Here is a 496,243-nt window from a genome sequence, read left to right on the forward strand (position 1 = left end):
GCCGGGCTCAAATCCCCACTCACCACCTAACCCACCTCACAGGGTTGTTGTGGGGATGAAGCGAAGAGGTGCACAACCACGTTCTCCACCTTTTGGAGAAAAAGGTGAGATATAGATGCAGCCAGTCAATCAACCAACCCAGCAGCATCCTCTAAGAGAGAGCAGACCAGCTGAGCTATGTTCTGACTCTGCAGCCAGAGGCAGCTGTGATGGCCTGGGACTCGGGCTCAGACTCGGAACCAGAGGAGACTCAGTCTGCACCGGATCCTTTGCCTCAGGCATCACCTGAACCAAATCTGGGGCCTGATTCTGAAGAGTCCCAGTCTGCACAGGTTCCCCAGCTGGACTGAGTCCGGGGCCTGAGCCTGCCCTGGCTCCAAATGCGGGGATGACCTTGTTGCCTTCAGCTGGGCCATCACTTACAGCTGCTCCACTACCAGTTGGGTCAGGGGAGGCTGAGGTGGCCCCAGGGTCTAGTGACCCACCAACATCTCCAGAGCTGCAGAGACTCAGGTCTGAGAGATGGAGAGACCTGAGTACTCGCAGGAGGAGTGCTCGCCTTCAGGCGAAACAGGGAGGTGAGTCGCCGGGGGATCAGCACCGGCCGCTACCCCGGCAAAGATAAAAGGCTGTCGGACCCCGCCCCAGGTTGCGGGAGCAACATTGCTGTATGCCAGAACCTGCCTGAGATCCTGTACCTGTCCTTGCCTGGTTTCCTGCCTTGTGTCCCACCTTGGCCCTGTTGGACTGACTCCTAGCGGAACTTTTGGATACTGGACTGGTCTTGGACCGTGTTTCACGGGTTACCCTCGGGCCCAGCACAGCAGCAGTGCTTCTGAATGCCAATTGCCGGAATTCGCAGGAGGTGAGGCTGATTTTTTTGCTCAGCCTAAAGGCTTCCCACAGGCATCTCCCACCACAAAGACACAATGCCTGTCAAGATGGGCCAGCAGGCCTCTTATGTTTTTATGTTCTCATGGTCTCCTTCCGTCAACCAACCAGCCTTAAGCACATGCCTGAGGCCATTGGTTTTTCTGGGTACCCATCCCAGATCCATCTGAGTAGATAAGAAGGGATGCATGCAGGCCATGGAGGAGCCAAAACAAATGCCCGCACTCTTTCGTCATCTCCAATTACCCTGTGGCTGCTGGGAATTCCCTGCAACAATCCATTTCACAAAAGGCAGAGAGGCAAGCAAGTTGCCCAAAACCAGGTCAGAGCACTGGTCCACCTGACTCGGAAATGTTGCATACCCTTCAACATTTCTCCGATGAAAATAGGGATGTCCTATTCCATAATAACAATAACAATAACAATAACAATATCCCACCCATCTGACTGGGTTGCCCTAGCCACTCTGGGAGGCTTCCAACGTATATAAAAACATAATAAACATTAAAAAACCTCCCCATACAGGGCTGCCTTCAGATGTCTTCTAAAGGTTGCATAGTTATTTATCTCCTTGGCTCAGTGGGGTCCCATAACTCCATACCCTCCAACATTTCTCAAATGAAATCAGGGACGTCCTAAGGAAAAGTGGGACATTCCAGGATCAAATCAGAAACTGGGATGGCTTCTGTAAATCCGGGACTGTCTCTGGGAAATAGGGACATTTGGACGGTCTGTTGTTGCTCGCCACCCCTACTACTCACATGCTGTAGCCAAAAAAGTTGTGGCCTAATTTTGCCCATTAACCTAAAATAATGTGCCTTTGGGTCTTATTATATGGGACACGGGTGGCACTGTGGGTTAAACCACAGAGCCCAGGGCTTGCTGATCAGAAGGTCGGTGGTTTGAATCCCCGTGACGGGGTGAGCTCCCGTTGCTTGGTTCCTGCTCCTGCCAACCGAGCAGTTCGAAAGCACGTCAAAGTGCAAGTAGATAAATAGGTACCACTCTGGCGGGAAGGTAAACGGCGTTTCCGTGCGCCGCTCTGGTTTGCCAGAAGCGGCTTAGTCATGCTGGCCACACGACCCGGAAGCTGTACGCCGGCTCCCTCTGCCAATAAAGCGAAATGAGCGCGCAACCCCAGAGTCGGTCACGACTGGACCTAATGGTCAGGGGTCCCTTTACCTTTACTGTGTCTTATTATAATCCTATGCGGGTGGCAGGTCCTCGACTCACAAGGTGCAGGAGCCGAGACAGAAAGAGATTTATGAGCTCTGGGTGCAGCTACTGTGAGAGAATTTCTCTCCAGATCAGTGAGGCTCCTCGGAGCTTCAGACATGGCTGGGAAGCAGGGCTGCCGGGCTTCCCATCCTTCGAGGGGACATCCTCTCTCAGGAGCCTGGGCCTCGGACGTGCCGTGTGCCACTGACCGCCCTTTTTGCAGCCAGACAGCACAACAATGGGAGGGAGAAGAATGGTTGTGCTTTTCTGAGAAAGCTACCGCATGAACTAATACTGATAAGTAGGGGTGGCGGTTCTCGCCTCCCGGAAAGTACGCAGTGTGGCCTGGGGGTCACCCCTCGTAGCTGTGAGTCAGAAGCAACGGTGGTGTGTCTCACGTAGGAGAGAACCCACCAAGCATTAAAAAGAAGAAGAAGAAGAAGAAGAAGAAGAAGGAGGAGGAGGAGGAGGAGGAGTTTGGATTTGATATCCCGCCTTTCACTCCCTTTAAGGAGTCTCAAAGCGGCTAACAATCTCCTTTCCCTTCCTCCCCCACAACAAACACTCTGTGAGGTGCGTGGGGGTGAGAGACTTCAGAGAAGTGTGACTGGCCCAAGGTCACCCAGCAGCTGCATGTGGAGGAGCGGAGACGCGAACCCGGTTCCCCAGATTACGAGACTACCGCTCTTAACCACTACACCACACTGGCTCTCCCGCCGCCACCAGCACTTCTGCGCAGAGGGCAGGTCACCGGCTGGGTGAACCTGTGGTTCACTAGCTGGTACAGTGGTACCTCGGGTTACAGACGCTTCAGGTTACAGAAGCTTCAGGTTACAGACTCCGCTAACCCAGAAATAATACCTCAGGTTAAGAACTTTGCTTCAGGATGAGAACAGAAATCGCACGGCGGCAGCAGGAGGCCCCGTTAGCTAAAGTGGTACCTCAGGTTAAGAACAGTTTCAGGTTAAGAATGGACCTCCAGAACGAATTAAGTTCTTAACCCGAGGTACCACTGTACTGGGTTCCAGCTCCTGGCACCCCTGACCAGTGACCATGCTGGCTGCTGGGAGTTGGAGTCTGTCAACATGAAATAATAGAATTGTAGAGTTCGGAGGGACCACGAAGTCATCTAGTCCAACCCCTTGCAATCCAGGAATCTTTTGCCCAGTGTGGGACTCGAACCCACAACCCTGAGATTAAGAGTCTCATGCTCTACCGATGGAGATATCCCATTACCAGTCTTGGGGTGTGGGGGTCAGCCGGTAAAGTATGATTAAGAACCAAAATGGTTGAGGGGAATGGGGGGTGATTCCCCTATGAGAAAAGCTGAGTAACTGGTGACATGAGAAGCTTATAAATTTGTGCTAGCCATGGAGGAAGCAGGCAACGTTTTTCTTCTTCTCTTATAATGCCCAAAGTGGTGGACATCCAAATGAAGCTGACCATTGGAAGGCTCAGGACAGATAAAAGAATGTCCTTCTTCACGCAGCACATGGGTGAACTATGGAACTCATTGCCACAGGGGGCAGTAATGGCCACCACCCTAGAGGGCTTCAAAAGAGGACTGGACAAATTCAAAAAGAGCGATACTATCAGTGGATAATGGCTTTATTCTGCCTCCACAGTTGGAGGAAAGCAGTTGGAGGAAACCACAGGAGGGAAGAGAGTGGTCTTGTGTTCAAATCTCGCTTGCTGGCTTCCCACAGGCAGTGCCTTTTTTCTTTAAAAATGTTTAGGGCTACAGTCATACCTCGGGTTACAGACGCTTCAGGTTGCGTTTTTTCAGGTTACGGACCGCCAAAACCTGGAAATACTGGAACGACATACTTCTGGGTTTCGGGGGTCGTGCATGTGCAGAAGCGCTAAATTGCACTTTGCGCATGCGCAGAAGCACTGAATCACAACCCGTGCGTGCGCAAATGCGGGTTGCGAACATGCATCCCACACGGATCACGTTCACGATGCGAACTTCCACTGTACTCTCATTTTGACTCAAGAAAACCACCATTTTGTAGTTCAAATCAGGGGAAATAAATACAGTTAATGGACAAAAGTACAAAGATGTTTAGGGGTATGCGTCCCCCTGCGTACCCCCAGAAAAAAGCACTGCCCACAGGCATCTGGTTGGCCACTGTGAGAACAGGATGCTGGACTAGGTCGGCCACTGGCCTGATCCAGGAGGCTCTAAAAGCTAGGATAGCTCAATCGGCAGGGCGTGAGACTTTTATTGTCAGGATCGTGGGTTTGAGCCCTATGTTGGGCAAACAATTCCCGCATTGCTGAAGGTTGGACTAGACGACCCTCGTTGTTCTTTCCAACTCTACGGTTCTCTGATTCCTATGTAGTCCACACCCGTGTGCTACGGAGCTGGCTTGCAGAGCTCAGCCTGTTGCAGGAGAGTCGGCAGAGTGGCCAAGTGTGTGCTTCCCCCACAATGCCCTCTAAAGCAGCCTTCCCAAACCTGGTGCACTTCAAATGCTTTGGACTACAGTATATGCCTAATTGACCCCAGCCATCCTAGCACCCTCCCTACAGACACTGATGAGGAGCTGCGGTTCTTCTAGTTAGCCAGAATGAGCATGGACAGGGCAATATTGAATAACTGTTCCTTTAAGAACTTGTCCTTGAGCTTGCTTTTTTCCTCTACCCTCCCCATTCTCTTTTATTTGTGTGTCGTGGCAGGGATCTTCTTTGTCCTGATTTTTGTAAGTTGCTCTGAGAACATTCTTCTGCTATAATGCCATATATATATATATATATATATATATATATGTATAAATGCCTTATATATATATAAAAAAACCACAATGTATTTTTTTAATAATATTTTTATTAAGATTTTCACATAAAAGAAAGAAAAAAGAAAAATACAAAAATAAAAACAAATGAGAACAATTCAATTTCCATAGTATTTCTTGCATTTGCTTGTTTCCCGGACTTCCCCACACCTCCCCTCTCTGTATTCCAGTTCAGTTATCTAGTCAGCAAATCCCTTCCCTCTACCTTATCCTTATCTTTATCTTATTATATTATACCTTTAGTTTTTCATCTTTTAACCTTCCATTTTTCCATATTCCTTCACCACATTATTACTAATAACCCTTTAATTTCAGTCCAACATCATTCTAACATTCATTAATTTTATAATATTTCTGTAAATAGTCTTTAAATTTCTTCCAATCTTCCTCCACCAACTCTTCTCCCTGGTCTCGGATTCTGCCGGTCATTTCCGCCAATTCCATGTAGTCCATCACCTTCATCTGCCATTCTTCCCGGGTGGGTAGATCTTGAGTCTTCCAATACTTCGCGATAAGTATTCTTGCTGCTGTTGTAGCATACATAAAGAAAGTTCTATCCTTCTTTGGCACCAATTGGCCGACCATGCCAAACCACAAAAAAACCACAATGTAAAGGCCCTGTTCATTTAAAGGAAATAGTTTGGGTGGGGCGGCAGAGCAACATGAATACAAGCTACAATCAATGTTCTAATGGTTACTTACATAGCAGTTGTACTTAACTGGCTGGTTTGACAGTAGCTCAAAAACAAAAACACAATACAAAACAACATTTCAATCCAAATGGTTTCCTTTTTTTACTTAAAAAGTGATAGAAATATACCGTATTGCATCGCACACTAAAATGACACGATTTGTAGTTTCCTTGAAAATGTTTCCAAGAACAGCTGCTTTGCAGAGTGCAATTGATCCCACAGATACTCAGATGAGGAGGTTTCATTGTTTTGCACTAGTGACCACCTTTATGCCATTGCATTTACGAAGAACACATGGAAGGGAGAATCACCATGGTGGATATCCTTCAGCCACAGATGATTAAGACCCAGGTGGCACCACTTGCACATTACTTAACTTTGCCTGGAAATAAATAATAATAATAATAATAATAATAATAATAATAATAATAATAATTTATTTTATTTTATTTTATTTTATTTATATCCCGCCCTCCCCAGCCAAAGCCGGGCTGAACGGCTAACATCAAATGTATAATACATTAACATAAAATCAGTCAATCAATTAAAATACATCCTCAAATCAGATCAGGATCAGAATAAAATCCAATCGGATGGCAACTCGCAGATTAGGGTTGGGGACCTTAAATGCTCACCAGGCCCAACTGTTTGTGCTGAACTTATATGGGTCTGTGAGAAAAATTGGGAGGCCACTTTCATGCAAGTTCTTATGAAAGGGGAGAGGGACTCAGGCTGTGCCCTGACCAAAGGCCTGGTGGAACAGCTCTGTCTTGCAGGCCCTGCGGAAAGATGTCAAGTCCCGCAGGGCCCTAGTCTCTTGGGACAGAGCGTTCCACCAGATTGGAGCCGCAGCCGAAAAAGCCCTGGCTATAGTTGAGGCCAGCCTAACCTCTCTGTGGCCTGGGACCTTCAAGATGTTTTTATCTGAAGACCATAAGTTCCTCTGTGGGACATACCAGGAGAGGTGGTCCCGTAGGTACGAGGTCCCTAAGCTTCTCATATGCGATACTCCCTGGCCAGAGGCAGGTGTCCTAATCTGAGTTGTTGGCAGCTTGTTTGTTTTACTGTATGGAAGCCAGCTAGCCATCCAAGTGGCTTTCCAGGTGTGTGGGAAGGAGCCTGTGGCCAGCTAGGGACTAGGACCTTGACCTCCTTTCAGGATTTCAGGGCACGGAGCCATCATATTGAGGATGAAGCTGACTGAAGCCACAAAACATCTTTCTTCACGCAACTGAGCACTTTGCGGAACGGGAGGCAGAGTCTGGCTTTTCCAAAGACTGTGGCCACATCTGTACCATATGTTTAAAGCACGACAATGTCACTGTAGGAGATGGCAGTCAAACATAGCTATGCATGGCTGCCAGTTAGCACATGAAGAGGATAAAGACCAGAGAGTTGTATCAAAGGCTACCTTTGAACTAATCCAGAATGTGGCAGCTAGACTGGTGATTGGGAGTGGCTGCCGAGACTACATAACACTGGTCTTGAAAGACCTACGCTGGTTCCCAGTACGTTTCCAAGCACAATTCAAAGTGTTGCTGTTGACCTTTCAAGCCCTAAACGGCCTCAGCCCAGTATACCTGAAGGAGCGTCTCCACCCCCATCATTCTGTCCAGACACTGAGATCCAGCTCCAAGGGCCTTCTGGCGGTCCCCTCATTGTGAGAAGTGAGGTTACAGGGAACTAGGTAGAGGGCCTGTTCGGTGGTGGCACCCGCCCTGTGGAACACCCTGCCACCAGTTGTCAAAGAGAAAAACAACTACCAGACTTTTAGAAGACATCTGAAGGCAGCTCTGTTTAGGGAAACCTTTAATGTTTAATAGATTGTTGTATTTTAATATTCTGTTGAAAGCCGCCCAGAGTGGCTGGGGTATAAATAATAAATATTATTATTATTATTATTATTATTATTGCTAGATGGACTCAGCTGGATGGTCCATCTAGGGGTGGACCTAGAGGGTGATGCTTGGGAAATGCTCTTCAGCTCCATGGAGCCTTCAGTGTGGGGTTCCTCATGTTCGTTTTTATCCCCTAGGCTGCTTAAAATATACATGAAACCGTTGAGTGTGGTTATCTAGCGTTCTGGAGTACATTGTCAGGATTTGCTGATGACACACAGCTCTACCTCTCCTTTACATCGGCAGTGGAAGTGCTGGACTGCCTCACTAATGGACTGAATGAGAGCTAACAAACTGAAGTTCAATCCAGATTAGCCGGGGCACTGTTAGTAGCCAGTTCCCTAGACTGGATGTCGGGGAGGTTTCCTGCTCTTGATGGGGTTACTCTCCCTCTGAAGGATCGGGTACATAGCTTGGGGGTCCTCCTGGATCATTTGCTGTCGCTCAAGGCTCAGGTGGCCTCAGTGGCCTGGAGTGCCTTCCATCAGCTTCAGCTGGTGACCCAGCTATGCCCCTATCTGGACAGGGATAGCCTAACTACTGTCTAGTAACCTCTAGGTTAGATTACCACAATGTTTTCTATGTAGGGCTGCCTCTGAAGACGGTTCAGGAACTTCAGCTGGTACAGAATTCAATGGCCAGGTTGCTCAGCGAGACAAGACGGTTTGAGCATATTATGCTGATCCTGGTCCGACTGCCAATACCTCAAGGTCTGTCTCTCCCCTTAGGAACTGACCCAGAACCTGTGATCGTCATCAGAGGCCCTTCTTCATGTGCCTCCTCCACAAGAGGTCCAGAGGGTGGCAACCCGAGAACAGGGCCTTTTCTGCAGTGGCTCCGTGTTTGTGGAATGTTCTCCCCAGGGATGCTCAACTGATGCCTTCATCACACACCTTTAGGTGCCAGGCAAAAATGTTCCTCTTTAACCAGGCTTTTGGTTGATTGTCATTCAATGCCCCTTTAAATGTGTTGTGGAAGTGGAAATGATTGGGCCTGCCTTTGATTTCATTTTTATTATGTATTTTGTGATTTTTATATCGTGATTTTATGTTGCGAACTGCCCTGAAGGGCAGTATACAGATTTAATAAATAATAATGATAATAATTTGTCAAAATGCGATCAGAGCCGCACAACATTCAACATGTTTTTCTTCACTTAACTGTTATGTCATGTACTTTGCTCATGTGCTTTACACCCTAAAAAAGAATTTGTCAAGGTGCTACATTCATAGATCTTCAGTCATCAGTTGTAGTAACAAATATTCTGCTCCACTTCTGGATATTCCCTGTTTTCTTTCACACGCACACTCACCGGATTCCATTGATTCAACACTCCCACATGTTCTTTCTTATCCTTCAACATTGTTAGTTTAACCACATTCAGCTACTCCCACGTTTTCCTAGTGGTGTCTAATTTATTTTTGTTTCAGGACATTCTTCCATGCTGTAGCAAACACACACCTTGCAGTTCATCAAGCCACACAGAACTTGTATTCCATAAACAATAAACAAGGATCCTCAGCAAACATATTGGGGAATCTAAAGGGATTTATTCCTGGAAAATATATCTGGCTATCTCTGTTATTTAGGCCCTCCATAACTTATTTTTGCAAACTGCTTGAGCGCTTTTTCTTTAAAAATAAAATAAAAACAAATATTAAGCAATTCAAAAATGCATTTAATTTAAACAAACAAACGTTTGCTGTTTCAACGATGGTTTTTCCTTTGTTTTTAGCGGTTCTTCGTTGTAATCTGTAAACGACCTCGAGTCCCTGTCAGGGGGGGAAAAAAGGCTGTAAATATATAACCAACAAACCAATAACCAACCTAAGCTAACTATATATATATTAATAGAAACACAGACACCCGAACACGTATAGACAATCAATAAATAATAAACATATACAAGTGGAAGCTAACGAATTAAACGTAAACGCACAAATAAACCGACAGAAGCTAAGTAAATAAATACAACAACGCACGTGCAAACGAAGCGAGCTGGGCAGCCCCTGCTTTCGAGGGAATACGGTAATGTCCGCTTGCAAGGGGCGCCCGGCCGCCCGAGGCCACCCCAGGCCAGCGGGGCTTCGCGCCTGCGCGCTCTCCTCGAACCTTCGCGCGGCGAGGTGCGGCTTCGCGCCCCGCGGGCTTTTGGGCCCTGCCGCTGCCCGTAGAGCCACGCCTGACCCGGAAGTAGAGGGAAGGCAGGAAGTGGGGGAACCTTTGAAGGCTCCTCAGTGATGCGAGTGGGGAGTTTGGGGCAGGTGAGTGAGGGGCAGGGGGTGTGTGGGGCTCATTGCCCGTTTGCGGGTGGGGAGCGCCGCCGCTTGTGGCCATGGGGCTGGGCCTTTCCCCTCGTTGCCTTCCCCGACTGGCTCCAGGGCTGGGTCGCGGGTGTGTGTGGGGGGGGGAGGACCCCGGTGGGCTTCGACCCCCCAGCCCCAGTTGCCCCCGGGAAGCTGCCTCACACCGAGCCAGGCCGCCGTCCCATCTAGCGTAGCGTTGCCTGCACGGGCTGGCAGCAGCTCTCCGGGGTCTCCCCCTCAGCCCTCCCTGGAGATGCCACGTGGGGTTGGGCCTGGGGTGCGCTAACCATTAGGCTACTGCTCTTATGTCTTGTTCTGAGTCAGGCCACAGGCTCACTCGTCCCAGTATTGCCTGCACGGACTGGCAGCGGCACTCCAGGTATCAGGCGGGGGCCTGTGTCTGTCTCTCCTGGCACTACCTGGGGGTGCTGAGCAGGGGGTGAACTTAGGCGGTTCTCAACCTGTGGGTCCCCAGATGTTGTTGGACTACAACTCCCATCATCCCTGAGCTCTGGCCTTGCTAGCTAGGGGTGATGGGTGTTGTAGTTCAACAACAACTGGGGACCCACAGGTTGAGAAAGGCTGAAGGGCCTTCTGCATGCAAGGCAGGTGCTTTGCCTACTGAGCTATGCGCTTCCCCAGGGCCTTCCGTAGCTACCGAATCAATTGCCCCTCCACCTTTTTTCTTTTTCTTTCTATTTTAAAAAGGGATTTGCATATTCTTATCCTGCCACTCTTCAGTGTGGTGTATTGCCTTATGCGTGCATGATGTCTGTCTTGCCTACCTGTTTGCCCCTGTTCACACCAGAGTGTGTTTTTCTTTGTCTTTGCCTGTTTGTCCTGTGTGCCTGGAATGGTTTGCAACATCGGCAGTGAAATGCAAAAACGTCAAACATAAAACATGGAACAAATGTTAAAGGTGGTGTTAATACAACTCAGAAGAGAGAAAAACACTATGACCAGAGTGGAATTGTGGGGATGGAGGAGGGGTCCCTGGAACAGCTCTGTTTTCTGGACCTCAAGCTCAGTCCCTAATTTTCCTTTGGTGATTTTTTTAAAAAAGTGTAATTAATGTGTTCACACATGCGGTTGAGCACACCAAACCCCTTCCTACCCCTCTCCTTCTGAAACTGTTCTGCCTAAATAGCAGTGTGCCTGAATGTCTTTGAGCTACAAGTACAGCTAGGCATACAAATAATAACTACTGTAAAATTGAAATACTATCTATATAAATAAAAGGAAGATATTGGTGTCAGTTCCAGGGCATGTGCCCACCTCTAAAGAAGGCTGTGCAGGACAAGCTGCTGCTGAGTAAATAAATATAGCAGGCAAATATGAGTCTTGTGCAATATGTGATGGAGGAGCCTGTGTGAGGAGAGAGAACGCAAAGATTAATTATTATTATTTAAATTTCTATACCACCCTTTGCCCAAAGATCACAGGGCCGTTTACAATATAGAGACACAAAATGCATTCCATAATAACAAACAAAAACAATACCCCCACAGTTTAAAGGCCATATATTGTTTAATTAGCCAAAGGCCTGAGATAATAGGAATGTTTTTGCCTGGTGCCTAAAGGTGTATAATGAAGACACCAGGGAGAGCATTCCTCAAACGGGAGCTACCACAAAAGAGGCCTGTTCTCATGTTGTTGCTCTTTGGACCTCTCACAGAGGAGGCACATGAAGAAAGGCCTCAGATGATGGGTCCGGTTGGTTCATATGAGGAGAGGTAGTCCTTGACTTACTGCAGTCCTGAGCCATTTAAGGCTTATAGGACAAAACCAGCACTTTGAATCGGGCCCGAAAACGCATTGGCAGCCAGTGCAGTCGGACCAGGATTGGTTTAATATGCTCAAACCGTCTTGTCCCGGTGAGCAATCTGGCTGTCAAATTCTTCACCAGCAGTAATTTCCGAACCATCTTCAGAGGCAGCCCCACGTATAATATGTTGCTGTAAGCTAACCTAGTGGTTACCAGAGCATAGAGGACAGAAGTTAGGCTATCCCTGTCCAGATAAGGGAACAGCTGGGCCATCAGCCAAGTCAATGGAAGGCACTCCAGGCCACTGAGGCCACCTGAGCCTCAAGCGACAGCAGTGGATGCAGAAGTACTTCCAAACTGCCTACGTGCTCCTTCAGAGGGAGAGTAACCCCCTCAGGAGCAGGCAGCCTCCCAGGCATCCGGTATAGGGTGAGTGACAACAACTTTCTCCTAATCGGGGCAGCCTGTGTGCCCTTGTGCTGCTTGGGATATCCCCAAAGAACTGAAAATGTAGATCAGGCCAAAGCCCATTTCCTAGTATTTCAGGATCTGGTATTCCGAGGTATACTGTATATAGACGTTCCATTTGTGGGATTCAAAAAAACTCACTGAGTTTGAAACAACAAAAAAGGAGCTATCTTCCAGTGTCTAGTCATTGATAATGGCTTGCTGTGTTAGGAAGAACTTTGATCTCCTTTGCACCACAAGTGAGGGTGTTCACTCCACCCATTTTTTGGGTCATCCTGGACTGCCACAACATAAAAGCATGAAGTTGGGTGGGGCAACACTACATCCTCTGTATAATTTTGTTTTGGGTATACTTATATTAAGTATCTGGGTGTGATTAAAGCACTGGCCATACTTAATAACCTTTTCTATTTTTACTCTGAGCCTCCTTGAGGACGATATTAAAGGTTTGAAGGAATCCCTCCCCTTGCCCCCACCCACACCCCCAGTCAAATGAGATAGAGACTCTGGGTGTGTGTGTGTGTTTGTGTGGGAGCTTGATGGCTTGTATGCAATTGGATACTCCTTTGTGAGACACGCAGAACCGTTTCCTCTGCAAGGTGCGGCCTTTTCCTTTGTACTTTCACTCTGCTTGTGAAACTCTCTGGTCTGCATGTGCTGGTGAGCCAATGGACCTGTGTTTGGTTGGTGGGGGCAGGTGTGTTGGGCTGTGTGGCTGTGGACCCCTATTGCTTTTTCCTGGGAATTGTAAATAACTACCCGCATGCAGCTGTGTGTGCAAGTAAAAGAGTGGTTGCTGGTTGAGCTCAGAGGTGTAGGTCACTGGGAAAAACCTGCTGATGTGATAAGCTTTCCTTCTGAACGTCACACATCTCTGAAATATGTTGACACCATGAAGTCCCAGATGGGGATGAGTGGGTCTGACCCTGGCACCACAAGGGGTGCCTGAAGGAGAAAGGAGTGTTCAGGTGAGAGATTGCTGGGAATGAGGGGGAGGGTTCAGCTCTTTTCTCTCAGGTGCCCCCCAATTTATGTGTGATTGGAGCAGACACGTGTCAGGGCTGGGTGATACCTGCTTTTCAGCATCATGATATATCATCCGCTGAACATTGCGGTATGCTGATATATCACGACGTCTGAAATAAGGATGTGAAACTTACATAGACTTAAGGTCTAAAGCGGACACATTTTTACTTGCCCTTAACCTGTTGTTACAGCCATTTTTAATAAAAATAATACAGAACAACAGGGGCAGCAGGAATCACCAGAGAAGTGGTGACTAGCTTCACGGTTTTTCCCATATCACGATTTTTACATAGCACAGGCACACATCGTGACCTGTGATTTATCGCCATGTAAAATATTATGAAACTGTTATCACGATGTGGACTTCAACCGATTTTGGACTGTGTATTGATACATCGCCCAGCCCTGGTGTTTTGTGTGCAGTTTGATCCTCACTTTGTAGCTCATTCCATTTCCGTTTAGTTTTACTTCATATCATAGAATCATAGAATCATAGAGTTGGAAGAGACCACAAGGGCCATCGAGTCCAACCCCCTGCCAACCCAGGGAAGGGGGGGAATCTGTGGCTTTCCAGATGTTGTCCCCCCTGCCCCAGCTAGCAGGCCCACAGTCAGAGATGATGGCATCTTTGGTCCAAGAATATATAAAGTGGCACAGATTGCTCATTCCTGACAGAGGGAAGGAAGATAGCTAGCTGGTGTGACTCTGTTGCAAAGATCTGGAGCCTCCTCCTCCTGTACTGTGTGTGTATTGGTTTTAACTGCTGATGAATAATTACATTTTTAGTGCTTTTGTGCTGAGCTCCCTTGAGGATTTCTACTGTTTTAAGGTTATAATAACTTGGCCGAACCCTCTTGCCTGTCAGTCCAGCCTCCACCCCTGAATCAAAAGTTGGCTGGAAGTTCCTTGGGACAGAGAACTATCTTCTGCTTGTCTTCTCTGCCCTGTGTCCTGTTCACTGGTCGACACTGCTGTGCGATTAAATGATCAGGGTGGTCCTTCATATGGGACTGAGGAACGGTGCTCTCCTCAGTTGCTGGAGTTTACCGCATGAGGTTTGTATTGATGTAAACCTCCAGAGCTTATTTTGTATAGCTAACTATTTAGCTCCATCCCCAGTATATTTTATCTTATTGCTATGGCTAGCGGCTAATGCAAATAAAGTTTCTATCTATCTCCACCACTTACGAGGGAATCTCCACCCTTCCTGTTGAAACCGTCGTAAGAGTTTCAGAAAGAGAGAGAGAGTGAGAAAAAAGAAACACGGTTATTTTTGGAGAGGCTGAGAATGGACATGATCGGGTTTTTGTTTTTGTATGATGGCTGCTCCTTTAGCTTGGCCACATTTTCTTCTTAGGAGCAGAGTGGGTTGAAATGATTTGTGCACGGCTAGGATGAAAATATTTGGCTCAGATGCCTCTCTCTGTCTCTCCCTCTCTGGAATACCGCCATATGCACTGCTCGGGTCATAAACTGGTCACTCCTACCCCAGTTAAATATTGTGAGTCTTCTGATGTAATAAAACTACAGAACTTATTGAAGTGCTGCTACCACGTTCTACCTCTCTCTCTCTCTCCCCACTCCCCTCACAAATGAAAAAGAGAGAAAGACTAAAGGGAAGGTTTGTAGCTCTGTAGTGGAAAACATGTTTGGCAGTGGAGAATCCCAAGCCCAGCGTTCCAGATAGGGACCTCCACTTACATTCTCTTTAAGCATCTCTTTAAATGGGCTTTCACCAGTACGCAAGCCATTCTTCCAAGTCTTGAGCTAAACTGTTTTGCAAATATTCCTATCCCCAAGAAGAAGGCACTTATAACAATTATTGGAGCTTTAATTATTTATTTTTAGAACCATAGAAAGTTGCTAGGGACCTCAAGGGTCATCCAGTCCAACCCCCTGCTTTGCAGGAGTCTCAGCTGAATCATCCATGACAGATGGCCACCCAAACTCTACTTAAAAACCTCCAAGGGGGGAGATGTCCTGTCAGAATCTCCTTTCTTATAACTTCAATCCATTGGTTCAGGTCTTACCCTCCGGAGCAGCAGAAAACAAGCTTGCTCCATCTTCCATGTGACAGCCCTTCAGATATTTATTGCATTTCCTCTCAGTCTCCTCTTTTCTAGGCTAAACATACCTAACTCCCTCAAGCCTTTTTCAACAGGCTTAGATTCCAGACTGTTGATCATCTTTGTCATGAATTTATTTATTGCATTTATATCCTGCCTTTTTGTCCAGGGAGCTCAGGGTGGCATACGTGGTTCTCCCTGTCCTCATTTAATCCCCACAACAACCCTGTGAGGTAGGTTAGGCTGCGAGACAGGCGGTTTGGGGGAACTGAGAGCCAAGGAACCAAGGGAAGGGTGGGATGAGGGCTTCATACAGGACCTGGGGCAACCTTTCCCCAACTTGGTGCCTTCCAGGAGCTTTGGACTACAACTCCCATCAACCCTAGCTAGCACAGCTGATGGAAGTTGTAGTACAAGTGATCTACGGGGGCACCAGGCTGACCCGGAGACAGGAGCAGCTGTGCGGCCTTGGTGGGAAAGAACCATTTAAAATAACGAAGTCAAATCTCTGTCCTCGTGGCGTTCACATCTTCCTTCTTGCCTCTGTCTTCTTTGTTTCTGATTTGCTCCTGCCGTCCTGTCGCGTAGTTGTTCTGACGCTAGTAAGTAAAACTGCTCCTCTGCTCAACGCCCACCTCATGTTTGCGCTCCTTTGATGGCAGGTGACACTCCCGGGATATGGAACCACAAGGATGTGCACGAGGCGCTCCCGCCCACGCTGCGAGGGATGGACCCAGCAAGCCCGCCATCCCTCAGAAGAACGCGTACGCCAGGCTGGTGCAAAAGCACCACAGCGGGAGGTTCCGCTCCTACCTGAACCACATCGCTCAGAAGCTGCAGCTGGAAGAGGGGACCCTCAACGACTCGGGTTCGGACGCAGAGCCGTCCTTGAAGAGAGGCCTGGTGAGGGAGGCCCTGTCGAAAAACGGGGTGAAAGCGCCCGGGACTTTGCTGGCCAGAGCCCTGCATCCAGGCCAGCCGGAAAAGTCTGAACGCCTGAACGAGGAAGGTTTAATCAAGAGGCAGAGCCATCCAAGCGAAGCTGGCAAAGGTGACTACGAGGAGGACGTCGCGGAGGAAGAGGAGGATGACGTCTCTCCTAACCGCCACGGTGATGCAGCTGCCTCTGCAAGGGGAGGGAAGGCGTTGGGGGGCCACAGGACGTTGTCCAAAACGGCCTCTTTTCTGCCGAAAACCCCCAGCTCTGGAGAGAGGGGCAGAGAGGAGTTTTGGAGGAGCAAGTGCAGCGGCAGTGACGGTCCTGCCGCCTTGGAGAGAGCAGACAGATCCGTATCTGCTGGACAGTTCGGCGTGGATTTGCCCGCAGTGAGTTCCAGGAAGGCCAGTCCCTTCTCCAGCCAAATGCATGGTGAGCTACCGAGTGTCTTAAATGGTTGCAGTTGTTGATGCGAGTAGCAGCGTGTGGCTTATCTGTGTAGCCTGATCTTGCTACAGCTTGAGTGCCGTGTTAATCGCTGGTGTTACCCGGGCTTGCATGAGGATGATGGTGGTAATAGCAGCTGAAGGCTTGCAGCTGGTTTAACCTGCTGGCACCCCCAGCCAGTAACAAATAGGTTATATATAGATTTCGGTTGCTTAGAAGCCACCTCTAACCGAATTGTTAGGCGTTGGCCTCAGATGTTTGGGTGTCTGGAATATTTTTCAGCCCTCTTTCTCTCTGTCACCATTCATCCATATGCCATGTGGTCTGTATTGCTAGCTTTACCTATCCGCAAGATCCCAGATAGCTCCAGTGATTCCTTGCTTGGGCTTGCCATCAAAGCAGCGAGCTTGTTTGTGCCTGCTTGTTATTACAGGGTGCGCAGAGCACCTCTTTGTAAACAGGGGCACACCCTGGTCTCATCAGGCCTACATGCATGTCCCAGCACTTGCCAGCTTTGTAGGGGATGCTGGGCCTCTGTATATAGGGGGTCCTGTCACTGCTGCCTCACCCCAATATGATACCCTGCTGCTGTCAAGTTTGAGGCCAATCCAGGAGCTCATTTCTGGGCGTAGGGTATGTTGCGGCGCAGCATAGTAGCCTAGAGACTGAGCTAAACTGGGAAGCTCAGGTCTTGCTTCTACTATGAAGACATTAGAAGCCCTCAGACCTTTCACACACTCTCTCAGCACCCGCAGATCTGCAATATTGGGATAATATTGGCCTACCTCCCAGGATTGTTGTAAGGGTCATAACAAAATATTGTGTGTTACTCCCTTGGAGCATTCTGAAGTGCTACACAGATGCCAATAATTATTCATAGCATCTGTTACGTGCTTTCTTTTCCCTTCCCCTCAATGACTGGGGTGGGCAGGGGTGATGGGAGGGTCTCCCTCCCTCTCCTTCCCGGCCCTTCCTCTTCTTTTAAGCATTGTCCAAGCCCAATGAGCTAATTCCAGCCCTGGTTGCAAGGGGTGGGTGGGTGTCTGCCTGCACACCATGGAAGGAATTCAGAGTAGTGCTAAGTAGATCATGCCACCAGCGCAAACATTTTCACTTTCCTGATGGAACAATCTCCCCTGTCATCCCAATGTGTGTTGTTCTGGTAGTTCTCTGACCCCTCTCCCAAGCCAATTTGGGGGGAGGCACAGGGGGAGGGGAGGTGGGAAAGCTCCTTTGAGCTGGTGAAAACCTTTTTGTTGGCAGGATCAGTTAGCTGAAACCCCCCCCCAATACATTTAAAGCACATTCCCTCCCTGCCTCCCCCCAAGAATCTTGGGAATTGCAGTTTACCACATACAGAACTACAGTTCCCAGCACCCTTAACAAACTACAGTGCCCAGGATTCATGGGGTGGAGGAAGAATGTGCTTTAAATGTATATGTGTACACAGCTTAATTCTGCTTAGGAGTTTGGGCCTTTTGTGTTTGAGAAGGAAGCATTCCAGCTATTTTACGTGCAAAATCGGGGCACACATCTGTTCTTGTTTCTAGCCACTAAGCCTCATTGCCTCTCCTGCTTAAGGGTTTTTACTTTTCTGTAAGTTCCTCTGCCTGCTGTATCTATTTGTTGTGTGACCGCCTGTTCTACATTGGCAGATTTCTGATGTAGGCAAGTTTGTAAACTGACCGCAACACTTCTCTTTCCTCATCTATATTTATTAATTTTTATTTGTCAAATACATGCCAAGCTTTTTAGCCTTCAAGGGGTTTTACATTTTTAAAGACACTTGGAAGCGTTTAATTGCCCTTCCGGTCAAGGTGTGATTGCCCTTATAAGAGAATAAGAACTAGGTTTCATTCAGCAGCGGGTTAAACTAAGTGGATGAACACAGAGTGTGTGAGGATAAAAGAGAAGCTTGGGCCAGCCACATTATTTTTTTAAAAAATGCATCAGCCCAAAATAGTGGCAAAATTGGGAGAGCTACTTACCAGGAACAAGAGCTGTAGAAAGCTCTAGGACCAGTGACTGTTGATGTTTTGTAGAACCCTCCCTTAGCAACAGCTCAGATTGGCTAGCAATGATTCCGGCGCACCAGTTGTGCTTGGTGGCGACTTCTGCCTTCCATTGCAGCAGGTGGCCAGTCAGGTCAAGCTTGCTTAAGCCGCATGGAGTTTCTGTTCTACAGGCGCACCTTGGCGTAGGTGGGGCACTTGTTTGCTCCTGCTTTCCGCACAAGACACATCGAGGTGTGGATTGTACAGGTTGAGCTGGCTGTGGGATGGACAGGGAGATGAGATGCTGAGAGACTGTTTCAAACTATTGGCTATTTTGTGGTATGAAATGAGCTTCCTGGCAGGTACAGTGCCATGGGAGAGTCCTCAGTTGTTCTACCCAGGGAGATGAAAAGATGTGAATGGCAGAAGGATGGTGATAGGTGGAAATTCTCATGACGCCAGGGAAGGGTTGAGTAATTGAGTGCCTTGAAATCTTGTGTAATATATTTGATTCCAGCCCATTGCAATAGTAATACTGCCACCTTTTGATCTGTGGATCCACAAGGCAGCTTACAGCGTATTTGAAATCCTTACGAAAAACAAAATAAAGACTGAACGGCACAGCAACAAAAACTAATAGATGGAAGTAAGGAAGTGGCAGAAAAGGGCAACCAAAACAATGAAGGTGCTGGGCGCTGGAAGCTTCAGGCCAAACAGAGCATACCGTATTTTTCGCTCTATAAGACGCACCAGACCACAAGACGCACCTAGTTTTTGGAGGAAGAAAACAAGAAAAAAAATATTCTGAATCTCAGAAGCCAGAACAGCAAGAGGGATCGCTACGCAGTGAAAGCAGCAATCCCTCTTGCTGTTCTGGCTTCTGGGATAGCTGCGCAGCTTGCATTCGCTCCATAAGACGCACACACATTTCCCCTTACTTTTTAGGAGGGAAAAAGTGAGTCTTATAGAGCAAAAAATACAGTAGTTAAAACTTTGCTGCTACGAGGTGGAGTAATGGCCGGCAACCTGAATGGCTTAAAAACGAGTTTAAACAAATTTAAAGAGGGTAAAGCTGCCAATTGCTACTAGCCCAGATGGCGATGTTCTGTTAGACATGGCCTCTGAATCCATTTGCTGAGAATCACAAATTGGGAGAGCGCAGTTGCACACGAAGCCTTCTTGCTGGTTTCCCTTGGCGATCAGGTTGGCTGCTGTGAGAACAGATTGTCGGACTAGGTGGTTCTTTGGTCTGAACCAGCAGGACTTTTGTGACATTCCCATGCTCAATAAATCATGGCAATATTTTAGCCTGGAGTTTCCCAAATTTGGGTCTCCAGCTTTTTTTGGACTACAGCTCCCATCATCCCTAGCTGGCAGGACCAGTGTTCAGGGATGATGGGAACTGTAGTCCAAAAACAGCCAGAGACCCAAATTCGGGAAACCCTGTTTTAGTCTATCAAAAATCTAATCTTTGAGTCTGGTTCATTGGCGAAGCTCATCTCATGTTCTTAGCAAAGCAGTAGTGATAGTTAAAGATGGTAGTCTTTAAGGTGCCATAGGACTTGGTTGTGTTTTCTGCAACTGATTAACTTGACTGCTGCTCTGGTAGTAAAAGTGCAGTAGCACACAATCTCATTGAAGCCCCAAAGATTCATCTTTACTTGCAGTTTCAAAGGCCAGAAAGATGGAGTGAGACACATCTACTTACGAAGGGAGTTCTACAGTTTTGGCACCACTATTGAAAGGACTTTTGCTCTCATGGCCACCGCTGTAAGGTGATGGAGGGGAATGGATCGGGTCCTCCAGTGAGCATCTTGATATATGAGGAGGTTCACTTCCATGTTCAATATTTAGCTTCTGTGTCTTGGAAAAACCCTGTTAACCAACAGTCTTTGTTCTGGACACTTGGTCTTCAAGTGATCTTGCTTAAATAGAGAACCAAACAGAAATCTGTCTCCTCACTTTGGATATCCTTTTGCAGTGCACAGTTGCATTGGCTAGGCCAGGTAGAAGTTGAAGTCCAAAATATCTGGACATCCCCTGGTTGAGGAAGGCTTGTGCAGTGCAGTAGGTCTGTGGACTGTATGACCAGAAGTTTAGGGTTACGCTTCTGGGCTGAATGAAGACTGTATTTAATAGCAAACATACATGCATATATTCGTATAGCAACCTATTGGTACACACAGTACCCAATAAAGAATACAAATTAGAAAGCTGGTTTAAACCAGTGATTAAACTTGACCCCTTTTAAATCAAGCTATAGCTTGTTCACATGGGAAGATGAGATCTTGGCATCTGTGAGCAGACACTTTGAACACCACTAATGCTTGGGGTTTGTTTCCTGTAGATGGCTTATACACTGCTATATATTAACATGCTGTGATTTCTGACTCAGCCTCTCCCCCAGTGCCTTCCAGATATTTGGAGCTAGGACTGGTCTCGAGGGTAGTAGGTTGGAGAAGGCTGCTCTGGGTATTCAGGGTTACTTTGATTCTGGCAGGGTGATGGAGCTCCCTGTTAACAGTTTGCAAGACAGAAATCTAATAATCCCTGGACACAATTTCATATTGCAAAATTGCACCCCTCTGGTCCATTTAGGGTGAGTCATATGCCATATTACGTGGAGCCCTCTTTGCTGTGGAAACTGGGCCAGGGGACCTTATGTCCTCGGGTACTAAATGTGAGTTTTTCTGAAGTGTTGACTCAGGGGTTGCGCAAAATGTGCTCAACAGACCCAGCTTTATCGAACCCATGCAGGTGCCAGGAGTCGTAATTTATAGAGCAATGTTTTGGCGCAAGGGACCAAAATCCGTTCTGTGTTTGTTTAGATTTATCATAATCCTGGTTCCGGATCGAATGGAAGTGCTTAGGAAAGGGAGCTGATTTAATTCAGTTCCATTGCTGGTGGGTGGGCATGAAACTGATCTCTGCTGAGATCTGTGGGGTCTTATGCTGACTCTGCTGAGGGCACTGAGCCTGACATCATCTCTAGGTCTGGGGTGGCCCAGGAGTTTGAGACTCTGGGCCTTTTTAACTGGGACTACAACCATCTATCTAGCCAAGACCTGTGAGGTTCCAATTTATTGAAAGGCCAGAGTACCAGTTGGTGTGGAAACCTTCAAGCCCCAAACAATTCCCCCCTTAAATCCAGTTTACTATCTGTAAATGACGTTAATCAGAGTAATAGGATACAGAAAAGAAGGGAGTCTGGATTTATAGCATGGCACTGACTCTCCAATTGTTTCAAAATGTCTTTGCAAATTTCTCTCCTGATTTCTTGGTAGGGAAGGGATGCATGCATTCCTAAACTTTGTGCAGTTGTGATGAGATGTTTTTTGGCTTGCACCAAGAACAGTGTTAGTACAACAGTGGATAGATCTTCTCTTGGGAGCTTATATCATGCTCTTGTGCAGGGCTACCGTTCTTAAAACCACATATTCAAAACACAGTGTCAGCAATTGGAGCCCTGTGAAAGTCTCAAACAAGGGGAGGAACTTGTGCCAGTGTTCCGAAAGATGCATTATCATATGCCCTCCATATCTTTGTGACTACAGCTTCCATCAGCCCTAGCCAGCAAGGCCTTGTTTGCTGGGGTTGTCATGAAGTATGCCAAACACCTGATAGTTCTTGTTTATCCTCTCTGCTCTTCCTCCTCCTCCTCCTCTGTCTCTACCATCATCCCCAACTGTTGGTTACTTGTTGTTGTTGTTTAGTCGTTTAGTCGTGTCCGACTCTTCGTGTCCCCATGGACCAGAGCACGCCAGGCACTCCTGTCTTCCACTGCCTCCCGCGGTTTGGTCAAACTCATGCTGGTAGCTTCAAGAACACTGTCCAACCATCTCGTCCTCTGTCGTCTCCTTCTCCTTGGGCCCTCCATCTTTCCCAGCATCAGGGTCTTTTCCAGGGAGTCTTCTCTTCTCATGAGGTGGCCAAAGTATTGGAGCCTCAGCTTCACGATCTGTCCTTCCTAACAGTGTTCAAATTTATATCTGTTATATTTTATCTGCACAATTGGAACGAATTTCAGGAATCAAAATGCTTTTTCTGTGCAGCCTGAGCAGAAGCAGTCACTATTAAGAACAAGAGGTAGGAAAATAAGCCTTTAGTCTTGCCCCAAAATGGCAACTAGACATTCCATTTTGGGGACTGCAACCTAGGTTTAAGGAGCCATTTGGCTCCTAGCTTCATATATCTTTTGAGTTTCTAACACTGGCTTCTTGGACTTTGGCGTCGTCTGTCTTTCAGCTAGCTTTGCCCCTTCATACCTCCTTTCTATGGCCATCTCCTTTGCGGGCTTCTGGGTGAATCTAAGTGCTCTTGGCACACATTGTCTCCTCTCCCAGCAGATGGGACCTTCAACTAGCCTTCCTGGTCCCTCTGTCATCTCCGCTGAATGCTGCTGACAGTTTTCCATAAAAATAAAAGGAAACCTCCTTGAGTATAGAAAGCTATTTGGGAGAAAGGATCTTGGCTGTCCCTGTCCTGCTAAGTTTCTGCATGCAAAGAGAGGCTTGTTTGTTTTAAACATTGGACCATTCCACCAAAATTTAACTTATTTTGATTTTTATTCTGCCTTTCTGCACTTCAGGCAGCAAACTTGGGTTTCCCACGCTGTCTCTTAGTGACCAGATCCAGGCCTGCTTGGTTTTCAGCAAGACAGCTGCTTCTTCATGTGTCTTCAGAGCATGATATTTTAGTGTGTCTCCCCTGCCACTTGCCCCTGTTACACGGCACAATTGCACATTTCACTGTGCTCTGGAATATCTAAACTCCCCTTTGCCTTCTTTCTCTGCCTTCTTTTAAGAGCTTCCTGTAGGCTTTTTATTTCTTTCTTTCTCGGTCCAAAGAAAGCAGAGAAGTATCCTTGGCCATGTTTTCCTTTGCTTGCATTCTGAACCATCTCCGAGGCTTTTTATAGTGCAGCGGGCCTGCCCTTGGCCAAAGAGAAAAAGGGGGAATTTCAGCTGGTGTCTCAGGGCAGGTGGGTGGGTGGTGGGGGTGGAGCCTGTGCAGCAGCTGGAAGGAGAGACCCACGGCCGGCCGACGGAGAGCAGCTAGCAGGCAGAGGAGGTGGCCAGGGGGTCACGAGCAGGGTGGAGCAGGTTCACGGAGAGTCCTGAAAAACCATTGGCGTGCCGCAGCCCCTCCCTGACAAAGCAGATGTTGCCTTGCGCTCAGCTGGAGCGCGGGAACTGTTTTGATAAACTTTCGGCCCCCTGCTACTAAATGGCTCTGGGGCCAAGCCTCAGCCGAGCACGCCAGGATGGTGTATCTGTGGGCCTTGCATAATTCCTTGCTCTCTACAATATTCTGTTCTGTATTTGCTCAGGTTGCCCGTGTCCTCCTGAAGCACAGGGGCTACTAGCCATACACTTCTGCATGGCTATGGAGGACAATTTTCTCTCTCTCTCTCATTAATGGTTAATGGCACATGATTCTATTCTCCTTGCCTTATACAATGATAATAATAATAATAATAATATTTATATGCTGCCCATCTGACTGGTTGCCCCTGCCACTCTGGGTGGCTCCCAACAAAATATTTAAAACCCAGTAGAACACCAACCATTAAAAACTTCCCTGAACAGGGCTGCCTTCAGAGATCTTCTAAAAATCAAATAGTTGTTTAGAAGAGAAGAAGAAGAAGAGTTTGGATTTGATATCCCGCTTTAGCACTACCCGAAGGAGTCTCACAGCAGCGAACATTCTCCTTTCCCTTCCTCCCCCACAACAAACACTCTGTGAGGTGAGTGGGGCTGAGAGACTTCAAAGAAGTGTGACTGGCCCAAGGTCACCCAGCAGCTGCAGGTGGAGGAGCGGAGACACGAACCCAGTTCCCTAGATTACGAGTCTATCGCTCTAAACCACTACACCACACTGGCTCTCTGTTTATCTGTTTGACATCTGATGGGAGGGTGTTCCATAGGGCAGGCACCACTACAGAGAAGGCCCTCTGCCTGGTTCCCTGTAACCTCACTTCTCGCAGTGAAGGAACCGCCAGAAGGCCCTCAGAGGTGGACCTCAGTGTCCTGGCAGAACGATGGGGGTTGAGGCTGAGGCTGAGGCTGTTTAGGGCTTTGAAGGTCAGCACCAACACTTGTGCTCCGAATTGTGCTCCGAAACGTACTGGGAGCCAATGTAGATCCTTTAAGACCGATTGTAAATGGTCCTGGTGGCCTCTCCCAGTCACTAGTCTGGCAGCCGCATTCTTCCTCTTTAAGTTCTCAAAAGTTCTTAACATAGATCAAGGTTGTCATCTGAACTAGCCAGATGTTTAACTGATAATCAATCACAGTTAGTCCATCATTTGAAAAATAAGACTTTAGAGCTGTCTTGCTCAAAAATGGCAACTAGACATTCTGTTCTGGTGATTGTAATCTTGGTTTAAGGAGCCACTTGATGCCCAGCTTACATATCTGAGTTTCTAACACTGATAGGGATGCAAATCTGAACCAGACTACAATGCAACTGTGAAAGCAGCTTAAGCATATACAAGCTATGCTGGATCAGATCAATAGTCTGTCCAGTCCAGAACCCTGTTTCCACCAGTGACTACTGGAACGCCCCTCCCCTCGCTGTTTATCCCCACACCAAGTATTCAGAGATATACTGCCTCTGAACATGGGTGCTCCACACTGCCATCTTTACTAATAGCCATTGGGACACATTCTGCTCCTCTATTAACTTGTCTAATCTCCTTTTAAAGCCACTTGAGCCAGAGGCCATCACCACATGAGCTGGAGGGGAGGTGGAATTTGTCAAGAACGCTGCATCTGTGTGTGTGAGTTTGGTTTGGTTAAGCCTGCCTCCGTGACTGCTTCCCATCAAAACAGCACAACCAACAGCTGCCTCTGTTTTCTTACAAAAAAACTGTGTTTGACGGGGGTTTTCAGGCAGGACATTTGATCTCTCGAGTTATTTTGATAAAACAAGAGGGTCACTTTTGATCTGTCAAACAGAATCTGTGTGTGCCGCTGCGATCCACATTCAAGACCATGGCACCCGTGTTTGCTGTTCTGCCTGGTTTGTGCAGCTTGACGTCGCCGGCTTCCTTCATACCAGGCGCACGAGTAATTGTGGGAACTCATTGGGGGATTTTGATTTGGCAACCTTTTCTCCCTAGGTAATGCTGCACACGGCTGGAGCAGCAGTGAGCCGGGTGGAAGGTTCGGAAATGCAACACCCCAGACCTGTTCCTTCTTCTTTGCAGAGTATTTAATTTCATGTTGGAAGCTGCCTTTTGTCCATTAATCCCAGTATAAACTACTTAGAGTGGCCCTCCAAGCAGTGTTAGAAACTCAGATACAGTATATAAGCTGGCGTCAAATGGCTCCTTAAACCAAGGTTGCTTAAACACAATGTTTAGTTGCCATTTTGGGGCAAGACCGCTCTAAAGTCTTATTTTTCAATGATGGACTGACTGTGATTGATTACACTGGGCAACAATTTTTTACTTTTTGAATGTTGTCTAGATTTCTACAACTGATTTAGGGTATTTTTGCACTGCTGAATCAGGAAATGGCATCCGTTTCTCTCCATCAGGTCAGGTTTACTGTAAACTGAATGGTGGGCATTGATAAAGGTAAGTACAGGTAAATTGCATGTTGCTTCACCATTTTTCAAACTTCAGGGCCTGAACTTCCATTTCTTGGAACTCCTGGAATGCTCAGTGGCAGGGAGGTCTCTCTTCAGAGTCCAACAGTAGTCAGCCATCATGACTACGTCCCAGCGACCCTGATACCTGGTCTCCATCTCTTTCATGTCCTGATGGAATCTCTCCCCCTGCTCATCACTCATTGAACCCAGGTTCTCAGGAAACCGGTCCATATGTGAAAATAGGTAGTGCATCTTGACGCTCATGTTGCAGCCCAGGTTTCTGAAAGCAGTCAGCATGTTGTTGACAAGTTCTGCGTAGTTTCTGGCCTTATTGTTGCCAAGAAAGTTCTTCACTACCAGAACAAATGCCTTCCAAGTTTCCAGTTCCACTTCGTTCATTGTGTTTCTGAACTCTGGATCTCTGATGAGCTGACGGATCTGAGGACCATCAAAGATACCAGCTTTCAACTTCTCCATGGTCAATCCTGGAAAAGCCTGGCACAAGTAAGTGAAGCAGTCACCATCCTTGTCCAGAGCCTTGGTGAACTGCTTGATTAAGCCAAGCTTGATGTGCAGCGGTGGGAAAAGTATTCTGTCTCTGTCCACCAGAGGGTCGTTGATGACGTTCCTTTTTTTGCAAGGCACCAATTCCTCCCGCACAGGCCAGTCCTTCTTCGTGTAATGCTGAGCACGGTCCCTACTATCCCACATGCACAGAAAACATGGGTACTTGGTGAAGCCAGACTGTTGTCCCAACAAAAAGTTCACCATCTTCAGGTCGACACAAATAAACCACTTATGCTGATCATAACCAATTTTGTCCAGCACATACTTCACCGCTTCATAGTTCTCCTTCAGTGTAGTCGAGTGAGCCAGGGGTATAGAGGCAAACTGGTTGCCGTTGTGTAGCAGAACACATTTCAGTGATTGCTTCCTGCTGTCAATGAACAGTCTCCAATCTTTGGGTTCGTACTGTGGCACTCCAAGATTGAGCAGAAGCTGTGCAATATCTGCACAGTACACCAAGTCCTTCTCTTCCGAGAAAAAACGGAGGTACTCTTGATGCCTGTTGCGGAAGAAGCTGATGTGAGCGCTGTCAGAGAGGAGGTTTTTTTCCTTCAATCTGGATGCCAACAGTTCGGCAGAGTCCTTTGACAAGCTGAGGTCGCAAACTAGATCATTCAACTCCTTTTGGGAAAATGGATGTGGAGCATCATCTTCAAGAACCACTTCTTCTTCATGTCCTTCAACACTGGAGTCATCTTCGTCACTAATGTCAGGAAGTTCTCCGGAGATAGGCACTGGAATTTCATCACAATGAGCTACAAGACGACGTGCTGATTGAAGATCAGGATACTTGAGGCTGCTCCGGTTCTTTCTGTTGATCCCACCAATTTATGGAGCCGCACCAATTTATGGAAGATTTCAAGGTTTTATGACTTCAAACTGATCCCTTTTCGACATAATCACCCAGAACTATCGGACCTGAATACTTCTTGTCATTAAAATAATCATTTCCAATCAAAACAATTATTCGACATGGCATTTTACCCCCACCAACTTCTTCTAAAATGCTCCACACAAGCGTACATGTGAACAAAAACGTAAAAAAACGACTTGTGGCCATAGCTCAAAACTTGACCTGATTGAGCAAAACCAATGTGATTTTTGGATTCAGTGCATCAGATTCATCCTAAATCAACGCAGACAACAAATTTGTTGTTGACCAGTGTTATCAGTTAAACATTTGACTAATTCAGATGACAACCTTGAGCTCGGTTAAGAACTTTGAGAACTTAAAGAAGAAAAGTGATCCAGGGACAATCCACATATCTATTGGCCTATTCCTACCTCTTTCTTAAGGGTGACATGGACTATTCATTGTTGTTGTTTAGTCGTCTTAGTCGAGTTCGACTCTCCGTGACCCCATGAACCAGAGCATGCCTTGGAAACTCTCACTTTCTTCTCAAAGCTTCTCCTTTTTTATGTCCATGGAGTTTTCTTGGCAAAATACTGGAGTGGTTTGCCAGTTCCTTCGCCAGGACCATTCATAATCTAAGAATACTCTTCACAATAACGTTGTTCACTGCTCCTGCTGAAGTTGCACAGAAAAAGCATTCCTGAAATTCGTTCCGATTGTGCAGGTAAAATATAACTGATAGAATTCTACAGGATGTGATATTAGTGTGGGAAAACAATTCAGATCCAAGGATCCCCAGGCATGCACCTCAAGATGGTGGAGATTTCAGACGCCATCTTGGTGCCCAGGCACCTTCACTTGGTTGCAAGTGGCCAATAGCAAGGTTCAAAATGCACCTGGCTAATTTCGAGGACTGCCTCTAAGGTCTCTGGCAGAGGTCTTGCTATGTAGGATGGTGGTGGGGGCTCTAGAACCCAGCAGCCCCTACAAGTAAAGTGTCATTCTTACCTCTGAGTTGTTGGATTTTTCAAAGTATTTTGGAGCTGTGTGCTTACACGCATATTTGCCACACCAACAAGAAGGCGTTCTTGAAGTGCAGTGGATGCTCCACCCAGGAATTGCTCTAAGAACTGAGGACCAGGCTACATGTTGCATTGCCCATGCCCTGTTTGCATCCTCATGACATCTCCCTTTTTGGATAGTTTATTATCCCGCCCCCCTACATTGCTTGGGCCTTTTTCTTCTTTCCTTCCAGTATCCTCAAACAAATCTCCACAAATCTGCTCCTCGCCCCAATTGTCTGGTGCAAGCTTGTCTTCAGCACAGAATGGGAAGCCCCTTCTCTGCAGAAGAGAGGACGGGTCTTGCGTGTTGCTCTGGGCTTTGCAGCAGAGAGATTCTTGCTCTGCTTTTGCCACCTCCCACGTTCATCATGATGTGAAGGCAAGCCCCAGCACCATTATCACACCCTGCAGTTCCCTGGCATGTGCAGAGGGCTTGTGGCAGCCACAAATTATGTCTGGCTAGTAACCGAGCCAACATTTCTGGACTCTGAAATTTATAAAGTTCTAAATGGCTTAGGACTGTGGCACCTAAAGACCTAAACTTCATGCATATGGATTTGCCCAGTTTTTAAGCCACAAAGCTCCCGTCCTGTATCTCTGCTCCTCCACCAACTACAGTAAGGCCCATGGAGACTGGCCACAGGGCCTTTACAGTTGTAGCACCCCATTTATGGAGCCTCCTTCCCTGAGACACTCTCCTGGTGCCGTCTCTGTTTTTATGCTCAGCACCAGTTGAATAGTTGATTAGCCCAGGCCTTCTAATGCTGGGTTTTGAAATCCGTTTAGCGATCTCGGCTGTATAAGTGCTGCTTTTTTCGTTGGAGGCATTTCCTTGCGTTTACGGCTTTGTTTGTTTATCTGCTTCATGTATGCCGCTCTGTGAGCCTTGCTGGCCGAGTGGCAGATTTCTATCTAAGCTTAAATAAGTAAATTTCCACGTGGTAAGGTTAAGAGCAACGGCAGAAGTAAGTCATGACAAGGGGTTTGGCTGCGGCATAGTTGCTGCAACAGAAGGGTGCAGCACCTTTGCTGTGGGGCAGACTTACAAGGGGTACACGTTGGGGGGGGGGAGTGGGAGAAGCAACCGGTGCAACTCTTGCCTTTATGTGTGCTAGGTGCACCCACACCCCAGCCACCCAAAAGCCGGTGGCCTCTATGCGCTCACAGTCCACGAACCCTCACCCCTCCCTCCCTCATCCCAGCATGCATCATGGTTCAAGAGTGCACTGGTGTGGCCTTGTGAGAGGGCATGGCTTGGCAGAGCCAGGCGGGCAGCATTTGAGGGCTGCCATTCACTTCTGGGCCTCAGGGCAAGGCTCTTAAGGAGCCGTGGGAGGGCTAGGGCACCCCTCATCCTACCCCTTTGTTGCAAAAACAAAGGGACCCCACTCCCCAGTTCCTACATATTCTTGGACAGCTGTGAGTTAAAGCCAAAGGGATTGGCTAGGCTGCTTTGAACTCCCCATACCTGCAGGAAATACCGTATTTTTCGCTCTATAAGACGCACAATACCACAAGGCGCACCTAATTTTTGGAGAAGGAAAACAAGAAAAAAAATATTCTGAATCTCAGAAGCCAGAACAGCAAGAGGGATCGCTGCGCAGTGAAAGTAGCAGTCCCTCTTGCTGTTCTGGCTTCTGGGATAGCTGCGCAACCTGCATTCACTCCATAAGATGCACACACATTTCCCCCTTACTTTTTAGGAGGGAAAAGGTGAGTCTTATAGAGCAAAAAATACGGTACTTGGAAACAGTGCAGGAGCCTTCCTATCTAGGGAGCGATGTGTCGAAACCATCTTGTTACCTGAAAGCAAATTCTTCTAATTTGTTTTATCAGTTCTTTGGCTTTGCTCCTGTTTCCTCCCAGGTTGCTGCTAGCAAAAGGGGAAGTTTTTCTTTTTTCTTTTTCCTTTTTTAAAAAACCATATAAAAATCCTATCTCTCTCTCTCTCTCTGTGTGTGTGTGCATATACTAGGCTCACTTTGCCTATAATTAGATTATGATCTAACACTGAGAACAATGAGACGCTACTTGAAGGCAAGTGGAAGAAACTGAAAGGGTCTGACACCTAGTTATGGACTAGCCTCAGAAGGTTGCAGATGGAAGCGTTTTAGTGGGGAAAGTTACTGAACAATGGGAGACTTTGTCCATTCTCTCCCCCCACCCCCCACCCCCCATTTCAAACACTTCTACGTCAGATTGTGTTTAAAAATCAAAAGGAACAATTTAGTGCTGTGAGCCGACGGTCGGAATCCATTGCTCTGCTTGGTAGGGAGTCACCTGGGAACCGTACAAGCCTTTAACGATGCTCTCGCCTGGTTCCTCTCGCCCTGGGAGATCTGGGTTAAAGACATAAATAACTGCAATTTAAACAAAGCTGAGAGTTCATCTGCAGGCGAAAACGCCCAGCCCTTGAGTTGCAAGATTGTATATGGGCAGAGAACCTCTCTCTCCTCCCCTCTTTTCTCTGACTGCAGTTGGCTTGCTGTCTCTCGCGACTGTGTGCCGGGTGAAAGGTTTTCTAGGAACCTGTGACTGGCCTTCTGTCCTTTGGGTTGCCTTCCTTTCTCAAGGTGCAGTGCAGTAGAGGAGCTGTCGCTGTGGGGCAGAGCGTGTGCCTTGCATGCCAAACACCCCAGGCTGAACCCGTGGCATCCCTGCTTAAACAGGACTGGCACAGCAGGGCCAGGGCAAAGAGGTTCAGCCACCCCTCGCATGCACACAGACAGGAGACACTCAGACACACAGATTCCGCATGTGTGCTCCTTTCCTCCTTTCCAAGAGAGATTCCCCCCATCATTTTTTACACACATGGAAGTGGGTGAGTGGGTGGGTTGGCACTGCTGTGCTGCAGGTAGAAGTTTTATCTGCTTAAGGTGGCACTGTTGGTGGGGGATGTATGAAGACAGGAATCGACATCTCAATAGTGCAGCAATGTGTTAAAGTGCTGACTGGTGGTGGTGGTGGTTGGTGTGTGACATCTGTGCAAAATAAATGAATAGTAAAGGAGCCAGGTTTTGCTGTGAAATTTGATGATTGGGCCCCCAACAAGTGCAAAGGAATGCCCTGTCCCATGAGACTAGGGCCCTTCAGGATTTAACCTACTTCTGTCTGTACTGTAAGACAGAGCTATTCCGCCTGGCCTTTAATTTGAATTCAGCCTGATCTTTTATTTCCCTTCTCTTCTCTTCTCTTCCCTCCCCTTCCACTTTTATGAAGATCACCCACTCTGAGACCCCACAGCTAATTCTCCCCCAGCCTCCTCGCTGACCCAAGTAGGACCAATTCAGCGAGCTAGCCCTGGGGATTATCTAATTGATTTTTGATTTTTATTGTTATTCATGTTTTTATACTGTATTTTATGCCGCTTTTATAATTGAGTGTTTTAAAGTGTTTTAGATTTGTTGTTAGCCACCCTGAGCCCGGTTTTTGAACCAGGAAGGGCGGGGTATAAATAAAATATTGTTGTTGTTGTTGTTATTATTATTATTATTAAAGGTGCAAAACGCAGCTTAAGTTCATAGATTGTAGAGTTGGAAGGCACCCTGAGGGTCTTCCAGTCCAACCGCTTGCAATGCAGGAATATGCAGCTGTCCCATACGGGGACCGAACCTGCAACCTTGGCATTATCGGCATCACACTCTAACTGACTGAGCAATCCGCTTGGATAATCAGGCCAAAGATCCATTTAGCCCAGCATCCTGTTCTCGCAGTGGACAAACAGAGGCCTCAAGGGAAATCCAAGCACAAGAGCCCTTTCCCACTGGCAATTCCCAGGAACTAGTATTTGGGGTCATATTTCTTCCAAAAGGGCAGGGACAACACGGCCATTGTGGTTAGTCGCCATTGATAGCCTTATCCTCCATAAAATTGTCTCATCCTTTTTCAAAGCCGTTTCAAGTTGGTGGCCATCATTAGTTTTTGTAGGAGCATTGTAAAACCAATACAGTGAGAGGCTCTAATGAGGAGGGGCAGGATTAGAGCCAGCGAGAGGCCTTGCTCTGAGACTCTTTTGCCCATATACCACCCTTGTGCTTTGATTCTTCTAGGTGCACACAAGCAAGGCTCGGCGAGGACCAGAAATCACTCTGAATCGGCCAGAGCCCCCCCAAATGTGGAGAGGAGGCGGCAGCTCTCTGAATCACATACAGACACCATGAGCAACTCTGACTGCAGAATGGGCCAGCGGCAGCTGGGGACCCCCAGAGGTATGAATGGGGAGGTTCCGCATTTGAAAAGTGAAGCTTGCTTTCTGCATGCATGCTCTCGATGCCCATAAAAGATGAGCTGCATGGAAGTCTGCTCAGAAATGGGAATCGCCTTGGATGATCGGCTGCCTGCTCTTTCAAACTCTGATGTTGTGATTCTGAATTCTCATCCCGGTGTCTCAGATCAGCTTTGCAAGTCACTGTGCATCTGCAGGAATCCAGAATCAGACCTCATGAAAACCTTGGGTCCTTCCTTCTCTTCAGGCAGCCAACCAATTTTTGGCGCTCATGGTTGTAGAGGAAGCAGAACACCTGTCCTGCAGATCCCCATTTTCTCCTCCTCTTCCCTTCAGATTTCCATGTCTCCCCGTACTTCCTTTCCCTCTTGCTAAAATGTCCAGGTTACCGACTATTGCAAAGTACGGTAAACTTGCAGTTTGGTTTTTTTAATCATTTGGCGCAATTATGGAATAGAGATAAACAGCAAGGAGTAAATATCAAGGAGTTACAATCGTTCAAAGACGGCCATTATATCTCAGCTTAATCAGCCAAGATATGAACAAACTCCTTTCTGTGCCCTCCGCCCTGCTGCTCAAAGGCCCATCAAGTCCAGCACCCTCTTTCCTAGAGTAGCTTTGGAAGTTCTGTCCTCAGAGCATGCTGCCTTTGATTTTGGAGTAAACATATTGTTGTCATGACCAGCAGCCATTGATAACCTTGATCCTCCATGAAGTTGTTTGATCTCTTCAGAAAACCACCTAAGGTTTTCCTTAGTTTTAACCGGTGCTTTCCCCCCCCCCCCTAAAAAAATGTTTAGGGGTACTCTCATTTTGACTCAAGAAAACCACCATTTCATAGTTCAGATCGGGAAAAATAAATATAGTAAATGGACAAAAGTACAAAGAACGTAAATTGCCTCATATTACACAGCTGACAGCTCACAGTAACTTCCGCATTGACATGAGGTTGTGCGCACTAACATCTTCCCTCCGACTTTCAACTTCTACTTCACACATTAAAAGCTCGCTTCCATCTGAGACTCAGGAAACACCGTGACAGGAAATGGGGCCGCCATCAGGGGTAGCAACGGAACTGACGATCCTCTGTGCTAGAGAACAAATGAATTTTTAATTTTTTTTTAGTTTCTTCTCCAATTAGATTCACAAAATGTTTAGGGGTCTGTGTCCCCCCAGAAAAAAAGCACTGGTTTTAACTATGCCTTAAATGTGGAGAAGTTGTCCCATTTGTCTGTCCCTGACCTTCTGCCATTCAGTTTTACTAGATGACCCCGGATTCTGATATCACAAAAGAGGAAGAATAACTTTTTTCTGGTCAGTTTCTCCGCAGCATCAATAACTTTCTCTCATGCTCCCACTCACTCATTACCCTCCCGCCAAATGCCACCACCTTATAAGGGAGATGCTTCAACCACTTGGTCATTTTGGTTGGCCTTTTTGAATCTTCCCCAGCTCTACGATGTCCCTTTTTGAATCAAGGCAACCCAAACTGGACACAGGGCGGAAGCACTCTAGGTTCTTAAAAGAGCATTTACGATACTGGCCGTTTTATTTTCAACCCCTTTCCTGATGATCTCGAGCGTGGAATTTAGCTTCTTCACAATAGCTGTGCACCAGGCCGGCATCCTCTCTGAGCTATCCATGACAACCCCGAGATCCACCCTTTGGGTGAACTAGGGAACTAGCCAGGATGCCTTGTGCTGACAGCCATTTCCTGTTTTCTTTGAACAGGTAAACTGTTAATTGAACAGGTAAACTGTTAATTGAAGGCTTCCCGGTTTTTTGGTGGCTGGTTCAAAGGGTGGGTGGCAAGTGTGAAGAAAGGGCTCCCTTAAATGATCATTCTGGGTTGCTGGAAAATTAAGCTTCCTTAGCCATGGTTTTTGCATGTCTGAACTGAGCCACTGGTCTCTGTAAAAACAAACAGCTTTGTTATATATGGTGAGGCAGTGATTCTACCTTTTTTTTTTCTTCCAGGCGGTCCCTACACCACCTGCTTGGCCCCTGGCGACAGAAAGAACCGGAGCAAGCCAACTCGGGGGAGGAAGAAAGTATTTGAAGCCTACATGTCAAGGGAGGATGTCTCAGCAGGACTGAAAAGGAAAACGCTTATCCAGGTACTTTGAACTTGGAATGGCTGCAAAAGCAGCAAGCTTTCGTTGCTGTGGATTTGCATTTTGGGATGTGACGATGGAGGCAGTCCTTCTGTATTCCCGCCCCCCCCCTCAGTGCTGGTTTACCTGTGTACCTCTCAGGTAGGACTGCAGGCATCAGTGGGCTGAACTGGTAGATGGGCATGTTAATCAGCAGAACAGATTGGAGAGTAGCTTTTCGGTATTTAAAACTATTTCAGGCAGAAGAGGGGAAACCTTTTCCTTCTCTTCCTCCCTGCCTCTTCCCTGAGGACAGGGAACAAATGGTTTTATAGTGTAGGAAGGTGGGATGCTCTTGTCTAACCTTGAACCTAAACCTAAACCTCCCAAGTTAGTGGGCTTCAAACGTTAGCCCCCCCCCCCCCACTTTCCCAGACTCCACATTACTTCTTAAGCCATTTTGAAGGCTAGGAACCAGTTCTGTGTGCTCCCCTTTCTTCTGTCTAAATAGGAAGCCGGGTATGAAAGATGAGAGGCAGAGATGGGGTTAATGGGAGCAGAAGTGGTGGTGAATTCATGCAGGGTTGATATTGCTGGTGGAATAAATTAGCCTTCCAGCTCCTCTAAGTTCACAGTTCCTGGTCTAGCTAGTAAGAGCAGATCAGCAGCAGAATACAGAGCTATTGAGGAGGCTTGGGATCTCCTTGCTCTGAGATTTTCCCAAAGAGGCATCTGTCAGAGGATGTTTGAGGCGTAGATTATCCACTCTCAGGGGGTTGGCTTAAATGACCTAGTGGATCCTGTCCAGCTCTGTGGTCATGGTCATGGTTTTTGAAGGAGAAAGTCAGAATATTGTGACTGAGGCCCTACAGTCTTGAGAGTACTGACACCCTCTGGCAGGTGTGGAGGTAACCTGTTCTGAAGAGTCAAAAGAACATTAGTTCAGTTCATATTCCCCCTCTTGAATGCCTGCCTCTTCCTGCACAATTGGGGGAGGAAAACCCAAAAATCTCCGCCGATAAATATAGCAGCTATTGTTTGTGAGTGATTGCAAAGTAATGTGGGTTAAGGATGACATCATGAGATTCTGCAGCCAGAGCCTCGGCCCCTGACACACATGTGAGAACAGTTGTTCTTTGCAGATGGGGAGAGCGGCTGGTTCCAGATATGATATCACAGCGTGAAATGCACAACGTTGTAAATAGGATTTTCATAGGCACAGATAATAAGGCCCATCTGCTTTCGAGGAGGAACGTGGGGAGTTCCTTCCTTTTTCCAGAAGAAAAGCACCGGAGGAAAAAGTGAGGTGCATTTGCGTGCGTTGCGAGGCTGACTGTCTTTGCTTTGGGGTGGGGCGGAGTATACAAGCCCTTTCTATTTTGGTTTGTTGACATTTGGGTGGTGACACACGTGGTGGGCCATGTTAGGTATGCGCCTGCCACGTATGCAATGCCTGCTATTGCTGCGCAGATGGGCTGCAGTCATACGGCTGCAGTGGCATAGCTTGGGTTGCCAGTGCCCGGGGCTACACGGAGGGGGTGGGAGGGAAACGGGACAGAGTACGCATGTGCATTCAACTGCCTAATGGCGTCCGCGTCACCCAGGAGTTCTCAGCCATAGAGAAAATAAAATAAGAGTTGCTCCATTGTCTGGAGAGGTTGCTTCCTGGTTCACAAGGCGAAGCCGCTTGCAACTGAGCCCAGTGATGGAAGCAAGTAGCTGTATTGAAGCAGCACCAATAATTGAAATTTTGTGCCCCTAACAATTTTGCACCTGAGGCAACTGGCCTGGTGGCCCCCCTATGACTCCACTGTATGGCAGTCTTGGAATTGTTGGCCTTTGGTGATGGGGGTTTACACAAGGTATGCTCCCTGCAAGCTTCTTACATATCAAGAACTAGAATTGAATGGTGGGTTGAAAGAAGAGTTCCTTTCAAATGTTCTCTCACTGTCCAAGGCTGCTGGTTATCTCTGGTGGGTAGTTCGCTCGGAACCTCTCTTGCACCAGCCTCTGCCAGATCTGGTTCCTGCTCAGTTAAAGTGGAGGAAGGCAAAGGGGGCCTGTAGCCAGCAAGAACAGGCCTCTGAGCAGCCTGATTCAGAAGTGCCTGGGAGTTACACGTAATCTCTCCTGGCCTGTTGGTGTCAGGAGGCTTCCTTGGTTGAGAACGTAAGCAGAGCCATCTTGGGTCAGGCCCATCGTCCAGCATGCTGTTCTCAGCTTGGTCAACAAGGTGCTTCAGGGAAGCCTGCAAGCAGGACCCGAGAGCAACAAAAACTCTCCCCATTTGTGACCCCCACCTCCTGGTATTCAGAGGGCATTCTGGTGGGGTGGCCACAGGCTGGCTGCTCACCTTACATTACCCCCTTGGGGCAGGGGCTCAAGTCCATTCATTGGAATGAAACAGAATGGCACATATGCATTCTTATGCTACTGCTGCTAGTTCCAGCAGGAATTTCCAACGCTTTGTGCTCTTAGCATTAAAATCACTTTCTCTCTGTGTGTTTGTGCATGCTTACTGTTGCAGCACAGTTCCTTGCATACATGACTCAAAGCTCCCGCTCTGTTTTCCACATGTGAGCGAAGAACGTTAAATGTCCAAAAGGGTCTAGTGCCAGGCTACAGCGCAATATCTTTGTTCCTCAAATGGTTTGGAATGTGCCTGCTAAGTGACTTTTAGCCGTGCAAAACAAAGCATCTTTTCTATAGAAGTATAGTCTGGAGGATGAGTAATGTGTCCTTTTTCAAGTGGTGGGTCCCTTGTGTGAATGAAAAAAATCTCAGAACTGGCTGCTCCCCCCCCCCCCATAAATCAGCATATTTTTCGTGTATGGTCACCCACATTCCAAGTCCTACCAAAATGCCACCCTCCCCCGACCCATTACAGTGAATTTATATGGGGGAATAAAACGTTTTTGTTCCATGATTGTTATCAATCGCAAATGGAATAATTATGAAAACGTCCACTTTAAAGCCTACTTAAATGCCTCTGATTAAAGTTTGGCTCCATTTTCAAATGCTGGCACGAATGCTTTATGTAAACTTAGATGCAGTTTTTAACTGAAGGCACTTGCTATGTTTTCCAGAATGCTTTATGAGTTTACATCTAAAAAGTACCCATAATAAAATAGGGTTCCTCAAGTAATGCAATGAGTATGATCGAATCCAAGGAAGATGAGAGATTAGGTGCTAGTCTGCTAATGTTAGCACAAGGATTTCTGGTTGTTCAGTGGGACTCCCCCTGACATCCGCCCCATACCCTCCCCAGGTTTTCTCCAGAGGGTTGGGATTCCACTCATTTTATTTCACTATTGATTCATATAACTCGAAATGCTCGCTTCACTTTCAACTCCTTGATTTCAGCTTGAATGCAAGAAAAGTCCTATAGTTTTGCAGATATAGTGGTACCTCGGGTTACATACGCTTTAGGTTACAGACTCCGCTAACCCAGAAATAGTGCTTCAGGTTAAGAACTTTGCTTCAGGATAAGAACAGAAATTGTGCTCCAGCGGCGCGGCAGCAGCAGGAGGCCCCATTAGCTAAAGTGGTGCTTCAGGTTAAGAACAGTTTCAGGTTAAGTACGGACCTCCAGAACGAATTAAGTACTTAACCTGAGGTACCACTGTACATACCAAATAGTTTTGTAGTTTAGTGGATACATACCAATCTAAGATGCTTGCAGTAGCTACCACCTCTGGACAAGAAAGATGGGCATTTACTTATTAAAATAAAAGCATTTGAATGCTGAGACAAAATCCTTACTCAGCCATAAAGATCCTGGATAGTTCAGTTTAAATCATAGAATCATAGAATTAGAAGGGTCTAATCCAATCTCCCTGCAATGTGGGAATCTAAAGCTAAAGCAACCATGACAGATGGCCATCCTACCTCTACTTAGAAACCTCCAAGGAAGGAGAGTCCATAACTTCCTGAGGGAGACAGTTCCACTCTCAAGCAGCTCTTGCTGTCAGATAGTTTTTTTTGTATGTTTAGTCGGAATCTCCTTCCTTGTAACTGGAAGCCATTGGTTCTAGTTCTATCCTCTGGAGCAGGAGAAACCAGCTTGTTTCCTGGTTGTTAGAGCATGGTGCTGATCACAGCGGGGTTGCAGGTTTGATTCCCCGTATTGGACAGCTGCATATTTCTGCACCGCAGGGGATCGGACTAGGTCAGGCCCCCCCAAACCCAGCCCTCCAGCTGTTTTGGGACTACAACTCCCATCATCCCTAGCTAACAGGACCAGTGGTCAGGGACGATGGGAATTGTAGTCCCAAAACAACTGGAGGGCTGAATTTGGGGATGCTTGGACTAGATGATCCTCAGGGTCCTTTTCGAGTCTGTGATTCTATGATCTATGATTCTGTGATCAGTGGGGAGGCTGAAGCGGGTGCGGGGAGGCTTCCAGGTGCTGGACTACAACTCTGTCCATTCAGCCATCATGGACAGTGGTCAGGAATGATGGGAGTTGTAGTCCATAACATCTGGACATAAGAAATGCCCTCCCGGGTCAGGCCAATGGCCCATCTAGTCCAGCATGCTGCTTCCACAGTGGCCGACTAGATGCCCCAGTGGGAAACTGGCAAGGAGGATTCAAGCTCAAGAGCTGTCTCCCCTGCATTTTCCAGCAACTGGTGTTTTGAAACGTCCTGCAGATTGGTGAAGGCAGGTTTAGGGCACCGTTCCCTCAGCAAGAACCAAGACACAGCCCCATGCCTCTCTGAAGTCTAGTTTCGAGGTTGCTTGATTCATGACGGACATGAAAAAGGCACATTCAGTGTTGGCCGTTATTAGAAAAAATGATTCATACAAGCCAGGAGGTTGCTAATGCTCATGACAGCTGGGTATTTTATGTACCTGCTTCTGGCTGTGGATTGTACTTGTTTAAAAAGATTGATGCCCTGCCTCTTGATCTCCATGGCAGCTCACAAAAACAATACAGCTCAGTAATCCCTGTTCCGCTGGCTGGTGCCCTTCCTTTGCTTCTGCAGCCTCAGGACGGTTGGCGGTCGATGCCGGGCGCATTCTGGCAGAGGAGCAAGATCTCTGCTGCCCCTCCTCTGGCTAATGGCTGAGGTTGCGGCATTCTTTCTGGGAGGAGGAGGGTGCAGATTCCCGTGGCCCTTGGTCCTCTAGATTGGGGGTGGGGAGCTAGATCTGGCCACCTGCTGCAGGCCAAGTTTGATAGGTGGCCCATCCCTGCGCCCCCCAGTTTGGAATCAAGCCATTACATATAGGCATGGCTTGGCTGACACAGCCTTGCAGACCAAATGGAGATGCCTGGTGAGCCTAATTAGGCCTGCAGGTCAGAGTTGCGCAGCACTCGTGTAGCTGGGGCGAGAGGTCAGAACATCCTTTTCCTTACTTCAAGCTCTGAACCTTGGACAGAAATGCCCCTCCTGTGGCCAGGTTTGGCCCTCGCTTCAGGCCACCGTGAAAGATGGATGGTTGGTGGCATGGCCCAGTCCTTTGACTTTCTGGGGAGCAAGCGATTCACATTTTGGGCAGGGGCAAAACAGGAAAAGGTGACCTCACCTGGCTTCCAGTGAAGCCAGTGAAGCCACTTGAGGGCTGCTGGTGCTGCCAGGAGCAAGTCTCCATCTCTGCTGGAAGAGCTGGACTTATACCCAGCTCCACTGAAACCATGCTGTTTGCATTCTTTGCTGCCGGAATGTCAAGACCCTGCATGGGGCACCTCTGACCTGCAGGTTGAATCCAGCCACCCATGCCCCTGTAACTGCCCTTGGGGTGTTCCCTATTCCATGTCCCTCTTCCCAGGCCGGGACACTTCCAGGACCTCCACTGTGGCCTCCCCAAATCCTTCCCTCCCGAGCTACAACATGTCCTTGAACTCTGATGGTGCCTTTTGCTTGTCTGGCTGGAGGATAGATAGGAGTGGCTCCATTGAAACACCTGCCTTTTTTTCATGGCTGGAATTCCCTTGCCCATCACCTTTCCCCACTCCTTGCCGGTGTTATTTCTGATGAAAGCCCTTGTTGCTGACATCAGTGTGATTATTGTTCAGTCTTTTTCCAGGACTATAACATGGAAGGGAGGGTTAAGTTGGCATCATCACAATAAGCAAAAAGCAGCAAATTGGCTCTGGTAGTCTTATTGGTATTGCATTAAAACAGGGGTCAGCAACCTAAGCGGCCTGCGGAAGTTGTTTGACTGGCCCACAAACCTGAACCGAGTTGCCTGCTCGCGTGCTGTGCTAAACTGGCACAATGCGGCGCGGGGACTCGCTTCCATGGTGCTGGAAATCATGTCTGCGCATGCGCAGATGCCAGAAATCACAGGCACACACGGCGCTATCCGGCCCACGGAGGGATCTCCGCAGCAATGATCCGGCCCAGGCAAGATGAACCTTGCTGACCTCTGCATTAAAACAACTCATTTCTCGCCTGATCTAATTTCTGTTCTTTTGTCTTTTTTTTTTTTAAAGGGACCCCTGAGAATAAACCCCAAGAAATACCACGAGGCTTTCATTCCATCTCCAGTAAGTAATGTGTAACACAGTAATCAGAGAATGTGCAGAAGGTGAACGGCTGGAGCACCAAGGAATTAAGTCCCAAGACGTGCACAGAGCATGCCAAACCTTTGGGTGCAGTCCATGAAGCATTGCTGCTACCCTGCCTCTGATCTAGGCAAACCTCGCTGAAACGGACGCCAGTATAGCAGGAGGGGAGATGGGTGTCCGGGTACACAACGATCCGAACTTTTAGTGCTAGAGGTGATGTTCGTTCTGAGCTTGGCGAAGCCAGCTGAGCCCAGGTTGGAGACCACCGGCTAGCTCTAAACCCAAGGGTTTATGATTACGCTTACAGATGGCTTACAGATTTTCCCCTGACTTTAAGTTAAGCTCCCCCAAACAAATGTGCTTCTCTGCTGCTGGTTTGCAGCATGAGCTAATTTGCGAACTTGATATCAAAGTAATGTGCATGCTGCATTTTAACGTTCTTGCGTCTGAATGCCAAACCACGTGCGGTTTGTGAAACCTCCTTCAATCATGGACTGTGCATGCCTCCACTTTCTTCTTTTTCTTTTTTTGTGGGGCCATTGGTTAAGAGAAATTAGGGACGCCGGGGTTTCGGCTATATGGTGCCTTGTGAATGCAGGGGGTGCGCACGTTGTTACACTAGTAGGAGAAGAAGAAGAAGAGTTTGGATTTGATATCCCGCCTTTCACTCCCTTTTTAAGGAGTCTCAAAGCGGCTAACATTCTCCTTTCCCTTCCTCCCCCGCAAGAAACACTCTGTGAGGTGAGTGGGGCTGAGAGACTTCAGAGAAGTGTGACTGGCCCAAGGTCACCCAGCAGCTGCAGGTGGAGGAGCGGGGAAGCGAACCCGGTTCACCAGATTACGAGACTACCGCTCTTAACCACTACAACATACTGGCCAAGGAGCCAACTTATTCATCCAGTGAAGCTGAATGTTGAGAATTCAGGACACATAAAAGGAAGCACTTCTTTACGTAGTGCGTAACTAATCTATGGAACTCACTGCCACAGGAGGCAGTGAGGGCCACCGAGTTGGATGGCTTTAAAAGAGGATTAGACAGATTCGTGGAGGAGGAGAGGGCTATCAATGGAGTTGAGAGATGACCTAACCTGGGGAGAAAACAGTAAAGACCTGATGAAGAGAGCACAGCAGAGGTTATATTTTCTGAGAATCCTCCAGAAAAATAATCTCTCAAAGGACCCGTTGATGGCATTTTACCATTGTAATGTCGAGAGTGTATTAACTTATGGGCTTTGTGTGTGGTTTGGGAGCTGCGCTGTCCAGGGTTGTAAAGACTGCGGAGAGAATAATTGGGTGCACTCTTCCCACCTTGGATCAAATCTATGCTTCCAGGTGCCATAAGAAAGCTGCAGAGATAGTGCAGGATAGTGCGCACCCCGGAAACGATCTCTTTAAGCTTCTGCCTTCTGGAAAAAGGTACGGGGTTATAAAGACTACGACTAGCTGCCTGAGAAACAGTTTTTATCCAAATGCGATTTTGGTTTTAAACGCAGTGTAAGGTAGTCTCTTTGTGAGTATATTGTATTTAATTATGGAGTATCAGAGTTTTTAGGGGGCTAACCAGGCTGGGATAGCTGAGATAGCAGGCTTGCTGGTTTTTGAATGTCTGATGTAGATTTTTTCAATTTCGTTGTTCTGTATGGGACAATGACAATAAAGATTATCGAATCATCGTATCGTTTCATACTAGCCAGGATGGCTTTGCTCTGCCTCTATAATCAGAGTCAGCAATGCCTCTGAACAGCAGTTTCTGGAAACCCCAGGCGGGAGAGACTGCTGTCCTGTTGGAATCCTTCTTGCTGGTTTGCCATAGGCATCTAGTTGGCCTCTGTGAGAACAGGATACTGGATTGGATCGGCCATTGGCTTCATCCAGCAGGCTCTTCTTATGTTCGTATAAGATTGCTTTTGTTTTCTTTCTTTCTTTATTAATTTTGTATTACCACTCACCCCTTCGCCCGCAGTTCACAGCATAAAAATACAAGATAAAAACACAAAATACGCAATAAAAATAGGAACAGAAACCAAACAATAACCCCCGTTCCCCCCTCCCACAAACCTTGGGCTGCTTTGTTTGCTTATAATCCTGTCCTTTCTCAAAGGACTTCAGTGTGGTGTACATCTTTTAGGCCGGCCGACAACAGTCCTGCAAAGTAGGTTTGTCTGAGAGATGGCAACTGTCCTGAGGTTTACGGCAAGCTTTATAGCAGAGTGGGTCTTTGTACCTGAGGGGGGATAGCTTAGTCGGTAGAACAAGAGACTCTTAATTTTCAGGGTTGCGGGTTCAAGCCCCACATTGGATGTAAAGATTCCTGTTTTTCTTGGGGTTGGGCTCTTGTGGTCCCTTCTAGCTCTATGAAGTCCTGCATTCTAACCTCTCTTTTTAAAAAAAAAATATATAATTTTTTATTAGTTTTTTTAACATATCATTTTCAACAGTAATTAAACATACTTATTCAAATTTTTGACTTCCATCAATCCTGTCTGAAAATTTTCCAATCTAATCTCTCAGTATGCATTTCTTATCTTCCCTGTTACATTTCAAACTCTTAACCAGTATTTCTATCTTTTTCTAGTTTGTAACACTTCGTATATTCCTCCTTGCAAAACTTCTTGTGGTCCTACTAGCGTAATTTGTTGATTACAGTTGCTCTTCAAATAATTCATATACTTCTTCCAATCTTCTGTAAATCTCTGGTCCCGCAGGTTTCGAATCCTTCCTGTCATTTTGTCCAATTCTGCATAGTCCATTAATTTCGTCTGCCATTCTTCTTTCGTCGGAATTTCTTCTTGTTTCCATTTCTGGGCTAACAATACTCTTGCCGCAGTTGTTGCATATAAAAACAATTTAACATCTTGCCTATTAATGTCCTGACCTATAATACCAAGTAAAAATGCTTCTGGTTTTTTAAAAAATCTATATTTCAACATCTTTTTCATCTCATTATATATCATTTCCCAGAAGTTCTTTACTTTTTTACATTCCCACCACATATGATAAAATGTTCCTTCTTTTTCTTTACATTTCCAACATTTATTATTTGTCTTATACATTTTAGCTAATTTCACTGGTGTAATGTACCATCTGTACATCATTTTCATCATATTCTCTTTCAAAGTGTTACAGGCTGTAAATTTTATCCTTTCATTCCACAACCTTTCCCATTCTTCAAGCTATATATTATATCCAAAGTCTTTTGCCCAATGTATCATTACCGATTTCACTTCCTCATCTTTCAAGTGCCATTCCAACAGTATTTTATACATTTTGGACGTTGTTTTACATTCATTGTGTAATATTTCAATTGTAACCTCTCAGCCCTATTGCTAGAAGTCGTTCATGAGAGGTTGTAAGGCATCTACTTCAGGATAGTGTCAGCCCACGACTGGGATGATGCAGGGATCGAATGATTAGTTAATGTTAAGCCTGCCCAGCTCTAGATGGGCGCAACAAGGTTTGCCTCGTGGAGGGACAACATGAGCACCCGTAAGTCGTCGCGTGTGAGCTGGGTAACCCATGCAGGTGCTCAGTTTGGCAGAGGCCCACATTTTACGGTTCTTCCCCCTTTAATAATGTGTGTGGAAGAGGGCAGCTGAGTGGGTTCTTCTTCTTAGCGCTAGTTCACATATTCCTTGTCACTTGCCCAGGGATGCATGAACTAGGCGGTAGACGTATCACATTTACTGATGTGCCATTGAATCTAATGCACACCTCTGTTTTCAGAACCTTGAAACAAAACAAAAAAAAGTCATTGCTGGCAAATGTAAACGTGCCATCAAATCTAATGCACACCTAATGCACACATGTTTTTTCAACATAATTTGGCAAAAAATTGGCATTAGTAAATCCGGTATATTGAAATGCATGCTGTTTTGAATATGCAGTTATGCTGGTACATAAAAGGCACCTATTTGCATTTTGAGGGGACTGTATATTCATTATTCAAACAGACAAAACAGCCTTGTAGATAATTGCTGTTGCTCATTAGCTGTGATAGTTTTAAGAGCTTATTTTTCCAGTTTTACACAGCACAGGTGCATGGATATGTGCAGAGGCCTTGCGATCCTCTGCTTTGCTTTTTACCACAGGGTGGGCAGCGTCCCAGTGCTTGCAGGTGTTTCCAAGGGGTCACAGACTGGGTCAGCTGGCATCTCCAGAAAAGCCAGCCGTTCTCCTTAAGACCCAGTCCTATGCTCATTTATAATTTTTAGTCATCAACAGGATGGTAGGCAAATGTTAAAGTGGCGCCAGGATAAAACGAGGTCTGCAAAGAATGAAATAATGTTTTTCAAAACTGAAATTTAATTGACGCTGACATAAAACCCCACACATACACTAGGTAGAACAGAAGCATTGCCACCCGACCCCCCACCCACCATTCCCCGCTCCACCTCTTCCCCCCTTTTCTTCCTAATGTAACACTAACGTCTCACAGCAAATGAAACTAATCTGTATAAAGCGCAGCTTGAATAAAAGAGACATTGCACATACTTTTCGTAAACTAACAAATCTTTAATAAAAATATATTAAAAACAAAACTGAAATTTGAGTTTCCTTGAAGCAGCTCCCGCTGTGTTTCGGTGCGCTTAGGATTGTAGCCTTAGGCTTTGCTGAGGAGGAATCCATTCCCGAAATCCCATGCACTCTTGGGGGCGTATGGGGACCGTGTGATTTAACCCCTTAGGCCCCGTTCTTTTGTGCAAACAACCTGTTTATGATAAACGACAGAACGAAGAGAGAGACCTTTCTAGTCTCCCTGGCTGGGATGGCCTGTCTGGCAATGCAGCTGGCAGATGGCAAACTCACTTTTTATGTCTTCCCTTACTGACAAAGAGCTAAATGATGGGTTGTGTTTTTTTTTTTAAAGAAACCGCCATCCGTCACCTCCTGGCATGGCTAACTTTGCCGGGGGGGGGGGGGGGTTGCTGCAGCGCGCGGGTGATGACTGAAATAAGAGGGCCCTTCTCCCGAATGATGATGTAAAGCATTTTTTAAGGACGTGGTGGGATTACTTGGGGAGTTGAGGTGAGAGGGGGGTGGGGAAGAGAAAATCTGGACTCGTCAGAGGAACAGCTTCCAGGCGGAATTACGCTAGTCCAAGAAGCTTTGCAATTTTTCTGCATCTTGTCATGGGAGGCAGCCTTTGCACAGCTGTTGAGCTGCTGCTACGGAGGGTTGCTTGTGGAATCGCCTCCGTTTCACATCAGGGCAGCGGCCTTCTGCCTCTTCAGCGAAGAATCACAGCCTTGGAGCCACGTGGAAAGGTGGGCCTTCCCAGGCACTAATTTACTCCTTTGTAATATATGCACAGTTCTTGCAGGTGTGGTGGTGGTGCAAGAGCTCTTCCCCCGGCACACTTGCTGCAAAGGAGACAACCTTTCCCCCAGCGATATCTTGATGAGAAAAGGCACAGCTCATCTTTCTTTTCCTTTTCCTTTTTTTTTTTAGGTGATCCTGTATTTTAGTCTGACAGCCAGCACAGTAACCCATAAGAGAGATCCCTACCCCTAAGTTAGCCTTGCAAATTGCCCTATAACTCTGCTTATGTCTTCTCTCATATATATATATATAGAGAGAGAGAGAGAGAAACAAATTCAAAATAATAAAGAGAAAAAACTTTTACCATATCCATATATGAGATTCTCTGAATCTCGCGACTTCCCCCTGTCCCCTGCCTGGGTCCTTAAAATAATTTTTCTAAAACTACATATCATCACGTTCTCCACAGTTTTCATCTCTCTGAATTATCTATATTTTTCGTTTCTTTACAAGTCTTTACAATTTTTCGTTTCTTTACAAGTCCAGCTATCGTTTTTATTTGTTTACAATGGTCTCCTAAGTAAATTCTAAATTTTCCCCATTCTTTTTTAAAAGTCATTATCTCTTGATTTCTGAGTCCCCCAGTTAGTTTTGCCATTTCTGCATAATCCAGCAGTTTGGCTTGCCATTCTTCCTTGGTCGGAACTGTTGGTTCTTTCCATCTTTGGGCTAGTAGCATCCTTGCAGCTGTTGTCGCATACATAGGCAGTCTTTTCTGGTCTTTGGGGATATCAGAGCCTGTAATTCCTAATAGAAATGTTTCTGGTTTTTAAACAAATGTTATTTAAACATTTTTTTCAATTCATTGTATATCAGTTCTCAAAAGGACTTTGTTATCTTGCATGACAACTACATATGATAAAAGGTACCCTCCTTTTCTTTATACTTCCAGCAAATATTGGAACTTGTTCTATACATTTTGAATAACTTTGTTGTTGTTGTTTAGTCATGTCTGACTCTTCGTGACCCCATGGACCAGAGCACGCCAGGCACTCCTGTCTTCTACTGCCTCCCGCAGTTTGGTCAGACTCATGCTGGTAGCTTTGAGAACACTGTCCCACCATCTCGTCCTCTGTCGTCCCCTTCTCCTTGTGCCCTCCATCTTTCCCAACATCAGGGTCTTTTCCAGGGAGTCTTCTCTTCTCATGAGGTGGCCAAAGTACTGGAGCCTCAGCTTCAGGATCTGTCCTTCCAGTGAGCACTCAGGGCTGATTTCCTTCAGAATGGATGTGTTTGATCTTCTTGCAGTCCATGGGACTCTCAAGAGTCTCCTCCAGCACCATAATTCAAAAGCATCAATTCTTCGGCGATCAGCCTTCTTGATGGTCAGATACCACCGGTACATCATTTTCATATAATTTTCTTTCAGTGTACAACATGCTGTGAATTTCAAATCTGTTCTCCATAGCCTCTCCCCACACTCCATCTTCCCCCACCCCACAGTGGGGGGGACCTGCCACCCTGGGAGGTGGCATCCCACTCTTGCATTCCTGAGAGCCACATCTACCCTCTCAGCTTCTTCAGGTCAACCACCTTGGCCTCAAGGAGATGAAGCTGTTCTCTGAGGGCCAGGAGCTCATTGCACCAAGCAAACACCCACAACTTGTACCCAGCAGGCAGATTGTCAGACATGTGACGTTCTGTACCTTAAGCTGTTAGCTTTCTACCTGCATGTCTTCTGCTGCTGTCCATTGACTTGCTCCTTACCTTGATGCCTTGCCACTCTTCACATGCTGGTGTCTTTTTCACAGTGCAATTTCTTTCCTTTTTCTAAATCAAGCCCCCAAGTCTACGTGGCTTGAACCAATTTTAAGGAAAGAGGATTTTTATTGCCAGCAAGGGAAAGTGGTGCTTCTGTTGGCTGGCAGCAATAATTAGCAGATAATTAAGGCAGCAGCCGAGCTTGCTTTAGGAAAATAAGAGACTCCATACTGCTAGCATCTAATAGTGCTTTGCTCATGGATAAACTCCTGTTTTTGGTCATTTGAGTGGTGGCATCTTACTGTGGTTCAAAAGACTGATGGAATTGCTTCTCATTTCAGAATCCGGAAGGCTTCTGAGTGCCATTATTTCAATCTTCTTGCTTTTATTGTTGTGGGAAATCAGTAACTTGTGTACCGCTCTTCTCCATATGTGGATTGCCACCACTCTCACTCTTTAAATCCCTCAAAAACCCACCTCTTTGTTGAAACCTTTGGTGTAACTTTTCAGGCCTCGTTCTCCTCCCTGGGGTCTGCCTGCCTTCCATGCTGCTTCTGCCCACCCATCAGACAGACGGAGGGGCTGTGGTGGGCTGGAGAGCCTCATGCTACTCTCAGGGGACACGCATGCAGAGGGGTGTTGTCCAGGGGTGGCCCTTTGGACCAGAGCCTTGAGTCTTTTGGATTGGGCTCTGCATCTCTTGCCCCTCCCTCCTTTGAAAAGCCATTAAAACAAAGCAAAACACAGAGCTTTCCTTTCAGGGTGGCTGGGTGGATAGTGCAGGCTGTTGAGACCACAGCCTTCTGCCTTCTTAATTTCCCCAGAGGCACATTTGTGTCCTTGTGTATCTGTGCCTCATGCCTTTAACTTCCTTAGCAATGCCCCTGCATGTAAAAGCCATCCGATGTCAGGCCATTGCGGCTCCAGACTTTCACTACTAGGGTGAGGAGACGGTGAACGTGCAATTCCGGTAGGGCAGGGAGATGAACCGAAAAGAATGCTGAGGGGAGAGAGGGGGGCGGCTGAGGAATTACGATGCACTTCCCAGCCCATGGCAGCAGTGAAGGTGCTTGGAGGGCAGGCAATTTGCAATTGGCTGTGGATTATCTAAGAGTTTTGGAACTGTGGGCTTATACTAAGTCAGATCGGTGAGAGCTTCACTTGTGAATCAGGCCAATGAATCCCATTGTTTCTCAAAGGCTTCATTATGCGCATCAGGATAAAAAGCGAGAACCAACTTGATTAAAGCATCCTTGTAAATATCCCCCCCCCCCCCCCCGAGAGTATCCAAATCACTACATGCTCTCCTGGAAACAGATGGAAGCTTTCTTTGGTTCTGAGTGGTTTAATGTGTTGTCACCCACTCCCGACATTGCACACTGAAATGTGCAGAACTCTGTGAAGCGGAAGCAATTTCAGACAGGGATCCAGATGTGCTAATGTGCTGGATTCCCCCTCCCCCCCAAAAAAACCAAGTAAGAATTAAACTTCTTGGCCTGGGTCACAGTGCTGGGTGTTTCACTGGGGAGAGTCTACATGGAGCAAAACTGCTTTTGATCCTGTGGTGATGATGATGATGATGATGATGATAATATAAAATACCCCGCCCATCTGGCTCTTCAGCATGCAACTTTTAGAGTCAACTGTCCTAATGCAGGTGTCGATTCTTCTTCCAGGTGCATGTGACAGGCAGCCTTGTGATGTGCTAGGAAAACATTTATGAGCCATATGGCACATAGAAATGATGGGGGTCCTTGCGCAAAGTGCATTGAGGTAACTGGTGGTCTCATTCTGCCCCATAGAGGCTTACTACCTAGCCCCCAGCGCAGATCCGTATACCAAAGATCTCCTTCCTTTATCATTGATGTGTCATTGTAGCTGGTGATGCTTTGGTAGGTCGTACTCTAAAGTTTGTGTTACTCTGACAAGTGCCATATATTGACTTCTCCTTTACAGGTGTGATTCTGAAATTGCTCCCATGCTTTTGAAATTGCTCCCAACACCTCGCTTTCTTTGCCTCCTCAAATGACTGCTGCAGTTTAGGCTTGGTTCTCTTATGTCCCCACCCCACTTTTGGTATGGCTGAAATGGAGATTTAACAGAGGCGACGGCTGCTGAAAAGATCCCCCGTGGCTCTGTGAAATGAATGAGGACAGGTTCCAATGCTTCTCTGGCTTGGCAGAAGACATTTTCACCAGCACATCTCATTTCCAGCTTCTTATCCATCGACTGTGCCTTCATCCCCTCGGTGGGATTGGTCCAGCACAGCTTTTGCTCGGGATCCAATTTCTCTCTGCGATGGTCGCCCTTCTCCCTGAGCGCTGTGCTATCTTGTCCATTTCACACCACTTGCCGGATTTCATGCCTGGGAGCGGCCTGGAATTCCTGGCAGCGGAGGACTCCCTCTGGCTTCACCACGAGGCAGCCCCATGAGGCTGCATGGCACGGCACTTCCGTTCCAGAACCGTGAAGCCGAGAAGCCTGCTCTCCTGGGCTGTTTTGGTGAATACGCTTCTGCTTGGGAAGGGCTTGGGGCCAGGGGAGAAGGGGGCCAGACCTATGGGGTCACTAGGTACATTGACTGCAGCAGCTCTTCAGGGTCTCAGGCGGGGGGGACAGTTTTGAGCCCTACCTGGAGCTACCATTGGAGATCGAAGCTGGTCCTTCTGCAAGCAAAAGCAGATGTTTCATCACTGAACTATGGAGCCTCTCCAAGGGGAGTCAACAAGGGGTTATTGTTTTTATTTTGATGAGGCATTTTTTTTTTGTTTTTATATTGTGATTTTATCCTGTCAGCCACCCTGAGACCTGCAGTATAGGGCAGTATACAAAATAATTACAATTATAATATCCTGCTGGGCACAAATGATGGAGGTCTTCATGGATGATGGGGATTTATAGTTCTGCAACATCTGGAGTGCCACAGACCCCCCACCTCTGCTTTAGCTGTCCAGTGTGAAAAGGAAGTTCTTCTGAGACACGGTTGAGGCAAAAAGGAGGGCCTTACCTGTGTCTGTGCAAACAGTAGCCAGTAGAAGCACACTTTACAATGTGAATACAGTGGTGCCTTGCAAGACGAAAAGAATCCGTTCCGCGAGTCTCTTCGTCTAGCGGTTTTTTCGTCTTGCGAAGCAACCCCATTAGCGGATTAGCGGATTAGCGCTATTAGCGGTTTAACAGCTATTAGCAGCTATTAAAGTCTTAAGGGATTAGCGGATTAGCTGCTAAAAGGCTATTTGCAGCTTAAGGTAAAGGTAAAGGTACCCCTGCCCGTACGGGCCAGTCTTGACAGACTCTAGGGTTGTGCACCCATCTCACTCAAAAAGCCGGGGGCCAGCGCTATCCGCAGACACTTCCGGGTCACGTGGCCAGCGTGATATCGCTGCTCTGGCGAGCCAGAGCCGCACACGGAAACACTGTTTACCTTCCCGCTAGTAAGCGGTCCCTATTTATCTACTTGCACCCGGGAGTGCTTTCGAACTGCTAGGTTGGCAGGCGCTGGGACCGAGCGACGGGAGCGCACCCTGCCGCGGGGATTCGAACCGCCGACCTTTCAATCAGCAAGCCCTAGGCACTGAGGCTTTTACCCACAGCACCACCTGCGTCTTAGAAAAAGGGGGTAGGGAGCGAAAAACAATTGCAGGAACTCGCAAGACATTTTCGTCTTGCGAAGCAAGCCCATAGCAAATTCGTTTTGCGAAGCACCTCCAAAACGGAAAACCCTTTCGTCTAGCGGGTTTTCCGTCTTGCGAGGCATTCGTCTTGCGGGGCACCACTGTATGTGGTTGCTTCCTCTCTAGTCGCAGACCATGTACTACCTTCAAAAATCCTTGCGTGTCCTTGCAGATCAAAGGGCAGTTTTCTTGTTTTGGGGTTTTGGCTCCTGTATGTACCCCAAGGGAACCTTTAAGAGGCAGTGGAGACTGACTATCCCTGACTTCCCCTCTTCTCAGGTGCAGGCTCTGAGAAGACTCTCATGGCTTCCCTTGGTTTGTTGTCCTCGAGGTGTGATGCATTCTGAAACCAGCTTGTAGCTTTCCCAAACCCTCTTCCTCTATGTAAGAGCCGTTTCTTTCCTTGCCTCTTCTAGGACAGCACCCGAGATATCTTCATTGATGGCGTCGTTGCTCGGAACAGAGCTCTGAACGGTGACATCGTGGTGGTGACTCTTCTTCCGAAAGATCAGTGGAAGGTCAGTGCTCAACCTTACCAGTTAAATTTATTTGGAAAGAAGACTCTGACCCTTTCTCCCAGAGTCCACAGCAATTGTGAATGGGGCTGTTTTTCAAATTCATATGCCTGTTCAGCCAACTATCACCTTCTCAATGTTTTCCTTGTGGTGATGGTTGCCCTAACCTCCTTGTCATTTTTCTTTTCCGTGTACCTTTGCTTTTTATGCAGCTTCATGTGGGTCCCTCCACATGTTCAAAAAACTGGAACTTCTTGTTCTGATAATGCTTTCTATTTTCCTATTTATTTTTTGCTTCAGAATATAACAATGCTTTTTTTTTTTAAGGGCAGAGGACTGTGGTTTGTGTCCATTCTGTGGTCTTATCCTACTACACGGGCCCTTGAATGCTTGGTTTTGCTTTTCTTACTGTGGTGCATTTAAACCGCCTTAACCTTATTTTTTTGACTCTGCGCTGGATAGGAGTTCTTGGCCATTGAACAGGCATAAAGATTACCTTGAGAGAAGCCTGGCTTGTCCGCTCGCTCGCCCTTGCCGTCTTGTCTCCCAGACCATAATTGCTTAGAGACTCTTGTTTGGGTGCCTGTGTGTGCTTTGCACATTAAATATCTCAATCTCACCCTGAGGTTAGCAACCAAACATTAGGTAATTTGTAAATCCGAGGGGGAAATGGGATTCGTTTCCCTAAGCAGTCCCATGTGTTGAGGTGTTAATTCCACCCTGAGAGAGTGCGGGACAAGCCTGCGGCAATGGGTTTGCCCAGACAGAGTTGAATATTATTAGGATTGAGTTAATTTGAGTTAAAGGTCTTCCTATTTTGAAGGACGAAGGGAAGTGCAGATGGGTGTAACTGATCTGAAAACAAGGGGCAAGCCAACACAATACTTAATCTTCTGTTATGGTTTGTTCATCCACTCCTCCACCCCCCCCCCTTTGCTTGTAGGAATGATGTCTCGAGTACAACAGATTGTTTGCTTCCTTTAACATCCAGCTCTTCGTGAAACGATTGATTTAAGTCCTTCCCTTCCAAGCCTTTTTCTAAACATGGCCACATTACGCTAGATTATGGTTAATCCAATCTCTTATATAACTGCTATCCTTCTGTGCCTATCTGCATCTCTGGTTCTCATGGAACTAATTTTTCTTAGAATTGTTTTTCTTCTACCAGCATGGACTCATTTGCAATGTAATTGAATTGTATGGGTGTCTTGGAATCCACGCTTTGGAAAAGTCCGCTTACCTGTTGCTCCCAATCGAATGTTCCACATTAAAAATTCGCCCCTATTGTATTTGCAGTGTTCCTTTGTTCTCGGATCCTTTTGGATCTGCCAAAGAAGAATTGTTTGAGAAGCTAACTATTCTGATGATAAAATGGCTAAAGGAAGAGAATCACGGAACAATAGTTTAATGGGAAGCATATAATCCACGTAATTCCTTTCCCAAAACAGACTGCCTGCTCTAGCAGTGTTTAGCTAATCCTCAACAGCATGAACCTCGTGTGTCCAAGAGACCCTCCTCCAAATGTTTTACCACTATGTCCAACATCATTTAGATGTTGATGTGTGTCTTGTTCATGTTGTGCTGAAATAGCATACGAACACAAGAGGAGCCATGCTGGATCAGGCCCAAGGCCCGCCTAGTTCAGCATCAGTGCTTTCTCAACTTGTGATTCCCAGCAACTGGTTTCCAGAGGAACCTGTCTCTGACAGAGGAGGCAGAACACAGCCAACTTGGCTAGGAGCCATTGACAGCTCCATTCTTTGTGTTTTAGTTCAGTCCTCTTTCAGAGCCACCCAAATTAGTGGCCACCATCACTACCATCCCGTGCAGGGGCAAATTCCATAGTTTTAACTACCGTATTTTTCGCTCTATAAGACGCACCAGACCATAAGACGCACCTAGTTTTTGGAGGAGGAAAACAAGGGGAAAAAATATTCTGAATCCCAGAAGCCAGAACAGCAAGAGAGAACACTGCGCAGCGATCTCTCACGCTGTTCTGGCTTCTGGGATAGCCGTGCAAAGCCTCTTCAGGGCAGCTGCGCAGCCTGCATTTGCTCCATAACATGCACACACATTTCCCCTTACTTTTTAGGAGGGAAAAAGTGTGTCTTATAGAGAAAAATACGGTATTCTTACTGTGAAGTAGCATTTTTCTTTTGCCTGTCCTGACTCTTCCAACATTCAGCTTCCTTGGATGTCTGTGAGTTCTAGTCTTTTGAGAAAGAGGGGAAGAAAAGCTTCTTTTTATTTGGTTTGTACCCTGCAATGCACAAATTCATAACCATCATAACCATCTATCATGCCACCTCCTTCTTGCCTTTTCTCTAAAAAGTCTGCATCCTTTCCTCACAGGGCACTCATTCCACCCTCATGATAATTTTGGTTACTCTTTCTTGAACCTTTTCCAGTTATAGAACTGTTATCCTTTTTTTGAGGCGAGGTGACCAGGCTTGTAGACTGCAGCTTCCAAATGTATTCCAAATGCAGCTGCGTTGTAGTTTTGTAGAACAGCATTATGAAATTGGCAGTTTTATTTTCATTTACTTTCCTAATGGTTCCTAGAATGCCATTCTGCATGCACACGGAAGCTCATACCAATAACAAACTTAGTTGCTCTCTAAGGTGCTACTGGAAGGAATTTTTTATTTTATTTTATTCTCATTTTTGTAACTGCTGCACCCTGTACTTACAGAGATTCACGCAGAGATGGGTTGCTGAGAGTTGCTTCCCATCTCTGGAACTCTCTTCCACTTGAGAGTGCTCAAAATCTGTGCCTTAGCATATTCTGAAGGAGATCAAAAACTTCCTAGTTTGGACAGTCTTTCGCTTATAGGTTTTCATTTATGGGTAGATCTTATTTATCCAAGCAAAATGAGAGATTTATTTAAGTTGCTCTTTTGGCGTTTCATTGGCTTATAAGTTTCCTTGAAATGCAATAACTCCATTGCACACTGAGATATCTGAAGATTTAGCATACAAGCTCAAGGCACAGTTCTGTGCTTCAAGTTCAAATAGCAGCTTAAGCGTCATGCTTTTTTTTTTTCCAGGATGAGAGGAAAATGTAAAGTAAACCAAAACAAAATATACATGTTGAAGATTGAGATATTTGCAATACATTTGCATGTTCAGAAAACAAGTCTCCGTTTCATGTTGAAAACTCTGCTCCGCTAGTTTTCAAGAAAGCCAGGAACTGTTTAAATTAAAAGGCAATGTAGCAATGTCCTCTTCAGCATTAAAAGATGAAGAAGAAGAAGAAGAGAAGAGTTTGGATTTGATATCCCGCCTTTCACTCCCTTTAAGGAGTCTCAAAGCGGCTAACATTCTCCTTTCCCTTCCTCCCCCACAACAAACACTCTGTGAGGTGAGTGGGGCTGAGAGACTTCAGAGAAGTGTGACTGGCCCAAGGTCAACCAGCAGCTGCATGTGGAGGAGCGGAGACGCGAACCTGGTTCCCCAGATTACGAGGCTACCGCTCTTAACCACTACACCACACTGGCTCTCAATTGTCAGATAACAACATTTGCTTTGATTTCTACTAAAAATGTTGTTGTTTTTTTTTGGGGGGGACCATGATTGGAAGGAGTCCCTCCAGTGCTCTGCATCATTGTGTAAATGTTGAAGGTTCCACTTTGTCCTGTGGGGAAGGAGCATGGGGAGTGCTTCTGATGAGCAGCAGCGCAGGGCTTTGCAAGAGAAGAATTTGGATAGAACAAGTCTTTATTAAGTCAGTTTGCATCATGTCCTTCCCCCGGATCTTTATCAAAACTTGCAACTTGCTAAATGTGAGCTGAATAATTTAGTTTCAGCTCAGGTCGAATTTGCATTGATATGTTTGTGCCAGAAGTATCGGGAAAGCTGAGAGACGTTGGGTGAGATTTTGGCTTCCCATTTAGAAGAACAATAAAACTCAGAATTATGATTTAGGGTGTATGCAATAATGTGCACTCAACGCCAAAGGATATAAATTTAGATTTCAAAAGTACTACTCCATAGGAAGGATATTGAGACTATGGAATGTGAAATGTCAGTCCTTCCACAGTTAGATTTGCGGCAAAGGGAATTTCTTTCAGAGTCTTTGCAGAGGGATGAAATCAAGAATTCCATTAATAGTATGAAGGCTAGGAAAGTTCTGGGGCCATATGGTTTTTCTATAGGATGGTAGGAGGTATATTCAGTTTTTTAAGTTGCTGTTTGTTTTGCCTTTATATAAAGGCTCTTGATCAAGGTACCCTTCTCTCGTTAATGTGCGATACTCGTATCTGTATTATTCCCAAGCCTGGTAAAGGACTTTGCTAGTTGTGCAGATATTATCAGCAATACTTGCTAGCAGACTTTGGGCTGTGGTAGCAACTTTAATACACACAGGTTAATTAGGTGAGCTTTATTTGTCAAAGGTAGAGAGCAGATACTGTAAGGTTGGTAGCAGATTTTGTTGCTTCATATGGTAATATAACTGATGTGACTGCTATTCTTTTTCTTGATGCTGAAAAAGATTTCAACAAAATATATTGGCAGTGTATTTCTGTTAATTGGGTGGGTGGGGGAGCTGGGGTTCTTCAGGATTTTATGAATTGGATTAGACTCTCATACCTGTCTCCTCAGTCACAGGTGAGAACACACTGAATTCTTTCAAGCGTGTTTGGTTTAGAGAGAGATACAAGGCAAAACTATTCTCTTTCTCCTTCGATATTTGATTTATATTTGAAGGTGGTGGCATATGCAGTTAGGCAGACTAGAGGTTTGTGGTTTTGTGCATGAATAAATGGGATTTAAAATAGCTGTGTATGCAGATGATTTATTATTATTATTATTTATTAGTAGGCCTGAATCATCCACATCTGAGCTAACAGAATTTATTAATTATTTTGAGGCAATTTCTTGCTATACAGTTAATTGGTTAAAATCGAAATTAAGTTACCCAGTTTATGCACTAATTGGCAATTTTGTTGGTGCCTGGAGGCATGTTTTGGATCGTAGACATATTTCTCAAATTATTAAATTGAATTTAAGTAGAGTCATAGAATAGAATATTGTAGAGCTGGAAGTAGATGACAGAAATAACTCATGATTTAGAAAGATGGTCATTACTTAGAATTCGGGATAAAGTTAATACACTCAAGATTAATATTTTGCCACAGATCATTTATTTCCTTTGGAAATAGAGAGGCAGTCCTTTTCGTGGCTGATAGTTAGATTTAGACATTAGATCGGATCAGATGGCAATTCTTTTGTCATTTCCAATATTCCCGTTTAGATACCCCTGACCTGCTTGTGTTGAATGGCAATTTTCTCAGCTATAGCACCTTTGGGTGCCTCTTTATGGACTGCCAGTTCCTACATTGTTTGATGAAAAAGTCACATCTCTGCAGAGAGCTAAACCCCTGATAGTTACCAGATTAGGAATGAGTTTTGCGCTGACTCTGTGAACAGGCTAACATGCTTTGGTCTGCCTTGGTAGGGCTTCCCACCCCCAGTTTTATTTTGCAGCTCTTCCTACTTCCACGGGCTGTTAAAAGTCCTAAGCATTGCCTTGGAATCTCTAACTGTAGTAGGATTTCTGACAATACAATATCCTTCTCTTCATACAATATCCTGAGAAACAGCGTCCAGCACTCTTAAAATCGAGATCCAAGATCCGTGAGCACCAGTAAAAGCATTGAGAGGTGAATTCTGACTCCTTCCTGGTTCCAGCAAATTCTGCTTGATCTTAGCGGCTTTTGCTTCATTCAGCTTCTGCCTAGGCTTCCAGACCTTTTCGTTCCAAACTGCTTTCATATGGTGTTTATGCTGGGATTTTATTGAATACACACACACACACAAAGAGAGAGAGTCTGTTTAGCTGATACTGTTCTATTTGCTGCTGCTACAGTTCTTTTTATTTATTTGACGAATGTATTAATTGCTTCATATATATTTTTTAAAAATGGAAGAGATATGATGAAAGATTTTACAGAACGACCACATGCAAAATGATGCTAAGAAGATGCAAACAACCAACACCACCACAATGTAAAAAGGTGTTCTGTTGTTGGCATAAAATTGCCAGCAGACATAAAGACATTATGTCGTTGCAGTTTTATGGCCTGTTGCTTGAAGGGTTCTAATTTTGTGTGCCGCCTTGGGAGTGGTTGCCTTGAGAGGCGGCCTAAAACAACGGAAAAGAAGTAAATAAATGAATAAGATGATGAATCTGGCTGGCACTGGCATGGAGACTACTTGTTTGGAAGTTCTGGTAGGCTGAATGGTGAAGGAACACAGGCTTACATCAAGTCATGCCCCTGGTCAAGTCATGCCCTTGGTGCCTTTTCAGCAGGTCTAGGCAATGGCACAGAGGAACCAAGTGGACCTTTTGTCAGGAGTTCAGCCTACACTCGAGTAGGACCCTGGCAGAGACACATGCTTGACTGGCATGTTCTCCTCTTCCTGGTCTTTAGTTCGGGAGCTTCAAAAGCTTTCTTCAGCCCGAACATCACAGCGACCGATGCCAACGGACACTGGCACATTTAGGGATCCGCAGAATCTTTGCAGCTTGCATAACAGACCTCAGCAACTCAGCATTTTGGCTAATCTACTTTATCTACATATAAACACACACGGAGCACTGCAACATGGCTCCCTCTCTCTCTAGCATCAGACAGCAAAGAGAAAAAGAACAAAGGACAACAGTCCCACTCCATGGAACGCAGTAACACAAACATCCTGTCTCCGTCACTTCCCACTCTGTGGAGTCAAAACATACACCATCATGTGAAAGACAACCCCATGACTGCAGTCAGGGAGCAGGAATTCTAACACCTTTCCCCACTCCCTGTTTGTGGAGTTCCTCCTGCTAAAGATATTCTCTTTATCCCTCTTCCTGCAAATCTTTCTCACCCCTTGGATTGTGAAGACTGGGGGCTGCTATCTGGAATCTGGAGGCCTGTTGTGATCTGCTGGTTGAGAATGCAGTGCTCTTTGCTTTGCAGCTGGTTGCCGTTGAAGACTTCTCCTGGAGTCCTTTTGGAAAGGCCTGTGCGGATGTAGACGGTGACTTCCAAGCACCAGTTGTCAGCCCAGCTGACCTCTCTCGCTGCTCCTGGCCTGCGATTCCTTTTGAAGGTGCAGCAGAAGTCAAGTCTTTTCCCAGGGCAAAGGGTGTAGTCCTTCCAAGTGAACACTCTCACTTCCTTTCCGTCCTTTTATTAGCTGGGAAGTGGGCTGGGTCGCCATCTGCATTGGAGGTTAATGGGAGGGGATGCCCCATAGCGTGGAGGTTAACAGATAACCTGGAGGTTTACAGAAAGATACGGAATATGCAGAAATGGTGAAACTTACCAGAATAAGAAATCAAGATAACAAACTTTAAAAAAGAATGGAAATGGCATATCCGAATTAACTTAATTTGCTCATTTATTCACCTTATTTAAATATATACTTTTATGAAGCTGCAGGTTATTACAATAATCCTGCCAATGTTCTTATCTGTAAATATACAATAAACCATTTCCATTCTTTTATTTAAAAAAATTGTTATCTTGATTTCTTATCCTTCCGGTAAGTTTCGCCATTCTGCATATTCCGTAAGTTTTGCATCCATTCTACCTTTGCTGGGACTTCTGCTTCTTTGCATTTTGAGGTGAGTAAAATTCCTGCCACTATATGAATAATGCATATATGAATATATATATATTCATATATGAATAAGTTCATATATAAATTCATATATGAATATATGAATAAGTTCATATATGAATAAGCATATATGAATAAGTTTCTATACATTTTAGGTAGTTCTGTCCCTATAATTCCGAAAAGAAAAGCTTCTGGTTTTTATTTTTACAAAGGTTATTTTAAACATCCTTTTCATTTCCTTATATATCATTTCCCTAGGAAATGTATCCCACTTTTTTGCCTTGGGAAATTACAATAATTGAACTGGGATATGGTGAGTCGTGATGGCTGCATTTGTTGGAGAAGAAGAGATTTGCTGGAAAAAGAAAACATCCACTTACAGTGATATTGAATGGAACTCTTTATCTCTTTCTCTAAGGAGACTTTTCCTTCTCTTGTAGACACTGAGGGATGATGACTGAAAAGGGGCCCACCAGCGATTGCTAGCTGGACAAGCCCATCTTTTGGCCACGGGTTGCTTATCAGGTCGTTTCAGACCGGCCTTCCCCAATCAGGTGCCCTCCAGATGTTTGGGATGACAGCTCTCATCAGCCTCAGCCTTCAGCTGTGCTGGCTGGGGCTGTTGCGAATCGTAATCCAAAACATCTGGCCATCACCTGGTAGCAGAGGCCTCTTTTTAGAAGATCTGGTTGCCCTTTGTTCTCACCTACTGGAGAGAGATAGGGAGCATCTGCTGGTCTTAAGCTTCCATTGGCGCCACGAAAATGCAGTGGTGCAAATTTGCCCCTCGCTCGGCTTATGAATATGCCCTGTCTTTTTGCGCCATCCCCAGTCAAAACAGCACTTCTGCCGGGAGCTGCCACGCTAGCAGCCGGGCTTCCCAAACAGCACAGAAGCAGATGGTCGACCTCTGAGCTGTTCAAAGATTTTGTAATGCCCAGATGTGTGTGTGTGGGGGGGGGGGTTTGGAAAGCAAAGCTGTAGCTAGTTTCTGAGGTCATCCCTTCCCATGGGTTGCATCCCATCAGTTCTTGAGATATGGCAGAGGTCCAGCCTAGGTGTGGCTTCAACTGTAACTTAAATAAAGGAAAGGCAGGGAGAGCGGAAGTGGCCTTGTCAGGGCTGGGTCATGCTTTTCTTTACAGTAATTTCCTCTGAGCTTTTTGGGGCTTGGGCAAACACTGCTTTCAAAATTCATTTCTCATTTCTTATTGTTTCCTCCTTATCTCTGAAGTGGCCTTGATTGGCCAACTGCAAGCCTTTCAGTTGAACCACTTAATCTTGGAGTCAGCTTTAGCATCTGGCTGAACTGGCGCTTCCCACAGCTATCAGTGTGGAGAGCCTAATGGACTATGGGCGTGCGCAGGTAGAAGATCCTGAGACGCTCTGTACCATAAACTAACTTTCTTTCTTTTTTTCTTTCTTTCTTCCCCGTTTTTCAATTTCTAAGGCCCAGTAAGAATTTCTGAAGACCTTAAATGCCCTGGCCAAGCTCTGTCAGCTACAAATCCTTTTTAAAACTTAATTGTTTCATTTGCAATTTTAGCTAAACTTAAAAATGGAAGACAATAATTAAAAGAAAAAGTAGTGTATAATTAATAACCAAAAACCATTTCACAATCTGAATGCAATAACCATCAGTACATGCAGCTTAGATTAAACGTTATAAGTTAATATGAGCTCTCCAAATGTCCAGGTAGGTATTCGTGCAAAATTGACGTCTATATGAAATATGTTCAAATGTAGTCAGGGGAGTGACCTTTGCAGTGAACGGTGGGTATGAATCATACCAGGGTTGAAGTATAAGTCATTTAGCAACCACAAGGATCTGCAAAGTCCATTTTTGTTGTCCTGCTGTTCATCCCCATACTGCAGGAATATACAGTCATGGGAAAAAGAAAGTGCACCCTCTTTGAATTCTGTAATTTTACATCTCAGGACATAATAACAACCATGTTTCTTAGCAGGTCTTAAAATTAGGTAAATACAACCTCAGATGAACAACAGCATATGAAATATTACACTGTGTCATGATTTATTTTACAAAAATAAAGCCAAATTGGAGAAGCCACGTGTGCGATTATCCAGGCTGGGTAAATATGTACATCGCCCATCTTGCTCCAAAGCTAGATGACAAAGCCATGATGCTTCCTCACTGAGCAACCTTAGTCAAATGACAGAGACTCTTGGTAGCTTAAATCAGGACTGATGGTATAGTTTTATTGTTAATGTCGGCTGACATTATTGTTAGTGCCAGTTTCTCATTATGCAAAATGGATGCGAGTGTGGCTAGTTAGGCCAAAGTGACCCTAGAAAGATCCCAGATCCCGGGAGAGACCCAAAGTGTTGAACTGGGAGTGCTGAATAATAGGAAGCCAGTGGCTGGTAGTGGAAATAGCAGGATGTTAGATGCAGGACATTGGACAGCGCCCATGGAGGACAGACGTTGCTCTGAGGACTGCTTGGCTGATGAGACTTGGCTCTTAAATAGCAGAGGGTGATTGACGCCTATGCCTCTCCGCCCCCCCCTCCAGCTATGAACTGGAAGGTTCTTAAAGGGAACAGAGTCTTCACTTGAGAGTTCAGGTCCCTCTGAATGCAAATCGCCTTCTGTTGTTGTTGGTATGTGTATGTCTTACGGGGAGTGGGGAGCTTTTGGTGGCTGGTGATCTGATGAGGGAGCTGGAGCAGCCTCTCTGCCGGTTGAACCCAGAAGCACATTTCAGCATTGCAGAATTGAGGACTGTTTGAGGCAGGGGCTCGCCGCCTCAAGGCCACCGAGATATTTGGGACATTGGACGACTGGGTTGCTGCAGATATAAGAAGAGAAGGCATGCGGTTTAGGTCCCACCACTGCCGTAGTTTCATTTGGCAGCCCTGCCAAGTTGCTGTTATTCAGCCTCAGTTTTCCCCATCTGTAAAATGGCAATGACATCTCATGGTGGGGGTGTGAGGACAAGTTAAAACAAAGGCCGAATATTTGCTTTGCGTTTCTTGCAGTTAATTTATCTGGACATCTTTTTGAAGGGCATGGAGTAGACAAACAAACCTTTGCTTAAACTATCACCATCATCTTTTTATTTGTGTGACGCCTTTTCATAGGTAAAGCCATGCCCACAATGGCTTGCAAGATGAAAATATTTGCATTATTGCAAACATAATCAAAGTAGTAATAAACAATAAAACACATCAAGAAATAAACGACCAAGGTGAACAATTCTCACATAATTCATAATGAGATATAAAAACAAAGATTCAAAATCTAATTATATTGTGTTGGGCATTTGTTCCATCTAACCTAGTACTGTCTTCTTTGACTGGCAGTGACCCTCCAGGCTCTTTTTCTTAAGTGCTGCCACCTGAAATTGAATCCGGGGTCTTCAGCCTGCGAGGCGCATGCTTTTCCAGTGAGTTGTGGGTCCTCCGGAGTTGATTCTTCCTCTTCCCTCCCTGTGGTGGGAAGTCCTTTCCCAAGGGAACACATTTCCACACCCCACACCCCCGGCCTCCACTTTTGTCTTTTGGAATGCTCTCTTTGGCTGCCTGCTAAAATAAGCAGATGTACGCGCGATGGCAGCAGGGGGTGATGCAATGGTTTCTTTTCTCTGCGATGCCGGGAACCAAGTGCTGTGACTTGCATTGCGTCACTTGCAATTGAAACGCTTTCCAGGTAAGCAAACAGCCGCCGGCAGTTGCTGAAGTGGTTTCCTTGTGAATTCTTCCAGCCTGGCTTCTTCGACCTGTCAACGGTGGCAGGGCATAGTAAGAAAAGACCTGCCGGATTGGACCAAGGATGTGTCTCCTCCAGTGCGCGGTCTCCCTCCACGTGCTTCCGGAAAGCCGGAAGCAGCACGAGAAGTCAACTTGGCCCTCTCCTGCCCAGCAACGGGGACTCAGAGGCGTCACGGATTGACGTGTAACCTCCATGAAATACCTTTTTGGGGATTTGTTCCATGGTGTAATCTCACGAGTCACATCACGCTAGCATGAGAGAACCCAGGAGCAGGGCCAAGGAGTGCCATGTGGGCATTAACTGGCGCGACCTGGGTGGCTATAGCAGCGTTTTTGGCAGATGTGGCACAATGGTGGAGCACAAAGCAATTAATTCTCTATTCACGGGGCTTGGCATCAGCATCAAACCAGGTTGGGCAGCTTCCCAGGGACCCTGGTGAGCTGAAGGACGTATTGAGGTGAACACAGGGCTCCGTAGGATCTTCACCCTCTTCTGCACTCCTGACATGTGGGAGAGGGGATTGGCAGAATGGATGCAGGATTGTGTGGGTCCTGTGCCCATGCTGTTTTGGGGTGTGCGTGTGTAGAAGAGGGGGAGGAAGTTCTCGTGCCCTTTAGGCCCCAGAATCTTGGAGCCTTCCCCAGGCTTGGAGAGGGCAGAATGAAAACACAATCTGCTGTTTAGAATTATACAGATGGAAGGGACAGTGAGGGTCATCTAGTCCAAACCCTTTCAATGCAGGAATCTTTTGGTCAACGTGGGGCTCAAACCCTCGACCCTGAGATTAGGAGTCTCATGCTCTAACGACTGAGCCCTTGAAAAATCAGGCTTTGGTGTTCAGTTGGTCAGTTAGATTAGAAGAAGAAGAAGAGTTTGGATTTGATATCTCGCCTTTCACTCCCCTTCAGGAGTCTCAAAGTGGATAACATTCTCCTTTCCCTTCCTCCCCCACAACAAACACTCTGTGAGGTGAGTGGGGCTGAGAGACTTCAGAGAAGTGTGACTGGCCCAAGGTCACCCAGCAGCTGCATGTGGAGGAGCGGAGACGCGAACCCGGTTCCCCAGATTACGAGACTACCGCTCTTAACCACTACACCACACTGGCTCTCTTATTATTAGTCATAATAATAATTTTAAACAATAATTTTGTTATTTATACCCCTCCTATCGGGATGGGTTCCCCCAACCATTCCTTTTTAATGGATCAGTCAGTTATCATTTTTTTTTTTTTTTAAATGTAATTTTATTTTATATATCAGTAGTTAAACAACAGAACAAGTCCTGGAGTGATTCTCTCTCCCTCTCTCTCCCCCCCACCCCAACCCCAGTGGTACGATCAGAACTTGTAGGGCTCTGCATTAACAATTTTTTAAATGGTGCTGTATTTATTTGAACTTGAGAAAGCATAAATCACATCAGAAAAGAGCACACACAGTCTTCCCACTTTTATATATATATAAAAATGTGCTTATGAGCTATGGACAAAAATATGCTGGTTGGATAACTGAAGGATAGCCTACTGAGATGTGAGGATACTTATTTGAAGGCATATCCAGATGTCTCCAAATAGCAAATGTTTCTGTTGCTGCTGGAATGGTGCTTGTCTGGACCAAAGGGTACCCAGAGGCGAAAGCTGGGTTTGGAGGGTTGGGTGGCTTGTGGGTGCAGTTGAGCTGTTGGATTGCCAGCTGGCCACATAAGAAGAAGAAGAAGTTATGTGCACATTCTCCAGTAGTGGAGGAGCTGATTGCACACCTTGGGAATTGTGTCCTTATAGGTGGGGAAGGCAGGAGTGAGTGGGCAGGTAATAGGTGATGTCACAGGCACCTGTGTAACTGGTAGCCATGGTATACGTGCATCCCAAATAGGCTTCCCTGCTCAGGAGACGTGGAAGGAAGGGTGTTTTCCGCCAGCAATTCAAATTGGCATTTTGAGAGCCAGGAAACGGTGACTTTCCCCACACTGGGTGCTCGTAGGTAGGAGAATGTGGTCTGGCTCTCATCTAGTCATCTGGGCCACAATTCCAGTGCAGGACACGCCCTGAGTCTTGCTGGGGTCACTGAGGACTTCTCTGTATCTGCTACCTGAGAGACCTCCCTTAATGTTAAGATTGTAAGAAAGGCCTGGTAGAGCATTCAGACATCCATCATAGCCCAACGTCCTCTTCTCACAGCGGCGAACCAGGAGGAGCTGAATGCGACAGCGCTCACCCCAGCTGCTATTCAGAGGCGTATTGCCTCTGGCAGTGGAGATAGAAAGCAATCATCAGGGCTAGAAGCTGTTGGTGCCCTGATCTTCCATCAATTTGTCTTAATATTCTGTAAGAAACTTTGTGGGTGCTTTTTCAGAATGGCTGATAAATAACTGGAGGTGCCTAGGGTTGTATTTGAGGGTCTCATGCATGGATTCCCTGATTCTATGCTAGCCCTGCTACACTTTTCTGGAGTTCCCAATCCAGCTTGCAAGCAAGAAAGGGGCTGAGCATTTTCAAGAACTCTTGGGGCATTTTGCTGTTGAACAAACGCCAGATATTATTAGATGACAGTTGAGAGTGTGAAGGTGAGCACACGATTTCTCGCGGCCAGCACATTCCTGCTTTTCCTCCGGAGAGGATTTAAAGGTAATTCCGCTTCTGTTGTGAAATATTGTACATGCATACTTGCATAAACATTATGGTTATAGCCGAGGTTAGTCAGCCTTTCCGTGCTACAATCTTCTGAGAAAATGGAGTATAACTACTGTAAAAGTTGTTCTGGGCAGAAAGTTGGCACCCGCGACCAGCCTTGGGAGCCAGCTCTTTTTATGGGCAGAACTTGATAAATGTGTTTGAGTGGTTTCTGAGTTAAAATAAACCCAGCATGTGGAGTAGCTTCAAGCGCTCATCAGATATTCTTAGAAATGGCACCCTTTGAATCTCGTTGCGTTTTACTGGGTGGAAATTGTGCTGATCCATAAGAGAGTGGAGCACACTGGAACAGGAGGGAGCTGCGTAGAAGCCAAAAGTTACCAAACCAGCTTCTTCTCCCATGTCCCTGCAGAGTGTAAATCTGTTTGCTTTCAATGGCACAGAGAGAAAAAGAGAGAGAGAGAGAGAGAGATGCTAATTAGGAAGTCCCTCATTTGACTATTGCAGCTACCACAAACTCACAGGCTGACTTGGGGTGGGGTAGGGCACCCTCAGCGTTAGACCCAAATTTGCAGTATGGAGATGATAATACTGGCCTACTTTGTTCCTTATTCTATTTATAACCTGCTGTTCTTCCAAACGTTGCTGAGGGCAGCAAACACAACAATGATAAAGGATTAAAAACAAGCAAACACCCAACATTCAGAAAGCTTAGGGGTTTGGGGAACTGTATCTTTCTGCTGTCAGATGCCTGGGTAAACTGGAATGATTTTAAATGAGGGTGACAGGCACGTTTCACCAGGGAGGGCATTCCACACACAGGGAGCTGCCACTGAAAGGGCCCTGGCATGGGTAGGTGCCAGGCAGGCAGCCCCCAACGGCAGCACCACCAAAAGGGCCTCACCTGCCAATCGTAGGGGCTGTGATGGTTGATGTTTGGGAAGGCACTCTTTCAGGTGCTTGGGCCCCAAGTCATTGAAAACTTTATATGCTAGTACTGGGAGCTTAACGGGAGGTCACCGGAGCAAGGTTCCTGCATTGCAGGGGTTTGGATTGGATGATCCTCATGGTCCCTTCCAACTCTACATTTCTATGATTCGATTATTTTAAGGGCAACTGAGGGCAGGCTATCCTGGCCCCGGAGCAGCCGTAGCTGGCGAACCAGCCTAAGCTTGGGCATAAGCACTTCCAGCCACACTGAAGCTACTGGAGACTGCATTGAGAAACTGGAACCCAGACTGCCCTGTTCCTTCAGGGGGAGTGCAGCCCCTCCCAGAACAGGACTTAGAATCATAGAATCATAGAATCATAGAGTTGGGAGAGACCACAAGGGCCATCGAGTCCAACCCCCTGCCAAGCAGGAAACACCATCAGAGCACTCCTGACATATGGTTGCCAAGCCTCTGCTTAAAGACCTCCAAAGAAGGAGACTCCACCACACTCCTTGGCAGCAAATTCCACTGTCGAACAGCTCTTACTGTCAGGAAGTTCTTCCTAATGTTTAGGTGGAATCTTCTTTCTTGTAGTTTGGATCCATTGCTCCGTGTCCGCTTCTCTGGAGCAGCAGAAAACAACCTTTCTCCCTCCTCTATGTGACATCCTTTTATATATTTGAACATGGCTATCATATCACCCCTTAACCTCCTCTTCTCCAGGCTAAACATGCCCAGCTCCCTTAGCCGTTCCTCATAAGGCATCGTTTCCAGGCCTTTGACCATTTTGGTTGCTCTCCTCTGGACTTGATTCCCAGGAACCACCAACCCACAGCACTTCCACTTTATCAGAATCCAGCCTTATCCATACGAGATTTAGGGGACTGTTGTAAAAGTTCCAAGAAGATAATGCATGTGCTAACTCTCTGAAGGGCTGTATAAATGCTGAAATGGGAAGGAGGAGGATTATGGGTAGCATCTTGGCCTCTTCCATGCTTTTCCATGTGGAGATCAGCCTCTTTGTTGGAGGTGGTGGGGCAGCTATAATAGTGCCTGGTATATATTTTCATCAACTGACTGATCAGACATCTGCTGGGAAAAATCCTAGTTGCCTAGAGGCCCAAGAATTGGATGCTGGCACGTATAAGAATTGGGAATCCCCCATGTGCAGCTCTGCCAGATGGTGGTTGTTGGCATCCGTCCGTCTCGAGAGACAGTGGAGTGCGCATCCAGGGGTGAAGTCAAACCGCTGCGTTAGCAGCACTGAAGCATCCTCCCCGGCGCTCAAGCTGGGCTGCCCAGTCTGGAGGTCCTGGGCTCTCCAGGAGACAAGACCCCCCTCTTGGCCTCACTGATGGGGTCCAAAGGAAAGCTGGAGTTGCTGGAAGGAGGTGTACAAGGTGCCATGCAACTTTCTTAGGGGCTCCACTCTGGATTTGTGTAGGGTTTTCAGTCGTCCCTCAGTAATGGGGTGGACAATATCCTGTGGGCAATGTCATGGGGTGACCGCCATTGCCAAGCAGCTTGAACATGCATACCAAATGTTTGTGACTCCATAAAGGGGCAGCTGTGTTCTTGGTTCTGCAGCTGACAAAGCGTCACTCTGAAATTGTATCATGCTCATATAATGATGATCGCACGCAGTTGCCCTCAAATCCTCCTAAAGCGGTGCTGTTCCTTGAGCTGTCAGTCCTCTAGATGGGGGGCTCCAGCTCCCATCAGCCCCTCCCAGCATGGCCAATGGCCAGCGGTGATGGGCATTGTAGTTCAACAGCCCTCAGGCTCCCCAGTACTTCTTTAGCTTATACTGGTGCATTTTTGTTTTGGTGTATCCATAAACAAAAACCTTTTCTTTGGTTTAAGCTTCGGCTTCACACCTCAGTTCTCCAGCTTTCTTTCTTCCCCCACAGGTGTTATTTGTTCTATTTCCTTTTCATTTATTAAGGTGCTTCCTTTGAAACATCACAGTGCATTTTAACAATTAAAAACAACAATTAAAACACTTGCATGTAGTTAAAATAATAATCAGTGGCATACTTAAACCATTTCTGATCCGATAAAGATATGATAAAGGCTTGCTGGAAAATGAAGGTTTTCAACAGGTACCAAAAAGATGATAGAGGCAGCACCTGTCATATGGTTCGGGAAGGAGTTTCAGATATTCAAAATAAGGTAGCATGGAGCTATAGAGCAGTCAAAGTCTATAGTTGAGAGCAAAACAAAACCCCAAAACAGCACGTTTCTCAGCTTTGTAATTCTGATTTTTTTCCCTAATTTTTTTCTCCCAATGTGTCCCTTTTCCCTTTAGGTTTTTCAGCCTAATTTTTTTTATAGTTTTCTTATGATATATTTTTAAAATTTGTGCTTCTCTGGTTTGCTAGCCCTTCCGCCGTCTTTAACGTATGTCGTGCTCTTCCCCGATCCACGTCCCTCCAGCCACACACTCTGGCACAGATGTGTTATTCATTGCCGAGCATGATTGTCTGTGTGCAAGAGAGCATGTGAGCCTTTCCTTATTTGCAATCCAGGTGTGCGGCTGTTTGTTGTAGCAGCGTAATGGGAAGTGGAGGGCCGGCTGTGGCTCTTCTCACCCTGTGGTAGCACAGGTGCCCTTTTCTGATAGGGCAGCGGAAGCGAAAACAAAGCCAGCTGCTCCCGTCACTGATAACCTTTTGCTCACTGCCAGGCGTTCAATTGTTCCCCTGCCACCTTGTGTCGGCCACCGGATGTGTGCCTTGGGTGTGGGAGCCACCTCAATTTGTTTTGGATCAGGTGGGCTGAAAGAGCTTCTTCAACCATCTGTGAAATAAAAACCGGGGATTCATTTCGGTAAGAGGCAATTAAAGGAATGGCATGCGGTTTATTAGGAACACTACATTTGCGAGGCCTCTCCTCCAACCCAGGGGTGGTATGGAAGGGGTGGGTGTGTTGCTCAAGGGAGAACGAGCTCGTATTCAAAGCCTCTGGTGACTCCTGCTGAATCAGCAGTCCGTGCTTTTAATGTCAGTTCCGATTGCTGGCTTTGATTGGATTCTCAATGCAGATTTGCACCGAGTGAGAAGGTACTGCTGACTAGTGCCAAATGAAAGAGAGTGAGAAGGTTTTTGCTGCACCATAGCGGCTAGCTCCCTAGATGTTTGTTGGGACTGTCTTACAAACCTGCCGAGATGCTGTATCCTGGCGCTCAGGTCCTTGGTTCATCTTCCCCAGTACTGTCTACAGCTCAATCAATGGTCCTCCAAGGCCATGCGTGAGGGCGATTTCATGTATTTATAATCTTTCCTTTCTTCCGCATTGGGATTCAAGGCGGCTTGCAACATTTAAAACAGCCCTCTTCTCTGGAATGGGTAGGCAGAGACATTCTGCCTCCTGCAGTAGAGATAGAATGCAGTCATGGAAATCCATGAATTTACCTAACCCTCTTTTAAAACCACCCAAGTTGGTGGCCACCAATCCATCTGGTGGGAGGTGAGCTTGTGATCCAGTAATGCACCTCAATCTTTTCCACATGTATTACTGCCAAGCCAGTCTCCCCCATCCTATACTGTCCTTAGGGAATTTCAGTATTGCTGCAGGGGAAAGGGGAGAGCTTCTGCGTTGCATACAGAAGGTTCAGGTTGGGCTAGGGAGACTCCTGCCTGGAGAGCAACTGCCCATCACTGTAGTGTGGAGAATCCCAAGCAATACCACGGTATAAGGCAGCTTCCTAGATTTTCCTCGGCGGCTATAAGGGCTTGAAATCTACGATACTTAGAATTATGTACAGGTACTGCACCCCACAATAAAAGATACCATTGCTGGAAATTATCCTAAGTGCTTGGCCACCCAGGTTCTGATTATTCCAGCGCTGGTACCTTGGAATTTAAATCGATTTCCTCATTCCTCCTGCCCAGAAGGCCGACTCTGCCGTTAGGCAAAGTGAGACATCTGCTTCGGGCGGCTGGTACAGGTGGGTGGGGAATGAAGGCAGGGCACTGGGGGGTTGAGCTGTGTGTGTCATGTGGCCTCTGTGCAGCTTGCTGTCTTCAGCTGCAGTGGAAGGTGCCAACCCATCACCATTGTGTTTGGGGCAAGATTCAGCTGCCACTCTGGTCAGCTTCTGTACGTGAAATGGGAGGGGTTTGTGAGCCATCTTGTCGTTTGCCTCAGGTAACTAAATGTCTTGGGCTGCCTGTGACCTGTATCCTATGGATTAGAGCAGTTTTTCTAGCCATAAGTGTTTCAAAAGCTGTGTCCTACCAGTTTCTCAGACCTTTCTTTGGAATCTTTTTAGAACGCCACTAAGAGGGTCCGTACCCTTCAGGATTTCCCATTGCTGCAAACCTCCTCACGGCTGAGAAATATAATTCTCAGCATTTCCAGAGCAAATCATATGATCTGAGAAAGCCCAGTGTTTGAGCCATTGATTCTTCCTCTGCTGTGGGCATACAATAGACAATGGGATCCTGGAAGGCTGGTTGGATCACGGAGCCCTGTCGAGGTGACAGGTGTTGTTTGGTAACCGAATGATTCTTTTCTAACCTGGAATCCATCTGTAAATATTAAGAGTAGCTGTGGAGCTCCTGGGGGCAAGTTATGAAATAAAATTGACGGGGTAATTATAGAGTACTCCGTTAATCATTTATGCAACTCAATAAGCAATGTAAACAACTGGGGCAGATACGCTGTTCTGTATGCTGTCACCCCACCTTCTCCTCCGGAAGGTCTTTTGCAATGAAATAATTAGAGAAACGGTCTTATAGCCCTTTTGCTTTACTCAGCCTGAGTCTTGAGAAGTCCGCATTATCCACATGTATCCTGAGCTTTAAGTTCCATAAGCTTTTCTGCTTGAACCTGCCTTGTCACATTGTTTTTGGGTTGCAAGGCTCCCATGTGGGACTCCCAGTTCTTTTAGACGAGGGAGGCAACTCTCTTGCAATAATGAATGGGTCTTAAGTGTGCATAGCTCAGCGCCCCGTCACTGTTTCCATTATAAACTGCTGTGTTTTTTTTAAGGGGGATTTATAAGTCCTCTGTAAAAATTTGTTCTTGGATGAAATGGTATATACAAAAGGTCCATTTGAATCAGGCGTGATTTAAAAAAAAAATCAAATCAAATTTGAGAGCGCAGTTCTGGACTGCGTGCCTAACGGAGCTTGGGTTTGTGGCAGGCTAGAACTCGGTTGCGAAGCCTTGAGCTGCAGGGTTTTCTAGCCCCAGAGCCTCGTTTGGTGGGTTCTCGACTAAGGAAGAAGCCTTCTCGTGAATCTGGGCCTCTGGGATATCCAAGCTATGCTGGTGTCGCTGAGAATCCTCTGCTTGAAGGCCCTGATCCAGTGTCACAAAATCAATTCATGTGTTCACTTCCCTTGGCCAGCTGTATTAGCAAAGTCAAGATATTGCTGGGATGTTAATGCTGCTTTGAATGTGCGGTAGGAAGCTCATTGGAGATCTTCATTTAAGCCTCCTGGTTTTGCTCACTGCCTTGGATTGCAAAAGCAAGGAGGATACCAAAAGCGTGGCAAGGCAGAATGGCTGGCTGTGTTTGGCTTGGTGGGCTGCAAGTTACACTGGCCTAGTTCAGAGGATAGCTCTCATGCACAATCCCCCCTATATGTGCTGCTTGATGTTGAGGGAGGATAGGGGACGGTCCTGGCAGAGGGCAGCTAAACCAGCACCATCTCCTGTGGGTAACTGAGAAGAAGCAGTGTGGAGAGGGAATATTGGTGCCTTCATTCTCAATGGGTGAAACTCATGGCATCTTCTGGAATTGATAACTGGGAAGTAAGAGAACCCAGGGACGCGGGTGGTGCTGTGGGTTAAACCACAGAGTCTAGGGCTTGCCAATCAGAAGGTCGGCGGTTCAAATCCCTGTGACGGAGTGAGCTCCTGTTGCTCAGTGCCTGCTCCTGCCAACCTAGCAGTTCAAAAGCACAAAGTGCAAGTAGATAAATAGGTACCACTCTGGCAGGAAGGTAAACAGCGTTTCCGTGTGCTGCTCTGGTTCGCCAGAAGTGGCTTAGTCATGCTGGCCACATGACCCAGAAGCTGTACGCCGGCTCCCTCAGCCAATAAAGCGAGATGAGCACGGCAACCCCAGAGTCGGCCACAACTGGACCTAATGGTGAGGGGTCCCTTTGCCTTTAAGAGAACCCAAACGTACTTGTACACCCAGTGCCTCTTAGCCTCCTTGCCAGAGGACATTGCGATGGATAAATTTACATAAATACATGAATTTAAAAGATACCATGGATGTGCATGGTCATCTGTATGTTGTCATAAAGAAAATAAAACTTAAGAAGTCCAATGCATGGTATCTCAAAGTCTGTTCAAAGAAAGCCAAATACATACATGCAAGGACATGTGTTTGAGTGTGCTCACAGGTCTGCATATGCACATTTTGCAAGCATATTTTATTCTGCTGCTTCTGGTTATGAGAACACACGTCAGTCTTGCCATTCCAGCTTCAGGGCCACTTTCCCTCTGAGGACCAGATGCTTGGGGCAGATGCTTTGGGAAGTTGGCTGCCTTTTCTTCTTCCCTTCCGGTGGCCAGTGTGGAGATGCTCACTAGGTGGGTGTTTGGTCTAATTCTGCCGGGCTTTTCTTATCCCAAGATGGTTTCAGTTACCCAGGAGCTTCTGATTTTCTTGGTGGCACTTGGCTGGCTTTCCATAATGAGAATACTGAGCTGTATAGACAATTATCTAGGCCTTTTTTTCATGAGACTCGAATGCCTGTGGCCTTTCTTTTGAGGGCGCTGATATGAGGCAGGCTCTGCTCCTGGGCTGTGTTTCCCCCGCTGGTTGGCTACTGAAGTGGAATGAGAAGTGTGTTTTCTTTTGAGTTAAACAAATTTGGATGGTGACATCAAGAAGTGGAACCCAGAAGGCCTGGTGGGGTAAGCTGATGCTCTTCCTAAGAAGCCCCGCTTTGAAGTCTGGTGGGGCCACACCTTGCTTGCTAAATACAGGTGACGTCCTTTTCCAGGTAACTTACTCTTCACTCATTACAAGTGGTCACGAAGTGACGTGTGTGCCGACTCAGAAGCGTGGGAGGAACTTGCTGCTTCTGGATAAAGAATTGGGCAAACATTTCGGTCTGTTGATGGAGTCGCAGAGTGTCCTGCTTTCATTTCCTGAGAAGTTTCAGGCACAAGCTCAAAACACTGACCCATGTCAGTGCCGGTGGAGGGGTCTTTCAATGCATTCCCCCCCTTTCTTTCTCCAAAGATCTTTAACATATATACATAATAACCAAAATTCCCAATGATTCCTTCACATAAAATATAATATCTAAATTACAACAGCTGCATAATTATACACTTAATTATAAAAACCACCACCCACCCTCTACTCCTCTCCACAGCAATTCAACTTCTTTATATTTCTTTCTACCTTTCCCCCCTTGCATTCTATAATAAATTATTTTTGTTAAATTCTGATTTTTCCTTCTTTATTGGTTTTGTTAGCATCCCCCCCCCCTTTAATGCACGTGCAAAAGATTTTTGCTTCAGTGGGGGGAAAAGCCAAGGGTCTTAGTACAGGGCTGGGGACTGCTTTTTCTCCCTTGTCAAAGCCTGCCTACCCTCAAGTGATGTACTGGGGAAATAAGAACATAGAAAGAGCCTGCTGGATCCGGCCAATGGCCCTTCTAGTCCCGCATCCTGTTCTCACAGTGGCCAGCCAGGTGTCTCTGGAAAACCTGCCAGCAGGATCCGAGTGCAAGAGAAACTCCCCCCCTCCTGCGATTTCGAGCAACTGGTATTCAGAAGTATTGCTGCTGCCTCTGACTGCATCCTGCTGGTGGATGTGGCTGAAGTCAGTAGGGGGGGGGCTTGTTTGTTTGTGGCATCTTTTTACCCCAAAAGGGTTCTCTATGGAAAACCCCATCATCAAGACGATCCCTGCCCTCAGGCTCACCATCTAAACAAGACAATGACACACAAATTAAAAGGGATGGGAAGGAGGAGGGGGAAAGCCAGTTTAAGCACAAATTCTTCAAGCTACATTTCTTATATAACCCAAGTATGTATTTCAGCTTTTATTTATTTATTAATTTTATTTCATAAAAAATTATGCGACGCGTGATCGCAATAAATAAATAAATAAATAAATAAAGTACCCCAGCAACCTCAAAGCGGTTTACAAAAAGGATAGAACGATGAAATTATCACTAAGAAAAAAATAAGACGGCAATCATTTAAGGCTTTCGAAAGGCTAAAATAACGATAGACTAGAAACACATTAAAATTTGCACCCACCCACTGCCTATATGTGTGAGTAAAGGTAAAGGTAAAGGTACCCCTGCCCATACAGGCCAGTCTTGACAGACTCTAGGGTTGTGCGCTCATCTCACTCTAGAGGCCGGGAGCCAGCGCTGTCCGCAGACACTTCCGGGTCACGTGGCCAGTGTGACATCGCTGCTCTGACGAGCCAGAGCCGCACACGGAAACGCCGTTTACCTTCCCGCTAGTAAGCGGTCCCTATTTATCTACTTGCACCCGGGGGTGCTTTCGAATGCTAGGTTGGCAGGTGAGTAGGCTTGTCTAAACAAAAAATGTTTCCAGCAGGCGAAGGAAAGTGTACAGCAAAGGCGCTCTCAATAGGCGAGGAGTTCCGAAGTGTCGGTGCTGCCACACTAAAGGACCAAGTTCTTACAAATGAGGAGCAGGTATTCTGTGGCATGTGTAACAGTGCCAATTCCAGAAGGTTCTGGCTGCCTAGAAGAGCCTCCAGCTCTTTGCATGTGTCAGTGGCTATTGTGGCTGCCTTGGCCCCTTGAGAAAGAGCAGTTTCTTTTGGAAACATCCCCCGCCCCCGATAGGATGGGGAGCAGAGATGACCACAATGCCCAGGCCAGGCAAGACAGGGCAGCTGCTGCCACCCAGATCTCCCTGCCTCCCTCTTCTTCTGCATCCAGAACTGACTGTGCTGGTCCTGTGGGTTATCCAAGAGGCGAGGTCCAAGTCCTGTCCGTGGTCAAGGTGCAACAGGAGGCAGTCGGTAGTAGCTGAAGCTGGGTGCAGGGCAGGGAGTCGGGGGAAGTCAGGAACAGGCATGCAAGCAGGGAGCCAGGGCAGGTCAGGAGCTCAGGCAGGTAAGCAGCAGGACCGGGTTCAGGCAGGAACTAGCAACCAACAATGTTGCTCCCGCAACCTGGGGCTGGGGCTGGCTGGCTTTTATCTGCCCCGAGGCATAGGGCAGCCCCGATCCTCTAGTGACTCGCCTCTCCTGGCCTGGAGGCGAGCACTCCTCCTGCGGGAACTTAGTTCCCTCCGCCTCTCTGCCCTGAGCCTCTGCAGCTCAGGAGAGGCTGGAGGGTTACTGGACCCAGAGGCAGCCTCAGCTTCCTCTAACGGGGCTGAGAGTGGAGCACCTGCAGGCAATGGGTCCTCTATCACCTCAGGAGCCAGAGCAGACTCAGCTGATGCCTGCACCTGAGGATCCAGCACAGGTGAGGACCCTTCAGGCTCAGGCCCCAGCCCCGGCTCAGCTGGTTCTGGAGGCGGGGAATCCTGTGCAGGCTGGGATCCCTCAGGTTCAGCATCCGAGTCCGAATCCCAGGCCATCACACTGACTGAATGGAGAAGGATCCCTTGGCAGAAGACTTCCCCTCCCTCCCCAGCTCCTCCTCTCCCCATTGCTCCTTTGGGTTTGGCCCCATATCTTTTTTTTTTTTTTTTTTTTAAATATTTATTAGAAGTTTATAGTTACAGAAAAAGAAGGAAAAAAGAAGCAATAAAAAAACAATTTAACAAGCAATACATCAAAAATAAAAGAAAAACAAAAAACACAATACATCAAAACAGCAAGAAAAACAAAAACATTTAAAAACACATCCAATACCTCCATATCTCCACTTTTCATTCACTTGTTTCATCGACCTCCTCACACCTCCCTTTTTTGTATTCTAGTTTAGTTAGCTATTTCAGCAAATCCTTTCCATCTTTCTCCATTTTTTGTTCTATAATTTATCTTAACACAATCTAACTTTAAAGTTTCCACTTTAACCCATTAACAATCAGTTTTTGCTTAATTCTTTATAACATTTCTGCTAAAACCATATAACTTCATTCCAGCATTCTTCTAACATTCATTAATTTTGCAGTGTTTCTGTAAACGTACTTTGAATTTTTTCCAATCTTCTTCCATCGACTCTTCTCCCTGGTCTCGGATTCTGCCAGTCATTTCCACCAATTCCATGTAGTCCATCAACTTCATCTGCCATTCTTCCCGGGTGGGTAGATCTTGTGTCTTCCAATGTTTTGCGATAAGTATGCTTGCTGCTGTTGTGGCATACATAAAAAAAAATCTGTCCTTTGACACCAATTGGCCGACCATGCCCAGGAGAAAGGCCTCTGGTTTCTTCAAGAAGGTATATTTAAATACCTTTTTCATTTCATTATAAATCATCTCCCAGAAGTTTGGCCCCATATCTGACCTCTTCCTCACACCTCCAGACTTCCACCGCCTGCATGAAATTGTGCCAAGAGGGGCAGGTCACCCATCCATCCCTGCTCTAGTCCATAAGGACAAAAGCCCTGTGCGGGCAGCAGCCCAGTTAGTCTGGGCATTCTGTTGGTTGCCATGGGCAGGCAAGTTCCTCCAGAAGCCTTTGAAGCAAGGCATTCCTGCATTGCGGGGGGTTGGGCTAGATGATCCTCAGGGTCCCTTCCAACTCTACAGTTCTCTGAATCTATGAACCTGATTCCTAGGCCACCCACGGTTGCTTCTCCCAAGTTCCCAGTGGGAAGAATGATCATTGCCTTTCTAGACCAGAATGCAGAATCCAGGCATTTTTTCCCTGTGCTTTTCAATCCCTTTTCAAATTCTGGTTTCCAATTGGTAAGGACATCCTGCACCTAAAAGCATTTCTGGTCCTTGCCCAACTTTCTTTTCCTTTGTGGAGGGAGACTCTGCACGATCCCTGAGCAGCTTCTTCCATTGCAGAAGTGCTCTTAAATTTCTTTACCCTCTGCTGTTTTAATACTCTTCGTTTGGATCCCTGCGATGCTTCTTGCCTTATCCATGGTTCCGAGGCTGCTTTCTTTGAGAAACCTTTAAAATAACCCAGCGGTCACTAACGAGAGCACTCCTTCAGTCTTGGCTAAGCAAAGTCCAGGTCTGCTTTGTCTTCTGCGGCCTTATCGTCCTCCTATTCCTCTGCATCTTTCCAGCCTACCCTCCTTTAACTCTGGTACCCAGCTCAGTGCTGCTGGCCTTTCTCCATAGGCCTGCTAATTGCGACCAGCAGCGGCTGATGAACCTCTGAAGTTGCATTTAGATAGACTTGCTGGTCCAGCTGGTCCAGGGCTCCCCTGTCTGGCTTGCTGTGGCTGCCCAAGGTCTCCAGCAGAGGCCCTCTCTCCATCCTTTTCCTTGAGTTCCTTGGGAAGGAAGCTGCCAGGGTTGGAACTTGATTTTCTGCATGCGGAGCATGACCTCTACCACTCCAGTTACAGAACACCGCCTGGGGTGCTGGAAACGGGGCTTTGGCCATTAAGAACCGTGGTGATTCATGTGGTCCACCTACAGCCTTAAATCAATTTAACAACCTTCCTCGCTTCCCAGGGAACACTGGGAATTGCAGGACTGTTTGTGGGGGAGGGCTAGGTATCTCTAACAGACTTCTCTGCGCCCTGTCAAGCTACTGGAAGCAAGGATGGCCACCAACCTAGATAGATGGCTTTAAAAGACGATTAGACAAATTCGTGGACGAGAAGACTATCATTGGCTACTAGTCAAGATGGCTGTGGTCTGCCTCTACAGTTGGAGGCAGCAATGATTCTGAGTACCGGCTGCTGGAAGCCACAGGAAGGGAGAGGGCTCTTGTGCTTGGATCCTGGCCACTGTGAGGATGCTGGACTACATAGGCCATTGGCCTGATCCAGCACAGATCTTATTATGCTCTTACAGATCCCTGAAATCTTTGGGTGTGGGAAGAGCTGTGCTAGTCAAACTGTCATAAAACCACTATATGTTTAAAGTGAAGTTTAGCTTGTGCCTTAAATCATTCATGGAAGTGCTATGCTAATCTCTCCCCACTTCTCCAACCTGTACTCATGCTTGATTCTTCTTCCCAGCCTGCAGCGCTTCAGTAAGCCCCTCTTACATAATGCCCTGTCTGCTATCTGCCCACTTCATTCTTCTTTTGAAACTCATGGAAGCTTCAGCGGGAAACGGCCTGTCCTCCCTGACATCTGGGAGAGCTTGCAAAATATTTAGCTTGCACCGTTTGATGCTACTGTTGTTTGTCTTGGTGCATTTTTCACATAAATTGCTAATTTCAACCAGCAGTTGTCAATAAACTAAACAGCGACCTCCGCGTCTTGCAGGGGCAGAGGCTATAAATATCGCCAGCCTGCAGCTGTAAAAACCAAAATGGGCTCTGGAGTTGTGTGGCGGTCCCTGCAAGTACAAAAGAGCATGGAGTTCCTAGAAAGCAGGAATGTCCCTGACCTCAGAAACAATGCAGCCAGAGGAATTGCATCAGGCTGGACTGAGCAAACGGGACACTTCTTCCTGCCATCTCTCTTAGCAGCAGGAAAGCACCTTTGAAGGCAATTCACCTTGTTGTTCTGCTTCAGTTGCCCATCCTCACTGGCCTTTCCTGCCATGCAAACATTCTGATCTGTATGTTTTCAAGTCTGCAACTGTTTTTTGGCATCTGCATAAGGCAGAACTTGGGAGCTGGAGTCCAGGATGCTGAGAACAGACGGACCCAGATTTCAGTGTGCGATGCAGTGTTTCGCCCTTAAGTTGTTGCTTCATTTGTGGGGAAACCACTGGATTCCATCCGGAACGGAAACCCACTGTTCTGACACTGGTCACAATTGTGATCTCTCTCTCCCCCAAACGTATGGGCTAATATGGAAGTCATGGTGGTTAATGGAACTTGGTTGGACAGGAGTCACCTGGACCAACTAACTAATTGCATTGTTGTCAAGGGACACGATTCCCTCCCTCTATTGCACCACTTCTGGGTCTGTTTGAAAAGTTTCACGTTGTTTATTTTGAGTTCCCGGTGTGCCACGAAAATGCAAGAGCGCCCATGTTGCAAGCACCAGCAGGAACTCGCCAATTTTGTCAATGTTTCTTTTCCTAATGGCTCCTTGACTTCTGTGTGCTCTCCCACCATGGCGTGTGTCCCTCCAGATTTTAGAACTTGACTCTTGTGATATGCAGCCCTGATTTATTATTATTTTTTAATCCCTTCTGCCACAAGCACACACACCCATCACAACAATGTGCATTTTTTCAGATTAAAATAACCATGCAGCCTAGCTGTTGACTGGGTGCATTTCATAGAGCGGAAGGAGCTTGGGGAATTCATGCTACGGTTCAGCTTGGTCTGTCTGTCTGTCTCTCCCCCCCCCAATCTTCTGCTACAAGCATATCTTGGGTGGCAAGTAGCAATTGGGGAAATTTCCCACTGATGCTTGCACACTTTTTTGGAGGAGCTTCCAAATATGTCAGATTTCAATTATGCCCTCCCCTCCCCTTCTCTTCTCACTCTCTCTTTCTCTTTTTCATTAATCACAGCAGCCTTCTTGTTGGCAGCCAGTGGCGCGAGTTAACTGTGGAAATTTCTATTGCTTTCCTTGGCCACAGCCTGCTTCCTGAGCAGTGCATGCTTTGTCCCAGGTGTGCCATTCTGGCCTTTGAAAGTGTGTCAAGGCATGTGCAGCGGTGGGGACCCCCGGGAACCGGCACTTAAAGCCCCATCAAAAGCCCAAGTGCCGACACAGCAGCAAAGCATGGACAAGTGCTTTGATCCTGAGCTCGGAGGTGCGCTTCTGTGCACTCATGCACAGAAGCAGCTGACATTTGCCAAGTGGTGGCTTGTCATGGGGACATCTGAACTGCCCTGCCACACCCCAGTGGGAGTCTTGCCACACTTTTAAAGGGCTGCCACATGAAAGGTGGAACAAGCCTGTTTTCTGCTTGCTCTGGAAGGTAGGACCCAAACCGATAAATTCAAATTATAAGAAAGGAGATTCCGACTAAACTTTAGGAAGAACATTCTGCTGGTAAGAGCTGTTTGAGAGTGTGAGGTAGTGGATTCTCCTTCTTTGGAGGTTTTTAAGCATAGGTTCGATGGCCGCCTGTCATGGATTCTCTAGCTGAGATTCCTGCATTGCAGGAGGCTGGGGGTTAGATGACCCCTGCATGTTTCTTCCAATTCTACAGTTCTATGATTCTAAGTTGTAAAGGTTGCAGAATTCAGGGGTGTTCCCCCTGGCTACAGAATTTGGAATGCCAAGGTACACAAGTTTTTGAATTGTTAGCACTGAGAACCCCTGCCCACCCTGTGCCAGGATCAATTGATACAACTATCTGCGTTTCCGGGGGTCCATGGGGTACCTGGGCTCTGCAAGGAGAGCTACAGATGCTGCCCAGCACAGACCTGGTGGAGGACTTGCTTATATGCTGCCTCTCTGCCCAAGGAGCCCAAAGACTTACAATGCAGGGACATGGTCAGCAATCAAGCAACAAAGCTCAGTTAAATCAAAAATCTATGCAGTTCTGTTCTCGAGCAGAAATCCAGAGTCGTCTTAAGATTCTTTTCGGTACTTTTCAGGGCAACACAGACAGACAGCTTACCAAGTGGCTCCATGTGCCCTGTGGTAAGCTGCCCCGTTGTAAATCTTGCTCACGTCCGCTGTGTTTGTGTGGGCAGCGGGCAAACATGTGTGCTGCCTTTTGTGATAGTTTCAACTCCAAAGAGCAGCATAGCAATTCTGAACACATCTCTTCATTGTGTGCTTTTAGCCCTTAGGAGGCAGGTTTATGCCAACATTTTGGAGAGGTACCCCGCCATTAGGCCCAGTTAGCATTGTCAGTTTATTTCCCCCTTCCGGGCATGTGCTGGTGCAGGCATGCTCCTTTTATAAGTGTTAAATAAGTCTCCAGCAAATATCTTTGGGAATGGGTGGGGGTGGGGTGGGGGTGAATGTCTTTTCCTAAATAAACACGCTTGTAAAACGCACAGGAATATGTAACGCTCAGAGTTTATGTAAGCGCATCTCATGGTTTTGCTCAGCATTTTATAAGGATTGGTGAAGATGGCAGTGTAAGGGTTTAGTCAATTGAGTGGTCCAGAGCATAATATTAAGAAGGAAGACCACCCCCACCCCCCGCCCAAGATAAGCTTCCTTGGAAAGCATGTTACACAGAACACAGAAAACCCCCCTGCTTTTCATGGACACCAACAGACCCAGCAGTACCCTGAATGGGATGTCTGAACAGGACTTGATTAGATTTGGGTACTGGTGTGCCAATCAGGTGTCTTGGTCAACCTGATGGATGACCTCCTATTGAGAACGGGACAACCTTGCTCCTCCTCCTTGATCTCTCTGTGGCTTTTGATACTATGGACCCATGGTCTCCTCCTAGTAAGGCTCTGTGGGATTGGAATTGGGGCACTCTGTTACAGTGGTCCTACTGAGTCCAGAGAGCGTGATTGGGAGAGTGCTGTTTGGCACCCTGGCAGTTATGCTATGGCAGGAACGTAAATGGCATTTCTGTGCGCTCTGGCTTCTGTCAGGGTGTTCCGTTGCTCCAGAAGCGGTTTAGTCATGCTGGCCACATGACCCAGAAAGCTGTCTGCGGACAAATGCCAGCTCCCCCGGCCTGAAGCGAGATGAGTGCTCGCCTTTGACTGGACTTAACTGTCCAGGGTACTTTACTTTTTACCTTTTTACCTATCTCAAGAGACAATGGAGGCGGTGAAGTCAAACTGTTGCTTTAGCAGCACCAAAGTGGCCTCCCTGGGGTGTAAGCCTGGGCAATGTGTCTGGAGGTCCTGGGCTGCCCAGACAACAAGAGCTCTTGGCCTCACTGATGTGGTCCAAAGGAAAGCAGAGCAATATGTTAGGCACTAGTCTGGCTTCAGGAGTCTCCGGAAGGAGGCACACGAAGCACCGTCCATCCGTCTTAGGGACTCCACTCTGGATTTGTGTAGGGTTGACCCCTGAGCCTTTTTTCTCCTAAAGAGATCCCATAAGACAGCAGAGGTTTAGGATCAGAGTTTTCCTTCTCCTAGATGGGCTCCGTTCCCAAGTGGAGGAGCCCCATATGCCACCCACTTTACTCAATACCACGTGCAGAAATTGCCTTCTTGACTGCTGGACCCACTCTTGGTCTCTTAGTCTCATCCACTCAATCCTCCAGAGCCTGTCATTGCATGCAGGAGGCATTCCTAACTCACCAAGCGTTTGTGAGCCATCGGCCACCCTCACCTGGTTTAGCCAGACAAAGCCGTTCCTGGGATGTGGCCGTTGTCACGTGCTGAGAGCTTCTAAGAGTCACAGGTGAGAGCTGAGTGCAGGGTAGGGACCAAAGGTGGACAAACTCCCCCGGAAGGAGCACAATGTGTCCTCCACCAGAGGTACTAGCCCTCCCCTAACACCCCATATGCTCCACCAGGCTCTTAAGGGCTTGCCTTTCTTCACCCGCTGTCCCCCACCCCTGCAAAATCAGGTGCGTGCTGTCAGACCCGAAGGTCTGAAGACAGATAACTGGGACGACAGGTAGTTGGCTGGCAAGTGGGGTCCACCCTGATGCTGGTGTTGTTGTTGTTGTTTAGTCGTTCAGTCGTGTCCGACTCTTCGTGACCCCATGGACCAGAGCACGCCAGGCACTTCTGTCTTCCACTGCCACCCGCAGTTTGGTCAGATTCATGTTTGTAGCTTCGAGAACACTGTCTAACCATCTCATCCTCTGTCGTCCCCTTCTCCTTGTGCCCTCCATCTTTCCCAACATCAGGGTCTTTTCCAGTGAGTCTTCTCTTCTCATGAGGTGGCCAAAGTATTGGAGCCTCAGCTTCAGGATCTGTCCTTCCAGTGAGCACTCAGGGCTGATTTCCTTAAGAATGGATGCGTTTGATCTTCTTGCAGTCCATGGGACTCTCAAGAGTCTCCTCCAGCACCATAATTCAAAAGCGTCAATTCTTCGGCGATCAGCCTTCTTTATGGTCCAGCTCTCACTTCCATACATCACTACTGGGAAAACCATAGCTTTTACTATACGGACCTCTGTTGGCAAGGTGATGTCTCTATCTGATGCTGGTAGCTTCCTTTTACTCACAAGATACATTGCTTAGACAGGAGGATCTGAGGAGAAACTGGTGGAACCCTCTCCTGCTACCTGTCATTTGCTGAGCTAGTAGCTGTGCCTTCTCGCCATTGACAGTAGCGATCCTGCACTGTAGCAAAAATGAAGTTCTCAGCACCCGCTTCTGGCAGTGCAGACTTGGGAACCTGGGTTTGGCTGCCAGATTTCTCCCCCCCCCCCATTGCCTGCCTTAACGGCCCCCCCCCCATACAAATGCCTATAGCATTTGTACTGTTCTGCCCATCCTCTCTGGCAGTACAGGGACCGGGGACAGGTGGTTTTCCCTTTACTGGAAGCAGCCCCTCTCTATTTAGCCAGGTGGGAACAAACAAGAGCCGGTGTCCTTTCCTTTCGGCAAAGCTGCGGTCCTTCCTTCCAAGATGCTAATCTTTAAACTTGCTTGGCTTGAGCTCGCAGGCACACAAGCTCTGGCCTTCCTCTCCCGGCCAGGCCCTGCTGCGCTCTCCCCACTCAGTGGGCATTTGGGACGTGTGTCCAACTCGGTGGGGGAGGACGAGATGGCAAAACCTCATGGGTTGATGGATGCAGGTGCTCGGCAGGAATGGTGTGTTGTGTTTTTTTGTGGTGTGTTGTGGTGGCAACGCTGCGATTACTGCTGAGGCAGCAGTTTTCTCCAAAGCATCCGGTGTCCCCTCCCCCCCCCAAAAAAGCCTTGTGGTCAAGTTGGCTTGCTGGATCCAGTGTCTCTTCCCCTCTGAAGTCCAGCTCTTCTGGTTTTTGTGTTAGCTTTATTAACACGCTGGCCTGCTGCAGGGGTGTATATGAGGCGTTTGGATCCAGACGGGAGCTAAAGATTTTTATTTTTGTTTTTTGGGCAGGAATTAAAATGCCTTTTTTGGGATTGTTCTCTGCAGCAGTGGGCAATGTTGGTGGAGGTTTTTGAATTTCCTGCCTTTAGAGAGCCATTTCCAGAGCAGCATAGTAACCTTCGAAGAGCCCTGCGGCTGGATCAGGCCAAAGTTTCAGCATGGCACAGCATCCTGCTCCCACAGTGGCCAGACTGATGCCTACAGGCAGCCCACAAGAAGCATCCAACAGCACTCTCCCAACTGGTGATAGTCAGAGGCACCCTGCGTCCGACAGTGGAGATTGCCTCCAAACCATAGTTTGCAGTGGGGCAGGTCTGCAAACAATGGTTTAGAGGGAATTCTAGTTAGCAGTAACCATAGCATGTCTGATTGGGAGGGAACATCAGAATACGATTGGAACAATCGAGGGAAGGGTGGAGGGCATCTGAACATAAGAGGGCAAGAGACCTGAGGACGGAGTTTGCAGCTCATTTCCAGTTCCTAAGCTAGTATGTCCTCACATTGAGTCCTCCATATGTTTAGGCTACAACTCCTATCAGCCCCAGCCAACATGGATGATGTTTAGGGAAGATCATAGAATCATAGAATCATAGAGTTGGAAGAGACCACAAGGGCCATCGAGTCCAACCCCCTGCCAAGCAGGAAACACCATCAGAGCCCTCCTGACATATGGTTGTCAAGCCTCTGCTTAAAGACCTCCAAAGAAGGAGACTCCACCACACTCCTTGGCAGCAAATTCCACTGTCAAACAGCTCTTACTGTCAGGAAGTTCTTCCTAATGTTTAGGTGGAATCTTCTTTCTTGTAGTTTGGATCCATTGCTCCGTGTCCGCTTCTCTGGAGCAGCAGAAAACAACCTTTCTCCCTCCTCTATGTGACATCCTTTTATATATTTGAACATGGCTATCATATCACCCCTTAACCTCCTCTTCTCCAGGCTAAACATGCCCAGCTCCCTTAGCCGTTCCTCATAAGGCATCGTTTCCAGGCCTTTGACCATTTTGGTTGCCCTCCTCTGGACACGTTCCAGTTTGTCAGTGTCCTTCTTGAACTGTGGTGCCCAGAACTGGACACAGTACTCCAGGTGAGGTCTGACCAGAGCAGAATACAGTGGCACTATTACTTCCCTTGATCTAGATGCTATACTCCTATTGATGCAGCCCAGAAGATGTTGTTGCTAGTCCAGAAAAATCTAGATTGCATTAGGTTAGAGCAGGCTGCTCCGAACCATGGCTTTTGAGGATGGGTTTTGTAACCAGTGAACTGAGCCACTTGTTTTTCTTTGCACTGGGAGTATGTCAGTTGCAATTTGGAAGCCTCCAGCTTCCTGGTGACATTAAAAGTGCCCCCCCCCCCATTTCCAGTTTTAAGATTTAGGGACTACAAGTTAACTGTTTGGAGCTGTCCTGGAAAAGTCATGTTCTCCCCAAAGCAGAGGTGAGACTGGATTCCTTCAGCTTCTTAACCGTGCCTGAATAAACTCAATAGCAAAGCTTTGTTCTTGGCCTAAAACGAATTCCTTCTCAAGAAGAAAGGAGTGCTCTTGGAGCACAATTCGGAGAGAGAATCCCCTGTGTGGTTTGGGTCTTCTCTTGCTCCTGCAGGGAGGCTTCTTCCTGCTCTCCTTTCATGCCGTTAATTATGGCTGTGAGCTGCTGGCTCTCTGCTCCAGGCCTTCTTTTCAGAGGCTTGCAGTCTGCTCACAATGTTCCCCCTGAGCTGGAAACTTGGGAGGAGGGCAGAACTTGTTAAAACTGGAAGGAGGCACATTTGGCCCCAGTACCTCAAGCAGCAATGTTCCATATGCTCAGGGTCCAGACTGTTCTCCGGACAGTGGCCTGGTGGCCATCTAAGGAAATATATTTTGCTGGTCAACCTGATCCTCTAAGAGGTAGCCAGACTTTGATAATAAAGTCCATCTCATCTAAGAGTTAGGACCTCACAGCTATGGAACCCATGTGTGCAGGTGACAGGAGGCTTATCAGTTGGGGCTGAGGAGTGAACGTTCTGCTCCAAATCTCCTCTTCTGTCAAGAAACGGATTGGCAGTGGCTCCTTGGGCTTCCTGGGAAGCACACTGAGATAGCAGCACAATAAAATTTGCCCGTGACGCATCTGGTGTCTTCTTCTCCAAGTAGCTGTCAACCCATCGGGACGTCACATACGATGCCCGGAAAAAGATGTGACATTCAAGGCTGATGGTCCTCTGTGCATAGCTGTCAACTTACAGATTTGAAAATAAGGGACCAGCAGTCTCGAAAATAAGGGATCAGCAGCCAAAATAAGGGGTTTTCCAAGCACAGGTATGTTCAGCTTCTGAGCCAAAGGCAGAAAGCCCAGCCAGCAGTCAAACGAAGCCTCAAGCGGTGGTTCCCACAGCACAGCAACCCGGCAAAGGGGATGCAGCAAGGGAAACCACCGTCACCTCTCCACTGGGAAGCGCTGAGCAAAGGCGAGTCCCCAGGCAACGCGGCCGATTTGATCAGCACAAGGCATGCAAGCTCCACCCCCCAGTCATTCTTAGACTCCTTATTGGGTGAGCAACGCAGCCAAGCAACCCAGTTGTAGTCTCCCTCCTCCTCGGCGGCAGGGAGGGAGGGAGAGGAGCTGCTTCCTTTGAAACCCGGAAAATTTAAGGGACATCATCAATAAGGGACAGCAGTGGGACACGGCACTAGGATAAGGGACTTTCCCGCCAAATAAGGGACGCTTGACAGCTATGCCTCTGTGCCTTTCATGCCCCCTTAGGAGCAACTTCACATGCCTTGTGAGCGAAACTGGGGGCCAAAATCCAAAATGTACCTGTTGGCCGTGGGAATTTAGGAATTCTGGCAAGCCCCCCCAAGCCAATTATCTCAAGATCTCTCGCAGCAGAGCAAGCTGTTCTTGCATGCTGTTTATTTTATCAGCACCTTCCTGTTCTTCCTTCTCCAGGCAGCTTACGTCCCGTTCCCGATGCAGATCTCCTGCCCAGGCTGCTTGTAGGAGGGGAGCCACTTAGGTTCAGTAGCAGAGCCATGCCACAGACCTTAAAGAGCATTCCCTGGGCTGTAAAACTGCTCTCCGCCCTCACCCTACTTTTGGGTTAAGTTCCAGGTTTCCTGATTAAATCCACTGGGCTGTTAACGAAACCTGCCTCCTCCTTGAGTGCACTTTGAGGGGCTGCAGTGAGGCACAGAAACTAGGTCAGGCAAGTGTCCGCTAAAGGGCCAGAGCCCGCAACTGGGAAGAGGATGAGCAACAACCGCAGCTGACGGATGGCTCACTCAGGGGCTGTTTTCTTGCTGAGCACTTCCAGCCGTCCGCTGGAAAGCTGCTAACTTCAGAGCAAGTGCAAAATTGCTTTATAGAAAACGATTGACGCAGGCAGAGCCTAATAATGGGCAGGGGCTGCGCGCTCGCTCTTGACGGCGTCTGCGGAGTTAGGGCTGCAAATTGCCTGAGCTAGCAGCCCGAAATGGTATCTCCTTAATAATTATAGTTGCCTTGGGTTTTATTGCTGCATGTACGAGCTGCAGTAATAGAAACATGAAGTGTAATTAAATTTGGGTTTCATAAATGCGTGACATCCCTGGAGGCATCGTATTTATAACAACCGGAATCTGCAATGCTGTTCCAGTGAAATTCTGCTAATTGCTGCAGAGTCTACCACCTGTGAGCAGAAGGACAGCTCCTGTAGGGCTGGCTTTGGCACCGAGCTGTTCCTGCTTCTCACCTTTGCCGCTTTGATTCACCAGCTCCCTAAAATCCCGAATTTGGCAGAGGAATTGGGGAAAGGCTGTTCGAGGCTCGCCTGCTCAGCTTTGGAACTTGTCCGGATGAGCTTGATTTGGCGCTACGGACCTGTGATGGTCCAAGACTAAATTTGCTCCCCCCCCAATGCTTCTGAATATGTTACATCACAGCAATTTTCTTTCTTTAAAGGTCAGGAGTGTATTATCCTCTGCTAAAGCAGCAGAATAGAATAGAGCCAAAAAGGAAGGAAGAAAGGAAGGCAATCCATTTTCCGTGGCACAGAAAGCTAAATTCTGCTACTGGTATATTTCGTGAAGATTGACATCAACTGTACCTTTTACTTTTTGTAACTTATTCTGGTTTTGTTCAACCTGGGGGTTGGCAGGAACATCCCCTGCTGCGTAGATGCTGGAAATCCTGCTTACTGATTCCTCTGGCCTGTGAGATCTTACTAGGCATTGTTTGCAAACGTTTAAGTTCAGGGATAGAACCATGCATTTCTTTTTTTTTAAAAAAAGTCAAATTCTTGGATTGCTGAATTATTCTCTAAATCCCCATGTTCAGTTCTTGAGCTGAGCGCTTACACAATCTTGGAGGACCAACAACTCTGTCAATCGTCACTTTGCTGAAAGGCTTTTTTTGCCTTCCTTTTTAATGGCTGCAGGAGAACACTTACATTTTTGTGGTACAAATTAAGTTAAATTTTGTACCTTTTTTTTTTTTAAACAAAAGGTACCAGCGTGGGCAGACCATAGTTTTTCAATGCCATTGATTCCACAGCTACTCATCATGACTCTTGTGCAGTCCCTTTGCATTAGGTACCAATTTCCATGTTAGTCCAGAGGTTGGCATGGGAGGGAGAGATGACAATTTTCACCCTTTTGATGACTCCCTGGCCCCTGCCTTGATTTTCACCTGGCCCCTTCCAGCAGTTTTAGAAGCCCCTCTTGATTTTGCGTTTATCGTCTTTGGCCCAGCCCATTTGCATTTATGAGAACTGCACTTGATGATGGAATACTGAATTTCTAATGGAACGTGGTCAAAGCTTGCTTTTGGCCAGGGGGGTGGGAATCTTTTCCAGCTCAAGGGCCTCATTCCTTTCTGAGCAACCTCCCGGGGGGGGGGGGGGGAGCATGGCAGAGTCTCCTGGAGGGGAGTGTAATGAGAACGGTTCTTTTCAAACCACATACACATATTTCTGGTCGGTGCAATTGCCATTCGTGAAGGAGAAAGCAATAGTAGAACTCTACTACTCTTGTTGTCTTTGTCCATGGAGTTTTCTTGGCAGGGATACTGGAGTGGCTTGCCGGTTCCTGCTCCAGGTGGATCACGTTTGGTCAAAACTCTCCACTATGACCTGTTCATCTTGGGTGGGCCTGCACGGCATAGCTCATAGCTTCTCTGAGTTATTCAAGCCCCTTCGCCACGGCAAGGCAGAGACAGCATTTTAAAAAGCAGAGACATCACCTTGCCAACAAAGGTCCGTATAGTTAAAGCTATGGTTTTCCCAGTAGTGATGTATGGAAGTGAGAGCTGGACCATGAAGAAGGCTGATCGCCGAAGAATTGATGCTTTTGATTTATGGTGCTGGAGGAGACTCTTGAGAGTCCCATGGACTGCAAGAAGATCAAACGCATCCATTCTTAAGGAAATCAGCCCTGAGTGCTCACTGGAAGGACAGATTGTGAAGCTGAGATTCCAATACAATACAACAGAGGACAAGATGGTTAGATAGTGTTCTCAAAGCTACAAACATGAGTCTGACCAAACTGCGGGTGGCAGTGGAAGACAGGAGTGCCTGGCATGCTCTGGTCCATGGGGTCACGAAGAGTCGGACACGACTGAACGACTAAACAACAACAACAACTAATACTCTTGAGTGTTGTGTGGTTTGGTGGAAAAGATCTATTTGGTCAACATTTTTAATGGCCTGCAATAAATTGTTTGGTGTTGGTCTATCTAGGAGCATGAACTGTACTTCCCCCACAGGGTGTATTTATCAGACAATAAATCACGCTAAGCAGTGGCTCCAGAGAAAGGTTGCACCTGGATTCCCAAAAACTCTCACCTCTTCATGAGCATCACTTCAACAACTCAGCTCTTCAGGCAACATAACCTGTTGGTTACCTTTCCTTCCAGAGAGCTTTGCCTTGTGCCTGAGCGCTACAGAGATGGCCAGCTGCAGTGAGTGAGGGGCGATGCGTAATGTTGCACCGGGGAGCTTTGTGTTTCCTTGCCCCAAGGACCGGTGAGAAGGACGGGGGAGCCCAGGTGCCGAGGAAAACAGGATGCTAGACTGGAGGGCTCCCTCCTGAGATCCAGCAAGGCTGTTCTTATGTTCCTTGAGTGTTCTCTTTCTTTATTTTAGGAAGTACCTTCCAACTATTTGTTAAAGGTGCTTTGTTCGCAAGGTGTGCTCTGCCCCTTTCACAGTTACCATATTTTTTGCTCTATAAGACTCACTTTTTCCCTCCTAAAAAGTAAGGGGAAATGTGTGTGCATCTTATGGAGTGAATGCAGGCTGCGCAGCTATCCCAGAAGCCAGAACAGCAAGGGGGATTGCTGCTTTCACTGCGCAGTGATCCCTCTTGCTGTTCTGGCTTCTGAGATTCAGAATATTTTTTTTCTTGTTCTCCTCCTCCAAAAACTAGGTGCGTCTTGTGGTCTGGTGCGTCTTATAGAGCGAAAAATATGGTACTTAGTGTTCTTCCTTTTTTCCTTATCCCATTTCCTTCCTCCCCCCCCCCCCTTTTGTATCTGATGTTTTCAGGTTCTTAACCTTTTGGCAGGACTTAGTACGCTTTTAAGAGGGTGCATGTGTCTGCCTACCTATCAATCTTTAAAAATCTGATACCCACTCATCAGAGGCAGATGCAACCCCGTTCCTTGTTTGCAGGCTTGCTTTTAAAAATATTTTATTTTAAGGATTTTTTTTGCTTACATTTTTACATTCATATCAATTCAACAAAACATTTATCTTTTGGGGGTTCTCAGCCCCCAGACTTCTCCCCACCCTCCTCCCCGGTTTCCCATTGTTACCTATCTTTTCTGTATCTTTATATCTTTATCAAATTTATTTCATCTCCCTTGTTTCAAAATTTACTCTATTATATCACTGGTGCTATTCTAAAGCTACTAATGTTTTTAAGTGTTTACAGTGCTCCTTCAGGTATTCTACAAAGCTAGTCCATTCTTTTTAAAAATCTTTTATCTTTTTGGTGTCTGAACTTCCCTGTCATTTTCGCCTTTTTGGCATAGTCCATCAATTTCGCTATCCATGTTTGCAGGCTTGCTTATCTCAAGATGCTCAGCCGGGTGAGCTGAGAAGCACTCACCATTTTCCTGTTGGGCTCCTCACTCTAAACTCACAGCAGACTCTCTGTCCATCAGGATGCATCAATAGCCCTGTAGCTGATAATCATAGAATCATAGAGTTGGAAGAGACCACAAGGGCCATCGAGTCCAACCCCCTGCCAAGCAGGAAACACCACCAGAGCACTCCTGACATATGGTTGTCAAGCCTCTGCTTAAAGACCTCCAAAGAAGGAGACTCCACCACACTCCTTGGCAGCAAATTCCACTGTCAAACAGCTCTTACTGTCAGGAAGTTCTTCCTAATGTTTAGGTGGAATCTTCTTTCTTGTAGTTTGGATCCATTGCTCCGTGTCCGCTTCTCTGGAGCAGCAGAAAGCAACCTTTCTCCCTCCTCTATGTGACATCCTTTTATATATTTGAACATGGCTATCATATCACCCCTTAACCTCCTCTTCTCCAGGCTAAACATGCCCAGCTCCCTTAGCCGTTCCTCATAAGGCATCGTTTCCAGGCCTTTGACCATTTTGGTTGCCCTCCTCTATAGGGGATTCGAACTATAGGGGATTCAAATAGTTCCCCATGAAAACTGTTCTGCGCTGGTCACATCACATCTGGAGTTGTAGGTGCCTCATTTTATGATTGAAATTGGTCTTGTTTGCACGTAACACTAAACTGTGGTTTGTTTAACAAACGCAAAGTGACATGAGTTGTCCTGCGGACAATCATACAAATAATGACAGCTGTCCAGTGAAACAGAATGGTTGCAGATTCAGGACAGATAAAAGGAAGTGCTTCATGTAATATATAGTTAAACAATTTCAGGGAGGATAAGGTGATCAATGGTTACTAGTCATGATGACTCTCTACCACCGGCATGTTGGAGGCAGCAGTTGCTGAACGTGAGCGAGAGAGTTCTGTTGCCTTCATGCCCAGCTCCTGCGCTTCTTAAAGACATCTGGTTAGCTACTGTAGGAAATGGGGTGCTAGACTAGATGGGCCTTGGATTTGACCCAGACGGAGTCTTTTTCACAATTACCCCAAACCCCTGACAATGTTCTGCGCTCTGCAACCTCTGAAAGTAGTTATCCCACCACTGAATCCTAGGAGCGCTGCCTGTTCCATCACCCGGTAAAAGGCGATATTGCTGCAATTATTTCTCAGAGAATAGATTAAAAACCTCTTACTCTTTCTTTGGCTCCATAGTGTTGTTAGGAAAATTTCCTGCTTTTGGTGGCAGCTTGTGGCTTCGGCTCGCTGGGTCATGTTGCCGCCTTGAGCGCTCTCGACCACTCTCCCCCCCCCCCGCCTTTTGGCAGTACTTTTCGAGGGGGGAGTGACGGGAGATTGGCGCTTCTGCTGGACCTCTCGACGTCCCACAGACCCTCGTGGGACTTTCGGTGTGTGTGTGTGTGTGTGTGTGTGTGCCTAGCCCAGGCACTCTCCCCTCTTAACCCTGCACCCTTGGTCCGATCGCGACAATTTAACATTGTGATTTTAAAAGACAGCTTTAAGACTGTTTCAGTCACCGTTCTAAAAGAGTTATGCCATTGGAGGGTTTTTCACTCCCCTGCTCGCAGTTCCCAGTTTTTTTTCCCTTTCAGACCTTTTGTGTTGTGAAGAAGGAATGGTGGGGAAATGCCCCTCCCCCCCCAAACTCTGCATAATAATTTGGCACCAAGGTGTGTTGGGACACTTGGTGTGTTCCTTTCTTGTGTGCTAGTATTGCTTTCTGGGTGAAGCTGACCTGGAAGAGTTGCCATCCAGGCCGGTCCCATCCTGCTGCTGCTCCTCACTGGCAGTCACCCCTCCCATGACAATGTGAAAGGGCTCTGGGATGAAGGATTTGGAGTGGCGGGGAGACCTAGCAGGGTCGGGAGCGGTGTACGGCTGCCCCTCAGCCATGCTGGACCATGCAGTTCAGAACGCAACTTTTCCGTCATCTCATTTTTATTCAGTTTTTTCATACATATTTACAATTATACCGATTTCTCATTAACATATTTACAATTTATGTGGACTTCCCTCAACTTTCCTGCCAATCGTCCGTAATAAAACTTTTTCCACACATTTCTCACATTTCGTATCACCATTTTTCCTTTTCCCTTTTTTTCCTTTCCTTTTAAACTAAACAGGTAAATAAATAAATATCTATCTTACCATATTTATTTACATCTTTGCAATATTCCTTATCTTCCTCACAAAACTTCTTTAAAACCCACTAGCGTTGTTCGCTCATCACATACATCTTCCAAATACCCCGAAAATTTTTCCCAGTCCTCATTAAATTTATGAGCTCGTTGGTATCTAATTTTCCCAGTTAATTTATCCAGTTCTGCGTAATCTGTTAACTTCATTCTCCACTCTTCCACAGTCGGCAGTTCTTCCTGTTTCCATTTCTGGGCCATCAGTACTCTCGCTGCTGTTATAGCATACTGGAAAAGTTTACAGTCCTTTTTATTAATATCGTTCCTCATTATTCCTAAAAGGAAGGTTTCTGGTCTTTTTACAAAGCTATATTTTAACATCTTTTTTAATTCGTTATATATACTCTCCCAGAACCCTTTCACTCTTTTGCACTCCCACCACATATGTATAAAAGTTCCTATTTTCTCTTTACATTTCCAACACTTGTTGTTAATTTTAAACATCTTTGCTAATTTAGCTGGTGTAATATACCATCTGTATACCATTTTCATCGTGTTTTCCTTTAATGTGGTGCATGCTGTAAACTTCAAGTTGTTATTCCATATTTTCACCCACTCTTCCCAGTATATGTTGTAACCAAAATCCTTGGCCCAGTGGATCATCACCGACTTGACTTCCTCATCCATCGTATGCCATTCTAGTAACATTCTGTACATTTTGGAAATTATTTTACTATCACTGTTTACTATTTCCGTTTGAAATCTTGACTCTTTTCCTTTATAACCCTTTTCTTTCAAATCTTTTTTAAACATATCATTTATCTGATAATAGTTAAACCAATCAAACACATACTCTTTTACTTGTTCGTATGGCCTCAATCTCCATTTTTCTCCATCTTTAATCACTAGATCTCCATAGGTAATCCAACTTCCTCTCATATTAATTTTTTTAACACACATAACCTCTAATGGAGACAACCAGTGTGGAATCCCTGATTCCAATATATTTTTATATCTTTCCCAAACTTCTTTTAACGATTTCCGAAAGATGTGGTCTTCAAAAGTTTTGTGGCCCTTTTTCTTCTCCCTCCACAAATAAGCATGCCACCCAAATCTGTTATCGAATCCCTCTAAATCTAACAATTTTGTGTTCTTTAATTTTATCCAGTCTCTTATCCAGCAAAGGCACGAAGCCTCATAGTATAATTTCAGATCTGGCAGGGCAAAGCCCCCTCTTTCTTTTGCGTCTGTTAATAATTTGTATTTAATTCTTGGTTTTTTGCCCTGCCAGATGTATCTCGAAATCCCTCTTTGCCACTCTTTAAATATCCCCGTCCCTTTAAGTACTGGAATCATCTGAAATAAAAATAACATCTTTGGGAGTACACACATCTTAATCATTGAAATCCTACCCCAAAAGGACAATTTTAATCTTCCCCACACCTCTAGATCTTTCTTAATTCCATTCCACACAGGTAAGTAATTATTCTGATACAAATCAATATTTTTTGGAGTCAGCCATATTCCCAAATATTTTACCTTTTTCACCACTTCAATACAAGTTTGTTGTTGTAACTCTTTTACCAGTGTTTGATCCATATTTTTTACTATGATCTTGGTTTTTTTCTTGTTTAATATAAAACCAGCTACTTTTCCAAATTGCTCAATCTCCTCTAACACTTCTGTTATACTTTCCATCGGGTCTTCCATCATTATCACCAGATCGTCGGCAAAAGCTTTCACTTTATATTTATTTTGACCCACCGACACCCCTTTTATCCTTTCATTTCCCCTAATTGATTTTAGAAAGATCTCCAAAACCAGTATGAATAACAGAGGCGAGAGTGGACATCCCTGCCTTGTACCTTTCGATATTTCTACCTCTTCTGTGATTACGTTATTAACTATCAATTTTGCTCTCTGTTCCGTATAGATTGCTTTTATTCCATTGAAGAAGCCCTTCCCTACCTCCATATATTCTAAGTTTTTTAACATAAAGTCCCATGAGACATTATCGAACGCCTTTTCAGCGTCCACAAACATCAACGCTGCCTGCTTCTCATTCCTGGCTGTCAGATATTCCAAAATATTAACGATGTTCCGAACGTTATCCCTCATCTGCCTGCCTGGGAGGAAGCCCGCTTGGTCTTCATGAATAGTTTCTTGTAAAACTTTTTTTAGCCTTTTCGCCAATAATCCTGTAAAAATTTTGTAGTCCGTATTTAACAAAGAGATTGGTCTATAGTTTTTGACTTGTGTTGGATCTGCATCTTGCTTTGGGATAAAGGTTATAAAGGCTTCTTTCCATGTCTCAGGTATTTCCCTTTCTTTCAGAATGTTATTCATTACTTCCTTCAATGGTGCTGTCAAAATCTGTCTCATCTCTTTGTAATAGCTAGCTGTAAATCCATCTGGACCTGGAGATTTCCCTTTTTTCAACTCGTTTATGATCTCTCTTATCTCTTCGTTGTCTATTGGGGTGTTCAGCTTGTCTTTCTTATCTATCGGGATCTTTTGCACCTCTTTTTCTTTTAAATATCTCTCTATTTTCCTCATATTGTTTTTTTCCTTGTTTTTATACAATTGTCTATAAAAATCCAAAAATCCTTTTCTAATTTCTTTTGGGTTGGTTATATCTTCTCCCTCTACTGTAATTTTATTTATTGTATTTTGTTCTTTTCTTTTCTTAATTTGCCAAGCAAGCCATTTCCCAGATTTGTTAGCAAATTCAAAGTTTTTCTGTCTTAGCCTTTTAATGTTCCACTCCACTTCTCTGTTAATTATCATAGCAAATTGTGTTTGCAACACCTTAATATTTTGTCTAATTTTTGAATTATTTGGTTTTTTAATTAGTTTTTGTTCATTATCCATTATTTGTTTGAGAATCTCTTTCTTTTCTTTCTCTCTGTTTTTCTTTTTAATTGAGTTCCGTTGTATGAAGAACCCTCTCATCACTGCCTTACTTGCGTCCCAAACTATACTCATCTTCGTACCTTTATTACAATTATCCTCGAAATATTCTATCAGTTTCTTTTGTGCGTCTTGTAAAATTTTTTGGTCCTCTAAGAGGTAATCATTCATTCTCCACCTAAAAGTTCTTTCTTCTAAACCTTTTATCTCCAATTTAATTGGGCTGTGGTCTGAAATTACTTTTGGTTGGATTTCAATTTGTGAAATTCTTGGGGTTAATTCATTAGAGATCCAGATTTGATCTATTCTGGACATTGACTGGTTTGGCTCTGAGTAGAACGTAAACTGTTTCTCAAGTGGATGTCTCAGTCTCCAGATATCAATCAAATTACAATTTTTTGACATTTCAAAAAAAGTTTTGGGTAGTTTACCTTCTTTCGACTCTTTCTCTCTTAGTCTGTCCATTTCTGTTGAGACTACCCCATTCATATCTCCCATCACGATTATTTTTTGGTCCATATACTCAAATAATTTCTCTTCCAACTTTTTATAAAAATCAGTTTTATTTCCATTGGGTGCATAGATCCCGACTATTAACAATTTTTCACCTTGCCAAGTAATCTGTACAGCAATAATTCTACCTTCTTCATCCTTGAAAATTTGCTGAGCTTCTATTTTATTTTTGATATACAGAACTACTCCTCTTTTCTTTTCTTTATCAGATGAAATAAATTCGTTCCCAAGTCTTTTGTTGATCAGAATTTTCCTGTGTCTTCTTGCTACGTGTGTCTCTTGTAAGCAGATAATATCCAAATTTTTCTTTTTTAAATATTGTTCCACCTTATTCCTTTTATTTTTTTCGTTCATCCCATTAATGTTCCAATTCCATATTTTTAATGCCATTCTGTTCTTTGTTATAAATAAAATAAGGGTTGTTATAAATTACTTTTTATAATGTGTTTGCTTCTTCTTCTACTTCTTCTTCCTCTTCGCCTTCCTCTTCTTCCTCCTCTTCTTCGTCCGTCCTTTCCCCTTTCTTCTCCTTTTCGTCCGTCCTTTCCCCTTTCTTCTCCTTTACATCTGAGTCCCATCCTCCGGTGGCTCCTATTCCTCCTGGTATACCTTTATCTTTGTCGTCCTCTTCTTCTGTTATCAATTCCTTATACTTTCTCTGGAACTTACCTATCTCTTCTGGCCTGGTCAGCCTATGCCTCTTGCTTTTATAAACAAAGGAAATCCCTTCCGGATATTCCCATTTAAATTCAATATTGTTCTTCTTAAGAATTTGCACCATTGGTTTATATGGATATCTTCGTTTCAACAATCTAATTGGGATATCTTTAAAGATGATTATATAGCTGCCATCTATATATAATCTTTTTTCTCTATTTCTCTGGAGGATCAAGTTTCTCATCTCTCTGTCCTTAAATGTTATGAGGCAATCTCCTGGGGCTTTCTTTGATTTAGTTGTTCTCACTCTCATCCTAAATGCATTTTGAACTGTATTTTCCATTTCTTCCAATTGTATTTCCAACCATTGGGCTAGCTCTAATATTAATTTTTGTTTGATATCCTCTCCCTGAGTCTCTGGTACGGCCCTCAGCCTTAAATTCACTTCACGCTGTCGTAATTCATTCATAGAAATCGCATCCCACATCTCTTCCTGCATTTTGTTTGTTTCTGAAAGCCCCACCTTGATCTTTTCATCTTCCTTTTTCAGTTCCTTCATTTCCATTCTTGTCTTCTTCATTCCTTCCTCCAACACATGTGTTCTCTTGGATACCTCTTTAATTTGCCCTTTCAGTTCATTGACCGTCTCATCTATTTTCCTATCCAGTTTTCCAATCTTTGTATCTACTTGTTCTAATTTTGATTCTAAATTTTTTTCACTTTGCCTAATATCTGCAAACATTTTTAATATTTCTGCTTTGAAATCTGATTCTTGTTTCGACCCCTTTCTCTCAGCTGGGGTCCCCCCATTGCCTCCTTTCTTTTGTTGATGAGACATTGTCTCCAATTATATTATTACTTCTTTATTTTTAACAGTCACTTCAAAAAAATCCCAAACCAAATTAATTCAGTCTTACTAACCAGGCACAGTCCCAATATAAAGGTAATTCAAACTTCCTTATTTTACACCTTTACCAATAGTTTCCTCTTTTTTAGCTTTTAACTTTGAAAGGCCTCTGTCCCAAAAATTATAATTTTTTAGAGCCTTCCGGACCGATTGGACTCTCTCAACTCCGGTTACCTCCCCCAAGTTCCAGTTGCACTCCCCAAGAGAAAAAAGAGAAATAGTAAAAAAAAAAAAAAAAAAAAAGAGTAATACAAAAAGGGATACAAAAAAAAAGGGATACAAAAAAAAAAAAATGCAAAAGAAAAAAGTTAAACTTCCCTCTGGTTTGATTTTATCTTCTTGCCACCAATTAGGCTAAATCCTCATATATATACAAATAAAAGTTGGTAAGAATGAAAAAGTATCCAGTAACTTCCACAGAGAAAAAGACCAAAAAAACAAAAAACAAAAAAAAAAACAAAAAAAAAGAGCAAAAAGTTAATCCACTGTTGGCAAAAATTGAGAGACGGCCCCCTCCTAAGTCAAAAATCACATATGCGGAAAGGGAAAAAGAAAGGATGGGGGATATCGTTGGAAAACACGAATACAGTAACCAAAGAAGGAGGAGTAAAAAGGGAATAAATAAAAAAAAAGAAAATTTTAGCAGATTGTATTTCCCTTCTTGTCCACCTGGTGTCTATAATAAAGTGAGTCCCAACTGTTAAATTCCTCAGTTTTCCAGTCCAAAATGATCAAAAATAATCATATCCAGTCAGTGAAAAAGTTTTCTTTTTTTTTTTTTTTTTTTAGTCACAGGGAAGGTAGTCAAAAGTAGTCAAAACAAAGTTTTCAAGTTTCAAGTTAGTTAATCTTCTTCCCCCTCCTTGTACTCCAGCATAGAGAAGAGAAAAGCGACCAAAATGGAGTCGGAAGCTTCACTTCCGTTGCGCAGGACTTTCTTTAAAAAAGAAAAAGATGTCTGAAAAGGGACACTGGTATATTTTCACTCCTCTCTTTTTATCCACCGTTTCCTCTCCCGTTACAAAAAGGACTTAAAGTAGCCAATTATTAGTCCTTTTGCCCTCCTTTCCAACTTTCTCCCTCTTTACGTTACTTTGTATCTTCTTAAAGTTACTTCAAAAGTTGGGAGGAAGGAGAGACTTCAGCCGCTAGCGACGCTCACTCATTAGCCAGCTTTGCTTATACAGCTGCGTCTTAGCCGATTTCAGTTGACAGCTGAGCTCTTTTAATCTCTCTTTAGTCTCCGAATCCTTCCTTACTGCCAGTCCACTTTTTTATAAGCTCTTAAGGTTCGGATTTCTTTTTTTAGAGAATCCAGCGCTCTCCCTGCAAGCTCGGGGCTTCGTTTTCCGGAGATAGTTATGGCTTCCCTCCGCCCGCGCTTCCCCCCGCTGTGCTCTTCGCTCCCTTACGGGAGTTACCTGACGGCCGGGAGGTCCGCGCAGAACGCAACTTTTCTCCCTCTTTACTTTTCTTGGAAGAGTTGCCATCCAGGCCGGTCCCATCCTGCTGCTGCTCCTCACTGGCAGTCACCCCTCCCATGACAATGTGAAAGGGCTCTGGGATGAAGGATTTGGAGTGGCGGGGAGACCTAGCAGGGTCGGGAGCGGTGTACGGCTGCCCCTCAGCCATGCTGGACCATGCAGTTCAGAACGCAACTTTTCTCCCTCTTTACTCTCCAGGTAATCAAGCCGGACGGTTGTGACAATGAAACAACAGAAACAGCTCAAGGATCAGATCAGAGTTCGCCGGGCGCTTGTGTGCTTCGTGATCCAGGAAAAGGCGATGTTAACAGTCCGGACGTTGTTATAGAGGCTCAGTTTGATGACGAAGATGTTGAGGGCAAGCAAGATGGCTCAAGGGAGACCAAGGATCAGAAGCAGCTGTCCCTGGGGGCTGGAGAAAATGGTGAGTTGGGGTCCAGCCGCAAATGGTAGGGCCAGCTGTTTTCCCCTGCCTTTTCCACTTCCGTTTCCTTTAAAAGCAACTCAGGAGCTTAAATTGCTTTAGTTCTGTTGTGCAGCTGTAATGGTTCTAGGGGTTGCTCGTGCGTAAGCTTGTCCCAACGTCTGGCTGGGTTGCCTGAGTGAATCTTTCCTGTCCGGGCAGCCACTTGCCCGTGACCGTCTCAATCACTGGCAGAATCCGTCAGTGGGCGTTTCTTAAACTTCTTCCAGCAAAGAAGTCTTCACCTACTCTCTCTGCACGAAAGCCTTCTGCGCAAGGAGGGCGTGGGCAGCGGAGGACCCCTTCTCTCCCCGCTGGTCCCCGGCAAGGAGTCATGGGATCGCCTCGTCGATTCCCCCATCTCCCCCCCTTCGCCACTGGAGCTACGCTGATTCTCTCCCCCAGAAGATGGGCTGCCCCTCCCACTCCCGGGATGCTCTCTGGGATCCCTTCGGAGCTTGCTCTCTCCCGCAGACACTGATGGCAGTTCCCTGACAGCAGCCTATAACTTTTTTTTTTTTTTGCTGGGGGGTGGGGAGGGACAGGTGTCTATAGACATACCTGAAAACAAAACCACAAATACATAAAAATATAAAGAGAGCAATGTTGGGTGGACTTGAAGGGCTGCTGGGCCTGGGCCATTTGTATTGTGTCTGAAAGGCAGTGGGGAGCCACTGAATGCATTTTTGCAATGGGGAGCCTGAAAGAGTCATTGGTGTGGCAGGAGTGATTCTATGGGGCCCAGAATAGACTCACCTGCAGCCTGACATTTACTCATGTAAGCATATGCTTGCAATGCTGTTTAAGCAAATATTGGCGCTTGCCACGCAATATACCAGTCTGTGGAAAGTAACCCACAACTGCATATCAAAAGGACCCCAATTTTTGGCGCTGACTTCATTGGGATCCCTTTGATTCCCTTGTTGCTGTTGTCTTTATTCACTGCAGACACACCAATAGGATGCATTTATATAAAAGTTACTGCATGTAGTAGCACCCTTGTGGTTTGTGACATCAAATGGTCACGTGGAAAGATTAAACAGGGCAGGCTGCAAGAGCTTTGAAAAGACACGCCATGGAACGCATCAGAGACGTCTGTGTTTGCAGATCTGGTGGGACATTCTGCAGAGCTTCAGCACCCGAAGTTTGACCTGGCCATTGAAGGGGCATGTGAGCCGGATGCCAAGTCATTGATAAAGGAGGGAGCTGCATCAGATCTTTGCCCTACACAATTTAACTCCAAAAGGTTTCAGTGAGGAAATGGATTTTCTCTCTCTTCTCGGAATATCCGCATGCCTGTTTCCCTCTCTTTCATTGTCACTGTTTTCCTGCTACTTTTCGAGTCTTCCACTCCGTTACCTATTTATTCTGGCTTTCTGCCAGTAAGGGTCAAAAGCCCTCCCTTGATTCCATTGTACACATTAAAAGTTCTCCATTCCAGAGTTCCTTTCCATTGATATCACTGGACTATTATAGGCAGTTGGTTCCAGTTGATATAAAAGGTTTCCTTTTGGATGCCTCTTGCAGCATGAGTCTCTGGCGTCCTTTCCTTTTGAGAATTGCAACTAGACATTTTTATTTAATTTTCTTATGTGTGTATGCAACTATTTCGGCCTCTGTATATATTTTGAAGACTTGAGCCTTACTAATCAGGCTTTGAGCGATTTGAGCCTTACTAATCAGGCTTTTGGGGTAGTTTTCAATTTCTACAGGTTGTTTTAAATTTGTTGCTTTGTTTTTGTTACGCAGGTTTTCTCAATACATCTGTTTATACATTTTAAATTAAATGTTTGCAGTATTTTTTTTATTTTGCAGAATGTAGCCAAATAACTTAAGGTTGGCATTAATTGGGTGTGGGAGTATTGCAATGTATTTACATTTAGTACCTATTACCTCATTTCCTATTTGTCTATATTATTAGTGTCCCCCCCCCCCCAAAAAAAATTCCACCCTCCCCTCAAAGGCCCTGCATTGTCCCTGGAGTAATTCTCAGTCCTAGCACTTGGAATTTTTTTGCCTGCCAGTGAATTCTATCTCTGCTTTTGTGGTTGGTTTTGCTTAGAGGTGGTACTGAAACAGTCTTCAAGGGCAGCTCCTTGTAGAGCTGGTAATAAGCCGCAGGCCGCAGGGTTGTGATGAAGTCTGAATGAAAAAGCTCAGCAGCATGAGAGGTTCCCCAGCTACCGTATTTTTCGCTCTATAAGACGCACCAGACCACAAGACGCACCTAGTTTTTGGAGGAGGAAAACAAGAGAAAGAATATCCTGAATCTCAGAAGCCAGAACAGCAAGAGGGATCACTGCGCAGTGAAAGCAGCAATCCCTCTTGCTGTTCTGGCTTCTGGGATAGCTGCGCAGCCTGCATTCGCTCCATAAGACGCACACACATTTCCCCTTACTTTTTAGGAGGGAAAAAGTGAGTCTTATAGAGCAAAAAATACGGTAATTTATGAGCAGTATCCAGAGGGTGGCAGGCAGGCTTCCTTGCACTTTTTCACTCGCTGTCCTTCCTCCCAGGCCCTTTAGTCCTGCAATAGCCTTGGAGTTCCTTTCTTGTGCTGTTGTGCCTTCTCCTTCCATTTGGCACAGTATTTAACAAAGCATTTTCTGTGAAAAAATAAGATGCTCACCATTTCTGTTGATGCCAGGTATCTGTTGGTGGTTTATTTCACAAAATGCTGCTTGCCGGGAGACAAGGTTCATCCTCCCTAGGCTTGATTCTACATCTGGGGGGTGGGAATCGAGTATCTTGGCCGTGTTTTAAAAAGAAATCCCCTCCGCTCTGTGCAGCCCTGAAACATAAGCAAATTGCTCCGAGGGTATCCTTGGAAGCTTCCCAGGCATGACTGATGCTGCTTGGGTAGCCGAACTTTGATGCAGATGTGCTTGCCACTTGCGATTGTGATGTTGGTAGGAGAAGATACTGCAGTTGTGTGGGTTCCTCTTGCATGCAGATGGTTCAGTGAGCCTCAAATTTTCAATCTGCCCAAGCTCAGGGGAGGCCTGGAAAACGCTGCGTTCAGGGTTGTATTACGCAGCAAGCCTAGCTGGGCTCAGATGCAGCCAAAACTTCATGCGAGCTTCCCTGATTTTGAAGCCATTCTTAGCAACGCACCCAGGAGGTGTTATTGTGTAGCCAGGAGTGACTGTTTTGGTTGTGAAGTGCTCTCTGGCCTTTCTAGCTAAAGCAGCCTTCACATGGAAGGGACTGGGAATGAGGGGAGTCTTTAAAACCCCCACCCAACTTACACACAGAGGCAGATGGGAGGAAAACAGGACTCTTTGCTGTACATACCTTTTGTAGTGAGGCTGGTCCTAGCACCTTGTCCCAGCCCTGAGATGCACACATTTGTCTTTTTTTTTAATAATATTTTTTATTAGAGTTTTCATATTTAAGAAAGAACAAACAAAAATACAAAAATACAAAAATACAAAAAAACACAGAAAAAAACAAATAAAAACAATTCCATTTTCATCATATTCCTTGCATTTACTTATTTCCCAGACTTCCCCACACCTCCCCTCACTGTATTCCATGTCAAATATTTAATCAGCAAATCCCTTCCCTCTATCTTGACCTAATCTTTATGTTAATATCTTAATGTATCCTAATCTTTTCTTAATATCTTAATATATTAAACCTTTTAATTTTACCCTTTTTAACCTTCGAATTTTCCATACTCCTTCACCACTTTGTTGCTAATAACCTTTTAACCTCAATCCGATGTCCTTCTAACATTCATTAATCTTACAATATTTCTGTAAATAGTCTTTAAATTTCTTCCAAAGATGCACACGTTTGTCAGATCCTCCAGCCTGCCTGGCGTTTATCCACATTGTTTGCGTTTTCATTCAGTGCTCCCAGTTGTGTGAACTCTCTTAGCTAAACAGGCAAAGCAAATACGGGAACTAGGAAACAGGAGCTGTGGTAGTAAGATGGGATTTCCAAAGAAAGTGTTGGAAGAAAACATCATCCGGGAAGTTGCGTTGGGTGGGGTTTTTTTTTTGAGAAACTTTCCTGAACACTTTGGGAATGTATAGACTGCCCTGGCTGGTGTTCCCTTTCTTCTACCCCCCCCCCCCATACACATGGCAGGTAGGCGGCATTCTACACTGCCTGATCGGGCGATTTCAGGCAAGATGAGCTAAACCTTTAATTGAGAAACATTTCCAGGTAAGAGGATGCTGTGGTTAAACACGTTGGTCTGGCACTTCCTGGTTCCTGGGAAAGGGGATATTCCATGTTTTGCTCACCAGGTTTGCTTCTAGCCTCCTGGCCCTGTCATTACATAGCTGGAAATTCCAATCTCGCCATGGGATCTATAAGACATGGAATTGTCAGGAATCTGAACCTCTTAAGGAGAAGCTTTGGAGTCTGAGCTTGGTCTTAAAAACAGGATGAGGTTGTGTATACGACCAAGAATTAGGCTTCATTGGCTAGCTTGGATGTTGCAGTTCGGGAATTTGGTGCAAAGATATCTCATGTCTGGCTAACAGCAGCATATCGCAAGTAGAAGTTCACAAATTTCTTGGAAGGCATGGTCTCTCACAGGGAATGCCCATTTGCATCCAGCAACTGGGAATATAATGTTTCGGCCCTGCCTGGTGCAGTGCTGCCATACAGGACCTGCAGGGATTGGTTAAAAGGTAAAGGTACCCCTGCCCGTACAGGCCAGTCTTGACAGACTCTAGGGTTGTGCGCCCATCTCACTCAAAGAGGCTAAGGGCCAGCGCTGTCCGAAGACACTTCCGGGTCACGTGGCCAGCGTGACATCGCTGCTCTGGCGAGCCAGAGCCGCACACGGAAACGGCGTTTACCTTCCCGCTAGTAAGCGGTCCCTATTTATCTACTTGCACCCGGGAGTGCTTTCGAACTGCTAGGTTGGCAGACGCTGGGACCGAACGGCGGGAGCGCACCCCGCCGCGGGGATTCGAACCGCCAACCTTTCGATCGGCAAGCCCTAGGCACTGAGGCTTTAACCCACAGTGCCACCCGCGTCCCCACTGCACTGTATGGTGCAGTGCTGCCATACAGGACCTGCAGGGATTGGTTACTTGATATTTAATTCATATTCTGTCCTTCATCTGTAGATCTCAGGGCAGTTCACAACAAAAAATACAGGAAAAAAACACAAAATACACAATAAGAACAAGAACAACAGACACCCCCTCAGCACATTTAAAAGTCTATAGAATGTCAGATCAGCCAAAGGCCTGGTTAAAGAGGGATGTTTTCACCTGGTGCCTAAAGGTGTTTAATGAAGATGCCAGAAGAACCTCCTTGGGGAGAGCATTTCACAAATGGGGAGCCACTGCAGAAAAGGCCCATTCTCATGTTGCCACTCTCTGGGCCTCTCGTGGAGGAGGCAAACCAAGAAGGGATCTGCCTTCTAGACCGTGCATGGGAATCTCAGGCCATACAACATACAGACTTACCTGTGTTGAGGGAGAGGCTGTGGCCGAGTGGCAGAGCATCTGCTCTGCATGCAGAAGGGCCCAGGATCAGTCCTGGGCATCTTGAAGGTGAGGCTGTGAGAGTCGCCTCCCGAAACCTGGAAAGCCACTGCCAGTCATAGTACAGGGTTAAGAACATAATTCGTCCCGGAGGTCTGTTCTTAACCTGAAGCACCACTTTAGCTAATGGGGCCTCCTGCTGCCGCTGCGCCGCTGCTGCACGATTTCCGTTCTCATCCTGAATCAAAGTTCTTAATCCGAGGTAATATTTCTGGGTTAGGGGAGTCTGTAGCCTGAAGCGTATGTAACCTGAAGCGTATGTAACTCGAGGTACCACTGTACTGGGCTAAGTGGGGGCCAATGGCCTGACTTTGTGTAAGGCATCTTCCAATTTACCCAAATTTAAATAAGCATTGAGGGTTCCGTGTGGAGCTAACTAGTGCCTTCTCTTATCCCATGTTGACCTCTGTATGCAATTTCTTATCTGTGCTGTTTGCAGTTTCTTCTTCTTGGATGAAACGCTTTGTCTTTGCCTTTTCCCTGCCCACCATGAACACTGGGAGAATTCATGCTCTGCCCCCCACCCCCCCCGGAAATAAGGAAAAATGGTTCAGCAAGGAATGCTGAAGCCTGTCGTTCTCTCTTAGTGCTATTTAATTTACCTTTATCTCAAAGTATGGGAAGCGGGTGGTGCTGTGGTCTAAACCACAGAGCCTAGGACTTGCCGATCAGAAGGTCAGCGGTTCGAATCCCCACAATGGGGTGAGCTCCCGTTGCTCGGTCCCTGCTCCTGCCAACCTAGCAGTTCAAAAGCACGTCAAAGTGCAAGTAGATAAATAGATACCACTCTGGCGGGAAGGTAAATGGCGTTTCCATGTGCTGCTCTGGTTCGCCAGAAGCGGCTTAGTCCTGCTGGCCACATGACCCGGAAGCTGTACGCCGGCTTCCTTGGCCAATAAAGCGAGGTAAGCGCCGCAACCCCAGAGTCGTCCACGACTGGACCTAATGGTCAGGGGTCCCTTTACCTATCTCAAAGTATCTCAAGGTGTCTCAACCATGAGAGTCACAAGGGTCAAATGGAGGTGCTGTGTGTGTGTGTGTGTGTGTGTGTGCGCGTGTGTGTGTGCATCTCAGTTGGCCCATGGGTGTGAGGTCCCCCACCTCTGATGTAGCTGTTCATGAGTCCTTTAAAGCCCCAGGTGTGTGGATGCTGCAGGTGGAGGAAGAAAGGACAGGGATGCTAAGTCTTTCCTGAGCTACCCTTTCCTTTTACCTGATGTTAGTGCGCCTGGGGTAGCACCAAGCACACACCTGCTCCTTACTTCTTGCTCACATGGGCAACAAAACTCAGGAGCATTAACTGCATCAGGTACTGCATTTTTTTTAAAAAAAGCAGCTTGGATTTTGGGCAAACACAATAATTACTCTTGCCAGAATTTTATAACTGGGATAGTGAGCATCTCCTCACTGCTTTCCTTTCCATCCAGTCTGGAGGATGCATTTTCTCACTGTTTGCTGGATATTTCTTTCTTTCTTTCTTTTTTGAAAAAGTCAGAAAACACAATATATTTTCATTTGGAAGTGGGAATTGCTAACATTAATTGTGCTCCTCTTGGAGAGAGTCGCAAATTTCCACAGCAGCAAGCCTGGAAAAAATAACTTTGGATCTGTCATGGTTAATAAGTGTTTTAATCTGACGGCTTTAAGGGCTCGTTTTGGCCACTTCAGCTGTCCTGGTTAATCTAATTTGTGCAAGAGACTTTCAAGAAAAGGTTTAAATATGTACATATATGAATATAGCCTCTCTCCGTCTTGGACCAGGAGGAGGGGCTGGTGGCTCAAGCGCAGTTTACCAGGCCTCTGAAAAGCTGCCGTCTCGGAGGGGTGCTAACGCTGCAATTCTAATTTGCTGGTAATAACAGAACTAATTGGAGAGGTTTCTTGCCATTAGTGCCTAATTTTCTTTTCAGCAAAGCTATAACAATTTTCGGTTTTGTCAGGTAATCACCCAAAAGGAAAACAAGGGGATTAAGGCACCGTTTTTCCCTGGGCTGGAGCTCCTGGCGGGTGTTTTCACTGTAAGATAAGCTTAGCAAGCCCTGCCCAAGCTAACATAGTAAATCTCCCACTGCAAACACAGCGCTGCCCAGGGTGGAAATATTGAATGGTCACCGGATAACCACGACAGCAAAGGTTCGGCATAGTTTATTTCTGGTTTGGCAAATGGCAGCCGCCTCCTTTTCTCTGCCCCTCCCCACCTTATCCCCACACTTTTACCTCCCTGTTCAGCTGTCTGGGATTTCTCCCAGTTTCCTTGATTCTTCCTTTGCTCGCCCGCATCTTCGCTGCTCCAGACTCGTCTGCACAGCAGTTCTCGTTGGGCGTGTGCCCACGTGACTCCCTGCCACTGGAGGCCAATAGAAGTCGTGGGCTGCCGGTGCCGTTGTTTAGGTTACTCTGCCACTGCTTGATTGTGGCCACTCATTGACTGCTGGAGCAATGGGTGCAAGCGTTGGCCCGTTGTTCATATTTCTTTTTCTTCTTCTTCTTTTTTTATAATAATATTTATTGCTTTTTGAACAATTTAAACACTACAAAACAAAACAAAAACAAAAAAGAACAATACAATACAAAGACACTACATAACACTAACACATTAAACTAACAAAACCAAACAAAAACAATTTAAAACACTCAATTTCAATATCTTATCTTTCATTCACTTATTTCACCGACCTCCTCACACCTCCCTTTTTGTATTCCAATTCTGTCAAATGTTTCAGCAATTCCTTTCCATCTTTCTCTGTTTTCTATCCTGTAATTATCTTAACACATTCTAACCTTATTTTACCTTTAAAATTCTATTAATCTATTTATACTTAAATCCTTATAACATTTCTACTAAAGCCATATAACTTCATTCCAACAATCTTTTAACATTCATTAATTTTGCAGTATTTCTGTAAATAATCTTTAAACTTTTTCCAGTCTTCTTCCACCCACTCTTCTCCCTGGTCTCGGATTCTGCCAGTCATTTCCGCCAGTTCCATGTAGTCCATCAACTTCATCTGCCATTCTTCCCGGGTGGGTAGATCTTGTGTCTTCCAATACTTCGCGATACTTATCACGTTGGCCCGTTGTTCATAAGCAGCGTGGGCATGCAAGGTTGGCGAGGGAGCAGCGCTCTTCCTAGAATGGTCCTGGAAGCACCCAGTTAAATGCCCGGTCATGATTGCTGCTTCCTTAATGTCCCACATCTCTTTGCTGTGGTGCACGTTTCAGTGATGAACGGAAGGGCAAGGGATTTGAAATAGAAAGAAGCAAAGCAAAATGAAACACAAGGCATGATTAGTTTTGTGCAGCCTACTGCTACAAGATGCAGGGACGGCCACCAGATTTAGATGGCTTTTCAAGGACATTAGATAAACCCAAGGAAGAGGAAGAGGCTGTGTTGGACATGCCCCCAGCACCAGTTTCTACGGTGCCAAGTTCCTCCTGCACAGCCGTAGGCTGTCTGGGTCGGATTCAGCTAACCTGCTCCACTTGCATAAGCTAGTGCAAGGATTCCTGCTACTGTAAGGATGCTTTCGCCCCTCTCTCTGCATGCCCCCTGCCCCCCCCAAAAAAATCTGCTCTGGGGAACAGGGGAACCCCCCAGAACATCATGCAGGGAGAGCAGAGGAGATGATTGATCCATTGGGCAGGCAGGAGTCCTTTTGCAGATGGAATGGTCTCCTTGTGCTATATTTTGCCAATGAAAATTTCTCCAATGAAAATAGAGCCATCCTAAATAATCACAATCACAGTCATTTTATTATTTATACCCCACAGATCTGATTGTGTTGCCCCAGCCACTCTGGGCAGCTTCAAACATATATAAAAACCTAACAAAACATAAACATTTAAAAACCTCCCTAAACAGGACTGCCTTCAGATGGCACCTCAAGGTTGTATAGTTGCTCATCTCCTTGGCTTGGGGGCTGCATAACTCCATACCTTCCAACATTTCTCTGATGAAAATAGGGACGTCCTAAGGAAAAGCAGGACATTGCAGGATAAAATCAGAAACTGGGACTGCTTCCGTAAATCCAGGAATATCCCTGGAAAAGAGGGACACTCGGAAGTTCTTCAGCAGTGGGAAATGGGTGAGGAAGAGGAGGGGCACCACAGCAGCAGTATTCATTTTCAACAGTGGCAGCTTGAGTTTGGGGCATTCCTCTGGTTCTTCTCGCACACCCATGTGGAGCAGAGAACAATTAAGATTGCGGGTGGGAAATTAAGGTAAGTGGACTGGGAAGATGAATTGGAAGAGCACAAGCGCGCCACCTGTGTTATGTCACCTGTCCTGTCACCTGGCAGCTGCAATTCCACCTGGCAGCCTCAGTGGGAGAGATGGGAAGCAGGGCTTGCTCCATAGGCTCCTCCTGCCCCCGAGCTGTTTCTGTGCTGACTGGTCATTACGAGAACGAAAGTTTATATTTATTTATTTAATTTACATGCCACTTTAAACTTCCAAGGATCTCACGGTGGTGTACCTGGTTCTCCTCCTCCCCATTTCACCCTCACAACAACCCTGTGAGGAAGGTTCGACCACGAGATGGGGACTGGCCCAAGGTCACCCAGGGAGCTGCTGAGTAGCTGAGCGGGGATTCGAACTTACTCTCCCAGGTCCTACTCCAAAACTCTATAGCCATTGTACCACACTGGATCTAAGAATTGGTGCCTGAGCTTGGTTTTTTCCTCTTCCCTCCCTGTCCCTCACTTTTTGCATGTTGTGGCTTTTTTAAAAAGAAAATGAAAAAGACTACAGGGCCTGCCTTGTTTTAATTCCTTGTTCTGTAAGCCACTCTGGGAGCCTTTTGGGCTTAACGTTCATAAAAAATTAATGGATAACCGTTGCCTCTCGGTTTACGTCTTGCTGGCATCCCCTCTCAGCCCTCCCTCCCTTAGAGCAGGGTGGTGAACCTGCCGCTCTCTAGAAATTGTTTAACTCTGACCATCCCATTGGGCATGCTGGCTGCTGGGGCTGCTGGGAGCTGGAGCCTAGTGGCATGTGGAGGGCCACACGTCCCCAACCCAGCCCTGGGCGACTGATGCAGGGCCTTTCATAAGCTTTATGAAATAACTACGGCTGGCCCTTCGCCGAAGACTATCTCCTTGCAAGGTGCGGTTTTGAATTCTAGGCTAAATGTGCATTTTATAACCTTTCATAACATTCTTTAAAGGAAATTAAATATTTTAATGAACGCGATCACTTAAAGGGGACTATTTATGTAATGCGAAAAGTTAAAGTGACCCCAACGCAAGAAATGCCAGGAAACTCTAACGCTTTTTATTTGCATTTAATAAATAGAGCGTGTTTTCCACCATTTTGTTTATTATGGCTGGTATAGATGTACTTGTAAATTTTGGGGTTTATTTTTATTTTAGCAGATGTGCACAATGGAAGTTGACCATATATCTGTTTCCCATTGCAGCCTGGAGGGATATTGCAATGCCGCTATTTGTTCCAAGGCAATTTTGACGTGCCCTTTCCTCTTCCTTTGGCTTCTTTCAGTCCGGGCCGGCGCTCCAAGCTGCCCCTCGGGACTGCCAAGCAGGGACATTAAAAGGCTCGAAGGAAGGGAAGGAAGCAATTGTAACGTGCGCTTTTATGTGTGTGTTCCGTAGGGAGGGACCTGGAGACCTGCGGCCCCCGCCATGCGAGACAGGAAGACTCTTCCAAGCCGAACGATCCGGACCAGTTCCTGCAGAAGACTGCCAAGGTAGCATCCCGTTGGAACTGACCTCAGTGTGCTGTCCGGAGGGTTTGTTTCCATTCCCCTGAAAGCAAGGGGAACGGCCACAGCGGCAGAGGGTCCCAGCTCCCACCCAGGTCCCAGGCATCTCTAGGCAGAGCTAGGGGAGAACCCCGCACCCTGAAATCATGGAGAGCTGCTGGCGGTCAGTGTAGTCAAGATTCAGCCAAATGGACGTGTAATGGTTCTAGGGGTTGCTCGTGCGTAAGTCGCCTTTACTCCTGGCTAGGATGCATGGTTGAACCCTTTCTGTCAGGACAGCCTCAAGATCCGTGGCTGCCTCAGTCGCTGGTAGAATCCGTCAGTGGGCGTTTCTTAAACCGCTTCCAACATAGAAGCTGTTTGACGCCCAGTCTCCTCCCCCGTTGCCTGCGCGAAAGTTTCCTGTGCAAGGTGGGTGTGGGCAATGGAGCGCTCATACCCTCTCCGCTGGTCTCCTGCGAAGAGTCCTGGAGCCACCTCTCCGATTCCTCCATCTCCTCCCCTTTCCCACTGGTGTTACGCTGATTGCCTTCCCCAGCGGATGGGCTATCCCTCCTTCTACTAGGACCCTCTCCACCATCGTCCGGGAGCCTCCTCTCCGCCTCCGGCTCCGATGGCAGTTCCCTGACAGGACGCCTTGACCTGGCTTGGTATAATGTCACTTCCTGCATTCCAGCTCCTTGGGTTATATGACTCTCATCCAAGCCTTTTGCTTCTTCCAATCACCCACTCACTGGCTGTTTGTGAGATGCTCAGCATTGGGTGCCACAAATGCTCAGGGCGACATGTTGAAGCAGGGTCATGTTAAGAAATCCCCACTCAGCCATGAAGCGCTCCCTGGGTTCATTTGGGCCGGTCTCTCTCTCTCAGCCTTACTTACCACACCATTCTTGTTGAGGTCATCAGACAGGGCTGTCCCGTGGGGATCTTTGCACTCATCCTAGAGCTCCTTGCAGGAAAAGCAGGATGCCGGTGCAATAAATAAAATCCTATTTCAGTTCAAAGGACATCTGATATTGGGGGGACCTGATTTGTTTGGGTCATGTGAACAAACTGGCAACCAGCACTGCTATTTTAAACCGGGTTATGCGAGTCCTAAACGTAACCTGGCTGCTACATTCTGGATCAGCTGAAGCTCCCAAGTTGTCTTTAAGGGCAGCCTATGCAAAGCACGGGACGCAGGTGGCGCTGTGGGTAAAAGCCTCAGCGCCTAGGGCTTGCCGATCGAAAGGTCGGCGGTTCGAACCCCCGCGGCGGGGTGCGCTCCCATCGTTCGGTCCCAGCGCCTGCCAACCTAGCAGTTCGAAAGCACTCCCGGGTGCAATTAGATAAATAGGGACCGCTTACTAGCGGGAAGGTAAACGGCGTTTCCGTGTGCGGCTCTGGCTCACCAGAACAGCGATGTCACGCTGGCCACATGACCCGGAAGTGTCTTCGGACAGCGCTGGCCCCCGGCCTCTTTGAGTGAGATGGGCGCACAACCCTACAGTCTGTCAAGACTGGCCCGTACGGGCAGGGGCACCTTTACTTTACCTATGCAAAGCACATTGTAGTAGTCCAGTCTGGAGGTTATCAGAGCATGGAGTGCCATGGCCAAGTCAAGGGGCTGTAGCTGCCAAACCAGCTGTGGATGGAAATAGGCACTCCTAACCTCTGATGTCACCACCTGTGCCTCCCACAAGAGCATTGGATCCTGGAGTTCCCCCAGAGATTTGGAGCTGCTCCTTCCAGGCGAGTGCAATATCCAGTCCAGAACAGGCTGCCTCCCCTCCTTGTTCTTATGTGGCCGTGGCTGCCCTGTGGGCACAAGACTGGCCAGCTGCTTCTCACCTTTGGGGAGTGTTCTTTAAAAAGAGGAGTAGTCATGGCCCACGTGAAAGCATTTCGGCATGGCGTGGGTTTGTTCTGGGCTTGGCTCCTTTGCTCTGTTGTTTGGAATTAAATGCATCCCTTTCCTGCGCTCCCGTGGGCAACTCCCTGTGGCTCCTGCAGGTGGTCTACATCTTGGAGAAAAAGCATTCCAGGGCAGCCACCGGCTTCATCCGCCTCCTGACCGACCGCAACAGCGAGCTCTTCAAGAAGTGCGCCATGTTCTCGCCCGTGGACCACAGGGTGCCTCGTGCCTACGTGGCCTTGGCTGACTGCCCGCCGGACTTCATCACCAGGCCTGAGGACTATTCCAACACGCTGTTCATCTGCCGTATTGTGGACTGGAGGGAAGACAGCAACTTTGCCCTCGGGTATGTGTGCACATAGGTATTTATTTATGTATTCACAGGTTTCATAAGCAGTCAAAAGAATAAAATCAAAGCACAAGAGGGTACAGACCTCAGTATGCTAAAAGCTATAAAGCCTTAGGGAACCTGGTCCCAGGTTATTCAGGGCTGAGGGTCAAATCATGAACTGCACTGGCAAAATAGTGGCAAGCAGCACAGCTCCCTTAGCAGGAGCCTAGCATGGCGCTGATGGGACAGCCCAGTTAGCAATCTTGGTGCCGCATTCGGCACTGGCTGCATCTTCTGGACCAAGCCAAGTGAAGCTGCACATGGAGCACATTGTACTCAACCAGCATGTGGCTGCTGGCTGAAAGACATCTTTTTAATGATGTTTCATTATGTTTTTATATTCTGTTGGGAGCCACCCAGAGTGGCTGGGGCAAACTAGTCAGATGGGTTGCATATAAATAATAAATTCTTCTTCTTCTTCTTCTTCTTCTTCTTCTTCTTTTTCTTCTTCTTCTTCTTCATGCCACCTCCTCGCTTAAGATGATGATGATGATAAATTTATACCCCACCCATCTGGCCGGGTTTCCCCAGCCACTCTGGGCAGCTCCCAATAGAATATTATTATTATTAATAATCACAAAAGCAATAAAAGATCAAATATTAAAAACCTCCGTATACCGGGCTGCCTTCAGATGTCTTCTAAAGGTTGTATAGTTGCTTATCTCATTGACATCTGATGGGAGGGTGTTCCACAGGGAGGGTGCCACTACTGAGAAGGCCCTCTGCCTAGTGGTGACCCAATGGTCTCACTGTTTGCAGCTTGCCAGGGTTTCAGGCAAAGGACTGCCCCACCTGGAAGACGTTGGTCTCGAGCGGTGTGAACCTTCTCTGCCTGCCCTGCCGCTTACCCTAAGAAATGTGAGAAAGGGAATGGGGTTTCCTTTGAGGTTGTGCCCTCGGCGGAATCCCCCTTGGAAGTGGATCCTAATCAGGGGCGAGTGAAACCTGGACTGTGTCCTGGTGGTGTGCTTTTAGGGGAGGGGGTTCACTTCCGCAACTCTTGGGTGCCACCTGGTGGTCAATCGATAGGTCCTTCCTCTTGGAAGGTGGCTGCTTTGACAGGTGAACAGAGGAGGGTCTTGTTGTTTTTTGGAGTTTGCTTTACGTGGGGAAAGTAGCAGCAGAGGAAAGATAATGGGTTGTGTGTGTGTGTAGCTGAAGGTGTGGCTCTGTGGAAGAATCCCATCATATCCCCCTACAGGTCTTAGGGTGGTACCTGCACTGCCCTTGGCTGGCTCATAGCTTCACCTGAAAGGGAGCAACTGCAGGAGGCAGATAAGAGGCAGGTGTGCAGGTGGTTCAGGTTTAAGCATTTTGCATCTCTGGAGGGGTCAGGATTTAGAGATAACGCTTGGGACACTTGGCCGGAATACGCCAAGGTTTGCTGGGTGCAAGTGTCCGAAGATCTGGAGGCCTCACTGAGTCTCTTAGCGCTGATCTTACTATCATTTCCTGACCTCTGTTGCCTCTTTGATTTTTGAGAGCAAGGGCATACTTGGCAAACCAGTCAGAGCTGAGCGACCAAGCTGCATTGGCTCCCACCACCCACCAAACTTTGCTCTTCAAGAGTGGGCAAGCCCCTGAGATTGATAGAGCTTGGGTCAGTTTGAGCTGAGAAAGAGCTGATGCGAAAGCTTTCCAGTTTCGATTTTGCAATACCAAATTCAGTGGCGTAGGCATTTTTCCTGAAAATGTAAAAAATGCAGCCACTTAGATATTACGAAGATTTATTGTTCTCTTAAAAAAAAATCTTGCCTGGTGCCATTGTTTCCTTTGTTGTCTGCATTTTGGCAACATTTCTCCCTCTTTCCTGAATTACTTACCTGGGTGATGCAATGAGGTCACCTTGCTAATTACCTAGTTGGCTATGGCTACAAAATGAGGTCACAATGAGTGCAGTTGGGCAGTGAGGGTAAGTGAAGGGCATTATAAAAGTGAGTATTCAAATATTTTTGCACCCAAAGAGGAGGTGCTTTTTGGCATTACTGGAAACACTTGTGAAAAACTGGGAGTAGCTCCTAGCTGTTTGACGTTATTGAGCTGAGATCTGCCGGTTAATACGAATACATCTGCACAACATTACCATTGTCTGCTTTTCCAGCCGCCTAAGATAGCCTCTTGCTGTTCTCTGTAGCAAGACGTTAGTGTTGTCTGGGGATCTGCAGAAGGGTATTAAGGAAGTTCCCTGGGGATGCCCAGATTGGCATCACAAATAGGAAACGAACAAGAACTGTGAACAGTTCATTCCCCCCCCCCCCATTTTTCACACACCATTTGTGATGGTGCAAATACGTCTGGCCCTCATTACCAATAGTTCTGCTGAGTCTCTAACACTTGCTGTTGCTGGTTGCAAAAAGTATTGGTGTTGGGACTTTGCTTCCTATCTCTTGCCCTTTCCTGCCCCAAAGTGCTTGCATTTGAGTATGCGTAACCGTGGAGGGGCTTGGATGTGTCAAGGAATAAGGCACATGTCTCACCTAGGTGTAGAAAAAGCTTTCTTTCCAGTACAGGGTAGATGGCTTGCCTGCCTCTAACAATTCAACTTTGCGCAGAACAGCTCTGCTTGACTCCTCAGTCTGGGGAACGTCCCTGTTTCCTGTAACTTGCTACTTTGCCATTTGTCTCGGAGATTTCCCCAACAAACTTAATGATAGAATAATTTTCTTTTTCAAATGACTCATCCTTGTTGCCTGGCCAGACTGCTCTACGCATCCCATTTTCACCAAGAACCAGTCATGTCTGCCTCTTAGCTCTGTCTGAAGCATGTCTGCACAACGTATGGTCCTGTCCCGTGGGGAAGATCCCATTGTTTGTGGCCCTTTCTCGCTGGATGTAAAAAGCACCTGCAGCCATATGCTGGGCAAATTAATCCTGAATTCATCCAAGAATAGGTCTTTGAACCTTACTGCTAATCTCCCTTCCCCTTCTTTAAGTCTGAACCGGTGTGTTTTAAGCCAGGGGAAGCCAAATGGAGATCTGTAAGAGCAGGAGGGTGACTCTACCCTGGTCTCTCCCTGAGCTGGAGAGAACCACTTTGTTGGCCGTGGGCACCAAGATACCGTATTGGCCCCAATATAAGCCGCACCCGAATATAAGCCGCACCTTTAAAATTCGAGAGGAAAGAAGAAGAAGAAAAGACAATACCTGAATATAAGTCGCTCCCTTAAAATTCTGCAGGCACTCACACCCGTTCCATTTTACTGCATATCTGTTTCAGCAGTGGTATCGTAAAGGCCAGTTTTTGTAAGGTCGTGAAATTAAGATGCACTTTAACTTTTCACCGTCGGAATTTGGGGAAAAGTGAGGCTTATATTCAGGCCACTTTTGTAACTAATCCTTGCGTGTATGTGGCAATCCCTAAGGAAGAACTTCTCCCTTCCTTCAAATCTTTTGCCGTAGGGTAAAGATTTCTAATCTTTCTTTCTAATACAATGCCCAGAAAGTGTTTCAGAGTTTGCAATTACAGTGGTGCCTCGCAAGACGAAATTAATTCGTTCCGCGAGTCTCTTCGTCTAGCGGTTTTTTCATCTTGCGAAGCAACCCTGTTAGCAGCTTAGCGGATTAGCGCTATTAGCGGTTTAGCGGCTATTAAAGGCTTAGCGGCTTAGCGGATTAGCTGCTAAAAGGCTATTAGCGGTTTAGCGGCTTAGAAAAAGGGGGTGGGGAGCGGAAAAAAAATCTCAAGACTCTCAAGACATTTTCGTCATGCGAAGCAAGCCCATAGGGAAATTCGTCCTGCGAAGCGCATCGAAAAATGGAAAACCCTTTCGTCTAGCGGGTTTTCCATCTTGCGAGGCATTTGCCTTGCTGGGCACCACTGTAGTTTACAAGCTAGCAGGCAGTCGTGTGATCAAGCAGTAGCCAGGGTGATTTCTCCCCCTCCAGCTGAGCGAAGAATTTGAGCCTGGGTCTTTAGTGTTCAGACCTGACTTTCTTGTCTACTGTGTGGGGCCTCCCATCCTAAGTGTAGAATATAGGCAGGTTGGTTTCTGCTGCTTTGCAAGGTTTCATGCATATTGCAATCCAGCAAAAAGTGTGCCCCAGCCTTCCCCCATTTTGGTGCCTTCCAGATGTTTTTGAATAGAACTCCCATCACCCTTCGCCTGTGTGGCCAGTGGGCCTTCTCAGTAGTGGCGCGCGCCCTGTGGAATGCCCTCCCACCAGATGTCAAAGAGAAAAACAACTACATCTGAAGGCAGCCCTGTTTAGGGAAGCTTTTAATGTTTAATAGGTTATTGTATTTTAATATTCTGTTGGAAGCCGCCCAGAGTAGCTGGGAAAACCCTGCCAGATGGGTGGGGTATAAATAATAAATTATTATTATTATATTGTCTGGACAGCATCAGGATGGAGCAGGCTGCTGTATCCTCTTAGCCGTTTCCCTCTCTCCTCTAGCTCACTAGAGAACACCCCCCCCCACCTCACCTGCATGCTCCATTGGGGGTTGTTAAAGTATCCTGTAACCTGCTCAAAATAATTATGCCCTTCTTCTTCGACTTCTGTGTCTCCTTTCCATAGGCAGTTGGCTCAAAGTCTTGGGCAGGCTGGTGAAATTGAGCCGGAAACGGAAGGCATCCTCACGGAATACGGCGTAGATTTTTCGGACTTCCAGCCAGATGTCCTGCAGTGCCTCCCCCAGAGCCTCCCCTGGGTTATCCCACCAGAAGAATTTGCCAAGAGGAGAGATTTAAGGTAAAAATCTCAGCTGTTTTCTTCCAGGCCTCTTGTCCGCTTACAGGTTGCCTTGGGATGGGGCTGTAGTCGGTCTGGGATTCTTTCACAGGGAAAATAGGCCAAGTTGTCTCAAGTTTCGGTTGGATGCAGACAGCTACTGTGTTTGGGAAGGTTTGCCTTTAAAGGACTTGTGAGGACAGGAGGGCATATTCGAACGAAAGGCTCAAACTGGAGAACTTTGGCGCCTTTACTTATTTATTTTTGTTCCCTTATTACAGCTTTTGGCATTGTGGGGTGCAAAATGTACAGACAGTACCTTTAATTTCTTTTTCTTTTTCATGGATCTAATTGGGACTGCGACAGTAGCAGGTTTCTCAGTAGCGTGGATCCCTCTTGCTGGGCACATTTTGATAATAAAACTGTCAACTTTTGTAGAACACGTTTTATGGGTCGTGTCTGTTGACCAGCGTATGGAAAGCAGGAAACGTGGTGAGGATTGTTGGAAATCTTCAGGCCTGCCTGTGGGCTTTGGTGGCTCATGCACTCTTTGCAACGAAAGCGCTGAGAGCAGCTTTTGCTCCCTCCCTTTTCATAAGCTGCGTAGCTCATCAAAGGCCCATCTCTTGAGTCTACAGATCTTGGCTCTGATTGCCAGCCAGCCTCTAAACAGATTACATAAAACAACTTAAAATATTCATTTAAAAAAGTCAGCCGAAAGAAAACTTAAAAAACAAGTTGACACGAAATGTTAACAAAAGAAAATTAAAATCAGTATTTTTAAAACAATTGCACGCAATAAAACTATAAGTGATTGTAACATGCAGCTTTTGACATGTCTGGGTAGCTTTGTTGAAGTGGAGGTTTTTAGCAGATGCCAAAAACAATACAGCAGAGAGTTCCAGAGAGTAATGAATCGGCAGCAAGTGCAGATCTCTGAGCAGAGTATAACATGCTGGCAAGGTCTCACTCCTGTCAGCAATCACGCTGCAGTTATCTGCACCAACTGCGGTATTCCACTTCCTCAAATTCTGCGGCACGCAGAAAGCATCTGGGGTCGAGGGCTCTCCTTCCAGAGCTAGAGGCAGCAGTGCATCTGAATACCTCTTGCTGGAAACTGCAAGAAGGGGAGAGTGCTCTTGTGCTTGAGCTCTTGCACGCCTTCTTCTCCAAACCACAGCGTGAGTTTTTGGGGCTGGGGAGCGACTGGGCACCCGTTTTCCTAGAGCGCCAGGAACAGTGGCTTTGACAAGCTGGCAAATGGGTGTCTGGCCCATCTGCTAGACTGATCAGGGCAGCAGACACCTTTGAAGCATTGGGGGAGGCCTCTGCTGGTGATGTTCCTTCAGTGCTCTTGTCCAGGAACGCCTCCAAACCACACTGCTTGGAGTGTCAGTGCTGCTTGCCGTACGCCCCTGTCCCTTAAGCCTCCTGCTTCAGCACTGGCAGAGCCTCAGAACCTGCCAGTGCCCACGGGAGCTCAGGCCTAATTCTCACCGTGGCGAGAGCCTTATCTCTGGACTGTTTCGCTTCACATTACAGGCGGGGACTTGTATCGTTGGATCCTCTTTCGTTCAACAAAGCAGGACCCCTTCCTGCATATAGAAAACCAGCATGTCAAGGAGATGAACAGGATTTGAAAAGGATTAAAACTCTTCTCCCTTGCAGGCATAGGCATCTGGTTGGCCGCTGTGAGAACAGGATGCTTGACTAGATCAGCCGCTGGCCTCTAGATCCAGCTGCAGGACACTTACGTTCTTACACTAATCTAATATGTACAGGGATTTTGTGTATGCACACACAGCAGAAACTCCCCCCTGCAGTCTGTAGTGGTATAGCCCAAGACCTTTCTACCCTCAGGGCGGAAGAGCCCATTGCTGCTGCAGGCAGTGTGTTCCAGGTTGCCAAGTTTCCAGGAGACACAGCCCCTGCTCTCTACGTAAGCCACTCTGTACTACAGACTTCCTTAAAATGCCTTTCCCACCTCCACCTTCTCTTGAGAAAATCCCCAGGGAGGAAGGCAGCTTGTTCCTTTGCTTGCCTGTAGAAGTTCTACTTAAACCACTGAGCTCCTGCCAACCTAGAAGTTTGAAAGCACACCAGTGCAAGTAGATAAATAGGTACCACTGCAGCGGGAAGATAAACTGCATTTCCTTGTGCTCTGGTTTCTGTCATGGTGTTCTGTTGCGCCAGAAGCGGCTTAGTCTTGCTGGCCACACAACCTGGAAAAGCTGTCTGTGGACGAAGGTCAGCTCCCTCGGCCTGAAAGCGAGATGAGCGCCACAACTCCATAGTTGCCTTTGACTGAACCTAACCATCCAGGGGTCCTTTACCTTTTACCTTTACCTGCAATGGGAGTCCATCCATTCTTGCCCTGTCCTCTCTGAGAACAGTGAAAAATAAAATCGCTGCATTTCTCACGTCTGATACGTCTTCATTTAAGGAAGCTGGGGACACAGTTTCATTTATTTTTTGCTCATCTGGCTGGATTGATTAGAGCCAATGTTTCACAGCCGAACAAAGCAAGCAAAGGCGAAGGTGGAAACGGCGATGTGTTCTTTTGGAATTCCAAACGCCATTGAGAATGCTGAAGGGACAGAGCGGCCAAAGTTGCAGGGTCCAAGGCCTCTTCCTCCTCTCCACCTCCTTCTGTCTTTTTCCTTGCCTCCCTCCCCCCCTTGCCAGTTTTTATGGCACAGAGTGCAGGAGAAAAGCAAGGGGTGTGTGTCAAAGGAAACGTTGGAGCGCAACTTTCCACCCAGGGCGCAGGGGCAACGCTGGGGGAGGAAATGTTAAGTGAACCTAAGAAACCCCAGAGCTGCTTCTGCGGCTTCTTCCAAGTGTTTTTAATTTCATTCATATCTTTTTGTTTCTCTTGCTGCTAAACTGGGGCAAGCAACCTAGCCAGGAAAGTCCTCCCAGAGTGGGAAAAGAAAGAAAACCCCAAATCCTGGAGAGAGAGAGAGAGAGAGACAGAAGGGTCATTCTGGGCTGAGCCGCACTGCCTTTTCCATGTCTCCTGTTGTTCGGATGACTGCGGGAAAAGCCTCACGTCACTTTTCCTGAAAAGGGCAAATCCCTTGCTCGAAAGGAGATGGCGTACATGGTCTAACAAGGGAGAGTTTGTGGGGATCGTTCTTCACTCCTCGCCTTCGGTTGCGAGCGAGACCTGTGACCTCCTCTGGACCGTTGCAAATGTGAAACTTGGCACCAAAATGTGCTGGCTCTCAATTTTCCAGTTGCTCTCTCTCTCTCTCTCTCTCTCTCCCTCTTTCTCTTTATTCTTCACTCTCTCCCTCTTTTTTCCACCGAGTGTCATCCTGCCAACCAGTGATTTTATTATTATAAACAGGATGTTGTATTCACTTTTAAGAAGGAATATGAAACCGGAGGTAGAATTACACACTGCACTTTCTCAGCTGCCAAAATAGAAAACAATGAACTAAAAATACCTAGTGCAGTTAAAAGGGTGTTGCGGCAAGGAAATCGGACGGATCCGTGAGGTGGGTTGCCGTCCGAAATGGGGAGTTTGTTCTAAGCCGCCCTGAAACCCTGTCTCAGACGTTGGGGGTGCCAGGCTTTGAACACAACAGACAAGCAAACAAGCATTGTCGCCTGAGAGACCTGAGCCCAGAAGAGGAGCTCTGTTCAAACCGGCAGTAGTTAATGAGCCTGCTGCATCCCTGTAGGCGGAGTTAATGAAACGTTGCTTTCATGGATGGGAATCTCCAAGGAGGACCCCCTGTGGTTCTGGGGGTCCCCCCCACCCACATTTGAGAGAAGTTTACAGGCAGAGGATTCTTGACTGAGTTAGTTTGCTGGTTACTTAGGAGCATGAGCTGTGAGACAGGTGAGGTCTGGCCCATGGTCACAAATATATATGAGCTGGCCTAATGCACTACTCTTTTTTCCCGAGCTTTAACCTCCTTAGCTGCAGCATGTGAATAAGGCTGGCCAACATTGCAGGGTCGTTGTCAGGGTTATAGAGGCAGGGTCCATTAAGTGAACAGGTTTTGGTTTTTTTAAAGAGGCATTGATAGGAAGGGGAAGAATCCAAGCTGCATGCAAGCAGGCAGAGACTATCCCCGAGTGCACCCTGTTTCTGCTCCTCCCTCTTCAGTACCCCTCTGGTCCTGGGAGACAGTGGGCAGGAGGAGACAGTGAACCACCCTGAGATATTTTGATGAAGGGTAGTAAATCAATCAATCAACCAACCAACCAACCAACCAGTCAGTCAGTCAGTCAGTCAATCAAATAAATAAATGGTTTGGGAGCCCTTGACTCCCCACCAGCCTGACCAGCCTCTCCCTTCTTCTGCACTTGTTCTTCACTCTTCAATCCTGCAGCTTCTCCTGCCTCTGCCTCTCGTCTTCCGGCTGATACAGGTTCCTCTGTATCCACTGACCCCTTCTCTCTCTCTCTTTTTTTATAATATTTTATTAGGATTTTCACAAAATAGGACAAACAAAAAAAGAAAAAACAATACCAGATAAAATACAAAAGAAAAGATAACAACAGTTAAAAAACAATTTCATCTTTCAAAACATACCTTGCATTAGCTTATTTCTTGGACTTCCCCACACCTCCCCCCTTTGTATTCCTGTTCGATTGTTTATTCAGCAAATCCTTTCCCTCTTTACCTTTATCTTAATTTTTGTCATAATATTCCGGCCTTACCTTTCCCTCTGTATAACATTCCAATTTTTCCCTAATATTTCAACCCTTATTGCTATAAACCCCTTAATTTCAATCCAACATCATTCCATCATTCATTAATTTTACATTGTTTCTGTAAATAATATTTAAATTTCTTCCAATCTTCTTCCACCATCTCTTCTCCCTGGTCTCGGATTCTGCCGGTCATTTCCGATAATTCCATATATTCCAGAGTGGGTAGTTCTTGTGTCTTCCAAAACTTTGCAATGAGTATTCTTGCTGCTGTTGTTGCATACATAAAAAAAGTTCTGTCTTTCTTTAACACCAATTGGCCACCATGCCCAGGAGAAAGGTCTCTGGTTTCTTCTGGAAAGTATATTTAAATACCTTTTTCATTTCATTATAGATCATCTCCCAGAAAGCCTTAATCCTTGGGCACGTCCACCAAAGGTGAAAAAATGTGCCTTCAGTTTCTTTACATTTCCAACATTTATTATTGGGCAAATGATAGATTTTTGCTAGCGTGACTGGTGTCATGTACCACCTGTATATCATTTTCATAATATTCTCTCTTAACCACTGACCCCTTCTCCCAAGTCAGTCTCCAACCCTGCTTTTCCCGCTGCCCCACTCATCAGTTTCCACCCACCACTCCCCAGTGTCCTGACGTGGATCAAAGTGATCCGCTTGAAATCTTCGTGGGTCCAGAGATATGGCACCAGGTGATTCTGGATGTTACTTAAAATGGCAAGCAGGATCTTCCGAGGGGACTAAAGATTTCCTTGGCGTCAGTCAGGCAAGCGTGCCAAAGCATTCCTTGCCTGGCTTTTGTTCTGTCCTAGGCACGGAGGTGCTGTTCTTAGCTCTGTTTCTAGCTGGAAACTCCAGGCAACGGGGAAGTCCCTGCATTTTAGCACTGCCCGCCCGTTGGGATTAGCAACGCTAGTATTCAGAGGCTTGTCGGCTGACAAAACGAGAGGTGGAGGGGACAGATTTGGCTCGGGGAGCTGGACGGGAAAGAGCATGGCTTCCGGGGACAGAGGGTTCCCCTCAGCAGGTGGAAGGCGCAGATCTGATAAAATAGCTCAGTGCCTGGAAACTGTTCACGCCACAAGCTGGTGATAACTCTAGGAACAGCAAAACCTGTGCTCCTGGAACAGGATGTGTAGAAATGTGCAGGGAACTGATAAGTTGTGGGGACGACGACTGGTGGTGTGGAGGTTGCTAAGCCTGGCTGCCGTCTGTCAGAACCAACGGAGGTGCACCAAACCACAAATTAATGGGTCTCATTCAAGTCAAGTAGTTTATCGCTGCTGCTGCTGCTATTATATTTATTACCTGCCCTTCACCATTTAAGGTCCCAGGGTGGGTAAGGTAAGGTAAAGGTACCCCTGCCCGTACGGGCCAGTCGTGTCCGACTCTAGGGTTGTGCGCCCATCTCACTTAAGAGGCCGAGGGCCAGCGCTGTCTGAAGACACTTCCGGGTCACGTGGCCAGCGTGACAAGCTGCATCTGGCGAGCCAGCACCAGCGCAGCACACGGAAATGCCGTTTACCTTCCCGCTAGTAAGCGGTCCCTATTTATCTACTTGCACCCAGGGGTGCTTTCGAACTGCTAGGTTGGCAGGCGCTGGGACCGAACAGCGGGAGCTCATCCCGCCGTGGGGATTCGAACCGCCGACCATACGATCAGCAAGTCCTAGGCGCTGAGGTTTTACCCAGGGTGGGTAACAGCATCAAAACAGCATTAAAAGCCATTTTAAACTGGATGTGATGGTAGAAACAGTGGGATATAAGTTGCTTCATAGGCATGGGAAGGGGGCTAAAGAATAGTAAAACTGTCGAGTTGGAAGGGACCCTGAGGATGATCTGGTCCAACCCTCTGCAGTTCAGGAATATGCAGCTGTCCCATAGGGGGACTGAACCTGCAACCTTGGTGTTATCAGCACCGCGCTCTAAGCAACTGAGCTATTCAGGCCTTACGCTTCATGTTAGCAATTTACATGTATCCCCATGTATATAATTTGCTGGTGTGTCTAGCTCTCCCTGAGATGGTTGACCCGGGTTGGGGTGGTGCCAGTTCAGATGACAGGCAAAGGAATCGCAAGATGGAATTGAATGTCAGCCGGCCGGAATAAAACCCTCCGTGTGGAAAACCAGCTTGTTGGGAGCCAGACATAGAACCCTTCTCCCTGATGTGCTCGTGTTCTGTTTAAGGGGATATTGTTTTCTATGGAGGAGCATTCTGTCGCCTGATGGAAGCTATGAAAGGAAAGAAGGCTTCTTTGAGGAAAGAAGGCTTGCCCAAATGAGAAGAACAGAACGGAGCACAAACTCTGGCAAAACCAATGGAATGGCAACTGGGAAAGCGAGAGGCAGAAGAGAGTTGGCGTAAATGGCCGGCTCTCGCAGTGGAGAGAAAAGTATTCTCCCAAGAATCTGCACTTGGGAGTTAACTTATTCATAAATGATGTGGCGTTAGGGCTGAGCAGTGGAGTTAACAAGTCTGAGGATGACACCAAATGGTCTCAGTGGCCTGTCCTTCCGTGATATCAATAGATTAATTCTATCTAATCTAGGAGACTTCAATTGTGGGTTTTAACAAGCCACTCTTCTCCCTATCTCCTGCAGTTGATGACAGCTTCTCGATAACTTGGGACCAAGCCTGAGCAGGTCTTAACTTCTGAGTTGTAATGCAAAATGGCAGCCCTGAAGCCCTGTCTCACCAGCTTCTCAGCCTAGACAAGGCGGAAGACTTTCAGATGCACAAAACCATCTGACAGAAAGCCTGTCTCAGCCCAGCAGGATTAGATGAGGCGGTGTCTCCTGATTAAAAGTTGTTTGGCATGATGATGCAAGTGGGTTTCCTGTGTAGGAGTGAGAGTGGGAGCATAACTGGATCACAGGAGCCCAGAAATCTCATTATCTCAGCAAAAATAGCAGGGCCAGATTCCTTTATTACGTCAAGGTGGACATTTGAGGAGTATTGATGGTGCTGGAACTTTGCTTCTTGAAGCTTTCCTGGTCTCTCCCCTATCCTCTTTGCCTCTGTAAGAAAATTTAGCTGTAGACTAGTGCTGGTGGCTTGCAGCTCATGGAGCAGACTGGTGCTTTGATGGTGTGCCAGTTCCAACCCACAGAAATCTAGCAGGAGGACATATTATGTTTCCCCGGGTTGCAATAGCTAGATTATTATGGATGTGTGTACCTTGCAGTCACAAACAGGTTTAGCTTTCACTCTAACCAGAATGATTTGTTGTATAGCTATGCTTTCTGTTACGTTTTTTTGGCAGAATAGGAGTCCTGGTGTCTGTAAAAAATGATAGATGGGGTTAGCATAGCCAGATCTTTTCTTTTTTAAAGAACAACAGTGCAATTCAGCAGCAAAAAAAAGCTAATTCTATTCTAGGCTGCATCAACAGAAGTATAGTGTCCAGATCAAGAGAAGTAATAGTACCACTCTATTCTGCCTTGGTCAGACCACACCTAGAGTACTGTGTCCAATTATGGGCACCACAGTTTAAGAAGGATGTTGACAAGCTGGAAGGTGTGCAGAGGATGGTCAAGGGTCTGGAAACCAAGCCTTATGAGGAACAGTTGAAGGAGCTGGGTATATTTAGCTTGGGAAAGAGGAGATTGAGAGGAGATATGATCAGATATCTCAGGGGCTGTCATGTGGAAGAGGAACAAGCTTGTTTTCTCTAGCTCCAGGAGAAGAAGAAGAAGAAGAAGAAGAAGAAGAAGAAGAAGAAGAGGAGTTTGGATTTGATATCCCGCCTTTCACTCCCCTTCAGGAGTCTCAAAGCCTTCTAACATTCTCCTTTCCCTTCCTCCCCCACAACAAACACTCTGTGAGGTGAGTGGGGCTGAGAGAAGTGTGACTGGCCCAAGGTCACCCAGCAGCTGCATGTGGAGGAGCGGAGACGCAAACCCGGTTACCCAGATTACGTGACTACTGCTCTTAACCATTACACCACACTGGCTCTCGGAGGGAGGATCTGAACCAGTGGCTTCAAGTTACAAGAAAGGAGATTCCGACTAAACGTCAGGAAGAACTTTCTGACAGTGAGTGCTGTTCGACAGTGGAACACTCTCCCACGAGAGGTGGTGGACTCTCCTTCCTTGGAGGTTTTTAAGCAGAGCTTGGATGGCCATCTGTCATGGATGGCTTAGATGACGCGTGGGGGACCCTTCTGACTCTACAATTCTACGATTGTATGTCTAACTTACCCAATGATTGGGGACGGGTGTTTGCTGTGACGAGATTGGGGTGTATTCCTGCTGTTGCTATAAAATACTGTTTCATGCATAAAACATGCTTGAAGCAAGGAGGGACGCCTATTCCCGAGTGAAAAGGGTTGTTTTCCAGGCCTGAGATGCATCGTTCCAAGAAGGAGCTCATCAAGGTCCTAGAAACAATGATTGAGACTTTCAAGGATCTAAAAATACCCCACCCACCCAGTTTTGAAATGCCAGCCCTCTTGAGTCGAGAGAGCAAGTGCGCAGAAGTCTGGGTGCTGGGCTGAATACCTCGCAGGTCAGCGTTCCCTTGTGTCTGCTCACAATGGGAAGAGGAATGAGACCAGCTTCAAGATGCAGTTGTCTAGACATGCAGTCACCTTCTACAGTTAAATGTCATGGCGGTGCCTTGTTAAAGTTTAAATGAGACCCACAAAATCCAAACTGTAGTAAACAAAAGGCCATAGCTGAGCTCTCACCTCTCATGGATGACGGTGGTTGTTGAAGTGTGTTTATATCTTACATTTTGTCTTTGTGAAATGAGTTGACTGGCTGAAGGGAGGCCTCTGGTTCAGCGTGCCTGCATGGCCTCCATTCTGTACTAGGAGATCAGAATGGGAGCTAGCTTGCATGTTCAGGATGCAGTTCTGCATTTCAAGTTGAAATACTGCTTTGGGCCTTGCATGGTCATTTCCAAAGGAGCAGGGGTTGAATTGAGTGTGTCACTGAGCCTATACTATTGTTTGCCTGATTAAATATATCTTTCTTTCTTTTTTTAAAATCATTTTTATTAAGTTTTACACTAAGAACAACACACAAACACAAAACAGCAGAAAACACAAACAAGAAAAACAAAAACAAAAACAATTTTTATCCTCATTATATTCTTGGCATTAACTTATTTCATCGACCTCCCCAGACCTTCCTTCCCTGTATTCCCAATCTTATATTCTATCAGCAAATTCCTTCCCTCTGTCTTAATTTAATTTTATCATGATTTTACTATCTCAATATAACTTACTCTTCTTATATCTTAAAATATTAAGTCTTTTAATTTTTAAACTTTTTACTAATAACCTTTTACATTCAATCTGATGTCATACTAGCATTCATTAATCTTATAATATTTCTGTAAATAATCTTTAAACTTCCTCCAATCTTCTTCCACCGTCTCTTCTCCCTGGTCTCTGATTCTGCTGGTCATTTCAGCCAGTTCCATATAGTCCATTACTTTCATCTGCCATTCTTCCAGAGTGGGTAGCTCTTGTGTCTTCCAATACTGTGCGATGAGTATTCTTGCTGCAGTTGTGGCATACATAAAAAAGGTCCTATCCTTCTTTTGCACCTGTTGGCCGACCATGCCCAGGAGAAAGGCCTCTGGTTTCTTCGGGAAGGTGTATTTAAACACTTTTTTCAGTTCATTATAGATCATCTCCCAGAGATTAAATATATCTTTCTAACTTGCAAGGAAGAGCCTCTGTTTGTGCGTTTTGGAGTGGAAGCCAGGACACCAATGTGCTGCTTTTCCGTATGTAGGCATTTTGTGTGTATGTGTTTGGAGAGGAGTATTCAACTATGTGAGCTATCAGCTGCTGCCTGAAATGACTTAGCAGTCTGGCCGTTTGACCACTTTTGTTTCTGCTGTAAGCCGCTTTGGCTTCTGTCTGAATAAATATTTTGCAATAAGCAACAAGCCTCAGGGAGAACAAGACCGTGGGACATCATCTGCTCATTGCAATCAGTCACCAGAGGCACAGACAGAAGTTTTAGCTCCCACCCACCCACCAGTTATTACAGCCTAAATAAGTTGCATTAATTAGGCGTGAGCTTGGGGTTTTTAGTTTTTCTTTAAGCCACCCTATAAGGCTTCAGGATGGGGTAGGCTACAATTGCGAACAAGCCCATGAAGGTTGCATCCAGGGATGCTTTAAATAAGCTGCCGTAAACTCAGCCCTGCAAGTCCGTCAGCAGATCTGTTGCACGCTGCCTCTCCCTTCTTGCACAGGAGGAAAAGGGGGCCTGATATGTTTTGGGCGTTCAGTGGTCCGGAGCTGGGATTCCATACCGCACTCCCTGCAGGCATGGACTCTCGTGAACCGGGGCCCCATTGTTGACCTCGCTAATAGATTTAATTGGCCGAGCGTCTCAAAGCGGAGCGCCTGCTTGTTGTTACATTTCCCTCGATGTGCTTTGAGAGTTCTGGCACCGGCGTATTTATGTTCCGTTCATTTCCAACGCAGGCCCTTTGCCGCTGCCAGCCTATTAATTTCTAAACTGCCTGCAGCTACAGATCGCGATGGGTGGCAGGGCTTTGCGGTTGCAGCACCAAACAGCTGGACTAAGCGACCTGTTCCATTGAAACAAAACCCATGCGGCCTCTGGTTTCTCGAGGAGCCCTTAATCCTTTCTCTTAAGACCTGTCAGCACAAGAGAGCAGTTGTTTTAAGCTCCCTGCTGCCTACCGCTGCACGTCATCTGCCCGGCCGAGCTCAAAGTATCTGAGGGCTGGCGTCCGGGGTCACAGTCGTAGCGCCCTGGGCTCTAACTTGGCCTGATAAGGGCACGTGGGACCCCTTGCATGAGTGGGGCGTTCCCTCTCTGTTCAGACGTGATTCTGCCGAAGACTGTAAATCGAGACGTTATGTAAGCAGTGTATCTTGGAATGCGGTTGCTTTTTTGAAATTCCATTCATTAATGGGTTTTTAATTGAAGGAATATGTATCTGTGGAAGCAGGTTATAGCTGCAGTCGGTTTGTCACCGGATACCGGGTCTTTGAGCACATGAAAGAGGAATTCTCTCACTAGCTCTAAAGCTGCATAACCTAAAGCCCGAGGCACCTTATGCAAATCTAACAACAACAATACCATGTGAAGGGCACACAGGAAGGAATAAAAATTCGGAAAAGTTCCCCACCTGCCATTCATATGAAATACATAAATAAATGTGTGTGTTGTGGGTACGGTAGAATTTATACACTGCTTTTGACAGGCGAGCGCTGTTGCCCCAACCTGCAGACAGAGGGATTGAGGAGGGACTTGGTTCATGGGATGCCATTTTATTATGCATGCTTCTTCTATGCTATGATAATTTTTATACAGTGGAACCTTGGTTCTCGAACGCCTTGGTACTCAAACATTTCGGCTCCCGAATGCTGAAGAAAGTGTTCCAGTTTCCAAACGTTTTTTGGAAGCCGAACGTCCGATGTGGCTGTCAGCCATTGTTTCCGGGGTGCCTGCGCCAATTGGAAGCCGTGCCTTGGTTTTCGAACATTTCGGAAGTCAAACGGACTTCCGGATTATGTTCGAGAATCAAGGTACCACTGTAATGTCTTCTTGGTTTTAAAGTGTTGATTTCATAGATGCTTTCTTATAAATATTTTATATTAATTTAGGTAAACCACTCAGTGATCTTTTTATTGTTATTAAGTGGTCTGCAGGTCATAGAACTGTAGAGTTGGAAGGCGCCCTTGCATTTCAGGAATCATTTGCCCAACGTGGGGCTAGAACCGATGACCCTGAGATTAAGAGTCTCATGCTCCACCTACTCAGCTTTCCCAGCTACTCCTATTTATCGTCATGGATGCTTTAGTTGAGGTTCCTACATTGCCGGGGGTTGGACGAGACAGCCCTCGGGGTCCCCCCGCTCACTCTACGATTCTACGATTCCAAATAAATAGCAGAGGAGGCAAGATTTGAACTGGGAGTTTCCTGGCTCACAGCTCAGCCCTGGTGATATACTATCCCTCAATTTGGAGACATGTGATCTGAACAAAGAACAAGAACCTAATAATTTCCCTGCTGGACCAGACCAAAAGTCCACCTACTATAACATCCATGCCCCTTTCAGAAGCCGGTTTTCAAATAGATGAACTTGCTGCCCCTGGTACTGAGTTTTCTTTGTTTCCCTTGATAGGCAAGAATGCATCTTCACCATTGACCCGTCAACCGCCAGGGACCTTGATGACGCTTTGTCTTGCAAGCCGCTTCCAGATGGTAAGATGCGTTTCCTATGTCGCTTTAGTGTCTGTGCGCATGGATGTCCGTTTATAGCCGCTGCTGTGTGTCTTCAAACATGTAGCTCATCAGGGGCGTTAAGAATTTGAACAGGGCTCTACGTGGATGAACGTTAATCGTGTTCACACCCCAGCAGCCCTGCATAATTAATAATAATAATAATTATTATTATTATTATTATTATTATTATTATTATTATTATTATTTATACCCCGCCCATCTGGCTGGGTTTCCCCAGCCACTCTAGGCGGCTTCCAACAGAACACTAAAATACAATAACCTAATAAACATTAAAAGCTTCCCTAAACAGGGCTGCCTTCAGATGTCTTCTAAAACTTTGTGAGAGCCATTAGTGGTCAGAGTGGACAGTCCAAGGTTAGCTTGACTATTGAGCTGATTCATTATTAGGAAGCCTCAAGTGTACAGGCAACTCTCAATTTACGTGGGGGTTACACTCCAAGTCTGTTTACATGAAATTGTGTATATTTGAAACACCATTGGAAAAGCCTGGAAACACCCTCTGGCAACCCTAGAAAAAAACAGCAGCAGTTGTTGTTGTTTAGTTGTTTAGTCGTGTCCGACTCTTCATGACCCCCTGGGGCCCTCCTGCCTTCCACTGCCTCCCGCAGTTGGGTCAAACTCATGCTGGTAGCTTCGAGAACACTGTTCCACCATCTCGTCCTCTGTCGTCCCCTTCTCCTTGTGCCCTCCATCTTTCCCAGCATCAGGGTCTTTTCCAGGGAGTCTTCTCTTCTCATGAGGTGGCCAAAGTATTGGAGCCTCAGCTCCAGGATCTGTCCTTCCAGTGGGCACTCAGGGCTGATTTCCTTCAGAATGGAGAGGTTGGATCTTCTTGCTGTCCATGGGGCTCTCAAGAGTCTCCTCCAGCACCATAATTCAGAAGCATCAATTATGGTGCTGGAGGAGACTACCAGATGCCAAACCCCACCACAATCGCTCAAATTCCAACTTGCCACAGCCCTCAATGGTCAGTGCAATTGCTCCTGGGATTTCCCTTGCAAAGGCTTGTGGGATTGCTAGGTGTTGTTTCTGTGCCTGTTTGCCCTTTCTGGGCTCTCTTTAGGGCTGTTTTTGCCATTTTTACAGTCACTTCCAGGTTTGAAGTGATGCGTGCATGTGCGGTTGTACGTCAACTGGATGCACGTCCGTTAGGAGTTGCCTGTATATCATAGAATCATAGAGTTGGAAGAGACCACAAGGGCCATCGAGTTCAACCCCCTGCCAAGCAGGAAACACCATCAGAGCACTCCTGACATATGGTTGTCAAGCCTCTGCTGAAAGACCTCCAAAGAAGGGGACTCCACCACACTCCTTGGCAGCAAATTCCACTGTCGAACAGCTCTTACTGTCAGGAAGTTCTTCCTAATGTTTAGGTGGAATCGTCTTTCTTGTAGTTTGGATCCATTGCTCCGTGTCCGCTTCTCTGGAGCAGCAGAAAACAACCTTCCTCCCTCCTCTATGTGACATCCTTTTATATATTTGAACATGGCTATCGTATCCCCCCTTAACCTCCTCTTCTCCAGGCTAAACATGCCCAGCTCCCTTAGCCGTTCCTCATAAGGCATCGTTTCCAGGCCTTTGACCATTTTGGTTGCCCTCCTCTGGACACGTTCCAGTTTGTCAGTGTCTCATTGCCTCCCATCTCCTCTTTGTTCAGTATGTGCTTTGTATGCAAAAGGTTCCCTGATGCAATTTCTGGCGTCCCTAAGGAGGACGGGGAAAGACTCCTGCCAGAAAGCCTGGGTCCGGCTGCCACTCTGTGTTCCCCAACCCGTTGCCCTCCAGATGTTTCGGTCCACAGCCCCAACCAGCAACTTTGTGATGGGAGTTGTAGCCCAAAACATCTGGAGCGGGCATTGGGTTGGGGAAGGCTGCTATAGACAGTGAAATGCCAGGCAGACCAGTGATCTGACGTGGTGTGAGGTTACCTGCCTGTGAACTGGAGCTTGATTTCAAGTAGGTGCTGCTGGAATGGCAGGGAAGCAGCTGGAAAAGCTCTCTCCTTCTTTTCCACTTGGGCTGAGTCACTTTCCAGTGATGGGAACTTCTTGAAATGAGGTAAGCAGTGACTGTGTTGTTAATAAACTAAAATGGGAAGCCGTCATGTTTGCCTCGCCGCCTCTGCATTGTTACAAAGCATTAATGAAGGTTGCTGGCCTTTTATTTTAGTAAATAAAACCTGTGGCTGCAGAGGCAGATGGAACGAAGCCTTTCTGTGTCCGGGAGATGGAAGAGATGAGGCAGTGGGGTCTCCTAGATGCTCAGCTCCATTGTGCATTTGTAAGAATTCAGACGCTTAGAAAGTTGAGGCAGTTTTAATCTGTTTTAGTATTTTATTTATAAATTTATTTATTTGGTTTTTCAAATTAAAGTTCTACAATCGCACATCCAACATACATCATAAAAGCAAGATTGCAAAGAATTTCCTGAAATTCCCTTCTCCTCTTTGTGGGTCCTATTCTTAGTCCTTTCCTCCTGCATGTTTTATCATAATCCAAATCTTTTACATTTCCATTATATCCAAACTCACCATTAAACTACAAGTGCTATTCCAATCCTACTAATGATTTTAACTGTTTACAATGATTTTTAAAATAAATTATAAATTTCCCCCCATTCCTTATTAACCTTTCCATGTTTTAAAGTAGGGTTGTGAATTTTTCTTGATTTTACTGCTTTATGTTTTGTAAACCGCTTTAAGGGTTGTTGTTGTTGTTTTACAATCAAGCAGTGTACAAATTTAAATAAATAAATCAAGCAAGCAAGGCAAGGTGTTCCCACTGCTAACCTGCTCTGAAATTGTTCTGAGCTTTAACATGCCAATGGCAAACTCGGCTGGTAGCATTGCAGCAGCTGGCGCAGCCCTTTTGGCAAAAGGGCCGGATAACAGGATGCAGCCGTGATGGGGGTGGAATTGAATATGGAGGGGAGAGAAACCCACAGAGGTACCGCAAGTGACGTCTGAATTCCTGGGATGGTTGATTCAGTGCTGCAAGATGGCCAGGGCAGTGGCAGCTTCCTTGGCCTGCGTCTTGTCGTTAGAAAATGAGTGCTGGCAGTACATTACGGAGATTGGAAACAGGTCTCTGCATCTGCGTAGTTAGGAATTGGTCTTGAATGACAGCTCGCCACATGCCCTCTCCCGAATAATGCTTGCTGCATTGTGTAGCTCCTACTGGTGAATATTTCTGTGATGTTTAATTTAAAAGGCTGCTTGCCCACATATTTCTGCATGTTGCACCCAGCTTGCCAAAGTGATCAGGTTGTATCTGAGCAAAATCTCAGGCTGCGAGCTTAATTCAATTGAGGGAGACAGGTCCTCATGCTGTTGCTGGACAGTCATTCATTCATTTGGAGGAATGTCTTGGGAGGCTGCCGTGAAAGGCCAATTCACCATTTAGCCCTGGAATGGTGTTGGTTCTGGTTACCAGTGTTAATACTGGGTTTCACTTTCCATCCTTGAAACCTGGAAAAGCTGGGACTGGAATCTGTGACAACTTAGATCAGAGGTTTTCAACCTTTTTGAGAGTCCACAGCTCCCTTGACCAACTACCTTCTTTCGGCGGCACCCCTGTGGGGCTCAGGAGCCCAGTTAGGTCCCCCCCTTGCCTCCAGAGCTGGCAGCCCCTCACCCTCTTTTGAACACCTTCCCTTGTGGAGTGTTCCCTCAGCCTCCTCTCTTTGAGAATCCTCTGGGTAGGCACTGCTGCCACCCCTGGTCTCTGAACTCCCTGCTCCCCCGCTGCCCCAAGCAGAGGTGTACTGATGCTGAAACAGTGTGCTTATTTCTTATTTCTTTTCTCCTTTTTAAAGGTATTTTTTATTAGGGGTTTCAACATAACAATTTATCAAAAATACATCATCCACATTTCCCCCCATTCCCCCCCCTAAAAAAGAAAAAACCCACCCTCCCACCCCTCCCTGAGACTTCCCTCAGGTCCTCTCTCTGGTTTCTCCGCACATGTTATTCTCTTCATGTTATAAAAATGTAAAGATCCTCAATTTGTCTATCTGTATGTTACCAATAAAGAATCTGTGAGTGTTTATTCAAAACCTGCCAAGGAGTCCAGTTGATTTTGTTGTTTCTTTAAATACCGTATTTTTCACTCTATAAGACGCATCAGACCACAAGACTGATAGTTTTTGGAGGAGGAAAACAAGAAAAAAAATATTCTGAATCTCAGAAGCCAGAACAGCAAGAGGGATTGTTTCACAGTGAAAGCAGCAATCCCTCTTGTTTTTCTGGCTTCTGGGATAGCTGCGCAGCCTCCATTCGCTCCATAAGACGCACACACATTTCCCCTTACTTTTTAGAAGGGAAAAAGTGAGTCTTATAGAGCAAAAAATACGGTACTTCGTAAAAGGCTCCTGTTCTTCTTTAAAGTTCCAGTTATCCTTGTCACGTAGTTTATGTGTCAGTTTTGCCAGTTCCACATAGTCCATCAATTTCTCTTGCCACAGTTCTTTAGTCAGGATTTCCTCATTCTTCCATCCTTGTGCTATTAAGACTCTCGTCGCCATTGTTGCATACATGAAAATGTTTTTTAGTTTCCTTGGCAGGTCTTTTCCTACAATCCTGAACAAGAAAGCTTCGGGCTTTTTTTCAAATGTTAATTGGAACATTTTCTTAAGCTCATTGTATATCTTTCCCCCAAATTAACAGTGTGCTTATTTCTTGAGTAAAGATTTTGGGTTTCCTCGAGCCATAAGTCTGAATATGGTGTCTGAGGGTGAGAGCCAGGACACAGTCGCTTTACCCCTGGACCAGAGGCGCTAATGTGTCTTCTCCTCCAGAGACTGCGAAACCAAATCAGAGCAAAAGTTTCCAGGGAGGTTCTCAGAGTTTCAAGGAGACCTTCTTGTCCTCCTCTTTTACTGAAATATTATTTGAGCTAAGAACTCGTTTCACATCTGGCGCCCTGCATCCTGGAACATCTCCAGAGGCCAAAGACCAAGCAACATGCACGACCTTAGCAGTGTTCAATGGAGACACGTCAAAGAGGACTTGCACCCTCCCGACCCCAGGGCTTTCCTTCCAGGAACAGGATTAACTTCCTCTACACCCAGAAGGATTCCAATTTGCGAAGGCTGTTGGGTGCCACTTCCCATCTCTGTAAATCCAATGAGTATTAATTTCCTGGTAGAATTAGCCCTCTTGAATGGAGCATGGAATAGTCATAAAAACAGCTTGAGGTGTGATTTGCCAGAAATTGTCCTTTCTCTCTTCATCTCTTTGGCTGAGAGCCTTGATGTTGAGTGGGGGCTTCTAGCATCAGCCAAATTCAAAATGTTCTCCCCTTGTCAGAGCTGTCATATTCTCTCTCTCTCTCTCTCTCTCTCTCTCTCTCTCTCTCTATCTCTCTCTCACACACACACAGAAATCTGATCTTAACAGAAGCACTCTTGCCTCTTGGATATGGCTTTCTTAGCTGCTTGTCTTCTTTCTGCGAGGTTTTTTATTTTGAACTTCGCAGCCTTGTGTTGGGAAAGAGGCCTGAGGAGAGGCTGAGGGCAAGGCTGAATGAGGCAGTTTAATAGTTTAGGGCAGGAACAGAACAGGAGTTTCAGGTGAGAGAGCTCTGGGTTGAAGTGGGATAGGTGCAGGTGGGAGACAAGTGAAACAAGCATCCTGTGGTCCACGGAGGGAACGTGGATTAGTCTCTAAAGGAAGCTTGGCGGAATGAGCAGTGCTGCACAGATGGCCTCAGGCAACGTCCTGCGTTCTCATGCGCAGCCCAGAATGGCCCAGTTGCCAGAAAAATCTCAAAATTGGGGTATTTGTGTTTTCCCCTCCCTCAAAATCAGGGACCCAAAGCGTACCACAAAATGGTTAAGATAGTTCCAAGCCACCCAGAACATTTAAATTTAGAGCGCATACATTTCAAGGATGCTCTGATTGCTGGAAAAATGTGAAAAAGAGGGAGTTTTTACACAGAATAGTCAAAACTCGGGATATACCTCCCCCAAGTCAGTTTGAACATGGTGTGGGGCATGGGAGGTGTCGGACTTGGTAGCAGCCAAGTATGTGCTGAGCATCTGCTCCTTCTTAGGGAAAGGGAGCAGGATTGTTTTGCCCTAGAGGGGCTCATGGTCTGAGTGATTTCTCTTTGGATACAGGGGCTATCTCAGAAAGGAGAGGCTAGTTAGTGCCAATGTGGGAGAGTGAAGTTGCTGCTTACATTTTCATTCATGGCAACCTGGAAGCATCGCTGGGCATTTCTGAAGCAGCCCATGTCCTGAGCGCCGCAACTTCATAAGCCTGTGACATCTTTTACAGAGCAGCGATCTGGCTAAAGCATCCTGCAGCCTGGCTAATGCCAGCATCCGGATGTTCAGCACCCATCCTTAGAACAAGTCTGTGCACCTCACTTCTGTGCTCACAGCAGGGTACCTCATATCCTGTGTGTTCCTCAGCCATATGCTCTACCTATGTCCACTTGGCACCCATGCTTTTGAGCTGGCTGGAGCATGTGGAAATCACTCTCTGCAGAGGCTTGAAAGGCCAGGCCTGTCCCACATCTAAATTATTTGTCAGGCTTAAGGTGCTGGCGAATAGAGCCGGAGCAACCATACACCTCTTGTTTTGCAATGTGAAGTGTATGTCTTAATGCTGCTTCATAATGGGATTTAGGAGTCTGGATGCATGATTTATTAGCTGCTGCAGACAAAACACGCACGTAACCCTATCAGGCTTTTAATTTTGTAATGCACGGCGTTGGGGCTTCCTCCCCCCCCCCCCAGTACAACTCCCACTTCAGAGGCTTCCAGTGCCTCATGGAAAACTTTGAAAATGCGTATTTCGAAGGCACGGTCCTCAGCTCCACTTTCATTTCTGCTATTTGGTGACTTTCCATTTGGTGTGCTGCTGATCATCAGCTGGGCTGTGCAGCGCTGCGCGGACAAGGAGGAAGCCTTTGCACTCACACACAGTGTGTATGGCTGATCCCAGCCCTACTGCATCTCTCGCCCCCCCCCCCCCCGATCTAGTTCCACATACCTCTCAAAGATCCACTCTGGGGATCAGGGGACAGTCAGAAGCCATGTTGACCCTGGGTCGTCATTCAGTGTCTGTGTGCGCGTGCGTGTGCAGAAAAATTGGTGACACGCCTGTGTGTGAGCATGCAAAAGTGATTCCTAAGAGGCCCATTTTTTGTGTTAATCCAGGCCGAAGTGGGAGGAGATGGGGTATTTCAGATTGCATCCTCTTTTGCACTCTGCTTTTTGAGGCGGAGTTGTGCAGATGCTTGCACATACTAGTGTGCAAACTTCTAAATAAATAGAAAAATTGACACTGCTTCACAGCAAAACTCCAGAGCGACTTACCCACGTATACCTCTGTTAGTTATGAACATTATTTATCTGCCCTTCATCAAAAGAACAGAAGAAGCTAACCTGCTATAAGGCTGTTTGCCCACCCAGGTACAAATTGTCAGATTTGACGGGGAATCACTCAGAGAAAGGTGTTTCCTGGTATCTGCAAACTGAGATCTGTTACTGAGAAGCTTCATTGTATGTGTGGTTAGGCTTGGGAATTCTGTGGCCACCTCCATGTGCTTTCAGTGGACTGCTTGAGGGGGGGGGTGTACTGGAGCAAGGAGATGGAGCTCCTGGAGCCTCCTCTGAACATGTTTTCCTAGTGAGCCCTCCTTGGGTGAAAAAAGAGACCTCCATTTTCCCATCCATTTAGAGCAAGGCCGGCCCAACCATTGGGTAGAGAGCTGTCTCGGGCATTAGATTCAGGGGCGCTGGAGGATAGAGCTCTGTGGTCCTCAGGTGTGCTGGATGGAGGATGCTATTCCACCCCCGGTGTGGAAGTGAGATTCAGCTGCGCCTCCGATCCGTTTCTGCATGCGAAATGGAGAAGGTGCCATTTGGTCTTCCGCACCAAGCAAAATATATTGGAACCTGTCCTTGAGATGATATGAGGAAGTGTGTTTTTGATGGTCAGGTTGGTGGGAAGCCCTGGGGAGACTGACCTTTTCTAAACACCCCCCCCCCATTCTTTGTTTTGGAGGCTCACCCCGGGAGATTATGAAACTCTGAGAAAATTGGGTTCTCTTTGGGTGTTTTGTTCTCGCTGTGTTTTTCTCCAGTGTTTCATGTCAAAAGGAGTGATGGGCGGGGGAAGTTGGTAACTGTTGAGTTCAGTTGGGGGGAGAAACACTGAGTGGATGGAATGGGCTTGCCTTCTTCCATGTCCCTTGGCTGAATCTGCCTTCTATGACATTCAGTTTTACCGTGGTCTGGTAAACAAAGCCGCCAATTCACGTTCCGCTCCTTGGCACTTCGCGAAAACCAGAATGCCCCCAGGCCAGGCAAGGAAGGTTTATGTAAGCCAAATAAAGCCCTGAACAATGAATTGGCATGGTTTTTGGCCTGAAGAGGGACCGGGCTGCCGGCCTTCAAAACGCCAGCTGATTTCAGGGGCCCATGGTCTCCTACTGGCAAACTCTGGGTACCTCGGTGAATGCCTTCAGCAGCTATAGAAGTGATAAATAAACATAGCTAGCTTTGAGGATGAATTGGCCCCAACTCCATATGAGAAAAGTTGAGGTGTGCTTGAATGCTTTCAGGAGAATTCTTGCTTTACCGTTGAGCGACAGCCATTCCTTGTCAACAGAGATTAAAGTTAGCCTTGGAAAACCAAGTCTCTGTCTTGATGGCATCCCTGTTTCATGCCTTGTAGCATGGCTCAGATCTTGAAATAGGGCTTAAAATAGGGTTAGATTATCTTACGTACTCCGTAGTGGTGATAAGTCTTTCAAGCTGCTTTCAGAGCACTGCATCTCATAGACCTGCTGGATGTACAGTCATACCTCGGGTTGAATGTGCTCCACGTTGAACGCTTTCAGGTTGCGCAACCCAGAAGAAACGGAGCGCATTACTTCTGGGTTTCGCTGCTCGCGCATGCGCAGACGCTCAAAAGGACATCACGCACATGCGTGGAAGCAGCAAAACGCGATCCGCACACGTGTAGACGCGCCGTTGCATCTTACGTTCCATTCAGGATGTGAATGGGGCTCCAGAACGGATCCTGTTTGCATCCCGAGGTACCACTGTAATACCTCCCAGCGCCAGGATCTGTTCTCACAGAACTGGCTAATTTTCTCTTTCCTTGTTTTAATCTGGATGTTGAAAAAGTTGCTTAGGAAAGTGAATGTGAACTTGCCACCAGGGTATCTCTCCTGCTCTTCCTGCTCCTGCTGTTCACACAAACTTAAACTCCAGTTTCCCCATTCCAGAGTGAACACTTGATTCAAATTGCTGCGTTGGCAGCTTTTACTGAGTACTTGCAGACCCTTCCTCCCTCTCTTTCTTCATCCTGTTTTATTATTATTATTTCTTTGGTAATAAAGGAAAATTGAGTTCTCTGGGCTGTTTTTGTTCGGGGAGGTGAGGTCATCAGTGGAGAAGTTGAAATCCCAGCTTGCTTTAAACTCTTCTCATAGGTGTGTTGTATAAATCATTCCTCCTTCAGTTGCCACATAGGGTTGGGGTTACGCACAGCATCCTGGAATGGGTTCAAACCCATTAGATTCTTTTTTCAGATCTCAACAAGCCCTTTGTATAACCATGTGTAACATGGGAAGAAACTGTTCCAATGGATGGGTGCCATTTTTAACTTCAATCACTGCGAGTTTACATATGACATCGGAGTTGATTAGGGCTAAGCCAAAACTGCTTACTGTTTGGGGGGCGTGTTTTTGGCAGTGTTGAGGGAACATTGAAACATTTTCAGCAGTGACTGTGAAGATGTTTGGCCTATTCTTTCCATTGCCTCCTTTTGCTGTCTCTCAGCAGTTTGTTTTCCCTTAAGGATGCCACCTTGTTCATTCTGTGGTCTTTGATTGGTTGAGATTGTTGTTGTTTAGTCGCCATGGACCAGAGCACGCCAGGCCCACCTGTCTTCCACTGCCTCCCGCAGTTTGGTCAAACTGGTAGCTTTGAGAACACTGTCCCACCATCTCGTCCTCTGTCGCCCCCTTCTCCTTGTGCCCTCCATCTTTCCCAACATCAGGGTCTTTTCCAGGGAGTCTTCTCTTCTCATGAGGTGGCCAAAGTATTGGAGCCTCAGCTTCAGGATCTGTTCTTCCAGTGAGCACTCAGGGCTGATTTCCTTCAGAATGGAGAGGTTTGATCTTCTTGCAGTCCATGGGACTCTCAAGAGTCTCCTCCAGCACCATAATTCAAAAGTTGAATTATGGTTGAGATTACCCATGTGAATAATCCAGGAGGCATTGCTCTTGCTCTCAGCTGATTTTTCTTCTGTGATGTCATCGTGTGACCAAATTTGGTGAATTTAGAAGAATCATAATGGCATTCCATTCGTTATGTGATTCATGATTGGTTGGGCTTTGGGGCTAATCAGGCAAATGAGATGGCATGTTTATTTGTATCATTTATTATTCCCATGATCCTCGATTATAAAACCCCGTAAAAAGATGATTTAAAAATTAGGCAAATGATAAAAGTAGTAACTATGTGCTGAAGTGGGAGCTGATAGAGGGATTGGAATCAGATATGGTATTCTCAAGAGGTTTGTGGTATTTTATAAGGAGTTTGGCTCAGGTTTTAATTCACTGAGATAGTTGGGTCAGATTTACTGTATTGATGCGATTGATTGTTCAGCCCGGACACTGAGATCCAGCACCAAGGGCTTTCTGGCAGTTCCCGCACTTCAGGAAGTGAAACTACAGGGAACCAGGCAGAGGGCCTTCTTGGTAGTGGCGCCCTCCATGTGGAACGCCCTCCCATCAGATGTTAAGGACATGAGTAATTATATAACATTTAGAAAACATTTGAAGGCAGCTCTGTATAGGGAAGTTTTTAAGATTTAATGTTTTAGTATGTGTTTCTGTATGCTGGAAGCTGCCCAGAGTGGCTGGAGCAACCCAGTCAAATGGGCTGGGTACAACTGCTGCTGCTGCTACTACTACTACTGCTACTACTAATAATAATGGAATGTGGTGCAAACATAGACACTTAGGAAGCCTGCCTTATATTGAGTCAGACCACTGGCCCGTCTCGATCAGTATTATCTATAGCAGAGCTTTCCAAACTTTTCATATGAATGACACACTTTTTATCCAGTTTTAATTCGGTTTTAGGGACGCGGGTGGCGCTGTGGGTTAAAGCCTCAGCACCTAGGGCTTGCCGATCAAGAGGTCGGCGGTTCGAATCCCCGTGGCGGGGTGCGCTCCCGTTGTTCAGTCCCAGCGCCTGCCAACCTAGCAGTTCGAAAGCACTCCCGGGTGCAAGTAGATAAATAGGGACTGCTTACTAGCGGGAAGGTAAACGGCGTTTCCGTGTGCGGCTCTGGCTCGCCAGAGCAGCGATGTCACGCTGGCCACATGACCCGGAAGTGTCTTCGGACAGCGCTGGCCCCCGGCCTCTTTGAGTGAGATGGGCGCACAACCCTAGAGTCTGTCAAGACTGGCCCGTGTGGGCAGGGGTACCTTTACCTTTAATTCGGTTTTACTAGCAAACTGGAGGTATAACTAACCCCTTTCCAGCCCCGAGAGGAGCATGGGAAGTGTTCACACCAACGTGTTGCGGCACACAGTTTGGAAGGTTCTGGTCTACAGTGGTCAGAAGTAGTTCTGTAGGATTTCAGGCAGAAGTCTCTCCCAACCCTACCTGGAGAGTTCTGGGGATTGCAGCTGGGACCCTCTTAATGCAAGGCAGATGATCTGCCACTTTGAGGTCAAGTGTGAAGGGTGGGGTGGGAATCAGGAGGCGTTAGGCTGCCCCCTCGCTTTAAGAACCTGGGATGGGAACCCCAAGCGCGAAACGAACTCTTGCTCAGTGTTGTTTTCCTTGGCGGCTTCCCCGTTGTGTTATCACACGTAACGGGATCCCTCTCGGTTTGTCAACATTCGGTTTGGGGCAGAGAGTTCACATCTGCAAGAGCCTGGATATCGGATTAGGCTGCGATTAACGCCATGATGTAATGACGCCCTCCTTTTCCTTCCACCAATATTTGTCCTGTAGGGTCGGTATATTAGAATATAGACTTCAAAAGGGGTGTCTTTTCCCCTCGCCTCCTGCAACTGTTTGGCTCCCGTCGCTTGCAATATTCTCGCTGTTGGTCTAAGGCTTACCATCTAAGTAGTTTTAGGCTTGACCCGCCAGCCTCCCGGTGGAAGAGCTTTCAGAGCCTGTGATAACACTGGGAGGAGGCCGTTTCTGAAGAGTTGTGGTATGCATCCCTTGCCGTGGGATGGGGGTTCCTTCTTTCCCCTTGCACATTTTTAATTATTCTCTCAGCAGGCCATTCTAATGAGGATGAGGGTGGGTTTTTTTGTTCTTCTCAGCGCTGATTGCTTGGGAAGGAACTGGGGAAGGAGGAGAGTTAGAGAGCTGCAGGAAGACAGGGACCTCCAGTCCTTGCGACGCTCTCATTGCAGCAAGATCTCCCGGGAACAGTTGCTGTACCCACTAGGCCTGGCCTCCCGAGCTGTTTGTTTCTCTGAATAAAGGGTTATATTTTTTTTTAAAATAATATTTTATTTTCCACATTCAATAAACAAACAAAAAACAAATCAACAAACACATCAAAAAGAAAATAGCGAAAGAAAAACAATACATACATTGTACAAAGACAAAAAGAAAAATGAAAAAGGTAAGAATAAAAGAATTAAAAACAAATATTGTGTCATTGTATTCTTCAGCATTAACTTAAGTCTGCGACTTCCCCATGCCTTCCCACTCTGTATTCTAGGTCTTATATTCTGGTAGTAAACTCTTTCCCTCTGGCGTATCTTTGGTTCAGATTAATGTTATTGTCTTATTTATCCTTACATTTCCCTATGTCTTACTAAATATACTTTCTTTAACATTGTCATTTTTATAATAACATTCTTTTACATTCAATCTGATAACCTCAAACGTTCGTAATTTTATCTCTGAATAAAGGGTTAATTTCACTGACACCGTGTGAGTTATTGCTGACCTGGCTTCCGCCCCTGTTGAGTTTCCTAAGGATAAGGTGGTGCTAAGGTCAGCTCTTTTGGTCTTCCCTTAGGAAGATTCCTTGTTGCTCTGGCCTTCAAGGTTAGTTTGTGCTGCTTTTCGCTAGAATCTGGAACACAGGTTCCAATCAGACACTTATTTAAGAGGGCACTAAAATTCTACCTGGCCAGGACTCGGACCCTGAGACAAACAGAAATGTGCTTGGCAACCCCAAAGATAATTAGATGGAAGAATGTTTTTAACAATAACTGCTTTTAAACTTTTTTTTAAAGAAATTGCAATTGTTTTCAGATTGTTTTAGAATGTTTTTGCTTTTATTTTTTAATTGTGTATCTGTCTAGATCTGGTTTAAGGATAAAGAACACAACAGAGGTCTTGGAGATGCCCATCAACAGGCAGTGTTTCTCAAATTTGGGTCGCCATCGGTTTTTGGACTACAACTCCCATCATCCATAGCTAGCAGGACCCATGGTCAGGGAAGATGGGAGTTGCAGTCCAAAAACAGCTGGGTGTCAAATTTGAAAAACACTGAACCTGGACAGCAGACAGAGCAGGTACACAAGCCACCTGCTCACAGGTTTTTACCCAAAATATCATTCCGCTTTTCCCCCTTGTGCACCCCCTAAATCTGCTCTGGGTCTCCCCTGACCCTGCATAGTAGATTTGGGGATGATTTTGGGGGGGGGGGGGAAGGTGTGAAAATCTTACAGCAACACTAGTCCCTGCGCCAGGTAAAAAATATAACGCAATAACACCCAGAGACTGTAGCATAAAGGTTGCATAGCTTTTGTGAATCTTTCTTGCATACAAAGTTTGTATGATATAAAAATGAAAGCCTACCATCCAAAGGTAAAGTTTCAAAATATAAAAAAGAGGTAGCTGTGTTACTGCTTTAAAAAGAAAACTTGCTTCAATGAGCAAAATAAAATATAACTGAGGTCTTATGAAGGGGGATGGAAATTGGCTGCCAATCCATGTACCACCTACAGATGTGAATCTCAGAAATGGCCATTAGACTTGAGTGGAACAATTACTTATGAGTAGAGCTACTATTTTAAAAAGAAATCATTTATTAAACGGTCGTAGAAATACACTTAAATCCATTTTGTCATTTAAACCACCAGAGGACCTGGAATTAACTTGTGTATCCAAAATACTTCTCATTGGGAAAGTAGCAAGTCCAAAGATAATCTTTTTTATGGACTGGGATGAATTCTTTCTAGAGCAAAAGATAATAATAACCAGAAGTCCTGTGATGACATTCCAGAAAATGCATGGTTAATGGGGTTTCTAGTATGAATTTTGGGCTTGTGTTCAGTTAACTTCAGCTTAAGAGGTCTAATGATCTGACCAACATATAATTTTGAACATGGTCACATAATACAACATGAATTGCAATTAGAAAAAGCTTTCAAAACATTTTTTTTTATATGAACAAGATAAAAACTGTTTCGTTTCCAGACTTTGTGGACATCGTGTACAGTGACCACACTTAACCGTGACTGATTTGATCATTTCCAAGAGATTTCATGTGCATAATGTCTGAACTGGCTGATTTATCTGCCAAACTGATAGTTCTGCAGGATCCCACAAAAGGAACTCCTTTGGCACCCTAGCAAACCTTGAGCAATATGCCAGTATTTCTATACAATATGTTTGATATTATGGGCTACATGGTTGAAGTCCAAGGACCAAAATAACCCTCTTCTTTTAGTGTTGGATTGAGTGATCGTGTGCTGACCCTATCTGCTCTTAACCTGGACTCTAAAACCATCTGTTTTGGGAAACTCCTGCTGTGTAAAGTGTGAGAAAATTGATCGGCGTGAGATTTCTAAACTTGATCAAATGTGAAGTCTTTTGTTAAATGTGAGAAGTGTCCATACAGTCAATTATTCTTAAGAAGCCTGATGTAAATAATGAACTTCTGTCTGTGGGTTTAGTATCCCTTGCCACACAAAGGATGTTGTTGTGGCAGCAACACATCCGAAAACAAAATAGTTATTTGGTCCACTTGGCGAGTGAATTGGACGTTATCATTAACGGAATTTATCTAACCAAAAAACTCACCAGCCTCAGATAACTTGGAGAATAAAATGAAAATATCGTCTATGTGGCATTAATAATAATAATAATAATAATAATAATAATAATAATAATAATAATATTAATATACCCCGCCCATCTGGCTGGGTTTCCCCAGCCACTCTGTGTGGCTTCCAATCCATAACATCTGATATGTTTCTTAGGGGGACTATGCACAGAGTTTAAAATACTACCATTCTCAAGCTCAGCCATTTACAGATTGGAAATACTTGGCACTACCAAACTAGCCATAGCGACCCCTTTTATTTGAAAAGAAAACTGAGTTCTTTTCAGTTAAATAGTTCTTTTCTAAAGTAATGTCCATCAAATCCAGTTGTTTTTTTCAAGAGTAGATTCATCAGCTGAGGAACAAAAAATCAAAATGTATTCAATTATGGACCTTGTCTAGGGTATGGAAGTATATATGGCATCCAATGTAGTAAAATGTTCATGATTATCAGTACTTAATCCCTCTACCTGTTGGATGAAATATGAGGTATCTCTGATATATGAGGGCAGTTGCATAATTGTCCTTGTTTTGTGGGATCCCTGTGAGTTTTGTTTGTAGCTTCTCTGGAAAGGTAGGGCATCTGGCCACCTTGCCTCCTGGAAGTCGGAAGTAGGCTCCACCTCCAGACCGGGGCATGAGAATTTGCAGTAAGAAAATCCTTCTCTTCTGGCGAGAGCCAGTGTGGTGTAGTGGTTAAGAGCGGTAGTCTTGTAATCTGGGGAACTGGCTTCGCGTCTCCGCTCCTCCACATGCAGCTGCTGGGTGACCTTGGGCCAGTCACACTTCGCTGAAGTCTCTCAGCCCCACTCACCTCACAGAGTGTTTGTTGTGGGGGAGGAAGGGAAAGGAGAATGTTAGCCGCTTTGAGACTCCTTAAAGGGAGTGAAAGGCGGGATATCAAATCCAAACTCCTCCTCTTCTTCTTCTTCTCCTCCTTCTTCTTCTTCTTCTGGCAACTTGGCTGAAAGAAAGTCCACTTTGCTCCCCTCAGTCCCTCCTCCAAGTTGGCTGGTAACCCTAATTAGGGTCAATTCTATTCCTTCCTCTACCTGCTTGTTGTTGTTTAGTCATTTAGTCGTGTCTGCCTCTTCGTGACCCCCTGGACCAGAGCACACCAGGCACTCCTGTCTTCCACAGCCTCCCGCAGTTTGGTCAAACTCATGCTGGTAGCTTCGAGAACACTGTCCCACCATCTCGTCGTCTGTTGTCCCCTTCTCTTTGTGCCCTCCATCTTTCCCAACATCAGGGTCTTTTCCAGGGAGTCTTCTTTTCTCATGAGGTCCCTTCATGGATCACTGCCTTGTCGTGGCGAAGGGGCTTGAATAACTCAGAGAAGCTATGAGCTATGCCGTGCAGGGCCACCCAAGATGGACAGGTCATAGTAGAGAGTTTTGACCAAACGTGATCCACCTGGAGCAGGAACTGGCAAGCCACTCCAGTATCCCTTCCAAGAAAACTCCATGGACAATGACAACAGGCATATTGTTACCGGAAAAATCCGAGGGCTCCCTTGGACAAAAAGTAAAGACACCAACCAGAGTAAATTGGAGCAAATCAGCAGCCTGTAGGCTTGGCCTTTATTGAACTGTTGCAACAGGGTATTCCCCTCACTTGCAGGAGAAAGGAAAGACACAGAAAATGGTGTGCAAGACCTTATAAAAACTTTTGAAATTCCCAACCTCTAGGTCAAACCCACCCCCAGAAACATCATGCATACATTACAGAAAGGAGGGGTTGAGGGAGGAGTTGTGGTGGTAACCTGAGTGTCCTGTTACCTGGCTGGTTCCCTTCTACCCCTCCCCATGAGTCATTTTCTGAAGACAAAAGGTAGTCGCAGTTTCCTGCCCCCTGAGGGAAGATCTGATCATTGTCCTTTGTTCCAATCTGTGCTGAATCCACTCCCATATGCAAGTTCTTTGTGATCTTGATTGTCTTCTGTCTGGGATCATCAGGGTTGGCATAGCAACTGGGCAGGGCTCCTGTGGATGTGCTGGTATGGTGAAGGGATTATGGCGCCCTGTATCAAACCTTCCCCATTTTGTAGCCTTTCCTTCACGGAGTAAAATAAAAGTGGAACAGTGCAAATCCGATGTATGGTTGATTTTCTATGAATTTATAACAGAAGTGTAGCGTATGTAGTGTGTGAGTGTGAGTGTGTGTGAAGTTTGTACAAACTGAATGATGGGGGGGGGGGGTTCCTGCTACAGTTATAAAAGTTGTGACGCTGGAAGATGAGCCCCTCTACCTGCTCCTCCAGTGCAAATGTAACAGGAGTCTTAGAGTTCATGTCTGGAATGAACCACTGACATCCAGTCAATTCAGGGAGATGCACTTGCCCCTGGAAGAGGTCATGTAGTGAATGTCCAGTGCCTGAGCTTTGTACCATAGAAGATCTGGTTCTCCTGCATTTTGAAGAATCTCACAGCTGCAGAATATAATTACCGTGCATTTGTTTTATTTTCTGTTGCTTCCTTTTCTCACCTTTCACCTTCCCTCTGCCGTTTCAGGTAACTTCGAAGTGGGCGTCCACATTGCAGATGTGAGCTACTTTGTGAAGGAGGACACGGCCCTGGATGAAATCGCGAGCAAGAGAGCAACGAGTGTTTACCTCGTGCAGAAGGTGAGATTTGCATCAGTGCCCCAGAGCGAAACACAGGCAGATAACGTTCTTCTGGATGCTGCCCACAAGTCCAAACACATCATGGTTTTCTGCCAAGAAACTGGGCGGAAATGAGACATTTCCTGTGCTTTATTATCGTCCTTATAAGAAAGCTGGCAGGGGGCACGGCTACTGCTCCCAAATGGGAAATTCCATGCAACTGTCATGGTTAATAGCTATTGACAGGTTTGTATCCTCCAGGCTCTTTATTTATACGTGTTATTTAGCAGTTGCTTTTCAGAGGCCAGCCTTCCACAAGGTGGTGTCCAGTGAGAAATAAAAGCAACAGAATGTGCAGGCGGACTAGGAAACATTAACCGGATGCTGCAATGGGAGCTGAATTCGCTCAGCTGGGCCTGCTTAAGGCAATAGCAGCAAGTTCGGTTTTTAAGACCTTCTGGAATGCCAAGCCAGGCGTTAACTGCATGGTACCCATGCAACTGGGACCCCAGACACAGATCTTAGATTACAGGCAGGTTATACGAGTACCAGTGGTCCTTTAGGTAACTCAGTCCCAAACCCTTTATGGCCTGAGTGGTTACTACCAGTGGTTACTACTACCACTTTAAACTGGGCCCAGAACACACTGGTAGCCGATGCAATGGGTGCAGAAATGATAGTGAAGTCCATAGGTTAATCATGTTCATTGTGTAAAGTAGTCTTCGTCTTTCAGGTGCCCATGTTGCTGCAATGCAACACTGTGACGCTTCTGAATAGGCATGTTTTGCTAATTAGTGATTTATTCCTTTATTCTTAGTATTAATTGCAGAGCTGCTGTATTTGACTCTTTATAGAATCACATAAAACCTGCCTGGAGCTTATAGCTTGCATTCAGACTAGGGAGAGACAAAGGAGGAGGCACAATAAAATGGAATATTTCAGCTTAGAACTCTATTAGCTGCTTGTGTGCTGCTGATTATTGATCATGGAAGTTATTGATCATGGTTCTTTGTTACGGAAAGGGCACCCAAGCCGAGTGCTTATCCCAAGAGGCAGAAGCTGAAAATAGGAAATTATTCAGTAGGCAATATGTTTTTTTAAAATGGAGAAATGTGTATTTCTCTGTGCAAATCTTCTTTGTTCTGAGCGCTTAAATGTCAGTATGGTGGAAATACCATGGGAAAGCAGCCCTGGAGAAAATCAGGCTTGACGTGGGTAGTGTTGCAGCTCCAGTTGAACATTGTGGTGGGGGAACCTTGCAAGGAAATCAAATAGATCTGCATAACTAATTCACTTGAACTTGCCTGTCTGGGAGAGAAGGAGTAGTTGTGCAAAAGGCTAATGGTTTGTTTTGAGAAAGTGCAAGGCTTAGTGATGAGTGTATCAGGTTCTACAAAGCAGGCAAACCTAAACAGTTTTCTCCCTTCTGGCACGTCCCTGTGTGTTGTTTTAGGTGTGAAGTAGTTTGAGTGGGGAAGGTCAGCCATAAATCCCTACAATATTTTACTGGTCCTCTTTTATAATGGAGATCAAAGATCGGAACTGGAAGCCAGTCTTCATGTCGAGTCCAAGGGCCTCAAGACGTTCACTTCTGACACCAGCAGGTTGTCGGGGTGTTGATATTTTGATAGCTTCAAGCAGAATAACAAAAGAGGTGATCGAAGTTTGAATTCATGGAAGTGTTGATACAGAAAGTAAGAGGGAAAGAAAGGAAACTCTTGAGCAGAAACTCTTGGCTCATAAACAAATTGCCTGTTTCCTTTGAGTGTCTTTCAGTGCATGAGGCCACCCCATGATTAAGTCTCTGAGTCCCCTCCCTAAACCACGGGCTCAGAGCCATGGAAGCCATCAGGCTGCAAGCATGGCTCCACCTGATTCAAAGGCCACTGGTGGAGGGCCTGTTCTGGGAAGCCTGAAGGAGCCCTCAAACTGAGTGGGTGTGGGCAGGCAGCCAGGTTGAGCGGTGGGAACAAGATTGTCAGTGGGACTTGGTGGAAGCGCTCCATTTTACTTTCCATGAAAAGGGGTTTTGTCCTTTGGCCGTGCTTGATCTACTCCAGGCTTCCCCGCTGGGGATGGACCTTCCCTGGCTGGCCTGCGTTTGAACTTGGTGGCCCCCAAACCCTCCTGGAGCTCGATTACAACGCACACCGTGAGCCCTCCTATCCCAGGACCAGCCCAGAGTCTGGAAGCATAACAGCTCAAGGCAAAATCAGGAGAGAGGGAGGTTTGGGGAAACTGGAGGTCAAGGCTGGTATGGTGCAGTTGGTGGGTTTGGGCAGAGGGGGGTGGAGTTCAGACACCCGCTCATCTCGCTCAGTCCAAACCTGGGTGGGCCTGTATCTTGGTGTAGCCTACCCCATGAGTATCCTGTTCTCATGGGGCTTGCAGAGGAGATGATAACAGTTGCCAGATCCTCTTCCAGTAAGGTCAGGGCAAGTCCAGGCAAGGCAAGGCAGATCAGGACCCTGGGCAGCTCCCAATGGATTCTTCTGGCTGAGCTATGAAAGGTGGTGACTTAGCAAAGGACCAGAGTCACCTGAAAACTGGCAGGGCTCTGAACGCTGGGAGAACTGTCTGCAGTCCTTAAAGAGCCCTGAGCTTATTCTGCCATTGCTGCATAGTTGCAGAGCCCTCTTTTGTTTGGCTTTTTGGGAATCTCAGAAATGCCACCACCCCATGTCTTCTGCTCCCGATCTGCTTCCTGCCCCGTCAGAAGGGCAAAGATATGACTTAACTGGGTTGATCCATTGTACAGTTCAAAAGCCATATTGTCCTCTTTGTGCACTGATGTCGTCTGCAAACTTTCTTCCTACTCCCTCATCCACCCATCCCGTTCCAGGCATGGGAGGAAGGAGGGACAGCCTTCTCTGCGGCAGAACTCCACCTTTAGAGTTGTCTCCCCATGAAGGCTTCCCTGATGCCTACCTTGTTTTATTTTGGGGGACAAGCAAACACCTTTCTATTCTGCCCTTTAAAATATTTCATTGTTTAAATACTACTAGAATTCACTTTTTTGTTATTGTTTTGTGATGCTGCATTTTTAAAATTATTGTTGCTGTTATTATTAAAAACCACCCAGGAAATTTTGTGGCTGATGGTGTGCTGTAGAAATTATTTCAAGAAACAAATCTATATCTATATCTATATAAAATTGTATATAAACTGTTACACTTTTTATTTGTTTTTAATTATATTATATTGCTGGGACCTTACGGTGAAGGATGGGTAAGAAACCTTATAAAATAAACAAGGAAAAACATTACTTTGCTGGGTGGATCTGGTAGGAAGCAAGCTTCTTGTAATGTAAATCTAAAAATGCAACACCAGTGATAGGAACGACAACTGTGGGTGTGCTCTCTTTCAGTTTACACAAATTGTTGTCAGATTGCTGCCTCTGTGTGCAGCCTGGCCTATACAGGTTGTGTTCTTACCTTAAGGAGAGGCTAGGATGTTCAGTGGCACACTGCAGGTGGCCAAATAACTTCATTTATTTGCGTTTTTAACAATATGCCCTGCCCTTCTTCAGTTTCAGCCACAGCTTCCAGGTTTACAATTTGTAGCCCAAACATGCAAAGAGGGAACTTGCAAAATAATAGTTGAAACAGCGGGACAACCTAACATTATCTCAGCAGCATTTAATGGATCTAAGCAGAGAGATTTAAAAGCCTTGGCGAAAGAGCCGTTCAGAAAGACCTTGCTTTCAGCATCAGGCAAGCCTGTGGGAGAGTTCTCCCCAAATGGGCGCTGCCACCACGAATGGTGCCCTCTCCCCAGTCTCCACCTACCTCACCTCTGAAGGTAGACGAACGGAGGAATATTGGGCCATACTAAGCCAGACCATTGGTCCATCTAATTTGGTAGTGTCTACATGGGTGGTGCTGTGGGTTAAACCACAGAGCCTAGGGCTTTCCAATCAGAAGGTCGGTGGTTCGAATCTCCGTGACGGGGTGAGCTCCCGTTGCTCGGTCCCTGATCCTGCCAACCTAGCAGTTCGAAAGCATGTCAGCGTGCAAGTAGATAAATAGGTACCACTCCGGCGAGAAGGTAAATGGGCGTTTCCGTACGCTGCTCTGGTTCGCCAGAAGCGGCTTAGTCATGCTGGCCAAGCACCCTTGGCCAATAAAGCGAGATGAGCGCCGCAACCCCAGAGTCGGTCACGACTGGACCTAATAGTCAGGGGTCCCTTTACCTTTACCTTACTCTGCCCTTCAGGCTAGGGTTTCCTAGCCTGACCTGGAGATGCTCAGGATTAAACCTGAGGCCTTCTGCATCCAAAACAGAAGTTCTACCACGCAGCTCTGGCCCTTATCAGGGGCACTTTAGATAAGTGATCAGTAGCCAAATGTCCCACCTTGGCAGCAGAGGTTTCCCTCCTCTGCTCTTCTTTTTACCAGTCAAGAGTCTTAGTAGGTGCCTCCTGGTCACGAAGAGTCGCTCTCCAGCTGCATCCTTGGCTCCAGCTGGGCTTTTTGCTAATCTCTTTCTGCTTGCTCCCTGTTGTTATCTGAGATTGCAATACCTTGCAGCTAGCGCTCCCATCTTTGATTGGCGGTGGGCTTTTCTGACAATCCTTGAAGGGTTCTGCCCCTTCTCAAGCGGATAACCTCCCATTAAGCAGGCCGAGGCATGGCCGGCCTCACGTAGGACATCTGTGAGTTATGGGCCGGCTCCTATTGTCAACGTGCTCCCTTGCCGTTGGAATAACACAGCTGGCGGCCTTTTGTGTCTAGAGGAACAGCTTATCGTACCCTGTTGCCCTCCTGACCTTCCAGTTCAGCCTGCCCTGCTGATTCATATGGAAAAGCGATTTCTTTCCCGGCTGGCTGGAGACTCAACAGCCAGGCCTGCTATCCCAAACTCTGCCAGGCAATTAGAGTGGATTTATGAGCAGGGATTGGGTGCCAAGCCACAAACGTGATTAAATATTTTAAGAGCTTTCCCGTGAAGGCTTGGCATGTAGATAGAAAATGTTTGCATTGTGAAACTTACACAGGGTCCTGGGATTTTTTCATCCTCCACCCCACTTTTTTTGGCGGGACTGGGTTTTTTTCTTTTTTTCTTTTGTAACCTGCATGCTTACTTCATTTAGCAATAGTGGTGACGTTATCGGCAGGTTTTTGCATCACTTGGTGTAAATGCAGCCATTGACCCAGAATGGTATGGGGAGCCCTGCTGACAGGAAATGCAGCTGTTGCCCGTTCTTACCCAGAGAACCCCTAACTGGAGAAAAATATCACACCAGAAATAGTTTAAACGCTAACGATGTAATATCAACACTACAGAAAGGCAACTGTAGAAAAAACGCTGAGAACAATGGCCTTGTTCATGTGGTACCTGAAACCAAACCTTAGGTACAGCTTGAGCTTAGCAAGGGGGGAGCTTAGCCACAAGTCCTAGCTCAGAGACCATGCTAAGCCAAGGCAGCACAAAGGACTGGGGGGTGGGGCAAATTGGCTGTAGGCTCTTCTCATTTGTGTGGTCTCCCAAAGCCAATGTTTGGCTTAGTGTGTTGCGTGAAGCAGCTCAATGTTGTCACCCAGAAGGCTGATAGAGGAGGTGTGCGTTCCATCTTTCCCGAAAAGCCATCAAAGAACCGTATCTTTCCTCCCCTTTGGAGGAAGGAGATTCCACATGAGAGTAGGATGTTATTGGAAAAGCCCAATTCTTGGCTGCCACTGCGCAAATTTGCCACACAGATGGCGCAGACAGTAAGAAAAATAAAATCGGTGTACATAGCATGGCAAAGTAGTAGAAGCACAATATTATTGCTCATGGGTGGAATCCAACGTAGCACTAAGGCAATTGTTCCATCGGCGCAAGGGCTTTATTTGCTTGTGCAACCAAGCATTCTGCTCCTCTCCTAACTCTGCCCTTGGGGCTTCTTCCAACCCTCTGGAGCAGTTGGGGGTGGTGAAGAGAGGGAGGAAAGTCTCTTTGCACAAGCAGAAATCTTTGCACCGGTGTCAGTGGAAAACTGAAATACTGCTTTCAGGGAAACTGAATTCATTTTCACATACAGTACTTTTGTTTCCTAGGTGATCCCCATGCTGCCCAAACTCCTCTGTGAGCAGCTGTGCAGTCTCAATCCTATGACAGACAGACTCACCTTCTCCGTCATATGGAAGCTAACTCCTCAAGGCAAGGTAAGCCCCAGCAGCTTTGCAGGACTAGGTATATATCATTCAGCATTGCCCCTTGGATTGTCCCATTGATTGAGCAGATAAGCTCAAAAAACACAACATCAAGTGTGCAGGTATGAGTTGGCAGCGCTGACATCACAGGGGGGAGACTTGAATCGGAGGCTTCCTGCTAGTTAGGAAGCACAAGAGCTGTCGTGTGCAAATTGGTCCAGATAGGTTCATTTCTGGGTGGAACATAAAACTTAAGAATTTCCACGTTGGGTCGGTTGAAAAGTCCACCTTGTCAAGCACCTTGATTGGTTTAATCAGCTGTCTCCAAGAAGCCCAGAAACTCACACAGCACACCTGCAAATGGTGTTCAAAGATACATTGCAGGGTTCAAAGACACGTCTAGGCCTTAGGGCTGCATTCTTCTCTATGCAATCTTCCAGGGGCCTCCTGCCCAGCGGTGGGCAGGGCCAAAGTCAAAAGTCAGTGTTCAAGGACACATTTAAGCCAGGAAAAAACACTTGGGGTGCACCGTAGGGTAGAAAGGCCTGGAGTTATTTCCCACATTGCCTCTGAATGCGGAGACTTTATTCAGCCACCCTGGTTAATAGCTATAGACTGATCTCTTTCCTCCATGAATTAATGTTGTTCTCCACCCCTTCATACCACAACTGTTGCCTGCATCTCCGTTGCTTCCAATCCCTGTGATTTCCACAAACCACCCCCATCTCAATGTTCTTTGAACCACAGCTCCCATCAGCCCCAAACTGAACAGCCAAAGGGTTGCTCTACATCCCAACCAGTTCACCTGGCCTGAATTCAGATCTCTGCAGCTTTCGCGTTGGGCTGGAAGCCGCTTTCATTCTCCCTCCTCCTTTTTAAATTTATTTCATCTTGCCCAGAGGCTGTGCTCCGGTTGCCCTTGGCTCTGGAGAGCTGCACTTGACGGGAAATCTCTGCCTGTGCCCATGCCCAGGCAGTAACACCTTTGAGGCAGATTTGCCTGGATTTAAGGAATTAGCTCATGTACAGATCGGCAATGTTAATGCTTCCAATGGCTCTGAGATGTCTTGCATTGAGCTGTAACGGCGCGGGTCGAGATTAATGAGGACCTTGGCTTAATGCAGCTGTTCCTGACAGCCAGGGATTAAGAAGGGTGAGGAGAAGATGGAGGGAAGGGCTTAAGAGCCGTTTAATGTGCCGCGCTAAGAGGGCACATGCCTCTCTTCATGGAGAGTTCATATGGTTGCAGGCAATTAGGGCTTGTCTCCAGCAACACAATTCTTCATTTTTCCTCCGCAGCAGCTTGCAGGAGGGGGCCTGGGAAGAAAAGCGCCTTGCCGTGCTATGCAGAGCAAAAGATAGGAACTGTGTTCCTCATTAGCTAGCTAATTATTTGTCTCCCACTGGCTTGGCTGCTTCTTCTTTCTCCTGCTGATGGCCTAACGTTTAGGGGGACAGCAGAAAATTTCCACTAGAGTGTGAGCTGCTTTTTGCCTCTCTTTCCCCCCTGCCTGCCCACTTTTCCCTTCACTTCCTTAGTATCTCATCCTCTGTGCTTATTAGTTATTGGTGGGAGGGACCTTTAGCCTGTTCCTTTTGGAATGTATACAAGACCTCATGGTCTCAGGTCCAGAGGCTAAGAAAGCTTCTGCCTGAAAACACGAGAAGACACTGCTAGTATTGAGAACAATGGACCATGGGGTGTCATCCTTACAACCTTAGTAAAGTTCCAGGCACTTTATTTGGACAATGTGGATTTTTCGGTCATGTGAAACGCACTGACTCTCATATGGCCATGTCTATAAGGCAAGGTAAGAACCACACCCTTCAAATTTTTCTAGACGTGTTCCTGCAATGAATTTTCCTGGAGTGTCTCTTGAGGTCCTAACCAACTCATTTTTCCTCGTTCACCATCTTGTCATTGCAGATTCTTGACGAGTGGTTTGGGCGGACTGTGATCTGCTCCTGCGCAAAGCTCAGCTATGACCATGCCCAGAGCATGATTGAGAACCCCGAGAAGGCGTTTGCGGCAGAGGAAATCCCCGCTATCTCTCCCCGGCATTTGGTAGATGAAGTTCGCCAGGCAGTCCTCAACCTCCACCAGATTGCCAAGCAGCTGCGTGAGCAGCGGTTCCTGGACGGAGCTCTTCGCTTAGACCAGGTCAGTCCCGTCCCTGCTTTATTGCGAGGATGATTAAGCAATAGCAAGCTCCCGCAAACGGGATTAACAACAGAATCTGCAGGAAGGCCCTCGGAAGGCAGGCGTGTCTGAGCAAATACTACCAGTGCTGAATGCGCCAAGTGCGGTGCCCTCCGTAAATGGTTGAATTCCAGCTCCCATCAGCCTCAGCGAGCACGGCCACTGGCCAGGGATGATGGGAGGTAGCCTAACAGCGTTGGGGTGGAGCCACATCGGTCTAGGTAACCCTTAAGACAAGCCACATTCAGCCTTTCTCAATTTGTGGTAAGGATGCTGACCTACCTTATGGAGGTTGTGGTCAGGATTAGCACCTGATAAGGCATCTTGAAGCACTTTGAGCGCTGTCTAAAGCGTTGTATAAATGCTGGCTATCATTGCTAAGTGTGTGAAGGTTATCTCTCATGTTGAGAGGACCGCATCTTTCCATATGAACCTTGCCGGACCCTGAGATCACCTTCTTGAGGCCCTCCTTCATGTGCCTCCTCCCCCAGAGGTCCGGAGGGTGGCAACATGAGAATGGATGGCGCTGCCTTCTCTGCAGTGGCTCCCCGTCTGTGGAATGCTCTCCCCAGGAAAATCCGCCTGGCACCTTCATTATACACATTTAGGCGCCAGGCAAAAACATTCCTCTTGGTCAGCTCCCAGCAGGCCTTTGGTTGACTGGATTGACATCCTATACGCTTTTAAAATCTGGCTCTTTTGGGGGGGATGTTACCGGGTTATCGTTTTTATGTGATTTTATTGTGAACTGCCCTGAGACCTCCGGTTATAGGGCAGTATATAAATTCATTTAGTAATAATGATAGTAGTGACAATAATTGAAGAAGACCATTTAGGCGAGTGACTAGCACGGGGAGAAATTCCCATTGGTGTGCTGCATAGACCTGCTGCCTGCTTATCGGAACTGATGACGGGGGCACCATGGACACATTGTTTGCAATCTAGGCTGCCCGGTGCCATGGGCAGAGAGGAGATGCCCGTCTAAGAGGTGGCACAAGCAAATTACCTGAGTAGCACTCTGCAAAACCTTTTGCTGCTGTCTTAACCATGTCAAACTTGCAGCTCATCCTGTGGCTTAAGATACCTGCATCGCCCCTTCGCTTTTCTGATAAGGGCAGTGGTTTCATAATTTTCCAGATAAGCAGGGGCAGTGGTGCACTGGGATCTTGGATGGCAGGAAACCTCTCATTGTCCACGAGGCCAGCGCATCTCCTGGGTATTTATTTAGTTAATAGCATTTCTAATAAGCCATTAGAAAACGAGCTTGCAAAGGGAGGAACGGGGTGGGCGAGACTAAAGGTCAGACCATACAGAAGATATCCAGGTCCTGTTGCTAGGGCAGGAAGGCAGGGTTTGAATGTTTCAGTTGCAGGTGACACTCACAGATCTGGCTAGTGGCGCTGCCTGCAATGTCAGAGGCCAGTCTTGGTGCACGAGTGGCGTGGGAAGCCTGCCCTTCCCCACACCGTGGAACACATAAAGACGCGAGAGACAAGGCGGTACTCTGGATGCATGTGGGGAGACGGCTTCCCTGTGTCCCCCCCCCCCTTTATGGTTTCTCTTCCCAGTGCTGTTGCCTCTGCTGTGGCTGAGTCTCTGGGCTTTTCATTGTTTCCCATTAGCTATGGCACTGAAGCGTCTGAAAGGCGCTTGCAGCCGACCTGTCCACACAAGATTGATTTAACGGAGAAGCCTTTTTTTGCTGCTGGGAGCTGACCAAGTTCCTACTCCGGGGAGCAAAGAGCACCTGCTGGGAGGAGAAAGAGTGATGGCCCAAGAGCCATGCCCAAGAGTTCTCAGAAGTGCTGGGTTCCCCTTGGAGACCAAACAGGGCCGTCCTGCAGCTCAGCTGCACTGCTCTTGAACTGCACAGGGATTTGGAAAGGTTTTTTTCCAGGCTTCCCCTTGGCTCTTGCCTGCCTCTCTTGCCTATGAACTTCCCAGAGGCACCTGCACCATCCTGGGAAACAGAACCAAGGGACTAGAGGGAGGCCTTGTCGTCTGATCCAGCTGCCCAGATCTCCCGGTGATCCTTCCCGCCCCGTTGCCAAACGTTTGAGCATGATCAAAAAGTGCACGAGCGCTCTGAGATTATGGGATGCCCTGTCCTCTCGAGCTCGGCTTTTTAACATTTGCAGCAGCAGCAGCTGAGTGAAGCCGCCCGCCGGCCTCCGGGCACTGGGAAGCCAGCGGAGCATTTCTAAATGAGTCGCGGCGGAAAGATGAGTGGGAAATGGGGCTGTGCAGTAATTTCATTAAAATGAGGAGGCAAAGTGGTGTTTGCTCTACAGGCAATCTGGCCTCCTGCTCCTCTTAGTGATTTCCAACACTGGAACTGCATTCGTTTGAAGGGTGGCCTAGTTTTCTGGTGTGTGAAAGGAAAGGGGGAGGGGGGTCTTCAAGGAAGCAATATTCCCCCTACCCATTCAGTTGCCTTTGCCTTCTCTTTAAAATGCAAATAGTGGTCATTATATGCATGTATGGGTGTGTTTTCTGAAAGGATAGCCTGTGCTGTCCCAGTGGAGCCGTACATTTCAAAAAGCAAATATGGAAATATTGGTTTAAAATGCTATGAAAATCCAGTTTAACCAGCTGAAAACATATCTGATGTGAAAACTTGCAGCTCTGTCCACCGGCTCATTCCTGCCTCCCAGCTCACCTGTGAAGGTGACTCACACCTGGCTGAGCCGCCAGATTTTTGTGCTCTGGCTGCAGCAGGTCCTCAGGGCCGTTCCAAGACCCCTAACTAGGATCCTTCCGGCTAGAGATGCCGGTTTGGGTGGGTGGAATGCGCAGTGTCATGTTTTAAAAGAAGAGGTGGCGAATAAAACATGGCATTTCCAGCCTTTGAAGATGCTTCAGGTGGAAGTTGGAGACCATTCCATTTCCAGCTCTTGCCAGCAAGTTTATTCATAAGCCCATTCCGTCCCACTTCCTCATCAATGTGCAGTTTTTCTTAAAGAAACAAACTGTACAAGAAGAATGCATATCTATATTTTTCTCAGTGTGAGCATTTCTAAAACATCTCTCTCCACACCGCCCCCCCCTTAAAGTGGCATTTAAAAGGGGTGGGGAGTTGGTACATTTTTCTCCAGCTCAGAATTGTGCTGCAAAGTTTGGAGACGTGTGGGTTGCGGAAGATAACGCTGCGTTCTGATCCGCACAGCAGTCAGATTCCTTCAGCACCCGTAGCTAAAAGGCCTTGGTTTTCAGGTAGAAGTGGCTCCCCTCCTAATATGCTTGTGGCACATGTGTGGAGAGGCGAATGGCAAGGTGAGGTATGAGTTCCTTTCCAGGGAAGAAATCTGATGAAACTCGCACCCTCCAGAAGGTGTCCGAAAGCCTCCCATCCTTTTGGTTTCCCGTGGATCTGGGCCGGGCCTCGAGGAGGCTCTTGTGATTTTCTTCCAAGTATTAATTCCAGCCGCCGATGTGGCCGGTGTTTTCTTTTCTGTCACCCTGAGTCACTGCGTGTCGAGTGATGTGAGCAGAGGCCGACTTAAGTGGCAACGTGACGCCCGGGTGTCAAAAGTCTGCATTGTTTCACCTGCCAGCAAATGTCTGGGTGAAAGTTCATAGAGTTGCAAGGAGACGTGTGGCCTGGAGAGAAGGAGGCGAGGGTTTAAGAAACCTTTCTTCCTGCACGCCCAGAAATGCCGACGCTTGGCTCTCAGTCTCCGTTATCACCTCAGTGACAACGGTGAAGTCTGCACGGCGCTTTAAGAGAATGAAAAAGCAAGAGAACCCTGTTCTAAGGGGCTTCCAGTTTATAGCTGACCCTGAAGAAAGGACAGAAATGTGCAGGAGACGATGGGAATGGAAAAAAATGAGCAAAACAAAGTTTATATGTCTTGGGACATAAGGAAGGGATGTGGGTTCAGCCTTGACCATCTCTTTGGGCTTGAACCAATAATAATAATAATAATAATAATAATAATAATAATAATAATAATAATATATTATTTATACCCCTCCCATCTGGTTGGGTTTCCCCAGCCATTCTGGGCGGCTTCCAACAAAACACTAAAATACAACAACCTATTAAACATTAAAAGCTTCCCTAAACAGGGCTGTCTTCAGATGTCTTCTAAAAGTTTGGTAGTTATTTTTCTCTTTGACATCTGATGGGAGGGAGTTCCACAGGGTGGGCGCCACCACTGAGAAGGCCCTCTGCCTGGTTCCCTGTAACTTGGCTTCTCGCAGCGAGGGAACCACTAGAAGGCCCTCGAAGCTGGACCTCAGTGATGGGCTGAACGATGGAGGTGGAGACGCTCCTTCAGGTATACTGGACCGAGGCCGTTTAAGGCTTTAAAGGTCAGCACCAACACTTGGAATTGTGCTCGGAAACATACTGGGAGCCAGTGTAGGTCTTTCAAGAACCAATAAATCTCCATCTGCCTTACCTCAACCTATCTGTAAAATTTATGGCATCTGAACTGGCCCTCCAAGTTATTTGAGTCTGTCACCGCAGTCCTTCCCTGTAGCATGAACAGAAGTCGGGCTTAATTCTACCAAATTGCTTTGGACTGCACCTTCTTACTTGTTCCGGGTCATCACAAACAGGCGATAAACCCTGTTTGTGGATTTCGCCACACTAGGCGGCAAGTGGGGCAGGGATGCTTTATCTGCATTAAACAATAAATATGCATCCCTGCACACAGAAAACCAGCTTGCCAGGGGAAGGGTTGTGGCCTCACCTCCCTGTCTTGCTGGCTTTCTGAATAAAGCGACTCATTTTACCTGGAGGGGGCGACGGTGGTGGAGGCGCCTCACCTGCATTCCAAAGCAGACCAAGCAGCAAAGAATGTGCTGTTCCTGGAAATGGGCCTTCATCTTTATTTAGCCTTTGCGAGGCAAACTAGGGCAAAGTTTCAGTCCACCTCTGGTCCACCTGCTGAACAACTCCGTGTGCCACCTTCAGCCTCAACATCGTGTGTTTTAAATTATCACCAGTGAAGATTGCTTAATTGGTCATTGCCCCGAGTAATGTGGGGCTTGAGTCACGGAGCAAAAGTGCATCTCCACCAAAGAGGGAGAGATCTTGGGGCGTGAGGCGCCCCCTAGTGACTGCCTGGTGGCACTGCTGCTTTGCTCTCCCGTTGAGCCAGAGATTGTTCCCCTTCCCCTCTGTTGTGTGAGCAGCACACACTGCCTTGCGAAAGGGGCACATGTTGGCAGCTATGCGCAGGAGCCTTTCTCAAAGGCTGTGGCTTTGCTCCGAGGCATGCTTTCAGAGGAAGAAGGCGTTCCTTTTTGAGCAAAAGCCCATTTCACTTCCACAGCTTCAGGCACCGCATTGCTGCGTGTCGTTTACATCTTTGGCATCTTTGCTTCAGTGGCTGTTTTGGATTTTGTTATGGGGGCTTGGCTTTGATGTTCCTTTTGTGGCTTCCTTCATATCAGTTAGTTCAATTGTGATAGCATTATTGGTTTCGTGTCGTGGATTGTAAGCCGCGTTGAGTATCTTTGCAAATTAAGCAGGCTATATATCTACTTCAGTGGGATGCGGGTGGCGCTGTGGGTTAAACCACAGAGCCTAGGACTTGCCAATCAGAAGGCCGGCGGTTCAAATCCCCGTGATGGGGTGAGCTGTCGTTGCTCGGTCCCTGCTCCTGCCCGCCTAGCAGTTTGAAAGCACATCAAGGTGGAAGTAGATAAATAGGTACCGCTCTGGTGGGAAGGTAAACGGCGTTTCCGTGCGCTGCTCTGGTTCTCCAGAAGCGGCTTAGTCATGCTGGCCACATGACCCGGAAACTGTACACCGGCTCCCTCGGCCAATAAAGCGAGATGAGCGCTGCAACCCCAGAGTCGGCCACGACTGGACCTAATGGTCAGGGGTCCCTTTGCTTCAATATTTTAGCATATCAGGAATTTACAACAGAATGTGATTTACAGGCAGCCCTGTTCAACCAAGACGTTTACAAAAACTTTACCTTTATATCTACTTCAACAACAACAACACAAGTATTATTATTAATTAGGCTTCTCTGCTCACACCACAATTCACTAAAACAGGGTTTCCCAAACCAGTCTCCTGTATAACAAGGAAGGAGACTGCAGAAACCACTGAAGGCACAGGTGGATAATCCTCACCCTTTTGGCTTGTCTGCTAGAAGGCTCCGTAACTCAGTGACAGAGCACCTGCCTTGCTTGCAGATGGTCCCGGGTTCAATCGCTGGCATGTCCAGATGGAGCTGGAGGGGAGCCCCCACTTGAACTCCTGGAGAGGTGCTGCCCGTCAGTGTCAGAGGACCGGGGGCTTGACTCCTGCATAGAGCAGCTTCCTGTGTACCTAAAGACCAGCAGGTGCATCTCAGGAGGAAGGAATTTGGCATTACGGTAAGGCGATCTTTCGGCTTGCGAGACGGAAAAATCCCACCTCTTCTGCCCCTGCAGGCTGTTCTGTGGGTTCTTCTGACTCCCTCCCCAGAGCACGTTTCAGGGGGCACAGCAGGGAGAAGGAATAATAATAATAATAATAATAATAATAATAATAATAATTTATTATTCATACCCTTCCCATCTGGTTGGGTCTCCCCAGCCACCCTGGGCAGCTTCCAACAAAGTATTAAAATACAGTGGTCTATTAAACATTAAAAGCTTCCCTAAACAGGGCTGTCTTCAGATGTCTTCTAAAAGTCTGGTAGTTGTTCTTATCTCTGACATCTGGTGGGAGGGCGTTCCACAGGGCGGGCGCCACCACCGAGAAGGCCCTCTGCCTGGTTCCCTGTAACTTGGCTTCTCGCAGTGAGGGAATCTCCAGAAGGCTCTTGGCACTGGACCTCAGTGTCTGGGCAGAACAATGGGGGTGGAGACGCTCCTTCAGGTATACTGGACCAAGGCCGTTTAGGGCTTTAAAGGTCAGCACCAACACTTTGAATTGTGCTCAAAAACGTACTGGGAGCCAATGTAGATCTTTCAAGACCAGTGTTATGTGGTTTCGGTGGCTGCTCCCAGTCACCAGTCTAGCTGCCGCATTCTGGATTAGTTGTAGTTTCCAGGTGACCTTCAAAGGTAGCCCCACAAAGGAAAGCTGTGTTGCATGAGGGGAAGACCCTGTGCAGGGTGTTTGCTGCTGGCGCTTATTAGTTGAATCCCGTCCAGATATATAGCTATAGATAGCTAATATTGATAGCTGCTGAGATCACTGATAAACTTTTGAAAGAATGAAATCTAACTTGGACCCTTTTATGGTTTCTGCTACTGAAGCTCCAGGTTTGTGCTTCTCCACCGGGTCTACAATAATGTGCAAGAAGTGTGGTCCTCCTGGGCTCTCTTACACAAACACAATCACTCACACAATCTTCCACACCAACAGGCCTTGTGTCATCCCCCTTCCCTTCTCCCACCAGCTGCGTTCAGTGGCTGAATGTGTTAAACTGTGTTAGGTCTCAGATGCACAGCTGCAGCGGTGCCACTCTGCCCTGGCCCTCACCCTTTGCCAGGCCAACCAGCAAGCGGATGACGGGTGCATTGAAAACACACCTCGGCACTTCAAGCCAAAAAGAAAACGTTTGGTGGGTTCAGTGTTGCTGTAATAGCTGAGCGTTCCTGTCCTGTAGCGCCCGCTTTGTGTGCCTCTCTGTTGCTTCATTCAGCATAGCGAGGGCACGCCTGCCCTGCCTGCCCCCTGGTGCGGATGGCCAGTCCCTCGCCCTCATCTCCCTTCTCCTTGCTGGTCCGCTCCAGATGCAGCAGCCTCTCAGGTCCAGCACCTGGCAGTGGAGAGAATCTCTGGGCTCTCCTCCTCTTGTGTCTCCTTCCATGTGCCCACAGCCTTTCCCACTGCAAAGGAGCGAAATGGCCGCTTTAAGACTTTAGAGGGCTCTGTGTCAGTGATGGATGGAGAGGCAGCTTTCTGTGGTTTCAAAGGCACAAAGCCTCTGATGCGGAATGGAATTGAAAAGTCAACTTGGAGCTGGGGGTGGGGTGGGGGGTGAAGGAGGATTCATGGTGTGCCCGGGCTGTCAAATCGGGGCACCCTGGGGAACTACCCCTGCTGGTGCTACGGAAAGGCGGGAAGAATTCCACGGGGCTCACTGAATGCCCACTTTTTTCTTCAGACCTCCCCCTCCCTTGCTTTTTTTGTTCTGTTTGTCAGTGGCCTTGGGCACATCACTTAATGGAGGATTTGCGGTCTGCCAGCAGCTCAAAGGGGCCCCCCTCCCTCGAACAATGGAGGTTTCAAACACGTTGGAAGTTTCGTCAGTCTCCTCTCCCAGCACGCATAGCTAATCTTGTTAGAGGTGACCTCCGGGGCTGGGACTTGCATTGTTGCCGCAGTTTTTGTCCGGTGCTTGAGTGACGATCCACATTGGGGCGCAGTCATGCATCCCCTAATTTAATCACCCACTTTGGTCCTCTGTTCCTCTCCCAGAGGGCCCTGAGTCCTCGGGGGAAACCGATTCCGGCTATTTTGAGAAAAGCAGAGGGAAGGGTTTGCAGGAGCTGCTGTTGCTGCTGCTTTGGCGATCCCTCGTAGCCGAGTAAGGTTGTCTTCCATGAACACGGTCTTAAAACAGTGAGTCCATAAGTGACTGCGGAGGCCAATTCTGGATACACACGTCCTTCCACAGTGGGGACATTGGTTTCCAGGAGGGAGTTGATCCTGGTGAGCGTTTGCCAAGCGTGCCTTCCTCTTAGCACGTTTCTCCCTTTTGTCCTGAGTTCGAGCTTCTTCAAAGCCCATGACACCTTCGGTAAAGGCTGTTCTCCCATTGGAGCGCTCACAGGAGCAATAGGGGCTAATTAATGGAAGGCGTTTTCCCCCCCTGCCGCTAATGCTGAATTATCCTGCTTTTCCTCCTCGCCCTGTGAATTTCTCCTTGAATGCTTTTCCAGGGCAAGAGCCGGGATTGGGGTTGAAGACTTAAAAGAAAACACCACGGATGGAAAATTTGCTGCGAGAGCCGTTCATCTCCTCCTTAAAAAAAAAAAATTAGAATAGAATAAAATAAACTTTTTGGATAAATAATTCGTTTTGAGAGCTCGAGTGTCCATTAAATGTGGTATTAGTTTCTGCTCCTTAAAACCTACTTCTGAAAAGGAACGTGGCCAAATTGCAGGCTGACTTTACCCTACCAAGTTCCCCAGATGTGTGAAACCAGCCAGCAGAAAGGCGTGGGATGCTTGGGAATAGAGCGAGTGCAGGGCTGAGCTCCTTCAAAGAACCATCTCTCCCTCCCTGCTGCCACCACAGCGAGGAGTATTTTTAGAGTTCACCCAGGGAAGCATCTCCCTGTCTTAACACCTGACCCAGCTTCTAGGCTTGTCTTTGCCTTCTTCTGCTCCATAACAGGGTTTGGGGTCCCTGTTTACCATTTGAACCTCATGCATGCTTAGCGTGCTTTGCTGCCTTTGCACTGTTGGTTCTCACAACGACCCTGAGAGGTGGGCCACCAACATTCCCGGTTCACAGGTAGGATTGCCGAGGCAAGAGATGTAGCGAGTTGCCTTGGCACTGTCCAGTGGTGCTCTGCAGGGATTGCTTGAAGCAGCCATGTTTGGGGAGCCCCAGCGGAGCTCCAGGGAAGAGAGTCCCCCTAGATTTCTGTGCAGTGCCTCTGGGTTCTTCCCTCGTGAGCCTCTCTGATGATGCAAAGCAGGCATGGCAGCCGGAGAGAAGCTTTGGCTGGAGTTTGAACCCAGGGCTCTGTCAGCCTGATGGGCAAGCTGCTGCCCTGCGCTGGATCGCCTAATAAATATCCTCTCCTCTGGCTGAGGCTTGGCGCGCGGCGGCCAGTTTTCCATCTGAACTTTCCCACCACTCTCCTTTGTTGTGGTCAAGATTGAGTAGGTGGAAGGAAGAGTGACGTCAAAGTTCCTAGATTTGCAAGTGGCTCTAAAAGCACCGTTTATATTGGAGGCATGCGCGTATATCTATATATATGGAAAAGAAAATGTTTGGCAAAAAAATTGCGATCCTGCCTGTGAACCATGACCACAGCCGCTGAACGGGGGGGCGGGAGGGGGGGACCATGTTGAATCTCCAGCGAAGCAGCACATTCAAAAAGAGAAGGTTTATAAATGGGGCTCTTTGTGCTCTGAGCTTAAGCAAGTTTTGAAAATCAGCTGCAGGGGAACCCAAATTCCATCCGATGAAAAGCTGAATTTGGGGGACCCAAATTGATTATGCAAATGAATGGCATTTAAATCCGCTCTCAAGCCCAGCGCAGAGCAAGACAAAGAGAGACCGAAGCCTTCAAGTTTCCTACAACTTTCATCATCCCACCCCCACTATTTTAAGTTTGGTTTCACAGCCATAGGGACTAGAACCTCTCCTTTAAAAAAAATTATTGAGGTAGAAGTGTTGAATTTTATACTCTGTATCGGATTATGAGCTTTGGTGGTGTTGCTCACAGAACCCCAGGGCTCACACACAGCCCTGTGTTTTGGTGTCTGTCCAATGTGTGGCACCTGTATGTTTCCCCATCACACTTCCCTTTTTCAAAAGGATGGGTTTTGCCCCCCCCCGGGGGGGAGGGCTGCAACTCAGCCACCTTCTCGCTTTCCATTCATGCGGGGAAAAATGCTGTGCTGTGTCCACTCTGGCGTGCCTTTAGGAAAGACATGCTTCTATTTCTGTCAAGTGCAGAAGGTTGCCCTGGGCGCAGAGCCAAGGTTACTGTGACAAAACCCTTTCTCTTAGGGGAAAGTTCGTATGTTCTTTACTGAAGGCAGGCACAGCCGAGTGAAAAGCAGGCTAAGGGCCAGAATGTTTTTAACTTAAACCTTTCGCTGGTCAGCGGATCATCATCCAGATAAGATCATCATCCAGATAAGGGTGGCTGAAGCTGCTGCACAGCAGAACGGTTTACTTGCTCTGGCTAGAAGCAGCTCTTGCAGTCTTGAGCGAAAAGAAGCTGCCCTGCTCAAGATCTTTTTGTGCCTAGAGATGCTAGGGACAGTCGGAAGCTGCCGCCTACCAGATCGGGCCTAGCTCAGCGTCTATAATTTGTTGTTGTTGTTGTTTAGTCCTTTAGTCGTGTCCGACTCTTCGTGACCCCATGGACCAGAGCACGCCAGGCACTCCTGTCTTCCACTGCCTCCCGCAGTTTGGTCAAACTCATGCTGGTAGCTTCAAGAACACTGTCCAGTCATCTCGTCCTCTGTCGTCCCCTTCTCCTTGTGCCCTCCATCTTTCCCAACATCAGGGTCTTTTCCAGGGAGTCTTCTCTTCTCATGAGGTGGCCAAAGTCTTGGAGCCTCAGCTTCAGGATCTGTCCTTCCCGTGAGCACTCAGGGCTGATTTCCTTCAGAATGGAGAGGTTGGATCTTCTTGCAGTCCATGGGACTCTCCAGAGTCTCAAGAGTCTCCTCCAGTAGCAGCGTCTGTAATAAATAATAATAATAATAATAATAATAATAATAATAATAATAATACCTTTTATTTATACTCTGCCCTCCCCGGCCAGAGCCGGGCTCAGGGCTGCTAACACCAGTAAAATTACAGTAAAAACATAATAGGGGGGGGGGGAAACCAATTTAAAATACAGGTTAAAATGCAATTTAAAATGCAGCCTCATTTTAAAAGTACATGCTTCTAGTGAATGGACCCAGGAACTTCTGCATGCCGAGCGCATGCTCTGCCCCTGAGCTGTGGCCCCTGCCCCCAGGAGCATGGCAAGCTTCTTTCGCTGCCCATTCTGCCTGGAAGTGGCTCTCCAGAGTCCTGGCAAGGGCCCTTAGGGTGCCCCCCATGTGCATGGAGCTTTGCAAAAGATAAGCCACACCCCCTTTCTCAAAACCTGCTGCAGGAGCTAGCGAGATCTGTAGTACCTTAAAATCAGAACACATTCTTCCAAAATGCATAACAATCTTCAGCCCGTGGCAGCCTGGCTAATCCCTTTTTCCTCCACCCGTTGCCTCTTCTGACTCCGCTGTTGAGATACAGGCTACATGGCAGGTATTTCTCTTGCAAAGGCAGTTCATCTTTGGCCCTGCAGATGTTGCTGGACAAGGTAAATACTTCTCACAACACATCACACCTTTTAATGGCCCTGTTGAATTCTCAGTCAGGGCAGCGATAAGATTTCTCCCACCACCTCAATGAAGAAGAAGAAGAAGAAGAAGAAGAGTTTGGATTTGATATCCCGCCTTTCACTCTCTTTAAGGAGTCTCAAAGCGGCTAACATTCTCCTTTCCCTTCCTCCCCCACAACAAACACTCTGTGAGGTGAGTGAGGCTGAGAGACTTCAGAGAAGTGTGACTGGCCCAAGGTCACCCAGCAGCTGCAGGTGGAGGAGCGGAGACGCAAACCCAGTTCCCCAGATTACGAGACTACTGCTCTTAACCACTACACCACACTGGCTCTCAATGCTTACTTGTAGGTGAAATGAGGACCCCAACCCAGGTCTGTTGCACAGGACCACAAAACTAGGAGGTTGGGATAAGATGAGAGGAAGGATGCACCCTGTTTTAGGGCCTGATCTTCATCATGTGACACCAGACAACTTTGGGGTAAGAACACATGGGGACCGAGCCTCGGTTTGTTAGGAGGCATTCAACCTGTTCACCAGGAGTGGGCTAGGAATTTCTTCCATGCAGCCAGACAGAGACGATGCAAATTGGAAGAACGTCAGACTTCCTTTTGTTTCTGACAGTGTGCTGAAGGTTACAGGAGAGCGTTTAAAAATGGAGACCTAGAAACTTATGTTTGACTAACTTTAACCACCGTTGGTTATGTTCCTGCCAAGCCAAGCTGCCCCCTATGCCACCTCTGGCATTTTTCTGCTCATGTGGTGCTGAAGGCGTTTGCCACCCTCAAGAAATCCCAACTAGTCTTCTTGGCAGCTCTTATTCAGGGGCCTATGACATCTTAATTTATCAGCGAGCCTCTTTGGGTAGGTGAGCCTCTGTTGTTCTCAGCCTTCCCAATCCCCCTCATTCCCACCGAATCCGCCCCCCGGCCCCCCGGCATGAAGAACGGCCCTTTTGTGCCCAGTGCCAATGAGCTGGAAAGGGCGATTTGTCAGGCACGGAGACTGCTGCGCCGCAGCGCTCTCCTCCGAAGAATGCGTCCGGGTGATGGATGAGCTCCGTGTCTCTCTACCCTGCCGCAAGTTGAACCTGGTGGCAAGTTGACGGAACAAAATGACGGCAGGCATATATCCCAGAAACGGCTTGCCGTGACGGGATCCAGCAGGGCCTCACCTCGTTGTCCTTTCTGCGGGATGCTCCCGCGGTCCCTAAGCGCGGAAGCAGCAGTGAACTTTGCCTTTGTGAGCAGAGGGGCCTCCTCGGAGGCTTTTGTCAGAGCTCACTTGGACCTGGAGCCCCACAAATACAGGGTGGGGTGTTGGGCAGCTGGACCAATTTCTGTCACTCATTATGGTCTGCAGCCTGCAAGTTTAGCATCGCAACATTTAGAAATTTCCTCCTTCTGAGTCAGACCTCACAAGCCCCGGCATGTCTACTCTCCATGGCAGACACCCCCCCCCCCAAATATTTAATTTGAATTTTATATTTATTTTTGGTTTGGAGAATAACTGGATGGTGTGAGCCTCCCCTGCCCTATGGTGTGGCTTACATTGCTCCGTGAGAAAACTGGTCTAGCTTTCCAGGGTGGCAGGGATTCAAATGCCCAGCTCGCCACAGGGCCTCCTCCCAAGGCCGCTCCCGATGCAAAATCTGCCTGGATGTCCCATGTGACGAATCCCAGTGGCGCGACATCAAGTTGCGGCTGGTCGACCTGCGCCAGATGAGGCTGAGGCCTCGGAACAAACTGGAGAATCCAGCTTGTGGGTGTATTGGGCTTTGGTACACAAATAGCCGGGTTTGAATAAAATTGCAGGTTTGCACCTGTGCAGAGATGTGTGGACTCTGTAGCGGCTGCACCTTGGGCAGTCTTAATTAGGGTCAGGGGAGGTCAGGGGAGCTCGGCTGCTTCGATTTCCACTTGCTGCCTTGCAGGGGAGTGCGAATTGGCTCCGCGTCTAATGAGCCAGCATGCTGGCTGTGCAAAGGGCCCACTGGGGGAAGGGCGACTTAATAAAGCCTTTGCTCTTTCACAGGCTGTTAATTTTACTTCTCGGATTTTCTTCGGGTCCAGCAACTGTCTGCAAATAAAGCCAGTCTCTCTGTGGTGTTTGCTTCGTTTTGCAAAGGTCAGGTCTGCCGTCCATTCTCCAAAATGTCCAGAAGCGTTGAGGGCAACCTGCGGCTCACTCCAGGAGTCCTCCTTGTGAAAACCGTTTCATTAGCATCTCTGCCACACCTCATCAGGCTAGATCAGAATAGCTCCCTCTGCACGCAAGGCAGACTGCCAAGAGGTTATCCAGCCCTAAAGAGCTTCTTCTCTAAGAGCCGTTAGTCTCCCTGGAGGCCATGAGTGTTTGGTGGGGGACAGGACTCCTATAATTGAATGGGGGGGGGGGGAGAAAGATTCCCACTCACACAAGACCAATGTGTCCGGGAGAAGATAAATGAGGAACGTGCTCCTTGACATACCAGTTTTCTGTGTGCAGGAAAGGCTTTTGTTTGAAGTAGGCTTATTTGAGAATTTCACTTGGTTTGCACTAGTAAGCAAAGTTGTCCACTCCAGTGTTTGCTTCCCAGACTAATGTGCAGATTGCGAGGCGCTTATCCTTCCGATTGTGCTCTGAATTTTGTGTTTCCGTTCTCGGCTATAAAAGATGCTGCAAAAATGTGTTTGGGGTGGGGGAATGTGTGCAATTTAAAATGTGCGTTTTCATGTCTCTTTTGCTAAGTTCAGAAAGCATGACCAAATGGGCTGGTAATTGAACACATGCAAAATGGGCACATCATAGAATTATGGAGTTGGAAGGGACCATGAGGGTCGTCTAGTCCAACCCCCTGCCGTGCAAGAATCTTTTTGCCCAACGTGGGGCTCGAACCCACAACCCTGAGATTAAGAGTTCACACTCTTATCAACTGAGCTATCTTGCTGGCAATGTGTGCCACCCTTAGTTTGACAGAGCATTCGTTTGCCAATGTGAATCCTGATCTGTAGGGAACCCTTGGCGAGCACTTGGCCAAGGTGGTAGGATTCTGGGCTGCTTCACTGCAGACAGCGCAGAGGGTGCTCTCACACACCCTTCTATGAAAAACCTCCCTGCATTTAATAGACTAGTGGATGAGGGAAAGGGCTATGCTCTATCTTCAACCCTGATATGCTAGATTAAAGGTAAAGGGACCCCTGACCGTTAGGTCCAGTCGCGGACGACTCTGGGGTTGCGGTGCTCATCTCGCTTTACTGGCTGAGGGAGCCGGCGTACAGCTTCCGGGTCATGTGGCCAGCATGACTAAGCCGCTTCTGGTGAACCAGAGCAGCGCACGGAATCACCACTTACCATCCCCCCAGAGCGGTACCTATTTATCTACTTGTACTTTGACGTGCTTTCGAACTGCTAGGTTGGCAGGAGCAGGGACTGAGCAATGGGAACTCACCCTGTCGCGGGGATTTGAACCACCGACCTTCTGATTGGCAAGCCCTAGGCTCTGTGGTTTAACCCACAGCACGACCCGGTTTTTATTTAAATGTGGCAAAGCATTCAAAAACATGGCATGTTTGCGTGCGCGCAAACACACATGCTACTCTTCCTCCTCTTCTGGGAAGGGCCACAGCTCACTGGTGGAGTTTGCATGCAGGAAATCTCAGGTTCGATCCCCAGGATCTCCAAGTAAGGTAGGAAAAGACCCCCTGCCTGAGCTCCTGGAGAACCACCATCAGCCGCAGTCAACAATATTGAGTTCAGTGGAACAGTAGAAGGCAGCTTCCTCCATGCCGACAATTGACCAGCCCAGCGCTGCTCTCAGGGACTGGCGGAGAATCATACTTGGGTTGGAGAAAGACTTTTTGCTTAGATTGAATGGGCCTGAGAATCTGGGCGCGCTCTCTCTCTCTCTCCTGCACACACCCGCATTTCCCCCCTTCCTGACACTCTTGTCCCTGTCTGGCTTGGCTCAATTGCTCGAGTCATCTGTTTGAGGAACCTGTGTCCCTCGAGGATTCCATCTCCCAGCAGCCAGCATGACCCAGGATGATGGGAAATGTAGTCCCACGACATCCGCATAGCGGCATGGTCCCCAGACCCTGGCTGTAGGAACAGGGGATGGTTCATTCTCTCCTTAGACCAGCCATGGTTTGGATGGCTACCTCCTCACCCCTTTCCCTTTCAAACCCATTCCAGCCGTTTGGGGGGGAGCAGCTCTAAGTAAGCCCCAATGTGTGTTTATTAGTGAGTTTCTTGTTCAGAAACTCCACCGTCCTTTAACAAAATCTGTGCAGAGCTGTATTGAATTCCATTCTTCCTCCTCCTCCTCCTCCTCTTCTTCTTCTTCTTCTTCTTCAGTGTAGTAGCCAAATGAGTTTTTCCCTGCCTCAAATGAACTGGCCTTAGATAACACAAGACTTGACCCACTATTCCGAAACCCTTTCTTGGATTTCCAGCAAACAATCCCTCCCAGCCCCTCCTGGGCTCCCCACGTTTTTTCCAGGTCACCCTGTGCAGCCCCCTGCTGGACACGGGGCCAAACTGCAAGCTCTTCCAACTGGCTTTTGGATTAGCTCTGTGCCAAAGGAAGAATTTGTCGCCTTTCCCTTTGTGGTTTTCCTCCTCTCTCTTTCTCTCTCCCTCCCCAATGTGCTTGGAGGGCCGCAGGGCAGAAACTTTCAGAGAAAGAGGCTCGTGGGAAGTCCGGCCGCTGGGGGAAGAATCCTGTACCCGCGAGGAGGCGCAGAGCTGCTTCTTGCAGGGCCATGGATGTGTGTGGGTGGTGGACTTGGAGTGTGTTCGAAGGTGGTGGGGGAGGGAGCTGTCATGACCCACGCCATTTCGGGAGAACCGCAAACACTTTATAGCAACAAAGGAGTGGAAAAAGCCAGTGCTTTTTCTGCAAGGCATGTGACTCTGTCTTCCCTGAGGTTTGGAGCCCTGCTCTATGTTCCAGGCCTCAGCGGTTGAGTGTCAGCCTTGGTGAGGTTGGTCTCTCCCCTTAGCCTTTCATGGGGTTGCTGCCGCGGCTGAGAACATCACCTAAATGTGGTTGTGTGTGTGTTGTTTTTTTAAAAAAAATCTTTCTCTTTCCCCCCACCTCCCTCCTTCCTTCCTTCCTTTCTTTCGTTCTCCTCCTTTCTGCAGCTGAAACTCTCGTTTACTTTGGACAAGGAGAGCGGGATGCCACAAGGATGTTACATCTATCAGTACCGGGACAGCAACAAGTAAGGCCTGCAAAAACCCTACACAACTAGTGTGTGTAAGTGTGTCGGAGGAACAGGAGCGCAAAGCAGATGCCTGACCCCTTCTCGCTGGCACTGGGGAATCAGAACTGCTTGGGCACGTAAGGGGCACAGGGGATTTTTGGACTGCCTTCTGCTTCTTTGCTTCCCACCCTTCCTCTTGGAAACTCAGGGTGGCAGTTTAGCCTTTCAGCAACAGCCTTGTAAGGTAGACTAGGGCAATGACTGTTTGCCTCCCCACGAGCCACGTAGTTAAACGTGGATTGGAACCTCGGAACGACTGCATTTGCAGCCCAGCCCAGGCGTGTCCTCCGAGGCAAACAAATGTGGCACCCCTACCGGGGGTTCGGCAAACTATTGGTGGGTTGGGATCTAAGATAGGTGGGCAAAGCAGCACTCCCACCATAGAAATATCTGTTTTGTTTTGTTTAAATGGATCCCCAATTGCACGCTTGGGTGAAAGATGAATCCCAGGTCTGAACACATTGAAGACTACCGCAGCCAGCTGGGGGTTGTCACTTTGCTTGCAGGTAGGCTGCAGTAGTTGCAGCATTAGCTGCTCTTGAAAGACAAAATTCTGGTGGGTGGCGAATTTGGGAGTTGAGGGGTGGAAGCTTGCAGGCGAGGGGGCAGAGGAGAGTTATAGATTGGCACTGCCAACCCAGCCCAGATACAGGAGCACAGTGGGATATACAGGCAGAGGAAACATTCTGCTCATTCAGGGTTCACAGCTATTGCCTGTGTTTGCAAACATTCTGCCACCCAGGCCAGGCCAGGATAGGGTGGGAAACGTCAGTCCCAGGCCCTGAGCGTGGCCCTCCCTGCCTCTCTGTCTGGCCCTCAGGACTCTCGACTTGCCACGCCCTTCTCTGGCCCTGCCCTTCTCTAGAGACATTGCGTGACTGTCGTGTGACCTTGAAACTCTTGAATGCATGGATGCAGGATGAAGTATGGTCTCTGCCCACTTTCGATGCACCCTCCACAAGGGAATGTGCTCAACACCCAACACAACCGTCTGTGTCACAAGCACAAAGCAAGAACTGGGAATGCGCAGCGCATCACTGAAAAGAGTGAGCCGGTTTAGCCATAGGCAACAGGTGAAGTAACACTGTGTGTTATAAGGAGAAGGAATTTGGCATCTAGAAAACATTTTCCCCTTGTACGTCTGCTCCCCACTAGACATGCACAGAAAGTACTTTTTCATACAGTGCAGGAAAGAAACATACTCTTCCTCCCTCCCTGTTTGTTTGGGGGTTTTTCAGCTGCAAGGAAGTTGGAGCAACCACTTCTGCTTTTGAATTAGCCTAATTCCTCATTGCATCTGAAGTCAGGGAACTGTGGTTTGTTTTAACTTTGGTTAGGATCAACCATGGCTTTTGATCTGGGCTTGTTCACTTGCTAAAGTTTAATTAAGCTACAGTTCCTGAATTTAGGCATGATGAGGAACCGTGGCTTGTTTGAAAGCAGGTGAATTTCCTCCACGTGGCTGTGAAAGAGAAGGGGAGTGGGGAGCTTGCAGTCCCAAGCTTGTGCATTCACAAAGCAGGGTCATTCACAGAGCAAGAAGTTCAGGTTTCACATTAGCACCTGAGCCTCTTAACATCCCTGGCATCTCCAGGCAGGGTGGGGAGAAATTCCCTGTCTGGAAGCCTGGAGAACGTGTACCAGTCAGCATAGCTGACCTGTCGGACTCAGTGTAAGGCAGCTTTCTATGTTCCTAACCTGGCTTAGCTCTACCAAATCAGTGGGTCTGGAAAGCACTTTAGCCAGATGACACCCCCAGATGCTTTGAGCTTCATCTTCTAAACAGACCGGCTTTCAGTGCAACTTCCTTACTTGTTCAACTTACATACTCACAAAACTTGGGTATTTTTCTGACAATATTTTTGCCATTGAAAATCTGTTCTTTTCCCCCACCCTCCCGAAATACGCTGGAGTCCATTGATGGAAAACTTCAACCACTGCGGCCTTTTGGCATTCCTATCAAATTGGTTAATTGCAGCTTATTGTAATCTACAGTCTCAACATGGATTTCTAAAGTGGCTTAAAGCAAGTCTGTTCCAAATTACGCAGCTTGTGCATGCCACGCCAAGCGCAGCAGTTGTCGCCTGTAACGGAAACTGAGCAAGCAGCAATTAATTGAACTTTTAATGAAATGCATTCATCACTGTTTGGGCCACTGTGGGTGCATTGCTGTGCAACGTGAAAACACAACACCCACCAGAATTGAACTCTGTGTGTAATGTCCAGGTTTTTGTGCTCATAGTGCATATATGTACACACCTGTATTCCTGTAGTTTATTCAGGAATTGTGCATGTCTGTAGGAGGACCCATTTCAAATGCATTCTCCAGTGTGGATGGCTTTAGGTGGCCTCTTATCTCTCAGCCCTGGCCTGTACATTGCCTTGATATGCTTGTGTTGAAGGTGATTGATTGATTGATTGATTGATTAACTTGTAATATTGCCACCACGTATCAGTAGGATGGAAGGGACGCGGGTGGCGCTGTGAGTTAAACCGCAGAGCCAAGAACTTGCCGATCAGAAGTTCGGCGGTTCGAATCCCTGCGACGGGGTGAGCTCCCGTTGCTCGGTCCCTGCTCCTGCCAATCTAGCAGTTCAAAAGCACGTCAAAGTGCAAGTATATAAATAGATACCACTCCGGCGGGAAGGTAAACGGCATTTCCGTGCGCTGCTCTGGTTCGCCAGAAGCGGCTTAGTCATGCTGGCCACATGAAAGGGAAGCTGTACGCCGGCTCCCTCGGCCAGTAAAGCGAGATGAGCGCCGCAACCCCAGAGTCAGCCACGACTGGACCTAATGGTCAGGGGTCCCTTTACCTTTACCTATTAGTAGGATGGCTTTTTTATTATTATTGTTTTTTTAATCATGTTGCTGTTAGTTCTGCTGACTGCTCAGGTCAAAGATGCCCTGGCAACTGGGAGGACATATTGCCATAGGATTCTGCCGCCTCTTATTCAGACGGACGTTTCCATAGATGCAGCACCTCTTCTCTTGCACCCACTCAGATTCCACCCCACGCTCCACCAAATTAGCCGTTGAATCAGGCTTAGGCTGTGTTCACACTCCCACTTGCTGTGCACTTACTGCATTTCCAGTGTTCGGTTTTTAGTCTGTGCTCACATGAGGTGCGAACGCATTAGCATTTCTCTAAAGCTCGCTGTCTTGTGTTTCTTCCCCTCCTGGGGATTGTTTCCTTGAGCCCTGATCAGGGCCTGCAGCTCAGTTAACTCTGCCTGCTTCTGTTGTCGGTTTACTGGGGATTGATTGCTCAGATGAATTCATTTCCAACAGCAGTTGCCTGTTATTAAATCAAGTTCTGTCAGTAATTCATGGCACCGGATTAATTCCTTTTGGTGATTTACTACCTGACACCATTTGAGTGGGGGGGCTCCTGTCCATTTGAGTCCCCCAGCTGCTCAGCTTGCCTTTGAGTCTCATCTTCTGTAATGTTTGCTGAGATTGATTGACTTAAGCTAAATTACCTGCTTTTTGAGACATAAAGATTACCTTAATCCTGCTTCATTTGTGTCTTAGATCCTGGGATGTTTTTTTCAGTAGCTCTTGCCTTTTGACTTCTGCAACAGAGCCTCCTGCTAACCCCTGGTTGCCCCATTTGAAACCACAGCCTCAATTGACCTCAACCCCTGTGAGCATGCATGGGGTAAAGATACCCCCAAAGATACCCCCACACTGTCAATGACCCTTGGTGTGAATACAAACCAAAACCAATCGGACACTAAGGAAGCTGTGCTGATGTGAACAGCTTGGCGGGGAAGCCCTGTGAAACATACCAGAGGGTAATAATAATAATAATATTTTTTTATTTATATCCCGCCCTCCCCAGCTGAAGCCGGGCTCAGAGTGGCTAACAACAACACAGCAGTTTAAAATCAATTCATTTTAAAATCAATTCAAAATCAAATTAATGGCAACCACTGGGCTGGAGTTCTGTGAGGATTGCCAAAGGAGGGGTTCAGACTGTGCCTTGGCCAATGGCCTGGTGGAACAGCTCTGTCTTGCAGGCCCTGCAGCAAGATGTCAAGTCTGGTAGCACAGGATGCTGGACTGAATGGGCCATTGGCCTGATCCAGCCAGCTCCACTTATGGGCTGTAGGCTGTGAGCTCAACACCGGCATAAAAGGCAGCAGGACTGCATTTCGAAACACATTTGCATGTCATTGCACACATGAGTAGAGCTAGATACTTTTCCAAGTTGTGCACCGTCCGTGCTCACCGGTGGTCAGAGAGAGGGCACGGATGGCTTCCCATGGACCACATTTTCCATCAAAGCTGGTTTGGGGTGAAATGCGTGGGTGGGGGTGGGGGGAACTCTGCAGCTTTCTTGAGAAACTATGGGTTGGACGTGGGTGGTGACTAACGTTGTGTGTAGATGGCTTCACAAAGCAGAGTTGGGGGAGTTCTGAGCATGTGTGTGTGTGTACACAGCCACAATCTCTTTAGGGATGGCTGCTTCCCACTCTTTATGGTTGCAGAAGACTTTACTGGACCAAATTTGTGCTTTGAACACCTGCGTTCTGCCTTGGAAGCAACGGAAGACAGGTCCCCTATGCTCATTTCAAAGATTTTGACTCGGTAAACTTCAGACTTGCTTCAGACTCGGGATCCAGCAGATTTGGGGTTGGGAAGGCATTTTCCCGTAAGGCTGTGTGTTTTCTCCCCCCCCCCCCCTTCTCCTGTAGAACGTGGCTTGGCTCTGTCGCTCGAGTCGTCCGGAGCTACTTGCCCTTTGCTTTGGCTCCTTGTGAGCCAGCCTTGATTTTGCAGGTTAAGGGTGTCAGAGTTAAAGTGAGGAGGATCCTGTCTTGGGGTCAGGGCATGGCCCCTTGGGCTCCCTTCCCAGCCTCCAACTCAGTGGTCTTCTTTCAAACAGGGGGGCTTCTTGGCCAGATTGCCGGCTGAGTTCTAAGTAGGTCTGGCTCTGAGTTTTACGGTGGTGCTGCTGGCAATGCATTTTGTGGTCTTTCCCATATTCATGGCAAGTGATGTTTGTACTGAATCCACTAGAAATCCAGTGGGCCAGCCATAGCAAGGAGACTGCAACGCCCATGGTGGCCTTTTTGGAGGAGGTTGGCATGATCACTGCTCTGACAGCGAACTTGGGTCAAATGCGGTCTCTAGCCCTCAGTTCCCCACCTGTAACTTTGTTGGCTTAAAGAATGGGATTCAAATACTACAAATGTAAACCTGTTTCATTTCCTGGGCTCTTCCCCCTCCCCTAAGCACCTTGGGAATTGTAGTTTTTGGAGACTAGTGGTGATTCCTTGCGAGAGAACACAAACCTCTGTCCACTGCCAGGGTCCCTTGCCCTGGGGCTCATGGACCGATCTGAAACTTGGCTTCTGTTTGTGCTGTGGACATCATCTTAAGGCTGCAAAGGAGATGTTTAAAATACAGGTGGTGAGGCCACCTGCAGGGACAGAGCCACAGTCAGGTGGTAAACCTGAACCAAGCCTCCATCCCTTCCACGACGGGAATTTACTTCTGAGTCAAAATGCCCAGGCCCATTGAGGGACATGCTGCAACTTTCTGAGGATTGGTTTGAGAGGGGGAGAGTTTTGGGATGGGAGAGAAGCTGGAAAACATCTCAGGGTGGGGGGCATTTGTCATGGGATTGAGGTGGGAAGGAATAGCAGTCGCTTTTTGGGGAGCACACCTGCCCCTGCCACCATCACGCAATGCAAGCGGCAGTGGCAAAGGAAGACAAAACGAGGAGAGTGATTTCAAACACATTTCGAGCTGCAAATCCCCATCCAATACAGGCCAAAAGCTCAGGGGGCAAAGAAATCTCAACTCGGCTTTAGAGTCAATCACCCACTCCCTCCCCCCAAAAGCCCTGGCTTTCACAGCAAGATACTGATGCAGAGGACACCAACATCTCAGGCAGGAGGTTTGGCTTGGAGCTTCTCCTTGAAAGCTGGTTTTCTATGTGCAGGGAATTGTTTTAGTACAGGCACGCACACCTGGCCGGTGGGATGGTCCAGAAATGGGTTTCCCACTTCACTGAGCCCCCTGCTTGAGATGTGGCCCTAAGATTCGCTGCAGTTTCCTGGGCTGCTCCATAGATCCAGCCTGAGTTAGTGACTGGGTGCTGTGGTGGCTGGTGCCCACTGGAGCAGCCAGGGCAGAAGGTGGGGAGCCCAATCAGCGGGCGGAGACACAGCCAACTCTCTGCTGAGTTTCAACACGGGCAATGCTGAGACTAAGGAGGAGGAGGAAGATGCCACAGGCAGTGCCACCCACTGGACAGGTGGGCAGCTGAGGACCGGCTGGGAGCAGACTGAGGTTCATGAGACAGCACCGCATCTGTCCGAATGGACAGCTTCCATTGGCTGGTGGAGTGCCTGAGCTGCGTGATAATTGTCACTGAGCATCTTCTGGGGCAGTTCAGCTGCATGTCTCCAGTTCTCCCCAATTCTGTGCTGCTCTGGCCCCTGACCAAAGCAGGGCGCACATTCTTCCCTTCTGCCCCTGTTGTGAACTTAGATATTGCGTAGGTGTTGGGCACCAACAGGCCAGGCTTATGCTGTGCTTTTGCACATACGCACAAACACACACTGCGGACCAGGAGAGGAAAGGCATTTGAAAGGTTGACATTTCTGATGAGTATCAGCCCCAGGATGTTTGGAAAGAGAAGTGTCTCATTAACAACAGCCCAGCAGACATTGGCATCTTGCTAATTAAGTTCCTTGAAGACAAAGCCAGGCCTGTTCCTTGAAGCTCTGGCTGAGAGGTGAATGAGGCTCCCTGAAGACATAAACGCAGGCAACATCCAGGAAAAATTGCAGCTGCCATCACAGGGAAGATGCTGGGCGTTAAAAGGATTAGAGAGAGAAAGAGAGGGAGGGGGAGGTTTTCTGGCTGCCTGCAACAAATCTGTGCCTGTTCTGAGCTTCTGGAGGGGGTCAACCCAGCAACCTGACCTGGTAGGAGGTCAGGAAGAGTTGGAGCACCGCAACTCTCCTTAGTTTGTGCTGCCTCTGCCCTGCCCTCCTCACCAGTAACAGAGCTACCATATGTATATTTCTAAATAAGTAAAAACCAGCCTGTTTTCAGCTCTGAAACTGAGGGCAGTGTTTTTAACGCCTTCCCAGCAGATCTTTCTGGTGGGCTTGTGTTTAAGATGTGGGAATGGGCCGCAGTATCGAAGCGAAAGTCACTTCCCTAAGAGCAGAGATGGTGAACCTGGTGTGACCCATCCAGGTATTGCTGGACTCCAGCTCCCATCAGCCCCAGCCAGCATGGCCAAGGGTCAGGAATGATGGGAGTTGTAGTCCAGCAACACCTGGAAGCCTACAGGGTTCCCAGGTCTGTTATGTGGGAACCTGCCTTGGGACGCAAGATTGGAGCAGATGGCACAGTGTACCGGGGACCTGTTTGTGATTCTGCAGAGAAAACACAGCACACCGTTTCTCTAGCTTCCTTCCGAAGCCACGAGAACTAGAAATTCACTCTTTAAAACTGGTAGTGAAAGAAGGTTTCCAACTGGCCTCTGGATTTGCCAACGGGCACACGGGAACTTGGTTTGGGCAGTCCTGTACAGGTCCCCTTCTAGGAATACTTTGGCTGTTCTTACAGGCTTCCATAGGCGTCTGGTTGGTCACTGTGAGCTGGTGGCCTGATCCGGTATGCCAGGCTCCTGTGATGTTCTTATGACCTGACTCGGCTCTTCGTCATCGGTCCCAGAGGCGTCCCCACATGCTCTGCACCGCTCCAAATGAGCTGGCAGCCCCCTCTGCAGAACGGCCCGCTTCACCTTTCAGACAATGGGGAAGCCTCCCCTGAGAGCCAGCTGGGAGCCAACAAACCACAGGCTCCTTTTGGCTCTTCCCTCCCCCCCCCCCGACTGTAAAGGAACAACTTAGACTTTGACATAACACACACCTCTGGACCGTGGCCCTTTTTTGCGGAGAGAACAAGGGGCTTTGTTGCTGAGATGACTGATGAACTCCACTCAGCCATCCCTTTGCGCCAGGATTGCCTGGGGGCACCAGAAGCCCAACTCCGGAGAGAAAGAAAGCTTTGGGCTCTCTGCTTCTTGCAGCTCCTCTCTTTAGATCTAGCTCCGTCAGTGTTCTGGCAACTCCCTCACCTGTTAGTTGTGTTTATTACAAAAAAATACTGGTGTTTGTTTTCCTCCTGCCTCCCCTCCAACAGCCCAGATGGTTCCTCGCCTGCTCAGATGCACCAGTTAATCATCTTGGGTGGCAGGCGGGGAAGAAAGAGGAAGAGAGCAGACATCAATAACCTAGGGAATGTTGCAAACAGGTGAGGGAGCTGCCAAAACACGGACGGAACTCAATCCAAGACCTCTAAAGGCTGAGAAGAAAGCTGGCCTTTTCTCAACTCTCCTCTTTTGCAAGGGCTGTAGCTGGCCATAGAGTGTCTGCCTTACAAGCAGGAGGTCCCAGGTTTGATTCCCAGTGGCATCTCCAGGTAACGTTGGGCGAGACACCTGCCTGGCATCCTGGAGAGCCTCAGCCAGTCAGTGCAGGCAATAGTGAACAAGATGGACCAATGGCTTGGCTGTGTATAAGGCAGCCTCCCATGTACTTTGTTCCTGTGTAAGTCTGTACGCATTGGGTGCCCGTCCCATTCTGCCACCTGAGGCGAAATGGGAATTGCCACCTTCTGGCCATGCCGATGGCGTGCCACTTCCGGCACTTCTCCAGGTGTTGCCCATCAGCTGTCACCTTCTCACCAAGCTGCTTGGCAATAGTCTTGTAGCCCAGTCCAGCCTTGTGCAGGTCTATCTTGTCCCTGACATCCTTGGACAGCTGATGGTCTTTGGTCTTGGTCATGGTGGCTACTTTGGAATCTGCTGGATTGATTGCTTCTGTTGATAGGTATCTTTTGTACAGGTACAAGCTGGGATTACAGGTAAGACCTCTTCCTTACAGCACATACTTGTAATCTCAGCTCGTTACATACAGTGAAGATACCAGGTAGCCTGACATTTGGCTGGTTGATAGGGCATCAAATACTTATTTCACTCACTATAATGCACATCAATCTCTGACTTTTGTCTTCTGGGTTTCTGGGGGGTTTTCCTGTTGTTATTCTGTCTCTCACAGCTACAATAAACCTACCATTAAAATTATGGACTGGTCATTTCTTCGTTAGAGGGCAAAGGGGCAAATTTAGCAGGGGATCAAATACTCCCCCCCCCCCACTGTAAGGCAGCGTCCCATGTTCTTTGTTGCTGTGTAAGTCTGTATGACAAAGGTCCGTATCGTTAAAGCCATGGTTTTCCCAGTAGTGATGTATGGAAGTGAGAGTTGGACCATAAAGAAGGCGGATCGCCAAAGAATTGATGCTTTTGAATTATGGTGCTGGAGGAGACTCTTGAGAGTCCCATGGACTGCAAGAAGACCAAACTTATCCATTCTTAAGGAAATCAGCCCTGAGTGCTCACTGGAAGGACAGATCCTGAAGCTGAGGCTCCAAGACTTTGGCCACCTCATGAGAAGAGAAGACTCACTGGAAAAGACCCTGATGTTGGGAAAGATGGAGGGCACAAGGAGAAGGGGACGACAGAGGACGAGATGGTTGGACAGTGTTCTTGAAGCTACCAGCATGAGTTTGACCAAACTGAGGGAGGCAGTGGAAGACAGGAGTGCCTGGCGTGCTCTGGTCCAGGAGGTCACAAAGAGGCGGACACGACTAAACGACTAAACAACAACAAAGTATGTATGCATTGGGTGCTGACGGGCGGCCCATCCCATTCTGCCACCTGAGGTGAAGTGGGAATTGCCGCCTTCTGGCCATGCCAACGGTGCGCCACTTCCGGAACTTCTCCAAGCGTTGCTGATCAGCTTCTGCCTTGGGGCAGGGGGAGCCAAGTGGCAACTGGCACGGAGGAGTGCCCCCCGACGATGGCCAAACCCAGCCACAGTAGGCAAAAAAGAGGGAGAGTGTTGTTTGGTGGGGGTCATCTGGAGACCCCGGTGGGGTAGAGTTGAGAAGAAGATCTTTAATGAAAACAATTGGAGCATGAGCAGGCCCAATCACGGGTGGAAAAGGAGAGCCCCTCATCTGGTTGGTTGCAACAATTGGAATTTATGGTGATCTTTACAACTGTCTTAAGTGTGAAGTCCTGCCCACCTAGCAGTTTGAAAGCACAAAGTGCAAGTAGATAAATAGATAGCCCTCCGGCGGGAAGGTAAACGGCATTTCCGTGCACTGCTCTGGTTCGCCAGAAGCGGCTTAGTCATGCTGGCCACATGACCCAGAAGCTATTCGCCAGCTCCCTCGGCCAGTAAAGTGAGATGAGCGCCGCAACCCCAGAGTCAGCCATGACTGGACCTAATGGTCAGGGGTCCCTTTACCTTTTAAGTGGTATTTGTGTCTGTTTGTTCCTTTATCAGGTGTTGAGGTTGTGCAGTACCAGGTTTGTTATGATGCTGCTGTGAGTGGAAGGGGTTATGTACCTTCCAGGGTGAGATCCTGCTCTGCTATGGTCTGGGCCCCTTTCAGATGAGAGATGGATAAGGCGCATTAGACGCTCCAGTTTATGAGTCCATTACTCCTTTGGATATTAGGAGTGGTATCTTATTTATGTCTGCTTGGGTTGTAATATTGTTGAGTGTGAGTGGTTTATGTATGAGTATTTGATAGATGTAATGTTTGAAGTAGTGAACATTTATATCAAATGGATGTGAGTGAGATTGAATGAATTGGGTGTATGTATGCTGCGTTGTTTGAAATTTTATATTACCGGTATGTGAATCATTCGATGCTGTTTTATTGTACTTATTGTGTATATAAGCCACCTCAAGCGGTCTATAAATGGGAATAATAAATACATATATAATACAGGAGAGGTGAGCTTGGGGTGGGGGCAGGGAAGCCTGGAAGGTGAGCAAACTAGCAGGTTCCCAGGAGTCTGTAGCTTGTCCATTCACTCAAGAAACGGAGTTGCTGAGATCGAGGAGGCTTGCCAGAGTCAGCAAGAGCTGCAATGGGAGGGTCAGTGGCCCTCCCAGGAAAAGCCAGGGGTTTCCCAGCGGCTTAAGGACTGACTCTGTTGGTCCCTATAGACTGAGAATGGAGAACCTTTGGCCATCCTGAGATGGTTGGGCTACAGGTTCCATCACCCTTGGCCATGGGCCACCATGTTGATTGGGACTGATGGAAGCCACAAGCTAGCAACAGCGAGAGGGACCCAGCCCTACCTTTCAGGACCAGGTAAGACGCCACTGAGCCTTTGTGCCACCTGATGAGCTGCAGTGCCTTTTTTAGTGGTTGCACCCAAAAGCAGTGATGGTGCACTGAGTAACTCCTGGCTGCCACAATCCCTGGTTCAAGGCCACACAACTTCAGGGCCTTCTGAGATGTCTTCCTGTTACACACAGGCAGAACAGGGACCTGGCCAGAGATGCAATGTGGGTGAGGCTTCCCTGTCCCCAGTTTGCTGTTGTGGGCAGGCTGCTGCTGTGCCCGCCCCCCTCTCTCTGTGTGTATGTAGGCCTCATTATAGCAGCACCAGGGGAGAGGCTGCAAATGGGGCACGGCAGCATCGCCATTGTTGCAGATCTTGGTTTAATAGCCGGGCTCGGCTGTGCCATGCAAATGCCGCTGCTGAGGGACCGGCCCCACATTTCACAAAGATTAGCTGCTAAATTGGCCAGCGAGGAAACATTTAATAACGGCAGATCGTAATTACTCATCTCCCGCTCCCGCCGCTCGCTGGGAGGAGGAGCAGCTTCGCAGGCAACCGAAGGGGGGCCTCGTGCTGCAGAAGGGGGTCAAGGAAGTGGCACGCTGAGAGCCACACGCTGCGGCCTGTATTCATTAGGCATCTGGCATCTGGGTGTGCAGCGAGCAAAGTGGGTTTAGCATTATGATGGAGTGTCGTTTTGAAAATGTGCTCTAGAGGAACAGCAGGCTCAGCCGTTGCAGGTTGCGGCTTTGTCTGTGCCTGCGTTTCCGGCACGTGCTGGGTTTTGCGAGTTGCAAGACGCTTCTGGCCCTGTTTCCTCCAGTCTTCTCTGAACTCTGATGCTCCAGGCCCAGGTTTGTGCTTTGATGAATCATAGAATTGTAGCATTGGAAGGGACCCAGTGAGTCATCTAGTCCAACCGCCTGCAATGCAGGAATCTCAACTAGATTGGACATGGCAGGTGGCCCTCCAACCTCCGTTCAAAAACCTCCAGTGAAGGAGAGTCCACCACCTTCCAATGGAGCCTGTTCCAGATTCGATCAGCTCTTGCCATCAGAAACCTCTTCCTAATGTTTGGGTCCAACCCCCTGGGACTCCCCTTGTTTGAATCCATTGTTCCGGGTCCTACCCTCTGGAGCAGCAGAAAACAAGTTTGCTCCACCTTCCATGTGACAGCCGTTCAGGTATTTGAAGATAGCTATCATATCTCCTCTCAGTCTCCTCTTATCCAGGCTAAAGATACCCAACTCTCTCAACACAACTCCCTCCTTCTCTTAAGGCTTGGTTTCCAGGCCACTAATGATGCCCAGAACTTTTAACTGTACAGCCTTGTCAGAGATTTAGATATCCATTATTAGGATTGGTGTTTCTGATGGAGTATAAATGAATACCTTGAACTTCCAGCTTGGATTAGAGGACTTTACCCTTGATGTAATCACACTGAGGCTTTTGAGTCTGGAAAATAAAAAAGCCGAACTTATTACAGGCAATACACGATAGATTGGGAAGATGCTAATTCTAGGTAGCTAAGGTGGATGTGCAAACAGCCATGCTTGCTCTTTGACTTTTTTAAAAATTATTTTTATTCAATTTCCAATACAAAATTTAAACATACATTTTCAGTATTGTCACAGATACATAATTTTGACTTCCTTCAGCTCATCCGCGAATCTTCCGTTTTCTAATCTTCTATCCGCAATTCTAAATTTAACATTTGCCTTTTATTTTAAATAAACCTATTCCTTTATTCCCTTTTTTTACAGTGTTTCTAATATTATTTCTTCACAAAGCTTCCTGTAAACCCACAAACGTTATTTGAGTATCACATATGCTTTTCATATAGTCCACAAATTTACTCCAGTCCTTGGTAAACTTGTGATCTCGTCGGTTTCGGACCCTTCCTGTTAATTTATCTAATTCTGCGTAGTCCATTAATTTCATTCTCCATTCCTCTATCGATGGTAATTCTTCCTGCTTCCATTTTTGGGCCAGTAGTATTCTTGCTGCTGTTACTGCATATAAAAATAATTTATGGTCCTTTCTATTTATTTCATTTCCAACCATTCCTAACAAAAAAGCTTCTGGTTTTTTAACAAATGTATATTTTTTTAATTCATTATATGTCAGTTCCCAGAAGACTCTCACCTTTTTACACTCCCACCACATATGATAAAATGTTCCCTCTTTTTCTTTACATTTCCAACACTTATTACATACTTTATACATTTTTGCTAATTTTACTGGAGTGATATACCATCTATAGACCATCTTCATCATATTTTCTTTTAATGCAGTACAGGCTGTGAATTTTATCCTTTCGTTCCACAATTTAATCCACTCATCTAGTTGTATATTATACCCAAAATCTCTGGCCCAGTGGATCATAACCGGCTTGCTCTTTGACTTTTGCAGGAGAGGCACAGAGGAAATACGTCTGCAAGGTGGAGCAAAGAAGGAGGGGAAAGTAGAAAGCGAGGTCAAGGGTGTCAGTCTAGCATTTGAGAAAAGGTCCACACGGGTTAGGTGAGAGAAAGTCTAGGAAGTGTGGAGGTTCCTCCCTTTCTCCTTTCTCTCCATGCAAACCCTCCAGCCTTCACTGCAACCTGAGTTTCATGTCAGCACTTCCAGCCGTTCCCTTAGTGCTTGAATTTTGTGCTTTGTGGGAGGTGTTGCTTCTGTTGCTTTCAATTACCAGAAAGCTCATAATTCTACAGCCCCTGTGAATTTTGCTAATTGAGTAGACCTGGATTGCTTTGCTCATCCCCTCCAGTTCAAGCTTTACTGTTGGTTTGGGGCAGGGGGGCTTATGTTCCCCTCAAAGATTGCCAGAGTCCTCAGAGGCAGGTGGGGCGGGATATCAAACCTAGAGAAAGCCTCTGCCTCATCGGAACACAGCAAAGTCATTTTTCTTAGGAATAATTCCAGCATGTTTCCAAAGCACTAAGTCTGAGTGATGCAATGAGACAACAGGTATATTTGGAATGCTAGCTATACGGCTTTTTATCTTAGAAAAAAAAAGAGATATTTGGGACAGAGATGATTAGAGAGTGGAGCCTAGAATATAGCATTTGCGGATAGGGAAGTCAGCTTAGGGGTTAAAGGTACAGGGGTAGTCTGGGAATCCGGAGGTCCCTAACTATGTGTCTTAACCCCATGCAAACCCCTCTTCTGCAAGATGAGTTGCTTCATCTTGTTGGGAGCAAATTCTATCGTTTAGTATGTGCTGGATGAAGAAGTACTTTCTTTCATCTGTCCTTTCATCTGCCCTGATTCCTAAATCTTCCAGTCTGGACCCAGGCTCTAGAATTTGTGAGTGATAGAGAAAAACCTCTGTCTATCCCACATCTCTGTCATGCCCTGCCCCACCCCCATTTATAAGCTAAAAAGCCCAAAGCCTTGGTCATTTTGAGTACCATTTTCTGAACTTTTTTACTGCACTACAATATTTTTTTTAAAAAAATATTAAATAAAATAAAGTGAAAAAAATAAAAAAGGAACCAAAAAGTGCATAAAAATACTATAGATAGATAGATAGATAGATAGATAGAGTGTATATATGTATATATGTGTGTGTGTGTGTATAAGAGAGTGGTGAGCACAATGGTGCCTGGTATTCCAAGTGCAGCCACACAATAGATTTGTATATTGGCAGTTCTGTTTTTGATCCCTTTCCCCAGTGACCCCCAACATGGAAACATCATGCAGCCTGAAGCAAAAGAGCCTGCAAGAGACAGGACAGGCCACCCCATTACCTGAGGATTCAAAGTATTGGAAGCTGGTGATTAAACGCTGGTGGGACCATCTGCTCTCTAAGAAAATGAGAGGCACCCTCTTGGGTCAGATTAAGGTCTAATGTCTTGTTTCCAGGCTGACGCTTCCAGGAAGCCCACTAGCGAGGCGTGGAGACAGTAGATCTTCACTGTTGTTTGGCCCCCAGGACTTGAATTCAGGGGTACAGTGGCCCCAGATTTCACATGCACACTGATGGGATCAGAGTTGGCAGTGACTGACCACCAGGGAGCTGCCTTTGGGTTTGCGATGGGCACCTTGGTTAAAATACTGAGCCAGTATAGGCAAAAGACAGGCTCCCAACCGGCCTGATGAGAGAAGCATCCTTCTGTGGAGCCCTGGTGCCCCACACTGATAGCATCTGACCCACTGACCTTAGTGGAACCAGCCTTGGGTAGCGGCTCCCCCCACCTTCTGCCCCACGTTGCAGACGTTGGAAGAGAAGCAGCCAAACCAAAGAGACTCAAAGCCTTCCAAGCGCCGAGTGTCAAGTTTTGACTGTGAAAAGGCAAGATCAGCAAAACTGATTGTGCTGGGCGGTTATTAAATTTTTACTGCAAAGGCCGACACTTTGCGCTGCTTCAGATGAGGGGAGCTGCCGTTTTTCTTAATCAGGCCAAGGCCAGGAGCGTTCCCTGGAAGCTGCACCTCGCTCTGTAGAGGCTACAGCAGCCCAGGCCCAGCCCTGAGGTTCCGGGAACAAATTGGAGAGCAGGGCTTGGATGGCAGCGCCTTGTTTTAGACAGTGCAAGCGAGCCCTGCTGCTCTGGCATGAACCGGCTGAGCAGTGATGAGCCTGTCTGCTTTTAATCCCAAGCAAATCTCTCTCAGCAAGCTGAGTTGCACCCAGACTTCCGGGGATCGTTGCAATCTATTCATTGCCTTACACCAAGGGTCTCGAGGTGACTTACGTTAGGCAATGTAAACAGTGGTTTTCCCAATGACACACCCTTTCCCCTGCTTCATACAAGGGCAAGGAAACTTTTGTCCCATTTGAGGGGAGGTGAATGGCTGCCATTTGGAAAACTTGGGGCTACAAAGGGGGGATTTCTATTTTCCTTAGAAGATATTTCAAATTATCCTGGTAGCCCTGGAATTCTGCGGCTGACAGCTGCTTGCACAGCCTGTTGGGTTCAGATAGCCTTGTGTTTTGGCCCCGGAAAAAGATAATGGTTAAACTTCAGATTCTTGTGCAGCTAAGTGCCACCCTCACCTTACTGTGTGGTCTGCAAAATCATGGCATGTAGACATCCCTAGTCAGGTACATAAGCTGAGTTGTTCAGCCCTAGAGCTGTTGTTGAGATACAAAAATGCAATCTTCTTAAGATTTCACTTATCTTACAAGCCTTCTATGAAATCTCTAAGTTCAACTGCAGTATTGCTTCTTTGCTGATTTGACGCTGTGTGTGTCGAGTTAGGAAGAGATTTCTGATTGATTGCACGTTCAACAAACAAATCATATTGGCAGCCGCTCAGCTTGCCTTAAGGGGAGGACTTGAATCCTTGAAGAAGAAGGGGAGGCTCCTTCTTCAGCCTTTACTCAAAAGGTTGGCCGGGCTGAGCATGCATCGTCTTGGCATCTTTGGACCTGATGAAAGCTTGGCCTCTTTTCTGCGTGCCCCGTAAAGTCGAGTTTGTCCAGAAATCCTGCGCAGTCACTGTACAAATAAACCAACTCCACTTCCACCCCCTTCACCCTCGCCAAATGGCCCTCCTCCTCTCTTAACCCCTTCTTGCCTCCTGTGATCTCCCCCGCCCACCCCCACCCCCAATTAGGTGATTTTACATTCTTGCTATTCTAGATGTTGGACTTCAGGATTCCTTCATTTATTTCCATTTATGAGTCACTTCCCATAAAATATATCTAAGTGATTTCACAATAAAAACATCAGCAATTCAAAATCAACCTTTTTTCATTGCTCCCTCCCAGAATCAGCAAACCAAGAGCCAGGGGAACTGCATGCTACTTGTTTGCCTAACCAGCCTGCTCACGCTGCCCCCTTCAGGCTCCAGTTGACAACTGCAGTCTGAAGCATGCAAAACACTGCGGCCTCGGAATGCAACCCAGAGGAAGTTTTGAACATAAGGAGGGGTGATACAGACAGGAAGGCCTGTAGCTCAGCGGAAAAACTCATGGTTTTCATGGGAAAGGTCGGACTGAGAAACCTGGTTTCAAGGTTGGATTGAGAAACCTGGAGCTCTGGAGAGGTGCTGGTGGTCAGGGTAGACAATATTGAGCTAGATGGAGCAAAGGTTTGGCATGGTGGAAGGCAGAAGGAGAAGAGAAGATCAGATTGTAAACACACAACAGTGTCCAGGGGCCTTTTCAAATAGGAGTGTGGGAATGGGCTCTAATCTGTTGGATTTCCCCCAGCACCCTGCTCCCTCCTCAATTTTTTTCTGCAAAAAAAATGAGAGGCACAAATACAAGATGGGTGACACCTGGCTTGAGAGCAGTACATGTGGAAAGGATCTAGGAGTCTTGGTTGACCACAAACTTGACATGAGCCAACAGTGTGACGCGGCAGCTAAAAAAGCCAATGCAATTCTGGGCTGCATCAATAGGAGTATAGCATCTAGATCAAGGGAAGTAATAGTGCCACTGTATTCTGCTCTGGTCAGACCTCACCTGGAGTACTGTGTCCAGTTCTGGGCACCACAGTTCAAGAAGGACACTGACAAACTGGAACGTGTCCAGAGGAGGGCAACCAAAATGGTCAAAGGCCTGGTAACGATGCCTTATGAGGAACGGCTAAGGGAGCTGGGCATGTTTAGCCTGGAGAAGAGGAGGTTAAGGGGGGATATGATAGCCATGTTCCAATATATAAAAGGATGTCACCTAGAGGAGGGAGAAAGGTTGTTTTCTGCTGCTCCAGAGAAGCGGACACGGAGCAATGGATCCAAACTACAAGAAAGAAGATTCCACCTAAACATTAGGAAGAACTTCCTGACAGTAAGAGCTGTTTGACAGTGGAATTTGCTGCCAAGGAGTGTGGTGGAGTCTCCTTCTTTGGAGGTCTTTAAGCAGAGGCTTGACAACCATATGTCAGGAGTGCTCTGGTGGTGTTTCCTGCTTGGCAGGGGGTTGGACTCGATGGCCCTTGTGGTCTAGTCCAACTCTATGATTCTATTCTATTCTAAGGTTGTGAAAAACCCAGGACAGATTTAGGGGGCGCATGGGAGGGAAGAGTTCCATCGCTTGGAGAGCACCCAACAGGTGGAATTTGCAGGGAAGCAGATTTCACCTAAATGTTAGGAGCCACTCGCTAGCAGAGGAATACGCTCCCTCGGCAGGTGATGGCTGCTCTTGTGAGGCTGCGAGGCCACCTGTCACGGGTGCTGCTGATTCAACCTGCATTGCAGATCCTGTGCTCGATGAGCTCCCAAGATCACTCCCAACTTTGATTCCTCCTCAAAGATACGGAAGGAAAAGCCTGTCTATTGTCCGCCAGTGATGTTCCACCAACACTCCCCGCACGTCCCCCAGGATGCCTGGTTCCAGCACCTTGTATGCCTAAGGCTGTTTCGGACCCTTTCGTTTCCTGCCATCCATCAGTGTCCAACATATCTCGCCTCTACCATTCAGGCACAAGCTCAGTTTCAGTGGCCCATCTGCAGTCTGGTTACGGTCCTGTCCTCCCATGCAAAGGGGTTGCAGAGCTGACTGGAATAACCTGAACGCTCACAAGGTGCTCTATAATGCTAGGAAGTCCCTCTCCACCTGCATTTGCCCTTCGTCGACCTACCCAACCCATATTTTAAATGATTTTTTCTTAGATCACACGGCACCATTGCACTCCTTCACCATCCTCGGTAAATCTGCTGCCTTGTACCAGAAAAGCTTCCCCTCCCCTATCAAAAGGACGTGAGCTTGAAACATGAAGCAGCTGGTTTTTGCGGGGTTGTAAAAAGTGCGCTCTGAACATCTTTGGAAAGGGGAAATGTATCAAGCGAGCCTGGGTCCCAGGGTGCTTCGGCACAAATCATCCACGTGCCCCATTTCCTCAGCAGCGAAATGAGAATTCGGCACAGCCACTATATGCACAATATCCTATGGCAGCCGCTGAAGCTTGTGACTAGAGGGGCTGCCATGCTGGGGTGGGGGCCGCATGCACAGTGACGCTCCTGGCTCTTTTGGGAGGGCCTGGGAGATGTGGCGATGGTGGCCCAGCAAGCATGGGGTCTGTGGTGCGCGTGTGCAATCGCCCCTACCCCTCGCTCTGGTTTTTGTGCAAAGCTTTCACACACTCACACTCACACCGCAGGTTCTGTTGGCAGGTTGCGCTCGAGATTTGGTACCGTCCCCTTCGCCGCTTGTTCACAGTTTTGGAGCGGCTTTGCCCGCTGGCTAAGCAAGGACTTCTCGGAGCCAGGTTTTCGACATGCAAGAGTTGACTGCAAGATGCAAAACAGTTTCTCTTGCTGAAGTTGGCTGGGCCTTGCTAGTGCAGACACAGTGTGTACACAGCTCGCTTCCAGCGCCTCCCCTGCCTCCTGCCTGCCCATTTTGAACCAGCTGTTTTGCGTGTCTTTCTCTCCGAGGGCACGGAGGGCACTAATCCGTATCAGATTAGAGCCTAATCCCGAGCTTGTGTTCTCAAAGGGAACACCGTTTCAAGCTGATCTTTTTCGTCTTCTTCTTCTGCATGACCCTCGTTTTGTGCCTCTGTCAACAGTCCCTTCCCCCTGACAATCCCTTTTAATCTTTTGGGATCACAGCACAGCTTTCCAGAGAGCCATTTTGCATCTCAAGCAAACCTCGGCTTAGTAGCTGCTCTCTATCTTTTGGGAATCGGCTCCAGCCGTCTCCCGAGGGCCATGGCATTTCAGCAGAGAGGTTCTAAATGGGGCTGGGGATGAGATGATATTCCAGCCATGGGCCCTAATGGATTCTCTGTTTGCATTTGCTGGGTGTTGTGTTGATATTAATGTGCTGCCTGCATTGCTGATAACATTATCTGCTCAGTGTTGCCCTGACGAAGCCCATGCGTATGGGAGAAGAGGCTGGGTGGAAAAAGAGGGGCCAGAGACAATTGTACAGAGGGAAACAAATGGCTCAAGCAACAACTTGTCACATGAAAACAGCTGCAGTGCCAAAGGTTGTGAGAGAAAGCCCAGGCTATTTTTTACACCTGCTCCTTTAATGTACATTTGGGCCCTTTCCACACTTACTTTAGCCCTGCTTGTTCCAGGCACAGGTCCGCTCTTAGAAGCTCTCTAACCGAGTGGTGGGTTTCCTTGTGCCCGAGCTTCCCCTGCAAAAACTCACTCTTCAGCACTCAGTCAGCAAATGTTAATTCGAGTTTTCAGCGGATTGCTGTTTGCTCCAAGGAAGCTTTAAAGAGTGAGTTTTTGTGGAGAAAGCTCTGGTGCAAAATAAAGGAGCTCCTAAGGCCCATTTCCCCCCATCTCCTGGTGTCTGGCTATTTATTTACATTTATATACCGCTGTATCGTAAAAAAATATATCACATCTGCTTGCAACCATATGGAAACATAAAATTTGCAGCCCCTGGTGGAATTCTAATACCTGCAGATAGCAAACGTGATGGTGAGAGGTTGTCTATGGCACCGTCTCTGCATTGCTTCTCCTTTCCCTGGATTTAGATGTTTTTGATAGACTCAGCACCAGTTTTGCCAGCCAGCCAGCCATGCTGTCTGTCCCTCCGGTGCCTGAAATTCCCTCTGTGCCTGAATTGCTGGGAGAGGGAAATCCTTGTGTGCTTTTTGCCTCCAAATTCAGCAAGTAGGGATTGAGGCAGGGAGACAAGAACAGAGCCTGGAGCAGGGGAAGAGGGGAACGGGCTGCAGAAGAGAAGAGAGAAAAGGGGATCTGAAGGGGAGCGCAGTAGGGATGATGGTTGCAGGAGAAGAGTATGCCTGTTTGGGGCCACAGAGAGGGAAGGCTAACCGATGAAGATGCAGAGAGACCTGCGAGTAGGAAAGGAGGAAAGCAGGCAGCTGAAAGAGGGGTGTTCAGAGAGAAGAGAAGGTGCAGGAAGATGTTAAAAGAGGCTGGGCAAAGGCTCTGTTGAAATTGTAATGAGGATGCTTGCCCACAGCTCATGCAGCAGTCAGGTTGATTGAAATGTAGAAGTGGCTCTCGAGAAGGTGTCTCCCTTCCTCACGGGTGCCTTTGACCCCATATGCATTTAAGGAAGTGTGCCTTAATGGAGCTACTATCATAAAGATCAAATGGCATTGTTAACCTTCCTATTCTGTGCTTTCGCCTAATGGGTCTCAGCGCTTCGCTGGGCTGTGCACTGCAGCCTGCCAGCAGCCTTCGCTCTCCATATTTTGCCTCTTCTTCTCCACCACCACCTGCTGAGTGTTATGGGTTGTATTTGGCTAATGCATCCCGTCAGTGCAAGGATGTCAGTTTGCAACAGGACTGCCCTTGCACCTTGTGCCATCCCCAAATCTGCTCTAGAGGGTCCCAAGAACCACTAAAACAAGTGGGGAGGAGGACATTCCATTGCGTAAGCAGACCAAATGTTCCCATAGCGCTACACTGGATACGGCTCCAAGTCCCTTGCGTTAACTCTCCTGTGGCTATTGAACTTCAGAGGAGAATTTGCACTCAGTTGCTGGCAACTGGGCAGGCAGGAATCCTCTTCTGATCTTTAACCCCTCCAACCACAGGCCTGTGGTGCCTTTTGTACCTAGTGCTCTTGTGACCCTTCCTGATCCCTTCACTGTTCCAGGAAAGAGCTGTGGCTCCTTTTGTGGATATGGGGCAGCACAGTGCTATTCAGGCAGTTTTATTCCAGCTGCACGGTCTGCGAATTTGCTGAAAGGAGCACAGAGAAAAGAAACCAGATGCCTTCATCTGCCCCAGCTGCAACAAAATATGTCTCTCCTGTATCGGCCTCTACAGCCACAGCAGGCGCTGCAACCTTCCAACAGCTTGCCTTCACCCCCCAAAGGCACACTCCCAAGACAGACGGTTGCCAACCAACCTACACAAAACCCTTATCGCAACCTGGGTGCCGCATACCCCAGAGGGCGCCTCTCTCTGACACTGCCCTGCCGCCCCAGCTCTGATCAAACATGGTTCGGAGCTCCAAGTCTGCCCAAGGGAGCCGCTACCAGTCAATGTAGAGCAGCATTCCCCAACCTTGTGCCCCCCAGAGGCAGTTGTGCTCGAACTCCCACCAGCCTCAACCAGCATGGTCGATGGTCGGGGCGGTGGTAGCTGGAGTCCGAGAAGAGCCCCCGGTTGACTAAGCATCCCTGAGCTAGATTGGCTCAGGGTATAAGGTAGCTTCCTATGAGGATCTGTGATTCCACCCTCCTTATGGCCCTTCTCTGGTTGACACAGGAGAGGTTGTAAAAAATGCCCCTTCCATCTGGTCTTTTAAAAACAGAAGCAAACGGGGACTATTTTTCTGGTTTTGCAAGCCGTACCGTTTTGTCCTCTGCTTTTTTCTTCGTTGGATGGCCCTTTGGGCACTAGAAAGGCGCTGGCTAATAAAGGATTTGAATAATTCATCGTAGTACGCTGGTTGGGTTTGCGTTCCTGTGGCAACAGAAGGAGGCAGGGAGATTCTTGTGCCTCATTCCTGCACTGAGGGGCCGAGTTGGACCCTCTGCGTAAAAAGTGTGCCATGTCAGCAGAAACAGAGGCTGTTCTCCTCTGAGTAACCCTTGTGTGCTCTGTGCCATTTTGAGGGTAACGAGCGGCGAACATTTTGGCCCAGACAGGCTATTTAGCTGTCTAGGATAAGGTCTGTGGTGCTCCCAGTGACACCCACTGGGTTTCGCATAGCCCTGTCTAGATTTTTCTGCATCCGCCTTCGCTTTCTTCCCGGATTGGGGGGAACAGCTCTGTCACCCGAGTCTTGCTTGCTCTAAGCATCCTTTCCTGGGGGTTCCTTAGCAAGGGAAACCATCAGCGCTCATCCCAAAATGCCTTCCTCATCAAGCTCTGGCGGCGAACGGCTCGAGGTGAGAGCTAAGGGAGCACTCTTGGGAAAATTGCTCTCTTCCCGTCCTCCATTCTCCAGCTCCACTATGTTCATCCCTGGCAGCGCAAAGAGGCAAATGGCTTTTCGGCAGCAGGGCTGGACCAGCCAGGCATGGACCATGCGGTAGCAGCGTTTTAATGGAAAGCTGCTGGCAACGCAGCAAAGCCGGGTGTGATTTTGTTTTTCAAAAGCCAGATTGTTGTAAAGAGCCAAAGAGACAAGCAGCCTCTTTGCTAAGCAAATCCTGACACTCCTCCCCCATTCCGGGTCTGCCCATAACCGCCCTGAGACCTGCAGGTTTAGAGCGGTATACAAATTTCCATCATCATCATCTTCCCAGATCTGACAGCGAGAGGCATCCTGTGCCTGCAGCAAGGCTTTGTTCCTACTCCACTTTTCTTTATCAATAATTAAAAGCGGCTTACAAAAATACTAAAGCTAAATATTGCTTATTAAATTTGCATACCTGTAGATCTCGGGGCGCTTCACAACATCAAATTACAATATATAAAAAACACAAAATACATTATAAAAAGGAACAAAGACAACCCAATAACCCCCCCCCCAACACATTCGGAAGGGCGTCAGATGTCCCTCAGCCAAAGGCCTGATTAAAGAGGAACGTTTTTGCCTGGCGCCTAAAGGTGTATAATGAAGGCTGCTGCCTGGTTCCAGGGAACCGTCCACTAACATTGCTTCCGTCTTATCTGGATTGAGCTTCAGTTTGTTGGCTCTCATCTAGTCCATTACTGAGGCAAGACAATGGTATAGCACTTCCATTGCCTCACCTGCGGACCTGAGTGTCGTTGCCAACTTGCTGACACCACACTCCAAAAACTCTGGATGACCCCACTCAGCAGTTTCATGTAGATGTTAAATAGCATCGGGCAGTGGTTGTCAACCAGTGTGCCGTGGCACCCTGGGGTGCCTTGAAGGATGGTCAGGGGTGCCGTGGCCAGCACTAGCCTCTGTCCCTCTTTCGTTCCCTCTCTCCTCTGATGTCCTTCAGAATGTAAGATAAGAAATATATCTATTTGCACTTTTTTATTTAATAACCAAGTTTTGTATACTTTGCATACACACACACACATATGCCACTTACGTAAAATAGTATTAAATGTTTATTTTAAAAAATAGCGCTAAAAACAGATTTTTTAAATAACATTAGACTTAAGAAACTTATCAAAATATGGATAAAATCAAACAGTTTTAAAAACAAATACACGTAATAAAATTACATGGCTGGGTAGGCTTAGCCTAAACAAAAAAGGTTTATAGCAGGCGTCAGAAGCAGAGCAGCGAAGGTTCAGCTTGCCTCATCTTAATGGGCAGGAACATCCAGAGCACGCTGAAAGATTGATTCCTTGAGAGTGCGGAATGAACATTATGTGGCACTGGCATAGGAGTGTGTAATGTTCTGACTGAGCCCCTGCGCTCCATATTTGTGGAAAGCGCTCCCTGCCGCATGGCCGTGGCTTTATTAAGGGGCTTGACCTCCCCCAAGGGGGTCGCTTTGTATGGCCAAGCGCACTTTCTGGCTACTGAGCCACTGCCTGGAGCATAGAGCGCCTTCCAAGAGTACAGAATTTGGCCGTCTCTGTGCCTGAGCGTGTCTGGGCAAAGTTACTTGGGGGATGCTGGCTCTGGGAGCAAATCTTGGGCAAGTGCCACCCAAAGCACTCTTTAGCCCTCCTTCCTCCGTGGTAGAAAAGGAGAAATGTATTTCCTTCCACTCTGGCGCATGCCCGCCGATGAAGTCATTTCCTCGTGTTAATCACTGAGCATGCTCAGCCTGGGGACGCGGCCATTCTTCCGGATTAATTAATTAATCCCCATTTTTGTGAATGTGGAAAACAACTGGGAACGAAGACCGCTGCTGCCCTGTTTATTTTATTTATTTGAAACTCCGTGCTCCCGCCCACCAGAGCTCCGAGCGGCCTCTAAGGCCATGGAGCAGCCCCCCGAACCAAGGAAAATACAATCCTACGTCAACCAGCTGAAAAGCCAGAAATAACCTGTAAAATGTCAAACTGTCTTCACTGGGGGACACCACATTGCGAGAGTCTCCTGGACGCCTTTGGGGGTGGGGAGCGCCGCTCTCTCTGTCCCCTTGTGGCCAAACTGAGCACCTGTTTGATGTGCACCTCTGGGCAGCTGCGATGGAAACTTTGCCTGGATGCCCCGAAGGGCAAAAGTTCAGGTCTCACCACTTTGTGGGATCTGCCACAGAGCCGGGAGCCAAGGCTGGCTCAGTCGCACCGGAGGAAACCTGAGCAATGGCCTGGGAGTGCGCCTCTCACATGGGATTCATTCAGCGCGATTTCAAAGAGTCCTAGTCTCTCTGTCTCTGTCTCTGGGATTCTTTTGGGGTTTGGTTTTGTTTTCTTGCTTCCCTGTGCCATGAAATATTTTTCTTCTCACTTCGGCCTGCCAGCCGTCCTCCGGCCAAGCTCGGCTGTGTTCAGGAAAAGAAAAGAAAGAAAGAAACCCTCTTGCCTTTGGAGCGGACGGCAGGCAGGCAGGAGTGCTCCGGCCCTCTGCTCCTGTTAACAGCTGAGCCAGGATCCGGCTCAGCCTCCCCTCGCTGCCAGCCGGGCTCTAGCTCCAGCTTTGCCTTATGATCCATTTCTTTTTCCGAACCGCAAAGCAGCATTTCCTGACTTAATCTCTCTCTCTGCTGCTAAGGGAGTTGCAAAATTCCCAGCGCCCCGCCGTGTGCCTCAAACGTTCCTGCTTATCAGGGCTGCTTCTGGAGCCCCCTGTCCTTCCTTGGGAACCCCGGGCGGCTAGAAACCAGCGTCTTATTTCTCTGTATTTCCAGATCTGTAGAACTCTGCATGCCCAGTAGAAGCTTTCCTCTAGATTCTGACAGTTGCATGTTCTTCCTGGCCTCCCTGAAATGCAACTCTTTACTTAAGAGTTAAGTATAGCACACTTAAGCCGCTGTGGCAGAGCGGTTAGAGTGTCGGACTGGGACCTGGGAGATCAGGGTTTGAATCCCCACTTGGCCATGAGTCTCGCTGGGTGACCCTGGGGGCCGGTCACTGCCTCTCAGCCTAGCCTACCTCACAGGGTTGCTGTGAGGAAGTAAATGACGGGGGTGGGCGAACCACGGATGCTACCGTGAGCTCCTTGGGGGAAAAGGTAGCATATTGTTTAGTCGTGTCCAACTCTTCATGACCCCCTGGACCAGGGCACGCCAGGCACTCCTGTCTTCCACTGCCTGCCGCAGTTTGGTCAAACTCATGCTGGCAGCTTCGAGAACACTGTCCAACCATCTCGTCCTCTGCCGTCCCCTTCTCCTTGTGCCCTCCATCTTTCCCAACATCAGGGTCTTTTCCAGGGAGTCTTCTCTTCTCAGGAGGTGGCCAAAGTCTTGGAGCCTCAGCTTCAGGATCTGTCCTTCCAGTGAGCCCTCAGGGCTGATTTCCTTCAGAATGGAGAGGTTTGATCTTCTTGCAGTCCATGGGACTCTCAAGAGTCTCCTCCAGCACCATAATTCAAAAGCATCAATTCTTCGGCGATCAGCCTTCTTTAAGGTGGCATATTAATGCAATGGTAAATATAAATAAATAAACTCCCCCTCCCAACCAGTGTAGTGGTACATTCTCCCTCTCCACTTGCCCCCGTATTAAGTCTCTTGCATTTGAAGGACTGTGCCACTGTGAGCTCCTCGTGGGTAGGAATCAGCCTGCCCGATGCACGCCTTGATTGTCTAGTACAGGGGTCTGCAACCTTTAAGAGAAAAAGAGCCACTTGGACCCATTTCCGAAGGGAAAAAAACTGGGAGCCGCAAAACTCGTCATTATAAAAATAACTTTTTTGTCACTTTTTAAAATTATTTCTTTGTTTGAACCCTCAGAATTACTCCTCCTCATAGAAATAAACGTTAAATTAACAAGTTACCTTTTTTTGTGTGTGTGTTCTTTACTCCCCTTCAAAACAGTGACCAGCGTACATGCCCTTTACAATGTAGCGGGCGGGCGGGAAGGTGACGGCGGGACGGTGCATGACTAACGCACGCACCGCCCCCATGTGACATCACAGCCAGTACAGCGCCCGCCACAGTGGGGTGTCGGGGCGCACAATGCGCCTCCTCCCCTCGCTAGTATCCGCCCCGGAGCTGCGGCAAAGGTGTAAAAGAGCCACATGCGGCTCCGGAGCCGCGGGTTGCAGACCCCTGGTCTAGTAGGAAGACTCCAGGCCCAGCGATATGGCCACTTTCTTCCCAATCGGCATAGTTGTGTTCATATCCTGACACACTTCTGCACCAAAGGGATTGTTGGGGAGGTGGTCTGGCAGACACAAATCCCTCATAAGAACAGGAGGATAACCAGAGACCAGGCCAGAGCAGGAAAGGTTTGCTGGATCTGTCCTGCTTGGTGTTGTTTCTAGGGTGCAGGGTTCAGCCCCGGGGTCACCTTGGGAAGACGTATCTCAGCCTCACCCCTCTTTTCTTCCTTGAACCCTGTTCACCTCTGGCCCCTGGAAGGGGAAGGAAGAACTAGAGGACTCCACAGCGGCTCAAGAACTGCGCTTGGGTCAAGGACTGCTGCTGCGTTCGGCTCTCTCAGCTCCCCTAGGGACAAGCTGCTGCCATTCTGACCTCAGATTTTTCATCTATGAAATAGAGACGACGGTGACCTCAAATAGGGATGAACAGATCAGCTTAAGTCTGCCTCGTCTTGTTTCCACTCACGCTCAGTCACAGATCCGATCCATTTTCTGCGGGCTTTGTGAAAGAATGCGTGAAAAGGCTCACGTTCAAATTGTGCACTTTTTCGTACACACACTCCCCCCCCCCCAATACATATGTTTCCATGCGCATCCCTGTCAAACGAGCATTCTGTATAAATGTAAAATTATGGATTACTTTGCACACTTTTTGCGCACCCAGTGGTGTAGCGTGGGGGGTGCAGGGGGGGCCGGCCGCAACATCTGGGGGTTAGGGTTAGGGGGCGCAAATCCACGGGTTAGGGGGCGCAAATCCACGGGTTAGGGGGTGCAAATTACTTGCCTTGCCCCGGGTGCTGACAACCCACGCTACGCCACTGTGCGCACCCAAACTGCACTGCAAACTCTGGGAATGTCTGTGATGGGATCAGGGCAGGGAGCAACTTTGGGGCCCACCGGTTGGGTCAGAGCAAGCATAATCCTCCTCCATCCCTAACTTCAATTCAATTGACTGTGAAGTACCTTGAAAAGGATAAACTAGGCTAGGGTGGGAAAGGGGGGTAGCAGGAGGGGGGGGGCTGGGCCAGGAGTGCCATAAATGGGGGAGGGGGGTCCTTTGACCATTGCATTTCTGCCTGCCATTCTCTCATAAACCACACATGGGCATTTGGCAAAAGGAATCACTGGGCAGTGCTAGGTTTTGGTGGGTGTTAAATGTTACACTCATGCATTTTGGCTGCCACAGTCCTGTGGACATTTGGTCACTCCAGGTGCAATTGGGAACCTGGTGTGTGAACTGTGTAATTAATTAATTGTTATTAGCATTGCAGGGGGAGGGGGACAGACCGCTAACTTTATCCCTCAGACTATAGCTTGACTGCGTCCTTTCCCTGCTGTGACTGGGCGAGCGCAGCATTGAATGTGGACAGGATTTTGCAGAGAAGCGTCAAACCACAAGGACAGGTCCCTGCCCCAAGGAGCTTGCAGGCACTCTTTGTGTGCTTCTCTCCTGTGCCGCAGGTGGAAGTCTGAGCAGGTTCTCCTGCCTGGTTTTGATGTCTTGTTCTTTCCTTCTCACTCCGCGGAAGAGGGGCTGCTCAGATTCCGCTGGGCATTTTCTTGCGCCCATAAAGGAAGCAACACTGCCACCTGCCGAGGATTTGCTTGCATAGGCAAAATAATTCCGCACCACATCACTGGCAATGTTGATGTTGCTCTGGGAAAAAAGCCCCAGTAAATGAACAGGTTATAAGAGGTGGGGGTGGAGGGGGGTAGATTTAGGGTGCTGCCAGGACGGCAAGAGTGGTGACGGATCCAACTCCTCAAGCCAAAGCCCATCTCCCAACGTGGAGGCAGCCCGCGGGCCTCCTCTTGCTAGCTGTCGCAAAAAGCATTTCTGTTTTGAGATAAATAATAATAATTTATTATTTATACCCCACCCATCAAGCGCCTTTGACTGTGACATTTCAAGGGAGATAGAGAAGCAAAGTCCGGGCTTCCCATTCAGGGCCGAGATCGCTCTGGAGAAGAAGCTGTTCTTAAGACGGCTCGTTCTTGTCTTCATCGTCCTGTATCTCCGTCCCGACGGCAAGAGCTCGAAGAGACAGTGACCAGGATGCGATGGGTCTTTTACTATGTCCAGTGCCTTCCTATGGCACCTTGTGGCATAAATCTGCTCTAAGGTGGAGAGTGGGCAGCCAACAATGCTCTCTGCTGCCTTAACAACCCTGCACAACCCCATCCTGTCCTGGGTAGTACAGCTTCCATACCACACACATAAGCCATAAGTGAGCACGCTCTCAATGGCACAGTGATAGAAGGCAAGCAGCAGTTTCTGCGGAAGATGGTTTTTCCTTAGTATTCTCAAAAAGTACAGTCTCTGCTGCGCCTTCTTCACAAGCCCCCTTGTGTTGACACTCCAGGACAGATCCTCTTGTAATTCAATGCCCAAAAATCTGAACGTTGTTACCCTCTCCACACAGACCCCATCAATCAAAAGTGGCTGGACGTTGCTCTTCTGTCTCCTGAAGTCCACCACAAGTTCCTTTGTCTTCCTTGTATTTATGAGCAAGTTGTTAGCTCTGCACCACTCTGTCAGCCGCTCCACCTCATCTCTATAATCCATTTCACCCTCCCTTTCAGAGATGAGCCCAATCACGGTTGTGTCATCTGCAAATTTGACAACCCTATTACTAGGGTGAGCAGCGACACAATCGTACATGTAGAGAATATAAAGGAGCGGACTGAGTACGCATCCCTGTGGTGTTCCTGTGTTAGTCTTAAGCATATTAGAGGTATAAGGGCCCAGCCGAACCCTCTGGGGGCGGTCTGAATCATAGAAGTGTAGAGGTGGAGGAGACCCTGGGGGTCGTCTAGCCCAACCCCTGCAATGCAGGAATCTCAACTAAAGCATCGCTGACAGACAGCCATCCAGCATCTTTGGCAATTCTCAAATTATTCTCAAGATATGCTTTTTTGGTCCTCTTTAGCGCTGCCTGCTCCTCCTAATACAGTGGTTCTCCGTCTGTCCGTCCCCCCAGGCCACACTTTCAGAATAAAAATTTGCTCATGACACACCTTTTTTTTTTTTATTGATACGAAATACATTGGCAAACAAAAAGCAGCAACTCCCAGCCGTGCTTGATTTATAACATAGGAAAAGGGACCCTTGACCGTTAGGTCCAGTCGTGACCGACTCTGGGGTTGCGGCGCTCATCTTTCTTTATTGGCCAAGGGAGCCGGCGTACAGCTTCCGGGTCATGTGGCCAGCATGACTAAGCCACTTCTGGCGAACCAGAGCAGCACACGGAAACGCCGTTTACCTTCCCTCCAGAGTGGTACCTATTTATCTACTTGCACTTTGATGTGCTTTCGAACTGCTGGGTTGGCAGGAGCAGGGACCGAGCAATGGGAGCTCACCCCGTCGCAGGGATTTGTACTGCCGACCTTCCAATCGGCAAGCCCTAGGCTCTGTGGTTTAACCCAAAACCACTAAAAATAAAGATTATTTCTATTTTTTTAAAATAATATTTTATTTTCCACATTCAGTAAACAAACAAAAAAACAAATCGACAAACACATCAAAAAGAAAATAGCAAAAGAAAAACAATACATACATTGTACAAAGACAAAAAGAAAAATGAAAAAGGTAAAAATAAAAGAATTAAAAACAAATATTGTGTCATTGTATTCTTCAGCATTAACTTAAGTCTGCGACTTCCCCATGCCTTCCCACTCTGTATTCTAGGTCTTATATTCTGGTAGTAAACTCTTTCCCTCTGGCGTATCTTTGGTTCAGATTAATGTTATTGTCTTATTTATCCTTACGTTTCCCTATGTCTTCCTAAATATACTTTCTTTAACATTGTCATTTTTATAATAACATTCTTTTACATTCAATCTGATAACCTCAAACGTTCGTAATTTTATAATGCTTCTGTAGATAGTCTTTAAATTTCCTCCAGTCATCCTTCACCATCTCTTCTCCCTGGTCTCTGATTCTGCCAGTCATTTCTGCAAGTTCCATATAGTCAATGAGCTTCATTTGCCATTCTTCCAGCGTGGGTAGATCTTGCGTCTTCCAGTATTGCGCGATGAGTATTCTTGCTGCTGTTGTAGCATACAAAAAATAAAGATTATTTCTGTACTATGCTGTGCTGTGCTTTACTACAGTGAAATGCCTACCTGTTTCTTTGATTGCCCTTGAATCTTCCTGCCACCCTCTCCTGCCACCCTCGCTCTCCCTTTGAGATCCACTGTCCTTCCTCCACTCCAGGCTGGTAGAAGAGTTTATGCTGCTGGCAAACATGGCCGTTGCCCACCAGATGCACCGCTCCTTCCCGTCGAAGGCCTTGCTGCGCCGTCATCCTCCGCCCCAGAGCAAGATGCTCAAAGACCTCATGGATTTTTGCAGCCAGATGGGCCTGGAGATAGACTGCAGCTCTGCCAAGGCCTTGCATGTGAGTTTGTGCGTGGGACATGCTGAGAGCCAGGGCCTCCTGCAGGCTCGGGGTGTGTGTGTGTAAAATGTGGCTGCCTCTCCCTAACTTGACAACTTTTTTATTTTTTAAAAAATCGATTGTTTTATTGTGTATTTTAATCATGGATGCCTATATTTTAATGTGTGCACGGTTGGTTTTCGTGCTTGCAAACTACATTTGGCCCGAAGTGCTACATCAATTAATAATAATAGTAATAATGACTCTTGTAAGGGTTTTTTCAGTGGCTAATAATCTCCCTGTGCCGTGCTGCTTTCTAGAATGTCCTGGCACTTGGAGAAATGGCTGCCGGCAGCACGTTTTGCAAGAGAGGCGAGAGCAAGCGCTGCCTATTATTATACTCGCAACGATGATCGCTGTGCAATTAATATTACTATTATTAATGCCCAAAGTGGCGGGGAGGAGATTCCCATTAAGAGTCCAATAATAGGCTGCCTTTTGAGTTCATAATAGAGGCCAGGCTTGAGGGAGGGACTCCCTTGAACCCGGGCTCATTCTCTTAGACCAGCCTTCCCCAACCGGATGCCCTCCAGATGTTGCGCTGCTCTCCAGCAGTCGGAATCGCCAAGGTTCAGGAAGGATGGGTGAAGTCGGGCAACTTCTGGAGGGCCTGTGGTCATCTGCCCCCAGGCTTAGACATTGTGCTACATCAGCTGTCTGAGACCTTTTCCTTTTCTCTTCTCACCAGGAAAGCCTGAACAAAACCTTTGGAGTGGACAAATATGCTGAGGCCAGAAAGGAGGTGTTGACCAATATGTTCTCACGCCCCATGCAAGTAAGTGGGAGCCCTGCAGTCACTGCCACCTATGCAGTGGCGTAGCATGGGTTGTCAGCACCCGGGGCAAGGCAAGTAATTTGCGCCCCCTAACCCGTGGATTTGCGCCCCCTAACCCTAACCCCCAGATGTTGCGCCCGGTGTGGCCGGCCCCCCCTGCACCCCCACGCTACGCCACTGCACCTACGTCCGTGTCACAGAGCAAAAGTAAATCTCGCACAGTTCAGAGTTGGAGTTAACTCCTTTTTTATAGCAGAAATCATCATCATCATCATCATCTATTATTATTTATACCCTGCCCATCTGGCTAGGTTTCCCCAGCCACTCTGGGCGGCTTCCAACAGGATATTAAAATACAATAATCTATTAAACATTAAAAGCTTCCCTAAACAGGGCTGCCTTCAGATGTCTTCTAAAAGTCTGGTAGTTGTTGTTCTCTTTGACATCTGGTGGGTGGGCGTTCCACAGGGCGGGTGCAACTACCGAGAAGGCCCTCTGCCTGGTTCCCTGTAACTTGGCTTCTCGCAATGAGGGAACCGCCGGAAGGCCCTCAGAGCTGGACCTCAGTGTCTGGGCTGAAAGATGGGGGTGGAGATGCTCCTTCAGGTATACTGGGCTAAGGCCGTTTAGGGCTTGAAAGGTCAGCACCAACACTTTGAATTGTGCTCTTAAACTTACTGGGAGCCAGTGTAGATCTTTCAAGACTGGTGTTATGTGGTCTCGGTGGCCGCCCTCAGTCACCAGTCTAGCTGCCGCATTCTGGATTAGTTGTAGTTTCCAGGTCACCTTCAAAGGTAGCCCCACATAGGAAAGCTATGTTACACGAGGGGAAGACCCTGTGCAGGGTGTCTGCTGCTGGCGCTCATTAGTTGAATCCCGTCCAGATATATAGCTATAGATATCAATATTGATAGCTGCTGAGATCACTGATAAACTTTTGAAAGAATGAAATCTAACTTGGACCCTTTTATGGTTTCTGCTACTGAAGCTCCAGGTTTGTTCTTCTTCACTGGGTCTACAATAATGTGCAAGAAGTGTGGTCCTCCTGGGCTCTCTTACACAAACACATTCACACACACAATCTTCCACACCAAGGCCTTGTGTCATCCCCCTTCCCTTCTCCCACCAGCTGCGTTCAGTGGCTGAATGGGTTAAACTGTGCTAGGCCTCCCAGTCACCAGTCTAGCTGCTGCACAGATTTGGCTGAGTGTCGGGCCTGTGAGCCCAGCAGCTCATCCCTGGTGGGTTTTGCTCCATGAAATCAGTTGCCTCGCAGCCCCTTCAGCTTCCGGTGCCTCCTCTTCCCAGTCTTCTCCCTCTCCCTTCTGCCTCCCCAGTTTCTTTAGACAGTGCCTGATCGTGTGTGGATTCATTTTTCAACAACCCATGAAAGCGCGCACCTCTATAAGTTTGTTAATCTCTTAAATTCCCACAATAATCTGGGTGGAGACTAAATGGGCTGTTTTTCTACTGATTAGCTTACGGAACTCACTGCCACAAGGAGTGGCGGCAGCCACAGCCTAGGAAGCTGCCTTACACTGAGATAGACAATTGGTCGATCTAGCTCAGCATTGCCAGCACTGACCGGCAGCAGCTCACTGGGGTCTCAGTCAAGGACACCTTCCTTGTGGGTGCCAGTCTCCCCTCCAATGGAGGTGGGTGTGGGGTAGGGGGGAAAACAACATGGGGACTCTGCCCAGCATGAGAAACTCAGGAACCGAAGCAGAAATGGGGTCAGTCTAGATCCCGGCTCCTGGTGTGTGGCTGTGCCCCACTTCCTCATGGGAATATCAGCCTTTGGAAACTGCTCCCTCCTGTCCAAGCCTGGCAGGGGTTTTGCCGTGTTTATCCAAAGCCCCAGAGCAAAGCAGCCTGACCTCCTGCGGTTTAGGCAGCTGAGATTGCGCCTTTCCACAGAGGAAGGCGGTCTGTGCAGAGTGGGCCTTGATTTATGACGGGGCTGATCTTTAGATCGAAAGCCGTCGGGAGGGGGAAGCGCACCGTGCCAAGTCCTTCCCTCGGTCTCCGTGAGTGATTGCATCGGGAGATGAAGGATGACTCCCGTTGCGGACGGCGAGAGAGGCAGGTGTGCGCCTGTGCGCCTGTGGCTGCGCGGGAACCCTGCCGACGGGAAGCTGTGCTCCGCAAACGAGGTCGAGGGGACCTTGGACCGCTCCGAGGTGGATTTGGGGTGCCGGAAAAGGCCGATCCCCTGGCTCCCACTCCCTCGCTCCGAGGCCCGTGGCAGCCCCAGCGGAAATCCTTCCGTGACGCGCAAGCCCATCTGTTCAACCGTTTGCCTGGTCCTCCTGCCCCATCCATCACCTGGGCTTGCCCTGCCCCTTCACAGGCCCAGCCGTCCCTCCTGCTTTGCTTTTTTCCAGCCTCCTTTGCCTCGGACAAATCTGGCTGCAAAAGGAGGTCACGCTCCTGAGTTTGGCAACGCGAGAGATGAAGCAGAGCCTGCCTAAAACTCTGGAGAAAGGCGACCCATTTTGACGTTCTGTCTCCTTCATCCTAATAATACTTGCTGCTGATGCTGCATTTATTTATTTTTTTCATTTATATGTTAGCCCTGTCACTCAAACAGCTCTTCCGTCAGGTAGATCACTCTTGCATTATTACTCTCCACTCCCCGAACCCCTTTCAGAAGGAGGGGTGAAAAGAACAGGGGTTTCTTTTCTCAGCCACCCCTTCTGTAATTTATGGAGGCAGAGCTAAGAACACAAGAATAACCCCACAGGCCAATGACCCATTTGGTCCAGCTTCCTGTTCTCACAGTGGCTACCCAGAACATCAAATCACATAGTTGGAAGAGACTCGAAGGGTCCTCTAAACCAACCCCCTGCAATGCAGAAATCTCTGCTGAATTATCGGTGGCAGATGGCCACCCAACCTCTGCTTAAAAACCTCCAAGGAAGGAGAGTCCACAACTTCCTGAGGGAGGGAGACTGTTTCTGTAAGTAACTCAGAAGCAGGATCCGAGCCCAAGAGCCCCCTCCCCTCCTGTGCCTCCCAACTGTGGCAGCAGAGCAGAGCCATTGTAGCTGGTGCCCCTCAAGAGTCTCCTGCTCCACGAATCTGTCTAGCCCTCTTTTTAAAGTCATCTAGGTTGGTGGTGAGCATTGCCTCTTGTGGCAGCGAGTTCCGCAGTTTCATGATGTGTTTTGTGAAGAAGTACCGTGGTACGTCAGGGCGCTGTGGGTTAAACCACAGAGCCTAGGACTTGCTGATCAGAAGGTTGGCAGTTCAAATCCCCATGACGGGGTGAGCTCCTGTTGCTCGGTCCCTGCTCCTGCCAACCTAGCAGTTTGAAAGCATGTCAAAGTGCAATTAGATAACTAGGTACCGCTCCTGCGGGAAGGTAAACGGCATTTCCGTGCGCTGCTCTGGTTCACCAGAAGCGGCTTAGTCATTCTGGCCACATGACCCAGAAGCTGTACGCCGGCTCCCTCGGCCAATAAAGCGAGATGAGCGCCTCAACCCCAGAGTCGGCCACGACTGGACCTAATGGTCAGGGGTCCCTTTACCTTTAAGTTGGTGGTGATCGTTGCCTCTTGTGGCAGTGAGTTCTGCAGTTTCACGATGTGCTTTGTGAAGAATTACCCTGGTACCTCAGGTTACAAACACTTCAGGTTACAAACTCCGCTAAGCTGGAAGTTGCGAACTTTGCCCCAGGATGAGAACGGAAATTGCGCAGCGGCAGCGGGAGGCCCCATTAGCGAAAGCATGCCTCAGGTTAAGAACGGTTTTGGGTTAAGAACGGACCTCTGGAACGAATTAAGTTCGTAACCCGAGGTACCACCGTATTCTCTTTTGTCTCTCCTGAATCTTCCAGCGTTCATGAAGCAGAGCAGAGCCATCACGGCTAGCAGCCATTAACAGCCTTATGATCCTACCTGGGCCCACCTTGCAGGAGGGTTGTAAGGAAGACAAAGCTGATGAAGAAGTGAGCCCCCAGCTCAGCCTCTCAGCCAGAGGAGGTTGCACTCAGTTAACGTCTCCACTGCTAATCCCACGGATGAGAACCCAACGTGCAGCTTCCTTTTCCCCTTCCCTTTTCTAACCATGAGTGCAGCAATGGCAGCTAGCAAGTGCTGAACAATATCCAGCCGCCTCCTTGCCTTGAGCGTCCGTTCTCCAAAGGCAGGCATGTCGAGAAAGGAAGAGGCGGTAGCTGTTCTGCTTCATTAAATGCTTGATGGGCAGCTGTCAATCAGTTGTCAGCACGGCAAGACAGCGGAGGAGGAAAAGCTGTCAGAAAAGAGATGGGTGTTCAAGCCCTTTTCTGGTGGGGCAGAGGGGGGTGGGGTGAATCCTGTTCCAGGCACTAATCCAGCCTTCTCCAATGTGGCGCTGTCCAATGATTTTGGACCACAGCTCCCATCAACCCCAGCCAATGAAATCACTGGAGAGCACCAGGTTGGGAAAGGGCTGCAATAATCTATTGGGTGTCACAGACTGGTTGGTCACAGAGAAATGGTGGGGGGGGCAACTCCCTGGGTGCCCGAGCACCCACAAAATTCCCCATGAAGGGACCGGGCACCCACAAATTGCAGTGCCAGGGCCATGCATGCTGCATGGCACCCACGGTCACAGGGCCAAGCTGGCACTCCTGGTAAGAGGCACCAGGTGGGGAACCCCCAAGTGAAGAAGGCTCAGAGTCCCGGGAGTGGTGGTGGGATGACAGTGGCAAAGAGAAGTCCAGACTCGGAAGGAGAAACTGAAGCAGGCAAGGGGAACGGGTGACGCCAAGAGGCAGAGATGAGTCCAGCTGGAGAAGAGTCTTGGGTGTCTCCCCCTCCTGCTGCAACAAGCTCTCCTCCCCACTGGCCTCCCAGAACCAGAAGAGGCATGAAAAGGGCAGGGCAGAGGCAGGCTTCGTGCGGGCGCAGTCTCCAGTTGCTTGGAAAAAAGCCCTAGAGGTGAGGGCTGTGGCGAGGCGACTTTTTCAGTCTCGGCAACTTGATCGATGGGGATGTATTGCTGTCCTCATTAGGCTTGACACCCAGCCAAGTCTGCGGAGATTGTGCTTTTGCTAATAAAGAGTTAACTCCAACTTTGAACGGTGTGATTTACTGCCGGCTCGCTCCTTGACATTAGGAATGGAGACATTTCCATCACCACGTGTGGATCACAAAGCTCTGCCGTAGGGAGCCACTTGTGTGACCGTGCCCCCTCTTTGGGCCTTGTTCTACCTCCCCCCCGCCCCTTGCAAGAGCTCTGACCAGCCTCCTTTCTCTCCTTGCAGATGGCTGTGTATTTCTGTGCCGGGACCCTGGAGGACGAGACCCTCTTCCGCCACTACGCCCTCAACGTCCCCCTCTACACCCACTTCACGTCGCCCATCCGCCGCTACCCGGACATCATGGTGCACCGACTGCTCTCTGCTTCCCTGGGTGGGTTTCCCTGGGGAGATGCCCCTAGTTCCCCCTCCCTGGGAGAAGGGAGAGGGGCTGGGCGACTGCATGACCCGCCCTGCTGGGTCACACCAACGAGGGTGACATCCTGCCCAGGGTGGTGCTACTTATTGCATCTTAGGGTTGCTCTTGTAGAACTCAGCCAGGAAAATTATTTGGGGGCTGCTTGTGGGATCAGCATGCTGGACTAAATGGGTCTTTGGCCTGATCCTGCAGGGCTCTGCTTATGTTCTTACGGGGAGGTGTCTGGCAGAAATCGCAAGCCCTTGTGTTAACGGAAAAGCAAGTTGGGATTGAAGCCGCAGGCCCCCACCTCCTGGTTTGGCCGCAGATGCAGCCCAGTCCCTGCAGCCCCCCAGGGGGTGAGCTGGCTGCTGCTCCCTCTGCCTCTTCTGACGACCCGCCACCCCCTTTTCCAGGCGATGGCCCTGCCCCAAGGATGGAGGAGGCCGATATCCAGAAGCAGGCTGAGCACTGCAACGACAGGAAAATGGCTTCCAAGCGGGTGCAGGAGCTCAGCGCCGATCTCTTCTTTGCCGTCTTTGTCAAGGTGAGGCAGGGCAGCCCTTGGGGGTGTGGCGGGGGCTTCCCTATAGGCTTCTCCCTCCCGTTTTCCTTGGGTCTTTTGCACAGCCCGTCTCTGTTGTGGCTGGGCAATATCCCAGGGTCCGCTGGGAAGGAGGCTCTTGTGTCCGCTCTGCTTAGCCCACCCTCCCTGTCTCCCCTCCCAGGAGTGCGGCCCCCTGGAGTCGGAGGCCATGGTGATGGGCGTCCTCAATGAAGCCTTCGACGTCCTGGTTCTGAGGTTTGGCGTCCAGAAGCGGATCTACTGTAACGTAAGTGTCCCTCTCCCAGCCGCGCAGGCGCCCATGAATCCAATCATGACATTGGCTTGACTCGGTATAGATTTTTGATTTAACTCTGCTGTGCTGCCTGATTGCTTATCATCTCCCTGCGTCGTACATCTTTGGGCTCCTTGGGCACAGAGGCAGCTAATAAGCAAATCCCCCGCCAGGCCTGTGCCGGCAGCATCTGCAGCTCCTTGCAGGCCCCAGGTACCCCTTTGATCCCTGGAGAACGCAGTCAGGTGGCGCATTAATTTTATGTAGTAATAATGATAATAATAGTACAGTGGCTGCTCGGGTTGCGAACGTGATCCGTGTGGGATGCATGCTCGCAACCCAGGTCTGCGTACGCGCAGTGCAATTTAGTGCTTCTACGCGTGTGCGACTGCCGAAACCCAGAAGTAACCCGTTCCGGTACTTCCGGGTTTCGGCGGTCTGCAACCCGAAAAAACGCAACCTGAAGTGACTGTAACCCGAGGTATGACTGTAATAATAAAATAAAATAACATAAGAAGTTATTTGAGTAAGTATCATTTCCCACATAAAGGTTGAAGAATTCAGGATGTTCCCCCACCCCCAGCTACAGAATTTGGAACGCCAAGGAACATAATTGTTTTTGAATTGTTAGCACTAAGAACCACCCCCCCTCCCCATTTTGATGCCATCTTTGCTAGTAGCTTCTTCCAAGGGCCTTGTGCAAGAGATGTTCCTGTCAGATGGTGTCCCATAGCCTTAAGGGGGGGGGGGGTGAAGCTCACTTGTCATGTTACAGTTACTATGGACAATATGGATATACAATAGAGATTATGAAATAATACGCAGTAGAAAATGTTGGCAATAGGACCTGTGGAGGGGATGGGGGGGGGAAGTCTCGAGATTTAGAGAAATCTCTTTATATGGATATATATTTGGTATTGTTTAAAATAATAATAATAATAATAATAATAATAATAATAATAATAATAATAATAATTTATTTATGCATCAAACATTAAAAGCTTCCCTAAACAGGGCTGCCTTCAGATGTCTTCTAAAAGTCTGGTAGTTGTTATTCTCTTTGACATCTGGTGGGAGGGCGTTCCACAGGGTGGGTGCCACCACCGAGAAGGCCCTCTGCCTGGTTCCCTGTAACTTGGCTTCTCGCAGCGAGGGAACCACCAGAAGGCCCTCGGTGCTGGACCTCAGTGTCCAGGTAGAACGATGGGTTCTTTGTAAAATCAAATAAAAATGATTTCAAAAAAGAAAAAAGAGTAGGGGCCCCTTTAACTGCTTCTGCAGTCCGTCTTGCCCCATCGTGGTTCAAGGGCTGCGCTTTTCTCCCCTTGGCTCTCTTTGAGGCCTGTTTCCTCAGTCTCCACTCCTCCATCTGTGAAATGGGAGTGAGGCAGGGCTGGTGTATAAGACACACTTGGGAGAGAGGCATGCCTCTTAGTCGAACACGGCCAGGGCTAGGTTGCCATTCCTAGCAAGCGCTGGGTCTGGGGGGTTTTGGGGGGGACCCTGGAGCTCTCCAGTTCTTGGAGACGCAGCAACCGTCTTCTCCAGGCAGCTTCCCGTCCCCGTCCCCTGTAAGTCCTCTTTGCCGCCATCCCGGCTCGTTTGCCTTCCCTAATTGCTCTTTGGGGGGCTCTTGTGCCTTGGCGTTCGGCGATAATGAACCGTCCTCAGCGCAGCTGCCTCAAGGGGGTGCCTCCGACTCCTCCGCCCGCCATCTGCCCCTCCATCAGGCCCTTCCAGGGGGGGTCGTTATCCCTTCGCAGCAGCCATAAAACCGAGGAGAGGCGGTGTGCCGAGGGCTTTTGCCTCTTCAAACGAGGGAACGGGGAGACCTTGGTTTTAATTTCAGCTTCGGAAACGGGAGCTCAGGGGCACCGGGCACTCGGTCCGCTGTTCCCTGGCACTTGAGAGAGGTAGAAGCTTCTGCCAGCTACAAGGTTATGTGACATGGGGGGGCCCTGAGAGGGGGGCTCCTGGGGTTTGTGGGTTTCCTGTGCTTTGCACAGAGAGCTCTCTGGACTTAGAGAAAAGATTTATTTATTTTTTAATTGCAAATGGAATCTGTACGCACACAGGCAGACTCTCTTGTCTCATAAGCTGTCGCTTACCTTGGGGACAGCCTATATGATCAATGCAGACTTTCAGTCATCCCCTTTTAATTACATTTTAAGCAAGGGGCACCCGCAGCAAATTGTTGCATAACACCGGTCCTGAGAGATCTGCATTGGCTCCCAGTACGTTTCCGAGCACAATTCAAAACATTGGTGCTGACCTTGAAAGCCCTAAACGGCCTTGGCCCAGTATACCTGAAGGAGCGTCTCCACCCCCATCATTCAGCCTGGACACTGAGATCCAGCGCCGAGGGCTTTCTGGCAGTTCCCTCGCTGCGAGAAGCCAAATTACAGGGAATCAGGCAGAGGGCCTTCTCGGTGGTGGTGCCTGCCCTGTGGAACGCCCTCCCATCAGGTGTCAAGTAAATAAGCAGCTATCTTATTTTTAAAAGACATCTGACGGCAGCCCTGTTTAGGGAAGTTTTTAATGTCTGACACTGTATTGTTTTTAATATTCGGTTGGAAGCCGCCCAGAGTGTCTGGGGAAACCCAGCCAGGTGGGTGGGGTATAAATTATGATTATGATTATTGCAGTGCAAAAAGGCTCCCCTTCAGTGTCCCAGTCAGTCAACCATTCCCTATTCCTGGATACTCCATTACATTTCCTCCGTTTTGTTCGGTTTTCTGGGCTTTTGTGGGGGGGGGCAGTTTCCGCCAACTATCAGTCAGTGTTTTGTGGCCACTGAGCCCACTCAGTCCTCATTGGGCTATTTTGAGGCGTGTGCCCCCCCCCACAGTTTTCCAGCTTGCTGACACCTTCCTTTCCTGTGTGGGTGTTGCACTTTTGGCAACATCAGCATCAGCAGCCATGCCTGAACATCAGAAATGGAGTGAATGGGGGGGGGGTAATCCCTTGAATCCCGGGGTAAATTACTCCTGGCTCCAATCCCTTTGAAACCAGCAGCCAGCCTTTCTCTGGTTGTTCTGCACGTATGCTGAGCTATGGCAGGAGCTGTCTCACAGAACCAGGGTGGTTGGCGGTGGGTGAAATCAGGAAAACGCTTGAGGAAGATACACCTGGCCCAGGGATGTGCATAGCCCAGCCTTCACCATTCACGTGCCTTCCAAAAGAATAGGACCACAAGTCCCATCATGCAACAGCCAGAACACCCACTTTAAATAATAATAATAAATAATTTTATTTATACCCCGCCCTCCCCAGCCAAGACCGGGCTCAGGGCAGCTAACACCAGGTATAAAAACAATTGATTAAAATACAACTTAAAAACAAGAATAAAATACAACATTAAAATGCAGCCTCATTTCAGTAGAAACTCAAATCAAAAAATTTTTGCGGATGAAAACGTCAAATCTTCCCTAAAGCCAACTATCCAGAGTGGTCCTACGTGGGCCAGAAAAAAGCCAGGGAAGTCCCCAAATAGAAGTTCCATAACAGAAGAAGAAAGGGAAAAGAAAAGAGGGGGAGGGGATCAAGTTGATTCCAAGCCAAAAGCCAGGTGGAACAACTCTGTCTTACAGGCCCTGTGGAAAGAAATCAGATCCTGCAGGGCCCTGGTCTCTTGAGACAGAGCGTTCCACCAGGCTGGGGCCAGTGTTGAAAAGGCCCTGACTCTGGTTGAGGCTAATCTAACTTCCTTAGGGCCCAGGACCTCGAGGGTGTTGCTGTTTATGGACCTTAAGGTCTTCCGCGAGGCATACCGGGAGAGGCAGTCCGGTAGGTACAAGGGTCCTAGGCTGGCATGTTTTGATGGTTGCCCTGTTTGTGTGTTTCCTGCCCTTGGGGAGGAAGGACAGGATAGAAATCTAATAAACGTGAATAACGTAAACACAGTAAATGGCCGTCATAACAGTGGCTGCACCAGCACCCAATGCCACGCACCGTTCTGCCTGTTTCCGTAAGAGCACCTGCCCTCTTCTTTCCTCTTGCAGGCCCTGCCGCTGGTGGGCTTCCAGTTCCAGAAGCTGGGCAAGAAGCCACAGCTGACTCTGATGTGGGAGCCAGAGAGCTTGGAGCAGGATGCTGTGCAACAGGTAAAGCCCCCTGCCCGCCTCAGTCCTTCCCTTCCCCAGGAGTGTGGGGCATGGCTGTGGGTGAACGCAGGAAGTTGCCTCGTGCCTTTCCTATTACTGCCTTCCTGATCCTTTTAACCAGGGGTGCCCTCAGGGCATTGAACCAGAGGCCTTCTACATGCAAAGCAGGTGTCCTCCCACTGCCCTTGCAGCCCCTCCTCCTGCCTCTCTCGCTTGCTTGCACCCTCACGCACTCTCTCTGTTGTCCGTTAGGGTGCAGCTGAGCTTGCACAGAAGAGGGCTCTTGCATGAGTTAAGGCAAACGGACTTGGCGGCCTCCAGGTTCCCAGACTATCCCTGCACTTTAACCTCTTGAGCTGACCTCTTCGGTGTTTAGACTGGTGCTTCTTTGCACAAAATTGGAAGAGCCCAAATATCCCAACGATCAGAGATTGGCAAGCAAAATTATATGAGTATGTTGAGTCAGCAAAAATGACACAAAAAATTAGAAACCAAAAAAATACAAAGTTTGTTAATGATTGGAAAAAATTTATGGTATACATTGAAGGTAACTACAGAGACTTAAAAACCATAGCAGGTTTGATATAACTCCTACGACGCGCAAACCAGTAACAAGTAATAGCTGCAGAAAAGAAAGAACTTTTTATTAAGAAAACCGAAAACGGGAGGGTAGGAGGTCAAGGGAGGTGTAGGGAAAAGGTTTAAATATTTAAAAATATAATGCTTTAAGGAAAAGGACAAAAATGGTAATGAATGTCATTCCTGCGTTATGTACGGATATTGTTTATTAATCTGCTGATTAGTTTTGCTTTTTCTTTTTGATCTTTTTCTTTTTTTTTCTTTCTTAAGAGAAACTCAATAAAAAGAATTTTTTTTTAAAAAAAATAGACTGGTGCTTCTCAGGTTGCCTCGTGCTTACAGCTTCTTCTTCCTTCTTCTCTCTCCATCCTAAAGATCAGAGGTCAGGCTTCAGCTATCCTCTGAGAGAGCAAGTAGCCGGTGTGGCTGCCTTGTTCTGCTACAGACGGCTTAGACCAGGTAGAACTAGGAACTTTTCTGTCCAGGTACAGTCAAACCTTGGTTCCCAGACACCTCCGTTTTGGAATGTTTCGGCTCCCAAACACCAAAAACCTGGAAAAGTTCCGGTTTACGAACATTTTTCAGAAGCCTAACTTCCAACGCGGCTTTCACTTGAGTGCTGGAAGCTCCTCCAGCCAATCGGAAGCCACACCTCGGTTGTCAAACATTTCAGAAGCCAGACAGGCTTCCGGGATGAATTACATTCAACAACCAAGGTTTGACTGTACAGGGGTGCCTCGGGTTACATACGCTTCAGGTTACATACGCTTCAGGTTACAGACTCCGCTAACCCAGAAATAGTGCTTCAGGTTAAGAACTTTGCTTCCGGATGAGAACAGAAATCGGGCTCGGCGGCACGCCAGCAGCAGGAGGCCCCATTAGCTAAAGTGGTGCTCAGGTTAAGAACAGTTTCAGGTTAAGTATGGACCTCCGGAACGAATTAAGTACTTAACCCGAGGTACCGCTGTATGTCTTTCCTATAATAACATGCTTCACTTTTATTCTCTTACCTACAAGCTCTCTCTCTCTCTCTCTCTGTGTGTGTGTGTGATTGCAAGTCTGCTGTCTAACCAAGATTCACTATCTTAATGATACTAAAAAGGTTTCAGTGGGTAATTGGAACCAAGTACGCCAATACTGTCCCTTCCATTCAAGCCCATCCACATTACCTCCCAGCCTGCCAATTTGTGGGGTGCCCCCTTTGCTCCTCTGGCATTATGGACTGAACAGGTAAGGGCTGTAGTAGCCCATCTGCTTTACCTGCAGACGGTACCTGGTTCAATCCCTGGCGGCATCTCAGGTAGGCCTGGGAGAAGACTCCTCTCTGAAACCTGTGGAGCTGCTGCCAGTCAGTGTAGACAGCACTGAGCCAGATGGACCAATGGTCCAGCTTTGCAGAAGGCAGCTTTCTGTGATCAGGGCTGTTTATGTTGCAAACCGCCCTGTGATCTTCAGAGAGAGGACAGTGTGTAAATTAATTAATAAAAATGATGGAATTTAGGCTCATTCGCATCACTTGTATTGTCTGACTTCTTTGCAATGCCTTCCTGGTTAAGCCCTCTTCCAAAAACTTAATTGACACGCTGTTTGCTCCTTCCCCTTCCAGGCTGTTGCTCTTGTTGTTCTTGTCTCACCTCTCCTCCTGGGGAGGCCACGATCCACACCCTTCCCACAATGCTGTCCTAGCATGCATCCTGCTCTGCCCCCAGTTCCCGCGGCAGTGCTCAGATCCAAGAACCCTTGCATGCCACCCCCTGCTCCTAAAACAGATTTCCTGCGACATAATGTCAGATGCTTTAATAGAAACTCTCTCGATCTCTCTCCCTCTCTCTTGTGCGTGTCCCTCGCATCCATTAAATCAGTAACTCAGCCGCAGGGAGGCATTTGTTGGGTTTGATTAAGCTCTGCTCTGGTGCCAAGCGCAAGTTGGCAGCCCTCCTTGCAGCGCCCTGGCTAATTGTTTTGCAGTCCTTGGCAAGGGGCCCCTGGTCCTGCCACCTGGCTGGGAACGAGGGACGCTGGGCGCAAGGGAAAGGTGGCTACTAATGCACAAGCAGAGAGCTCCCTAATCCTTCTGAGGAGATGCTTCTGCAAAGTAAGGCAGAACCAAAGGGTGGAGCAAGAGGACTGTCTCTTGCCGGAAGAGAAAATTCCTGGGACCTTCAGCTCACATGCTGCCTGTGGCCCACAGCTGCATTTCACGCGGCCCCCAGTGTCATCAGCTCCAGAGAAAGGAAGACCCTGCCCCCCCCCCGAGAACTTCTGCATGCACTGAGCTGTGGTCCTTCCCTGAAGAATCCATAGGGCCATACGAAGCTGCCTTATACATACTGACGGAGTTATAACCCTGCGCCCCTCATTGACCTTTGCCATCCACACAAAGCTAAATGGGGCTTAGCACTTTGGCACCGGCCTTTTTGCACGTTCCTGCCTGGGTAGTGCTTGTCAGGTATTCTAAGATAGACTGGCTCTGTGTAGAGAGGTTCTGTTTAGTTACCAAATACCTTCAGATCAGGGACACGGGTGGCGCTGTGGGTTAAACCACAGAGCCTAGGACTTGCTGATCAGAAGGTCGGTAATTCGAATCCCCGCGACGGGGTGAGCTCCTGTTGCTCGGTCCCTGCTCCTGCCAACCTAGCAGTTCCAAAGCACGTCAGAGTGCAAGTAGATAAATAGGTACCGCTCCGGCGGGAAGGTAAACGGCGTTTCCATGCACTGCTCTGGTTCGCCAGAAGCGGCTTAGTCATGCTGGCCACATGACCTGGAAGCTGTACACCGGCTCTCTCGGCCAATAAAGCGAGATGAGCACCGCAACCCCAGACTCTGCCACGACTGGACCCTTTACCTTTACCTTTTACCTTCAGATCACCTTCTGTGAACTTCCTGCTTTCCTAGACCAGAAGGGGTGGCTTTCAGGGACATCTCAGCCTTTTCGAATCTATCACTTGCCAGCCAGCTAACCTGCTGCCCTTCTTCTTCCTTGTCACTCAAGGTCATTACTGTTTTCACCTTGGTGGAGGTCGTCCTGAGGTCCGACAACGTCCCCTTGAAGTACAGTGCGGTGCTGAAGAGGCCTGGCGGCGAGGAGTGACCGGCTCCCACGTCCGGAGATGGATTGTGCCCAGCTGACACTGCCAAAGCAACATCCCAAAGGGCCTCATCCTACAGTGACTCTCTCTCCTGGGGAAAGTTGGGCTGTGGGCCTCTCCTTATCAATTTTTGCGAACGGGTTTTGTTTTATGTCTGGATTTTAACTCAGGCCAGCAGCAGCGGGGACGGCAGCCCTCCAGGCATCTCCAGCTGCTGCAGGGACCTGAATCCTCCTTGGCTCCTGGCTTTTTAGACCCTCCTTTTCTTAAACAAGCCCCTTGCAAAGGACACAGAGGAGCTGAGAGCAGCCCGTGATGGGATTCCTGTGCCTTAAGGCATTCCTTGCTTCTGTGTTTGTGGCTGTGGCCATGCAGGCATAATAAAAAAAAACACCTTGGCCAACAACACCCGTGTGTGTGTGTGTGTGTGTGTGTGTGCGTGTATGTTTGTGCAGGTTTCCGTCGTCCTGATTTCCTTGGCATTTTCTCATTTGACATTTCAACACGAGAGGAAGTTCCGAAATGGTTGTGAAGCAACAACGGTGCTGTTATCTTCCTCTTTCAATTCCACACACTCATCTCCATCCTCTGCAAAAACAGCACCGTCGCCTGGGAGAGAAACGACGGGGACAAACAATAAATCTGGTTGTGTGTGTTTTAGCCAGCTGAATCAGGGCTGGTGAGTGTGGAAGGGGGACTAAAAGAAGACTGGGAATTTTGGAAGAGGGCGGGAGCTCTCCCTACCACCACTGCCGCCCAGAGAAGAAAACCTGCTAGCAGGTGGGGAAATCAGCAAATGGAGAAAACAAGTTCTTACATTTGGATGAAAGTAGAACTCATTGTCCCCAAAGTAGTAGAAAAGATTCAGAAATTTGGGGAAGTGGCAGGATTTAAATTAAATAGGAATAAAACCCAACTATTAGTCAAAAACTTGAAGGAAGAAGAAAAAAAGGATTTAGAGCAAAATATTGAGATAGGTAAAGGTACCCCTGCCCATACGGGTCAGTCTTGACAGACTCTAGGGTTGTGCGCTCATCTCACTTAAGAGGCCGGGGGCCAGCGCTGTCCGGAGACACTTCTGGGTCACGTGGCTAGTGTGACGAAGCTGCTCCGGCGAACTGGCACCAGAGCAGCACACGGAAACGCCGTTTACCTTCCCACTATAAAGCGGTACCTATTTATCTACTTGCACTTAAGGGTGCTTTCGAACTGCTAGGTTGGCAGGCGCTGGGACCGAATGACGGGAGCTCACCCAGTAGTGGGGATTCGAACCGTCAACCATATTATAGAAGTCCATAAAAAGGTCGAGTATTTAGGGATATGGCTAACATCAAGAAATCTCTTTTGGGGGAGTGGGGAGGGAACAATGGGGGGGATGAGGATGATGTATTTTTGATAAATTGTTATTTTGAAACTCCTAATTATTTTTTTTTAAAAAAAGAAAGTAGAACACATTGTAAGAGGAGAACCTTCTGGGATCACAAACCCATAGAACTGCAGACCTGGAAGGGACCACGAGGGTCATCTAGTCCAGCCCCTGCAATGCAGGAATCGTTTTGCCCTACGTGGAGCTCGAACCCATGACCCCGAGAAGAAGCTAAATGCCAATGGGATTGGGGGGGGGGGCGTGCAGTCAGCCAAGGGGCCACCATCACTGAATGCATTAAAAAAAAAGCAGCGAAAACTGTTTGCAGTCGGAGGCAAGCGAAAACCACACCAATTTTGTGTGAGAGGAAAGGCGGGGGTGTAGTTCTTACTCCAAGGAATGTGCTTCATGCTTGCTGCAGAGATAAGGGTATAATCAGGACACACTTCCCCACCTCAAATATCCTGAAAATATTGCAACATTTTTCTTACCCTTGGTTAAACTCATTTATTTTATCTGTATTAATTATGTCATCTGTATTTTGATCCTTCTGGGCATAGCCTGACTGGGACAGGTCACAGCTAGGGCTGGGTGACACCTGGTTTTCAACAGTGTGATATATCACCAGCTAAACATTGTGGTATACCGATATCACCATGGCTGAAATAAGGATGGAGCTGGGGTGTGTGTCTGTGTGAAACTGCAGAGAAGCAGAATTTAGCTCCCTGTGCGTCAGCTGAGTTAAATCCTGCTTTGTGCAGGGTCTGGGGATGCCCAGTGCAAGCTGGATTGGACTCCCTGTGCAATAGCTGGTGCTCAGTCCTCCTTCTACAGTCACGTCTCCACTTGCCAGGAGAAGCATTATGGTTTCAAAACCAAGCCAGTTTGCCCCCTTCTCAATTCCCCCTCCCTCCGTTTTAGTGGCGTAACATTCAGCCAAATGAAGAGTTCTGCTGGACTCAAAAGCTCGCTCCCTATTTTGTAACGTTCTCCTGGTTGCCCATAATAATGGGACTTCAGAGCTTTTCGGGGGTGAAAGCGGCAGTTCAACCCTCCACCTTGCATGCTGATGCCGTCTTCCCCTTCCCCTGCTTAGCTCCTCTCTAAGAAAAACTTAATTCAGCCAGAAAATAGCACCCCAGGAGATGACGACGTTGTTCCTGTTATGAAATAAGTGGTGCAGCTCCAGCCATACCCCTGGCACTCAACCCAACGCACCTGGGAATATTGCTCCTTTAATTCTCCTCTGTCCTCTCTCCATAAGGCGCCCTGAGACAGCTCCCTGTCAGGCCTCATTAGTAGCATTGCAGGATTTACAGACTGTGAGTCTCCCTGCTTCCTAGCTGACACAAATAAATATGCAGCCTAGAGACCGTTTGTTTTTATTGACATCCCGTCTTGTTCGCAGCTGGCACTGCCCGGGCGCAGACTTGCTTTGCTTAAACAAGAGGGCTGCAGGAGGTGCGTTCGGACCACACCCTGCACCGAGGAGGCCATTGTTTGCAATAGCAGAAAGATTGAAATAAGGTGCCATCAAATTTCTGCAGGAACTTGCCACAACGACCTTCTCTGGGGAGCTGCCATTGCTTCTTGCTTCCTTCCTCAAAGTACAACCCAAGGAAAGTCCCATTCAGATAATTGTGAGCCTGCCGGTTCGGGCCAAGAGCCCATCTAGTCCAGCATCCTGTTCTCACAGTGGCCAAGCAGATGTCTGCGAGAAACCAGGGAGCAGAACATGAGCACAGGAGTTCTCTCTCCCCTCCGGCGGTTCGGAAAGGAAATAACATCCCAACAAAAAGGGAATGGTTAAGTAAACTATGTGAGTATCTGGAGTCAGCAAAATTGACAGATGTGTTGTTGTTGTTGTTTAGTCGTTCAGTCGTGTCCGACTCTTCGTGACCCCCTGGACCAGAGCACGCCAGGCACTTCTGTCTTCCACTGCCACCCGCAGTTTGGTCAGATTCATGTTTGTAGCTTCGAGAACACTGTCCCACCATCTCGTCCTCTGTCGCCCCCTTCTCCTTGTGCCCTCCATCTTTCCCAACATCAGGGTCTTTTCCAGTGAGTCTTCTCTTCTCATGAGGTGGCCAAAGTATTGGAGCCTCAGCTTCACAATCTGTCCTTCCAGTGAGCACTCAGGGCTGATTTCCTTAAGAATGGAGAGGTTTGATCTTCTTGCAGTCCATGGGACTCTCAAGAGTCTCCTCCAGCACCATAATTCAAAAGCATCAATTCTTCGGCGATCAGCCTTCTTGATGGTCCAGCTCTCACTTCCATACATCACTACTGGGAAAACCATAGCTTTTACTATGGTTTTTTGACAGATGTAATAAGGCTTAAATCTAAAATTATGGTACAGAAACAATGGGAATGCTTAAATGAATATTTACACAAACGGATCAAACACGAAAATTTGGTTGTGCTTAGACTAACCTTGTGAAGAATATAGAGAATACAAAGATTAGTCGGACTATGAAAGAATTTAAGGAAAGGAAGTGACTGAAGAACAGATGTAAAAGTGAATTAGATAACCAAGAGACGTGTGCTAAATGCAGTGGCACTCTTTTATAATATTTTAACTAGGGTTTATATATCGTAATGTTTGAAGTGCGAATTTGGAATAATTGATTATGAAAAGTATTTTTCTTCTTCATTATTTTTCTTGTTTCTTTCTTTTATCTTTTGTCTTTCTTCTTTTCTAGTCTGCATTCTGGAAAATAGTGTAGATGAATGTTTTAATGTATGGTTATGTATTGTTTTCATTTTTTGTAACATTTAATAAAATTTAATAAAAAAAATAAAAAAGAGAATTTGCCTCATCCTCTCTTAAAGCCAGCGCAACACGGCTTCCTGTGGCGGTGAGTTCCACAGTTTAACTATGCACCATGTGAACTACAGCTCCCATCAACCCAAGCCAATTGTCAGGGATGGGAGTTGTAGTCCAAAACAACTGCCGGGCACCACATTGGCTGCCTTTGGTGTGATGCATCTTACAGCCCCTTTAACCCCCTCAACTGTTCTTGGTTTCCAGACCTCCCCCAAACTGGCCGCCTCCAGATGTTTTGGACTACAATTCCCATCGGTCCCAGCTGGAACGGCTGATGGGAGTTGTAGTCCATTACATCTGGATGGGAGGCCAGCACGTAGGTTGAGGTGGTAGAGGAGGCTTTGCTCTACATTTCTGTTAGACTAAATCTGCCAAACCAGTGCCCCCCAAGTGTCAGCCTCTCAAGCCCTGGACTAGCTACTTTCCAAGGCAGCTGCTCTCCCCCACCAGCTGCTGTCAACTACAACTCCCATGAGCATAGCTCTGCTAGATGGTGCTGGTGGGAATCGTAGTCTGAAGCATCTGGCAGGCACCAGCTGGGGGGCGGCTGATGCACTCTGGCAGGCAGAGGCCCCCCAGGGTCCCAGCCTCTTTCCTGCCCCTCAGGAGATACCAGGAATCGGACCCTGGGCATGCCAGGCGTGTGCATTTCACCAAGCTACATTCCGCCCTGTACTTTGGACTTGTTTGGATTCACCTTGACTTGTAAACTCCAATGTATTTGTATGTGTTTTTCAAGTTCCATTGTTTGACATGCTCAGACACCCTTTTGCATTGCCCTTCTGGTTTTAAACGAGTAAATGCAACATTGGGCAGGAAGGGAACGTGCATCCTGGGCAATTTCCAGTCGTCAGCAGCCCAGACCAGACCAGATCTGCCCAGTTCTATGGAAGGAAGCAGGAGTCGGTTTTTCCATGCGTGTTGACTTCCCAAAGTGTCCTTGCCACTCAGTTCAGCGGAAGCAGCTAAGGAGGCAGGCATGAGCTTTGCGGTGACCTCTGGGGCAGCCTTTGTGTCCTAGAGGACCCTAACCGCCTGTCTCTCCACTGGCTGGGCCCACAGGAGGAAGACTCCCTATCTCTTTGCAGAAACCTGCAAGCGGCTGTGTGGTCTCCTCAACAGGGCCGTAGCCTTTGATTTCCTTCCGGAGCTGGTGTTCAGAAGAGGTGTCCGGGAGGAGCCTTGGAGCCTACAGATAGGCTGGCCGATTCAGCAGAAAAATGCTCTCCCCACCGCAGACTTGAAAGGCTGTGATGAAACTGTGTTGTGGGCAGTTACCGGTACTTCTCTCGGGACAGGGGATGGGACGTCATCATCATTTCCTTTCCCACCCCTCCCAGCCTTTTGGCCCCGTGCCCCCCTGGGTCCAAAGGTGAGAGGAGGAGCATAAAAACCCCAGAGCCTCAGAAGCTGCGGTCTTTCATCAGGGACTCTTTCCATCCTTGGCTTGGCTGCAGGATGAAGCCCCCGGCTGCCCTGAGGATCCAGGCTCTCTTTTGCTTCTGTGCCTGCCTCTCCGCGGCATCCTTAGGTGAGAAGCAAAGCTATCTGTTGTTGTTTCACAGCTTGGGAGAAGGTCTTCTGGACCCAAATCGACCACCAGCCCAAGTTTCTGGAAAAGAGTGTTGTTGTTTTTTGAGAGAGAGAGAATATAGGAAGCTGCCTTATACAATTTCAGACCTGTAGGTCCTTCTAGATCAGTGTTGTCGGCACTGACTGGCAGCAGCTTGCCAGGATTTCAGCCAGGGAGTCTTTTCTGACCCTAACTGGAGAAGCCAGGGATTGAACCGGAGACCTTCTACATGCAAGGCAGACACTCTGCCACTGTGTTACGGCCCTCCTCTGCTTCACTTGGAGATAAACTTCATCTAAATCAGTGGGTGCTTGATCTGACGAGAGCAGAGAGTCTTCTGTAAACATTCAAAGCCCAACCAAGGCTGTTCTGTAATAAAAGGATTCAAGATGGCTTTGTTTTCTGCACAGCGGTGATGCTCTGGCTGGGACAGAGGGGAGTGTGCCATGTTCTGGGGTGCTGCATGCCTGCTTTTAGGGATCCCAACTTCTAACTCCCTTAGCAAAGGAACCAGCTTCTGCTTTCAACCCCAGCCCAAGAATATTACCCCTCTGGGCTTGTGCAGAGTGTTTCCCCGGGAACTGAATTCTCTTTAAAAAATAAAGCAAGCTTAAGGGGTCCTAGCTGGTTTTATACATTTTGTCCTGTTGCATTTGAATGTCTGAGGACTTGATGTTGTTTTTAATAGTGCTTATTATTGCTTTGCCGTTTGTATGCTTGGAGGGATTTGGGTCCTGCTCCCCATGCAGCTGTTAGGGCAGCTCAGCCACTGCAAGAGCAGGATACCTTATGGGATGGGCCTTTGGCCTGATCCAGCTGCAAGGCCATCTAGCATTCTTAAGGAAAGGTAGGGATGTTGCTTACGAGAAGAACAGGTCCAAATTCAGCGGTACGACTTGATCAACACAGTTTCTTGGTTTGCAGAAAGTCCGTGTCCCACTTTGCTCTGTTGCCAGCCTTTGCTAAGCAGGGAGGGTGAGGGCAGGCAAGTATTTTGAGCATTCTTCAAAACAGAGGAAAGTTGTGTTAGTCCAAATCATAAAGCAAGAATGTTAAACCCAGCCCATATAATAATAATCATCATAAAATGGGCTGAGATCAGCAGGTGAACTCACAAGGTTCTCCCTACTCTGGGTTTTACTTGTGCAGAATTTGTGCTGTTTCTTTCTCAGAGAAGTTGCACAGAGCGTGTCCTGGAAACAAATTGCCCACTTCCTTCCAGTTGGTATCTTATGGTCCGGTCTGGTCTTGCTTAAAGAGGATGTTGGGCAAGATTTGCAAGGCATTGCTGCTGCAGCTGAGAGCAGAGGCTACCGTTGTCACTTTCCCTGCACCTCCACTGAGATGGTTCCTGTGTTATCTTCTGCAAATATCCACAAGAGGGTTGTGGAACAAACTGGGCCAAACGAGACTGTGCAGGAAATCAGTCAGCTGCTTCCAACACAATGCAAAGTTGCAAAGAACAGCTGACCCTCAAGAAAGGAAGTGTGTGGTGAGGGAACCAGCAGTCTGAGAGGACAACCCTGGTTGAGCCTCCTGCGCTTTGACCGAGGCTCAGTTTGGGGGAAGCAAAATGTCATGGATGTGCGATGAGTGGATTCCTTATGTCCTTATGCATGCTGATCTGCTTCAGGTTCTGGGGACGTTGGCACAAACAAGGCTGGCCCAAAGTTGGTAGGTGGGAGGTCAGAGGCAAAGAACTGGAGTTTAGGGGGCACCTGGCTGCATAAAAAAGGGATTGGGGGCAAGCAGAGCTTCCCTTGCTTATTCATGCTCCACCATTTGTTGTCGTTTAGTGGTGTCCGACTCTTTGTGACCCCCTGGACCAGAGCACGCCAGGCACTCCTGTCTTCCACTGCCTCCCGCAGTTTGATCAAACTCATGCTGGTAGCTTCCAGAACACTGTCCAACCATCTCGTCCTCTGTCGTCCCCTTCTCCTTGCCCCCTCCATCTTTCCCAACATCAGGGTCTTTTCCAGGGAGTCTTCTCTTCTCAGGAGGTGGCCAAAGTCTTGGAGTCTCAGCTTCAGGATCTGTCCTTCCAGTGAGCACTCAGGGCTGATTTCCTTCAGAATGGAGAGGTTTGATCTTCTTGCAGTCCGTGGGACTCTCAAGAGTCTCCTCCAGCACCATAGTTTGGCTGAGTGTTCCATGCCAGCTGCACCAGGAAGGTAGGCAGAGTAGCAGGACTTCCTGAGGGATCATAGTGTGGGATCTGAAGTCTGGGATGTGTGTGTGTGTGTGTGTGTGTAGGAAAAGAAAGGGAAAGAATATGATTCTCGCTCCCTGCCCCCAAACTTTCTTTATGGATGATGAAGTTTTAATAACTGTCGTTTTAATTATTGGGTATTCAACATGGTTTTATTGCATTTTAGGCTGCTATCTGTCCTTCGGTGAGGGAGAATGGGACAGAAATTGTCATTAAAAATAAATAAGTTATGCCCACACTCCCCTCCCCTGGATGAATGAGTCTCTGCATATCAGGCACTTTTTATAAACAACAAATGAGGATGCTCTGCCTAGTTGATTCCTTTGCCTATCGCACAGCTCTCCTAAGCGAAGAGGCTCAGTCAGTTACAAGGCGAACCCCTGATCAATGGGTGATTAATGAGCATGCAAGGGTTGTGAATGGGCAGGGTCTGTTTTGCTAGGAACCAGGCGGTTGATGCCTGTGACCTTTGCTCCTTGTGAGGTCAGGTCCCAACTGGATCTGTTGATCCCATGCAGCCTTGCTGATAAGAATTCCCTGGGACGGGCAATTCACAAGCCCCCTGCCTCCAAACACAGGAAGCAAAGGCTGATGGGGCAATTTTAGAATCTCATTTCCTAAGGCTTCACAAGAACATCAGGTCACAAAGATGGTGGTAGCCTTCCTTCCTTCTGAGTTCCTGGCATCTGGTGGTAGACTGCCAACATCTGTGGAAACTCGCTATCATACTCTAGCCACCGCTAGCTCACCGCTGTCCCAGTTAGTGGCTGCCAAGACTGAGTGAGGAATGTCAATTGGGGTGCTCTGGTCTTTGACGAGGCCATTTCCTTTGGGGAAATTGCCTCAGGGGGCTTATCACTTCCTTGGCAAATGAGCTGCTCCTTCCCAAATGTATACACACCTCCGAGCTTCAAAGGGGGGAGAGCAGCAGCAGACTTTTGCAATCTTTTGTAATGCGACGCCCAGGGAGAGGCCAAAATTTGGTGCCCTCAAAGGAATCTTCTCAATTATGGATCTTCTCAGTTTTGTGCCTCCTGGGCTTCGCACCCTGGTGGTGGCATTGCCCTCGCCACCCTAAACCCGGTGCTGGGGGAGAGGCATATCCTTGGTGCCAAGGTGCCAAGGAGATAAGGGAGGGTTGAGTTGAAGTGTGGGATTTGGGAAGCAAAAACATGTGGGCAGGAGCTGGAGAGGAATAGAGATAGATTTCTGAAAGAGTCTTCCCTAACAACCCTTGTGCTACTTCAAGTCCACTTGACTGGTTCCCTGCTCCACTTTCAGCTTCAAAATTTCTTAAGAAATAATCATAATCATAATTTATTTAGACCCCACCCATCTGGCTGAGTTTCCCCAGCCACTCTGGGCGGCTCCCAATCAAGTGTTAAGAACAATACAGCATCAAACATTAAAAACTTCCCTGAACAGGGCTGCCTTCAGGTGTCTTTTAAAGATGAGATAGCTGCTTATTTCCTTCACATCTGGTGGGAAGGCATTCCACAGGGCGGGTGCCACTACCGAGAAGGCCCTCTGTCTGGTTCCCTGTAACCTCGCTTCTCGCAATGAGGGAACTGCCAGAAGGCCCTCGGAGCCGGACCTCAGTGTCCAGGCTGAATGATGGGGGTGGAGACGCTCCTTCAGATTCCACAGTTGAATGCCTTAGGCCAGGCCTGAGGAGCCTGTGCCCAGATGTGAGGGGATCTAACTCAGCCAGAATGGCCAATGGCCAGGGGTGGTGGCAGCTGGAGGCCAAGAATATCTGGAGAGCCACAACGTGCTTCACCCCTGTGTTAGGCAGAAGCTCAGTTTTCACTCAGACCAGCCAATCCAAAACACGAAGGCATACAGAGCAGTAACCTTCTCCTCCCCTGGTTCTTCTAGAAGAGGAAAAGGACCCAGAATATTGGAACATGAAAGCCAAGCAGACCCTGGAATCCGCACTCAAGCTGACACCCATGAACCACCGAGCAAAGAACGTCATTCTCTTCCTAGGAGACGGTGAGTTTGCACATGGGTGTACAAGCCTGCGCACCCAGAGTGGGTCTGGGGGCAGATATATAGGCGCACACAACGATGGGGCATGGGTGGGTCTCCAAATCTGTGAAGCGAAAGCTAGTACAGTTAGAGTTAGGGACTACGACCCAGGACACCAGGGTTCCAATCCCAGCTCAGCCATGAAGCTCCTTGAGTGATCTTTGCCGAATCACTGCCTCTCCCCTGAGCCTACCTCACAAGGCTGCTGTGAGATAAAAGGGGGAGAAGAGTGAATGCCACACTGAGCTCCTCAGAGGTGGGAGAGAAATGTAATAATAAGGCCAAATGCAAACATTTGAATTTTGGATCTTTTCCCAGTCCATATCTACACATTGCCACCAGAACCAGCCAGGCTAATTTGGGTAGCAGCAGACCACTCTAACCATCCTCACCCAATTAAAGCAGACCTAACTAGGAAACGGGCACATCCTTTTTTTGTCCATCCCAGGCCAGTCCCACTGCCATCTCTGGGACTTGCTTTTGAATAGACCTACCCAGGATTGCTCTGCAAATCCCACCCACACATTCCTTTCTTTAAAACAAAATTTAAAAATTCCTTCCAGTAGCACCTTAGAGACCAACTAAGTTTGTTATTGGTAGGAGCTTTCGTGTGCATGCACACTTCTTCAGATACACTTCAAAGTGTTGGTGCTGACCTTTAAAGCCCTCAACGGCCTCGGTCCAGTATACCTGAAGGAGCGTCTCCACCTCCATCATTCTGCCCAGACACTGAGGTCTAGCGCCGAGGGCCTTCTGGCGGTTACCTCCCTGCAAGAAGTGAGGTTACAGGAAACCAGGCAGAGGGCCTTCTCGGTGGTGGCACCCGCCCTGTGGAACGCCCTCCCACCAGATATCAAAGAGAAAAATAACTACCAAACTTTTAGAAGACATCTGAAGGCAGCCCTGTTTAGGGAAGCTTTTAATGTTTAATAGGTTATTGTATTTTAGTGTTTTGTTGGAAGCCATTCAGAGTGGCTGGGGAAACCCAGCCAGATGGGCGGGGTATAAATATATTATTATTATTATTACTATTATTATTATTATTATTATTATTATTATTATTATTATTATTATTACACTTCTTCAGATACACATATTCTTCAGGTATGAGCTTTCGTGTGCATGCACAGTTCTGTGTATCTGAAGAAGTGTGCATGCACACGAAAGCTCATACCAGTAACAAACTTAGTTGGTCTCTCAGGTGCTACTGGAAGGAATTTATTTTATTTTGTTTCAACTATGGCAGACCAACACAGCTACCTACCTGTAACTCTTCCTTTCTTTGATCGCAAGGTTATGGCCCTTTCGTTGTGTAGAAGCAGGCATTTCAAAAGGTGCAACTTTGCGGGACAAGTTACGACAGCTGCTAAAAAATTCCCCCTTTCACACAACTGTTAAGTTTGCAGGAGCCACATTTTAGTTTGCATCTGCTGACCAGAAACCCTCCAACATTTCTCTGATGAAAATAGCGATGTCGTATTCCATTAATAATAATTTTACTATTTATACCCCGTCCATCTGACTGGGTTGCTCCAGCCACTCTGGGCAACTTCCAACATATATAAAAACATAACAGAACATTAAACATTAAAAAAACAAAAAACCCTTCCCTAAGCAGGACTGCCTTCAGATGGTTTGGGGGTCAAATATCCTCCAATATTTCTCCGATGACAATAGGGAAAAGCGGGACGCTCTAGGATCAAATCAGAAACCAGGACAGCTTCTGTAAATCTGGGACTGTCCCTGGAAAATAGGGACACTTGGAGGGTCTGCTGCCACCCCAATCTCTCTCTCTCTCTCTCTCTCTCTCTCACACACACACACACACACAAAATTCTACTGTATATTCTTCAAAGTTTGCTGTGCACCTGGACACTTCTTTAGCTGTTGTAACCAAACTATGTGCAATGCTCCCTGAGTTCAAGGAGCAAGTTTCCATCTCTGTTTGGACACAGTTGGACCCCGATTTGAGTCAAAAAGGCACACCGAACCTTTTGCTCAGCATTTGCCTTTGCATGCAGAAGATGCCCAGGTGGCATCTCCAGGTGGAGTTCGGAGAGACTCCCTGCCCGAAATCTTGGAGAGCTGCTGCCAGCCAGTGCAGACAACACTGAGCTAGATGGAGCAAAGGTCTGACTTGGTATAAGCAGCCTCTTGTGTCCCTGTGATTCAAGACCCTGGCCCAGTGCTTGAGTTCCAAAGGGAGCGTTTCCCGGCCTCTGCTCCCTCTGGCTCAGCACCGCCAGCGAAGGTCCACCTGGCAGGGGTCCAGCGCTCTCTTCCTCCTCTCTAAGGTGAGGCCCAGCCTCCCTCCTGCTGCTCTCCAGCTCCCCTTCGTGAAGCTGATTTACACCCTTTGGCCGCTGCCTCTGGCGCCGTCAGAGAGCCGTCTCCGCATAACTCAACCCAGAGTTTGCGCAAAGTGGATTTTGGCAGGCGGAGGAGCAGCCGCAGACCTTGCCAAGACCCACTCATCATCAACCCTCGCAGGTGGGAGGCTCTTTGGGTCACTGCAGGCCATTGACTGCCAGGTCGTTCCGCCCTCTGGCAGCTTATCTTAGATGGCAGGATGGGGGAGACTCCTGGATCGGAGGAGGGAAGCGAGGAGAGCCAAGCGCTGCGGAGACCCAAAGCTCCCAGTGGCCCAAGCGCTTCCGTGCAGAAGCAAAAGGCTGTACAGAGGGCACTGTTTCCTGCACATTTCTTGTAGGGAAGCATATTACCTCCAACTTCTTCCGCATGCCTCCAGGTTATCTGAGGCCATCACAGGAGAATCCCAAAGGCTGGCCCCTCCAGAACCTCTTTTCCAGGGACAGTCCTGGATTTACAGAAGCCCTCCTGGTTTCTCTTTTGATCCCGGAATGTCCCGCTTTCCCTTAGGACGTCCCTTTTCTTATCGGAGTTATGCAACCCCTGAGCCAAGAAGATAAGTAACTATGCAACCTTTAGAAGACGTATGAAGGCAGCCCTGTTTGGGGGGCTTTTTAATGTGTAATGTTTTATAAGGTTTTTATATATGTTAGAAGTCGCCCAAAGTGGCTGGGGCAACACAGTCAGATGGGGGGGGGGCATAAATATTATTATTATTATTATTATTATTATTATTATTATTATTATTCAGGACATCCCTATTTTCATCAGAGAGATGTTGAAGGGTATTCCCCTCTACCCACGTGGGGGCTGGTGGGTGGAGAATGAGACATTTATTGAGCTGTTTAAAAAAGTAAAAAAATAAAGTACAGATTTCAGTGTCCAGCGGTTTGACAAAACACTCAGCGACAAAAAGACACGTAGTGAATTTTCTTCAATTAAATGCACCAGTCATTTGTGCTGGAAAACCACAAAAGTGGAATCCACGGCCCTATAAATTGCACAGGCATATTATAGAGCTGTTTCCTTGTCTTAGCTCCACGTACAGTAGAAATTAATCCCCGCTGTAAGGAAAAGGTAGCTAAGCAGCAGTGTTATCAGAAGAGCAAAAGTAATATCACAGACACAGGCTTTGAGGAGGAGGAGCGAGGCCCTAGAGTCATCTGTCAGTGTCAGCAAATTCCTTCACACGTCTTGCCAGACATCTTGACTCTTACGACATCCTTGCAGCCAGGAGTCTCTTCACACTTACGTTTACTGCCCTGTGATCAATCTTTCAATTTATATACATCTATAGGTTTATATGTCACAGCTGCTGATGTGACCCTTAGTATTTCACAAAGTGCTTCAAGGATTTCACATGTAGTCTTGTAACCCTTAACACCAACCCTGTAACGTGGGCCAGGATTATCCCATTGACCCCCACATTTCTGCAATTGAGGGTGTCTTGCCTAAAGTCACCTAGCGGGTTCATAGCACAGGTGAGATCTGGGAAAGGAAACTGCTGATCCTTAGCTCAGCCTCTTAGTGGCGATGCTTTTATTTAAAAAGAAATAAGAAACAGAGTCTGGCTCTCAATCCATTTACCCTTGCATTTAACACAGTGCCTGGTTCTGCTAAAACCAATTCATTTTTATGCTTGGCACTCACTGCTACAAACCACATCAAAGTCACAAAAATCATAGAACTGTAGAGTTGGAAGGGACCCTGAGGGTCATCTAGTCCAACCCCCCTGCAATGCAGAAATCTCAGCTAAAGCATCCCTGACAGATGGCCATCCAACCTCTGCTTAAAAACCTCTAAGGGAATCCACCACCTTCCGAAGGAGATAGTAAATAATGGACCAGCTAAACAAGACCATGATCTTGCTTCATGCAATAGTGTTTATTTATACCATCAGGGCTGCAAGCTTTGATTAGTAGATTAATCAACTTAAGTTGCAGTTGATTAACTGGCGGAGGCTAGTGTCATTAAGGAGGGTGAAAGTTAATGATGTGCTTCTTTCTCTTCAGAGTTATTTAACACTTGCATGTGCTTCTGTATCAGGAGGAAATATGAAATATGTCCCTTTCTTTCCAGCAAGGACAAAGGCCACATTTGCTCCATACATTTAAAGCACCGTAGTACCATTTTTGCGCCCTTAGCAAACCTTAGCTCCCAGGATCCTCTGGGAGAAACCACGACTGCTTAAACGGGTACCAAAATAGTAGGAAGTAGGCCCTGTGGAAGAATGTGCCTCCTGTTGATCTCTCCAAAGGCAGGCGCTGAACCTGCTCCACCCGTTTGTTTAGCCCCTTGACAACTCTTCTAATGTCCCTCCTTCTGCCCTTTCAGGCATGGGGGTGCCCACCATCACAGCCGCCCGAATCTACAAGGGCCAGCTGGCAGGAGGCTCCGGGGAAGAGAGCGTGCTGGCGATGGAGAGATTCCCCTACGTCGCCTTGTCCAAGGTGGGATCCTGTGCCAAGGAAGAGAGTGCCGCTGCACGCTGCTGTGTTCACCCTCAGCCAGTTCAGGGATAGGCCGTTCCCTAGGAGGGCCCAGTCTGCCTATTTTCCAAGGCCTCCCTCCCATCAAGCCTTTACCTGGGATTTTCTCCCAGGTAAGTGTGCCCAGGAATTGCAGCCTTAGCTCAAAGAATAATAGGGCTGATGCGTTGGAAGGGGCCCCATGTGCCATCTAGTCCAGCCCTCTGCAATGCAGGAATGACAGCTAAAGCATCCCTGACAGATGGCCTCCCCACCTCTGCTTAAGAACCTCCAAAGAAGGAGAGTCCACCTCCTTCCAAGGTCACACCTGGAGTGTGGCCACACCCTGACCACACCTGCAGTCCTGTGCCCAGTTCTGGGCTCCACAATTTAAAGAGGATGTTGACAAGCTGGAAGGTGTGCAGAGGAGGGTGACCAAGATGGTCAGGAAACCAAGCCTGATGAGGAACGGTTGAAGCAGCTGGGTATGTTTAGCCTGGAAAAGAGCAGACTGGGAGGAGATATGATAGTCATCTTCAAATATCTAAAGAGCTGTCACATGAAAGAGGGAAGGAGTTTGTTTTCTCCTGCTCCAAAGGGTAGGACTCGAATCCATGGCTTCATGTTATAAGAGAGGAGATTCCGCCTAAACATCAGGAAGAACATTCTGACAGTAATAGCTGTTCAACATTGGAAGAGACTCCCACAAGAGCTGGTGGGTTTTCCTCCCATGACATTTTTAAAACAGAGGTTGGATGGCTACCTGTCATGTCCAATCAGGTTGAGATTCCTGCATTGCAGGGGGTGGGACTAGATGACCCTCGAGGTCCCTTCCAACTCTATGATTCTATGATCCAATGAACAGTCATGGAGCATCCTGGGAATTGTAGTTTGTTAAGGGTGCTGGCCTAATTGAGCTGCCATTCCCAGCATCCTTAACAAAGAAATATCCTTCTGGACAGCTGCTAAACATCCCTTTCCTGTAACATTTCTCAGGATGAACTCCTGGCCCCTTGCTACACGGCCGCCTGCCAGTCTTCTGCCAGGCCTCCCTGAATCGCAGCATCTCTCCATTTCTATCTGCAGACGTACAATGTGGACCGGCAGGTGCCTGACAGCGCTGGAACCGCCACTGCCTACCTGTGCGGGGTGAAGGCCAATGCCAAAACCCTGGGCCTGAGCGCTCGTGCCACCTTGGGCCAATGCAACACCACCTTTGGCAACGAAGTCCACTCTGTGCTGCATCGGGCAACATTGTCAGGTAGGAGCTGAGGGAAAGAGGGAGACATTGTGGGTCGGATGGGGGGCATTGACAAAGATCACCCTTCCTCCAGGACTGGAAGCTCCTTCTCCATGTAGCAGTAGTTATTATTATTATTATTATTATTATTATTATTATTATTATTCCCTGCCCATCTGGGGTAAAATAAAAGCCACTCTGGGTGGCTCCCAACAGAATATTCAAAACACCATAAAACATGGGGGAGAGAAATTTGATTTGATTTCCCAAATACAGGAACCGAAAAGCAACTGCCTGCTAAAACCTGCATTTCTCTGAATTTTGCAATGTAGCTCTTCACGCACAAAAGCGTGTATATTATTGGAAAGCAGGCCTAAACTCCTCCCCGCTGGAGTGCTGGTCCAACCCGCTGCTTATTTATTATCCCGTTTCCATGCCTTTCCCAATGACCCTCCTATGAAGGAGACAGGTGACAAGAGTCTCTTTTAAAGGCATGTTGGGTCACACGGCAGGACTACTCCCTGCCGCTTTAAACCCCTCAAAGGTTATCTCTCCTCGGTGTCTGACTGTCAGGAGTGTGTGCAGGAGCCAGGCCCTGTGACCAGTAGGACTTTGCAGGACTGGGGCCTTCCTAAGTTTGTTCTGGAGAGGCAAGGCACGGCCGCACAGGTGAGGCTGATTGGTAACTCACAGCACCTGGTGGCAAGAGCCAGGAAGGGATATAAGGTCAGCATTTCCCTTCGGCTCTTTGTCACAGCAACACGTTTCCTGCCTTGCTGCGTTTGGCTCCTTGACCCCTTGCTTCCTGACCCTCGGCTTCTTGACTCCCGGCTCTCTGACCCTCAGACTCTTGGCTTCCTGATTCCTGGACTCCCATTCCTGCTCCCACCCCACCATCTTGCCCTGGTCCTGACTGTTACGATATAGAAACAATGCTGCTGGGAGCTGCTTGCTTGAAAACATCGCATGATGTTGGAACTGTCCGTGGGAAACAGAGGGCACCAGAATTAGCTCAGAGTGTAATATGAGCTGTACAGGAAGTGTTTGCTCTCTCGACTGCTGGAGTTTGAACAGAGCAGTCATGTTTTTTGTAACGCTGCAAAGACAGAAATAAAGGCATGTAAATACGTTTCTGTCTATCTCTTTCCCCTGCCAGGGGGGCAGGAAAGAGGGGAGGCGTTCTTCTCACGCTGAGAAGGATCGCCTATCGCGACCTCTGCCTGGATCTTGCCGGGAAAGCAGACAGGGAGGTCAACAGGAGACCAAGCTGGGTGTGTTGCCAGTTTCTCCTGATAAAAGGCTTGATTTCAAACACTGATGTCCCCAGCCGGGCCTTCGATCGCCCGTGAACCGGACCGTGACATTGACCCAGTGCATACTGGCATGCCAATGGATACATTGCTCTTTCCAAAATGGCAGTTTAGAAGTGTAAAATTGTAGAGTTGGAAGGGGCCCGTAGAGTCATCTAGTCCAACCCCCTGCAATGCAGGAATCTCAGCTACGGCATCCATGACAGATGGCCATCTGACCTCTGCTGATCAACCTCCAAGGAGGGAGACGGCTCTGCTGTTGAGGTGGGGTGAAGCAACTGCCTCAGGCGGCCAAAGCACAACAGACGGCGCCCCAACCGGCAGCAGTGGGAATGGTGGGGAGGGTGGAGGGGGAGCCCCATTCCTATCCCCCTCTTTCCAAGCCTGCCTCTCACATGCCCTCTCCTCCTCACAGGGAAGTCTGTGGGGATCGTGACCACCACCCGTGTGCAGCATGCCTCTCCGGCTGCCGCCTATGCCCACTCGGCCAGCCGCGAGTGGTACGGTGACGTCAACATGTCGAAGGAGGCCGCCAGCCAAGGCTGCAAGGACATCGCCTACCAGCTGGTGCACAACACAGACATCAACGTGAGTGGCTGCACAAGGCAGGGCGGGGAGACCCATTCAGGGGCCTGTGCCGGAGGAATAATAGAATTGTAGAGCTGGAAGGGACCCTAAGGGTTCATGTCATAATAATAATAATAATAATAATAATAATAATAATAATAATAATGAAATATACAGTGGTGCCCCACAAGACGATTGCCTCGCAAGACGGAAAACCCGCTAGACGAAAGGGTTTTCCGTTTTTCAATGCGCTTCGCAGGACAAATTTCTCTATGGGCTTGCTTCGCAAGACGAAAATGTCTTGCAATTCTTGCGATTTTTTTTCGCTCCCCACCCCCTTTTTCTGAGGCACTAAACTGCTAATAGCCTTTTAGCAGCTAATCCGCTAATCCCTTAAGCCTTTAATAGCCACTAATAGCCGCTAAACCGCTAATAGCGCTAATCCGCTAATCAGCTAATAGGGTTGCTTTGCAAGACGAAAAAACCGCTAGACGAAGAGACTCGCAGAATGGATTCTTTTCGTCTTGCGAGGCACCACTGTACTTGGAGTCGAGAGTGGATTTCATGCTCTTTATTCAGCTCATAGTGGTGAGGAGGAATGGAAGTTCCCCCAGAATGTCTGCTTTATATACATTATTTACACAATGGGCCCCACGTGATTGGCTAATTCCGGGATTCTCCTGTAGGCCAATCAGGTTGTGGATTCACTTCCACCAGGAGCTGGATTGGGTGGCTCCTGTGGACCAATCACACTGCTGCATTCTGAATCCTATTGTTCTGGGACCTATCAGACTGCTGCATTTTGGATCCTATTCAACCCAGTCACTCTGGGCGGCTTCCAACAAAGATTTAAAATACATCAAAATGTCACACATTAAAAACATCCCTGAACAGGGCTGCCTTCTAAATATCAGGTAGTTGTTTATCTCTTTGACATCTGATGGGAGGGCGTTCCACAGGGCGGGCGCCACTACCGAGAAGGCCCTTCTCCAACCCCCTGCAATGCGGGATGAAAATTCTGAAGAAAAATAACTCTGTGACTATGAAATGCAGTAGAGGTATGAGATGGTCAGAACCCTCCAAACTTGAAGCATGGGAAATCCCGTTAAAAATTTTATAATTTCGCAGATTATTTGGATTATTTGATATGTATAATTTGGAATATTTAATGTGATTTGATTGGATTGTTAGAATGGAAAATTTAATAAAAATGAATTTTAAAAAAAGAAAAAGAAAAATAGCTCTGGCGAGGTGGCGATGCTCTCTGAACAGTGACGGTGCCTTATTCACGTTGGCAGGTGATTCTCGGAGGAGGGCGGAAATTCATGATGCCTAGGAACATGAGTGACCCAGAGCATCCGAAACAGAATGGGACCAGGAAGGATGGCCTGAACCTCATTGAAATGTGGTTGAGCAACAGAATGGTAATGGGAATTGGGAAAGGGCTGGGAGTCCAGCGGGATGGAGTGGGGGGCAGGGGGCAGGGGGAGGGGAGAAAACCCTGGTTGTGGCTTAGAGAAAACATTCACTCCTCCTCTCCTCAAACTCTTTCCATTTCAAGCCTGTAACCAAGAACTACTGCCTGCTTTCTTCTTCCTCCCTCCCAATCTCGTTTTCCTTTTGTGCTGTTCCTTTTAGATTTTAAGCCTGAAGGCAGAATCTGTCTTATTACTGATCTTTGTAAGCCACTCTGGGAGCCTTTGTTGGGCTGAAGAATAGGGCAAACATGCTTTAAATGGTAATCATAACAATGGAAATATATCCACTTATTGTACCTGTTTAATGCAGCCTCTCCCGCCCTCTAGATGTTCTGGACTGCAGCTCATATCAGTGGGAGTTGTAGTTCAAGACATTAAGAAGTGCAGGAAGGCTGGTGTAATGAATATGCTGTTGATTCCTGGCGTTTACGAACCCCATATTTGTTTCTAGGGAGCTCAGTATGTCTGGAATAAAACAGGCCTGGCCTCCGTCAATGAAAACACTACCAACTATCTTATGGGTAAGAATATTATGGGGGTTTCCTGTTTCTCTCCTACTGGTCAGAGGAAGGGGGCAAACTTTTCCTGATTCCTGACACCCTGCAAGGGAATGTGAACTGTGCAAGACAGATTGTGTTTGGACACAGATAAACAGCAGACAAGATGAGCCACTAAGGCGGAATCTAGACACATATAAAAAAAACGCTGCGAAAATGCTTTTTTAAAAAAACGTTTTGAAAAATATATTGAAGTCGCCATTAGCTCACCATTGCCATCTAGTGTCACATTTGTGTAATGCACATGAAACGCACTTAAAACATTATATTTGCAACTGCATAAAAAAGGTAAAGGTACCCCTGCCCGTACGGGCCAGTCTTGACAGACTCTAGGGTTGTGCGCCCATCTCACTCAAAGAGGCCGAGGGCCAGCGCTGTCCGGAGACACTTCCGGGTCACGTGGCCAGCGTGACATCGCTGCTCTGGCGAGCCAGAGCCGCACACGGAAACGCCGTTTACCTTCCCGCTAGTAAGCGGTCCCTATTTATCTACTTGCACCCGGGAGTGCTTTCGAACTGCTAGGTTGGCAGGCGCTGGGACCGAACAACGGGAGCGCACCCCGCCGCGGGGATTCGAACCGCCGACCTTTTGATCGGCAAGCCCTAGGCGCTGAGGCTTTTACCCACAGCACCACCCACGTCCCTTGCAACTGCATAGCTGAGTCCTAATTGAGTGTACTCTGCCTTTATTCAGCATTTTGTGCCCCCTTGCCCCTTAGGAACATTACTTTTCAAATGTTTTTAATATTTGATGTTTCATTATGTTTTTATATGTGCTGGAAGCCTCCCAGAGTGGCTGGGGAATCCCAGCCAGATGGGCAGGGTGTACAGTCGTACCTTGTTTTGCGACCGGGATCCGTTCCGGAGCCCCGGCCACTAGCAGAAATGGATGCAGGGCAAAGTGCCGAGTCTGCGCAAGCGCGCAAAGTGGTTTGTGCTTCTGCGCATGCTCAAAGCGTGATTTAGCGCTTCTGCGCATGCGTGAGCGGCAAACCCGGAAGTAACCCGTTCCGGTACTTCCGGGTTTGCTGTGGACGTTTGCCAGAATGGACGCTAGACGAGGCGGACATTCGCGGAGGTATTACTGTAAATGATAATAATATTATTATCATTATTATTACTTTAGGGTTTCACACCCCCAAAATTATTTGTAAGAAAGAAAAGGTGAGTCATAGGAGAAATGATAGATAAAACTTTGCATGGTATGAAGAAAGTGGGGGGAGAGCTTTTCTCCCTTTCCCATAATATGGGGACTCTTGGACAATGAAGCTGAATGTTGGAATTATGATTATGATTATGATTATTATTATTATTATTATTTATTATATAACAAAACATTAAACATTAAAAACTTCCCTATACAGGGCTGCCTTCTGTATAGTTCTTTATCTCCTTAACATCTGATAGGAGAGCATTCTACAGGGCGGGCACCACCACCGAGAAGGCCTGGTTCCATGTAACTTCACCTCTTGCAGCGAGTGAATCGCCAGAAGGCCCTCGGAGCTGGACCTCAGTCCACAACCCATAGGGCTTGTCCACACTCCCACTTGCCCTGTGCTGAGAAAGCAGAGGTCCAAGCAATACAGTGTTTCCCCTGGCCGTTTTCCTCTGGAAATCTTTAGCACTAAATCAAAACAAACACCAATCAGGAGAAAACCCAATTGGCATTTGCTACGATTCAGTGGTAAACAGCAGATTTCCCCAGGGGGTGGGGAGTGGTGGGACACGCTGAATCTTGATTGAGCCCATTGAACTATGGAACTCCCTGCCACAAGATGCGGTGATGGCCGCTAACTCAGATGGTTTCAAAAGCGAATTAGTCAGATTCATGCAGGGTAAGGCTATCAATGGCTATGAGCCACAAGGGAAATGTCCAAGCCCACTGCTGGAGGCAGAATTTGCCTCAATGTCAGGAGCTGGGAATCGCAAGGGTGGACAGAACTGCTATTTGTGCTCAGGCTTCCCAAAGGTGTCCTTTCATTAATTTCCCACTCAATCAACATTAAACTGAAATTTCCTCGAGGCAGGGAATCATCTCTCTCTCTCTCTCTGCACTTGTTACTCTGCCTAATAAATTTCTCTCTGCAGCCGCCATCCCCATTAACGCCCACTCTCAAAAAAAAATTGCAGAGCAATTTTTCCAACCTAATTCATGGGCAGTAGTAGCCAGGGGTGAGGAGAAGCCATGGACCATATCAAAGGGTCTGCCCCATCCCTAATGTAAAATAATATCAATAGTAATAATAATAATAATAGTAATAGTAGTAATAATAATAATTTGCATTTATTTTAAATTTATTAAATTTGCATACTGCTCTCCATCTGAAAGTCCCAGGGTGAAGGAGCCCAGGAAAGGAGTGCCACGACTGTGGGTGCCCAGGGCTGTGGGTGCCCAGGGCTGTGGGTGCCATGCAGAGTGCATGGCCCCAAAATTTGTGGGTCCTCGGCCCTTTCATGGGGAATTTTGTGGGTGCTCAGGCAATCAGGGCCCCAGGGAGTTGGCACCTATGGCCCAGGGTGACAAATGCACCATATATATATATATATATATATATATATATATATATACTTAAAACGGTGAGCAACAATCACCTTCTCACAGCCCATGTTTGAAGGGTTTCCAGGAACATTGTCTTCCTCCCATCAAAATGCCTGGGTAAACAGGAATGTTTTCAGATTCCTCCCAGAAGTTGATCATGAGAGGGACAGATGCTCTTCACCCAGAGAAGGAATTGCTCAAACGGGGAGCCACCACCGAAAAGGCCCCGCAGGGATCAAATGCCAACTGGGCCCACGCCCCAATCTGAAACGTAATCTTCCCTCGTCTCTGTCAGGCTCGTCTCTGTCAGGCTCCTGCCACTCACTTTCTTTGATCCAATCCGCTAGGTCTCTTTGAGCCGCACGACATGGCGTATGAGCTGGATCGCGACAACAACACGGACCCCTCCATTGTGGAGATGACGGAGAAGGCCATACGGATCCTGCGCAGGAACCCCAACGGCTTCTTCCTCTTTGTGGAAGATGAGTATCCTCGTTCTCCGCTTCTCCCATCTTGAAAGGGGCAGCAGAGAACCCCGGGGATGATATGGCGACCACTGTGCTCTGGGAGGGAACCAGCTCCCGTCTGAACCGAGGAGGGACTGGCAGGCCTCGTGTTGGCTAGGGCAGCGAACCTGCGCCACTCTGGGTTGCAGCTTGAGGCTGACGTGACTGGGTGGTCCTCCAAACAATCAAAATGGTTTCCTCCACCTAGAAAATGAGCACTTCAAGCAGGTTATGCTGGAGACAGGAGTTGCCAATCTGTGGGCACTTTTTTCAAATTTTGGGCAGGCAGTCACAAAATGGCTGCCATGGAGGGCCTGTGGCATAGTATAAAGTAGCAGCTGTGAGGATGGGCAGAACACAAGATGGCCGCCATACAGAGCATGTGGTAGAACACAAGATGGCCGCCATACACAGCAGGTGGCATAGCACAAGATGGCCACCATACAGAGCAGGTGGCATAGCACAAGATGGCTACCATACAGAGCAGGTGGCATAGAACAAGATGGCCGCCATACAGAGCAGGTGACATAGCGCAAGATGGCTGCCATACAGAACAGAACATGTGGCAGAACACAAAACTAGAGAGATAACCAGCCTGACCACCTTATGCTTACTATGGGATGTCAGATATTTCCTGCTGGTCCTGACATATAGAGTTCACACCCTGCTGCTTCTGCTGCCTAATAGCAACAGGGAACATTGTTTGGTACCAGGAAAAATATACCACACCGTTCTCATTCCACTTCGTAGGTTACCTGCACATTTTACCTCATAACTTTCTTTCTGGGAGGGCTAGAGACTCACTTTTTAAAAATGAACGCTCAGAAACCAGGTCACCTGCTCTGGGTGGGGCAGCACTGGAAGCCTTGACGGGTGCCAGGGTGCCCATGAGCGCTGGCTTGGCGACACCTGGGCTAGAACCTTTCTCCCTGACACCCTACTTTTCATGTTTGGGGGGAATGTTCGGTCATGAGTTTGAAACAGTGTGGTTGGTGTCTCTTGCGGGGAGGAAAAGGTCTTGATATGTTGCCCTTTTCTCCTTTACGAGGCAGGATTGACCACGGGCATCACAAGGGCAGAGCCAAGCTGGCCCTGAGCGAGACTGTGATGATGGACCGGGCCGTGGAGAGAGCCGTGGAGCTGACCGACGCCTCAGAGACTCTCATGGTGGTCACAGCTGACCACTCGCACGTCTTCACCTTAGGCGGCAACACACCCCGGGGCAACAGCATCTTTGGTGAGAATAAGTTTCTAGGCCCTTTGAAGAGCGAGATTTTGCTCCCTATCCCAGAGGCATGGGGCAATGCAGAGAAGCTTTCCCACCTCTTCTGGAATTCTTAGTCTCAAAATACTCTGAGCCACCAGGCTGAGAAGTCATAGAATTCAACGGATTGAGGTTGAATCCTGACAAGACAGAAGTACTGTTCTTGGGGAACAGGGGGTGGGCTGGTGTGTGATCCTGAATGGGGTAACTGTGCCCCTGAAGGACCAGGTCCGCAGCCTGGGAGTCATTTTGGACTCATAACTCTCCATGGAGGTGCAGGTCAATTCTGTGTCTAGGGCAGCTGTTTATCAGCTCCATCTGGTACGCAGGATGAGACCCTCCCTGCCCGCAGACTGTCTGGCCAGAGTGGTGCATGCTCTGGTTATCTCCCGCTTGGGCTACTGCAGTGTGCTCTATATGGGGCTACCTTTGAAGGTGACTTGGAAACTGCAATTAATCCAGAATGCGGTAGCTAGACTGGTGACGGAGGGTGGCTGCCGAGACCATATAACACCGGTCTGGAAAGATCTTCATTGGCTCCCAGTACATTTCTGAGCACAATTCAAAGTGTTGGTGCTGAGCTTTAAAGCCCTTAACGGCCCCGGTCCTGTATACCTGAAGGAGCATCTCCACCCACATTGTTCTGCCTGGACACTGAGGTCCAGCTCTGAGGACCTTCTGGCTGTTCCCTCACTGCGAGAAGTGAGGTTACAGGGAACCAGGCAAAGGGCCTTCTCGATAGTGGCACCCGCCCTGTGGAACGCCCTCTTAGCAGATGTCAAGGCAATAAACAACTATTTTACTTTTAAAAGACAACTGAAGGTGGCCCTGTTTAGGGAAGTTTTTAATGTTTGATGTTTTATTGTGTTTTTAATATTCGGTTGGAAGCCGCGCAGAGTGGCTCGGGAAGCCTAGCCAGATGGGCGGGGTATAAATAATAAATTATTATTAATTATTATAGAATCGTAGAACTGTAGAGTTGGAAGGTACCCCAGGGTCATTTAGTCCAACCCCCTGCAATGCAAGAATTCTTGTGGGTGCGAACCGCACTAGGAATCACATCGCTTCTGAGAAACAGAACTGCCCTTTTTAAAACTTGAAAGCAAATTTCTAGCCCATATGGTTTCCCAGGAGGGGGAAAAAATCCCAGAAGGGCCCAGTTTCTGTTAAACCTTTTCAGCTAATGAGTGTAAGGGATTGAATTTTAGCAGACAGATAAGAACGTAAGGAAGGAGGCGAAAGGCCCCTCTAGCACAATTCCCAGGGTAGTTTGAGAATCATAGAATCATAGATGTGTAGGGACCCCCAGCGGTCATCTAGTCCAACCCCCTGCAATGCAGGAATTTCAACTAAAGTTTCCATGACAGATGGCCATCCAACCTCCGAGGAAGGAGAGTCCACCACCTCCCATGGCAGTCTGTTCCAAAGTTAAATGGCTTTTAGCGTTAAAAAATTCTTCCTGGTGTTTAATCAGAATCTCCCTTCCCTAGAGCAGTTCCCTCTTCACAGGGAACTTGGGGGATTGTAGCTCTATGAGGGGAAGTAGGGGTATCCTAACAACTCTTAGCACTCTTAATGAACTACAGGTCCCAGAATTCCATGGGGGAAGCCACCATGGCTGTTTAATGCGGTTTGAATCCTCACAACGGGGTGAGCTCCCGTTGCTCGGTCCCTGCTCCTGCCAACCTAGCAGTTCGAAAGCACGTCAAAGTGCAAGTAGATAAATAGGTACCGCTCCGACGGGAAGGTAAATGACATTTCCATGCACTGCTCTGGTTCACAACACCAGAGTCATCCGCAACTGGACCTAATGGTCAGGGATCCCTTTACCTTTTCCTCAGATCTGGAAGCCTCTCCTTCTGAGGAAGGAGAGTTGACTAAGATTAGCTAAACCAGGATATTTGCATTTAAATCAGGTGCCCTCCAGGTCTTTTGGATTACAACTCCCATTAACCCAGCATCATACAGCTGTTGGTAATTGTAGTTCAAAACATCTGGAGGGCACCTGGTTTGGGGTGGGGGCTGAAATAAATGCACATTTATTTATCCGGCCAGCCTGAGACCCTCCTTCCATTGATTCCACTCTGCTGTAAGTGTGTCTGACTCTGGTCAGGTCAGAGCCAGCACTGAGCATCATCTGTTTCTCCACAGGCCTGGCACCCAAGCAAGCGAAAGACAAGCGGGCATTCACCAGTATCCTCTATGGGAACGGACCTGGGTACAAGCTCAGGAATGGCAGCCGCCCAGATGTCAGCTCCGATGCTATCGGTATGCAGAGCTTTTGGATGAGGAGCTCAGCAGAACCACCTCCGCTTATGGACTGGGGGGCTGCAAAAAGGGGGGGGGCCTGGGAATGGGGGTGCTGATGAAAGCAAGGGTGTTCAAGGCGGGTGTGCAAGGATAGGAAGGGCGGTAGTGTCATAGCAGGGCAGAAGCTGAAAAAGGTTCCTAGAAGGTAAGACGTGTGGGATGGGGAAGATGCAACTGGTTAATATGGGGGTGGTCTGTGTGCGAGGGGAGATGCGACGAAGGAGGGGGGAGAAGAGAAAACAAGTGCAGAATGGGAGAAGCTGGGACTCCTTCTTGACTGGGAAGACAAGAAAAGGGTATGGTAGCAAGCTGAAAATGCAGGTGAAAGCAGATTCCGCCCACCAGTATATACAGAGAAAACACAGATCCCACTGCTGACACCAGTGTTACAGAGGTTGCACGCCACCCCCAATCTCTGCTGAGCAGTGCACAAGATTCCAGGGGATTCCAGGTGTCTACCCGTGGTCGTGTTTCCATTGGGAATTCAGGCACGTCGGAGACTGTAGTGTTTTAAGATATATGGTTTATTTCACACCTATATACACCTAGAAGGGGTGTGGAACATTATACCACAAGAGTGTTTCTCAATGCCCCTCTCATAGCTTCAGCAAGCTTGGGTCCAAAGCAGCAGTCAGTCATGGCTCCCGGTCTCTCGGTGCAGCCTCTTCCACCCATGAAGTTCTGCTCACGTCCTTTTTTTGTTCCCAGAAACTCCTTTAGATTTCATAAAGGACACATTTTCCTGTGACAGAACCGGGGGGGAAGGACACTTCGTTATGCCTCAGTACCTGGCTCGCCGTTGTTCCTTAATGGCTCTGCACTTAGCTAGCCCGGTCAGGCTGGTTTGCAGAAGCTAGTCCAGGGTATCCCAAACTTGGGTCTCCAGTTGTTTTTGGACTACAACTCCCATCATCCCTAGCTAGCAGGACCACTGTTATATCAGCATTTGCCAGCACCATTTCTTGCATTGGCTGAGTGTGGATTCAAACATGGTTCATTCTATCGTACCTTCCCTCACATCCTGGGCCTGGGAACCCTTCCCTCTGAGGACTGACCCACAGCCTGAGTTTCTGCAAGCAACCATCCCTGCCCCATGGTGCTTTGCCCAGTCGCAGATTGTTCTCCTAGTTCCTTTGTCGTAGAGCAGCCATTAATGCTTACTGTTTTGAATTCCATTTGTGTTGTTATTTTCCTTAGTCATGCAAGGAGTGCTTTTTATAGGGTAGGGGGCACTGGAGATGAGCTTATGTGACCCAGGGGCTGGTGGCCTACAGAAATTTGGGAGCCACTACAGTGGCATAGCATGGGGGTGCTGGAGGGCCATTGCCCCATGTGCATTTTCCAAGGGGGTGCAACCAGGCGCCCCCACTATAGCTCCCTCATCGAGGGAAGCTGCAGCCGGGCTGGCCTTCGAGACTGGGGCATGGGCACGTCAGGTGCTCAGATGAATGAGCTCCATCAGCCCTGACCCCGTGAGGTGTTGCGGCCAAGGGGGCTTGTTTGGTGCATGGGGGTACTGCGGTGGGCTCCTTCACCCTCCATGCCCCACTCCCGATAAGCCCCATCTCAGTGCCCCCTGGGTGGCATGGGCTCACGCAGTGCCACCGAGCCACTGTCCAAAAGTCTAGACTGACCTCCTGCCTCTCGCCCATCCAGAGGACAAGGACTACCGGCAGCAGGCAGCTGTGCCTCTGGAAATCGAGACCCACGGCGGAGAGGACGTGGCCATCATGGCACAGGGACCCATGGCCCATCTCTTCCATGGCATCCAGGAGCAGAACTACATCGCCCATGTCCTGGCCTATGCAGGCTGCATCAAGCCATATGACAGCCACCCCGAGTGCCCTGAGCAGGTCCGGACTGAAGGTTTTGGATCACCTGGCCTGGGTGTCTCACATCGCCCCTCCTCGCTACCCCTCCTTGCACTCTGGGCGTGCCTTTTCTTGCTGATGATGTGACACTGAAAGGCACACACACAAACACACACACTACTGGAAAGCTCGTCTTCAAAAGACCTCTCTGGGCATCACCTGGGAGGTTGCTAGTGTCCCTGGACATTCCCAAAGGAACTTCAGTCTTGTTCATTCATTTGCTTGGCTTCATTGCATACAACTGTATATTAATGGATGGTGATGCTCTCCTTAGCCTCAGCTTTCAAAGAATAAAGCGTGATGTTGTTTTCTTTATTTCCTGTATTATTATTATTATTATTATTATTATTATTATTATTATTATTACCTTTATTGTACAACCTTTCCTTGTACAACCTGTGTACAAGGAAAATAACCGAGCCTCCCTCTCCCCCACACAAACACTCAATCTCATTGCACTCTGTGTGCTTGTCGCACAACACACCAACCCTGAAAGTCAGTTGCACTATATTATTTTCCGTCCAGCAGCCTAACAGCCCACGGACAGAAACTGTTTTTTAACCTGTTGGTATTTCTATATCTCCTGCCCGAGGGTAGAATATTAAAGGTTGTATAAGGTTGCAAGCTTTCACTTCCTGCAGTTCAGAGCTAAGGTGATGGAGCAGATGGAGCAAAGCCACAGCCTGAGACATTGGGCGGGGTGCCAGAGGTCAGAGTTTACTTATCAGTAAAGATGATAGATTCAGTTTGCATTTCAAGGAGAACTCACCAAATTTGCACTTTCCAAAGAATACATTAGGTGGAGTGCACCTTGCTTTGAAATTTGCCCTCCTCCAAGGGGGCAATGCAGTTCCATATTTGAGTGATGGGTACAAGAATGCATAGGATGTTTAGCACAAAGTGTGCATACAAATGCATATATCAGTGAAGACAACAAACAGAAGCCCTTTATATCTGGGGAAATGGTTTTGCAAAAATGTACAATTCGGGGAGATTTGTTCTAAAGTGCTGGTGAATTTTTGAGGCCTATTTTAAAAAAAAACACCTGAAGGGAAGTTAGGATTGGAAAGAGAAACGGACAGATTCACACATCCCTCCAAAAGGACCGGTCCTTTTGCTGGGCATAGCAAGGGTGTCCATGGGTCCTCCTTCGGCCAGAGGACAGTCCTCTGTTGGAAGACATCCTCTACTGGAGTGGGGCGCAACAGCCCTCTCTGTCCGATGAAATCCCTAATGGAGAATGAATCACGAGCGACAGTGGGTCTTTCTTTTGGGAAAACAGGTTGCAAACAAACTTTATTATAATAGAGGTAAACAAGGAGTTTTGGTTCTACTTCCACAGAAATGTAACAAACTGAGGTTATTCACAGCGCAGTCCTGTTGTTTTTTATTAAAACGTATACTGCCTCAAGTTATAGGCTGCATGCTGTTCAGGCTTAAGGTCAATTTCTTGTACACATTTTCCATAGATCAGACTTCTCCACACACACTTCAGGAACGTAGGATTTTAACTGGACTGTTTCCTTACAGACTCCCCAAATCCTCCTTGGCCTCGGAATCACTGAAGTGTAGGTGGGTCCCCACAAGGCAACAGCAAGAACGTTTATTGAACTACATAACTGGGAAACAGGGGCAAAGCAACTGCTTATATACATTCCTGGAAGCCTGGGCCACTCCCACTCCCAACATGATTGGCTGTCTAAACTTTCGAGCTGCGAATCATGACTCCGAGTTCAAGGGCCAATGGCAGAGGCCCAAATTCTCAAATGTTCTGTGATTGGACATCATTTATCGAATCAGAACACAGGCGCTCAGAATCCTTAGACCAGACTCAAGCTCAGACAAACACTGACCACTGAATACATAACAATCCCTACTGCCCTTTCCTGTCAGAGTACAGTGGTACCTCTGGTTGTGAACGGGATCCATTCCGGAGACCCGTTTGCAACCTGAAAAGAACGTAACATGTGTCTGCATTTGTGTGGGTTGCAATTTGCTGCTTCTGCGCATGCGTGTGACGTCATTTTGCGTGTCTGCGCATGCACAAGCGGCGAAACCCGGAAGTAACCTGTTCCGTTACTTCTGGATCGCCGCGGGACGCAACCTGAAGCAAACGTAACATGAGGTATGACTGTATTCCCTCTGAGGATCCTTTTTCCTGTGAACACCGTGTGGGACTGTGTCTTGACTATTTTTTAAAGGCGTTCTGCAATTCAGAACCTGAGAGCATATACTCTCGGTTCTCCTCAGCTCTACCACCTGTCAGAACGAACTCTCCTGACAGAAATCCCCGTCACAGACCCCTTGAATCGCTCTCATACAGTCTCTCACTCCCCTTGTTATGTACTGAGTTGAATAGGATCCAAAATGCAGCAGTCTGATTGGTCCTAGAACAATAGGATTCAGAATGCAGCAGTCTGATTGGTCCTAGAACAATAGGATTCAGAATGCAGCAGTCTGATTGGTCCACAGGAGCCACCCAATCCAGCTCCAGGTGGAAGTGAATCCGCAACCTGATTGGCCTACAGGAGAATCCCAGAATTAGCCAATGACGTGGGGCCCATTGTGTAAATAATGTATATAAAGCAGCCATTCTGGGGGAACTTCCATTCCTCCTCACCACTATGAGCTGAATGAAGAGCATGAAATCCACTCTCGACCCCTCCAACTGCCTCCCTTGGAATCAGGAGCTCTTGCTAGTTAACTGTTTGCTGGCGGGGGGAACACACTCGGTGACTCAACCTGCTCAGTAAACAAACTTTTCTGTTGGGGGCGTCAAAGTCAATTTCAAAGATTAAAGAACCTTAAGAAGGGAAGGGGGGGGGGAGGGAGAGGCTTGAAATGGCTGGCCCACCATTACTGTCAAGACAAGATGGGGGAGAATCTTAAAAGTTTGGAAGGAGGAAAGACAAGTTACCTTGGCTAATAGGAGCAGTTCAAGATATTAAAGGTAAAGGTAAAGGGACCCCTGACCATTAGGTCCAGTCTGGGGTTGCGGCGCTCATGTCGCTTTATTGGCCGAGGGAGCCGGCGTACAGCTTCCGGGTCATGTGGCCAGCATGACTAAGCCGCTTCTGGCGAACCAGAGCAGCGCACGGAAACGCCGTTTACCTTCCCACCGGAGCGGTACCTATTTATCTACTTGCACTTTGACGTGCTTTCGAACTGCTAGGTTCAAGATATTAGGAGCATCTATAACAGAAGGCGCGGGTGGCGCTGTGGGCTAAAGCCTCAGCGCCTAGGGCTTGCCGATCGAAAGGTCGGTGGTTCGAATCCCCGCGGCGGGGTGCGCTCCCGTCGTTCGGTCCCAGCGCCTGCCAACCTAGCAGTTCGAAAGCACTCTCGGGTGCAAGTAGATAAATAGGGACCGCTTACTAGCGGGAAGGTAAACGGCGTTTCCGTGTGCGGCTCTGGCTCGCCAGAGCAGCTTCGTCACGCTGGCCACGTGACCCGGAAGTGTCTTTGGACAGCGCTGGCCCCCGGCCTCTTTGAGTGAGATGGGTGCACAACCCTAGAGTCTGTCAAGACTGGCCCGTACGGGCAGGGGTACCTTTACCTTTACCTTATAACAGAAGGCACAGGAAAGAACCAGCCTGGGTGAAAGCAGGAAAGTTTAGGCAGAGCCCAAAAAGAGTGAGAACAAGACAATGAAAAGAAACAATGGAAGAGGAGAAACCGTTGGGGCCAGAGAGAAAGCACTCTTAAAAAGTGAGGACTGGAGACTTGAAACCGGTGTGGAGGTTGAACCTCTGCCATAAGCCTTGGAACTGGCTTGATGACAGCACCATTGCACATTTCCTGTTGCCAGCAGCAGTTGTGAAACTCCCCAGGGTGGGGTCCGGTGAAGGGAGGAATCTGGGTGCCACTAATGATGGTTTGCAGCTGTCCAAGTGTCCAAAGGTCTGTCTGGGTTTGGTCTTATAAGTCACAGAGCTTCCTGAAATCTCGCCCTGAAACAGCTCCGCTCCATTTGCAGCAATGTGGCTCTCCGGACTGGCTCTCTGCCTGGGGCTGGCATTCACCGGTGCCATCATCCCAGGTAATGTGGCAGGGTTGTGAGGCTTGCGTCTGCCCATCATCCACTCTACTGGGTTGGTACCAGAGCTTAAGGAGATGGACATGACCAGGGTGCTGAAAGATTAGGGTGTTCAGGGTCTCCTGGGGTGTCCTCAGAATGGGCAGGTTGGATGTATCAAGAGAGATCTCCACCTGGGATTTGTGAGGAAAGTTGCCCGACTTGAATTATTGCCTGGTGTGTACTGCGAAGTTCAGGGGCGCTAAGCGACTTTGGAGTGGGTCTCTTTTGTTGCAGCTCCCACCTGCTATGAAAACCCCTGGAACATGACTCAAAGTCATTGAAATACATCAGGGTGGATTCTCCATCCTTGGAGGTTTTTAAGCAGAGGTTGGATGGCCATCTCTCACGGATGCTTTAGCTATGATTCCTGCATCGCAGGGGGTTGAACACTGAGGTCCAGCTCCGAGGGGCTAGTGGCAGTTCCCTCCCTGCAAGAAGTGAGGTTACAGGGAACCAGGCAGAGGGCCTTCTCGGTGGTGGCGCCCGCCCTGTGGAACGCCCTCCCATCAGATGTCAAGGAAATAAACAACTATCTGAATTTTAGAAGAAATCTGAAGGCAGTCCTGTTTAGGGAAGTTTTTAATGTTTGATGTTTTATTGTGTTTTTAAAATTCTGTTGGGAGCTACCTAGAGTAGCTGGGGAAACCCCGCCAGATGGATGGGGTTGTAGTAGTAGTAGTAGTAATAATAATAATAATAATAATAATAATAATAATAATCAGTTATTATTATTAGATGACCCTCTGGGTCCCAAGTCTACAATCCTGATTCAATGCACTTATGTGATCACTGTATACAGATCAGCATATTTCACCCCTTCCGATAGAACATAAAGGGTTCTCCATTCTGTTTTCTTATTAAAGTGTTCTTCCATCAGTTCCCTTCCCCAATCAGTATGTGCAATGTGGAACTGTCTTTCATGTCGTTTATCTGGTCATTCATTAATAGTAGTGATACACTTGGCTTCTCTCCAATACATTGCATATCAAGTTCCACTAGTCAAGGGTTTACAGATAAATAATTTCTTTATAAGATACTGGGGTATTCTGCTGAATGTCTGTCAAAAAGAGGATGGGCTCTAAAATTGAAGCAACAAGGTGTTTATCTATTGTAACTTGCATTTTCAACTTCAAACCAATATGTCTGTGTTACTGAGCACATCTATGGGAGCATAGGGGAAAAACATATTTTAGTTTAAACATTTCCATACTGCCCTCCAGTTGAGAAAGTCTCAGGGCAGTGTGCCAAAATGATAATAATAGTGAAGATATTAACACTGCAAAATAAAACTGCGGAAGTACCTATTAAAATTGGGGGAGGGGACATGCTTGAACTAATGGTTCTGACTCAGAACAAGGCAACTTCCTATGTGTAAAAATACGTCTCTCTAATTACTACGCACAGCTAAATCAGCTTATGTTTCTACCTTTCTGTCTAAGAGTTCTTACTTTGGAATTATGCTCCCAGCCACAGAAATAACTGAGACAATTGCACATTCCTTCCTTGCTTTCTCCTGCCTCCCATCCCCTCAGGTGTTTTGGATTTTGAATTGTAAGCTCCTTGGGGCAGGGGCCTCTTGTACTCTGCACCTTGTAAGTGTCATGTGCACTGATTTCACTGGATAAGTGATAAAGAAAGCCAATTAAATTTCACTCTCTATAATCATCCTAAAATAGACACTTGTTTTGGCTGCCAGGAAAAACATATGGAGTGTAATAAAATTTATCAAGGTTCAATCGTGATTGCCTGGATGAATCGGTCCAAAGTCTACGGTCCCATTTGGAGCAGGTGTTTGAAGTTGAAATAAGCAAGTTCTATACCTGGAGCAAGTTCTCCGTTCACTGTGTTTGTTTTTAGTATTTGGTTGAAAGAAAAATGTAGGTATGGTAAAATAAAAAGGAGAATTCCCTGGTTGCCTAGAACAAGGCTTGGGGCAAGTACCCTTTGGTGAGAGAGCCCCAGTAGAAATTTAAAATCACAAAACAGGCAGCAAAGTAAAACGTGGAAATATAGGCTGCTCGACCTTTAAAATATCCCCTTCTAAAGTTGCTTCCAAAGTTCCTCTTCCCTTAGCATAGAAAGAGACCACACATTTGGTAAGTTAAAAATGGTTTACTTACAAACTCTTCAAAGGTCAGATTCATGTGCTTTTCCATACAGCAGCAAGAAAAGGCAGGCAGTATAGCTTTGGTTCCAAAATGGTAAATGTTTCTCAATTATTTGTACAGAAACACAAAGATGGCTTGCTGAAGCCACACAGTCGAAGCTTGGAGCATCCAGCTTAGACCTCTTTACTGGTAGGGTTTGTATGGTGGAAGAGTAGGAAGTGGGAGAACAGAGTTTGGTAAACCAAGGTGAGGGGAAGCGATCAAGCTAAGACTGGCAGGACAGCTTACTTTATGGTCTTAACCCCTTCATGCAATAATGAGACTTGAGCATGTTGGTTATATGAGGCTGATTTATCCCACACACTGTTCATCCCTGGTTCTCCAGGCCTCAGCACTCCTCATTTTCTGGGGATTTGATATGCAATCTCTCCCTCACCAGTTATTTGCAGGTTGCATTTGCTTACTAAGATTGCTTCCAGGCTGCCGGTATTTTGCAGGAGGAATACGAGCACATACTAGACATTAAGGTCTGTGCAGTTAAAGTGGCTCTGCTTTCCTAGGGCAACAAATCCACTTTTTAAACAACAACAAACTTTGTGCAGTTTGGAAACCGACAAGCAAGCAGGTATGCTGAAAAGTGTGTGGTCAACAAACGTTGATCCAGTTCTGGGCACCACAGTTTAAGAATGATATTGACAATCTGGAATGTGTGCAGAGGAGAGCAACCAAGATGATCAGGGATCTGGAAATCAAGCCATATGAGGAGCAGTTGAGGGAACTGGGTATGTTTTGTCTGGATATGAGGAGTCTGAGAGGAGATATGATAGCCATCTTCAAATATCTAAAGGGCTGTCACATGGAAGATGGAGCAAGCTTGTTTCTGCGGCTCCAGAGGATAGGACCCCACCAATGGATTTAAATTGCAAAGAGGAGATTTCGACTAAACATCAGGAAGAACTTTCTGACAGTAAGAGCTGCTTGACAGTGGAACAGACCCCCCTTGGAAGGTGGTGGACTCTCCTTTGGAGATTTTAAGTAGATGTTGGATGACCATCTTTTGTGGTGATCTAGCTGAGATTACTGCATTGCAGGGGGTTGGACTAGATGACCCTCAGGAATCCCCTCCAATTCTATGATTCTATACTTCTATGAATGGGAAGGTGTATATCCTCCCTGCAGACAGATCAATACTAACCAATCTATCCTTCATGTAGGCTTTGTGGAAGCAGATCAGGATGAAGTTCAATAAACCAGTCATCTGGAGGAGCCATAAGAAAGGTTTGCACTGCCTGTTTGCCAACCCTAATTCCTGGTTGTTGTTTTCTGTTCCTCAAGCTCAAGAGGAGAAGCCCTCCTTCTGGAACCAGCAGGCTCTCAAGGCCATTGAGCAAGCCCTGAGCCTCCGTCCCCGGCACTACAAAGCTAAGAACCTCATCCTGTTCCTGGGAGATGGTAAGTGGGCGAAACGCTTGGGTTGCGCTCCCCTGTCTGTGTAACATGAGCGAGAATAAATTCTTCTCTCTGTGCATGCAGAACTAAGCGCACAAAGAACAATGTCAGCCCCAGTGTACAACCAAGTCAGCACCCCCAAGACGAGGCTTCCCCAACCTGATGCTTTGCTGATGTTGTTGGGCTCCAAAATGCCTGGAGGGCATCAGGTTGGGAACAGTGGTGTAGCATGGGTTGCCAGATCCCGGGGCAACACAGAAGGAGGGAAACAGACAGAGTACGCTTCCGCATTCAACTGCCTAATGCAGTGATTGTCAAACTTGGCCCTCCAGCTGTTTTGGGACTACATTTCCCATCATCCCTGACCACTGGTCCTGTTAGCTAGGGATGATGGGAAATGTAGTCCCAAAACAGCTGGAGGGCCAAGTTTGGCTATCACTGGCCTAATGGCTTCTGTGTCACCCAGGAGATCATAGCCACAGAGATAAGAAAAGAAAAATCATTCCGTTGTCTGGAGAGGTTACTTCCTGGTTCTAGGAGAAGCTGTTTTCAACGGAGCCCAGTGACAGAAACACACAGCTGTTTTGAGACAGCACCATGTGTTGGGATTTTGCGCCCCTAACAATTTTGTGCCCAGGGCAACTGCCCCGTGGCCTCCCCCCACATGTTACGCCACTGGTTGGGAAGGCTGCATAGTCAAACAAGCTCCTTTCCCGGAGCCTTGCATTTCCAAGAACCAGCCCCAAGGATGCAGAAGCTTGCTTTCCTCTCCAGGTTGTGTTTGATGCTGATAAACCGATTTGGACAGGAGTCCTGTATCAAGGGAAACGCTATCGGTGCATTAATGGCTCTCATTAACTGGCATTAAATGTTCAGAAGGTGTGTGCCATAATGATTTGCTGGTCATGCTGTCAATAGTCTTCTTTGGACTCTTGACGTGCACAATTCAGGGAAACTCTGGTTCCAAAGTCAGGAAGGAAACAATTCCGGAGGCTGCGAAGATTATGGGAACTGATGGTTATGCAAATTAAGTGAGATAAATTAATAACGTAAGAAGATCAGGCCAAAGTCCCACCTATTTCAACAATCATTTCTCACAGTGGCCAACCTATGGCAAGCAGGCCATGAGTGCAATGTCAATGTGTCACTCTTTTTTTATAATAATATTTTTTATTAATTTTCAAGTACAATCCAATAATAGCCTCATTATAACAATACCAAAGTATAATACAATTACTAATACCAATCATTCAAATACCGAATTATATAATTTAGCTGCCGCCACCCCCACCCCGCATGCTAGAATCGATAGTTTGATTATTTTCTTTATTTCTGCATTCCAAAATCTTATTAATTTCAATTTCATATCGGTCAAAGTAATAATCTCTTATAGAACAACTGCAATATTAATATCTTCTATTCGTACTGACACATTAAGTGATTTATAGAACTACCAGTGAGGCACTCTAACTATAAGCTTGTTCTTCCTGTGTGTGGCAATTATTCTGTCCGTGGTGTTTCTTCCTGTCCTTGTAAAATGTTATGTCTATCTTTTCCTGTTTGTTGCTGTTATCTGTCATGCCTTGGGCGGAGCTGATATCCCATTATCGCCTCAGAAATTTCTCCGTTGCTCTGTCCCGTGCTTTGTTGTTTTGCAACTTTAACAACAGCTGCAAAAAATCACTCTGTCCCAATAAATAGCCTGTCACTCATGTTCCCCAGCTTTGTTTCCCGTGAATTTGCTAAGGAGAGCCTGCAGGCCAAAGTCCCATCTAGTACAGTATCTTGTTCTCACTATGGTCAGCCACGCACTCCAATGGGGAGCCTGCAGCAGTGGCGTAGCGTGGGTTGTCAGCACCCGGGGCAAGGCAAGTAATTTGCCCCCCCCCCTGCTGCACTGTCCCTCCCCCAGATAGTCCCTCGCTCTCTCTCCGCACCGCACCGCACGCCTGGCACCCTCCCCTCCACAGTGGGCGGCGACCCGGCGGCTCGGATCGGATTCGCACAGCCAGCACTGCAGTGAGAGAGAGTGAGTGAGCCAGGTAGGGGCAGAGAGCTGCAAGTGCGAGCGAGCGCCCCCCCCCCCAGATGTTGTGCCCAGTGCGGCCGCCCCCCCTGCACCCCCCACGCTACGCCACTGGCCTGCAGTCAGAACCTGAGTGCAACCTCTTTGCCTCTGGTCAAAAACTGGGGTGCAAGCAGTGGTGGACCTACATTTAGGGCCTCCTAAACTGTCACAGGGGCCCCTTCACAGCCAGCAATGAGCTCTGGCTAACCTCTGTCATCTTCTTCAATTGGTTTGTTCCATGACAGATCTCCACAAATTTTCCACGAGTTTGCGTTTTGGGGATCCACCTGAGGGCTTGAGTGGACTCCTCGTTATTCCTCTTTGTTACGACCTCTGTTTAAAAGGGGAGGGATGCATCAGCTGCAGTGGAACAACCAACTTAAATGCAACACTCCACCTTTACAACAGCTGTGCTTCTGACTCTCAAACCTTGGGATTGTTGAAATATATACCAAAAAAAAAATTAATCAATTTGAGTCATGCAACTCAAATTGGGGACTCAGCTATGTAAAAAAACAAAAACAAAAAAACCCCAGCATTTTGAATGTGTTATAAATATGAAACAGCAGGTGGCAATGAAGAGCACAAAAAAAAAAAAATTCTTTGTGATTTTCCATAGTGGTTTTTTCCTTTTGTTATAACGGTTTAATTTCTGGCATATTTATAGCATTTTATTCCTGTGTATAGATCCACCCTGGGTCTACTAAACCCCACTTTTTAAAGCAATGTAGACTAAAGCCGTTTCTGGGGGCCTCTGGGATTGGGGGCCTTGGGGTATACGCTTCGTTAGTTTCATAGATGATCCAAAACACCAATCCTTCTTTCAAACCATCTTTCCTTCTGCTGCCTTAAACTGGGTTATTTTTTGTTTTGGTGAAGTCAGGGAGTGTGAAATACCCTATTTTTCACTCCATAAGACGCACCTGACCGTAAGACACACCTAGTTTTTAGAGGAGGAAAACAAGAAAAAAATAAATATTCTGAACAAAACAGTGGATGTATGATTTTTGTGGTTCATGCTGTGGCCACACACATGTGATCTGATGGTGAATTTGGGTGACCCAATGCAAAAATCCTGAGGATCCATGTGGATCTGTGCTTTGTAACCACGTTTTTGCGCCATTGTGGCCCCAGGAAACAGTGGGTGCGTGATTTTTTGGGTGCAGGCTGTAGCCATGGACATGCTATGTGATCTGATGGTGAATTTGGGGTGACCCAATGTAAAAATCCTGAGGATCCATGGGCCTCCCCCCTCCCAGGCAGCCTCCTCTAGGTCCCTTATCCCTCTTCCGATCCCACCAATCAGCTGTTTCCTTTCAACACTCCCTTCCCTCTTGTTTGCCTTAGTGTCAGTTTTTTGCTCCTCCTTTTCTTCTAATTTCTCTCCTTATTGCTTTAGTCTTCCTGCTTCCCTCCTTTGCAAGTTTGCTGTCTTTACCTCCCCCCGCCCAGGCAGCCTCCTTTATCTCTAGCATCCCTTATCTCTCTCCCCAATTCATGCTTTTCGCCCCTGGGCAATTTGGCTCCAGGGACCACGCATTCTCTCCATAAGACACACAGACATTTCCCCATACTTCTTAGGAAGAAAAAAGTGTGTCTTATGGAGCGAAAAATACAGTAGACGTCGTTTCTCTGGGAGGAAACTGCTCTGGGAACACTGTGGCTTGAAAGGCATAAGAGGTGTTTGTGTCAGGATCCTGTGGGTTGCAAACCTTCTCACTCTGTCTCCCTGTCAGGCATGGGCCTCCCCACCATCACCGCCACCCGCATCCTGAAGGGAGAGATGATGAACCAGCTGAGCCCCCAGATGCCTCTGGCGATGGACGCCTTCCCTTACGTGGCTCTTTCCAAGGTGCCTTTCATCTGCTCTTGTCCCTGCGGTTCCAGGGGCGGGGGGGGGAATGGCTTTCCAGGAATCGTGCCTTCCTTTCCGCTGAGAAGGTTCTTTTTCTCTACTTGAGGCCAATCAGGCAGTAATTCAGCAGGTGAAGCCTGTACTGACTGCACTTCTTTGGGCGAGGCTCGTAGCTCAAGCTCACACCTTGCATGCATGCAACTGCCAAGTGCAGTCTTAACATAGCTGTCAACTTACAGATTTGAAAATAAGGGACCAGCAGCCTTGAAAATAAGGGAACAGGAGCCAAAATAAGGGATTTTCCCAGCACAGGTATGTTCAACTTCTGAGCCAAAGGCAGAAAGCCCAGCCAGCAGTCAAACAAAGCCTCAAGCGGTTGTTCCCACAGCACAGCAACCCGGCAAAGGGGATGCAGTAAGGAAAACCACCGTCACCTCTCCGCTGGGAAGCGCTGAGCAAAGGCGAGTCCCCAGGCAACGCAGCCGATTTGATCGGCACAAGGCATGCAAGCTCCACCCCCAGTCGTTCTTAGACTCCTAATTGGGTGAGCAACGCAGCCAAGCAACACAGTTGGAGCCTCCCTCCTCCCTGGCCGGCAGGGAGGGAGGGAGAGGAGCTGCTTGCTTTGAAACCCGGGAAATTTAAGGGACATCATCAATAAGGGACAGCAGCGGGACACGGCGCTGGGATAAGGGACTTTCCCGCCAAATAAGGGACGGTTGACAGCTATGAGCCTTAAGCAAGTTGGTTTGGGGAGCATTGCTGGAAGAGGCGGCAGAGAGCCAGTAAAGGGCCTGTGGCAGCTATATCACATTTTCCCATTCATTGGGCATGGAAAAACGTTACATGATTGAATTTTCACCTGCTGTCAAGTGTTGTCTGCAATGACTGGTAACCTCTCTCCAGGGGTTGAGAGAGGGGTTCTTTACTGGAGATGCTGAGGATGGAAGCTGGGACCTTCCTCCTCCTGCAAAGCAGATTCTCTGTCACTGAGCTACAGCCTTAGTCAAGGTGTGGTTGAGGAACCACAGAGAACCCACCATCAATGCAGGTTTGGCAAGTGTGGGAGACATTTCCCTTGGGTGTTCAAGTGCGGAGACTCACATCCAATTCCTAATTAGATTGTATTCAGTAATGCATTACCAGACAGAGTCCTAAGAGTCTGCCAGAGCTTACCAGTGCACACCCACTATACAGTGGTACCTCGGGTTAAGTACTTAATTCGTTCCGGAGGTCCATTCTTAACCTGAAACTGTTCTTAACCTGAAGCACCACTTTAGCTAATGGGGCCTCCTGCTGCTGCTGATGCGCTGCCAGAGCATGATTTCTGTTCTTATCCTGAAGCAAAGTTCTTAACCTGAAGCAGTATTTCTGGGTTAGCGGAGTCTGTAACCTGAAGCGTATGTAACCTGAAGCATATGTAACCCGAGGTACCACTGGTAGTGGAAAATAATGTCACCTTGGCTGTCTCATCCTCTTCCAACCACCTTACGGACACCCCATCACCCCACAATTTCTCATCCTGCCACAGTCCTTGGAAAAACTTACTCAATCCACTTTTTCAAACTCTACATGCAAAGTCCTCTATGCACCTTATCTCAGTTGTTTTTCACTTTGATGGTCAGCTGTTAGCTTCCAGCCATGTGGTTTTGCCATGTTCTTGCGTACGTGACACTGTTTTCACTGACAGAAATGTTGCAATAAATTTTCTCACGTCCTGTTCACGGGCTGCGGGAAACGGCTGCCTATTGTTCCCTTACCCCAACAGTAGGGCCGGCCTCCCAACAGCTCAGTGGAGGGTGTGAGAGGGTAGCCTTTAAGCTTCTCCTTTGGTTTTGGCAGACGTACAACGTGGACCGGCAAGTGCCCGACAGTGCTGGCACCGCCACCGCCTACCTCTGTGGGGTGAAGGGCAACTACAAAACTATTGGGCTGAACGCCGCTGCCCGGGTTAGCCAGTGTAACACAACAGCTGGCAACGAAGTCGTGTCTGTGATGCAGAGAGCCCGTGCAGCTGGTAAGATGGAGGGCACAGATGGAGAAACATAGTCTCATTCGCACGAGGGGTGGGATTTAAAGCACTTTTATTTCCTCACAAATAACTCTGGGAACTGTAGTTACTAGTGGGCGCTGGGAGTAAACTACAGTTCCCAGGATTCTTTGGGGGAAGCCATGTGCCTTCAATGTATGTTGTGTCCAACACCCGGCCTGCTAGGTCTTCTTGATGCTTTAAGAGAAATGTTTTGAGTCAGGATAAGGCCCCTGGGTCAGAGCCCTCTTGGGTCTGGAGGTGGAGCAGAGCAGTTTGTGGCAGATCTATTTGCCCAAGACGTAGAGCTAAAAAGAACATCAGAGGAAGTGGGGTTCAGGGGTTGATGGAATCAATTTGCCAGCCCATGGTGGTTGGCAACCATTTTTGTAGCCATCTGGGTGGTTTGTCTGACGAAAGCTCTCCGATACTTGTAAGGAGTCACAACACCTCCAGGCCACCAGGGGGCAGCACCCCAACACTTGGTTACAGAAATGTTTTTTTGTGTGTGCCCCCCCCCCAACTTAAGGTAAAGGGTAAAGGGACCCCTGACCATTAGGTCCAGTTGTGACCAACTCTGGGGTTGCTTTGTTGTCCAAGGGAGCCGGCGTACAGCTTCCGAGTCATGTGGCCAGCATGACTAAGCTGCTTCTGGCGAACCAGAGCAGCGCACGGAAACGCCGTTTACCTTCCAGCCAGAGTGGTACCTATTTATCTACTTGCACTTTGATGTGTTTTCAAACTGCTAGGTTGGCAGGAGCAGGGACCGAGCAACGGGAGCTCACCCTGTTGCGCGGATTCGAACCACCGACCTTCTGATCGGCAAGCCCTAGGCTCTGTGATTTAACCCACAGCGCCACCCGCGTCCCTCCCCCCCCAACTTAGTTACGTCTTATTGGGCTCAGGGTTTGCCCTCACACTTGCAAACCCTTAATCCCAGAGATGTAGATGGTAAGCATGGTCCTTTCATACTTAGGGGAGGCACTCAGTACATGCCCAGAAGCATTGTCTTCTCCTTCCTCCAAGTTTCTTATCAGAGATGAAACCCCAGTTCAATCTCTTGCCTGGCCCAGACAGTCCCTCTTGCAGACAATCTCTCTCTCTCTCTGTGCCCAATTTCAGGAAAGTCTGTGGGGATTGTGACCACCACGCGAGTCCAGCATGCATCGCCCTCCGGGAATTATGCCCACGTGGTGAACCGGAACTGGTACTCGGATGCCGACATGCCCGCCTCAGCAATTTCAGAAGGCTGCAAGGACATCGCTCAGCAGCTTGTTAAAAACGTCAACCTGACGGTGGGTTGTGGAGACGGGCAGCAAACCTCCACCTTTCTGGGCTTGCAATCCACTCCTGCCCTCTCTGTTCTGTTATCCTGCTTAGGGTAAGCTGTGGGGCAGCTTTTGCCAACCTGGTGTCCTCTCCCCACTTGCGACTCCCTGCAGCTGTAACACTGCATTCTTCCTTCCTGCCTGGGCGTCTCCCTCTTCTCATCACGCTTCCAAGCTGACCACACATTCTGAACTTACATTTTGTACTTTTGTAACTTAGATAGTGCGGGACGCGGGTGGCACTGTGGGTAAAAGCCTCAGCGCCTAGGGCTTGCTGATTGAAAGGTCGGCGGTTCGAATCCCCGCGGCAGGGTGCGCTCCCGTTGCTCGGTCCCAGCGCCTGCCAACCTAGCAGTTCGAAAGCACCCCCGGGGGCAAGTAGATAAATAGGGACCGCTTACTAGTGGGAAGGTAAACGGCGTTCCGTGTGCGGCTCTGGCTCGCCAGAGCAGCTTCGTCACGCTGGCCACGTGACCCGGAAGTGTCTCCAGACAGCGCTGGCCCCCGGCTTCTTGAGTGAGATGGGCGCACAACCCTAGAGTCTGTCAAGACTGGCCTGTACGGGCAGGGGTACCTTTACCTTTTTAACTTAGATAGTAGTTATAAACCTGCCCCTCCAATTTTCTGCCATAACTGCTGCTTCAAGGCTTAGATTATGTAAGTAAATACTACTTTTACTTCTTCACAAAGCAATGCTGTTTTAAAGGGGAGACACCAGGGAAACCCACCCTTTCTTAAAAAAGCATCCTGGATTTTTGCTTCCAGAAGGTTAAATCAACCTTGTTTTAGCTTCCATGTTTAAGCTGCAAAACATGGTATTCTGTTGATCTCACCTACTCGAGCAAGGAAGGATAATAACTATATCATATATCCTCTCCAAGTGCCTGTGTAAATCCATTCCTGCAGCGCACCTCTTGAGGTGTCCTTGCCCTGGGTCCCTTCAGACCAGGGAAATCTCGTGCCAAGATGGCTCCCCCTGAGTGCTTGCTTTCGCTTGTGTGCACATTCACACAACCCTTCGTACGGTGTGTGACTTTCTTGACAGGTGATCCTGGGCGGCGGTCGGAAGTACATGACTCCAGCGGGCACTCAGGACCCCGAGTACAGCACCAACTCCAGCAAGGGCATTCGCCTGGATGGCAAGAACCTCATCACAGAGTGGCTTAACTCCTCGCCGGTAAGTTTATCGCACCAAAATGCTTTTGCTTTCAGAATTGTGGACTTGACACGAGGATGGTGTAATAAACAGAAATCTGCCCTTATTCCCTTATGGGGGACACAAGAGCCCTTATAGAGTCCTTCGTAGGTTCTCCATCAGTTGGAGAAAAGAACAGAGGCCAACCAGAGAATATTGAGAAGCAAAGCAGCTCGTAAGCCTGATCTTTATTGATCTGTTGCAACAGGGTGCTCCCCTCACACGCAGGAAAGGAGGAGGACCTCGAACAAAGGTGTGCCCGCTCTTATATAGACATTTTAAATTGCCTGCCTTGGAGTCCAAGACCACCCCCAGAAACATCATACCTACATCACAGAAGGGGTGTAGCTCAAGACCACCCCCCAGACACATCATACCTACATCACAGAAAGGGCGGTCTACAGCAGAAATCTGAGTGCGTTGTTTACCTCCTGTCATTGTTTATCTCCTGTCTGGCGGGTTACCTGTTAATGTTTACCCTCGGGAGCCTGGCCAGTCCTTTGTAGTGACAAATACCCAGTCCTGAGCCAGGACACAGGCTCACCCCATTCATACACAGATATACCCTCAAGACAGGTTTTGTGAAGGAAAAGACAATGGGGAGGCTTTTCCATTTTCCTTTGACCTTGCAGAGAAAACATTTGGTCAGATTGGGAGCCAAAATGGCTCCAGGACTGCCCTCCTGCGCCGCTTCAGACATGTGGTTCACATATTTATGTACATGTTCGCTTGGTACATTTATGAACATTTATTATATATATAAGACCTTAATTTATTTATTTCAATGGGAAGCAGGTGTGTACGTGTTGTGCAACATCATTTGCAATGTACTTTGGCTGGGCACACATTGTACACCTCTGGAGCACGTTCCCCCTCGCAAAGATTTTCGGGCACCATAGCGTTACAATTCTCAGCAGCCCTTATGAAACTGCAGCTCATGCAATTCTTTGAAGGGTAAAATGTCTCTGATGTTTTAGCTGAGATTCCTACATTGCAGGGGGCGGGACTAGATGACCCTCAAGGTCCCTTCCAACTATGATTCTATGAGATAAGAGGTCAATGCTGGTTGTGTCCAAAGGGGGTTTTGTTATTTAGTCTGTGGGTCTCATTGGGCCACACAGCCAGCCATCAGGGGAGGGACTGCAGCTCAGAAGAAGATTTGTGCTCATGCTTAAATTCAAAAGATGCCGCGTTCAAATCTTGGCACCTCCAGTTAAGAGGAGCACATGACAGAGAGCTCTTTCTGCTTCAGCGTTTGGAGAGCGGCTGCCAGTCACGTGGGGAGAATTTCCTTTTGTGGGTTCAAGTATGGAAGCTCACACCCAATTCCCAACTAGTCAGACTTTATTCAGCAATGCATTTCTGGGCGGAGTTCTAACATTCTGCGAGAGCTTGGAATGCTCTCTGTGGAGGAAAAATATCTGTGTAGGAAAGAGCCAGTGTGGTGTAGTGGTTAAGAGCGGTAGTCTCGTAATCTGGGGAACCGGGTTCGCTTCCCCGCTCCTCCACATGCAGCTGTTGGGTGACCTTGGGCCAGTCACACTTCTCTGAAGTCTCTCAGCCCCACTCACCTCACAGAGTGTTTGTTGTGGGGGAGGAAGGGAAAGGAGAATGTGAGCCGCTTTGAGACTCCTTCGGGTAGTGATAAAGCGGGATATCAAATCCAAATATGCAATCTTTGCTATTTCATTCTCTCCCCATCCACCTTCTGCCACCCCGTCATCCCACAATCTCTTATCCAACCACAATCCTTGGAAACACTTACTCAGCTCAATCTTTTTTTACTGTATGCGCAGAGCTCTCCTTGTGCCATATCTGGAGTTGTTTTTCACTTCAACAGCCAGCCGTTAGGGAACTCCAAAAGTGGCTCTTTCCAGTCTTCTGGTCAGGTCATGTTTCTGCATACGTGATGCTGGCCTCACTAATAATGGGTTTAACAAAAATCCCACCTCACAGAGGGGACAGTATTGGAGTAGACAGGCAAATATTCTCCAAAAGGAAAAACATTTTAATCTGTGATGGATATGGCAAGCTACGTTGGGCCTGAGAGGCGTGGAAAATATCCCCTCAATTCTTTGTGTTTCTTCCTAGGGCACCAAGTATGTCTGGAACCGAACACAGCTGCTGAGTGCTGCAGACGACCCAGCTGTGAGCCGCCTCATGGGTAACGGGTTCAAATCCCCATTTGCCTCCCAGTTTCTTCATCCATGGTGTCTTAGGCAGCTTTCAGCTTTAAAGCACATTATTTCCCTCAAAGGGTTATGGGCAATGTAGTTCACCCCTCGCAGAGTGACAATTCCCAGCAACCCTTAACAAACTACAGTGCCCAGAATTCTTTGAGAAAAAGAATATGCTTTGAATGTGCTTCAGAAGCACACACAGCCTTATTCAGCCCTGTCTTGAAATGCATATCACTCACCACTCTTCCCTGTTGCAGCGATTAGAAGCATTTTTCTCAGAATGCATTTAAGACCGGTTTATACGCAGAGGAGAATCAAGCAGAAATCCTGAACCCAACCGCTTTGGGCTGCAGATTTCCCTGTGTCTCTCTTCATGTGTGAATGTTTCCTCATGTGGGGAGTGAGGGAAGCCCCACGACATGTGTGAAATTCCAGGAGTGAGGGTTTTGTGGCACAGCCTTCAGACCAGCACCTCTCTCCTCTCACCAGTCCCACTGCACCCAAAATGGTGCCTTCTAGGAAAAGCTGTAACCCTGGGGTGGGAAGCCATTTTCAGCCCCAGAGACAAGCTGCTGGGTCCTGTCAATCACCTGACAGCACAACAACTTCAGAGCTCCTGAGGGCTCCTTTGCAGCCATCTCTTTACCTGCCCCACACCTGGCTTCACATATGATGCCCAGATGGATATGGCTTGGAGAAAACAGCCTCACAGGTCAAAACAGGACCCTGGATAGTTCTTATTTAAGCCAAGAGGCCGGAGGTTGCCCACCTCTGCTGTAGCACTTGGTTCTGCCAGATTGTGTGAACTGTGGCTTGGAGAGGGCTAGGAACTCATTCTTTCTTCTGACAAATCCTCTGTCTTGGGCTGGTTGGATGCAGAGGAATAGTGGGAGAAACCAGCTAGGGAATCCCCAGGGGAAGAAGACTCAGAACCCGGGGAGTGGTGGTGGGATGAGAATGAGTGGACAGACGGAGAAGAGGGAGAGGACTGGGAAGAGGAGGTGTCGGAAGCTGAAGAGGTAACAGGGCTCAGTGAGCTGGGAGAGTCTGTGGCAGAGAGAAGTCTAGAATCAGAGGCAGAGGCTGAAGCAGGAGAGGCCAAGAGGCGGAGATGAGTCAGGCTGCTAAAGGGTCCCAGGTGTCTCCTACTTGTCCTGTGACAAGCTCTCCTCTTGCCTGGTCTCTCAGAACTAGGAGCATAGCTGTCAACTGTCCCTTATTTGGTGGGAAAGTCCCTTATCCCAGCGCTGTGATATAGCTGCCACAGGCCCTTTACTGGCTCTCTGCCGCCTCTTCCAGCAATGCTCCCCAAACCAACTTGCTTAAGACTCATAGCTGTCAACCGTCCCTTATTTGTTGGGAAAGTCCCTTATCCCAGCGCCGTGTCCCGCTGCTGTCCCTTACTGATGATGTCCCTTAAATTTCCCGGGTTTCAAAGGAAGCAGCTCCTCTCCCTCCCTCCCTGCCAGCCAGGGAGGCTCCAGCTGTGTTGCTTGGCTGTGTTGCTCACCCAATAAGGAGTCTAAGAACGACTGGGGGGGTGGAGCTTGCATGCCTTGTGCCGATCAAATCGGCCTCGTTGCCTGGGGACTCGGCTTTGCTCAGCGCTTCCCAGCGGAGATGTGACGGTGGTTTCCCTTGCTGCATCCCCTTTGCTGGGTTGCTGCGCTGTGGGAACCACTGCTTGAGGCTTCGTTTGGCTGCTGGCTGGGCTTCCTGCCTTTGGCTTGGAGGGGCTCAGAAGTTGAACATACCTGTGCTGGGAAAACCCCTTATTTTGGCTGCTGGTCCCTTATTTTCGAGGCTGCTGTTCCCTTATTTTCAAATCTGTAAGTTGACAGCTATGACTAGGAGAGGCATGAAAAGGGCAGAGGAGAAAATAACGTCACACAGGTGACGTCTCAGATTGCTTAGGGAAAACCCTGGAGAGGGCTTAGACAACGGTAGGAAGGCAGGAGCCTTCAGTCTCGGCAACTGCTTCAGACCCACGGGGATGAGCTGCTGTGCTCATTAGGCCTGACACTCAGCCAAGTCTGCAGAGATCATGTTATTGCTAATAAAGACATAACTCCAGCTTTGAATGGTGTGATATACTGCCAGCTGACTCCTGGACATCCTCTCACCCGACACGCCTCAAAGCAGTCCTTTCTCCCATGATGCACTTAGAACAGGCTGTTGTTCTCTCTGTTATCCCCAGGCCTCTTTGAACCCGGCGACATGAAATACGAGCTGGTCCGCAACAATCAGACCGACCCATCTCTGGCGGAGATGACTGAGGTGGCCTTAAAGATCCTCAGCCGCAACCCCAAGGGATTCTACCTCTTTGTTGAAGATAAGTTGGGGCATCTTCTGGGCTGCGTTGACCAGGGTTTGGGTGGAAGGCAGAGTGGGATCTTGTTGTTAAAAATTTGCAAACAGCCCAATGAAAGGGGGATCCATTAACTGGGATGGTTGCAGGTGATCTCTCTCCTTCTAAGTTGCCCTTTTCTCCGCACGAGGCAAGATTGACCTGGGACACCACAACGGCATTGCCAAGCAGGCTCTCACTGAGGCAGTGGAGTTCGACAAAGCTGTCCAGCGGGCAGGGGAGCTCACGCAAGAAGCCGACACCTTGACTGTGGTGACAGCTGACCATTCCCACGTCTTTGGCTTTGGTGGCTACACGCTGAGAGGCTCCTCCATCTTCGGTATGGGGCTGGCGAGGAACCCGTCGGTTCTGGTTCTGGTGGGCTCAGCTGGAAGTGTGTGTGGGGGGGGAAGGGCTGTAGATCAGGGTTAGAGCACCTGCCTTGAATGTAGAAGGTCCTGTGGGGAAGCCCATTCTGAAGCCCTGGAGGAAGCCCATTCTGAAGCCCTGGAGAGCCGCTGCCTGCCAGTGCAGACAGTGCAGGGCTATATGGACCATTGGCCTGACTTAGGATTGTAGAATTGGAAGGGACCCTGAGAGTCATCTAGTCCAGCCCTCTGCAATGGGGATATCTTAGCTAAAGCATCCACAACAGATGATCATCTAAGCTCTGCTTTAAAACCTCAAAGGAAACAGAGCCCACAACCTCCCAAGGGAGTCTGTTCCACTCTTGGTCCACTCCTCATGTCAGAAAGTTCTTCCTGATGTTTAGTCGGAATCTCCTTTCTTGTAACTTGAAGGCCCTTGGTTCAAGTCCTACCCTCCAGAGCAGGAGAAAACAAGCTTGTTCCCTCTTCCATGTGACAGCCCTTGAGATATTTGAAGATGGCTCTCAGATCTCCTCTCAGCCTTCTCTTTTCCAGGCTAAACATAAGGCAGCTGTCTATTTTCCAAAGGTCTTCAGAACTGTGCTCCAAACCACAGCTGCTGGAAGAATATGGTGGTAACAATGCAGTGAGGATGCACAGCCTCTTGGGCTGCGTCCAGAAAGGGCCATGGCTTAGAGAGCAAAGCCTGTGTTTCGCCTGCCAAAGGTCCCAGGTTCAATACCTGGCATCCCCAGTTAGGAAAAAAAAAAAAGATGTTTTCTAGTAGAGTTGAGAAATACTTCTGCTGTAGATCTTGGAGAGCCTCTGCTGCTCAGAGTATTGAACTAGATGAACTAACAGGCTGAGTGGCCCTCCAGGGATAAAAGCATAGAATCATCAAGTTGGAAGGGACCCCTGAGGGTCATCTAGCCCAACCCGTGCAATGCAGGAATCTTTGCTAAAGCATCCATGACAGACGGCCACCCAACCTCTGCTTTAAAACCTCCAGGGAAGGAGAGTCCACAAGCTCTGGCCCTCGTCACCACCCTCTCCTTGCATCATGCCTTTCAGTGGCTTTGCTTCACACCATGGGTGTTTTTGCCTGACTGGGATGTGCCCTTGAACTTAGACCATGCCTCTTGCTTGTCTGGATGGGGGTTAGGGAGGGGTGTGTGCGAGTGTGTGTAGAAAGCAGCCTCCCACACAAAGGCAGAATGGGCATGCCCTGCTCCGCCCACTTTTGCCCTTGGCCCCGCCCCCACTGGAATTCGGCCCTTGGGAGCTTGCCCAGAAAGGAAACTGGCCCTTGGCTTGGAAAGAAGATTCCTCACTGTCCACTACTCTCCCTCCACAGGCTTGGCCCCTGCATTAGCAGCAGACATGAAGGCGTACACATCCATCGTGTATGGGAACGGGCCGGGCTACCAGATCACCAGCCAGGGCCGCCCCAATTTGACCGAAGAAGAGAGCGGTAAGAGGGAATGCTGAATTGGTGAGGCCTGGGGAGGGGGAGGCTGGACAGGGTGTGTGGTCAACATTCAAGGCTAGTTTGACTCTATGGCAGGGATTCCAAGGCCACAGCAGACGTCACCCAAGGGTGTTAATTGATACGGCGGTAGTTGTGGTGTTTAACCCTCCCTATGCCATTTTCCGGGATGTGGGTGGCGCTGTGGGTTAAACCACAGAGCCTAGGACTTGCCGATCAGAAGGTCGGCGGTTCGAATCCCTGCAACGGAGTGAGCTCCCGTTGCTCGGTCCCTGCTCCTGCCAACCTAGCAGTTCGAAAGGACGTCAAAGTGCAAGTAGATAAATAGGTACCGCTCCGGTGGGAAGGTAAACGGCGTTTCCGTGCGCTACTCTGGTTCACCAGAAATGGCTTAGTCCTGCTGGCCACATGACCTGGAAGCTGTACCCGGGCTCCCTCGGCCAATAAAGCAAGATGAGCGCTGCAACCTCAGAGTCGGCCACAACTGGACCCAATGGTCAGGGGTCCCTTTACCTTTACCTTTATGCCATTTTCCAGATCTGAAGTTCAAACGCCTCCACCCACTTATTGTTGCACCAATCCACATTAAACGCTTAACCCTCCACTCCATACTTGCTTTAAAGTAATACCCACACATCCCCCAAAACTAAGGGAGATCCTGTTACTGATCTTCCACATTATGTGTGGCCTGGACCCTAAACCTGTCCAGTGTCCTTCGCAGTCGTAGGCAGTAATGCTTCTGAAAACCAGTTGCTGGAAACCACAGGTTTCCACCAGGCATCTGGTTGGCCTCTGTGAAGGGCCCTTGGCCTGATCCAGCACCCTCTTCTTATGTTCTTCCATTCCTCTCCGTAGAGCGTGACGACTACCACCAGCAAGCTGCGGTGCCCCTTGACTCGGAAACCCATGGGGGCGAGGACGTGGCCATCTTGGCAAAGGGCCCCATGGCTCACCTATTCCATGGGGTGCAGGAGCAGACATTTGTTGCCCATGTCATGGCATACGCTGCTGGCATAGAACCATACCAGGGGAATGGCTTGGACTTTGACTCTGCCAGCTTGACAAAACCCACCTTGGTGACTCTTCTCTTGGCCTCCTTGCTCCTTTGGGCCTGTTGATCCTCCCCTGGACATCAACTCGGGGATACATCTCTCTCCTCTTTCTCTCCTCTGGACAGCGCTTCCAACTCTGATGCCACATAGAATGCACCCTCAAGAGCTTTGCTTCTTAAGCTAAACAAGTGTTCTCCATCCTGCTGAAGGCTGAATCAATGAATGTCTTCCATCTTGTTCCACCAAAAGTGGGGCTGGCAGTTCCAGTCATGGTGTGAACATGCAGGAGCACATGCAGGAAACATGAATTCCACTTCGGACACCAGTGTTGCACACTACCCCCCAATCTCTGAGCAGTGTGAGATTCCAGTGATTCCAGGTGCTTAGGAGATGGAATGAGGAACAGTGGAGATTGTGGTGCCTCAAAAGAGGGTGACATGCTCAACTTCAGACCTGAGAGCTGCTCTCCTACCTAGACCTGAATGGTGGGTGGTAGTGCACCAAAAGCATGCTGCCATGAATGCCACAGGGAGACCATGCCCAGCTTCTAGAATGCCAAGCAATGCTCAAACCCTGCAGTGCCCAAATCCTCCGTTTCTCGTAATCATTGTTACTAGCATTGATAGGTAGAGGCTGGAGGAGAGAGAGAGAGAGTGTGTGTGTGTGTGTGTGTTGTGCAGTATGAAAGGAGAGGTTCCTTGGGCAGCTGACAGGCTCCTTCCCATCAGCTGATTCTTCACTCCATGCCAGTCATCATGGAGATGTGACGTGATGCTTCCTAACCCAACCATCACACTTCCACCTGGATTTGCCATGTCTGACTGGGAATGGTCTCTTAAATAACCACCTGTGCTCCAGATCAGGACTGCAAGGGAGCTGCCAGGGACCATAATGAGGAGGGCTGCACTGAGGAAAATGGTGGGAGCTACCCTCTTGGTGTGGTGTAGTGGTTAAGAGTGGTGGACTCGTAATCTGGTGAACTGGGTTCGATTCCCCGCTCCTCCACATGCAGCTGCTGGGTGACCTTGGGCTAGTCACACTTCGCTGAAGTCTCTCAGCCCCACTCACCTCACAGAGTGTTTGTTGTGGGGGAGGAAGGGAAAGGAGATTGTGAGATGCTTTGAGACTCCTTCAGGTAGTGATAAAGTGGGATATCAAATCCAAACTCTACTTCTTCTTCTTCTCTCCCCTTGATCCTGAATCTTCCCAGGAGCAGGAGGACAGTATAGATTTGGAACAGTGGTTTGCAGAGGGGCTTAGTTCAGAAGGCAGAAGCTGGGAAATACTGGATGGGGAACAGCTAGCAGAAGAAACACTAGAAGAGAGGGAGTCAACAGATTCACGGTCTCTGGATAGTATCCACCCCCTTCCCCCAAAGTCCTGGAGAGCTCAGAAAGTGTCAGAACAGAAAACACAGAGGCTCCAAGCTCAGATTACAAGATGTAGAAGTGATGTAGATTAATAGGGACGGATCAGGGAGTGAACTTAATTGGGAGCACCACCATTCTAGTCAGATGCTTTTTTTTGTCCCTTGCTGTGTTTATTAAAGAAACTAACTGGTAAGAACTCTCTTTTGTTTGATCTGCTCATTTATGGCCACGGGGGGAGGAAGCGGATTCCCTGAAGCCTGACAGGAGCACAGAGATCGGCTGTTTTGGTTTCTGATTGGCTGCGCCTCCATCTTGGAATTCTTCCTCCCAGAGAATCTGAGCCCAAGCATCTTCTGGAAGTGACATAAGTGATAAGGCTCTCCGTGGCCACTAACCTCAATGGCTGTGTTCTGTCTCCACTGTTGGAGGGAGCAATTTTTTGCATACAAGTTGCTGGAAACTAGAGGAGGGGAGAGTGCTATTGGGCTGATCCTGTGTACAGACCTGATCCTGTGTGCTCTTCTGATGTTCCTAAGCAAGACATTTTAATTCAATTCTGCTAATTCATTAAATTAAATTAAAGGATGAGGTAGCATAGATAGCAGGTTGGTGTCTCCTCCAAGCCCTTGGGAAAGGGATGGTTGCAAGAAGCCCAATGAATAAATCACATCCCTTTGCCCATGCAGACAAAACAGCTCTGGCCTTTTAATTCGACATGATCAGCAGCAGAAAAATACAGCGCAACATTTTCTGTACAAAGAGCCACTTAGCCCTACAGCCCAGACAGCGCCACCTGCTGGCTAGGAGTGTGTGTGGAGGGTTTGGGAGGTTGGGGCGGGGCGGCGGGGGGCGGTTGGCCACACAGCTGACCATGCCAGCCTGCCTCCAGACTCTCACTATTTTGCAGACAGGAGTCGATCGCATATCGGCAAATTCAGGTTGCATTTGGGCTGGCCTCCTTCCGCAATGAATCTGTCCCCATCCAAAAAAATATTTGACCTTTTTTTGCAGCAAGGGGAAATGTGCTGGAAAGTATGGGATAGCAATCGCTTGACGCGATCCTGTATAACCTCCCCGCAAACAGATCAAAATAAAGGCTCGACGGAACGGGGGTGCCGTATAACCTCCCTGCAATTTTTGTGTAGGCAGATCAGGATGAGTGCTTGCCTAGAAAAGACCCTGGTTCTCCCCCCTCCCCAAATGTCTACCATACATGCCCTGCATTCCCTGGTGTGCTTTTGCTCAGGGGAGAAGGGGGCAGGTGGCGCATGGCATGCCAGGGTGGGCAGCCTGGGGCATGTGGGTGTCCCTGAGCCACAGCTGCCCCTTGCCAGGCCTCTGCCCATTTTAGAGAAGGCCCTGATCAATATTTCCAGCACCCAAGGAGAGTCTGGGAATGAGATGGGCTTGAGAGGAGATCTGGAGCTTTGAGGGGAAATTAGGAGGCGCCTTGGTTTGGCCCCGTCCGCCATCTTGTTTTGTTTTGTTTTGCCAGATCTGGTTGGAGAAACAGGCCTCATGTTTGCCACCTCCATCTGGCTCGGCCTGACCCAGCTGTATTGTCCTCTCTTGGGCGGCCTTGCCTGAGTTTGGCAGTTCCTCTCCCAACAAGCAGCAACACAGGTGCGCACAGAGGTCTGTGTGAGGTCTTGGGGAGAAGAGAGCCCAATTTCTGCAGGGGTCGGTCCATCCCCACCTCCCAAAATAATGGCCCTGGTCTGTCGGTGTGCATGTTGGTCCCTGAGAATGGGGCCAGCTCGGAGCAACAGGGTGTGTTTGTGGTTGTGTGTGTGTTTTCCCCTCATTTTTCTCTGTCCAGCCGGTGGGCAACGAGGTTTAGAGTGGTGGCGACTGAGCCCAGCGAGCATTTCGGCAAACGCCAGGGGTGGGTTGGAGCGGGCGGCTCTTTCACCAGACGGAGCATTTGTGAGCTGGGTTCATGGGCGAGTTCTTGGGGCAGTGGAAGACCCGGCCGAACTCCTCGAACTGCGAGACGCTGCCCAGGACCCTACAGGGGAGAGGGAAAGAAGAGAGGAATAACGCAACGGCAGCCACGAAAGCCTGAGGAGGATTGTTGTATCAAACGAGAAGCGTGGGACTGCACCTAAGATGCCTCTCCTGCTTTGCAACCCTTGATTCCTCACGTGGAGGCTGGCTACAGGGGCTTGGTAGAAAGAGGGAAGCACTTTTCACATGCTCAGATTCACTCTTTGCTCCTTCTTCTCAAGATCTGGTGGTGCACCCTGACCGCTGGGAGGAAACTGCTTCAGATTTAATCCCCTGGCAGCTCCAAAGAATTAGAATAATAGAATCATAGAAGATTTGGAAGGGACCCAAAGGGCCATCTAATCCATCCTATCTAATCTAAATTTATCATTACCGTATTTTTCGCTCTATAAGACGTACCAGACCACAAGACGCACCTAATTTTTGGAGGAGGAGAACAAGAAAAAAAATATTCTGAATCTCAGAAGCCAGAACAGCAAGAGGGATCGCTGTGCAGTGAAAGCCGCAATCACTCTTGCTGTTCTGGCTTCTGGGATAGCTGCGCAGCCTGCATTCGCACCATAAGACGCACACACATTTCCCTTTACTTTTTAGGAGGGGAAAAGTGAGTCTTATAGAGCAAAAAACATGGTAATTTAATTCCATTTATTCCCCAGCTTCCATCTGACTCAGGTATGAAATCTCTCATAGGCTTTCACCCCTCTCTCTGTGTGTCATTCCCCAAAGCAGTGCATCTCTCAAATCAGAATCCAAAACACGCCCATTTCCCTGGCTGAAGCTGCTGACCTGAAGGTTTCTCCTGCCTCCTTCAACATGCAAACACACCATGTCCCAAATTCGGATACTGGCCTGCCTGTTCTTAGAGCAGGCATCCCCAAACTTGGCCCCTCAGCTGTTTGAGAGCCAGTGTGATGTAGTGGTTAAGAGCGGTAGACTTGTAATCTGGGGAACTGGGTTCGCTTCCCCGCTCCTCCACATGCAGCTGCTGGGTGACCTTGGGCTAGTCACACTTCTCTGAAGTCTCTCAGCCCCACTTACCTCACAGAGTGTTTGTTGTGGGGGAGGAAGGGAAAGGAGAATGTTAGCCGCTTTGAGACTCCTTCGGGTAGTGATAAAGCGGGATATCAAATCCAAACTCTTCTTCTTCTTTTGGGACTACAACTCCCATCATCCCTAGCTAACAGGACCAGTGGTCAGGGATGATGGGAATTGTAGTCCCAAAACAGCTGGAGGGCCGAGTTTGGGGATTCCTGTCTTAGAGGAAAGGCCTGGGAAGGCTGGTCTACTAGGGATGCCCCTAGCCTGGCAGGGGAAATTTGCTGAGCTGTCAAGCAAGGAAACCACATAGGGTGACCGTCAACCATGGGTTGGCAAGCAAGACTCTCAGAACATGAGAATGCCCATGTTTTATTTATTTTGTATCAACAATCTGTGCTCTACTTAATCTCAGCAATGTACAAGAGCCATAATACAGTAGGAATAAAAATGAGTCAAAACTATAAATTTAGAACTCAGTTTTTAAAAAGCCTGCTGGAGATGGAAAGAAGAAAAAGTCCCTAGCAGAGAAGAATGGCAGATCAAGTTGATGGGCTATGCTGAAATAGCAAAAATGACCAGAAGACTCAGAAATCAAGAAGACCAGAATTTTAATACGGAATGGGGAAAATTTAAAATCTATCTTAAAAACCATTGTAAGCAGCTAAAATTGTTAGTGGGATTGGAATAACACCTGTAGTTTAATGGTGAATTTTGGACATAATGGAGATGCAAAAGATCTGGATTATAGAAGATGCAGGAGGGAAGGACTAACAATAGGACCCACAGAAGAGGGAAGCCCAGGAGATTCTGTGGAATCTTGTTTCTATATTGTAAGTTGTTATGTTATTGTAAAATTTTCATTTGAAAAACCCAAATAAATAGATTTATTTTTTAAAAAGCCTGCTGGAATGAAATGAAAGTCTTTAGGAAGCGCCGGACGTTCAACAGAGAGGGGATCTGCCCGATCTCAACAAGAAGGGAGTTTCACAAAATTGGGCCCACAATACGAAACACAGAACTCCTGGTAGATATGACCCATTCATCCAAGCAGGGATTCCTGCAAAAACATCAGAGGTCGAGCAGGAATATAAGGGATGGGATGGTCCCTGGGGTATTCTGGACCCAAGCTGTCAAGGACCTTGTAAATTACCGTAATGCAAGCACCTTGAACCCGGTGCCATAGCTTATGGGCAGCCAGTGCAAGCCAAACCCAAACAGCATCCCTTCTCCTTCCTGTCCCCTCCTCTTGTACACAAACACGCATACGCACACGAACCAAGGTACCTGTAGTGTTCAGGGGCGTGTTTGTCGGTCAGCACCTGCAGGTAGATGGATTGCGAGCGCCGTTTGATGCACCAGTTCTGCAGGGAGAAGAAGCGAGAAGTGGGGGTGTTATGTACTGAGTTGAATAGGATCCAGAATGCAGCAGTCTGATTGGTCCTAGAACAATAGGATTCAGAATGCAGCAGTCTGATTGGTCCTAGAACAATAGGACCCAGAATGCAGCAGTCTGATTGGTCCTAGAACAATAGGACCCAGAATGCAGCAGTCTGATTGGTCCTAGAACAATAGGACCCAGAATGCAGCAGTCTGATTGGTCCTAGAACAATAGGACCCAGAATGCAGCAGTCTGATTGGTCCGCAGGAGCCACCCAATCCAACTCCGGGTGGAAGTGAATCTGCAACCTGATTGGCCTACAGGAGAATCCCAGAATTAGCCAATCATGTGGGGCCAATTGTGTAAATAATGTATATAAAGCAGACATTTCGGGGGAACTTCCATTCCTCACTACTCTGAGCTGAATAAAGAGCATGAAATCCATTCCGAGTATATTTCAGGGAGGCTGGATCTGTCAGAGATTGGGGAGGGAAGGTCTGGCCTGTGGCTCCAAGGTGAGGCTGCCTGGGCGGGCCCAGGGCTCTCGAGTTCTTAGCCAGTGTCTCTTTGCCTTAGAGACCAGGCAGCCTGCTCCAGGCCTCCACCAGAGACGCCTTTGTGTGGCACAATGGTGGTAGCAGCGGAGGTCTCTGGCCAACCTTAGGAAAGGCCAGGTGCGCATGAATTCCGCCCCCCTTTGCTATCGAAATGATTTATTTTGTTATTCATTTGTTAAAAATTGCATTTGCTTTTGATCCCTCTTCCCTTCCTCTCTTCCTTCTTAGCTTTTTGCTACGGTCTGTGGCAATAGCTGAATTAGATGGCAGCCATTTCACGTTGCCAGAATGCCCTCAAGCTAAAGGTCATTAAAACTTACACACACACACACACACACACACACACACACACACCACTCCCATTTCAATTTCCAGAGGCTGAAAACTAGAACAGTAAAACTAAACTGCCTTTAAGCTCTTTGCAAAAGTGCTCTTTGATGCAGCCTTCTCTCCTTTAAACACCACACCTGTCAAATTTGGCTCACAAGATTGATCCTGATAAGGATCTGGGCCACCCCTCCTGTAAGCTCCTAAGTATAACCTTTCCTTCACCAGCCTGGATCTCTGCAGATGGCTTGGACTCCTGGCAGGAGCTGATGGGAGTTGTAGTCCAGAACATCTGCTTGGGAGCCAGGATGCTGAAGGGCACATTAGTGAGAATGCTTTGGAGACGCCTCAGTCTGATGAGACAGGGCAGCAACGTTTCCTCAAGCCTTTGGGGTCTGATCCAGGAACCCCAAGGAATCATTCCCCGGGCACGCAGACCTTACCTGGGCAAAAGCGATGAAGAAAAGTTGTTCGTGGGTGTATTTGAGAGGGTGGAGAGGGTTCTCGGGACCGTTTTCCCGCACCCACTTCTGATAGGCCTGCAAGAGAAAGTCTTACTCAGCAAAATGAGGTGGCCACTCCCCAACCCTCGCAGGACCCCCCCCAAAGGTGAAATTGCTAAAGGTATCCAAAGGGCAGAGCTTTTGAATCCTGGTCCCCCCCCCCCCCGTGTTTTTAGGTGTTCTTATTTGTTGTCTGTAAGACGCCTTGAGTCCCTGACAGGGAAAAAAGCAGGGTTTAAAAATCTTAACAATTGTGTTTCTTATACAAATATTGAGGAACACGGTCCCTCAGTGCCATCTGTATCCACAAACGTCTGGCTCTTTTAAGACTCTTTGCTGTTATTTCTCATCCATTAACGATTGCCATAATGGTTGAGAGTGAAATTCCATTTAATAATTATGTGCCAAAGTTTTGAGAGTTAATTTTATTGCATACTTTAACATTCTAATGGATGACTGAGTATTCCTTCATTAGGTATAAGTTGTTTTGTTTTAAAGTCATTTTTTTTACTATGGGTTATTTGTTTAGGATTGCTAGAAGATGTGTGATCTCTGTGTGCATTCTGCAGTTTCTTCAGCAATGCAGAAAGGCGGGATGCAAATCAAAAGTGAAATGAAACTGCGGTGGGGTGGAGTGCTGTGCACAGACCGCTCTCCCATGAAATCTTCTAATCCTCTTTTAAAGCCCTCAAATTTGTGGCCATCACAGCCTACTGTGGCAGGAAGTTCCACAGTTAACTAGGCACTGTGTGAAAAGCACTCTTGCACAGGTCTGTCAGCCAAATTGAGCTTGGGCAGATGTCAGGCAGACATCCCATTGGGTGGACTTTGCACACGTGACTGGGAACTCCTCTTCCCTGGGGGGGGGGACTTACATAGTAGGCGAGCTTAAGTCCCCCCATATCAGCAATGTTCTCCCCAAGGGTATGCTTCCCGTTCACCTGTAAGGGAGACAGACAGACAGACAGACAGACAGACAGCAGAGTTAGGATTGGAGATGCTTCCTTTCCACCATCCCACAAAACCCCAGTATTGAGAACAGAGGCTCTCAATTTTTTTTATCTGAGCCGCACCAATTTTTTATCGATAAGGAAAACACAGGGAAACAAAAAGAATCAAATCCTAGCAGTGCTTAATTGATAGCACAGAACGCAACTGCTTTATAATAGGATCATGAGACGTCCAGAAAGTATAAAACAATGCAGCAACATAAGAACACAAACTATTCCCAAAATATAATTACAAATCTTACATATGCACCTGAAGTATGTATATGAACTCAATGGGAGGCGTGAGCTTGTCTTTGCTGGGTAATCTTGTTTATGTCCGGTCTAATTTGAGACAAACAAACTCTCATCACATCAACACAAAGAAACCTTTCTCTTGGGGGGCCGCTAGGGGCGCATTGGAAGATGGCCAACAATACCATCTCTCCGGCTCACACGAGGAAATTAAGAGGCTGATATGGGAGTATGCAGCCTCCTTTGTTACCCCAGGGAATGGGGAAACACTGCCTTTGCCTGCGGTGCCAATAAATCACCCCCGAGTTCGAAAGATGCAGGGGGTGAGGGCACTAGGCGCACAGCGCTTGTGTGGGTTTTCGGCTCTCCCGGACGCTGTCTCCGATAGCGTGCCTGGTTGCAGCAGCTCAAAATAAACAATTAGAGAGCAGCAAATGCACATGTTTTGAGTGAAGAATGGGAGTTGAGACTGCTATGTGAAGTGACCTCTGTGAAGTCGAGCGACGGGCTGGATTCAACAGGAAAATATATCAAGAAGAAGACACACCAAAGGGTCGGTATGTCGGGATGGAATGAGAGGGGGGGGGACTTTTCTTTATTTATCTTATGTGAGATAATACAATACCCCCCCCCCCCCAAGAAGAATCGTTGCAACTACTGATTATAAGCGGGATTATTAAGAACTGTGTGGAAATGAATTACTAATCAAAGACATGGTTTGTGGAATATCTGGAAAGGAATGAAAGGCCTTTGGAATGACGCAGTTATAAAAAGAGACTTGCTAGGAAGCAGGCCTTGTCGTAGGATTTACAATCGAGGGGGAGGAGACCATGGCTTTGTTATCATATTGGACTGTGAGTTTGACCTGGCAGAACCCCTTAAGAAGATCGAGGAAAGAGTGACAGGCCTGTGAGGATTAATGGGCAGACTTTAAGAATGTTTTGTACGGAAGTGTTGAAATGGCGCCTGTCTGTTTGAATATGGCTCTTGGAGGAATGGAAAATCCACACAGGACTATAACAATGTTTGTTTTTAACCCTCTTGTGGAGACTATCAGAGGTCACAAAGAAAGGAATATATGATAACAACAAGAAGATGAGGAAAACAATAAAAAGAAGATTGGACAGAACTGTGAATACTATTTGGACAGAACTGTGAATATTAAAGCAGTAGCAAGAGAGATGTTTGGATCCCTTTCTGAGCTGGAAGCATGGGTACCCCCAACAAAAATTTAAAAATTTGGCTCTGTAATTTGGAATTAATGTGATTTGATTGGTTTGTTAATAAAAATTATATTAAAAAAAAGAAACCTTTCTCTTTCCTGGTCTTTCTTATTTGTCAGAGTTGAAAATCTCTGTTTCTTTGCCCTTGAATCTCCTCGCCACTCTTGTCAACCTCTCCTGCCTCACCCTTTGAAAACGCCTCGCCCAACCCCTGTGCCTCCCTCCTTACACTTCACCCAACACTATGTGTTCATATGAAGGCTTGAGTGCCCCTGTGCAGGGCTTCCTGTGAGGTAGGCCAGACTGAGAGGTTGTGACGGGCCCAAGGTCACCCAGTTTAGCTCCATGGCTGAGTGGGGATTTGAACTCAGGTCTCCCAGGTTCTAGTCTGATATGGTAATCATTACTGGATCTCCAGTGGACTCCAGGCTTTTGACTCTCCCCAGAGGAAATGCTTGGTTACAGCAATCAGCTGTAATAAATTTGTTCATAGAATTCTCCTCTGCATTTTCATTATTTTAATTTCTTGCCTGCACCTTGGGGTGGGTTACGACAATTTAAAACACGGCATTAAGAACAAATCAAGAACGCCCTGTTAGAAGTACAATTTTTAAGTGGGTCCCATCAAATATTTTCTAGTTATGTGAACACATGCCCAATATTTGTTGTTCATTTTCAGAATATTTGATATCCACCTACTGATAACATTATTTGATAGCCATGCTGTGATAGTATTGAATATCGAACTGGATTTGAGTGATGATGCACAACGCCATTCAGAATTTTGACAGCTTCTGGAGTGGGGGGGGTGTTTCAGATTTGATGCCTGCCTTAAATAACAAGCCGATATTTGGATATTGTGGGGAAATGTCACAGTCAAAGGGCAAATGCAGATGCGAGGTCCCAAAATTTCATCTTTTAAAAACATGGACAGTGGAGCTGAAAATTTGGGCATTTCCCACATATTTGCAAACACTGGCTTCGGGTTCTACGGCAGACTCTTTGCAAAGGAGCTCTCCCCCTTTGCATGGCACACGCCGGCTCACCCTCTGGTTGTAGACCGTGAAGTTGTCATACAGGTTGACGATGCACTCTGCCTTTTTAAGAAACTTGCTGTAGGATGCGTCGGTCCACCAGTGCATCAGGTTGCCATGGCGATCGTATTGGCCTCCTGCAAAGCGGGACAGATAAGGGTCAGTCACAAGGGTGACCTCAGAGATTTTGCTGCTATAGGGGAGAGAGGCTGCACTTCTATTGCGGTTTGACTGCAGGAGTGTTCACATGTTATAAGCACTCCTGCGGGTTATCCACACACAACGTTCAATGAGTGTATGCTTTGTGTGCCTGCGCACACGAGAGCCAAGCTGCGTGCATCCGCAAAGTGTTCATTCTTTCAAAGAAAACCCTTGCACGTGTGTAGAGAGAGCTTGTACCTGGGTTCAGTGTAACGTGAGAACAAGCATCAAGAACGCTCAAGTGTTTATGGAAATAATTCATTGATCGGCCGGGTGTTTGCCAAGGGAGGGGGAGCTAAGATAAGGCTTAGAACAGACCTAGCCATGGGACATAAACATATTTTTCAATATTAAGAATATAAGATGTCGTTGGGTCCAGGGGTCCATGATGGATGTATTCAAACTTAAGTTGAAAAAATGAGGAGGCAAGGATCAACAGCTAGTTCATACAGGGCTCATATTTATGAGTGAGGGAAAGGGTTTTGTGTTTTGGGGGTGCATGGCTGTTCTGTGCCCCATTGTGCAGATGAAAGAATGAAAATGGATGGCCTCTGGTAAACATTTGCAGTCTCTGTGGGAGCAGCTGCAAGGCCTCCCTTCAAACCAGGCCAGGACCGGCCCTACTATGAGGCAGAGTGAAGCAACCGCCTCAGGTGGCCGATTATTGGGGGTGGGGGGCAGGCAGCATTGGCGAGGTGTTTCAAGGACAAACCTGTGGGTTTCCCACCATGATCCTTCTAAGCCAGGGTTTCCGAAACTTGGGTCTCCAGCTGTTTATAGACTACAACTCCCATCATCCCTAGCTAGCAGGACTAGTGGCCAGGGATGATGGGAGTTGTAGTTGTAGACCTAAGTTTGGAAAACCCTGTTCTAAGCTAACCTGCTTCCCTCAGGTGTGAGAGGATGGTGCCGACCCACCATTTATTAAAAATCATTTATGAAACCATTTAATGCTTTAAAAAATCTCTAGGAGGCCCATCAGCAATACTGAAGTAATATTAAGCCGCCCGTCTGCTTGGCTTCCATAAAGTGAATTGAATTGGAAGCTGAACGTTTCTGCCTCAAGCAGCAAAATGTATCAGGCTGGCCTGGTTATTAGGTTTTGGGAAGGTTTGGGGAGATGATTATCAGGCCCCGAAATAGGTTTGGGGAAGGGAGGGGGGAGGGGGAGCTCACCCCAGTCATCGTAGCCATGTGTCAGCTCATGTCCAATAATCGTTCCGATCCCGCCGTAATTCAGGGACCTGCAGGTGGGAGATAAAGCGTTGGGGGCTTTGGGGTGGCAGTGAAACAGGGGGTTGGAGGGTTGGGGAACAGGTGAGAGCCCAGATTCCGCCAACAGATGGAGAATTTTAGGCTGGAAATCCGCGAAGGGATAAAGGAGCATGATCCAGATCAGCACTGATAATAATAATAATAATAATAATAATAATAATAATAATAATAATAAATAATAATCTATACCCCGCCCTTCTGGCTGAGTTTCCCCAGTCACTCTGGGCGGCTCCCAATCGAGTGTTAAAAACAATACAGCATTCAATATTAAAAACTTCCCTAAACAGGACTGCCTTCAGATGTCTTTTAAAGAAAAGATAGCTGCTTATTTCCTTCACGTCTGAAGGGAGGGTGTTTCACAGGGTGGGCGCCACCACCAAGAAGGCCCTCTGTCTGATTCCCTGTAAGCTCACTTCTCGCAATGAGGGAACCACCAGAAGGCCCTCGGTGCTGGACCTCAGTGTCCGGGCAGAACGATGGGGGTACTTTCTCTTCAGAACAAACGTGGCCACTTTCCAGCACATTTTTCGAAGAGCACATTTTTACAGTTCATTCACCCTCCCAGAAATGTGTGGTGAAATAAGCAGAGCCCCAGCGTTCCTATGAAGGAAGGGATTCCTTTCAAGGGGCGGGTCATCATCCCCACAAAACTTGGCCTAAGAGAACAGAAGGGTTGGGCTGAAACCCACCAGCCCACAATTTTTCAGCCATGGGCCGCCTAGACGTTGTGGGACTACAAGTCCCATCATCCCTGACCACTGCCTAAGCTGGCAGGGGGTGATGGGAGTTGTAGTCCAACGGAATCTAGAGACACAAGGTTGAAGAGCGCTGCTCTAGCCTGAATCGCCACCAGCAGAACCACACACAAAGCGCCCATTTCCCTCCCAGAAGCGCATGGTGCGCTCCCAGTGTGTGAAAAAAGCACTTACTGTGGAAACTCTGGGTCATACAGCGTGGGTTGAAGAATTCCAGCTGGGAACACTGTGGAGAAATGAGACAAAGATGGTAAAGGAACAGAAATTCTCGGCAAATATGGAGCCCTCGTGAAGCTTCCCTGCAGAACGGCAGACGGCATAATGTTAAATCTTGCGAGGGAAAAAGCTCTGCGTTGGTGGTGATTGCATAGGTCATGTAGGTATGGAGCGGCCTTGCCAAATAAAGGTAGGATTCCTAACCCCAGTGGAGAGCAAGATTTGTTGGCTGCTATGCTGAGATTTTGAGATTCAGTCTATAGCAGTCTAACTATGGAGCCTGCTTGCGTGGCAATTCAGGGGAACGGTGCTTCTCAGTGCATAGCAGGGCCATGGCAATGCAAATTCCTGACTCTCGCGCCTGCAACGGGTGAAGGAAGGAGGGGGGATGAACGCCACTGTGCGACTTCCCTTTCCCATGAGCTATCCAGTCCCACGAGAGATCCAGAAATGCAAATGTGTCCATACCCATTTGGTTCTTGTTGGGAAGGTAGTAAGCGTTCAGGGCCTGGGGAGGCAGCAGCCACCTGCAACGAGAAAACACACCTTGATCAAGAGAGGTCTATTTGCAGCACAAGGTGAGGCCTGCTTGACCCAATAACTGTTAGATGCAGAAGACAACATCTGTCCGCACAGGAATGAGATGGGGTCTCTTATGTCCTCCAGAAGGCAAAGAACACACTGAATTTCTTTTCTATTACTACAGGTGAGTCAAGAAAAGTATCAGTGCTGGTGCTGCTATGGGACGGGAGACTTGCCAGCCTCCAGATATTATTGGACTCCAATTCCCATCAGTCCCCACCAGCATGACCAGTGCTTGGGAATGGTGGGGGTTGTAACCCAACAACAGGTTTCCCAACCCTGTGCTAAGGGAGCAGGAAGCATGTGCTCCAAGGGTTCCTGTAGCAGCTGTCTGAAACAGCTACAGGAATTCGGAGGCTTCTGCCCACATGGAAATTCATGAACCAGTCCTCACAAAATCACTTCCTTCGTTCTCAGAGCAGTGTTTCCCAAACATGGGTCTCCAGCTGTTTTGGACTACAACTCCCATCATCCCTGACCACTGGTCCTGCTTGCAAGGGATGGTGGGAGTTGTAGTCCAAAAACAGCTGGAGACCCAAGTTTGGGAAACCCTGTTCTCAGAGCAACCAGGTCCGAGCCATCAATCTTGGGTGAACTCAACACCTGCTTGTGTGTTGCATGAAGAACACTGGCTGGTTCAAACATGCTTTTCTGTAGCGGGTTTGTTTCAAAGGAGGCAACATCCCTGCGCTGTTGCTGCCAGCCACTAGAGGTTGCTCAAGCCTGGGGAAATGAACAGACAAAGAAAGGGAAGGCTGAGGAACTAGGTGGGGGGAGACTGGGGTGTGTGTGACTCCCAGGCTGTCCCTGTTTCCAAGAGGGATTCCATCACCTACCAGGAAATTCCGATTGCACAATTGAGATGGATCTGACACTCCTGTGCAGCAGACACACTTCAAAAAAGAAAGAAAAGCCAGAAAGACAGAGATAGGGAAATGCACAGAAAGTGTGGGTTGATGCTTGATGCAACAGTGTCTGACCTCCCCACAAGCAATCAGTAGCTCAATCAGTAACAAATGTCTAACCTCCCTACAATCAGGACCAATGCTGGAAGTACCACCAAATTCAGACCTCCAAAGTAGCTTTCATGAGAATTTAGGTGCAATATTTCTAGGCTTTCCCTGCTTGGGATAACTCAGGGTGCAGGCTCTCCACAATTTGGCCTGAGCTTCCTGTCAAAAGGAGGGATACCTACGCCGACTTGTCCACTTCCTGCCGGATCTTCTTTACTGACAGCTTAATGCTGAATTTGATGCTGTTGAGGATGTTCTTAAAGTAGGTTTTCTCGTGGACCTCGAACTGTGGAAGGAGACAAGTGAAATTAGGCTCAAGGAATAGGGAAGGGTTGTAGCTCAGCAATACATGCCAAAAGGTCCCAGGTTCAAGACCCCTGTTGCAAACCCCAAAGAGAAGCAAGCTGCTCGTGTAGGCAGGACTGAGGGCACAAAAGGTGCATAAAATGTGCATATGCTCACCTCCATGCACACATGAGTTTAGGACTAATTATTACGATTTAAATAGAAATACACCTCGCCATAGCAGGAAAGGTTGTAACCAGGTGAGCTGTATTCACCTGCAAAGGGCTCGTCCACACTTGACCCATGCCTAGAAAGTATGATTCCAAGAGGTTTTCCGTTTGTCTCATGTTTTCTAGGCATGGGTCCGAGAGGTTTTGCCACTTCCCCCTGGAAAGGCTGCTCTTTAGTGCTAAATCACAACAAATGGCAATCCTCAAAAAGAAAAAAAACTGCCGTTCATTCCAATTCAGCTTGCATTAATGTGGAATTTGTGGCAATGTTTCAAAGTTATTCACAGCTTTGCTTTTGGGAACGTAAAAGCAGCAACAATCTGATTGTAGGATATGGCTTCACAAGCTATAACAATTATACTAAAAGCAATGATTCTTCAACATCAACTTCGTTGGACTGGTCATGTTGTGTGGATGCCTGATTATAGTCTTCCAAAGCAACTACTCTATTCTGAACTTAAAAATGGAAAGCATAGTGCTGGTGGTCAACAAAAGAGGTTTAAAGACTGTCTCAAGGCAAATCTTTAAAAATGTAGTATAAACACCAACAATAAACACCAAACACTTGCATGCAAGCACTCCCATTGGAGAATAGCCTTTACCAAAGGTGTCATGGGCTTTGAAGACACTCGAACTCAGGACACAAGGGAGAAATGTCCTAAGAGGAAGGCACGCTTGGCAAACCCTCACCGGGATCAGCTCCTGCCCAGAAACCTATGTCCCCACTGTGGAAGGACGTGGGGATCCAGAATTGGCCTCCACAGTCACTTACAGACTTATTATTAAAACCGTGTTTATGGAAGACAATCTTACTTGGCTACGAGAGAACGCCAAAGAAGAAGACTAAAAGCATAAAGGTTAAGCAGTGTTAGGTGCACCAAACGATGAATGTTTCTAACTGTTTTACTCACGATAAATTTTGGCAAGTATCAGAGGAATGGCTGAGCTTGCATTTTGCCAGTGAGTTGGCCAGTGCAGGTTTAGATGGTTGTCAGACATACAATAAAGATATTATTATTTTGATGAAGCAAACTTCATATTACCCTTAGCTCAACTGTTCACTAATCTTGGCAGCTGATCCATTGACAGTTTGCCACAAGCTGCTTGTACAGGGAGTTGTTTTTAGTGACTATTACACCTTGCATCGCAAATGACCTGTAACAGTCACTGAAAACAACATGTGGAACTGTTACGAGATCTGTCATGAGCTGCCAGAGAGAGGTTCCCGAGGGTTAAAATGCAAGACTCAAGCCTTCCTGTGTCTGTCAACGCAGCAGCCAGCCAGCGTTATAATATGCCAGCAAAACAAAAAAACCAAAAAACCGTAAGAGGCATTTATGTATAGGTTGGGGGGGTTGCCCCTCCAGCAGATATCATGCACATGCAGCCCACTACCAAAATCAGCACAATCACTTTTGGGACTTTTGTAATTTGTCCCCACAAAACACTTCATCTCAGTTTCTTCCTGTCTATTCAAACGGGCTTTGCTGCATGATACCAAATGTAAGAATTCACTGATAAATGTATCTATGTACTGGCTCACAGGGAAAACTTCAGAAATTCATATAGACATGTGAGCTCAGCTACTCAGCAGCCCCTCTGCCTGAGTGATAATCCCTGGCATCCTCATACCTTAGTGCCAGAGAGGTAGCCATTCCAGAAATAACAAACCCAGATGAAGACAAAAGGGTGTGATTAACTTGGCTGGGAAACAGGGAAGTGTAAATATCTCGTTACACTTGATGGGTATTTGGTGGAGGGCAAGAAGAACCATGGGGCAGGGTCCAGGATGCTCAGATTACTGCCACCAGACCTCCCCTTTCATGATGTAACCATGATGTATTAGTGATGTAGTTTGGGGGGGGGGTGTAACATGGGGATTAGCAGCTAATAAAAGTTTGGGGGCTCTTTTGTTTGGGGCTTCCATCTTGTTCCACCTGGTGGTAGGTGGCAGTCCTGTCGCGACAGTCTTCAATAAAGACCAAGCCTACTGGCTGCTGTTTTGCTCCGGTATTCCTGGCTGGTGTCCTTGTTTTTTGTCCAAGGGAGCCTCAGATTTCTCCATTAACAAAGTCCTTGGGGTTAGCAGCAGCTGCCACCCCTGATCTCTGAGTTGCTCCCCCCCCCCAAAGAGAAGTGCCTCCTCACACTGCCCCACAGGGGCCTGGGAAGCATCCTCTGGCCAGCGCCAGAGGCACCATTCACCTGGGGAGCTTGTAGCCAGGGATGCTGAAACGAACAGCTGTGCAAGCCTTTGGGAGGCAAAGACACAAGAGGAGGGAGGGAAGGAAAGAGGGACATAGGCCAGTGTTGCCAACGGCACCCCTGACCATCGGCACATTGGTTGAAAACCACTGAATTAAGGAATAAAAATAACATTTACTTTGGGTTTACTTATAAACTTGCAATCCATTGGCATAGGTTTTGTGACCCACTTGTGTTTTATAGGACTGTTTCCTGTAAAATAGGATACACAACCACATTGCCTAGGCCAGGTGAGCTAAGGTTGCAGCACAGCGTAGGGCGGCTCCCTGTATTTCTGTTTTTATTTGTTGCATGCTGCCCTTCAGTTTATAATTACAAAGGTGGCTTCATATGATGAGAACAACAAATCCATTACAAAACACAATAAAAAAACCATTAGAAAAATGCAATTGGGGGGGGAAAAAACCCCCAGTAATCAACAAAACAGCAGGATAAAATAGAAGCCGCTTCTTAAAACTCCTCTGATGTTAAAAGCCTAGGAAAATCAAAAAGGTCTTTGCCTAGTGCTGAAAACACATCAATGTAAGTGTTCGGTGATCTCCCTTGGGAAAAGAATTCCATAAACAGGAAGGCTCTGTCCTCACTTACCACCGGCCGTTATTTAAACACAGGTGATTAATCAACTGAAAACTCTTTAGTTGATTAATTGGTTGGGCTGCCACTCTCCCACCCCACCCCAGGAAGCGTGGGCACGGGGCTCCTGGCATGCTTGCCTCGTATTCCTTGTCAATCGCTTCTGGGTTGAGCAGGAAGTCTGGGTAGCCGATCATCACCATCATGTGCTGCAACTGCAAGAGAAGCTGGACTCAGATACCTGAGAGGCAAGACAGCTTGAGTGGCCTGCACAAGACAATCCTCAAGAACCCGTGAGCCGGATCAGGAATGCTGTGGATCCCACTGTTACCTAAAAGCCAGTTCCCCAATGCAATTGCACCTTCAAAACGCAGATCAGAGCTTAAAGTGAGGTCCCTAGCAATTCCACCTCTCTTTCACCCTGGCAGTGGAGGACAATAGCCCAGACCTACTATTGGTTTAGGGACGCGGGTGGCGCTGTGGGTTAAAACACAGAGCCTAGGACTTGCCGATCAGAAGGTCGGCGGTTCGAATCCCCGCGATGGGGTGAGCTCCCGTTGCTTGGTCCCTGCTGCTGCCAACCTAGCAGTTCGAAAGCACGTCAAAGTGCAAGTAGATAAATAGGTACCACTTCGGCGGGAAGGTAAATGGTGTTTCCGTGCACTGCTCTGGTTCACCAGAAGCAGCTTAGTCATGCTGGCCTCATGACCCGGAAGCTGTACGCCGGCTCCCTTGCCAATAAAGTGAGATGAGCGCCGCAACCCCAGAGTTGGCCACGACTGGACCTAACGGTCAGGGGTCCCTTTACCTTTGCTATTGGTTTAGTGGTTAAGACTGGTGGACTAGGACCTGGGAGACCAGAATTCAAATCTCCACTCAGCCATGAAGCTCGCTGGATGACCTTGACCCTCTGAACCATTCCTCATCAGGCTTGGTTTCCAGACCCTTGACCATCTTGGTTGCCCTCCTCTGCACACCTTCCAGCTTGTCAACCTCCTTCTTAAACTGTGGTGCCCAGAACTGGACACAATATTCAAGCTGTGGTCTGATCAAGGCAGAATAGAGCAGTACTATGACTTTCCTTGACCTGGACAATAGACTTCTGTTGATGCAGCCTAGAACAGCATTCGCTTTTTTCACTGTTGCATCGCACTGTGGACTCCTGCTAAGCCTGTGGTCCACCAAGGCCCCTCGATCCTTTTCACATGTACTGCTAGCGAGCCAGGTGTCCCCCATCTTATATTTGTGCACCTGGTTCTTCCCTTCCAACTGTACAATTCTATGATTCTAACCCAACCCACCTCACAGGGCTGTTGTGGGGAAGACCATGTATGCTCCTTGGAGAAAATGGTGGGATATAAATGCAATGAATAAATAAAAATAAGAGGGTCCATAGGAGGTCTGTAGCTAAATGGAAGAGCACCTGCTTTGCATGCAAAAGGTTTCAGGTTCAATCCTCACCATCTCCAGATATGGGTGGGAGAGGAACTCTGCCTGAAGACCTGGAGAGCCACTGCCAGCCAGTGTAGACAGCATGAAGCTAGATAGACAGACCCATGGGTGGGGCTCAGTAAAAGGCAGCTCACCATGACAAACGCATCCCCACAGCCATAGCCAGGTTGCTCGAAGGACCACCTTGTCTCTTACACACCGGCCAGATCACTGTGATCATCTGGAGAAGCCTTCCTGTGATGGCCTGGGACTTGGGCTCGGACTCGGAACCAGAGGAGTCTCAGTCTGCACCAGATCCTTTGCCTCAGGCATCACCTGAACCAAGTCTGGGGCCTGATTCTGAAGAGTCCCAGTCTGCACAGGTGCCCCTGCAGCAAACACCGAGTCCGGCGCCTGAACCTGCACTGGCTCCAGATGCGGGGATGACCTCGTTGCCTTCAGCTAGGCCATCACTTACAGCTGCTCCACTACCGGTTTGGTCAGGGGAGGCTGAGGTGGCCCCTGGGTCTAGTCACCCACTGACGTCTCCTGAGCTGCAGAGACTAAGGTCTGAGAGATGGAGAGACCTGAGTACTCGCAGGAGGAGTGCTCGCCTTTGGGCGAAACAGGGAGGTGAGTCACTGGGGGATCAGGACCGGCCGCTACCCCGACAAAGATAAAAGGCTGTCGGACCCCGCCCCAGGTTGCGGGAGCAACATTGCTGTTTGCTAGTACCTGCCTGAGATCCTGTACCTGTCCTTGCCTGGTTTCCTGCCTTGACCCTGTTGGACTGACTCCTAGAAGAACCCTTGGATTTGGGACCGGACCTGGACAGCGTTTCTCACGTCACCCCCGGGGCCAGCACACTGACTGTCCAATGTCACATCATCTTCATTTCGTTTCTAGGCACACCAAGGCCGCTTGGTGTGCAGCAGCACCACCAGTAATTTGGAGCACATTCCCAATGAGATCAAACAGGCACCTCCCATGTTGATATTCCGTCAACAGCCATGAAAATGTTTTCGTTCCACCAAGCGTTTTTAGGGAATTAATTTGAATCAGCGTCAGTTATTTGTTCTCCTTTGGTGATTTTATACTTGTATGCCCTTCTGATTATTCTATAGTACACTGCCATGATAATTTTTTTTTAATGAGCTGGAACTGGCAGTTCATAAATATTCTTAGAAATCAAAATGGATGGATGGAGAGATAGATGGATAAATAGTGCCTTCCTTTTGTGCCTCCTGGGTTGTGAGTGCAAAAGGTTTCTCAAAGTCATAGAATCCTAGAATTGCAGAATTCGAAGGGGTCTCCAAGGGTCATCTATCCCAACCCCTCTGCAATGCAGGAATCTCAGCTAAAGCACCCATGACAGATGGCAATCCAACCTCTGCTTAAAAACCTCCAAGGAAGGAGAGTCCACCACCTTTTGAGGGAGACCGTTCCACTGTCAAACAACTCTTACCATCAGAAAGTTATTCCTGGTGTTTAGTCGGAATCTCCTGTATTGTCACGAATCCATTAGTTCAAGTCCTACTCTCCAGAGTAGAGGAAAACAAACTCGCTCCCTCTTCCATGAGACAGTCCTTGAGATATTTGAAGATGGCTCTCATATCTCCTCTCAGTCTCCTCTTTTCCACGCTAAACATACCCAGTTCCTTCAACCGCTCCTCATCAGGCTTAGTTTCTGGACCCTTTATCATCTCACAAAGGAGCTGATATGCCTAGCCCAGGCATAGGCAAACTCCGGCCCTCCAGATGTTTGGGACTACAATTCCCATCATCCCTAGCTAACAAGACCAGTGGTCAGGAACAATGGGAATTGTAGTCCCAAACATCTGGAGGGCCGGAGTTTGCCTATGCCTGGGCCTAGCCCTTTCTTGACCTCTAGGGCACAATGCTCAGGGTGTGGCTTCTGGGTCTGGGTAGATTCTTCTTCGGTCACTCCCCACACAGCCCTGCCCCTCGCCGGCTGCCTACCTTGGCTCTAGCCGCCCGCCGTGTCTCCTCATCCATCCAGTCCAATTCTTCCAGTCGACGGTCCAGGATGTGTTTGATGTCTTCCACTAGCTGCTGCACCTGCTCAAAGGAAGTTGCCCAAGGTGGCATGAGTGAACACGGAAGACACACGCCGTTCTCCAAGCAATTCAGGGCAAAGAGATGTGGGGAAGACCCGGCAACCCAAGGCTAGCCCAAGATATTTTGCTGGGACGTCAAAGCACAGCACAGGGGTTGCAATGAGCCCCACACAGTGCTTCAAAACCCCTGAGACGTCTGCTTTCTTCCCCACTGATGGGCAGTAAAGGCCAACAAAATCTGCTTTCTTTCTGCCAATGAACATTTACGAGAAAGGCAATAAAAAACAACAACAGATCAGTAACTACAGACCAATCAGTTTAATAGATAGCATTGTGTCTGAAGTGTATGCTAAGTTCCTTCTTTATCGATCAGAGGCTTAGGCCAAGGCAAACAATGTTTTTTCCAGAAGAACAAGCAGGGCTTTGATCATGGCCTTTATTGACTTGAAAGCTGCCTTTGATTCTGCCGGCAAAGATGGATGGTAGGCCATGTTGTCAAGTTCCAATTTAGATCTCGAATGCTTACATCTCGTCGGAGCTCTTTATACTATTACTGATGTCAAAGTTAGCACAGCATGCCCTCCAACATTCCTCCAATGAAAATAGATACATCCTATTCTATAATTATAATAATAATAATGATAATGATAATAATAATAATAGCAGCAACTTATTGTACTTATACCCTGCCCATTTGATTGGGTTGTCCCAGCCAATTGAGGCAGCTTCCAGCACATAAAAAAACACTAACCATTTTAAAACTTCTCCTTGACATCTTATGGGAGGGCGTTCCAAAGGGCGGGTGCCACCACCGAGAAGGCCCTCTGCCTGGTTCCCTGCAACCTCACTTCTTGCAGTGAGGGAACCGCCAGAAGGCCCTCGGAGGTGGACCTCAGTGAATGAGGGGGGTGGAGACGCTCCTTCAGGTATACTGGGCTGAGGCCATTTAGGGCTTTCAAGGTCAGCACCAACACTTTGGATTGTGCTAGGAAATGTACTGGGAGCCAATGAAGTTCCTTTAGGACTGGTGTTAAATGGTCCAGGTGGCTGATCCCAGTCGCCAGTCTAGCTGCCGCATTCTGGATTAATTGCAGTTTCCAAGTCACCTTCAAAGGTAGCCCCACGTAGAGCGCATTGTAGGAGTCCAAGCGGGACATAACCAGAGCATGCACCACTCTGGTGAGACAGTCCGCGGGCAGGTCATTGCTACGCCCGCTTTGGGCCCCAGCCCCACCCCCCACTGGAAAGTGGCCCTCAGAAGCTAAATACGGCCTTCAGGCTGGAAAAGGTTTCCCACCTCTGGAAACTCCCAGAATGCATTTTCCCCTACCCAATCAGAACCCTGCCTGCCCACTGTCCGCCATCTTGCGCTGGCTCCTACCTTGGCCTTGCTGGCAGAAGAGAAGTATTCTTCCACAAAGAGAGCGCCCAAAGCCATCCCGAAGTGTTTGTTAGCTTGGCTCAAGCACACTTTCCCCAGCTCCATCTGCTTCTCGGCTCCCTCCATCTCCTTGGCGAGCTCGTGGATGGCGTCTCGGAAGGGCGTCGAGAGATGCTCGCTCAGCACCACCGCAATGCGCCACAGCATGTAGTTGTGGAGGATCCTGCAGCAGAAGGAGGGCAAACCGGTTTAGGAGGGGGCTCGGACGCAGCATATCCTGGTCCGGTGGGGTGAGGGGAAATAAGGAACCCATATATGCCTCATTTCCCTCTTTTCCTCAGAGGCCCACATTTTCATATGCAGCAAAATCATTTTTCCGGCTGCAACACCTTAGTCGTCCACCAGCAGGACCACCTTGCATGTAGAAAGCTAGCGTATCAGGGAAATGGGTTCACATCATTTGGAGAACGGTGGGGAGCATTCAGACATGGAAAGCCACACCCTGGCAGTCTGAAGTGGCAGTGTGGAAAAAAAGGACTAATTGTTTTGTTTTGCTAAATGTATAATCTGGGCTTAGGAAAGCACAGCAAATTGTGGAAGAAAGGTTGATGCTAAAGGGATCAGGACAGCACAGTAACAGCCACCGTAATGAGGCTAAAGGTCCAATTAAAACCAGCAAAAGGAGTGGCCAGCAAGAACCACCACCAAACATCTTTTGCAAGCTGGTGCGCTGTGGCACATGGCATCCTGTATGCACGAGATCTTCTGCGCATAGCCTGAGGCAACTATTGTCTTTCTGGGACTCCAGAGATCCAGGGTGGAGGGAGAACTGGATCCATGCAGTTTTCTGTGGGCATTGAATTGCAGCAAGGAGACTTCCCAACCAGTTAGTTTCACTCCCGTAGGTCAGCCTTGCGAGCAACAGCCCTATGAGGTAGGCCAGGCAGAGAGATAGCAAGCCGGCTTCCTCTCGGCCACATCCTTACCTGATAGGTGTGGTGTGGATAAGCTCAGACACCCTCTGCATGTAGTCTGTGGCCAGCAGAACCACCTCCTCGTCCTCGGAAAAATTGTCATGGAATATTCTGTCAAGGAGCCTCTTCCATTTGAACTGGAGATTAAAAATAAGAGCTTCCCAGAATGTATCCCATTTCTGTCCTTTTTATATATATACTGTTTTTATCTACCGTATTTTTTGCTCTATAATACTCACTTTTTCCCTCCTAAAAAGTAAGGGGAAATGTGTGTGCGTCTTATGGAGCGAATGCAGGCTGCACAGCTATCCCAGAAGCCAGAACAACAAGAGGGATTGCTGCTTTCACTGCACAGCGATCCCTCTTGTTGTTCTGGCTTCTGAGATTCAGAATATTTTTTTTCTTGTTTTCCTCCTCCAAAAACTAGGTGCGTCTTGTCGTCTGGTGTGTCTTATAGAGCGAAAAATACGGTATTTTCATGGTACGGAAGATAAATTTTGAGAAAACAATTGTTCCAGCAGTAAACAACAAGTAACTTCTGTCCTTTTGACCAGTTCTTTCTGAGTATCACTGGGTTTTGTTTTTGTTTTTTTACTGTTCATTCTGTGCATGACGGGGATGGTGAACGTAGTCCAGATATTGATGGACTACAATTCCCATCATTCCTGCTGGGAGCTGGAGTCCAGCAACACCTGGAGGGCCACAGATTCCCTTTCACTGTCATACGGAACAGGCAGCAAGCGGCTGGAACCAAATCCAGCCATTTTGGAGTTGATAGAGAGAGGAGCAGAGCTAGGACCCAGGGGAGCCTGGGCTCCTGATTGACTAAGGGGTGGGGCTATGGCATGGTCTATAAAGACTGTGTCAAGGTGGGTTGAACCCTCCAGTTAAAGAAGTGGGAGCTTGATTGTATCAGCCATGGACCCGACCTCCATGGCCCATGGAGTGGAATGCATGACCTGTGTGCGGAATGCATGACAAAGGAGTGGAATGCATGATCCATAAGTGGAATGCATGGCCCACGAGTGGAATGCATCACCCATGAGTGGAATGCATGGCACATGAGTGGAATGCATCACCCATGTGTAGAATGCATTCCCTTTTGTGGAATGCACATCCCATGTGTGTGGAATGCAGGACCCATGGGTGGAATGAACCAGCGGGGTCACAAAACGCCTCTCATTTTTTCCAACTGCTCTCTCCCAAAGTGGCCCAATACAACTGCAAACCTACATGAGGTGTGATGCGTTGTAGTTCTCCCAGGGTCACCTTGTTGTACATGGAGTTGATGTCCCTGCGCAGGTCGTCGTACTCGGAGACCGTGATCTGAGAAATGGGAGAGGAAACAGGAGGGGTGGTTCTGTATCCTAACTTACATTGCAGGTTTGTCATGAGGATAAAAGGTGGAGCAGGAAGAGCCACATACACTGTCTTGAGCTGCTTAGAGGGAAGGGGGGGGGTATAAATGTAATAGGAAAGGAACAGAAAAAAGCCCACCCCCAAGAATCCTGGAAATGGCAATTAGGTGAGAGTGATGTTAGAGATCTCAGTCCTCTCTTTAGGGAACTACATTTCCCAGAATTCTCTAGGGAAAGGTGATGACAGCTAGGTAGTTTGCATGTGCCGGTTGGATTGTGTTTTAATGCAAAACGCACACCCCAAACGCCCTCAGGATTGTCAGCTAGAATCTCACGTTTTAAATGCAGGTAATGAGATCTTCAGAGTTTCACAGCAAATCTGAAAACCTGTGAGAAACAAATGACTCAGCATCTCACAGGAGATTGTTTAGGGCCGGCAGGTGGGAACTACAGGTGGACAGGTGTAGCAGCTCCCCTGGGACGATCAGCATCGCCCCAGGTGAGCTCTGTCCCTGTGACTCAGAACTAGGGGTGGATGAATCTGTCAATTTCACTCTCCATTTCTAACTTTTACCATCATAAGTTCAAGCTTGCCATGTTTCTGCATCGGTTTGTGACCTTACTTTTAAAAAATTCTCACGAAGATTTGTCAGCATGTCCCCTGACATTGCAAGCAATTCCCTCCAAAATAATGCATATCTCCGTGCACTATTTTCATGGATAAATGCACATTTTAGGCATACTCCCTGTTACCAGCTGCATTTTCCTGTACGCTATTTGGCTGAAGAAGTGCGCTACAAAATTCAGAAATGTGCAAATGCCAAAGGAACGCCATGTTCCAGTTTGCACATTGTTTCAGAATGTGTAAATGATCGGCTAAGCTCTCACCGAAATGCAAATCAAAACGAATTCCTCCCCAATCCCTCCTCAGGACTATGAATTGCTCCAGAAGTTCACTGCTGGGGTATGATCTGACACAGACCGCCTCTTCCAGGAATGGCCAGCCCTGGACCCCAACCCTCATTTATTTTTCCTCTCTGGCCCTGCCTCCACCTTCAGAAAGGAGAAGAAGAATGGCGGACTCACATTGGCCAGCCTTTGCTCCAGCTGCAGAATCTCGCTGGCTTTCTGCTCCACGTTCTCGGCACCCAGCAGACTCAACAGCCTCTCCATGAAGATGCGATAGGCAGCCAAGATCTGCGAAGGGACGAAGGAATTAGCAGGCTGGGTTTGGTCAAACGGTCCTTCTTGAAAAGGCATTTGACAAGCTAAATGGGCAGAGCTCGAATGGCCGTTTTCCTGAGATACAGCGTGATTTTATTTCTTACGCAAATATTGAGGAACACTGCCGTTCCATGCCACCAGTATATGGTGATGTCTGGCTCCAGGTCACGGGTTCGAGTTTCACGTTGGGCAAAGGATTCCTGCCTTGCAAGGGGTTGGAGCAGATGACCCTACAGTGTGCAAGACCTGCAGTTTTGAACCCAGGCACCCAGCCGATTATTTTGTTCTTTACCCACACCTGTGGGTCCACAGGGATTCATATATTTTAAATTCCCCCAGCATAATGTTTACCTGTGTGTTCACACTTTTCACTCACCTTCTCACTCTCCTCATCCTGTCCCAGGTAGAGGGTCCTCTCAGACAATGTCAGACCATCTTGATCAATCTGTTGAGGTAGAAAGAAAATACATCAGGCACAGAGGAGTGAGGGGCCCTCTTTCTTCCCATCCTATGGCCATGTCCATGCAAAACTTGCAACACAGGTGGGGAACTTCAGCCCTCCAGATATTGCTGAACTACAGTTGCCATCTTCCATTACCATTGACTGTTCTTGTTGAGGATGGCCGCGAGATGAATAACATTGCTTCTGGCAGAAAGGGAACTGCAGCAATATGGAAACGGTGGTGCAGGCGAGGAAGAGAAAAGGATTCCTTCTTTCGCCCCTAATTCATTCTGCCCAGGGCCGGTCCTACCCTTAGGCAGAGTGAGATGACTGCCTCAGGCAGCACATACTGGGAGGCAGCGGTGCCTCTCAGCTCTTCATCCTGAGTTCCTGGACCACAACTTTCAGTTGGAGAAGAGAGTTGTGTGTCATGCAACTTGCCCACCACTTTTATATCTACCCCATTACAAGCACCGAAATAGAATTTAGCAGTCAGTTCCGTTAGCCCGCTCTCTGTGAAATGGGTGGGTGGGTGCCATTTTGTTCTTTGCCTCAGGCAGCAAAATGTCTTGATCCTATCTCTTAATAGTGATGGGGAGCATCTCCCATTGGGTCTGGTGACATCTGACCTGCCACACTTGGAGGCCCCTGAATCCAGTTCTTCTTCTGGCCAATTTTATCATATCTAGGTGCCTTTCCCACTCATCTCTGTGCCCTTTGCCTTCCTTTCTCTCCAAGATATTTTCATTTCCTGTGCTCCAGCCTCTCGCTCCTTCTCTGCTGGTTGCGGGAGGTGCTTCTTGAGAGATGCAGAGATGGATGGCCGCTGGTGCTTAGTTTCTGAAAGGAGAGTTGCTGGGGTCTAAGCCCCTTGTCCAGCCTGTGCTCAAATCCCAGATTTAAATGTGCTCCTATCCATGCCCTATTTTATCCTCTCAAGGGCTCAAATAAGGACCGTGAGAAATGAGACCTAATGATCACAGGCAGACGAGATTCTTAATAATCTGGTGGGAGAATTGATTACAGGATCGGGCTGCTGAGTTTTTGGACAGTACAATAGATGGCGGAACGGTTTGCATAGGGGTGGGGAGCATCTAACCATTGTGCAGGAGAAGGCACTCTGCACATGCTCAGGGTTTACCATTTCTTTGTGTGTGTGTCTTGCTTCAAATGCCTAGTGCCCTTGCCAGTTTTCAAAGGCGTAGCGGGTTGCATCTCATCAATGCACAGGGAAATGGCACTCTGCAAATGTTCAGAGGCTACCAGTTTTCTGAGTATGCTGTAAAAATCTACGGTCAAATAGTTTTACACATGAGGAAGTTACAACTATTTTTAAAAATTTTATTTAGAAAGATTTATATACCACTTAAGCAAAATTATATCTAAGCAGTCTACTTAATGCATAGGGGAAAGCACTCTGTGCAAGCTCAGAGGCTACATCTTTTTTATCTGTCTTTTTTCAAATATTCATGACTGAAATTATATAGTTGTTTCATAATTTCGAAGGGTTCCATATGTTAAGTTTATTGTGGAATTGATGCTACTCGTGAATGCAATGCTTGTTTTGTTTTCTGCAGTAGCCACAGGACATCATCCTGAAGAGAATGCCACCCCAAATTCTTGTTTGTATTTTTAATGTTAGATTTGTCCATTGAAATGGTACATCTGGATTTAATTGGGAAACTGAAATGGGAAGACATTTTGATGAGGATCGTGCTGTGTGGATGCTGTGGGAAAACTTGCATCCCGCACCAAGTCCACAGTAAACCCCCATCAGGGCAATAAACACACTTACAGTGGTACCTCGGGTTACATATGCTTCAGGTTACACACTCCGGTAATCCAGAAATAGTGCTTCAGGTTAAGAACTTTGCTTCAGGATAAGAACAGAAATGGGGCTCTGGCGGCACGGCAGCAGCAGGAGGCCCCATTAGCTAAAGTGGTGCTTCAGGTTAAGAACAGTTTCAGGTTAAGAACGGACCTGAGGTACCACTGTACAGTATTCTATTCAGAGGAACACCTAGACCAGGAAGTCTTTCCCTCTAGTAAGGAACTCGAAAGGCGGATGTGTTCACCTGCACACAAAGGAACTGGTGGGGATCTCAAGTCCAATATTCCTTGCCAACTGACAAGCCCCACTGAGCCCCCTCCCCCCTCCCCCCCTTCAAATCCTTCTTCCCCACCACGGGATGCTATTCAGACAAAAGCCTCCCCTCTCAAGAAACAATCAGCTAATGGTGGTGGCAGCTTGTTGCCAGGAAGAATCAATCACAAGACCAGTCAGATGCCCTGAAATAATTGATTTATTCAGATCGCTTTCTTGGCCTCACTTGCTTTGAGCTCTGGGAAATGAGGCCCTGGGGACTGAGAAGGGTCCTGGGTCCCTCTGGAGGGTTGGCAGTGAGAGACCCACCAAGTGTCCCTGTTTTCCAGGGACAAACCTAGATTTACAGGAGCCGTCCCGATTTCTGATTTGATCCTGGAGCGTCCCGGTTTTCCTTAGGGTGTTCCTATTTTCACTGGAGAAATGTTGGAGGGTATGCAGTTATCCAACCCTCAAGCCCCCTGAAAACAGCCTTGCTTAGGGAACGTTTTTAAAAAATGTTTATTGTTTTACAGTCGTACCTTGGAAGTTGAATGGAATTCGTTTCGGAAGTCCGTTCCACTTCCAAAACGTTTGGAAACCAAAGCTCCTGCAGCCAATCGGAAGCCATAGAATCATAGAATCATAGAAGAGTTGGAAGAGACCACAAGGGCCATCGAGTCCAACCCCCTGCCAAGCAGGAAACACCATCAGAGCACTCCTGACATATGGTTGTCAAGCCTCGGCTTAAAGACCTCCAAAGAAGGAGACTCCACCACACTCCTTGGCAGCAAATTCCACTGTCAAACAGCTCTTACTGTCAGGAAGTTCTTCCTAATGTTTAGGTGGAATCTTCTTTCTTGTAGTTTGGATCCATTGCTCCGTGTCCGCTTCTCTGGAGCAGCAGAAAACAGCCTTTCTCCCTCCTCTATGTGACATCCTTTCATATATTTGAACATGGCTATCATAGCACCCCTTAACCTCCTCTTCTCCAGGCTAAACATGCCCAGCTCCCTTAGCCGTTCCTCATAAGGCATCGTTTCCAGGCCTTTGACCATTTTGGTTGCCCTCCTCTGGACACGTTCCAGTTTGTCAGTGTCCTTCTTGAACTGTGGTGCCCAGAACTGGACACAGTACTCCAGGTGAGGTCTGACCAGAGCAGAATACAGTGGCACTATTACTTCCCTTGATCTAGATGCTATACTCCTATTGATGCAGCCGTGGAAGACCTGTTGGACGTTCGGGTTCCAAATCACATTCGCAAACCGGAACACTCACTTCTGGGTTTGCAGCGTTCAGGAGCCAAAATGTCTGAGTTCCAAGGCATTTGGGACCCAAGTTATGAGTGTATTGTGTTTTTATATGTGTTGGAAGCCGCTCAGAGTGGCTGGAGCAACCCAGTCAGATGGGTAAATTAGTAAAGTTATTGTTATAGAACAGGATGTCCCTATTTTCATCAGAGAAATGTTGTAGGGTATGCGGTGATTGTGCTTGCATGACCTTCATGGCCTAGGACCCTCGTACCTACGAGACCGCCTCTCCTGGTATGCCCCACGGGGGACCTTAAGGTCCATAAATAGCAATACCCTAGAGATCCCGGGCCCTAAGGAAGTCAGATTAGCCTCAACCAGAGCCAGGGCCTTTTCAACACTGGCTCCGGCCTGGTGGAATGCTCTGTCTCATGAGACCAGGGCCCTGCAGGATCTGGTTTCTTTCCACAAGGCCTGTAAGACAGAGTTGTTCCGCCTGGCCTTTGGCTTGGAATCAACTTGATCCCCTTGGGGTCCCTTCCAATTCTGCAATTCTCTGATTCCCAGTAGCTCTCCACAAGTCTTGCCCTCCTCCTGCCCCCTAATATTTTCTTTTCTGTCAGAAATTTAGCATGTGGAACAAAGCTTGTCCCCTCAGCAGAATATCCCCCCCCCCTTACTTATTTTCTGGCCTGCATGTATTGCCGCACAGTACGGCATGTGCGTGTCAGGTCATGTGTTTAAGTTCTGGGTAGCAAAGGACAGACAGATTTAGAAATTCGTGTCCATAGGTGTGTGTGACAAATTGCAGAGGGGCATCCGGTTAGGCTGCAATAGATTGCAATGGATGCTTTGAAGTCATTTCGGCATCAGGTGTAGGGGGGAAATCGCCCACACAGCCCCCCCCCCCCCGTCCTGCCCTGTATTTTGCTAGAACAAAGGTGGCAACCCAGGGCCTAAGTCTAAAAGAACAGAGCAAGGGACATGACCGCAAACAGCGTGTGCAAGGCTCCCCTCATTCTGAGGGGGGAGGAAAGGCCCCATGTCACTCATAGAAAGAAACTTTGGGCACCTCTCCTCTGCTCAGAATGGCAGGGGGGCCGAGCATCTGGTCCTGGCATCCTGCGATGCATTTCTGGAGCAGCGTGTCCAAGGAAGGAGAGGCTGAGCCAAGCGCAAAGAGGAACTGAACAGGAAAAGCAAACCTGCGGGTTTCCGAAAGAATATGGAGACCTTTCCCAGGTACCCTAGCAGGTACCGGCAGGTATACTGCCCATCCCGTGGGCACCACGTTGACAACCCCTGCATGGGTTATTGTTGTTGTTGTTGTTGTTTTGCAGGCCTGCTTCTTGGTAGGACCTCCCCTTTTCCTCTTCTGCGTGACCCACACAGCTACAGCAGCCTTTCTCTTGCCAGGCTGGTAGCGTTACCCAGTGGGAAGGGTCGGGAGAAGTGCTCCCCGCTTCAGCATATGGCTGTCATAACCCTGACAGCTGCCTGCGTGTAATGGATGGTTTGATTCTCAGGCCCACTGCGAAACGTTGAATTCTCCGTGCAAGGTCAGAGGCACGAGCGCGGCTGACATCGCCGGGTAGGAAATGAGCCTGCAAGCTCCGACTTGGATCCCGTTCAAAATGTAAAAAGCTATGGAGGGGAGAGAACCCATATTATTCTACGAGGCCGTGATTAAGCCAGGAATGCTACAGAGACAGGGAGCAATCAGGACTGAGAGGCGTCCAGCCTGGAGAGGACAAAGGGGACACAGGTGAGGGAGAATGACAGAGAGTGATGGACGACCCCTGCAAAGCGAAAGAGAGTACAGATATCTGCCAGGGGCTGACAGGGGAGCTCTCCTCCCCCCAATTGTTTAATCTCAAATGAGAAATTAAATCAGAGAGGGGTCCCCATGCAGGGCTCTTTGAATTATCACTGTTTGAAATTATCTGGGTTCACAGTGATTAAGAAATTCTATCTTAATTGCAAGGAGGGGAAGGGGAAAGTCACAGCAAGAGTGAACACTTTTTTGTACTTAAAATATTTCTCCTAATGCTTGACCAGGCCAATGACCCATTGGTCATCACTGCCTTCTGCGAGATTGAATCCCACAGTTTATGCGCTACACAAAGATGTACTTTCTTTAATCTGTCGGGAATCTTCCAGCATTCAGCTTCACTGATGTCCACAGGTTGTGGTGTTCTGAGAGCTGGGGGGAAACTTTTTTCTATAGACTTTCTCCCTGGCATGACTTCCCTCTGCTCACCAATCACCCAGCCATTGACCCCCTAAAACGTCCCCTCCCCACCCCATGCAACTGCCAGGCTCACTTGTCCCCTTGCCAGCCCCAAATTCCAGGATTGTAACATGGCACTACAAATCCTCCAATGGACCCTGCGTGATGACAGCCTTACATTTCTATATATATAGGAAGATAGAGCAGGCTTCTTAGCTGAATTGGTACAGCATAAGACTCTTAATCTCAGGGTTACGGGATTGGGCCCCACTTTGTTTGAAAGCTTCATGTATTGCAGGGGGTTGGACTCAATGACCCTCGGGGTCCCTTCCCACTCTGGAATTCTGTGATTCTCCAACCTGGAGAAGCTCACCAGCTCTTTTGGACTAGAGCTCGCAATACCCCCCAATCAGCACAGCCTTGCATGTATCAATAGTTGTTTTGCATACATCATCTTGCTGAAATCCTTACGCCATCCCTATAAGGTAGGTGAGCATCATATTGCAGACTAGGGGAGGGGAGAATGAAAGTCTGCTCTAAGGCTGCCTTGGGAGTCCATGCCAGAGGCAGAATCCAAAGCAGGCACCTTCCGGTTTACAGCTCAGTCTCTTAACACTCCTGCCACACTGTCAGGCTGTAATAGTTGGTCACATCTCCCAGCTTAAGCAATTCAATGCCCTGCCCAGTAAAAGAAACCCATGAAGCACAGCGAAGCCGTGTGTCTGTCCATTATCGTCTCTAACAAAGGACTCTCCTTTTTCCTGTCCTGTGAATTGGAGTCAATTAATCTTGACATAAGGCTATTATGCCGTTTCAAGCAAAGCTGAGAAACCATCATCTAACAGCAACTATGATGGATCTCGCTGGCTGTGTGACTGCAGAGGCGCTCGGATCCAGACAGCCAGGAAGCTCACTCAAAAGCCTTCGGAGGAGAGATTTGGAAAAAGGTGTCTTGACAGAGGCAGTGTTTGCCCGTGTCAGTCTGTCAGCGCGTGACACCTCATAGGGACAATGCAACAGAGACGCAAGCAAAGCCTAATCTGTTTAAAGCTGGAGTTATTTGCTCCAACCTCTTGCAAAGCCCAGACCTATTTCCTGGATTGCCAGCTTATTTAAACTGCTCCAGCTCCTGTGCATTTAACAGAAGCCTGGGATGAAGAAGATTCCCCAGCCCTCATCTCCGTGCAAGGGAACGGCTTCCTTGCTGAATGCCTGTGGGTTGTGCTGCCGTTAAAGGCAAAGGAGCTTATCACTTCATTCTTTCATTTACTAAATTTATATTTCACGCTTCCTCCCCAAGGAGCTCAGGGCAGCAAACATGAAAATTCAAAACAAGGGTAAGGAGAGAGGGAGACACCCAAAGTTACACCCAGTGATCTGAGTATTTGAACTTGGGTATCCTCATCCTTGGGATGCGGGTGGCACTGTGGGTTAAAGCCTCAGCACCTAGGGCTTGCTGATCGAAAGGTCGGCAGTTCGAATCCCCGCGGTGGGGTGCGCTCCCGTCGTTCGGTCCCAGCGCCTGCCAACCTAGCAGTTCGAAAGCACTCTCGGGTGCAAGTAGATAAATAGGGACCGCTTACCAGTGGGAAGGTAAACGGCGTTCCGTGTGCTGCGCTGGCTCGCCAGAGCAGCGATGTCACGCTGGCCACGTGACCCGGAAGTGTCTTCGGACAGCTCTGGCTCCCGGCCTCTAGAGTGAGATGAGTGCACAACCCTAGAGTCTGTCAAGACTGGCCTGTACGGGCAGGGGTACCTTTACCTTTATCCCCATCCTTATCTAACACTCTGACTTTGGTACCCGGTTGATGTTGGCTGCTCTAACCAGAGACATCTGGTTGGCTTCTGCAGGGAACAGGATTCTGGATTGAATGGGCCAGCCAAGAGAGTGGGGTCATTTAGCGTCACCCTGCAGAACAGGAACAGCAACTCAACCTGTGATATCGTAGCTGTCTTCAAATCTTAAGGGCTGTCTCATGGAAGATGGAGCAAGCTTGCCTTTTTCTGCTCTGGATGGTGAAACCCGAACCAATGCATTCACGTTCCAAGAAAGGAGATTCAGACCAAACGCTTAAGAGCTGTTTGACAGTGGAATAGAAGGCGATGGTGACTCTCCCTCATCGGACGTCGTTAAGCAGAGGTGAGATGGCCATATCTGTCAGAGGGTTGGACTAGATGACCCTCGGGGTCCCTTCCAACTAGACAGCTCTGTAGTTCAATTTCTTAAGATCCCTTAATGGGTGAAATTGTAGGCTTGCCAACATATGCCCCTATGCACGCCTGCATTCACACACGCACTGAGCTGCTCTACTCCAGAGGCTTTTATCATAAGCGCCGTGATTTAAGGAACGTTTTAAAAATCCTGAGATGGGCAATAAATCCAAGAGAAATCCAGCTCTCCTGTAAACCCAATTTCGGTCCCCCTTGGTTGGGTGGCATGGAGCAGTATAACATGTTGACACGTGCTCAAGGGACACGGAGCGGAAGCAAAGAACAACCCCACTTGCCGGCCCCGTAAATCTTTGGATTTATGGCCATTTGGGGGCAGGCGGCCCTCTGCTTCTCCTCCCGCACGTTAATGCAAACAATCCAGGCAAAAAACCCCGCAGGCGCAGAGCTGTCCCAGGACACAGCCTCTCCCCATTTGCACATACACATTTCTCATCCCTTGGGGCATGTCTGCACATCCATGGGAACCACTGGGCAAGACGTTCTGCATCCCTTAAACACGTCCATCCTCCTTCCACCTGGGAGGTGCCAGAACGCTGCAGTGCACAGGTGGCTGTGGACAGTTCTGTGACTGGGGAGCCTGTTGCCCTGCAGATGACTCCAACTCCCATCAGCCCCGTCCAGCATGACCAGCGGTCTGGGATGATGGAAGTTGTAGTCCAGCAACATCCGGAGGACATCAGCTTGGCGGCTGCTACTCCTCTGGAGAATTTGTGGGCTCTCTCTGTCTCGAGAGACAATGGAGTGTGTCTGCAGAGGTGAAGCCAAACCCCTGAAGAATCACAACGCCTGCTGTGGCTGCAGAGGCCGGCAACTCGTAATTGCTGCCTCCCGTCTTGTTTTTTTTGCTGTATTAGCAGTGCCAAAGTGACCTCACCAGGGTGCAAGTCTGGGCAGTGTGTCTGGAGGTCCTGGGATGCCCAGAGGACAGGACCTGCCTCTTGGCCTCACTGATGGGGTCCAAAGGAAGGCAGAGCAAGACATTTGGCACCAGCTTTGCAGCAGGAGTTGCCAGAAGGAGGCGTACAAGACGCCATCCAACTTTGGATTTGCATAGGGTTACTCCTTAGCCTTCTCTTCTCCCTAGGATGTCCCACAAGGCAGAGGCCATATAACACCAGTCCTGAAAGACCTACATTGGATCCCAGTATGTTTCCTAGCACAATCCAAAGTGTTGGTGCTGACCTTTAAAGCCCCAAACAGCCTCGGCCCAGTAGACCTGAAGGAGTTTCTCAACTCCCATTGTCCAGAACGGACACTGAGGTCCAGCTCTGAGGGCCTTCTGGTGGTTCCCTCACTGTGAGAAGTGAAACCACAGAGAACCAGGCAGAGGGCCTTCTTGGTAGTGGCACCAGCCCTGTGGAACTCCTTCCCGTCAGATGTCAATGAGATAAACATCTGCCTTACTTTTAGAAGACATTTGAAGGCAGCCCTGTATCGGGGAATTTTTAATGTCTGATGTTTTACAAGTTTTTATATATGCTGTAAGCCACCCAGAGTGGCCATGGGTGGAGTATAAATAATAAAATTGTTGTTGCTGTTGAGGATCAGGGAAGGACCTCAACAGTGGGTTGACATGACAAGAAAGGGGATTTGTGTGATGGTAGAACAGACCTTTTCTGTTGTCTTTGATTTAGCAAGCAGTTCAAGCTACTTCCTGAGTTCAAGTCAACCTTCATCAACCTGACAACAGCCACCAGCAGCTTCGGCCAGCTTAGAAGATGTGCACTCATAAGAATGTAAGAAGAGTCTGCAGGATCAGGCCAGCAGCCCATCTAGCACAGCATCTCTCAGTGCCCAACAAGATGCCCTGTGTGGAGCCCGAAAGCAGGACCTGAGCTCAACAGTGACTCTCGGCACCTGTGATTCCCAGAAAACCACACTCAGAGGTCCCAATGCCTTTGACAGCAGAAACAGGACATGGATCATTGTTGTCCATGAATTTATCTAATCCTCTTTTATAGCCGCAAAAGTTGGTGGCGATTCCCAGCAACTGGTATATTCAGAGGCACAGTGCCTCCAACAGCAAGACTCCTGATTGATCAGGTTAATTGATCACGTTAATTAAAATAAATAAGTAAGTAACCCACGTACTAATCATGGGCTCCATCTGAGAAGCTGCCTTGCCCTGTCTCACACAGCGGGAGAAGCCTCTTCCAAAATAACGGCACCCATTGCGACCTGCGCCTGCCCCATTTGGAACCAAAGGAAGCATTCTCCTCCAAAACTACAGCTACGGTCGCATGCAAATGTCGCCGTCTAATCTAGGGTTCCCAGATGTTCCCGGGGACAGTCCCCAGATTTGCAAATCTGTTCCTGGGAAACATGGCAGCGGAAGCCTCAGCAGCCCAGAGCCAGCCTGGTAGCGCAGTTGGCCGGCTTCAGGAGCTGCTCGCTGCCACTGCCGAAGGTGAACCAGGAACGTCCGGTGGGACAGATCTCCTGCCCTCTTTATTTGACAGATTGGGGGAGGCTCAGGAGTCACAGGTGGGTGGCTGTTGCCTAGGAGGGGCGCAAGGCATGCGGTTTCTCTGCCAGGCAAGGTGCAAAGTCCTTTCACACCCTGCGAAAGATAAATGCGGAGAGGTTTTTTTTAAAAATACTGGGCAACGGCTGCCTGCCCGTGACTCCCAAGCCTCCCCCGATCTGTCAAAACAAAGGGGGAAGGGGGCAGGAGATCAGGGACGCCGTTGCCCAGTTTTTTTTAAAAAACTGCGCATTTATGTTTCACAGGGTGCGAAAGAAGGGCGTTGCACCTCTATACAATATGCATGTGTGCTTGGGCCCAGGGTCTTTTGCCTCACCATCCGCACTATTGACTCCCTGTTGCTACTCAGCTTCAAAAAAAGTCTCCCCGGATTCATTGAAAAAAATCTGGTAACCACAGTCTAATCAATTAAAACTTGTTGGCTTAAGATTTCCGTAATTGAGTGGCAGCGGCTGCTAACTGCCTTGGGCAAGGAGCCATTTCCATGAGAAGATTGGCAGGCAGGGTGAGGGTGTGGAATAATTCGTGCGCCCAGGCAGAGGGGCCCTATGGTACCGAAGACAAACTTTTGTTTGAAGGCTGCTGCCCAGCCCAAGCCTGGCGTACAGGTGAAGCATCCTAAGGAGGGAGGGCGTGGTGGCAGGGGTGGCGCTTGAAGTAGCTGCCCCTTAACAGTGAGCACCTGGGAAGCAGAAGGATCAGGAACACCCAAGTCTCCTGGTCACAGTCTTCAGACTGAACATCAGACAGCAAGAGCAGTTCAACAGTGTGATGGACTCCCTTCGGAGCCGACGGACTCTCCTTCCTTGGAGATTTTTAAGTAGAGGTTGGGTGACCATCTGTCAGGGATGCTTTAGCTGCAATTCCTGCATTGGGGTGGGGACAGGCCGTTAGATTACATTTTAGAATCTACAGTTCCAGTGGCGTAGTGTGGGGGGTGCAGGGGGGGCCGGCCGCACTGGGCGCAACATCTGGGGGTTAGGGTTAGGGGGCGCAAATCCACGGGTTAGGGGGCGCAAATTACTTGCCTTGCCCCGGGTGCTGACAACCCACGCTACGCCATTGTACAGTTCTATGATTCTATACCTCAGTACTGCTTACACTGGCTGGCAACAACTCTCCAGGGAGTCTTTTTGCAAGCCCTACCCAGAATTGAACCCCCTCCGGGACCTTCTGCGTGCAAGGCAAGTGCTCTACCCACTGAGCAACAGCCCCCTGCATCAGGAGAGCCTTCTGTTGCTGTCCTCCTGAACACATACATGGAGGCTCCCTCCCTCCCTCCCTCTCCTCCTCCTCCTGCCTTTGCGAATCCACCGCTAGTCTGGAAAATTGCCTGGTGCGCTGCTTTTGCTAAACACTGCAATTACGGGGAGGGAAATTGCCTGGCGAAGTTTCCCCCTCCCGCCGAAGCCCCGTTAATTTGGGCATAAAAGAAGCGCCTCCGCCATGCAAATGAGGGCCCTGGCGCCGCACACCCGGCACTACCTCGCGGGCCCGAGCAGGCAGTTGTCAGTGCTGGCGGCTGGTGAGAGAGCCGGCTGAGGCTCCCTCATTTTCCTCGCGAAGCCGTGCTTGGGCAACGGGCCGGAAGGCCAGACGGCAGTCTCCTTGTCCGTGTGGCAAATGTCAACACACACACACACACAAATAAATAAAGAAATATGCCAGGCACTTCACCAGGGGAACAAATTGCCGGGGTAATGGAACAAACTGTGCATTAAATGTGTGCTCTTTGCATTGCTCACCAGCTTTGCACTTGAAAACCGGCTGGGTTCTTGGGGGTTGTGGAGGAGAGGGACTGGCAGAAGAGGAGGTCCCTGGCCGTCATGCCTACGGTCTTGGCCTTTCCAAGCTATCGATTAGCGCAGCCTTCGTTAGCCAGGCTCTGAAATCGTTCGTTTCATTTATTTTACTTTTCTGAACATGCGCTCCCTTCCTCCTGGTCCTGGCTCTGAGGCCTTTTCCTTGGGGAGCTTCGGAGGCAAGAGAAACGATGGGCACACGTTCCCGTATCCTCACGACGTGGCCCTGGTCGGCAGCTTTCTAGCCACAACCCATTTCCAACCCACCTCCCTATAATTTGCCCGTTGCGGAGCTTTTAAAAGCTCACACTCCCCGTCGGGAAAATTAGAGGCAATAAGAGAACACAGGCAAAATAGTACAGGGCTGGTTTGCCAATGACCCAGGTTAAGAGAGGCTTTGGGAGGGCAGGATAGGACCTTCCTGTTTTGGCTCAGGTGGTGAGCCAAAAGTGCTCCTGCAAAAGTGTTCTGTCTCTGCTTCTTGTGGGAGTGAGTTCCACAGTGTAACACTGCAATGTGTGAAAAAGTTCCTTTCTTTTATCTGTCCTGAATCTTCCAACATCCATCGACTTCTACTAGCATGTCCCACCTTCCAAAAACTTTTTTTAAATCTACAAAAGCTATGAGAGGGGATCAAAGAGCTGGTGGCAGAGCAAGCACACCACCTGAAGAAAAGGCCCCAGATTCAAGCTCTACAGTTAAAATGCAGAAAATGTGCAAAAACTCTTTCTGCATTGAGGTGCTGTTGGGCCTCTTCAGACGTCCTCCTTATTGTGCATCCATGATGATTTGCACCCAGGATGGAAGAGAGCCCGTTATATGCAATTGGTTTGAACTCTGAATACTGTTCACACCTGCAAATATTCAAGGACAGACACTCTGTTTCCTTTCCAACCTGCAAATTCCTGCTGAAACCCTGGGGTCCTCGGCACCGCAAACATTGCAGAGTGTGCTTTTGTTGACCCGCTCTTATTGCTCTGTAGTGCAAGAGTGCCCCCCCCCAACCAAGACACAACAATACGGCAACACTGGGGAAGCGTTGCAGAACAACTACTAAAGTGGAACGTTGTGTTGTGGACAGCCTAGTACAAATCCGGCACTAACTCAGTGGCAAATGGCAAAACACATCTGCAAAGAAAGACGCCAGTCTGGGCTGCAGTCAAATTAAGACAAGAAGGAGTTTCTGTGTTGAAAACTCGCCTCCCAATTAACTGATGGCTTGCTCAGATTTGCCTTTCTGCCTGGAAAGTAACCCAAAGTCAGGTTACTCATTTGCAAATACACGTTGCTAATTGCCGCAGGAAAGCATCGACCCAGCCGCTGATTGTGATGCATTAATTACAAATCTGAAACCTCCTTTTCTTAAATTGGAGTGTTCTCCTGTGGTAGATACTGTAAGGTGATTTCTTGATTACTGCTGCGAATGTAAATTTTGGGGGAGGGTGGGGAGGCATATCCTGTCTTCCTGACAATATGACAATATGGTAAAGGTAAAGGGACCCTTGACCATTAGGTCCAGTCGCAGACGACTCTGGGGTTGCGGCGCTCATCTCGCTTTACTGGCTGAGGGAGCCAGCACATAGCTTCCAGGTCATGTAGCCAGCAGGACTAAGCCGCTTCTGGCGAAACCAGAGCAGCGCATGGAAACGCCATTTACCTTCCCGCCGGAGCAGTACCTATTCATCTACTTGCACTTTGACGTGCTTTTGAACTGCTAGGTTGGCAGGAGCAGGGACCGAGCAACGGGAGCTCACCCTGTCGCGGGGATTCGAACCACCGACCTTCTGATCGGCAAGCCCTAGGCTCTGTGGTTTAACCCACAGCGCCACCCACGTCCCATCCTGACAATATAGCCTCACAATATTACCAGGAGCTCAATAATCATTTGAACCAATTGACAGCCCTTTTTAAAAAACAGAACCCTCCCACTATTCTGCTCTGGGCGGCTGGAAGAACCCCCCCACAAGAGGGGTGCCAATGTGAATAAAATATGGGGGCAGGTAAGCTCTGCCCCACATAACTGATCACAAGACAAGGTGCGTACACACACCAATTAAATGGCAATGCCCATCAACTTTGGGGTCCCTGGTCCCCTCAAATATTTTGGGGGGGCGAGGGACCTTGGCTCTTAGGAACTGGCTCCTGTGCTCCAGGAACAGTGCAATGGGGAGAAGAAGGGAAATGGTTCTGTTTGGTACGCATAAATATTTGCAGTGATGGAACAATCATAACAGCACGATGGCAAATTCCCTCCAGATTTTCAATAACTGTTGGGGAAACTTTGGCCAGGAAAAGAGTGGCACGTACACAAAACAACTTCTTTCTTACCAGAGTGAAAGACTATGGAATAAATGTCACCCTCTGGTTTTCCGTCCATATTGGCTGACCCACTCACTTGTCTTCGCTGCAATCCAAGCCAATTGCATAATCCTATGTCCATTTGTACAGGGCAGTAGCCGTGGGGGGACTGCAGCCACTTTCCTCCTGCTGGCCACATTTGAGGGGTTGGATGAGGCCTCCCACTTGCCCATCACCTGACATCACGATGATGATGTTGGAGTCCAACTCATAAGAACCTAAAACAGAGCTCGGCTGCTGGATCACACCAGTGTCCCATCTAGTCCAGCATCCTCACAGTGGCCAAGCAGAGGCCTCCATGGGAAGACTACAAGCAGGACCAGAATGCAACAGCCCACTTGCGGTTCCCAGTGTGCTACCTCTGAGAGTGGAGGGAGAACCTCATATCACGCCTCATAGCCTCTGGTGGCCTTATAACCCTCCAATCCCCGTTAAAAGCCACCCACGTTGGTGGTTGCCATCCCTGTGTCTTGCAGAAGTGCATTCCATCGTTTAACTTTGCGCTGTGTAAAGAAGTTCTTCCTTTTGCCGGTCCTGAATCTTCCACTGTTCAGGTTCACTGTTCTGGATGTTCTAGAGTATTGTGAGAGAGAAACCATCCCTGTCTCCACTTTCTCCATGCTGAGCATCGTTATCAAACAGCTCTGTCGCATCCCTGCTTCCTTGACTCTTTTCTAAACTGATACACACCCAAAATGTTGAAGGCTTCTTGCAGTGGCCAGCCAGACGTCCCAGGTTGCCTGCAAGCAAGACCTGGGCATGGCAGTCCTCACTCTCCTCACCTGTGTTTCCTGGCAGCTGGTATTCAGAGGCACATTCTGCCTCCGGCCGTGGAGGGAGAGCCTGGCCGGAGAACTCCTAGCCGTCAGCATGGACAATTGCTGGTGGAAGTTGCAGGGCAGAGGACCGCATCCGCCCTGCCCTTGTTTCTCTTGCCATCTGGTCCAGGAATAAGATAAGGCTCGCCTACACAGAGCTTCTCCTGCACAAGCACCCCTGGGATGAACCCCACAAACTACGCTTGACTAGAGCCTTGCCTACCTTGCCCACCTCATCGCACTGCAAGATGGCGGCAAGGCAGGATCCGCCTCATCTTTCAGAGATGGAACTGGGAGCAGGAGGTGCCCACCCCGGTTCTGATGCACCCCTCTCCGTTCCACTAGGCTCCCTCCACCAAAGTTATTGCACATTCAGGAGAGAAAGAGCTGGTTGCCTGAATTCATGTGAACCGTTCATTGTTGTGAGGTTAATTTTAACATGGACAGAGGTAACTGTTTTGAGCAAAGTACACAGACAGTACACAGATGGTTCCAGTGCAAATATGCCCTTAACCCAAAAGGAGTGCACAGGGCAGTCCATTTTTTGTTTCGACCTGTTACTCATTTTTCCCCAAGCTTAAAAGTCCAGTTCTCCACATTTCCGGATTTTACATTTTATTTTACTTTATTGAAGCCCTCGCACAAAACTGCCAGCATTTTAGCGTACTACCTTTTTCGATGCAATTTGTCCAACATATGCAATTTTTTGCAAGCAATCTTCTTTAATATAAAAGCATTTTTGAATGTTACTTCTGCAAATGTATGCATTTTTTTAAAAAAAACACATTCCCCTAATATGTATAGCTTTGTGCATATTATTTGCTTGGAGAACTGCAAGACAAAATTTAGAGAGAAGTGCGGAATTTGAAGGATGGCTGTGCTACAGCTCGATGGTGTGTGGATGAAGTGGATTCTCTTCAAAAGGGGATAGGAAGTGAATTTCACCTCTGTCCCTATAACCCCCATGCAGGTAATTCTGTCACGTCTGAAGGACAGGACATGCATCACACAACACACACACACACTGCAACCCAAGAGCTTTACGTGATTGCTGCACATGCATTTTGATGTTTTCTCTTCTATGAAAGTACCATGCTGATAGATGGGTAACCAATGGCAGGGGAGCTCTGTGCTGGTGGCCCGTGACTCTTATTGACCTGCCTGCCCCCCAAGATCAGCAGATGGCCTTGGGGGTGCCTAGCCTGGATGAAGAACATGGGTGCTGTGAGCCTAGGAAAGGGTCTTTTCAGTGGTGGCTCCTCATAAGTGGAACTGAGGTGCCTCTGACCCCACCTCACTTCTCCTACCTAGGCAGTTATCTTTCCACAAGCGCCAACATTGATGCCGAAATCCAGCATCGCCTGAGCTCTGCGAGTGCAGCTTTCTCCCGACTGAAGTGCAGAGTGTTTGAGGACCGGGACATTTGCAGGGAAATCAAAATGCTTGTTTACAAAGCTATTGTCCTACCAACCTTACTATATGCTTGTGAAACATGGACCACTTATAAACGCCATCTCCAGCTCCTCAAAAGATTCCATCAATGGTGTCTCCAAAAAATTTTACACTCACTTGGGAAGACAGGTGAACTAATATCAGTGTACTGGAAGAAGCAAAGATCACCAGTGTTGAAGCAATGATTCTTCAACATCAACTTTGTTGGACTGGTCATGTTGTGCGGATGCCTGATTATCGTCTTCCAAAGCAACTATTCTATTCCGAACTTAAAAATGGAAAGCGTAATGCTGGTGGTCAACAAAAGAGGTTTAAAGACGGTCTCAAGGCAAATCTAAAAAAATGTAGTATAAACACTGACAACTGGGAAACACTGGCTTGCGAGCGCTCCAGTTGGAGATCAGCCTTTACCAAAGGTGTCATGGACTTTGAAGACACTCAAACTTAGAATGCAAGAGAGAAATGTGCTAAGAGGAAAGTATGCTTGGCAAATCCACACCACGATCAACTCCCACCCGGAAACCAATGTCCCTACTGTGGAAGGACGTGTGGATCCAGAATTGGCCTCCACAGTCACTTACGGACTCATTGTTAAAACCTTGTTTATGGAAGACAATCTTACTCGGCTACAAGGGATGGTCAAAGAAGAAGAAGAAGAAGTTTTAGTCGACTGGTTCTGATGCATCTGTTTTGGCAGGCGCTCGGCGGAGGAGAGACCTGGTGGCCGCTGCCACTATCAGGAACTGCCCTTTTGTGATTTATTAAATGTTTTTCAGGGCTGCATTATTTTATGGATTTTTGAAATCCCATTTGTCTGCTGCAAATTTCCCAGTGGCTTGTGTAGCAGCAGGTGGCATTTAAATTACATACATACATACATGCACAAGAACTGTGTGTGTGTGTGTGCTTCTGTGGCTGACCTTTAGCCCATACACATTGCATGCACTGCTCAGTTGGTAGAGCATGAGACTCTTAATCTTGAGGTTGTGGGTTCAAGGCCCATGTTAGGCAAAAGAGTCCTGCATTTCAGAGGGTTGGACTAAATGACCCTCGTGGTCCCCTCCAACTCTACAGTTCTATGATTCTGTGCCTGCTTCGTTTTCACAACAGCCCTGCAAGGTCGCTTGCATGATTCCCTTCCCACAGGCTTTTGGAACAAAGGCTGAGAGATAAGAGTTTTGCATTATCATTGCAATGCATTCATTTGCTACCCTGAACTGCTTTGGGAAGAAGGACAGGAGATAAATTGGAATGATAACAATAGCACACATCAGGTGCTCTAAGATAAAGGGTCTGGGGGAGGGAGTGTCACCTGAAATCAAATCCATGTGCTTCTATTAATCTCTTACTTGGTTCATGAGGAGGTGTGGACAGTTTAGTATCTCTTAATGGCTAGAAAAACCATCGGTTGCCAAATGGCACAAACTGCCTGTACCTGAACACTACAAAATCTGGGGAATTGCTGGTACAAGACCATAGAATTGTAGCATTGGAAGGGACCCCAAGAGCAGGGATATGGCAACCCTTAAGCTGAAGACAGGCTTTTTGTTGTTGTTCCTTTTCGTACAGATATCGGAAGCTGCCTTATGATACTGAGTCAGTCCACTGGTTCCTCTACAATGACTGGCAGCAGCTGTCCAAGTTTTCAGGGTTTCGGGCAGGAAGACTTTCAACCCAACCCTACCTAGAGATGCTGTCAGGGATTGAACCTGGGATCTTCTGCACTCCAAGCAGATATCCTGCCAGGAAGGTACACTCCTTCCACAAGGTAGCACGGAAATCTTCCTGCGGCAACTTACCCCAGTCTCTTTTATGCTCAACAGGCTTAGCAGGTGTCTGTATAGCAATACAGAAACCCATTTGTCTAGAGCTGAGAGCGGGGCAGAAGAAATTGGTGTGTGGGTGTGCCTTGCCAGAGGAAGCACATCCTCTCGCAAGCCACTTTTGGCTGCCTCAGAAACGATTGTCTGACTTCAGCCTCGCTGAATATGTATGACAGAGGGAGCGGATAATGAACACTATGAAAGGGACGTCTTCCTTTTGTTAACTCTTGGAAGATGAGGTGCAATATGGCTGTAAGTGCATATAATAATCGTTGAATTATGCGCCTGAGTCCCTCCCCACCCTCCTCCCTGCGATCTGATGTTTCCACTGAAAATGCGTGGCTACGAAGCGGATAAAAGAATAGCAATGAATCCCAAAAGTACACTTGCGCAGCAAAAGTGCACCTCTCGCAGCAAAGACAACAAAAGTGCCCAGTAATGCACGCACAAAGGCGGGGGGTGGGGACACATGTGAGGTTGCAAAAGGAACAAGCCCACATGAAAACATGTACCACACATACATCAGAGGCAGTGAACCAGATTCGGCCACTAGGGGTTGACAAAGCCGCACATGTAAATGGCTCTAGGCACACCCTGGAACAACGCTGAGACAGAAGGACCAGCGGTCCAATTCTGGTACGAAATAGCACCCCATGGCCCCTCCTGTGTGATGACACTCAGTTGGTTGAACACGAGACTCTTGATCTCAGGGTTGTGGGTTCGAGCCCCACGTTGGGCAAAAGATTACTGCATTGCAGGAGGTTGGACTAGATGACACTCGTGGTCCCTTCCAACTCTGCGGTTCTATCATTCTATGATCCGGCTTAGACCAAAAGGCTCAGCCCAGTGTTGAATTTAGGGCCATTCCCCTGCACAGGCCGCTGAGCCAAGGGGGCACCACATTGAGAAGATCCATCACTGAGAAGATCCATTTGGGGGCACCAAATGTTGGCCTGGCTGAGGGGGCCAGGATACCAAAGATGACCCAAGTCTGCCCCCACTCAGTCTCATTTCCCACGAACAGCGGGGTCCCACTTACCCGGATAACGTAGCGCGAGGAGTTCTTGTCATCCAAGTTGACCGTGAGGGAGAAGAAGACGGCCGTGCTGTAGACCCCCTGCGTCTTGTACAGGAGCTCGTTGAAGTCCCATCGCGCCTGCCTGGCCGTGGCGGCGGCCATGTCCCAGCCGCCGCAGTCCTCCAGGACGTCCAGCATGGGCCGGGCGCCCTGCTGGTCGATCTCCACCATGTCCAGGCAGGAGCGGAAGAATTCCTTGACCTTCCGCTCGGCCGAGGCCTGGTAGGGCCTCCGGATGGGCCTCAGCAGCAGGCGCCGCAGCTTCTCCTCGTTCTGCTCGCCGATGGCGGCGATGATGCCGTAGATGAGCTTGTCCTCTGGGATGGCGTGCCGCCGCAGCCAGCCGCCGCAGGCGAAGGAGTAGAAGTCCTTGCAGGGGTCAATGGTGGGGTCGATGTTGCCGGCGACGAAGCGGGACACCTTGACCAGGGCCTTGCGCTCCTGGCATCCCTTGAGGCAGTAGGCGTCGTATTCGAGGGCCACGTATTTCAGAACCAGGATGCAGCCGAGGATGACGCAGAGCCCCGCTGCGAAGACCAGGCCCGAGAGCAGGCAGATCTCGCGCCGGCTCCAGCGGGGAAGGCCGCAGCGAGGCTTCTTGGGCACCGTAGCGCCCAGCTGGAGGTTGAACCCGTTGGGCAGGGTGCCGCTGCTGCTGTACTTGCTGACATACCTCACCTCCTGGAACTCGTCGTAGTGTGCCGTCAGAGAGTACGTCTTCTCCATCTTCGCGGATGTCGGGCTCTCAAAGTTAAGGGGCGCCCCACGCGATGCTAAAATCCACTCCCGCCTCTCGTGCTTCGTTCTATGGCATGGTTGCGGTGCAGCTGAAACAGTTGCGCTACCCTAAAACCGTCTCCACTGGCGGGCTGGCTGGGGACAGGGGCACAGAGGTCACCGGGTGGCCATGATGGCGCTGCTGCAGGAGATTCCAGCAGGGGGCGTTTAAGGCAAGCGGCCAGGCAGACAGCAGCAGCAGCAGCAGCAGCAGAAGTTCCTGATTTGGAAGCACCTCAGTCCAGGGAATCCCTCGCGGGACGGGGACATCCGCGCGCGCGGGGAACAGGTGGAGCCGCTTATTTTCCGTGGGGAGAGGCGGGGGCTGCTCTGCAAAAAAACACACACAAAAAACAAAAAAAAACAAAAACAAAACAGCAAGACACATACAGTGAGATGTTTTAATTAGCGGGAGGGAAGAGAGGCGCCTCCATATTTTATAGCATCCTCGGGCGCGCAATAAGAGCCTCGTCGGGAATCGTTCCCCGTCCGCACAGGGAACTGGTGGGGCGGGGAGAGGGGAGAGGAGCCTGATCTCACGCCCACCTCCCCGATCCAGCCCCGCCAAACTCTCCCCAGCCTTCCTAAACTGCAAACTCCCTTCCCTGCTAAGGCCCATGAGATTACGCTCCCGCCAAAACTGCCCCCCAAACCCCCACTCCGGGAGAAAAAGAGCATTTTTAGCGGGACAGACTCCAAGGAGAGGCATTGCCTGGGGCTGCAAGGAGAGTAGCAGCCCCCCCCCCAGCTCCCGGCGGGAAGAGACGCGCGCCTCTTTGGAGACGGGCGGGGGGCGCTTGAAATTGGTACCAGTTCATCGCGACCACCCTTGCCTTTGAGTCCTTTCTCCCTTCCAACTAGGAGATGATCCGAGGGGGTTTTTGTCTTTCGAGGAATGGGTCTCGCTATGGATGATCTAAGGGGTGTGTGGAGGCGATGCGCCCCCCCTCCCCACATCTCTAAGACCTCTCCGGCTTACAAAGACGCCCCCTCTCTCTTTCCATCGCGGAACAAGGGGAAGGAGGCAGCGGGCCGAGAGGTCCGACCAGCCCTGCTACATCAAACTTCCCTGCAGCTCGGGTCGCCCCCATCCCATAACTTGAACTTGGGGGGGGGCGGGGATACATAGATCTCCCTTCTGGGGTTTGGGCACCGCCGATCGTCTCTTTCGCCTCCAGCTTGCCAGGGCTTTTCCTCGCCTTCCCCTCCTCCCAGGCAGATTTGCAGCCGATCCCAAAGGAGTCGGGGGGGGGGGGGAGCTAGCGGGACCCCACGACGCCTGGCCAGCCATGCGAATTGGGGGTCGGGGGGGGGGCACGCCGGTGGAAGGCGTGCCGGGTCCGCGCGGGGGAGGGAGCGATCCTCCAAGCCTCGCCAACTTTCCAGCTCCTCTTCCTCCAGAATAAACGGGGGGGGGGCGTTTAATTCGCGGGGCCCCCTCCGACGTGCCCCCTTCTTGGGGATGAGCGTGTGCGCCCACTCACGGTGGGAGGGAGGTAGAGGAAGAAGGTGGTGTGTGCCCCCCCCTCGGTCCCATTGTTCGTGGGCGCTTTCCCCCAGAGCGCAGCGGCTTCTTCTTGGCACAGTTTTTGGGGGCTCAACAGCTCCCCGTACCTCGAACCGAACCCGACCCCCCCTCCCACTTTGGGACATGCCCGAGCACCGCTGTCCACCCCTCCCCGTCCGGCCGCCTCTCCGGTCCGGATCTGTTGCGCTCTCCACGGCGCAAAGAAAGCAAGCCCGGAAAGTTGCAGGAGCAGATCTCTGGCTCCGGATCGGGATAGCAGGAGGTCGGTGGGGGGCGCGTCTTCCTTTCTTGAGACCCCCCCGCCCCCTCAAAAAGAAAGCTTACCTCCCCCAAAAAGAAACCAAGTTGCGCGGAGCAGAACCGGTGCGCCCCGGACCTCGCTGCCCAGTGACGGTCGCGCAGTGGCTGCGCCGGGAGGCAGAGCTGGGCGGGGGGAGCGTCTCTCGCCTCTCCCCCCTCCCGGGTCCGATCCCCCCTCCCCAAGTACCTGTAGTCAGAGCCTCGGGTCGCCTGTCTCAGAGCTGCCGCCTGCCTGCCTGCCGGAGGAGCCGGCGGTGAGGAGGGGGGTGTCTTCGCCTCAGCCCCGCTTTGCGGGCTCCTCCAGCCCGACCATCCCCTCCCCCCTTGGAAGTGCGGGAGAGAGAGAGAGAGAGAGAGAGAGAGAGAGAGAGAGAGAGAGAGAGAGAAACCCGCTCGATGATTATTATGCAAATGGCCCGGCGGTGCCTGAGCTCCAAAGTCTTACCTCATCCCTGCCAGGGCTGGGAGAGGGAGGCAGGGGGAGCTGGGGGGGGGGAGAGAAGGGGACCACCTCCTCGCCCCTCCCTCCAGTGGGAGAGACCCCTGGGAGTGAGGAGGGGAACCCCCTGATTACTTGCAGGAGGGGTGGGGGGGTCAAGAGAGACCCCCCTTCTAGAAGAGCTGGTTGAGGACAAGCCCTGGTGAGTGTCAAGCGGGTGGGGGGTCATCGCCCCTGGACCTGGGCAAGGGAATGAGAACGGGTAAAAAAAGGGACCCCCCCCAAAAAAAGAATCTCACATATAGACTCCCTAGAATCTCACATATAGAAGCCTTTTCTCTGCCTCTGGAGGGACTGGAGAGTTTCCCTTCACAGATGTGCTTGGAGGAAGCGCCAGATGTTCGGGTTTTTTGTGGCGGGGGCAGTTTCGACCCAGACTGGGCGGGGGCGCGCGGTTCAGCTGGCTTCCTCCAAGCACCTGAAGAACCTGGCCCGCAGCGGGGCTCTCTGCTTGGGAGTCTGGCCGGTTGCAAGGGGTGGGTGGGGTGGTCCCTCCCCTCAGGCTTGGCTGCGGGGTGGACCCGATGTCCTCTGGGTTCCCTGCCTCTACAGAGCGGCATTCTTCAGAGCTCTCTCTCTGTGGTTCCACAGGGGGTGTTTGCTGGAGGGAACAGCTGTGTGTGCGGCAGTTCCATGCCTTTGCTGTGTGTGTGTCTGCCAGGAAAAGTAGAGATGGGCGTGGATAGGAGGGGTTGTATCGTCCCTCCCTCCCTCTCCCCCCCACCCCACTTCCAATATCCAGATTGAATCCAATCGGGAACATAACGCTGCATTGCAGATGAATCCCCACCATAAGTCCGCCCTCCACAGCGGGTGTCGCTGGTGGAGATTTATAGCCCATCAATTACAGCGGGTGTCACTCTGATCTGGGTAAATCAAAAGGGTTTGAATATTTATAGGGGGCACATGACGCCACGCACCTGCGGCTACGTTGGCCCTGCTGGCATGCCGCAGAGGGCACGGCGGGCAGCCCCCTCCCTGTGGCCTGTTGGCTTGGCCTGGGAGGCATCTTGCTGGGACAATTGACCACCTGTGGCTCTGCCTAGAAAAACATACCTGCAAGGCACTCGCTTGGCATTTTAGAGCATCCCAGGGCACATTGTTCCAAAGATTCTCACGAGAGCCTTATAGGGTAGGCCATGATTATACTCACGTTTTACAGCTGTGGGGGCAGAGTCTGGGAGAAGTGGCCTGGCAAGTTTGGGGCGGAGGCACGGTTTCAAGGAGGAAATCCCTGGCTCATCGCCCAGTCATTGCACTTGTGGGGTGAGGTCCAAATGTGGTCCTCCAAGTCTCTCTGCCATTGGAGCTCTCGCCATATCATACACGCCCACACACACCCCGCCAGGTCACGAGCTGGGATAGCCCAGCTGGCAGAGCATGAGACTCTTAATCTCAGGGTTGTGGGTTCGAGACCCATGTTGAGTGAAAGATTCCTGCATTGCAGGGGGTTGGACTAGATGACCCTCAGGGTACCTTCCAACCCTACCATTCTGTGCTCCTGCTCTGCATTCTCCTTTACTGCTTTGGCCAAGCTGAAATGTTTCCTGAAACTCAGAGAATGCCTTCTCCTTGCCTGGAGGAAAGACAGACACTGGAGGGAAGACAGAGGCGGATTTAGGGCAGTGTGAATGGTTCCCTCGCACCGGGAACTGAGCTATGATGTAGTGCACATGCAGAATGGGAGGCAAGGCAAATTTTGGCCTTGCACAGGGCACTGCTGAAATTTGAAAGCCCAAATTCTACCCTTGGTGTGTTTGTGTGCATGTAGAAACTTTAAAAAAAAGGTAAATATAAAGGACCCCTAGACAGTTCAGTCCAGTCAAAGGCGGCTATGGAGTGCAGCACTCATCTCGCTTCAGGACAAGGGAACCAGCATTTGTCCACAGACAGCTTTCCAGGTCATGTGGCCGGCATGACAACTGCTTCTGGCGCAACAGGACACTGTGATGGAAGCCGGAGCGCACGGAAACACTCTTTACCTTTCCGTCGCAGTGGTACCAATTATCTACTTGTACTGGTGTGGTTTCGAACTGCTAGGTTGGCAGGAGCTGAGACAAAGCAATGGGAGCTCACACCGTTGCGGGGATTCGAACTACCGACTTTCCATTCAGCAAGCCCAAGAGGCTCAGTGGTTTAGACCACAGCGCCACCCGCATCCCAGTGTAGAAAGTAGCCAGCTGTACAAAGATAACCTTTACTTCTCCCTCTTGGGAATGTTTTGCAACCTTTCTTCGAAACAGACTTATCTCCAGCCCTTTGATCATTTTGGGTGCCCATTTCTGAGCTCTCCCCAGCTCTTCCAATATCCACGTTGAGGTGCAGGGAGGAGAGACAACACAGAGCAGCTCTAGGATGGGGAACCTGGTGGTCTTCCATAACTTGGTGAACTCCTGCTCCCATCAGCCAGCATGACCAATGGCCAATGATGGGAGATGTAGTCTATCAATATATAGAGGATCACAGGTCCACTGTCCCTGGGTAACTTGTTGCATAGGAGAATCAGAAACAGCCTTCTACAGAGTTGGACCAATGGTCCAACTGCCTCTGGGTTAGCTCTGACTTTCCTCCAGGCAAGGAGAAGGCATTATCTGACCATGAAAAATAGAGTCCCTTGGACCACGCACCTTCTCTCCCCCAAAGCCACAGGGCAAGGATGTTTCAAGGACAAAATGGGATTCTCCACAGTAGGGGAGGGGTGGTGCCTCTGGTGGGGGACATGTTGTCATCCTTCTGGGGTAGTTTGTCCTCCTTTGGTGCCTACTCTGCACTCAGCTCTCACCTGTGGCTCCTGGAAGCTGTCAACATGCAACAGTGGCTACACCCTGGGAATGGCTTCAACTGGTCGGCTAAACCAGGTGAGGGGAACCGACGGGTCTCAAGTCCTCAGGGAGTTAGGGACGTTCCCCTGCGTGTGAAGACAGGCTCTGGAGGATTGAGCAGACAAGACCAAGAGTGGGTCCAATGGTCAAGAAGGCGGTGCCTGCACATGCTGCAGAGGGAAATGAGGGCCAGATGGGGCTCGTCAGCCTGGGAAAGGAGCCCATCTAGGAGAAGGAAAACTCTGGTCCTAAATCCCAGCTGCCTTGAGGGATATCTTTGGGAGAAGAAAAAGCTAAGGAGTAAACCCTTCACAAATCTGGAGTGGAGTCCCCAAGACAGTTGGATGGTGCCTTGTACGCCTCCTTCTGGCAACTCCTGCAGCCACACTAGTGCCAAATATCTTGATCTGCTTTCCTTTGGTCCACATCAATGAAGCTGGGAGGGGAGTCTTGTTGTTTGGTCAGCCCAGGACCTCCAGACATACAGCCCAGGCTTGCACAAATTAATGCAGCAGTTTGATGTCACCCCCGGAGGCATACTCCATTGTCTCTCAAGGCAGACGAATACCAACCAAGTACAGTGGTACCTCAGGTTAAGTATTTAATTCGTTCCGGAGGTCTGTTCTTAACCTGAAACTGTTCTTAACCTGAAGCACCACTTTAGCTAATGGGGCCTCCCGCTGCCGCCACACCGCCACTGCACGATTTCTGTTCTCACCCTGAAGCAAAGTTCTTAACCAGAAGCACTATTTCTGGGTTAGCGGAGTCTGTAACCTGAAGCGTATGTAACCTGAAGTGTATGTAACCCGAGGTACCACTGTAAGTATTTTAACCTGTTGCGTGAATGCTCATCCATGGAATTTGTGTAGTGGCGATCAAGAGTGCCTCTTAGCACATGCAGAGTTTTCTTCTTCTTCTTCTTCTTCTTCTTCTTCTTCTTCTTCTTCTTCTTCTTCTTCTTCTTCTTCTTCTTCTTCTTCTTCTATTATTATTACTACCACTGGCTTCCCAAGTGAGTTTGTCCCTGCCACTCTCTTTAAGTGGGCCTTGAAGAGAGACATGAAGGAGAGAGGGAAGCCGGCTGATTAATTAGAGGGAGGGGGAGCTTCTGCTAGCCAGAAGACGGAGGGGAAAGCGGGGGAGAAAAGCCAGAGAGCTTTCACAGAGGGCCAAGGGTGAGTGAAAAAACGGGGTTGATGGAAGGCGGCACACTCAGGAAGAGACGGGGCTCAGCGGCAAGGCATCAGCTGCCAGCCAGTGTAGGCACCACTGAACTAATCGACTTACTGAAAGAACTTCATGGTGAGTTTTTCTGGCACCTATTTTTCTTGGGGGCGGGGCCTCCTAATCAGATTTAATTGTGCCACCTGAATTTGTCAGTATGTGACAGAATCCCACCCGAAAAGAGGAGAAAAGATTCCAGCGGTTGCTTTCTGTCTTGAATGTCAACTTTCTCAGCCAGCCCTGCTAAGGCAACCATCCTCCTCCTTCTTCCTGGGTTTGGAGCGCAACAAAAAGCCCTCTAGGAACTTGAGGTTGTTGTGTTGGGGAGAACAGTGGGTCGGGCTTTTCATAGTTCCACTCCAGGAATGATCTACCCCGAGTCAGAACACACAGATCCCTCCTACATTATTAATGGTGGTAGCCACTTGCTCGCACAAAGTAGTAAAAATTACAGGCTGCACAGAGTGGCTGAAATAATAAATCCCAACGTTTTGCTAAGCACTACACAGTCTTATTATTATTTTTTCTGCAGGACTCAGAGAGGGTTGGATTTTAAGTAAGGAAGCAGTTTCCTACAGGGCTGCTGCAGAGAACTACCGAGAGTCACACGTGGCTCCTGGCTAGGAGACTGAGGTCTACGAGCCACCAAGTCTCCCTTGCCTCTAGCATAATAATAAAGGGACAATAAATATTTATAAACACCTTTTTTTTTATTTAAAAAAAGCACCCTGAAACCCAGTACAGTATGAAACACAGAATGAACAATGATGGAAAACCTACCTGCAGGGTAGCAATCTAAAGAAACAGACACACAATGAGGATGGAGAGAAAGAAGACGGGGGGGGGGGGGGAATTGAGGAAAGATTTTGGAAAATAAGGCAAGGGAAAATAAAAAATGCCAGCAGAATGGAAGGCAGCCTTAATAAAGCCTCTGTCCCTTTTTCTCAGCCTCAGTCTCCCACCTGCAAAATGGGCATAGTATGACTCACCTACCTTGCAATGGTGTTGGGAGGAGTTAATGCATGTGAACTGCTTTAAACAAGAAATGGGGTGGCCCTCCAAACGGGAGAACCAAACAAACCTGGATATTACCCTAGATGTTTTCCATAAGGTTGGAAGTTCTTAAGTTATTTTTCCTAACCAGTCTGAGGACAGGACTTGGCCGAAGTGCCTGCTCACCTCCTCGCAGGGTATCTGCCTGCCCTCAGCCAGGCCACTCCAATGCAAAGGAACAGAATCCTCATAGAGTCATTGAACTATAGCATCTAGTCCAACCCTCTGCAATGCAGAAATCTCAACACAAGGTCCCGCACACAATTTGAAACCATACCAGACCCTGCTTAGCTTTGCAAATGTGTTCACCATTTTATTCTGCGGGGGTCTGATCTGAGGGCTGGGTAGGGTGCACCTCCTTGATGCAGACCAGCGATCCTCCTTGGATCAGGCCCCCGGAAGGCTGCAATGCGGCCCCTGGTCTGTAAAATCTCCCCCACCGCTGCCCACTACCCACCAGTCTAACCCAGTCCCTCCTCATCAGAAGGATCTCCTGCTTTCTCCAGGACTTTCCCCTCACCCACCAGCCTGCATGCCCACAGATTAGGCTGTAAGTCTTCTCATTTTCCTTTCCGCAGGGGCCTACTGCGAAAGAGCGTCGCTCCTCTCCGGTGGGACACGTCATCTGTCACTAGCGAGACAACGGAGCATTTGTCTCTGGCAGCCGCCGCGATGGAGTGAAGAGAGCAGCCCTCAAAAGGGTCCCCAGGTTATTGACGCGCCTTGTTCTGAGCTGCTTTGAATTCCGGCAGCGGGACGGAGCCACGCTTGCAGGCCTCACCCTGGCAATCCCCTCGCCAGGCGCTGCCTGGGATGCGCCAGGATGCCAAAGAGAGGTCTGGAGAGCCCAGCTTAACAAAAAGAGCCATTTTGAAAGATGGGGGAAGGTGGAGAAGGACAAAGCAGCCACATTGTGGCTTAAGGCCCTTGTATTTACGGGACTGCCTCTCCTGGTCTGCCCCGCAGAGGACCTTAAGGTCCATGAATAACCATAGTTTAGAGGTCCCGGGCTCTAAGGAAGTCAGACTATCCTCCACCAGGGCCAGGACCTTTTCAGTGATGGCTCCGACTTGGTGGAATGCTCTGTCCCATGAGACCAGGGCCCTTCAGGATTTAAGCGCCTTCTGCAGGGCATGTAAGACAGAGCTATCCCACCTGGCCTTTAATCTGAATTCAGCCTGATCTTTTACTTCTCTTCCCTCCCCTTCCCCTTTTATGAAGATTACCCACTCTTGGGTAGGGTAAAGGGACCCCTGACCATTAGGTCCAGTCGCAGACGACTCTGGAGTTGCCGTGCTCATCTAGCTTTATTGGCCAAGGGAGCCAACGTACAGCTTCCGGGTCATGTGGCCAGCATGACTAAGCCACTTCTGGTGAACCAGAGCAGCACACGGAAACGCCATTTACCTTCCTGCCAGAGTGGTACCTATTTATCTACTTGCACTTTGACGTGCTTTCGAACTGCTAGGTGGGCAGGAGCAGGGACTGAGCAATGGGAGCTCACCCCACCGCGGGGATTCGAACTGCCGACCTTCTGATCGGCAAGTCCTAGGCTCTGTGGTTTAACCCACAGCGCCACCCACGTCCCCACTCTGGGACCCCACAGCTAATTCTCCCCAGGCCTCCTCGCTGGCCCAAGTAGGACTAATTCAGCCAGCTAGCCCTGATGACTACCTAATGTTTATTGGATGGATTTTCCCCAAACTGATTTTTGAACTTTGAATTTTATTGTCATTCATGCTTTTATACTGTATTTTTATGTTGCTTCTATGTTGTATTACAATTCAGTGTTTTAAATTTGTTGTTAGCCACCCTGAGCCCGGTTTTCTGAATTGGGAAGGGCAGGGTATAAATAAAAAAACTATTGTTTATTTATTAAAGGAGCAGTAAAGAGGAGAGTGAGAGGTAATAAGACAGCCGTCTTCGCATATCTGAAAGGGCTGTCACATGGAAGATGGAGTGAACTTGTTTTATGCTGCTACGGAGGCTAGGACTCAAACCAGTGCTCCCCCCCCTAAATAAATGTTTAGGGGTACTCTCATTTTCCTACTCATATTGAAATACTGTCCCGCAACGAGGCCAAACTTAGAGTCACAAAATGTTTAGGGGTATGTGTACCCTTGCGCACCCCCCAGAAAAAGCACTGACTCAACCCAATGGACATTGGCAGACGTGGGTACTATGCTGCTCTGTGCAAGACCAAAATTTGGCAACCCCAGCCCCCCAGCCCTTCTGCTGCCTTCCCAACGGTGGGTAAGGAGGTGCCCAACTTTGTGAAAGAGTTGTGAGGCTCTGTCAGGGTCTAATAATAATAATAATAATAATAATAATAATAATAATAATAATAATTTATTATTTATACCCCGCCCATATGGCTGGGCTTCCCCAGCCGCTCTGGGCAGCTTCCAACAAAATATTAAAATACAGTAATGCATCAAACATTAAAAGCTTCCAAGAGCTCTCTGTCTCCTCCCCAGAGCTTTGGAAGCTTTGGGAAGGAGCCGAGAAAACTCTAGGGCCTTGTCAGAGCCTCGTGCCTCCTCCCCACAGCCCAGCACCCCCTCGGATCAGCACCCACCACTCGCACAGCCCTGAATCTGCCCCTGCAATGAATTCAAAATCCAGGAAAGGAGATTTCTAAGCAGAGGTCGGGTGGCCATCTGCCAGGGATGCTTGAGCTGCGATTCCTGCATTGCAGGGGGTTGGACTAGATGACCCTCAGGGTCCCTTCCCGTTCTATGATTCTATGACAGGAAGTTCCTGGCCCAAATCGTAGCTGGTCCTGAGAGGCGAAGAAGGAGAGCAAGACTTCGTGTGCAGCAAAACGACAGCCTCCGACCAGAAGCATTTTGCAGCCGACTTCATTGCGAGAACTTGGAGCCTGCACGTTTGTGGCTCAGCAGTTTGTCGTTACATATTAAGTTAGGGAAGATCCGCAGGCGTCGGCAAGGAAACAAATGGTCCCGCGCCACCAAAGAGAACAACAAATACACCAATTCCGAATTAGATCACTGGATCTCCAGCTCGTCTCTGTTCCTTCTTCATGCTAGCGTTTCGGGCACCGCGTCAAAATTATGGAGCTCATTCAGTGTTGGGACTGGCTACTTTCAGCTGTCAGAGTTAGGAACAGCTCTACCATTAGGTAAAGTGGAGAGGCTGCCTCAGGTGCAGATCCTGGGGGGTGGGAGTGGCAGAGAGGCGTTGGAGAAGAGACCTGTCTGTGCCATACAAACTGCCCTGTGTCCTTGACGAAGTCGGCTTCCCGGCTTCAGTTGTGGTGGATGACACTGGCCTCCCTGCTCAGACATCTTGTTTTCACAGTGGTCAACCAGATGTCTATGGGCGCAGGATCCAAGCAACACTCTTCCCTCCTGCAGACCCTCTAAATGTTCCTGTTTTCCAAGGACTTCCTTGACTTAGAGAAGCAGTCCCTGTTTCTGATTTGATCCCGGAATGTCCCACTTTCCCTTAGGATGTCCTTATTTTCATTGGAGAAATGTTGGAGGGTATGGAGTTATCTGACCCCCTTAGCTGTCCGAAGGCAATCCTGCATAGGGAAAGGTTTTTTAAAAAATGTTTAATGTTTTATTATGTTTTTATATCTGTTGGAAGCTGCCCAGAGTGGCTGGGGCAACCCAATCAGATGTGAGGGATATGGAATCTCGAAAGATTCCACCAATGGTGTCTCCGAAAAAATTTTACACATCACTTGGGAAGACAGGTGAACTAATATCAGTGTACTGGAAGAAGCAAAGATCACCAGTGCTGAAGCAATGATTCTTCAACATCAACTTCATTGTACTGGTCATGTTGTGCAGATGCCTGATTATAGTCTTCCAAAGCAACTACTCTATTCCGAACTTAAAAATGGAAAGCATAATGCTGGTAGTCAAAAAAAAGAGGTTTAAAGACTGTCTCAGGGCAAATTTTTAAAAATGTAGTATAAACACCCACAATTGGGAAACACTGGTCTGCGAGTGCTCCAATTGGAGAACAGCCTTTTCCAAAGGAGTCATGGGCTTTGAAGACACTTGAACTCAGGACGCAAGGGAGAAACGTGCTAAGAGGAAGGCACGCTTGACAAATCCACACCGTGGATCCACACCACAACCTATGTCCCCACTGTGGAAGGACATGTGGATCCAGAATTTGTCTCCACAGTCACTTACAGACTCACTGTTAAAACCGTGTTTATGGCTACGAGTGATTGCCAAAGAAAAAGAAGAAGAAGAAGAAGAAGAAGAAGAAGAAGAAGAAGAAGAAGAAGAAGAAGAAATAGTAAAATTACCATTATGAAATGGGAGGTCCCTATTATCATCAGAGAAGTGTTGGAGGATATGCTCCTGTGGTTTCCAGAACTGGTATTCGGAAGCATTGATGGAGGCAGAGCACAGCCAAAATGCCTAGTAGCCACCAATAGCTTTATCCTCTGTGAAAGAAACTAGGTGAGGCCTGACTGGAGCGAGCCAGTAGTAAATCACACTGAGCAAGCTGCAGTTAACTCTTTATCAGCCAAACAGGATCTGCGCAGGAGCGTCAGGCCCAATGAGCACAGCAACTCAGGTTCTCTCCTTCCTTGGAGGTTTTTAAGCAGAAGTCGGATGGCCTACTGTCATGGATGCTCTAGTTGAGATCCCTGCATTGCAGGGGGTTGGACTAGATTACACTTGGGGGTCCCTTCCAACTCTATGATTCTAGGCGCTGCTTCCATGAAGCAATTGCCGAGACTAAAGGTCCTCGCTTCCCCACAACCAGCTATGTCTCCTCCTCTCCAAGGTTTTCCAAGCAATTTGCGTCTGTGTCTTTGCTCCTCCCTCTTCATGTCTCTTCTGGTTCTGGGAGACAAGTGGGGAGGGGAGCTTGTCGCAGCAGGAGGGGGAGACACTCGTGCCTCTTCGGAAGCCTGACCCATCTGGGGAGAGTGAAGTTCCTTGCCTCTCTTTGTTGTTGTTGTTTATTCGTGTCCAACTCTTTGTGACCCCCTGGACCAGAGCACGCCAGGCACTCCTGTCTTCCACTGCCCCCCGCAGTTTGGTCAAAATCATGCTGGTAGCTTCGAGAACACTGTCTAACCATCTCGTCCTCCGTCGTCCCCTTCTCCTTGTGCCCTCCATCTTTCCCAGCATCAGGGTCTTTTCCAGGGAGTCTTCTCTTCTCATGAGGTGGCCAAAGTATTGGAGCCTCAGCTTCAGGATCTGTCCTTCCAGTGAGCACTCAGGGCTGGTTTACTTAAGAATGGATAGGTTTGATCTTCTTGCAGTCCATGGGACTCTCAAGAGCCTCCTCCAGCACCAGAATTCAAAAGCATCAATTCTTTGGTGATCAGCCTTCTTTATGGTCCAGCTCTCACTTCCATACATCACTACTGGGAAAACCATAGCTTTTACTCTACAGCTGCCTAAGTACCTTCCTCATGAGGACTTTCCCCAAGCAACAGGAGATTGCACCTACATGCAACCAACCTCTCCTCTGCTCTTTTTATGCCTCTTCTGGTCCTGGCAGACAAGTGGGGAAGGGAGCTTGTCGCAGCAGGAGAGGGAGACACCTGTGCCTCTTCACAAACCTGACCCATCTCTGCCTCTTGGTCTTCCTCCTCTCCTGCTTCTGCTTCTGACTCTGAATCTGAACTTCTCTCTGCCACAGCCTCTTCCTGCTCACTAAACCCTGTTGCCTCTTCAGCTTCCTACACCTCCTCTTCCCAATCTTCTCCCTCTGACCACTCGTCATCGTCCCACCCACCCCCCAGCTTCTGAGCCTTCTTCCCTCAGGGCTTCCCCAGTTGGTTCCTCCAACCATTCCTCTCTGCATCCAACCAGTCCAGGATAGGCAATGCCTGTTTCGTCCTGCGGCTTCTGCCTCCACCAAACCAAGCCCCATTGGACGACTCCTCTCTTTATCCTGAACCATCTCTACCATAGCTCAAATTTAACCAGGTTTCCTTGGCCTGGAACAAATCCTGCATCAGACTTTCTGATCCCAGATTTACCTTTGTGGCCCACCCACCCACCCCCACCTCTGAGCATAGCTGCTCCTTTTTATTTCTCCAACCTGCCGATGTATTCATGCCTCAACAGCAGGTGACAAATAGAATTTTTCCACTTGTATGATCAACACGGCGTGATTTTGCAATTGAAAATGCAAAGCCAGAGCAGCTCATCCTCGCGCACCGGGGCTGCCGGCGCCGCTGCTCGCCGGCTATTTATCCAAGCAATGGGCGAATTAATTGTCCGGCAACAAAAGTCTCTCCCCTCCCCACTGAGCTTTCTCAATTTGCAGCTGGAGGAGCCCTCTTGACTGCCCCAGCGGTTTCTGTAATGGCGCAAGCCCAGATCTTGCCTTAGGATGGAGGGGAGAGGCTGGGGAGGGTCTCTGCACGGCAGCCAAGGCCAGATCAAGACCCTAAACTCTGCAAAGAGTTCTCTGTGCCCCCTCCATGTAAAATATAATTTTAGTTTTCCTAAACTTGTGTGTGGGACGCGGGTGACACTGTGGGTTAAACAGAGCCTAGGACTTGCCGATCAGAAGGTTGGCAGTTCAAATCCCCACGACGGGGTGAGCTCCCATTGCTCGGTCCCTGCTCCTGCCCACCTAGCATTTCGAAAGCACATCAAAGTGCAAGTAGATAAATAGGTACCGCTCCAGCGGGAAGGTAAACGGGGTTTCTGTGTGCTGCTCTGGTTCACCAGAAGCGGCTTAGTCCTGCTGGCCACATGACCTTGGAAGCTGTACGCCAGCTCCCTCAGCCAATAAAGCGAGATGAGTGCCATAACCCCAGAGTCGGCCACGACCGGACCTAATGGTCAGGGGTCCCTTTACCTTTTAAACTTGTGTGCATGCTGAAATGCATACGCGTGCATGTCATGTGCAACACATGACGGCATCTGATTTCCTTGCATTATGTTTTATCTACCTTAGTAGGGTGCCCCCCGGGTTTAGGTGGGGATAAGTAATAAAAAGAGAGCAGGAAAATGGGGGACAAGTACAGAGCGTAAGGAAGTTTAACTAAGTGCTGATTTCCCCTCTGACGATGCATCAGTGTTCCTTCTCCTCTTCTTCTGGAAATATCAAATGTCAGATTCTTTCCCCACAAAATCCTTTTTGTGTGCCGCTGCTCTGCTGGTGCTCTAAGAAGTAGCTGAGTCTGCCGCTTGGGGAGTTGGCTCAGTCTGTACAGCATGAGACCCTTAATTTCAGGGTTGTGGGTTCGAGCCCCAGTTTGGTCAGAAGATTCCTACATTGCAAGAGGGTTGAGCTAGATGACCTTCGTGGTCCCTCTGCCAACTCCCATTCCATGAATCCAGCGCTGACTGTCTCTGGGGATCCACAGGCAAACCAGCCTCAAAGCCTGCCTCTTCCAAACTGGTGCCCCCCAGATGTTTTGGACTAAAACCCAAATCCACCCCAGCCTTCTGAGGGCACCAGCTTGGCAAAGTCTGTTACAGATTTCCACCCACCCGGAAAAGAGAGAGCCCTGCTTCATTCAACTGTCCCCAGAGCCCAGAAATGAGTCTGGCGGATCGTAACCATAAAGTTGTGTCCGTTTGTTTTTCACCTAATTAACTCAGACACATCCTCCGAAATGCCAGGGCCGCGTCAGGGGGAAGCGAAACACACACACACCCCTCGTATTTGATATATTTGCCATACAGCAGCTGTTCCATAAACACGTTTTATAGGCTATTAATAATCTGAGATCTAATAGAGATTTTCCTGTAAAGACCTGACCTGCAATTAAACTGTGTTTAAAGGCTTCGGTCCCCTGGGAGGTTCTTGGGAACAAAAAGCTTCGCATCCCAAGTGTGTTTATCTTCTCAGCAGGTCGGCAAAATGAACCGGCAGGTAAATGAAGAAGCGTGCCCCCCCCCCGGGCCCATTGCCTCTCCAGGTCTCTCAGAGAGCAAACCCCCCAAATGTCCTGATTCCCCAGGGACAGTTCTGGAATTGCAAAAGCCATTCCGGCTTCTGATTTGATTAGGGTTGCCGTTTTTCAAAAAGTAGTTTTGGCCGAAGCTTTATCTACAAATCTCAACCAAAAAAAGAGAGGGTTTTTTTTTTTTGGCTATTTCTTATGAAAATCGCCAAATTGGTCTGCCATTCAGTTGGGGGGGGGGGAGAAATATTCCTAATTTCATCTGAGGAAAGTTGGAGGCTGTGTATTATGCACACCACATGCAAACTTTGATGTGGTGCTGAGCACGAGAGTTTATCAGCCTCCCCATCCCATATTGGTCCCCTCCCCTCAAGTCCAGCCCAGCTGAATGAGTCCTACTCCCAGGTAGAGCACTGCAACCTTAACGGATCGGATTCCCTGCCGCTGCAAATGATTTATTCCGTCTGCTACTACAGCCTGAATTTGGAGTCTAGCCCTTTATTTTTGTTTTACTTTGTTTATTCAAGCCCTCAGTCGGAGATTCACCTTGTTCTCCGCTCGCTTCTGCTTCATTTATCTTCGACTTCAATTAGCTTAAGTAGGCTGATTAGTTTGTTCAAAAGTGGACTAATTGAAGTCAAATGTTGCGCAAGCTAAGCAAATTAACAACATCAAATCAAACCAAACACTGTTTTCCACCGCTGGTAATTATTCTGGGCCACTGGAAGACGGGGTCTTCCTCAGCCTTCAGTCTCAGTTAAACTATCACTTTGGGGGGGATTTCTGGGGGGAGGGGGAAGCTCAAAAAACATGATGGGGCAACAACCACCCCCTTAAGCACTTGCTTTCCTGTGTCATTTCAGAACCACCATACCACCTTTCCTTCGCTGTCTCTGCAATCCTAGTCCAGCCTTTGCCCAGCCTGAAACCTCCAGAAGTTTGGGACTACAATTCCCATCAGCCCCTGCCAGGGACTTGTAGTCCTGAACATCAGAAGGCGAGTATTAAATGTTTGATGTTTTACTGTAGTTTTATAATTTGTTGGAAGCTGCCCAGAATGGCTGGAGCAACCCAGTCAGATGAGTGGCATATTATTATTATTATTATTATTATTATTATTATTACCACCGTTTATTATTAATAATAATAAATAATTTTTTAAAAATTTATATTCCACCCTTTCCGGTTCAGAAAACTGGGCTCAGGGCTGCTAACAACAAATTTAAAACACTTAATTGATGCAACAAAAAAACAGCATAAAATACAGTATAAAACATGAATAGCAATAAATTCAGAATTCAAAAATCAATTTAGGGGGGAAATCCATTCAATAAACATTAGATGATCACCAGGGCTAGCTGGCTAAATTAGTCCTATTTGAACCAGCGAGGAGACCAGGGGAGAATTAGCTGTGGGATCCCAGAGCGGGTAATCTTCATAAAAAGGGGAGGGGGAGGGAAGGAAGGGGAATAAAGATCAGGCTAAGTTCAATTTGAAAGCCAGGTGGAATAGCTCTGTCTTACAGGCCCTGCGGAAGGAAGTTAAATCCTGCAGGGCCCTGGTCTCATGGGACAGAACATTCCAACAGGTCGGAGCCATCACTGAGTAGGCCCTGGCCCTGGTGGAGAATAATTATTCTTTATCATCACCACCACCACCATTATCATCATCTTGCAGGGATCTGTCCTAAGACAACCACAGATAATTCTATGAGTGGAATGATCTCATGTGACTACATGACCAATTAGATTCAGCTATATAGCGCCATGACTTAGGGCAAACGAAGCAACCCTGCCCACACTGGGAGCAGGGAGGAACAAAGGCATCCCTTTGATAACTGCAGAGTTGGCATCAGCAGCTGGCATATCTGGGCAGTGCCGAGGGCCGTGGCGTCTTGGGATGCCCACCACTGATGCCTACCTGGGGCTCCCTGTCCCCCACAGACCAATGGGCTGAGCAGCACCAGCAGGGCCAGCACACCCATGAGGCAAGGTAAGGCAACAGCCTCAGGTGGCAGCAGATCCTGATGTAGAGCTTTAGTCCCCCACTAATTCACTAGGGCTTCAGAGGGTCAGTCTGGATGGCATCAGTGGGTCCCTTCCAGTCCCATGATTCTGTATCCAGTGAGGTTTAGAATCTAAGAGGCCGCTGCGAGATGACGGCCTTAGCTGGCCAGCTAAGTACTGCCATTTATATATCTAAAGACCTTTCCCTGTTGTCATAGAGACAAATGGATGGGCTGGCATCTGGCTGAATGCCATATCATCATTAGGCTGGGGGGGGGCAAGTGAGTGAGTTTGGGCTGGTGCTGGGAGCTGGAGACACAGAAGCTTGCCTTGCTCTGTATTGGACCCCTGTCAGAAAGGAACCAGCAGTGAATCACATTGTGCAACTTGGAATTAACACACACAATCTCTAAGGACCTGGCAGAGTGTTAGACCCAGTGAGCACAGCAACTTAGTTCTGGTTGGTCTTACCCCCATGAAGCAGTTATTGAGACTGAAAGTCCCCTCCTGCTCGGGGCTTTCCCCAAGCAATCGAAGACTGAACCTGTGTGAAGCCAACCTTCCCTTCGCCCTTTTCATGCCTCTTCTGGTTCTGGGAGACCAGGGGGGAGGGGAGCTTATCGCAGCAGGAGAAGGAGACAACAGTGATTCTTCAGCAGCCTGACTCATCTCTGCCTCTTGGCCTCTCCTCAGCTGGTTCCTCAGCTGGTTGCTCCCACCATTCTTCTGCGCCCAACCAGCCCATGACAACCCCAAACTGTGTCTTGGGGATATCTCTGGGAACCTCCCGGGCAGGCCAGATGTGTTGGTGTGTCAGTCCATCCTAAGCTCAGCTTGCGCATATCGATAAATCAAACCGCATTTCCCAAAATGCGGTCTTGACTATGCTACCACTCAGTGGATTTGTAACTGGCTGACTGACCGGACCCAAAGGGTGCTCATCAATGGTTCCTCTTCATCCTGGAGAAGAGTGACTAGTGGGGTGCCACAGGGTTCTGTCTTGGGCCCGGTCTTATTCAACATCTTTATCAACGACTTGGATGATGGACTCAAGGGCATCCTGATCAAATTTGCAGATGACACCAAACTGGGAGGGGTGGCTAACACCCCAGAAGACAGGATCACACTTCAAAACGACCTTGACAGATTAGAGAACTGGGCCAAAACAAACAAGATGAATTTTAACAGGGAGAAATGTAAAGTATTGCACTTGGGCAAAAAAAATGAGAGGCACAAATACAAGATGGGTGACACCTGGCTTGAGAGCAGTACATGTGAAAAGGATTTAGGAGTCTTGGTTGACCACAAACTTGACATGAGCCAACAGTGTGATGCAGCAGCTAAAAAAGCCAATGCAATTCTGGGCTGCATCAATAGGAGTATAGCATCTAGATCAAGGGAAGTAATAGTGCCACTGTATTCTGCTCTGGTCAGACCTCACCTGGAGTACTGTGTCCGGTTCTGGGCACCACAGTTCAAGAAGGACACTGACAAACTGGAACGTGTCCAGAGGAGGGCAACCAAAATGGTCAAAGGCCTGGAAACAATGCCTTATGAGGAATGGCTAAGGGAGCTGGGCATGTTTAGCCTGGAGAAGAGGAGGTTAAGGGGTGATATGATAGCCATGTTCAAATGTATAAAAGGATGTCACATAGAGGAGGGAGAAAGGTTGTTTTCTGCTGCTCCAGAGAAGCGGACACGGAGCAATGGATCCAAACTACAAGAAAGAAGATTCCACCTAAACATTAGGAAGAACTTCCTGACAGTAAGAGCTGTTCGACAGTGGAATTTGCTGCCAAGGAGTGTGGTGGAGTTGCCTTCTTTGGAGGTCTTTAAGCAGAGGCTTGACAACCATATGTCAGGAGTGCTCTGATGGTGTTTCCTGCTTGGCAGGGGGTTGGACTCAATGGCCCTTGTGGTCTCTTCCAACTCTATGATTCTATGATTCAAAGACACCACCATCTCCACTGACTTCCATTCCAAGGAAATTGAACCCTGGGTAAATGCAGGAACCCCCTGGAGTCACTCGCTGCTCGGAGATTGGGGAGTGTGCAAGAAGGGTGTTGCTCCGCCAATCTCGATTTGCCCTCAGCCCCACCTGTCTGTCTTCTTACTTGCAATGGGGTGCCTCAGCCTGACCTTGGCTCTGGCTTCTTCCCCACCAGTCCCAATATGCGTGTAACAGTCACACAGCTTGTACACATGGAACAATTTGTGCACTCCTGCCTTGCACATGGAAAGATGACTCTCTTAGACAAACACACTCATTTCTGCCAAGCAGACCTTTGCAGATTCGATTTGCTTTCCTAATTTTTGTATGCCGTGGAAAGATCATTTGGCATTATTATTATTATTATTATTATTATTATTATTATTATTATTACAATAACCACTTAGACTGTGAGTGGAACACCTGGCAGTTGCTATTCTTCCTCTCTCCACTCGAGCCAACTGCAAACTGCAAACTACCGGCTGAATTCGGATACCAGGCAATCAAAGTGTTGTCTGACTTAGCCATAGATTACCCAGCCCAAACCACAGGTTTCCAAATGTGTAGGCAGACAAGCAAGCCACGGTTTACAGACGCCTGCCTGTTTTATTTCTCCATCTATATTTAGTGCGGAACACCACCATGGTTTGTCAATTCGCTTATTGCCCCAAACCATCATTAAGCTTCCCAAACCACGACTTGGCATGATGTTGAACTCGCTACTCTGTGTGACTGAGAGATATATATTTTATCGTAGAAGATCAGTACTGTGCTGAAATCCATCCGCTGCCCCTACAGAAGAGACTTTCATTTTTGCATCATTTTCTGGCACTTTGGAATTCCTTTAAAGTTTCAGTGGGTTTTTGAGGTCATCTTATCCTTGCAAGGTTTTTGGTTTCCATTGAAATAGGAATGGGGAATCTTTTTTTAAAAAAAATAAATACTGTTTTTCTTTATTTTCATGGTACAGAGTATAAATTTTGAGAAAACGATTGTTACAACAGTAAACAACAAATAACTCGTTCTGATCCAATTACAGACTTTTATCATGCCATGTGTTAAATTTCCGTTTGATTACTCTAAGAGATCGCACCACATTTTCCCATGAGTGCTGGGTGGAGGGCCACATTATTTTCCAAATTACCTTCTGGGGGCCACAGGCTTCAGCAGAAGGAGGGGCACCAGGGAAGGCAGAAGATTTCAGGCTGCCGGTGGAATGATTGGTGGAATGAAAGAAAGGAAGACTAGCCCCCAGCTGCCCCAGGCCACCTCAAAAACCCTGTGACCCGCCTGCTACAATTTCACAAAAGGTTCTCTCTCCTCTTCGATCAAGTGCAATTTCTTAAGAACACAAGAAGAGGCTGCTGGATCATCTAGGTCTCTATCCAGTTTTGACAGCAGACAACCAGATGCCCGTGGGAAACCCATAAGCAGGGTCTGAGCACAAGAGCAGCTCTCATCTCCTGTGGCTTCCAGCCACTGGCATTCAGAAGCATTGCTGCCTCCTGTGGCGTTCATATGGAGCCCCCGGTCGTCTATTGACTATTGACCCGTACACCACTAATCCACTGCCACCAACCAGGTCCTCCCCGGTAAATCACTCGGTCTCAGTCAGGTTCTTACATTAACAAAGAAGAGTGTAAAAGGTAAAGGTAAAGTTACCCCTGCCCGTACGGGCCAGTCTTGACAGACTCTAGGGTTGTGCGCCCATCTCACTCTAGAGGCCGGGAGCCAGCACTGTCCGCAGACACTTCCGGGTCACGTGGCCAGCGTGACAAAGCTGCTCCGGCGAACCGGCACCAGAGCAGCACACGGAACGCTGTTTATCTTCCCGCTATAAAGCGGTCCCTATTTATCTACTTGCACCCGGGGGTGCTTTCGAACTGCTAGGTGGGCAGGCGCTGGGACCGAACGACGGGAGCTCACCCTGCCGCGGGGATTCGAACCACTGACCATGCGATTGGCAAGTCCTAGGCGCTGAGGTTTTACCCACAGCGCCACCCGCATCCAAAGAAGAGTGTAGTTTATTGCAAACACAGATAAACTTTAACTGCATTCCAAACTGTTATGTACTGAAGTTCTCACCCTGGGCCAGCAGGGGGATACTGTAGATAGTTTTCACTCAGGTCCACATATGCAAATAAGGAATTGAAAGTGGCGTTCAGTGATTGGATAGTTACAGAAAATGGTTACTGTTGCTTTGTAGTTGAGCTCTATATAAGCAGGTTGGCTGAACCCTTCAGTTCTGTTCTGTTCTGGCCTGTGAATAAACAAGAGAGCCTGGATAGCTCAGTTGGTTAGACCATGGTGCTGATAACGCCAAGGTTGCAGGTTCGATTCCTGTATGGACCAGCTGCATATTCCTGCATTGCAGGGGGTTGGACTAGATGATCCTCAGGGTCCCTTCCAACTCTACAGTGCTATGCTATGCTATGCTAAGAGCTGTCTGAAGAATTGCTGTGTCGTCTGGTATGTTCATCCACAACTTAACACAAACGTTGTTACTCTTTACCTTCTTAGTCTTATTTTATCCTGTCTCTAACTCTTCTACCTCCCCTCACACAAGAACCAACTGCACTGTCTCTCTGTTTCCAACTCTCTGCCAACTGCTTTCCCAACCAACCAACCAACCAACCAACTAAAACCAACCAACCAACCCAAACCTCAGGCTAAGCCCTTTTATAAACAGGTAGGCTCCGCCTCTGGCTTTTCTATTGGTCTACCTATTAACTCTTTCTCTCCCCCTATACAGATATTTTCAAACGAACGGGCAAACGCCACACCTCCAGCTGTGGAAGCCGAGCAGAGTTAGCCATCAATAGCCCTCTCCTCCGTGAATTTAAAGCCATCCAAGCTGGGGTTCATCATTGCCTCCTCCTGTGGGATAGAGTTCCAAAGATTAACTATGCACTGTGTAAAGAAGTACCATATTTTTTGCTCTATAAGACTCACTTTTTCTCTCCTAAAAAGTAAGGGGAAATGTGTGTGCGTCTTATGGAGCGAATGCAGGCTGTGCAGCTATCCCAGAAGCCAGAACAGCAAGAGGGATTGCTGCTTTCACTGCACAGCGATCCCTCTTGCTGTTCTGGCTTCTGAGATTCAGATTTATTTTTTTTCTTGTTTTCCTCCTCCAAAAACTAGGTGCGTCTTGTGGTCTGGTGCGTCTTATAGAGTGAAAAATATGGTACTTCCTTTAATGCATCCCAGATCTTCCTACATTCATCTTCTTTTCTCATTAATTAATAGAGAATGGTATGGAAAACATGAAGGAGGGTTTGTTGTTGTTGTTGTTTGGGTACAGCACCTTAGAAGATGCCCAGGTATGACAGGGCTGCCCTGAGAAAAACTCTTGTTTTGTTAGTCACTGAAATAAACATACGGTTTCAGTGTTCAAATGCATCCTTCCGGGATCCGGAGCAAACTTGTTTGAATGCTTTTAAAAGCATCTCTCTCCGGTACGAACGCATTTGCTGCAAACTAAAATCACTTTCAATACAAATTGAGGTAAAAATACCAGCAACAACAAAACTACAGTATGTAGGCCAACATCAATTATAGCAGGGCTGGAATATCCAAGTTTCGAAGACCCATTTAAAAGGAGCCAGGCAGGGAACCAGGTGAGGCAAGTGATCTTAGGACCAGACGAGGTTCATACAGGGCTAGTGGTTCTGCAGGTAACCTGCTTCCAAACTGCTTAGGGCTTTAATTGCCAGCACTTCATTGAAATTCACTGCATGTTATTCTTTGAAGGAGAATTACCTGAAAATGATTTATAGATGGTCTTTAACTCCGAGTAGACTTGCTAAAACGTATAAGTCTGAATCATACAAGTGCGGGAGATGTAATGAGGTTGAGGGTACATTTTATCCTATGTGGTGGACTTGTAAAAGGGTAAAAGAATATTGGGAAACGATATATAATGAATTGAAAAAAATGTTTAAAAGTACCTTTCTGGAAAAAAACAACGGAGTCCTTTTTGTTGAGGATAATTCAGAGGGAAATTCTCAGGTATCAAAAAACAACTATTTATATATGATACTACTGCAGCCTGTGTTTTGTTAGCTCCAAAATGGAAAATGAGCAAGGTTCCAGCCAAAGAAGAATGGCAACTTAAACTCATGGAATACGCGCAACTTGCAGACTTAACATATAGAATAAGAGAACAAGAAGAATGTATGTTTAAAGAAGACTGGAAAATGTTTACTGAATATATGGGTGAAATTTGTGTTTATTGAAAAACGCTGGTACATTAAGATAAATTCAACAGTGTAAATAAGTTTTGATGGATGTAACAATGGTTTACTGAATGGTTTTAGTTCATGTAAAATATGCAGGGTTGTATGGTATGCAGAATGAACCATGGAAAGAGAAGAAGGGAAGCCATTGATTTAAGGCTGTCTAAACGAATATTTTGAAATGTAAATTAGAAAATGCAATAAAAATTACATGTATAAGAAAATAAAATAAAGATAATCACCAGCACTTCATACTGGACCCAGGAGCACATTGGCAATTGGTGGAGGCAGGACCTATGAGATCACCTTAATCCAGACACACCCACTTGACCACTTTGATTGCGGGAACTGAGGCCATTACAGCTGCCACATAATACCTGCTCCATGTTTGTAAAAACTTGATATTTTAGTGTAGTAGCACCTAAACATCAGACAGGGGTCTTCACAATACTCTCTTCAGCGCCTGCTAAAAACAGTCTTTGGTTTAGCCAAGCTTACCCAAATGGTTAGAAAGCTGATGCAAGTTCCAATCTGTTTTTAATCTATTATTATTTTTACTTCTTGACCGTCTTAAATTATTGTTGTTGATTTTTCTCATTGATCATGTTATTTCTTTATCTTTTTTTGTTATCCGCTTGAAGGCTTTTTGCATGATCAAGCAGTGTATTGAACTGTAGGAAATAGATAATATAGTTAGTAAACAAATAGGACAAAATTGGTGTTCTGAAGCATTCAAACAATCTTCAAAGGGAGGCCCACGAAGAGCATGTTACAGTTGTCTAGCCCAGGTGCAACCTGGGTATTTATTATTACTTTGTTATTTGTTAAATTCCTATGCCGCCTGTCAGGGAACTGCCATCGGCAGCACCGGAGGTGCCAAGGCTCTCTGAGGTAAAGGGAGAGGTAACACCTGAAGAAGGAACCAGTAGGGGGCGAACAGGAATGTCAAGGGAAGGAGAGTCGGAGGAATGGCTCAGAGATGCTTCCAGTGAAAATAGTGGGGATGTCTCAGAACCTCCTATAGGGACACCCGTTCCTCGCCGGAAACTGTCACGCAGAGAGGCCAGAAGACGTGTTTCCGTTAAGGAGCTTTTATGTTGGAAACGTTTCCGAAAGCAACCACTTTCGGATTCTGCTAGCGACTGACGCAGCCATGCTGGAGGGGCTCCGTCACAGGCAGAGGTTTGAGAAGCTGTTCAAACTCTGAGGGATTGCAATTTACACACAAGCAGCTCTTCATCCCATCACAGCAATCCGAAAGTCATCGACAGCTAGCTTGTGCCAGGGAGAGGCATCATGAGCGAACCAGCAGGAACCGGAGGGGCAGCTGGAGGAGGTCCAAGCCTGGAGGAAAGGTATAGGACGTTGGAAATCCAGCTTGCCTTGCAGACGGCGAGGCTGGAAGAAAGGAGGGCTCAGGATGCAGAGAGGGGGAGGGAGAAAGCCACCCCACTCAACAGAAAGATGCCAGGATTGGTGCAGAAATTTGGGGGGGACCCCAGGAACTACCATGCCTTTAGGACAGAGATGCAATATGCTCTCAATCTGCAATTTGATGACTTCCCTGATGAGGAATCGCGAGTGGCTTTTGTAATTAGCCATCTCGAATCAGGGGCGAAGGACTGGGTTAGACCCTTGATGGCAGCAAATAATGAGATCCTAAAGGACACAAGGAAGTTTTTTCGTGCCATGGACCTGATGTTTTCCAGTGACATTGAGCAGGGAGGGGTGCGAAGGCAGTTAATGGCTTGCAAACAGGGAAACAGGACTGTCCGTGAGTACTGGACTGAGTTCACTATGTTGATTCATCGTTTGGGGTGGGACTTGTCTTCTGAGCCCATTCAAATGCTGTTCGAAGAAGGTCTGTCTTCGTCCTTGAAAGATGAACTTTCCCGGAACCCCAGAGCAGAGTCTATGGACCAGCTGACTAAAGCCGCGCTAGCCATAGGAGCGCGCCAGGAAGCGAGGGCTTTGGAGAAGCGGGAGGGGAAAGGAGAACGTTGGAGGGAGCTCCGCATTCCAGACATTCCAGAGCAGCCTTTCCCGCCGGCAGAGCCGATGGAAGTGGGAACAGCGCGTGCGCGCACAGTTTCAAACATCGGTGAAGGGGGGAAGAAGGAGGGAAAGGGCGGGAAGAAATGCTATCTCTGCCAACAGCCAGGACACTTTGCCAGAGTCTGTCCACGGAGAAAGGAATGGCAAGGCATGGCAGGAGCTGTTGGGGGAGAGAAGGAGGAAAGCACAGAGCAAGTAAAAGCCAACGCCTGGCTGCCGTCGGGGCACAGCAGCCAGGCTCAAAAGCAGTGAGCGTGCCCGCACCAGAACCTCCCAGACCTGCTCTAGTGATAGAGGTGTTGCTAGAGCTGCCAAACGGACACCCCCTACAGATCAAGGCCCTGCTGGATTCAGGCAGCTCCTGTAATTTCATGAGTAAGGAGTTCGCAGCTGAGCACCAGATACAAACCCTCCCCTTAAGTAAACCCCTGCAGGTAACCACGATTGACGGCAGACAGTTGTTGGGAGGAGAAGTGAACCAACAGACAGTCCCCATGATAATGAGGGTGGCAAGACACACCGAGAGGATAGCGTTTAATGTGGCCACATTGGGAGGAGCTCCCATAATTTTGGGGATGAGCTGGCTGGCACTACACGATCCTCTAGTGGGCTGGCACCAGAGGGTGGTCTCCTTTGGGTCAGCGCATTGCCTGGAACACTGCAAGCAGGGGATGGATCCAGGGGGAGCCAAGCTCACCTTAGCTGGGATGGAGGTAATGAAGCAAGGGGAGGTGCCTCCGCAATATGCAGATCTGAGCAACGTATTTAGCGAAAGGGAAGCGGACAAACTGCCGCCGCATAGACCCTTTGACTGTCAAATCAACCTACTCCCTGGGGCTCAACTCCCAGTGGGCAAGCTGTACGCCATGTCAGACAGGGAGATGCAGGAGCTGAGGGAGTTCATTGACAAAAACCTGAAGAGGGGTTTCATCAGAGAGTCCCGAGCGGTGGGGGGCAGCCCAGTGTTTTTTGTGGACAAAAAAAACACAGATAAGCCGAGATTTGTAGTGGATTTCAGGGCCCTAAACGCCGTGTCGGAACCCCTGGCCTTTCCTATGCCCCGAATTGATGACATTCTGACCAGGGTGAGGAAGGGGAAGATTTTTACAAAACTGGACCTGCGGGGGGCGTATAATCTGATACGAATAAGGAAGGGGGATGAATGGAAGACCACCATGTTCACCCCTTTGGGAGCATTTGAATACCTCGTAATGCCCTTCGGTCTCCAAGCCGGCTCCGCATGTTTTCAAAGTTTCATCAACCACGTCCTGGGGCCGTTGCTCTACAAGAATTGTGTGGCCTTTTTGGATGACGTGTTGGTGTATTCGGAAAATGAAGAGCAGCATGTGAGGGACGTGAGAGAAGTGTTGGGGCGGCTGCAAGCCAATCAGCTGTGGGTGAAACTGGAGAAGTGCCAGTTTCATGCCAAGGAGGTGGAATTCCTGGGGTACCGCCTGTCAGACCAAGGATTGGCCATGGATCCAGGCAAGGTCCAGGCGGTGCTGGAATGGAAGACACCGAAAACCAAGAAGGATGTGCAAAGATTCCTGGGGTTTGGGAACTTTTATCGGAAGTTCATCAAGAATTTTGCACACTTGACGGCGCCCATCACCGACTGCCTCAGTAGCAAGAAGAAATTTGTTTGGACGGCGGAGGCGGAGAGAGCTTTTGAAGAACTGAAAAGGGCTTTCGCTTCGGAAGAACAACTTCTGCATGTGGACCTACAGAAGCCCATGAGAGTGGAGACAGACGCGTCAGACAGAGCGGTGGGGGCTGTGCTTCTTCAGCCGGGAAGAAATACGTCGGAGTGGCGACCGTGTGCCTTTTTCTCGAGGAAGCTGAATAAGTCCGAGCGGAACTACACGGTGTATGACAGGGAACTACTTGCCATTCACGAAGCGTTCCGGAGGTGGAGACATTTATTGATTGGGGCACAACACAAGGTGCAAGTGTGCACCGACCACAAGAATTTGGAGTATTGGAGAACAGCTCGAGTACTCAACCAACGACAAGTGAGATGGGCACAGGAATTTTCCAAATTCCACTTCGAGATTTGTTATGTACCAGGCCCAGAGAACGTCAGGGCGGACGCTCTCTCACGCAAACCAGAGTACTTGGAAGGGGAGGGGGCAAGCGAAGAAAGACATGTCATTCCTGAGGACCGCTGGGTGTGTGGGGCGGCGCTGGTGGGGAGACGAGAGCTGGTGGAAGAAACGGAAACTGACGAATATGCCCAAAATAAGCTCAGAGGCCTCAGGGGAGAGGGTGAGAGCCCGGAGGGTTTTGAAGAAAGAAATGGGGCATTGTATTACAAAGGGGCACTGTATATACCAGAAGGTGAATTGAGAGGGAGGGTGCTCAAGCAGTTGCATGATAGTCCCACGGCGGGACATTTTGGACAACACAAGACCATGTGGATGGTCACCAGGGAGTTTTGGTGGCCCAAGGTGAGGGAAGATGTAAAGGAGTATGTAAGAGGGTGTGACCAATGCCAGAGGGCCAAGGGGGAAAGAAGGGCGCCGGCAGGGTTATTGGAACCACTACCCACGCCAGAACGGCCTTGGGAGGCGGTATCAATAGATTTTATGACGGATCTGCCCAAATCCAAAGGGAAGACGGCCATCATGGTAGTAGTGGACCTGTTAACTAAGATGTGCCACTTTGTAGCATGTTCACATGCAGTCACAGCGGAAGAAACAGCGAAGTTGTTTGTAGAACACATCTTCCGGCTGCATGGCGCCCCCTTGAGGGTTGTCTCGGACCGCGGGAAACAATTTACTTCCAGGTTCTGGAGGAAGCTCATGAGCTTGCTGCACGTGGAGGTCAATTTTTCGACGGCCAGGCATCCTGAAACCAACGGGCAGGCGGAAAGAGCAAATGGCATCCTCCAACAATATCTGAGGTGTTATGTCAATGACAGAGGGAATGATTGGGTCGAAAAGCTGGCGCTGGCAGAATTTGCCTACAACAATGCGGAGCATGTGTCCACAGGGATGAGTCCCTTTTTGGCCAATTACGGGTGTCACCCCAGGGCATTCCCGGGGGAGGGAGGCGAGAGATGGAGCGTCCCAGCGGCCGAACATTTTGTAGAAGAGATGGAAGCGATCCATCGTCAGCTTAAGCTCAACTTAGAAAGGGCCAAGGCTCAATATAAGAAGCAGGCAGACAAGAACAGGAGGGAAGGTGAAACCATAAGGGTGGGGGATCAGGTGTGGTTGTCCACCCAAGGGTTGCCGTTCAAAGGGGGTTGTAAGAAATTAAGACCCAAGAGATTGGGACCCTTTGAGGTCATTCAGCAGGTCAACCCAGTGGCTTTCAAACTCCGGTTACCCAACCACATGAAATTGCATCCAGTGTTCCACAGGTCATTACTGTCACCGTACAAGGGGGGAGGTGAAGGGGAGCACACCAGGGGACCAGTCTTGGAAGAGAGGGAGAGCAGTAACCATGTAGCGGAAATCCTCGATTCCAGGTGGAAGGGCAATCAGGTGGAGTATTTAGTGGCGTGGGAAGGGGAACCGGAGTCAGAAAACACTTGGGTGACAGCAGAGGAGGTCAATGACGAGGTATTAACAGAAACGTTCCACCAAAGATTCCCGAGGAAACCACAGCCGGCAGCAAGGTTTAGGAGGGAGTATTTCGGCACCACAGACGAGGAAGAGGAACTGGAAGGATTCGCGGAGTCGGAGTTGGAAGAAGGAACGGACTCAGACGACGAGGAGTACCGAGAGACTAGGAACCGCAACAAGTGGAGAAAGGTGTTCGAAACCTCAGACGATGAGGAAGGTTCCTTCCGGGGTTTTACCCCCTCCCAAACTGTAGGGGAGGAGACGGGAGAGGGTGAAGGGGGCCCTGGAAGGGAGGTGGATGTCAGGGAACTGCCATCGGCAGCACCGGAGGTGCCAAGGCTCTCTGAGGTAAAGGGAGAGGTAACACCTGAAGAAGGAACCAGTAGGGGGCGAACAGGAATGTCAAGGGAAGGAGAGTCGGAGGAATGGCTCAGAGATGCTTCCAGTGAAAATAGTGGGGATGTCTCAGAACCTCCTATAGGGACACCCGTTCCTCGCCGGAAACTGTCACGCAGAGAGGCCAGAAGACGTGTTTCCGTTAAGGAGCTTTTATGTTGGAAACGTTTCCGAAAGCAACCACTTTCGGATTCTGCTAGCGACTGACGCAGCCATGCTGGAGGGGCTCCGTCACAGGCAGAGGTTTGAGAAGCTGTTCAAACTCTGAGGGATTGCAATTTACACACAAGCAGCTCTTCATCCCATCACACCGCCCTTCATCCAAAGACCATAAGAAGGTTTACAACAGAAAAGCACAAAAATACATACCATAATAACAAACAAAAATAATACCTCCCAGTTGTTATTATTGATTATGAATAACTGTTGAGAGGTCCCCTTTCTCTGGGTTGTGGCACAGTGAGTCAATAACACCCCACCCCAGAGGCACCTGTCCCAGGATAACCCCCAAGCTGTGATCTTATCCCTTCTGGGGGAAACACAACACACCCAATGTCAGTCACACAGCCCCATTGAAAATTCTCCCCAGAAATGCCTCTTAGCTGCTGACTGAGATCTTTGCAAATTGAGATTGAACCCAGAGCTTTTGTGTCCCCCCCCCCCCCCAATTTTTAAAAAATCCATTTTATAACACAAATAAACAACACAAACAGAAAAACAAACAATACAAACAAAGTCTTGTCTTGTCCTTATTTTTTCTAAACATTGTTTAGAAAAAACATTATATAGCAATGTTTTGAACCCAGAGCTTTTGGCATGCAAGCCAGATGAGCTAAAGTTTGCTCCAAAGGGCTTGGGCTAGCGGAAGTGAGGTTCTTGCAGCCACTGACATAACTTTGTTTATTAATTTCCAACATCCATCACCCTGCTTTACGCCATAGATGGGCACAGAGCGGATCACAGAACAATCAATAAAAGACTCTTGTCAGTCAGAATAATACAGAATCGAAAACAGACAAGCAACAGCAGCAACACATAAAAACATGGGTTCAATACACAGGAAAGCATAAAACAACATGCTTAAAATGCCTGCTGAAAGAGAATCATAGTTTTGCAGAGTTGGAAGGGACCCTGAGCATCATCTAGTCCAACCCCATTCGTCAAGCACCTGATGTTCAAGAGGTGTCTCAGTTCAGAGGGCCCGTGGCATAAATGCACAGCTCCTAGTGGATAGGAACAGCTTGGGGAGGACACCAACAGCTCTAGGGCCGGCCTGGCTGAGGCTTTGCCCTCCTTGCGGAAGCTGTTTCAGAAGAGCCAAAGTGTTTCTGGCAGGCTCCAGGCCTCCCTTGCAGCCAGAGGACTTCACACCTCAGCCAGCCAGGGAGGAGTAGCCAGCCTAAGCATTGCCAGTTTGGGAAACCTAAATGCCAAGCTGCTGTGGGTTGCCATGGCAGCTGCAACTGGGATGCGAGCAAGGCAGCAACCGTCCTTCGACAATATCAGAGCATCCTTTGGCCCGGCGACCACAAAGTAGAGCAGGTGGGATGCAAAGGAAAGTCTAAAGTGGCGTACAGGTGTCATTTCTTTTCGGGTGTAACTGCTTAGGAGCCCAGGGCTTGTGTTTAGAAAACGGAAAGTCAAGTTCTCAGAAGTACAGATTCCCCCTCTTCGGAAGGGCCAAAGCTCATCTTGCTTTGCATGCAGAAGGTCCCAGAGTCAACCCTCAATATTTCCAGGTAGGAATGTATTCCAGGTGTGGTCTGACCAAGGCAGAATAGAGCAGAACTATTACTTCCTGTGTTCAGCTGGTCTGAAACTAGACAAATGTTGGGAGGAACCGGTTGGGGAACCCCGAAGGGAAGAAGGCTCAGAGCCTGGGGACTGGATGACGATGAGTGGAAAGAGGGAGAACATTGAGAGGAGGTGTCAGAAGCTGAAGAGGTAACAGGGTTTAGTGAGCAGGAAGAGGCTGTGGCAGAGAGAAGTCTAGAATCAGAGTCAGAAGCAGAAGCAAGAGAGGAGGAAGACCAAGAGGCAGAGATGGGTCAGGGTTGTGAAGAGGCACGAGTGTCTCCCCCTCCTGCTGCGACAAGCTCCCTTCCCCGCTTGTCTGCCAGGACCAGAAGAGGCATAAAAAGAGCAGAGGAGAGGTTGGTTGCATGTAGGTGCAATCTCCTGTTGCTTGGGGAAAGTCCTCATGAGGAGGGGACTTAGGCAGCTGGAGAGTAAAAGCTATGGTTTTCCCAGTAGTGATGTATGGAAGTGAGAGCTGGACCATAAAGAAGGCTGATCGCCAAAGAATGGATGCTTTTGAATTCTGGTGCTGGAGGAGACTCTTGAGAGCCCCATGGACTGCAAGAAGATCAAAGCTCTCCATTCTGAAGGAAATCAGCCCTGAGTGCTCACTGGAAGGACAGATCGTGAAGCTGAGGCTCCAATACTTTGGACACCTCATGAGAAGAGAAGACTCCCTGGAAAAGACCCTGATGTTGGGAAAGATGGAGGGCACAAGGAGAAGGGGACGACAGAGGACGAGATGGTTGGATAGTGTTCTTGAAGCTACCAGCATAAGTTTGACCAAACTGCAGGAGGCAGTAGAAGACAGTAGTGCCCGGCGTGCTCTGGGCCATGGGGTCATGAAGAGTCAGACACAACTAAATGACTCAACAACAACAACAAAGAGAGGCAAGGAACTTCACTCTCCCCAGCTGATTCAAGACCCGCCAGAGAAGAGTTGCTGTGCTCATTGGGCCTGACACTCCTGTGCAGCTCCTGTTCTTGCTAATAAGAGGTTAACTCCAACTTGCACAGTGTGATTTACTGCTGGCTGGCTCCTGACTGCCCTGCCCTCCCATTGAGAGGCAGGCCTGGCTACAAAGGCCCCTCCGTGGCATTATCCTTGCTAAGCAACAGGATGCTGCAAATTGAGCCATCAACATTACAGGTTGATGAGATGCAAAGTCTCTCTGGTGGGAGGTAGCTCTAGTTCCAGAAGGGCCTCAGGGGACAGTGCTGGGGGGTGCGTGTGAGGAAGGGGTCTTTCCCTGGTCCCTCCTTGCTCCTGAGAGCCGTCTCATATTCTAATCTCTCTCTCTCCCCCCCTCTCTCTCCCTCTCTCTCTCTCTCTCTGCAAAATTAATCTGAGGTGGAGAGGCAGCATTATGTAAAGTGTGGTTATTGGAGATCGTCGGGGGAAGCACGGCTGATGGCAAAGTGCCTCTTTGTATTTTTAATATGCATTTTTCCCTTCTCCCTCTCTCTCTCCCTAGCAGTGCATTTTCGGGTGTGTAATTTGCTGCCTTTTCAGGGCCCGATTGGTATCATTTCTCCAGCAATGACAGCTTTTATTTGCTCCAAAATGAATGCTGTGAAATTTCCAAGAAATAGCCAAGCGCCGGCTATTGTCTCCTGGCTCCCTGGAACTAGGGGGGGGGTTGGGTCTTCTTTGCCGCCACAAGAAAATGCCCCGAGCCATCACTCCGGCGGCCAGCCGGCCAGCCCTCCCGTTCCGTTCCCATCACTTGCCCATCATCACAAATTGCCATTATTATTTGATCATATCTGCAGCGACTCTGATGTGCACCGTATTTTGGAGTCCCTAGCTCAGTCGGTAGAGAATGAGACTCTCTATCTCAGAGTCATTGGTGCAAGCCCCACGTTGGGCAAAAGACTCCTGCATTGCAGGGGGTTGGGCTGGATGACCCGCATGGTCCCTTCCAACTCTACAGTTCTATGACGCAATGTCTGCTTCAGTTTCACAACAGCCCTGCAATGTTGCTTGCAGGATTCCCTTTCCACAGGCTTTTGGAAAGAAGGCAGAGGCAGAAGAACTTAAGCCAGTGACTCATCTGGTCCAGCATCCTGTTCTCACAGTGGCTGACCAGATGCCAGCAAGCAGGCTCTGAGCACAAGAGCCCTCTCCCCTCTTGTGGTTTCTTGCAGCTGCTATTCGGAAGCATTGCTATCCTGGCTGCTAGCCATTGATAGCTCTCTCCTCCTCCATGAATTTGTCTTTTCCTCTCTTAAAGCCATCCAAGCTAGTGGTCATCACTGCCTCCAGTGGGAGGGAGTTCCATAGTTTATGTGCTGCACGAAGATGTCCTTTCTTTTATCTGTCCTGAATTTTCCAGCATTCAGCTTCATCGATGTCCACAAGTTGTGGTGTTATGATTGCTGGGGAGAAACTTTTCTCTCTCCACTTTCCCCATCTGCTCACCAGTCACCCAGCCATTGACCCCCTAAAACATCCCCTCCCCACCCCATGCAACTGCCAGGCTCGCTTGTCCCCTTGCCAGCCCCAAATCCCAGGATTGTAACATGGCACTACAAATCCTCCAATGGACCCTGCGTGATGACAGCCTTACATTTCTATGTATATAGGAAGATAGAGCAGGCTTCTTTGCTCAATCTTCCCGTGTTCAGCTTCACTGCATGTCCACAAGTTCTAGTGTTATATGAGGGGAAAAAACCTTTCTCTACCCCCTTGGAACTGTTTAGCCATCCAGTCCTGGTGCCTCTGCAGACTTCATGCCTTCTCTATGTCACTTTTACAGGCAGAACCTAGAATTGGCAATGCATCTTAAGACATTTTGAACTGTGTGTTTCCTTTCACCTTACTCTGCTTTCGGGGACCTCTGCTACGCCAGCCGTTGTTGGGGTGGGTTTGCAATGGCTATATAAAGTAGCTGCATGACAACTTCCTCCGGCTCTTATGTAGGAACATAAAACGAGTCTAACTCCTGGATCAGGCCCATCTAGTCTAGCATCCTGCTTCCACAAAATTGCACACAAACATGTGTTTACGCAGGTGGCACTGTGATTTAAACCACAGAGCCTAGGGCTTGCCGATCAGAAGGTCGGTGGTTCAAATCCCTGCGATGGGGTGAGCTCCTGTTGCTCGGTCCCTGCTCCTGCCCACCTAGCAGTTCGAAAGCACATCACAGTGCAAGGAGATAAATAGGTACCGCTCCAGGGGGAAGGTAAATGGTGTTTCCGTGCGCTGCTCTGGTTTTGCCAGAAGCGGCTTAGTCATGCCAGCCACATGACCCAGAAAAACTGTCTGAGGACAAACGCCGGCTCCCTTGGCCAGTAAAGCAAGATGAGCGCTGCAACCCCAGAGTCGTCCACCACTGGAATTAACGGTCAGGGGTCCCTTTACCTTTTTATGCACTAAAATGCTGGTGCATTATTATTATTATTATTATTATTATTATTATTATTATTATTATCATCAATGCAAATTGCTGCAGAAATATGGAGAAGCAAACTGAAAATTTGGAAAGATTAGCAACTGGAGGAACTGAAATGGGCAGCTCTATCTATCCCTGTGTCTGCAACTCCAGGCCAGAAAGAAACCTTCAGCTGTTGAATTTCCCCAAACCCTATCCTACATCCTTTCAGCACCTGATAAGTACCTAGACCCCTTGCCTGAGTCTGGCAAATCAGGAGTTTCTGCCCGGTGTGAGCCTGTTCAAAAGTGCAGGAGCTCAGCTCCTGAGCAACTCTGCCTGCTTCCAAGTCTGCAGACCCAACGGAGGCAGCGGCAGCATCAGTTCTAGGTATGGAACTGATCACTCCCACCAGCGCACACACTCCGAGATCGCCGTGTCCCGATGTTCTTGGCAGCCAGCTAAGAATAATCCCGGCCCTCTTGGCAGTGGCTACGGCTCGGGTCCTTTGGCTGGCGGGTGGGAGAGCAGGCATGTGCTGTGCCATTCAGCAAGGTGACCCCGGGAATTATGAGCGAAGAAAAAGCCAGAGCCTTCTGCCAGCCAAGTCCTTAAGTGCCGCAGATGCTGGACGGGGACAGTTATTTTAATGGGATCAGTGAGGATTCGGGTGATGATAGGGAGGCGGTGGGCAGAGGAGGAGAAGGCAGGGAGGGGAAAGGAAGGCAGGCATGCAGGAAACTGGCACATCCGAAAGGGGATCCATGCAGTGCCGGCCTCCCAAGAGGCAGAGGGGCAAATGCCTCAGGCGGCAGGGACCACAGGGACGGCAGACCCCAATGGGGGCACCGTTTTGTGCTTCGCCTCAGGTGCCCAAATGTCTTGAGCCAGCCCTGCAACTGTGCCAAGTGTCTCTCCCTGATGTGCTAGTCTTCCTACATGCAGGGAACCCAACAAAAAACTGAAGAAGCATCTTTAAAGTGCAATTTCCTGCTTACCGTCGGCGCTGATAACTTTGCACTGTTACCTATAACTTGTAGAACAGTTCTTAAAGCACTCCTTATGTACCGTATTTTTCGCTCCATAAGACACACCTGACCATAAGACACACCTAGTTTTTAGAAGGGGAATGCAAGAAAAAAATTTTTTTAAAAGGGAGGGCTGAGCAGAGCCTGTATGCATCCCAGGCTCTGCTCAGCGCTCCCTTTCACGAGCCGCGTGGAGCGTGTGTGCGGCTCTTGGGGGCTTTTCCTGCCTGCATTGGCTCCATAAGATGCACACACATTTCCCCTTACTTTTTTTGAGGGGGAAAGTGTGTCTTATGGAGCGAAAAATACGGTAACTTGAATGTTGTGCTACATGCAGGATCTTTTGGTTGGTGGCCCCAACTCTTAGAATTCCCTTCTGAGGGGGGATATGTTGCACTCCATCAGACCCATCTTTTCAATGGCCTCAAAAACACTGTTTATCTCAATCTGCCACTGAGCTACGTTTCCGAGTGTTGAGCAGTTTGTCTCGCTGCTGTTTTTAAAACGGCCTTCTCTTAAACTGTGCAAACGAGTTTCGTACAAGTGTGTGGCAGGGTTGTGAAATGTTTTAGGCTCCTGTTTCCGAATGACTGTAGTCGGGGGACCTCGCCCCCCCCCCCAGAATCCGAATTTAGGTTTTTATGTTTTATTTTGAAGTATGTTTCCTTGGGGCAGCTTCTGTCCTGAAAGGAGGCGGTGCAGGAATATTTTAAACACACAGGTAAAATGAATACACCTGCTTCTCACTAGGAAACACCTCGCAAGGCAGACTCCTTGAAGGTCAGGTAGCAACTGTGACTCTGGATTTGGGCCTCGCTGCACCAGGATGGGCCCAGAGGTGGTTCCTACGAGCCTGTCCTGGCTTTTGACCCCTTAAATGGTAGCCCGACTGCTCAGCGGCTGATGTTTCCGCCCCTCGCTCCCTGTAGAGATTGCTGCCGGTGCCAGCGGGGGTCCTGGTCCCCAGGAAGAACAGCAGAAGGACCACCTCACACGGACAGCTGCTGAGGGGCAAGAGAGAGCTAGCAGCCCACCTGTTATGGGCACCAAGGTCAGGCAAGGTGGCACCAAACAGGGCTGCCTCCCAGCTGTCACCAGGGAGGCCGTTGGCAGCAGAGACGAAGGGAACAGATGGAGGGATGAAGGGACCGCAGGGAGGCTGAAACGTCCCAAAAATGTCCCTGTTAACTCTGTGAGGGAAGTGTCCAGAGAAAGGCAAGGCACAGCTCCTGGCTCCCTGCCCCCCCTCCGCCCATACTTTTCAATATTTCATGCAATTCCAGGCTGCCTCAATAGAAGCCTAGTGTCCACATCAAGGGAAGTACAGTCATACCTCGGGTTACAGACGCTTCAGGTTGTGTCTTTTCAGGTTATGGACCGCCAAAACCTGGAAGTACTGGAACGGGTTACCTCCGGGTTTTGGCAGCCGTGCATGCGCAGAAGCGCTAAATCGCGCTTTGCGCATGCGCAGAAGCACCGAATCGCAACCCGTGTGTGCGCAGACGCGGGTTGTGAATTCTGTGGGTTGCGGACGTGCATCCTGCAGGGATCACGTTCACAACCCAAGCATCCACTGTAACAGTATCGCCCTATTTTGCCTTGGTCAGACCACAGCTGGAGTCCAGTGTCCAATTCTGGGTGGCAACATTTAAAAAGAAACAAAATTCCTTCCAGTAGCACTAAGTTTGTTCTTGGTATGAGCTTTCGTTTGCATGCACACTTCTTCAGATACACGAAAGCTCACACCAAGAACAATATAAATAATTATAATTAAAATAATTTTTTATTAGCAGGCCAATCACATCACATTATTCAAATCACATTAGTTCCAAATTATACAGCCAAATTTTAAATTTTGTTGAGGGTACACATACATCAAGCTCCGCACGAGTCCAAAATTCCGGATAATTCCAGGCATCACTTATTTTACTGCTTTAATTAGACAGTTCCATCCAGTTCCATCCAGATAGTCCTTTATTACTTTCTTTCTCTTCTTGTTGTTATCATATATTCCTTTCTTTGCGATCTCTGATGATTTTCACAAGTAGGTTGAAAACTGGCGTCTCTAACTTAGTTGTTCTCTAAGGTGCTACTGGAAGGAATTTTATTTTGTTTCGACAAAGGCAGACCAACACGGCTACCTACCTGTAACTAGAACATTTAAGAAGGATATTGACAAATTGGAACATGTGCAGAGGAGGGCGACCAAGATGATCAAGAGCCTGGAAACCAAGCCTGATGAGGAATGGTTGAAGGAGCTGGGTATGTTTAGCCTGAAAAAGGGGAGACTGAGAGGAGATAGGAGAGCCCACATTCAAATATCTCAAGGTCTGTGCCGTGGAAGATGGAGCAAGCTTGCTGTCTACTCCAGACCCAAACTAATAGATTCAAGTGACAAGAAAGGAGATTCCAACTGAATATCAGGAAGAACTTTCTGGCGGTAAGAGCTGTTTGGCAGTGGAACAGACTTCCTTGGGAGGTGATGGACTTTCCTTTATTGGAGGTTTTTAAACAGAGGTTGGATGAAGTAGTTGAGATTCCTGCATTGCAGGGGGGTTAGGCTAGATAACCCCTGGGATACCCTTCCAATTCTAAGATTCTAAAATTCTGTGAGAATGTAGGCCTTTTGGTGACACTAAGGCTGCCCACAGACCACCAGTATTTTGTAGGAGGGATGCAACCACACACCAAAGATTTAGGTTTGCGCAAATAAAGCGGCTTAAAACATTCTGCTACCTAAAAATGACAGCAACAGAGTTTTTTGCAGTTAAGGGAGCAACGGGGAAATGTAGAATGAAAACTGTGGGCTGACCAAATGACAACAGGAAGCTGTCTCAAACAAGGAATGCATTACCCTCAAAATAAGAGAATGATTGTGATTTAAATTTATTTTTATTTTGTATACAGTCATACTTCATGTTATTTTTCCTTCATGTTATGTTTTTTCAGGTTGCATCCCACGGCGACCCAGAAGTACCGGAAAGGGTTACTTCCGGGTTTTGCCGCTCGTGCATGCGCAGACGCACAAAATGACATCACGTGCATGCGCAGAAGTGGTGAATCGCAACCCATGCGGATCCCATTCGCAACCAGAGGTACCACTGTATTGTAAAAGCTTATAATTAACATTAAAAAACAACAAGGAATGCAAGATAATCGGGATGAACACAGGGTGAATGCCAGCCGTCGTATAACCTCCCTGCAAACATATCAGAACAAATGCTCAGCAAAGGCTGAGCACCATATATACCCTATATCTGCTTTGTGGTAAAGAAACCAGGAGGGAGGAGCCCTTACAAGAGAGGCTGAGCAACAGTCGCAGAAGCCAGTGTTTGCTTTACTTCAAGATCCAAACCCAGCCCCTCCCGGTAAACAAAAAAACCCCCGGAAGGAATAGTTCCTAGAAATTACAGCCAGGCTTTCACTGAGGTAGTCTTTGCTGCAGCACCTGAGATGGCAGAGTGGAACTCACATGACTGAATGTTGCTTTTGTACCCTCACTTCCCAAATCCCTTCATGTAGAAATCTAGCAAGTCAGGGAAAGGGCTAGGACTCACACGATCCAGTGCTGCTCTTCCCCCTCCCCCAATCCCTTAACACAAAGAAATTCAGAATGCCAAGGAGAAGAGTTCTAGTCTTATCTCCCTGTTGGACTAGCTCCCTGTGTGCAGTGTGTGTGTATCTTTATGCACTTAAGAACATCAGGTTGCAATACAGGAGGGGAGAGAAGGGATGCAGGGCTGCTCCATCCATGCACCAGAGAGACCAGTGGCTTTGGGTACCACCAGTCCTTGATTCCCGCCCCCCATCCCAGCTGTTAATCGTATTAAATCTAAAGAATGTTGTGCATTTTGGTGGGGTGGTCTGGCTGTCCCCTGAAGGGTCCCCTATAGCCATGCGATTCTGGATTGCAAGCCTGAGGTTTGGACAGCAGAGGGTTGATGGAACAAGCAGAATGGCCAGCTATTGTTATCTTCTTAGCTCTGGCATGATGGTCAATTTCCCGGCTCCTGTGAAGGAAATGCCTCTCCATGAAAGGAAGAAGTCATTTGTGAAGCACAGTTTAGTTCCCCTACTTCTTTTTCTCTGGCTGGAGGTGAAGTCACGCAGGTTTACCTGAGAAAGAGGAAGCGGGGAGTATTTTCCGCCAAGAACCCGAACCTGAGTTTGTGTGTTTCATCCTCCCTCTCAACCCGCTTTCCTTTTGTGTCATGCCATATTAGATTGTAAATCAGAGGAAGGGGACCGTTGTTTTTTTCTTCATTCTTGTGTTTTGTAAGCTGCTCTGGTAACTGAACAAGGTAAAACATCCTTTAAAATAAGTAAAGCACAGTGAGCTCCCATGAATTGGGAAAGGTCAAAGGTCAAAGTCAGACACAGAGGTTTTCGCCTCTCTTCTCAAGACCTCTTCTCTCCTGTCTCAGCCACTCACTCCCAACTCTGAGCTGGAAAATAAATTGCCTCCCAGTCCTTTGCCAAACCGTGAGTGGTTTTCTTAAAGCTCTCTCTTACCGTCGCATAATTCCTGCGTAAAACGAGTCCAATTGTCTACATCAAACAGCCGCTTTTAGGAAGAAGCAGCGTTTCAAAGACATTTTACATGAACAAAGGCGGTTGCGCGGCCTTTCCCAACCTGGTGCCCCCAGATTTTTTTGGACCACGAGGCTAATGGGAATTGTAGTCTAAAACATTTGGAGGGCACCAGGTTGGGAAAGGTTGTCATGGCTGAGGTCCACCGCCTCTCTCTATGAGCAGATCGTTCTGCTCCCTGCCTGGTGGTAAAGCACACACCTCTTTAAATTTATTTGCGTTTATGTTTTAAGGCTGGTTCCCCCCCCCCCCCCGAGGGCCCTCAAAGTGCACACACCATAAAATGCAAACAATAAAATAATCAACCTTTAAAAATGCTAAAGTATCAATCAACATACATTACAGAAACGAACATAAATCTGAGAAGGAAAATTAACACGGGCATAACGGCCGTGTCACTATTACCACCAGGGCATCAATTAAATCTGGATACGATGCGGTTATATTTTGGCTGGAGACTTATCATCATGCTAGGACTGAAACTGTAGGATGGGAACTCGAAGCATGATCTTCAAGGTGAGCGGACCCCCTGAGAATCCCCTCTATCTCCTCTGAGATTGCCATCCTTTCACATCTTATGGGGAATCCATACTGCGTGATTGTCAGATGGTTGCAGTCTTCTCTGTGGTTGTCCTCTTGTTTCTCCTCCACTCCCCTGTTGTATGTATGTATGTATGTATGTATGTGTGCATGTCTGTGCTTGGCCCCCCCAAAACCCACTGTTGCAGCACCAGTCTCTGCAGTGTTGACACTTGAAACTTTTGGGACTCTTGCGCCTTGAATTGAAAGATTCCTGTTTTCCAGTTGTGCCTATTTTATTACTTCCTGTTGAGCGTGGCAGGGGGATTAGGAGTGGACAACTTCAGTTGACCCTTCATGTCAGTTCCTGTTCCCACAAGGCAGTGGAGTCAAGCAACTGCTGCCCACTGAGAAACAGCAGCAAGGCCAGCCTGGCTCAAACTGGATGGAAACACTTATAGTGCACCAATGTGCTCTGGCCTGAAAGGACTGATCTCACTCCTCTTCCCTCCCCTCTCCTTTTCCTTGTGTGCCTTTTTCCTTTGTAAGACTGATGGCTGGGCCTCTCTCCCTCTTTCTCTTGTTGGTGAGAGTTGCTTTGGGAGACAATGGGGTTAGGATTCAAAATAATGGGTTCATAGGACAAGGGAGGGGACGCGGGTGGCGCTGTGGGTAAAGCCTCAGCGCCTAGGACTTGCCGATCATATGGTTGGCGGTTTGAATCCCCGCGGCGGGGTGAGCTCCGGCCGTTCGGTCCCAGCTCCTGCCCACCTAGCAGTTCGAAAGCACGTCAAAGTGCAAGTAGATAAATAGGTACCACTTTGGCGGGAAGGTAAACAGCGTTTCTGTGTGCGGCTCTGGCTCGCCAGAGCAGCTTCGTCACGCTGGCCACGTGACCTGGAAGTGTCCTCAGACAGCGCTGGCTCCCGGCCTCTTAAGTGAGATGGGCGCACAACCCCAGAGTCGGACACGACTGGCCCGTACGGGCAGGGGTACCTTTACCTTTACCTATGACAAGGGAGGGCATTTCAATTTAACTTTAGGAAGGTCTTCCCGAAGGGCTGAGCTTTCTGACACCGAAACAGACTCCCTTGGAAGGCAGTGGACTCTTCATCGGTAGTGGATCTCCTGCAGTGGATGTGTGGGGTTGGACTAGACGACCTTTGAGGTCCTCTTCCAAACTCCTAAACCTAGGCAGTGCAACCTCTGACCCTACCTCTCCTTCCCAGAGAACTGGCCCTGGCCCACAAGGCTGTACGCCCCAACTTCAGATAACCCCGCTTATTTTTCCTGAAGGGTATTTCATTCCAAAGACAGGGGAGAAATTCTCAGCTCTCAAGAGAACATCCCTGACCATCATGGGGTTAGGCTTAGGGTTCTGACCATCATAGGTTCTATTGCAAAAGTTCCTGGCTGCTTGTCAGCTGACCATTGACAGTGATTGTTGTTGTTGCTGTTGTTTAGTCGTTTAGTTGTGTCCGACTCTTCGTGACCCCATGGACCAGAGCACGCCAGGCACTCCTGTCTTCCACTGCCTCCTGCAGTTTGGTCAAACTCATGCTGGTGGCTTCCAGAACACTGTCCAACCATCTCGTCCTCTGTCGTCCCCTTCTCCTTGTGCCCTCCATCTTTCCCAACATCGGGGTCTTTTCCAGGGAGTCTTTTCTTCTCATGAGGTGGCCAAAGTATTGGAGCCTCAGCTTCAGGATCTGACCTTCCAGTGAGCACTCAGGGCTGATTTCCCTAAGAATGGAGAGGTTTGATCTTCTTGCAGTCCATGGGACTCTCAAGAGTCTCCTCCAGCACCAGAATTCAAAAGCATCAATTCTTTGGCGATCAGCCTTCTTTATGGTCCAGCTCTCACTTCCACAAGACACCAAAATAGGGACACCTTTATGTACTTCTAGTGCTCCCATTTCCCTCCACTCCAAAACCTGCAGCCTAAGCTTCCCCCTTCCTACCATTAGGCAAGCTGCTGAAGACTCTTGTCTGGCTGCTTTGTATTCATTTATTCTCCAAATGCAACAGCCTGTCTTGCCAGCCGCCTGTAATGCAAGCGTGTTAGTAATAACTGACCATAACCATTTCCGTTCTTGAAACATAAGGATGCTTAATAGAACGTCTATAATCTCACAATGGATCTGGTCACACTTATTACAGGAGAGCTGCAATTCGAGCGTATCCAACGGACGTTTACTCTCTGGGTAGCCAACTGGGGAGGGGGCAGGTAGCAGGAAACCTGGAGGGGGGGCGCCGAGCGCCGTGCGGCACGGCAACGACTTGGCATTTGCGTCCAGGTACATGCATTTACATGCTTGATTGCCAAAGTCAAGATTAATCTGCTTCCCCACAGAGATTTAACTTCTAAGAGATGTGATTGGGGAAATAGCAACTTTAGCAAATTCAGCCTTAAAGGCAACCCCATCGCCACAATCTCTCAGTGTGGGGAGGTCTGGGGTGCGGTGGGAGGAGGGGAGGGGAGGAAGAGCCAGGGACAAAATGGGGACATTTAATTAACCAGAAGCAGGCAACAGAAAATCAGGGTAGCTGGGAGGAGTGTGTGAGGTCACGATCCATCAGGCGTGGCTGGTGCCCAAGGCAACCAGTAGGAAGAAAGGCTCAACTGTAGGGGGCGCCAGGGACAGTCACAGGTGGAATGGATTCCTCCTAGTTTTGCCCCGATCCTGCTGAGTTCTACAAGGCCAACAGGGAGACTAAGGAGGACATTGACAGCCAGAGCCATCCCCTGGACTGCTTGCAAGTAAGGCTCTAGTGGTCTTAGGGGACCACAAGCTTAACTTGAGCCCACACTGTGATGCAGCAGCAAAAAAAGGCGAATGCTATTATCTAGGCTGCATCAAGAGGTGTACTGTGGTACCTTGGGTTACAGATGCTTCAGGTTACAGACGCTTCAGGTTACAGACCCCGCTAACCCAGAAATAGTACCTCGGGTTAAGAACTTTGCTTCAGGATGAGAACAGAAATTGTGCGGCAGCAGCGGGAGGCCCCATTAGCTAAAGTGGCACCTCAGGTTAAGAACAGTTTCAGCTTAAGAACGGACCTCCAGAACTAATTAAGTTCTTAACCCGAGGTACCACTATATACTGTCCAGATCAAGGGAAGTAAAGGTAAAGGTAAAGGTAAAGGTACCCCTGCCCTTACGGGCCAGTCGTGACCGACTCTGGGGTTGCGTGCTCATCTCGCTTAAGAGGCCAGGAGCCAGCGCTGTCCGAAGACACTTCCGGGTCACGTGGCCAGCGTGACGAAGCTGCTCTGGCGAGCCAGCACCAGCGCAGTGCACGGAAACGCCGTTTACCTTCCCACTATAAAGCGGTCCCTATTTATCTACTTGCACTTAGGGGTGCTTTCGAACTGCTAGGTGGGCAGGAGCTGGGACCGAACGATGGGAGCTCACCCCGCCGCGGAGATTCGAACCGCCGACCTTACGATCAGCAAGTCCTAGGCACTGAGGTTTTACCCACAGCGCCACCCGTGTCCCTTAAGGGAAGTAAAAGTACCACTCTATTCTGCCTTGGTCAGACCACACTGGGAAAACTGTGTCCAATTCTGGGAGCCGCAATTTAAGAAGGATATTGACAAAATGGAACGTGTGCAGAGGAGGGCGGCCAAGATGATTGAGGGTCTGGAAGCCAAGCCTGATGAGGAACGGTTGAAGGAGCTGGGCATGTTTAGCCTGGAAAAGAGGAGGCTGAGAGGAGATTGGAGAGCCATCTTCAAATATCTCAAGGGCTGTTGCGTGGAAGATGAAGCAAGTTTGTTTCCTCCTGCTCCAGAGGGTAGGACCCAGAGCAATGGATTCAAGTGACAAGGAAGGAGGTTCTAACTAAGTATCAGGAAGAGCTTTCTGATAGTAAGAGCTGTTCAGCAGTGGAATGAGAGCCAGTGTGGTGTAGTGGTTAAGAGCGGTAGTCTCGTAATCTGGGGAACCGGGTTTGCGTCTCCGCTCCTCCACATGCAGCTGCTGGGTGACCTTGGGCCAGTCACACTTCTTTGAAGTCTCTCAGCCCCACTCACCTCACAGAGTGTTTGTTGTGGGGGAGGAAGGGAAAGGAGAATGTTAGCCGCTTTGAGACTCCTTAAAGGGAGTGAAAGGCGGGATATCAAATCCAAACTCTTCTTCTTCTTCCTTCGGAAGGTGGCAGACTCCCCTGGAGGTTTTTAAGCAGAGGTTGGGTGGCCATCTGTTGTGGATGCTTTAGCTGAGATTCCTGCATTGCAGAGGGGCTGGACTAGATGATCCTGGGGTTTCCTTCCAACTTCACAATTCTATGATTCTATGGTGAGGCAGGCATTGCTGGCTGAAGACAGACTGCACCCCGTACCAGCCTCCACCGTGTCTCAAGGTTTGAAGGCAGGGATGTTCAGCTCTCGGCTCCTCCTGCTCTGCTGCGGAGCGTCACGGGTTAAAACGCCAACCTCCTGTGGTTGCGCCGAGGCTGGGAAGTTAATTTAATGAAGTGTGAGGCTTTTTATGTGCTTTTAATTACGTTGCGATAATTAACATTATGGACCCTCAGTCCTGATTACTCGTCTGCCCTGCGCCAGCCTACCCGCCTGTTTGTAAATAAAATTAACCGCCCGCACCCTGGCAGAAACGCCACCCACGCTGGCTGGGCTGGCAAGTTCTGCTCTGGATGGCAGCTCAGGGCAGGGCGGGAGGGGGGGGGGACAGGGTGCCATCCCAGAAAGTGTGTGTGCATGGAATGAAGTGGTGCCCACTTATGCATCACCGCCCCCCAAAAAAGGAAATGCATCTCCACCCCCCCAAAAAAAAAGAGGGCACGGATTTGCATCACATTTGCATCAGCTAATTTGTGTTTTGCTTGAGCAAATTTCAAAATAATCACTGTAGTTTAAATAGAAAGGCAACGCATCTCGGCAGAGCAGGGGAGACTGGAGGCAGTTGTCTCGTGTGGCTGCTCAGTCTTCTGGCTGGCACTCTTAGTCTTTAAATTGGCCTTGGACCAGGTCGCCCTTCCAGTCAAGGAGATCTCTCTTCATAGAGCCACTCTAGTTGGTGGTGCAGGGACACGGGTGGCGCTGTGGGTTAAACCACAGAGCCTAGGACTTGCCGATCAGAAGGTCGGCGGTTCAAATCCCCGCGACGGGGTGAGCTCCCGTTGCTCGGTCCCTGCTCCTGCCAACCTAGTATCGAAAACATGAAGTGCAAGTAGATAAATAGGTACTGCTCCGGCGGGAAGGTAAATGGCGTTTCCGTGCGCTGCTCTGGTTTGCCAGAAGCGGCTTAGACATGCTGGCCACATGACTGGCTCCCTCAGCCAATAAAGCGAGATGAGCACCGCAACCCCAGAGTCCGTCACTACTGGACCTAATGGTCAGGGGTCCCTTTACCTTTATAGTTGGGCTGGGGAGAGAAATGCCGTGATGGCCAACACTGGTTTCCAACTTCTAAGTGCTTAAGGGAAGGTGGCCGGGAGCCTCCAGCCTTTCAAAATGGCTTCCAGATGTTAAAGAGCACGTCTGGGGATGGAAGGATGGGCCTCCACAAAAAGGAACCTTCCAGGGGTTTTCTTCCGGGGAGACAGCCTAATAATTTCTCCCTGGTTGGTGGACGGTGATGCAAACCCCCACAGAGATGGCTGTCCAAGATCGGGAAAGCAGGAGAATGATGGGAGTCAGTATTGCTGATATCGTATTATTATCATAGGTTGTAGAGTTGGAGGGAACCCAAAGGTCATCTAGTTCAACCCGCTGCAGTGCAAGAGCCGCAGCGAAAGAACCTGATGGGATCATATAATACAATAATAATACAGAACGACCTCGGTCCTGTATACCTGAAGGAGCTTCTCCACCCCCATCGTTCAGCCCAGACACTGAAGTCCAGCTCCAAGGGCCTTTTGGCGGTCCCCTCCCTCTGAGAAGTGGGGTTACAGAGAAAAAGGAGAAGGGCCTTCTCGGTAGTGGCACCCGCCCCGTGGAACGCCCTAACATCAGATGTCAAGGAAATAAACAACTATCTGACTTTCAGAAGACATCTGAAGGCAGCCCTGTTTAGTTTTTAATATTTAATGCTGTATTGCTTTTAACACTCGATTGGGAGCCGCCCAGAGTGGCTGGGGAAACTCAGCCAGATGGGCGGGGTATTATTATTATTATTATTATTATTATTATTATTATTATTATTATTATTATTAAATTAACCTGCCCTTCACCAGCAGGACCCAGGGTGGGTTACCACAGTTTAAAATGCAGTATTAAACACAGCTAAAGCAAATTTTGAGGGACGCGGGTGGTGCTGTGGGTTAAACCACAGAGCCGAGGACGTGCCCATCAGAAGGTCAGCGGTTCGAATCCCTGTGATGGGGTGAGCTCCCGTTGCTCGGCCCCTGCTCCTAGCAGTTCGAAAGCACGTCAAAGTGCAAGTAGATAAATAGGTACCGCTCCGGCAGGAAGGTAAACGGCATTTCCGTGCGCTGCTCTGGTTCACCAGAAGCGGCTTAGTCATGCTGGCCACATGACCCGGAAGCTGTACGCCGGCTCCCTCGGCCAATAAAGCGAGATGAGCCCCACAACCCCAAAGCCGTTCGCGACTGGACCTAATGGTCAGGGGTCCCTTTAAAGCTAATTTGCTGGCACCTGTCCATCTCAAGAGACAATGGAGTGCGTCTCCAAGGGTGAAGCCAAACCACTGTTAGTAGCATCGAAGTAACCTCCCCTAGGGCACAAGCCTTGGCAGCATGTCTGGCTGCCCAGACGATGTTGATGTGATCCAAAGGAAAGGAAAGCAATATATTCGCCACTAGCTTGGCTGCAGGAGTCGCCGGAAGGAGGTGTACAAGGCGCCATCCAACCGCCTTAGGGACTCCAATCCGAATTTGTACAGGGTTCACACCTTCGGCTTTTCTTCTCCCAAAGATACCCTGCAGGAAAATGGCGGGTGGGTCCTGGAAACACCCTCTCAGGTGTGAAAGGCTGAATCTTAAGAATCCCCCCCCCTTCTACCCACTCTGGAAGAATGGCAGATGAAGGTGATGGACTATATGGAATTGGCGGAAATGACCGGCAGAATCCGAGACCAGGGAGAAGAGTTGGTGGAAGAAGATTGGAAGAAATTTAAAGACTATCTACAGAAATATTGCAAAATTAATGAATGTTAGAATGATGTTGGATTGAGGTTAAAGGGTTTTTAGTAACAATGTTATGAAGGAATATGCAAAAATGGAATGTTAACAGGTGAAAATTTAAAGTTATAATATATTAAGATCAAGATAAGGATAAAGGTAAAGAGGGAAGGGATTTGCTGAATAAATAAATTGAACTGGAATACAAAGAGGGGAGGTGTGGGGTGGTCCGGGAAACAAGCAAATGTAAGATATGTTAGGAAAGATTGAACTGTTTTTATTTTTTTTTAATTTTTGTATTTTTCTTTTCTCTCTTTTTTTCTTTTTGTGATGTTATGAAAAATCTTAATAAAATATTATTTTTTTAAAAAAAGAATCCCCCCCCTTCTTTTCTCCCCCCTTGAACCTCACCCGTTCAGCCACTGTGGGCTGTGATGAGAAGGTGCAACACAGGCAAGCTGGTGGGCGTCCTTCCATTGTGTGTGTGTGTGTGTGTGTGTGTGTGCTGGCACCACCTTGCACTTCTCCAGGAGGAAAAGAACTGTCTGCTGCTTTTGAAGGTGTCTGCTGTATTGCTGAGCCGAGCTATTACTCACAATTTCCAAGTAAACACCCTGCAATTTGCTGCAGGGAAGCCGGCCACCTTTTTTCTCCTGGTGCCAACAGGGCAAGCAGGAGGTGCCAGCCTACCTGGTCCCACGGAGCAGGTCCCTTCCTGCTCAGACCCTGCACGCCTCTCTGTGTCTCTGCGGCCACGGGCCCCTGGTCCATTGGCGTCGCCACCCCAGCCCAAGCCCTGCCACTCTCCCACCTGCTCCGGGGCTAATAGGAAGCCATCCATCATTGCAGAGTGTGAAAGGCCCGTCCGGCGTGGCAGGCAGCAGCTAATACATTTATCTGCCGTCCTGCCAGCCGCTTCCTCCCCTCCCCGTAATCAATAGAGCCGCGCTCAATAGGAAAATGAATAGTGTCACTCCGATGCCTATCGGAGGAGGAAATTGCCAGCTTAAATGACAGGGCCGTTCAGCGCTTCCACCCGATTCCGATAGCACTGCCAGCTGCATGTCCTCTGGAGAAGAGGGCTCCTTGGCTGCCAGCCTGTCAGGACACCTGGAGAGGGTGGCAGAAATGGAGCAGCCCCTCAAAGGGAGAAGTGGAGCCAGGATGCAGTGAGGAGGAGGTTTGTCCCTGGCGACGAGTTGGATATGAGAGACAGAGAGGAGGTCACAGAAGGTCAATGTAATATATCAGGAGTTGTTGCTGCTATTTCACTTTACTTCATTTTTCCTCTTGGTAGGAGAAATTTAGGCCTGCTTTCCAAGTTGGCAGGTGAAAAGCCACGTATCAGCTTAGCGCGAGGCTTAGTAAGGGCAGCAGACCAGGCAGGATGTAGCCGTTGCAGTGTCTTACTGCGCCTGCGCTGCAGCCTAACACAGCAAAGCACATTCAGAGACGGAATACTGTAGGCAGGGAAACTGGAAATGTGTCATTATACAGTGGCAAACTTCTTGTACAACAGCTGCTGCACAATTCTCTTTTATTTATCTATCGCATTCCTCAAGGAGGTTTTCCTCAGCGACTTACAAAATTAGTGTATCAGAGCGGGGAGAATGTGGGAAAAGGAAGTGCTTCTTCATGCGGTCAGACTATGGAACTCCCTCCCACAGTAACGGCCACCAACTCGGATGGCTTTAAAAGAGTAGACAAATTCATGGAGGAGAGGGCTATTGATGGCTACCAGGCTATGATGGCTATGTTCTGCCTCCACAGTTGGAGGCACTGATGCAGTGTAATGTGTGGATCCTTAGATTCGTGACCCCCTGGACCAGAGCACACCAGGCCCTCCTGTCTTCCACTGCCTCCCACAGTTTGGTCAGACTCATGCTGGTAGCTTCGAGAACACTATCCAACTATCTTGTCCTCTGCCATCCCCTTCTCCTTGTGCCCTCCATCTTTCCCAACATCAGGGTCTTTTCCAGGGAGTCTTCTCTTCTCATGAGGTGGCCAAAGTCTTGGAGCCTCAGCTTCAGGATCCGTCCTTCCAGTGAGCACTCAGGGCTGATTTCCTTCAGAATGGAGAGCTTTGATCTTCTTGCAGTCCATGGGACTCTCAAGAGTCTCCTCCAGTGCCAACAATGCAATTCTCCAACTCTTACAACAATACAATTCTCCAGTTCTGTAATTCCACCCCTCCTGGGCTCAGGTGCTCCCGTTTGGCTCCATAGGGACCACGGATTGGGTTCCGATTAGCACATTCGGTCTCCAAAAAGTCTAGTGCCTCCTGCCCTCACGTCCTCCACCCCTTTGGGTCAGCCCCTCCGTTCCCTGTACTCATTACAGAGTCCGCAGCCCCGCGGGGCATTCCCACCGCGTGTCTCCTTGAGAACTGAGCGGCGGAGGGGGAAGCGCAGGGGCGACGGCGAAAGCGGCAGCCTGTCAGGAAAAGTGACAAGCCTGATGAAGGGAGGAGAAGCCCAGGGGGAGCCGGTGTTAGCAGGCAGCAATGACACCAGTAATTGATTCCTGGCAGATTTCCCCTCTCGCCCCTGCCTGGCCAGCGAAGGAGAAAAAGACATGGCTACGTGGGCAGCACTGCTTGAGACGCCGGGCGCCACTGATATGGCAGCGATTTGCATGTGTCAGCGTGTCGAGAGATGCCATCTGCAGGGCGGAAGTTTGGGGAAAGGCTGCTCTGTGCCCACGCGAGTTGCCTGGCACCAGACGTAAGGTGGCGGTTCACAGGGGTAGGATGGCAAGCAGCCGTTCAACCGGTGCGGCTAGGGGCTGTGGAAAGGCAACAGGGAGGGCACAGAAAGGGAAGTGTGATAGCCGCACTATGCTGAGACGCAGGGTCCCAGGTGCCAGTCACTAGGGGCAGTGTGGTGCAGTGGTCAGAGCGTCAGGCAGATGACCTGGGAGACCAGGATTCGAATCCCGACTCAGCCATGGCTACCCCACCAGTCACTCTCTGCCTAACCTCCCTTGCAGGGTTGTTGTGGGGATACAACTGGGAGAAAGAGGCGACTAAATAATAAAACACTCCCTGTCCCCCAAGTGAAAGGGTGAGTGGAGGAAAAGCTACTGCCAGTGTCAAGGTCGGATTTTCATGTTTCTTCCAGAGACATAGACTTTGCCGGCCGTTGTGGATATCTGGAAATAAATCTGCACAAAGGACCGATGAAGGCGGAGGCAGAAGCAAAAGGTGGGGACAGAAGTAACATTTCATGCACGGGCCGAGGTGGTCTGGGCGCTCCTTCACTGCTCTGAAGACGCAGACATTTTCTTCTGTCCTGTTGGGAGCGGTGGGAACAACTGGTTTCTGCAAGCTTGTGTGTATATGTGTGTGTGGTGGGGCAAAGGATGGATATGGTGGGTAAGCTACTGGCTAGCACCTGTGAGGTAACCAACATCCTGTTGCTTCTCCCAAACCCAAGAGGAGTTTTGCAACTGTTTTTCCAGTAGTGGTGTTTTTTGCAGGTTTTAAACTGACTGATGGCAGAAGACAAAACCAGGCTCACACCACAGGTGAAGAGCGCAGAAAGGGTTGTAGTTCATGGGTGGAGCATAGGAAGGCTACAGGTTCAAACCCTGGCAGGACTGGGAGGAAATCGCCTCTGGCACCCTGGAGAGCCACTGCCAGTCTGTGAAGAGACAACATTGGCCAAGAGGGACCAAGAGTCCTGTGTTGCTAGCCCACTGTGACCACTTTTAAGACTATTACTTCTGTCTTCAGTCTGAGGACAGAAGTAATTTTGGTTCCATAGTAGACCCACTGGAAAACCTCTAGGGCCCAAGGAGGGAGGAGAGGGCAATTGGATTGGAAATTCAGAAATGATTATCTTTTCCATTCACATTGTTGTTGAAACGGATCAGCTGCCGCTTTTTGCACCCGAAATTTCACATGAGAGTGGAGCTATAACCTGATCAGCATAATGGTGCTCCCCCTTGTAATGCTCTCCATCCTTCCGGGGGAAAGGCTGACCGTGCCGCAATGAATCAGCCATTCAGACCACCCCCTCTGTCGTGGACTGGTTGGGGGCAGAGGAATGGTGGGAGGAACCATTTGGGAAACCCCAAAGGGAAGAAGGCTCAGAGCCCGGGCAGTGGTGGTGGGATGATAAGTGGTCAGAGGGAGAAGACTGGGAAGAGAAGGTGTCAGACGCAGAAGAGGTAACAGGGCTGAGTGAGTTAGGAGAGGCTGTGGCAGAGATGAATGTGGCTGCTGGAGAGTCCCGGGTGTCTCCTCCTGCTGCTGTGACAAGCTCCCCTCCCACCTCCCAGAACCAGAAATGGGCTGAAACAGGCGGAGCAGAGGTTGACTGCAAGCAGGTGCAGTCTCTGATTGCTTGGGAGAGGAGGGGACTTAGATGTCTGTGTGGAGGTGGGGGCTTTCAGTCTCAGCAGCTGATATTCATGGAGTAAGACCACCAGGAACGAGCTGCTCTGCTCATTAGGCCTGACACTCAACCAAGTCTGTGGAGCTCGTGTTTTTGTAAGAGAGATTTACATCCAACGATTACTGACCAGCACACTCCTGTGACAACTGCCCTAAGCTCCTTGCCATCAACACCCCAAGCGCCACCACAGCAGCCTGCTCAGATCCTTCAGGACCATCTTTATTTTTGCTCCTGTTTCTACACGTATCAAAAGGCACCGGGGCTGCTGCAGAGTTTTTCCAAGGCCACTCGGCAAAGTGCTAGCTTGGTACTGCTCTGGTCTCGCTCGGGTCCCCCTCTGCGTGAGCTCACAGAGCCTTCCAAAGGACCAGTGTTGGCGGGACGTCCCTGCAGGACATAACAGTCTCCTCTTGGCCTGGACGGCTTTGCTGGGCCCCAGAAGCGGGTCTCGTGGTTCCCGCGCCCAGGAGTCCTCCAAGTGGGCCCAGTCTTTGGTGAAAGAGGAACCTGAGGCTGCCCGCGGCCAGTCCGGCAGGACCCAGAGATCAGCCCCAGCATAACCTGCTGCCCGCCCTCACTTCTTGACACACCACACCGCTCTGGTGCCCTGCCACTCCCCAACCCTTGACCGTCACGGGGCATCAGCAAGCCAGCCAACCACGGCTTGGGCCGACCTCGCGCAGCACCCAACCTAGAGCTCAGTGCTGGTGACAGCGCTGACCCCGTGCACCAGCAGCGTAGGGCCCAGCCCTCGAGTGAGCACCTCCAGCTGCTCCAAGTACCTGCCGTACAGGCTGGTGTCTGCTGGGGGGCGGGGCAAGTAGAGGAAGCGGACGGTGGGGGCGGAGCTCTGCTGGAGGATGAGCTGGTTGACGGCGCTCAGGTACTCGTCCGTCACTTGTGCCGCGTTTCCGGGGAAGTCGGTGTCGCCGGCCATCTCCTGCTGGCGGTGCCAGTGGAGGGCCACTACGCCGTCCCACAGCACCGTGTGAATGTCTGCCTGGATGCGCAGGTCCTTCAGGAGCTGCCGCAGCTTGTCCTCCTGGCCGCGGGGGCGAGCACCGCTCTCCATGCAGAGGAAGAGGCGCAGGCGGGCCCGGCGCCAAGCCCGGGCCATGGCCAGGACGCAGGCCATCTGTAGCAGGAAGAGGCTGCAGGTGTTCACGTAGTGGGCGCTGTCGGGCCGCAGCAGGTTGATGGGCCAGACGTCGATGAGGGGCTGGGCCCGCCACCCCAGCTCCTGCGGCGGCTTTAGCTCCTCGAAGGAGCGCGCCAGCAGCACGTTGCGCTGCATCTTCAGGGCGTCCGCGATGATGGCCACGTACTCCCGGGGAGAGAGGCACTTCTGCGTCCCCGACGTCCACGGTGGAGGGAAGTTCTGCCAGGCCACCTCCTCCCCGCTGCTGAAGGCTGGGTGCTGGGAGAGGCGGTCCTCCGAGGCGGTGTCGTCGTAGAAGCCCAGAGCGATGGTGTTGGGCCTCATGCCTCCTGGGAGAGGGAGAGAGGCAAGGGAGTATTAGTTGGGTTTCCCAAACTCGGGTCGCCAGCTGTTCTTGGACTACAACTCCCATCGTCCCTAGCTAGCAGGACCAGGGGTCAGGGATGATGGCAACTGTAGTCCAAAAACAGGCGGAGACCCAAGTTTGGAAAACTCTGGTTTGTGGCATCTACATTGTTCTGCTTTCTTTCTTAATGTTATTGTGTCTATCATGAGCTTTGAACGAAACTTCTGCTGCTGGAAAGCGGAATGAAAGTAGAATCGCAGAGTCTTAGAATTGTAGAGTTGGAAGGGACCCTGAGGGTCATCTAGTCCAACCCCCTGCTGCAGTGGAGGAATATTTCACCCAAGCTGGGACTCAAAATCCAGAGTCAACAGTCCCAGGCTCTACCGACTGAGCCCAATCAAATCAAGGAGGAGGGGCTGGGCTACAGCAACAAACAAGGTCAAGATTGGGGGTAGGTGGTTGATGGTAAAAGTTGCCCCCACGACCCCTACCTCCCCAAAACAAAGGAATGAAAATGGATTGGTGGCCAGTTCCGTCCTAGAAAATTTAAGAAATATTGCTGTATTTCATTGGTCAGCCTTGTGGGGTTTAGGAACAGAGGCAGCTTAGGCGTTTGGTTCAACTAAAGCCATATTGCGGGGCAGGGAACCTTTTGAACTCTGTGGGCCAGATCTGGATTGGTTTCGTGGACCAAATTTGCAAGAGGGGTGGCTCGCCTGTCCATCAGCTGAGGTCACCAAGGCAGCCAAGTGATTTCTCCAGGCGCTTTGAAGTCCTGAAGTTGGGACGTCAAAGCACCTTGCAGGCAGCAAAGTCCGCCCTCCGCACCACTAGAAAGCATGCCTGAATCTCATGTGTACTATTTATTAAATTTGTATACCGCCCTTCATCCTTAGATCTTACGGCGGTTTGTAGCATAAAAAGACAAGATTAAAAACACAAAATTCGTAACAAAAACCAAAACTGCAACCCCCTCCCCAAAATGTATTCATTTGCAGTATTTATTCACACACAGCCTGCCACTGCAGCTCACAAAAATCAGTTCTGAGACATCCTGCACCTAATTCCTCCTCAGCTGCCCAGTTCTCTGGCCCAAACAGAAAGGGATACTCACCCAAGCCAGAGATGAAGAGCAGCTGCTGGGTGCCGTGTCTGATGGAGTCCGAAAGGGTCAGGTTGACGAAGGCCTTGATGTTTAGCCTGTCCACTAGCTGCAGCCACGAGTCAGACTGGTGCGGCAAGGGGTCAGAAGGCAGGGAGTCTAAGAGAGAAAGGAGAGGGTCAGTTGGCCAGAGTTGGGTTGGAGCTCCAGAGCAAAGCCCACAGTGGGAGGTGACCTAGGCTAGCCCTTGGATAAGCAGGGACACATTCACACATGGAGGGGACCTGCGTGTGTGGAGGGACCTCCCTATAAGTCTATCAACAGGGGCAAACAACTTTAAGAGACAGCTGCAGAAGGCATCAGAATTCAATCTGTTGTTGGACTCTCTCAACCAAATCAGCCCCAGCCAGAATGGCAGTGGTCAGGGATAATGACACTGGAGAGTCCAGCATCTTCTGGGTAGCCAGTTACCCACCCACACCCACACCCATGGCTATTGTTTCTCCAACACCTTATTGGTACCCATTCCCCATCACTCACAGAGTTCCCAGTTTCATAGAATCATCTTGTGAACGGCCTTGAGATCTTTTGATGAAGGGCGGTATATTATTATTATTATTATTATCTCAACTAGGGCCAGGGCCTTTTCAGTACTGGCCCCGACTTGGTGGAACGCTCTGTCACAAGAGACCAGGGCCCTGTGGGACTTGACATCTTTCCGCAGGGCCTGCAAGGCAGAGCTGTTCCACCTGGCCTTTGGTTTGGACTCAGGGAAGGGCGGGGCATTAATAATAATAATAATAATAATAATAATAATAATAATTTTGCAAAAGACCACAAGGATCATATAGTCCAACCCCCTGCAGTGTGCGAATCATTCGCCCTACATTGGGGCTTGAACCCAGAACCCTGAGATGAAGAGTCTGAAGCTCTACAGACTGAGCCATCCTAGGAACACCAGGGGTGCCAACTTGAATAAAATATTGCGGGGGACCCAGGTAAACCCTGCCCTGCATAATCAGTCACATGATGCAATGCATACACACCACTTGAATGGGAATGCCCATCAACTCTGTGGGGGCCTGGCCCCCTCAAATATTTTATTGCGGGGGTTGAAGCCCCCATGGCCCCTAGAAGTTGGCTCCTATGATTCATGCGCAGTACTGTTGCGGACACACACTACCACTCATGTTTGCCAGACACACCTCACTTCTCTCAGGCAACAACCTGACTGCTGACAGATGACACGTTGATATTGTGCTGCCTTCTTCCTCCCCTGCTATGCCCCTTCTCACCAACAAAGCACAGCCCTATCTGTCCCTAGGCCTCATGTGCTGACGGTTCCCAAAGCGCATGAGCAGTTGGGATGTCCAGGAACACTCCATAACACCTCAGTCGAGAGCTGCAAAGGTCCCAAAAGCTGCAATTCGCATTCTTGGCTTCTTTTACTGCATGCCTCTGATTCGGGCGAATGAAGTGACAATGCCACTGTACTTTAAGTGTAAACCTACATATTCCACACTTTTAAGATGAGATATCGTTTGCAACTCTGCACTCCACCATTTATACGCCCTAAAAGATCATGGAGGGACGCGGGTGGCGCTGTGGGTAAAACCTCAGCACCTAGGACTTGCCGATCGTCAGGTCGGCAGTTCGAATCCCCGCGGCAGGGTGCGCTCCCGTCGCTCGGTCCCAGCGCCTGCCAACCTAGCAGTTCGAAAGCACCCCCGGGTGCAAGTAGATAAATAGGGACCGCTTACTAGCGGGAAGGTAAACGGCGTTCTGTGTGCTGCGCTGGCTTGCCAGATGCAGCTTGTCACGCTGGCCATGTGACCCGGAAGTGTCTCCGGACAGCGCTGGCTCCCAGCCTATAGAGTGAAATGAGCGCACAACCCTAGAGTCTGGCAAGACTGGCCCGTATGGGCAGGGGTACCTTTACCTTTACCTTTAAAAGATAATGGAAAGCTCTCCCCGCACGGCTCTCTTTAAAATTCACCATTTCAGAGAATTCTGTGTCACGTGTGTGGTGTGACGATGGACTTGCCCCTCGCCAAACCCAAGAACGGTTCGTTTCTCCCTCTGCCACAAAGTTCCCCAATGTGGGTGGAAGAAGCCACTTCTGACAGTGCTTGGAGCTCACAAGTGCATTCACAGAGTGTCTTCACACCTGCACCAAGTTCACCTCCTATCCACCCAAAGACCCAGGAATCCTTTCTCATTGATCTACCACAACTAAGCTGCCGTACTTTATCTTTCATATTTGCCCTATAATTCTGGTCTGATCTCTCTCTCTCACTCTCTCTTTCTAGGTGTGGTTGAAAAATGAAATTAACCATCTTCCTCTTTCTACTTTCCCCTCTTTTCAGCGGGAGGGGGAAAAATCCATTAGTCACCATGGAAACCAGAACAGCTCTGGGAGGGGCCCCTTTTGCGGCCTTCACAAAAGCAGCTGAGAAATCAATTTGCAGTACAAAGGACAGCAGGCAGGCAGAAGTGGGAGCCTGGGCAGGCGGCACACAGACCCAGGTGCGCTTGCGAATGCTTTTGGCTGGAGCATCCGTGCAGCGTGCAGCGTGAGGAGCGCTGCGCTGGTGAACACGTGTTCACCAGAAGGGGCACGTGCTCACAACTGAGAGTAAACAAAAAGGCCGAATCTGAGACATCAACTCTTGCAGCAAACTTGCACTCTGGGAGACTCAAACTTCTCAACCAGAGGCTGCTCACCTGGTGGGGCAGAACTTCCGCTCCAGCCTCCTGCCAGGTGAGTTTCTATAGTTTAACTGGAAAGGGACAGGTGAGCTGGCAAGAAGAAGAAGAAGAAGAAGAAGAAGAAGAAGAAGAAGAAGAGGGGTTTGGATTTGATATCCCACCTTTCACTCCCTTTAAGGAGTCTCAAAGCGGCTCACATTCTCCTTTCCCTTCCTCACCCACAACAAACACTCTGTGAGGTGAGTGGGGCTGAGAGACTTCAGAGAAGTGTGACTGGCCCAAGGTCACCCAGCAGCTGCATGTGGAGGAGCGGGGACGCGAACCCGGTTCCCCAGATTACGAGACTACCGCTCTTAACCACTGCACCACACTGGCTCTCAGTGGAGCAAGAACGTCGGAGCAGTGCAAATTGGTGCAAACCGATGAAGCCCAAACCGGCACTCCTGCTTATGTTTTTGTAGGGCACTGGCCTCCCTGCCGCCTCACCCCACCCAGGAAATGACAGCCATGCACTTGGCAGGAAAATCTGCTGAGCCATCCATTGAACGGTCTCAGCCCAGTATATCTGAAGGAGCATCTCCACCCACATCGTTCTGCCCAGACACTGAGGTCCAGCTCTGAGGGTCTTCTGGTGGTTCCCTCACTGCAAGAAGCTAAGCTACAGGGAACCAGGCAGAGGGCCTTCTCGGTGGTGGCACCCACCCTGTGGAACATCCTCCCACCAGATGTCAAAGAGAACAACTACCAGACTTTTAGAAGACATCTGAAGGCAGCCCTGTTTAGGGAAGCTTTTAATTTTTAACAGACTATAGTATTTTAATATTCTGTTGAAAGCCGCCCAGAGTGGCTGGGGAAACTCAGCCAGATGGGCGGGGTATAAATAAATTATTGTTATTATTGTTATTATTATTGGCTTAAGAACATAAGAAGAGCCTGCTGGATCAGGCCAATGGCCCTTCTAGTCCAGCATCTTTTTCTGACAGTGGCCAACCTGAAGCCCCAATAGGAAATTTGCAAGCAGGATCCGAACACAAGACCCCTCTTCTCCTGTGGTATTCAGATGCATTGGTACCTCTGACCGTGGAGGCAGAACATGGTCATCCTGGCTAGGAGCCATCCATAGCCCTCTCTTCCTCCCTGAATTTGACCAATCCTCTTTTAAAGCCATCTAGGGGCCATCATTGCTGCCTGCAGGAAGGAGTTCCATAGTTCAACTATGTGCAGCGTGAATAAATATTTCATCTGCCTTGACTCTTCCAACATTCAGCTTCAATGGATGTCCACAAGTTTTATTTATCTACTTTCTCCAGGCCACACATGATTTCACAAACCTCTACCCTGTTGATTCTCCCTCGCCTTTTCCTCTAAACTGAAAAGTCCCCAAAGCTTCGACCTTTCTTCATGAGAGTCGCTCCACCCCCTCAATCCTTTTGGTTGCCCTTTTCTGAACGTTTTCCAACTCTACAATATTGTTCTTGAGGCCAGGCAACTGGGCACGTTTGTTTAGTCCGTGATAAAGTTTTTGTTTAAGTCATCTATCTGATTAAGCTACTGAATATTGCGGCCCTAAAATGAAACCCACTAAAACCTCCAGCCCGATTCCAGTTTATCAGAAAAACTATTTTCTCTAACAAACAGAGAATTGGTCTGGGTTGTAGCTGACACGAAGGGTGTGGTTTCCTTCCTGTCAGCAAGGCTGCATCTTTCAGCGTGCTGGCTGGCTGGAGCTGCTGGAAGTCAGAGCCCGGCAACATATAGAGGTCCATGGCTTCCTCCCCCCTCCCATCGCACAATACAAGGAGAAGACTCGTAGCTTAGAGCATCTGCTTTCTATGCACAAGGCCTCAGGGTCAGTCCCCAGCCTATCAATCCCTGAGCAGAAGCGGATTTGGGGCAGCGTGACTGTTCCCCCCCTTCCCAGAGGCTAGGAAGCTTTGGGCTTTGGGAAGGAGGCATGAGGGCCCTGGCAGGTTCTCAAAGACCTCCTTCCTCCTTCCCAGAGCCCACTTAGCACTTGCCCAGCTTGGGGGAGGAGGCGGGAGGGCTCTGGGACCCCACCAGAGCCCCACGCCTCCTTCCCCAGGCCTGGCGCCTTGCTTGGCTGGAGCGAGGGCTGGGGAGGGGGTGTCAAATCTTGGCCACACACAGGGCGCCATATTACCGAGGTCCCCCCCTGCCCAGGAGAGCCTCTGTAGGTCTCCAATCTAGATGGGTGGGTGGTACAACTCAGTGCAAGGCAGCGTCCTATGGGCCTTCTCCCTGGGGCACACGGTTGCATCTCTCCAGAGGACTTGGGGGGGGGGTCACCCGACTGGCCTCCCGCTGCCCCCTTACCCAAGTCATCCAGCTCCACGTGGCCAAGCACATACAAGCCGCTCTTTTTGAGGTCGTTGATGAAGCTGATGAGCTGCAGGGACGTCCGCGGGTTCCGGACCATCAGCAGCACCTGCGGCCGCCAGAACTTGACGTGCTCCTTGCGGATGTCCAACATCAGCAGATACTTGCGGACCTGGGATTGGGGGGGGGGGGGAGAATTTAACATTTGTAAAAAAAGCCTGAAGCATATTTGTTTGTGTTTGTAGAAAAAGACCTGCCAAGGAAACTGAAAAACATCTTCATGTACGCAACAACGGCGACAAGAGTCTTAACAGCACAAGGACGGAAGAACGAGGAAACCCCGACTAAAGAACTGTGGCAAGAGAAACTGGTGGACTATGCAGAATTGGCAAAACTGACACACAAACTACGTGATAAGGACAACTGTGACTTTAAAGATGAATGGGAACCTTTTACAAAGTACTTAAAGAAACAACAAAATGAACTGGACTCCTTGGCAGGTTTTGAATAAACATTCACAAACTTTTTATTAGTAATATATAGATAGATAAATTAAGGATATCTACAATTTTATAACATGCAGAGAATAACATGTGCTGAAAAACCAGAGAGAGGAGCTGAGGGAAGTCTGGGGGGCTGGGGAGGGGTTCTTCTTCTTTTGGGGGGAGGGGGAAATGAGGATGATATATTTGTGATAAATTGTTATGTTGAAATTCCTAATAAAAACATCCCCCCTGCCAAAAACAAGTCAGGCTGGAGGGGTCAATGGGGTGTTAGGGGAGGGCTACTACCTCTGGTGGGGGACACATTCTGCTCCTTCTGGGGTGATTTGCTCTCCTTTGCTCCCACCCCAGCACTCAGCTCTCACCTGTGGCTCCGAGATGCTGTCAGCACGCGACAGCAGCCACAACCTAGGAAATGGCTTCCACTGGCCGGCTAAACCAGGGGAGGGCAACCAAAGGGTCTCAAATTCTTGGGGAGTTAGGGGCTTCTTTTGCATGCAAAAACAGGCTCCGGCAGATTGACCCAACGAGACCAAGAGACGGTCCAAGGGTCAAAAAGGCAGTTTCTGCACATGCAGGCTTCCTCAACCTCAGCCCTCCAGATGTTTTTGGCCTACAACTCCCATGATCCCTAGCTAGCAGGACCAGTGGTCAGGGTTGATGGGAATTGTAGTCTCAAAAAACATCTGGAGGGCCGAGATTGGATTTGGATTTGATATCCCGCCTTTCACTACCTTTAAGGAGTCTCAAAGCGGCTAACATTCTCCTTTCCCTTCCTCCCCCACAACAAACACTCTGTGAGGTGAGTGAGGCTGAGAGACTTCAGAGAAGTGTGACTGGCCCAAGGTCACCCAGCAGCTGCATGTGGAGGAGCAGGGATTCGAACCCGGTTCCCCAGATTACGAGACTACCGCTCTTAACCACTACACCACACTGGCTCACCACACAGATTGAGGAAGCCTGCTGTAGAGGGAGGTGAGGAGCAGATGGGGCTCATAGCCCATCTAGGACAGGCATAGGCAAACTTGGCCCTCCATATGTTTTTGGGACTACAACTCCCATCATCCCTAGTTAACAGGACCAGTGGTCAGGGATGATGGGAGTTGTAGTCCCAAAAACATCATTTTGCCTATGCTTGATCTAATAGAAGGAAAACTTTGATCCTGAACCTCAGCTGCCCTGCAGGACATCTTTGGGAGAAGAATAGGCTAAGGAGTAAACCCTACACAAATCCCTAAGACAGTTGAATGGCGCCTTGTACGCCTCCTTCCAGCAACTCCTACAGCCAAGCCAGTGCCCAATGTCTTGCTTTCCTTTCCTTTGGACCCCATCAGGGAGGCCGAGAGGGGGGGGGGTCTTGTTGCCTGGGACCTCCAGACACACTGCCCAGGCTTGTGCCCTGTGGAGGTCACGTTGGTGCTGCTAATGCAGCAGTTTGACTTCGTCCCAAGAGGCTATATCTTTGGACACAGGCTCTACCTACAGTGAACTAGTAGGTTTCTCACTGACCGCAGCATGATTAGCTCAGCAATGGAAGAACCAGACTGATATACCCCTGAACATATGGGAAAATAATATCTGGGATACGGCAATGTCTGGCCGTCTCACCAGACACAGGAGGGCGATTAGAGGCATAACGAATAGAAACACCCCCCCCCTTCTTTAAATATGTTAACGACCAATATCAAGATCTTATACCAAATGCTCGATATTCTCAGCGGAGGGGTTACTTTAAGCAACGTGTTTGAATGTTGAATGTGTAAGTGTATGTCTAGAGACAACGGATGAAACAAACATCATTAGCTGTACTTGTGGATAAGTTTTTAATGATTTTTGTGTTTGTATAAAAACTAATGAAAATTTGTGGTTTGTGTGTGTGTGTGTTTTAAAAGGCAGACAGATGCCCAAGCATCTGAGGTGGCGGTGGAGGGAGCCCCCTCCTCAAAGGCCCATGTCTCTACAGCTAAGCAAGGAGGCAGTTTAGCCGCAGCTTCCTTGGGCCCTGTGGATTTGGTGCTCCTCACTGGCTGATGCAGAGAGGAAGAATAATAACAGAGTGCCGTCGATGTGCACAGCGCTTTGTGCATAATATAGAATCATAGAATCATAGAATCATAGAATCATAGAGTTGAAAGAGACCCCAAGGGCCATAGAGTCCAACCCCCTGCCAAGCAGGAAACACCATCAGAGCACTCCTGACATATGGTTGTCAAGCCTCTGCTTAAAGACCTCCAAAGAAGGAGACTCCACCACACTCCTTGGCAGCAAATTCCACTGTCGAAAAGGACAGGTCTCTGAGCTGAGGAGAATACGTTCTACAATCCGACACAAGGCGATGGGGTGGTAGGAGACCAAACAACTTAGAGATTATCCTCATGGGTAACATCCTGTCAATATTACAGAGGATTTCGCCACAGGTCGGGCACGGTTGTGTGGTAAAATGTGCGCCTGAAAGTGTGACAAAACGGTCGCCCGTATCCGTCATATCAAAGAGATGTGCGAAATACAGTTAGTCTTATTTGAGTCACCCTTGTCAGCGAATATCCAGCAAAAAACCACACAGGATTTTACTGAACATGAGGCGCATACGTCTGGAAACGCAAGGAACTCCTTTGAGAGGTTCCCCTCAAAACTCTCCCACTTTTCCTTGAAAACAAGCGCTTTGCCTGAGGCGCCACAGGATTTGCTTTTTAAGAAATTCATTTTGAGAGCAAAGTTTGCCCTCCGAGCGGAGCAACGTCCGTCTCCGGCTGATGCCACCTCCTCCCGCCCCTGGGGAAGGAGGTGCGCACTCCTGGCACAGCCAGCCAGGCTTGAAGCAGGAGAGCCAGATGGGGAGCGTGAGAGGAACGCGGCACCTGCCTGTCAGCGCCCCAGATTGGCAGGAGGAGGGTTCCGCCTCAGCGCCCCACTGCCCACGCTGCGCTGAGGGGATAATGGGGGGGTGGCAAACGCTGACAGCGCCATATGCCGGCGGTTCCGCCTTGACAAGCGGGCGGCGCTCAGGGCTCCCTCTGCTCCCAGTCAACGGAGGCGTCTTGGCTCCGAGGCTGGTGGGAAGAGTGGGCAGGCCCTGCGAGAAGCCTTAGCGAGCTCCGGCGCCATCCGGGCATCCGGGATGTTAGTTTTGTGGAAAAGGGGGAAGGGTTGGGGGCTGAGGCCTGTAGCAATCAATGGATGCTTCCTGCTAATCTTCTCTGTATCGTTCCAATTTTAGTATATGTGCTTCCAAAGTGAGCACTATCAATGGATGCTTCCTGAAGGTAAAGGTAAAGGAACCCTGGCACTTAAGTCCAGCCGCGAACGACTCTGGGGTCTGCGGCGCTCATCTCGTTTTACTGGCCAAGGGAGCTGGCGTTTGTCTGAAGACAGTTTTTCCGGGTCATGTGGCCTAAGCTGCTTCTAGCAAAACCAAAGCAGCGCACGGAAACGCCATTTACCTTCCCGCCGGAACGGTACCTATTTATCTGCTTGCACTTTGATGTGCTTTTGATGTTCTGGGTTGCATCAATAGGAGTATAGCATCTAGATCAAGGGAAGTTATAGTGCCACTGTATTCTGCTCTGGTCAGACCTCACCTGGAGTACTGTGTCCAGTTCTGGGCACCACAGTTCAAGAAGGACACTGACAAACTGGAACGTGTCCAGAGGAGGGCAACCAAAATGGTCAAAGGCCTGGAAACGATGCCTTATGAGGAACGGCTAAGGGAGCTGGGCATGTTTAGCCTGGAGAAGAGGAGGTTAAGGGGTGATATGATAGCCATGTTCAAATATATAAAAGGATGTCACATAGAGGAGGGAGAAAGGTTGTTTTCTGCTGCTCCAGAGAAGCGGACACGGAGCAATGGATCCAAACTACAAGAAAGAAGATTCCATCTAAACATTAGGAAGAACTTCCTGACAGTAAGAGCTGTTCGACAGTGGAATTTGCTGCCAAGTAGTGTGGTGGAGTCTCCTTCTTTGGAGGTCTTTAAGCAGAGGCTTGACAACCATATGTCAGGAGTGCTCTGATGGTGTTTCCTGCTTGGCAGGGGGTTGGACTCGATGGCCCTTGTGGTCTCTTCCAACTCTATGATTCTATGATTTTATGAACTGCTAGGTTGGCAGGAACTGGGACTGAACATGGGAGGTCATCCCGTTACGGGGATTTGAACCGCCGACCTTCTGATCGGCAAGCCCTAGGCTCAGTGGTTTGCACCACAGCGCCACCCGCGTCCCAATCACCTACTTCCCAAGCGTTAATTCTGATCAAATGAGAATCACTAATAATAATAATGCTTTTCATTCAAATGTATCCCAAAGGGGCTTACAAACAATGAATAACATGCTAGAACATAGAACTGCGGAATCACAGAGCTGGAAGGGAGCCCTCCCCCCCCCAGGGTCATCTAGTCCCACCCTCTGCAATGCAGAAATCTCAGCGAAAACATCCATGACAAATGGTCATCCAACCTCGGCTTAGAAACCTGCAAGGAAGGAGGACATTAATAGACAGGACATTAAACTGTTTTTTTATGCAACAACAGCGGCAAGAGTATTGTTGGCCCAGAAATGGAAGAAAGAAGAAATACCGATGAAAGAAGAATGGCAGACGAAATTAATGGACTACGCAGAATTGGTCAAGATGACAGGAAAGATTCGAAACCTGTGGGACCAGAGATTCACAGAAGAATGGCCGAAATATACGAACTATTTGAAGAGCAACTGTAATCAACAAATTACGCTAGTGAGACTACAAGAGGTTTTGTAAGGAAGAATATATGAAATATTGCAAAGAAGATAAAGAAGAGAGACATTAGTTATGATACTTAAATGTAATGGTGAAATTAAGAAATGTAAATTAAGTGGAAAAGATTGGAAAATTTTCAGATGTGATTGATGGAAGTCCACCACCTCTCAAGGGAGACCATAGTAGAACATCACAAACGCAGCGAAAAATCATGTAGATTAACAAATTATCAGTAAAGCAACTGCAGTCTGTAAGACACTGCTAACAAAGCGACAGCTAACTCATCCAACGTGGGAAGATTCAGGAAGGACAAACGAAAGTATATCGTTGCACAGGGCGCAGTTAGATCTATGGAACTTGCTCCCAGCGGAGGCAGTGATGGCTACTTGACCTGGCTGGCTTTAAAAGAAGATTAGAGGAATGCATAGAGGATGTTCAGGCTATCAGGGTCTACCAGGCATGATGGCTATGTGCTGCCTCCACCGTTGGAGGCAATGGGTTTCTGAATGGCGGTTGCTGAGAATCCCAAGCAGGGAGCGCAAGGCTGCAATCAGGTCCTGCCTGGGGGGGGGGGTTCCCAAAGTTGGATCTTGGGGGTCACTGATAGAAAAGGGTGCTGGACTAGATGGGTCGCTGGCCTGATCCAGAACCGTCTTCTTATTTTATTAAGAGCCAGTCTGACCGTACACCCATATACAGCCCACGTCTTCAGCGCCTGCATGGGCTGGGTGTCAGGAGCACCGTCTCCGACTTTCTGATCCCAGGAACGCAGGAACAGCATTCCCAAGGAATAGGTCCCGCTGCAATTTGCTATTGTGAGCCCCTCAAAAGCAGCAGAGTAACGGAAGCAAAGCTGCGGAGGTTTCGTTGCATACCTACCGTATTTTTCGTCCTATAGGGCGCACTGGCCCATAGGACGCACCTCGTTTTTTGGGGGGGGAATGAATAAAAAAAATTTATTCCCCCCCCCAGCTGCGGCTGCTGCCCCAAGCCTTGCGGACACCCGCCAGAAGCAAGGGGAGCCCTCCGGAGGGCTCCCCGTGCTTGGGGCGGCAGGGTGCCGCCCCAAGCCTCGCGCGCCCGGCGGGACCTCCCGCCAGGCACGCAAGGCTTACCGACACTAGCCCGAAGCACGGGGAGTCCTCCAGAGGGCTCCCCGTGCTTCGGGCGGCAGGCTGCCGCCCCAAGCCTCACGCGCTCGGCGGGACCTCCCGTCGGGCGCGCAAGACTTGCGCACACTCGCCCGAAGCACGGGGAGTCCTCCGGAGGGCTCCCCGTGCTTCGGGCGGCAGGCTGCCGCCCCAAGCCTCGCGCGCTCGGTGGGACCTCCCGTCGGGCGTGCAAGGCTTGCGCACACTCGCCCGAAGCACGGGGAGTCCTCCAGGGCTTGCAAGGGGAGTCCTCCAGGGAACTCCCACAGGGTTTGCAAGGCTTGCGGATAGCTTCCTGAAGCCTGGAGAGCAAGAGGGGTCGGTGCGCACCGATGCCTCTCGCTCTCCAGGCTTCAGCGAAAGCCTGCATTCGCCCCGTAGGACGCACACACATTTCCCCTTCATTTTTGGAGGGGGGAAAAGTGCGTCCTATGGGGCGAAAAATACGGTAATTTACTTCTACTGATTAAGCAAATAAAAGAACGTAACGAACATGTACGGGAGAGTCAGCTCCGTCATACTGCCATCTTGTATCCAGACAGATCAAAGAAAATCCGCACAGTACTAGGGACGGAAGTCTGGAAGAGTAGTTTCCGCCCCCTCCTTTTTCACAGGCAGAAAGTAAAACAAACATGATCTGGTGATCTTTGCAATGGGAGGGATGAAAACACTGACACAGTCTTGCTCTCTGGGTGCTCAGAGAACAAGTTCCCCCTTTTTTAAATGCACGTATCTGAAGAGTGCCGATGACCTGCATTTCAGCAGAAAACTCCAACAGTGTATGGTTAAACTGTGGAACTCCCTCCCACAGGAGCCAGTGAAGGACATCAACTTGGATGGATTAGACATAAGTGTGGTATTTTATGAGTTGGGACTTCCTGTTATTTTTATTGATCATTGTTTAGTAAGTCTTCATTGCAATTCTTAAGTGTCAACTGTTTAACTGTTTAACTATTATTTGCCGATATTTAATTTTACTGTTTATTGTTATATTCTAATAGATTGTTAAATATTGCTTCATTTGATATATTTTAAGGTTATTGTGACTTTTCTTTGTACTGGATCAGATTCATTATTACGTGTGCGATTGTTGCTGCCTTTTTTGTTGTATCTTCAGCTTGCAAATGGCATTGTGCAGAGTAATATAGAAAGGCGGTACAGAGGTACCTCGGGTTAAGAACTTAATTCGTTTTGGAGGTCTGTTCTTAACCTGAAACCGTTCTTAACCTGAAGCACCACTTTAGTTAATGGGGCCTCCTGCTGCCGCTGGAGCACGATTTCTGTTCTCATCCTGAAGCAAAGTTCTTAACCCAAGGTACTATTTCTGGGTTAGCGGAGTCTGTAACCTGAAGCGTCTGTCACCTGAAGCACCTGTAACCCGAGGTACCACTATATACAAATTAAATGTGAAATGAAAAATGGGGGGGAAGCTATCGATGGCTCCTGGCCACAATGGCTCTGCAGCTGGTGCTTCTTAATCCCAGTTGTTGGAGACCACAAGAGGGGAGATTGAAGCTGAGCCTAGGTCCTGCTTCCACCCTCCCCATAAGTATCCGAGGGACCACTGTGAGGACAGGATTCTGGACTAGACAGGCCATGGGCCTGATCCCACAGGCTCTTCTTATGTCTGATGGGATGTCTGCCCCAGCCCTGGTCTTCGAACTGTCCCTGATAAAAGCGTCTTCTTGGCTGAGAAAAAACAGCCCTCGCTTTCTCTTCCTTCATCATCTGCTCCAGCCGCTAGCTTCCTGCCTCGCTGTGTGTGTGTGTGTGTGTGTGTGTGTGTGCACGCAACCGAGCAAACATGTCAGTCAGACAAGTCAGAGCTCAGGGCAGGCTAATGCATTTAGCTCCTCCGCTGCCGGCATTTGTCTTCACTACCGGGGACAAGTGCATTTGATCAGCGTCCGACGGGGTAACATCACCCTGGTGAGTAAATGTTATTACCCCAGACGCACCGCAGAGGAGGAGATCATTCCATCCCTCCTGCGCCTCCCACCCCCCCCTTCCGCACACAATCTGTGGTGTTGGCTCCCTGCCAAAGTCTCTGTGTGCCAGGGCCAGGAATGAAAGGTTGGGGAGCTGGGAGAAGAGGGAGTAAGGAGAAGAGGAAGGTGGCGTTTTCGACGCCTGCTTTTTTCCACCTGCACGGGGCCCTCCTTTCTCCCATCGATCTGCCAAGACATCTCAAAGCCAGACGGATGTCTGCAGAGGCATTGTTGGCAGCCCCAGCTAACACACCGACGTTTCCCTGCCTGCAAATGTCGCAGGGCTGTGGCCAGATTCCTCTGCCCTCCACACTGGTGTCCCCAAACAGGTGTTAGAAACTCAGGTATATAAGCTGGGCGCCAAACAGCACCTTAAAGGTCTATTCACCAGGGGGGCTGGACTAGATGACCCTTGGGTCCCCTTCCAACGCTGCAATTCTACAATTCTATGATCTCAGAAACATTGCTTGACCACAGTTCACATGTCCCAGTATCCAAGAAGCAGAAACTCATAGTGGAAATGGACATGGTGTTAATTGTGGACTACAGCAGAGGTTTTTAAATTGGGGAAAGGCTGTGGCACAGTCAAATGTATTTGTACTCAGCCCTGCACTTATTTTCCTTGATGTGATGATGGAGGGCTGTGTGTGACTCAGCTAGCTTGAGGGAGATGTCAGTCGCCAACCTGGTGCCCGCAAATCTCCACACAGTCACGAATGGACCCATGCCAGTAGCAAAACGAGCCTGGCACATGGGGGATTTTGAACACTGCCCCAAACCGCTTGCCAGAGGTCGCCCTTGTTTCCTGGTAAGGCCTGCTCAGCATGGATTAGTGGTGTTGGGGGTGCTGCACCCCAGAAGTGGATGCATTTCAGCCAAATGTGGGTGTCAGGAGGCAGTAGCTCAGCTCAGATGCCTGCAGAAGTTCTTGTTGAGCTGGAGAGCCAATGTGGTGTAGTGGTTAAAAGCGGTGGACTCGTAATCTGGTGAACTGGGTTCGCTTCCCCGCTCCTCCACCTGCAGCTGCTGGGTGACCTTGGGCCAGTCACACTTCTTTGAAGTCTCTCAGCCCCACTCACCTCACAGAGTGTTTGTTGTGGGGGAGGAAGGGAAAGGAGAATGTTAGCCGCTTTGAGACGCCTTCGGGTAGTGATAAAGCGGGCTATCAAATACAAACTCTTTTTCTTTTGTTTAGCCCTGGGAGCAGGAAAGGGCCGAGCAGAACACAGGAAACGCAGAGGGGCTGTACGCCCGCTGGAATGAAGTGTCAGGACCTACTTTGCTCCTTGAAAGGGAGGAAGTAACCAGGATGCACTCCAGGAAGCACACTCCAGGTCAAGCCAGCGATTCGTGAGAGCGCAGCTACAAGGAAGTTAGCTCAAGTCCCCAGATCTGGCGCTGGCCATGAATTCACTGGCTCTCAACCACAGCTCCATCATCTGCAACAAGGGGGACACCACCACTGGCCTACCGCACAGGGCTGATGTACTGAAATAATGTATCTGAAGCTCTTCCAACATAGAATCATAGAATCATAGAATCATAGGGTTGGAAGAGACCACAAGGGCCATCGAGTCCAACCCCCTGTCAAGCAGGAAACACCATCAGAGCACTCCTGACATATGGTTGTCAAGCCTCTGCTCAAAGACCTCCAAAGAAGGAGACTCCACCACACTCCTTGGCAGCAAATTCCACTGTCAAACAGCTCTTACTGTCAGGAAGTTCTTCCTAATATTTAGGTGGAATCTTCTTTCTTGTAGTTTGGATCCATTGCTCCGTGTCCGCTTCTCTGGAGCAGCAGAAAACAACCTTTCTCCCTCCTCTATGTGACATCCTTTTATATATTTGAACATGGCTACCATATCCCCCCTTAACCTCCTCTTCTCCAGGCTAAACATGCCCAGCTCCCTTAGCCGTTCCTCATAAGGCATCGTTTCCAGGCCTTTGACCATTTTGGTTGCCCTCCTCTGGACACGTTCCAGTTTGTCAGTGTCCTTCTTGAACTGTGGTGCCCAGAACTGGACACAGTACTCCAGGTGAGGTCTGACCAGAGCAGAATACAGTGGCAATATTACTTCCCTTGATCTAGGAGTATAGCATCTAGTAATTAGAGTGTTGGACTAGGACTTGTGAGACCAGGGTTCAAATCCTGACTCAGCCATGAAGCTCCCTGGGCGACCGTGGGCCAGTCACTCACTTTTGGCCCAACCTACCTCACAGGTTGTTGTGAGGTAAAATGAGGAGAACTGCGTATGCCACCTTGAGCTCCTTGAGAGGGAAGGTGGGACACAAACGCAATAAACAGGGTTTCCGAAACTTGGGGCTCTAGCTGGCGTTGGACTACAACTCCCATCATCCCTAGCTAGCAGAGCCAGGGATCAGGAATGATGGGAACTGTAGTCCAAAAACAGCTGGAGTCCCAAGTTTGGGAAACCCCACAATAAATAAATGAATCGACTTTGCAAATTGGAAGGTCTGGACCTTCTGTACCAACGTTGTGGGTTTTAGGTGCTCAGAACTTGCTAAAACACAACAAAACCCACTCACCAGGCCTGGCTGAGGGCCTGAGTTTCGTTAAGGCAGACCAGCAAGACAGCAGCTGGGTAATAAGAATATTCCATTACGTGCTAACAGGGTTTTTTCCCTGTTAAGTGTTGGTTTTATGACACAAAAATTAAAAGGCAAGGGCTGGGCAGCGGGCCCAACTTGCTGGGTCTGGGAATGAATCCCAGGGAAGGGCAGAACACGGGGGGAACGGCGCCAGCTGGAAGGACAAGCCGCCTGTCTGAAAGGATGCGAGATAAGAGCGTGCAGCTCCCTTGCGGAAGGGGTGGAGGCGAGTTCGAAACATTATTAGGACAACCAGGTAAATTAATCTGTATGGGGCGGGGAGGACCACCTGGTCCTGCGTTTTGCAAACGAGCTACCAGTTGCTGCAAGCTGCAGTGGGTTGGGGAGAGGGTTCTTGGGTCCTGCTTGCTGGGTTCTTTTTGTATTATTATTATTATTATTATTATTATTATTATTATTATTATTTTGGTGAACCACCCTGTGGTCGTCAGATGAAGGGTGGTCTACAAATTTAATAAATAAATAAAATAAATGCCCATAAACCCATAATAAACAAAAAAATATCGCTGCCTTCCACATCGCTTCTAATATTGAATAGCTTTAGCATAATTAGGAATCAAAAGTTTTTTTGCCTCTTTTGCAGAAAATGTATACTTTTCGAGCGTTCTGCAATTTCCTTGGGTGGCCAAAGCATGAGGCTCGCAGCCCCTGCCTTGAAATCCCTGGAAAAGGGTCTTCTTCCTCCTCCTCCTCCCACCCTGCCTGATTTATGAGAGGGCTGAACGCTGCCAAAGGGAGAACTCTTGTCTCTAAACTAGTCAACGCAGCTCCAGGTGTTTATGTGTGCAAGGAAAAGAGATTGCTCACCGTGTTTCTGCCTCGCCGTTCTCCCACAGGAGGAGCAACCGACAAACGAAAGCGCCAAAAAACATTGATTAAAACATTTCGCATCAGGAAGGAGAAAGACTTGCTTGCTGCCGACCGCGGTAGAGAGCTGGTTTTGGGGGTCCACCCCGTGCTTACCTGGTGGAAAATGAGAGCCTGGCTGATGTAGCCCCAGCTGCTGCTGGGGGAGAGGTAATGGAGGGCCACAAGGAGAACCACCATGAAGGCCACGCTGGCTGAGGCGTAGATGGGGCTGATGAGGAAGACCATGACGAAGCAGCCGGCGATGCCCAGCACACAGGTGTGCCAGGTGAAGTACCGGAAGGTGGGCCTGCAGGAAGGAGCAGAGCAGTCAGCTTGGGAGGGGCAGATCCACTTAGCTTCCAGTGGTGTCGCGGAACAGTTGGACACAGAGGAATTGTGGGAGGAACCAGCCGGGGAAGCCCCAGGGGAAGAAGGCTAAGAGTCCAGGGATTGGTGGGTGGACAGAGGGAGAAGACTGGGAAGTGGTGGTGTCGGAAGCTGAAGAGGCAACAGGGCTTAGTGAGCTGGGAGAGTCTGTGGCAGAGAGAAGTTCAGAATCAGAGGCAGCAGCTGAAGCAGGAGAGGCCAAGAAGCAAAGATGAGTCTGGCTGGTGAAGAGTCCCAGGTATCTGCCCCTCCTGCTGGAACAAGCTTCCCATCCCCCTGGTATCCCAGAACCAGGAGAGACATGAAAAGCATAGAGGAGAGACTGGCCCAGTCTCAGGTTGCTTGGGAGAAACCCTGGAGGGGAGGGGGGCTTAGGCAGTTATGGAGATGTGGGGACCTTCAGTCTCAGCAACTGCTTCGTGGGGACAAGACCTCCCAGGGACGAGCTGCTGTGCTCATTAGGCCTGACACTCTGCCAAGATCATGTTCTTGCTAATAAAGAGTCAATTGCAGTTTGTATGGTGTGATTTACTGCTGGCTGACTCCTGACAGCTTGGGAACCTGCAGTGGCGTAGCATGGGTTGTCAGCACCCGGGGCAAGGCAAGTAATTTGCGCCCCCTAACCCGGGGCAAGGCAAGTAATTTGCGCGCCCCCCCCCCCCCGCTGCACTGTCCCTCCCCCAGATAGTCCCTCGCTCTCTCTCCGCAGCGCACGCCTGGCACCCCCCCTCCACAGTGGGCGGCGACCCGGCGGCTCGGATCGGATTCGCACAGCCAGCACTGCAGTGAGAGAGAGTGAGTGAGCCAGGTAGGGGCAGAGAGCTGCGAGTGCGAGCGCGCCCCCCCAGATGTTGCGCCCGGTGCGACCGGCCCCCCCGCACCCCCCACGCTACACCACTGGGAACCTGCAGCCCTCTGGGCGTTCAAGCTGGGAGTTAGAATCACATATTCATAAAATTGTAGAGTCCAACCCCCTAAAATGCAGGAATATTCAGCTGTCCCATACGAGGACTGAACCTGCAACCTTGGCAGTATCAGCACGTTGCTCTAACCAACTGAGCTATCCAGGACTTGGAGTACAGCAATGCCTCAGGGGTCCACAGGTTTCTCTTCACTCCCTTAGGGGGTGTGCCATTCTACAAAGCAGCGTGCGGACCCTGCAGGTTGCCACTCCATCAGTTATCCCACACTAGCCCCTGAGGCCACCCTCGGATGCAACCGGGGCCAGAGTTGCAGGAAATCCATCTTATTTGGGTTGTAACCTGCCCTGTCCCAGAAGGCTCACGGCTGGTTAGCAACATTTAAAGACAATGAATACGTAACACAATTGCTTACACCCCGAGGGATCCATTAGAGAGAGTCCAACGCACTCAACTCCAGCCGCAAAATGCTTGAGTAAGTAGAAGGGCTCTCAGATCACTTTCCCTAGGCTGCTTCATAGATTCCAAGGTTTAAGCATGGCAAATTGTACACGCATGAAATTTCCTGCACAGAGCTGCTTCTGCATGCAATTTGCAGCAGTATCACATGCATGCAGGCAAACACACATGGGATGCATGGTATTTTCAACATGAAAATATGGGCAGAAATTCAGGTGGCGTGGCTAACTCCAGGATGAGGATGCAGTGACAGGAAACACTACACCTGGTGAATTTCTGCCTGTCACACAACTGTAGCAGGCACAGATAAGGATTTTTTTTAGGGGGGAGGGGAAGAAGTGTGAGAATGCTTTTGAGCAGACGGTTGGAAAAAAACAGCATCTAAGTTTAAACGTGGGTTGTAAGCAGGCTGCCCCAGTTATCTGGCAGAAGTGTTTGGCTGACCTTATTGGAAGCAGAAAGCTGGGCTAGAGGTCTGATTCAGCCGAGAAGCCATTACAGAGTAAAACACACGCTTTTTTTATTATCTAATGACACCTGCAAGGAGAAAACTACTGAAATCAGTTAGTTTCAGGAAAGGAGCCAAGCTGAGATTCCTCAACCTCTGTCAGCTGAAACGCAGACCCCTCACCACCTGCAAGACAGCAGAATTGCAAAAGGCGAAACCTTCCCCCATCACTGCAAGATTCTCCTATTGGATTTCTGCCTATCAAGGGCTTTTTTAAAAAAAGTCCAGTGCCTGTATCAGAAATGGGGGGGGGGGAAGGAAAGTGATATCTCTTGACATACATGGAAGCCCTGTGGTTGGATGATGGGGTGTGGACAACTTTTTATCTGGAAGAAAGGATTCCCTCAGAGTTGGCCTTTCCTAGATGCAGGATTCTTGGGTTGACAAGATTTGCTAAGCAAAAACTTTTAAAAGCTGACCATTTCTGCACCTACCTATTGAACCTGCCCTGTTCGAAGGGGCTGCAATAAATTTTAAAACCAAATGCCAAGCAACACCCAATTGACTTGAAACAACAAAAAATACCGCACACATCATTGCAATTTATATTTTAATCACGCAGCTGCTCCGATAGGATTCCCCACCTTCCCACGGGATCTTAGCACGTATCATTCATTATAAAGGCACTAAAAACGCTAGCGATTCCTATTGATCCGCATGCATTAAAGAGTTACATCTTCTTGAGTAGTTAAAAATTCCGGGCCAGAGAGACCTGGATTCAAATCCCTGCTCAGCCATGAAGCTGAGTGGGATATTTCATTGCCCATCGTGGCCTAATCTTCCTGTTGGAATAACAATAATGTCGTCGAACCGAGGCCATTGCTCTGTGGCAGAAGCACAGGACGTAAACACAATTTTTAAACAACACCAAAAAATGTGATTTTTTTAAGGAAAACAGCACCTAGTCCTTAACATTTGCTTGTTTATCTCCCCTCTGGGACAAGTAGCCTCAAATCTCACTGAGTAATGAGGACAGCTGATGGCTGCCACACCTCAAGAGAGTTGTAGGTTTTCCTTGCACTGACCACATACAGGAAGAAAAAGTGTTTGGTTGTTTTTAATCCCAGTTTTGGTTTTTAATTTCAGCTTTTGGGGGGGGGGCAGGGAGAGGGAAGAAGAAGCCAAAGGGGGCTATCAATCCTGCAGAGAGAGGAGGGGGCAGCAGGCAGGGTGTGCTCTGCGTGGCACCAAGCCAGCCCCGCACTGGAAGGTTGGCGCGGTTGGCAGAGCGCACGAACCGAGGGCGCCGGCAAAGGGCCTCCTTTCTACGGCTTAATTAAATTGTTCTCATCTAACCCGCTGTCTTATCTATATTGCTTAGGGAGATTTAAAAAGAGCCCCGGAATGCTAATTGCCCTCTGCCACTCTTGCGTAGCCGGACCCGCAAAAATAAAAAAATGCACAATGGCTGTGTGTATTTACTTGTGTGTGTAAGAGAGAGAGAGATGGGGGGGGGGGACTCAGAGAAGGGAGACGCTCCTCTTTTGCCGCTGCTCGGAGGGGAAGAAAAGGTGAGGGATAAAAACGCAAATGGTGGTTAAGTGTGTAATCGATGTGTATAAAACGCGGGTCTCTCCTGGGCCCTGGCAGCGAGCCGCAGTATGCATTAGAGCCTCTGCGAAGCACACAGAGTTTAACCCCCTCGCGGGATGCTGCAGCCCCAGCAAGGACCAGAGAGGTTAAATGGAGGGGAAGGGAGCCACGCTCAGCTCCCAAACCCACACATGCACAACGCCTGCAACTTTGGCCAAGGGGCCTCAGCCCAAGTTCGGCAGGCTTTTCGCCAGCCTGGTGCTCTCGAAGGTGTTTCTGACTACACCTCCCACCACCCCAGCTACTTAAGAACATAGGAAGAGGCTACTGGATGAGGCCAGTGGCCCTTCTAGCCCAAACATCCTGCTATCAGTGGCCAACCAGATGCAAAACAAGCAAGCAGGATCCGGTGCAAGAGCCCTCTCTCCTGCGGTTTTCACAGCAACTTGGATTCAAAAGTATTGCTGGCCCCAGCTGCAGAAGGCACATTAGGCATCAACAGCCCTTTCCTCCATGAATTTGTTGAATCCTCTTTCAAATACTGTACAGTGGTACCCCGCAAGACGAATGCCTCGGAAGACAAAAAACCCGCTAGACGAAAGGGTTTTTCATTTTCTGAGGTGTTTCGCAAGACGGATTTTCCAAAGGGCTTGCTTTGCTCCTGTCATGGCGACCGTCGCACACTTGCTTCCCCGCTCCTCCGGCTCCCTCCCACCTTCCTGCTGACAGCTCCTCCGGCTCCCTCCCACCTTCCGGCCGACCTTCCGACCTTCCGGCTGCCTCGCGCCGCTGCCCACCGCCCTCGCGCGCTCCCCTCAGGAGCCGTTGCCGCCAGCAGCCAGCGCTGCAGCCGGAGTCGCGCTCCTGAGCCCCGCCGCCCTCCAGCAGCCGCGTCGCGCGGTGTCCACAAGGCGCGGGTGAGTCCAAGGACCGGCTGCGGCAGCTGCCCTGCTTCTCCCCGCCCCTCCCCGCCATGGTGCTTCGCAAGACGAAAAAACTTGCTCTACGAAAAAACTTGCAGAACGAATTAATTTCGTCTTGCGAGGCACCACTCTATATGCATTTCTGCATATACCGTAGATTCCGGCGTATAAGACGACTTTTTAACCCCGGAAAATCCTCTAAAAAGTCAGGGGTCGTCTTATACACCAGGTATGGGTTCGCTGGGCAGCAAAGCTGCCGCGTATAAGACTGGGCATATAAGTCGACCCCCCAAATTTGGGAGGTCATCTTATACACCCAGTCACCTAATACGCCAGAATCTACGGTATTCTGCCTGGCGTACACATTTTTGGACCCAAACCAATGGCTTCAAGTTACAAGAAAGGAGATTCCAACTAAACATCGGGGGGGGGGGGGACTCTCTGGCACCCTGCCTGACAGTGGAACAATCTCCCTCGGGAGACTGTGGACTTCTTTCCTTCCTCAGAGGTTTTTAAGCAGAGGTTGGATGGCCAATCAGCCATGGATGCTTTAGTTGAGATGTCTACATTCAGGGGGTTAATAATAATAATAATAATAATAATAATAATAATAATAATAATAATAATTTTATTTATACCCCACCCTTCCCAGTTCAAAAGCCGGGTCAGGGTGGCTAACAACAAATTTAAAACACTTAATTATAAAAGCAGCATAAAATACAGTATAAAAACATGAATAACAATAAAATTCAAAAATCCATTTAGGGGAAATAAGCATTAGATAATCCCCAGGGCTAGCTGGCTGAATTGGTCCTACTTGGGCCAGAGAGGAGACAAGGGGAGAAATAGCTGTGGGGTCCCAGAGCGGGTGATCTTCATAAAAGGGGAGGGGGAGGGAAGGAAGGGGAATAAAAGATCAGGCTAAGTTCAAATTGAAAGCCAGGTGGAATAGCTCTGTCTTACAGGCCCTGCGGAAGGAGGTTAAATCCTGCAGGGCCCTGGTCTCATGGGAAAGAGCATTCCACCAGGTCGGAGCCATCACTGAAAAGGCCCTGGCCCTGGGGGAGGATAGTCTGACCTCCAACTCTACAATTCTATTATTCTATGTGATGGGCCATGCTTCAGCAGCTCCCTGCCTCCAGTCAGCAGAGACCTCATCTGGTCTCCAAGAATTATTGGACCTCAACAGTTTCTGAAGTCATACCATGGTGGACTTTCCTCACGGGATTTCAAAATAAATTTTGGGCTGTTTCAAGGGAGGTGTTAAAACGCATGCAGATGGAGAGAGAGGTTGCCCCTTATCTGTCTGTTTGTGGTAACCAGACATATAGCTGGTCAGTGCTGGAGGAAAACTCTGCACGTGCTCAGGAGCATTGAAAAAGTAACGCAAGCTCTTGTTTACTTTAAAGGCGGGGACATGCCCAGAGCTGGAGGAACAAGACGCTAAACGATCATGTTTAAAAGGCGGCCAGAGGAGGCTGCAAGAATGAAAGAATCTCCCCCACCCTCTTCGACTTGTATGCAAAGGCGCATCAACTCTCAGCAGCAGGGAGCTGCCATTCACCAGTGCTGATAATTGTGGGGAGACATGTTCCTCTCCATATTCTCTGGCTTCTCAGAACTAGCCAATGCTGGAAAGGGCTCCACCCAGCGTGGTGCTGAGTCCCCATCACTCTTACTGAGAAAGGTCTCGATTCAATTACTCCTTTTTGGAAGGGCTCAGCCCCTGGGCAGGATGAGGCCCCACTTAGCGAGAGCTAAAGAGCTGTCTGCAAGGATGAATGTCACACAGGCGTGATGAGGGGGGAAAGAGCGGGTGGCTGGTTAACGTGGTGTCAGAGAATTAGGGAGGCCAAAGCAGGCAATTCGGCTTTTGGCCAAAGTAGGAGGAGAGGTGGGATGAAATGCGCCACAGCTGGGTGGGAGAACCTGGATGCCCCAAAGCCACTCTTGGGGAACACCCTAAAACTCAAATACCCCCTTTAACGTCTCATAACCTGCCATCTTTAGGGGGTCCGTGCAGGATCTGCATTCTAGTTTAATCAGGGATAGAGACCCCATGGCCCGCCAGATATTGCTGGACTACAACTCCCATCATCCGTGACATGGAAGGGGCTGATGGGTGTTGGAGTCCAGTTGGGAGGGCAGAAGGTTTCACATCCCTACACTGAATGGATTGCCAGGGTGGTGGTTTCAATTGTTAAATGTGAACCTAGGAAGCTGTCTTATATGGAACCAGAACACTACAGTCGGCAGAGAACAAGATTTTAAATCTCAGGGTAGTGGGTTCGAGTCCCACATTGGGCAAAAAGATTCCTGCATTGCAGGGGGTGGACTAGATGGCCCTTGCGGCCCCTTCCAACTCTATTTCTACACTCCATTCAGTATAGCCTACTCTGGCACCGGCATTTGCAAACTGGAGGCTACACTCACAGCTTCCATTTGAACTCAACATGTCCAGGAGAATGGCTCTTTGCTCCAGGGTCCTGGAGACCTCTGGCCTATGGGGGTGAGGTCCATTTTTCTGGGCATCCCTTGTCGGCATCTTTTGGGGGTCGAGATGCCAGCTGGCAAGGCCCCAGCTGGATCATGCCCTTCCAGCCGTGACAATCCCCCGATGTCTGGTGAGACGCAAATCAGTGACTCAGATTTCAAAAGCCTGAGCACGCTATATTAGCAGAGCATACTGGGCAGACAGAACAGGCGCGAGGCTTGTGGAAACATACTAACAGCTAAAGATTTATCAAGCATAAATCAAGACAAAGAAAACATGTCGTCTCCCTTTCTTCTCTTCAGAGAGACAGTGAAAAACAAAAGCTATACACAAAGGGAAGTTCCCAGCAAGCTGTGCTGGTATGTAAACAGACATGTGTCTGCAACTAAAGGAGGAATGGAAATTCCCAACATCCCCATCCTCAATACTCCTGTAACGAAGTCGTATTCAGGGCAGCAGGTACAACTGAATCTGCAGCACTGGGAGATATGCAAAGGGATACAGGTTTCAGCTGCCACAAGAATCTCAACTTTCATTCTCTCTCTCTCTCTCTCTCTCTCTCTCTCTCTCTCTGAAATCTGAACACAAATTGCTTGCTGAACCACAGAGAGGGACTGAGAAAGATTTGCCAGTGAAGGGGGAGCGGGGCTTCAGCCCCCTGCATACCCAAACACTCGCCCATGAGAAAGAAAGCCACAATAAACTTAATGAAATATAATAACACACACAGAGTAACACACACACACAAAACTTCGCACACAGATGCAAACGTATCTGTTACACAACCTGAACCAAACCACAGCTTTTCTTGACACAGAATCCAGATTGCCGGGGTGCAGAATTTAATCCCCACTGCCAGTGAACCCTAAGAGGCCTGGCCAGATATCCCATTCATTTGGACTTGTAGCCAGGATTCCTTATGTCCAGAAGCAGACCCCCCCCTTCCTCCTCTTTGCCCTCTTCAAACACTGTGAAAACACCAGTTCCGAGCCCTTCAGCTCCCGCTAGTCACAAGGGCTTGCAAACTGCGTAATTATCAATTAGCATCCTCTTAGAAATCAGCGCTTGGAGAGCCCTGTCTTGGTGGCTGAGGGGGGAATGCACAGACAAGGGCACTCAAGGCTCCCACTTCTCCACTTCGGAGGCTGTTTTCACACAAGATGCTTAAAAGGACTCCCTGCGTCTTGCCCCTTCCCCCTTAATGAAAATGCAAAAAAAAAAAAAAAAAAAAAAAAAAGTATACTGGGCTGATGCTACTAATGATTCTTGTTTAAAAGCCTCTCTTTCACTTACTCAGAAGTTAAGCAGAGCCTGTAGCTGGATCAGGTCCAAGGGGTCCCATCTAATCAACTGTCCTGTTTCCCAGAAGCAAGACACGAGTTCAAAACCAGCTCTCCCAGCTGCAATTCCCAGTTAACTAGTCTTCAGAGGCATGGTGCCTCTGACCCTGAACCTAACTGTTGGCTTTTTGCAGTATAGTAACGCTGCAGAGAGCTTGCTGGGGAGACCATGCATTAAAAAGGGACTCAAAAATAACTTAAAGGTTTTAATAAGAAAAAAGAAAAACTCCTTTTACACTAAATACATTAACAAACAAACACGACCCAACCACCAACCCATCCCCCAGGGTAATGGCAGAGCTAGGTGCTGCTCCTTATATAGTACACCCAATTGCTGACACAGCTTAATCAATGCAACTCAGCAGCACCTGCTATGTTTCACAGCTGTAAAGCTGGATCTCGTTAGTTTGCTCTGGCCCTTGCTCTGGCCCCTTAAAGATATACACATCGGGTGAAACAATGATGAACCTTTACATTTAAAGAAACAATTCAACACTAACATGCAGCCATCATGGCTAGCAGTTGCTGATAGCCTTTATTCCCCCATGAATTTGTCTAATCCAGGGGTCGGCAAACTAAGGCCCGGGGGCTGGATCAGTCCCAACTGCCTTCAGGATCTGGCCCGCAGGAAGAAATTCTGACAAAAGAAGACAAAATTAATGGACCACACAGAATTAGATAAAATGACCGGAAGGATTTGAAACCCGCGGGACCAGAGATTCGCAGAAGATTGGAAGAAATATACGAACTATTTGAAGAGCAACTGCAATTAACAAATTATGCTAGTAGGACTACAAGAAGTTTCGTAAGGAGAAATACATGAAACATTGCAAAGTAGAGAAAGAATAGAGATATTAGTTATGAGATTTAAAAGTAATAGTGAAAGTAAGAAATGTATATTAAGTGGATAGGAAAATTTTCAGATGGAAGTTAAAAAAAAATATGAAAGTATGTTTAATTATTGTTGAAAATGCTATGTTGAAAAACTAATAAAAATTTATATATAGATAGATAGATAGATAGATAGGATCCGGCCTGCGGACTGTCCGTGGATTGGCGTGGGGATTCTGTTTGTTCAGGCTGCGCCATCCCCCCCCCCCGCACCATTCCTTTCCCCCCCCCCACACACACCGTGGTGGCACCTCCTCCCTCCCTCCCTCCCTCCTCCTGGCTTCTCCCCGCCCTGCCTAGAGGAGGAAGGGGGCTGGGCTGAGCTGGCTGAGCGCCATTTTAAGCAGCCCCTCTCCTCCGGAGTCAGCCCTTTAGCGCTGCTCATCTTCCCTCTGCTGCCGCCCTGGTGCTCCTGTGGGCCAGAGATTGGAGCGGACAACCTCGCTCTGCCTATCCACGAGAAGCAGTGGTGGTGGCGGCAGTGGCGGCAGCCCCTTGGAAGGTACCGTAAGTGCAGCTGTTGGGGCTGGGGGTGGGGAGGAGGACTACTTGCCCCCCTCGCCTCTTCTTCCAGCTCCCGCCCCCCAGTGCTGCTTCTCCGGCCCGCCACAAGGTCTGAGGGACAGCGGGCTGGCCCACGGCTAAAAAAATTCGCCGTTCCCTGGTCTAATCCCTCTTTGAAGCGGCCTAAACTGGGGAGTTCCACAGCTTAGCTATGCGCCGAGCAACATGTCCGGATTGAGAACCATTGGTGCAGGTGGAACGGCACCACAGAAATTCAGAAGCTCAAACGAGCAGCCTCAGGGGTCTGTGGTGCCATGGATAGAGCGGCCTCAGGCTCACTCCTGAGGTAGAAAGGGTGTGTCAGCAGCGGACCCCGCAGGGTAGGACACACAGCAACAAGGCTCCACATTAGCTAAGCCTGCAATCAACCCCAGGAGACGGTGGCCTTAGAGCAGCGGTTCTCAACCTGATGGGTCCCCAGATGTTGTTGGACTACAACTCCCATCATCCCTGAGCTCTGGCCTTGCTAGCTAGGGGTGATGGGAGTTGTGGTTCAACAACGTCTAGGGACCCACAGGTGGAGAAAGGCTCCCTTAGAGCCTTATCTGAAGGGCTGTCCCATGGAAGATGGCGCAAGCTTGTTTTCTGCTGCTCCGGAGCGTAGGACCCAAACCGATGAATTCAAAATACAAGAAAGGAGATTCTGACTAAACATTCTGGTGGTTAAGAGCTGTTCAAGAGCGGAAGGGACTTCCTTGGGAGTTTCTAAGCAGTGGTTGGGTGGCCTTCTGTCAGGGAACCTTCAGCTGCGATTACTGCACTGCAGGGGGCTAGACTAGATGGCTCTTGGGGTCCCTTCCAACTCTGCAATTCTTTGATTCTATGATTTGCCTGCTCCACAGAGCAACCAATGCTGTTTCCAGCTTCCTCCAGCAAAAATCAGAAGCACACACTTTCCAGGTCTAGGTTTGACAACCATCTCCCTATATACCACACATATACCCCCCAAATGCCCACTAGATGACTTGGGAATTCAAGCATGCCATCAACAGGATTTGGGATTCAAAGATATTTTGGTTAAATTAATGTAATTTAGTTTTACTTGGCAAGTAAAATGTGTGTAAAACGATTGCCAAGTACTTGCAGTTATATATTATTATTATTATTATTATTATTATTATTATTATTATTATTTAGTAGTGGTGGTAGTAGTAGTATTTAGAATTACCCAACATTTTCTGAAGGTAAAATTATAATTATTTGGTTTTCCAAGAGCATTTTAGGTGCTTCTTCATTAAATGTAAACTTACCAAGCTAAATATCTAACCACAAAAGTAACAGCAGATCTGAATTCCTCACACCCAAAAACACATTTTTTAAGACCCCATCACCGAAGAAATGTGCAAAAATTAAGTTTCCCCTCCTAAAATTGCACACCTTGCTGCAAGAGTCCCCAGTGCTACCTTAGCAGCGCAAACATGAAGAGCGAGAGAAGCGCCGAGAGAAAGGAGTCTGTTAACAGCTTCTCGGATCATTTACAGACCAAACCCCTCTATTCTCCTGGAAGCGAACTCTATTTAAATGCCTTATCAAAAGCTCAATTCCCAATTTTAGCTGTCTTGCCCTGTCTTCACAGAGGTATTTGATTCCATTAATGTGTCTTCCCCTTGAGGCAAAGCCCAATCAGCCAACTCCAAACTTGCTTTGCCTTATCCAGAGAGGATTTCTGAGAAGCGCTGCTTGCATGGAAACACAAGGAGGGACCGGCTGCTGCGTAGGGCCAGAGGGGACCCACCTAGTCCAACATGCAATTCTCACCTTGGCCAGCCAGAGGTCCAGGGCAAGTCTGCAAGCAGGATCTCAGCACAAGAGCCCTCTCCCCTCCTGAAGTTTCCAGCAACTGGTATTCAGAAACATCACTGCCTGCAACTGCAGAGGCAGAGGCACCACGGCTGGTAGCCATGGATAGCCGAGAATTCGTCAAATTCTCTTTTAAGCTACTCAGCTTAGTGGCCATTGCAGCCTCTTGCGGGAGTGAGTTTCAAAGTTTAACTGCAAGTTGTGTGAAAAAGTCCTTTTTCAAATCTTCTCCAAATCTTTCAACATTCCTATTTCTAAGAGTCCAGCTCCCATCATCCCGGCCTTAACAGCTCTCCAAGGTGTACCTGGTGATTGAGCCAGGACCATAGCTGTCAACTTTTCCCTTTTCTTGTGAGGAATCCTATTCGGAATAACAGCTATGGCCAGGACAGCTTTCCAGGCTTGGATCAGCAGCTTAAGGGCTGGAGAGGACTCCAGCTCTCCTAAGCCAAGCTATAAATCCGCTGTCCAAGGTGCTGAACAACCTCCTTGTTAACTTCAGAGGAGGCTGGGATCTGGTGCTTTCTCTGGCCAGCAGCCCTGACCCTGAACAGGAGCAGGACTCTGCAAACATCCAACGGCATCTTAAAGACAAACCAACACACAGCTTGGCATCAGCTGCTATAGACTCTAGACTGGCCACCCAGTTCAGCATCCTCTTCTCACAGGGGCCAGCTAGATGCCTCGGGGCAGCAGGACCTGATTACAACATTCTCCTGCTTGTGATTCACAGCAACTGGCATTCAATAGGTATCCTGGTATCCTGTCTCTGTAGGTCACAGAGGAGGGTTAAGGGTCTATAAACTAAGCCTGACGAGGAACAGTTGAAGGAGCTGGGTATGTTTAGCCTGGAAAAGAGGAGACTGAGAGAAGATATGATAACCATCTTCAAATATCTCAAGGACCATCCCATGGAAGAGGGAGCAAGCTTGTTTTCTCCTGCTCTGGAGGGTAGGACTTGGAACCAATGGCCTTCAGGTTACAAGAAAGGAGATTCCAACTAAACAGCAGGAAGAACTTTCTGACAGTAAGAGCTGTTTGACATTCCCCCATTTGTTTTCCAAACTAAGAAGTTCTGGATGCCAATCATTTTAGCTGCTCTTTCCTGAAACTTTTCTAGCTCTGGGCAAGTCCCTAAATTGATAAAACGTGCGCATTACGAAATCTGTATTCCTTTCCCCAGCCTGGACGCAATGAGGCAGTGCATCATTATTAAGCACTAGTTTAGGTGATCTGGGAAGCCTCCTTCAAGTTTGTTGACTCAGGGTTGTCATCCCGAAACAACAACTGCCTACAGAAATCCCTTGGCCTTTCACTCTTCCTTGCACTCAGTTGTGAGTTGCTCACAGATAACCCTCAACTCTTTTTCTGCAGAGAATTTAGCATTTCCTTGCCTGCCATCAGGAACAACCACCCTGCCGCTGGCTCAGTGAGGCCGATATGGTGCCCTCCAGGTGTAACGGACTACAACTACCATCAGCCTCAGCCAGCAAGGCCAATGGTCAGGGGGTGATGGGAGTTGTGGTCCAGCAAACACACAGATGATGCCTTGCTGGTTCTCTGTATTGGCAAAATGCAATTGCCTACCACCAGGGATGAGTGCCTAACTGGTTCCGCACTCCATTCTGAATCATGGCGACCATTCTGCAAATCTGAAACTTTCATTTTTTTCAAAAAGACAACAGGCAAATTACTAGACCTAATGACTATAAATAAGTGTTGACAATTGCAAAAGCCAGTGGAGGTTGCAATTTGTTCTTCAGCATTCCACACCTTAAATCTTCCCCGTAGCTGGTAGAAGCAGAATAACGGATGCTAAAATTACATCTGAATTTTCTCGTCACAGAATCAAGCTTGCCTTAGAATAACAAAATTTCAGAGTTGGAAGGGACCCTGAGGGTCATCTGTTTCAACCCCCTGAAATACACGAACCACAACTGAAGAATCACTGACAGGTGGCTGTGCATCCTTTGCTTAAAAACCTCCAATGAAGGAGAGAGTCCACCACCTTCCGAGGGAGTCTGTTCCACTGCCAAACGCTGTTGAATCTCCTTCCTTGTCATTTGAACCCATTGGCTTGGGTCCTACCCTCCGGAGCAGAGGAAAAGAAGCTCGCTCCATCCTCCATGTGACAGCCCTCCTGATATTTGAAGATGACTATCATGCCATCTCTCGGTCTCCTCTTCCCCAGGCTCAACATACCCAACTCTCTCAACCATTCCTCCTCAAGGCTTGGCTTCCAGATTATAATCTTGCTGCAGACATCAGAGGTTTCAGAGCCAGGTCTAAATACCACCATTCGTTACCCATTACCATTCCTGCCGCCATGTTTTTGCCAGCATGAGTTGGATTGGCTGTATGCAGCCAAGGCACAACCAACCGCATGGGTTGGTGGCAATGCAAGACCAGTATAAGATGGGAGCTGCTGGCTGCTCGGCTTACTTCAATGCATCCAAGACCCAGCCTGCTGGTGCGGCTGTAGAGACACACAGCGCTGCCTCCTTCTGCAGCCGGGCTTGGTTGCCGTATATCAAGGCCCTTCTTTGTGATTTACAGAGCGCGGCTACAATATAATCACAACTCGGCAACAATGTACCAAACAGATTTACTTCTCCTGAGCAAATATGTCTCCGAGTAATTCATTACCCAACGGGACACCGGCTCACAGCTCATCATCAATCTGCTAACCAATGGGGACGGACCTCGCAACTCATCCCCAATTCCCCCGTCCAACGGGACGGAGCCTCGCAGCTTTTATCATCCCAGCGCCGTCCAATGGGGAAGAGCGTCCCACTTCCCATCGACTCGCCACCCAATGAGGCGGCTGGGCTCCAGGCTGGATGCCGAAGGGGACCAGAGCTTGCAATTCACCATTAAGTGATGCGCTTTGGGTTTATGGTGGCCGAGATTTACGGCTTATAAACAACTTATTATCCGACACGTTTCAGCTCATTGAAAAACAGAACTACTGGTCGTAAACAATTCATTATCCACCATGTTGCCAATATACAGGCAGGCAGAGGCCATCGTGAATCAGAAAGTGCCAAGAGATATCAGCAAGGGGGGCGAGGCACGGGTGCGGGGCTGTTGCAAATGCGTCCGGGGGAGGCCTGGCCCAAAGCAAAGGAAGACACATTTCCTCTTTGCCTCTCCTCGTCCCTTTTGTTCCAGGTCTCTGCATCCCTTGCAGCTTCCACCAATTCCTTCTCTGTGCTTCTGAGGTTTGAACAACAGAAACACACAAAGGAGGATATTGACATCCGACTGCTCAGGTAGTTATCTTGGTGAAGGCGACCCGCCTTTTAGATGCTGCTGCTGCTGGCAATTCTGTAAGGCCCTGTTCTTCCTCTTACAGCATATGCAGGCACACAGAGCAGAATGTCCCTTAATGGAACATTCATGATGAGTGGGAACACAATGCAAACTCGCAGCAAAGGTTGTGCCAGCTCTTTTTTCAGCAGGAATGGCTGAGCACACAAGCGAAGAGGCTGAGCCCCAGAATCTGTTCCAGAAACAAGACACTGCACTTTACCTGGAACTCGACTTCACTTCACCTGCGAGCGAGCAGGTGAAAAAGTGTGTGTCTGGAGCATGTGCAGAGTGCCCTCTCTCCAGCACAAAGTAGTTCCTTCTCAGGACCCCAGGGCAGGCCAAGTGAACTGGCTAAACTATGAAACTTGCTCCAATGGGAGGCAGTGATGGCTGTCAACTTAGAATCCTAGAACTGTAGAGTTAGAAGGGACACTGAGGCCGACTGGTCCAAGGAATCTCAGCTCAAGGATCCCTGACAGCTGGCCATCAAACCTCTGCTTAAAAATCTCCAGTGACAGAGAGTCCCGCACCTTCCAAGGGAGTCCATCCATCTGTCTAACAAATCCTACTGTCAGAAAGTTCTTCCTGATGTTTAGTCAGAATCTGTAACTAGATTCCATTGGGTCGGGTCCTAGACTCTGGAGTAGGAAAAAACCAAACTTTTTCGTTTATTTCATAAAATTTATGACTGTAAAAAAACAACAATCACAAAGTGATTTACAAAAGCTAAAACAGTAAAAAAAATTGAAAACGATGTTAAGTTGGAATTTCCTTCCTTGTCATTTGAATCCATCAGCTTGGGTCCTACCCTCCAGAGCAGGAGCAAACAAGCTTGTTCCACTTTCCATGGCCCTCCAGATATCCAAAGGTAGCCATCCTATTATCTCTGTGTCTTCTGTTCTTCAGGCTAAACCAGGGGACAGCAAACTTTTTCAGCAGGGGGCTGGTCCACTGTCTCAGAGATAACTCAGAGACGCATTTTAAATAAAAGCACACATTCTATTCATGTACAAAGACCAGGCAGGCTCCACAAATAAGCCAGAGATGCATTTTAAATAAAAGAACACGTTTTACTCATGTACAAACATGCTGATTCCTGGACTGTCCGCGGACCGGATTTAGAAGGCGATTGGGCCAGATCCGGCCCCCGGGCCTTAGTCTGCCTACCTATGGGCTAAAGACACCTAACTCCTTCAACCGTTCCTCATCAGGCTTGGTTTCCAAATCCTTGATCATCTTGGTTGCCCTCCTCTGCACACCTTCCAGCTTATCAGGGTCAGGCAGGATATATGATCACCTGTAGCCAACTGATATGAAGAGGTCTTGGCTGCTGGTTTGGTTGACCTCCCTCCTTTGGCCAGAGCGGATGGGTAGCACCCGAGCCAAGCTCTTGCCCTGCATTCATCAGGTCAGCTGTGTGCCAGTTCAAGGACCACTAAAGGCTTGAGAGCTGAGTGTTCCCCAGGGACAGAGCATCCCCAGGATGTGGTGGGGAGAGGGTCTCCCCCATTTATGCGTGGGTGCTTCATTTACTGTAACACGAGGCTGTCTCTGCCACAGCATGGCCTGGAGGTCTCTTTGCATGTAGGGGGGGTGCGTGGCAATCTGACATGGGGGAAACCACGTTTGCAGCAGCCGAGAGCTTATTCCACCAAATATGTGCACACCTTTCAGGTGCCACAGGTTGCTTGGCTGCTGCTAGCCTCATTACTCTGCAACAATGGGTGCATGGGGTCACATCAACAATCGCATCAACAGAGGCTTGGAAGCCAGCGAGGCGAAGGTCGGCTCCCCAGATAGCAGCAAAAGGCGGGGGCTGGAGGAAGAGAAAGGGGGGTGGCACGCAGCTGGGGCCTGCCTGCAGAACGAACCCGGGAATAGATGAGAAAGTGTCCTTTGCGGAGGGGAAGGGGGAGGGCGAAGCCTCTCATCCAACTCCCGCCCGCCTGCTCTTGCAGAGCAATGTGCACTCTCAGTTACCACTCCTGGGTTATTACGTGGGCTGCTATTAAGATCCTTTTGGGGTGGGGGGGCGGGGCAGTGCGGCCAAGGAGCAGCACGTTCCGTCTCTCCATCTGAAAAGCTGTCAATCCCCTCCTTTCCCCGCTGAGCTCCCCGACAAAAAAAAAACACCACCCCACCACCACCCACCCGCTCCTGAGCGCGGGCTCCATAATAGAACTTAATCATAACAGCCATTAGCTGGGCCGAACGGCGACAATTACTATCTCAGGCAGCAAATCTCTCTCTCTCTCTCTCTCAACCCCCCAATCCGCCAAACCGTGGTTCTAAGCACTAATGCATCCAGCTGGGATAATGGTTCCAGGCTTCCTTGGCAACATGAATTGGGCTCCCTCCGGCCCCACAGCCATTCTGGGGGCGGCGGATGGGGGGGGGGAGTTTGCAGAAACTTGCATTCAGGGAGATTCCCCTAAGTGCCGCACCCCCTAAATGCATTTATTTATTTCCTTGCTCCTCTCCACCCACCTGCAAAAGCCCGACAAACAGCAAGCTGTAAGCAAAGAGCACATGCAGGGGGGGAAACCCCACCATGGAAGCAGAAGTGAATCTCAGGATTGCCCCCATAAATCTGGAGAGTCAAAAACCCAGTGTGTTTGAGTTTCTCTCTCTTGCTGCTTTCTTTGGAGCTGGCTAGATGCAGAATGAAAGACCAGTTTAGTTTCCACTGCCCGTAGCTGTCTCTCAGCATCACCTACCTCACAAGGTTGTTGTCGTGGGGATTAAATGGGTAGGGGAAGAACCATGAACACTACCTTGATCTCCCTGGAGGAAAAGCTGGGATATGAACGCAACAAAGAAAACTAAATCAATACATATGGAAGTTAAGAAAAATCAATGCCTCCCATTCAGTCCAGTGACAAAGAAAGGAATGTGTGCTCATTCCGCAGTGCTGCCTCAACTGGTCCAAAGTCTTCCTTCCTCCTTCCCCAACCTGGGTAGGGTGAGGGAGTCCGGTGGGGAAGGGCTGTAGCTCAGCGGCAGAACAGCTGCTCTGCATGTAAGGTAAAGGTTAAGGGACCCCTGACCATTAGGTCCAGTCATGGCCGACTCCAGGGTTGCGGCGCTCATCTCACTTTACTGGCCGAGGGAGCTGATGTACAGCTTCCGGGTCATGTGGCCAGCATGAGTAAGCCGCTTCTGGCAAACCAGAGCAGTGCACGTAAACGCCGTTTACCTTCCCGCCGGAGCGGTACCTACTTATCTACTTGTACTTTGATGTGCTTTCGAACTGCTAGGTTGGCAGGAGCAGGGACCGAGCAACGGGAGCTCACCCTGTTGCGGGGATTCGAACCGCCAACCTTCTGATGTAGAAGTTTCTAAGTTCACACTGCGGCATCTCCAGGCAGGACTGCGAATGTCCCTTGCCCAAGAAGCCAAGCCTGATGAGGAACGGTTGAAGGAGCTGGGTATGTTTAGCCTGGAAAAGAGAGGACTGAGAGGAGATATGATGGCCATCTTTAAATATCTCAAGGGCTGTCAGATGGAAGGCAGAGCAAGCTTGTTTTCTTCTGTTCCGAAGGGCAGGACCTGAACCAACAACTTCAAGTTATGGGAAAGAAGAATCCAATTAAACAACAGGAAGAACTTTCTGAGAGCCGCTCAGCCCTGGGAGATGGTGGGCTCTCCTTCCATGGAGATTTTTAAGCAGAGGTTGGGTGGACACCTGTCATGGATGCTTTAGTTGAGAATTCTTGCACTGCAGCCGGGTTGGACTAGATGACCACAGGGGTCCCTTCCAACTCTACTACTCTATGATTCTCTGAAGACCCTGGAGAGCTGCTGCCAGTCTGTGTAGACTGAGTTAGAGGGGGCCTGATGGTCTGACTCAGTATAAGTCAGCTTCCTGCGTTCACAGCAAGGAAGGGAACTCCTTGGGTGGGACTCTGAAGGGAGGGGCAGCACAGAGATCACTGTGTGGTTAAGATGCATCCAGCCTCTCCAGGAAACCCTGCAAGATGCCGTCATGCTGGGCTTTGTGCCAGTTCCTCCCTATGGATAGACAACGGCGAGTGCCCAGCATCCTGTCACACACCAAGGAAGAAACCCCTGCAGGATAGAGCCATGCAGAGGGAAGGGGAGGGGGCTGCAAACCAGGCTGTGCTGGTCCCGGGGGTAAGGTACCTTGGGTGTAGCAAAGTCCACACGAAGAGGGGCAAGGTCCGAGGCAGAGTGCCGGGCGGTGAACAGGAACGCTGGAACAGGAGGCTGTGCAGGGAACAGGAACACCGGATGGTCGGGAACAGGAGGCCGAGCAGGGAACAGGAGTACCGGATAGTCACGAGCAGGGATCACGAACGCAGGAAGGTCCGAAGCCAACAACGACGTTGCTCCCGCAACCTGGGGCCGGGCTGACTGGGCTTTTATCCTCTTCTAAGGCCAGGGGCGGTCCCGGCCCCCAGGAGCCCCGCCTCCTCTGGCCTTAAGGCGAGCACTCCTCCTGGGGGCAACCAGTTCCCTTCGCCTCTCTGCTCTAAACCTCTGCAGATCAGGAGAGGCCGAAGGGTTACTGGGCCCTGGAGGAGGCTCACCTGTGGCCACTGAGTCGTCAAGCCTCTCTGGGGCCAGAAGGGCTTCACCTGGGGCCAGCTCCTGATGCACTGCCACAGGTGCAGGCTCTTCAGCATCTAGGCCTGGCCCCAGTTCAGCCGGCCCTGGAGGCGGGGACTCCTGTGCAGGCCGGGATTCCTCTGTTTCATCCTCCGAATCGGAATCCCAGGCCATCACACCATCCCCCCTCCCAGGCCCCCCCCTCAACCGAGGGTCCGGACCCGGCTTGCCGGGGTACGTCGCATGGAACTCTCGGAGGCAGGCAGGTGCGTGGACGTTGGCCGCTGGTTCCCAGGAACGGTCCTCCGGTCCGTACCCCTTCCAGTCAATGAGATACTGCAGCTTCCCCCTGCGGTATCGGGAGTCCAGGATGCGTTCCACCTCGTACTCAGGCTCTCCCCGAACCAACACTGGCTGCGGTCGGGGACGGTTCGGGTGGAACTCGTCGGGTGGGGCCACCGGACTCAAAAGGGACCTGTGGAAGACCGGGTGAACCTTCAGGGTTGCGGGTAACCGGAGACGAAATGCCACAGGAGAGACTTGGTCTACGATAGGGAACGGGCCGGTGAAGCGGGCGTCCAACTTCCGCGAAGGTCGAGAGGGGTGGAGGTGGCGAGTGGAGAGCCAAACCAGGTCACCGACGCGAAGTTCCGGCCCCACCTGGCGGTGGCGGTCGGCCTGGGCCTTGTACGCTTCCTTGGCCTGGTGCAGTTGCTCCACCAAAAGCTGTTGCTGGGACTGGAGCTCTTGAAGCCACTCCGTCACCGCCGGGACTGCGGATGTCGGCAGCACCTCTGGAAACAGCCGTGGATGATAACCATAACTGGCCTGGAACGGGGTCTGCTGGGTGGACGCATTCACCGCGTTATTGTAGGCGAACTCCGCCAATGCCAGGTGGTCGACCCAGTCATCCTGCTGGTAGCTGCAGTAACACCGGAGGTACTGCTCCAGCACCGCGTTCGCCCGTTCCGTCTGGCCATCGGTCTGTGGGTGGTAGGCTGACGAGAGGCAGACCTCCGTCCCGAGGGTCCGGTGTAGTGCTTGCCAGAACCGGGATGTGAACTGAACGCCCCGGTCGGACACCACGCGCTCAGGTAGGCCATGCAGGCGGAAGACATGCTGAAGGTACAGCTGAGCAGTTTCCTTGGCTGTGGGTACAGATGGACAGGGAGCGCAGTGCACCATCTTGGTGAAATGGTCGGAGAAAACCAGAAGGCAGGTACAGCCACGAGACGAGGGTAAGTCCACTACAAAGTCCAACGAAACCGTGTGCCAAGGGTGCGGTGGAACTGGCAATGGCTGAAGTAGGCCGGGGGGTCGCCCGGTAGGTCCCTTGGCGCGCCGGCAGACATCACAACCAGCAACGTAGCGAGCCACGTCAGCCTTCAGGCGGGGCCACCAAAACTCTCGACTGACCAGATGGGTGGTCCGATACCGTCCAAAGTGCCCCGCTGCTGGGGCATCATGGGCCATCCGGAGAACCTCCAGCCGTAGTGGCCCTGGCGGGATGTACAAACGACCGTGGTGCAGCAGAAGGCCCTGATGCAGGACCAGCCCCGGATACTGTGGGCTGGACCCTTCAGCCAGCTCCCGGAGTCGTTCCTGGGCCCAAGCGTCGACCCGCTGCTGTTCCCGCACCCGAACCTGCAGTGGCTGCGCCTCCTGGGTGGCCAGGAATGCAGCCGGAGGTAGGATCGTGGTGGGTTCTGCTTGCTGTACCGTGTCTGCGTTGTCGTCAGGTTTCCGGGACAGGGCATCCGCCTTCTGATTCTGAGAGCTAGGGATGTAGCGGATCCGGAACTGGAACCGGGAAAAGAACAACGCCCACCGGATCTGTCTTTGGTTCAGCTTGCGGGTGGTCTGGAGGTACTCCAGGTTCCGGTGGTCGGTTCTCACCTCCACCGGATGTCGTGCCCCCTCAAGATGGTGGCGCCAGACCTCAAAGGCTACCTTGATGGCCAGTAGTTCCCGCTCCCACACAGTATAGTTACGCTCCGCTGGTAGGAGCTGGCGGGAATAGAAGGCACAGGGTAAGAGTGGCGCTTCAGGACCAATCTGTTGAGACAAGACGGCACCGAGAGCCGTACTGGAAGCGTCGGTCTCCACCACAAAGGGTCGAGAGGGGTCAGGATGTTGTAAGATTGGTGCCCTCTGGAAACAGGCCTTCAACCCCTGAAACGCCTCCTCTGCCTCCTTGTCCCAGGAAAACGGCGTCTTTGGGCGCAGTAGCCGGGTCAACGGGGTGGTGCGATGAGCATAATCAGCGATGAAGGTCCGGTAGTAATTGGCGAACCCCAGGAAACGCTGTAGGTCCTTGCGGTTCCGGGGTGCCGCCCATTCTTGAACCGCTGTCACCTTCCCCGGGTCCATTTGCACCCCATCTGGAGAGAGCCGGTGACCAAGGAAGTCCACAGTCCGCTGATGGAACTCGCACTTGCTGAGCTTTGCGTACAAACGGTGCTCACGCAAGCGCTGCAGCACGGTCCGGACATGTCCCTCATGGCGAGCCGGGTCACGGGAGTAAATCAGTATGTCATCCAAATACACCACCACGTACTTGTCTAACAGGTCCTGAAACACGTGGTTGATGTAGCGTTGAAACACAGCAGGCGCGTTGCACAAACCGAAAGGCATAACCAAATATTCGAACTGCCCGTACCGGGTCCCGAACGCTGTCTTCCACTCATCCCCGGCTCGGATCCGAATCAAGTTGTAGGCCCCCCGGAGGTCCAGCTTGGTGAACACCTGTGCCCCTTGCACCCGCTCCAGCAGCTCCGAGATAAGGGGCAAGGGGTACCGGTCTGGGACGGTAATTTTGTTCAGGGCTCGGTAATCATGGCAAGGGCGGAGTTCCCCACATTTCTTCTTAACAAAAAGCACCGGCGCCGCGGTGGGCGAGGTGGAAGGCCTAATGAACCCACGCTCCAGGTTCTTGCGCAAGAAGTCCTGCAAAGCCTCGCGCTCTGGCTCTGTTAGGGAATATAAGCGACTCACTGGTAAAGGCGCTCCGGGTTGGAGGTCTATGCCGCAGTCAAAAGGCCGATGCGGCGGCAGCTGGTCTGCCCCCCGTTCCTCGAACACGTCCTGGTAGTCCTGGTACACGGCTGGGAGCGTGGGTGCTGCCTCCTCTGAGGGCGCGGCCGCCAGCGTTCCGGATTGAGCATGGGAACATGGGTCTGGGAAGTGCACGGTCCGTTTGACCCAGTCAATCTGAACGTTGTGGGCCTCCAGCCAGTCCATCCCGAGCACCAGGGGGAAGCGGGGCATAGAGGCAATGTCCAAAGTTCGCAACTCCCGGTGCTGCTGGAGACACAGGACCAGAGGCTGGGTCTCCTGAGTAACGGCACCTGAACGCAGAAGTCGTCCGTCAATCGCTTCCACCTGGACCGGTACTGGCTTGTTCCGAAGTGGCACCTGATAATGGGCGGCAAAAGCAGCGTCCATATAGGAGCGGGTTGCCCCTGAATCTACCAAAGCATGGGTGAGGATCCAGGGCCCACCTGGAGGGTATAAACGTACCGAAACCATAAGATGTTGCAAGTCCATTGGTGCGGGCCCATTCTGTACGGTTTGGGACCCCCGGTAGCTAGGGCCATCAGCTACTGGGGTTGGCGGTTTCCCTGCGGCTGGCGTTTCTCAGGGCAGGACCGAGCGAAGTGTCCACTTCCGCCACAGTAAAGACAGAGATTTCCATCCCGACGCCGCGCCTTCTCTGCGGGGGAAAGGCGTGGCCGCACTGCCCCGAGCTGCATAGGCTCCTCCGTTAAATCAGTTGTGACCGTGGGGCTGCCGGAAAAAGCTGGTGCCGTGAACTGGAAGTGTCGGCGACCCCGGGCCTGACGACGATCCTCCAACCGGTCGCCTATTTGTAGACTCCGTTGAATGAGAGTGTCCAGCGTGGTGGGGCGTTCCATTGTGGCCAACTGGTCCAGTACCTCGTCCGAAAGTCCTTCGAGATACTGGTCCCGCAGTGCCGAGTCATTCCAGGTCAAGTCCTGTGCCAACAGCCGGAACTCCGTGGTATATGTGGCCACCGTGGACTTGCCCTGTTTCAAATGCCGAATCGCCCGGTTGGCTTGACTCTCTTTCTGGGGGTTGCCGAACGCGGCCTCCAAACGATTGCAAAACCCCGTATAGTCTGCCAGCAAGGGGGAGTCTTGCCTGAGTAGCGGCAACGCCCACTTGGCCGCCTGGTCCTTTAACAAGCTAATCAAAAAGTGCACCTTGGTACGGTCGTCAGGAAAGTTCCGGGCTCGCCCCTGAATATACAGTTTGGCCTGGGCCAGGAACATGGGAAAGCTGGCCGGGGCTCCATCAAATTTCTCAGGCAAAGCCACTGGGTACTTGCCCGGAGCCGGGGCGTCGGCCCCAGAAGCCGGTAGGGCTTCCAAGCGTTGCTGAAGTGCCTCAACCGCGTCACTGAGCTGCTGCACGGTGTGAGACAAGGCCTGGTTCTCCTGGGCCAAAGCCACCAGTGCAGCCGCCTGTTCAGCCATGGCCTCTGGCTCTTCCCGAACGCACCCCGACGAAGGGGGAGTGCGGGAGGTGGCGGGAGCAAACTGTGCTGGTCCCGGGGGTAAGGTACCTTGGGTGTAGCAAAGTCCACACGAAGAGGGGCAAGGTCCGAGGCAGAGTGCCGGGCGGTGAACAGGAACGCTGGAACAGGAGGCTGTGCAGGGAACAGGAACACCGGATGGTCGGGAACAGGAGGCCGAGCAGGGAACAGGAGTACCGGATAGTCACGAGCAGGGATCACGAACGCAGGAAGGTCCGAAGCCAACAACGACGTTGCTCCCGCAACCTGGGGCCGGGCTGACTGGGCTTTTATCCTCTTCTAAGGCCAGGGGCGGTCCCGGCCCCCAGGAGCCCCGCCTCCTCTGGCCTTAAGGCGAGCACTCCTCCTGGGGGCAACCAGTTCCCTTCGCCTCTCTGCTCTAAACCTCTGCAGATCAGGAGAGGCCGAAGGGTTACTGGGCCCTGGAGGAGGCTCACCTGTGGCCACTGAGTCGTCAAGCCTCTCTGGGGCCAGAAGGGCTTCACCTGGGGCCAGCTCCTGATGCACTGCCACAGGTGCAGGCTCTTCAGCATCTAGGCCTGGCCCCAGTTCAGCCGGCCCTGGAGGCGGGGACTCCTGTGCAGGCCGGGATTCCTCTGTTTCATCCTCCGAATCGGAATCCCAGGCCATCACACAGGCAAGCCCACCCAGGAGCAGGATTAGTCCCACAGCAACGGTGCCTGCCCCAAAGCACATCCACTGACTTCCTTGCACAGAAGCGGATGCCCCCCCCTCACTTTGATGGAGTGAACAGAGCCAGAGTTTGGTCCATCTATCAAGCTGGGTGTTGTCAGCACTGACCACCAGCAGCACTGCAAGGTCTCAGAGGCCGGAAATTGAACCCAGGACCCTGTCCGTGCAAAGCAGCTGCTCTACAACTGAGCTGCAGTAGGCTGGGGAGAGGGTGGGAGTCGAGAGCAAAACCTGCCTTGGCTGCGGTTGTTGCTTTTTAAATTTATTAGCTGCTTTTTTGCAACTCAAAGCGGCTTACAGTATTTTAAGCAAAGAACAAGCACGTTAGAAAAATCTCATCCACAGAAAAAAAAAGGGCACTGATAGCTAAGGGCTGGTTAGAAAGGAATGTTTTTGCCTGGCACCTGAAGATACGGTATCTTTGGATAAAGGTTGGCATGTAAACCAAATAAACGACATGCTCACAGATAAAGAACTTTGCCTCCCAGCTGAAAAACTCAACAGGTTATCTAGCTAGCAACCATCGGTCATGACATCCTGCTATCTCCGGGAACCATTGGGGGTTTGGGGGGCAAAAACCAGATGATCTCTAGGCACTCTTGGCTTTGCTGCTTTGCAAAGCAAATAATACTCCCTGCCACACGCACTGCATTTTGTTGTTCAATAATAATAATAATAATAATAATAATAATAATAATAATAATAATGTGATAGGATTGTTGCAGGGAACTCACCCTGATTTTGCTCCAGGCCTGGGCTGCGAGGCTGACAACCTGGAAAAACACGTGTGGGTGTGCGCAAGCGTGCGCAATCGATTAGGCAGGTAAAAGGGCCTGTCTGTGGGTAACAGACCAGCTTATGAAATGTGTGTGGCGTGTGTGTGTGTGTGCATGGAGGGGTGGCCCCCTGCTCTCTCCCCCCCCCCCCCGTCTACTCAGCGCTCAGCGCTGGAGCGCGATTAGCCAGCCGGGGGCGGGGAGCCCACAAGCTGTGATTTTCTCTAATTGTTGTTTTTGCTGAAAGGTAATTAAAATCCCTTTTTATTTCGTGTGTGCTGGAGACCTCGGCGGCTGTGCGGAGAGGGAGGGGAGGGGAGGAGGGGGGAAATGGCATTTTAAGGTGGGGGGGGGGGAGAGGAAGGAAGCCATGGCAGGAGAAAGGGGGGGAAGGGTGCGGGTTGTGTGTGTTTTTAAGATGCTGCCCCAGAGACCTCATTCTCTTGCAGCCTTGAAATTGTATATTGGGAGGGGGGGGACTAGACCTGGGAGAGCAGAGTTCAAATCCCCACTTGGCCACGAAGAAGCTCACTAGGTGACCTTGCGCCGGCCGCAGCCTCCCTTAGCCTCGCCTACCTCACAGGGTTAAGGTAAAGGTTAAGGGACCCCTGACCATTAGGTCCAGTCGTGGCCAACTCTGGGGTTGCGGCGCTCATCTCGCTTTATTGGCTGAGGGAGCCGGTGTACAGCTTCCGGGTCATGTGGCCAGCAGGACTAAGCCGCTTCTGGTGAACCAGAGCAGCACACGGAAATGCCGTTTACCTTCCCGCTGGAGGGGTACCTATTCATCTACTTGCACTTTGACATGCTTTCAAACTGTTAGGTTGGCAGGAGCAGGGACTGAGCAACGGGAGCTCACCCTATCGCGGGGATTCGAACTGCCGACCTTCTGATCAGCAAGTCCTAGGCTCTGTGGTTTAACCCACAGCAGGGCTAAATGAGGAGCAGGAGAGCCACATACGCCACCTTGTGCTGCTTGGAGAAAAAGTGTGGATAGAAATGCACAACATGGAGGCAACAGCGCTCTGCGCATGCTCAGAAGGAGCCCATGCCAGACTTTCAGAAGCAGTTCCAAACCACTGGAGATCTTCTTCCATGCCCATCTCTGCAACCCCACCTCTGTCACACAGAAAAAGTACCCTTCCTTTTCCATGCCCTATCTCTCTACCCCCCCCCTGCCCCATATTTCTCTCCCCACAGTTCCCTGCGCCTCATTTCTCAGATGACTACGCCCCCTCCATTTCTCCCCACCGGCCTTCACTCTTGTCTTTTTGGTATCCTCACCTGTGAGCCCCCCTGGTCTGTGACCCCAATTTGGAACTTTAGGACTCCCTGCCCTGGGAGATTCCACCGACTCTTCCTTAGATAGTACCTCGCAGCCACACAAAATAAATTTTCAGCAAGCTCTTCCCGCCCGTCTTTTGGTTGATTTAACCTGCTTTGCTTCCTGTTTAGATTTTTCTTTTTTTCTTTTTTTGTTCATCTATCTGTTGCTTCATTTTAAATTTGTTTTAGATTGTGTGTGGGTGGCTTTTTTTTTGTTTTACTCTATGCTTTTAGCTGCCTCGGGTGGTTCCATTTTTGGAACTGGAAAGGCAAGGTATCGGTGATCTTCTAAATAAAACAGGCAATCTCACCCACCCAGATTTCAAACCCTCCCCCACTTCTAAACGAAAGAAGGAAAGAAGGAAAGAAGGAAAGAAGGAGAGAAGGAAAGAAGGAAGAAAGAAAGAAAGAAAGAAAGAAAGAAAGAAAGAAAGAAAGAAAGAAAGAGAGGGAGGGAGGGAGGGAGGGAGGAAGAACACCATGTGAGTTTTACTGAAATTGTCCAGGAGGCTTACTAGCATCTGATCCAGATATTACAATCAATTCAGACGCTTTACAGAGATAATAAAAACTTATCCATTAAACTTAAAAGCCCACGTCTTTCTGAAATGGAGAGGTGTTAACGCTGACTAGGATACACGCACGTCTTTTGAGTTTAAATAATTATGGGCGCACGCAGAAATTAATTATTAATATTGTCTGGGCGCCTTCGCCGTTTCCATCGCCTGGGAAAAAACTTCCCTGCTAAGTCAGGTTTAACGGCCCTACCGTTGGGGAGATGGAGGCATCTGCCTCGGGCGGCAGATGCTGGGAGGTGAAGTGCAGGAGTGTGGGGTTAGACAGCAGAACTGTTTGTGTCACCCGCCCTGGCCTTGGGTGCACGGTGGGTGCTTCCCCATTGTCAACGATGCGATCAGATTCAATTGCCAGCCTAGCAGCCTTATGGAAATGGACTTGGCAGGGGTTGCCATGCTGCCCTTTGCCCCTGGGAGCAAAATGACCCGAGTTGGTCCAGGCCAGGCCTCAGCCAAATGAGGCACCCATTGAGCACCCACTTTCTGTTATCCCACAAACTTCCAGATCCCAGAGAAGGAGAGAGAAAACTCAGGAGCAGGAGAGAAAAAGGTCTTGCCTAATTTATGCTCTTGACAGCAGTTAATTTCAGTGTGTGACCCTCACTGCACTCTGACGGTTATTGGCTACCATAAAAAAGCAAGGGGGCGGGCGGGAGAGACAGAGAGTCTGCGCCTGGGCGCAAGGGCCCTCTGAACAATGAATGCTTCACCCTCAATGAGAATAACACAGGGACTGCAGCTTGAGGAAAGGGCCACAGTTCACACAAAAGGACTCGTTTTCAACCCTTGGCATGCCAGGGCAGGGCCAGGAGAGACTCAGGTCAAAACCCTGGAATCACAGAATCACAGAAGTTGAAGGGGCGCGAAGGGTCATCTAGTCCAACCCGCAGGCACTGCCGGTCAGTGTTGACAATACTGGACCACTGGCCCAACAGCTTGTTAGGTTCCTATATTCTTCAAATATCTCAAGGGTTGTCACATGGAAGACAAAGGAAGCTTGTTTTCTCCCGCTCTGGAGGCTGGGAGCCAAACCAGCGGATTCAAATGAGAAAGGAGATTCCGAATAAACACCAGGAATAACTTTCTGATGGCAAAACCTGCTCAACAGTGGAACAGACTCCCTCGGAAGGTGTGGACTCTCCTTCTTTTGTAAGCAAGGTTGAAACATCGGTCATGGATGCTGTAGTTGAGATTCTTGCATTGCAAGGGGTTCAGCACCCAGTATTTTTAACACCCAGACAACACTCCAACACACTCAGCACGTTAACTGTGGTCCCAGAAGGTCCTTCTCTCATGATTCCACCATTGCAACTTTTCTAACATTCACACAAACGAACACATTCAAACGAAGGTACAGTCCTCAATGTTTTCCTTCATGCTTCCAGGTCTCCACATTGCTATTTTAAACAGCACACTTTATGAGGAAATAATTACAGGAACAGTTGCAATAATAATAATAATAATAATAATAATAATAATTCTCCTCCAAAGAAGGAGTTGGGTTGCCGGCAGCACTGATGCTGGCCAATAGGCGCCTTCCACAGTTGGCGTCTACCCCCACTTCAAAATGGAACTTTCTGGGGGAAAACCTGCCGGAACCACTTTGCAAAGTTCGCAAGACACTTTTGCATCAAATTCGTTCCAAGGCACTTTGAATCCTTCAAAACATTACTCATCTTGGTTTTCCCAGTGTGGTGTAGTGGTTAAGATTGTCGGACGAGGATGTGAGAGCCCAGTGTTCAAATCCCCACTCGGGCCATGAACATCACTGGGTGACCTTGGGCTGGTCCCTGCCTCTTAACCTAACCCAGTTCATGGGGTTGTTGTGGGGATTAAATGAGGATAACCATGTACAAAACACCCTCAGCATCGTGGAGGAAAGGTGAGAGATAGACTCAATAAACAGAGCTGCAGAGTTGGAAGGGACCTGGAGGGTCACCTAGCCCAACGCTGCTTCAATGCAGGAAATTAATCACAAATAAACAATGCAAGCTCTCGCCTGCACGCAGGGCTGCAGCTGAGTAAATCCCAGCTAAGAAAAGGAAAGGAAGAGGGACGCTGTTCCAGGAATGCCGCTCCACGCCACTCCCCACTGTCTCCTGCTCCCCTTGGTTTAATTACCACTAATGTAAACTGTGCTCCATAAAAACGGCTGGCACTCGGCCCTGAGAAGCAGAGCCGGACAAGTACCATAAATTCACTGCAAAGAGCAGAATGCAGTCTGGGCTCTCTGCTTTCTCTCTCTCTCTCTCACCCCCCCCCAGTCCCCGCCTCCTCCCCCCCCCCCCCCCCGGCAATCCTTCCCTTTTCCCCTTCTTGGCTAAAAACGGTATTTGCTCAAGGGCAAAAGCTTTTTAAACAGGATCATAAATGCTTATTACACGGGCGATGTGCTCGGCTTGATGGGATTAGCTAGGGGGAGAAATTGATCACCAGGCCCTACGCTCCCCCCACCAAGAAAGAGAGAGAGAGAGAGGAGGGACCACTGGAGGCAGGGAAGGGGGGGGGGGGAGAGAGGTGATTTCCCTGAGCTGCTCACCAGCGGGTGGACTGGCTTTTCTGCAAGCAAGGAGAGGGAGAGAAAGACAGGGGGGGGGGTACCTCCTCCCCATCCATCTACCCGCGCCCCCCCCCAATCCCCGCCAGCAGTATTTCAGACAGCCCCAGGCAGGCGCACTCGCCTTGCAACATGCAACAAGCATTTTACCCGCCCGGAAGACCCATATGAAGGGTGCGGGGGGGGGGGGGTCAAGGGGAAGGCAGAGTTGCAGGAGCAGAGGAAGAAGCCGTATGGAGAGTCCAAGAGGAGGCTGAGAGGTGCTCTGTGCACCACAATTTAAGGAGGATGTTGAGAAGCTGGAAAGAGTGCAGAGGAGGGGGGCCAAGATGACCGAGGGGCTGGAAACCACGCCTTATGAGGAACCATTGAAGGAACGGGGGGGGGGGGTGTTTATCCTGGGAAAGATCTGCATAAGGAGTCTGAGACTCTCTTCGACCCCAGAAAACTAGCAACTGTCAGAAGAAGCAACAGAGCCTTTGCACCATGGTGCTGTTTTCCAAAAGGGCTGCCCTTCCCATATGAACTGACTGCTTGTGTCATAGAACTTCCTTCCCAGGTGAAGGTAAAGGGACCCCTGACAGTTAGGTCCAGTCGTGGCCGACTCTGGGGTTGCGGCGCTCATCTCACTTTATTGGCCGAGGGAGCCGGCGTACATCTTCCAGGTCATGTGGCCAGCAGGACTAAGCCGCTTCTGGCGAACCAGAGCAGCGCATGGAAACGCCATTTACCTTCCCGCCGGAGTGGTGCCTATTTATCTACTTGCATTTTGAAGTGCTTTCAAACTGCTAGGTTGGCAGGAGCAGGGACCGAGCAACGGGAGCTCACCCCGTTGCGGGGATTCGAACCACCAACCTTCTGATCGGCAAGTCCTAGGCTCTGTGGTTTAACCCACAGTGCCACCCGTGTCCCTCCCAGATCTCTCTAGTGCCCAGCAAAACGCCACACCTCCAGGACAAACCTCCCGGTTTAAGAAGGCTTTTTGCACATGCAAACAATGGTAATTCTGTTTAGAACTCCAGTTATTTTATTGGCTAGTGCATAGGTTTGGTTTTACGACTGTGTTTAACGTTTGCACACGATTGCTATAGTAGGTCTCTGCCTTGATTTGTAGGCTGCTGGGAGAGCCCGTGAGCTGAGAAAGGAGGAACAGAATTTTCTATATATCCCCCTCTCTTTCCTCCAAATGCCTTTCTCAAAACTGTTGCTCTACGAAGCAACTATGGCGAATCTCAGGCTTAGGGTCTGAATGTGGCCCTCGATGAGCCTCTACCTGGCCCTCGGGACACTCCCCTGGCTGCACCCCTAACTACCTCTGCTTCACATTCCCCCTTGAATGTTGACAGTCCTTGCCAGGTAGAGGACAGTGAGGTACGGTTTGTTTGTGAAGTAACTAGGTAAAATTTACATATGCTGTCCCGCCCACTTTTGTCTCTGGCCCCACCCACCACTGACATGTGACATCATGTGACATCCCCCACAAAAAAAACAACCCAGAAGGAAGCATGAAAGAAGCTCCCCACCCCGACTCAAGCAGCTAGTCCTCACACTTCACAGACTTGTCCACCAGATTCTCACTCGCCCTCAGCCTACGGGGCTCATAGTTGGTTTTCACACAAGGTGAATGTAATAATATAATAATAATTTATTATTTGTACCCTGCCCATCAGACTGGGTTACCCCAGCCACTCTGGGAGGCTTCCAACATATATAAAAAACATAATAAAACACAAACATTAAAGTTTCCTCGTACATGGCTGCTTCCAGAGGCCTTCTAAAAGTCAAATCGTTGTTTATCTGTTTGACATCTGATGGGAGGGCATTCCAGAAAGTAGGTGCCACCACCAAAAAGGCCCTCTGCCTGGTTCCTGGTAACCTCACTTCTCTCAGTGAGGGAACCACCAAATGGCAGTTGGCACTGGACCTCATTGTCTGGGCTGAGCGATTGCGGTGGAGACTCGCTTTCAGGTATACAGTGGTACCTCGGGTTACAGACGCTTCAGGTTACAGACACTTCAGGTTACAGACTCTGCTAACCCAGAAACAGTATCTTGGGTTAAGAACTTTGCTTCAGGATGAGAACAGAAATCGTGCTCCAGTGGTGTGGTGGCAGCGGAAGGCCCCATTAGCTAAATTGGTACCTCAGGTTAAGAACAGTCTCAGGTTAAGAACGGACCTCCAGAACGAATTAAGTTCTTAACCTGAGGCACCACTGTACTGGGCCAAAGCTGTTTAGGGCTTTAAAGGTCAGCACCAACATTTTGAATTGTGCTCAGAAATGGACTGGGAGCCAATGTAGGCCTTTCAGGACTGGTGTAATATGATCCCGGTGCAACCCCGAACTCCTACACGCAAGAGCCCCACATACCTGAAGTTCGGGGCAGACGCCCATTCGAGTGCGAGGCAGGCCAAATCCACAGTGGCATAGACCAGCAGGAAGAAGATGGTGACCACAGCGGCAATAGTGTTCAGCTTGCCAGAAAAGAGAACGAGCTGCAAGTGATGGAGAACAGAGAGGCGGTGAGAGACAGGCGACGGAAGACTACAGACTACAACAGCGCAGGTAAAATACAGGTGATGGAGGTCTTTGCTTACTTAAAATCTTTATGTACACCAGGTTCAATAATGGTTTGCAGAAGTGGCTCCCAAATTGGGTGGGATTTCCCCCCTGGGCTGGGTGGGATTTCGGGGGGGAGGCAAGGGGGTTGCAGGGAGCTGCAAATGGTTATTAGACTCTGAATCAAGTTCATCCATTTTGTTGAATTAATTAAACCAAACAGTTTTAATTGGATTCTGAATGAATGTGCAATTAATTGCTACTGTTTTATTGGGTTATTATCTTCCTTAGTGGGTCATGCAGGCTGCTATTCTGCTATTTTTATAGGGAAGGGGGCGCTGAGTTTGTGGAATCGAGGGGTAGTTGGCTCAGAAAAGTTTGGGAGCCACTGTTCTGCCGGAGTATTCTGCAATAATTATTATTAAGGAAGGAACATTAGGAAGAACGTTCGGATGGTAAAAGCTGTTTGACAGTGGAACAGACTCCCTCTCCTTCCTTGGGGGTTTTCAAGTAGATGTAGGATGGTCATCGGTCATGTATGATCTAGCTGAGATTCCTGCATTGAAGGGGTTGAGATAGATGACCCTTGCGGGTCCCTCCCAACTCTACAGTTCTATGATTCAATAGTTAAGACACTGGACACAAAAGCAGCTTACTTGGGAAACAATTCAGCAGCCAAAACCTTCTCCCTCTCATCAAGTTGCTCTACAAAGAGCCGCACAAAATATTTCATAGCATTTATTTTACCCCTTGCATTTCTTCCAATAATGAACAGGTGTGTCTGCGTGCATCTCAATTCTGAACAGCATCCTTTCTGCCCTTATTTTGGCATTATTATTTTTTAACAACATTATTTTTAAAAACCCATTATCTGCATGAAAATCCACATTTAAACACGCATTTTGTTTCATTCCTCTGCTTGGTCCAGGAACCCTCATGACCGCTGCAGGTGTTGGCTCCACTGCAGACTTCTGGATTATTATTATTATTATTTATATATTGCCCTATACCTGGGAGTCTCAGGGCAGTTCACATAATAAAATCAAGATATAAAACCACAAAATACCTAATCAAAATTAAAACAGCAACCCAGTACCCCCCCCAAAAAAAAACATTTTAAAAGGGCATGGCTTGTAAATCGGATCAAGCAATTGCCTGGTTAAAGAGGAACGTTTTTGCCTGGCGCCTAAAGGTGTATAATGAAGGTGCCAGGCGAACTTCCCTGGGGAGAGCGTTCCACAGACTGGGGAGCTTCGGGTTCCTTTTGCTGAAGCCGGGAGAGCAAGACTTTCCTGGCTTCAGCAGAGAGGGAGAGCTGCGCAGTGTCCCTTCAGCCAAGCGGGAGGAGAAATGGAAGGGGCTCCGTTTCTCCTGCCGTTTCGCTGAAGGGGCGCTGAGCAGAGAGGGGAATAATTTTTTTTCTTGTTCTCCCCCTCTAAAACAAGGTGCGTCCTATGGTTATGTGCGTCCTATAGAGCGAAAAATACGGTATGTCTGGCAAAGGGCATGGCCAGGCAGTTCTGGAGAGCCACTGCAAGTCAGTGTAGACAACACTGAGCAAAATGGACCAGGTGCCTGGCTCCTATGCAGGATATGGGAATGTGGATTTGACTCCGCACCCCCCAATGGTGTGGGATCCAAAGCAGCTCAGCTCAGGAGGGCCGTTCACAGAGCCTCTTTTAAACAGTCCTGGGGGGAACATCAGGAAAACTGCTGCAGGATCTTCCAGCAGCGATTTAGCACTGAGCTACAGCTGGTGAAGAGCAGAGTGCCCTATGGGGGGGGGGTGTAGAGGACAAAAGCCCTTCCAGCAGAGCTCAAGGAGGAAAGAGGCAGAGTGAGCTGGCAGTGCAAATGTACCCTTAGTCATACTAGAGGAGGCTGCTGGAGCATCAGGATGCTGGGACACACACACAGAGAGAGAACACCTTGGTAACTGGCTGCGATATTGCTCACTATATCTGTGAGCATGAAGAAGTTCCCGGAACAGAACAATGGGGAGGGGGGGTTGGATGAGCAAGCACTTGAGGTTGAAGGCGCCTTTGTGCAATGCATCTGATCGCTTTGCAAATAAACAGGGAGGGCACCGGTGGAGGTAAGCAGGCACAAGGCAAGAGATTCCCCTAGAGCAGCCTTTCTCAACCTGTGGGTCCCCAGATGCTGTTGAACTACAACTCCCATCACCCCTAGCTGGAAAGGCCAGAGCTCAGGGATGATGGGAGTTGTAGTCCAACAACATCTGGGGACCCACAAGTTGAGAACCGCTGCCCTAGAGAGAGCAACAAGGAGCAGCTCCCATCAGGCTCCTTTCCCTTGACTGGCATCAGCAGGCTGCAGCAGTGGGAAATATGGGGGAAGTGGGGTAGGTTTGTGGGTATGGCAGAAGGAGACAGGATCTGCCCATGCGATGCCCACCTGGTGGAAACTGTAGCTCACCTGGCCCTTAAATGTAAAAGGTATGATGATCTCCGCCAACAATTTCCAGACCATCTATGTATTCCAACATGGAAACCAGAGACAGAGGTTATACGCTTCTTATTACAAGGGAGAGACCAGGAGCTCACCAAGACAGTAGCTAAGTTCCTCTATTTGATTTTTTTGTCACCGAAGTATGCTGCAGGATCCTGCCCTTGCTGGAAACCCACAGAGATGAAACAGATTGTTCACCTCTTCTTCCCTTTGGCAAATGACTGTACTGTTGAAATGGCGACGAGATTAAGGTAAAGGTAAAGGTACCCCTGCCCGTACGGGCCAGTCTTGACAGACTCTAGGGTTGTGCACTCATCTCACTCTAGAGGCCGGGAGCCAGCGCTGTCCGCAGACACTTCTGGGTCACGTGGCCAGCGTGACATCGCTGCTCTGGCGAGCTAGAGCCGCACACGGAAACGCCGTTTACCTTCCCGCTAGTAAGCGGTCCCTATTTATCTACTTGCACTTAGGGGTGCTTTCGAACTGCTAGGTGGGCAGGAGCTGGGACCGAACGACAGGAGCTCACCCCGCCGCGGGGATTCGAACCGCCGACCATGCGATCAGCAAGTCCTAGGCGCTGAGGTTTTACCCACAGCGCCACCCACGTCGACACAGCGCCACCCACGCGACAAGATTGCACTGGCCTATTTGTTCTGTTTGTATTATGTGATGCCAATAAAGGTTACTTGACTAAAAAAATATATGGGGAAAGTGGGGCTCATTTCCTCATGTCCCCGAACTGCTTCCATTACAGCCACTGATTATGTGAACTACTCTTTAATATTAACAATCGGTGCCTGGGTTCGTGTGATGGCCTGGGATTTGGACTCAGATGCTGAACCTGAGGGATCTCAGCCTGCACAGGATTCCCCGCCTCCAGAACCAGCTGAGCCGGGGCTGGGGCTTGAGCCTGAAGGGTCCTCACCTGTGCTGGATCCTCAGGTGCAGGCACCAGCTGAGTCTGCTCTGGCTCCTGAGGTGATGGAGGACCCATTGCCTGCAGGTGCTCCACTCTCAGCCCCGTCAGGGGAAGCTGAGGTTGCCTCTGGGTCCGGTAACCCTCCAGCCTCTCCTGAGCTGCAGAGGCTCAGGGCAGAGAGGCGGAGGGAACTAAGTTCCCGCAGGAGGAGTGCTTGCCTCCAGGCCAGGAGAGGCAAGTCACCTGAGGATCGGGGCCGCCCTATGCCTCGGGGCAGATAAAAGCCGGCCAGCCCCGGTCCCAAGTTGCGGGAGCAACATTGTTGGTTGCTAGTTCCTGCCTGAACCCTGTCCTGCTTTTCTGCCTGAGCTCCTGACCTGCCCTGGCTCCCTGCTTGCATGCCTGTTCCTGACTTCACCCGGCTCCCTGCCTTGCACCCAGCTTCAGCTACTACGGACTGCCTCCACCTTTGACCACGGACCGAACTTGGACCTCGCCTCTCGGGTAACCCACAGTACCAGCACAGTTTGCTTTTTCCCTCTTGCCTCGCTGATGTGGTCCGAAGGAAAGCAGAGCAATGTGTTTGGCACCAGCTTGGCTGCAGGAGTTGCTAGAAGGAGACCTTCCCCTCCAACAGGATACCAGCTAGAAAGTGTTCCATTTACCAGCCCACAACTCAGACGGCAGCTGCTCAGAAAGGTCCCAGGGAGCTCCTGCCAGGATATTTTGAGTTAGACTCAGTGCTAAGAGAAACAGCTGTAATATCAGCTGTGGAGCATCCCTAGGGTCAATTTCTGGCAGCTTCTGGGAGTGTCCTCTGCTCTAAAACCCTGGAAAGCCGCTGCCGGTCAGTGCAGGTAGCACTGAGCTGGCTAGGACAGAGGTCTGACTGCATCAGGCAGCTCCCATGTCCTCACAAATCAGTTCTCATCCCTAAAAGCCTCTCCCCAGCCTTGCTAGACAAGATGCTTTCAACCGGGGATGCCAGGGATTGCGCGTGTGCCCTCCCCACTAAGAGGTGCCCCCCTCCCTGCTGCCCTGGATCCCCACAACCCCCCTCTCGCTGGCAAGGAGTGCAGCCGACCTGCCATCATTGCTTGGCGGGGGGCGGGGGGGGGGGCAGGGAAGAGGCTGAGATTATGCAGACCATCTAAGCAATTGGGGATTTTCAGCTGGTTGCGAGTTAATAGTGTGCACCGAGTGGAGATCGTGCCTGGCCGCTGTAATGGGGCCTCCCCCTCCCGCCCCCCTCCCCTGGCACTTGCCTTTGATTTATAATTCATTTAGCTGCTCATCAAGGTAAAAGAGCCACTGCTGAAAAGTAGCGTGCCCCGGCCCTGAGTGGGGCGGGGGGGGGACATTGTGTGACTGCAGGGGGAGGGGGACCACAGGGGAAGGGGTGGTCCGGACAAGGCTAGGCCAGGGACACTATCACTGCCTGTTAGGGGGACCTCGAAGAGATCAAGGCTGTTGTATCACAGCTCCAAGAAAGGCCAAATAGAAACAGTCTTTTTTCAAGCTTGGGGGGGGGGGTGCTTAAGAAAAAACTGGATGCTAGATCAGGCCAAAGAACTAGCTCATGGGCCCGGGGGCTGGATACGGCCCAATTGCCTTCTAAATCCGGCCCGCAGACGGTCCAGGAATCAGCGTGTTTTTACATGAGTAAAATGTGTCTTTTTATTTAAAATGCATCTCTGGGTTATTTGTGGGGCATAGGAACCCCTTCATATATTTTTTTCAATATATAGTCTGGCTCCCCACAAGGTCTGAGGGACAGTGGACCAGCCCCCTGCTGAAAAAGTTTGCTGACCCCTGAGAGGTGATAGGATATCAGAAGACCTGTCACATGGAAGGCGGAGAAAGCTTGTTTTCTGCTGCTCTAGAGGACCTGAACCAAAAGATTCAAATGACAAGGAGGGAGATTCTGAGTAAACATTGGGGAGAATATTCTGACAGTTAAGAGATAGCAGATTCTCTCTTTCCTAAAATCGAAAAGATGACCTGAGGGTCATCTAGAATCATAGAGTAGGAAGAGACCACAAGGGCCATCGAGTCCAACCCCCTGCCAAGCAGGAAACACCATCAGAGCACTCCTGACATATGGTTGTCAAGCCTCTGCTTAAAGACCTCCAAAGAAGGAGACTCCACCACACTCCTTGGCAGCAAATTCCACTGTCAAACAGCTCTTACTGTCAGGAAGTTCTTCCTAATGTTTAGGTGGAATCTTCTTTCTTGTAGTTTGGATCCATTGCTCCGTGTCCGCTTCTCTGGAGCAGCAGAAAACAACCTTTCTCCCTCCTCTATGTGACATCCTTTTATATATTTGAACATGGCTATCATATCACCCCTTAACCTCCTCTTCTCCAGGCTAAACATGCCCAGCTCCCTTAGCTGTTCCTCATAAGGCATCGTTTCCAGGCCTTTGACCATTTTGGTTGCCCTCCTCTGGACACGTTCCAGTTTGTCAGTGTCCTTCTTGAACTGTGGTGCCCAGAACTGGACACAGTACTCCAGGTGAGGTCTGACCAGAGCAGAATACAGTGGCACTATTACTTTCCTTGATCTAGATGCTATACTCCTATTGATGCAGCCGAGAACTGCATTGGCTTTTTTAGCTGCCGCGTCACACTGTTGGCTCATGTCAAGTTTGTGGTCAACCAAGACTCCTAGATCCTTTTCACATGTACTGCTCTCAAGCCAGGTGTCACCCATCTTGTATTTGTGCCTCTCATTTATTTTGCTCAAGTGCAATACTTTACATTTCTCCCTGTTAAAGTTCATCCTGTTTGTTTTGGCCCAGTTCTCTAATCTGCCAAGGTTGTTTTGAAGTGTGATCCTGTCCTCTGGGGTGTTAGCCACCCCTCCCAGTTTGGTGTCATCTGCAAATTTGATCAGGATGCCCTTGAGTCCATCCTCCATCATCCTCATCTAATCTAACACCCTGCAAGGCAGGAATCTTCTTGCCCAACCCAGGACTTGAACCCACAGCCCTGAGATTAAGAGATTTGTGCTGTACCAACTGAGCCATCCCAGCGGTTTGGCTTGATTGGCCATGACAATTTACACCTCCCCTCTTCAGTCCTGGCACTAAAGATCCCACATCAACTCCCTGGCTTCTCCAGGGAAAAGGGTCTTGGGAAGCAGGGAATGATGGGAGTTGTAGTCCAAAATGTTTGGAAGGCCAAAAACAGACTCCCAGGATGATCTTGATCCAGTTGCCCTCTCCCCTTTCTGCCTAACCTACCTCACAGGGTTATTGTGAATATAAAAAGGGAGACAATGGCTGTCACCCTCAGCTCATTGGAGCGTCACATAAAAACTGCTAATCCTAACAGCAATGATGAATAAACCAATATATTGTTCCCTCCCAAGATAGGGTTGGCTGTCAGCTCGCTCCCTTTTAAAGCTTTTGTTCATACCTTTTTAAAATACATATATATATATATCACCCAGTTGTTTGTCTTCTCTCCTAGCTGATTACGTTGGTGGTGGGTTTTTTAAAACTGTTTTCAGTTTTATTGTCTTTTTAATTGCACGGTCTTTTTGTGTTTTCATGCAAGTGTGTACAGCTCTTTAGGACTGAAACAGAGCATATAAACGCTTTCATACAACAAAGTAGAGGCAGGGAACTTGAAGTGTTGGAAAAGGTCCAGGAAAGGGCAGCCAGAATGATCACGGGGACAGAGAGGCACCCCCAGTGAGGAAAGGTTGCAGCATTTGGGACTTCTTAGTTTAGAGAAAAGGCAAATAACTTCCGAGCACAATTCACAGTGTTAGTGCTGACTTTTAAAGCCCTAAATGGCCTCTGTCCTGTATACCTGAAGGAGCGTCTCCACCCCCATTGTTCTGACCGGACACTGAGGTCCAGCGCCGAGGGCCTTCTGGCAGTTCCCTTGCTGCGAGAAGCCAAGTTACAAGGAACCAGGCAAAGGGCCTTCTCGGTGGTGGCGCCCGCCCTGTGGAACGCCCTCCCACCAGATGTCAAAGAAATAAACAACTAACAGACTTTTAGAAGACATCTGAAGGCAGCCCTGTTTAGGGAAGCTTTTAATGTTTAATAGGTTATTATATTTTAATATTCTGTTGGAAGCCGCCCAGAGTGGGTGGGGAAACCCAGTCAGATGGGTGGGGTATAAATAATAAATTGTTGTTGTTGTTGTTGTTATAGGAGTTTATAAAATTATGAATGGTATGGGGAAAGAGGATTGAGGAAATGCACAGTTGAACTACGGAACTTGCTCACAACGCAGGAAGCAGTGATAGCGACCAACTAAAGGTAAAGGTAAAGGTACCCCTGCCCATACGGGCCAGTCTTGACAGACTCTAGGGTTGTGTGCCCATCTCACTCAAAGAGGCTGAGGGCCAGCGCTGTCCGAAGACACTTCCGGGTCACGTGGCCAGCGTGACATCGCTGCTCTGGCGAGCCAGAGCCGCACACGGAAACGCCGTTTACCTTCCCGCTAGTAAGCGGTCCCTATTTATCTACTTGCACCCGAGAGTGCTTTCGAACTGCTAGGTTGGCAGGCACTGGGACCGAACAATGGGAGGGCACCCCACCGCGGGGATTCGAACCGCCGACCTCTTGATCGGCAAGCCCTAGGCACTGAGGCTTTAACCCACAGCGCCACCCGCGTCCCAGCGACCAACTAGGATGGCTTTAAAAAAGGACTGGGCAAATTCATGGAGTCCCACTCGCTTCTGCCTTGCTCAGAATCAAGCTGGAATCCTGTGTCCAGTTCTGGGCACCTCCGTTTCAGAAGGATGTTGACAAGCTGGAAGGTGTGCAGAGGAGGGCAACCAAGATGATCAAGGGCCTGGAAACCAAGCCTGATGAGGAATGGTTGAAGGAGTTGGGCATGTTTAGCCTGGGAGATAGGAGACTGAGAGGAGATATGAGAGCCATCTTCAAATATCTCAAGAGTTGTCCAAGGAGGATGGAGCAAGCTTGCTTTCCACTCCAGACCCAAACCAACAGATTCAAGTGACAATAAAGGAGATTCCGACTAAACAACAGGAATAACTTTCTGGTGCTAAGAGCTGTTTGACAGAGGAACGGTCTCCCTCGGGAGATGGTGGACTCTCCTTCCTTGGAGGTTTTTAAGCAGAGATGGATGGCCATCTGCCATGGATGCTTAAGTTGAGGTTCCTGCAATGCAGGGGAGTTGGACTAGATGACGCTTCAAAACCTTCCAATTCCATGATTCTATGACAAGACAGTGTCCTTGCTCTCCCACCCAATTACGGGCATGCAGGAAACAAGAGCCTGGTACTCAGGTGCCCAAAACGGCCTCTTCTGTGGGAAGATGCCCTACCTGGAATCAACCAATGCTGTGCTGTGCCACTGATCCCAGGTAGGGTGCAGGTAAAGGTAAAGGTAAAGGTACCCCTGCCTGTACGGGCCACTCTTGACAGACTCTAGGGTTGTGCGCCCATCTCACTCAAGAGGCCGGGGGCCAGCGCTGTCCGCAGACACTTCCGGGTCACGTGGCCAGCGTGACATCGCTGCTCTGGCGAGCCAGAGCCGCACACGGACACGCCGTTTACCTTCCCGCTAGTAAGCGGTCCCTATTTATCTACTTGCACCCGGGAGTGCTTTCGAACTGCTAGGTTGGCAGGCGCTGGGACTGAACAACGGGAGCGCACCCCGCCGCGGGGATTCGAACCGCCGACCTTTCGATCGGCAAGCCCTAGGCGCTGAGGCTTTTACCCACAGCGCCACCTGGGTGCAGGAACAGCACCAAACATGTGGGGGAAAGATTAAGAAACAGGGCCTCAAAACGTATGTTCTGGTTTCAAAAAATGGGACCTGGGCCTTGCAGACTCCTGAGTTGACGGTCATTGCTATCCTCTAGCTCGAAGAAATCCAAGCACCATTCAAGCTCCAAGCCATGTAGCAAGCGCTGCCTCTCCCCCCCCCCCAAAAAACCCCTCAAGTCTTTTGCACAGCGAGCGATGCCGCATCTGTCGCCAGCCATTGAATCTGATCCATGGTGACTTCAATTGGGCTTGAAGCACCTAATGGCTCCCTCCCCTTTTGTGAGTGCACCGCAATGTTCTTTTCCGGCTAATGGGGCAATTTTTTTTGCATTACATGTATTTGTCCAATTTGGCGGAGCAGCGCACGCCTGTGCGGCCGAGGGAGCCGGGGGGGGGGGAGAGAGATAGACGGCAGCTCCGGCAGATTAAGCTGATGGGAGTCTCGGGGGGGGGGGAGGCATCGCTGCAATCCTCCTCTCGGAGGCGGAGAGGGGGCATCTCGCTTTGATAGGTTTGCATGCGGCCTCGGACCAATTGTTTAATGCACCCGGGACAATTCCGAGGAGCCCTGATAGGGATCTCATGTCCGGCATGCGCCAACTCACCCCGTTGCCTCCTTCCGCACCCCCTCCCTGGCCAAGCCCCCTTCCTCCCACCCCTCCCAGCTTCTCCCCCGGGCCTGCAACAGCTGCCCAAAGCTTGCCATGTTCCGGGGCACAGGTGGCATAGGGCCTACAGCAGCCTCCCCCAAGCTGGCGCCCTCTGACGTGGCCAGGATCTGGAGCTGCGAGGCAAGACTTGGAGAAGAGGCGTAGCTCAGCGGTAAGACGTCTGGCTTGCTGTAGGGGGCGCAGGTGGCGCTGTGGGTTAAACCACAGAGCCTAGGACTTGCCGATCAGAAGGTCGGCAGTTTGAATCCCCGTGACGGGGTGAGCTCCCGTTGCTCGGACCCTGCTCCTGCCCACCTAGCAGGTTGAAAGTACGTCAAAGTGCAAGTAGATAAATAGGTACCGCTCCAGCAGGAAGGTAAATGGCGTTTCCATGCACTGCTCTGGTTCGCCAGAAGCGGCTTAGTCATGCTGACCACATGACCCGGAAGCTGTACGCCGGCTCCTTCGGCCAATAAAGCGAGATGAGCGCCGCAACCCCAGAGTTGGCCACGACTGGACCTAATGGTCAGGGGTCCCTTTACCTTCACCTGATGGGAAAGGGATTCATTTCCTTCCCACCCCCCAGGGCTATCTTAGCAGCTCCCACCCTGCCCCTCCTGCTATTTGTTGCAACAGCTTCCAAAGTTTCTGGTCCTCATGCTGAATGCTCCGTGTGCCTCCTGTCACACCTTGAAGCACGGGATAGCCTCCTCAGCACACTCTGATTCATCAACATTGTTTCCTCGCCTCTCCTTCAAGACTTGCTCCTTTGCTGGGGTTCAGATCAAAAAGAGAAACAGTTCTGGGGCTCAAACTGCTCTTAACAGCAAGCCCAGCTGCCTAAACCTCAGTTGCGTTTGAGTGCACACTGGTTTTACGCAGCGATGGAGGAAATGCACTCTGCACGTTCTCCAGCGGCATTCTTCTTCCCGCATCTTAGAGCTGAGGCCTGTCCCACAAGCAATGCATCACCCCAGTAAGCCAGTCCCAGGCCAGCCTCGTCTGCGGCTCCAGGGACACCGGACTCGCTCCTTGCCCTTCCTCAGCTACGCATTTGCTCAGATCGGCATCTCCCGTCTCGCCCGTCTAATGCATTTATTCATCTGCACATTTAGAAAAAGAATCCTAACCAGCCTTTTGAACAAAGTGCCCCCCAAAGGCAGCTAATGACAACATAAAACAGATGCCGATAAGGAGGAAAGCCTAAGCATTATTTTACAGGAAAGGACACCGTCACCGTCTGAACCGTAACGAGAAATGATCGGCAGGAAACAACGAACTTCAACGTAAGATCCCAAGGCAAGCCCTCCTGTCTGGATCAGGCCAATGCCCTTAGAAGTTACCCGCTGCTTTGCAGGATATCTTTGGGAGAAGAAAAGGCTCGGGAGTAAATCCTACACAAATCCAGAGTGCAGTCCCTAAGGCAGTTGGATCGCACCCTCTGCACCTCCTTCCGGCAACTCCTGCCGCCATGCTGGTGCCAAACATCTTGCTCTGATTTCCTTTGGGTCCCCATCAGTGAGGCTGAGAGGGGGGGTCTTGCTGTCTGGGCAGCCCAGGACCCCCATACACACGGCCCAGGCTTGCGCCCAGGGAGGTCACTGCGGCATTGCTAACACAGCGGTTTGACTTCAATCCCAGAGGCACGCTCCGTTGTCTCTTGATACAAATAAAAGGTAAAGGTAAAGGTACCCCTGCCCGTACGGGCCAGTCTTGACAGACTCTAGGGTTGTGCGCCCATCTCACTGAAGAGGCCGGGGGCCAGAGCTGTCCGGAGACACTTCCGGGTCACGTGGCCAGCGTGACATCGCTGCTCTGGCGAGCCAAAGCCGCACACGGAAACGCCGTTTACCTTCCCGCTAGTAAGCGGTCCCTATTTATCTACTTGCACCCGGGAGTGCTTTCGAACTGCTAGGTTGGCAGGCGCTGGGACCGAACAACGGGAGCGCACCCCGCCGCGGGGATTTGAACCGCCGACCTTTCAATTGGCAAGCCCTAGGCGCTGAGGCTTTTACCCACAGCGCCACCCGCGTCCCCTCGATACAAATGGATGCCTACAAATTGCTCCTGTTTGGAATAGTACATGTGGAAAGGATCTCGGGGTCTTAGTGGACCACAAGCTCAACATGAGTCCACAGTGTGATGCAGCAACAAGAAAAGCTAATGCTATTCTTGGATGCATCAACAGAAGTATAGTGTCCAGATCAAGGGAACTACTAGGACAGTGGTACCTCAGGTTACATGCGCTTCAGATTACAGACTCCGCTAACCCAGAAATAGTGCTTCAGGTTAAGAACTTTGCTTCAGGATGAGAACAGAAATCGTGCTCCGGCAGCGCAGCGGCAGCAAGAGGCCCCATTAGCCAAAGGGGTACCTCAGGTTAAGAACAGTTTCAGGTTAAGAACGGACCTCCGGAACGAATTAAGTACATCACCAGAGGTACCACTTTATTGATCTATTCTGCCTTGGTCACACCACACCTGGAATACCGTGTCCTATTCTGGGCGCCACAATTTCAGAAGGATGTTGACAAGCCGGAACATGTACAGAGGAGGTTGAGCAAGATGATCAAGGGTCTGGAAACCAAGCCTTGCAAGGAGAACTTGAGGGAGCTGGGTATGTTTAGCCTGGAAAAGAGGAGACTGAGCCCATATCCCGGTCTCTGCGTTCCTGGCTTCTTGGTCCTTTGTAGTCCCCATTGACAAATCTACATTTCCCTTTGAGATCCAGTCTGCTCTCTTCTGCAGCTGCCACCCTGGGCTTGAAGTTGTCCACCTTCAGGGGCCAGCAAAGCAGACCCCACCCTCCCTGTTTGAGAACACTGACTTTCTATATTAATTGACAGTTGCTGTGATGCTTTTAGTTCTCCAGACTTCACTTTTGCAACATTGGTTCTAGTGCTGGGGGTTGTCTCATAGAACCATAGAATTGTAAAGTTGCGAGGGACCCCGAGGGTCATCTAGTCCAACCCGCTGCAAGGCAGGAACCTCAGCGAAAGCATCCCTGGCAGATGCTTCCAGCTGGCTTTTGTTCCACTGCTCTATCGATCCCCGTTTTATTGGGACGGTGGTTTTTAATCTCTTCTATTCTGCGCGTTGCCCAGGGAGCCATTGTTATTGGGTGGCTGATCGATGGAACGAACAGAAACCAAACAGAAATCATCGTGGTTAAAATAGCAGCATTGGGAGGAGGAGGAGGAGCAGCAAAACCAGGGCAATGGGATCCAACTCACCTGTACCAGGATCCAGGAGAAGATTACAGCCATCCAGGGGTTTCCATCATGGGAAGTCCGCTTCGCCGGCCCCAGAACTTTGCCTTCGTTACCAGAAGGGGAACGGAAAAGAGAGAGGCGGCACAATACATTAGAACAAGGGCTTCTATAAAACCGGTGTTTATTAAAGAGAGACAGAGAGCGAGAGAGAGAAGGGAAAGTGACCACCTAGAGCAGCAGTGCGCAAAAGGCAGATCAGAATCTGCTGCCAGTGGCGTAGCGTGGGTTGTCAGCACCCGGGGCAAGGCAAGTAATTTGCGCCCCCTAACCTGTGGATTTGCGCCCCCTAACCCTAACCCACAGATGTTGCGCCCGGTGCGGCTGCCCCCCCCCCCCCCGTGCACCTCCCACGCTACGCCACTGTCTGCTGCTAGATCTCCGGTAATCTGCACTACGTCCGCAAGAGTTTCTGACTCCCAATTGTCTAATGCTAGCAACGATAGCAAAACCACTTGCAATCAGATAAATAATAATAATTGGGAGAAGGAACAAGAGAAGCTTTTTTTAAAAAAATATGCATGCATGAAAATGCTTTGTGAAGTTGATTCGGGCATTGATTTCTGATCCCTGGGATGAGCATGTGCTCAGAGGCACCCTGATCCTTAATTCCAAACATACACCTGCCTGCCTGAGCCACTTCTATTTGCACCTGGCTCCCTCTGGGGGTTCCAGGAGAAGGTAAAGTAGATCCCACAAGGCTGGCGTCTGCCTGCCCCTAATGGAGAGGTCCACAGCAGAGTGTTGACGCCCGTTTTACTATATGTTAATTAAACGCTGAGGCTGAAATGTTCCATCAATTAATTGGCTGGCTTAATGGATTGGGGGGAAATCAACTAAAACACACCCCACCTGGATTAATCAGGGCCAAGCTACGTGCTTTTAAGTGCAGAGCAGGAAGTGAAACCAATTGGAGGGGGGCTGCTAGATGCAGACTGGGTCCCTAGTTCGAGAGACAGGTAGGTAGGGGGAAATTTAACTCTTTGCCACCCTTTATGTCTTGATCTAGAATGGGGTCAGCAAACTTTTTCAGCAGGGGGCCGGTCCACCGTCCCTCAGACCATGAGGTGGGCCGGACTATATTTTGAAAAAAATACAGTCATACCTCATGTTGCGAACGCTGCGGGTTACGTCTTTTCAGGTTGTGTCCCGCGGCAACCCGGAAGTACCGGAAAGGGTTACTTCTGGGTTTTGCTGCTTGCGCATGCACAGACGCGCAAAATGGTGTCACGCGCATGTGCAGAAGCGGTGAATCACGACCCACGCATGCACAGATGCGGGTTGCGTTCCGTTCAGGTTGCGAACGGGGCTCCGGAACAGATCCCATTCACAACCAGAGGTACCACTGTACATGAAGAAATTCCTAAGCCCCACAAATAACCCAGAGAGGCATTTTAAATAAAAGTACACATTCTAATCATGTAAAAACACCAGGCAGGCCCCACAAATAACCCAGAGGTGCATTTTAAATAAAAGGACACACTCTACTCATGTAAAAACATGCTGATTCCCGGACGATCCGCTGGCTGGATTTAGAAGCAATTGGGCTGGATCCGGCCCCCGGGCCTTAGTTTGCCTATCCATGATTTAGATAGTAGGGGTACATGCTGGCAATCTACTTATGGAAGAAGGTTCCCCTTGAATCAAACATGATTGTTTCTTTTACAATGCAATAGCGCACGGGCACAGATGGGAGGGAGAGATGAAACCAGCCACTTCTGTTTATGAAGACAACCACCCTGCACCCTGTTCTGGCTGGCGCTGAAACACCTACAGGGCACCAGGTTGGGGGAGGCTGGCGTATGAGCTGGACTGTGGGGTAAAGGTTGCTGAAATGCAAGACCAGCAAAGGAGCCCGGCAGAATGGAAGAAGCAGCAGCCCCTTCTTCCAGTGAGCTTATTGGGATGTTGCTGGGCCAGAAGAGACCTTCAGAGGCCCTAAGCATTTAAACGATGTTGGTGCCCCATATATATCTAATGCAAAATATAAACCACAATAAACAGTAAAATAAGATCTTATGTTTCGAAATGAAACTAAACCTATAGTAAGATGGAAAATAATGTTTATTTTTGTAGACTTTGTATTTGAAAAGAAAAATCTCCTTCTTTTTCTAACTGCAAACTCTTTGATCCGATCCTCAAAACTCATCTTACGTAATGAATCTGCTTCTATACTTAATACAGATAAGGCACCCAGCCTGCCTTGTTGCATAGTTGTTCTGTTGGGATTTTTAATATACTTCAAGGGAGAGAACGAATGCTCAGCTGAGCCATTTGAGACCATTAAGGTTAAAAAAAACCCAGCAATGGAAAATGTATGTGGTCCCCCCTTCCTTTGATGCCCTAAAGCACATGCTTATTTTGCTTAATGGTTAATCCAGCCCTGTCAGCGTCTCCCAACAGCATGTCTTCTCTGGAAATCCTGGAGGGCCTCTGCCAGCCAGGGTGGACAATACTGAGTCAGACGTACCAACAGCCACATTCAATATATAAGGCTTCCCACGTCCCCTGCCCCGCCGGCAGCAGTCTTTGAGGGTGGCCTACGTCTCTGCCCAGGAGCAGAGCCCCGTCAACAGGCCCTGCCAGGTGAGGGCAAAGGCAAACCAACCTGACTGGCGGTTGCCCACGCAGCCCGCCAGGGAGACAGAGGACTCTGAAAGGACGGCCAAGTGCTGGAACAAGGGAACCGCTGGGGAGAGCCAGGCAGGGAGGCAGACAGAGCCAAGCAGGAGATAGAGGAGAGGACGCAGAGGACTGCCAGGCAGAGCTAAGGATCTTCCAGACTGCAGAATCAGCTGCGTTCAGCAACAGCCCCCAAAGAGTATTAAGGCATGGCGTGTGTCTACGTGTGTGTAGGGCAACTAAAAGACCAAAGGTGGCGGGTTCATTCCTGTTCCGCTTTGTATTTATGTACTGAAACAATGATTTGTTTTCTTTTGCAAAATCAAATTTATTCTACGTTTGTTGAATTGCTGTTTTCTGTCGTTTTTTTCAGTCTACTGACATGCTCTTCATTTTGTGTATTTGTGCTTTCAATGCTTTTGTCTTTTGATGTTTTGAACGTTTGCTGTGAGCCCCTGGTGATTTGTAATTGTTTCACTGGTTATCTGTTGATTAATCTATACAATTTATGTTGCATTTGTGATGTTCTGTTTGGTTGTTGTTATTTACTGTTTGTGAGCCGCTTTTGAGGTTCAGGCGAATGAAGTGTGGCGTAGAAATATAATCAAATCAGCTCAGTGTGGAAAAGCTTAGTAAACTTAGTCAATCAGAAACTGGTACCCTAGTTCAACCTCCCCCAACATGGTGCCCTCATCTGGCTGTGGATGGGAACTGTAGTCCATAAGAAATCCAGGGAGGCTGGGAGACGCTGCCCCAGACCGTGGCCTTGGAATACTGGCACTGTGCCCTGACAATTCAGGGCAGCAATGCTTCCGTATACCAGCTGCTGGGAACCACAGGAAGGCTCTCACGCTCAAATCCTGGTTGCTGGACTACGTGGGTCACTGGCCTGATACATCATCATCATCATCATAATTTATTTATACCCCGCCCATCCGGCGGGGTTTCCCCAGCCACTCTGGGTGGCTTCGAACCGAATATTAAAACCAATGCAGCATCAAACATTAAAAACTTCCCTAAACAGGGAAGTTGTCTTTTAAAAGTAGAATAGTTGCTTATTTCCTTGACATCTGATGGGAGGGCGTTCCACAGGGCGGGCGCCACCACCGAGAAGGCCCTCTGCCTGGGGTGGAGACACTCCTTCAGGTGTACAGGACCGAGGCCATTTAGGGCTTTCAAGGTCAGCACCAACACTTTGAATTGTGCTCGGAGCCACAATTCGGTGCATTGGGAGCCAATGAAGATCTCTCAGAATCAGTGTTATATGGTCTCGGCGGCCACTCCCACTTACGGCTCTACTTACGTTCTTATGTTGGTCCATGCCTGCCTGCCAAGGAGAGACATTGCTAAGGAATCCCTGACGCAAGAAGTAGGCCCAGGCAGGCAGAAGGTCAACTCACCAAAGAGGTCGTCCTTGGCCAACGCGTAGAGGATTCGGGAGGCCCCGATCAGGTTGCTCATAGCGGCCGACAGAGTCGAGCAGTAGACGCCAATCATGACGAACGGAGGCCAGATGTTGATGTCCCTCAGGAAGCTGTAGTCCCGCTGCAGGAGGAGCCTGAGGGGTGAGAAAGTGGAAACTCATGAGAAGGTAGCGGCAGCCAGATGGATCAGGCCCACAGCCCATCTGGCCCAGCACCCTGTTCACACAGCGGCCAAGCAGATTCCTGTGGGGAACCCGCAAGCAGGATTCAGGAACAAGCAGGCATTTAAGGATACATCCTTTGACAACAGTTAATTCATAGAATTGAAGGGGACCTGTGGGGTCATCTAGCTCAACCCCCTGCAATTCAGGAATCACAGCTAAAGAATCCCTGGCAACTGGTCAATTGGTGTCCGTTCATGTCTCTTTGTTGCAAACTGCCCAAGGCAGAATACAGCAGGACTCAGTCGGCAGAGCGTGAGACTCTTAAATTCAGGGTTGTGGGTTCGAGTCTCAGGTTGGGCAAAAGATTCCCGCATTGTAAGAGGTTGGGCTAGATGACCCTTGTGGTCCCTTTCCAACTCGACAAATCTATGATTTTATGATGCTTTTTTAATGAAAAAGCAGTCTATAAGCAATTTAATAAGCATAAGATGCCATAGGGACATTTTGCTGTAGAGTGATAAGCCCAGCCTCAATCAGGGCATGAGCTCGGGGAGGCTCCTGTGTGCTTCTCAGGGAGACAGCTTGGCTGAACCAGGCCGGTTGCTCTCTATGCTTCTGCCATCCCAGACTCCAGCCAGTCCCTCTCCGTCTGAGCATCCGAAATGACCCCCTCTGCTTTTGCCTGGGGCAGGGGTCTGCAACCCGCGGCTCCGGAGCTGCATGTGGCTCTTTTACACCTTTGCTGCGGCTCCGGGGCGGACACTAGCGAGGGGAGGAGGTGCACTGTGCACCCCAACACTCCCCACTGTGGCGGGCGCTGTACTGGCTGTGACGTCGCATGGGGGTGGTGCATATGTTAGTCACACACCGTCCCGACGTCACCTTCCCTCCCGCCTGCCCGCTACATTGTAAGGGGCATGTACGCTGGTCACTGTTTTGAAGGGGAGTGAAGAACACACACACACACAAAGGTAACTTGTTAATTTAACGTTTATTTCTATGAGGAGGAGTAATTCTGAGGGGTCAAACAAAGAAATAATTAAAAAGTGACAAAAAAGTTATTTTTATAATGACGTGTTTTGCGGCTTCCAGTTTTTTTTTCTTTGGAAACGGGTCCAAGTGGCTCTTTTTGTCTTAAAGGTTGCAGACCCCTGGCCTGGGGTGAGGAACCCTGGTCTCCTCCCTACTCCATTAGGCTCCAAAATGAGCCCCTAAGGAACACTTGCAGGGGGGAAGTGCCTTCTGCTCTCAGTCCATTACAGGGATGCTCCAGACCCGGCAGAGGGAGGCCTCCAATCCCGCTGGGAGAGCTCAATCAGCAGAGCATGAGACTCTGAATATCAGGGTTGTGGGTTTGAGCTCCATGTTGGGCAAACAATTGGGTTGGAGTTGGACTAATGACCTGCGTAGCTCCTTCCATAATAATAATAATAATAATAATAATAATAGCAATAATAATAATAATTTATTATTTATACCCCGCCCATCTGGCTGGGTCTCCCCCAGCTACCCCGGGCGGCTTCCAACAAAGTATTAAAATACAGGGGTCTATTAAACATTAAAAGCTTCCCTAAACAGGGCTGCCTTCAGATGTCTTCTAAAAGTCTGGTAGTTGTTCTTCTCTTTGACATCTGGTGGTGCCACTACCAAGAAGGCCCTCTGCCTGGTTCCCTGGTTCCCTGTAACTTGGCTTCTCACAGCAAGGGAACCACCAGAAGGCCCTCGGAGCTGGACCTCAGTGCCCAGGTAGAACGATGGGGGTGGAGACGCTCCTTCAGGACTCTATGATTTTACAACTCTACAATTCTATGATTCTATATCCCAAGGAGACAAGCTAATTCCCACCTTGGTGAGCATAATTCCCTCCTGGAGCAGAGTCGGCAAGAGGTCAGGGAAGCCCCCAGAGGACCGGGCTGTTTGGAACATAGCCCAAATCAAAAGCAGACCCAAAGGAATCTGCTATGCACCCCGACCCCATTTTATTTGCTGCCGTGCCCTTAAAAGAGCAGCTTGTCCTGCAGACATGAGCAGATACAGTCATACTTCAGGTTACAGCCGCTTCAGGTTGCATTTTTTTGGGGGGGTTACGGATACACCAAAACCCGGAAGTACCGGAACGGGTTGCTTCCGGTTTTGGCGGTGGCGCATGTGCAGAAGCGTTAAATCACACTTTGCGCATGCGCAGTAGCGCTGAATCGCAACCCACACATGCGCAGACACGGTGCTGCGGGTTGTGAACAAGCCTCCCGCACAGATCACGTTTGCAACCCGAGCGTCCGCTGTAATCACGTTCTCCTTCTTGCAGGAAGACATTTGGAAGGTCAATTCCTGCCAATCAAGCTGGTTTGAGAAGCAGACTCAAATGGCCTGGCATTTGAGAGCCAGTGTGGTGTAGTGGTTAAGAGCGGTAGTCTCGTAATCTGGGGAACCGGGTTCGCGTCTCCACTCCTCCACATGCAGCTGCTGGGTGACCTTGGGCCAGTCACACTTCTCTGAAGTCTCTCAGCCCCACTCACCTCACAGAGTGTTTGTTGTGGGGGAGGAAGGGGAGAAGGGGAGAAAGGAGAATGTTAGCCGCTTTGAGACTCCTTAAAGGGAGTGAAAGGCAGGATATCAAATCCAAACTCTTCTTCTTCTTCTTCATCTGCATGTCCAGTTTGGTAAGCCAGCATGCTCTGTATGGTCAAGGCCTGGGCACCCCCCATAAGAACACAGAGGCAGCACAGCATAGTGGTTTGAGTGTTGGGCTACGACCTGGAAGACTAGGGTTCAAAACCCCACTGGGCCATGAAGACCGCTGGGTGACCTTTAGCCGGTTACTGCCTCTCAGCCTAGCCTACCTCACAGGGCTGTTGTGGGTCCTGGGGAAGGATACGACCATGTACACCACCTTGAGCTCCTTGGCAGCATGTTTGGACCCATAAGAGCATAAGAAGAAGCTGCTGGGTCAGGCCCATGGCCTAGCCAGTACAGCATCCTGTTCTCACAATGGCCAACCCGATAACCCAATGGGAAAGCAGCAAGCAGGATTTGACCACAAGAACAACTCTTCCCCTCCTGGGGTTTCCAGCGACTGACATTCAGAAGCATCATTGCCTCCAATTGTGGAGGCAGAGCATAGCTATCATGGCAAGTAGTCATCGATAGCCCTCTTCTTTTAAAGTTGCCTTGCCTCCTGTGGGAGGGAGTTCCGCAGATTAACAATCTTCCCACATGGCATGCCCACCAGTTCTATCTAGGGAGTGCCTCAAACCCAGGAGCTGCGCTGTCATTTGCAGGAACAAGTAGCTCATCATCTATGAGGAGTCTTGCCAACCTGGTGCCCTCCCCCCAGATGCTTTAGACTACAACTCCCATCAGCCCAAGCCAGGACGGCTGATGGGAGTTGTGGTTGGCAAAGGATGATCTATCCTGAATGAGCCATTGATCCGATCGAAGGCGCTTGGTTAGTCTCGTGGCTGACGGCACTTGAGGAGCCGCTTGCCCAAAATTCAGTAACGGAAATGAAAGGAGAGGGAAGGCAGAACTTTCCTTCACGCATTAAACTATACAAATGGCCGGGCCTTAATTGGATTTTAACAAGAGGCAGTGAGCAGGTGGGAGATAAATTAGCACGGGCTATCAACACCAGTGTCTTTGGGCAATTAATACCTAATTACCCCCAAATTGATCGCTTTGCTAATAAGCGCAGCAGAGGGGGTGTAGGAGGAACCAGTTTGGCACCCTCCCCGTGCCCCAGTTGGTGGCTCCCAAGGCAGCAGCACCCATGGCCAACACTGTAGAGTTGGAAGGGACCTGTGGTGCCATCTAGTCCAACCCCCTGCAAATGCAGGCATCACAGAAGGAGAATTCGCAAAAGATGGTCATCCCACCTGTTTCAAAGGAACTTCCAAGGGGAAAACTTCTTGAAAGAAATTCGTGTTTTTGAAGGAATGTGCTTTTTGACAAGGACGTTCCTCAACAGCGTGATGAAATTCGCCATATTCCTGTTCTTTGCTGCATTGATTCTTGCAAAGTACGCAAGGGCCCAGACATGTGCTATCGAGAGTCTGATTAATGAGAAGGTCCATTCCAAAGTGTCCTCAATCCTCGCAAAGGCCCACCGGATTTGCACAAGCACATCTGCACGTGGTGCTGATGTCTCCTGCCCTTCAGGGTACCTGGCCACTGGATGTGTGCCTGTAAAATGGCTTGTGGTTCCTGGTACTGCCTGTCACTGCCAGTGTGCCAACATTGACCGGACTGCAAAGAGGCCATTGTTGGTGGGTGTCTCCTCAGCTCCCTGTTGACTCCAGCTTCTATGCTCAATAAACATGCACCTTTAATTTTTTTAAAAAAAGAACTTCCATGGAAACTCCACCATCTTCTGAGGTAGGTGGGCGGCCATCTGTCAGGGATGATTTAGCTGAGATTCCTGCATTGCAGAGGGCTGGACTAGATGACCTTGTGGGGTCCCTTCCAACTCTAAGATTCTATTATTCTGGCCTGTTCCACTATCAGTTGTTACTGCCGTACAATTAAGGACTAGATGTGGCGTTCAGAGCACACACCTGTCGCTTGGCAGGTGCGTTTGGCATGCTTCATGCTCTCACCGCTCCTGTGGGGATGGAAGCACTGCTAACTGGGCAGAGCAGGCTCTGGAGTCTTAAGGGAAGGAGCACAGCTCAGTGGCCGAGCACCTGTTTGGCATGCCCCAAGTCCAATCCCCAATGACATCTTCAGGTAGAATGAAGAATGCTGCCCATCTGAGGGTCAGGAGTTCAGCCTACACTTGAGTAGGACCCTGGCAGAGACACATGCCCGACTGGTCGATCATTCGGGAGCTTCGTAAGCTTTCTTCTGCCCAAACATCACAGTGACTGATGCCAACTGACACAGGCACACTTAGGGATCTGCAGAGTTTGTGCATCATGCGTGTTACAGGCGTCAGCAACTCAGCATTTTGGCTAATCTACTTTATTTACATATAAACACACACGGAGCACTGCAACATGGCTCCCTCTCTCTCTAGCATCAGACAGCAAGAAAGAAAAAGGACAACAGTCCCACTTCATGGAACACAGTAACACAAACATCCTGTCTCCGTCACTTCCCACTCTGTAGAAGGAAAACATACACCATCATGTGATAGACAACAATCCCATGACTGCAATCACGGAGCAGGAATTCTAACACTGAGACCCTGGAGAGATGCTACCAGTCATAAGAACTCAGGAAGAGGCTGCTCGATCTTGCCAATTGCCCATCAAGTCCAGCATCCTGTTCTCATAGTGGCCAAGCAGATGCCTGTGGGAAACCAGCAAGCAGGATCCGACCACAAGAGCCCCTCGTGTGGCTTCCAGCAACCGGCATTCAGAAGCATTGCTGCCTTCAACTATAGAGGCAGAGCGTCCCCATCATAGTTGTAAGGTAAAAGGTAAAGGACCCCTGGACAGTTAAGTCCAGTCAAAGGGGACTATGGGGTTGTGGCACTCATCTCGTTTTCAGGCCGAGGGAGCCAGAGTTTATCCACAGACAGCTTTCTGGGTCATGTGGCCAGCAGGACTAAACCACTTCTGGCGCAACGGAACACCGTGACGGAAACCAGAGCGCACGGAAACGCCATATACCTTCCCGTCACAGTGGTACCTATTTATCTACTTGCACTGGTGTGTTTTCGAACTGCTAGTAGCCATCAGTAGCCCTCTCCATGAATTTCTCCAACCTTTTTAAAGCCACCCCAGTGGGTATTTGCATGGGCAAATAAATAAACAGCTCAATTGGCAGAGCCTGAAATTTTTGATCTCGGGGTCACAGGTGCAAGGCCCACGTTGGGCAAAAGATTCCTGCACTGGAGAGGGTTGGATTAGATGATCCTTGTGGTCCCTTCTATCTTGACAGTTCTATAATTCTATGAAACGAATAACCTGCCCTTAAAGGCACACCTACATGTCAACCATAACCTCTGGCTTTTCCTTCCCTATCAGGGCTGCCCCACGACAATCGTCCTTTAGCCGGGATGGTCTGGTTGAGAGCTGTCGCCTTTCTTGGGGTGTGCCTCCACCCTCCCATCTTTCTAATCACACATAGCAGCCAACCCCCCCTTACCACCCCCTCCCCAAAATAAATCCCACCCAGGGGCAGAGCAGGGCATGCCTAACAAAGCAACAGGAGGCAAACGGGGCCCCAGATTTCATTTCCGTGCCTTTCCAATAAGCTCATGTTGATTTGATATCAGGATCAGCCGGTTGGGGGTGGGGGGAAGGAACAGGGGACGGCAAGACCTATTAAACCTCTCAGAGCGGAGGAGGGATGAGTGGCGGGGAGGGAGGGGGGCAGGTGCATGTCATGCGCGGGGGCCTCGCAAGCTGCCCTGTCCCCTGTCATTATGAGCAATGGCCATGCATTAAGGTATTAGAACATGACAGCTATAATTCTAGCCAATTCCTGCCGGCTGCCCCGGCACAGCCGCGATTTATGGCAGCACTTTCCAGAGCAGAAAATTAACAAGCCGCTTTCTCTCTCTCTCCGAGAACAAGGCAGGCACACATGCGCGCATGCACCCCACCTGAAAATCCGACACCGTTTGCAAATGCACCAAGGGGCATGACCACCAGTGCCCCACCTCCCCGGGCATGTCTCCAGCCAAAGCTCAGGTTCAGATCCTTGCTACCCCTGGGTTGTGCACTGGTGTCATTGCCTTAGGGGGCACTGCAGACCCACATGAAAGCGAGCTGGAAAAAATAGGGGCAAGGCAGGTGGGAGGTGGCCTATTGGCCAAGCTGTGAGCTGAGGTTTGTGCCTTGGTGACTGCAACACGCTCAAAGTGGGACTTCCATTGTGCTTGATCTGGAAGCATCAGTTCATATTGGGTGCTGCAGCACAATTGCTGACAGGAGTGAGGCCTTGTCAGCATATTATGGCACCTGTAGCTCAGAGATCTGCATTGGTTTCCCATTTGCTACTGGGCCAAGTTATTAGGATACAAAGCCTTTTGGAACAGTTTACCTGCAAAATTGCCTGGCCCCAGATACGTTCACTCAGCTGCTTTGATCAGTGCACTGGCATTGCTACCGGTGCCATTTCCGCATTTGTAGATGGAAGATACCCCTTCTGCATTTGTAGACTCACTCTTTTAGTGTGGCAGCACCTAAACGCCCCATACCTTCACTGTATGCTTTTTGGCACCAGCTAAAAACATCCTTGTTCAGACAAGCCTACCCAAATGTTTAGAAAGTCGATGCAAGTTCCAATCTCTTTTCCTTCTGCTGTTATTTTAGCTTTTTGAAAGTCTTAAATTTTTGTCGTTCGTTTTTTGCAAACCGCTTTTCGGCTGCTTTAAAGAAATCAAGCAGTGCACACATTTTATGAAATAAGCAAATAAAGAGGAGTCCAGAGTTCAAATCTCGTCTCGGCCACAGATAGGCAGCCGTAGCCAAGCCACTGAGCCGCTCTGCTCTCAACATGCGATACGGGCAACGTTTTTAAAAGCTGGTGCTGTAAAACTGCAAAGGCCATGAGAGCCCAGGCTCCTGGACTCAGTGGCCACCCAGATGCATGTGCAAAATCCAGAAGACCTGTGCACATGAGCCCTGTCACCTCCTAAACTTTGCAGCAACTAGTACTCAGAAATGCTACTGGCTCCAACCTTGTGGCTAGTAGCCAGCAATAGCCTGACCCCCCTCCACAGATTTGTCTAATCCTCCTTTCAAGCCATCCAAGCTGGTGGTTGTCGCTGCCTCATGTGGCAGTGAGTTCCACATGCTGTGTGAAGAAGTGCTTTCTTTTATCTGCCCTTTCGGTAGCCGGAATGGTAGCAACAAACAAAACCACGCCTTAAACCTGTGACTAGAGTATGCATGGCGGAGATCAAGGTGCGCTTATCTTGCAATGGGTTGCCAAATCCAGAAAATTTCCCGGGTGCTTAGACAGCCACTTGGGGGAGGGTGGGAGAAGGGGAAGTGGGCAAAGAGAGGCCGAATTGATCTAGCGCCGTGGGAAGGCCTCGCTCTCGCTCCCTCCTGCGCCTGGCATTCGGCCACGTCAGTTCTGATTTGGAGTCTTCCCTGCACACCTGACCTGCATCACACGACTTGAAATCTCTCAGAATTGGTGGCAGGGACAGGTCAGCGCAATCTTAGCCACGCTTAACGTTATGCTTCTGTTAGCCACAAGAGAGCGGGTGGGTGCAATCGCCGGCAGGTAGAGGAAATTGTGTTTGAGTGCCTTCCCATGCCCTTGGAGGGGGGGGGGGCAAATTACCACAATCAGGTGCCTGCCAGCCTACTTGTGGTTTCTTTGCCTGTGTACAACTGGGCTGCACAAATCTCAAAAGGGGGGGGGGGGCTAATCCAGGTGACAAGACCAGGAAGCCTGGGACATCCGTTCCCGAGGGGCTGGACGTATAATCCGGCACACAAAGAGGCGCAGAGGAAAAACAAGTGTGCATTAGGAAGACAGCAGATAATAAGCCTTCATGCACAAAGCAAAACGGGCGGCGTCAAAAGCGCAGAAAGTCAAAGAGCTGGTAGGGAAAGAAAGTTCTCCCTGTTGCAACCAACTGAGCCATACAAGACCGCCTCTCTCCATATGAACCCACTTGGATCCTGAAATCATCCTCTGAGCTCCTTCTTCGTGTATCTCCTCCACAAGAGGTCCGGAGGGTGGCAACAGGAGAACGGGGCCTTTTCTGCAGTAGCTCCCCATTTGTGGAGCCTGGAGCCCTCATTATCCACCTTTAGGTGACAGGCGAAAATGGTCCTCTTTAACCAGGCCTTTGGCTGATTGGCATCTGTAATGGTTCTAGGGGTTGCTCGTGTGTAAGCCGGTGCCGACACCTGGCTGGGTTACCTGAGTGAACCTTTTCTGTCCGGACAGCCACTCACCCGTGGCTGTCTCAATCGCTGGCAGAATCCGTCAGTGGGCGTTTCTTAAACTTCTTCCAGCAAAGAAGCTCTTTGACGCCTAGTCTCCTCCTACTCTCCCTGCGCGAAAGCCTTCTGCGCAAGGAGGGCGTAGGCAGCGGAGGACCTCTACTCTCCCCGCTGGTCCCCGGCAAGGAGTCATGGGACCGCCTCGCCGCTTCCCCCATCTGCCCCCCTTCTGCACTGGTGCTACGCTGATTCTCTTCCCCAGAAGATGGGCTGCCTCTCCCAATCCCGGGACGCTCTCTGGAATCCCTCTGGATTTTGCTCTCTCCCTCCGGCACTGATGGCAGTTTCCTGACAGCATCCAATGCCCTTTTAAAACGTGTTGCAGAAGGGGGTTAGACTATTGGGTTGCCTTTGTTTTTATTATGTGTTTTCTTTTTCTTAATATTGTGATTTTATGAGATCTACAGGTATAGGGTGGTATACAAATTTAATAAATAAACAAACATAGCCTGCCCGTTGCCAATCACCCAAGATCAGTCAGCAAGACCCAGACCACAGAGCACAAGGAAAGAAATGAAATTCCTGCCACAAACAAACACAGGAAGACAAATTTATGGAGGGCATAACTATCAAGGGCCTCTAGACCTCATGCCTAGCTCCCTGCAGTGAACGCCTGTTGCTAGGAATCGCAGGTGGAAAGAGTTCTGTTCTGCTCAGGTCCCGCCTGCGAGTTTTCCTAAGTTCTTCTTATGTCCTTATGGAGAAACCTTAGCAAAACAACAACAAACCTATGGTAATGTAAAACATGCTCAATAAACATTAACTGACGTAAATGAGGTATACTTCATTGTATCAAATTGTAGATTTCAACGAAAGTCTCATAAAGTTCAACAAAAAAAGCAGAAGACCCAGTGGATTTCTGGAATATTAGCCTTGTTTCGCCATCCTAGGCTTCATCAGTAGCACAGGCTCATATGTAATATTACAGGATAGTGGATCTTATAGCATAGTAGTGGTTGCAACCACTATGAGCCTGTGCTACTGATGAAGCCTAGGATGGCGAAACAAGGCTAATATTCCGGAAATCCTTGTCTGAGACTCTGTGAAAGGATTCTGTGGAACTGTAACAACCCTTCGTGTGGATTATTGGACTCTATGAACAGACAGTGGTGCTGGAGAAGACTCTTGAGAGTCCCATGGACTGCAAGAAGATCAAACCTCTCCATTCTGAAGGAAATCAGCCCCGAGTGCTCACTGGAAGGACAAATCCTGAAGCTGAGGCTCCAATACTTTGGCCACCTCATGAGAAGAGAAGACTCCCTGGAAAAGACCCTGATGTTGTGAAAGATGGAGGGCACAAGGAGAAGGGGACGACAGAGGATGAGATGGTTGGATAGTGTTCTCGAAGCTACCAGCATGAGTTTGACTAAACTGCGGGAGGCAGTGGAAGACAGGAGTGCCTGGCGTGCTCTGGTCCAGGCGGTCATGAAGAGTCGGACACGACTAAACGAATAAACAACAACAACATGAACAGACAGGTGGAATAGACACTTATACATGTATGCATGAACTGACTAGAGAATGAAGTGAGCCACTGGGTCTTCTGCTTTTTTTGTTGAACTTTATGAGACTTCCATTGAAATCTACAATTTGATACAATGAAATATACCTCATTTATTTAAAAGTACAGCCGGTTATGTCTTGTGTGCTTATGGAGAAAGCTTGCATTGAGCCAGACTGTGAGACCACCTAGTTCCATGTGCGCTCTCTCTCTCTCTCTCTCTCTCTCTCTCTCTCCCTTATATGGCAGCTGGGCTCCAAGGTTTCAGGTATGACTCTTCCCTAGTCCTACGTGGAGATGCCGTTGGGGATTGGACCCAAGGCCTTCTGCAAGCAATGCAGATGCTCCACCACTGAGCTGCAGGTCATTCCCCATATAGAGAGAGCCCCACAGCAGTACATCAAGGGAGAAAGCAAAGCTGCAATCCTCGTCCCTGACACTCTTCCTTTCTAGCTGCAGGGAGGCATTCTAATCTGTGAACCACCCTGAGATCTTATGATGGGGGGTATATCAATCTAATTACCGTATTTTTTGCTTTATAAGACTCACTTTTCCCCTCCTAAAAAGTAAGGGGAAATGTGTGTGGGTCTTATGGAGCGAATGCAGGCTGCGCAGCTATCCCAGAAGCCAGAACAGCAAGAGGGATTGCTGCTTTCACTGCACAGCGATCGTTCTTGCTGTTCTGGCTTTTGAGATTCAGAATATTTTTTTTCTTGTTTTCCTCCTCCAAAAACTAGGTGCGTCTTGTGGTCTGGTGCGTCTTATAGAGCGAAAAATACGGTAATAATAATTCCTTCCCACCTGTGAAGGAACTTTCAAACATGTACAAAAGAATGACTGTCTCATATGATGCCCCTTTGTGAATAAGCTGGTCCCAAGCTTTAGACCTCCCAAGCTTTAGACCTTAAATGCCCAGTAGGGGAGGAGAAGAAATTAAGTCTCTAGGCTAACCTGAAACTATGAGGTCTGCTCAGCTCAGGAACCCCTTAGACAAACCCGGGATAAGTCAGCTCAGTTTCTCTGCCTTTGAAATGGGAATAATTCCAAAATCGCTTTAACAAGGGATAGAGCTGCAAGGATAAAATGAGGAGATGATGCCACCTGTACTGAACCCCAGTACAGGGCAGGTTTCAGGAGTCTTTGTCTGCTCATTATTGCTGTTGCTTTAAAAGGGGGGGAAGTAAAGAGCTATGGGGTAGGAGCTCCCCCTGGCGGCCAGTCGCAACGCCTACCTGTCGCAGGTGCAGCTCAGCAGAAAAGCCAACAGGTTGTACACGATGTAGGTGAAGATCACAGCTGTGATGGTGCCTCGTGGGATGGAGTAGCTCGGCCGCTTCAGATCCCCTAAGGAAAGGAAGGAGGACGGGATCAGAGACATCCTGGACCGGGGGGGGGGGGGGAACCTCCATATCTCCCTGGCCAGAGCATCTCACAAAGTGTTCATTTTCCTTATACCTAGTCAGACCACGGACATAAAAACATGAGGAGAGGCTGCCGGATCAGCCCAGTGGCCCACCTGGTCCAGCATCCTGTTCTCACAGTGGCCAACCAGATGTCCATTATGGGAAACCCACAGGCAGGAGACATATGCAAGAACCCTCTGCCCTCCTGCCATTTCCAGCAACGGGTATTCAGAAGCACTGATGCCTCAGCTGCATAGGCAGACCACAGCCATCCTGGCTAGTAGCCGTCAATAGTCCTCTCTTCCTCTGTCAATTTGTACAATCCTCTCTTAAAGCCATTCAAGTTAGTGGCCGTCGCTGCTTCCTGTGGGAGGGAGTTCCACAGGCAGGGAGAGGGGGGTTATTGGTTTGTTTTGTTCTGGAAATTATGATGTATTTGTGTTTTCACCTTGTATTTTTCTGAACCACTCAGATCTACGGATGAAGAGTGGAATACAAATTAATTTTAATAAATACAGTCATACCTCGGGTTAAAGTTGCTTCAGGGCGAGCGTTTTCGGGTTGCGCTCCGCAGCGACCCGGAAGTAACGGAACACGTTACTTCCGGGTTTTGCCACGCGCACATGTGCAGACATGCAAAATGACATCACACGCATGCGCAGAAGTGGCAAATCGCGACCCGCACAGGCGTGGGTTGTGTTCGCTTCAGGATGCGAACGGGGTTCTGGAATGGATCCTGTTCGCATCCTGAGGTACCACTGTAAGAACAATAATAATAGTTTAACTAAGGTCTGCATGAAGAACGACTTCCTGAATCTTCCAACGTTCACAAGTTCTACTTTTAGGAGAGAAGGAGAAAAACGTTCCTCTCTCCACTTTCTCTGTGACATGCATGGTTTTATAACCTGCTATCAAGTCACCTTTGACTTGCTTTTCTCTAAACCAGGGGTTGTCAACCTGGTCCCTACCAGCCAGTAGTGGGCATTTCAGGATTCTAGGTGGGCGGGAGGGGGTTCTACAGCACAAGCTGAATCCTCCTTCCTTCGAGCACTGGTGGGCGGTAAGGAAATTTTACCATCAAGAAAGATGCATTAGTGGGCGGTAGGTATAAAAAGGTTGACTAGGTAAAGGGACCCCTGACCGTTAGGTCCATTCGCGGACGATTCTGGGGTTGCAGCGCTCATCTCGCTTTACTGGCTGAGGGAGCCGGCGTACAGCTTCTGGGTCATGTGGCCAGCATGACTCAGCCGCTTCTGGCAAATCAGAGTAGCGCACGGAAACGCAGTTTACCTTCCCGCCGGAGTGGTACCTATTTATCTACTTGCACTTTGACGTCCTTTCGAACTGCTAGGTTGGCAGGAGCAGGGACCGAGCAACGGGAGCTCACCCCTTTGGGGGGTTTCGAACCGCCAACCTTCTGACTGACAAGCCCTAGGCTCTGTGGTTTAATCTGCAGCACCACCCGCGTCCCTAAAGGTTGACTACCCCTGCTCTAAAGCAATGAGCCCCAAATTGCTGTAACCTTTCCTCGGAGGGGGGCCGCTCCACCCCCTTGGATTTTGGTTGCCATCTTGTGAGCCTTTTGCAATCTGCACTTTTTTAGACAGAGGGTTCATCTAGATCAGCGCTGCCTTCACAGACTGGCAGTGTCTCCAGGATTGCAGGCAGGGCCTCCCCTAGCCGTATCTAGAGATGATGCCATGGAGTCGAACCTGGACCCCTTTGTTCTCAAAGCATGCACTCTGCCCACTGGGCTCTGGCCCGGCCACAAACAGCTGTGAAAAGTCTTCACCCACCTGACATGTTGGAACCTGCCATGATTCCTGTGCAGCCGTTGAACATGACGGCAAAGACGGTGCTGAAACTCATCAGGCGACCCGTTGTGTAATCCACACTGTAGTCGGCTGCGGGAGGCAGTGAAGAAGGCATTTATTGAAACAGCTTGTGCGCTGCTTTTTCCCTTGGGAAAATCACAAAAAAGCAATGGTGGGACGGACTCCCTCGGGAAGTGGTGGACTCTCCTTCCTTGGAGGTTTGGATGGCCACCTGTCATGTATGATTGAGGTTCCTGCATTGCAGGGGGTCGGACTAGATGACCCTTGGGGGGCCCTTCCAGCTCTATGACAACAACATAAAGGTAAAGGTAAAGGGACCCCTGACTGTTAAGTCCAGTCGCAGAAAACTCTGGGGTTGCTGCGCTCATCTCACTTTGTAGCAGGCGTACAGCTTCCGGATCATGTGGCCAGCATGACTAAGCCGCTTCTGGCAAACCAGCGCAGCGCACGGAAACGCCGTTTACCTTCCCGCCAGAGCGGTACCTATTTATCTACTTGCACTTTGATGTGCTTTTGAGCTGCTAGGTTGGCAGGAGCAGGGACTGAGCAACGGGAGCTCACCCCATCGCGGGGATTCGAACCGCCGACCTTCTGATCGGCAAGCCCTAGGCTCTGTGGTTTAACCCACAGTGCCACCCATGTCCCCATGACAACATCATACTGGAGCCTAAAAACAGACCCCTTGAAGGGTTAAAATTCAGGGTAAAGAGGTGCATCTTCAGCATCCTCTGCAAGCTGTGCCATGAAGGTGTCAGGCACATCTCTGTGGGCAGGGAGTTCCACAGCTTAGGGGCCACCACAGAGAAGGCCCTCTCTTCCTGTTTCTCTCCCCGCTCCTCCTGAGTCACAGCTTCTGTGCCCCCCGCCCCCCACAAAATAATACTTTGGTGTAACTCACCAAACAAGTTGGCCTGGAGGGTGCTGTGCTTGAAGCCCGTGAAGGAGGCGTTGCCCTGCTCTGTGCTGTTGCCGTCGATGCCCGGGGGCAGCTTCACCTTGCGGGGGGCCACCACGAAGAAACTGAGGCAGACGGTGCCCAGCACCAGCATGACGATCAGGAAGATGAGGAAGGTGGCCTTGGCGTAGATGCCAGCGCCCACGAGGCAGACCAGCAGGCAGAGGAAGAGAAAGACGGTGCCGTAGAGGAGGTCAAACCAGTAGCCGCGAGGGAGGACCTGGGTGGCGCTGCCAACGCCGCCCTCTGCGGGGACAGGCAAGGAGGAGGTCAGGGCGGGCACCTTCGCTGCCTTGCACGCAGAGAAGGGAAAACCCTGAGGTGCGGACAGGGGTCAGTATCTCCCGGGGAGATTCGTATGGCACTCACCTGCAGGGGCTCCAAAATCATCCACGACTGCCTCCACCAGCCCCAGGATGTAGAGTGCACTGGCACAAACGTTGGCCAAGAAGAACATGATGCCAATGCTGCCGCCAAATTCGGGCCCCAGCGCCCGGCTGATCATGTCTGCGCCCGGCGCGTCAAGGAGCAACAGAGAAGTCAAGGGGACCCAGCGACCCTGAGAGGCAGCTAAGAGGAAGGTCTGTACTGGCACTAGCATCTAAATGCCATTTGGAGGGAGATTGGCAGCCTTTGCCACCCTGGTGCCCTCCAGGCATTTTGGACTACAACTCCCATCAGCTCCTAACCAGCATGCTGGGAGTTGTAGTCCAGGAGGGCATCAGGCTGAAGATGGCCAAACTAAGGTTTGCTGCATCCGTCACGCAGAACAGCGCTTCTTAAAAGCGGGTCTGCAGCTATTGTTGGACTACAACTCCCATCGTCCATAGCTAGTGGTCAGGGATGATGGGAGTCGTAGTTCGAGAAACACTGACATAGATAGTTGCAAAGGTGTGTGTAAAGTAGAAATTGGTGGGGCCAGTGATGGCAGTGATGCCACCAACCTCGAGAATGGTGGGAAGTAGGAAGACAGACAGGAGGGGGCTGGCTAAGGGCAGACTGAGGTTGGTGGGGCAGTGCCCCCTTTGCTCAAATGGGCCAGCCTTCAATGAATCCTAGAATCGCTGAGTGGGAAGGGCCCCCCGAGGGTCATCTAGACCAACCCACTGTGAAGCCGGAATCCACAGTCCACAGGCTTTGATTCCTGATGTTGTTGTAGCACTGGGCAGCCCCGCCTGCTTGTGGCACATGGCTGTGGGGTGCGGGCAGGAGAAGAAACTTCCCCACTGGTTGGATCCAGTTCCCAGCCCCCGGTGCAATGGCTGTAGAGGTGCCAGGAGATGCTCTAAGCCAACCGGACATTCGCTGGGTCTGCGTGCGAAGGATACAGTAGGCGCCACCCGCATCCAGGGCCCCGTTGGTGGAGATGGCACACACCGACAGAACCGTCAGCCCGATGATGAAATAGGCCACGACGAACATGGCCAGCGACTGGAACAGCCCGGCCTGGCCCACCACAAAGCCTGTCAGGAAGGAGAGAGAAACAGAGGAGGAAATATGGAGGGCGGACGTTACCCCAACTTTCCTGGCCTTCCCCCAGAGTTTTGTTAGGCCACTCCTGCTCCGGAACAAGAGCCCCCAGGCAAGGATCTGAGTGCTAAGGCATCAACCCACCCAGCCAAAAAGAAAACCTGCCTTAAAGGCTTCCCGTGTTCCCTTACCCTCCAAGCAAGTTTTTACCCTCTCAGTAAAGAAGAGGCACAAACCCCTTTCTGGTTTTGGGCAGCCATCCCAGGCTGCTTTAGGATATCGATGGGCTCCTGACAAGCAAATACTTCATCAGAGCCTCATAAATAAGTCCACATAAGTTACTGGCCTGCTTAGGGGCTCAGAGATTGCCAGGATGAGAATGCAGGTTTCTAGTCCCCAAGCGAAACGGGGTTTGAAAGTTCTGTCAAGGGGACTGACAAAGGAATGATCTGCCTCTCCTCTGCCAGCCGGCTTGCTTTCCATGTGGGACACAGAGGAAGGGGCAAAACGACAAAAATAATGGACAACTTTGGTAAAATGGAGTATGACAGAATTACATAAAATATTATGTCTAATAAGAATAATAATAATAATTTATTATTTATACCCTGCCCATCTGGCTGGGTTTCCCCAGCCACTCTGGGCGGCTCCCAATCGAATATTAAAAACCATACAGCGTCAGACATTAAAAACATCCCTCAACAGGACCGCCTTCAGTTGTCTTTTAAAAGTAAAATAGTTGTACTGTACCTAAAACTCCCGATCACCTTGGGTGACCCGGTGACTTGCTAAATACATGGCTCCTTTGTAACCTGCAGACTCCCAATTAGCCAACTAGACCAATTTATGAACGAGTTGTTACAACACAGTAGTGTGAGTCATCTTCACAGCAGCCGGGAAGGCAAGCCGCAGGTTCAAACCTTGCATTCCTCTTCCGCATTCTCCTCATTGTCAACACGCCAAGCGTGGGTGGCGCCCCACAGAGATCCATACGCAGAAACAGGTCCCTGCTCCCTAGGAGCTGACAATCTAAAACGGGCAATGGGACGGCAGTGGGGGAGACGTGGGAAAGGGGGGAGGGAGTTAAAAGGGCACCGAAGTGACCCAATGCAGCTTTATGAACTGCATTATTTTAGTAATCTGGGGGTGTCAGGTTATCTTGCAGACTGGGAAGGGGTTCAGCAACAGGAAACCAAGGGCTGGGCTAAATATTATTTATTATCATTATTCATTCATTCATTTATTAGCCACCCTCCACCCTAAGGTCTCAGGGCGGGTTACAATATGAAAAACAATGTAAAACAACTTGCAAGTGTGAAAATAAGGTTGTATGTAGCCTTGTTAACCACAAAAATCCTTTAACAAAGACATTTTTTTTAAAACACACACACCTGGGATTTTAGGGTGAAGGACAGTAAGAAGAGGTAGAAGAATAGGCCGCCAACACAGTTGCACCAGAATTGGCCTCAGGCGCTCAGATTGCCTTGCCTCAATCAGCAATCTGGCTTCTGAATTCCATGCAGGGATGTCTGTGTTGTGTACGGATGAGACACCGAAGGATGTGTAGAAAACCAAGCCCTGGAGAATTTTATCACCTTGCAGTGCCTTACAGCTCTGTGAATCAAGGGATCTGTCTAAGCGGCAGGCACCCAGGAGGCAGCGTTCCCTGCCCAGAGGCAGCGAGTCAAATGGGAAGGTGCGGTGAATGGAAATGTGCCAGAGGGCAAAAGCTCGGCAGCCGGGAACGAAGGAAGACTCGAGACCTCCGTCCAATTCCCCCTGCAACAGGGGCAGCTAACCGATCCCCTCCACAGTGGGGCAGCGCCCCAATGTTTGCACCAAGGTTAGAAGTTAGCCAGGCACCAGGGTTAGAAGTTAGCCTTGCACCAGGGTTAGATGTTAGCCAGGCACCAGGCGCATTTTGCGACTGGTACGGTTCCGATTGTGACCACGCGGAGATCTCTGGATGCCAGATTGGCAGCTGACATCTCCATCTGGCTGGCCCTTGAGGCTTTCTGAAGCAGGTGAGCCAAAGACCTTATTTACTGCATTAATCTCCCACCTTTTTCTCCAATGGGGTACATGTTTCTCCCCCCTCCTCAATTAATCCCGTACAACAATCCTGCAAGGTAAGTTAAGAGGCTGCGACTGACTCCAAGGTCACACCGTGAGATTCCTGACTGAGTGAGGATTCGAACCCTGATCTCCCAGGTCCTGGTCCAACACTCTCACCACTAAACCACACTGGCTTCCTTCTGCTGTGGGGCAGCTCTATAAATGAAGTAGGTACTGTATTTTTCGCTCTATAAGACGCACCAGATCACAAAACCCACCTAGTTTTTGGAGGAGGAAAACAAGGAAAAAAATATTCTGAATCTCAGAAGCCAGAACAGCAAGAGGGATCACTGCGCAGTGAAAGCAGCAATCCCTCTTGCTGTTCTGGCTTCTGGGATAGCTGCGCAGCCTGCATTCGCTCCATAAGATGCATTTCCCCTTACATTTTAGGAGGGGGAAAGTGAGTCTTATAGAGCAAAAAATACGGTAAATAAATAACTATGGGGAAAGCCAAGTGTCACTTTAAGAAGAATCCGATATGTTTTCCTTGAAGCTGAAATTTGTTTTATTCTGGATTGTTTTGCTTGTTTTCTTTAAAATATAAAGCAGTATAGAAATGAAACCAACAAATAAATAATGCAAAAAAAACAACAACAAAAACCACCTAGATGTTCAACTGTGGTGAACATAACCTTGGTTTAAGGTGCAATTTGGTGATTAGCTTATCTATCTGAGTTTCTAACCCTGGTTTGCACCACCATTCTCCTTCCTGGCTCCAAGGACCGAACACAGGTAAACGTCACCCCAACAACAACCCTTTAAGGTAGGCTTGTCTGAGAGTATGCACCTGGCCCAAGGTCTCCAAGGCAAGCTGGATGCTGCCCAGCTGGAGGTCCACTGATCCTGGCACAACCCTCTTGGCCCACCCGCACCCATGCTGCTGCCAGAACCAGGCCAGAACTGTCCTTTGGCTCGAGAACCCAGCCCAGATCTTTGCGGATCCCAGCTAACAAGCCCTAGCAGCGTCAAACGGCTGTCCGTTTCATGCCGTATCAGAGCCTCCCGGCCTCTGGGGTTTCAGGCGGCTCTTTCTGGAACACTCCCGCCCTTCTCCACGGAACCGTTTAAGCTCTAAAGCGTCGAGGCCTGACTTATTTAGATTTATAAACTCCACCGAGTTCCCTTAAGGCCTCAGAGCTGTAAAGCAAAAACAAGGTATTGATTCAAAAACAAGCCAATTGATTTTTAAATTGAGTACATATATATCTGGCAACAGAGGGAACAGAGGGCAGGCAGCAAGGGGGGTGAATGTGCTGCAAGAGACCTGCAAAAGGGACCCACGGCAATGACACCATCGCAATCTCCATCCACAGCTGCAATGGACTTCTCTAGCTGGGCGCTGCGACAATCCCGTTTTCCAGATTGACGAAATGTTGCTGCTATTCAGCCTTGGGGAATGTGCCTGCCACCACAAAAGAAGAACCACCGTGAGGAAAACATGTGGAAACCCTGTAATTTTTTTTGGGGGGGGGCAGAATTGACCAAGAGACTCGAGGTGAAACCACAAGTTGTGTTTAACAAGCAGAATCAGGGAGGGTTGGTTGGTTTTGGTTTTAAATGCCGATTTTACAACTCTGCAAATTAATTTGCCAATTTTGGAAACCCCATAATAAAAAGAAACAGAGGAAAACCCAAATGAACGCAAACATGTTTTGCTCCTGGATTAAACCCTGTTATCGCGGTGGTTTCCCCATAGGAGTCACTCACGAGTTCTTATCTGCTATCCAGCGACAATTTGTTTATCAAATTGCCATAGTTCAGTATAATAATACAGTTCTACCTTGGTTCTTGAACACCTTGGTACTTGGACGTTTTGGCTCCCGAAAACCAAAAACTAGGAAGTAAGTGTTCCGGTTTTTGAATGTTTTTTGGAAGTCTGACGTGGCTTCCAATTGAGTGCAGGAAGCTCCTGCAGCCAATCGGAAGCCGCGCCTTGGTTTTTGAACAGTTTCGGGAATCGAACGGACTCCTGGAATGGATTTAAGTTCAAGAACCAAGGTACGACTGTAATAATATCCTTGTAAAAAAGATGGCACCTAGACATTCTTTTGTAGCAACTGTAAGCTAGGTTTAAGGTGCCATTAAGTGATTAAAAAAACGAAGATCATGGCCACTGGGCCCATCACCTCCTGGCAAATAGAAGGGGAAGAAATGGAAGCAGTGAGAGATTTTACTTTCTTGGGCTCCATGATCACTGCAGATGGTGACAGCAGCCACAAAATTAAAAGACGCCTGCTCCTTGGGAGAAAGGCGATGGCAAACCTAGACAGCATCTTAAAAAGCAGAGACATCACCTTGCCAACAAAGGTCCGTATCGTTAAAGCTATGGTTTTCCCAGTAGTGATGTATGGAAGTGAGAGCTGGACCATAAAGAAGGCTGATCGCCGAAGAATTGATGCTTTTGAATTATGGTGCTGGAGGAGACTCTTGAGAGTCCCATGGACTGCAAGAAGATCAAACCTATCCATTCTGAAGGAAATCAGCCCTGAGTGCTCACTGGAAGGACAGATCATGAAGCTGAGGCTCCAATACTTTGGCCACTTCATGAGAAGAGAAGACTCACTGGAAAAGACCCTGATGTTGGGAAAGATGGAGGGCACAAGGAGAAGGGGACGACAGAGGACGAGATGGTTGGATGGTGTTCTGGAAGCTACCAGCATGAGTTTGACCAAACTGCGGGAGGCAATGGAAGACAGGAGTGCCCGGCGTGCTCTGGTCCAGGAGGTCACGAAACGACTAAACGACTAAACAACAAAGTGATTAACGTATATATCTGAGTTTTTAACACTGGGAGAAGATAGGGTCACGGGGCTGACCAGGAGAGCCTGTTCTGGCACCACACATCACCTTTGACAAGTTTCCGGATCAATTCTGTGCAGAAATCCTGCAAAGGGGAAGAACGTTGTGAATCTCCGCATGGGCTCAGCTGGCACTGGGCAAACACGCAGACCAGGAAGTGGTGCCTTTGCCCTTGCAACCGCAGGCTGTGTGTTGTATGTGTTTGTGGAGGGGGGTGTTACTCAGCCACCCTGCCCTGACAGCCCGAGATTTCCAGAAAACCTCAACAGCAGAGCGAAAGGAAGCCAGTCAGCGCCGGGTAAAGAAATCAAGCCACTTCTTCCAGAGCTGGGGGGGGGGGGAATTCCAAGCTGTCTCCACCCTGGGATTTTCACGCTTTCGATTTCTCTTTGGTTTGTTAGTTTTTTTAAAAAAGAAGAAGAAGAAGAAAGAGGACTTTCATAAGATCACAGAGTTATTTGAGAACGGAGGCAGCCCTGTCATAAGGCAACTTGACGAAGCTGCCAGAAGGGAGATTTGGGTCTCCTGTAACAGCAGCAAAGTGGACTATTTAGATGAGTAGGCAAACTAAGGCCTGGGGGGGGGGGCCAGATCCAGCCCAATCGCCTTCTCAATCCGGCCCGTGGACAGTCTGGGAATCAGCATGTTTTTACATGAGTAGAATGTGTCCTTTTATTTAAAATGCATTTCTGGGTTATTTGAGGGACCTACTTGGTGTTTTTACATGAGTAGAATGTGTCCTTTTATTTAAAATGCATCTCTGGGTTATTTGTGGGGCATAGGAATTCGTTCATTATTTTTTTCCAAAATATAGTCTGCCCCCCAAAATCTGAGGGACAGTGGACCAGCCCCCTGCTAAAAAAAGTTTGCTGACCCCTGATTTAGACCCATCCATGTGTCTCACCTGACAGGGAAGTTCTGCTGAGCAAGACCCACTCATTTCAAGGGAGCTTGTGCAAGGGAACTTCCCAGTTATCAGCGGGGAGCGGGGGGGACTAACTGGAATTTCCACTGCAAGCACCGAAACGCCTGGGATCGTTTCCCCATCCTAGACCACGTATAAGTCTCTGCCGTGTCCCACAAAATCACTAACACAAAATAAAAGTCCACCTTAAGTCTCCAAACGGTAATTAGTTTATCGGCAGAACAAATCTCTTTATTCATGCCTCCTGATGCAAACAATGTGAAGGAATCAAGTGAGGTAGTTTTCTTTTTGTTTTGTTTTTTTATTAAAGATTTTCTTGATTTACAAGGATTCGACCACTTCAGCCCACAGGTGGGAGATGGGGTTTTTTTTGCAAAGGCTCCCGTTTTCCGGGAAAGAAAACACCTGCAGGTAGAAATCTAGCATGGCAGGGAACAAGCCAGGCAAGAACACTTTTCCTTAACGTACTCTGAAGTGCCACATCCCTATCGCTGCGATGATCATAGGATGAGGATAAAATGGAGAGACAAGCAGAAAACTCTCGACTTCTCCATGGCCAAAATGTAGCCTATGCTGTACAAAGAGTCACTCCTGTGGCTCCACCCACTTTGGCCTCTAGCCACGCCCCTGACTGGCATGTGGCCCCCACAAGTGGAAATGTGGCCCTTCGGATGAAAAGGGATTTCCCTGCTCCAGTTTTGAACATGACAAATGCCAGAGCACAGCTATCCCTCCCTAGGTACCTCCCATTGTTTCCCAGATCTTTTATTTAAAGTAATATTTATTGCTTGAAGAAGCGGAGGATCCATGCTGAAGCCATGCACATGAAAACTGCCTTTGGTCTAATTAATCCTGAATCAAGGGCACCACTGGTGTCACAGGCCCTGGCTAAGGCAGCCTCCCTTCCAAGGAAAGGCTTTTCCCGCCCCCAAGCTGTATATTCTGTCCCACAACGGAGACTGGAGTTGGTGCTACTTGCAACTCAAGGGAGGAAAAGGTTTCTGCAGGCAGATTTTGCAAGAGGGATGACCCTGGTTGACCCCAGGCTGCTTCTGGGGGAAGTTAAAAGCGATCCAGAAAGGATGAGCAGAGAAAATGGATTTGAGCCTTGCGGAGCTCGTGGGCTGTAGACACAGCTTTAAACTGTCCCCAGCTGCCCTGAGCAAATCTGTGGAGGGTGTGCCCCCCCCCCACGCCACGCCAACCACGCGGACCTGGCAAAGCGGGCTGCCCAATTTGTTCCTCCCTTGGGAGAGGAAATTTGGGCTCGGACTCTGCCCTCTGCTCAGAGCCGGCTCTCGCTGCAAACAGAGAGGATCCCAGGATAATGAGCGGATCCTGAGTCATAAGGAAGATCAGGACAGTTCTGAAAGAACCCTGTGTCCTGTTTTCCCCCACGGGGTTCAGATCTAAATATTTGAGAATGCCTGCAAGGGAACTCAGGGTGTAACTGCACTGCATTCCTGGCCTTTGTTAAGGCTGGCATATACTATCAGGCTGCACAGATCCCGGATTAATTTCTACAGTATCCTATTAGTATTAGTTTCTCCTTGATTAAGGTTGCGGTCCCATAGACACTTGCCCAAAGTATATTCCCACCAAATTCAATGGAACTGCAGTCTTTTTTATACACATAAAAAAGGACAGTCTGAGCCTGTTAGAACATGCAGGAAACTGGGGGGTGGGGGGGAATCCATTATTCAAAATGAACAACTTTTTGCAGACTTGTATAAGGGATATAGGAAGTGGTGCAGGAAATTGAGCTTTTCTTGGAATAGAATCTGTTTTACCTTCACCACAATTAACACACACACACACACACACACACAAATTGTTATCTTCAGGCTCTTTCCTCTGCATTCTGTTTATTTTGCTTTCTGGTCCTGCACAGTCCTCCCTCAACCAGCAGCTGTTGTTGTTGTTGTTTTTAAAAAAACAATAAGCTTAATTAGAATAATAATTAACACAATGTCGCTGTAAGGTTTAAAACTTAGCTGGAGAACAAAAAATTGGCAAGAGAGAAGCTTTCTACTTCAATAGGGTGGGGTGGGGCGCGGGGGGGGGGAGAGAGAACTGTGGAAGGCACTGAAATCACAACTGGTTGCCACAGCTGACGTTTTCATATGGACTAGAAACTTGATTTGCTTAGGAAAGCCGATGCTCCAGATTCTGTGCCCAATCCCAAACTGAAGACTGCTTGCACACAGGGGGGACGACAGAACTGTAGAGAATATCAGAGACTGCAGTAACCGTGTGTTGAAAAAGCAGAATTGAAGTGTTTCAATGAGCGATGAAGAGGAGGAAGCCAGATCTCAATCCGAAAGTACTTCTAAACCAAATGCAACGAAGAGCAAAACTACCAAGCCGAATCTGTGGGAACTGAAAGGCTTTGAGTCCAAAGTCCTTACCCACAACTTCAAATCCCCAGTCTGCCCCACGCAAATCAGACAGGTCAAAAGTCAAAATCTTAGCAACATAGAACGGTTGAATTGGAAGCTACCCCAAGGCTCATCTAGTCCAACCCCCTGCAATGCAGGAATCTTTTGCCCCTTGAACCCATGACCCTGCGATTAAGAGTCTCATACCCTACTGACTAAGCCTAAGTGGGTATTTGCAAAAAAAGACTGTTCAGATTACTCAGGCAAGCGAGGCAAGCCAAATGTGGGCAGTCTGCCTCCAGGACAAAGAGCCTACATTTCAAACAATGGAGCAGCTTACAAATAGACTTATATTTCAAATGAATTCAAAACCATCTGCCTTGTTTTGAATCCTGCACTAGCACTTCTTCAGAGGAGAGCTGGAGCATCTGCTCTGCACGAAGAAGGTCCCAATCCACAGTATCTCAGGTAGGACTGGGAGAGACTCCTTCCTGAAAACCCAGAGAGATGCTGCCAGCCAGAGTGGACAATACTGAGGTAGGTGGACCAAGTCTGATTCAGTATAAGGCAGCTTCTCACACTGGGGAGAGAAAGGCTGAAGACTGAACACGGGAGATCGCTTAGTGAAGGAGGGAAAAACGTGATCCAACGTCTTCCTTTCTCCCGCCTAATATATGCTTCCATTTGCCTGCCTGATTGCTTTCTCATGGGCAGCCATTTGTCGTAAAAAAATAAATGTGACCTGAGTAAAGCAGATACTCCATCTGTTGCCGTCTAGGATGGGCACACGGCAAGAGACTCCGAAATACTGCCTGCCCCTCCAAAGAGAGAGGGAGGCCAGCAACGCTTCAATCATTTGTATCTCACTTAACAGAAATAAATCTGAAATCTTTTGAAACATGCAAACAACATCAAACCGATTTAAGTGCTAACTGTTGGTGACGGTTGCTGCATCTAGATTTAGAGTCCCGTCAGACACACAGATGTGCAGACTTCATGCTTTGGCGCAAACATTTTGAACTCTGGAAGACACACACACACATTTTAACAAGAGCCATTTCGATCTAGCCCCGCTGCAATGCTTCCGTTGCTCTGAGCATGCGACATATAATCGAAAATGTATTTTGAAACAGACACATATCCTCACTGCCACCATTTTGGCAACTTTGTGCCTCCCAACTTAGAGGACTCCCCAAGGCCAGGAAAGCCTCAGCCAAATCGAACCAGAAAGTCTTTTGAAGAAGCCACAAGACTATTGCTTCAACTGCCAACAGATTAACTGGAAGTCATTTCTGCAATTCTGCGCTCGGGTTTGGAGGGAGAAATCTTCCACATTCTCCAGGTGGTGGGATGTATGTAGATCAGGTCTATGCCAGACACTCTCTCTACAAGTGCCCCCACCCACCCCTTGCTTTCCAGAGTTGGGCTCTTGAAGCTGGGTTACTTTTGGGTGCTACTGCACCCATAGAGTTGGAAGGGTAATCCAGTCCAAGCCCATGCAATGCAGGAATGCACCAGTAATGAGAGATGCGGACCCTGGGGATGGGGCAGGGTCTGTTCTGGGGCTGTCAACAGGATCCTAGCCATGCTGATCTCAAACACTGGACCTGCTTGAGAGAGATGTATGGAGGCCAGATCCACCAATGGGCATTAGCCGTGCTGGCTAAATGGAACCTCCACATATAGAGGCAATGTATCTCACAATAAGGGACGCGGGTGGCGCTGTCGTCTAAACTACAGAGCCTAGGACTTGCTGATCAGAAGTTCGGCGGTTCGAATTCCCATGACGGGGTGAGCTCCCGTTGCTCGGTCCCTGCTCCTGCCAACCTAGCAGTTCGAAAGCACGTCAAAGTGCAAGTAGATAAATAGGTACCGCTCTGGCGGGAAGGTAAATGGCGTTCCCGTGCGCTGCTCTGGTTCGCCAGAAGCGGCTTAGAAGTGGCCACATAACCCGGAAGCTGTCTGCAGACAAACGCCGGCTCCCTCAACCTATAGAGCGAGATGAGTGCCGCAACCCCAGAGTCAGTCACGACTGGACCTAACGGTCAGGGGTCCCTTTACCCTTTCTCTCTCAATAGCTGCTGCATGGGGAAACTCAGCAAGGAAGGGCTGTTGCCGTGGTCTTCCCAAAACATCTGGCTGGCCCCTGGAGACACAAGATGCTGGACTGGACAGATTTTTGTGTGCCTATGAGACGGTGCCTTAATCCAGTTGTGGTTCCAGCCCAGAACTTACAAACCACATCACCTCTCGCACGGCCACCCTGCACACTTAATTAACACCACGTTGCAGCCTGAGTGCTCCATTACAGCTGCAGAAAGGTATTAATCAAGACACAAGGGGATATAACGACTGGAGTGACCCCGGCTGGCCCAAAGCCCAAGAAGAGCGAAGGCTTATTACGGCCAGCACTTACAGGCTCGCTTCCTTCATTTTCCCAGCTGCCACAACCATTTCTGAGAGAAAGCACTTTGCGATCGAACATCAGGGTGTGTTGGGGTGGGGGGGAGCAGGGACGTTTGCTTCCGCTCAAGCAGACCGAAGAAGCAGGTCGCAGCAAGAGGGGAGAATTGTCGAGTTGGAAGGGATCTCAAAGGACATCTAGTCCAACCCCCTGCAATGCTGGAAAAATAGCTAATAATAATAATAATAATAATAATTTTATTTATGCCCCACCCTCCCCAGCCAAGACTGGGCTCAGGGCAGCTAACACCCAATATAAAACGATTGACCGAAATACAACTTAAAAAACAAGATTAAAATACAACATTAAAACATCAAAACATTAAAATGCAGCCTCCTTTTAGTGGAAACACAAATCAAAAACTTTTTGGGGGATAAAAACGTCAAGTCTTCACCAAGGCCAACTATCCAGACTAGTCCTATGTGGGCCAGAAAAAAGCCAAGGAAGTCCCCAAATAGGAGTTCCATCACAGGAGGAGAAAGGAAAAAAGAATGAGGGGAAGGGGATCAAGTTGATTCCAAGCCAAAGGCCAGGTGGAACAACTCTGTCTTACAGGCCCTGTGGAAAGAAATCAGATCCTGCAGGGCCCTGGTCTCATGAGACAGAGCGTTCCACTAGGCCGGGGCCAGTGTTGAAAAGGCCCTGGCTCTGGTTGAGGCTAATCTGACTTCCTTAGGGCCCGGGACCTCGAGGGTGTTGCTGTTTATGGACCTTATGGTCCTCCGTGGGGCATACCGGGAGAGGCGGTCCCATAGGTACGAGGGTCCTAGGCCATGAAGGGCTTTAAAGGTCTGCTGCCTTGTGGAATATCTTTGGAAGAAGAAAAGGCTAAGGAGTATATCAGAGCTATCCAAACTGCACGTCATGCCACGTTACTGTGTCGGCTGCAGTGTGAACGCTCCCCAAGTTCCTCCCGGGGCTGGGAAGGAATTAGTTTAACCTCCGGTTTGCTAGTAAAACTGAATTACTATGTCGTGCGAAAGAAGAATGGCAGAAAAAATTAATGGATTATGCAGAACTGGACAATCACAGAAGATTGGAAGAAGTATATGAACTATTTGAAGAGCAATTGTAAACAACAAATTATGCTAGTAGGACTGCAAGAAGTTTTGTAAAGAGAAATATATGAAACATTACAAAGTAGAAAAAGAATAGAGGTAACAGTTATGAGAGTTAAATGTAATAGGGAAAGTAAGAAATGTATACTAAGAGATTAGATTGGAAAATTTTCAGATGAGATTGAGGGAAGTAAAAAACTTGTATAAGATGTAAAAGCATGTTTAATTACTGTTGAAAATGACATGTTAAAAAACTAATAAAAATTTATATCTATATAAAAAAAGAATTACTGTGTCGTGAAATGACACGTGTCTAAAAAGTGTGCCACCGACATAAAAAGTTTGGAAAACTCTGGAGTAAACCATACACAAATCTGGAGTGAAGTCCCTAAGATGGTTGAATAGCTCCTTGGACGGCTCTCTCCGGCAACTCCTGCAGCCAAGCTGGTGCCAAATGTCTTGCTTTCCTTTGGACCCCATCAGGGAGGCCGAGGGGGGGGTCTTGTCGTCTGGGCAGCCCAGGATCTCCAGACACATAGCTCAGGTTTGCACCATGGAGACGTATGCTTCAATGCTGCTTATGCAGCAGTTTGACTTTGCCCCCAAAGGCACACTCCATTGTCTCTCAAGACAGACGGATGCCAACGACAGGCTGCCTATTCTCTCCCAAGTCCAATTCAAGCTGCTGGGTAAAGGCCCAAAGCCCATCCGTCCCCAACGTGGTGCCCTCCAAATGTTTTGGACTACAACATCTCCATCAATCCCAGCCTGGTTCCTTGCAGGCGCTTCAAATTCGCAGCAGGTGGGTAGGCCAATGAGTAGTATTTCTAGCCCAGAACAGAGGCGGGCATTTGGAAGGGATTAGGTAGCCATTACTGCAATAACATGAGTGTGGCAAGTTCATAAGAGGCGGCAGCCTTGGATTGTACGGCGACCAAAGGAGAGACCAAAGCAGAGGTGCTGCTGTTTGTAAGGGTTTTGGAAGAGGAAGGTAGAAGTTAACTGCTAAAAGCGTGAGAGTATTAACAGAAGAGAGGTCTTTGTGGGGCAAAGACCACTAGTGCAGATAGTATGAGGGTCAAATGTGGTGATCAGGAACCCTGGAGTGACACTGTATTCCAGGCGCCCTATCAGAAAAAATGCTCTAGGGAGTAAGGCTAGAGGGTGCAAGTCAGGCTTTAAAGAGTGGATATGGGTCTTGTACAGGAGTCAGCAACCTTTTTAAGGCCTGTGGGCCGGTCCACCGTCCCTCAGACCATGTGGTGGGCTGGACTATATTTTGGAGAAAAAAATGAACGAATTCCTATGCCCCACAATAACCCAGAGATGCATTTTAAATAAAAGGACACATTCTACTCATGTAAAAACAAGCTGATTTCCGAACCATCCACGGGCCGAACTGAGATGGCGATTGGGCCGCATCCGGCCCCCGGGCCTTAGGTTGCCCACCCCTGGTCTTGCAGGACAGTGATTCTCAGAGGGTGTGGCAGGAGAGGGTGGCAAGTGTGGTGGGAAGATTCAAGGGCCATCAAATAAACATTTAAAGACTTCAGTGTGGCGTTGTATACTACAGTACGACAATATCTTTTTTATTTGCCAAATATGGGTAGAGATCTTTCCAAAAGGAGAGCAAGAACATCAAGTGATTCGGAGGAAAACCAGACAAAAGAAAGGCTTCTTTGTGTTCATGGGATGGTGAGAGTTGCCAGCAAAAGCAAGCTCATGCCTCTCACTGACTTTCTATGCATCCTTAAGGTACATAAGACTTTATATTTTGGAAATGATTTATGCTCTTACATGGCTGCATTGTTTTATACTTTCTGGATGTCCTGTGATCATAAGGTAAAGGACCCATGGACGGTTAAGTCCAGTCAAAGGCGACTATGGAGTGCAGCGCTCATCTCACTTTCGGGCCAAAGGAGCTGGCGTTTGTCCACAGACAGCTTTCTGGGTCATGTGGCCAGCATAACTAAACCACTTCTGGCGCAAGGGAACACTGTGACAAGAGCCAGAGCGCATGGAAATGCCATTTACCTTCTCCGCCACAGCGGTACCTATTTATCTACTTGCACTGGTATGCTTTCAAACTGATAGGTTGGCAGAAGCTGGGACAGAGCAACGGGAGATCACTCCGTTGCGGGGATTCGAACCGCCAACTTTTCGATCGGCAAGCCCAAGAGGCTCAGTGGTTTAGACCACAGTGCCACCCGCGTCCCTTACTTTACCTGTGATCATATTATAAATAGTTGTGTTCTACATTTACACTGCCACAAGTTGTTGCTTCGGCCCAGTATACCCGAAGGAGCGTCTCCACCCCCATCATTCACTGAGTTCCAGCTCCGAGGGCCTTCTGGTGGTTCCCTCACTGCGAGAAGTGAGGTTACAGGGAACCAGGCAGAGGGCGCCTGCCCTGTAGAACACCATCCCATCAGATGTCAAGGAAATAAACAACTATCTGACTTTTAGAAGACCTCTGAAGGCAGCCCTGTTTAGGGAAGTTTCTTATGTCTTATCACTTTTTATTATTATTATCCTTAATTCTGTTGGGAGCCGCCCAGAGTAGCTGGGGAAACCCAGTCGGATGGGCAGGGTATAAATAATAAATTATTATTATTATTATTATCCAATGTGTTTCTTATCAATGAAAAATTCAGGGTGGCACAAGGAAGTCTTTATCAAGAAAGTGTGGCTCAGAGAAAAATGTTTGAGAACCACTTCCATAGGGTGTTAAGGAAGCTAAGCTGGCATTTGGTGGGGTAAGTTGCCAGGCTAGTTAAAAGGCCCCATAGTAGGGCACTGATGTGCTGGGTTAGTGTAGGAGTTAGGACCTTATGAGGACTTATAACACTTGGTTAATTATAAGGTGCTGTTGGGCAGGGTGCCCCGAAGCCAAGAGGAAGTCAGCAGACAGTCACTAGGATTTAATTCTCACTGCAGGAGTCAGCTCTGATCTGTTCCACTCCAGGCATCAGAGTTGTTGGCAGGGAAGCAACATGACCAAAAGCAGCTCCATACATAAACGATAACCCCTGCCCATAGAAACCCAGGATCACAGGGAGAAGGGTTCTAGCCGGCATTGCTCCCTGAGATGCTAGCTTTTTATGAACAGGGGGCGTATTTTGATATATTTGGATAACATACGATGAGGAACATCTATAGAAGCCCTCACCTGGACACAGGATCATTGCCTCAGGGAGAACCTGGCTTAAACAGGAAGGACAACAAGTTCAGGGGAAGAGGCGGCAACCTCCGCACAGACTGAGCTTTAAAACAGATGTGAAACAATATTTGTCATGTTTATGTGGGCGCCAAGAGAGCCTTCATCTCAAGGCATCTTCTCACCAGCAGCAGTGAATACTGTGGCCTAGGATATTACTGGACTCACATCAGTCCTGGAGGGTCCCACTTGTCCAGTCCCTGCTGCACAACACCCCTGCAAAGTAGGCTGGCACTGTTTCCTTGCCACCCCAAGGCAAGTTTCCAGCGAGGGACTGGAGATCCCTGGCTCACCTAACGCCTACAGCGGCAACTATGAGGCTTGAACCAAAGCGCTGCTCCCTCCCCTGGTTCTCCAGCTCTGAGAGCCAGGTTTCCTGAGCATAGGCAAAGTGCGAGCGCTTCCCCGCCGCCTCCAAACTGAGCTTTTCGGGCCTGGCGGCTTCTTAAGACGCGATACGGTCTCCGCCACGCGCGCTCAACTCGGTTTTCGAACTAAATAATAAAAGTAACAATACTAATAGCAAGACTAAGCCAGATTCCTCCAGCCACGCTGCGAAAGCCCCACTCACCGAGGCGCAGGAAAAGCACCACGCTGAACATGGAGAGCAGCGTGGGCACGACGACGCCCAGGAAGGTGGGCAGCTTGCGCGCCCCGGCGGCCCTGGCCGCGGACGGCTCCGCTTCCACCGAGACGCTGCTGCACAGCCGGTAATTCAGCAGCGGGCTCCGCTCCGACGGCCCGCCGGAGCCTCTCGCGGGCCGGGGCATGGTCGCGGCTCGCTCCGACGGCGCTGTGGCGCGCGGGACCCGACGGGACGGGACTACGGCGGCCAGCCCCGCCGCCGGCACCTCCAGGGCGCAAACCGGCCCGCCCCGACGCGCCGCCCCCGGCACCGCCCCGATCCCCGCCTCCTGCCTTGACGGGCCGGAGCGAGCTCGGGCTGGGCTCCTTCTGCTGGGGAAAACAGGAGGGGAGCGGGGAGCGGCTTACTCGGGAGTAAAAGGTCCCTCCCGAAAGCGGAGCTGCTTGCCTAGCGCGGAGGAGGCAGAGGGAAGCCGCCGCCCGAGCCACCTCCACGTGCACGCACGCACGCACGCAGGTCTACTCGGGAGTAAGGGGTTCCGCGAGAGCCGGAGGGTTTCTGCTCCGGATCGAGTTCAACAACCCCCCGCGCTCAGTTTTGGATGGGTCGACTTACTCGCGTGCAAAAGCGCATGATGGGGACTTTCGCTCCTTGCACAGTCCGCGCTTAAGGGCAAAGTCCTAACAGCAGCCCGAGCCTGTGCGTGTTTACTGGGAAGGAAATTCCACAAATTAGGCACGTGTGTGACTTCCGAGTAAACCTGCACAGGATCCGGCGGCCTGGCTCCAGAACTCTGTAGCATCGGAATCGGTGCCGGGGCTTACTTCCGAGTAAACAGGCGTAGCATTGATCTGCAGCAAAGGTGTTCAACCTTTCCCGCTGGACACGTGTTCAACGTGACATTTAAGGCTTTCCCGGAAGTCATCGCATTTAAATAATCGGAAGCGCACGACGGTGAAAATGGAGATGGGAGCTTTGACCCATTTCTGCACCTGCATGATATACATTTACCTGGAAGGGCAGGGATCCCATCTCCGCTCAGGAAGGAGGCCTGGACGAGTCACTCTCCTTTGGCCTCGCCTACCTCACAGGGTTGTTGTGGAGGATAAACTGGAGAGGCCAACTCTGAAAAGGAAAGGTGGGATGTTGTTGTCGTTTAGTCGTGTCCGACTCTTCGTGACCCCCTGGACCAGAGCACGCCAGGCACTCCTGTCTTCCACTGCCTCCCGCAGTTTGGTCAGACTCATGCTGGTAGCTTCGAGAACACTGTCCAACCATCTGGTCCTCTGTTGTCCCCTTCTCCTTGTGCCCTCCATCTTTCCCAACATCAGGGTCTTTTCCAGGGAGTCTTCTCTTCTCATGAGGTGGCCAAAGTCTTGGAGCCTCAGCTTCAGGATCTGTCCTTCCAGTGAGCACTCAGGGCTGATTGCCTTCAGAATGGAAAGGTGGGATAGGAATGTCATAATAAAGTAATGCAAAGCATGCGTTTTGGAAAGCAGGTGGCATTAGATTCAGGGGGATTCTTTTGCTGAGATTCCTGCATTGCAGGGGTTGGACTAGATGACCCTTGGGTTTCCTAGCAACTGTACGATTCCCTGTGATTTCTGTCGGAGTATGCATACTTATGTCTAGGTTTTTAAGAATGGGTCTCTTTTGCTTTGGCCTTTCCCTGGGCCACATAGAAGCTCAACAGATGTGCTGCTACCTTAAGCCTCACCTGTTGAATTCCCACCTGTCACAGAGACGTTAAATGCAGCCAAAACAAAATCTTAAATCAGACTTCCTCAATCTTGGCCCTCCAGATGTTTTGAGACTGCAATTCCCATCATCCCTGACCACTGGTCCTGCTAGCTAGGGATCATGGGAGTTGTAGGTCAAAAACATCTGTAGGGCCGAGATTGAGGAAGCCTGCCTTAAATTGTACACTTAGGAGGGCAGGTTTGGCTCGTTTCATTATTTGTAACCTGCTTTTTTGTCAGAACAAAGTGGCTTACCAAAGAAACCCAGAGCGGAACAAAACGTAGCAGCACATTCAGAACGCTGAAAACAGCCGCTATGGGAAGAGTGTTGGGAAGCCCTTTTTGAACCTGAGGGCCACAGTTCCCTTCTAAGTCACTTTTTGATGGCCATATGCCAGCCCTAAGTGCTGGAGCCACAGACAAAAGGGGGTGCAGCAAGAAACACAAGTGTCACCTTCGTGAAGTACATCCACACATCCCTCTCTTTGCTCCCTCCTGAAAAGCAAGAGGCAGAAAAGTCGAAGGACAAATTGCAAGTCAGGTAAAGAGATGCAAAACAGTGTGGCCTGGTGAGGGAGCTGAGGACCAAACTGGGGGGGGGGTCACATCTGGCCTCAGAGACTGAAGACACCCCCCCATCCCTGAGTTACAGCATCAAAACGACAGAGAGAAGGGAAAGGGGGAAAATATAAGCAGTGAGTGAGTCGTAAAGGTAAAGGTACCCCTGCCCGTACGGGCCAGTCTTGACAGACTCTAGGGTTGTGCGCCCATCTCACTCAAAGAGGCCCAGGGCCGGCGCTGTCCGAAGACACTTCCGGGTCACGTGGCCAGCGTGACATCGCTGCTCTGGCGAGCCAGAGCCGCACACGGAAACGCTGTTTACCTTCCTGCTAGTAAGCGGTCCCTATTTATCTACTTGCACCCAGGGGTGCTTTCGAACTGCTAGGTTGGCAGGCACTGGGACCGAACAACGGGAGCGCACCCCACTGCGGGGATTCGAACCGCCGACCTTTTGATCGGCAAGCCCTAGGCACTGAGGCTTTAACCCACAGCGCCACCCGCGTCATAGGATCAGAGAATTGTGGAGTTGGAAAGGGACTCCGAGGGTCAACTAGTCCAACCCCCATTGTTGGTCATCCCCAAAGTAGACCCGCTGAAATAAAGCCCATGGGTTTCAGGGAGTCTTAACTACCGTAAATTGGATATGACTCAGGAACTCACAGTTGCAAACTTTTCAAGCAGCTCTTGATAGCAGCCGCTCCTCCTGCTAAGCCCCTGCTAGCCTGTCCATTTTCATTAAGAGCGGAGGCAGATGTAGGTGACGTTTTTATTTTCTTCAAAAGGGAGGGAGATCGGCCATGCTGTGCTTCTTTCCCCCAGCAGTCGCAGCTGCAGCCTGAAACCTGCCCACCGCGGCCACCTACGCTTCCATTTTAAGACTTGTGGTTAGACCAGATTTTGCCTTCCTTCCCACGTTGCGTGAGGTCTAGCGGCTGTAACGAAGAATTCTGGAGAAAACGGAAGCTTGCTCACTCTTTTTGTGGCATTTCAGTTGGTTCTAGCAAAACTGGATTTTTCTTCTCGCGGAATCAGAACCCTAACAGTTAGAAGGGACCCCCAAGGTCATCCAGACCAACCCCATAAAATGCAGAAATCACAGCTAAATAATTTGGGACCAATATGGATTCCTTCTCTCTCTTTCTTTCTCTCTCTCTCTCTCTCTCTCTCTCTCTACTCCCTTTACCTATTGTGCTTTTCTGCACTGACTCACCTAGCTTATTTTCCTCCCATTCCGTTTTCCTTTCCCAGGAAGCCCCCCACCCCACTTGATTTAAGAAGCTCTTGCAGCCAAGCGCACCTCCCCAGCCACTTGGAGAAATCCGAGACATAAAATAGAAAAGCAATTAAAGCGGTAATAAAAGCAGAGAATAAAACTGGAAATTAAACTCGGTGTCTGCAAAAGGCAGAAGAGGAGCAGCTCCCTGGCTATTGAGAAGTATCCCCATGAATTCTCCCTGGAGGATTGGTGGCCATCATTACAGGGGTGGTGGGTAAGGGGCTTTTTACAGGCTTTGAATGGTTTAAGTCCAGCCTTCAAGGAACTCGGCTGCGTCAGTTCTGCATAGGTAGCCTCCCTCGTAGTTCAGGAAATAAAATTGGGGTTTTTTTGGTGAGGGGAATTATATTCAGAGCATAGGAAGATCAGGTCAAAAGCTCATGCGATCCAACAACTGGCTCAGAAGCCCCAGAAAAATCACAAGGAGAGTATGAAGGCAACATGCTCACAAGGAGCATGTAGGCTCTCTCTTGTTCATTGCAGCAAGGTAAAAGGTAAAGGTACCCCTGCCCGTACGGGCCAGTCTTGACAGACTCTAGGGTTGTGCGCCCATCTCACTCAAAGAGGCCGGGGGCCAGCGCTGTCCGGAGACACTTCCGGGTCACGTGGCCAGCGTGACAAAGCCGCATCTGGCGAGCCAGAGCCGCACACGGAAACGCTGTTTACCTTCCCGCTAGTAAGCGGTCCCTATTTATCTACTTGCACCCGGGAGTCCTTTCGAACTGCTAGGTTGGCAGGTGCTGGGACTGAACAGTGGGAGTGCACCCCACCGCGGGGATTCGAACCGCCGACCTTTCGATCGGCAAGCCCTAGATGCTGAGGCTTTAACCCACAGCACCACCTGCAGCAAGGTAGACTGCGTCCAAACATGGAGGTGCCACTTTGGTGGCAAGTCACACAGAGCTGCTTTCCCGGAGTTGATCAAACTATACAGGCAGTGTGGATGCCAACGTTTCAAGCGAGTGCTGCAGCTGTGTCTTTAAAAGCAGCTGTTGTGTAGACAGCTACACACAGTCTACAAGCTCCAGCTTCTGATTTCTGTCCCCCAGTGGGTCTCTCCCTCCTTTCTCCAGCCAGCATTACGTGACCACTAAGCATGTTCAGTCTCCACTCGGACCATGTAAGGATGGGAATTTCGCTAATACAGTAGTGTCACGTGCCAGGGTGGCCTCGTGGTTAGCGCATCAGACTAGGACCTGAGAGACCAGGGTTCAAATCCCCACTTGGCCATGAAGCTCACTGGGTGACCTAGAGGCAGACATAGAATGGTAGAGTTGGAAGGGACCCCCAAAGGTCATCTGTTCCAGTCCCCTGCAATGCAGGAATCTCAGCTAAAGCTTCCATGTCATCACCTCTCAGCCTAATGTCGTTGTTTGACAGTGGAACGGATTCCCTCTGGAGATTGTGGAGTCTTTATCCTTGGAGGTTTTTAAGCAGAGGTTTGGTGTCCGTCTGTCATGGATTCTTTGGTTGAGATTCCTGCTTTGCAGGGACCCTTTCAACTACAATTCTATGATTTCTTGAGGTCCTTGGAGAAAAAGGTGGGAGATAACTGCAATCAATCAATCAATCAATCAATGGGGGGGGGGGTTTGAGCCCTGTGGTTCTGTGATTGTAACAAAGAGAGCTGAGTTAGAAGTCAATCAGATTGGCCATGCCTAGTTTGGGTAAAGGACGCGGGTGGCGCTGTGGGTTAAACCACAGAGCCTAGGGCTTGCCGATCAGAAGAGTAGATAAATAGGTACCACTCCGGCGGGAAGGTAAACGGAGTTTCCGTGCGCTCCTCTGGTTTGCCAGAAGCGGCTTCGTCATGCTGGCCACATGTCCCGGAAGCTGTACTCCGGCTCCCTCGGCCAATAAAGCGAGATGAGCGCCCCAACCCCAGAGTCACCCACGACTGGACCTAAAGGTCAGGGGTCCCTTTACCTTTACCTTTACTAGTTCAGGATATCTCCTTTGAGAGACAGATTCACTCAGTGTTGTGGGTGGATACATCTTTTGTCAAGGAGATTAGCTAATCCTTATCAGCAGATGCCCCACACAGATAGCGAATGGCCTGAAGCTGTTCTGGAAAGAAGAGCTATCTTAGAAAAGGAGTCTTCCCCCACTCACCTTTGGCTGGAGATCAGCCAGCTGCCTGCCTGCAGAAAACAGTAGTTTTGGAGATGGGTTCATTTGTGGGGGACTCAGGACAGTTACACCAAGCAAATGCCACCCGTGCCACTTTCCTTATGGCAAAAGCCCCAAAGTGAGGGGGAGGAGGGTCTTTGCATAAGCGCTCCAAATCAAGGCTCCTTCCAGAGGGTCTCAGTTTCTCTGTTGGGATTCAATGGCATAACCAGCCAAGTCAGGTTGTGTAACAAGTTGATTGGGAGCCATTTGCTCAACACCCTCTTCCTCAAAATATCCAGACTATTGGCAATTGGGGAAATGGAGAGAAAATGCACTGGGTAGTGCCAGGTTAGCTGGACCATAAAGAAGGCTGATCGCCGAAGAATTGACGCTTTTGAATTATGGTGCTGGAGGAGACTCTTGAGAGTCCCATGGACTGCAAGAAGATCAAACGCATCCATTCTTAAGGAAATCAGCCCTGAGTGCTCACTGGAAGGACAGATCCTGAAGCTGAGGCTCCAATACTTTGGCCACCTCATGAGAAGAGAAGATTCCCTGGAAAAGACCCTGATGTTGGGAAAGATGGAGGGCACAAGGAGAAGGGGACGACAGAGGATGAGATGGTTAGACAGTGTTCTCGAAGCTACAAACATGAACCTGACCAAACTGTGGGTGGCAGTGGAAGACAGGAGTGCCTGGCGTGCTCTGGTCCATGGGGTCACGAAGAGTCGGACACGACTGAACGACTAAACAACAATAACAACAGTGCCAGGTAATGTTGACCTCCCTGCAAACAAATGAATGCTCTATAAACTCATTTCTGTTTTGTAAAGCCCTGAGCAACTTGGGACCAGGTTACCTGAAGGACACCTTCCAGTCCTCTGGGACCAGGGTGAGATGTTTTCAGCTGAGGACCACATTCTGTTCTGAAAAAACTTTGCAGAACCAGAGGCAAAAGTGGGCAGGGCAATGAATGTAAGTTTTATCTTTGTATTCTAGGCTAGTTTTCAACACAAACATACACACACCTTCTCCATCCCAGCAAGTGAGATGAATTGTTGCTTACTGCATTTCCAGTCGCTTCATACCCCCCAAAAAAGGCTCAAAGCGACTGAAAACAGAATAAAATGCAGATAAACCCCAAGCCAAACTGAAGAACAATGGAAAAATTCCTAAAATGCTCAGCCTTAACTTTAGGAGAATATAAACTGAAATCTCCCCTCTCCAGCCAGAAAGTTCACTGGGGCTCTTAGACAAGTTGTTCTTTCTATCCCTAACCCACCTCACAGGGTTGTTGTGAGGAAAAATGGGGGCTGGGAAACTGGGGGTGTCACCCTGGCTTTCGTGGGGAATCTCAATAACAGACCAGCAATTTGTGCGCTCGCTCACACGCTCTCTGGAAGTGAAGTCTCCAGCTATTAGGGATTGGCGGAAGGTGCCAGGCCTATTTTCCTAGGGTGGGTTCAGGCCAGCTCATTACATTTTGGGAGTGCTGCCCATTGTAAGTGCTTTCCCCACCCAAAGGGAAGTGAAAACACATAACTAGAATCAAGCAGCATAAGAAACCAACTTTTCTGCCTTTTCCGTCCCTTTGTCCTTCCTGCTTTTTCTTCTTCTTGTGTTCCTCACTGCTGAAGTCAGCTGTAAACCTCACCTCACCCTACAATGCTGGTGTAGGTTACCAGCACCCAGTTCCTTATTTGCACAAATGTTTTGTTGTAGTTGTTAAAAATGTAAGGGGGGTGTCGGCATGCAGAGGGTCATAAGGCTAGCTGGCTAGCCCCAGCTGGCTCATCTCCTTCCAGCCGTCCCGCTGTGAAGACCCATCAGCCTCTGCTCCGACATAAATCAGCGACCCAGGCTTCAAAGCCAAGGCACACTATATCAGCAGAGTGAACTGCGCACATAGAATAGGCGTGAGGCTTGTGGAAGCATACTACAACTACGGATTTATTAATCATAAATCAGGACAAAAAAACATGTCGTCTCTCTCTTTGTCTTCTCAGAGAGACAGGGAAAAGTAAAAGCTATACACACAACAGAAGTTCCCAGCAAGCTGTGCTGGAATGTAAACAGGCATGTGACATGCAACAGTTCCATGTCTGGACAGATTAATATTGAACACTTCTGTCCATTTAAACTTTGTTTAATTATAAATATATGTTCCTTTTCTTTCTCTTTTATTGCTATTATCAGGTGCAGCTCAGAGGAGAGAGAAAAATACAGTACTGGAATTGTAGCAGGAAGCAAAAAAGAGAAGTCAGCTGATGTTAATGATCCCAATTCAAACATCTATTAACTAAAGCAGTCTTTATGCCCAAGTAAATATTGGGATGAGATTGACAGTTCTGCATTCAAATGTAGGAAGGGCCGTAAAATCTTCAGACCATTGAATAATAGGTTTATTTAGGTTTTATAGCAATAAGGCCCAACGTGGTGAATCACGTGCTGGTTATTTGTTAAAGTGAGCAGCTGTTAGGTGCGCCCCTGGTCTCCTGCCCATCACACGTTCTTGATAAAAAAAAGGAAAGTGTTTTCATTTCGTTTTCATTTTGCAAAACGGTGACTCTTCCGAAGCCGAGAGCTGCAAAATTGAATCCTGCTAACACCACATTTCTCACAGATGAGAGACCGCCAGTCCTGCCCCTAGGAGCTCCGCACCATTATGTGCCATCCGAAAGTTGAGGGCCTACCCAAGAAATCAAAGGGAATTTCACCCCTGGTGGGTGGGCAGGAGACAGCTGTTCCCCCCTCAAGTGGCAGGAAGGCACCCCCCATTTCATACACACCCCTCTTGTCACCCTCCTAGAGGTAGTTTGAGGCCCGTTTTTAAAAAGTACTTTGAGAAAAGCGGTCTGCTAACACCCTCTGCTCTGCTGTGGGGTTATTTTGACGTTACCTTTATGTATATTTTTCAGTTTTTAAAGTATTTTATAATCCGATGGTTGTAGCTTTGCAATTCTAGCATTCAAACCAGGAGTGGCTAATCTGCAGCCCACTGGTTGCATCTACCCTCCCAATTTCTTTGGGGGTGGGTTCCCAAGATCCCCCCCCAAAAAAAATCTTATTTAAATTAAGCTTGCCAGGAAAGCTTGGCTGCAGTAGTTCATGCACTGCTTCAAGACTGGATTACTGCAGTGCATTGCAAGCGGGTCTTCTCTTGCGTTTGACCTGGAAGCTGCAGTTAGTGCCAAATGCTGCAGTCTGATTGCTGACAGAAGTGAGGCCTTGGGAATAGATAGATAAGCCTTGTCTCAGATCTGGCCTGATGGCTTGCAGAGGGGGAGGGCTTCTGAAATTCAGCTGAGGGTTATACACAGCCCACAGGTTGCCGTCTTCTGTTTTAGAAGATTCCAGGATCTGAGAATATTTCGCATTTGCTTCGGCGCATTGATTTGAGGGAAGAAAGAGGTGCATGTGTGTGTAACACATACACACACACACACACACACATCCACTCTCCCTCCCACCCCCTGTTCCCGCCAGTGCTAGCCCCATGCATCAAACCGCACATTTTTCTTTCACCCGTTTAATTACTTCAAATTCACAACAATTTGTTTTCTCCCAGGCTTTTTGTAGCCAGGGTGAAATCAAACTGAGCAGGGCTGCCTGCTGCTCTTTAATCACTGCCCATAAATCCTTCTCTAGAGGCCTGCCTCGTTTGGCAACCGTTCAGCAGCAAGGTAAGAGATGGCAATTGGAGAGAGGGAGGCGAGGAGGGCAGAGGTGGAGGGGGGTGCGCGCGGGGGGGGGGAGCTCTGTTCCCGGTAATCGGCTCTCCCCCGCCGCCCCTCAGCCCACCCTGTTAATGTGCTGCACCTTCACCCTACAGGTCAGGCTTTCTGCGGCTCTGCTGATTTTCCCATCTCAGCCTCTGTTCCCCAGAGAGCAGGCGGATGTGGCACCGGTTCAGTCGCTCAGGCTGGCATCTTTTTAACTGGCCCTGCTCCTGCACCTTGGCTTGTTCTTTTAGCAGCACTCAGGTATATGGGGACAAGGCAGGCAACCCTTCTCCTGGCGATGATGGGAAGTGCAAGGGGCTGGTCTAGATGGCCCCAGATGGGTCCCTTCCAACTCTACCGCTCTATGATTCTATGATGTGGGCAGGGATAAAGTCCACCTGCGTAATGCCTGCAACAAAAAGCTGCAGTTAATGGAAGAGGTGGTGGCAGTAGTGCCTCTGAGCCCATGCAGAGTGGTTTCTGCTTGCCACTGAGTAATCGCAACAAGGTCACTGACATCTGGGGTGTCTGGGCAAAGGTTCTGTGGCGCTGGCTGCCAGGAATGCTGCCGGAAAAAGAAGTGGACAAACCAGGTTTGCCACTCCGCAGCAGGAAACCTTTCCTCTCCACGCTGCAGAGGTGCAAGAGTTTTGACTTCCCCTATTCCACAGCAACAGCAACGCCCCATCCAAAACAAAGGCAGAGGGAATGCGCCTCCCAAGCTGCCAGATATGAGTCACCAGACGGGGACAGCAAAACAAAGCTTGCTCGTCGTGTTAAAGGAGGTTCCCAGTGGCACAACAGCAGTATTTAGATGTGCTTTTCTAAGGCAGGATCTTGCCCCGCGCACTGGCAGTGTAGCTCGGAGTGTCCCTGGCATTTCCTGGCCCAGAGAGAGAAGATGAACAGCACACAGGAGTTTCTGCAGCAATCTCTGGCAACGTTAACAACGGCAGAGGCAATATTGCGCTCCCAAGAACTAAGGAAGATGTCATTACTATTGCCAACTTAAATGTTTGGCTCTCTTTACTACTGAGTTGCAAGTCAGAGGAGAACCCTGCTTCTTATTCATTCTCAATAATGAGAAGTACATATTTAAATGCAAATTTCCATATGGATTTTTTTTAAATGCAGATTGATTATGAGATGGCACAGAATTTTGAATGAATACATGTGGAAGTCCCAAAGGCAGTTAAGAGTGAGGTCACTGATTCTGAGTCTGTATTGCCCTCACTCAGAATGGACCACTGCTTATGATCCATTTTGCAGCACCCCTGAAAAATCAAAAGGTTTTGCAGCAACCCTCTCCCACCCCTTTTAATGCATTCCCTACTCGCAATAACATAATTGTGAGATGTATTTTATTTATTTAAAACATGACTAGCCCATTCTTCATTGCAAGACCAGAGTGGATTACAATTAAAAGTGCAAACCAGATACATAATGCAATCAGCTCGAAGCAAAGGCAGATAAATTACAATCCAGGAATAATACATAAACAACCAATCTGACACAAAACTTCATTAAAGAGCTGGGCAAATGACCATGTCTTCAGCTGACACAAAACAATTAAACGCCCATCGTATCTCCATCCGCACCACATATATTTTTTTTTATTAAAGATTTTCTTGATTTACGAAAATGTGTGCAATGTCTCTCGTATAATTCCTCCCCCCCCCCCATGTAACATTTTTACAAATCAGTTTCATTTGTTGAGACATTGGGAACAAAAGGGGGAAAGAGGTAGAGTGGGGGGGAGGAAGATGGGTCGGGGTGGAGTTGGGTGGTGATGTTTCTATTTTACTTACTATATGTAGGGTTTTGTGTCAGCGTTGCTTGTGCAGGTTCTTTGCTGTTCACTTGTGTTCCTTTGGGGATGAGAGAGGTTGGGGTTGGCCTAGGGTGTGGTTGTTCATTTGTGGTTGGCTGTGGTGGTCTTTGTTTTCATGTGTGAGTGGGGTGGGTGGGTGTTTTGGATCAGGTTAGCCATATTGATTTGTATGCCGTTGGTAGATTTTTGTCATTGTCTTGTTGGGCTGTGTCTGTGATAAAGGGGAGCCATACCGGGGTGAAGGGGTCTTCTTCTATTTGTCAGTTTCAGTTTATTGGTTAATTTTTCTAGTAAGGCTGTTTCCCATACTATTTGGTACCATTGCTCCATGCTTACTCCTGACAGGTCTCTCCAGTGTCTGGCTATGATGCTTCTGGCTGCTGAAAGTAGGTAGGTTATGAGTTCTTTGTGGTGTAAGTGGGCATCATTGTCTCGGAAGATGTTTAGTAAGGCCAATTCTGGGGTGGTTTGGTTATTTTACTTATTTCTCGTATGGTTGTTGTCCAGAATAGTTGGATTTTGGGGCACCCCCACCACATGTGGAGGTATGTGCCTGTGGAGGCTGCACCACATATTTAAAGAGCAAAGCTTCCCCCCGAGAACTGTGGAAACTGTGGTTTGTTAAAGGTGTCAGTAATCATAGTTGGGTGAGGGAGTACAATACAGTTCCCAGGTTTCTTTGGGGGAAGTCAAGTGCTGTAACTGTGTGGTGTGAATGTACGTAACCTCAGAAGGGAGGGAATTCCAAAATAGAGTCACAATTGTTAAGGCTCACTCTGAAGTCTTTATGGAATGAAGGCCCCACTGCCAGGAGAGCTCCCCCCCCCCCCAGGTCAAATCCTAGCTCAGCCCAATTAGTGGGAGGACTGTAGCTTTCCCCAAGGTTCTTAGTACAGTGTTGTTGTGGTGGTTGTTTAGTCGTTTAGTCGTGTCTGACTCTTCGTGACCCCATGGACCAGAGCACGTCAGGCACTCCTGTCTTCCACTGCCTCCCGCAGTTTGATCAGACTCATGCTGGTAACTTCGAGAATACTGTCCAACCATCTCATCCTCTGTCGTCCCCGTCTCCTTGTGCCCTCCATCTTTCCCAACATCAGGGTCTTTTCCAGGGAGTCTTCTCTTCTCATGAGGTGGCCAAAGTATTGGAGCCTCAGCTTCACAATCTGTCCTTCCAGTGAGCACTCAGGGCTGATTCCCTTAAGAATGGATAGATTTGATCTTCTTGCAGTCCATGGGACTCTCAAGAGTCTCCTCCAGCACCAGAATTCAAAAGCATCAATTCTTCGGTGATCAGCCTTCTTTATGGTCCAGCTCTCACTTCCATACATCACTACTGGGAAACCATAGCTTTCACTATACAGACCTTTGTTGGCAAGGTGATGTCTCTGCTTTTTAAGATGCTGTCTAGGTTTGTCATTGCTTTTCTCCCAAGAAGCAAGCGTCTTTTAATTTTGTGGCTGCTGTCACCATCTTCAGTGATCATGGAGCCCAAGAAATTAAAATCTCTCACTGCCTCCATTTCTTCCCCTTCTATTTGCCAGGAGGTGATGGGACCAGTGGCCATGATCTTCGTTTTTTTGATGTTGAGCTTCAGACCACATTTTGCGCTCTCCTCTTTCACCCTCATTAAAAGGTTCTTTAATTCCTCCTCACTTTCTGCCATCAAGGTTGTGTCATCTGCATATCTGAGGTTGTTGATATTTCTTCCTGCAATCTTAATTCCGTCTTGGGATTCATCCAGCCCAGCCTTTCGCATGGTGAATTCTGCATATAAGTTAAATAAGCACACATACACACATTCGTAAGAAGAGCCTGGTGCATCAGGCCAGTGGCCCATCTAGTCCAGCATCCCGTTCTCACAGTGGCCAACCAGATGCCTGCAAACAGGGCCTCACTCCTGCAACAGCAGCTCACTCCACTTATTCCCAGCAACTTGGATTCAGACAAGGTCAACAGGGCATTGACACTAACTATTTCAGCAGAAAAGAGGAAGTGAAATCTTAACTAAAGCCAGGACTTGTTCTCCAACAGAAGTGACTCAACAGGTGGGGCAGAGACGCTGTGCTAGCTTCCTGGCAGGCAGGTCGCTGTTGCTTATTGGGAAGGAGAGGGGCGAGGAGGCAGGGAGGTCAGCATGGTGCAATCACAGCAGCAGGACTGCCAGGTTTGGCTCCAGGGATACGTTTGCACCACAATGACTTCTCCACTGCTGCGCCCCCCCCCCCTGTAAGCAGCAGAGACCCTTCTAATTTGCTATGGGGCTTGATGATGTGGGGGGTGTCCCATGGAACCCCCAAATTGCTCCCAAATAGAAAACCTTGCAGGATTTGTGACTTTCACTTTGGTATTAAAAATATTAGAACTAGCTGGAAAAAAACCCTCATAAATTACGTGTTGCCAAAGGCTTGGAGGACCCTGGCAAATTCTATACTGTTTGGTGGGATTTTATCTTATATGCAACAGAGGCACAGGACTTCCTCCCAACAGAACAATGTGAAATTGGGTTTTCCTAATGGTCTTAAGTAATTTACCAACCTGCTATTAAGCCTCTCTCAGATATTTCTATTGCCTTTATTGTATTGATTTGTTTGATTTACTCCAATATATAGAAATATATTTTAAGGATGTCAGGGTCATTGGGCTCCTGGTCCAGTGGGGATTGAAAGCCCAGACATTTATCCGATAGCTGCTCATGGATCTCTCAGTCATTTCGCAACCACGGAAGCGCCAAAAAGTGCCTAAGAAAAGAGTGAGGGGATTTTGCCAAGCTCTGAAAACTCCCTGGCTCTCACACACTTCACTGAACTCATGAGTACAGCGCTCCCATGAGTGACGGAAAAAATGCAGAGTGAAGCATCTGAACTGGCAGCCCCCGGTGTGCAGAAGCAAAGTTCCTGCATGTACACAAGGCAGATGGATGGAATCTGACCAGCTTCCCAGATGCAGGAGGAAGAAATCAGGCTGGAAATCATTGCACTACAGCTGCTCTAGTCTGGATCCAGTCATTCAGTACCTCTTCCTTTTGCATTGAGTGGGAGAGCAGAGAGCCAGTGTGGTGTAGTGGTTAAGAGTGGTGGACTCGTAATCTGGGGAACCAGGTTCGTGTCTCCGCTCCTCCACATGCAGCTGCTGGGTGACCTTGGGCTAGTCACACTTCTCTGAAGTCTCTCAGCCTCACTCACCTCACAGAGTGTTTGTTCTGGGGGAGGAAGGGAAAGGAGAATGTTAGCCGCTTTGAGACTCCTTTGGGTAGTGATAAAGCGGGATATCAAATACAAACTCTTCTTCTTCTTCTTCTTCTTCTTCTTCTTCTTCTTCTTCTTCTTCTTGTGTGTAGGGCCAGCTCAATGACAGAGGCAAGCTAAGAAGTTGCAGAAGGTGGGGTGGTCAAGTGGTTTTCCGCTTGTCCTGCTCCTTTCTTAGTGAAAACCTGCTCTTTAGTGCTGTATTGGAACAAACAGCAATTCACAAAAACTCAGTTGCTGTTGGCTCAGATTGAGCGCTAGAGAGTGGTTTTCCCTGGGGGAAAGAAACAGGACAAGAGGAAGAGTGAATATACTCTGATACTAAGAAGGAGGTTGGCTCTGCAATAGATACAGCAGCCTGCAGAAAGGCAAGTAAACCCCCTGCAACAACTAATAATTACCCATCCATCCACTTATCTGTATCAGTACAATGAAAGGATAATCTCTGGAAAGCCCCTTGGATGCTATTTCAATATACTCCAGAGGCCGCTGACTCAAGTTGAGAGAACAGCTACAGTTAGGAATGTCCCTACTGGGGACAGAAGTTCTGCACCTTGCGCAGAAATTCAGCACATGTTGCCTTTGCAACACAGAGGGGTAGTGACAGGAAAAGATTCATATGCTGAATTTCTACTTGCCAGGAGGACGAAGAGTCATGTCAGATGAAGGGTGGCAAGCCTGGAAATGTTTCTATCAAATAACATGTTTGCTTGTTTTAGCATACAGGCTGGTTTAAGTCCAGATTTTGAAAATGGTAACACATTCTTAAATGTAATATGGATACTTCTGGAAACTTCCAGAGGAGTAGCCATGTCAGGGTGTTTCCAGACGGGGGCAAAATATTGGAAACAGCTCATTCCTATCTCTAAATGAGTCACTGGTAACAGGTTTCGGACTGTAGTTGAATTTTCCCTAGAAAGGCTTGATCCAAATTAATTTGGGGGTGAGGAGAATATGGGCTTGCATTTTGATGCTGATGCCATGTGGTCCCTGCAAACAAACAAACAAACAAACAAACAAACAAAATCTTCCACACTGTGAGCCAGTGTGGTGAAGTGGTTAAGAGCGGTAGTCTCGTAATCTGGGAAACCGGGTTCGTATCTCCGCTCCTCCACATGCAGCTGCTGGGTGACCTTGGGCCAGTCACACTTCTCTGAAGTCTCTCAGCCCCACTCCCCTCACAGAGTGTTTGTTGTGGGGGAGGAAGGGAAAGGAGAATGTTAGCCGCTTTGAGACTCCTGAAGGGGAGTGAAAGGCGGGATATCAAATCCAAACTCTTCTTCTTCTTCTTCCATGCATGAGCCGCACCCATCCCACAATAAGCACCACCAATCGAGCAGTTTGGACATTCGAGATAAAGTGGAAAGGAGAAGCCACTCACATTGACAACTCAGTGAAAATTCCTCTGAGAAATGGGGATGGATGCAATGGGGGGGGGGGGCGTTTCCACCACAGTAAATTTCCTGCTAATATTCAGGTATCCGTGCCATTGCTACAGCCATCCTGACACAATGCACACTTCATAGCTGTCAACCTTCCCTTTTTTTGCCGGAAATTCCCTTATTCCAGCGCCGTTTCCCGCTGCTATCCCGGATTGTTAGATATCCCGTAGACTGCCCCCAGGACAGGTGAGGCTGCTGATCCCTTATTTTCGAGGCTGCTGATCCCTTATTTTCGAGGCTGCTGATCTCTTATTTTCAAATCTGAAAGTTGACAGCTATGGCACACTTATGTGCAAGCCCTCCTTCCATGACAAGTGGTGGGTCCAGTCCTTATAAATAAAAAAAATTGTCCAGTAGCACCTTAGAGACTAGCTATGTTCGTTCTGGGTATGCACACTTCTTCAGATACCAGTCCATGGCACAGTTGGGGAGGGGGTGGCTACAGAAGAGCCGGCAGACCTGACCTCCAAGGAATGCACCGCAGCTGTTGTTGTTACAAGGGCAACACGGTCCTTGTAGGTTGGATCTGCTGTCCCAGTGGATTCTGCCACCTGACGCGGTCGCCTCACCTTGCCTCATGGGTGGGCTGGCCCTCCTCATACCAATATACCATAGCCAAAAATAACTGCTTAGCAGTGCAGAGGTCCGCAGAGTGCTTAATTCCAGCCATCTGGTTTCACTGTCGCCCACATCCCATCCCAGAGAAACACACAGGAGACCAATGGCCCTTGCACAGGTTTATCACTATTTAAGTACTATACTTATTAAGCAGACACAGTCAATTGGCTTGGGAAGAGGCAGTGAAGTTTGCTGAAGCTTGGGACGCAGCAAAGATCATGGCCTTCATTTCCCCCGACCCGTCTGCAGCCTCTCGCGCCAATTGACCAGGGAGGAAAAGGTCTGTTCTTGTGCCTTTAATCACCAATCGATTTGCAGATGGGTAGTAACTTTTCCTTGCGTGGAGGAAAAAAGGTGACCGCTGACTACCACCCCCACCTGCTGCAATGGGCAAAGTGGCGGAGGCATTTGCAAACTGGTAACCCCATGCCACGCTCCTCTCTCTTGGGAAGAGTTTCCTGCTGGGCAAGGAGGGGAAAAGTTTTGCCTGAGGGATGCAGGAGAAACTTGGCCCGGATTGGATTGTAACATAACATAACTTGCACTTCCTGCAGGTGGGGTTGTTGAATGCACAAACCAAAACACGGCTATCCTTCAACATTCACACTTCTGCAAATTTTGCAAGGCATGTTTCTCCAGTCAAAAATGTGTACAAGGATGCATATATTAGGGGGAAATCTGAAAAAAAATGCATGTGAAAACAATGCTATGTCAGGAGAAATCGCTTGCAAGAATGTGTGTGTTAGGCAAAAGTGCGTGCCAAATGTGTATATTTGGAGAAATGCATACATTATCTAAATGCTGATGAATTTTCAGGGGGATTTTAAAAAATAATAATTCACAAGTGGATGTGGAAATGTGGTGACTCCATTTAAGAATAGGGGGGAAAGAGACACCGGGCCAAACCAAAATGATCAGATTTGTCTACTCTTATGCTGAAAAGGCCTTTACTCCTAGGTAAGTGTGTGCATAGGTTAGGCTGTTTCTGCCACACACGAGAGTTCTCCAGAGCTACCCAGCAGCTGCCCATGACAGTGACGCAATCACAACCTACCTTAAAAAGGTAACATTTACATTGAATGCTCTGCCTGCTATTGTCTCTGGCCCTGCCCACTGCTGGCATATGGCCCTCAGAAGGTCAACCAGGAGGGAATATGGCTCTCGGTCTGAAAAAGTCCCCCCCCCCGTCCCCCCCCCCCGCTTTATCTGTTTTAATTTCTGCATGCCAAGCTGTTGTTACATGAGCAGACGAGAGAAAAAGTCCCAGTCGCTCCCACTTCAGCCACCTGTCTGTTTCTCACACAAATCCTTGACGGACCAGGCTGCACTTTGCATGGTAGGAGTAATTGCTTTTTCTGCTGACTATGACGTTTCGGCTGCTCCGGGCCGTACGTGGATCTACTTCAGAAGCGAGATGCAAAGGGCGAGCCAGCAGCACATGGCTATAAATCTCCAGGTTTCTTTGCCCCGGACCTCCCCCCATTTTTCTCCTCCAGTGGAAGGGCCCTGCCAACTCCAGTTCTATTTCAATTACTGCTGCCTTGAGTTCTCCTTACCAAGCCATTGCATTTATATTTCTTACACTGAGCCTGCCTTCAACAACCTAGTGCCCTATAGATGTTCTGGACTTCAACTCGCATGGTGGGGATTGTGGCCCAAAACATCTGGACAGCACCAGATTAGCAAAGAGTATTGTCTGGGCTAGGAAGTTGCATGCAAGCACTCAGCCAGTTGATTGCCTTCACTATACTCTTTTCAGAGCCTGCTAAAAAACGTTTTTGTTTAGACAAGCCTATCCAGATGTTTTGGGATGCAGGTGGCGCTGTGGGTTAAACTACAGAGCCTAGGACATGCCAATCAGAAGGTTGGTGGTTCGAATCCCTGCGATGGGGTGAGCTCCCATTGCTCCTGCCAACCTAGCAGTTCAAAAGCACGTCAAAGTGCAAGTAGATCAATAGGTACCACTCCGGCGGGAAAATAAACGACGTTTCCGTGCGCTGCTCTGGTTCGCCAGAAGCGGCTTAGTCATGCTGGCCACATGACCCAGAAGCTGTACACTGGCTCCCACGGCCAATAAAGCGAGATGAGCGCCGCAACCCCAGAGTTGGCCACGACTGAACCTAATGGTCAGGGGTCCCTTTACCTTTACTTTTACCCAGATGTTTAGAAAACTGATGCAAGTTCCCATCTGTTTTTATTCTGTTACTTTACATTTTGAAAGTCTTAAATTCTTTTTATTGATAATTTTACTCTCATCTTTTTTTATAAACCAATCTGAGATGGGGTTTTTAAAAACTATTTATAAAATAATAAAATAAATTTCCTTTTAAAAAAACCGTAAGGCTGCAGGATGGAGTAAAGTTGACTGTGCATGTCTACACATTGAGTTCAGTGGGGCCAATTTGCCCGTGACTATCAGTCCCAATTTTATGGCACCTTTGTTGTCCCTGTTTTGATGCTGGAGGGGATGGGGGGGGGCGGCATCTGATTGTAAGCTGCTTCAGGGCAGAGTCTGCGTCCTGCCCTTGTGCTCATGCTGTCCTGTAAAGCACTGAGTGCTTTTTATAAGGTGCTCTCATTGCATACATTAAAAAGGGCAGTGGTGGATTAAAACTTGCAGAACGTAACGAAATGGGGAACGTGCCAATAGCAAGAAGGCAAGAGGCTCTAGGGTGGCCCTTGCCATGTCCTAAGAACACCTTGAAGGACAGCTCCAAATGTCACAAGTGGGTGTGACAGCAGAGCAGCCAGGGAAACTCAGCCTCAGGGGGCAAGGGAAGAAGCATCTTCACAAGGAGGGCTGCAACAAGCTGCTGTGGATTGGTTACTGTATTTGATCGATAACCGTTTCGTTAATTTTTTAAAAGCTTTTTATGCTAAGCATTTTGCAGATGGCACCTTATGAACTTTGAGAAAGCATTCATGCTTCTCTCTCTTGCACACACAAATGCACACAGGAAATGCTGCTTTCAAGAGGCAGCCTGATTGGACCCGTGCACACCAGCTGAGGTGCATGTGGGGGGTGGAGCTGTATCTCTGTGGCACAATGTGGCACAAGTTGGTGGTTCAAGCCCACCCAGGGACAGTTGTGGGCAAGATTCCTGCAATGTAGGGGGTTGGACTAGATGGCCCTTCGAGGTCCCTTCCAACTCTATGATTCTGTTATTCCTGACGCTGCAGCACAGTGGGGCAAGGATGAGGCTGTGGCAGCAGTGGTGGGCTGGTGGCCATTGAGACTGGGTACGGCAGAAGGCAGGGAAACCCACAGGAGGTGGTGCCAGAGGCAGTGGCAGGTGGAGCCAACAAACACTCCTTTTGCCCTGCTCCCTGATGAGTTTGCCAGGTGCAGCAATGAGACCGAGGAGGAAGAGGAAGCAGGCAGCCAATGTCACCCTTTGGACTGGCCAGGCAAGTGGTGGCATCACCCTCCTGGAACTTTGTCGCTGCCAATCAGTGTATACAATACTGAGCTAGATGGACTTATGGCAGGGGTCAGCAAGGTTTACCTAGCCTGGGCTGGTTCATTCCAGCCGAGATCCCTCCACCGTGATTTCCGGCACCTGCACCTGCGCAGTTTAGCGCAGTGCGCAGGGACTCACCAAGCGGGCGGCTTGGTTTGTGGGCTGGTTAAATGACCCCTGTGGGCCACTTGCAGCCCATGGGCCCTAGGTTGCCGACCCCTGACTTACGGTCTGACTTAGTGTAAGGCAGCTAGCTATAAACCTGCTAAATGGCATGCTTTCGTCACTGGGTTAAAAAGCCCTGGGAAACCTTTCCTGTTAAGTTCAAAAGAAAATTGATGGAGAAAAGAATTCAGCTTGCAGTTAAAAACATCAACAAAGCAATGGTGTGTGTATGTGTTCGCGCTTAAACATGCAAGTGTTCACATCTTCTGGTCTAACTCCCTGCGCTTTCCATGCGTCTAATGACTAACAGAGGTCCATTAGTTTCCACGCCCTTCCTGCTTCTGCGAGTCTGCACCTCCTTGCTCTGAAAGGGCTGTGTGGCAAAGCAGTGGTTAACTTGGCCAACCCATTCAGCCCCAATGACATCACCTGCTTAATTGGTTTAACTAGTTGGACAGCCTTTTAATGTGATGCTTTTCTTAGAATGGCTAGGTGCCAAGGAGCCTTGTGATTTCCAGATCAAGAACTGGAAGTGAGTTTAAAAGGCATTGCAAATGTGTACAGTGCTCATGGTGACAAAGCTAGGGATCTTCCTAGGAAATACAATTAACTGAGAAGTTTCCTGTGGACACACCATAGAAATGAATGGAACATGAGCAACAATCTGGGCTTATCTACACCTCTTGTTTGCCCCAACCGCTGGAGAAACCCAATCTTTAGCACTGAATCAGAACAAGCGGCAGTTGTATTTTCCTCGTGGATTGCTGCTTTTTCCATTTTAGTGTTAAAGAGCAGGTTTTCCTGCGGAAGCGGTGAAGCACAGGCAAAACTGCTCGGATCCATGCTTTCTAGGCACAGAACAAGCAGAAATGT

The 496,243-nt window shown here is 48.8% G+C and overlaps 5 protein-coding genes and 1 long non-coding RNA gene across 11 annotated transcripts; 3 read left to right on the forward strand and 3 right to left on the reverse strand.

The window, feature by feature from the left end:
• Positions 1–9,165: 9,165 nt before the first annotated feature.
• On the reverse strand, positions 9,166–9,602 carry LOC310678510. Its single transcript, XR_014511796.1, has 2 exons — positions 9,480–9,602; positions 9,166–9,269 (listed from the first exon to the last, which is right to left on the reverse strand). It is a non-coding gene; the product is annotated as an uncharacterized lncRNA (long non-coding RNA).
• Positions 9,603–9,659: 57 nt separating this feature from the next.
• Positions 9,660–222,741, forward strand: DIS3L2 (DIS3 like 3'-5' exoribonuclease 2). 5 transcript variants are annotated; one of them, XM_083441955.1, is made up of 22 exons: positions 9,660–9,761; positions 15,791–16,497; positions 32,636–32,794; positions 34,789–34,928; positions 41,347–41,400; positions 52,532–52,633; positions 101,319–101,544; positions 112,707–112,801; positions 114,809–115,056; positions 119,620–119,793; positions 132,580–132,659; positions 150,273–150,385; positions 156,403–156,510; positions 158,426–158,659; positions 175,801–175,880; positions 207,303–207,486; positions 208,214–208,300; positions 213,552–213,699; positions 214,140–214,270; positions 214,452–214,556; positions 218,564–218,665; positions 222,237–222,741. In XM_083441955.1, exons 2-22 carry the CDS (start codon positions 15,807–15,809, stop codon positions 222,333–222,335), a joined length of 3,360 nt encoding a protein of 1,119 aa, XP_083298081.1. In that variant the 5' UTR covers positions 9,660–9,761; positions 15,791–15,806; the 3' UTR covers positions 222,336–222,741. The 5 variants fall into 5 exon arrangements, with proteins under 5 accessions (XP_083298081.1, XP_083298085.1, XP_083298082.1 ...); XM_083441956.1 differs by lacking the exon at positions 9,660–9,761 and adding an exon at positions 12,598–13,004; XM_083441959.1 differs by lacking the exon at positions 15,791–16,497 and having other exon boundaries at positions 9,662–9,761.
• Positions 222,742–227,588: 4,847 nt separating this feature from the next.
• LOC310678351 (alkaline phosphatase-like) lies at positions 227,589–251,133 on the forward strand. Its single transcript, XM_083442243.1, has 11 exons — positions 227,589–228,057; positions 232,187–232,303; positions 237,044–237,159; positions 238,264–238,438; positions 240,143–240,315; positions 241,593–241,718; positions 242,224–242,293; positions 245,215–245,349; positions 246,419–246,610; positions 248,789–248,905; positions 250,604–251,133. The coding sequence occupies exons 1-11, from the start codon at positions 227,985–227,987 to the stop codon at positions 250,903–250,905; spliced, it is 1,596 nt and encodes a 531-aa protein (XP_083298369.1). The 5' UTR covers positions 227,589–227,984; the 3' UTR covers positions 250,906–251,133.
• Positions 251,134–254,422: 3,289 nt separating this feature from the next.
• Positions 254,423–275,927, forward strand: LOC310678358 (intestinal-type alkaline phosphatase-like). Its single transcript, XM_083442251.1, has 11 exons — positions 254,423–254,857; positions 258,340–258,456; positions 262,258–262,373; positions 264,219–264,393; positions 265,528–265,700; positions 266,779–266,910; positions 269,020–269,092; positions 271,306–271,440; positions 271,604–271,795; positions 273,178–273,294; positions 274,165–275,927. The coding sequence occupies exons 1-11, from the start codon at positions 254,797–254,799 to the stop codon at positions 274,425–274,427; spliced, it is 1,554 nt and encodes a 517-aa protein (XP_083298377.1). The 5' UTR covers positions 254,423–254,796; the 3' UTR covers positions 274,428–275,927.
• On the reverse strand, positions 275,880–321,797 carry ECEL1 (endothelin converting enzyme like 1). The gene is made up of 17 exons (XM_083442486.1): positions 320,895–321,797; positions 301,257–301,325; positions 300,743–300,853; positions 299,532–299,624; positions 298,311–298,435; positions 297,325–297,547; positions 295,846–295,944; positions 292,575–292,649; positions 289,264–289,367; positions 287,955–288,013; positions 287,445–287,496; positions 286,417–286,484; positions 285,052–285,176; positions 282,417–282,482; positions 281,482–281,577; positions 280,061–280,137; positions 275,880–277,739 (listed from the first exon to the last, which is right to left on the reverse strand). The coding sequence occupies exons 1-17, from the start codon at positions 321,657–321,659 to the stop codon at positions 277,640–277,642; spliced, it is 2,307 nt and encodes a 768-aa protein (XP_083298612.1). The 5' UTR covers positions 321,660–321,797; the 3' UTR covers positions 275,880–277,639.
• Positions 321,798–374,258: 52,461 nt separating this feature from the next.
• LOC310678285 (solute carrier family 12 member 9-like) lies at positions 374,259–476,134 on the reverse strand. Of its 2 annotated transcripts, none has more exons than XM_083442040.1 (13): positions 475,814–476,134; positions 459,515–459,649; positions 458,556–458,693; positions 458,130–458,432; positions 457,193–457,300; positions 455,226–455,337; positions 443,393–443,550; positions 439,335–439,417; positions 426,119–426,243; positions 393,683–393,875; positions 381,716–381,890; positions 376,685–376,831; positions 374,259–375,553 (listed from the first exon to the last, which is right to left on the reverse strand). In XM_083442040.1, exons 1-13 carry the CDS (start codon positions 475,998–476,000, stop codon positions 374,757–374,759), a joined length of 2,661 nt encoding a protein of 886 aa, XP_083298166.1. In that variant the 5' UTR covers positions 476,001–476,134; the 3' UTR covers positions 374,259–374,756. The 2 variants fall into 2 exon arrangements, with proteins under 2 accessions (XP_083298166.1, XP_083298165.1); XM_083442039.1 differs by lacking the exon at positions 475,814–476,134 and adding an exon at positions 475,184–475,491.
• Between the last annotated feature and the right edge of the window lie 20,109 nt (positions 476,135–496,243).

Source organism: Podarcis tiliguerta, assembly GCF_965153285.1.
Source record: "Podarcis tiliguerta genome assembly, chromosome: 5".
Classification (NCBI taxonomy): Eukaryota; Metazoa; Chordata; class Lepidosauria; order Squamata; family Lacertidae; genus Podarcis; species Podarcis tiliguerta.

Bases quoted from the DNA above. Each gene is read 5' to 3' on its own strand.
- DIS3L2 (XM_083441955.1), top strand. From the start codon at position 15,807: ATGGAACCACAAGGATGTGCACGAGGCGCTCCCGCCCACGCTGCGAGG. The intron at 32,795-34,788 runs GTATGAATGGGG...TTTTTCTTCCAG, and splicing joins GCAGCTGGGGACCCCCAGAG to GCGGTCCCTACACCACCTGC. The intron at 52,634-101,318 runs GTCAGTGCTCAA...TTTACTCTCCAG, and splicing joins TTCCGAAAGATCAGTGGAAG to GTAATCAAGCCGGACGGTTG.
- LOC310678351 (XM_083442243.1), top strand. From the start codon at position 227,985: ATGAAGCCCCCGGCTGCCCTGAGGATCCAGGCTCTCTTTTGCTTCTGT. The intron at 240,316-241,592 runs GTGAGTGGCTGC...TCACGTTGGCAG, and splicing joins TGCACAACACAGACATCAAC to GTGATTCTCGGAGGAGGGCG. The intron at 245,350-246,418 runs ATGAGTATCCTC...TTTCTCCTTTAC, and splicing joins CTTCTTCCTCTTTGTGGAAG to GAGGCAGGATTGACCACGGG.
- LOC310678358 (XM_083442251.1), top strand. From the start codon at position 254,797: ATGTGGCTCTCCGGACTGGCTCTCTGCCTGGGGCTGGCATTCACCGGT. The intron at 254,858-258,339 runs GTAATGTGGCAG...CTGTTCCTCAAG, and splicing joins CACCGGTGCCATCATCCCAG to CTCAAGAGGAGAAGCCCTCC. The intron at 262,374-264,218 runs GTGCCTTTCATC...TGGTTTTGGCAG, and splicing joins CTTACGTGGCTCTTTCCAAG to ACGTACAACGTGGACCGGCA.
- ECEL1 (XM_083442486.1), bottom strand. From the start codon at position 321,659: ATGGAGAAGACGTACTCTCTGACGGCACACTACGACGAGTTCCAGGAG. The intron at 300,854-301,256 runs GTGAGTGAAAAG...GTCCCTTCGCAG, and splicing joins AGGATGAGGAGAGTGAGAAG to ATCTTGGCTGCCTATCGCAT. The intron at 280,138-281,481 runs GTAAGGTCTGCG...TTCTCCCTGCAG, and splicing joins TCTTCATCGCTTTTGCCCAG to AACTGGTGCATCAAACGGCG.
- LOC310678285 (XM_083442039.1), bottom strand. From the start codon at position 475,382: ATGCCCCGGCCCGCGAGAGGCTCCGGCGGGCCGTCGGAGCGGAGCCCG. The intron at 458,433-458,555 runs GTGAGTGCCATA...CTGTCCCCGCAG, and splicing joins TGATTTTGGAGCCCCTGCAG to AGGGCGGCGTTGGCAGCGCC. The intron at 455,338-457,192 runs GTGGGTGAAGAC...TCCTTTCCTTAG, and splicing joins GGCAGGTTCCAACATGTCAG to GGGATCTGAAGCGGCCGAGC.